We start from the raw sequence: 567,500 nt of genomic DNA, 5'->3' as shown, positions 1-567,500 counted from the left end.
GTCAGACAACTCAAAAGCTGCAACTGTTATTGTGAGTGTCTTGATTTTTCTTTCCCAACATTTGCAAGACTCCAGTTCTGCCTATGCTGCAGCTCTATTCTCTGTGACTTTCTGCACAGATGATCCCTTCATCTTCCGTAGCCTCCAACTCCAGGAGATTTTTATGAATGTCACTGAGATTATCCAACGTGAGAGGGGATGACATTCTATTGATGTTCACTTGGCTAATATACACATGTCCTCTGGGGAATATGGTTCCTATCAAATTGCTTCTTGTGTGCCTTCAAAGGACAAACAAAAGAAATTGAAACAATTATTCAGAAACTCTAGGCTTTAAGAGCAACAGCTGCTGATGATAATGAGGTAGGATTTTTGTTCTGAACTGTGTCACCATTAATCACAGTTCCTAGAGAAGTTCTTGAACCTCTGAGTTGGCCTCAGTGGCAGTGACAGTGAGCAGAATACGAGATCTGGGGATGTAGGAGACTGTTAGTGCAGTAACTTAACCAATCAATTGAAGTTGCTTTTGGAAGTTTAGCCTGTGATTATAGAAGTTATGAGTGCTCGCTTGGGGCACTTCATCTTTCTAATCATTGCAAACTTAAATAATGGCTATTTTCAAGACTTAATTTGGGCTTTTTTCTTAAGATCTCTATGAGAGAGAGAGAGAGAGAGAGAGAGAGAGAGAGAGAGAGAGAGAGAGAGAGAGAGAGAGAGAGAGAGAGAATGTGTGTGTGTGTCAGTGCTTGTACAGTACAGTAAAAGAGAAAAGATTTCTGAAATAAGTATTGTCAGAGTTAATTCAGCTATTCCATGGAGAATGCTTGAAGGACCTCAAACTACATTCTTTCTACTTGTTAGGTGACTATTAAAAGGTAGCATCTGTCTGTTCTTCAGCATCTACTAGAGCAGAGAAGAATGTGTATGCTGCTTCCTCAATAGTTGGACCCATGTGCTCTCCAGTAAGAAAATCTCCACTTGTCGTCATACAACAGCCCTTTGATGATAAAATTTAGGTATAAATGGGAGAAAGGATGTGGTCACAAACTGCCAAGTGAACACTTTCAAGCCAGTTTCTTAAATTCATCCACTAGAAAGTTCTCCTTGTTTCTGAAAGGATGGAGGGGGGAAACGATGGGCCTGGAATAATGTTTTATAACTATTCAGGCAGCTAGAATGCAAAGAAAATGAGAGACATGAGAGGTTCATTTGACTGACATTTTTAATATAAAGATATAAAGAGAGCCCTGAGACAACAGCTATCTGATTTCAATAAAAAATTAGCATCTATTAAGTCTTAGCAATTATTATGGGGACTTGAGATGGACCCATTTATGAACAGCTAACAAGTTTACTATTGTGTGAAGTTCATATGGATGAGGAAAAATATGCAAGGAAGTAGTGTGCAAATAATAAAATTTTAGATGTGATATGTAACATGGAGATAACAAAGGGGTGATTGATGTATAAAGGTGGAAGAAGAGAGTAGGCCCAAAACACTGTCAGTGAAGACACACTGAGCTGAGTTCCCACTGACCAGAAGTTTGTTGTGAGTTCTCACAGAAAAAGACAATTCTTATCAAGGAAACAACTCCTGTGTACAGTGTGTGTGTGAACAAACTGGGAGACACAAGGCCAGAATAACTGAAGGAGATCGTCAAAGAAAGATTTTACAAGGCAAATGTAAACAGGTAAGGAAGATAGGCTTACATTTGAAGGTATTTTATAATCTTCTTTGTATATGTTTATGTCAGTTTGGAGGTGAATGCATGGGAGTAAAGCACCCTGGGAAGCCAGATCAAGATGTTGAAATCCTTGGAGCTGGATTTTCAGGGTGTTGTGAGCTCTCCATCCCACATGTCTGCTGGAAACAAATACCAGATCCTCTAAAGGGCAATATTAATTCAGCCCTGACTGACTGCTAAAGTGCCTTCTGCTTGGTCAGCCAACTCCTTGTCCCTGAAAGGAACCCAAACCATAAGCCCTCATAATAATGATACAGAACCCATAAGAACCCAAATCATAAGTCCTCATAATAATGATACAGAACCCATAATCTAGCCAATCCTGCTTTTACTGTTCTCTATGAGTATTCTCATGCATAACTTGTTCTAAGGACAATTTAAATATATATATATATATATATATATATATATATATATATATTAGTGACAACAACAATAGCAAAAAGAAAAAACTCTGAGTAACTGTCATTGCAAACCTCCTCTGAAAGAAATAACTCTATTTGTTTTTCTGTGTTCACACAACAAATGCTCAGCTTTCTTTATACTACCAAGAATGATGAAAGCTCCAAACTTCAGTTGACTCACCAAGGACACTTGTCGCAAAAACATCTTCATCCCTTGAGAGAGAACAATCCATGAGTCCATCCATGAGATTAGTAATTGTGCTTTACCTCTTGTAACTCAATGTATTAGGTCATCCACCATACTATAAGTCTCCTTACAAATAAAGTTTCATGCCTGGATGTAGCTGGAATAAACATTTGCTATTTATTCCTCTTGGCAATATTTAAAATGTTATCATCTCTAAACATTGTGCCTCATTTCTGATTCAGAATGAGATGCACATACACTTGTATATGAGATACACATACACAGGACTCCACACAAAATAATGGGGAGTCAGATTTGGTTTCCATGTCAATAAAAAAAAGTCCTCCCTATTTAGTTTTTCTCCTATTTAGAGCACTATAAGTCAATAACCACAAGATTCTGATGATTTTTTTTTTTACAAGTTGGGGTGATAAGAATAGAAACACGGGAAGCTGAGACAGAATAGGTGTGATGTGGAATGAGAAATAACAGTGGATGTGTTCCATTTGCTTTGCACTAATGAGCGATGAATGACTGTATACCTCATTCTTCTGATTTTTTTAAATGGCTCTGCGCATGTCCTAGGAAATGCAGTGCCCATCTGTCAATCCAGGAAATGCCTCTGTTGTGAGCAGTGCTCCCTTTCAGCTGTTTTAAAGAAGATATTCCTCTAGAATTATTTTCCACTCCTAATTATTTACCACTTCCGTCTTTCTGCAAAGTGTTGAGCAGCAAATGTATCATGTTATAAGACCCTTTAAGATGGTTATTAGACTAGCTTTCAGCATGGCACGTGATCATTGTTTTTCATAGGCTGGCACCTAGGTTGCCTTCTGTCACTAGAACTCTAGGGCAGATTTCTTTGTTTCAAAAGTGTTTGTTTCAAAAATAAAAAGGGTCTTCAATAGAAATTTGCTTTGGTACAATAACCTGTGGCCTCACAGACATGGAGGACCTATATCTATATTTTTAGAACCTAATTTACTGTTCATATAGGTATTTTTAAAATCTGATTATATAATAGATAACCCTATTTTCCTGTAGTCATTAAGACAAAAAAACTCTTCTATAAAATACACTTAGTTTTTCACCACCAGAAAGCCAGCCCACACACCTGAACATGTTAAACAAACATTATCTACTGAGCTATATCCTCAACCTGCACATATACACTTGAGTATTTAATTAATGTATTGGATGTGCATGCATTCAGATTACTTCTCTGGGTTAGATCTCTATTGTAATAAGCTTGATTTTGGGACATGCTGGTCCTATCATCTAAAATAAAAACTGTTAAAATTAGTAACAAAAATAAATAAAAATTATGTCCCATGCTGCAGTTGTATGATAACCTATAAACGTCAAAGTTTGTGTATATGTTTTGAATTGTGTGTTTTTACTTTTGCTGAAGTTACAGTGAAAAGAAGGAAGGAAGGAAGGAAGGAAGGAAGGAAGGAAGGAAGGAAGGAAGAAAGGAGGGATGGAGGGAGGGAAAGAAGGAAGGAAGGAAGGGAAGGAAGGAAGGAAGGAAGGAAGGAAGGAAGGAAGGAAGGAAGGAAAGAGAGGAGAAGAGAAGAAAATGAGGAGATGGAGAATGAAGAAGGAGGAGGAAGAGGAAGAGGAGGAGGAGGAGGAAGAGGAAGAAGAAGAAGGAGAAGAAGAAGAAGAAGAAGAAGAAGAAGAAGAAGAAGAAGAAGAAGAAGAAGAAGAAGAAGAAGAAGAAGAAGAAGAAGAAGAAGAAGATTAATTTCATATACATTGCAGCATGGATTTTGAAATGGAGGAGAATATCATGCAATCTCCAGGTAAAGCAATGCATTTATTTGCATGAATCATTGTAAAGGCAAAACGGAGGAGGAGAGAGAGAGGGGAGAGAGAGAGAGAGAGAGAGAGAGAGAGAGAGAGAGAGAGAGAGAGAGAGAGAGAGAGAGAGAGAGAGAATGAATGGTAGAAGACAGTCAAAGCCAGGCCTTCAATGGATAATTTCTGCTTTTGAAGACGAAGAAATAATCACAAGGTAAAGAATAAAGTAAGCCTTTAAACATTGAAAGTTGTCCAGGAAATGATTCCCTCTTGCAGTCCTTACTGAGCACAACTCTCTGGACTAATTTTGATTCCTTCCTTCAGAACTATAAAGCAATAAATATATTAAATCACAAAGTCTTTGTTATTTTGCTATAACTAAAGTCAGGGCATAGTAAACTTACTATTACAAATTTCTATTAATTCGAAATCTTTTTCAAACTATGAACTTGGAAAAATGTTAAATTTAATGTTAGTCAGCATAACGTAATCATTTAGAAAAACTATTACAAGTCCACATTCCTTAGTGATGTACAATCCATGAGAAATAAAACGCACTTGAAGAATTTAATTTGATGTGGGGTGTTTTTTTTTTTTGACAAATATATATACCCATGTCTTTGTCTTGTCAAAGAATACATTTCTTTACCAATTAGAAGATCTCTAAGCTAACCACCTGTTAATTTCTCTTGTAATAGCAACAGTTAATAATTTACCTTTCTTTAGTCTATAACATGTTCTAATTCATATAAATGAAATCCTTTTAATATCTTTCATGCAACAAAGTGATACTGAGTTTCCATCCACAAGTCACATACAAAAGTGTGTTTGTTTGTCTCTGTTCTTTGCTACTAGAGTTAAATGAATGTACTGTAATTTTACATTCATTTCTTGGGACACCATTATGTTAACTTAGTTATTGTGAGCAAAATGACTATATGCACTCTTGCAGAAGTCCTTGTGTATGGTACATGTCTATAACAACTTTGTACTTAACATTGAGGAGCTCTTAGATCACCAGGGATTCATTTTAAGCTGCTAGGAAATCTCCATAAAGTTACCCACAATGGTTACACAAATGAATATATTCAGCAGTGTAGAATAGCATCCTTCTAGTCAAATTCTGACAAATTCCTTGAGTCCTGTTAGTCTCTTTGGTAGTAGTGACTTGTTGCACAGGAGAGGATAGTTCCTGATTTCAATGTGAATTCCTCTAGTGATATTTATTTATTTATGGAATTGTTCTTGTCATTTTTATATAGATTATTTTTGGTTTCCTATACATTTTGGTTCTGGATTTGTGTGTGTGAACAATGGCTTTTAAATTTTCTTCTTATAGCTTTAAAACTTTTGATTTTAGTCCACAGGGCACACATATACTTTTTTTAACACAAAAACCTAAGGTCTACCAGATGTGTACTATTTACTTTTCTGATGGTTGTGATGGAGCATCATTTGAGTAACAGTTTGAGGGGGATATTGTCCATCACTGCATAGAAGGCACATAGTCACATCCACAGTCAGGAACCACTGCAAAAGTGATGTAGAACAGGCTATAACACCTCAAGGCTTACCCACAGTGACCCACTTCCTCCAGCAGGACAACACAGTCTAAAAGTTAAAAGATCTTTGTCAACAGTGCCCACAATTACCTATGGGTAACAGCTCATATCTAAAACACAGCACATTGTTTAATGGTATTTTCTCACTACCTGTATGTTGTCACTTCCATTTCTAATTGTTTAGATTCTTACTTTAACTTAATTTTTGATGATTATTTATTTACATCATCCCTCCCCGTTTTTCTTTTTGTCCAGAACCTTTTATTTGGCTACATTCACACTTACCTAATTTTGCTTTGTTACTTCAGCTTTTGAACAAAATATAAAAATTCGTTACCCAAACAAATGTGCTGTAGCTTTCTTCTAGTAGTCTTAGAACTTCCAATTTTAGCCCATAAAGCAACCCCTCCCATTTTTGTTTTTATTCAAAAAGCCCAAGGTCTATGATTCTTGTCTTTTATAACTTAATGAGTATTGTACTCCATACTCTTCCTGACATCGAAAATTCTAATTTTTAAACTTCCTAAAGTCTCATTTCATGCATGTACCATTAAAGAATATGTCAAAGACTTTCAGGAAACATATGAAGATCTCAGAGTTTAAGCCTTTTGTAGCCATTTTCTTTTTATAGATTTTCATTTCAAAGCATAGTAATTCCTATACTGGGGAAATCTTTGAATGTGCATACAACATTATATTTTCATTTTAAACATAGTTTATCTCCTTTTGAATTTTGGCTTTGTATCCCACTACTAAGCTTCCACATAGCTATTTATATATTTTGTTTGACATTTATACTTGTCAATAGTATAGATGTAAATTTATGTGCCACTATTATTCAAAGTATGGATTCTCTAAGGAAATGTTTTAAACTAATGACTGAAATGTAAAACATAAGCAAAAATAAATAACTCACACATTGCAAATGAATAAACCCTTAACTTACTCAACCTTTTATATCTACTTATAAGCTTAAAGGAAAAAAGAATAAAACTAGATTATCCAAACCACAAAGGAATAGGGAAATTCAAGTATGCAGAGAGCACTCCACATAACAAGAAATCTAATTTCTTTAACCAAGTAAGGGCATTAAAAACAGAAACAAGATTTACATAATAAAAATAGGTTATGGACAAATACCAACCAAATGCCATAACTGTTTAGATTTTTAAAAGTCAGTACCAGAGATTGTATTTGAAAGTACTAAAGAAACTTGAACATCAGCTGAGTATTAGATGTTAGACACCATGTTTGTAGACATAACAATGTAGTGAAGATGTAAGTGTAACGTCAGCACCGTACAGGATATTTCATAATTTTTAATAGCCAAGTGATACAGCATCAGGAAGATGAAATTATTGAGAGCCATGGAAGTCTTTAGGTCAACAAAAAAAGTAATATTTAGTTATGTTAAATCATTGATATTTGAGTGAGTTTTCTGTTATTTTTATTGGTACCAACATTCATATTAGCCAAAAATAACTTGGTTAATAAGCATTAAGTAGAAATGCCAACATTCATTATGAATAAGAGTGGTAAAAACTAGTATATTTTAAAATTTTTATACTAATAGTGTAGCTACTGGAGATTAATAGGGTGCTTATAATATGTTAGAAACTGTGTTTTGTAAGAATTATGTTCTCTTGTGTTTATGTAATAAACACAAGTTTCTTCCATTTAACTCATAAATCTGAAGACTTCCAAATAATAATACAAATGATTTTTCTCAGGTTCACATTGGTAAGAAGCAAGGGGGCCAAATTTTGAAACAAAATCCATATACTTCTGAAGCCCATGTTTGGAACCACTGTGTTGAAGTCCCTTTCAATGAAGTTTATCCTGCGGTGCACATGATCCAAGTGTTAACTCATATTTTATTCAATATCAGCTGATACAGTGAATAATTGGATAATGAATTATAAGCAAGAGAGCAGTGAGACCACCAAAATGACTTCTGCTTTTATCTGAGGAAGGTTTTTATTGTAGATATGAGAGAGAAAACAAGCAGACTGACGATTAGGAGTAGAGGATATAGAAAACTACAGAGGGAGACTCCTGCCAGTGAGAAAGACTTGCAAGGGGAGGGAAGTGGGCTTGTTGGAACAGCCTAGAAACTATCATGGTGACAGAGGAGTGACGAGTGGGTGAGAAGGGCTTCAAGTCTAGCATGGGAACTTTGTTATTCATAAGAGATACATATTACTAGGGACCAGAGGACTTGAATGTTAACACGGGGTTTGATATGTAGCCACAGGTATATGACAAAGGAAGTGGTCCTTCTGGCAGGTAGAACCCAATTTCACAGGTTCTTGGGGAATACCAACTGTAGACTTTTATATCCCTATCAGTGTCTCAGTTTGGGTTACTATTACTATAACGAAACACCATGACCAAAAGAAATTTGGGGAAGAAAGGTTTATTTGGCTTATGCTTCTATATCCATAGTGCATCACTGAAGGAAGTTAGGACAGGAACTCAAACAAGGTGAGAACAAGTGCTGATTATGGGCTTGCTACCCATGACTTTCTTGATTTGCTTTCTTACAGTATCCTGGGCAACCAGCCCAGGGATGACCCCATCATGGTCTGGGCCTTCCCACATAAATCACTAGTTTAGAAAAGGCCTTACAGGCTCGCCTACAGCCTGTAAATGGATGGAGTCCTATTTGCAACTGGGTTCCTTCCTCTCGGAGGAACTCTAGCTTGTGTGACGTTTGTATAAAATTAGCCATACCAGGCATCAATTCTTTGAAATTTATCCTGAGATGAGGGGGATCTGAACTTAACAAAAAGAAGTGAAAACAAATCAGGAAATAGGATGGGACATTTAGAAATCATGTTCTCCATGTTTTAGTCTACAGTTCATTGCGAGTTTCAAATATGTATTATTTAGTATGGCCTTTGGAAAGAAGTCACAGCTTCAATGAACAATGCATATGCAAGGGAGGACTTGGAATGGGAGGGAGGGGTTCCTTACCCATTTGATTAGTTGCACATTTTTTGTTTGTTTGTTTTGTTTTGTTTATGAGTTCTGTATCACAAGTACTGTCGTAATAGAGTGTAGCTGAACGTTATTGAACACTTGATAGAGCCAGCGACCGTGATAAACGTTTACCATTTGTTACCCCTTTAGGATGCAGGCTAGTTGCATTAGTTACTGTTTTGCTGAGATCAAATACCAGAGAAGCAGCAGAGAGGAAACGGATGATTTCTTGTAGTTTGTAGCTTGAAGGTGCAGTCCCCTCATGGGCAGGAAAGAATGATGGTGGTGACAGCTTGGGTGATGGCAGCTTCAGTGTGAGGCCTCAGGCCCACATCTCTAAGGATAAGCAAGCAGAGAAAGATGGACGCCGGAGCTCATCCATCTTTCTCCTTTTCCCTGTTTTATAGTCTGGGCAACCAACTCGGGAGTTGGCAGCACCCATGTTAAAGGTGGGTCTTCTCTGCTTAGAGTTAAATATTTTTGCTGATGCCTTCATGGACACACTAGAGGACTGTTCTGCAAACTGGACAATAATGGTTAACTCCACCACTACTGCTGTCCACACTTATATTAAGAGATACATGAAACCCAGGGAGCTAAGCCTTTACAGTCAGTTCTGGCTTCATAGTGCTCTGGCTCTAGAGTGTAGAGCAGATGCTCTTAGTAGCACAGCACACTTGGCTTCTCAGTGCTATGGAAATCATCAGAAAGCACTTTGCTACAATTAGGGAGGTTATAGGTGTTAGCATTCTGTCTAAACTCCACCCTAAGTTACCTGGCAACAGCAAGGTAGGCTCCTCCCCAGTTGCCTGGCAACAGCCAGGTAAGTCTGACCTACTATAAAAGGGACTGCTTGCCTCCTCCTCCCTCTCTTGCTTCTCTCTTGGTCTCCTGGTCTCTTGGTCTCTTGCTTTCTTGCTCCCACTCTGTCTCCTTGCCCCTTCCCCATTCCTTCCCCCCCTCTCTCCACAATTTTCATGGCCAGCCTCTACTTCTCTACTGTCTCTGTCTGTCTCTGTCTGTTTCTGTCTCTCTGTCTCTCTCTGTCTGTCTCCCCCCCCCCCGCCCCCCGCCTTTCTCTGCCTCTACTAACCTCTTAACTACTCTCCCCATGCCCTGAACAAACTCTGTTCTATACTATATTGTCCTGTGGCTGCTCCCTCAGGGAGAAGGAATGCTTTAGCATGGGCCCGTGGAGAAACTTCCTTCCACTAGACCACACCACCCCTCCATAGAACATACCCCCTCCTTTATCGTTTTATAGCACATCAATAGGGACTATGGAGAATGGCAAAGGCTCTTGGTTTATTTCTGCTTTAAAATTTTTTTCTTTCCTTATAGATGAAAAGTTGTTCCTTGATATTATGTCTTAGACCAAATTTGTAGCCTCTGAAATGTCTAAAATTATGCCTGGGCTTTTGAGAGCACCTCAGTAGGATTAAACATACTTTAATACTTCAAAAGTAATAATGAATGATTTTTGAAACACTGGGCCTCTGTATTCCATTTGAGTTAATAAAAAAATCAAGACCCGAATTAAAAATGATATTATTTCCCTACTGAATTTGAGATTCGGCCCAAACACCATAGCATCTCTTGTCCAGTTCAAATCTTAAAAAAACTAAGTAAAAATGAGAGTAGGGGACTAAAATGTCCCACCTACGGTTCATGGCAAGTCACATTCAGAAGACAGTTTATGCTGTCATGAAGTTCAGACCTTTAGCTTTACAAGCAAGAAGGGTGTTGTGAACAGCTCACCATAAAGACATTCTCTTCAGTGAAGATAGATGGTATGAAGGAACCCTCAGGTTAAATATTCAAGGATCTAGATTAGGGGAAAATTTCTATTAGGTGTAGTTAAGTACAAAAATAGAAAAATAATTGTTGTAATTTCCATCTCCCTAAGCCTGAGAAGTGTAAAATGTATAACACGCACCAAAGCCAATCACAAATGTTTTATGGAATGCTTCTGAAATATGCAAGTGAAATAAGCCTGTCCTTATGAAATACTTTTGATCCATTTTTATTATTAATCTTTAAATGCATTTTAATTGAAATAGAACCACATCACTTCCCCTTCCTTTTCTTTCCTCCCACCCCCCACCAGGTACCCTTTTTTTGCACCCCTCCAGGTCCTCTTCTCAAGTCCATAGCCTCTTTCCTTTGATTACAATTCTAATGAAAGAGACAGGAAATTAAAAATCAGCAAAGCAATGAGATTCATTCAAAACATGATGGTAGAAAAGATGTTGCAGGATGGTGGGAAGAAAAATGGGGAGGCTCAGCTAGCTACTGATTGTTAGCAGAATTATACCAGGCTGAGGTCTAGCGAGGCAGGAGCAATGCCTTCTGGGAAGAATCCAGTACAGAGAACCAGAAGTAACCTGTATCCACAGGAAATGTGTATCTCTGTCCCACTGCCAGACTAACAGAAAGTAATCGTCTTCCTCTAAGTTTACTATGCTTGGCATCTCTCAGTCTGCTCTGCGAATTTTTTTTAACCATTATCTGCTTTAAAAGTTTTCAATTTCACCTTAATGTCTTTAATGCTTTTATACAGATGCCCATCTGGCCTAACTAAAAATCACTCACAAAACTCTAACCTTTTAACAACCACTAAGAGTATTCTCCATACATGTTTAATTACAGTATGTCTAGACTGATTAATCTAATTTCTGAAACAGACAAAGAGCTAGCATCTCCATGTGTGTAGACAGATGGAGAGGGAACGTCTAGTGCTCCATCCCTGGAAAGGCTCTGTGGTGATTCCCTGACCACCATACCCATGGAACGGTGGCGTTAATAATTTTGTGGTCCCAGTGCCATCATGAGGAAAGAACACGCTGATAAGAATTGCTAGGGAACATAGTCAGGAAGCCAGGCTTCTGTCTTCTCTCTGACAGTCATTTAACTATTATGAATGGGCCCTCTCTTTATGCCAGAAAGATTACAAATAGAAACCAAAATGATGGTTGAGATTTTCCTTCAAAGTCATAATATTCTTCTCTGAAATTAGAAGCTAGGTTTGCATATTATTCCTAACACTGTGTATATATTCTTTTCAACATGGGCATGGTAATTACAGCTAAATATTCATGTAATTTGTGAGTGTACATGTACGTACACATAAGAAGGTGCTCATATGCATGTATGCATGCAATGACCAGAGGCTTGTGTCCTATATCTCTCAATAGCTCTCCACCTTATTTTCTGAGACAGGATTTCTCATAGAAGCTGGCACTCACCAAGACATGTGGCCTGGCTTGCCAGTAAGCACCAGGGATTCTCCTATCTCTGCTTCCCCAGGACCGGGATTAGAGATATGCACCACCACACACAGTTTTATACAAGTGTGCTAGGGATCACTGCAAATATTGTACTAAGTGAACCTCAGAGGAGCTTCTCTTAGGGATTATTTAATGTCATCCACAAAACCTTAAGTTCTTTGGTATTGAAGAATGCTTCTCACCATGAAACAATTTTAGATGAACTAATAAAAATTGATTAAAGAATATTTCCTTTCATCTTTTTGAACAATTACCTTCCTTAATTAAACTTTTAAATGTATGACCACAAAATTATATATGCCATTTCAATCTTGTAGTTAGCTATATCTATAGTAATAAATCACCATGATAATGTCCATGACTTGTAGTTTTTCTTTCATCCTTGATAGAAGTTTATAAATTTTATTGATCTTTCAAATATTTAGCTTTAAAATTAGTTAATTCATGATTTTAAAAATTATTTTTATTTTATTTTATCTGTATGAGTGTTTTGCCTGCATGCACCTCTATGCATCACATCTCTGCATGGTGTACAATGGGGCACTGAATCCCTTAGGATGAGAGTTATAAACCATCACAAGATGCCATGTGAGTGCTGGGAATCAAACTTTGGTCCTCTTGAAGAGCACTAAGTGTGCTTAAGCACTGAGCCATCTCTCCAGCCCCTAGTAAATTAATTTTTGTATCTTATTATGTTATTATTTTATTTTATTTTAGATTAACATCTATTATACATATTATAAGGCATGGTATAATATTTTAATATATAAATACTGTATATACTGATAAATCAAGATAAGTATTTCTTTTTTAAATAATTTCTTTTTATTTATGTATATGTATGTGTATGTGTATATGGAGTGAGTACAACCCTGTATGAATGAGCATTCAGCACATAAACCTGTCAAGAATGCCAGTGCCTCAGATCCATGGGACTAGCAAGGCCTTACTTGGGTCAGGCTTAGAGATGTGGCAAGGTCTTCCCTGTGTGGAAGAGTGGATATCAACAAGGTATGCAGAAATTATCAGTCACATTTTCCTCCTCTAGAGTGACTGCAGCCTGAGACTGTTCTCCTCTAGGTATCTCCTACAAAGATTAGCTAACCGGCTTTCTTCTTTATCTGTATATAATGAACTCACCTCTTCCTTCAACTGTACATAATAAACCCACTGTGTTTTCAGGCTGCAGGTACATCTCCATAAGAGGTCATTGCCTACAGGGTCCCAGATTTTCTGTGTGTCTGTTGTTTCTTTATTCCTCATCTCCTCAATTATGTCAGTCCCAAGTCCCGCCGGTCACGGCATATGTGTGGGAATGTGGTACATGTACTTGTGTGTGTGAAAGCATATACATGAGAGGAGAATGGAGAAGGATTTTGGCTGTCCTGCTTTATCTTTCTCTCTGCTTTATTTCTTGAGACAGGGTTTTTAACTGGAGCTGGAGCTAGACTGGAAGACAGAAAGCATGGATAGCTTTTTGTCTTCACTCCCTACTGCACGGGAGCTATAGCCATGTCCATAGCTGTGGCTAGGTGGGTTTTATAGGTAGGTGGTTGGATCTAAACTCAGGTACTTGCATATGAAGTATTCTTACCCAATGAGTCATTTCGAGAGCCGTTCATTATCATATATATTTTTTAATTATTCCATTTACATCCTGATCACAGTGCTCCTCCCTCCTCTCTTGCCAGTCCCACCTTTGTCCAGTGAAGGGGAGCACCCCCCTCCAACAGGTAGTACCCCAACCTGGGTCATCTAGTCCCAGCAGGACTAAGCACAACTTTTCCTACTGAGGCCAAACCAGGAAATCCAGGTAGGGGGAAGGTAATTTTTTTTTTTTTTGTGCACTGTATATGTATTATCCTTGTGCTATTTAAATGATTATTTCTTTGCCCTCATATCTGGGCTCAGCACTGTAATGCTTATGTTAAGAATCTACTGTCTCAAGTTTTTGTAAACAATACTTACCATTTATCCTCTGGCTTGTACATAAAAGCTGTTCAGTCAATAGCTGGGCAGAAGAAAGAATAGAACAGTAAATCCCCCAGCTAGTGCCCAGGAAAGAGAGAAGAGTGGGGCATATTCAGACAGGAGGGAGAAGAGGAGACAATAGGAGAGTTCAGCTGGAGCATAGAAGGCCCTGGTCCTAAATGAAAGTATTATGGAGCTTTTCACTGGGAGGTAGTCAGATAGCTTAGATGATTAAGATAAATCAATGACTGCATGACTGCCCTGGTATTTCTGTAAAGCTTGATAGAAGAAAGAGAAAAGAAGACAAGACAAGACAAGACAAGACAAGACAAGAGAAAAGAAATATCTCTTTCTATAACTGAAATTATCACAAGCATCTGACTGTAGAGTCAGTCCCTATTCATATACATTAACAAATGGAGGAGTTCAATTCAGTTGGATGTAGGAAGTTGCTGGATATAGCCTCATTCAGAATTTACAAGAGGCTACCAGTGGGAAGGCTGGGGATGTTACATGTCTATAGCCATGCAGATAAGCTTTGGATTTTTCATTGGTAGCAATAGTTTCCTTTCCGTCCATGGCCAAAGACAACATTGAACCTGTTCTTGGATTTCTGTCAGTGTTTAGGTTCTGTCTCCCACTATCCTTGGGGAGTTTTCTTCTTGATTCTACCTGGCATCATCACTCATAGATGGTATTTGTACACTTGATCCCTTTATATAGGCATCACTCTCAGATCCTGAAATGACTGTCAAGTTGGGTTGAGCTATAGAAATTTGTGTACTCCAGAAACTACATTTATTTACTTAAGTGGGTTAATCTTAATCCATTTCAGGGGTCACCTAATAACACAGATTGCCTGGAGAAGTTTTGACTGCTAAGTTTGCAAACTGTGCCTGTATGGTCTTGAAGACAGGTGAGGGACATTCTCAATTTTTCCCAGCTTCTCCAAATTCAAAAGACTCAGGCTTGCCAAACACTGGTCTTCCTCAAGGAGACTTGATCTGCCTCAGCTCTGTTCTTATCACTCTTCTGTATTTTACTCAATGGCAAAAGCATACTTTAAAAAGTTAAACCATGAGAGACCAGTCCATGCAGGAGAGCATGCAGGCCGCAGAAGCAACAGAGTTTCTTTGACCTTCATCCTCAGCCAGGAGGCAGAGCTGAGACCCAGATATCTGGGTACCTTCCCTGTCAGAGGAGAGTCGGCCTCCAGGGAGGGCTCTGACCCTGGGACTCAGGCAAGATCACCATCTTGTATCCCAGGTTGCTCAGAGACCAGTCTGCTCAGGAGAGCATGTGGGCCACAGAAGCAACAGAGTTTCTTGGACAGTGTCCATTCAGGCCTACATCTTCAGCCAAGAGGCAGAGCTGAGCTCCAGACCTCTGTGTGCCTTCCGTGACAGAGGGGAGCTTGCCTGCAGAGAGTGCTCTGACAACTGGGACTCAGGTGAGAGTTGACCCCCAGGAGTGCTGACAGAGGCTAATAGAATCACAGGAGGAACAAGCTCCAGACAGAGACAGCTAGAATATCTAACACCAGAGATTACCAGATGGTGAAAGGCAAATGTAAGAATCTTACTAACAACAACAAAGACCACTTGTCATCATCTGAACCCAGTACTCTGACCACAGGGAGTCCTGAATACTCCAACACACCAGAAAAGCAATATTGGGATTTAAAATCAAATCTCATGATGCTGGTAGAGGGCTTTAAGAAGGGCATTAATAGCTCACTTAAAGAAATACAGGAGAACACTGCTAAACAGGTAGAAGTCCTTAAAGAGGAAACTCAAAAATCCCTTAAAGAATTACAGGAAAGCACAATCAAACAGGTGATGAAATTGAACAAAACCATCCAAGACCTTAAAAGGGAAGCAAAAATAATAAAGAAAACCCAAAGCGAGACAACACTGGAGATAGAAACCCTAGGAAAGAAATCAGGAACCATAGACATGAGCATCAGCAACAGAATACAAGAGATGGAAGAGAGAATCTCAGGTGCAGAAGGTTCCATAGAGATCATCAGCACAACAATCAAAGAAAATGCAAAATGCAAAAAGATCCTAACTCAAAACATCTAGGAAATTTAGGACACAATGAGAAGACCAAACCTAAGGATAATAGGAGTAGAAGAGAATGAAGATTTTCAACTTAAAGGGCCAGCAAATATCGTCAACAAAATTATAGAAGAAAACTTTCCAAACCTAAAGAAAGAGATGCCCATGAACATACAAGAAGCCTACAGAACTCCAAATAGACTGGACCAGAAAAGAAATTCCTCCCGACACATAATAATCAGAACAACAAATGCACTAAATAAAGATAGAATATTAAAAGCTGTAACGGAAAAAAGGTAAAGCAGCATATAAAGGCAGGCCTATTAGAATTACACCAGACTTCTCACAAGAGACTATGAAAGTCAGAATATCCTGGACAGAGGTTATACAGACCCGAAGAGAACACAAATGCCAGCGCAGGCTACTATACCCAGCAAAACTCTCAATTACTATAGATGGAGAAACCAAAGTATTCCATGACAAAACCAAATTCACACAATATCTTTCCATGAATCCAGCCCTTCAAAGGATAGTAAAGGGAAAATGCCAACACAAGGAGGGAAATGATGCCATAGAAAAATCAAGAAAGTAATCCTTCAACAAACATAAAAGAAGATAGTTGCAAAAACAGAATCCCAACTCTAACAACAAAAATGACAGGAAGCAACAATTACTTTTCCTTAATATCTCTTAATATCAATGGACTCAATTCCCCAATAAAAAGACATAGACTAACAGACTGGCTACATAAGCAGGACCCAACATTTTGCTGCATACAGGAAACCCACCTCAGTGACAAAGACAGACACTACCTCAGAGTGAAAGGCTGGAAAACAATTTTCCAAGCAAATGGTCCAAGGAAACAAGCTGGTGTTGCCATTCGAATATTGAATAAAATTGACTTCCAAACCAAAGTTATCAAAAAAGACAAGGAGAGACGGGCAGTGGTGGCACACACCTTTAATCCCAGCACTTGGGGGGCATAGGCAGGCAGATTTCTGAGTTTGAGGCCAGCCTGGTGTACAGAGTGACTTCCAGGACAGCCAGGGCTAGCTATACAGAGAAACACTGTCTCAAAAAACTAACTAACTAACTAACTAAATAAATAAATAAATAAATAAATAAATAAATAAATAAATAAATAAAAAGACAGGGAGGGGCACTTCATACTCATCAAAGGTAAAAATCTACCAAGATGAATTCTCAATTCTGAATATCTATGCTCAAAATGCAAGGGCATCCACATTCATTAAAGAAACTATAGTTAAGCTCAAAGCACACATTGTACCTCACACAATAATAGTGGGAGACTTCAACACCCCACTCTCATCAATGGACAGATCCTGGAAACAGAAACTAAAGAGAGATACATGGAAACTAACAGAAGTTATGAAACAACTGAATTAACAGATACAATTTGCAAAACACATGAAACTCAAGAAGAAGGAAGACCAAAGTGTAGATACTTCCTTCCTTCTTCGAATGGGGAACAAAATACCCATGGAAGGAGTTACAGAGACAAAGTTTGAAGCTGGGAAGGAAGGAAAGACCATCCAGAGACTGCCCCACCCAGGGATCCATCCCATAAACAACCACCAAACCCACAAACTATTGCATATGCCAACAAGATTTGGTTGACAGGGTCCTGATATAGCTATCTCTTGTGAGGCTATGCTAGTGCCTGGTAAATACAGAAGTGAATGCTCACAGTCATCTGTTGGATAGAACACAGGGCCCTCAATGAAGGAGCTAGAGAAAGTACCCAAGGAGCTGAAGGGGTCTGCAACCCTATAGGAGGAACAACAATATGAACTAACCAGTACCTACAAGAGCTTGTGTCTCTAGTTGCATATGTAGCAAAGGATGGCCTAGTCAGACATCGATGGGATTAGAGGCCCTAGGTCTTGGGAAAAATATGTCCCAGTACAGGGGAATGCCAGGACCAGGAAGCAAGAGTGGGTGGGTTGAGGAGCAGGACGGGGGGTGGGGTGGGGGGGAAGTATAGGGAACATTCAGTTTAGCATTTGAAATGTAAATGAAGAAAATATCTAATAAAATACTTTAAATCATTATTGGCACTTTCTTCTTAAAACTCTTGCCTTAACCCATCTTCTTTTTTGTTTTTAACCCATCTACTCAAAGCCAAATCCCTTACCATACCTCACACGGGCCTTCTTGATCAGTCTAGACTCCTCTCTGATGACATGAATTAACTCATTGCTGTTTATTCAGTTTCTAAACACTGATTTTCATTGTATACTTGAAATATACCAAGCTCATTCTCACCCAATGATCTTGAAACTTGCTATCTGCCTTGTCTGCAAAACTGAGGCACAGAGGATTCTCTGCAGCATCTTCCTGTCAAACTACTATTGTGTGTTCTGAGACACAATCCCTGAGCTTCCACCCACTCTCCACCTTCTTCCTGGGAGTTCTTTTTACCCTACTTGATCCTTATTATATTGTTCTAGTTGATTTTGTCTATAACTCTTATCACACTTTCAAAGTTCCTTATTTCCTCCCATAAGCATAAATAGTCATGATAATAAGTATCTACCATCTCCAGTCCATCTTGCTCACCAAGGAGGTGACTATGTCTACTTCACTGGTCACTTAGTCTCTTCTTAAACAAAGGAATACAAGAACTTGCAAGTTATTTCCTTTGAGATCTTCTCTGCAGAGCTCTTAGAAGAACACTCACCCTCTCCTTCCTTATAGTTTCATGTATATTTGACCTATAGGGAATATTCAAATGCTATATACCTGTAGTGTGAAATAGTAAAAAATAAATCCCATGCTACCTCTGGCACCACACCAGTAGGACTTGTTCTCATCTCAGCAGACTCTCTGATCTGAAGCTCCTAAATCTCTGCAAGCAGATTGTTAAATTCCCACTGGCAGGTCATTGCCATGCCAGCCCCATGCTTCCAAATTCCTATGGCTGGCTGGGGTGTCCTGCTACCATACCTTTTCTCTTGAACTCAGTTGAGTCGCCACGTGAAGGAAAATGCCACACAATTTTAGGTTAGAATCAAAAGGCAACACAATCACTGTGTGCAGCAACTAGCATCCTAATGTGTAAGCCATTCTAAGTTAAATCCTCTGGTAGCAGATTCCAATGGATCAGACCTAAACTGGGGGTCTCTGCTACCTACACCTTGACTCCATCGTTCTTCCCATCCAAAAGGAAGTATCTTTCTTCTGCTTCCCCTCTTTCTTTCTCTCACCCAGAAGTCTTGTCTACTCCTCACCCAGTAACTGGTACCCTGAAATCTTTCTTTAAAGGAAGGTACATAGGAAGTCACCTGAGTACGCATCCTGTCCCAGGCAGTTCCTCTCAGGTAATCAGAATTATCATCAAAATACAAACAGCACTAGGGCTATCCAGGACAGGCTCCTCTACAAATTCAAGCAAAGTGGGCTACTTAACATTCCAGTATTCCACTATCTCAACTTTTGGCCACTCTTCTTTTGGCACTTAGATTTTTAAGGAGAATTCAAATGCAACTACACCCTGCTCCTCAATTAAAGGGAAAAGATATAACTTGGGTTGCCTTAAAGCACCTCTATTCCTTTGAGATGGGAGTGGAAACATCTTCACCTCTCTCGTCTCTGTAAAGGAGGCTGATGCTCAAGTTCTTACTCTGCATCTTCACTCTCTTCCTCTTCAGATTCTGACACTTAACTGTGCTCACTGAAGTGATGGCTAAGAGATATGGAAGTAGCCTTTCTACACAACACTTTTGAACTCTTCGTGTCACACCTTATTTTATTTTTGAATTGGGCATTTATTATTATAACACTTCATTCGAAGGATCCTTTCCTTATCACTTAGTAATTATATATACCCCTAATATCATCCAGGAAGTTAACCATTTGTATAGGCTGGGCACCATGAGCAAACCAAATGATTCCAAATAGCTTGAAGAAACCAGTTTGTCCCTGCTCCTTTGTGCCAGGTTAATATCAAACTCTGTCTCCTCCTGCTAGAATTTATATACTATGAAAAATATTACTCTGTCTTGTTCATTACTATGTATCCTTTGAGCCAGGGACACCTGGAACGATTACCTGCAGCAAAACATATCAGTAAATTGATTGAATTGTTAAATATTAATATGTGCCAGGAAATAGTGGTTAAAATTGAATAGTAAGATAAGCACATAAAGCCAGTTATTACTCTTTTTAAATTAAAAAACCAAGATATAAATCGGTTAAAGAGGCTGTCTTGAGTTATACATGTACAGTCTTTTTCAACTGGGATTAAAATCTAACCAATCTGACTCTAGGATACTTAACTTACTCTTTTAAAACATTTAGCACATATCTAGTCCTATAATCTACTCCCTGCCCTCTAGGGCTAGAACTGAGCTGAGGACTACTGCACATTCTTATATTCTAACAAAGGAATAAAGCAGTTCACAGTCAACTCGAGGTCAATGTGGCATTCACTTTCTGTAAAGTTTTAGGAAGCTCTAACTTTATTTGGCCAGTGCACTTTCTAAAAGATTCTGAATGATGGTGGCTTCTCAGATTACTCTGAAAAGATGCTTTCAATTTCAGGAGCTATTCGTGAAGATGAATGTACTCTGTAAGATTGTCTTTAGAAGGTGAACTTGTGATAGGAACAGAAGGAAAAGAATTAGAGAAGTCATGAAGCTGAGTCTATCATAGTAGTGATTGAACAGATACTCCAGCTGAAGAGTAATTGACTTTCAGTATAAGAGTTAAGAGATCTGAATTAGAAACATTGAACTCAATAGATATTGTTACTAAGGGGAATTGGAACTTGGTGACATCTTGCAATAATAGCTATGAGAAGAATATGTGTAGATTCATAAAGAAAGAGGCTAGCTGGAATCCTTACATGTTCAGCCCAAGAAATGGTGCTCAAAATTCATAGTCAACCTAAGTACCTCCCTTTTCAAATATATGACTTTAATTCTAGAAAATGAAATAATTGGATTTATATGGATCACTAAAGACAGAAAGATAAGTAGTGATGACAGAATCCAAGATGTCTCCCTGATCCCAAAAAGTCTTTACCATTTCTGAAATTATTACATGTTTGGCAAATAATATACCAGCCCCAGCCCCGTTAGACTGGGATCTGGTTTCTCCCAATAGACAACTTTTCCTCTTTAAATATTGTTAAAGATGTACTGTGGACATGACTTTGGGACACATTGATGAATTGCTAATCTGTCTGTGAGCAATATGACAGAGATAGAAACATGTGGAAGTAGCAAAAAAATGGAAGGAAGGAAAGAAAGAAAGAAAGAAAGAAAGAAAGAAAGAAAGAAAGAAAGAAAGAAAGAAAGAAAGAAAGAAAGGGAGAGAGAGGGAGGGAGGGAGGAAGGAAGGAAGGAAGGAAGGAAGGAAGGAAGGAAGGAAGGAAGGGAGAAAGAGAGAGAGAGAGAGAGAGAGAGAGAGAGAGAGAGAGAGAGAAAGAATAAAGGAAATAACAAAACCCACGATACCACAATTTTGGACCATTCACAACTGGGATTATAATTTGAAGGTGTCATTGAGTTTGGAACTTTTAGGTCACTCTATATACGTAGTTATTGGTATGTTTACACTTTATCTTTCACGCCTTTCCTCAAATGCCAAACAAGCATTTTGCAATTTTGTAATTGACTTTCTGAATGTGTTTGAGTCATGAGACTGTAACCAACTGTAACAAAGTGTCTGCATCATGAAGGGTAATCTGATATGAGTACACGAGTTGCCTTGTTGTACTGGAGTGTTGGCTCCAGGATAATCAGTTCTAGATATGGTGTGTGCTGTGGTAACTCTCAGATCAGTAAGGGAGATTTAAACAAGAGCACCTGCCCTTCTCAGAATTAAGAGATCTCAGTATTCTCTTAGCTTATGTGGAAAAGTAGACATCAGACAGACTTTCATATAAATTTCAGCCTGTTCTTGGCTATCAGAAGCAACTGGTCCAGCTTCGCAATTCACCTGTGAAAGCAACAAGAATATAGAGTGGCTGCACTCTGTATGCAATGGAGAGAGCAAACTACAAAACATTCTGTTTTATGTCTGCAGATTTGAAATAGCATTTTCTCCATTAAGTGAAAAATACATGTTCTATGAAACACACAGTAATATAATGCAATTAAGTAAACAGAATTTTTTCATGTACTCCTTTGTCTTGTCTGTGTGTTAACTACACAGATATTTACTTGTATCCATGTGTGCCAGGCACCATATTGCTCTCTAGGCATACTTTAACAGGAAACTAAGAACTTGCATTGAACATAGGGACCTTCCTTACTTACTAGTGATCTTTTCGCATCAAATGTTAATATTAATATCCTGTCACATAGAGGCTTTCTATTATCCCATGAATCTTACCTATATCACATGATTGTTTCAAGCTCTGTTCTGGGTTTATTTTCTTGGGATATAGGGCTTATGTCACACCAACATGGGACTGCAAACCAACTTCATCTTGTATTCGAATGGGACTCAGAAGAGTTGCTCAATTTATGCCATGCTTCAGTCTCTATATAACAAGGGTAGTTAAGGTTGCTTAATCTTGCTCTCATTGGAACTTAGTATATTAAAGTTTGTTATTCCCTTCATGTAGAATCTGGCACACAAAGAGTCTGTATAAATTATGGCTTAAAATTGTACTGGGTTGAAATAAAAGTAGTTACCAAAATAAGTAAATACTTAGTGAGTCCTTACATATAGTATTTAGCATAGTCCAAAATAATAGAGACAGAAACAGAGCAATGGTTACCAGAAGCTGGGAGGAAGGAGGTGTGATCTATTGCTTCATTGGTAGACATTCAGTTTTGCAAGATGAGTATTTCCAGATACAGGTGGTTATGGTTGTTACACACCATGAATGTATTTAACACTACTGGATTTGTGGTCTCAATTTTTATGCATTTTACTGTAATAACAAAAAAAATGGTAAAGTTCGGAGATTTTTACTTTTGCTACACAATTGTGTGTAGGTGGACTTATCTCTCCTCTCAGCTCTCCTTCTCACGCTTGTCACCAAGGTCTGCTCGAAGGGCTTCTAAATAATTCACATAGCTAGAGGCAGGCTCAGATACAAGTGTGGGTATGATTTCAGCCTGCTCGATTAGAGTCCATTCCCATGCAGCAGTCTGGGCTCCTAAGCACCCATAAATAACCCAAAGCTAGGGGAAGATCCATCCACTGTAAGATCCCCTGCCAGCTCTGTGGGGTGCTCCCCTGCATTAGCAGGGCCAAATGAATCAAACTCTACCTCTACCTCCGGAAAGCGTGGCCAGGGACAGTAACTGCTTCACTTCCATGGCACAAACCTTGCCTGGACCAATATCCCAAGAGCCTGAAAGAGAAATCCAGACAGCCTATTTGCATGTCTTTTATGCTGGCATATAATAAAGATTCATATCCTGACCATCTTAGAAAAGTCACTTAAAACAAAACAAAAATAAAAGCAAAACAAATAACAAAACCAAAATCACAATGTAGAAGGAATGACTCAGGTAAAACCATAAGACTATCATGGGCTGCATAGGCAGGGGCTCATTGACAGTGCCATAGTTTCAGCTCCTGTTGCTTGGAAACATCTCAAGCTCTTCTATGTTACTATGAATTGTTCTTCCTTCAGACTGCACTTGGGCCAAGGGTAGGCAACACCAAGCCTCCCTCAAGCTGGTTTTCCAGAATTGTATTTCTCTGGGGACACCCACTTCTTGAAACCTCAAGGCTTAAATTTCCAGTTGATTCACAAAGGACTTGCAGGATCTGACACAGGACCAATGAAAGACCTTTTCCTCCTATGTCCATCTGGAATTTCTTGCTGGATTCTACAAAGATGTCATCATAAAGTGCTAAGGGACAAACATGAATTATCTAGAGCTGCTGTAACAAATGTCATAAAGAGGAAAGCAGACCAAACAAGAGAAATTGCTTCTTTAATATATCTGAAAATAGAGAGTGTACAATCAGTTGTATGTGTAGTGATTCCATCTGGGCTCTAAGGAGGAACTTGCTCCATGCTGCTCCTCCTGCTTCTCCAAGCTATCCTTGGCCTTGATTTGCAGCAGGTGAAGGTCACTGCCTCTTTTGAACAAGTGCTTCTTCTATAAGCATTTATTGTGCACCTCTGTGTTTCTAAGCCTCTGTCTCCTTTGAGGAACACAGTCAAAACAGTTATTCTCATCCGTCATGATCTTAAGTTTTGATTTTGTTTTTGCTGCTTTTACTTTGAAGGCATGTTAACATTTATTGCATCTGGAAAAACTCTTTCTAAATAAGCTGCTGTTCACATATACTAAAGTTAGAACTTCAATATATGTTTTGTTGTTTTGTTTTGTTTTGTTTTTGAGGGAGAGAGAGAGAGAGAGAGAGAGAGAGAGAGAGAGAGAGAGAAAGAATTTTGTGATATATCTGAGGATTGCTTCAAACTCATGATTTCCCTGTGTCACAGACTATGGCTGAACTTGACATCCTCTCGGTACATGAAGACTCCCAGTAATATGACTGGTATCATTAATGAAGGTGATGTTTGAATATACATAAAAATATAAATCCATTCCTTAAATCTTTGTAACTCAATTAATCAATGTTTTCTATGTGATTAGAGTATGATGTCATAATATCATGCCATTGATAAAATGATCATTTAATTATAGTTCAAAATTGGCAGATTCAATATTAGAATCTACACTACATGAACTATCAGTTGTTGAATTGGGGTATGATATTAAAATATATCAACAATTTATTTGTGATAGCTATTTCAATATGAAAATATTTTTCCTGTTATCTATCTCTGGGAAGTCAAATTTTCTTCATATAATTCAGTCAAACCAATTTATTGCCACAGGCTAATTTCAGGGAAATAGGGAAACACCAGCTATTAGTCCTGGATATCTTTGAGATAAATTGTCCCTGTTCATTGTCAGGTACACCTGGCTATCTGGCTTATGAGCTAGAGTAAGATTTCTGTCTCTGTCCCCCATCTCCTTTTGGAAGGTGTTGGAATTATCAATGCTCAGACTCTTGCATACAGCTTGTAGATGGGTTCTGGGGGTTTGAACTCAGTTTCTCCAAGCTTGTGCAGTAAGCACTTTACCTGCTGGGCCATCTCTCCAGGACTTTTAATCTTGTTTCCTGATACAAAGCCACCCACAGAATCTATTACTCATCAATTGACTAAAATGGCTGGCCAGTGAGCTCTGGGAATCAACCCGTCTCTATACCCTTAAAGTGGGAGTAGAGATGCATGCCACTATGCCCATCTCTTACAAGGATGCTGGTGCCCTGACTTCATCTCTTCATGCTTACACAGTTGGCAGTTTACCCTGGAGAGGTCTCTACTTGCCCTCCAATTTTTCACTCCCAAAACATTAGTTTTAACGTAACAATATAAATATTGTAATTTATGTATGCTTATAGCTATAAATCCTATTAAGGAAAGATCATTTAAATATGTGAAATTCCTAGGCAAAAAAAAAAAAAAACAAACCCAAAGATATTAAGAGCTATCAATACATGGGGAAAACTATGGGGAAAAAAAAGCCAGGACTTGAACCAAACATCTCTTCTGTTATTAGATTCTCCTTACCTTTGAGCCATAGTGGAGTCAATGCTCCTTCAGCTACATTTTGTTCTGTGTAGCTTAATATTTGGTAAGCAAGTTTATTAGTAAGTACTTTGCAGCATCGACTTCACTACTTCAAGTTTCTCCTGCACCACCGGGAGTAAAGCATTCTGATGTGTTGTTGCAGGGCACCTACTACCACCAGAAGCACTAGAAAGGGTAGCTTTTCTTCCATTAACAGTTACAGCCTGCTAACATTTGGTGAAGTGTCAACAGTAATTACCTTCCTGTGATGGAAATAACAACATACTTATGGATCAGCTCAGTCATGATGCCAAAACGTTTTTATCTCAAACCAAACACAAACTCATTTGGTTTTCATTATGCCTTTAGTCTTTGGAGACCTCAGAAATTCTGGCTTCAGATAGGACCATTTTGGGCAAACATTTCTCGAATAATTAGCTGGTTTGCATAGTACAGCAAAACTCAGCAAAGGTCCACACTGCCCTCGAAGCGATGAGTATTTGGTGTCTGCATGAGCATCTACACCCTTCAAACAAAAGAAAGGGACCTTTGGACCACTCTTCTACTAATGGAAGAACAAGATGTTAGCAAAAGAGCCAATGCTAGTGGCCTTGTCCAAAGTCTCTTCTGAACCAAGAACTTCCCTAGTCTTCTTACAGATGACCCCTCTTCTCAAATATTGCTAACAAATGTCTAACACTTCTCAAGTATGTTAGCTAGTTTAATATCAACTTGACACAAGATAGAATTATCTGAGAGGAGGGAACATCAACTAGAAATTGTCTCCATAAGATTTGGGATGTTGACATTTTTCTTAATCAGCAATTGAAGTGGGAGTGCCAGCTTATTGTGAGTAGTGCCATTCCTGGGCTGAGTTCTATCAAAAAAGAGGCTGGGTCACTTATATATACTATCATATCATCTGCAAAAAGTGATATTTTGACTTCCTCCTTTCCAATTTGTATCCCCTTGATCTCCTTTTGTTGTCGAATTGCTCTGGCTAATACTTCAAGTACTATGTTGAAAAGGTAGGGAGAAAGTGGGCAGCCTTGTCTAGTCCCTGATTTTAGTGGGATTGCTTCCAGCTTCTCTCCATTTACTTTGATGTTGGCTACTGGTTTGCTGTAGATTGCTTTTATCATGTTTAGGTATGGGCCTTGAATTCCTGATCTTTCCAGAACTTTTATCATGAATGGGTGTTGGATCTTGTCAAATGCTTTTTCTGCATCTAAGGAGATGATCATGTGGTTTTTGTCTTTGAGTTTGTTTATATAGTGGATTACATTGATGGATTTTCGTATATTAAACCATCCCTGCATCCCTGGAATAAAACCTACTTGGTCAGGATGGATGATTGCTTTAATGTGTTCTTGGATTCGGTTAGCGAGAATTAAGATGGAAAGATCTCCCATGCTCATGGATTGGCAGGATCAACATTGTAAAAATGGCTATCTTGCCAAAAGCAATCTACAGATTCAATGCAATCCCCATCAAAATTCCAACTCAATTCTTCAACGAATTAGAAGGAGCAATTTGCAAATTCATCTGGAATAACAAAAAACCTAGGATAGCAAAAACTCTTCTCAAGGATAAAAGAACCTCTGGTGGAATCACCATGCCTGACCTAAAGCCTTACTACAGAGCAATTGTGGTAAAAACTGCATGGTACTGGTATAGAGACAGACAAGTAGACCAATGGAATAGAATTGAAGACCCAGAAATGAACCCACACACCTATGGTCACTTGATCTTCGACAAGGGAGCTAAAACCATCCAGTGGAAGAAAGACAGCATTTTCAACAATTGGTGCTGGCACAACTGGTTGTTATCATGTAGAAGAATGCGAATCGATCCATACTTATCTCCTTGTACTAAGATCAAATCTAAATGGATCAAAGAACTTCACATAAAACCAGAAACACTGAAACTTATAGAGGAGAAAGTAGGGAAAAGCCTTGAAGATATGGGCACAGGGGAAAAATTCCTGAACAGAACAGCAATGGCTTGTGCTGTAAGATCAAGAATTGACAAATGGGACCTAATGAAACTCCAAAGTTTCTGCAAGGCAAAAGACACCGTCAATAAGACAACGAGACCACCAACAGATTGGGAAAGGATCTTTACCTATCCTAAATCAGATAGGGGACTAATATCCAACATATATAAAGAACTCAAGAAGGTGGACTTCAGAAAATCAAATAACCCCATTAAAAAATGGGGCTCAGAACTGAACAAAGAATTCTCACCTGAGGAATACCGAATGGCAGAGAAGCACCTGAAAAAATGTTCAACATCCTTAATCATCAGGGAAATGCAAATCAAAACAACCCTGAGATTCCACCTCACACCAGTCAGAATGTCTAAGATCAAAAATTCAGGTGACAGCAGATGCTGGCGTGGATGTGGAGAAAGAGGAACACTCCTCCATTGTTGGTGGGATTGCAGGCTTGTACAACCACTCTGGAAATCCGTCTGGCGGTTCCTCAGAAAATTGGACATAGTACTACCGGAGGATCCAGCAATACCTCTCCTGGGCATATATCCAGAAGATGCCCCAACTGGTAAGAAGGACACATGCTCCACTATGTTCATAGCAGCCTTATTTATAATAGCCAGAAGCTGGAAAGAACCCAGATGCCCCTCAACAGAGGAATGGATACAGAAAATGTGGTACATCTACACAATGGAGTACTACTCTGCTATTAAAAAGAATGAATTTATGAAATTCCTAGCCAAATGGATGGACCTGGAGGGCATCATCCTGAGTGAGGTAACACATTCACAAAGGAACTCACACAATATGTACTCACTGATAAGTGGATATTAGCCCAAAACCTAGGATACCCAAGATATAAGATACAATTTCCTAAACACATGAAACTCAAGAAAAATGAAGACTGAAGTGTGGACACTATGCCCCTCCTTAGAAGTGGGAACAAAACACCCTTGGAAGGAGTTACAGAGACAAAGTTTGGAGCTGAGATGAAAGGATGGACCATGTAGAGACTGCCTTATCCAGGGATCCACCCCATAATCAGCATCCAAACGCTGACACCATTGCATACACTAGCAAGATTTTATCGAAAGGACCCAGATATAGCTGTCTCTAGTGAGACTATGCCGGGGCCTAGCAAACACAGAAGTGGATGCCCACAGTCAGCTAATGGATGGATCACAGGGCTCCCAATGGAGGAGCTAGAGAATGTACCCAAGGAGCTAAAGGGATCTGCAACCCTATAGGTGGATCAACATTATGAACTAACCAGTACCCCGGAGCTCTTGACTCTAGTTGCATATGTATCAAAAGATGGCCTAGTCGGCCATCACTGGAAAGAGAGGCCCATTGGACACACAAACTTTATATGCCCCAGAACAGGGGAACGCCAGGGCCAAAAAGGGGGAGTGGGCGGGTAGGGGAGTGGGGGTGGGTGGGTATGGGGGACTTTTGGTATAGCATTAGAAATGTAAATGAGCTAAATACCTAATAAAAAATGGAAAGAAAAAAAAAAAAAGAGGCTGGCCAAGCCACAAGAACCAAGCCAGTTAGCAACACCCCTCCATGTCCCTGACACCAGCTCCTCTCTCCCAGTTCCTGCTCAATTTAAGTTCCTACTTTGTTTTCCCTCAACATATCATGATTCTGGATAAGTAAGACAAACAATGTGTCCCCCCCCCAAAACCCTGTTTTAGGTCATGGGGGTTTGTCATAGCAATGGAGAAGTAACTAGGACACCAAGGCAGCTAACTGCATGTGCTGCAAACCTCTTACTTACCCTGAATACTGATCTATCAAAAAAATTGCTTTGTGGATGTTTCCTTTCAGCATTTCTAACAAGTTTCTCGCTAGTGACGGTAGTCAAGTATCAGGCTTTGAGGATGTCTGACCAGACGTCTAACCACAGTTCTTCAAAGCTTGCAGGATAACATGTTTTGAGTTGTTTGAGACTGACTCGCAACAGTGCCCATTCACATATTGAAACTGACTGGGTGCTGAACTAGGAACAAGGCTATGTTAATAAGAGAGCAGTGGTGTGAGTAATCCAGTGCCGTGGATAATCCAAAAACCATTTCCGCTTCGCTTTGGAAGGTGTTCAAGGCAGATTTTAATTTTGCACAGCACTGGATTTGCCTCATAAAAAGGTTTTGCTAAGGCCAGTGTTAAAATTCGGCGAATGCAGTCTCAGTAAACATTTGCGTTCCTCAGGAGGGGATGGGGTCTGGTTGCTGACTGGGCAGGCAAGCTTGGCACTCACAACTCACAAAGCAGGCACATGATCTCCCCAAAGAATAATGGAGAGCTGAGTGCCCAGAAGACCTTACAAACTGCAGCTCCTAAGAATGTGCATCCAAGTTGGGGGAAACTGTCCTTTTTCTACATTCCCAGACTAAGTAAGCCCAGACCCCGTGATGATTAGGTGGCTTCTCCTGCATCCTCTGTTGACACCCACACAAAACATAAAGACTTTAATTAACTAAGAAAGTGTGAACATGTCAGGTAAGTGTTTACAATTTTCTCTTACAGAGATTATCAAGAAATGATGTTAACCAAAGCTTTCAAGTGTTGCTATGACTAATAGGCACATGAAGGTTTGTGGTTCAAGGCAGGTAGAGCTTGAAGACAGCCCATATTGGGAAAAACTTAAAGCTCCAGGAATAGCTATCCCCTGCTCAGTATCCCATGGCTTAAGCCTGGTTGGCATGCGCCTTCAATCTCCCTTTTCTTTCTTTTCTATCTCAGGATCTGCTCATTCACACAGAAGACAGTTAAGGGTAGAGCATCTTGTGAGGCTTTGGAAGAAAGTTTATTAAGAACCCTGTAAATAGAAATATGCACGAGACCATAAGTGGAGAAAGTAGTGATATTATGTCAACTGCTATGTCCTTGTTGTGGGGAAAACATGGTATAAAATGTCTGACTTCCATTACTTTATATTTAAATTTCCAAATCACCTTCATATGTTTTTTTCTTAGCCTTATTTTACATGTAAGAACACTGTATCTTCAACCACACTGCAGTGGCTGCCACGTGTAAATTACAATATCTAAAATTTTTGAAGTAAAAAAATATTTTTACATGATATTTTGTTCAGATTCGCTCCCGTCCCTAAACTTCTCCCAATCCAACCCGCTCAACATCACATTCTTTCTGCCTCACTCCTAATCTCTGACCCCCCCCCCAAAATAAACCCTCAAAACAGACAAAAACCAAACCAGCAAGACGGTATCTAGTTTTAAAATGCCTCCTGAGAAGTGAGCACACACACACCACACATTACTTATGCGCTTCTTTAGGTTGTCCATGCGCACTCTTTGGCTACCTATTTTAGCTCTAGTTACCAGAATGACCATACTTAACATTCACAACCCCGGGAACCTCAGGCCTCAAGCTTGTGTGTGCTCTGTGCACTGCTCACATGCATTCTTGGCTCTCTCTGTCTGTGTTTTCTAGTGATAAGAGCTGATGAAATCTATGAGAAAATTAGTGTCTCCCCATGGTGATATTAGGAGCATTAGCAACTTAGGGATGGAGTAGAGGTACCAGCAAATAATCAGATAAATGTCACCTCCTTTCCTTTTCGTGGACTCCCCTGGGCAAGCAGTCTGTAAATTTTTCTACCCATAAAACCCTCTATGATGGAGCTCTCTGATCTCATATTTGATAGCAATTTTTTTTTTAAATTTATAGCTTGCAGTTATCATTGTTTTAAGCTAGAATGGAGCCCCTGGCTCCTGTTCTAAGTACTTGGCTGCAGTTGGTGGTACCATTTGGAGAAGTGTGGAATCACTGGGGAGTGGAACTTTCCTAGCAGATACAGACTACTAGGTTGGGGCCCATGAAGATTATGGTTGCCTCAAGGACTAGAATTTGTACTAGGCTCCACCCCACAGTTACCTAGCAACAGCCAGGTATGCCTGACTCAGTGTAAAAGGGGCTGCTTCCCCCTCCTCACTCTTACTCTCTTCCCTCTTTATCCTTTTTCTCCCCATTCCCTCCCCCTCCCTCTTTCTACATTTTCATGGCTGGCCTCTCTCTCTTCCTCTCTCTGTCTCTGTCTCTCTGTTTCTGTCTCTCTCTGTCTCTCTCTCTCTCTGTCTGACTTTCTCTGTCTCTACCCCCACCCAACTCCCCTCTGCATGCCTGAAATAAACTCTATTCCATACTGTATCTGTTGCATGGCTGGTACCTCACAAGGAAGGGATGTGCAGCCTGGGTCCTCAGAGGCACCCCCTTTCCACCCCCCCCCTTGCACCATATTGCGCCTCTACCAAACATATTCCTGTTTCTTTCTTTCTTTTTTTATAAAACACAATCAAGTCTAGGCTTTGCTTCTAGGTTCCTCCAGCATATGAGGATCTCAGTACAAGCTCCACTGTGGTGGATATGCCCACTGTGTTCCCTTGCCACGTGTACTGCACCTTCAGAAACTGAGTTGCTCCTGTCCTGTATTTTGCCACAACAAAGAGAAAAGTACCTCAGGTATGTGCTCCTGCTAATTCTTTGGTTCACATTTTCTGCCCACCTTAGACTTCGTTTGGCCTCCTTCGAGCTGCGTAAGTATAAATGATACATCATGAACACCTTTGCTCATATTCTGATTTATAGGAAACTCAGGCTAGGGGAATTTGAATTCTTCCAGTCTTCCCACTGAGTAGAGTTGCTTTTAGAGGATAGAAGAGATGGGATGAAAATGGAGGAAAGGGGAAAGATGATGGAATGTAGAGCTGGGGGTTGTCTCTTTAAAACGATTCCAGGAAAAAGCACTTTTCTGCTCTAATCCGTTCAACACAAATATTGCCATGGATTTTTGTAAGCAAGGTGGGACACAGTGGCAAAATAGAGAAAAACGAATGACTTGTTTTTCTTTGTTACAGAGGGATTCTTACTCTTTGTCTGCCTCCAGGCCTGAGCAGAATTCACTGTCCTGGGAATCTGCTGGACTGAAGCTATGCCTTGTTAAAGGGCCTCCAAAGAAAGGAGAGAGGATTCCTCAGAAGTTAACATCAGAAACTAAATGGTCTGTCCAGGTGCCATGGAAACCAAACAACCAAAACACAAGAAAAGCAAAACAGCAACGACAACAACAACAAGCAGCAATGTCTGTTTCCCCAGAAGTAAATCTGTCTCAGGAAGGTGTGGCTCAGAGCCAGAGTTACAAATGAACAGGTGTGCCTCAGGACACAGGTTCCAGCACCTTCCCCAAGCAAACAAAATTAACATGTGTTTCCTTTCTCTTCTATTCTTGGAAAAATCTATTTTGTATACCAACAAGGAAAAAAAAAAGAAAAAGAAAACTCACAAGAAGGTAATTCAGAAATCCTTAGAAAGCAGTGAGTATATACTCTGAAATAAAGAATTGAAATGTGAGAACATGTGTTCTCTTCCATATGCTTCCATAGTCATATATATATATATATATATATATATATATATATATATATATATGAATGACCTAAAATCAGATGTATGTACATGTTCAGTTCAACATAAAGACAAACTAATAACAAAGAAAGGGTGGTAGTGAGGGTGAGGAGGGACTAAGTGCAGGTGATTGGCATGAGTTATAAAACATTGTAGAGGGTCAATTGGTTTGATTTTTGGTTTTAGGTTTTGTTTTGTTTTGTTTTTAGTTGTAATCCTCTCATGGACATTTTGGGGGTGGAAAATAACTACATAAAATATAATTGATACTGAGATATTAAAATTTATTGTGAAGTATCACAGCTTCCATTCAAAATGCCTCTTCAGATTGTATGGAAGTTCATTGGATTGTACAGATTTTGGGTCTGGTTGATTTTGGTGTGAGTTTTTTAGTTGTTTTGATTGTTCACAGGGTTTTGCTGTTGTTGTTTTAGCAATGAAGTTTGTAGATTTATTTTTAAAACATGAAACATGTGCCTAATGACAGATCTCGAAGTACAAGGGCCTTGGGTCAGTTTTCAGGTTAGCAGAGTATTGGATGACTGTATTCTCCATCACATACTCTGGTACTTAACGCATTTGGATGGATGGGGCACTTAATTTACCTACATTCCCCATAATCATAGTGACCCACGTGCTGAGCAGTATCTCATGGCAAAACAGTTGCTAATGTTATTTCAGCATACATAGCATAATAATAAAATATGTGTACGTGCATATATATATAAATTCATTACTTTTTATTGATGAATGAATGGTGGGATTAAGAATGAGTGGTGAGCTACTATGATACAATGATTCAGGACAATATGGACAATGTGACAAAAATCTTTGCTGGGATAACTTTAAGGTATTATTATATGCATAATATATAATTCCTACTGTTACTGAATAGACTTGTATATGTTAAAATCCCAGTGTTGAGTGAATTTGTAGGCTAGAAGATTGTGGTTTTGGTCAGTGCTGTAATGATGCTTGCTAATATTTATTGAGTATTTACAGTGGTGTTATACATCCTTAAAATGGTTATCTTGTTTAACTTTATAAGTCTCAGTGAAATCAGTGTGATCCTTTTCTTTAAAGTGAGAGATAAATGAACTTGGATATTTTGTCATACTATCAAAGATAACAGAGATGGGAAGAGGCACAGGAAAGGTGGGAGGTTTGAGTTTAGACATTCTTGTCTGCATGGGTGGCAACATTGTGCTATCTTGTTTTAGTAGATAATCATTTGACTTTTATAGTAATAGGTAAATAGAACAGCCACTCTATCCATGTAATACTGAAAAAAAATCAGATATACTATAATTCATTCCCTATTTTACCTTTATGTCTGATTAATAATATTGTATTAACTATTATTATTCATTTTTATTTTATATGTGTGGGTGCTGTGCCTGCATGCGTGTCTGGTCTCCATTTACATAGAGTACTCACAGAGGCCAGAAGAAGACAATTGATCCTGTAGAAATGGAGTTAGAACCTTGCTAAGTCACTCTGTGGGTGCTGGGAATTGAACTTTAAGAAGAGCAGCCAGTGCTCTTAACTGCTTAGCCATCTCTCCAGCTCCTGTGTTTGTTGTTTTTGATGAACTGTCTCTGTGAGCTTGATCTGCCCTCTATTCAGAAATGCCAAATTCTGTCATGGAATCCTGTAGAGAAAGAACTTAATAGAACCAGCAATTATTATTCATCTTAAAGGCCTTATTTGAATAAGCCCATGCCCCTAAGGCTACTTCTGACTAATCTACAGGAAACAACTAACAGGATTTACTGACCAGTTGTACTCCCTGAAGTATGTAGCTTTTGACTACGTGTATTTTCTCCTAAAGGCTAAGCCACATAGATACAGAATTCAGAGGCTATTGCTATAATTCTCCTGCTGCTTGAGGAGAAGGCAATGACCCAGTGAGGCAAAAGGAACAAACAACTACTTTAACAGTTGGGACTATGACAGTTCATGATTATTATTGTGGAGGCTTACTTTAAATATAAAATCCTACTTACTGTCTCATTGTCAGGTCTCAGAAGCGCGGATCCATATGAACACATTCCATCCACGAACCAGATGACAACATTCGTTACTTCTGTACCAGTTTTACATTTTCAGAGTGTACCATTTTCAGCCCGCACTGGGCTACATTTTCAGTACCAGCACTTTGGGCTGATTCTGTAACAATAGGGTATATACCGAATTCTCCCAACTCTGCCTGGCCATACCCTGAAGGCAGAAGTAAACTTTAGAAGGAGTTGGATGTGTGCCTCCATGCTTCACACCACGATGATGATGGACTAAACCTCTGAACTGTAAGCCAGCCTCAATTAGATGATTTTATATGAGTTGCCATGGTCTTGGTGTCTCTTTATAGCAATAGAAACTCTAACTAAGAAAGGTACCTTCATAATTCATCTAAGTCCTGCTATGCCAATGGTATTACTCCATGGTACCCAGGGCCTGTGGCTTACTTAGCATATGAGGCCCCACATATCTCAGCAATCATAGAACTCATTGCTATCTAACTCTTGTTATTGATTTAGTAACCAGAAGAGGGGGAAAAAGCTGATCTTGAGGAAAGACCTGTTTCTGTAGTTTCCTCTACAGCTTCACTTCAAGCACGAGGCAAAGTGTCCCCTGGGAAAGTACCATACTTCCCTGGCCCAGGAATACAGTGGGTTCTGAAGACTATCTTTTAATCTACCAACACATCAATCCAGGCCAGGATTGCACTATCTCCACTGGGTCCTTCTTTGCTGTTGTGAGTTCTCAGGTTGAGAGCTTAAGTTTCCTCTAAAAATAAACCCTCTTCCTGTCTTTCGTTGCTCTGGCCTCCAGCTCTAGGTAAATGGTTCTTTTTAAATGTTGCCAGGAGGATCTCTAATGCATTACATTAAATTGGTTATCAATTCTCTAAGCTTGTAAGTTTATCTCTTCAAGTGCCAGTACTGATCAGCACGTTATGCTTACAATTGGTCCTCCTGGGCATTTTTTAATTCCTTTGGCATTGCATACAACAGATACAGTCCTCCAGCCCAGGTCCTACCCTGGGGTCATCTCAGGTAAGAATCTCATCTTGACAGGTTAGAGGGTGCGCCAGAGAACCGGACAGCTTCTGGGACGGGCAGAAGCACAGAGCCGCTGAGGCAGCACCCTTGGTGGGCCACAGACAGCCGGCCACCTTCCGGACCAGAGGACAGGTGTCCGCCTGGCTCGGGAGGTGGCCTCAGCCTCAGGAGCAGCGGTCGCCATCTTGGTTCCAGGACTCCCTGGAACTTAGGAATTTAGTCTGCACAGGTGAGAGTCTGCACCACAGAAGCTGACAGCTTCTGGGAACTGCCAAAGCAACACAGCTTCTGAGAGAGGCCCTGTTTTGGGCCTTCTTCTTCGACCAGGAGGAGGTCCAAAAACAAGATATCTGCGCACCATCCCTGTAAGAGAGCTTGCCAGCAGAGAGTGCTCTGAGCACTGAAACTCAGAGGAGAGAATCTGTCTCCCAGGTCTGCTGAGAGACAGTAACAGAATCACCAGAAGAACAATCTCTAAACAGAGTCAACTATAACTACTAACTCCAGAGATTACCAGATGGCGAAAGGTAAACGTAGGAATCTTACTAACAGGAACCAAGACCACTCACCATCATCAGAACCCAGCACTCCCACTTCGCCCAGTCCAGGGCACCCCAACACACCTGAAAACCTAGACCTAGATTTAAAAGCATATCTCATGATGATGGTAGAGGACATCAAGAAGGACTTTAATAAATCACTTAAAGAAATACAGGAGAACACTGCTAAAGAGTTACAAGTCCTTAAAGAAAAACAGGAAAACACAATCAAACAGGTAGAAGTCCTTACAGAAAAAGAGGAAAAAACATACAAACAGGTGATGGAAATGAACAAAACCATACTAGACCTAAAAAGGGAAGTAGACACAATAAAGAAAACTCAAAGTGAGGCAACACTGGAGATAGAAACTCTAGGAAAGAAATCTGGAACCATAGATTTGAGCATCAGCAACAGAATACAAGAGATGGAAGAGAGAATCTCAGGTGCAGAAGATTCCATAGAGAACATCGGCACAACAATCAAAGAAAATGGAAAATGCAAAAAGATCCTAACTCAAAATATCCAGGAAATCCAGGACACAATGAGAAGACCAAACCTACGGATAATAGGAGTGGATGAGAATGAAGATTTTCAACTCAAAGGACCAGCAAACATCTTCAACAAAATTATTGAAGAAAACTTCCCAAATCTAAAGAAAGAGATGCCTATGAACATACAAGAAGCCTACAGAACTCCAAATAGACTGGACCAGAAAAGAAATTCCTCCCGACACATAATAATCAGAACAACAAATGCACTAAATAAAGATAGAATACTAAAAGCAGTAAGGGAAAAAGGTCAAGTAACATACAAAGGTAAGCCTATCAGAATTACACCAGATTTTTCACCAGAGACTATGAAAGCCAGAAGAGCCTGGACAGATGTTATACAGACACTAAGAGAACACAAATTCCAGCCCAGGCTACTATACCCAGCCAAACTCTCAATTACCATAGATGGAGAAACCAAAGTATTCCACGACAAAACCAAATTCACACATTATCTCTCCACGAATCCAGCCCTTCAAAGGTTAATAACAGAAAAAAAACCAATACAAGAACGGGAACAATGCCCTAGAAAAAACAAGAAGGTAATCCCTCAACAAACCTAAAAGAAGACAGCCACAAGAACAGAATGCCAACTTTAACAACAAAAATAACAGGAAGCAACAATTACTTTTCCTTAATATCTCTTAACATCAATGGTCTCAACTCCCCAATAAAAAGACATAGACTAACAAACTGGCTACACAAACAAGACCCAACATTTTGCTGTTTACAGGAGACACATCTCAGAGAAGAAGATAGACACTACCTCAGAATAAAAGGCTGGAAAACAATTTTCCAAGCAAATGGTATGAAGAAACAAGCTGGAGTAGCCATCCTAATATCTGATAAGATTGACTTCCAACCCAAAGTCATCAAAAGAGACAAGGAGGGGCACTTTGTTCTCATCAAAGGTAAAATCCTCCAAGAGGAACTCTCAATTCTGAATATCTATGCTCCAAATACAAGGGCAGCCACATTCATTAAAGAAACTTTAGTAAAGCTCAAAGCACACATTGCACCTCACACAATAATAGTGGGAGACTTCAACACACCACTTTCACCAATGGACAGATCATGGAATCAGAAACTAAACAGGGACACACTGAAACTAACAGAAGTGATGAAACAAATGGATCTGACAGATATCTACAGAACATTTTATAATAAAACAAAAGGATATACCTTCTTCTCAGCACCTCATGGTACCTTCTCCAAATTGACCACATAATAGGTCACAAAACAGGCCTCAACAGATTCAAAAATATTGAAATTGTCCCATGTATCCTATCAGATCACCATGCACTAAGGCTGATCTTCAATAACAAAAAAAATAACAGAAAGCCAACACTCACGTGGAAACTGAACAACACTCTTCTCAATGATACCTTGGTCAAGGAAGGAATAAAGAAAGAAATTAAAGACTTTTTAGAGTTTAATGAAAATGAAGCCACAACGTACCCAAACCTTTGGAACACAATGAAAACATTTCTAAGAGGGAAACTCATAGCTCTGAGTGCCTCCATGAAGAAACTAGAGAGAGCCCATACTAGCAGCTTGACAACACATCTAAAAGCTCTTGAAAAAAAGGAAGCAAATTCACCCAAGAGGAGTAGACGGCAGGAAATAATCAAACTCAGGGGTGAAATCAACCAAGTGGAAACAAGAAGAACTATTCAAAGAATTAACCAAAGGAGGAGTTGGTTCTTTGAGAAAATCAACAAGATAGATAAACCCTTAGCTAGACTCACTAGAGGGCACAGAGACAAAATCCTAATTAACAAAATCAGAACTGAAAAGGGAGACATAACAACAGATCCTGAAGAAATCCAAAACACCATCAGATCCTTCTACAAAAGGCTATACTCAACAAAACTGGAAAACCTGGACGAAATGGACAAATTTCTGGACAGATAGCAGGTACCAAAGTTGAATCAGGATCAAGTTGACCTTCTAAACAGTCCCATATCCCCTAAAGAAATAGAAGCAGTTATAAATAGTCTCCCAGCCAAAAAAAGCCCAGGACCAGACGGGTTTAGTGCAGAGTTCTATCAGACCTTCAAAGAAGATCTAATTCCAGTTCTGCACAAACTTTTTCACAAGATAGAAGTAGAAAGTACTCTACCCAACTCATTTTATGAAGCCACTATTACTCTGATACCTAAACCACAGAAAGATCCAACAAAGATAGAGAACTTCAGACCAATTTCTCTTATGAATATCGATGCAAAAATCCTCAATAAAATTCTCGCTAACCGAATCCAAGAACACGTTAAAGCAATCATCCATCCTGACCAAGTAGGTTTTATTCCAGGGATGCAGGGATGGTTTAATATACGAAAATCCATCAATGTAATCCACTATATAAACAAACTCAAAGACAAAAACCACATGATCATCTCCTTAGATGCAGAAAAAGCATTTGACAAGATCCAACACCCATTCATGATAAAAGTTCTGGAAAGATCAGGAATTCAAGGCCCATACCTAAACATGATAAGAGCAATCTACAGCAAACCAGTAGCCAACATCAAAGTAAATGGAGAGAAGCTGGAAGCAATCCCACTAAAATCAGGGACTAGACAAGGCTGCCCACTTTCTCCCTACCTTTTCAACATAGTACTTGAAGTATTAGCCAGAGCAATTCGACAACAAAAGGAGATCAAGGGGATACAAATTGGAAAGGAGGAAGTCAAAATATCACTTTTTGCAGATGATATGATAGTATATATAAGTGACCCTAAAAATTCCACCAGAGAACTCCTAAACCTGATAAACAGCTTCGGTGAAGTAGCTGGATATAAAATTAACTCAAACAAGTCAATGGCCTTTCTCTACACAAAGAATAAACAGGCTGAGAAAGAAATTAGGGAAACAGCACCCTTCTCAATAGTCACAAATAATATAAAATATCTCGGCGTGACTCTAACTAAGGAAGTGAAAGATCTGTATGATAAAAACTTCAAGTCTCTGAAGAAAGAAATTAAAAAAGATCTCAGAAGATGGAAAGATCTCCCATGCTCATGGATTGGCAGGATCAACATTGTAAAAATGGCTATCTTGCCAAAAGCAATCTACAGATTCAATGCAATCCCCATCAAAATTCCAACTCAATTCTTCAACGAATTAGAAGGAGCAATTTGCAAATTCATCTGGAATAACAAAAAACCTAGGATAGCAAAAACTCTTCTCAAGGATAAAAGAACCTCTGGTGGAATCACCATGCCTGACCTAAAGCTTTACTACAGAGCAATTGTGGTAAAAACTGCATGGTACTGGTATACAGACAGACAAGTAGACCAATGGAATAGAATTGAAGACCCAGAAATGAACCCACACACCTATGGTCACTTGATCTTCGACAAGGGAGCTAAAACCATCCAGTGGAAGAAAGACAGCATTTTCAACAATTGGTGCTGGCACAACTGGTTGTTATCATGTAGAAGAATGCGAATCGATCCATACTTATCTCCTTGTACTAAGGTCAAATCTAAATGGATCAAGGAACTTCACATAAAACCAGAGACACTGAAACTTATAGAGGAGAAAGTGGGGAAAAGCCTTGAAGATATGGGCACAGGGGAAAAATTCCTGAACAGAACAGCAATGGCTTGTGCTGTAAGATCGAGAATTGACAAATGGGACCTAATGAAACTCCAAAGTTTCTGCAAGGCAAAAGACACCGTCAATAAGACAAAGAGACCACCAACAGATTGGGAAAGGATCTTTACCCATCCTAAATCAGATAGGGGACTAATATCCAACATATATAAAGAACTCAAGAAGGTGGACTTCAGAAAATCAAATAACCCCATTAAAAAATGGGGCTCAGAACTGAACAAAGAATTCTCACCTGAGGAATACCGAATGGCAGAGAAGCACCTGAAAAAATGTTCAACATCCTTAATCATCAGGGAAATGCAAATCAAAACAACCCTGAGATTCCACCTCACACCAGTCAGAATGTCTAAGATCAAAAATTCAGGTGACAGCAGATGCTGGCGAGGATGTGAAGAAAGAGGAACACTCCTCCATTGTTGGTGGGATTGCAGGCTTGCACAACCACTCTGGAAATCCGTCTGGCGGTTCCTCAGAAAATTGGACATAGTACTACCGGAGGATCCAGCAATACCTCTCTTGGGCATATATCCAGAAGATGCTCCAACTGGTAAGAAGGACACATGCTCCACTATGTTCATAGCAGCCTTATTTATAATAGCCAGAAGCTGGAAAGAACCCAGATGCCCCTCAACAGAGGAATGGATACAGAAAATGTGGTACATCTACACAATGGAGTACTACTCAGCTATTAAAAAGAATGAATTTATGAAATTCCTAGCCAAATGGATGGACCTGGAGGGCATCATCCTGAGTGAGGTAACACATTCACAAAGGAACTCACACAATATGTACTCACTGATAAGTGGATATTAGCCCAAAACCTAGGATACCCAAGATATAAGATACAATTTCCTAAACACATGAAACTCAAGAAAAATGAAGACTGAAGTGTGGACACTATGCCCCTCCTTAGAAGTGGGAACAAAACACCCTTGGAAGGAGTTACAGAGACAAAGTTTGGAGCCGAGATGAAAGGATGGACCATGTAGAGACTGCCTTATCCAGGGATCCACCCCATAATCAGCATCCAAACGCTGACACCATTGCATACACTAGCAAGATTTTATCGAAAGGACCCAGATGTAGCTGTCTCTTGTGAGACTATGCCGGGGCCCAGCAAACACAGAAGTGGATGCCCACAGTCAGCTAATGGATGGATCACAGGGCTCCCAATGGAGGAGCTAGAGAACGTACCCAAGGAGCTAAAGGGATCTGCAACCCTATAGGTGGATCAACATTATGAACTAACCAGTACCCCGGAGCTCTTGACTCTAGCTGCATATGTATCAAAAGATGGCCTAGTCGGCCATCACTGGAAAGAGAGGCCCATTGGACACACAAACTTTATATGCCCCAGAACAGGGGAACGCCAGGGCCAAAAAGGGGGAGTGGGCGGGTAGGGGAGTGGGGGTGGGTGGTTATGGGGGACTTTTGGTATAGCATTGGAAATGTAAATGAGCTAAATACCTAATAAAAAATGGAAAGGAAAAAAAAAAGAATCTCATCTTATCTTAATCACTGCACCCTCACTGGAGGACCACTGACAGTTTATCTGCATCACTAACAGCATCATTGGACCACTTGGCCATTGAGTGTCCATATCCAGCATCCAGTCCTTGCATCTGTTTCATTTCCTAGCATCTGAAACTAAGACAGGAGGTGAGGGTTAAGCAGAGGCCCTTGGTGTCCTTCTGCCTAGGACAATGTGATTCTTTTTGTTGTTGTTGTTATTTTATTTATACATTTCGAAAGTTATACCCCATCCAAGTTTCTGCTCCACAAACCTCCTATATCCTCCCACCTCCCTCTGCCACAATGAGGGTGCTCCCTGACCCGCCCACCCACCCAATCCTGCCTTAGCACCTTAGCATTCCCCTATACTGGGGCATCGAGCCTCCACAGGACCAAGGGGCTCCCCTCCCAGTGATGCCAGATAAGGCAATCCTCTGCTACATATCCAACTGGAGCCATGGGTACCCCCTGTGTATTCTTTGGTTGGTGGTTGGTCCCTGGGAGTGTTGGGAGGTCTTTTTTGGTTGATATTGTTGTTCTACCTATGAGGTTGCAAACCCCTTCAGCTCCCACAGTCTTTGCCTTATCTTCTCCATTGGGGTCACCACACTCAGTCCGATGTTTGTCTGTGAACATCCACATCTCTATTGATCCTACTCTGGCAAGCCTCTCAGCGGACAGCTATACCAGTCTCCTGTCAGTCAGCAGTTCCTAGCAGGAGCAATAGTATCTGGGTTTGGTGTCAGCAGATGGGATGGATACCTAGGTGGGGCAATCTCAGGATGGCCTTTCTTTCCTTCAGTTTCTGCTCCACTCTTTGTCCCTGCATTTCCTTTTGACAGGAGAAATTCTGAGTTAATATTTTTGAGGTGGATGGGTAGCCCCATCCCTCAACTGGGGACTGTGCCTATACACTGGATATGGTCTCTATAGGTTCCATCTTCCATTTGTTGGGTATTTTGACTAGTGTCCTCCCTGTTGGATCCTGGGAACCTCTTGAGTCCCTGGAGTCTGGGACTTTCTAGTGGCTATGCCCAGTTTCCCTTCCCACATGCTACACACCTATTTTCAAATTCCTGACCCTCTGTACTTCTCTCCCATCTCTACCCATATCTGACCTGCCCCCCCCCTTTCCCTTCCCATCCTCTCTCCCTCCCAGATGCCTTTCTCCCTCTACTTCCCAGAGAATATTCTCTTCCCCCTACTGAGTAGGGCTGTAGCATCCACACTTTGGTGTGATCTTCTTTCTTCTTGGGTTTCATATGGTCTGTGAGTTTTATTGTGGACATTCTGAGCTTGATTCTTATCGTGCTTCTTTCCATGGATCTATTTAACTGCCCTCTAACACAATTCTCTTTTATCCTCATTTTTTCTCTCACCACCCAACATGTGCCTACTCTTAGAATGATAGTCTACAAACAGTTACCAGCTATGGAGATGAGTGGGGAGGCAGAGGATAAAGGGCTTGGCACATAAGTGGGAGGACCTTACTTCAAACCCCCAGAACCCCAGAAGGATGCAACAATGGTTTCTGAAATGACAGGGGCCCTGGAACAAAGCTAAGTGGCACCTCCCTTGAGGAAGGCGTGCTTCCAGGTTTTAGGAGAAACGAGATGATACCGGTGGGTAGCTAGACAAGAATCAGAGGTGGTCATGCCTGAAAACAAAGACAAAATAAAACCCATCAGATCCTTCACATGGTCAGAAATGGAAAACAGCTAAAACCTGCTGCAGCAGCACACAAAAACAAAGCTGTCTGCAGGGAGCCTCTTTGGACCATGGCTCCCTGCCTGGCCTCCTGCGTGAAATCTGCAGCTCATGCCAGAGAGCTTTGAGAGAATTAAGCAAACTGGAGATGTTGCCTCTACAGAGGACATAAAGCCTTCCCTGGACACCAAGCACCAGAGCAGGACTGTGAGCTGATGGCTGCAGGAATGGAAAGCTCGCTCTCCTCTCTTCCACCTGCCTTTGGAATGCTTTCTTTATCTCCCCACCCCTTGCAAACAACACAGATGGGGAAGAGTGAAGCAGACGACTCAAACTGGTACATTACGTGGGCACAAAAAGTTAGGGAAAAACATCTCTACATGGTGAGAAAAATTCCACTCCTTTCTTGGACAATTTCTGAAGTATGGGAAACCATGGCAACTAATATAAATGTAGCCAGTGCATTGTACTTTCTCAGTCTGAACAATAAAAACACAAACTTAATCTGTTTTTTAAAAAAGTTAAAAATAAAAAGAACTTGGACAACGAAGTCTAACAATGCTTCTTATTCCCTGTGATGAAAGTGTACAGGAATGAGCAACTTGAACGAAAACGTACTTACTTGCCATCCCATTAAAAAGCTATATATGTACACATATATTACATATAAAAGGCATATATGGAGTTAATATCTACTATAGTAATATATTACATGCACATATTTATAGAACTACAAGGCTCAGAATATTCCTAGCTCAAAGTATTGTTGAACAATAAGATTATATGATCATAAATGTATAGAACTGTATTTAAATGTATGAACATTAGCTTTCAACAACTCATCTGTCTCTCCATCTTAATAAAAGTATGTTTAACATATGACAAGGAGCTTAATTTAAATGCAGGGATGAAAATTTTAAAAACAAAAACAATAAGGTTGTGTCTTATGGGATCGTGAAATAAAAAAGATCACTTTGAGTCTTGCTTAGGTACAGTTTTAAAACAGCTCAGAGTGCACCAAAGGGTATTCAGTTTTTAAAAAAATCAGATAAAAAGAGACTACTTCCCTGTTGGCCCTAACTAGAAAAGCTAGTACAGGAGCCAATTATTTTCATTATAGGAAAGGAAAAAGTTATAGCCAGTCTGTATTGTGGCATGATAGTCTCTTAAATACACGGAGATTAAGGTCAGAAACATTTGAAGACAAAACAAGTTGCTTGTGGAGTCATCTCCCTAGGATTCGGAGGTGATATAATGAAGGCATGTGGCCTGCAGAAAAAAGAAATATGGATTGTGACAAGCATGAACTTTCCCCTGTCTTATGCAAGCCACATCATAAATGAGACTCCCACTTAGGTGGGATGGACTCAAAGTGCCAAAACATTAAAATCCTCTCCCTGTCCTTCTCCTTTTTCTCCACATGTTGATTTTGCACTTGGAAGTTCAGTTTAAGCTTTAATCAAAATCCCTCACTCCTAGGAAGCACTACATAGGGCATTGTTCTCCTGTAATGGAAAAGTGATCTGGTCGGCCTGCTCAGAGCAGACCTCATAACTTGGACTCTGACTTTTATGTATTAAAGAGAACTTTGTTTCCTGCCCTACATTTGAAAACTGAAACTTAATGTTGGCTTGTGAAATAAAATAAAATCAAAACAGCAAGTAAACTGTACACTTGAGAAATTATCCTCCCGTTATTTTGAGGTTTTCACATCCCGAAGCAGCCTGTTTCCTACCTTTAATAAGTTGGAGTTTGCTGTGCTCAGCATAATTGGACACAGCTGCCTGAATTTTCTGCCAGGGTGTGAGGAAAAATGGAGTTATTATTAGCGCTTGGTATTGCAACCTGCCTGGCCAATGTAAATCTTAAGATTCAAGTGTTTATTGGTTGTGAATTTTCCATTGTGAGGGCACCCAGGAAGTTTCTTCGCTAATAGGAGTCTAGAGAAGGAGGCTGAAAGGCACCAGTATCCAATCACAAAATTAATTGCTTAACCCATCCACAATGTCAGAGTCAAGAATAGACACATTAGACCACAGGAAATTGGGCTTTGCTCAAAATGAATAACTGCAGGGAGCAATTTCGAGGAGCCGTGGTGGAAGCTGGTGATCCTTTCAGTTGGAGGATCTTAGAGAATCATAACTTCCTGGTGGACGAGTTCTAAAATCAGTATTGGTTTGAGTTTCTTCAGCAGATTAGGGAAAGGACTGACTGAGTCAAAGTGGTTTCTTTAAGAGATACTAGGAAGTTATGTGACAATTTTGTTTCCCCTGGGAAGACATGAATAAAAGTTTCCTCAATCCAGATGCAAAAGAAACATTGGACCAGTGTACAGATACTACCAAAGTCCAACATGTTGAGCCAATGAGTTGTGTTCATTTCATGTATAGGAATATGGCTGAGGGGTTACTTTAAAAGTCCAGAAAAGACTCAAAAAGTACTGTCACACTAACTCCCACCCCAGGTTGAGTGGCAGCTCACAAAATATTGGAAACCTAGATCACACTCTATAGCTTCTGGGACAGCTCAACAGTTGGAAGGCAGCCTTTCAAAGTGGTCATTGGTCTGAGCCTCTTCCCACAGCTCTGCCAGTCTGTGTTTTTATAGTTCAGAAGTTCTTACCCTTTCTAATTCTGCAACCCTTTAGTGCAGTACCTTATTATGTGGTGACCCCAACCATAAAACTATTTTAGTTGCTATTTCAGAACTGTAATTTTGCTACTATAATGAATCATAATGTAAATATCTGTGTTTTTTGGTGGTCTTAGGTGACTCCTGTGAACCACTGTTCTAGGAAGTTTGGCTGGTCTTTGCTTCTTCCTGGCTGCTGATCTAGTCTCTGATTCTTCCAGGTAGTTGGGCTTGTTTGAGAGTCTTCCGTGAAACTTGGCTCACCTAAGAGCAAGTCTCAGAAATCTTGACTGCTTATATGCTCTTGGGGATGGAGAGAACCTGGGAAACTGGGTCAGTTTCAGGAATTTCCTGAGTCTCTTTGAGTCATTCTCTTCCTGCCTGGATGCAGCTCTTCTTTAGGATAGAGTCTTGCATGTGTCCCTAGAACTTCCTGTTGTTTCACCTCCCTGTAAATATCCTAAACCATCCCTGTCACATCACATCACATTACATCACTTTCTTTCCCTTCACATTCCATGACTTAAGAAGGCTCCCTCCAAGATGGAGGGTTTCAACTTTGGAGGAAACTGCTAGACAACAGAACAGTGATAAAGGGAGAAGACGGCAGCCAACAAACAGTATACATCATGAAACCAGCTCTCATAAAGAGCTCATAGAGAAATAGAAGATTTCCTAAAGACTTGTAATCATCTTACCCAGTGAGTAGGAAAGCTGAGGTGTTCACACACTGACTCCAGAGGCTGTTCCTTTGTTTTATTTTGTTTTTAAGTCCTTGGCATATCTCAACTTCCATAAATAGAAGTAGAGCCATCTTTTATTATTTTGGAAAAAACCCTCAGGCAAAAGAAATGCAGATATCTGGCAATGGAAGTTGGATAGGAACCAATAAAAAGCTGAAAAACTGGTTTTAGGGCACAAACAGAGACTGTCTTAAAACTCCTGTGAGTAAAAGCATATACAAGCTAAAATCTTTAGTTTCCTCGGTTAGCAGTAACTTTTACTTTACTGCTAGGTTAGTAGTAACATCTATTGTGTGGATGGAGAACTCAAAGCAGGTAAGGAGTGCTTTAAATAAATAAGTGTCTGTGAGTAAATCAGGACAGAAATCAAAACCAGCACATTAATTCTCAGCCTTAATTAATTAATTAATTAATTCTCATATGGAGTTGGCAGACATTTTCTGCAAAAAGCCAGATAGTAAGTATTTTTAACAATTCAGCTTAAACACAGCCTGTCACACATTACTCCTAATTTTGTATTTGTTTGTCTTAACAGTCCTTCTAAATACCTAATCTTACTTGGGTTGCATGGTATCTTATAATGGGGTGTGTGTGTGTGTGTGTGTGTGTGTGTGTCTCAGTGTGTGTTTGTATATGTGTGTGCGTCTTTCTGTATGTATGTTTATGTGTTTGTGTGTATGTGTGTCTCTCTCTCTATGTGTGTGTGCATGTCTGCATTTGTTCCCTCAGTCATAGTTGGAAACATTAATTTCCAATTCCATTTTACAGATAAATGATTTGAAGCTTTCACCCATTAATTTGTAGATTTTGTAAGAAGTGGGGTCTGATCTGCTTTGTTTAATTTGCTATTGTCAACATCTTGCTAAAAGAGTTCTTTGCATATGGACTTCATTTAATAATTTTTCAATGAATAGAAATAGTTCAAATAGCAGTTCTGGCTGAGAGAACACATCACATTGCAGGTATTCATATGCATTGGTAATGGGTCCTTTGTCAGTTTTTATGTGCCCATCGTTTGTTTACAAATCCGTTAAGGTCTTAGTGATTCATAGAACCTGAGGAGAAATCAGATGTCCTTAGTGTATAACATGGCATATGAAGAACACCACTAAGGAAAATGTGGCCTGGCTCAGAGGCAAGATAAATAGAACCCAAGTAAGTTTTTTTCAAAAGGATTGTTAAGACAAACAAATACAAAATAAAGAGCAATGTGTGACACAGATTGTGTGAGAGCTGAATTGCCAAAAATATTTTCATTTTTGGGGATAGAAAGAGAATTATATAGTCAAGAAATTTATCAATACATCTAGAAACAAGAAGAATAAACACTTTTAAAAGCTACGGTTGCCACTATCATGCTGCAAAGTCATCAGCAGAATGAGTGACACAGAGGCCAATGTTTGTTAGGCAAGAAGCCAAGAAGGATGAGTCTCCTACTGAGCTTTGCAAAATAGAAACAGATTCTACGACCAGATTGACTACAGTCATCCTTGTAAAATGCAACTGTCTGGCCAAAGCAAAACACTACACCTGCTTAATGCACAGCTCACTCAGCTGTGAGGTGTGCAATATAACATGTTTCCTTGCTTAAACCCCAAACACCCCTGGGGTTTTATTCTATACATTCAGAGAAAAAAAGGCATTGATATTTGGAGAGACTTATTTAGCCATAATTAAATCATATTATTCTGAATCTTGTGGGTTGTTTGTTTGTTTGTTTGTTATAAGGTCTTACTATATCATTCAGGTGGTTAAAGACTCACAATCCTCCTACGTCACACTTTCAACTTCTGGGTACAGTCAGGGATTACCAGTTACTGTCATAAATACTCATTACTGGAGTCTAGTGTCGGCCTGATTCTTTAATGGACTTAAGTCAACAGTTTGTTATGCTGACAGACTATGAATCAAAGATAGAAAAGTCTCAGTGGAGATGACTTTGCCCCACAGTGTCTGTTCCTTTATCTGGGGGCAATAAATAACACAAATTTGAAAGTAAGTAATGAGAGTGTAGATATAGGGGAAGGGTTAGATTGTGGAACAGGAAGATGAAATGATGTAGTTAGAGTGCATAACACTCAAAAAATAAAATGTTTTAAGCAAAAAAGAATTAGAAAATAGATACTTAGGCAAGTTTCCCTCCTAAAAGGAAAGAACTGAGTAGAAATATGTTGTAAGGTAAGGAAAAGGTATCATGCATTAAGGACTCTCCGTTATAAAACAAGAACTGAAAATGGTAAAGAGAAGCAAAATCATTCCAGAACATATGAACAAGTTGACCTGATTTTATCAGCAAAAGTGATGTCAGGTCCAGACAGGTCTAAAAAGGTTCTTGTGTGTTTTATGGTAAGAATTAAGCTAGACAGCAATAAAGGCTTTGATGGGATTTTTTTTTCAGACACAAAGCTTCCTGGAGACTGGGAGGCCTTCTCTAAGCCCCAGAATGTCCTCTAGATGAGAAGAAGGAAGAACAGTGGTGCTGTAGGGTAAACCTGTCATGTTAGCAAATAGATGATGACTCCTTGCTCTAAAACACAGTTGGCAAAGAAATCACCTTGATGTAAAGAAAATAAAGGACATCTTGTGTGGGTTGTATGACCTGTAAGACTATCATACAGAATTTTCAATGTATGTTTCCTCCAAACTCAAGAGAACATTTATACGTAAAAAGGGAGTCAAATTTTATTTTTGAAGAAAATATTCTCAAATCAATGAGGATTATGTTGCCATAATTTGTAGCATTTTACCTCCCATAAATTGAGATAAAAGGTCAAGAAATTCATAGAGTGTGTAAAAGAATATTAGCATGATAGGAAACAATAAGAAAAGGAGAGATTATAATTCAAATCCTCAAATAGATAACACAAAAGTAAAGCAAAGACAACAAATTAGGAAACGATAGGGAACAGGGCTGATAAAATGGCTCAGTGGATAGAAGAGCTTGCAAATGAGCTCAATGTCCTGAGTTCAATCCCCAGGACCCACACGGTGAAAGGAGAGAACTGAGTCTCACAAATTACTTTGATGCCTCAAGCACACGTGCAATATACAACACACACACACACACACACACACACACACACACACACACAGAGAGAGAGAGAGAGAGAGAGAGAGAGAGAGAGAGAGAGGGAGAGAGAGAGAGAGAGGGAGAGAGAGAGAGAGAGAGAACATAATTGTAAAGAAAGCAAAAAATATAATGTGAGAGATATTTGTTTGGATAAAGTCTGCTTCTTGGACAGATACATTAAACTCAAGAAATTTGTATAGGTCAAATGAAACCACAATGAGAATATAAAGATGCTATCTAAATTTGTGACCATGCCCTAAGGTTTGGGTGTAACCAGCCACATCTCTTATTTTTTCAGTTAACTATAATAAACATCACATTGGCAGGAGGCAGGGTAGCTCCCTTCCTCTGTGGGGACCAAGAGCCAAGAGAATGTATCCATTCCCAACAGCATTCCTCTGAAGGCTGTGCCTAGAGAACTCCCTGGAGTCAGAGTACTGTGGTGCTCCTTTCACAAGGCATTGCTGCTGAGGAGTCCTTGTTTACAGTCAGAAAAGAGAATCACTTCCCTCCAGGGAGGATTACTCATTCAGAGAACTGCTCTAGCTGCTTTAGTTCCTGAAGGGAACTGATCCAGGCAGAACTGGGCATGGGTGCCCCTGGTTTGCTTGCATCTGTTACCCCAGCAGTTCTGAGTTCCTAGTGTGGCCCTATCAGGAACTACCTGCGCTGCTGGGGAGTGCTGTCAAGGGATGAGCTCTGGCTGCCATCTCCTAGCTCAGACACAGGTCATTCTTCCTGGACACAAGGCTCTGGTGACATCCAGTTTCTGGGGACAGAAGAGTTTCTATAAAACCTTCTGAAATACTTCTGGCGTCTCCAAGGTGTTATGAAATATAATATGGCGAAGGGAGGGTACCTGGCAAGCCCATGCCCTGAGAAACCACACCATGCAACTGACCTAGTATAAAGGGGATTTATTTGGGGGAAAGGGAAGGGAGTGAGAGCCTGGAGAAGGAGTACAGGCAGACAGAGTAGAGCAGAGCCATGAGGGTAGAAAAGCGGGGAGCAGAGAAGAGAATGGGAGGAGAGCGAGACTGGCCAGGAACGCACAGGACAGACAGAGAAAGAGGGAGCAAACTGCAGAGGGAAATGCAGAGTGGGTAGTCCTTTTATATGTCTCTCACACCTGGTGGCAGACAATGAAGGCAGGTGGTAACCAAAGACTTTACTAGTTTCTTGGGCGGAGCCTATCAGAATCTCTTGAAAGCTAACACAAGTTAACTGACAGTTCTGAGGGTACAAGTTTCGAGTCATCTACACTGGAATGCTTCTAAATATGATTCTCATCAGAAATGAGTCTTTCTGTCCTGCTTTTTGAAAAGGCAAAACACACTGTGCATACTTGATGAGGTCTTATTGCAAACACACAGCTACTACTATGATAAATCTAATGATGCATGTATGTGTGCATTGACTGTGTGTTCATGTGTGTATGGGGGGGGGGGTAAAAGAGAACACAACAAAGCATGTCATAGAACAAACTTGAGTTGGAAAATGTATCAGACATAGTTTGAGTCAAATCAAAGCAAAAGAAAATAATGACATTTAGAGAGCTAAAATTAAATGTAGAATAAAACCATTTAAAGGAGAAGTTACAACCATTCCAGTGGAGAATAATACACTATTAAAATATAGGAAAAAACAAACCATCAGAATTAGTGAGAGAGATTAAAAGAAACACAAGGAAATATGAAAATGTAATGGAACCCTTGGGCTTTTGACTGAACATTCATGGAGAGTAGCACACATAAACAATATGTAGACGAGTCACATGCAATGCACAATTACACGTATAATGGAATTGTGCATACTAAAAGTCTATCTCATTTTTAAAGATTACAGAACATTTACCTAAATTGGTTATATTCTGTGACTATAAAACCCATATTAGTTCTCCAAGGTAGAATTACATTCCATTTCCTCTAATAACAATTCAATAAAGCCAACATTAAACAATAAAAGGATATTTCAAAAACTAACACAAGAAAAATCTTAAAAGAAAAATGAAAACTATAATTACAAGCTATTTGGAAAATAATGGCATCAAAATTACTACAGTGCCGAAAACAATTTAAAGGCAAAAGAAAGAAATGTACACCTTTGAATTAGACCAATATTTTAAAAGAAACAAATGTTGAAATACATTAGACTTTTAACTACAAGATTAAAAAAAAGTTATAATATACTTGAAGAGTTCTAAAATAAAATTATTAATCAAAAATTAATCACACAAATATATTCAAACAAAGGTCATGCATTGATATTTGAGTTTACTTTTTCAGAGAGGCACAGAGGACATAGCCTGAAAAAAAAAATCAAAAGACCTTAAGAATAGAAGATCCAAGGTAAAAATTACAGTGTGATAAGGATGCATATAATGTTAGCATCCTTATCTTGTTATTAGATTTGGGATGAAGGCAACTGTGTAACATGAGCTGATAGGTGTAGACAGAGCAGATACTATAAAACACAAACTATTTAAACAAAAGGAGACAAATTCTAGGAAAATAAAATTAACAGGGACCTATTGTAGTAGAGAAAGCCAAAATCAAATCAATAACAGCATTTCAAATACCATGGGGGAAACGATGAAGGTAGCTTCTATAATTAAATCCAGTTGTAAATATACTAGTACATTAAGAGAGTAAAAGGTGAGTTAAAGGACAATTAGCCTGTTTGAATCTTCAGTTCCCATACCCACTGTTCTGTGAAGTTGCATGGATCTGATTGGTATGTCTTCATCGCCTCAAATTTAAAGTGTTAATGCCATTAACCCCATGAAAATGTCATGAAAATCTCAAAAGATTTTACCTATAAAATATTTAGTAATATTTATTGAATATAGAACAATAAAACTTATTATTAAGGATTCACTAAATGAAACTTTTCATTTTATTATTAGCCTTTCAAAACAATTTATTTCAAAATTGAACACAGGATTTATTTTTAAATGTATACTAACACATTTTATTGCATCAATGGATCAAAAGAATTTCTGAAAAACTGTGATTATCCTAGTATAGTCTGAATAGTACTGATGCAAGATAATATGTATTGCTCATAAAAAACTGAGTTCCAGGAAATGAGATATGTACAAGTAGTATTTAACAAATTGAAAATTTAATCATAGAATAAAAAATAGATCATACTTCTTAATTAGCTCTCCATTTCAACGTGAAGTCATTAAGTGAACATTTCAATGTCTTTTATCTAAGAAATAATCTGAAAGCAACAACAAATGCTTTTTTTTTTTTTTGCTAAAGAGAAAGCTATAGCTGCAAGTCTTAAAACCTGTAAGGAGACTGACAAAATCCGTGAAGTAAAATAAGAAGACATGAGAGTGGGGAGTAAGTGAGCTCAAGGCTTCTGATCACAGCTCTTCCAGCTCTTCACAGCACAAGTTCCCCAGGTAAGAGTGGTCTGAATCCCTTCACAACCCATATCATTGATGGCTGTCAATCCAATGGGTCCATATGCTGACATCAAGTGTCTGCAGAAGCAACTCTGATGTATCCAATAGAGAAAACAGCATATACATAAAAATTCACATGAACCAATTTCAAGTTCACAAATCAGTGTGTGTCTTTAGAAGCATTTGATGTGGTATGGTATTCCCAACCATTATGTACATTATACCTTGTAGATGCGAGAAATAAAATCCAAAGTAAGATCCAGGCCAAAGGACAAATACTAAGATATCTGAATACTCTTCTATCAACAGAAACTATAATAACTAGATGGTCCTAGAAAAAAATATTTCAAAGTAATTAAAGCACACACACACACACACACACACACACCAACTCTGTATATATGAAAACTATTGCACAGAGTGGGGCATGGGTATCTGATCAATAACATGTGTTACAGAAATGTGAGAAAGTCCATCCTGAATGCTGAAGTCCAAGAATGAAAATGAGTCTCAGGAGGATGAGCTAAGATAAGTCACAGCAAGATGACAGAAAAATATGAACTCCAAGCAAACATTCAATGGGGGACAACAACAACAATAACAACCCCAGCCTTAAACAAAGGTAAAATAAGAATAAACAGGGACACTGTGTAAGAAAACAGCAACACTGAATTAAAAGGTAAGATAATATACTTAAAGAAAGCAAAAATTACGTGGAAATAGACAAGTATTGAAAAAGTTCCAATTTACAACATCAGATGGTTAGGCAATTTCTAAGTTTAGAAATAAATTCATCACTGAAGATACCAAGCATAAAACAGCTTAAAACAATACCTTTAAAAGATTGAAACTAGTTTAAACAATAACAACTGAGTATGGTTACTGATGATACCTGTAATCATAGCATGCAGGAGGCTTAAGCAGAATTGCTAGAAATTTGACAGTTTGTATCTACCCTGCCCTACTTAGAAAGTTTGAGAACAGTGTGAGCTATGGCATGAAGTCCTGACCCTACCCAGAAACAACCCCAACAAAAACCAATTGGCTTGAGAACTCAAAAGCCATTATTTGTTTGTTTGTTTGTTTGCATGTTTGCTTGGTTGTTTGTTTCTCTTTTGAACCATTTTTATTGTTTTTTTTCTTTTTTTTAGTATAGAATAGAGTTTATTTAGGGCATAGGGAGGTAGTCAAGAGGGTAGTAGTGGCAGAGAAAGGCAGAGAGAGTGAGAGAGGAGAGGAGAGGAGAGGAGAGGAGAGGAGAGGAGAGGAGAGGAGAGGAGAGGAGAGGAGAGGAGAGGAGAGGAGAGGAGAGGAGAGGAGAGGAGAGGAGAGGAGAGGAGAGGAGGAGGAGGAGGAAGAGGAAGAGGAAGAAGAGGAAGAAGAGGAGAGGAGAGGAGAGGAGAGGAGAGGAGAGGAGAGGAGAGGAGAGGAGAGGAGAGGAGAGGAGAGGAGAGGAGAGGGAGAGGAGAGGAGATTGGCCATGTGCAAGTGGAGGCGGGGAGGGAGTGGAGACAGAGGGGGCAAGAGAATGGGGAAAGAGTAGGAGAAGGGAAAGCTGGAGAAAGCAAGAGAGCAAGACCTGAACCATTTTTAGTTCTGTAGCCTCCCTCTCTGGGGCTACTGTGTCCCCAGGCACAGAACTTCCATTCAGAATCCAAGCAATGCTGATTTAAAATGTGGTTGATGGAGCTGAAGCCCAGTGCAGTCATGAGGGAAGGGTTCATATATATCTTTGATCATAGATATGTCACAAGCACATTGCTGAGGGCAATGATCCACAAACAGTCCAAAGTTATACTGCGTGAGAGACTACAGGAGACTATGGGCAAAAATAGGGGACAAAGGGAATCAAATGGGAGCCACCTTTCTTATTGTAAATTAAAATGTGCATATGGTGTAGGGGAAGGGGTGATTGAGAAAGCTGTAGAGATAGAAGGAACATGGGATAAACATAAAGAATTGAGGGAGGAAGAGAGGGAGTTGGAAAAGTGTGGATGGAGGAAAGAGGGAAATTGTTCAAAGCACCAGGCCCACGGTATCAGAGGAAAGCTATATTATATATTTTAAAGAAAATCATTACAATGTAATTTAAAGTTTTCCAGAACATAAGAAACTAAGAAAAGTATCTAAATAGATTTATTTCAATTTATATCAATTTAATAATTTTATTTAGTCTTTAAAATTTTGTAAATATATAGTATTAAACATGATCAAAATGCCCAACATTAAGAACAGCAGGTAACTAAGAAATGGTAAGTGTGGTAGGAAATAGTTTTCCTCAGGAGAGAGACCCCAGTTGGTTATCCAATGCTAAATATTCAGGCCTGAAAGCATATATATATTCAAGCGACATTGTACAGACAGAGCAGCTTATATATACATACATATATACTTCTTGATATTATATATATTTATATTTGTTATAGGATATACATTTATATATTTCCAAATTAAAGAAAAAAAAAGAAGCCATGATTTGAGACAGAATAAGGGCGAAGTACAAAGGAGAAGGGTTCTAAGGAAGAAGATAAAAAAGGAAATTGTTGTAACTATATTTTAATTTAAAAAATAAAAACAAATTCAAAACTGAAAGAGATGAAAGAAATTTTAATATTTTCACAAAGTGGAACATTTCTTCATTATTTCTTCATAAGCTATTGAATAGAAACAAGAACAAAAAATCCAAAGGAAGATGTACTAGGAAAAATGAATCAGTAGATAGGAAACTACTGATGAATAACCAAAACATAAAGGATTTTCTCAACTACACAAGCATTGGAAAATGCACATTAGAATGAAATCTCATGTCTCTCAGATTTCAAAGTTTCAAAGATCATACATATCTATGTAAAACACAAAGATGTACTGCTTCTTGAAGCAGTTTAACTGTCAAAGGTGTTCAAAAATAATCATCTTAGTTGAGGGTTCTATTGCTGTGGTGAGACACCATGTCCAGAGTCACTCTTATAAAGGACATCATTTAATTAGTCCTGGCTTACAGTTCAGAGGTCTAGTCTATCGTCTTCATGATGGGAAGCATGAAGGTTCACAGGCAAATGTGGTACTGGAGAGAGAACTGAGAGTTCTACATCTGGGTCATCGGGAAGATGGTTCTTTCTTGAAATTCTGCAATCTCAAATCCCACCATCAGTGACACACTTCCTCCAATAAGGCCACCACCTAGTCATACAAGGTCATTCCTTCTAATATTGCCACGCCCTGTTAACTAGCATTCAAACTTATGAGCTTATGGAGGCTATTCTTATTCAAACCTCTGAAACAATATTGCATTATTTATAGATACTCAATTTTCATATTTTTTTAGATTGAGCCATTGTTCTCTAGAAATTCTTAGATTTATAAAGTACATAGTCAAAGCTGTTCCACACAGTGCTTTTTGTATTACTTATCCAGACAGTACCCTTAAAATGTCTACCACCCTTAAAATGGCTGACCATCATGGGGCCTACTTACCAGATAAATATACTTAAAATAAAGCAATCATAGAAATGGATAGTTGATAGACATAGATGATAGATATATGATAGGTTGATATATATATATATATATATATATATATATATATGATAGATAGATTGATAGACTATAGATATAAATAAGTGACAGATGATAAATAAATTGATAGATGATAGGTGAGTAGCTAGATCTTAAAAAGAGAATATGTATAAAATATCAGAAACAAAATTGGTTCTTAGCATATTGTAAATCAAATTACTTAGAAAACATCTAATCCTTTACTTATAACATTTGTTTCATGTGAATATTTGTTTTTCTAGTCCTGTATGAGAACTTTCTAGAGTGGTGCCTGTGTGGAAAGGTGGAGGAAGGGGTAGGCTAGAAGTCAGGAATAAGCAAGATGTCGTCTCTGCTTGTAAGACTATACTTCTGAATCCGCTGTACTAAATTTTAAAATACCAAAATCAGGAAGTGGAAGATAAGCGAGCTAGCACATTAAAGCAGTATATAAGAGAACTTAAGTGAATGGAAGCATTACACAAAACAGCACATATGGGTCATGTCTCTTTTGTCTGAGATATATAATGACTGCACAGAACAAAAGACAAATGAGCATTTAAATGAAGACATCTGCAGGCTGAGTGGCTTTCCTTCACACTTCTAGTTTTCAAAGTTTCATTTTTTTGTCACTAAATCCTTTGGTATAATAATAAAATTAACAATAGCTGCTGAAGAAAGCCATGTGCAAAAGCACCGGGGGAGTACTTTCGTACAATCTACCTTCAAACTGTAGTGCTCCACTTTCATGTGAAAACAGATGCAGTAGTGCACTCATCATATTCCAAGACCACTGTAAAAAAAAACAAAACTAAATAAAAACCATTGTGCAAGCTTGGTAGTGTCACAAAAATATTATATCAACAAATTGAGGTTAAGTATGCTTCAGAATTCATAGTTTTGTTTTAGTGATGCAGTAATGTAGAACTAATAGCATAGGCTTGTATTTTTCAAAACCTATATTAATAAGTGTACTTAAATGCTCTAACCTCCCTTCTAGTCCACCACCCAACAGAAGTTGTGGAAAGAAAAGATTAAAGGAAGATGTGGACCTATTTAGAAATAGTTCTTTGGAGCTAATCTAATTTTGTTGTCAGGATATCATCTGTCCAGTTCACATGAATCAGCAGCAGTAGCTTGATCTGGTCACAAATACCATTCATAAATCAGCAATGGCAGTTTAATCCAGAAGTAGCTGCAAGGCTCTGCCAATTGGCCTGAGTCTGCACAAGTGGCAAGAGGTCCCTGAATAACACCAGAAAAGTTCTTTGGTGCATTTCTCTCTACAAACATTGACCAGCAAAGTGTGGCAAGGTGAACCAATACCACACAGCATCGTCCACTGTCTGTTAGGTTATATTTTTACCCTTTCCAAACACCACGTGTACGCTCAAGTGTCTGCTCTAACAAAACATCACATGGTTCTTTGCCAGGCTGCTTCCAGAAAAACACCATGTGTCTGTTCTCAGCAAAACATTATCTCAAAAGACAGTTTCCAGAAAAAGAAAAAAAAAATCATACAACACAACTGAGTCTTCAAAGAAAGCAGAGACTTCTACCTCACAATATATTATATCTCTTCTCTTAAATGGCCATGTATATACTTCCTTAGTGAAATAATAATAGTCCTGCTAATATGAATAATTAAGTAATAGTCCTAGATCACTTCAGGTTAAGATGTTAAATAACCTGATGCCACACTGGTTTTTGCCACCAAGTACATTCAAAACCAATGTTCCTTCCAGAAGGACTTTTAGTATCAGATTTGCAGAAGTATTCAGGTGGGTAATCTTAGTTAAATGTTGAACGTCAGAATAAATCAAATCACCATCTTCACATAATTAAATCCTGAAACAAAAAGGTCTGGGTGTTTCAAGAACACTGCGAGTAGAATTGCTTCCGCATTGGTGGTTGGCAAATGCAAGTGAATAAAACGAACCCTGCTGAGCAAGTATGTGGAAACCAGGAAGAGAAGCTTGAGATCTGGAAGAAGGAAGGAATGAATACTATGACAGGGATACGAATGAGTGAATGAGTTGTTTGTGTGAGTTTTACAATATGTGTGGATATCTATTTATCCAGACAAACTAAAGGATTACTACTGGAGCCAGGCTGGCAAACCAACATATTTAAGCTGGGCTACCTCTAGAGGCATGAATGGGGGTTACAAATTCCTACATAATCAAAGAAGAATCCCTTCCTTAGGTGATTGCTAATCCATTACATACTCTTGTGGAGGCAAAGAGCTGCACCGACCTGGTTGAAATCCCCTTTCCCATGGTTGAATGTGAGTGGACTCAGTCATGTGTGGGGTCTCTATCAGCTAATCATCACAGGCCAGATATGGAGATAGTAACAGTCAGGCCATGCTAAGAGAAAGGAGTTCTATGAGAGGTGAAGGAAAATGAGATGATTGTCCAGAGAGGGAACTTTCAACTTTCTGTGCTATGCACAGCATGAAAAGCACGGAAGTCGATCCTAAGCTTTCCACAGAAACCATTGTCCACAAACACTCTCAGTCATGCTTAATTGTGAGTTTATCCTCCCAAAAGCTAACGCTGGCTCCTCCATTGAGCAAGGCTGTCAACTGTCACAGCTGCCAAGCCAACAGATGGTGTGGGCTGGTTTCGCCTTCAGTTTCCAAATGTAAAAATATAGTCATTTAGAGGTTTTCTCTGCACATCCATCTCCTCATTAATCTTCTAAGAGCAACTGCAAATGGGTGATTTCTATCTGAAGCTGTGTGGTCTTCTGGCTACCTTCATTCGCCCACTTCCAGACCACCTGTCATCTCAGCACCTTGCTGGAACCAGGGATGTGCAAAGAACTCGGAGACCCCTCTTGTATAGATCATTCCTCCTTAGCTAGGGGATTTATGGTTTTGCTTCCTTGTGAGCAGGGCCTGTTTGTGCTGGATTACTTGTTGTCTGTAGTGACACAAGGCAGCATGGCACACAAGAGTTAATGAATATTTTAAAATTGATTTAAAATCAAATCCAGTTTGCAGAAATATTCATGACTAACAAGCGAATGCTCACAGGCAAACGAAAGCAAACCCAAAGACTGATTCTAAAACGCATTACGTTTAATGGTGGGTTTTCACTACTTTTGTTTGCTATTACCGTTTCAACAAAAAAATAACAGTTACTATAAATTTTCTCTCACCTTGAGGTGGAAAAGTCCCAAAACAGAATCCATGGCAGCTCTGCTTCCATTCTCCAGTGCATCTGGAAAGTTCTTACAAAAATAATCTCTTCAAAGCTCATATCAAGTCTCTCCAGCTTAAAATTCTATCAAGTTCCTCTTATCAGCTGAAAAGCATGCCAAGAATCTTCTGAGAAGCCCTTTTTCATTATCGGACCCCATATGTTTTCTGCTTCCACTGGTTGAAACTTGGACATCTGGGGGATAAGTACTTTAAAATATTCCTATTGGCATTTGTATAATGCTTCTTTTCATGGAGTATGTCAATAAGACCTCAGGACATAATCGATGGCTTTGTCACTTTGGGATTGTCTTACAAAAGGAGAAAATGGCATCACACAAAAGAAATATGGGGCAGGTTATGAAGAGAAGAGCAAGCTAAAGATTTTCCTTTAAGTAAACTACTAAGTAGGCATGGAGATCGCCAACTTTAAAGGTAACATAAGGAAAGCAAGTTGGGTAGTTTCTGAATTACAAACCAAAGTCCCACAATCACAGTAATAGCATCCAATTTTCCAGTTTTCACCTTGTCTTTTAATCCTATTGGAGTTCGGGGAACTCCAAAGTCTTCTGGAAAATTCCATTACATAGGCACTCTAACTGAATATGAGCCAGAGAAACACACGCACCTGCATATGCTTGCAATTTTAGATTTCTGATTCCAGTTACAGCAATTAATTGTCCTAGTCAGAAATTTCTAAATAGTCTTTCATCATCCTCATTCAAGGACGTTAAAGCCCTGAAGATTGACACTCAGGACACAAACTATACACTGAAAGACATGCAACCCACAGCCTGCTTGGAGATGTATACACCTGTGATTTTGCTCTGACCTGAACACTGTTAGCCCTTACACCTTTGCCAACTTTAAAATTCAGGGAACCTTGCATGTAACTTTTGGTGCTCAGGGTTTATTAAAAAAATCCAGTCTGACAATGATAACTTCACACACCCATAAAATCATAAATTAGATTGAAATAAGTATGGACACCACCTAGAGACAAGACAAAGAAAACAACCTGCTGGATTATCTTAATCCTGCCTTTCCTATCCTTTACTACCTAACCTACTCCATATCTTCAAAGCCACTTACCTGGTTAATATAAAAACTGCAGTTTATGACACATGTTAGAAAAACCTTCAGATACCCATTCTTCATTATCCTTTTGCCTTTGAATGCTTGTTCTGATGCTGAAATTTCCCCCACCATGAACATGTATCATGCTACATCACAAAATATGGGATTCAGACAAGAGCCCACTTTCTGAGGAGCCTCCCCCATTTCCAGAAATAATGTTCTTCTTTTCTATGTTCATTTATTAAATGCATTTTTTGTCCCTTTTAGGGGAAAAAATAAATCTTTCCTTATCCAATGTTAGAAATGTTTATGTCTATGATTTCTTCAGAAAGCTTTCAAAGTTTTAATGCTTGTCTATGATCCCACCCAACATTACTTTTAATTAAGTTAAAGTAATTAATTTCACATTTTCTAATTAGGGATACAAGGTCTGGTTTCATTTGGTTTAATTAGAATCATGAGGTGTAATTTACATCTAAAAATTACACTATTTTGAGGATACAGATTAATGGGTTTTTGTGTTGCTGTAACCAGTATCTCAGACAAGGTATCAGACATTTCCATTGTCTCCAAAATTGACTTTGCAAGCCATCCTGTATCATTAGAATCCAATTCTGTACATTGTTTTTTCACAGTATATTATCATTGCTAAGTTTAATGTAAAAAATCATATGCCAACTACATTTTATTCTCCTTCTTTGACACAGTATGCTCTGTGCTCCATCTGTGTTGCCAATCAATACCTCCTTCATTTTATTGTTGTCTATATTTGACTGACCAAAATGGGTTTGCAATTCCCTTGATGACCATGAATGTTCAGTTTTGGCCTGTAAGAAATCGTGTGTTTGAATATCGTGTCTAGATGTGGGTGTAAAAATAAGTCTCAATTTGTCTTGGGTGAATACGTATATGAATGCAATTGCTAAGTCTGACTATAAATCGATTTTATATTATTAAGACACTGTAAAGCAACTTTTCAAAGTTGTACAACTCTGCATTCCCACAATCCATGCATTATCAGCATTCAGGCGCCGCATCCTCAACAGTTCTTGATGTTTTGCTTTAAAGGGTGGCTGATCTACTTGGGTATGCAGACAACACCTCAGCTGGTTTCCATTTATGTTTACCAATGACTAATTATTGCATCTCAGCGTAGTAATACTAACCAAAGGAAACAAACCGAGTCTAGCAGGCAATATAAAGATAATTGACTATCATCAGGAATGTCAAAATGATTGATTGGCTGCTATGACAGGCTCCTACAAGAGCCAGTACTACTGCCTAGAAGACCAAAGGTTTGGTAGAAATGGTAGGACTTGTCCCCCTACCTACCACAGAGCTTCTCAGCCACAAGTTGGAGCACCATAGGTCTTCTCTACTGCTCTCAGAAAGTGGCAAGCAGACTAGTAGATTGGAAACCAGTCCTTTTCAGTGGGAGAGACATGTGTACTCTCCATGGTGTGGAACTGGAATGGCTAGACTAAGGCACTTGTCTTCTCACAGGAATCTGCTACCATTGAGCTCACCGCATAAGAAGGTGTTCTGTAGATGGCATTCAGTAAGTGTTGGCATCATTAGCTATTACCTCTTCCTGCTATGCCATGATGATGACCATCTCAGAAGGACCTAACAGCTCCCATATAGGAAGCATCTTCCCTCAGTAGACCATGCAGGGCTTCTCAGTCTTGACTGAACTTGTGTCATTGTCTGAACCCTCTGGCCTCTCCCTGGTCGGCTTCTACTGCTCTCTTGGCTTGGCTGGAGTCAGAAAAACCTACAGGGAATGACAGGGATCTGACATTGGGAGACCTACTCCCAACAATGTGACCACACCCAACAATGTCAATCATTTTCTCAAATACAATTTTTTGGCCTTGCATGCATTTTCTTTCATGATATATTTGTCAAATATTTTGTCTAGTGCTAAAAGTAGGCTATTGAACAAAATTTGTGAGAGTTGCTATATTATGACTGCAACACTCAGTGCTTCTTTCCACATTTGTAACAAATACTTGTCAGGGAAAAAAAAAACCTATGTTTTGTATATTTTGTATATTGAAATTCCTGGTGACATTTGTTGAAAATCAATTGATCAGGTACGTGCACATAGCTACAAAATATCCATTTTCTTCACATACCTGGTTGATTGATTACTGCAGCATTATGGTGTGCCCTGAGAGCAGGCAAAAGATGTTGTTTAACTTGTACCTTCACTTGCAAACTGGTTGGACTCTTTAGAATCAACTCATTGTTTTTCACAAAATTTCTGTTTTGAGTATAGACATCTGTTCAATTCCAATACAGTAGTAATTTATGTTTGTTTGTTTTTTTTTTTTTTTTTTGAAACAGAGTTCCACTTTGCAGCCTTGACTTTTCAGCACTCCCTATGTAGACCAAACTGGCCTCAAAGTCACAGAGATCCATCTCCCTCTGCCTCCCGAGTATTAGGATTTCAGGTATGGGCCAATATGCCCAACTTGAAATGATGTCTTAGTACTGAACTTCAAATGAAGAAATGTGTTATGTTTCTCAAACTATCCAGACCTTCTTTAATTTATCATAGTAAGGTTTTAAAACTTTCAGTACAAAATAAATGCCTATATTTGGTAAATTTTAATATTTTAGGTGCTAGTTTAAATTTTTTGATTTCTGCTAGCATATGGAAATCTAATTTTGTGTATTTGAATTTGGAATTTTAACGGGCAAAAATTCTATTTATGAATTCAATAGAATTAATGAATTTATTTAATCACTAATAAATAAAATAGACTATTTATATTCAAACAAGTTTGGGCAAATTGTATCTTTTTTGTTTGTTTGTTTGTTTGTTTTGTTTTGTTTTTTCAAGACAGGGTTTCTCTATATAGTCTTGGCTATCCTGGAACTCACTTTGTAGACCAGGCTGGCCTCGAACTCAGCAATCTGCCTTCTAAAAAAATTCTGCCAGGGGATGCTGGCACTTGCCTTTAATCCCAGTACTCAGAAGGCAAAAGCAGGTGGTTCCTTGAGTTCAAGGCTGGCTTAGTCTACAGAGTAAGTTCTAGGAGAGCCAGGGCTACACAAAGAGACCCTCTCTCAAAAATCACACAAAAATTTTCATTGTAATGGTATTCCTCAGTACATAGCATTAACTTGTTCCTAATGTTCTCCTACTGTGCCTATTATGTTGATAACAGTGAGGGGGCAGAGCTACCATTCCATCACTACAACCCCAGAAGCCTGAAAAGCACCCTTAATGTTTTAGTGACCTTGACTTGAGTAAACCAAGGATTTATGAGTTGGATGGCAGAAAAGAATTTGAGAACTAGCCAGCTGAAGCAGATACAGGGCTTAATGCAGGTGTTTTAATATAAAGCATAAAGAATGAAAAGAAAGACGGGTACTTAGGAAGAAAATCACACTTCAGAGCATGGCTATGGCCTTCTTAGGGAGGATCTGAAGTTCACTCTTTCTTACCATTGTTCCTTTATATAGGACTCAGATGAGTTTAAAACTATTATTTGCTATTTTAATTTAAATATAACATTTCATTAACTCTTGGAGTACTTATACATATATAGAATGTATTTTGAGAATATTCATCCTCCATACCTTCCTCTAACTCCCAGAAGTCCACCCCCCACAATCCACGTCCCACACCTTCCCAACTTCAAGGCCTTTTAGAAAATAATTTACCAAATCCAGTTTGTGCTGCCCTCATTCTCACAGAGTTTGGCCACTCACTGAGCATTATCCACTGTTTTGCTCTGGTCCTCTCCAACCTCTGGCTTAAACAATCTTCCTGGCTCTCTCTTCCACACTGGTCCCGAGTTTTAGCTTGGAGGATGTATGATGTAGATGTCCCATTTGTGGCTGAGCACTACACAAACATTTATCCTCTGCAATTTGGCCAGTTATCAGTTTCTGTATTAACTACTGTTCACTGGACAAAAATACTTCTCTGGTGTCTGAGAGCAGCACTCATCTATGGGCACAGAGATACAAATGTAAAGAATAGTCTGACCCCATGCCCATTTAGCAAAATAATATTAATAGGTTAACTCCCCAGAGCCTGGGACCTCCCAACCATGGGTTCTTGGCTAGATGTACAGTACTGGATAATTGTTTTCTCCTGTAGAGTAGGTTAGTTACCTCCATAGCACTGATGCTATTATTACATCAGTGGGTAAATCTTGCCACAGTGACCATCACTTTAGCTTACAGGGTTCACAGCCAGGTAAGACCATTGACAATTTCCCCCTGAATCCTGCATAGCACTTTCCAGTGCTGTGTTCTTGTACTGGTACTAGCCAGCAGAGGGGAAGTGAAGCTGGTAACTTAAAAGTGTGGCTGAAGAACATGTAGGAGATCACAGAGTATTCTTGAGAGACACCTGCCAAAATTACTATTGATAAAGTTAAAAATATAGTTCACAGAGATGAAGGAAGGTAAGATACTTTTTCTGTAAAGAATATTAATGGTCTTGTTTGAGATTCCCAGAGAAAATGTCTGGATAAAAAAGAAATGATTTCTTTTTAGATGTTGTATACACTCAGGACTTAAACCTAGGATCATTATTATTTTAGGGTAAAATCTATAGATGAAAGGAATACCATTTTTGTTTTGGCAACGTTTATATCAAATGGTGTTATTGTGTTTGCCTCCATACTTCTCAGCGAGTGAGAGGGTTCCCAGACTCCAGGGTGAGGGGTCCCTTTACCTTTCACATCCCCATCATTTTCTCTGTCTTTCATCATTTTTCAATGTCTGACAGTAACAACTTATGTTGCTTCTTTTATATACTTAAACTGTAATAGCTTTCAGATTATTGATTTTTATTATTCTTCACAAAAAATTTTAATGATCTTCTGTATTTCTATTTTCTGTCCACCAATTTCTACCTATTATTTTCTTTCCTTTGGTTTACTACATTTTACTATTCCTTTTCTTGGACCTTAGAAAATTAATGTACTAATGCTCTACTTTTCTCTATTCTTTGAAAGTCTATGGCTCCATCCTCCTAGTTCACAATCTTTACCCCACCACACAGCCCTGCCTTTCTCATTGCAGATGTTGTGTTTCTTTATTTCTAAACTTTGACTATGTTCAATTAGCCTCCATTTGTGTCCTTCCCTTGGGAGGTGACAAATGTCTTCAATAAAATGTCTATTTGGTCTCCCTGAGATGTGAATGCCCCTGAGACCTGAGGATTACTCTGGGAAGCTTGGAGCTTATTCAATCTCCTTGACTTTCACTTCAAACCCTGAATGAATACTACTCCTTAGCTACAAACTTATCTCGATGCCCACAGGGTAGAGTCTGGAGCTCTCTACACCCTGAAGCCTCCTCCTCTGTCATTGTCTCTACAAATTCCAGCTTCTCAGCCTCCCTAACCTTCAAACTACATCTTCACATTTCAGCTTTGTGGGGCCACTATTCTGGGCTTGTGTTGCCTCAAAATAGTAATCTATGATGTTAAATCCCAGCAGAAAGTCAGGTTAATTGTAGCATTCCCTTCGTCTATGTCATTATCTCAAGAATTAGTCCTGTGCTCATGGTGCTGCAGACATTAAGTGGCAGCTATTTAATCAAGTATTCATAGTGGAAGTGAAGCCCACTACTGCTCAGTCATTGACAAAAAACAAGGTACATCTATAAATATACACAAATCTCCATTATAGAATTCATTGCATTGTTTAACAATAATTGCTCTGCTGTCTGTCTCTTGGGCCTCCGAGGCACTGAGTGGTCCTCTAGGACTCCATCACAGACTTTGTTGCATCCTAGACAGGGAATTAATATGAAAGATGAACATTACATGTACACATTGTTACATAAATATTCCCAATCTTCCACGTGTCAATGTGATTAGCATTGTCACATTTTCCATTGAAATAAAATATTTTTTATCAAGAAGACTCCATTAAAGAAAGGGCAACCATTACCCCATAAGGCATATAAGTTTCTGCACACAAAATTTTTTTTTTCCTATGGGGAGCAGAAAACTCCCTGAGCAAATTTATAAAGAGACAATAAATTCCTGAGTGAATGTGTATTGTGGACATAGGCATGTCCATGTCAGGCCTTAAATCCTTAGGAAGTTGGCAAAGTCTTTTCTCCCCAGTCAGGGTCAGAAAGGAAAAGTATTTTCCTGATTCCATTACAAGTGTTTGTAAAGATTGAACAGTATGTGAAAAAACTAGGAACTATGGCTTCTTTCTTCCTGAAGTTAGAGCCTGAGACTTCTTGCTGGTAGAGAACTCCTACAGAGACTAACTAACCCCTTTCCCTCCCTCTCTCTTCCTTCTTTCCCTTCCCTGTCCTGGCTCTTCTTAAAATATATAATTACTACCAGCCTCATAAGTACAAAAAAACTAAATAAATGTGCCATTATGCCAGAGTATTTCTCTTTTGAATTTTTCAAGCCGAATTACTTTTTAAATCTAATTTCACTTTCTATGTATGATTGTTTTGCCTGCATGTATTGTGTGCACTATGTGCCCACAGTGCCCCTGGATGCCAGAAGAGGGCATCAGATCCTAGGGAACTAGAGTTACAGGTGGCTGTGAGCTTTAATGGGGGCTCTAGGAATTAAACCCATGCTCTCTAGAGAAGCAGCAAGCACTCCTAACTGTGGAGGCATATCTACAGCCCAAGCCTAAGCTCTTTTAAAAAACTACACTGAAAAAGTAATGAATCACCTCCAAAATCTAACCATATTGAAAACTTCACTTTCTGCTATATAGATATCACTTAATATTTAAGCAGGTATACAAATAAAAATCTTCTTAAAGAACATTTTAATTATTATGAATTCCCCAACCTTAATTATCAGTTCATTATAAGCTACCCATTTGTTATACACACTCATAAATGAGTGCATGTATCTTTTATAAATGAACGGCATTGAGTCATGCTTTCAAATGTGAGTAACTATGCCTCCTAGTTTGTTTTGTGATTTGCAAGGAACTGATCTTTGCTTATATACATTCCTTCTTGTCTCAATCTATAATCTTATATGTCTACTGTTTTTATGTACTCGCCTGAAAGGAAAAATTTGGAGGGTCTTAAATACTTCTGGTATTTTTCTTTTCTGGGCAAAGGGGCAAAGTCTCTTTGCTTTATCCAAGCTCTGACATCAAAATGACACGACAAAATCTATAGCCCACTGCTAACATGGGCTTATTCTCCCCTATAAGAAAAGAAGAACAGCATTTGCCTTATACTTTGAAATCAATTTCTCACCGTCCAACCACCAAGCCATGTAAGAAATAATCACTTTTTACTTGTTTCAGTTATAAAGTAAAAAGAGTGATGATCCAATTCTGAAAAGATCAAAGCACTAAATTATTGCATCCTAGATGCTTTTGTGCAATCCCAAAATCTTTTCTAAAAGGTCTTTCCAACAGAGACAGACACTAATCCCACAAACACACACATCTGTCTTTCATGGTGACTTTACCATGTACTATCATTTGAGTCAAGGACAATGACTGTATTTTCTTGCTCAGTAATCAATACATTAGGTTTATATTTCTTTTCATTCAGCCATATATATTGGACTATACAATACTAAGATCTAATTTAGCTGTCAAATAGGTTGCACATGAAGATACCTATAACAAGTAAAGACTATCACACTGGTGAAAAGTTGAGACCTCTTTTTATAAGCTCTTAACTCATTTCAGCCCTCCAAAGCATCACTGCACCCTCAGCAAAGGGATGCTCTTCTCTTGTTACAGCCCTCAACACTAATCTCAAGATTTCCAAGTCAAACTTCAGATTTAATGTAAAATAACTCCAATTACAGGTCACCCCCCCACACACACACACACATCCTGTCTGCCCCAGTCACAAATAATCATGACCCATTGAACTATTGTGCACCTGCTTGAAAGACATATCTGTCCACTTCACACAACCCAACAAACAAAAATTAGATCCTCAACTGAATTACTTTTCTTCCTTTGGCTGAATGGAAATCAGAAACAAATTACTGTCTGTCTCTTCCCTTTTCATTCTGCCATTTCCTCTCCTGTAGGTACATTCAAATTTCATCAATTATTTACTATACAGTGATTTAGAAAATTATCTTCCTTCATAATCCTCTCTTGCAATGTCTTTCTTGCATGTGCCAAGAGAAGAGCTGGAGCCAGGGTGGGTGGGACAGTAGTTTTAGAAACAGGTGATTTTAGGCAGGCTGCAGAGAGGGATACTGCCCAGCTGGCAGTGTCTAAATAGACAGGTGGGAAGTCTGTTGTCATCATCTGAGCCTGCTGGCGCTTGTCCAGAAGACCAGGAAGAATTTAATACCAGAATATGTGAGCCCAGGAGGTGAGCTATTGACATGGACAGCTGGATGGAAGCCAGGCAGAGTCTATGCCAAAGTCGGTAGGCTGAGAATGAACAGGGCTTGGTGGTCAAAGGGAAAGAGGAAGAACAGAACTCTGCTGGTGACAAGAAGCTATAATTTGACATCTAGGGAATAAAGTGGGGGAGTATCACACTCTGCTGTAGTAAAAAAAACGCATAGGATTTTAAGTAGCAAATTTGAATTCAAGCACTAGATTTACCAGGTTCAAATCAGGTTGTTTTATTTCCTTAAATATCATTTTCTTTGACTATTTCTAGTCAAATAGAGGACATTCATCATTTAAGAAGAAAATTCAGAGACAAATGATGGGGAAATGCTGTGAAAGTAACATGGTGTTACAAGCATAAGCTGTTGTAGTTGTCAGGGGTAAAGGTCCCCTTTAAAAAAGGTTCACCTTCTGGTGTGAGCTCATGCCCTAACCGGACATTGGATACTAGCTCCATACCCAGTTTCATAACACGGAAAGAAAGCTCAACTCCCAAGATCTAACATGCCTAAGATCATAGAATCTCAGGATCTCAGGAGCTAATATAATACTAATATTTCAGGATCCCAAAGGCAGCTTAACTCCCAGGAGCTCTGAAACACCCAGGATCTCAAGATCCCAGGATCACAGAGACAGCTAGACTCTGAGGAGTTCTGGCATAAACAAGATCATAGGAGGGACAGGCTGTGGTCAGAGAAAGGCAGGGCAAGTAGCACTAGAGATAAATAGATGGTGAGAGGCGAGCATAAGAACATAAGCAACAGAAAGCAAGGTTGCTTGGCATCATCAGAACCCAATTCTCCCACCATTGCAAGTCCTGGATACACCATCACATCAGAAAAGCAAGATGCAGATCTAAAAATCACTTCTCATGATGATGATAGAGGACTTTAAGAAAGGCATAAATAACTACAGTAAAAAAAAAAAATACAAGAGAACACTTGTAAACAGGTAGAAGTCATTAAAAAGGAAACACAAAAATAATCCCTTAAAGAAATACAGGAAAACACAACCAAACAGGTGAAGTAATTTAACAAGACCATCCAGGATCTAAAAATAGAAATAGAAACAGTAAAGAAATTACAAATGAGACAACCCTGGAGATAGAAAATCTAGGAAAAAGATCCAGAGTCATAGATGCAAGCATCACAAACAGAATAAAAGAGATAGAAGAGAGAATCTCAGATGCAGAAGATACCACAGAAAACTTTGACACAACAGTCAAGGAAAATACAAAATGAAAAAAAAATTTTTCCTAACATGAAACATCCAGGAAATCCAGAACACAATAAGAAGACAAAACCTAAGGAAAACAGGTATTGAAGAGAGTGAAGATCCCCAATTTAAAGGGCCAGTAGATATCTTCAACAAAATTTTGGAAGAAAACTTCCCTAACCTAAAGAAAAAGAATCCCATGAACACACAAGAAGCCTACAGAACTCCAAAGAGACTGGACCAGAAAAGAAATTCCACCCATCACATAATAATGAAAACACCAAATGCACAAAACAAAGAAAGAATATTAAAGGCAGTAAGGGGAAAAGTAACATATAAAGACAGACCTATCAGAATTATACCAGACTTCTCAACAGACTATAAAAGTCAGAAGATCCTGGGCAGAAGTCATACAGACCCTAAGAGAACACAAATGCCAGCCCAGGCTACTATACACAGCAAAACTCTCAATTTCCATAGATGGAGAAACCAAGATATTCTGTGACAAAACCAAATTTATACAAAATTTCTCCACAATTACAGCCCTACAAAGAATAATAGATGGAAAATTCCAACACAAGGAGAGAAACTACTCCCTAGAAAAAGCAAGAAAGTAATCTTCCTTCAATAAACCCAAAAGAAGATCGCCATATACACATAACTCTACATCTAACAACAAAAATAACAGGAATCAACAATAACTTTTCCTTAATATCTTTTAACATCAATGGACTCAAGTCCCCAATAAAAAGATATATACTAACAGACTGGACATGTAAACAGGACCCAGCATCTTGCTGCATGCAGAAAATGCACCTCAGTGGCAAAGATAGACATTACCAAAGGGTAAAAGGCTGAAAAAAAATTGCAAGCAAATGGTCACAAGAAACAAGCTAGAGTAGCCATTCTAATATCAAATAAAATTGACATTCAACCAAAAGTTATCAAAAAAGATAAGGAAGGAAATTACATACTCGTCAAAGGAAAAATATACCAAGATGAACTCTCAATTCTGAACATCTATGCTCCAAATTCAAAGGCACTCACATTCACAAAAGAAACTTTACTACAGCTCAAAGCACACATTGCACCTCACACAATAATAGAGGGAGACCCCACTCTCAGCAGTAGACAGATCATGGAAACAAAAACTAAACAGAGACACAGAGAAACTAACAGAAGTTAGGAACCAAATGGATTTAACAGATATTTATAGAACATTTCATCTTAAAACAAAAGAAAATACCTACTTTTCAGCACCTCATGGTACCTTCATCAACACTGAGCAAATAATTGGTCACAAAACAGGCCTCAGCAGATACAAGAAGATTGAAGAAATCCCATGCATTCTATCAAATCACCACAGACTAATGCTGGTCTTCAACAACATAAACAACAGAAAACTCACATATACATGAAAAGTGAACAATGCTCTACTCAATGATAACTTGGTCAAGGAAGAAATAAAGAAAGCAATTAAAGACTTTTTAGAATTTAATGAAAATGAAGATGTATCATACCAAAACTTATGGGACAACAATCAAAGCAGTGCTAAGAGGAAAACTCAGCTCTGAGTGCATCCAAAAAGAAATTGGAGAGAGCATACATGAGCAGCTTGACAGCACATCTGAAAGCTCTAGAACAAAAAGAAGCAAACATACCCAAGAGGAGAAGACAGCAGGAAATACTCAAACTCAGGGCTGAAATCAACCAAGTAGAAAAAAAAAAAGAACTATTTAAAGAATCAAAACCAGCAGCTGGTATTTTGAGAAAATCAACAATATAGATAAACTCTTAGCCAGACTAACCAGAGGGCACAGAGACAGTATCTAAATTAACAAAATCAGAAACAAAAAGGGAGAAATAACAATGGAAAAATGAGAGAATTCAAAAAATCATCAGCCCCTACTACAAATGCCTGCACTCAACAAAACTGGAAAATCTGGAATAAATGTACAATTTTCTAGACAAATACCAAATTCCAAAGTCAAATCAGGATCAGATAAACCATCTAAATAGTCCCGTACCCCCTAAAGAAATAGAAGCAGTCCTTAATAGGCAGTTAGATCAATAGAATAGAATTGAAGACCCAGAAATGAACCCACACACATATGGTCATTTGATCTTTGACGAAGGAGCTAAAACCATCCAGTGGAAAATACACAGCTTTCTCAACAAATAGTGCTGGTTCAACTGGAGGTCAGCATGTAGAAGAATGCAAATTAACCCATTCCTATCTCTTTATACAAAGCTCAAGTCCAAGTGGATAGAAGACCTCCACATAAAACCAGATACATTGAAATTAATAGAGGAGAAAGTGGGGAAAATCCTAGAACACATGGGCACAAGATGAAAGTTCCTGATCAAAACACCAGTGGCTTGTGCTCTGAGATAAAGAAACAGCAAATGGGACCTCATAAAACTGCAATGCTTCTGTAAGGCAAAGGACACTGTCAATAAAACAAACGGACAAACAACAGACTGGGAAAGGATCTTTTACAATCCTACATCCAAAAGAGAGCTGATATCCAATATATACAAAGAACTCAAGAAGTTAGACTCCATCAGACAGACAGCCACCGTCCGAACCAGAGGACAGGTGTCCGCCTGGCTCAGGAGGCAGCGTCAGCCTCAGCAGCAGCGGTCGCCATCTTGGTTCTGGGACTTCGCAGAACTTAGGAAATTAGTCTGAACAGGTGAGAGGGTGCGCCAGAGAACCGGACAGCTTCTGGGTCAGGCGGAAGCACAGAGCCGCTGAGGCAGCACCCTTTGCAGGCCACAGACAGACAGCCACCGTCCGGACCAGAGGACAGGTGTCCCCCTGGCTCGGGAGGCTGCCTCAGCCTCAGCAGCAGCGGTCGCCATCTGGGTTCCGGGACTCAGCAGAACTTAGGAAATTAGTCTGAACTGGTGAGAGGGTGCGCCAGAGAACCGGACAGCTTCTGGGTCATGCGGAAGCACAGAGCTGCTGAGGCAGCACCCTTGGCGGGCCACAGACAGCCAGCCACCGTCCGGACCAGAGGACAGGTGTCCGCCTGGCTTGGGAGGCAGCCTCAGCCTCAGGAGCAGCGGTCGCCATCTTGGTTCCGGGACTCCGCAGAACTTAGGAATTTAGTCTGCACAGGTGAGAGTCTGCACCACAGAAGCTGACAGCTTCTGGTATCTGCCAAAGCAACACAGCTTCTGAGAAAGGTCCTGTTTTGGGCCTTCTTCTTCGGCCAGGAGGAGGTCCAAACACAAGATATCTGTGCACCTTCCCTGTAAGAGAGCTTACCAGCATAGAGTGCTCTGAGCACTGAAACTCAGAGGAGAGAATCTGTCTCCCAGGTCTGCTGATAGACGGTAACAGAATCACCAGAAGAACAATCTCTAAACAGAGTCAACTATAACTACTAACTCCAGAGATTACCAGATGGCGAAAGGTAAACGTAGGAATCTTACTAACAGGAACCAAGACCACTCACCATCATCAGAACCCAGCACTCCCACTTTGCCCAGTCCAGGGCACCCCAACACACCCGAAAACCTAGACCTAGATTTAAAAGCATATCTCATGATGATGATAGAGGACATCAAGAAGGACTTTAATAAATCACTTAAAGAAATACAGGAGAACACTGCTAAAGAGTTACAAGTCCTTAAAGAAAAACAGGAAAACACAATCAAACAGGTAGAAGTCCTTACAGAAAAAGAGGAAAAAACATACAAACAGGTGATGGAAATGAACAAAACCATACTAGACCTAAAAACGGAAGTAGACACAATAAAGAAAACTCAAAGTGAGGCAACACTGGCGATAGAAACCCTAGGAAAGAAATCTGGAACCATAGATTTGAGCATCAGCAACAGAATACAAGAGATGGAAGAGAGAATTTCAGGTGCAGAAGATTCCATAGAGAACATCGGCACAACAATCAAAGAAAATGAAAAATGCAAAAAGATCCTAACTCAAAATATCCAGGAAATCCAGGACACAATGAGAAGACCAAACCTACGGATAATAGGAGTGGATGAGAATGAAGATTTTCAACTCAAAGGACCAGCAAACATCTTCAACAAAATTATTGAAGAAAACTTCCCAAATCTAAAGAAAGAGATGCCTATGAACATACAAGAAGCCTACAGAACTCCAAATAGACTGGACCAGAAAAGAAATTCCTCCCGACACATAATAATCAGAACAACAAATGCACTAAATAAAAATAGAATACTAAAAGCAGTAAGGGAAAAAGGTCAAGTAACATATAAAGGCAAGCCTATCAGAATTACACCAGATTTTTCACCAGAGACTATGAAAGCCAGAAGAGCCTGGACAGATGTTATACAGACACTAAGAGAACACAAATTCCAGCCCAGGCTACTATACCCAGCCAAACTCTCAATTACCATAGATGGAGAAACCAAAGTATTCCACGACAAAACCAAATTCACACATTATCTCTCCACGAATCCAGCCCTTCAAAGGTTAATAACAGAAAAAAACCAATACAAGAACGGGAACAACGTCCTAGAAAAAACAAGAAGGCAATCCCTCAAAAGACCTAAAACAAGACAGCCACAAGAACAGAATGCCAACTTTAACAAGAAAAATAACAGGAAGCAACAATTACTTTTCTTTAATATCTCTTAACATCAATGGTCTCAACTCCCTAATAAAAAGACATAGACTAACAAACTGGCTACACAAACAAGACCCAACATTTTGCTGCTTACAGGAAACTCATCTCAGAGAAAAAGATAGACACTACCTCAGAATGAAAGGCTGGAAAACAATTTTCCAAGCAAATGGTATGAAGAAACAAGCTGGAGTAGCCATCCTAATATCTGATAAGATTGACTTCCAACACAAAGTCATCAAAAAAGACAAGAAGGGACACTTCATACTCATCAAAGGTAAAATCCTCCAAGAGGAACTCTCAATTCTGAATATCTATGCTCCAAATACAAGGGCAGCCACATTCATTAAAGAAACTTTAGTAAAGCTCAAAGCACACATTGCACCTCACACAATAATAGTGGGAGACTTCAACACACCACTTTCACCAATGGACAGATCATGGAAACAGAAACTAAACAGGGACACACTGAAACTAACAGAAGTGATGAAACAAATGGATCTGACAGATATCTACAGAACATTTTATCCTAAAACAAAAGGATATACCTTCTTCTCAGCACCTCATGGTACCTTCTCCAAAATTGACCACATAATAGGTCACGAAACAGGCCTCAACAGATTCAAAAATATTGAATTGTCCCATGTATCCTATCAGATCACCATGCACTAAGGCTGATCTTCAATAACAAAATAAATAACAGAAAGCCAACATTCACGTGGAAACTGAACAACACTCTTCTCAATGATACCTTGGTCAAGGAAGGAATAAAGAAAGAAATTAAGGACTTCTTAGAGTTCAATGAAAATGAAGCCACTTCATACCCAAACTTATGGGACACAATGAAAGCATTTCTAAGAGGAAAACTCATAGCTCTGAGTGCCTCCAAAAAGAAACTAGAGAGAGCATACATTAGCAGCTTGACAACACACCTAAAAGCTCTAGAAGAAAAGGAAGCAAATTCATCCAAGAGGAGTAGACGGCAGGAAATAATCAAACTCAGGGGCAAAATCAACCAAGTGGAAACAAGAACTATTCAGAGAATCAACCAATTGAGGAGCTGGTTCTTTGAGAAAATCAACAAGATAGACAAACCATTAGCCAGACTCACTAGAGGGCACAGGGAAAGCATTCTAATTAACAAAATCAGAAATGAAAAGGGAGACATAACAACAGATCCTGAAGAAATCCAAAACACCATCAGATCCTTCTACAAAAGGCTATACTCAACAAAACTGGAGAACCTGGATGAAATGGAGAAGTTTCTAGACAGATACCAGGTACCAATGTTGAATCAAGATCAGATTAATGATCTAAACAGCCCGATATCCCCCAAAGAAATAGAAGCAGTCATTAATAGTCTCCCAACCAAAAAAAGCCCAGGACCAGATGGGTTTAGTGCAGAGTTCTATCAGACCTTCAAAGAAGATCTAATCCCAGTTCTTCACAAACTATTCCACAAACTAGAAACAGAAGGTACTCTACCCAACTCATTCTATGAAGCCACAATTACTCTGATACCTAAACCACAAAAAGACCCCACAAAGATAGAGAACTTCAGACCAATATCCCTTATGAATATTGATGCAAAAATCCTCAATAAAGTTCTTGCTAACCAAATCCAAAAACACATCAAAACAATCATCCATCCTGACCAAGTAGGTTTCATCCCAGGGATGCAGGGATGGTTCAATATACGGAAATCCATCAACGTAATCCAGTATATAAACAAACTCAAAGACAAAAACTACATGATCATCTCGTTAGATGCTGAGAAAGCATTTGACAAAATCCAACACCCATTCATGATAAAAGTCTTGGAAAGATCAGGAATTCAAGGCCCATACCTAAACATGATAAAAGCAATCTACAGCAAACCAGTAGCCAGCATCAAGGTAAATGGTAAGAAGCTTGAAGCAATCCCACTAAAATCAGGGACCAGACAAGGCTGTCCACTCTCTCCCTACCTATTCAACATTGTAATTGAAGTCCTAGCCAGAGCAATTAGATTTCGAATTGATCCAGTACTATCTCCTTGTACTAAGGTCAAATCTAAGTGGATTAAGGATCTCCACATAAAACCAGAAGACAGTGAAACTTATAGAGGAGAAAGTAGGGAAAAGCCTCGAAGATATGGGTACAGGGGAAAAATTCCTGAATAGAACAGCAATGTCTTGTGCTGTAAGATCGAGAATCGATAAATGGGACCTCATAAAATTGCAAAGCTTCTGCAAGGAAAAAGACACCGTCAATAAGACAAAAAGACCACCAACATATTGGGAATGGATCTTTACCTATCCCAAATCGGACAGGGGACTAATATCCAATATATATAAAGAACTCAAGAAGGTAGATTCCATAAAATCAAATAACCCCATTAAAAAATGGGGCTCAGAGCTGAACAAAGATTTCGCACGCGAGGAATACTGAATGGCAGAGAAGCACCTGAAAAAATGTTCAACATCTTTAATCATCAGGGAAATGCAAATCAAAACAACCCTGAGATTCCACCTCACACCAGTCAGAATGGCTAAGATCAAAAATTCAGTTGACAGCAGATGCTGGCGAGGATGTGGAAAAAGAGGAACAGTCCTCCATTGTTGGTGGGATTGCAAGCTTGTACAACCACTCTGGAAATCAGTCTGGCGGTTCCTCAGAAAATTGGACATAGTACTACCGGAAAATCCAGCAATACCTCTTCTGGGCATATATCCAGAGATGCCCCAACCGATAAGAAGGACACATGCTCCACTATGTTCAGAGCAGCCTTATTTATAATAGCCAGAAGCTGGAAAGAACCCAGATGCCCCTCAACAGAGGAATGGATACAGAAAATGTGGTACATTTACACAATGGAGTACTACTCAGCTATTAAAAAGAATGAATTTATGAAATTCCTAGCCAAATGGATGGACCTGGAGGGCATCATCCTGAGTGAGGTAACCCAATCACAAAGGAACTCACACAATATGTACTCACTGATAAGTGGATATTAGCCCAGAAACTTAGGATACCCAAGATATAAGATATAATTTGCTAAAAACATTAAACTCAAGAGAACAAAGACCAAAGTGTGGACACTTTGCCCCTTCTTAGAACAGGAAACAAAACACCCATGGAAGGAGTTACAGAGACAAAATCTGGAAGTGTGACGAAAGGATGGACCATCTAGTGATTGCCATATCCAGAGATCCATCCTATGATCAGCTTCCAAACGCTGACACCATTGTATACACTAGCAAGATTTTGCTGAAAGGACCCAGATATAGCTGTCTCTTGTGAGACTATGCCAGGGCCTAGCAAACACAGAAGTGGATGCTCACAGTCAGCTATTGAATGGACCACAGGGCCCCCAATGGAGGAACTAGAGAAAGCACCCAAGGAACTAAAGGGAACTGCAAACCTATAGGTGGAACAACAATATGAACTAAGCAGTACCCCGGAGCTCTTGTCTCTAGCTGCATATGTATCAAAAGATGGCCTAGTCGGCCATCACTGCAAAGAGAGGCCCATTGGACTTGCAAACTTTATATGCACCAGTACAGGGGAATGCCAGGGCCAAAAAGCGGGAGTGGGTGGGTAGGGGAGTGGGGGGTGTATGGGGAACTTTTGGTATAGCATTGGAAATGTAAATGAGCTAAATACCTAATAAAAAATGGAAAAAAAATAAGCTAGACTCCAGAGAATCAAACAACCCTTTTAAAAATGGGCTACACAGCTAAACAAAGAATTCTCAACTGAGGAATACCAAATGGCCAGAAGGACCTGAAGAAATATTCATCATCCTTAGTCATCATGGAAATGCAAATCAAAGCAATCCTGAGATTCTACCCCATACCAGTCAGAATGGCTAAGATCAAAAACTCAGATGACAGCAGATGCTGGTGAAGATGTGGAGAATAGGAAAACTCCTCCATTCATGGTGGGATTGCAATCTGGTACAACCACTCTGGAAATCAGTCTGGCAATTCTTCAGAAAATGGCACATAGTATTAGCTGAGGATCCAGCTATACCACTCCTGGGCATATACCCAGAAGATGCTTCAACATGTAATAAGGACACATGCTCCACTATGTTCATAGCAGCCTTATTTATACTAGCCAGAAGCTGGAAATAACCCAGATGTCCTTCAACAGAGGAATGGATACAGAAAATGTGGTACATTTATACAATGGAATACTACTCAGCTATTAAAAACAATGACTTCATGAAATTCTTAGGTAAGTGGAAAGAACTAGAAAATATCATGCTGAGTGAAGTAAACCAATCACAAAAGAACACATGGTGTGCACTCACTAATAAGTGGATATTAGCTCAAAAGCTTGGAATACCCAAGATATAATTCACAGACCACATGAAGCTCTAGAACAAGGAAGACCAAAATGTGGGTGCATTGTTCCTTCTAAGAAATGGGAACAAAATAATCATAGGAGCAAATAAGGAGACAAAGTGTGGAGGAAAGATTGAAGGAAAGGTCATCCAGAGACTGCCCCACCTAGGGATCCATTCCATATACAGTCACCAAGGCCAGACACTATTGTGGATACCAAGAAGTACTTGCTAACAGGGGCCTGATGTAGCTGTCTCCTGAGAGGCCCTGCCAGAGCCTGACATATATGGAGGTGGAAACTTGCAGCCAACCATTGGACTGAGCATGGGATCACCAATGGGATCCCCAAGAGAGGAGTTAGAGAAAACACTGCAGGAGCTGAAGGGGTTTAACCCCATAGGGAGAATAATAATATTAAGCAACCAGAACACACACACACACACACACACACACACACACACACACACACACACACACCAGGTCCCAGGGACTAAACCACCAACCAAGGAGTACACATTGAGTGACCCATGGCTCCAGTCACATATGTAGCAGAAGATGGCCTTTTGGGGCACCAATAGGAACAGAGGCCCCAGGTCCTGTGAAGGTTTGCTGACTCAGTGTAGAGGAATTTGAGGGCCTGGAGGCAGTATTGGCTAGGTGGGTGAGGAACACCCTTATTGAAGAAGGGGAGTGATAAAGGGCTTCTGGGGGGAGGGAATGGGGAAAGGGGATAACATCTGAAATGTAAATAAAGACCATATCCAAGGGAAAAAAATGCTCTATGAGAAAGAGAGCACTCAATAATGACAGGTACATACATACATATTCCACTTTCAGCGCAGATTACTAAAGCAAAACCAATGAGGACCTGAACATTATTAGCCAGTCCACTAGGGAGCACTATATTAAGCTGGAGCAAAATGAGCCTTCTTGGGTGCACATGGAACAAGTTCGAGGACAGATAACATTGTAGGTCATAGAATAATGGAAGAGATATCAATAAATTTGAAATTAGATAGTGTATGCCTAACCACAATGGAATGAAATTAGACATCAGTAAGAGAAGAAACTTTAGAGCCTTTGCAACTATAAAGCAATGAAACCACTCACTTCTAAATAATGGTGGATCAAAAAAGAAATCATAGGGAAAATTAGAAAATAATTTGAGATGAACAACCAAAGAAATATAACATACCAGAGCTTAAAGGATGCAATCAAGACAACGCCCAGGGGAAACACAATGCAGCATAATCCTACATAGAAAAGAAAGATTCTGTGTTAATAAGTTTAAGAAAATAAACAACAACAACAACAACAAAGCAGATGAAACATAGCAAGCTTAAAGAAAGAAATAAGTTCAAAGAGGAAAAGGATTAAGTAGAAAATAAGGACAAAACAGAAAATCACCAAAAAGGTAGATTTAGAAAATATTAATAAAACTGACAAGTGGCTAGACTTATGAAGAAGAAATAAAGACAAAGACAGAAGTCAAAAAAATCAGGAATGAAAGAGGAGTTATTGATCCTTACTACTGAGTGTAGAGAAATAAGCTAGCCAATGCTTCCATGCTGGGTTTTATAAAATTGCTGCAATAGAGTTCCATATACCCTAACAGTTTAGCCTCTTGGAACTTGCAGTTTAATCCATCAAAGTGATAGCATTTTCTGTTTAAATTCTGAAGAAACATCTGACCAAAACTATAATTAAAAAGGAATTTCTTACCCACAACAGGCAAAAGTATTCTGCTTGCATTGATATGATTTACAGCCAGTACATATTGCTTTCATAATGTAAGTATATTTTCATGAAATAGTGATTTTTGAGGATATTTATATTTTGTACAATTATAATAAATACATTATTGATGCCTTTCTTTAAAAAGAATGTAGACAAGTCCCTTCCGCTCGACTCGAGACTCGAGCCCCGGGCTACCTTGCCAGCAGAGTCTTGCCCAACACCCGCAAGGGTCCACACGGGACTCCCCACGGGACCCTAAGACCTCTGGTGAGTGGAACACAGCGCCTACCCCAATCCAATCGCGTGGAACTTGAGACTGCGGTACATAGGGAAGCAGGCTACCCGGGCTTGATCTGGGGCACAAACCCCTTCCACTCCACTCGAGCCCCGGCTACCTTGCCAGCTGAGTCGCCTGACACCCGCAAGGGCCCACACAGGATTCCACACGTGATCCTAAGACCTCTAGTGAGTGGAACACAACTTCTGCCAGGAGTCTGGTTCGAACACCAGATATCTGGGTACCTGCCTTGCAAGAAGAGAGCTTGCCTGCAGAGAATACTCTGCCCACTGAAACTAAGGAGAGTGCTACCCTCCAGGTCTGCTCATAGAGGCTAACAGAGTCACCTGAAGAACAAGCTCTTAACAGTGACAACTAAAACAGCTAGCTTCAGAGATTACCAGATGGCGAAAGGCAAACGTAAGAATCCTACTAACAGAAATCAAGACCACTCACCATCATCAGAACGCAGCACTCCCACCCCACCTAGTCCTGGGCACCCCAACACAACCGAAAATCTAGACCCAGATTTAAAAACATTTCTCATGATGATGATAGAGGACATCAAGAAGGACTTTCATAAGTCACTTAAAGATTTACAGGAGAGCACTGCTAAAGAGTTACAGGCTCTTAAAGAAAAGCAGGAAAACACAGCCAAACAGGTGATGGAAATGAACAAAACCATACTAGAACTAAAAGGGGAAGTAGACACAATAAAGAAAACCCAAAGCGAGGCAACGCTGGAGATAGAAACCCTAGGAAAGAGATCTGGAACCATAGATGCGAGCATCAGCAACAGAATACAAGAAATGGAAGAGAGAATCTCAGGTGCAGAAGATTCCATAGAGAACATCGACACAACAGTCAAAGAAAATACAAAATGCAAAAGGATCCTAACTCAAAACATCCAGGTAATCCAGGACACAATGAGAAGACCAAACCTACGGATAATAGGAATTGATGAGAATGAAGATTTTCAACTTAAAGGGCCAGCTAATATCTTCAACAAAATAATAGAAGAAAACTTCCCAAACATAAAAAAAGAGATGCCCATGATCATACAAGAAGCATACAGAACTCCAAATAGACTGGACCAGAAAAGAAAATCCTCCCGACACATAATAATCAGAACAACAAATGCACTAAATAAAGATAGAATATTAAAAGCAGTAAGGGAGAAAGGTCAAGTAACATATAAAGGAAGGCCTATCAGAATTACACCAGACTTTTCACCAGAGACTATGAAAGCCAGAAGAGCCTGGACAGATGTTATACAGACACTAAGAGAACACAAATGCCAGCCCAGGCTACTATACCCGGCCAAACTCTCAATTACCATAGATGGAGAAACCAAAGTATTCCACGACAAAACCAAGTTCACACAATATCTTTCCACGAATCCAGCCCTTCAAAGGATAATAACAGAAAAGAAGCAATACAAGGACAGAAATCACGCCCTAGAACAACCAAGAAAGTAATCATTCAACAAACCAAAAAGAAGACAGCCACAAGAACAGAATGCCAACTCTAACAACAAAAATAAAAGGGAGCAACAATTACTTTTCCTTAATATCTCTTAATATCAATGGACTCAATTCCCCAATAAAAAGACATAGACTAACAGACTGGCTACACAAACAGGACCCAACATTCTGCTGCTTACAGGAAACCCATCTCAGGGAAAAAGACAGACACTACCTCAGAGTGAAAGGCTGGAAAACAATTTTCCAAGCAAATGGACTGAAGAAACAAGCTGGAGTAGCCATTTTAATATCGGATAAAATCGACTTCCAACCCAAAGTTATCAAAAAAGACAAGGAGGGACACTTCATACTCATCAAAGGTAAAATCCTCCAAGAGGAACTCTCAATTCTGAATATCTACGCACCAAATGCAAGGGCAGCCACATTCATTAGAGACACTTTAGTAAAGCTCAAAGCATACATTGCACCTCACACAATAATAGTGGGAGACTTTAACACACCACTTTCTTCAAAGGACAGATCGTGGAAACAGAAACTAAACAGGGACACAGTGAAACTAACAGAAGTTATGAAACAAATGGACCTGACAGATATCTACAGAACATTTTATCCTAAAACAAAAGGATATACCTTCTTCTCAGCACCTCACGGGACCTTCTCCAAAATTGACCATATAATTGGTCACAAAACAGGCCTCAATAGATACAAAAATATTGAAATTGTCCCATGTATCCTATCAGACCACCATGGCCTAAGACTGATCTTCAATAACAACATAAATAATGGAAAGCCAACATTCACGTGGAAACTGAATAACACTCTTCTCAATGATAGCTTGGTCAAGGAAGGAATAAAGAAAGAAATTAAAGACTTTTTAGAGTTTAATGAAAATGAAGCCACAACGTACCCAAACCTATGGGACACAATGAAAGCATTTCTAAGAGGGAAACTCATAGCGCTGAGTGCCTCCAAGAAGAAACGGGAGACAGCACATACTAGCAGCTTGACAACACATCTAAAAGCCCTAGAAAAAAAGGAAGCAAATTCACCCAAGAGGAGTAGACGGCAGGAAATAATCAAACTCAGGGGTGAAATCAACCAAGTGGAAACAAGAAGAACTATTCAAAGAATTAACCAAACGAGGAGTTGGTTCTTTGAGAAAATCAACAAGATAGATAAACCCTTAGCTAGACTCACTAAAGGGCACAGGGACAAAATCCTAATTAACAAAATCAGAAATGAAAAGGGAGACATAACAACAGATCCTGAAGAAATCCAAAACACCATCAGATCCTTCTACAAAAGGCTATACTCAACAAAACTGGAAAACCTGGACGAAATGGACAAATTTCTGGACAGATACCAGGTACCAAAGTTGAATCAGGATCAAGTTGACCATCTAAACAGTCCCATATCACCTAAAGAAATAGAAGCAGTTATTAATAGTCTCCCAACCAAAAAAAGCCCAGGACCAGATGGGTTTAGTGCAGAGTTCTATCAGACCTTCAAAGAAGATCTAATTCCAATTCTGCACAAACTATTTCACAAAATAGAAGTAGAAGGTACTCTACCCAACTCATTTTATGAAGCCACTATTACTCTGATACCTAAACCACAGAAAGATCCAACAAAGATAGAGAACTTCAGACCAATTTCTCTTATGAATATCGATGCAAAAATCCTCAATAAAATTCTCGCTAACCGAATCCAAGAACACATTAAAGCAATCATCCATCCTGACCAAGTAGGTTTTATTCCAGGGATGCAGGGATGGTTTAATATACGAAAATCCATCAATGTAATCCATTATATAAACAAACTCAAAGACAAAAACCACATGATCATCTCGTTAGATGCAGAAAAAGCATTTGACAAGATCCAACACCCATTCATGATAAAAGTTTTGGAAAGATCAGGAATTCAAGGCCCATACCTAAACATGATAAAAGCAATCTACAGCAAACCAGTAGCCAACATCAAAGTAAATGGAGAGAAGCTGGAAGCAATCCCACTAAAATCAGGGACTAGACAAGGCTGCCCACTTTCTCCCTACCTTTTCAACATAGTACTTGAAGTATTAGCCAGAGCAATTCGACAACAAAAGGAGATCAAGGGGATACAAATTGGAAAAGAGGAAGTCAAAATATCACTTTTTGCAGATGATATGATAGTATATATAAGTGACCCTAAAAATTCTACCAGAGAACTCCTAAACCTGATAAACAGCTTCGGTGAAGTAGCTGGATATAAAATAAACTCAAAGAAGTCAATGGCCTTTCTCTATACAAAGAATAAACAGGCTGAGAAAGAAATTAGGGAAACAACACCCTTCTCAATAGTCACAAATAATATAAAATATCTTGGCGTGACTCTAACTAAGGAGGTGAAAGATCTGTATGATAAAAACTTCAAATCTCTGAAGAAAGAAATTAAAGAAGATCTCAGAAGATGGAAAGATCTCCCATGCTCATGGATTGGCAGGATCAACATTGTAAAAATGGCTATCTTGCCAAAAGCAATCTACAGATTCAATGCAATCCCCATCAAAATTCCAACTCAATTCTTCAACGAATTGGAAGGAGCAATTTGCAAATTTGTCTGGAATAACAAAAAACCTAGGATAGCAAAAAGTCTTCTCAAGGATAAAAGAACTTCTGGCGGAATCACCATGCCAGACCTAAAGCTTTACTACAGAGCAATTGTGATAAAAACTGCATGGTACTGGTATAGAGACAGACAAGTAGACCAATGGAATAGAATTGAAGATCCAGAAATGAACCCACACACCTATGGTCACTTGATCTTCGACAAGGGAGCTAAAACCATCCAGTGGAAGAAAGACAGCATTTTCAACAATTGGTGCTGGCACAACTGGTTGTTATCATGTAGAAGAATGCGAATCGATCCATACTTATCTCCTTGTACTAAGGTCAAATCTAAGTGGATCAAGGAACTTCACATAAAACCAGAGACACTGAAACTTATAGAGGAGAAAGTGGGGAAAAGCCTTGAAGATATGGGCACAGGGGAAAAATTCCTGAACAGAACAGCAATGGCTTGTGCTGTAAGATCGAGAATCGACAAATGGGACCTAATGAAACTCCAAAGTTTCTGCAAGGCAAAAGACACCGTCAATAAGACAAAAAGACCACCAACAGATTGGGAAAGGATCTTTACCTATCCTAAATCAGATAGGGGACTAATATCCAACATATATAAAGAACTCAAGAAGGTGGACTTCAGAAAATCAAATAACCCCATTAAAAAATGGGGCTCAGAACTGAACAAAGAATTCTCACCTGAGGAATACCGAATGGCAGAGAAGCACTTGAAAAAATGTTCAACATCCTTAATCATCAGGGAAATGCAAATCAAAACAACCCTGAGATTCCACCTCACACCAGTCAGAATGGCTAAGATCAAAAATTCAGGTGACAGCAGATGCTGGCGAGGATGTGGAGAAAGAGGAACACTCCTCCATTGTTGGTGGGAGTGCAGGCTTGTACAACCACTCTGGAAATCAGTCTGGCGGTTCCTCAGAAAACTGGACATAGTACTACCGGAGGATCCAGCAATACCTCTCCTGGGCATATATCCAGAAGATGCCCCAACAGGTAAGAAGGACACATGCTCCACTATGTTCATAGCAGCCTTATTTATAATAGCCAGAAGCTGGAAAGAACCTAGATGCCCCTCTACAGAGGAATGGATACAGAAAATGTGGTACATCTACACAATGGAGTACTACTCAGCTATTAAAAAGAATGAATTTATGAAATTCCTAGCCAAATGGATGGACCTGGAGGGCATCATCCTGAGTGAGGTAACACATTCACAAAGAAACTCACACAATATGTATTCACTGATAAGTGGATATTAGCCCCAAACCTAGGATACCCAAGATATAAGATATAATTTGCTAAACACATGAAACTCAAGGAGAATGAAGACTGAAGTGTGGACACTATGCCCCTCCTTAGATTTGGGAACAAAACACCCATGGAAGGAGTTACAGAGACGGAGTTTGGAGCTGAGATGAAAGGATGGACCATGTAGAGACTGCCATAGCCAGGGATCCACCCCATAATCAGCATCCAAACGCTGACACCATTGCATACACTAGCAAGATTTTATTGAAAGGACGCAGATGTAGCTGTCTCTTGTAAGACTATGCCGGGGCCCAGCAAACACAGAAGTGGATGCTCACAGTCAGCTAATGGATGGATCATAGGGCTCCCAATGGAGGAGCTAGAGAAAGTAGCCAAGGAGCTAAAGGGATCTGCAACCCTATAGGTGGAACAACATTATGAGCTAACCAGTACCCCGGAGCTCTTGACTCTAGCTGCATATATATCAAAAGATGGCCTAGTCGGCCATCACTGGAAAGAGAGGCCCATTGGACTTGCAAACTTTATATGCCCCAGTACAGGGGAATACCAGGGCCAAAAAGGGGGAGTGGGTGGGCAGGGGAGTGGGGGTGGGTGGATATGGGGGACTTTTGGTATAGCATTGGAAATGTAAATGAGTTAAATACCTAATAAAAAATGGAAAAAAAAAAAAAGAATGTAGAAAAGAGATCCATAATAAAGACACTGGCTCCAAGGATGCTGTCCTTTGAGTAGAGAGCTCTTCATTGCCTGGACACTCAGGGTTTGACCAAACTGCATGGAGCTGTGTTCGCTCCTAATCCAGAACTACTTACTCTGTGCAGGTTTTTTAGCACTAACCTAGGAAGATTAGACCAACCTTGTAAAATCTACTTTCAAGCCTGATAGAATGAACATTTTTAAGGACACAAAAATTCATAAAAACAAGTAACCAGAGTCTTCAAATAAGACAAGACACACTGTCACAGTTGTAGCTTAAAATATGACTGCACAATACTTTTGACAGGCAGACTCTTAAACATTATAGCAATATATGATCATGACTGTGGCTCCATCTCAATTAAGTTAAGCTTGATTCCCATACACGGGACTTGGAAAGATTTGGCAAACCTATCCAATCAAACATCACCCATTTCATTTTTAAGATTGCTTCTCAATTACTTACAGACCAATAAAGTAAGGATCCATCCCATAATCAGCCACCAAACCCAGACACTGTTGCATATGCCAGCAAGATTTGCTGAAAGGACCCTGATATAGCTGTCTCCTGTGAGGCTATGCCAGTGCCTGGCAAATACAGAAGTGGATCCTCATAGTCATCTACTGGATGGAACACAGGGCCCCCCAATGGAGGAGCTAGAGAAAGTACCCAAGGAGGTAAAGGGTCTGCAACCTTATTGGTGGAACAACAATATGAACTAACCAGTACCCTTGAGCTTGTGTCTCTAGCTGCATATGTAGCAGAAGATGGCCTAGTCGGCCATCATTGGGAAGAGAGACCTCTTAGTCTTTCAAATTTTATATGCCCCAGTATAGGGGAAAACCAGGGCCAAGAATTGGGAGTGGGTGGGTAGGGGAGCAGGGCAGGGGGTGGGGGTACAGGGAACTTTTGGGATAACATTTGAAATGTAAATGAAGAAAATATCTAATTAAAAAAGAAAAAAGGAAAGTATGATAGATAGATAGATAGATAGATAGATAGATAGATAGATAGATAGATAATAACATGTGTTGAGCTGAATAAAAATGAGAGGATAGCGTCCTCAAATTTATGCAGTGCAGCCAACAGTGTTTAACAGGGAATGCATTATCACCACATGCTTTAGTTAAAGAAAACAAAAGAAACAACAACCACAACAAAAAAAAAAAAACACAAATAAAATCAATAATCTGAGATTCCACTTGGACAAACTGAAGGGAAATTGAGCAAGCTAACTCTTTTATAGCAGAAGGAATCATAGGATAAACAGAAAAACCATATGAACTCTAACTCAAGAAAATCACTGATTAAAACCTGTAAAGCAGCAAAGATCAATGAAGTTTTTAAGGCATTGGATTCACTGAATAAAACCAAGAAAGATGACAGTCAATGTCGAGGAGACAGAATTTCAGATGTTTGAGATGGTAATAGAGGCTCTCATACATCATCATGTTAATGGTACCATGTGTCTAAATGTACATAGAGTGGGTGCTTTTAATTCTTGCAGTAAACTGTCTGTTTGGTGGTCCAGTGTTTGAAGGATCTCAGGGGTCCAGATGTATTAAGACTGCTGGTCTTCCTACAGAATCACCCTTCACGTCAGCTTCTTTCAGCCTTCCCTAATTCAACAACAGGGGTCAGCTTCTTCTGTCCATTGGTTGGGTGCAAATAACTGCATCTGACTCTTTCAACTGCTTGTGTCAGACCTTGGGACCTCCCCTTGAGCTGGATCCCATTTTGGGCCTGTTGCTGCACCTTCTTTTCCTCAGGCTCTTCTGCATTTCCATCTCTGTAATTCTTTCAGACAGAAACAATTATGGGTCAGAGGTGTGACTGTGGGATGGCAACCCCAACCCTCACTTGATGTCCTGTCTTCCTGCTGGAGGTGGGCTCCATAAGCTCCCCAGCTAATATGAGGCCCCTAAAACACATACCATAGAGAACTTCCAGGTTTGTGTTCATTCAGAGATGAAGCACCTAACCCTCAAGAGACTGGAGGCCCCAGAGAGTTTAGTGGTCAGGTTGGGTATGGGTGGGGTGTGGGGGAAGCCATGTGGAGATTGGATGGGGTGGGGAAGAGGTATGGGATGTGGAAGAGTCGGAGGGTAATGTGGAGAGGTGGGGAATGAAATATGGAGTATAAAAAAAGAATTTCAAATAAAATTAAATTAAAAATAAATAAATGAATTCTTGTAGTAAAACAAAAGAATACAGTGTCTTTGAAAAATACCTTGGCAGTTTCTTATAAAAATAAAATATGATTGCTAATAAGATGCAGCAATCCCACTATAGGGCATTTACCTAAGATGAATGACAATATATGATTGAATAAAGCTAGATGCAACTATTCAGGGAAGTTTTATTGAAATGGACATGGACTGCTACAAGATTAAACAGACTGTTGGTGGATACCATGGAAAACTACCATGAAATAAGAAGATACTTGATGCTGGGCAGTGAAATGAATAGCCTATACTATTCTGCTTATAGGAGACAGAAAAGGTCATATGCTAGTGACAGAAAGATCAGTTATTACAGGTGTCTTGGGATATGGGAGAGAATTTACTTCCAAGGGACACAGGGAATTTTAGGAGTTGATACAACTGTTCCCTATTTGTGTTGTTGAAATAATTGCATTACTACACTGAATTATCCAAACTCAATTATACATATGCTGCTGGTCATGGTAGTATATTCATCATGTGTACACTATAAACACAATAAGGTTGGCTTCTAAATCACCAGAGAAAATATATTTCTTTTAAAATATTTTGTATTTACAAGCAAAAAGAAGTAACATATTTTGAAAACAGTAGGATCAAAAATTTACAAATAATGTCAAAATTGTTGCCTTAAAATTATATTGCGAAAAACTTAATTAAAAGGACAGGAATATTAATTGTCATGACTGGAAAGCCTTTTACCACAAAATTACAGTGAAACAAGTCTGTGTGATATTAAAGCACTGTGGTTCCATATGAATTTTAATATCTTTTTTATTATTTCTGTAGAAACTAGTATAGGCATTTTTGTAAACAATGCATTGAGATTCCCAGAGGCATGCTGGTAACAGGGACATCCAGCTCTTCCTGCATTTCCCTTAGGCCTGTCAGTGTTCCCCACCCCTAATGCCCTGATTGTGGGGTCCCCTTGGGGCACTCCCAGGTGAGCTGCTCCATATCCCCTGAGTTCCTTTTTTATACCCACAGCTCTGCCTGCATTCCCTAAGGCCTACTAGAAGCAGGGACATCCAGCTCTGCCTGCATTCTAGGAGACATACTAGCACCAGGGAGAAACAGGCCTGCCAACATCTGAACATCTGAGACAACCAGGTAGGACTCTACCCTAGGCCCCTTGTCCACAAAGTTCCCTTAAGTACACCCTGTAGCAGCAAACTGTGCCCTGTCACCTCCACCAACACATAGACTCAACAAAGAGAATTTCAGACTGATTTTCCTTAGGAACATTGATGCAAAAATACTCAATAAAATATTTGCAAGCAGAATCAAAGAACACATAAAAAACATCCAACCTGATCCAACATAATCAGGTTGGCTTCATCCCAGGGATATAGGATGGTTCAAAATATGAAAATCTATCAACATAATCCATTGAATAAACAAACTGAAAGAAAATTATCACACAATCATCTCATCAGATGCTAAAAACCTTTGACAAAATACCCCTTCATGATAAAAGTCTTGGACAGACCAGGGATATGAGGCCCATATCTAGATACAATAAAAGCAATAATCAGCAAGCCCACAGCCAACATCAAATAAAATGCGGAGAAAGTTAAAGCATCTCCACTAAAAGCAGGGAGAAGACAAGACTGTCTACTCTCTCCTTACCTATTCAGTACAGTCCTTGAACTAAAAGAGACCAAGGGGATACACATTTGAAAAGAAAAATCAAGGTATTGCTATTTGCAGGTGATATGATAGTCTACATAGTGACCCCCAAAATACTACCAAGGAGTTTCTACAGCTAAAAAACACCTTCAGAAACATGATTGGATAGAAAGTTAACAACAACAACAACAAATCATTAGCTTTCTTTTATACGGATGATAAATGGGTTGAGAAAAAAATTAGAGAAACAACATCCTTCACAATAGCCACAAATAATATAAAATATTTTGGCATAATTCTAAACAAACAAGTGAAAGACATGTATGAAGAGAACATCATGCTTTGAAAATGAAGTTGAAGAAGCTATCAGAAGATGGAAAGATGCATCTTATTGAAAACAATCTTTAGATTCAATGAAATGTACATCACAATTCCAACACAAGTGTTTATGGACCTTAGATAAACAATATTCAACTTTATATGGAGAAACAGAAAAACTTAGGATAGTTATGATAGTCCTATATAATTAAAGACCTGGGCTGCGGGGGGGGGGGGGGGTGCTTCATTCCTGATACCAAACTGTAATACAGAGCAATAGTAATATAAACCTCATGGTATTGGCACAAAATAGACAGGTTGATTAATCAAATAAAATTGAATTCCCAGAAATAAACCCACACACCTATGAACACTTTATTTTTTACAAAGGAGTCAAAACTATACAATGTAAAAAATGAAACGACCTTCAACAAATGTTGCTAGACTAACTGGATGTCTGAAAGTAGGAGAATATAAATTGATAATATCTATCACCCTGCACAAAACTCAAGTCTAAATGGATCAAAGACTTCAACTTAGAACTAGACACAGTAAATCTGATAGAAGAAAAGTTGGAGGATAACTATGATTACATTCATACAGGAGACAATTTCCTGAACAGAACACCAACAACTCTGGCACTAAAATCAACAATTAATAAATGGTACCTAATGAAGCTGCAAACCTGTAAGACGAAGACACTGTCAAAAGGACAAAACAGCAACCTACAGAATGGGAAAAAATCTTCACCAATCCTACAATCTAAGGAGGACTGGTCCCCAAAATACAAAGAACTAAAGAAACTAGATACTAACAATCCAAATAACCCAATTTAAAATGGGGTACCAACCAAAACAGAGAATTCTCCACAGATGAGACTTTAATGTCTGAGAAGCACTTGAAGAAATGTTCAACATTAGTTATCAGGGAAAGACAAATCAAATCCATGAGATTCTATCTTATGGCTAAGGTAAAAAACTCAAATGACAGCTCATGTTAGTGAGGATGTAGAAAAAAGGAAACTCTCCCCCACTGTTGGTGAGAGTATAGATTTGTACAGCCACTTGGGAAAGTAATTTGGCATTTTCTCAGAAAACTGGGAATAATTCTACCTCAGGACCAATCTATACTACTCCTGGGCATGTACCCAAAAATGTTTTACCAACCCACAAAGATACTTGCTCAACTATGTACATAGCAGCTTTATTTGTAATAGCCAGACAATACAAACAACCTAGATGTCCCCAACAGAAATAAAGAAAATGTAATTCAGTTACAAAGTGGAATATTACTCAGCTTTTTAAAACAAGGACATAAGTTTTAAGCAAATTGGTAGAAATAGAACATATCATCCTGAATGAGGTAACCCAGACCCAAAAACACAGAGGGTATGTACTCATTTATAAGTGGATATTAATCAAAAAGTACAGGATAACCTTGCTGTAATCCACAGACCCAAAAAAGCTAAGTAACAAGGAAGATCTAAGGAAGGATGCTTGAATCTCACTGAGAGAAGAAATAAAATAGACACCAGGTATGGATGGAAGCAGGGAACTGAATGGGAGAAGGGGTCAGGAGGAGAAGAGGAGGGACAGAGGAAGAGAGAACTGGGAGGAAAAACTGGGTTGAGGAGACTGGCATCTCCGGGACAAAGTAGAAAACTAGGACAAGGGAAATTCCCAGGAACCTCTGAGGCTACACCTAGCTATGATTCCTAGCAATAGGTGATATAGAACCTGAAATGGCCACATCCTGTAACCAGGCAAGACTTCCAATGGAGGGATGGTGATACCAATCCATCCAAAACACCTTTGACTCACAATTTGTCCTGCCTGCAAGATGTGCAGAGATAAAAATAAAACAGAAATTGAGGGCTTGGTCAACCAATGACTGCCCCAACTTCAGAACCATTCCATGAAAGGGAGCCCACCCTTGACACTAACAGTGCTATTCTCCTATACTTACAGACAGGAACATAACATAATTGCCCTCTGATATGCTTCAGTGAGCAGCTGGTGGAAACATACAGAGACCCTCAGCCAAATATTAGGTGGAGCTCTGGGAATCTTTTTAAGAGGGAAAAGAAATATTGAAGGACCCAGGGAGATCAAGGATACTACAAGAAAACATACAGAATCAACTAACCCATGGGGCTCCCAGAGACTGAACCACCAACCAAACAGCATGCATGGGACAGATCTAGCCCTCCTATATATATGTAACAGGTGTGCAGCTAGGTTTTCATGTGAGACCCCTAGTAATTGGAGCAGGGGGTGTCTCTGACTCTGTTGCCTGCCTACACACTAAATTTAGTAATTGAAACAATAGCAGAAAACTATATTAAAACTGCATGGTGACACATAAAAAGACATGTGTAACTATGTCACAGAATAAGTCTTAGAAAAAAATCAGTGCTTCTATGAAGACCCAGAGCACAGTGAAGAATAGTCTCAGGAAAAGAAATGATGCTGAAGAAACTGGAAGTCTACCTCCAGAGAAATGGAACAAGATACTTATGAACATATCCAATTTATCATGAATTCAAACCCTAACCCAGAACTGGTAAGCTAGCTCAGTGAGCAAATGTGTTCAAGTCTGATGACCTGATTTCCTTGTATAACTAAGACACAGAATAAGTCTTAGAAAAAAAAATCAGTGATTCTATGGAGACACAGAGCACAGTGAAGAATGGATAAAAGAGGGAATGATTCCTGAAACTTATCCTGTGATTTCCACATACACACTGTAGCATGTCCACAGCAACAAATATAGATACACACACAGATTGATAAATATAAAACATTAAACGTAGTCTGAAGAACAGAAACCACCAAAATACTGAATAAAAGTGTGGAAATCTTCTGGTTATCCTGGACAACAGTGTCTGGACATGACACAGTGTCACATACAACTAAAGCAAAGAAGTCATTGTGAATGCATATGAGTAAAGAGCTACAGCACAGCAAAGGCAACATCAGTAGAATGCAAAGACAACCCATGCAATGCCAAAAAAAATAAAAAAATAAAAATAAAATGGTTGCAAACCATGCATTTGTTAAAGGGTTAAGTCTAAAATATGTTTGGAACCGAAAATAATATATTCCAAAGAGCAGCCATCAACCAATTAAAAAGTGAGTGGAAATTATAAATAGGCAATCCTCAAAAGGAAACATGTAAGTATCTACAAGGTAAATGGAAAAGGCTCTCAACGTCACCAAGCATCAGCGAATGACAAAAATCACAATATTTCATCTGACACCAACTAGGATTGCTGCCACTAAAAGAAAAAAATCCCAAACATTAATAAAGACTGACAAGATTGTGAAGAAAAATAATCCTTTACACACTCTGCTCATCAGCCCACTGATAATGAGAATATAATACACATACATATACAAACACACAGTAGGACATTATTCAGCCCACAAGAGAATAAAATCCTGTCATTACAACATGAACAAACAGGAAGGACAATTATACTAAATTAAAGGGGGGTAATAGTCTGATACAGAAAGACAAATTCTATACAAATCTCTCATGAATGTCTAATGTAAAACAAAACAAAAAACAAACAAACAAACAAAAACTAATATAGAAGCAGAGAGAAAAGGCATAGCTACCAGGACTAAGTTCCAGAGAAAATAAAAAGATGGTCAGAGTTGATAGGTTTCAAGAATAAAATAATTCAGTTCTGGAGGCTCCAAGTATAACATGGTGATCATATTGATAATGATACATTATCTACTATAATACTTGAAGTTTACCAGGAAAATAGATCTTAGGTGTTAATATCACATGGTAGGGTGGAGAAAGGGAGAGGGTGGAGAGAGGGAGGAAGAATGGCTGTCTGAGGTGATAGACACATGCCTCCAGTTTATTATGGTAATTATTTCACAGTGATTATGCATATTAATATACTGCTTACCTTAAACATATATTTTTTCTCTAGTATGTTCCAGTGAAGCTGAAGAAGTATGACTAATAATTTTTGAAAGATATTGATTGAACCAGTTTTACAACATCCAAATATCCATCACCTACAGATTTAAGACACAGGATAGCCAAGTGAGCAAAGGAAAGTTTGAGTTCTATTTCAGCATAATGGCAAGGTTGATTGTATAGTAGTTAGGTATAACTATCTGAGTGTCCATACCACCATTATTAGTTACCCCTGACACTAGTCAATCAGTACTTACACCAAGATGACTGTAAAGAACCAGAAATGGGATAAAATTGAAAGGAAAAAGAGAATCTTCATTTTCACAACAAACACATATGTTATTATCCAAAATATAACAAGTGAATAGTCAGCAACCACTTTTTGAGTGAAATTGAGTCATGTGAATGAGATAAAATATATATTACAAACACAGGGATTTGGGTCAGGACACCACAGCTTATCCACTCCAAGTGATATCCAAGCTCATCTTTGAAGAACTCAAATACTCCAGGTAATAACTAGGAAATGTAAAGATGCAAGAGCAAACAACCATCAGGGAAGTCAACAAAGAAACATTGGGTTTCTACTGGACTGTATATTAATTGAATCTACTTAACACATACAGATCAGTCCATCAAATAGTAGCAGAACATAGTTTGTTCTCAAGTATACTTGAAACATTCTCTTAGAAGAAATGAGGAATCCATCTACTCTTAAACATTATTTCTCATGACTAAGAGAAGGATGTCTACTCTGCCTTCAGTAGAAAACCACACAAGCCAACATGACTTCTGGTTCCCCTTGCTGTATAAGCAATAGCAAGTCAGGAAACAGTCAGAATCCTTCTCACTTCCCTTACCCAGCTCTCCTAGAACTCTGTGTCTTATAGTTATCCAAGATTTTTTCCCTAGGGGAAAAAATTAGCAACAAAAATTATTGTCAAAAACAAGTTGAAGAACTTAGAATTGGATTCACTGAAATCCCTGCAGATCACAAGACCCAAAGTCACAAAGAGGAAGACACAAATGGGCCATAATCACAAACTGGGAAATGTCCTTTCTTATCTATGTTCTTTCTAGCTCTTCATAAAAGGAGGCATTTTATCTATGCCACTCACCATGCAAATCCCATTTATACATATCAAGGAAAGTGGCCTTTTAAAATTAATTTATTTATTTATTAAAATAAAAGAGAACAGTAGCTTTGAAATAAATCTTTCCAGAGTATTGCGTCCCTTTTTATAATCATGGAAACCAGTTCTAGTCATTTTCTGCCATGCCTATATTTAGTGAAAAATTCCATGCCTTTGAAGACCACAAAGTGCCTAATTTCCACTCAATGTGACAAAGACCATATCTGCTTTAGGATCATAAATATTTTAGGCAATGGAGATAAGGGAAATTAGCTAGAATATCCTAAAACAACGATCAGAGCTAGACAGTTTTTAAATATGTCTAGACATTTATTTTATTAAGCTGGAAAGTAATTTTCAAATCCCCCAGAATGAGAGAAAGGGGGTCGAATGAGATTCCAAATGGCGTTAGCTTACCAATGAGGTCTACTACATTCTTGGTGATGAAGAAAACTTTCACCACTCCAACTTATGTTAAATTGCATTTTCTATAAGGAGCATACCTCAAAGCCCACCCATCCCCAAGGCAACATGAACACTCCTGGGGTTTTCAGATACAAAGTCCAAGAAGGATCATGATCCATCTTTTAAACATTCAAGCATAAGCCACAGGAGATAGACAAGTAGATGCTCATCTGTAATTTAAAGTGGCAAGTGTCTCTATACCAGATGACATCGGAATTCAGATAATTTCCACAAGAGAAAAGACTAAAAGAGTGAAGCCTTGTGGACTAATCCTGAGATGTGTTTTGCATATTGAGTGTAAAGGTAACTGGAGGCACATGGAAGGAGGGTGGATAGTAACCATGGCATTCATGAAAATGCCATATTTAGAGAAATTCTGGAGTTGTACAGTAGAAGTAACTGCAGTAACTGTTACTACAGAATAAATCCCTGTGTATTTGACACATGGACACTCCCGGAAACAAGGAACACAAGAGCTAGAGCAAATTGTTAGCATAGTGTGTGCAAGAAGCTCAATATCCTTTAACAAAAGTACTTGAACAGAAACCAATTTCTGCAGTTTCAAAACTAAAATCATGCTTTGGTAATAACGAAACTATCACAAACATGCCTCGGGACTATTAGTGCAGATGCTTTAAATACACTTAGTCCATTTAAAACTCTGAGTAAAGCATGAGCCCTTTACTGCAAAACTTTTATTTGTGTTTGAATAGGCAAGATGATTTACAATTGTGTTTACTTTTAAGAAATAAGTATTACTCCTTTTGTATGGGGTTTGGTTTATTATTAATTGAATTATTGAGTAGTGACATATACAAGAGTCAAAGAGTTGATTTGCACTGCACAAGATGCTGACTTCCCACTTGTGGAACAGAATAGCATCACTTAGATTTTTCTTCCTGCAGCTAAAAGACACCAAGGAACTCTATCCTAGAAAATAGAGGCAGTGGTACAAATCAGTAGATACATAAGGGAATGTGGTATCCTCCTCTGTATTTTCAAAACAGACACAAGAGGAAAGAGAAGTTACCGTAAAAAAATATTGCGTATGGAATGTGTGGGACAAAAACAAATTTTGAGAGTTTTTGTTTTGTTATTATTAAGATACAAATACCACATACAAAATAAGATACAAAATTACAAAGTTACTGAATATACCTGACAAACACCTGGTTGAATTTATGGCACATTATTTGCCTTTAATCTACAGAAGTATGGATACACCTAAATCAAACACAGCTATACATCATACATAAATGAAGATCATCGCTGCACCTCTTTACCTTGGGCATGAACTCTGCAGTCAGTCACATATCACCCAGAGGAGGCTCCACTCCCAAGTAAGCTAACACAGACAGAATCCAAGGATCCCAGGAGCTTGACCACACCAGGATCTTGGAGTCCCAGAGGCAGCTTGACTCTCAGGAACTCTGACATATGCAGAATCTCAGGGTCACAGGATCCCGGAATTACAGGATCACAGAGTCAGCCTGACTATGAGGCGTTCTGACACAACCAGGATCATAGGAAGGACAGGCTCCAGTCAAAGAAAGGCAGGGCAGGTAGCAGTAGAGATATTCAGATGGCAGGAGACAAGCATAAGAACATAAGCAACAGAAACCAAGGTTGCTTGGCACCATCAGAACCCAATTCTCCCACCATAACAAGTCCTGGATACACCATCACACCAGAAAAGCAAGATTCAGATCTGAAATCACTTCTTACGATGATGACAGAAGACTTTAAGAAGGACATAAATAACTCTTTAAAGGAATACAGAAGAACACAAGTAAATAGACAGAAGCCCTTAAAGAGAAAACACAAAAATCCCTTAAATAGTTACAGGAAAACACATCAAGCAGGTGAAGGAAATGAACAAAATGATCCAAGATCTAAAAATGGAAATAGAAACAAAGAAATCACAAAAGAAGACAACCCTAGAGTTACAAAATCTAGGAAAGCGATCAGGAGTCATAGATGGTAGTATCACCAACAGAATACAACAGATAGAAGAGAGAATCTCAGGGGCAGAAGATACCATAGAAAACATTGACACAACAGTCTGAGAAAACACAAAATGCAAAAAAGATCCTAACACAAAACATCCAGATAATCCCAGACACAATGAGAAGACCAAAACAAAGGCTAATAGATATAGAAGAGAGTAAAGTTTCCCAACTTAATGGGCCAGTAAATATCTTCAACAAAATTATAGAAGAAAACTCCCGTAACCCAAAGAATGATGCCCATGAACATACAAGAAGCCTACAGAACTCCAAATAGAATAGAAAAGAAATTCCTCCTGTCTCATAATAATCAAAACACCAAATGCATTAAACAAAGAAAGAATATAAAAAGCAGTAAGGGGAAAAGGTCAAGTAATATATAAAGGCAGACCTATCAGAATTACATTAGACTTCTCACCAGAGACTATGAAAGTTAGAAGATCTTGGGCAGATATTATACAGACCCTAAGAGAACATAAATGCCAGATCAAACTACTATACCCATCAAAACTCTCAATTACAATAGATGGAGAAACCAAGATATTCTGTGACAAAACCAAATTTACACAATCTCTTTCCACAAATGCAGCTCTACAAAGGATAATAAATGGAAAACACCAAACAACAACAGAAACTATACCCTAGAAAAAGCAAGGAATTAATCTTTCAACAAACCTAAAAAAAATAAATAAATACATAAACATAATTCTACCTCTAACAACAAAAATAACAGGAAATAACAATAACTTTCCCTTAATATCTCTTAACATCAATGGATTCAATTCCCCAATAAAATGACATAAACTAACAGACAGGATACTTAAACAGGACCCCAAATATATACCTCAGTTACAAAGACAGACACTACCTCAGAGTAAAAGGCTAGTAAAAAAATTTCCAAACAAATGGTCACAGGAAACAAGCAGGAGTAGGCATTCTAATATAAAAAAAAATTCGACTTTCAACCAAAAGTTATCAAAAAGGCTAAGGAAGGACACTTCATACTCATCAAAGAAAAAAATCTACCAAGATGAACTCTCAATTCTGAATATCTATGCTCCAAATTCATGGGTTCCCACATTCATAAAAGAAACTTTTCTAAAGCTCAAATCACACATTACACTGCACACCCCACTCTCAGCAATGGACAGATCACGGAAACACAATCTAAACAGGGTCATAGTAAAACTAACAGAAGTTATGAACCAAAAGGATCTAACAGATATTTATAGAACAATTCATTCTAAAGCAAAAGATTATACCTTCTCAGCACCTCGTTGTACCTTCTCCAAAATTGACCATATAATTGGTCACAAAACAGGCCTCAACAGATACAAGAAGATTTATATAATCTCATGCACCATATCAGATCACCAAGAACTAAGGCTGGTCTTAAACTCCAACAAAAACAATGGAAGACACACAACACATGGAAGCTAAACTATGCTCTACTCAATAATAAATTGGTCAAGAAATAAATAAAGAAAATAAAAACATTTTAGAATTTAATGAAAATGAAGGTACATCTTACCAAAATTTATGGGACACAATGAAAGCAATGGTAAGAAGAAAACTTATAACTCTAAGTGCTTCCAAAAAGAAACTGGAGAGAGCTTACACTTGCCACTTAACAGCACACCTGAAACCTCTAGAACAAAGAAGCAAATACACCTAAGAGGAATAAATGGCAGGAAATAATCAAACTCAGGGCTGAAATCAACCAACTAGAAACAAAAAGAACTATACAAAGAATCAACAAAACCAGGAGCTTGTTCTTTGAGAAAATCAACAAGATATATAAATGCTTAGCTAGTCTAACTAGAGGGCACAGAGAAAATATCCAAATTAGTAAAATCAGAAATAAAAAAGAAGGAAATGGTGTTGATCCAAAAAACATCAGATCCTAGTACAAAAGTTTATACTCAACTAAATCAGAAAATCTGGATGAAATGTACAATTTTCTAGATACATACCAGGTTTCAAAGTTAAAACAGGATCAGATAAACAATATAAACAGTCTCATATCCCCTAAAGAAATAGAAGCAGCCATTAATAGTTTCCCAACCAAAAATAAAAAAGACCAGGACCAGATGGGTTTTGTGGAAAATTCTGTCAGACCTTTAAAGAAACCCTAATACCAATACTCTTCAAACTATTCCACAAAATAGAAACAGAAGGAACACTACCTAATTCATTCTATGAAGTGACAATTATGCTTATACCTAAACCTCACAAAGACCCGGCAAAGAAAGGGAACTTCAGACAAATCTCCCTTATGAACATTGAGGCAAAAAATACTCCATAAATTTCTTGCCAACTGAATCCAAGAACACATCAAAACGATCACTCACCATGATGAAGTAGGCTTCATCCCAGGGATGCAGGGATAGTTCAATATATGGAAATCCATCAAAGTCATCCACTACATAAATAAACTCAAAGAAAAAAAAAACACATGATCATTTCATTAAATAGTGAGAAAGCATATAACAAAATCCAACATCTCTTCATGATAAAAGTCTTGAAAAAATCAGGCATTCAAGGCCCATACCTAAGCATAGTAAAAGCAATATACAGCAAACAAGTAGCCAACATCCAACTAAATGGAGAGAAACTTGAAGCAATCCCACTAAAATCAGGGACTAGACAAGGCTGCCCACTCTCTCCCTACCTGTTCAATATAGTACTCAAAGTCCTAGCCAGAGCAATTAGACAACAAAAGGAGGTCAAAGTATACAAATTGGAAAGAAGGAAGTCAAAATATCACTATTTGCAGATGATATGATTGTATACTTAAGTGACACCAAAAATTCCACTAGAGAAGTCCTAAAGCTGATAAACAACTTCAGCAATGTGGTTGAATATAAAATTAACTCAAATCAAAATTTCTTTCTGAGAAAGGAATTAGGGAAACAGTACCCTTCACAATAGTCACAAATAATATTACATACCTTGATATGACTCTAACCAAGCAAGTAAAATATCTGTATGACAAGGACTTCAAGTGTCTGGAGAAAGAAATCAAAGACCTCAGAAAATGTAAAGATCTCCCAAGCTCATGGATTGGCAGGATTAGTATAGTAAAATTTGCCATCCTCACAAACGCTATCTACAGATTCAATATAATCCCATCAAAATTGCAAATCAATTTTCCATAGAGTTATAAAGAGTAATACACAAATTCATTTGCAATAACATAAAATTCAGAAAAGTGAAAACTATTATGAACAGTAAAAGAACTTCTGCGGGAATCACCATCCCTGACCTCAAGCTGTATTACAGAGCAATAGGGACAAAAACTGTACAGTATTGGTATAGAGACAGGCAGGCAGATCAATGGAATAGAATTGAAGACCCAGAAATGAAACCACACAACTACATTCATTTGATCTTTGACAAAGAAGCTCAAACCATCCAGTAGAAAAAAAGACAGCATTTTTAACAAATGGTGCTTGTTCAACTGTGGTCAGAAGGTAAAAAAAAAATAAAAAAAAAAGCAAATTGACCCATTCTTATCTCCTTTTACAAAGCTCAAGACAAGTAGATCACGGACTTCCACATAAAACCAGATACACTGAAACTTATAGAGGACAAAGTGGGTGGAGCATGAAACACATGGGCACAGAGGAAGAATTCCCAAACATAATACCAATGGTTTATGCTCTAAGATCTACAACAGACAAATGGGACCTCATAAAATTGCAAAGCTTCTGTAAGTCAAAATGGAAAGAGAGGCCCATTGGACTTGCAAACTTTATATACCCCAGTACAGGGGAACGCCAGGGCCAAAAAGTGGGAGTGGGTGGGTAGGGGAGTGGTGGGGAGGGTATGGCAGACTTTTGGGATAGCATTGGAAATGTAAATGAGGAAAATACCTAATTTAAAAAAAAGACACTGTCAATAGGACAAAAAGGCAACCAACAGATTGGTAAAAAATCTTTACCAATCCTACATCTGATAGAGGGTTAATGTCCAATATATACAAAGAGCTCAATAAGTTAAACTCCAGAGAACCCAATAACCATATTAAAAATGGAGAACAGAGCTGTACAAAGAATTTTCAACTGAGGAGTGTAAAATGGCCGAGAAGCACCTAAAGAAATGTTCAACATCCTTAGTCATTAGGAAAATGCAAATCAAAACAACTCAGAGATTCCACCTCACACCAGTCAGAATAGCTAAGATCAAACTCAGGTGACAGCAGATTCTGGCAAGGATGTGGAGAAAGAGGAACACTCCTCCATTTTTGGTGGCATTGCAAGCTGGTACAACCACTCTGGAAATAAATTTGGCGGTTTCTTGTAAATTGTACATAGTACAACCTGAGGACCCAGCTATCCCACTCTTGAGCATATACCCAGAAGATGCTTCAACATGAAATAGGGACACATGTTCCACAATGTTCATAGCAGCCTTATTTATAAAAGCTAGGAGCTGGAAAGAACCCAGATGTCCTTCAAGAGGAATGGATACAGAAAATGTGGTACATTTACACAATGGAATATTACTCAGCTATTAAAAACAATGACTTCATGAAATTCTTAGGTAAATGGATAGAACTGGAAAATATCATCCTGAGTGAAGTAACCCAATTGTAAAAGAAAACACATGGTATGCACTCACTGATAAGTGAATACTGGCCCCAAAAGCTCCAAATAACCAAGATACAACTCAGAGACCACATGAAGCTCAAGAAGGAAGACCAAAATGTGGGTGCTTTGGTCCTTCTTAGAAGGGGAACAAAATACTCACAGAAGCAAATATGAAGATAAAGTGTAGAGCAGAGACTGAAGGAAAGGCCATCCAGAGACTGTCCCACCTGGGGATTCATCCCATATATAGTTACCAAACACAAATAATATTGTGGATGCCAAGAAGTCCATGCTGAAAGGAGCCTGATATGGATGTCTTCTGAGAGGCACTGCCTGATCCTTTCAAATACAGAGATGGATGCTTGCAGCCAAACACTGGACTTAGAGTGGGTGGGTCCCCAATAGAGGAGTTAGAGAAAAGACTGAAAAAGCTGAAGGGGATTGTAACCCCACAGGAAGAACAATATCAACCATCCAGTCCCCCAAGAGCTCCCAGGGACTAAGTCATCAACAAAGAAATACACACAGCTACAGCTTCTTACATTGCAGAGAATAGCTTTGTCATGCATCAATGGAAACAGTGGTCCTTGGCCCAATGAAGACTAGATAGATGCCCCAATGTAGGGGAACTGATGGTGGGGATGGTGGGTTGAGGAACACCCTCATAGAAGCAGGATTAGGAATGATGTGATAAGGGGTTCGAGGGGGACCAGGAAAGGGGATAACATTTGAAATGTAAATGAAGAAAATATCCAATAAAAAAAAAATAAAAGATCATCTGAGCCGAAGGTTCCAAGCTAATAATTACCCATGTGATGATTCTAAGGTTTGGTAGAAACTGGTGTCCATATTTTTAAAAAATAAAAATATTAAATCACACATTATTTTTCAGTTAAACTTAAATCCTCTGAATTTAAGATTTTTCCAAGATATCTAAAGAATTCTGCAATGTCAGATGCTGCTTCCAGCTGCAGGAAATGTATCCTTTGTGCCCTAAACAACTTAGTATGTTTACATCTGTAGAAACACTAGCTGCATGTGGGTGTCCAGCACTCAAGGCTTGGGTGTTTCTGTATACCACCAGAAAGCAGCATCAAAGACAGCATTGTTGAGTACTGTATGATTGGCTTTTCCAGTCTGTATTATTATACCAATCTGGTGTAGTTCATCTTCCAAAGACACTCCAGATCACATTCACCTCATTATCATTATAGTGCTTGATGAATGGGTGGCACATCTGCTCATGAAGTGGTTTATTATCTGTTCAGATGTGATTTGGAATGAATAGGAAAATAACGATGGAGGAGACAAGCACACTAGTTCTACCAGCTGTGAAGTTCAATCTCAGCCATGCTATCTCTCAAAGAATTTTTGGTATCTCCCTTCCACTGAATGGAGAACTATTAATTAATGAGCTAATTCATTTATCATAAAGGAAAAAATGCAAAACAGGCATAAAGCACACCCAAACAAATTCACAGAAACCTGCAACAGGACAAAGGCCTAATGAAGACCTTATATTGTTCATTCAGTTTCCAGCTCATCCTTCCAAAAGATAATTTAAATGTCTGTAAATATTTTATCAACAATATAAGATCTGATATTTTTAATGTAAAACAAATTTGTGTAAAAAAATCTGTTCATTATGAATACATCAGCATCTTGCAGCTCTTCACAGGCAGTTTATAGTTGTAGACTTAGATTTTTTGAAGCCTACTTTAAAAAGGATTCTTAACCATTTCAACCTCCCTTTTAGCCTGCTACCCACCAGAGGTAATGGAAAAGAAAGGTTAATAGCAAACAGGGGTTGTAGACCTGTTTAGAAATAGTTCTTTAGGGATATCCCAATCTTCTTTGTCAGTAGTCTAGTCCTCTAACAAAATACCATCACAAATCAGCAGCAGCAGCTCAGTTCATTTGACAATCACCACTCATGAATCAGTAAAACTGTAATTTGATCCAGAAGAAACCACAAGGCTCCCCCAATAGGCCTGAGTCCATGGAATTAGCAAAAAGCTTCTGGGATATCACAAGAAGTTCTTTGCCAAGTTATTTTCTATGAAGTCATGCAAGGAAAACCAATGCCAGAGTGTCCTCAGTGAAGATTAGCAAGGCAAAGTAAGGCAAACTGATACCAGCCCCTCCTTCCACTGTCAGTGGAGTCATATTTATAATCTTTCTAAACATCACATGTCTGCTTCAACAAAACAACTTCTCTCCTGTGTCTGCTTAGGCAAAACAATCTTTATCCTGTATTCTTCAGCAAAATATTCTTTTACCTGTCTGCCACCATCAAAACATCATATGACATAACTGAGTTTCCAAAGAAAGCAGAAACTTCTAGTTCATATAGTTAATCTTTTCAGTTCCCCTTAATCTCAATGATCCATTTTAGAGCCAGCATTAATTGTACAGCTGCCCAAGAGAACCTACATCTTCATCTCTAGTGAGATATGCCTATTTTTAGTTTTTACAGCCCAACCATGGAGGTTAATGCCACTAAGAAAATACCTATATATAGTTCATTTTTGCATTGTGACCATTTATCTCTTACTGCCATTAAAGTGAAGAAGACTTTCAGAACACTTGTTATCCAACAAAAAGCCAAAGAATAGAGAAGTCAATGTCTAGAGAAACAATGGCAAATGAGATTTATCTCCTATGTACAGAGAAAATGACAACTATAATAGGAAAGATTTTAAGAACACAAATAAATACAACTTGTGTGCATGTAAAGGTGTATCGCTGCATTTAAAAAAGGGCCTATGAATCTTCCTTCATGCACCTCTTTTGGATGTGTACATATAAGCAAGTTGAATGAATCCTTGTCCATATAGGACTCACTATAGATAACTGATAATATGAATACATTTAAAGACATATAATCATTTGCCAGCTAAATTATCACATTGTGCATACACACACACATACACACACACACACACACACACACACACACACACAAACTAACAACAACAACCAAAAAATGTACTTCAGAACTTTTGGAATGCCAGAAGCAGGCTAGGAATATGCCACAAGATATTTATCTACACAAACTTCTAAAGCAGCCAGGGGCAGGCAGAGGCTTCCAAGAATTTGTGTATATTAGAACAAGGTTCTGACTGTCCTCATCACTGACAAAAATTATGAAGCATAAATGTTCACTTCTGCTATTTATAGTTAACTATTGTATTTTGAATTTTTCATTAATGGGAACAAATTATTATAAAATTGTTAGACAAATATATTGTTCCTATTGTGGGATATAATACCAAAGTCCTAGACATATTTCCAGTAAGTTCTTAAGGCTACAAAAAAGTATGTGAAAACTATTAATTCACTCGTGAATTGGAAGTTAAAGTATAAACTGTGAGTTCATACTCATCATTGGCTCTTCAAGTTCCTTATTAAATTCACTTGATATTACTCAAGCTAACAATTGTAACAGGAGTAGTCTGCTTAACTGAATTTGCTACATTTATATATTGCATAGTAATTACGATCACCAAGCCAATGGAGATTGAGTTCTCCAATGTTCAGCTAATTTTTGGTCCTTTGAGCCTTTAATTACTCTATGGATACCAGAGGCTTCATTTTAACTTTCCATTGTAGCTCCTGTCTTGTTTTTTTCACATTGAGGGAGGGATTTTTTTTTTAAGCAACATGTTCCAATAAAGTTAGGTGGGGCTGGGTTTACAAAATGATCTAGAAATCAAGGCTGTATTCCTCCAGAAGTAGTGAGCATCCATTGTTTTATAATAAAGGTAAGTGAAATTTTGGAACAAAACCAGGAAGTCTTCAAACCCTTCTTTGATGGTAAATCCCATACTCTATTGTGAGTACCATCACCCTCCAGAAAGGCACTAGCAGCATTTACTACCAAGGTGGCTTTGGGGGACTCTCAACATTCACTGTTTGCTGATTTGTATGAAACTTGTCCTTGATAAAGTATAACAATTTGGCAAGATTGTATTCAGTGAACCATGCTATAAAGGTGCCAGAGACACATGAGCAATTCCAAGTTACTACTGAAATGTCTTTGATGAAAAATGGTCATATTGAGGATTGCCTGGTGACCAATCCAAGTCCCAAAAAGAGTTGCCTAGAACAGTTTAGCAGTGGCCATTGTACAGCCCAGTTTTTTTAGTGGTGATTATTATTGTCCCATATATTCAGACTATGGAGAGGTTGACAAGAAGCAGAGAATTAGCTAAGTAAATTATATCCTGATGTGGAAATTATGCAAAACTTTTATAAATAAACTATGAGCTTGCAATGATTTAGGATTAATAAAACTTTGTATTCGTCATTGGTTAAACCACATACAAGCTGTTTCTGAATGAATCCAATCAAGTGTATCCTATTTGAAAAAAGTTAGAGATTTTTTAATAATATCAAATAAATTAATTTAAAATGGATTTGATATGAAAAATATGTAAAAACCTTATCATGTAACAACTGCCTTTCTACCATATATATTTTATCAGTTCACTATTACCTAAATCAACACTATATTGATAAAGACCCTAAATTTCTCCATAATTATATTTTCGAGGTCATTTAATTTATCAAAACCTGATTTAGATTCTAACATGTAGCCTAATACCAGAAGGAGATGAACAGATACACAGTCTCTACCCAGTGTAATAAAAAAGTTGAGAAAAATGGACAAGAGTGTTTTCCAATCTATACTTTGATGGAGTGACAGACCTGTCTTAATGAAAACATGAACAGGTAAAACATGAAGAAAAGAAAAGAGAACATGGAAAGACCAACAAGCCAGAGATCCTACACATCCAAGGACACTGAAACATCCTGGCCAGGCTAGAACAAACAGTCCAAGTGGGCAATGCTCTAAGAAGAGGTTGGAGAAATAAAGCACATGACAAACTCTGAAATGACTGAAGAGCATCGACATTGTTCTGACACCACCTGATCTAGCTGCTAGAAATACAAGAGACCCAGCTAATTTTAAATGAATTTTAAATGTTCTGTGAATGACTTTTAGTATAAATAGTTTTTTAATATTCCATGGGACATATTTAGACTGAAAACTCAAAATAAATATTGACCCAAAATGAAATTTATATGGGTACTCTTGAGTTTTATTGGATGGATCTGGCAGTCATTGACTGGAAAGGGGAACACAATCTAACCAGAAGAGTAAAGTGATATATATATATAAAATGAACATTGGGAAGTTACTGATGTTTGTGATATATGTCACTAATGCATCCTTTTAGGCACTTACAATGTCAGTTTCTGGCAGTCATCTTATATAGCAGACTAAAATTCAGATAAGAAAAAAAAAATCTTCACAATTTGAAATACAATTAAAGGAATACTCACTATTTTTGCCATATTAACTTCTATTTTGATTCTTAAGACAATGATTAACCCCCAAGGTTTTAGTTTCCATTTTTAGCTAATAGAATAACAGTATATATAGTGACTAAATGGCTTAATGTCCTTAACACTGAGAGGATGGACCTGGCATAGAGTAAGTATCTTCAAAGCATCCACAACATCAACCCATGCTACAGAAATTCTCGACTTTTTTTAATTATATAGAATTATCTTAACTTAAATAAATTATTCAAAAACCAAAAGTCTACAGCATTATTATAAGCAGAGAGCCAATTTCATTAGTCATAATTACAGCTAGCTTAGTGGAAAGAGAGGCCCATTGGTCTTGCAAACTTTATATGCCTCAGGACAGGGGAATGCCAGGGCCAAGAAGTGGGAATGGGTGGATAGGGGAGTGGGGAGGGAGGGCATTGGGGACTTTTGGGATAGCATTGGAAATGTAAATGAAGAAAATACCTAATTAAAAAAATATGTGCAGAAAAAAACATATACTGATACTTACCTTATTCCTTGACAAAACAGCCACGAACCATGCATTTAGAAATCTCACCACCATGTTTTATGGATGAAGAAGGTAGAGCTCAGAAGTGATTGAAAAGGTCTTAGGTCAGAGAGCAATAAAGACACAAAGATGTTATCTTTGTCTACTGATCCCCAAATATGGCTTTCTCAAATATAACCATGGTTGTTATATCAAATGGCTTTTGCACACAAACACCACAAAGACATGGACTTCCAATTTTTCTCAGAAAGGTCTCAGAAACACCTAAAGAAATGTTCAACATCCTAATTCATCATGGAAATGCAAATCAAAATGACCCTCAAATCCTACCTCACACCAGTCAGAATGGCTAAGATAAAAAACTTAGGTCACAGCAGATGTTGGCAAGGACATGGAGAAAGAGGAACACTCCTCCATTGCTGGTGGAATTGCAAGTGGATACAACCAGCCTGGAAATCAGTTTGGCAGTTCCTCAGAAAATTGGGCATAGTACTTCCTGAGGACCCAGCTATATCACACCTGGACATATCCAGAAGATACTCCAACGTATAATAAGGATACATGCTCCACTGTGTTCATAGCGGCAATATTTATAATAGCCAAAAGATGGAAGCAACGAAGATATCCCTCAACAGAGGAATGGATACAGAAAATGTGGTACATCTACACAATGGAGTACTACTCAGCTATTAAAAACAATGACTTCATGAAATTTGCAGGTAAATGGATGGAACTTAAGAATATCATCCTGCACCCTAAAAATTCCACCAGAGAACTCCTAAACCTGATAAACAACTTCAATCAAGTAGCTGGATATAAAATTAACTCAAACAAGTCAATGGCCTTTCTCTACACAAAGAATAAACAGGCTGAGAAAGAAATTAGGGAAACAACACCCTTCTCAATAGTCACAAATAATATAAAATACCTTGGCGTGACTCTAACTAAGGAAGTGAAAGATCTGTATGATAAGAACTTCAAGTCTCTGAAGAAAGAAATTATAGAAGATCTCAGAAGATGGAAAGATCTCCCATGCTCATGGATTGGCAGGATCAATATAGTAAAAATGGCTATCTTGCCAAAAGCAATCTACAGATTCAATGCAATCCCCATCAAAATTCCAACTCAATTCTTCAACGAATTAGAAAGGGCAATCGGCAAATTCATCTGGAATAACAAAAAACCTAGGATAGCAAAAACTCTTCTCAAGGATAAAAGAACCTCTGGTGGAATCACCATGCCTGACCTAAAGCTTTACTACAGAGCAAATGTGATAAAAACTGCATGGTACTGGTGTAGAGACAGACAAGTAGACCAATGGAATACAATTGAAGACCCAGATATGAACCCACACACCTATGGTCACTTGATCTTTGACAAGGGAACAAAAACCATCCAGTGGGAAAAAAGACAGCATCTTCAACAAATGATGCTGGTACAACTGGCGGTTATCATGTAGAAGAATGCGAATTGATCCATTCCTATCTCCTTGTACTAAGGTCTAATCTAAGTAGATTAAGGAACTCCACATAAAACCAGAGACACTGAAACTTATTGAGGAGAAAGTAGGGAAAACCCTTGAAGATATGGGCACAGGGGAAATTTTCCTGAATAGAAGAGCAATGGCTTGTGCTGTAAGATTGAGAATTGACAAATGGGACCTCATGAAACTGCAAAGCTTCTGCAAGGCAAACGACACCATCAATAAGACAAAAAGGCCACCAACAGATTTGGAAAGGATCTTTACCTATCCTAAATCAGATAGGGGACTAATACCCAATATATATAAAGAACTCAAGAAGGTGGACTCCAGAAAATCAAATAACCACATTAAAAAATGGGGCTCAGAGCTAAACAAAGAATTCTCACCTGAGGAATACTGAATGGCTGAGAAGAACCTGAAAAAATGTTAAGCATCCTTAATCATCAGAGAAAAGCAAATCAAAAAAAAACCCTGAGATTCTACCTCACACCAGTCAGAATGGCTAAGATCAAAAATTCAGGTGACAGCAGATGCTGGTGAGGATGTGGAGAAAGAGGAACACTCCTCCATTGTTGGTGGGATTACAAGCTTGTACAACCACTCTGGAAATCAGTCTGGCGGTTCCTCAGAAAACTGTACATAGTACTACTGGAGGATCCTGCAATACCTCTCCTGGGCATATATCCAGAAGATGTTCCAACCGGTAAGAAGGACACATGCTCCACTATGTTCATAGCAGCCTTATTTATAATAGCCAGAAGCTGGAAAGAACCCAGATGCTCCTCAACAGAGGAATGGATACAGAAAATGTGGTACATTTACACAATGGAGTACTACTCAGCTATTAAAAAGAATGAATTTATGAAATTCCCAGGCAAATGGATGGACCTGGAGGGTATCATCCTGAGTGAGGTAACCCAATCAAAAAGGAACTCACACAATATGTACTCACTGATAAGTGGATATTAGCCCAGAAACTTAGGATACCCAAGATATAAGATACAATTTTCTAAATGCATGAAACTCAAGAAGAACGAAGACCAAAGTGTGGGCACTTTGGCCCTTCTTAGAATAGGGAACAAATCACCAATGGAAGGAGTTACAGAGACAAAGCTTGGAGCTGTTTCAAAAGGATGGACCATCTAGAGCCTGCCATATCCAGGGTTCCATCCCATAATCAGCTTCCAAACGCTGACACCATTGCATATACTAGCAAGATTTTGCTGAAAGGACCCAGATATAGCTGTGTCTTGTGAGACTATGCCGGGGCCTAGCAAACACAGAAGTGGATGCTCACAGTCAGTTATTGGATGGATCACGGGGCCCCCAATGGAGGAGCTAGAGAAAGTACCCAAGGAGCTAAAGGGATCTGCAACCCTATAGGTATCACAACATTATGAACTAACCAGTATCCCAGAGCTCTTGACTCTAGCTGCATATGTATCAAAAGATGTCCTAGTCGGTCATCACTGGAAAGAGAGGCCCATTGGACTTGCAAACTTTATATGCCCCAGTACAGGGGAACACCAGGGCCAAAAAGTGGGAGTGGGTGGGTAGGGGAGTGGGTGGGAGGGTATGGGGGAATTTTGGGATAGCATTGGAAATGTAAATGAGGAAAATACCTAATAAAAAGTACATAAAAATTAAAAAAAAGAATATCATCCTGAATGAGTTGACATAATCACAAAGGAACAAACACGGTATGTATCACTGATAAATGGATATTAGCCCAAAAGTTCGGGATTCCCAAGATTCAACACACATAACCATATGAAGCCTAAGAAGAAGAAAAGCCAAAATGTGGATGCTTCAGTGCTTTTTAGAAGGGTGAACAAAATAGTCATAGGAGGAAATATAGAGACAAAGTGTGGAGCAGAGACTGACAGAAAAGCCATCCAGAGACTGCCACACCTGGGAATCTATCCCATATACAGCGACCAAACATGATGTGGATGCTGGGAAGTGCTTGTTGTTAGAAACCTGCTATAGCTGTCTCATGAGAAGCTCTGTCAGAGCCTGACAAATACAGATGAGGAAGCTCACAGCCAATCATTGTACTGAGCTCCGGGGGTCACTGATGGAGGAATTGGAGAAGGGACTGAAGGGGGTTTGCAACCCCATGGAGAGAGGAACAGTGTCAACAGGCCATACTCCCCAGAGCTCCCAGGGACTGGACCACCAACCAAAGAATACACATGGATCAACCCATGGTGCTGGACACGTATGTGGCAGAAGATGGCCTTGTTGGACATCAGTGGGAGGAGAGGCCCTCAGGACTGAAGGTGTTCAATGCTCCAGTGTAGAGGAATGCCAGGGCAGGAGGATGGGAGTGGGTGGGTTGAGGAGCACCCTAATAGAGGCTGGGGAAGGAGGAATGGGATAGGGAGTTTCCAAAAGGTAGACCTAGAAATGGGAAAAAAAATTTGAAACGTAAATAACAAAAATATCCAAGAAATAAAAGTTCAAAGCCAAAAAGAAAAATTCATGTGGTCTAGTCTTCCATATCCCTAAGCCTTTTGTTGTTGTTGCTGCTGTTGTTATTGTTGTTGCCTGTTTATCTAATCATCTCTCAGTTTGTTTTCTGTTAGGAAGGGACAGTACCCCAGCCTAGGGCAGACTTTTCCAGTGGAGCTCTATGCCAAAAGTGATGGACACCTGCCCAAGAGAAGAAATACCAGAAAATGCTTTCAAGTATATGCTTATGGTTCACACAACCACCACATCTATAAATCTCTGCTTGTAGCAGGACCTCAGAGTCCAATACCACTTTTTAAGCTTTGGATTTGTTTTTCATTTCCAAGTACTAGATGTTCCTTCTTCTCTCCATCTCCCCTCCCCTCCTGTTCCCTCTCTCTATTTCCCCTTCTCTCCGTTGATACTCTTGACATAAGCAAATTAAGGAGTGAGCTACATCACCAAAAAAATGCAATGCTAAACAGAGGTTACAAATGCCAGTTCAAAACATTCACCTTTTGTACCACCAGAAATCACCTTGATGACATACTTCAGAAAGCGCTGTCCCAGACATAAGCTGCCCCCTTTTGGTGCTGGTGGTGGGAACTATTATTATGAACACATATGTGCTGGAGAGGTAGGAATGGTAGCGAAATGGAAAGGTGCAAGAACTCTGGAGAGAGGTAGAACTGGAGATGTATTGGTGATGAAAGGTGAGAGATAAGAATGGTGAGACTATGCCAGGACCTAGCAAACACAGAAGTGGATGCTCACAGTCAGCTAATGGATGGATCACAGGGCTCCCAATGGAGGAGCTAGAGAAAGTATCCAAGGAGCTAAAGGGATCTGCAACCCTATAGGTGGAACAACAATATGAACTAACCAGTACCCCGGAGCTTTTGACTCTAGCTGCATATGTATCAAAAGATGGCCTAGTCGGCCATCACTGGAAAGAGAGGCCCATTGGTCAGGCAAACTTTATATGCCTCAGTACAGAGAAATGCCAGGGCCAAGAAGTGGGAGTGGGTGGGTGGGGGAGTGGGTAGGGGAGCCTGTGGGGTACTTTTGGGATAGCATTGGAAATGTAAATGAAGTAAATACCTAATTAGAAAAAAAAAAAGAATGGTGTGCTGTAATTGCCCAGTAGGCTTGGTATGGTGGTATGCAGCACCCTGGAGCTTATGCAGATGCCTAGTCAGTCTGAGAACATGCCACTCTGACTTTGGGCAATGATGGAACCCTGAGATGAGGAACAGTTCACTTTCTGAGTTGGAGCTCCTCAAGAGACCACAATGGTTCATGATACCACTGGAGGCCCATGCTGCTACCCATACCCTTGATATCCATTTGGGTCATATATGGTTTGTGTCACTGGCTGATACTTTGATGATGTCCTCTGCCTTTGCTGCCTGGGGGACCATCTGGATGTGAGTGGCATGTGTTGCTATCTGAGGCCATATTGAGGCCTGTGGTTCATGCAGTGGCTGAGAGCTATGAGTGGGTTGGTAGTCCTGATATCAGGGCCTTGTTGATATCTGTGACCCATGTTATCATCCAAGTCCATGTGTATATCTGTGCTCAGTGTGGCCACCTGAAGGCATGTGTATGAGGTCCTACTGTGGCAGGAGTCTGGGTTTATGCCCGTGCTACCACTGAAGGCAAAATGAATGTCCCAAGTCTGGGGTGCCTTGGAGGGCCTTGTGTGTGTTCGCAGTCCTCTGCAAGCCAGGGGGCAATGCTCATGGTCTCTGCTGTCACCAGGAAATCTGTGAAGGCCCATGATCCATGCTACCTCTGACTTTAAAGACCAAGGAAGCTACTTTTGCAGTGATGTCGGTGACTGCAGATGCACAGTTGAGAAAGAGTGATTTGAAAGTCTTCTGTGACAACCACTGTTACCCCAACCTCTGCTCTCACCCCACCCCCCCCAAAAAATGGTGAATAACAGCATAAACAGAAAGAAAGCCACCACAGAAAACTCTTTAAAAGTGTGGTAAGGATGCTGAAATGTAGGTCTGTACAAGTGATGGCTTCTGGTAGGGTTCAGGATGGAAAGGACTTGGAACTATTTAAGAGACATAGCACTGAGAGTTTTTATATCAATTTTTATTTTAAATTTTATTTATTTATTCGGAGAAAGGGCCAGCCACATGGGTGTGGGAACAGACATGGAAGTACTGGGAAGTGTTGTGATCAGGGTGCATGACGTGAAATTCTCAAAGAATCAATAAATCTATTATGTTGGAAAAAAAAGAAAGCACTGTGTAAAGAAATTGCATCCTGGTATCTAGAGGAACACAAAGTGAAGAGATAAGGCCTCTGCTGTCTCTCATTGACAACACAGAACGTCCCCAAGCATCTGTGCTGATGGCCAAGGATGAACCTTTTCTTCTTCTATGGCAGGTCTTTTTACGTGAAGTGATGATTTATGTGCTTGCAGAAAATACAATGCCCTGATAAAGCATGTACGCTGACATACCACTGTTTAGCTTCCCCTGTTGATTCGCCAGACTTTACAAGTCAAGGCAGCTCTCATAATGATTTTGATAAAGAAAGGTGATTCATACCTGGATGACTGCAGAGAGCATTTAAAATACAAAATCCATTTAGTACTGATTAGCGTTAGGACATTATTTATGTAATCTGTCACAATGGCAGATATTAGAAAGAACATTTTTTCTCTTTCCGTCAGTAGAGTTTATCAATCACCCTTGTTCCTGACAAGCCCTTAGGAGGAGAACATTTATCAGAGTGGATTAGAAGACTCTAAAAATAATATCTGAAACTGGTGTTTATACAGAGAATACAGGCTGATTGCAGAGACTCAAGAAAACAATGCTAGTCTCCAGGTGACTTCAGGCAACCCAGAAGCCAAGCTCTCAGAGATGCATTGGCAGGGATCTGAAGTAGGAAGGAAGACTCCTGCAGGGTTCTCAAACTGTGTATGTGTGGAGGTGACAGGATTGTACAAGGCAATGATTAATACTTGGTTTCCAATGCACAACCTGAAACGTATTGATAATGTGGTGTTTTTGAAACTTGCAAATGTCACAGAATTCAAAGACTGCATGGTGGAGTCACACAAGTAATAAAAGCCTTCTATGAGGAATGATAATACTTGGCACTGCACATTATTGTGTGATTCATCTTGAAAATGGGAAATGAACAGCAGCTTTTAGTTAGAACAGCAATCTGCACGCCCTCCTCTCCAGTCACAATCGTCCTGGCAGGTCCCTTCATGTCTCCAACACTTCTATTCCACTTTCCAGAAAATGTCTTCTAAATGTGACCTCCTGGGGCCTGTAGGGAAAGGTTATTAAATACTGCCAGCAAATTAGTATTACGTTAGAAACTACAAAACAAACAAAGGCTTGCTAAATATCTCCCCAAATTAACCAGTCTCTTGTTAACATTTTATAAACATATGTTAGCTATGTAAAACAAGCATTATTGTAGTATTTAAATGTATGCCTATAAAATACTTTGGTTACATTTAACCCCTCCCCATTCTACTTTCTTGTCCTCTAAATTTTTCTGGAGGTGGTAGAAATCAAAGATATAGATGTGAATGGTGTAAGTAACTTTATTGCCCAAGCAAGGGTTGAGAATGTAATTCTCATACTTGTCCCATATTAGGAAGTTTAATGAACTCAAATGTGAGCTATAAAGATTTCTCAGTACTTGCCCCGCAAGTGAGCAGAACCCATGTAATGTCTTTGCAGGACAGGTGACTAACTGAAGTCCCAGCCCTTGGAAGGCAGACAGAAGGAATCCCTGGGACAAGCTGCCTGACAGGCTATCTGAGATCTGCAAGCTCCATGTTCATTGAGAGACTTTGGCTCAGTAAATAAAGTAGAAAGCAACCAAGACAATCAGAGTTAAGTTCAGATCATATACATGAGCACACATGTATACCCACAGATATAAACAGAGACACACACACACATACACAGACACTCAGACATACAGACACACAGACATACCATACACACAGAAAGACATACCATATACACACAGAGACACATAGACATACGCACACATTCACACACTGTTTCAGTTACATTGAAAGTTAAATTACAATTTCTGATGAAGGATCCAAACATTATTATTATTTTTTTTTTACAGATCTTCAAATGATAGCTATACGGAGTCACCCCTTTAGTAAAGTATTCTAGATCCCTGTATCTCAGAATTCCTGGGTCTCTTTTTAAAATGTACTTTACCCTTCAGTACTGGACTCTATGTATCTTAACCAGGTCCTGAGGACTGAGGTTGCTGATGTTTTGTAGATTGCCCTTAGGGTAGCAAAGAAAGTCCTGGAGAATCACACATGATCTTCACAGAAATGTCCTCCATGTTCATCAGAATTTTCATGTGCACTGCTCTGGCCTAACTCAGTCTCAACTTTTAAATAACACGTTGCCTCAGAAATGCATGCAGGTCTTTACATTTTTCACATTATCACCTCCTAGAAAATATTAAAAATAAAAAAAATGAGTACTGTGAGAGTGATCTGGAATCATTGTTTGGTGCCCTACTTCTGCCCATGTCCATCTGCAAGCAGAATGATATTAGTAAAAATGTCATACTCTACTCATAAGGGAAAATATTATGCATTCTAGAGATTTAAGCCCAGGGAGTTTCAGCTTGCAATAACCATACTGTGAATCTCCCACAGCCCAAGTGTCAGACAAAACTTAGTTCTCTGAGGTATACACTACAGTAACAGTGAATCTGGATGTCAAAAGTCTTTAGAATGTGTGACGGTGGCAAAAACATCTTCAAGAATTATACTGGGTGTTTCTTGTATTCATTAAATACTATTTACATATACATACATATATAGCGCCTTTTGCTCTTGGTCAGTGTAGGTTGGACTTAATGATATCATTTAACAAAACACAGTACAGTAAAAGTTCCAAGAGGAGTAAGAGAATCTTCTGCATATTATTTGGACCACATGATCAATGTTGACAGAAGTTAATAACAAGTGGGTGAGATAACTCAGCTGGTAATGGGACTTACCATCGACCCTGACACCCCAAGTTCAGTACCTTGGACACCCATGGTAGAAGGCTAGAACTGACTCTCACAAGTTGTCCTTTGACCTCCACAGGCACACCATAGCACATGAATGTGTCTTGTGCACACACACACACACACACAATTCACTTTAAAAAAAGAGGAATAGTCAACAATTTCTATTCAGATACTACAAATATGAATTCTGAGGTGATATAATGGGAAAGGCAGATGGTCTTTGTAACCTTCCTGAGGTCTCATCTTCAAGTTTAATGTGAAATATCAGAAAGAAATTGAAGAAAATTCCATAGCACATTTTGCCAGTCAATCTTTAATAAAAAGCAAAAACAAAAACAACAAAACAAAACAAAACCCAACTTAGTAACAATGGTTAAGAAACTGTCACAGACCACAGAAGATGGTGATATGACAATCAAATATACACAGGTTCTTGTAAATGAGCCTGGAAGAATAATGTAGACAGTATCGGGGAAATGTGGAGATGTGAAAGAAGTTTAGGCTCTGATGTCTCAGAGATGTTTTCATAGTTAACACAAGATGCTGATATTAGGGGAAATTGAAAGAGGTGCACATGAGAACTCAGTGCTATCTTTGAAGCTTGTCTCTATTAAACTCCATTTAATTTTCATGTGTATGCATGATGTGGTTTGTATGTGTATATTTATGGATTTTTGAGTGTAGGCATATATGGGGTGGTACCCATACACACACATGTTTGTGTGCAATGGAGGTCTGAAGTTAATGTCAGGAATTGCTCTTCCACATTATTCACTGAAGCAGATTGTGTCAGTCAAAGCCAGAGCTCACAGACCTGCTAGTGTGCTATGGTATTCACTATCTCCGTCTTCTGAGGCTGGAATTATAGCCAGCTACTTGGCCCACCCAGCATTTATTTGGGTTTTGAGGACCTTAACTCCAGTCTATATGTTGTATGCCAAGTTCTTTAATTACTGGTACCTCTCCCCAGGCCCCTAAAACTATTTTAAACTAATTTTTTATTTAAAAATTCAATCTATGCAATATTATACTCTGTTCCTTTTAATTAATGTTGTCTGTAATAACATGAGGGGCCACATCTATTATTTCATATATGCTCACAAGAATGCCTGGACAGACTTGAGCATTTCCGTTCCATTGCCAAGGAGACTTGGACACAGCAAGGTTAAGTGCTTTGCCCGGGGACTCCTCATATCCTTGAGCAAGTACTGCCGCAAATTATAGTGAAGGTGAATTTGACCTACATCTTTATCACCTTTATGGAGGCAAATGACATAAAATTCTCCCTTGTCTAACACCTATGAGTTTATTAATTAGTAAGTGTAGAAAAGGACAGATTGTGTTGATCAAATAACGATGGGCAGGATCTATAAATCATCCAGCCAGTAGATATCGTTAACACAGTGCAGAAATTCATGGACAACTTGTAAAAAAAAATGAGAACATAGTTACCTAATAAGACAGTCTGAAAAGCCAGATTTATGCCCAGCTCTTCAGCTGAAACTTATAAGCTTTTTCTAGTGATAAATTCAAACTCGAGCATTAGTAAACCATCCTGAGTGTCCCTTATGCAAAGGAGTGCCTGGAAGCAGAAAGGCTCCAGTTTGGGGATAATTTGGACGTTTTGGAAGATTTGCATAGACTCTACTGGGTGAACACTTTATATGAAATAATCTAAAATCTGTAAAAGACAAAAAGGGAAAATATTCCTAATGGCCTACTTGCCTTCATTTATTGATGGTGACTATGTCTACCTAGTTCCTGAGGCCACGATCCTTTGCTGATATCAAAGTACAACTTCTCAAGCCTTTTACTGTGGCAGAGGACCAGCAAGGTCTCTCTGACTTCTATAGCAGACTGGACAAGTGAGGCGTCCAGTGTTGCCGTCCAAGCAGCTACCAAGTACTCAGCCTCTCCAGTAAATAATTGTCTGTTTTTGGACTACCCAGCCCATATAGTATAATCAAGTACCATTGATCCATTTTCAACATATACATCTGTTATTTTGATTCAATTCCTCTAGAAAAGTATACTTATTAAAGATAGGTTTCCAGATGGTGGCCTTTGAAAGATAATTTGATTATGAGAACTCTTTATTTTTCAATGGACTAATCAACTAATAAATATATAGTTGGGTGGGCTATGAGAGTGTGGAGCCTAGGTGGAAGAAGTAAGTCTCTGTAGTCTTACCATGGCTTCTCAGTCCTCTGATCTCACTGATTTCTGGCCTAAGGTGAGCAGCTCTGGTCAATTGTACTACAACTTCGATGGTCCAATTGTCACAGACACACAGTGATGGTATCAAGGGACAATGCATTGAAATGTATGAGAATTCAAGTCAAAACTAGCTCCCCTTCCCTTGAAGTTGTTGGTGTTAGCTGTTTCCTCAGACCATTTAAGAATGGATTAACACCAAACCTAAATAAAACACCACAGAGCTGTCATACTGTCTTACTACTGCTGCCCTCCAACGGGTTCTTTTCATCTCCTTTTTCTTTAACTTTTAATTGTATTATTAGCTATTTTAATATAATGTTTAATGTGTCCCTGATAAAGTATGCCTTCCACTTTTATCTTCAAATCTGTATTTTAAAGACTTTTTTAATTCTGATTTTACAAAGGAAAAGATCTTTCTTAGATTCATCCATGGGACCTGGGTGAATGCAAATGATAAGCTGGAGCAATGACTTCACTCAGTGAGAGAGAGGCAAAGGTGTTTGGCTAATTTTAGGCAAGAAGAGACAAATGGGTATATTCATGGGAAACATAAATAATTGATATGGAGGAAAAATATATTGTAAAACCATCATTATAGTTGTTGATGTGTGTCTATTGTAAAAGAACCTCGGTAAACTCTCTTCTTCTTCTTCTTCTTCTTCTTCTTCTTCTTCTTCTTCTTCTTCTTCTTCTTCTTCTTCTTCTTCTTCTTCTTCTTCTTCTTCTTCTTCTTCTTCTTTTTAATCTTCTTCTTCGTACTCAAAAATGAATCAGCATGAGTCAGCTGGTATCCTTAGTGGAAATGTGTATGTGTGCACTTGCATGTGGGCACACGTACTGCGTATTTCAATCCAAGTTTTTGACAAGTGAAGAAAAACAACTTTAATACTGATCACAAGACATTGCAACATATTGCAAGCAGAAGTAAAATCCAAAGTTTGCCTGATGCTTTTTTTCCTGTTGCTAAGCACACCTAAACTATATGTTCCTTTATTTATATTCCATGTTCTCCTTGTCAGAAGCTTACCCCTTGGTGTAAAAGGCTTGTCTGAGTACTCAGGGCTGCATATCACTGGGGAGTTTGTCTACCGCTAATAGATGTTGCAGGAGGCAGTCCAGATCTACTATCCTTTGCTGCTAGTTTTCCTGTGTTCCCCCCGCCCCCACCACCTGTGGTTTGCTTCCTGAACTATACTAAAAATCTAAAGAGCTGTGTTAGACAGAGTGACTTTTCTATTTCAATTCTTCACTATGTTTCCCGGTTAAGTTTCAGACTGGTCCTTATACAGATTTTGTACAAAGAAGAAGAAGTAAATTTCTCCTCCAAAATTGATCATTACCTCACAATTGGAAACTGTCAACTTATTTTACACACACACTAGTAATAATAATAATAATAATAATAATAATAATAATAATAATTTTATTTCATAGTTAAAGTTGATCTGTTGGGGTAAGAAGGATGAGACACAATAAAAAAAAAAACATGGAAGTCCTATGTCTTAAGACATTAAAATTATTCTGGCTTACCTTTGCAGGTAACTATGGGTGCCCACAAAACATATCGAGTATGCCAAGTATACACCAACACACAAGTTGGGGAACTATAGCACGTTGTCCAAATACACATTCTCTGTTCTAAGCCTGCTTCTCAGCACTTGGTTACAGTATGTAGTTCCAAAAAATGGCAATGCCCAATTTCACTTGAAAACAGTGAAAAACATTTACATAATCTTTGGGGAGGAAAAAAAACCTCTAGAATCAGTGTCTTCTTCACATCACTGATTGTCTGGATATTCGTTAGAGGCACTGAGCAAGACAACCATCCCTGTTATTCACAGGGCCCTCTATAAGGGCAGGTGTGGACTGTAGCGATGGAGTGGGTGGTCCTTATCTGAGCAAACTTGAGGAGCTCCTTGAGAACTTCACTGGGTCTTTTTAGAATTCACGGCTTCTCTCTCAGAGTAGCTCTGCTTCTCTCTCCATGAATCTGTTCCTTTTTCCCTCCTCTAGTTTCTGCATTGATGCCAGTTATGTGTGGATTTATCTCTTGCATGTTCATCTCTAAATTCTTTGCCCATACACCTGGAAGTGAGCATAAGTTGGGTATTTTGACATCCACGCCCAGGTTGCAGCTGCTTCCTTCCATCCCAGTCTCTCTCATATCACTGACAGTAATCCTGGTATTTAAAGACACACGTTTTCAATAAAGCATGGTTACTCAACCCATACCAGCTACTATGTTGTTTCTTTTCCAAAACAAACAAATAAAAAGAGCTATATCCCCAAATTTAGAAAACCTATACATACTCTATCCAGTTTACAGAATGGCAGTACACTATAGCCTAAACTAACACCTCTGGGGAACCAACCTCCAAATAAATGACTCTGTTGTATATATTGTATATGTTCTTAAACTTTGATCCTTGGTACCTGCTTAGCATCTCTTTGTGGTTCATATTATTTGTGTCACAGTTTTCTTTGTTGTTTTTGTTTTTTAAAAGTTTTATTTATTTATTTATTTATTGAATATCTACATGCACACCTGTATACCAGAAGAGGACATCAGATCTCATTACAGATGGTTGTGAGCCACCAGGTGGTTGCTGGGAATTAAACTCAGGGCCTCTGGAAGGGCAACCAGTGCTTTTAACCGCTGAGCCATCTCTCTAGCCCACCTCACAGTTTTCTAATATCAAATTCTAGAGAAGAATCTGGTTGACTTATTTCATTTTTAATTTCAGAAAATAGATTATTGTTTGTGGAGCAGCTTCTAGATTTCATGTGCATACGAGGAGGGGTCCTTACAGTCTAGTTTCCAGGAGGAGACAGTAGTCACATCTGTGCCATTTGCTGTAAAATCCTACATGAAAGGCATGTATGAGACTATTCCAAGCTTTTAGAGCATTGAGTATAGCATCAACAAAGCATCCACAAATCCACCCTTAAAGCAAGTAAATGGATGATTATTTCACAAAGAAGTAGCTCAAGGCATGTTGTGTGGATGTACATTGTTAGTCTCCTGAGTATTATCAAAAGCAATCCAGGGAAACAGCAAAGTGGTTCTCATCTTTAAATGCAAATTAATTTATGATACTACTACTTAATTAACAAGCCAACAAGTGAAGCCGAGGGAACATCCAACATAGATGTGCTAGACACAGAGCTTGCCCGCTAGCCTTTTCTTTATTTTTATTTTCAGAATTTTCAAAGGATAATCAAACATGTATAAGAGATTTCCTCAGATGCAAAACACAAGCTGATAGCTGTGCAAACAGAGATATGGAGTACAGTGTTTTGAGAAACTGGAACTGTGGAGCTAGGTCTGCTGACTGAAAAGAATTTGGGAAAGCAGGAATAATTGAACTAGATTTTTGAAACAGGAAAAATCATATTTGGAAATGTAAGGAGATGGTCTTGGGCTAAGGCACTATTGAGACCGTTAATACCACTGCTCTGAATGAGTGAAAGAGAACTGCGTGAGGCACATCTGAGCTGAGAAGATATAAAATATTAAAATCCAGAAAAAGGACAGAGTTTGTGCTTTATTCTGTAAGTCAAGGGAAGCCCAGGTCAGAGGCCTGGCAGCACCAGTGCTGCTCTGTGCTGACACCAGAAGGTTTGAGAAACAACTGGAGAACCTAGAGGTCACAAACCAGTTAACAGCCTTTGCACTTTAATTCTGAGGAATTTTATCCAAAGGTATATAATACAATATTTCTTTGAAAATAATAATGCCACTTAAATGCCTCCTAGTAGGGGATATCTTAATAAGTAACCACTCATCTTTACAAATGTATAAAAGTGTGAAACTTCAGTGAAACGATAAGCATCTTGGATGTTTTCAGTTAAAATGGAATTTGCAAAAATACTACATTATCTTAGTTTATATTTGAAACACAATAAATAACAGTTCTAGTATAGAATGGGAGAAATCAAAGATATTATGTTAAAATAAGTGACTTCAAAATTCTGATTCATTAGCTACAAAGCACAATGAAGTGGTGATAGCTTTTATATATACAGAAGTTGCATGAGAAATTTTATATAAAACACTTTAATTCCTGCTGACTCATAATAGCTGTTCTATAAATACTAGCAAATACTTGCATTGATAATGGGTATAAGAATACCAATGGATGAAAGTAAAAAATATATATTGCATAAGCATAACAATAATCAGGAAATAGCATAAACAATTTTTACATTAAGCACTTTTGTCTGATTTGAATTTATTTCCAAGAAAGTATTTATTAGTTTTATAATTAAGAAAAATTTCAACACGTTGAGAAAAAGAAGCTGTAGAATGTGAAATGGAACTTCATCAAGAGAGAATAATGATAGACAAGAGAAATTTCTCTAAATTCGACTTGACAGTACTTGCCCACTGACACCAAGAGCCAAGAAAAAGAAGACATTAAAGATGTCTTGGAGCCTTATTGAATAAGGATAACTTTGATTCCTGGGAGATAATGTGAAGGGAGAGTTAGAAAGCAGAAGAGGGAACAGTTTGTATTTTAAGGATTGATGGTAATATAATAGTTATATAGTCATTCCCTTTGTCCCTGAATGACATTCTGTTAGTAAGACATGCATTTTAAATAACAAGAAACCTGAAAATAGAAGGAGTCTCTTTGGCTAGTTAATTTAATACTGTTATGTTTTATTATATGTCAATATTTTAAGAAACTTTAATCTGATTTCCAAACCCAGTTTTTTAAAACTACTTCAGTGTTCATTGAATCAATGCAATATTAACATCCCATGCTTAAATGAACACTCTGTCAATTAGCCAGATGTTTCCAAATGTTCAGTTATTTGTCTGAATGTTCAGTTATGTGTGCATCTGGTTCTCTAATGGATTGATGGAGTTTTTGCTATTTTTCTTCCACATGTTGAGAACCTGATAAACACATCTACCTTCACTTTAACATCTTTACTCCTTTGGTGCATACAATCAAACAAATGAGCACTAATGTTAAACAGTAAATAATGCGGAGCTGGATGTAAGCAAATGCAGATGCTCTTAATCATAACCATATCTGGCACAAAAAGTACATCTTCCTAGTACAGGCAAATAAGGGGTCCAATTATCATTCATATTCTGTGTTTACCAAACTTTCATCATAGTTTTACTTTATTCATGTTTCCTCCATTTAGGACTTGAAACTTCAATTTGTTCATTGACTCAATATGCATGTAATCGTAACAGTTTCAGTAGCACTTTGAGGCATTGCTTAACTCTATCTGAAATTCATTCACAATGGCAGAGCACCATGGATAAGCTAGTGCAACTAGCTAGTGTAGATAAGCACTTATTTAAAAGGAAGCCAATGTTCAATGATCAAATGATAGCAAATTGTTCCTTTATCCCCTTTAAAATACTTACATTATATTGGGCTATATAAGACAATTATCTTTCAAGTTTATACTATGTTTTGGGAGAATTTCCCTACATCATTGGTTCTTCCATATTTCTCCCCTCCATCTTTCCCTTGTTTCCACACAATTTCACTTCTACTTTTATGTTATCCATACTGTATGATTTTATATATCTATAAAGTCTGCAAACTACACAAAAGGCAGGCTACATGTGTCTTTTTGCAACAGACTCAACTCATTGAATATGATGATCTCTGTACCATTTTCCTTCAGTTGGCACAATTTCATTCTTGAAGATTTCTCCCTTCTGAAAAGGGTAAAGTAGACTCTAAGTATAGTGTGTATTTGCATTTTTCTGATAGCTAGTGATACTGAATTATCATAATTTTATTGCTCATTTGTATTTCATCTTTTAAAAACCATCTATTCGGGTTTTTGATACTTGAAATGTTTGGGTTGTGTGTATATTCTAGATATTAACCTTCTGTCAGAAGTCTAGCTAGGAGTAATTTTCTCACACATATAGGCTGTCTCTGCATTTGATAGGTTTTGTTGTTATTGTTGTTGTTGTTGTACAGAAGTTTTTTAATTTCACAAGATCACATTTGTCAATTCCTGGTGCCATTTCCAAAGCAACTGAAGTCCTATTCAGAAAATGATTGCTTATGACAGTATTCTGACGTCTTCCCCATATTTTTCCTCTATTAATTTTAGAATCTTCTTGCATTGAGGTCTTTGAGTCACGTGGATTTTATTTTTAATAGAGGATAAGAGACAATGATTTAACTTAATTCTACATGTGGATATCCAGTTTTCTCAGCACTGTCTGTTGATGATGCTCTTTTTTCTACAATCCGTATTTTCGGGACCTTTGTAAAAACAAAAATCAGGCACTTATAACTCTGTGGTTTTATCTCTGGCTCTCTATGCTGTTCCGCTGGGCTCATACCAGCGCTACACTGCTTTTGTTACTATAATTCTGTGGCTTAACTTTAAATCAAGCATGGTAAGAACTGCTAGTGTTCTCTTTGTACAGCATTGCATTGGAGTCTTCTGTGCATCTATATAAATTTTAATATTACTTTTCCTATTTCTGTGAAGTATGATGTTGGGATTTAAATGGGGATTAAGTTCAATTTGTGGATTTATTTTGCCAGAACAGCCATTTTCACAACATGAATTCTTCCTCCAGTCTATGAGTGTGGAATGTTTTGCCACCATCCAAATGTTTTCTGTAGTTTCTCTGTTAATGTTTTTGTTGTAGATACTCTTCACTTCCTTAGGCTTATTCATGAAAACATCCTGAGACAACTATGCATGACATTGCTCTTCTGATTTCCTTCTTAGCATATTGGCATATAGGAGGGTTGCTGATTTTTATGTTAGTTTTATACTCTCACATTGCTGAAAGTATTTATCATCTCTAAGAAATGTCTGGTGAAGGCTTTAGGTTCCCTAATATACATAATAAAAACATCCAAATATTTTATTTCTTTCCTTTGTATTTGAATCCCTTTTATGCCCCTCTCATGTCTTATTCCTCTAGGTAACATTTCAAGCATTGCAATTAATAAAGAATAGAGAGCCAGACATAGTGGTACAAATCTCTAATCCAAACACTTAGGAAGGATAGTCAGGTGGATCTTTATGAGTTTGAGGCTATCCTAGTATATCTAGTGTAAGAATGGACAAAATGGAACACCTTTTCCTGTTCATGACTTTAGTGGAAATGCTTCCAGTTTTCACCACTCAGTTATCTTGGTTATAGATTTATATCATTCATCATTTGAAATATGTTCCTTCTATCCTAGTTTCTTTATTGCTTTTATAATGAAGAGAAGTTGGACTTTTCAAAAACCATTTTTTACCTGTTGGAATAATAATGTGCTTTCTGTCCTGAGCCCATTTATGCGATAAATTTCATTTCTCAACTATTATGTATTTCTGGAATGAAGCTGCCTTGATTATGGTAGTTACTTATTTTTAACACATATCTAATATATGTGTTGTACATAGCTAGTATTGCAATGTGTGGAGCTGTAGCTAATACAGCAGTATAATGCCATTAACTATAAGTTTATAGTTTTGTTTTTGCTTTTTTAGTATTGTACAGTATAGTACAGTTACTATATGGAAACACAACACCCATATTGAAGCCCATTGCCATAGGGTTGACCTATGAAACTATAATGTTACAATAAATTAAGTTAGGACATAGCTGATATCCTTTCCATATACTTTTGACAATAGTTTTTAAAGAAAATATAAGTCAAGTTTTGGAGTTATGATTTAACTATGAAATATCTTTCACTGGCTCATTACAGGCTTATTGGGTGTTTATTACTTATCTTGTTGTACTATGTTGAGAGTATCAGGAAACTTTAATGCATGTAGCATATATGGAGAAGAGTGTTACTGAGGACATATCTCTAAAGGTTCTATCTGTTCCCAAGTCATAGTTGCTCTGGCTTCCTATCTGCCATGACTTGAAAAAGCCCTCTGCTGATGACTCTGGCTGAGACTCCTAATAATGTGAGATGTGCATCCTGAAGTGGTCACCTTCTGGAACCCAGCAGGACTCCCACTAGACGGATAAGGACACAAATCCACACACAAAATCTTTGACCCAAAATTTGTTCCACCTACAAGAAGTACAGGGACAAAGATGGAGCAGGGACTGAGGGAATGGCCAACCAATGACCAGCTTTACTTAAGACACATCTTATGGGTAAGAAGCAATCCTGACACTATTAATGATACTATGTTATGCTTGCAGACAAAGAGCCTAGCACACTGTCCTCTGAGAGGTTCCACCGAACAGCTGACAGAAAGAGATGTAGAGACTCATAGCCAAATATTAGATGGAGCTTGGAAGACGTGAAAGAGTTGGGAAATGGATTGAGGGACCTAGAGAGGATAGAAACTCCACAAGAAGAGTAACAGAGTCAACTAGCCTAGAGGTCCCATTTTACTGAACTGCCCACCAAAGAGCACAAATCGCTGGACCTAGGCCCCACATACATATGTAGCAGATGTGCAGTTTGGTCTTCACGAGAGTCTCTCATCAACTGGAGTTCAGACTGTTCCTGACTCTGTAGCCTGCCTATGGATCCTGTTCCCATAAATGAGTTGCCTTGTCTGGCCTCAGCTGGAGTAGAGAATGTGCCTAGTCCTGCAGTGACTTGACATGCAGGGTAGGTTGGTACATAGGGGGTGCTTTTCCTTCTCAGAAGAGAAGGGAGGGGACATGGGGGTGCTGTGTGAGGGTACAGTGGAAAAAGGGGGGCTGAGATCAGGATGTAAAATATATGGATAGATAGATAGATAGATAGATAGATAGATAGATAGATAGATAAAAAAAGAAAGAAAAATCCCTCTGCTATCTGACCCAATTGCTCTGATGCTCCCCAAGCACATGTGGTCAAATGACAAAGTACTGAAATCTCTGAAACTGCACCAAAATAAAATTTCCTTCTTTCACACTGTTTTTCGTATATACAGTCCTTAGCTATATACATTAATATAAAGGTAAAAGATTTAGAAACTATACAAAAGTATAACCTGTGTGTGTGTGTGTGTGTGTGTGTGTGTGTGTGTGTGTGTTTGAGTAATACCAAGTTTGAGTTTAACAAATTTATGTTGTATAAGTAGGGACATGTCTGGAATTTGGAAGGTATGATGGATAGAAAGATTTCAAAGAGATGAACCACTAATGAAGCCAGAAGGGAATATTTTCCTGCACCTCTCTGTTCTGGCTGTAATATATAATTTAAAAATTAGGAATGGAAGGAATGTACAAAATACCAGTTTGAGGATGCCCTGACTCTTAATTCACTTACACACTGCTCCATTCCTAACAAACCAAAGAGCCAAAAGTCCACACAGAAACCCTGATACCACCATGCTTCCCCATCACTGCCAATATTGGCTTCTCAGAGGTTAGTTTCTGCAGTGAGAAATTAATTTTAAGCAGCACAACTTTTCTGCCCATTCAGAAAAACCCTGCTATAAGTTCCTTAGATAGTTCATTGTGCATCAGATAAATACAGGTATCACTGCATTAACTGATCTAAGCAATGAAGATCCAGCCCCTACTAGCATGTTCTGACATGTGGAAAGGCTAAGTATAGCAATAGGTTTGGATTCTTGGGGAAGGTAAAGCCAACTGTCAAAGCAGGAGCATCTGTATTCAATGTAAGCTAAGAGCTCAGTCTTCTGGTCTATCTACAGAAAAAAAAAGTCAAGAGCAGCTACAAATACTGTAGGTCAAACTCTCTTTTTATTTAACATGTCTAGGGAGGCACTATTAGCGGCATAAAATTACCTCAGAGAGAAAAACAGTCATCTTCTGTAGAGAAACTGTGACTCTGGGAGGCACTGAGCAGATCACACCATTCAAACAGTCACTTTTTGCCCCCAAGGTACATGAATACAGTGACTAGAATGTGATTATTTCCAGGTATCTATAGCTGCAGGTTAATCAACATGTTTCATCCTCTAGAAACCACTAGATTGCGGAACACACAATTATCATTTCAATGGGAACAATCCCCCTCTGAACCTGTGGGTCAGCCCTCTCTAAAACAGCCTTAGAACGCAGAATATAGTGTCTCTGAATGTTTCCTTAATTAAGGTTGATACAACCTCAAAAATATCTCAAGGGCAAGATAAACAAGTTGATGAAGCAGTCATAGGAGGCATATGCAGCCACTGATAAGTGAACATAGATGTGTGAATAAAAATATTGTTGAATTTCAGCATACATAAAACACTATGAAAGATGTTTTAACATAAAGCCCATCACTGAGTCTTTAATGCCTCACTAGACTGCAGGTACTATTACTATCTTATTTATTTTTATTTTTCAAGTTTAAGAAACTTCCCTAAGGTCACAAAAACTGTTGTCTCACACTGTCTCAACCCAGCCACTGTGGGACTACATTTATGAGACTTCATTTATCTGCCTGGTTACAGCTAGAGTTAATTACAAAAGATATTAGATATAACTTAGTGGAAAAGGAACATTGGCCACTTTACTCCCAGCATCTTTAGACTGAAAGAGATGCAAAAACTTTACCTTTTTCCTTCCTTTAATCTGAGTCCAAGCCTTACTGCTGACTTGAGTCCAATAGCAGCTCCAGACCAGATACTTCACTGAAATTCTATTAAACCTATTCCAGAAAAAATCTAGCAGTGTTCCAAAGATATGCATACACGCTGATCCCATTTTCACTTTAATAGCTGTGTATGCCTAGATTCTCACAAGCTCCATCCACCCCATATGCACAACTCCTTGCCATACCCCACAATGACTCATTCATGACTCACCTATCTTTCTCTCATAATTATTTAGACTTTTTGCTCTCTGTATCTTCCTACTGTTGAGTAAAGCATTCCTACTCTAGTCTACACAGTGACTCTGTATTCCAATTAGCTGCACACAGAATATAGAACTGCATAATGCTAGAGCTAAGATGTTGCTGTGGACAAACACACACACACACACACACACACACACACACACACACACACACTATATAAATGAAAACATTGTGGATAAGTACAATGTAGATTTCAGTAAGCATTTCTATCAGGAAATATTCTTATTTAAGAGCTTATTGGACCCTTATTCATCTTCCTAGGGATTGACTTCTCTTATTGAATAGCTCTGGGCAGATAGGCAGAATCAGAACAATCCAGTGGACAATCAGTGAATATGGATTCTTGGATCCACAATGTAAAATCCATGTAAGGGGCCTTGACCAGAGGGAATTTTAGTGTTCTGGGATCTAAGATACATCAGTGTTTCTGTGTTCATGATTAGAACTTTTGTGTTCAAAACTCATGATAACATTTACAACTACTGAAGGTTGTTGCCATTTGTTAAGCACTAAATGAAGTATTGAATGTAGGTTTCTATACAGTTCAATTTAAAATAACTAATCAAAAAACTTAAAAAAAAAAGGTTGACTGAAAACATTGCTCTAATATATTTCCATACCACCCTCCTAACTAGGATGTAATCAACTGGAAGACAGATGTTGCCACTGTAATTTTCTCTACATTATAGCTAAACACATACATACACACACACACACACACACACACACACACACACACACACACACACACACACACACAAAACCCTCAAAGGAGTTTAAAAGAACTAAAAGTCTTGCCTCAGATCTACTGTCTTGCAATGGTGCAGAATCCTTTCTGCTCTTCAGGATGTATCTAGAAAGATCCTTCCTAGCTTTGTTCATAAAAGACTTAACCATTAGTTAGGTTACATTATTTGAAAACCAAGCTATTACATGTTTGTCTAATATTATGTGCTCTATTTATAACTCCAACCTTCAATGTTGGAGAGATAATTTTTAGCTTGAGAGCCTCCTAAATGAGGGTAGTCAGACAATGAGCTCTACAATAATAACAACATTGGAAGATGATCTGTACAAACAACATCATGCATTCTCTGCTTTTCAAAACCCTCTATCTTAATCCTCTAATACATTCCACTTCAGTTAACCATTCTGTTTACATTAGCTGCACCAGTGAAAATAATGCAGACTATTATACTAGACTATATGCTAAAAATTATGCAAATATTCTCTTGGCCAGATAATAAAATCCTCATAAAGATTTAGAAGGAAACTATTATAAAATAAAATGTGGAGAAAATGAAAATCATTTCACTGAAATATTCTAGCAGTATTTTTCCACATGTAAATATCTGATGTGGGATGAAATAAAAACAGAATAGACATTGTTGAAACATTATGTATGACTATAGAGCTAATGATGCCAAAGTCTTTAATATATAAAATTCACTGCATCCAGCTCAGTGAACTATGAGATTCTTGAGTGTAAGCCCCTGTCCTATGTCTATATTCTCAGATGCAGAATAAATTTTTGACCATTACAAAGTGAATGGCATTTGCATTAGTTACTCTTTTGTTGCTATGGCAGGTACTATGACCAAAGTCAACTTATAGAAGAAAGAGTTTGCTTAGAAGACTAATACATTATTCATTGATATAATTTGCAGTTTATTTGTTCAACCTTGTATTTCAGGTTGAATTCTTGAAATATTGAATCTATATAGGTTTTGTCTATATATACATCACTATTTTGATACAGTAGTGTTTGCTGATTTAGCACCTCCTTTAAAGAAATGGTAATGTTTCGTGGAGTTCTTCTATGCACCCAACCCCCATCCATTCACTATCTCTCAATGCATGAATAACAACATCCCTTTGTTGTATTCACACACATACATGTTCTATGCTAAGAAAAAGTCATATTGCCAGAACTACCAAGCGTTATGCTGTATATCTGATAAGTCCTGGGGAAACATGGATTTAATGTCAACTGTGCGTGACTACTTCATTATTTCTGGAAATCCAAATTTGGTTGCAAAGTGGCAACACATCACTTGATGACTGCCATACCAAAACTCAGGTAGATGTCAAAGCCACTGGAAATAAGGATCTTTCTAAATCATATTGAGGGATAGCTCTTAGGTCACTTCAGTTACTTCATTTTCTAACATGTTCATCCTCAATTCAATAAAAGCACATTCCTTGGTAATGTGGAACCAGCTTGCCCTTCATTGTGTACCTTAATTTTTTTTTTAATTTTATCTCTGAAATCACAGGAAGACCTTATTGTAAAGTAACACTTTCTCATCCATAAAATGATCCCACTGTGTAGACAGACAGGATCTAAAACGTTCATAGGCTTCTTAGCACTGAGGGGAGGGGGGGAGAGAATCGATTTGCAGGAAAGACAAAAATATTCTACACAAAATAACAGCAGGCAACTAAGCCCACTGGGACATGGAGACATTGAGACAAGTTAGAGAAAAGAATTCCTATAATTTAGCAAAATTATCTTCCTGCTTCTGTTAGACCTATTGAAGAGAACAAGCACTCCCTGCAGTATCCAAGAAGAGAGTGGCCATAAGCACAGAGACGGGGCAGATTGAAATTGGACTCTGTGGACAGGCATGTAATGACACTTGCAGTTATTTTCAATAAATTGGCAAACGTTTGAGTTCAATCAATCCTTAACAGGGGACTAAATCACATAAGGAGATATCTGTTCCTTGATTTGTATCACTAACTTGTGAGAAAGCTTTTTAATAGAACTTATAACTTTTGTGTCTTTGCTTTAGTGACAAAGCCTCCTTTGGCTCGCCCCTGCCCCCCATTTAAAAATATCAATTTGGTTGCTCTTCATTCCCCTAAGGACTTAGCATGCTCTTTCAAGAAAAAACTGGGCACGGAGTCCTTGGGATTCTATCAACCAGAAAGCCAGATAGTTTTGTGGACTACAGGGTAAGAATTCTCATAGTAACCAGATCATTTGTAGTTTCTGTGGCTACTAACAACTGAACAAGAACTATGTGATACTGAGGGAAAACTCATTGGATGCACATCTAGTGAGAGAGACTTTTAGAAGAAGGATTCCTGTACTTGGATCCCAACTTTAATCCTTACTAGGAGGTAAAGTCATGGCGAAGTAAAGTCAAGTTAGTTTCCTTGATTAGCAAATGTTTCCATTTTCCCATCTACAAAATACATTTTATAACTTTATCCCATGGGTTAACTACAGGAACTGGTAAGAGGGTGGATATATAGCTCAGTAGATAGAGTTCCTTCTGAGCATGTACAAAGCCCTGGGCTTACTCCCTAGCACCATATACATCCAGCCATGGTGGCATTGGTACATAATCTCAGCAATGGAGAAGTGGAGACAGGAAGTATCCCAAGTTCAAAATCACCCTTAGCTACAAATAGACTTTTTGATGCCAACCTAGGCTACATGAGACCCTGCCTCAAAACCAAACAACCAGAGAGGAAGTCCTATAAGATGCTTGTAAAACACTGGTTAAATAAAAGCCTTATTGTGGCTTTTTAACACTAAAAGCATATATGTGTCCATCTCCTTAATACATGAAAAATTTCCAGACTAGCACTGTGAGTGAGACAAAATGATGTAATCAAGTCCAACTGTAAATTCCCCCATTATTTTTTCTTACTATTAACACAACTGGTTTTCAGTCTTTGGCCTGAGAAGAAAATTACCCCTTTATCAGTAGCTAGACCCTGTATTTATGGGGAATGACTACTATCTTGTAGGCATTCTTTTCTCATAGATCTATCCTGTCTCCCAGCAGTCAGTTTACTGTAGTTTTCACTCCATTTGATAGAGCACAAGAAGGTGAGTATCTACAGATGATTTGTCAATATCAGCTGATGTTTTCTTGTCACAGATAAACAGTCTGTGCCATGAATCAATAGTGTGTCAGCAATGCTGTCACATTCCCCACTAATGTGTGTGTGGTGTGTTGACAGCTGATACATTACTGTGGCTGTCTGCAAATGTTAAGCAGCTTAGCTATTCTCGGATCACTACTCTGTGCCTCTTTACAAAGTAGGGCATTTGTTTAGCGGGCAGCCAGAGGCATGACCATGGCTGTTCTATCCTCACAATGGCAGATGTCTCCACTGTATCCCATTCCAGCTGTATGTTTCTGTTAAACCAATTAGCAGAAATCCATCTAGGCTGCACAGCTTTGATTATACAGATGGGCCCAAACAGCACACTGATCTTTCTCTTTGCATCAAAGTTACAGAATCTCCTGAATGAGAGCTCATGGAATCATCACTCTATACTCCAGCAATTAGGATAGTACACAGCAAGCCAAGATTCTCCAAACTTAGAAATCTAGGTCAAATTTTTCTTTCTTTCTCTCTCTCTCTCTCTTTCTTTCTTCCTCTCTTTCTTCTAAATTTAATTGTATATAGTGCTTGTGATTCCAATTGTATATACTATTCCTGATTCCGAGCTATCAGCATCCCTAATCCAAGCTGAGGAGACTGTGCCCAGTCAGCCTGTCCATAGACCTTTGTGGGCATCTTCAATAATATGTGTGGCAAAAGAGTGATAATTTAGAATGTGGGTTTATAATTTAGACTAGTCTTTCTTTTTCTAGATCCTTCATACACTATCTATGTATGATCTTGTAAAGATTATTGTTTTCTGCTCCCTTATTTTAACAGAGATCACAGTAATAAAACCTAGTATAAGGACTAAATAAGGTATCATATATAAAACTTTAGCTCAAACCTTGGTACTAAGTAGATTCTCACAATCTTCTGGGTGCTACTGGGAAGAAAATAGGAATCTTAAAGAGATAATATAGTAAGGCGTCCATGACTGGTTTGTTTCTTTATAAGGCAGAACTGACCATAGTGTCTTGGTGTGCAGAAAAGCAGTCATTCATTTACATGACTTGACCTGACTATGGAAATGCCATCTCTATTTCAAATACATATATACTAGGGAAAATATTTAAACTTTACTGTTAAAGAGAAGTCGCAAATAAAATATCATGCACCAGTATTGACAAGATCCAAATACTATACAATTCAATGGACCTCCACACTGTTTGAGCAGCTGTTTGGAATGGAAGATGTGGAGGTTCACAATGGATTTTCGATTTTTAATATTGAATATATTATTATGTACTTACCAACCAAAAATAAATTAGAATGTTTGTTCTGCTTTAGAATAGCAATGAAGTAAACGGAGGAAGGGTTGGAGTTGAGCTATGGAACTCGGGTAAAGAAAAGACAAATCCGGGAACTCATCGAACCTTCTCAAACAGCACAAAAGCAATGGGTTTCTAGCTTAACAAAGCATCTTTTCTCTAGAGTGTGTCACTCCTGCTTCTGTTTGCTTCCAGTTCCTTGTTCCTTGGTAGTTAGGAATCAGTGCAGTTTGCCATGTGGTCCCTGAAGAGCCATCTGCAAAATGAAGCAACTCACACCGCTCCTGGATCCCACAGCACTCTACCTGCTGATTCTTGCTGTCTTAATTAAATAACTGAAAGCTAGAGGCTAGGTAAAGGGTATATAAGATTTCAAATTGTAATTTAAATTAAAATGTTTATTTAAGTAATCACTTCAAAGGCCAAGGCTCACTGGTAATAATCTGACTTGTTCCCACAACTTTGAAAATAGAAAAATGTAACCCTTTGAAAGAAAATGAAAGTGTCTTTGGCTTACTACATTTACTATAATTTGCTTTCTAGATAAAAATATGAAGATTGTTACTATGGATAAAATCAAATTGCATGCAAAAAATATTGATTTTAACTGAATGGTTACCAATTTGGCTGATGTTAGTCAAGGAAAAAAATGGAAGAATGAGTATAAAATGATTAGTGAGGATACATTATTTCATCTTATGACTTATTTCCATTCTGCTACAGTATTTATAAAGCATACAGATAGAGACAATGATAACTAAATGCAGCCCTCTTGGTTTCTTTTTGTTTGTTTGTTTGTTTTGTTTTGTTTTGTTTTGTTTTGTTTTGTTTTTCAGACTAAGTTACCTGAACAATGGAACTCTATACGCTCTCCTTTGGGGGTTAATGAAGGTAAGGACTGGCTACAAGAACATACTCTATTTAATAATTTTTAAAGCTTGATATAACCTTTAACCACTGAAACATGGCATTCTGACTTCCATGTGCAACAAGATTTATAAATATTAAGGCAGGGCCTATGTATAGTTAGCAACTGCCAGGCATAATCCTCAAACCCCAACAGCATGTATCTAAACCTAATGTGTTTTTCTAACAGTAGAATTATCAGATTATTAGTAGATACCTGGGGGGAATGGAAGCTGTTTTGCCTTCATATCTGGGCTTCTGAGCTGGAAGGATCACTCAGCAAGGGTTTGGTGTCTCCTTAGATAAGAATTTTCTATGTATTTTCCCCTTCCCATGTTATCACAACTTTGATGTTTACATTCTGACTCCAGACCCCTTGAGATTAAGGACTGGCCTCAGGTTACTCATCTCAACTCATAACTGGGCAAGCGCTGACTGCAAAGATAAAGACCTCTAAGCCTAAATCCCTCGACAACAACTCCTGACAAGGTTAGATGCCTGTTATCAGTAAGGCAGAGGATTCAAAGAAAAATCATGGGCTTTGGTGCTAGAGTTGAAGGCCTGAGTTAAGTCTGACTAATGATGCTTGGTTCCTTTTAAGGAGAAAAGACTATATCTGTTGTTCAGGGTTCAGGAGGCAATGTGTGCTAATGTGTTATGAGCTGTTTGTTCCCCAAAGCATCTGCATTTTAGTAAGAACTATGTATGCATCACAGAAGGTGTGCACTAAGCATAGGCTTGGAGGTGGTCTTCCTGTTGGGAAAAGGTGCTACAGGGACCCAAGAAAGTCCGAAGTCACATTCAGTGAACTGCTTGAAAGCACAAGTAGTGTGTCTCTCCCACATGTCCCAAAATTCATGGCAACACTAACTTATTTATCCCATGAGTGGTATCCCTTCCCCTGATGTTTGAAAACCCACGAAGATACTACCAAATGCTAACGAAGAAACCAAGAAAGGATCCAGTTGTTGGTGAAGGCTCTCAGCTCAGTGTCAGTATTAGCAGGGCCACACCTCCATAGCAAGGGCAAGATTTCTGCATGGTAAATGTGGCAGTTATACCTGGCCAAGCCCATGTATGATCTCTGCCTATAGGTTTAGGACATCAAGTCTTAAGCTTCTCTTGATCCAGCCACATAAAACAAACAAACAAACAAACAAACAAATGGGAGGAAGCTTGCATATTTATTTATGATTTTGAATCTTGTACAATCATTGCTAATTATGACTTAATTATTTCTGTGTAGCCATTTCTCACAAACAGAAGAGGTATACATTGTTATCATAAATATAAATTGAAAGTAATGATAAAATCATAGTATTAATAAATGTCTACTGTTTCACCTAGGCTGTGTGTTCTCACTAAAGAAATCCAGAGAGGATGAAATTGTTTTTCCTGCTGCTGCTGCTGCTGCTGCTGCTGCTGCTGCTACTGCTGCTGCTGCTGGTGGAGGTGGTTGTTGTACAGAAACAGGATCTACAGAAAAATGAAAACTGAAGAGTGTCAGGAGAGTTAGGTTGATCTTCCACCTACATATACCACTTGCTATGTGGTAGTGGCCAAGTATCTTACTTGGCTTATTTGTAACAAAGAGACACCAATGACTATTTCTGTATTATGATGGGGATTGAATAGGGCTATGGAGCACCTAACAACTATTAACATCATCACAAATGCTAATTTTATTTACTACCCCTTCATTTTACTAATGATAAAGAATTGTAGCCCCTTGTATGATGTGCACAAGGTCCCCAGGGAGGACAAGAATCTGTATTCTTGTCAGTTAGAACCATTCCCATTCACCACTTCTCTCCCTATGTTTGGTCTTGTTCAGGAGACATAGGCTAATTGGCTCTTCTGGGTTCATACAGCTGAACTCATGAGGGGCTTGTTCAAGTAGCAGCTGCCAAGTGATATAGGAAAATGAATTTACTCTTTTCCCACAAGCCTGCCGTGCTTAACTTTTTAGGCTAATTTTGATTCAGTGTGTGCTTAAGTTTCTGTTATGCAACAGGCACTCATCTATTTTAATGAAGTAGACTTTTGTGTCATGAATCATTGTGGAATGAGCTAATCCACTATCTCCTTCCATCGGGGAATATTCCCTAAAGAGAAAAAAACTTGTCACCTTTTCATAATTATTTGGAGGTCCAACATACACACTTGTTTATATATCACACCATACACAATTAGCAGCTTATGTCTAACATGTCAACATCAGCACCATTGGTATATCAGAATGGAAGACCCATTACTGTGCGAGAAGTCTCAAGTACTGTAGATATTTAAGCAACCCTCTCTACTCACTGGATACTTACAGCATACAGCATCCTTACTGCCAAAACCATGACATCTACAATTGCAGACATTGTGAATGTACCTTTGGAAGCAAAACATGTTCCAAGTTAGAACCACTCACTGGTTGACATAATTTCAAAGGGCCCCCAAGTGCTAATTTTTCAGGCTACCTCTCCACCTCAAAATAGCTCAGAATGGAAGGTGGATGAGGTTTGTGGCTTTAAATAGCCACAGGATGACACTAAGCCTTCCTCTGCGGTCAGCAGACTGCTGTAGAATATAGAACTCTGAATAGAGGCCCTGGTCAGAAGGATCATGTGGTGCCCATCAAAGTCAACATCTTTCCCCTGTGTGTGTTTCTAATTCTCAAACATATTCTCCACTTAAAAACAAAACAAAACAAAACAAAAAAACGTTGGAGACGATGTTGTGAGGATAGGGGACTACATGTTTTCATTTCACTTTTATTGTCTGGATGAATTACCATTAGGGAAGAAATAAGAAGGGAAACTATGAAACTAGGCAAGAAGAAGAAGGAGTACAATTGCTTTTTAAAGACTGGACTTTAGACCTCACTTATGGAAAAGGTCTACCTTTAAAACAAGAGGAACACTAAAGTTTATTGGTGCTGAATAGACAGTAAAGTTTAATAGCATTTATCTCTGGTCAAGATTGACTCTTTTGATTTTCTGGGATTTTTTTTTATTATTATTTTAACAGGTAGACAATATACTGACTAGGTGGGAAAAGGTTTGGAGGATAGATATATAAGTAATAATTGTGATGGATACTTACCAGTTTCTAAGTTTTTTACCCTGTAAAGCACTGCTGACTTTCCGCAACTTGTGGCTCCTCCATTGTAGCCAGACAGAACTTCTGTTGCTTGGAAATATCCAGAGTCGAAAATCACTTAATACGCCTATCCACCTGAGCACCACAGTTACGCAGTTGAGGGCCCACTGTTTCCCTTCACAATCCCTGGGCTGACCAGGAGAGCAACAGCTTGGGCTGCCACAGCTCAGCTGTCACCAGCCCTGTCACCGATCACAGTGATAATCCAAATTACTAGTGTCATTTTCCATCATGAGTGATGAAAACACCAGGAGCCATAAGTAGAAGACTGTACTGTGGAATGTTATTCAACTACTATAGTAAATTCTGTTTCTTGACTGTCCAACATAGAGAGTAAAATATCGCTGGTCCTTCTGCAGGCCCCACGATGTGTCTGCACTCGCCACCCATATGTTCTTCTGGGATGGTAGTCGCTCTCCCCGTTTCTAGCACCATAGCTTAGATTTTGATATTAGGAACATCACACAAAAGGGAAGCATGAAGTGTGGATTCTTATTGGTGTTTCCAGAATGAAACTTTTAGTGACTTTTCTAGATGCTAAAGAGATTTTCCTTGCAGCTGGGGTCAGGAAAGGACCTAATAATGGCCGAGAGACTATATTCTATGGAACTAATCCACAAGGTTTGCAATGAGAAGCCAAACTGGGAAGCTGCTTCACCTCAGCCCCTCTTGCCTCTTCTCTATCTCTCGGTGGGGAGGGAGGTGTCTATGTGATGTTCACAGTGGTACCAACTACAGGAGAAACTGCAGCAGGATTCAAGGGAGGCAAGGGCCCTGAGGAAAGCAAGTTCATGACATTGTGTCACTGAAGGTGGGTCCAGGGGAAGCCCTAAAGTCACAAGCTAAGAGAATACAGGTGTTTGCCTTTTTGCCATTTCGCCATCTGCTCTATGGTTTTTAATTCTGTGTTCTCAGAACTTTCATGTGTTGACGTTGCTCCTCCCACTAGGCCATTATGCTGGCCAAACACTCTCAGGATTCTGCTGACAAAAATCTTGTGGATTTGGGGGTCTCCTTTGGTTTGTTCATTTGCATAACTTGGGGTTAAGATAACAGTGTCTATATTATCCATACATCATGAATAACAAATAATTTACTCCTTTGAAACAAAACACTTCTTACATATTATATCTTAGTTAACATTTATTTATTAATGAAAAAGTACATCAAAATACAGTTTATATTTCCTCTTTCTGACTCTTCATCTGCTATATTTTCCACTATTTCCCCCCAAACACTGTAGACGATAATTTCAGGGTACATAAGAGCTAGCCAGACCCATGATAGGCTATGTGACAAGACATAGGATGTGACCACTTTCAAGATTCAAACTTTTGCTTCAGCTTTCAAAAACATTAGTTGAAGAATCATTCCTATTTAAAAAAAAGTTAAGGTGCAAAAAGATGTTGTGGAATTTGTTCCACTGTGAGCATAAGCCTGGACTCTGCAAAGGATCCCACAGGTAGCCACATCTTTTAAAAGATAGACCCAAGTAATTTCCACACTATTTATTTGCTCTATAGACAAAACCCAAAGCAAAACAAAACCATATCTCCTGAATGCATAACTGGTTATTATTAATCTGTCTCCTTTCCCCCTCATACTGCCTCATATTTGTTAATGCCGGGTTTCAAGAGAATAGGACATTTACCTTATTTTAAAACTTCCTAAAGTTATTTTTATAATTTGTATCTACCACGGGTCAATCTTCCTACAGACAAACAGATACAGCAACAACCTCAGAGCCAGCTCAGTTCCTTCTAATGTCTAGCTAAGCTTGCTATCTCCCAATTCTTGCCAATGCTTTAGCTTCTGTTCACATTAAAGATAAGACAGAAACTCGGTGTGGCTTCACATAACACAAGATGGACCAGATGACCCAGGAAAATCTCAGAGTAGTTTGGAATATCAGTTGTCCACGCTGCACATACACTAGCAGAGAAAAAACTGAACTTTAGGACATGACGAATCAGGGTAGCTCCTCCATTTCCAGCAGTTCTGGAGTGACTCGTTCCAAAAAGGTGTGAGTTGCATCATTGCTGGGCCCACTTGCTCTCTGTCTTTCCTTTCACTCCAAAGAATCCCAGATAAAGACAGCCTGAAATGGTGAATCTGTAGGAATCATCACAGATTCCTTTCTGCTCTGCATCTAAACAGGAGATCAGACACATCTTAGGGGAAGACTTGTAGAGACTAAAGATAGCAAATGTCCAAAAACCATCGGCAGAAATAACCCCTCCAAATGCTCACTGCACAGCATATGTGGAAACTAAAAGGACCTGTGTCCAGCGGTGGCAAAATACTGTTCTCTGTGTGTACCTCTGTTTCTCTCCATCTCTGTCTCTCTCTGCCTCTCTCTGTCTCTCTCTGCCTCTCTCTGTCTCTCTCTGCCTCTCTCTGTCTCTCTCTCTGTCTCTCTCTCTGTCTCTCTCTCTGTCTCTCTCTCTCTCTCTCTCTGTCTCTCTGTCTCTCTGTCTCTCTCTCTGTCTCTCTCTCTGTCTCTCTCTCTCTCTCTCTCTCTGTCTCTCTCTCTCTCTCTCTCTCTGTCTCTCTCTCTCTCCACATGCTGGAACATCAGATGGACTGAAATTCGAGAAGCAGAAATCCATAGATTGAAGTGGAGACTCCAGGAGAATGAAGAGAAGAATATCATTTAGCCTGGCATTGTGGTACATACCTGTAATCCCAGCCGCCCCTGCTACATAGCTCCATACTTTCTAAAACCATTTAGATTAGGAAAGAAAGTAAAGGAAAATAAAGAGTGGAAGGAAGAATGAATGAAGGTATAGGGAGGGTAAGAAAGAAAATATCTTTTTAATAAAAAGCTTTATTTATGTCATAAAGCATATTCAGCCGTGTGATTTTAGGTCTCCGAGATAGCAGATTTAATTGTTTCATATTATTCGTCATGGATATGTAGCAAGTAAGAGCCTCTAGCACATGTGAGCTCAGACCTGGTCACAGAGTAGCAGCGTTTCATACCAGCTAAAGATAAGACACATCTCAGCGGGCCAGAGGAAGAAGAAAATCAAGGAGAAGGCTGAGTGTAACGCTGGACTTTGCTTTGTGGGCTCACCTGACATGGTTGCTAAGGACCCACAATGGCTCCAGAGATAGTCTAAGCTCTGGTATTCTAAGCAATTCAACATCACACCCTGCTTGGCCTTTGCTGACATACTATAATTTTGTGGACTCACAAGATGAGGATGCCTTATTAAAGGCTGAAGCTGTCTTGCCTGGAGAGGAACTTTTGCCAGCCCCCTGTTGGGATAAACACCTGCCATGACCTCTTTCAGTGGCAGCTGCCATTGGAGCTGGGGTTGATGGGAGCTCTGAGTGTCATATAGACATTGAGAGAAACACTGCCTTTGGACTAAAATTAGAGGGGAGGAGACATATTCTCTGTGAAGGTGGTGATTTGGGCTATTTCCTCTGCCCTTGTTCCATAGTTATGATCCTTCTGATCATGTCCTGTTGGAATCAATTTGGCAGAGGGATGAGTTTCTGGGAAGGGGCTGTATCAGACACTGCCTTATAGCTGCAGCGCTGACATGTAGGAGGAGACACTCCACCCAACACTCTCTGAAAAGGACTAGTGAGAAGTCTTTTCCCTGATGCATGCACCCGACCCACCCCCACCTTCCAGGCAAAATGAGAGAGTGGTGAAGTGTTCTTACCACCCCAGCTCAGGATCCTTGAAGCCTGGGGTTGTGAGAAAACTCAATTCTGAGATCAAGAGCAGTAAAAATCCTTGCAGCTGTTCATGCTTTGATACTGTAGTCAGAAAGTTTGAATCCAACTTTTCCTCTTGATGCTATTCTTTCTCATCTATCATCATAGGGCAGGAGGTAGGAGTGAGAGCTTTCCCTGTGGCTGAGTCTAATGAAATATAGTTACTTTAACCAATCTCTGATGCTTTGGATATCATTCACTTTCTATGTTACCAGTACGAGGTACATTTTTCAGGAGAAGCCCTAGAGAATTCCACCTACTACTGCATAAGAGCAATCTCTCTCAAACATTCTTTCTGCTTTTGTCTGTGTAAGCTTTTATTCCCCTGGTCTGCTGGGTTCAGTATGGTGGACAATTTCTGTCTTAGTTGAGGTGGCCAAAAAATCAGTCTATAGAAACAAACCAGAGCCTACAGCCCACACCATATGGATGACTGTATCTAAGGATGCCTATGCCTTGGAATCCTTTCCTTCTGATGCTTGGATTTCAGGGCTTCTTGTGACCATGCACACAGTCCATATGGGAACAGGTGCTGTGGAGTCAGAATAAGACACTAACTGTCACCAGTCATTTACATGAGAGCTGTGTAAAAGAAGCCCTAGCCTGAGTCCACAGATGGAGCTCCAAACCCAGGTTGCTCACACCTGAAGCAGAGCCTCCCCTTCTTGGAGTCTCAGATTTTCTCTCCTTGTATTTGACCAGGGATGAATCCGCAATTTCCAAGTGAGGGTCTCAAAACTGCAAAGTGTAGGAGACTCTGGGTCAACAAGTTTAAAAAAAAATTCTTTACTGCACAATCCATAGAGTTCACATTCAATATTATGAAGAAGAGTTTGAAGTTACAAATTAGGATGCATGAAAGATCTATTTCTCAAACTGCACCATCCAGTTCTTTCTAATTTTGAGTGTGTGTTGCAGGGAAAGGGTGCACCATAGCAAGTGCAAACAATGTTGGAAACATTGCACCATAGCAAGTGGCCAAGTTATTTTCAAATTTTCTATCTGAGGAAATACCTTTTCTCTATAATTTTCCCTTTAGATTAAAAATCATAGTGGAGGGGGGGTTAAAAAAATCTAGTGGATATTTACAGGAAATTTGATAAATTACTAACAGGAGATCAATAAATATATCCAGACACTTAGACTTCTGAAGCCAAATCCCACATTAAAATTATCATTTCAGGGGTGATTTGAGTGAGACTCTAGGAATTATTGTTGTATCTGTTTGATGTGTCAAACACTCTGACATATCTCCTTGGATTATCTAATTTAATTCTCACAAGAATCTTCCAATCTATTGCTTTACATTTACTGAGAAACCGGTGCCTGATGAAGTTTCTTTCATAAATAATAAATTATTGTAAAACCATCCATACAACAAGAGGCAGAGGTAGGGCTTCCACTTATTGACCTGATAGCAATTTAATATTAAATATATTAAATTTCTATATTAAATAACCAACTTATCAAATACTTTCCTCCTTGTACCACTCTGTGGCAAACTGCCACACCAAACTAGAAATAAACTAACTGAAACAGTAATTATCTTTCATGTAAAATGCTGACTTTGCATGAAATAATGTTGAATCATTAATTTCTTATATGTACTGAAAAATATATATATAACAACTAAATGTTACCAAATGATTTATTATGATTGGTGCTAAATTACAATGTATATGAAATGGAGTCATTATGGAAACACATAAAAATAGTTACCTATTTTTGTAATTATATTCACACAAGAATCTGAAATATAGTTTCTGTTCTGCCTTTTAAAATATATCCACAGAATTACTTTTGTAGTTTTTGCCACACAGTTTTACAATACGGTTACTGCACCTGTATCATCTACCCTACTATAAGAATGAAACAAAATATGAAAGTAGTCAATAAAAAATTATTTCTTTCTGTATCCTTCAGTGATTCCAAAGAAAATAGTTTGTTTCCATTGGCAGTGAGGATGGATGGTAGTAATTAGCATTTTGAATAGACCAACGATTGCCAAAATGCTGTGCAATTTTCCTGGGACCTCAGTAGTTTCCTTTTTTACTATGTTTCTCTCAAAAATTAAATATATAAGAAAGAAATACAGCAGGCTAAGATCTACAATGTTACAAAGCAAGATAAAACAGTTACTAAGTTATCAGTCAAAGCAGTTTATGTATGTTTGCTATTCACAGACTGCAGACTCCTGTTGAATCTCTGAGCTGCTGGAAATTGATGAGATGTAGACATGCATTCATGTGAGTCCATAATTAATGATGTTTATACTGTAATAAGCACATTCGTTTTAACACCATTCAGTAAACAGATCCCATTAGGGCTTGAGCTAAATCCGCTATCACAATTATACACAAAAGAACCTGTAAACAAGTTGACATTACACTTATGTACAAGCAAACTGCATTGGGAAAGAGAAGAGGTTATTTCAATGAGTGTCACTTAGTATATATCAATGTGCAACAAACTGGCCCATCATCAAATGGCTCAATGAGGCCAGCACAAAAAGGAACATGAGCAAGGCCCCTGTCAGTGACCACTCGGTGTTAGTTCCAGCAATGTTTAGCCGCCTCCATGCGTGGTGACATCACTTTCAAAGCATCAGAGATAGATGCAAAAAGAAACGTGATAATCCGTGCTGAATGTATCTGTAGAAATCCAGGTTGCCTACTCAACACAGCCCCAGAGTTAAGAAGGGTCAAGGGGGAACGTGAATATTGTGTAAACAGTACATTTAATTTGAAAGGTGTTTGTTGATGTTGTTGTTGTTTATTGGCTCTACCTAGTGCTCTGCTGCTTATGTAAAATGTGGGGAATGAGAACTTAATTTCTTTTAAACTTTCTCTCACGATCACAAAGAGTCGTTCTTTTATGGACTTAGCTGAACACTAGTACCAGCCTAAAGTGTGTCCCACTGGAAGCTTATCCCATTAGCCAATTTGAGGGAGACTTCTGAAAGGAAGGCCTTGTAAGTCATTGTCTCTGAGTGTTTTAAATAGGATGCCATTTCAATAATTGCATAGGCTAGTTCCTTATGAGCAGGGCTGATTCCTGTACTTCCCCACCCCGCATGCATTCCAAAACGCCATTGCCACGTTATTCTCTAACTTAAATAGAAGATGTTAGGAAAATTCTCCTGATTCAGTTCCCTTAAAAAAAATAAGAGTTAATAAGTGGAAAAAATTGCAAGGACAAATTGAAAAAAAAAAGAAAGAAAGAAAAAAGAAAAGTGAAAGAGCCCATGATATAAAGTTCCCCTTCCACTCCAAAATGTTGGGAATTCTTGAACCTTGTTAGAACGTTTGATTTTAAAGCATAAAGAAAAGACATTTTCTTTCCTCAAGCCTTCAACACCACACCTGCAGAGGACTTCTGGAATTCAGTTGCTCACTAGTGTGCCTGGGTATCTGGCTCAGTGAGCACTTTGGATAGGTTCCCAAGAGAAGAAGTCATGCTCTATCAACTGAGCCTTGGTTTGGGGAGTAGACTGGCTTTGAAGGGTCAGAGTTAATGTGCTTACATACTGAACCCAAGAAGCACCGGGGAAGCATTCGTAGATTGGCTTCAACCTCCTCTAACAAGATTCTCCTGCAATCACCAAAGCACTTGACTCTGACTGTGAAGATAGCCTACATTTTGCCGCAAATTTAGACAGTTGGCTCTTCTGTCTATAGAATATCAAAACAAGTCCTGCTTTCTTTTCTTTGACTCTGCTCTCTCTTTCCTCACTGAGCAACAATTTGGTGCTTGTGTAAACAGGCTGAGAGAGTTATTGGCAGAAGGCTAGAGCCTGTTTGGTTATCACTTCACTGTGCCCTAGATATTTTTGGCAGCTATTTATAAAAAGCATATTTGAAACTGATTGTTATAACTTCAAAATAATTTAAACAGATAACTAGCTCCACTCTGAATCATGCAGGCTGCACAGACCCCATGAACTAGGAGACGGCAATTTAATCAACAGGTGATGTAATAGCATAGGACTATAAGATTGTGCCATCAGTTCATTTTCTTTTTTTTATTCTTAAAAAGCCCTACTTTTATTTGGTGGTTTCTTGTTTCTTTTTCTTTTGTTTTGTTTCTGAAGTGGACAATTTTGAAACGCATAGGTTGAAATTCCAACCAATGGTATGGCATTTTTCTAAATACATTTTTGTTTATTTCTTTGTTTTTTATAGGTATTTGTATTATATTCTCTGTATCATTAATAAATATATACATTCATAGTAGAAGAGAATTCTGGAAACCAGAACTACAATAAACTATCTAGGAAACTAATATAAAATGTGATAATTAATTTCCTAAACTGAAAATTTTAAAGTTTCAAGTTATGTGTTTATGTGTATAAATATGTATAGATATATAGCAATCTATATATACATCTAGATAGATGTACATACATATATACATATATACATGTAATTTATACACCAACACAAAACACATACACACACATGCTCCTTACACACGTACACACACACACACATACACATACCCATACACACACACTCTTGTATTTCATTATCATTTCTTTGCTTTATCTCTGTCTCTCCTCATCATAGAAGAGTAATCATGAGATATTACGGGAAGCCAATGTATTTGTACTTTTTATCTGACTTGAATTTAAAAAAAAACAAATATTTGCCTAAAAGTCAAACTTAAAAAAGCAAAAGGATACATAGACACATCTGTATGAACACATGTGCATAGCCTTTGGAAACTTGCTGTGGTGCCAGTACACAGAAGGGCAAGCAGTCTTAGGAGCAGCTCTCTCTTAATGCTGAAGCCAGCCTGGGGTGAGTATCCCTGAGGCCTAGACAGGGTTTCCTTAGTTGTATACTATGAGTGTCCCCCATAGAATTCAAAGTGCAAAGAAAAGCCTGTGACAAAGAGAACTGAGAACTACCTTCCACATTTGCCTTTTCTTTATCTTCTCTGGATATTCATGTCTGGTTGTAGTTGTAGTTTAAAATAACTCGTTCCTTTTAGAAACGGTGCTGGGCTAAGATCATTCTAGCTACCCTTCCCTTACAGTAAATGAAAAAGAGAACAGGTGAAAGTTCAGAATGCAAAAGAGAAACAATTAGATACTGAGAGGGTTAAGTCCACAACCTTTGGGATACAATAAGCCCAGGGGGAAACTTGTTTCTGCCACTGTGTTTATGGTCATGCGTGCTGCCTTTCCTTTCTGAGCTTCCTGGAGCTTATCTGCAAGGTGAGTAGAGTGGCAGGGATGCATCATTAGATTATTAAATGATTTAACGAGATAAGATATGTAAAATACTGAGTAGAGTTTCTGACATAAAAGATCCTTAATATACATTATTTAAAACATGATATTTGATAATTCTAATATGTTGATCAAATAATATGTATGATAAATATAGAAAACATACAGAAAAATATGTTTGGGTCAAAAGAATTCAAGTTCTTTACCCAGTATTCTATTTCCTAGCAGTTAATGTTGTTTGTTACAGTGATATTTTCATGACATCCATCCTGCCAATATTTGATGAATGTATATGCAAACCATTAAATGATTGATTGATTGATTGATTGACTGATTGATTGATTTTAAACTCTCCATTCTTTAGTTTCACTTTGCAAAATGGGGCTATGATGGTCCTGTCTTTATCCTATCACTTTAATGTTGGTCTGATTAATTTAAAACATATACCAAATTATTTAAGGCCAAATTATTTAAAATTTTAAATTATTATAAAAGTTTCCTCAGAGAGTCAACAGGTACATACTAGATGAGGCTCAATACCCAAGGCTTATGCAGAGGCTTCTAGAGTGAGTATGAAAGGTAGCCCTGAACAAGTCTCTGAAACAATGAAACATACCTTTCAATGTGTAAGTGCCATCTTCAATGAGTGGCCATTCAACTCAAAGAAATAGGGTGCATGAGATGTTAAAATGATGAAATCTTTAGCCCACTCTGAGACCTTGTCCCCCTTCCTTAGGTCATGAAACCTTGTCTTCTGTTGATCAGCTCAGAAAGCATTCCAACAGGGTGGTGCAATACAGAGGCTTCAACATGTTTCAGAATGAGCACTCTTAGCTATTAGCATGACAGTCAACATCAACAAAGTATACTCGAGTATGGGAGGCAGAAGGGTTAACCAAGATGTCAGGCACCACCGACTGCTACTTCCCTATCAAAGAACAACCCACGAAAACCATGGCAGACTCCTTCTTCTAAACCTCAGCTCTCATATCTATATAAAGTGATGTTTGCATCGGACATCATACAAAGCCCTTGAGTTGGTGATTGTTGTTCTGCTATAGATTGTGCCTTGACCAGAAAGTTTTTGTTTTGCTTTGTTTTGTTTCTAGACATGGTGCAGAAAGGAAGCTATGGCTTCTAGCAGTGGTAGGGGAAGAACTCAGTTATCATTAAAGGGCTGGCTACTGAGACTTTCGCATGCTCCAGTGAGTGAGTATATGGGCAACACAAATTGAACTTGTACTTTTCTCTTTCTTTCCTTCTTTCTAATTTTCGCTTTGGTGTGGGTAGAGTTAAAGGGTGAGAGGTTGGACTTAGGAGAAATGGGAAGCAACTGTTAACAGAGACCATTGTAATAGATTTCCCAAATAATCAATAGAAATATTATGTTGTGAACAGGAAACAAAATAAAGAGGAAAAAAATGATGCCTTAGTTCAGCTTTTCAACTTAGGCAGTATTAACATTTTGGAATAGACAATTCTTTGCTGTGGGGGGTCTTTCCTGTCCTCTGGAAGAGTTTTGGCAGCATCTCTCATCTCTACTCATTGGATTCCAGCAGCACGCCTCAGTTATGACAGTCAAAGGTGTCTGCAGATGTTGCCAAAGACTGCTGGGCCACAAAGCCATCCCCGGTTGATAAGAGCTACCTTAAATGCATACAGCCTATGCAAGTCTAATGAATTTCTAAAATAGTTTGTCTACATAAAAGGGTAAACCACTGACTTCTGGAGAAAATCTGTTAATGACCAACATGAATTCTAGCTTAGTTTGCTTCAAAATTCTTTCAGATTTCAGTTGTAGGGCCAGAGCTCTTACCTAGCACACCCTTGGTTCCTTGGTTCAATCCTGACACTACATTCTTTTCTTTCCTATCTGTTTGTTTCTTTGTTTTCTATGTAATGTGATATTTTTGACTCTACACACAATGACAGGGAGAAGATCTACCTTCGTATAGACGTGTAACATTTTTGATACCATATCATGGGGCCATTATCAATTAGTCAATGTTGTCAATGACAATTTATTGTTCAGAATAAAAAAAATCTATTAATTTTTTAAGCAGAGACTTTCTCTGTGTGCTCACATGGATAAATAACCACTGGCCTACATGGCTTAGCAAGAACATAAAAATAGTGCACATGTGCATATCCCCAGACCATGTACATACAGATGCCATTGGAAAACAATTCACCATCACTTTGCAATACATCAGTTCTGGTTCTGCTTGCCCTGGTGATGGGTGGAACCAATATCAGCAAAAAGAGAGAATCTGATGTTTTGTTGTTTTTTTATTGGGCAAATTCAGGTAAATAGCTAAAGATTCATTCTAAGAATAACCTCACAAGACAGGGAAGATCACAGAAGTCAAACTCACTAAATCCCTAGTTGACTTCTAAGTGCTTTTACAAGGCTGATTAACGAGAAAATTACCCCTACCCTCCTCCAGGACAAGCCACATGATAATGCTGGGTTGGGGAACATTTTGTTCTTTATCTTTTTAATAATAGTTTCCCTAAATAAACCACGGTTGACATTCTAGGACTTAAAATTCATTACCCAATTAACAATGCAATTTGTTCCCAAACAAAAGGAACAATAACAACAACAACAAAAAAGGTTAGGACATTGGGGCAATAAAAGCATCCTCCTCTTGCAGAGCAGAGCAAGGAAAGCAACAGACAGAAATAAATGGAACTCTGTGTGTGTGTGTGTGTGTGTGTGTGTGTGTGTGTGTGTGTGTGTGTGTGTGTTTATGTTAAAATAATCTTAGGTAGCTGATCGAGTCCATCAATTTCATTAGTTTTTCCTTGCTTCCTTTTGTATTTATTTCAAAATCCATCAATGCTTATGACAAGTTTTTCTACTTCTTATACCATGTGGCCATTTTTTTTATCTAGCCAATAATTCTTCTGTTATATGCTAGGTCAACTGGGGGAATCATATAACCTTCCAGCCTTGGTGTGTGTGTGTGTGTGTGTGTGTGTGTGTGTGTGTGTGTGTGTGTGTGTGTGTGTGTGAAGAGAGAGACAAAGACGTAGACAGACAGAGATTATGGCATGGTCATCTCTTCAGGAGACAGACTGGGAAACATTATAGCACATCACTTTATGTCCTTACAATTGGGCTATCACCATTTTAAATTTTCTCTGTCCTTTCTCTTATGCTTATTCTTAACATGTGTTTTTGTTTTACACTTATGATTAATGCTATGGTTCAGAATCTCCATTATCCACAGCTGAATTTACTCACTATTCCACATTGGCTTGGCTGGTATCTGTACATCACCAATGGAACCATCTTTGGGGCAACAGATTCATTAAACTGTGGATTGGGTTCTCACTCCTCTGACCCAGACTGAGCAATGAAATGAACATCTGGCCCTGAGAAAAACCATTACTTTCATTCCCTGTTGGGTATCATTAGAATAGACCACACTCAGATATGTCCCCTCTCCACCTGGGGTAAAGCTAATATGAGAAAGGCTTTCTGATTGAGGAATGGGGGCCCAAGGGATAAGAGATAAGGCTATAATGATGTGATGTTGGCTTTTAAACTCCAAAAGAGGGCACAAACACCCACTTTTGGGAAGACAACTTTGGTTGGAAGGCAGGTGAAATGATGAAGGGAGTTTGAAAATGTATTGTACCTTAGTACCAGAATGTGATTCTGTGAACCTTTCTAAGACAGTGAATGGTATGGCCTCTGACCACATGCTGACTTCCCCTTAGTGTCCCAATAGCAACTTCTCCAAGTAGGGTCCTTAGACCAGCAAATGATTAAAGGTACTACATCAAAATGCAGATTCCTTGGCCCTCCTTCAAGTTTTATGAATCTGATTTTTTGAACTCAGTGTAAGGGAATCTCCTTTTCAGAAAGAGCCACAAATTAATTTAGTGTGTGTCTGATGTCTAGAGCTTTCCTAACTTTTTCAGCAGTGGTCATTGGAGGGAAAAAAATTCCCCTTTCCAATGCCCATAGCAAAATGAGAAGAATAAAAGTTTCAAAACAAACATTGTGGCTGAATCGCAAGGCTGTGGATACTAAAAGGCATAGGGAACTGGAACCATTTTATATGGAACCAGAATGATGGGGGCAATAATAAGTCAAACTCATTTGAGCATGTTTTATTTCCTCTAATTTCTTTGCAGCTATCCGTCATTGTACAGTTCCTTATCAATGACATCTAACTCCATTGTTGTTCCAGATACATACTGCTTATTCTGATTCTTTCTCTAGTGAATCATTTTGAGACTATAAGATAAAATAAATAAATAAATTGGAACAGTGGGCCATCAAGATTATAAGATGCTAACAATACCAAGACATTAAAGAGAGAAATGGCCCATACTAGGAGCTATAACTCTGCATGCAAATTGGCAAAAACATTTATCTGCCAAAAAGTCATCAGGAGGAAAATAATTCCTGTCATTTTTCCTTAGAAAATTATTATGCCAAGTAGAGCTCACAAAGAATTTATCCTATAAGTTCACAGAAAATGTCTTATTAATTCTAGCAAAGATCAAACATAAGACCAACATTACTCAAAATTCAGGACAATGTATCCAGTGGTTGAGAATGCCAAAAACCTGTCTTTTCTGGGTTAGTCTACTCTAGACAACAAATGGGGAGATTGAAGTGATAGCAAAGTAATGTTATGAGAATCAAATTTTGTATTCCATTGTAGGAACTGTAGTAGAGTAATTTTTAAAACTGCTCTAGCAGTCTACCCCCATTTCTCCCCCACATCCCTTGGAACATGTTCTTCTCAGCAATGTAAAAAGCACACTCAGAGCCATGGAAAGTCTACGGAAAGAAACGTAACCCAGAAGCATATTCAGGGAAGGCTAAGAGAATGAAGAATGGGCAGGCATCTGCCATGTGTGGAAAATGATGCTTCTGAATCAGACAAGACCAATGAATACATGGGTGGCTCCACGTGGGCCCTCTGTTAATCAAGTGTTTCTCTACCATGAGTTAGCTGAAATAAACATTCCACTATGGAACCATGTGTGTCATTCCACTCTTCCTCCATTTTAAAAACTCATCACTCATGCATCTCCCTGGAAGACTGATAGGACAGCACACTTTGGAAGCCATCTCACTGTATCCCTCACTACTATCCATCAGTGCCTTGTTTCTTTCTGAGCAGTGGAAGAGAATAATTGTGTAAATGAAATAAGTATTATTTTCCTCTTCCCACTGCTGTTTGCCATATAATACAACTCAATAGTGGGTTGGAGGACTTTATAAATATGTCCATGTTAGGAATGTTCCTCTGACTTCAGGAGATTCATATCCATTTAAGGAGTGACCACCCTAGCTTCTGTGGATTTAACCTTACAGGATTCTCAGAAGGCAGCCCAAACTAAGGCTCTTTAATGTGTCGGGTTTCAGTAGGATACTTCTTTTTAACAGTTTTATTTTCCTTTTAGCATAGATAACATAGTACTGGATAGAATAGTACTACCTAGCACTATTCATTTCTTGATATCAACAATGTACAGCCCCTGTCAAAACCCACAATAAGAACTGAACTTGATGTAATACTGTGCTGCCCATAGCTGAGGTTAAGGCTCTGAAGCCAGGGATAGCAGAGTGTTTTGTTTCCATGGCTCACTTAGCCAAAGATCATTTCCAGTGTGGTGATGACTACAGGGAGCACGCTGGATGACTCTACTCCAAAAGGGACCTGACCCTTAATATCCCTGGTGCCTTCTCAAAGCCTTCTACTGACCCAGGCTGTATTCCTGAACATGCCAATACTCCCATCAATGAATACCATGTCTTTTCTCTTTCTGTTTAAACTTTTTACCATGGGGCAGATGCCACTTTACAAGTAGCCAAAATGAAAGTGATAATGTTGTTTCTTCAACAGATTTCTAGTGCTAAGCTTGCTCATCACGGGTACAAAGAGTACCTGTGAAGGAAAAGAAAAAGGCATAACAACAAAGCCTGCAGGACAATGAATGCTACAATTCTTTTGGGAGCAGCACTGATTTCCTATTTGAAGACTCTAGTAGAAGCTGTGGGTCAATGGCAGACCACTTCTTGAGTGTCTCGATGCCATTAGGATTAGGGTTAAAATTTTAAAACCTGGGGATTTTGGCCAATTTATTCGAATCTCATCTTCTCTAGCAGCCCTTTAAGTGATTCAGTCAATGATCAGCTGGCCAACAATTCACATCCAGCTTCTTCTTGACCCATTAAGATCCATGATGCTTCACAATATCTTCCGTAATAAGTATGATAGTAATTTTGATGTACCATCAAGAACCATTGAGAGGAGAAAGATGCATTAATAGGATTTACACACAAAGCTATCTATCAACTATCTGCTAAACTATTAATACGCAAAAGAACACTTTCACAAAGGATAATTTTCCTGGTCACTCAGCACCTCAAGGAAACTTTCTTTTTCACTTAAATAGAATTTTAAACTTTACTTGAAGTATCAGGACAAGAAAATATTGCCTTATCCTATTACCCACCTGTGTAATCAGGAATTATAAAAAATTCAGAAAGACAATCATATACTAATGGGCACCAATAAATCAAGGAGAAGATTCTTAAATAATAAATGTGCCCCAATGAAAGTTTTCAGAAAGAAAAAACTGGTCATTAGATTTTTCTTCTATAAAGACATTGTTTGATTGCCTTTATTACTTTTGTTAACCATACACACATTCAAACAATGACACATGTGCACAGGTGTGTGCACATGCATGCAAACACACACACACACAGACACACACACAACAAAAAAATAGGAGTTCTTGGCACACACTAGTGATAAATCATCTTTTCAGTTACCACTTGGATGTATGAGGAATGCTGAAAATTAAAAGTTGTCTTTGGACATTCTTTTAGCACAGTAAACAAAAGAACTACTGGAAGATTAGTAGAAGACAGAATCACATGGATAGACAGTGTTAACAGTTTCTTTTGGATGGTATCTACACAGGTCAGGAATATTTTTTAAAAGTTTAAAAAATCAAATTAGTAACTTTTATGTTCCAGCCACCCACTTGGGTCATTACAGACACTGTAGAAATTATACAACTAAACCGTAGTAGGGCCACAGCCAAACCCCAGGATTCCAAAGTTATCCAAACCTGGCTACAAGCAAGCAACAGTAAACAGGTGTAGTGTAAAGTTTGTATGAGAAATTTAGACATATGTTGGGGCACAAATCCTCTAAAACAAGGGAACGGAAGGCTGGATGCATTTTCAATCATTGGGTGTTGTTCGTAGCTTCACAACCCATAGGGAGGCAGAGAATTTGCCTGGATTATATCAAAGGCCTTGTTAATAAAATGTGGGCAAGTTTAAAACTCTGAGTCAGCTAGAGAATGGTGATTGTTCTAATTAGAACGGAGAAGGCTGAGTGCGAGATCTTTCAACACTCTGTTTGTGGATATGACTGTTTGCTTGTCTGTTAAACACAAACAGGGTTAGACTAGCTCATCTCACCAGCTCCTAATGTAGGGAAAGAACATAATAAATCAAAGGAGCCTGTGGGTATTTATTTCAAAATAAGAAAGAGAATTTGTTGATGATGGGGGCCTATTCAGCTTTAGAAAGTGCTGCCTGCCAAGGGAGGCTGGGAAATCTGCCCAGGAGGGTTTTAATAAATAGGCAGAGGCTTGGTTGTCTGAAGTGCTCTTGTAGGGGCAGCTGATAGTAAGATGTTAGCCCTCTGCTGTCCAGGCCCTAGGTCGTGTGCATTCTTTGTGCATATATACAGACATATACTGTGCTTGTGTCAGAAACGCTCATGCATACAAAGTCAATAGAACCTGGCACATAGAGATTTTAGTGAAAAATCATACAAATTTGCCATTCTCCCCTCAACCCCATAAACAAACAAAAGGAAAGGGAAAAGGATAATTTCTTAACATAAGCCACCGGGTTATATCTCCTTCAACTGTCCATTCTTGGTCAAGGGGAGGAGGCAGAAAAATGAGAGTAAACAAAACAAAACAAAACAAAACAAAAAAACCTGGTTTGGGATCAATGATTCCCAAAGCCTGTGAGCTACTCACACGTAGCTGGTTCTTGTTGTATCTTAAGATTCTCAGCACATGGGACCAAGTAAATAAAAGACAAAGGACAACTAAGAGCTCGTTTCTGGTTCCACATCTAGAAAGAAATCTACCCTGTGGATTTACACGTTAAGGTGAGCTAGGCAAAGTAGGCAGTAGTACATCAATGGACATTGTGATCTAACAAATGTGGACCGTTAGTTGTTATTTTTCCTTTAACATATGTCTTCCTTTGGGGAGGTTTATTTCAAAGTGGCGACTACCCACAGCCCTCCCCCTATAGATGATACTTCCGTAAAAGTTCAGACTGCCAAGGATGTTTTCGCTCAGGGAAGCGATCTGGAATTTTTATCTTCAAGAAATCCTGGATACATTTCTCCAGCTCTTCCTCGATGGAGAGCTTTTCCTTCGCAGCTTTCTTTTTGCTGCTTATGTTCGACTCCCTGGAGCCTGACGTCAGAGTCCGGAGCAGGTCACTTTTCCGCCTCATCTCTGACTGTTGGATCAGCTGCACCGGACCTTTCTTGATGGGCCGATCCAGAGTCTGGATGTTGCTCTGGCGCGTTACAGGCCCACAGATCACCGTCTCCTGCGGAGAGCTGGCCTCTGACTGGCTGTCACAGCTGGAAGTGGACAGGTCATTGCAGGAGGTGCCGCTCTCTCCTTTGTCTCCCTTGCCATTCTTGCAGCAGCAGTCACAATGAGAGGAGGACCACCGGGAAGGCTCACCTGCAAGACAAACACGTATGTCAGAAACTCAGAGTGATGAAGCTGCAGAACACTCTAGTACTCAGGGAACACAGGTGATTCACAACACCAACAGCCACAAGCTAAGGCATCCATTACTTAATAACAGATTGTGCAATATGATATCATGTGTACCCTACCCTACCGCCACTGGCCCAGGTAGAAATGCCCAGGTAGCCCGTTTATCAACGCAGGCACCTGACAGACCCAGAGTTTTATGACTTCAGTTCTATCAGCAGTAAGACCAAGATAATAAATTTCTTATTACCTGGAGTCTTAGGGGTGATTTAGTTGAGATAAGCAAAATGGAGTGGGTGGTATAGAGTAATCTCAGAAAATACTTGCCAATTTTACATGGGTAACATTAAGCCCTCATCTAAAGCTCTGTCTCCTACCAATCAGGGGCTCAGAGGATGCTCTATATAAGGAAAATGCAGTGGTCAGTGAAGAGGGCTCTGGACAGCCCCTGCATCTCATTGGTCTTCCACCATCCAGTGAGCACAGCAGCACCTATCACTTGGAAACACTCAGACCCATAGAGCTTAACAAACGTGCCATAGTTTGAATAGTCTGCTCACAGAACAGCTGGGATTTGAATACAGATTGTCCCAAGTATTATAACTGCTTCCTAAATAATTTGACTGTCTGTAAAATTCTTAATTCTCAAAATATCTATTTACGTGTGAATTTCCCTAAAATCCCTGCTCATCCCTCCCGAAAATGTTTGCCTCCCAACAGGTACGGCTAAACTTTTTAAGTACCTTAACTATTACATATAACTCCTTTATGTTTCCCAACAGCTACTAAAACACCATCTTCCTAACATAGACATGGTGAAGTGTTCATTGTTGTAGTTCTAATGATTCACCCAAGGGATAGCACAGAAACTCAACAGCACACAACATCTTAGTAATGACTTTGGAGAACCTGGATCGAGCCATACCTGAAGCTAGTTTCTTCAATTATATTATCCATTACATCCCCTTTCTTCTTTAAGCCCATGAGAGACTTTCTGTACCTATTGCCTAATCTTGACTCTTAAAATTAAGGTCGGCAATTTGCAAGCAGAGCAATATTTTTAGGTACATAGTTGGTGACTCCATAAATTTTGACAAATCCACAATCATGACAACAAAGAACGTTAAGTTATGACCCCTAGTCTTCCAGTCTCTGAACATCCCAGGCCCCTGATTATATATTAGAGTCTGGGTATTTCAATTCACCCACTTCACTGATGCCATAAAAAATATGGAGGCTTATAATATTACGATAATAGAAATACAATGAAACATTTTATATTATATATATATTTATATTATTTTTTAAAAACATCTACTTTTGATTTCACTGTGTCCTATTCTCATAAAGAATAGGCATCATTATTGAAAAAAAAACTAGTTCATTGCCATTTCTAATATGGTCGAAGTAGAAATGAAACTATTTAAAAAGTCACCCCTTGACTTCTTCTGAAATGTCTATATTTTACAGGTATACATGATTTTTACACATGGCAACTTGTCATATTTTTTCCAGAGGAAGTAAAACTATTTTTCTGTAAATCACAACCCCAGAATACCTATCTCTTCCCCACTCATTCAAGTCACTTTCTACCACAGGGCTGAGTGATCATTATACTTATATATCCATTAAATTAAATCAACAATCCAATTAGCCAAAAGCAATCATAATAGCAGCGATGCTAAAGCTATTCTCAGTTATTGCAAATAAATATCTTTTGTGCAACAGAGAAACTACTCAACATGAACCAGCCAGTGCCTGAAAATATCTGCAAGGATAAAGGCTTTTGGTCTGACAGGGGAAATTGAGAGGAGTATTTGTCCCCTCCAGTCAGCAGAATCAGCCTCAGCTGCCTGAAAACAAGGTCATTCTTGTGCTAATAGGACTCAAAGCAGGTTGGTTCCAATAAACTGGACTAAATAAAAGTAACCACATCAGATCAGAGTTCATCTAACTTGGACCATTGAAGAATGTTTAGAAATTAAATTTAATATTGAGAAAAAAAAGAAAGATAGGGAAAGGAAATGCAGAAATGTTGTGGGTGTGAATACATATTTTTCTGGAACATATTTATCTATTACCCTTAAGACAAGGTGGCAAAACACTTTAGCCATAAGACCTGATAGACAATAAAAATGTATGTTCTAGCCCAGGAATTCTCTTTCCCAAAGAAGTCCCTCCAGTTAACAGATTCCAAAGGAACTTTGAGTCTTCTTAAAAGCCTTTTAACATCACCCAAACCCATATCTGATGGATCCCAGAGTACTTATGTGCAATCTTACACTGCAGAGGAAGCCAGGGACCTGGCACTACTACAGCCTCCCAAAGCTGCTGGGAAGATCATGCATTTAAGTGTCATCTGGAATTCTCCAGCCTCCAGGAAAATGGGAGTGTTACCTTCCATTGTTCTGGCCACTATCACTCTTAAAAGAAAATTGGACAACCTAATTTTAATGCATCTTGTCACAGTACCATGCATCTCAATATTTCACAAGGATATTTGAATATTTTAGGATTTGGGCAAGATAATTCATAAAATAGCTAATGAAGTCTATATGTTATTTCAAGATCCTGGAAGAAGGTGGGACTGATGCAGCTCAGATAGAGCCAATATGAAATTTAGAAATTAAACACAGAAGTTCACTGTCTTCTTAGAAGCACTCAAACTACCTTTCCCCCAAAACCATAGCTGAAGCAAGGGTATGAAATTAAGGTAGAGGGAGCTGCAAGCACGGGGCTCTCCACCATGGCACTCCTTCTGAGGCATGCTCACAAACATTAAGAAGTCTTGAAAGATCTATCAGAGGTCAGTTCTGTAAGGTAATGTGTTCTGGGATCTTTTTATAGAGAACAAAAGTACCCCAAATACCCTGGCGCTTCAAACTAAACACATTCACTTCTAATTTGTGAGGTTTCAACACTGGTTAGAGTCTTTTCACTGAGCAAGAAAGTGGATTCTAATTGATTGGACCGATGCGAAGAGAAAATAATTCCATTCAAAGAGAAGTCTAACTTAATAATATTAAAAAGAAAAGCACTCATTACCCTTTGGAGATTTATTAATTAATTGTTGGACCTAACGTTTGATAATACTTTGTTTTTTAATAAGCTATTTCTGAAAATGAGGACTTCTGTGACAATTTTGATGTCTGGCACATAATGGAACTTTGATAAATGTCTTATGAGTGAACAAATGTGCTAAAAATGCACATGCAGATATTTCAAGTTGAAAACATAGCAGAAAAAAATCTTAGGCCCCAGTATCAGGCACCACAATTTGACAGCTCTGGGTTTTTGGATAGTTTATTTGAGATCTCTGAGAGTCATCTGAAAAATAAATAAACTAATGGTTCTTTTGACAGATGTTCCAAGAAAATTGAATGAAATCAGAGATGTAAAGAATGTCTCAGTCTGTTGTACAAAATACTCCATTCATTTATATATTTTGGCTATAGTGCAAGCCAGACCCCAATCTGCATAAACACTCCAACTAGAAACTTGACTGATAAGATAATGATTCTTCTACACATGTACTGTACAATCAATATTTACTGATGGCTCAAGTATTTCATTAGGAAGAACACTCCAGATATAGCTGGACACAGTAGGAAAATATTCATTGAATATCTGGTAATGTTTCCTTGGCATTGGAATGGAGAGTAGCCATAAGGACAGAGAGCATCTGGCAGATAGCATGTGACCAGGGATATCTCTGGAAAGGAGTGTTCCAATGCAGGGACTTAAAAGATAACAAGTAGATGAGTCCTCTAGTATAAAATTGTATTTGAACTATTTAAAAGCAGGACAGGAAAACATTTGTATTTTCAATTAAACCCAGGGAATGTGGGAAAATCAGTTTTCTAAATGTCTACATCCAAATATTTGAGCATTTTACACCTTGGTAACATTAAGAACCAATCAGGGAGATGGTACGACTGAGGTCTCCCAGCTCCCATGGAGCCCCCTCGGTGCCGCAATTCTTATTGGTAAGAAGCAAGAGAGGAAAGACTACAGAATATGCCTCCTCCATGAAAAAATCAAGGCCAGCTGAGTGAGGCATGACTTAGCAAACTCACAAAGTGCTTATGCATTTTTAACGGAGGCATCTCTGTAATCTAGCCACACTTCAAACTCTCCACCTGCTAATGGCTGTGAGTACAATGCCGTACATTACAGAGGCAGCTGGGAGTGTTGGTGGTCCATGACTCTTCCATCAATGATGTAGGAGCCTGCCAGTCTGGGTGAGAGGTGGCCAGATTTAATCTATCAAGGCTGCTAAAAGACACTCTTGGTTTCACAGTTGAAAAGTCAATAATGAGCAAATTGATGTTTTATTCTAATCCCTCTAACCTTGGAAAATATATTGAATAGTAGAGATTAGGAATAGGCAGGTTGTGCCAGGTTCCAGGCCAAAAAAAAAAGTCTTTAAGCTTGACAATCATCATTTTTTGCATAGGCCTTTCCACTCAAGGGCATGTGGTGTTATGTAGCCCCAGCTGGGATGTCTATTTAACAGGCCGTATATATGAGCAAGAAAAGATAATTAAGCCATCCACACATCAGCCAAGAAAGCAGATACTCCACCAGTAATCTTAACAAGGAGAAGTCAATAAAAGGTGACCAGACCAGTGGCAGGATAAAAGTGACACTTGACAAGATGGTAAGAAAGATCGGGGGCCACAACTACTGGCCTTATATCTGCAGTCACATATAGAAGAGCATGCAAATGCAAGGCCTAAAAACTTAAAAGAGGCATCTGTTGGAGGAGGGTCCAGATGCCCAAAGAAAGACTGTTGCACTGCAGATGGAGGAGGCCTGGCAGAGGACCTGACAAAGGACCTTATAGAGATACATGACCTAATGGCTCAAGGGCAAAGCAAAGCAGATGTAGCTTGAAGCAAACTAAGGGGTCCTTCCCAGATGCATGTCTCCTGCTTTCCTTCAGCGTCTCCTACTGACAAAATCTGACATGAAGACAACCGGGTAAATGAAGAGCATCAGTGGGTGACTGTTTCATCAGTGTAGGAATCCTGAATCCCTATCTTGGCATCACAAAGTGTAGCACAGAAAGGTACATTTGGAACAGTGAGAGTGCCTTTATAACCAGCACGGGGATGCTCTGGGGGATGAAAAGGATGAAATACCCCTGTTGGCCAGTTATCATCTAATCCGCAGAAGAGTTAGGACATGGCAATAAAAGAAAGCTGTTGTCTCACTTCAGCTCCTGCCCTCTGCCCCCTTGTTTTACTTTAGGGTTTTCCATTTGTTCTCCCCTTACCTGCAACACACACTCTTCTGTTCTACACCTGCTAAGATCATATCATATCATATCATATCATATCATATCATATCATATCATCATATATCATCACAAGCTCCGCTGAAATAGAGCTTCACAACAGGAATTCACCTATCTAATTCCCCGGCACAATTTAAGCTCACCCTAATCTCTAGTGCCTGGCTTTATAACATCATATATGTAGAAGCTTGCCATTCTGTCTGTTTCTCTGTTCCTCATGGTCCCCCTTTGTGTGTGTGTGTGTGTGTGTGTGTGTGTGTGTGTGTACATGCACAACATATACGTGTATTCTTCCAGGTATTGATTTAATGACTAGGCTGTGAGCTATATCAATGTCATTCTGAATTCTACACTACACACCACACTAATACACACAAGTCAGGCTGTGATGATGCTCAGTAAATGTCTAAACACAGGACAAATGAATTCAACAGAAAACTGGTGGTTTATTATATAGTTTAGAGAGGTGTGTGTGTGTGTGTGTGTGTGTGTGTGTGTGTGTGTGTGTGTGTAACAATAACCAAAGGCCTCTGACTTATAAAGTGTTGGGAACTAAAAAAAGGGGGCCCTGGGGAAGAGGGGGAAGGAGAAGCCCACACACCACCAGAGTTTTACCTATTCTCTGGTCTGTCAGGCATGGGAGAGCTGCCATACACTTTCCACTCAGCCCTGGGTAGGCATTCAAGCCTCTGACCCACTCTTCAGGGTGTGGCCAAGGGGCAACCCTACCTGGGAACTCCTGAGCTACTTTGCTAAAGCCACCAGGGTTTTAAAGAGAGGGATGAGGGAAGAGGTTCCCAACACTGACGAGAGTGAGTGCAGCAAATCTTGACTGGAGCACAGGAAAGCCTTCTAATGGGAGATTAGAAACAGCCTTTGAACCCAGCACTCAGAAGGCAGAGGCAGGCAGATTTCTGAGTTTGAGGCCAGCCTGGTCTACAAAGTGAGTTCCAGGACAGCCAGGGCTATACAGAGAAACCCTGTCTTGGAAACAAAACAAAACAAAACAAAACAAAACAAAACAAAACAAAACAAAACAAAACAGAAACGGCTCATTAGGAGAAAGCCTGCTCCATCCTCCAAGCGCAGTGCGCCTTCATGAGCAGGGACATTATATGGTTTTAGAGCTTTATTATAGAAAGGCAGGGGGAAAGATAGAGGGTAGAGGGGGGAGGAAGGCTAGAGAGAAAGAGAGTAAGAGGGAGAGAGGAGAAGAGAGGAGAGGAGAGAGGGGTGAGAGTGAGGTGTAAGAGAGAGCAATGAGAAGTAAGAGAGCAAGGTGGGGCTGAACAGCCCCTTTTTATGGTCTTTACTGTTGCTAGGTAACTGGGGAGGAGTTTAGCCTGAAGGACAGAAGCTTGGGCCATTGCCTATGTGACTTCTAGCCATGCTTCTCTTGTGGAGGCTGGGGGGGGGGGGGGGGGTGGGTAACTTAGGCAGGGGCCAGAGTTCCAGGAGCATAAGGGAACACCTACCATGTCATGAAGGTGAATTATGACCTCGGGGTTAGACCTCAGATCAACTGGAGACCAGCCTGTAGCCCAATACCCCACAGTGAAGGTCATTAGAAGAGGTACTATCAGGAGACATCATATGTAATCATGATAAAAACTGGTTGGCTTGATGGAGATCAAATACCATGGCCTATCCAACAAGGTCAAAGTGCCTGATTTGTGTATGACTATGTGTGTTTAATTTAGCCATCATATATAATCACTTAATATAAAAAACTTAGAGAACTTACACAGAAATCAACTTTCGTAGCCATTCTATCTATGGTCTGTACTGACATAACTTACCTATTTGGTAATGTTCAGACACAGTTTTCTACCTCAGGTTTGGAACCTGTTAGAGCAATGCAGTAATTTGAGAAAAGCTGGTAACCCTGAATTTTGACTCCCTGGTCGAGTGCCTTGCTCTTTTAAGCAGCTTGTAATAACACAATTATTCTACTATCAAGGACTCCTTTGGTCTTTGATTGCCTTCGCCCTCATTTCATTTTAGCTTCCTTCTCACCGCCTTTTCTTTTAGCTAAGGTTATACTTAATAACTCTAACCCCCAATGTTATTATTATTCACACAAAGTTCTGAGCCATACCAACCTTTTTCCTACCATCCTCCACTCATCCTAGAGATTTGCTTCCATGCTTTTCTTCAACTTTTTTTTTGTGAACTAGAACATATCACCTGTGACCCAGCAAACAGCTTAATCAATACCTAGTCCAGAAAGAGAGGATTCATGGCCCTGGTGTGAATAGAGTTCCATGACATTATGACCACAGTGGGTGATGTGGGCCTGGTGTGTGAGTCAGCCTAGGTGGATGGATCTGAGCCCTCACTGGGACTGTTCTGCTGCAACATATGGGTCATAAATGCTGTATTCTGTGGGAGGTTGCCAAACTGGGAAAATATGAGTCCAATAGCCATCTTTCTACACCAGCTGGGGAAGACATTTAGGGAGCAGGGAGCCAAGGGAGACAGGAAAAGCTGAGAAAGAGATAGAAACATCCCAACAGTTAGCAGAATCTCAATTTGGCCCCAGGGACAGATTTATAATTTTATAGGCCTGAAAATTCTCTTTTTTGCTTAATCTAGTAATTTCTGAAGCTTATAACAAGATTCTTGAGTGCTCTATCAAACTCATATTAGTACACTTAATCTCTATTAACTTTATCTATTTTATCATCTGAACATGTGCGTGCACACACAATCTCATTGCTAATGATTCAGAAGGTGAGAGATACTACTACTGCAAAGTGTCTTGACAATGAGTTGTTTCTCCTCTGGGTGGGATCTTGTTTACCTCATTATCCCTAACGAATCTGAATAACATTGAGAGCAACCAACTAAATCTGCATCACCATCTGTTTGCAAAGGAACTGTAGTCAGGAACAAGGTCACAGCTATCCCTTCAAATCAATAAATAATAAAGAAATGTATCATCATCATCATCTAAAAATAAGTGATTGAGGACTCCATATGTGTCAGTTATTGAGCTCAACTGTTGCCACAATTTAGCTTTCATAGTAAGCCATTAAATGATGCTAGTTTCCTTTGCTCTTCATGAAGAAAAATGCAGCTTAAAGTAAAAGTTAACCCATTCTATAGTTTCTAGCTTGAGAAATGGTGAGCGTTCAAACCAATTTTTTTTTAAATCCAATCTCTATGTGTGGTCTCTCTCTCTCTCTCTCCCCCCTCTCCCCCCCTATTTCTCTCTCTCACATACACACACATAAATTCTGCAAGATGTATTTGTGTCAACAGGCTGAAAGTGTTAAACTGTTGTCTCCCATGTTCATCCTAGCAATTGTACCTTTAACAATGTGCCTAAAACACACCTAACTTAGAATAACTTGAAAAGCCCCCCGCCATGGTCTTGTGTCTTTCATGCTTATATTTGTGTAAGAAATTTAGGCTCCCTTTCTCTGGGTCACTTGAAATATTGGTACAAGACTACCTTAAACATAAAGTATATTGGTCCTCTTGCTGGTGTGTGGGGTAGATCATATTCTATTTCATGTATTGCCTTACTGAGGTTGTTCTGGTCACAAGCAATAGTGTTTGAAATGTTCACTTATTAGTTCATGAAACAGCCCTTTGTGACATAATAAAGATATGATATTTGCTAATGCTGCTCAATAAATATTTGACAGCCAAGCACTACATGATATCTTCTTAAGATAGTGCATAAGACAATAGCACAATCATTTTGTGGACAAACACAGACCTAAACTTCTGTTGTTTCTCATGTTTGAAAGAGTTAGCTTATGTTAGAGCTAGAGAACCCATGGATCTTCTGAGCAACACAGATGAAATAGAAGAACTGTCACAAAACATGCATGAGTCACGCATCACTCTGAAGGAAGTCAGCACTAAGCGGAGAACCTTGAAAGCAGGAGATTCTCTCATGAGAAGTCCAGCAGGGAGAACATTCAGAGCTCAGATAGCCACAAAAATTGTTCAGGGTCAGCATCCCAAAAAGATGGGTAAGGACCTAAAGATTACTGTGGGTATCTGCCTGGAGGCTCGAGAGGGACCTGGAGCAACAGGCTCAGAGACAAGCTTGGTGTAGAACCCAGATTTAAACCATACCATAGATACCACGGGGATGATGTGACCTGGGGACAAAATGTAGATAAATCAAATCCAAATGGAGAGTATTTTCCATTCAAATAGTCTACCTCTTGAATGGAAAAGAAAAAAAGGAATAATGTTCTCTAGAAGAAACTGTTGTTCCTTATAGTGAAGATAACTGTACACAATTGAGTGATTTGAAAAATAATTATTTTAGTTGGACTGTATACCAAATGGAAAGAAGGATGGAAGGAGAGAGAGAGAGAGAGAGAGAAAGAAGGGAAGGGAAGGGAAGGATGAGGAGAAGAGGAGAGGAGAGGAGAGGAGAGGAGAGGAGAGGAGGAGAAGAGAAGAGAAGAGAAGAGAAGAGAAGAGAAGAGAAGAGAAGAGGAACAATCTGATGATTACACTGGCCTATATCAGTACAGTCTGTGGAAATGCTGAGTTCCATGCTGCCGTGTGTCCTGCAGCATCTCACTGAATTCTCCAGCCTGTGGAAAGAGAAGGAGGCTACAATGCTTTTCTACCTCAGTTATTCCTCCGGAGAACAACAGGCTGCTATTCTGTCTGAATTTTCCCATAAAGAACATCAAATGGCCTCTTCTGAACTGTATGTATTCTTGACAGAAGAATAGTTCTCAGAAATCTAGGGTAAATTAGCTTATCACAATTCTCAGGCTCCACAGAGACAGGAGCCTAGAAGTACATATTGATGGGTAATGACTAACAATTGTTACTTATTTTAAAACTGCTCACTAAATTACTAAGCTATGGGCATCTACCATATGTCCACTGTGATGCTAGGTGATGTGTAAATATTTTTATTTTATTCAGACACACTGAAAAGAATTTTCTTCTTGGCATTTGGTCTGCCTAGCTTCTTATCAAGTTTACCCTCTGCACTGCAGGGTGAGGGGCAGCTGGCTCTAAACATAAACGTTTCCTGGAAAGCTCCTTCTCTGTCAAGACAATTGACTCTCTACATGCTATCCAATGTGTCCTGAGAGCAACATTTTCTAACTGTTCTGAAATAAATGTGTATACTAATGTATTATATATGTATATGTATGTATATACATATATAATATATTAGTACACACATATATGTAAGTGTATCTATGTAAGTATATATATAATATATACACAAACATTATATATACATTTATATATATATATATATATATATATATATATATATATATATATATATACCACACAGACACACACATACATATATATATTTGTTCCATGGCTGACAAAGCCACTAAGAGACAAGTCTAGAATTGGTTTGGTTGTTTTAGCTTCAAGACCCCTGCCTATTTCTTCACCCCATTGTGCTTGCTCCAGTGAAATGCTACCTTTTTGACAGGAAGCTATCCATCAGGCTCCTTTCCCCACAGACGATAAATTTATAAGAAGTCCAGTGAACACAGGCAAGGAGAACTGAGATGTACTTTCACTTTTCACCAAATGGGAAGAACACCTTATTTTTTACCAGGCTGTCTTCCGATGATAACAGAAGAGAGAGCCTTGCAGAATTTAGCAGCTTTGCCTTAACCTGTGTCTTTGCTAATTGGATGTTATTCTTTTAATTAGGATTTCAAAATGGGCTAAAAGCAGGGCTAAGCACCAGTTTCTCTATACAGCCACAATCTATCAAAACACCCTGTCACAATAATAGAGAGCTTTAAATGGAATCTTTACTACATGCCATGTGTTGTCTTATGTAGTCTCCTCATGGAGGCTCACTTGAGATCTGCAGCAGAACTAGTATGGTGGTTTTAATAGGTTTGGCCCCATAGACTCATACGTTTGAGTGCTTGGCTGATGGGGAGTAGAACTAATAGGAGGTGTGGCCTTGTTAGAGTAGTTGTGGCCTTTTTAGAGGAGGTGTGTCACTGTGGGAATAATAGAGTTTGAGAGCTCCTATGCTCAAGCTCTACCCAGTTGGAAGACAGTTCCTTCCTTGTTGGCTGCCTACCAAGATGTAGATCACCTCCTTCTCTTTCTCCATATCTGCCTGTATAATGCCATGATGATAATGGACTAAACCTCTGACAGTATAAGCCAGCTCCAATTAAATGTTGTCCATTATAAGAGTTGCCTTGGTTATGGTGTCTTCTCACAACAATGAAACCATAATTAAGACACCTAGAAAAGATACTTGGCTGTCTTTTGCTTTTCACAACTTATCTCACAGTTGAACAAAATGCAAAGTTCTAACATTGGCCATTTAGGTATGAGTCAAAAAATGTAACCTACCATTCCTTCCTTGCTTAGTTCACTCAAACATTCTTTCAAGTAGTTTGACAGATGTGACCTGTGAGCAAATACAGCAAAGAAATGTGGCCAAAGTCATCAGTATTTTAATTTCCAGACTGGAGAGGACATAAAATAAATAATCTGACAAGTTATAATGACAGGAGTGTTAGACTGAGAGTTATTTGAGTTCTTTCTACCTTACTTGGTATCGATAAATTTTGTTCTGCAATGAGTAGATTGATGGGCATTCGAGTTGCTTCTCCATTCTGCTTCCTACTTATTAAATACTTATTTTCCTCGCACAGATGATTAAACCCTTACTAATAGACTCTTAGCTTTAACATCCAAGAAATGAATGGGGAAGATATTTTTTAAAAAGAATCAAAACAAGAATTATAAAGAGAGAATGGACTTTTTGTGGCTGGACGTTTCACCCTATGCCCTTCCACTTTGGGCAGTCGGAGAATTTATGTTCTTTCTCATAGCATCTTGGTGAATAAATAAGGATTATTGAAAAGGGAGGTTTAGTTTTAATTTCAAACTTCAAAGTTGTGGCTAAAAATGTCCTAGCATTTCAGAGTCCTTTCTGCTTCTCTAAAGAATGTGAGCATGGGCTCCAGAACTCACAACAGGCTGCTCAGAGCTGCCTGTAACTCTGGCATCTGGGAACAGCCTCCTCTGCCCTCAACTGTCATCTTCACACACAAGGGATACACTCACACAGACACACATATACATAAACAAAAAAGGAAATATCTTTTCAAACCTCCAGAGTCAGGCAAGATTTTGATCAGACTGCCGAAATTATAGTTATTGAAACATTCAGTTTAGACACATTGATAACCATGGCTCAAAGAGATGGGGATCTGAGCTTGATAAAAAGAGAAAGTTAGCAGTGTGCATAAGAAAAGGGACAGTGAAAATCCAGAGACTAAACGCCCATTGTCAAACATGGCAGTACGTCTTTGCCAGCTCAGCACTCATGAGGTGATGCAAGAGCATGTAATGACTGAGTGATTTGAAAAGGAATTATTTTAGTGGGACTGTATACTTGATGGAAAGAGGTAAGAAAGGAGAGAGAGAGAGAGAGTAGGAAAGAGAAGGGGATGATGAGGAGAGAAGAAGGGAAGGGAAGGGAAGGGAAGGGAAGGGAAGGGAAGGGAAGGGAAGGGAAGGGAAGGAGAAAGAGAAGGGAAGGGAAAAGAGAAGGGAAGGGAAAAGAGAAGGGAAGGGAAGGGAAGGGAAGGGAAGGGAAAAGGGAAGGGAAGGGAAAAGAGAAGGGAAGGGAAGGGAAGGGAAGGGAAGGGAAGGGAAGGGAAGGGAAGGGAAGGGAAGGGAAGGGAAGGGAAGGGAAGGGAAAAGAGAAGAGAAGAGAAGAGAAGAGAAGAGAAGAGAAGAGAAGAGAAGAGAAGAGAAGAGAAGAGAAGAGAAGAGAAGAAAACAGAAGAGAACAGAAGAGAACAGAAGAGAACAGAAGAGAACAGAAGAGACGAAGAACAATCTGATGATTACACTGGCCTATATCAGTACAGCCTGTGGAGATGCTGAGTTCCATGCTGCCCTGTGTCCTGCAGCATCTCACTGAATTCTCCAGACTGTGGAGAAAGAAGGGGGCTACAATGCTTTTCTACTTCAGTCATCCCTCCAGAGAACAACAGGCTGCTATTCTGTCTGAATTTTCCCATTACACCATGGCACCATTACAAGTTAAAAGACCAGCAAGAAGCAGCACTGCCTGGTGAGGCCAATGACCTACATTTGTGGAGCTCCTGGTGTCCATGAGACACTGAGCTCCATGTTGCCCTTGTGTATGTACATCCTAGTGCCAGAATGAAGAGTGAGATGGCAAATAAGAGAAATTAATACAAACAAATAAGGCAATACCAGTAAAAGAGAAAAGCAGAGAAAGAAATTTGGAGGTACTAGGAGTACCTAGGAGGTACTGTGCACAGTTACACATAGCTAATAGAAGCAGTCAGTTTCTAAGAAGAAGCTAAAATGCATGATAGCACTCCATACAAAACTCTAGGGGAAAAAAAGATGAAATTCTGGTGCTTGATGTGTCTTTATGGAGCATAATCTTCTGGAAAGAAGTATGATTTGAATCTAGATAGGATAAAAGAGTATGGGAGCCCACAAGTAGTTGTTAAATGAAGATGGTGGCAAAAGGTGAGAGGAAGGTAGAGTTACAAACAGACCATGCAATCTTCTTAATGAGGACTAGGGGACCATTAAATAGGGATCAGATTCTCAATGTTTCAAATGAGAGAAGTACAGACAACTGTAAGAAAGGACACACAAGTTAAGAGGCTCCTAGAATGACTAGGGTGAGAGAAAATAATAGAACCAGCTACTCGTTCTGAAAATGGAGAGCAGCTGCCTACTTCCAGAGCTGCTGAGAAGGCATAAATTACAGATATGGGTGAGAGGATGGAGACATAAAAGGATGTTCCCAGTAGTTCCTTCATCCTGCTACTCTTGTTCTCTATAGCATGAACCATGAAAGGAGAAGAGGTTTGGAGAGTAGTGGGAGAGGAAGATAATCAGTTCTATTTGCAAATTTGGAGAATGGCAGAACTTCCCAAGATAAAAATACTGTCACAGGACCCTGTAAACATGACTTCAAACTGTCTCTTCTAATGCTTCTCCTCAGACTCCTAAGGACCCCGTTCTGTGGTGTGCACTGTCCATCCTTGTGATAGCACTATATTTATTGTCCAAAACAGAAGATCTCAGAAAATTGAAGGCAGGATATGTGTGAGGGGGTGTGTAAACATATCTAATACTACCCTTAGGCTAATCTTGTCTTTCATTAGATCATACGTTTTAAGCTGCTCAAGATACAAAGAGAGCCTGGAAGCAAATCATAGTCATGTGACTTTAACAGATATTTTAGAGAGCCCCTACTTATCAGGGGATGAAAAAAATCATTTGTTTAACATTTAATAGATTATAGAAGCCTTTCTATTCCTTGTCCTTTAATTCTCAGATTCATTCACTCAACTCATATTGGTTGATTTATTTTGGATATTCTATTGGAAATGGAGGTACAGTTGACCATGGGGTATTCATAGTCCAGTATAAAAATGATAAATTTCAGGTAGTACTGAGAGCTGTAGAGAAAATAGGTAAGTTGTAGTGATGCAATGTAGTCAGTCAATGGTGTTGGTACTCAGATTTTATCTTCTGAGAAAGTGGCATTAGAGATGTGATCAAATATCCAAAGTAAACAACCTACAAAGATCATGTGGAAACCAAAGGAAGAGCAGATATAAAGGCATGAAGGAAAAGAAGGACGGCCTGAAGGACTTGCAGTGTTCAAAAGAGGAAGTGGTAGAAGATGAGGTTAAAGAGGGAGACATGAGTGAAATCATACAGGCCTCAGCAGCTGTGTCAATGCACATGGTTTAAAACAGGGAAGAAGAAGGCTGGTCTTGCCAGGAGAATTGTTGTGACTCAGCTTTGGTTATCATAAGCTTTCTCTGGGTCATAACTATAAGATGGATTACATGCAAGAAAGAATAGAAACAGTAAGAATGGAAGCTGCAAGGCCAATCCGAAAGCTATCGCAGATGTCCAGTTAAGACACAGGGGATGGTTTTGAGGAATGAAATTTGTGAGCAGGAAATACTAAAATAGATGTCTTCTCTTCTTTTTACATATGAGGAAACTGGGGCTTCTGGACTGGCCACTCTGATTATATATTTATTTTGTGATTCTGGGAATGTCACCTAGGGCCTTCACACGTGGTAGGCAAATGCTGTAGCACTAAGCTCCAACTCCAGGCTCCAATATCTGTTTTAACAGAAGACACCCCCACACACACACCCCATCTCTAGTTCCTTCTTACAGAGCACTTGCCTGTTTTGTCCTGCTGCTGATCAGCACCTGCTGAGGTTGTCTGACTGACTTCACAAACTAGAGCCTGAAGTTTAGTTCTACAATCAGGAGTCATTACATTGTTTGTAAACAACAGCAGACTATGATAAATATGCATTCTGGATAATTGCTGCCTTCCCATGAGCCATCTTCACTCTCTCATTTCCATCATCCTGTCGCATCTCAATACCTGCCTGTGTGTTCCCTACAACAGAGCAAGAGAAAAATCACTGCAAAAATATTGAAATGCAGGAAGACAGCCCTATACCCTGATGAGATCTTACAAACAGGAGGCAGAAACTAGGAAAACATACAACCTTTCAGTATGTTCAGCTTTATTTCACCTCCTTGGTGTGTACATTAAGGTTTTATTCAGGGAACAGCATCTCTAACAGATGTCCATTACAGCCATGCCTCTGAAGCAGAATTAGCAAGCCAACAATAAAGTCCCTTTAGGATCTAAGAAATGTGTTTTCTTTTTTCCTCACTCTCCTCTCCTTCCCTCCTCCTGTTTTTTTTCCTCTCCTACAATCCTCTTTTTTTCTGTCTCTCTCTTTGCACTCCTCTAACACATGCACATGTGTGTACACACACACTTACATAAACACACACACACACGAACATACCTGGCCTGGCTATGGAAAAGCAGCCCTTATACCGACATTCTTGGAACAGAGCAAAACTCTTCATGCAGATATTAAACACCATAAATTCCCATATAGTGTATAACAGGCATTGTCTAACTCATGCAGCAGTACATAAGAAAGGGAGTTTTCTGTGTTCAAGCAATGGCAAAATGCATACACTTCTGCTAGTGGCCACTTGGGTGATGACCAATGATCTCCTAGACTTCAGCTTACTTGCCTTTGTAGGCAAATAGAATATCTGTACTTACTAGTACTTGCAATTGTAACTATACTGCGTTATTGCATATTCCACCTTTACAACGGAAGCAAATGAAATATCATACAAAATAGTCTTCCCACCTGATGATTAATCTTTATTATGAACATGATTAGACTAAGAATCCTCTATTTGACACATCTCTGGAAATATCTGTGAGGGTATTTTTAGGGGTGTTTAAAGAAAGAGAGAATAGCCACTCTGAATGTTGGTGGTTATCAACTCATGTGGTGGGGTCCTAAACTGTATAAGAAAGGAAAAAGAAAATTAACATAACACCAGAATTCATCTCTGCCTGCTCCCACTGCCATATCATCTTCACAGCGGTGGACTTTTTACACAATGTGAAAAAACAAAATCTTTCTTCTGTTAAATTGTTTTTGTTGGTTACTGTATCATGAACATGAGAAAGGTTACTCATGGGGGCTATCCAAACCTGTGGGAATCCAGATGATGCCACCAAGAGCCCCAGAGAGAGGTCATGATGCTGCAAAATGTGATGTTTGTCTTGAATAATCTAAGTCTTTCTTGGTCCAATCTTTCTTTGCTATACCTCTGCTCCTCCTTTTTAGAATGGAAAGCCTTGCACTGTGCCATTGTATATTGGCAATATGTAACCCCACCCCCCCAGCAGAGACTCAGAGTTAATTGACTGCCTTGTGTCTCAAAAGAGATTTTAGACTTTGGGCTTTAACAGTGTTAAAACTGTTACAATTTTAGGAATCTTCATAGATGAACTAAATGCATTTTATTTTCTGAGATGTTCATAAGTCTATAACGATAAGCTATAGAATGTTAATGTTTTCCAGTGATGTATTAGGCTGTCAGGTTGAAAAGGGATGGACTTTTGGTAGTTAATCTTTACTGTCAATCTGATTGGATTTGAAATCCCTCAGAGGCATTTATCTGTGAAGAAGTTTCTAGAGAGCATTGACTGAGGAGGACCGATCCACTCTGAATGTTCTGAATGTGAATGGAACCATTCTATGGGCTAGACGTAGGGCTGAATTAAAGTAGGAAAAAAGAGAAAGCAAACAGACCTCCAGCATCCACCTCTCCACTTTGTGACTGCAGATTCAATGTGACCAGCCTTGCCACAGCAAGATACAAGGAACCAATAAATTGTCACATCAGTGAATTCAGAATTGTCTTGGTGAACTCCATCTGCAAGGTGGTGGTTTCCACTTCACGGGGATGAAGAAGACTGCTTTAGAATTCTGTGGACAATGGAGGCTCCAAACAAAGGTCCTTATGTTCCGGAGTGTGCAGTTTCTAATACACCAGCCCCAGTCTGGTACCAGCAAGCTACACAACTTTATCTAAGTTCCTAAGACCTCTATATTTTTTACCTACTTTGTGTCAAATTACAGTAATATTGAAAACACTTTGCAAAGATAAGAAAGAGTGTGACAGCATGTGTCTTGTGGATAGGGTTCGTGTTAGTGGTATTCTCCTCAGCCTTTGCTCTGGTCTCATTGACGCTGGATTAGTCTTTTAAATAGCATAGAGGCTTTGGATTAAGAAGTTATTCTCTTCTTAACCATGTTGCCCTCCATTCTCTGCATTATTTCTCAATGCTCATCACTTAGTGCAGCTTGCGCTTTCTGTCTGCAATGGCCTCTCTTTCTTCAGCCTGCATGCTTGGCCCTAAGGCATCAGCTTAGTTAATTCTGCCATGCTGTCCTCACTTGGCATATCCCAATCAAGTACTCTAATACTGAGCCATGTTCCAAGCCCTTGGCTCTCTAAGACAGATTCTTACTACACAGTCCAGGCTGGCCTTGAACTGTGGACATTTTGGTTTCTCCTCTTGAGTAGTCTGATTCTAGGTAAGGTTTCACTTGATTCAGACAATGGTCAACTTCAAAACCCCAATGTTTAAGTTACGCTTTTTCTTCTCCATCCTGCCATCTACTTGGGGAATCTCTCTTGTACAATCATCATTACATTGTAACTGGTCCCTAAACTAAACCGGAAGCCTTTGTCATCAGAGTTTATATACTTAATTCCTTTTTTTCCTTTTATTTTTTTAATTAGGCATTTTCTTCATTTACATTTCCAATGCTATCCCAAAAGTCCCCCATGCACCTCCCCCCACTCCCCTACCTACCCACTCCCACTTCTTGGCCGTGGCGTTCCCCTGTACTGAGGCATATAAAGTTTGCAAGACCAATGGGCCTCTCTTTCCACTGGTGGAACAACAATATGAACTTAATTCCTTTTATTGTTACAGCATAGCCACATGTTTGACTTGTAAGGACCTCGTCATACAAGCCATTTGTGTGAACAAATAACTAAAACGTATTTTAATTGGTTGATCTGATCACAGATTCATTGAATACTAAGTGTGCATCATACAATTGGTAATTGCTTTTCTGTCACATTTCATAAAGTATAGTTTAATTTGTGTCCTTAACTTCCTTGGTTGAAACTTGATCTTCCTAGTCTGTTAAAGGCTGAGGAAATGATTCATTCAGAGGTGAGGGAATCTCTTTCAATCCCCTCACCTCTCAGGATCTTTACTACTTCCTAATGAGCAATCAATGGCTATATTAGCTATATCTAGCTATGACACCTATGCACCACAACAATGGCTAGCCTGTCAAGATATACCTAAAAGTGCAATCATGAAGCTCCAATTTGAGTGGTTACCATTGCCTGTTGAACTGAACTTAAAATCCACTCAACAAGACATAAATCATGCCTGGTATGAGAAACCTACCCAGTTTTCTGAGTCTCACGAGGTCATGGATGTTACCGTTGAACAATTGCTTTATCATTTGTAATTATAATCTAAAACATTCTCATCCTCACAGGTGAGTAAGGGTAGCTTTTACCTTCTATCAAAGAAGTTTCTATTTGCAGTAAACAGCATTACAGAAACCCACAACTGATCATGATGTAGAAAGCAGCTGATCTTGCAGAGCCCATCCCCCAACTGATGAATCTACAGTACAATTCCTGAACCAAAGGCTCAGCAAACATCAAGAAGAAAGGGCAGAAAGAGAGGCAGGGGACTCGGGAATCTGCTGTGAGATTGTGCCTTCTGGAAATGACAGGGAAGCTACACACCTAATACCTCAAAAGGAAGGCTTCTTAACAAGACCGGAACAAGCACAATACTAATAGATAGGCTAATCTCAGAGGCCACCCCCAGACAAAGTATAGCGTGCAACTATGGCTGCTAAGAGAGGGATCCCAGGGATGAACCCAATAAGTGGTTATCCAAGTACACGCAAGCAGTACCAAGCTGACTCATCAGGGTGTATTTATATATGTATGCAGGTGTGCATATGCATGTGTGTATGAAACAATTATAATAGAAGGAGAAGCCATCAATATGAGAGGAAGTGCAGGCAATGTGGGAGAAGGCAGAAAGGAGGATGTGGGAGGGCCTGGAAGGAAGAAAGTAAAGGTGAAAGTGATGTGATTATATTTTAATTAAAGCGAAATAAAATGCTCAATAGCAAAACACTTTTAATTTAATTGTGACTAACACTCCTTTGCTCCTAAGTATAATATCCTCACACGTTGAATGTTCACATGGCTCAGAGGGAGCTCTGAGGTCCTTCTTACAGTTAATGAGTAGGAAGACTCAGAAAAACTTTCTCCGAATACCTGCTTCTGAGTCCGTGTCAAAGTGATGAAACTCAGTTCTGAACTGCCTCAGGACCTGCAGCACCTTCATGATCTAAGTACAAATCTCTCAAACGCTCTTTGAAACTTTGCTTAGAGTCCCAATAAATCACACTGAAAGACTTAATTAGGAAACCCCAGAGCTGGTCATGAAGATAATGAAGTGCCTTGCTTTCTGTTTCAATAGAAATGCTAATATTTTAGCCGCACCTAACTGCCTGTGTTCTATTTCACAATTCATGATTAAAGTTTGATTTTAATAGATCTTCTACAAAAATTGTGAGACTTGTTTTTCAATCCCTGCTATTGGTTTGTCCTTTATAACATGTGATTATAGTCCCCTCACAGTCATTATCACTTGGCAGAATTGCAAGAGGCAAAGCTGGGCCCTATAGGGCAACCTAGTCTATGTCAGTCACACAGAAACAATGAAAATACATTTGGCTTCTCCCGTGTTTTCCTTTGCATCTGAGATGTACACGTCTGAGAATGAAAGCAGTTTAGATATACCACCTCCATGCTTTTACTTTCTTTTAAACAGGAATAAGAACCAGATGATTAAAAAAAAAAAAAACTTGAAGTATAAAGGAAGTAAGTTAAGTTGTTCTGAAGTGATGTATAAATTCTGCAATTCAGATAATAAAATATGAAGGCAAAAACATCCTCAAGTTTCTCACCAGAGAGTATTTTAATAGCTTTATTAAATTGTAATTCAAAATTCAAAATGCTGTACATACTTAATATATGCAATTTGATGAGTTTGGGCAGATGCGTGTGTGTGTGTGTGTGTGTGTGTGTGTGTGTGTGTGTGTGTGTGTGTGTGTGTGATACTGTAACTGTGATCAAAGAAACAAACTTACCCACAACCTTCAAAGTGTCATTGTGTCATTTAGTTGTATCTAGATCATTTTGTGATAAGAACCAACTTATAAACAGAGAGAAAGCTACTACTAACCATGCACACTGCATAATAGAGCATATTTCTAGAACTTCTCGATCTTTCTTTTTTTATTATTACATATTTTCCTCAATTACATTTCCAGTGCTATCCCAAAAGTCCCCCATACCCTCCCCCCCACTTCCCTACCCACTCATTCCCATTTTTTTTTTTTGGCCCTGGCGTTCCCCTGTACTGGGGCATATACAGTTTGCGTGTCCAATGGGCCTCTCTTTCCAGTGATGGCCGACTAGGCCATCTTTTGATACATATGCAGCTAGAGTCAAGAGCTCTGGGGTACTGGTTAGTTCATAATGTTCCACCTATAGGGTTGCAGATCCCTTTAGCTCCTTGGATGCTTTCTCTAGCTCCTCCATTGGGAGCCCTGTGATCCATCCAATAGCTGACTGTGAGCATCCACTTCTGTGTTTGCTAGGCCCCGGCATAGTCTCACAAGAAACAGCTACATCTGGGTCCTTTCGATAAAATCTTTTCTAAATGGAAAGGTAGACGCATTGAGTATCAGTTCTTCATTTACTCCTGTCCACACTCCCTGGAAACCATCATTCTCTTTCCTGTGTCTAGGAGTGTCAGTCATTTATATGCATCCTTGAAGTAGCATTATGGAATAGTCTTCTCGCACTGGCTTATTTTACATATAAAATGGCCTATTATAGTATTAGTGTGTGTGTGTGTGTGTGTGTGTGTGTGTGTGTGCGCACTTGCATGTGCTCAAGTTCTCTTCTAAGATACATACTTCCATAGCCCTGGGTAGGTGACTAAGTTTCATGTACTAGACATGATTTTCTACCTGTTGAGTGGGAAATTCCTGCTGGTTACACCCAAGATAATCTACACACACACACACACACACACAAGTGATATTATGAATAATGCTATTACATATATATATATATATATACACATGAATAGAGATATCTCTTTGGGTTCTGGCTTCAGTTGCTTTGGATGTATATTTAGAAATGAAACCAATAGACCACATGTCAGTTCTATTTTAACTTTAAGGAAATTCCACACTTTACTATAAAGATGGCATCATATTATATCTGAACCAACAGTTAGTGTGAAGTATTTTTTTAATCTCTAGATACATTAAATACACAACTTGAGAAATCAAACTGGAGATGAGCGAGAAGACTTCTTCCTGATCACTAGATTCCATAGTCTAAGAACGGACTAAGCAGCCTGTTAAGGGAGAAAAGCAACCTAGTCCTATCCAGCTGTAAAACCTGTCAATCACAATATCAACCAGCCTAGCAAAATATACTCAAGAGTACAATAGTAGCACATTTATCTCGGGGAATACAGCAGTGACTTCTCACTTGACAGGTGGGAAATCATGTCTAGTACTTGAAACTTAGTCACCTATCCAGGGCTATGGAAGTATGTATCTTAGAAGAGAACCGCCATTTTCTTAAACTGATATAATCTGTAACTATATTCTAAATAGTTATCTGTGTACCCACAGATAACTGTCATCACAACTCATCAAAGACACTTCTTTGGGTAACAGATGAAGAACATTACAGATCCACAATGGTCACACTGAAGAAAATAAGCAGCTGTAGGGTGCCCAGCCTGACTCAGCTAATCCACAAATAGCCCGTTACCCCCAAGACTTGAGAAAATAGTAGGAAAAATAAGTAGAAAGATTGCAGGAGTCAGAGGCCTAGAATGCCTTCTACTTCTATATACAAAAGAGAAGCTACACCCATAGCAATAAAATTAACAATACTACTGCCTAAACAAGACCTGATTAATGACTATGCCAGCTAACTATGGGAATGGAGAAAACCTCACAAGGCCCTGTCCCTAGACAATCAATTGCTGCTGAGAGAGGAAAGAACCCTTCTCTTCAAGGGCCAGCTCCCTGACTGGTTGTCCCACCTCAAATGGTCAGCTCCAAACACATGTTTGAGCAAGGAGCAAGCAACCATTTGTAGATCCAGTTTGTATGCATGCATACGTGTGTACATGTGTATGTGCGTGTGCATGTACACATGTATGTGTGCAAGCTCATGTCTGTAACAATGATAAGTGAAGATGAAGTCATGAACTTGAAAGGGGGATAGAAATGATGTAAATATAGTATTCAAGTATGGACACCTCAAAAATTTTTAAATAAAGAGATTTCCAAGCACAAACTCTTTTTCTTTTATTTCTTATATGTTATAGTTTTCAGTGTAGAAGGCTTTTTACTGTCTTGATAAATATATTTAATATTATTACATCTTGAAAAGAGATCACTTCTATTGACTTAGAGGGATATTCTCTAAGTAGACTTGCTAAATGTACATGTATATGAGAATCATAAAAAAAAAAACAAAACAAAACAGAAAACTAAGGTGACTTACAGCCACTGGCAGTTCTGTTATAGAAGTAACTATTTTTATTCATTTTATATGAATGCTTCAGAGGCTATACCATCGTTCTTTATCTGTAAAGATAGCTCTCTAGCTTTCATGTCAACAGATTCCTGGAGTTTCACTGGTTGTACCAAAGTTCATCTTATTTCAAACCAGGATGGGTTGCTTAGTGTCTGTTGGGACCTAATGTGATGCAATAAAAGCCATTAGATAAAAGTGGTTTCTCATTTTTCCTAAGAGTAGAAGCATTAAGAAAAGGAGATTTGATTAAGAGAATATGGAGGCAAATCAAAATCTTTAATCCAGGGCTTAGCCTTTCGAATCATGATTTAATCTATAACAAGCAGACTCCTTAGACCTGTCATTTAAAAAATATGCTTGCTCTTGTCTCTGATGCTGCTTGAATGCAGCTGCTGATAAGAATCCTCTTCCCACAATACCTGAGCTAGCGTAAGCATATTTTAAAGTGGCAGGTCTAATTTTCAACTCCAGCCTCAATGTTATGAATATAAATCTTCAGCTAGAGAAGCAAAGATCCTGTGGGGTCCTGGTCAGTGATTCATTCCTCTCAATAGTCAGTTCAGAAGCCCAGGAGAGAGAGAGCTGAGCCTCCCCTCCAAGCAGGGATGTGCTCGCCCACATGGATGTTAGGGCTCTACAGGGCTTCAATGTAGAAAAACGGAATTTACATTCACCATCCATTGGTCATTATTTTTGTCATATGTTAGAAGCAGATACTTATAATGATGTTTATAACTGTTTCTTATAAGCTGCATGATAATTATCATGTGGATAGTCATTTGGGAAGAAAGGAGTCTATCTAAGCAGAACGAATAATATATACAAATGAACAACATTTAGGTATTAAAAGAAGTATTAAGTTGAGGTACAAATTACTTATGGACATTGGAAATTATCATTTGAAGTGACTGGATTGGACCTGTCTAGCTTCATAATTCCTCAATACTCACGAAGACTCTCGGCTCTAAACATGGACCCACTTTAAATAACTACTATGACCCTAGTACAAACTGGAGAAGTCCAGAAACTCTAGGCCAAAATTGAAACTAGAAACATAGCCAGGACATCTCAGAAAGCAAGTACCATGGTTTTAGATAGTATAGTAAAAGAATAGAAGGGGCAAATCTGTGGAATTAGAAAAATAATTCTCTACTCCAGTTCATTTTAGAAATTTAGAAAAGACACTAATGTATCTCAATATAGGTTAAATAAGAGAATACAAATCTCCATACAAATATATTGCAATGAAATAGAACTAGAATGATAGCTTTCAACATTAATTTATGCCAAAATAATATATACATAGAGAGGATAAAACAACTACCCAGTGTTTCAAATCAAGTTCAAATACACTAGCAATGCCACAAAACAGGGAATAACACGCTGAAATTAGAAAGACAAAGCAGGGGCTGGAGAGATGGCTCAGCGGTTAAGAGCACTGACTACTCTTCTGAAGGTCCTGAGTTCAAATCCCAGCAACCACATGGTGGCTCACAACCATCCATAACAAGATTTGGTGCCCTCTTCTGGAGTGTCTCAAGACAGTTACAGTGTACTTTCATAAAATAAATAAATAAATCTTTAAAAAAAAAAAAAAAGAAAGAAAGACAAAGCATTTGGGTGGTGGCGTTAGAAAAGCATTATAAAGGAAAAAATAAATACTGTAAGAAATGAAGACTAAACTACCAGAAATACAAATGTGTATGAACACAGTTGAGACTGTCTCAGATGGAAAAGACAGAAAGAAGCATTTTTTTAATAATGAAAGAGAGTATAAATTGTTTAATTTTAGTTCTAACTCTGTCATAGAGTCTCATTTTGGAGGTGTATGAGTACAAACTAATATATTTAATAGTGAAAGTATAAAATCCAGTGTGAAGCCCTACTGCTTCCATTGGGAATATAGATTCTCACGGTGTGGAAGTTTGTTGAGTTGTATATTCTATAGGTCTGGTTCATTTCAGGGTGTGAATTTTTTCAATTTTCAATGTCTATCGCAATATTTAAAAAATTTAAATAAAGGATAAAAGAATCTAAGTAGCAAATATTGAAAATATTTTTGAACATCAATAAAGTCAATGAAACTTGTAGGCAATGGGCGTTCCTTAAAAAAAAAAATTGAAGACTGCAAACTGGTGCAGCCACTGTGGAAAACAGTATGGAACACTCCCGAGAAGCTAAAAGTTGATCTCCTGTATGGTAGAGCTATCTCCTTCTATGGCCGTGGGGGATTTGAAGCACGGGGGCTGTCATGGTAATGACTCACCAGTGGGAATCTAGAGAGCTGGGTGGAGAGATTGTGGAGTTCAGAGTCAGAATCTCCAGGGTATAAAAACAGGTCGGCCATTGCCCACCAGTGCATGGCTGGCCAGGCTGCCAGGGCAGAGGCACAAGCGCAGGAATATACCGTTTTTGGTTTTTTTAATATATATTTCCTGCAACACTTTATGACTTCTTACTATTCTTACTATATTCTAAATACCTACCCTTATATCTGATAAATTACTTCTCCAGTGAAATGAGCCAATTCAAGCCAGATTAGAATATAGAAAGGCGGGTTTATTGGGAAGCTGCTCCTGAGCGAGTTCATTGGTCCCAAAGAACAAGGCCGGGGAAGTTACCATGGAGAGGACAGGGAGGAAAGGGAAGAGAAAGAGAGAACGCACCTGAAGAGAGCAGGAGAGAAGAAGGTCAGGAAGAGACCGAAATATCTGGCTTCTATAGGGAAAAGCTCTGGGGGACGGGCAGCCCAAGCTCTGGGCTGGTAAATTCAAGGTAGAGGGAAGGATATGCTATCTAGAGACTGAGGGATGTTGGGAGAACCTGGAGGCCAAGTCTGCTTTAGTACGTCAAATATGCACCTCAGCCCCTTTTCCTGGGTCTGCAATGCAATAATATTTACAGACACATTTAATTCCTGTCCTTTATCACAATGCTTCTCTTTGTAGCATACAGAGACCATTACAGAAATCTAAAATACAGAAAACAACTGACCGTGGGCCCCCAGCTCCAAGTGACATGTCTACAGCACACTTTCTACTCCTAAAGCTCAGGAAACTAAAAGGCCACCTTAATGCTACCCCAAATACTAAAATAATAATAGAAACAAAAGCTAAGACATGCTTTAAAACAATAACAAAATGCAAGGCACATCCAAATCTCTGTCAGTAATTCTGAATAGAGTAAATAATGCAATCAAAATGTCAGAAATTTGAAATTGAACATAAAGCCAGTAATAGATAAGTGTTGTGTATGGCTTACAAATTACTAAGACATAAATACAAATAGTAAAATCCATATAAACACCGAAGGACAGATGGTCAATAAACATGGCCAAGTGTACAATGTTGTTATTCTTTAGAGAAAATTAAATCAATACCATATTGAGATATTATTTCATACTAACTAGAATGACTAGGTTATCAAAAAAAAAAAAAGGTAAAAGGTAAAAAGATACCAAGTGTAGCTAGCAGCACACACTGCAGCCATAGGGCTTGGGGAAATCGAGGTAATGGTATCTTAAACTCTAGTCCAGTTTTATAGTGAACATGGTCTCAAAAATACAAGCAAAAATGTCTCATAAAAGTATTGGTGAGGATGTGGATAAGTTCATAGCCTCATATTAAAGACGAAAAAGCAGTGGTATCACCATCTTGGAAAGCTGGAAGATACTCAAAAACAGTTTTGAACACACACATACACACACACACACACACACACACACACACACACACACACACACAAACCCTAGTTAATACCAAAGAAAACTCAAAATGTATGTTCACTTAAGTGTCACACAAATGTCTATAATAATATTATCCCACATGGTCTACAGGGTATAAACAACTAAAATATCCATCAAATACTAAACAAAAGAACAAAATATGATTATGTAATGGAATGGTATCTATAGTTTGAAAATTAAGAATCTTTTGATATATGCTTCAACACAGATCAACCTTAAACATTTCATAAGTGAGATAAATTGGTTACTGAAGGCCATAAATGGCATGATTTCATTTATGTGAAATATCCAAAATGAGCAAATCTGTATAAATGAAATTAATGATTTCCTAGTGGTAAACCATAGGTGTGGAGGGCTTGAAGTAACATAAGAGTTGATGTAGAGCTTTTATCTGGTGTGATAAAATGCTCCAAAAATCAGCAGCACTAGCTACAGAACCATGAAAATACAACTTCAACTGTCTTTGTACACTTCAAATTACTGCCTCATATGATGTGTGAAATATATCTCAATAAAAAGATAAAAAATGCGATAAAATAAAATGGCAAGAAATGATGCAACCATTTCTCAGTGAACTAATCCAATATGGGTATCAAACATTAATGGTTGTCAGTCACTAAAAAATACCAACCAGATGTTCTTCTAACAAAGCAGCCTGAGAATTGACTCTGAGTCAGATTCAGTCTTTGAGCCCAGCTGTCACTGTAAGGAAAATATCAAGGAGATAGAAGCATTCTTAATTGTACCATGCATTTGCAATCAGCCTCATGTGAGGAATGTGGTTTAGATTGTGTATTTTCATTATTTATTTCCTTTTTGGAATAAGGACTGAACCCAGTGGTCCACGCATTTACTCTACAGTTGAGAATGCCCAACCCAACTACCATTTTCATATGTGTGTGTGTGTGTGTGAGAGAGAGGGGGGGGGAGAGAGAGAGAGAGAGAGATGCTTGCATACATGTTAGTTCGAGTATGCACCTATGCTTCCAGGTATGCATTTGGAATGCATGTGTATGTGTGAATTTGCATAAGAAAGCCAGAGATTTATGTACACCATCTTTCTCAACTTTTGGCTACAAAATAGTTTTTAGGATCATACTTTATTGTTTTAATTATACATATACGTATGGTGAGAGTGATATGCACACAGAATGAAGGTGACTGTGAAAGCTAGAAGTGGGTATGTGGTTCCCCTAGAGTGGGAGTTATATAGGTAGTTGTCAGCTACTTGACCTGGGTGCTGAAAATTGAACCCAGGTCCACCTAAGGAGCAGTATATATGGAATCATAGCCAAGCCATCTCTCCAGCCCCCAGGTCCTTACATTACTTTTTTAATCTTTCAGTGAACATGGACTTTACTGGTTGTCTAGGTTGACTGGCCAGCATGCTTTAAGGATCTGCTTGCCTCTACCCTCTCAGCATGGGGATTGGAAGTGTGTGCTGCCATGTGCAGCTGTTGAAAGGCAAAAACACTGATTCTTTACTTTTTAAAGATTTTTTACATATTTGATGCATATAAGTATCTGTCTTCAGACACACCAGAAGAGGGCATCAGATCCCATTGCAAATGGTTGTGAGCCACCATGTGGTTGCTGAGAATTAAACTCAAGACCTCTAGAAGAGCAAAGGTGCTCTTAACTGATGAGCCATCTCTCCAGGCCCCCAAATCTCTGGTTCTTACAGCTGTGCAATAAAAACTTTCCTATTGAGTTATCTCCCTGATACCCAGCTTACATTTTCACCAATAAAATTTAAAACAAAATGATAGAAAGATAACTACTTGAATGTATAAATGACCCATTTAATATAAACATTGACGTAGTAGTGATTTGTAAGGAAAACAAATGGGTTGTTTCTTCTTTTAATGTTCGTATTCATGCTTTAAATAAATTTCATACAAGATACCTGGAATCTCACTCATATTCCCTTCCCACAATTCCTACCAGATCCACTCCCAATTCCCTATCAACTTTGTGTTCTCTCTCTCTCTCTCTCTCTTTCTCTCTCTCTCCCACCCCTGTCATATTTGAGCTGCCTAAAAACTCTTGGGTGTGTGACTATGCCCTAGATCATGTTTTAACTCGAGGAGTCACACTATTAAAGAAAACGGACTCTCCTTCTCCTAGGTATCTATACTCAACAGGTCCTTAGCTGGGAATGTGAGCTCATGCTTACCGCCCCTCTTCATGCTGGAATTTTATGGTTTAAACTTGTGCAGACTTTGTGTACACTGTCCAATCTTCTGTGAGTTTGTGTTCAAGCACTCTGTTGTGCCCTCCAAACACTGTTTTCTCTGTAGTCAACCACCACCTCTGGCTCTTAGTGTTTCTACCCTCTCCTTATTGAGGGTCCTGAGTTTCAAGGGTAGAAGTGTGATACAGACCTTCCGTTTAGAGTTAAACTCTGCTGGACTCTTATTCTCACCACATTCCCCAGTTATGGCTGCATTTCAAATCATATACCAGATACCTTGTATGTACAATGGCCAGTGATTAGCACAGAGATGGAGACAAGACTCAAGTTAGAATAGCAGGCAGAGAAGAGCTAAGTCCACCTTTTACTACCATGCATGAAATGGAGCAATGTTGTATACTGTTGCTGCTACCATGAAGTGAGAATGTGCCTTAAACTGGTGTCCACACACCAGAAAACAGCAGAGATGCACATACAGAATCCATAAATAGTGGTAGTTCCATTTTAGATCCTGAACATTGCCAAACCTGAAGATAGACAATATTCTTTGACTTCTCCAGCTGTGTATGAGCCACTGATTTAAGTCCTCTTTTTAAAGAAAAGACTAAAAAGGCTTTGTGGCAATTTGATTTATAGCAATTGAAAATGAAAGCAATAAGTGGGGGGTTGAAGAGAAGTATTGATGCTTATAGACTACTAGTCTTCAGAAGTTAGTCTAGTCCAGCACTGCAAACAGAAACTGAGTGTAAGCGATATCCATAATTGAAAATGTTGTCATCGCCATTCTGGAAAAGTAAGAAATGGGTTAAATTGTTTAAGTTAAGTTTAATTAAAACATAAACACACAGAGGCTGAAGAAGTAGCTTAGTAGAGAGGAGTGCTTGCTGCACACACAGAAGTACCAGAGATTGGAACCTAGTACTACAGAAAAAAAATAAATAAATATGGAAAGGGCATGCTTTCATGTGCTGATAATACCAGCATCATAGGGAGAGGGGTCAAGAGGATTGATTGTTGGAGCTTCCTGGCTACTAGGCTAGCTCCAAATTTAGTAAGAATTCCTGTCTTGAAAGAATAAAATAGAGAGCAATAGAGCAGAGCATAGGACATTTTCCTCTGACTTCCATGTGTGCAAACACCATAAAGAGAGTAAAGGAGAACCAGAAGTTTCATACATAAATTAACCTATTATCTATAAAATAATCACAATGCATATAAATTCATTAATATGATTATTATAATACTTCAGTTTCATTCTTTTTATATGAATTCTTTGAAAAGACTATGCATTTTAAATATATTTCATTTGGACTTGTCTTGTTTGTAGGGAACAACAGCCACTTGGGGCTTGTAGCTATTATGTTAAACAATAAGGCTTGAGCCTTCTGGTTGGTCCCCACATATACTATGTTTTCCCTTTAATTTCTACCTGATCCTCATTGTCTTTCCTATCACTCTAAGAGCATCAGATACCCCATGGGTCAGATGTCCATACCCACATTTTCTAAGTAAGGATAGAACATAATGGTGAAAACTAGCTTTTCACATTTGCTTGAAAGACTCACAAGAAAAATTCTCAGATACAGAACTTGTACCACAACTCAGTTTTGAAATGTAAGAGGGAACACTTGTATTTTTTATGCTTGTCTATCCAGCCTTACCTTCTGCCTTTCTGGGAAAACTGAAGAAACAATTTTTGAACTTTTACGTCAAATATTGATCTAAGACTCTGTCACACATCAATTCATTCAGGTCCTCAAAACTACTGATCTAAGAATTTTGACCACCCATTTCTCAGATGTATTAAGTCGTGGGGTTTGACCTGAATGCATCTGGACCCTTAATTCAGACTAGTCACCACTGCACCATGCCTCCCTTTCAGTCTTGTTGAAGGCAGCCTTATGCCTCTTGTGGCACAGGCCAAATGAGATAAGGACTGTGTTCTCACTGCCCGCTGACAGACGATGCAGGATGTGCAAGAATATTTAGGAACCAGATGCTTCTCCTACAGAACTAGCTATTAAATCCACTTGTTGCCACATTAAATCAGCCTGCTCAGAGTGCAATGATTATCCTAGCTCACGGGATATAAACTTCAGTCCAACAAACGGGAAGTAAAAAGGTGGTACTTGCATTGGTCACATTGCCACCACAGGTCACCTAAGGGAAGTCGCAGAAGGGGTCAATGAGGAGCTAGACCTATAAATTTTGTGAATATATACCTACTTATACAGTGGTTTTTTTTTGTCCTTTTGGTGTATGGATGGCTAAACATGATGTATTAAGGTATGGTGGAGAGATGGACCCACAACCACTATGATGGTAGCATCAGGCTGAAGAACTAAATATAAATTAACAACGAAGATGGAATCACTTCCACTGATATTGGCAAAAGTTTTAGGAAAATCAAATTCTCAAATATCACTAAGAGCACTATAAACAAATTCAGCTTCTGTCAAAGAAAACTGGCAAATTGGCAATACTTAACAAAAAATTAACATATGGCTGCTTTGTCCTAGTACACTCATTTTTTTTTTTTTTTGCTACTTATATGGGTGTATGAGAAAGGGTATTTACTGAAGAATTTTTGTGATATTTAAAAATAGCAACAGGGTCTAATAGCACATGCTTTTGTTCCCAACACTCAGTAACCAGAGGCAAGTTGGGAACAAGGCTGGCCCGATCTACAAGCAAGATCCAGACCACCCAGAGCTACACAGTGAGACCCTGCCTCAAAGATAGATAGATAGATAGATAGATAGATAGATAGATAGATAGATAGATAGATAGATACATACATACATACATACATACATACATACATACATACATACATACACATAGGTAGATTGATGAGCAAGCACTCAGAATCTGAACTAACAATTACAATATTTTCTCATATTAGAACATAAGATACACTTGAAAAGTAGTAGATGAAAGTTTCATATAGATAGGCATGAAGTAACATTCATGATAACTTGGCATTGAAAAAGTAAGTACTGGGATAATATGGTAGGTTAGAATGATTTGTAAATAGCTAGCTATACAGATAGAAAACTGACCTTGAATGACATAACTACAAGTATTTACACATATCAATTCATCTAATTACTACAAAAATCTATGAAGGGAAATTTATTATTATCTTTGATTTATAGAGAACTAAATGAAGAAAACAGGTAAAATACTTCAATCAAGCATATTTTTTTCCTAGATAGAACAAAGAACATGAGTCGAAATTTTTTCATTCTGACAGTTCCACATAATTTTTCTTCAGGGAAACATCATGTTTTGTGGAACAAAAATATTATTATTTTTTCTAAATGTGTGAAACTAGTGACCTACACATTCTTTACAGTTTCCTTGGCCCCCTCTTCAGCCTAGTTCTCAGCTATCTTCTATACAGGTTTATACTCCCACGTGAAATAAAAAGCTCTTGCTCTTCTTTCCCCTGAGAGGTGTTCTGCAACCTAATGGCCTTCACCAGTACAAAATATGTGCTACTATGCAGATTAAAGTTCCTCTTGTTCAACTGCATCTCATGATAGCACAACTGTATCTGTATTATATTAGAAACATGGACCAGTGTTCATGTGAACCATCACGAAGTGACAAAGTAACCAGTGCTACAATCCAACTGTGTAACTCCACATTTCTTATTACACCAATATTCAAGTCATTTCCACTAGAACCTAAGAGTCAGCTTTGGATAATTGTTTTGAAACACCACTAGGTTTGTCCAGCGGCAATCAGTCCTTCCCTCATACCATGCCATAATTGCCCAGTCAGAGACTGAAATACATATTTTATAAAAATTGATTTAAAACATGGGTGTGAGTAAGATGAAGCCTGTGGCCAGTGAGGTTCAATTTACCTTCCTTCTCAGCTTTTAAGAAGATTACAAATCCACAACAGCCATGGTATTCCAGGAGTTTCATACCCCTTCTTATTTAAGGTCTGACTTAATATTCTAATGCTTGTGAATACTATGATCTCTCTCTGTGGAACATAATTAATTCAGCTATTAATTCTTGCATGAAACCTAAGCATATGCAAATGCACTTCAGATTTAAAAAAAAAAAAAAAGAAGAAGAAGAAGAAAAGTCAAGATCACCCAGAAGTGGTCACCCAGAAAGGCAAATATTCTACGAATAAGCCTATTCGTTAAGTTTAGTTATGTGCAAACAAGACCCATTTCATCATCCCTGAGCTAAGCTGACTGACACAGGTTTGTAATCACCAACTCAGCAGACTGGCTCAGTGGATAGTTTTGTTTCATCAGTGAATGCAATTAGTGGTCACTGTGCTGCTGGGAGCAGGGTAACCATGTGCAGGTTAGCAGAGCTGAGAGTTCTGTCTCTGGTAAAGTTGTTCTGTGGCAAGAACCAGTTTCTTTGTTCCCTCCGGCCAGCAGACTCAGTTAATGATAATGGGACACAGAGGGCAACTGCTCCTGCTGACAGACTCTTAACTGACAGAAGCCATGATCTGAAAAGCCTGATGGCAGTGCCTAATGACACAGTGGTTTTCCGAAGCAAAAAGGTATGATATATTATTTATAGACAGAGAGGCTAAGCCTTGAAGAGTACAACTACCAGCATCCTTACAGACATGTTAGCCCTATGAGTTCTGCAAGAAGAAATAAAAAGATATTATCAGCAGATGCAGGAAGAGCTTAGGGCAGCTTGGGGAACTAGGAGAGTGAAGGCAACTTAGAAGTTTATACTTACAAATTTAAAAATACAGCCATACTTCTCTCTTTTTTTTTTCCCGTGCTGTGAGGTATACCCAGGATCACTGACCTATATTCCCAGGCATTTTAAATTTTTGTTTTGAAACAAGTTGACCTGGAACCTAGATCCCCCTGTCTCAGCCTCCAGAGAAGCTAAGATTAAGACATGAGTCACCATACCTCATTGGCTTTTAAACATCAGTAAGTGGTACTGATGAAGGCAGACAGCCAGTGGTCTAAGAACTTAGCTAGGAGTGTTTTATTTAGCTGACACAATTTTAAAATAAAGATGAGCTAACTCTTGTTGAAAACAAGACCCAATAACGTTTGAGGGCTGGTGAGACGAGATGGTTCAGCTGGCAAAGGTGGGGTTACCACAGAGCTTTGTGATCTGAGCTCCATTGCCAAACTTCATGTGGTAGAAGGGAAACAAAACAAAACTAACAAACAAAATCCTGATTCTAACTCATTGTCTTATAATATCCATATACACATTTATACCCCACCAATAATAAATAAATAGATAGATAGATAGATAGATAGATAGATAGATAGATAGATAGATAGACAGACAGATAGATAAATAAAGTAATAAGTTTTAATTTAAAATATAAACATTATAAACCACTTTTAAAAATTAAGTGTTGGGTATTGCTGATAATTGCTTTTCTTCTTTCATAGCTTCCACGCCTATGAAAGGTAGCCATTAAGGATGAAGCTTCCAAGTCAGTACCATCTTGGTTTCTCCATGTCCTGTGACTTGAGTATGTAGCACCTTCAGCATTAGAGACTTACCATCAAATTCTGGAGTGTAACCAAGAATAGAGGCCATTGCCAATGACTTTTGCAGGTTATTTGCTATGTTATATAGGACCTCAATTTCCCGCAACTCCTAAAGAGGGAACCCATTCCTGGCATCGGTGACCATGTGCGTGTTTCCTGAGGTGCACAGGGGATTGTGAAAACATCTTTCAATGTGGAACCAACGTTGGTGCAACTTTGACACTGCCATTCAGTGTTGTTGTCTTACTCTAAAAATCCATCTTTTCATAAGTGAAATAGAAGTAAGTATGCCAGTGGCATGTGTCTATTGTGCTGACTGTGACTATTAAAAAAAATGTATGCATATGTAAGCATTAGCCAGCATGTAATAAGAACATACAAAGTGTTACAGATAAAGGCTGTGAAAATTCAAGAATCTTTAGACCTAAAGGGAATGAAAGAAGAGTTTTATCAGTGCCCTGGTTTTTCTCTTCCAAAATATTCTCTTTCTCTCCCCTCTTTCCGTCTCTCCCCCCTTCTCTCTGCATGCATTACACATTTTATATGTGTATTTATATTATGGCTTGACTATGTAATACTCCCACAGTGTCACAAATTGAAGGCTTGCACCTACATGGTGATGGTATTTTGGAAGGTACTGACAACTAACTATAGGAGACTAACTTTAGGGCTATCTGTGGAAATTAGGCCACTGTGTGTGTCCTTAAGGGTCTTGTTTTTCTCTGACCTTTTTGTCTGTCTCTTCTATTTCTGGCTGCCCCATTCCTTTGGGATGGTTCTACTTTACCACAGACCTCAAAGCAATGGCACCAACAGGCCACAGATGTGCATGTCTGAAATCATCAGCCAAAATGTAAGTTGTTTCTTGGTAGCTTTGTCAAATTAACATAAAACTAACACAGCTTATATAATATGGGCCTCCATTTATTCTTTGAACCCAATATATGAGTCTGCTCTAGTATATTATAAAATAATGTATATCTGGAAGTGTGGTTTTTTTCCTAGATGTATCCTTTTACTAAGTCCTGATATCTTATGCTGGCTATGCAAGGGTGTTGGTTGGTTGGTTGGTTGATTGGTTGGTTGGTTGGTTGGTTGGTAGGGTTTTTTTAAAGGTTGGGTAAGTCAGTTTCTAGTTCTCCTGGTGATGGTAACTAACTGGAACTGTGAATAATATGATTTTTCACCTATGAAATGGGCATGAGAGAGGATGGAGAAGCAGGCAGTGGTTAAGAACACTTGCTGCAGCCAATAACCAGCCCAAATTATCCTATATACAAGCATCAATCCCTAATACTGTTAATGATACTCTGTTATGCTTGCAGACAGGACTCTAGCATGGCTGTCCTCTGAGAGGCCCCACCCAACAACTAACACAGACAGAGACATACAACCATAACCAAACAGTAGATGGATGGATCTTGGGAACTCTTATGGAAGAATAGGAAAAAGGGCTCTAAAGATAGGAACTCCACAGAAGACCAACAGAATCAACTAACCTGGACCCTTGGGGCTCTCAGAGACTGGACCCCAAAGAACATATATGGGCTGGACTTAGGCCTCCTTGAATATATGTAACAGATGTGCTGCTTGGTCTTCATGTGGGTCCTAAACAACTGGATTAAGGGCTATCCCAAAAACTGGTGCCTGCATGTGGAATATGTTCTAGCTCATCTGCCTTGTCTGGCCTCAGTGGAAGAGCAAGAGTCTAGCCTCGTAGAGACTTGATATGCCAGAGTGGGGAATACCCAGGGTTCCCCATCTTCTCAGAGGAGAACGGGAGGGGGCCTGGGGAAAAGATTGAGGGGGGATTAGCCAGGAGGGGGCAGTGAGCAGGATATAAAATGAATTAGTAAAAGAATAAATAAATTAAAAAAAACAACTCTGTGAATCTGAAAAAAAAAACACTAGCTGCTCTTCTAGATTATATTCCCAGCCCCTAAATTACCAGCATCCTCACAGTGCCTCACAACATTCTATAACTCCAGATAAAGGGAATCTATCACCCCTCTATAGCATCCACAAGTATTACACACATGTGATAAACATATATACAAGCAGGCAAAGACATATACATATACACATACACATATATACATATACACATATATACATATTTAAATTTTTTAAAGTTACCAAAGGCAGACTTACTCAGCATGTGTCTATGTAACACTTGCCAATGTTCCCAGCATTAAAAGGAGGCAAACACTGGGTGACTCCATTTATATTACTATGGACTGATTTGAAAACCATTTGACTCAAACTAAAAAGAAAAAGAGAGAGATGGCAGTTCTATCGCTTTTAAAATGAAACCAGAGTAATTCCAAACATTGATAAAATGGCATTAAGTGACCTAAATGTACGTATTACAAAATAGCATGCATTTGAAAGGTACATTTGAATAATAAAAAATAATGAAAAATCAAATCATGTCTTTCACTTTTGCTGAATTACAGAACACATGTAGCTCCTTTTACTATATTAGAAAATGGGCAACTTAAAATGATCAGCATATTGGAAAAAAAAGCATTATAGAGAAAGTTTAGCTGCAATTCCTAAGACATATGGTGTGGTGTTAACATTTTCCATAACTCTACATATATCGGTGTACAGTGCTCTTCAAGATGTTTCAAAGCACAGCCAATTTTTCTTGAATTCATTCAAGGAAGATCACTTCATGTTTTTGAGCACACATATCAAGTAGCCATTTTGAACATGACTGTATTAGAATCAAAAAGCTGGGTCTGATCTTTGTCTTAGCAGCAGACCATCTAATGCAATGCTTTCCAACATGCAGTCCTGATGCCGCCTCCATCAATGCAATGCTTTTTAAGGTGCACTCCTGAGGCTGCCTGTATCTGAATCATCAAGTTTAAAGGTTTGTATTTCCTTGCTCACCTCACAGACTCAGAGACTTTCAGACCTGGCAATCTGCATTTACAGATAGGCAGGGCAATTTGTGTGCACCTCAAAATCTGGATCTACTCATCCAAGATAATCAGTTAAATACAATTCCATTAGTAAAGAATTCACTTACAAATCTTCAATTGTATACTAGAATATTAATGTATCCCGAGCATCACAGACCTTGCTCAGGGAGCCATTCATCCAAACACCTTGGTGTATTTATGAATAAATAAAAGCAGGGATTTTCATCTCTACAAAGCAACAGACTATTTCACTCTACCACTGTCATCTTAAGTAAAATAACCAATTAGTCATTTAAGAAATAAAAACCCCTCAATGGTTTTCTTTCTTGGATGTTGTTTGTTTATTCAAGCATGTTCCTTAGCTTTGACAGATCTTTTATTTAATATGTAATAATATTTTCTAACTGCTCAATTCATAACTAGAAGTGTATAATCATACCAAACAAAATAATATTAAACTAAATATCAGGGGTGCTCAATTTGGAGTCCTAGATCCCCTCTAGGAATTTCTCCTTGGAAGAAGTATTTGGTCTTACTAGGAATTATGAAACTCTTCAAATGTTTTTTTTAAAGATTTATTTATTTATTATATGTAAGTACACTGTAGCTGTCTTCAGACACTCCAGAAGAGGGCATCAGATCTTGTTACAGATGGTTGTGAGCCACCATGTGGTTGCTGGGATTTGAACTCCGGACCTTAGGAAGAGCAGTCGGGTGCTCTTACCCACTGAGCCATCTCACCAGCCCCTCTTCAAATGTTTTACAGAACATGAGATGTTTATGTTCATTAGAGTAGAGAGGTGTAGCTATTAGTACATTCTCAAGGAAATCAGTGCCACATACAGTTACATACTACTATGAAGTGAAAAACTAGGAGAGGAGTGATAAATGTCATTACTCCAGGGATGGCACCAGTTAAAATTGAGCAAGTGTCTTGGTTACAGAGAAGGAGAACTAGACCAGTTTCCTCAGACATCCCCTGGGAAGTTTTCTTGTGAGGCATATGGAAAACTCTTGGCAACTCATTTCCCAATAAATCATAAATGGCAGGTGATGGCTAAAGATATTACCTGTGTTGATGCTATATCTTTGCCCCCAAAACATTCCCTTTCTGCTGCCAATGGGTCAGAATTGGTACATGGGATACAATAACTGTCCATCCTGGATGCAGTTCAATCTCTTGGTGCTAGCTAATGATAGGACATGTAAGACCTCAAAAGGTGACATAACTTAGAGGGAGTCCTCCCACTGTCTGGCCTCAACCTATCCTCTCTTCATCATTCTATCCCTGGGTATTTTCTGCTATCTTAGTTTGATAATGACTCTCACTCCAAATTTCACATGTTTACTTTAAACGACAGTGCTGGTTATATCTATGGGATAAAACAGATTAGTACCTGGAAAGTAATCAATTTACGAAGATATAGCAGAAAATAGAACCTCTGATGTTGCCGAATTCCTTTGTGAAGAGACTGGTGAGGCCATGCAGGACTGAGCCCAGGGACACAGCTGAACTTCCATATTTTAGGTTGTATCTGCCACCCTTCTCCTATGGCTGCAATTGTGTTCATCTTATAGCTTCATGAGATAGTTATCCTCCAAGTTTCTGTCTGCTCTCTCCTTATCTCTCTTCTTTCTCTTTACCATTCCTACTTGCTTTCTTCTTAAATAGTCATCTTCACTTTTTGCCTTGACGACTGCATTAAGTGTTTTTGAAGCTTGCCTCCCTTTGCTCCTTTCTGATGAGTCCATCTTTCCTGTTGCCACCACCTTCATTTCCAGCCAACAGAACTTAGATTCTTTGATCTCCCAGCATGGAGTGAAGACCAACAATTCTCCAGTCATCCTCCAGTTCCTCAGTGCCTAGGTAGGGCTTCTGAGGCAACCAACATCATTGACTGAGAAACTACTGGGTTCTAAGCCTCTCCAGTGGGCAGAGGTGCCTTTGTTTTACAACAGAATCCTACTCACAGAAGATTCTCAACTTGTGTGGTCAGTCACCCACACTGTTTAAATATATCCAAAAGTGAACTAGGGAATTCTGTCTTCCAAAAACAGAGCCCCACTACAGCCCACCTCAGAATCAGATATAGGAGTGGTAGACCCACAGATGCATTTCTATGTCACGTTACCTGAAGTCTTTGTCTCACTTGGAGCAGTGGAAGGGCAGTTCAGAGAATAACCAAACCTGACTAAAGAATGGATAAGAGCAGGTGGAAGGCCAGAGACCATGTAAGGAGCAGCTTCTTGCTAGAAGACATACTCATGTGAGGACAAGGAGGTCCAAGCAAAGTCCAGGCTGTTGTCTCAACAGTGGGAGGGCATCTCCCCTACATGCTTGTGCTAGTGAATGGACAGCATATAGAATAAGTAGAGTGTCTTTTACAGTCCAGTATGGGTAAGGCCCATAAACTCTTCTGGCAAAAATTGTCACTCATAATCTGGGCACAGGTAGGACTTCTCACTTGTGTGTGTAAACTAATGATGGAGTAGGTACTTGTACTGAGAAAATAGGTCTAACACTGGTCATGGGAAGAGGCCCCTCTCCAGTATGTAGTGCCTAGAGCTGGACAAGAGGGAAAGGTGCTCCAAGCTGGGGCCTAATTTCAGTTTATCTTGGCCTGCCTTTATTACCCTAACATCCTATGATTGACAGATTTTTTAAAAAACCCTTTGAAGTGTTAATAGACACTTGATTTCCACAAATCACATGAGAATGCTGCCAGTTAGCACCCAAAGCCTATAGCAGAGGTATCCCCATTTTGTTATAACTTACTCAGTGTACCCACAAATGTAGTTGAAAACTCTCATGACCTATGGTTTTCTTTGTTCCATTATTACAACATTGCCACCTCAGTGGAATATGGAATTTAAGAACAAAAAATCTATGTTCCCAAGCCATAGCCACTTGGCTCAAAAGTTAAACACCTCTTCTTTTATTTTTTTTATTTCTTTGGAGGGAAAAACTGTTGATAACTCTGTCTCAGTTCCTGACATGATGTGTGTGCCTCTATCAGGGTGCATCCTCCCTGACTTGCTCATCTTTGGACTCCTTGTTCTAGTTTTCTTCATTGGTTGCTCAAGGAAAACTGATCTACTCTGTTATTTCCAACTTGAAGATTTAAGGCAAGAGCTTCTTTCTGACTAGAGACATGCCATTCCCTTGGTAACCATTTATAAAGATTTCCCCACCCTGCCACCAGCAAAGAGTGTGTTCATGACAAGTTCTGATCCATCACAAGTATGCTCCTCTATGCTGCATGATGGGATAGAGGGAAATATGTGACTCCAGCTGAGTAAAATTCTTCCCAGGATTGTTAAAGTTGAGTGATCAAAGAAAACTTTGTATTTTGGGGTAATTTAAATAAAATAACCTGAGTTTGTTACTTAAGGTTGCCATTGTCATTGCTCAGGTGAGTGCATCCTACAGTCAGAGAGAATGAAAAATGCTCGGACACATAACTGAGATGTTGTGTCTGTCCTAAAAACTACACCAGTATCCTTTTAGAAAGGTCTGTCCTTTGCTTAAGTTTATTGAAGATGGATTTCTGGTATCAAACATCTTGACGAATACTTTCATAAGTCCTTGTCCCAAACTAGTGTTCAATAAAGATTTACTGAAGGCTTTTTCTTCTGAGTCACTCTGTTGCTTTTTCCACATCATTGCCTTCTTAGATTTTTTTTAACCTTCCTTCTTGCCTAGCTCCTGCCACTTCTTTTCCATTTCCTCCCCTGCAAGCAGCATTTTTACTTCAGTGTGCAGGAGATCATTTTATCCATACCATAAGTGGCAAGTAGTGAGCCGTTAGAATGCAAAGCCCTAAGACATTTTAGTAAAACACGAAATCTTACTCTTGTCAAGCCAGGTTGGTTAAGAATCAAAGTTATGGAATGGAGTAAAATGCTTTCTATTCAACTTTAAGATACACTAAACAATCACTTAGGAAAAGGCATTTGCTACTCACAAATTTTTTCCTGATATTGACTCCTCCTAACACAGCTTTCCTGTTTTGTTTTGTTTTTTTTTTCTTTTTTTTTCTCAATTTTACAAGCATCCAAGAGGATTGATCCCTTTGGGCGTCAGCCTCTGATAATCATCATTATCACTACTCTTGTATTGTATTTCAAAAGTGGAATACCTACAATATTGAAAAGAACATTGTATTTACATAGTATATAAAGGCCCTTGATATTTAGAGACAAGATAGTTCTTATAGAATAACAGTTTGATTTTAGTCATTCACTCATGCAAACATGGTTCCTAGAACACCCTACCAAACCTGCACAAAAATTAAAAGTCTTATTATGGATGAGCAAGCAGGATCTAATTGGTGTTTTAATAAGCATGTTCTGACTTGGAAATCTATCTAGATTTATCAACAGAAAATCCCTCTGTCTAAATCAAATTACCAAGTTATGCTATAAAAACAATGACAAATGTCTTATAATTGGCTCATATGTGAGTACTGGCACCAGGAAGACAAACAGGATGTCAACATCCAGAATTGTCTCCAAGATGCCAAGTTGAACACTGGCAACACTGAAAGGTGGGTGACCACTGATTTACTCTTTACAAATGATGCAGAGTCAGAATATGAAATATTTCAAAGTCTACCTTGGGAATACATACCTGAAATACAGAGCTTTGGGGAATCGTTCTTCCATGAGAAATTAGATTTGTAAAATCTCAGACTTGTGCCATCTTTCTTTGAGCTATCTTTTACCTTGATGAGTGAAATCTAAGATATGGGTTCTCAGAGATAACCTCATCAGAATCACCTTGGAAGCACCCACAGTGTACTCCTTACCAATTAAATTATGGACATGTTACTAGGAATGAGCATTCTTAAAACTTCACTCACACTGATGATTTGAACACACAGACACATGAGTTGACAGTAATCTAAGAAGTAGCTGTTTTCTGAGCTTCTCTAGTAATTGACTAGATTAGGTCCATGAAGGCATATAATTACATGAGTCAGAAAGGAAAAGGAGGTATCATTTCAGGGCTTGGGTACTGAAAAGATAACATAATGGTAAGGGCTGTAGAGCACAAGGGAATAGCATCTATCCCTTTTTCTCTAGCAAGTAGGGGTGCAGAGAGGTAAGAAAGTAGCCATGAAGACACAGATGCCTAGTGAATTCCACTCTTGCTAGCTGCCATGATATCATGTGAATCTAAACACAGCACTTCAAGGCATTCACTATCCTTATTCAAACCACCAATTTCTCCTATACGTCGTCAGGAAGTCACTTCTAACTTCTTTCCCACAAAACTTCTTATATACTCAAGCTGGTCAGCTGATATTTTCAGTGATTCTGTTTCTTAGAACCTGAAGCCATCCTACCACCAAGTGTATTCAGCTACAAGATTCAGCTTCATGACCACTAACCTCATTATAAATTACACAGAAGGGTACTCTAGGAAGAGGGGTATATTAATGAGAGTTCTCTAGAGTCACAGAGCTTATGGGATGTCTCTACATATTTAGGGAAATTATTGAAATGATTTGTAATTTGCAGTTCAAGAGCCCAACAATGGGCAGCTGTGGATGGGAAGTTCAGAAATCTAACAGTTACTCAGTCCTATGAGGCTAAGTGTTTTAGCTGGTCTTCTATATAAGCTGTAGGTTCCAATAAATGTACTGGCAAGTAAGTGCAAGCAAAATGAAGCACAAAAACTTACCTTTTCCATTGTCCTTACATTAGGCCTCCAGAAGAAGGTATGGCCCAGATTAAAGGTGTGTGCTACCCCATCTGTATTTGGACCTTTCTCTGTCTCAGCCTGGCCTTGAACTCAGAGATCTGCTTGCTCCTGTCTCCTAAGATTAAAATCATATGCCACCTTGCCTGGCCCTAAGCTTTTCATGGTCACTATGCTTCAAGATCTAGATTACAGATATGCCCTCCATTTCTGAAATGTAGTTTATTCCAGATATAGGCAAGTTAACAGCCAGGACCAAAGTATGTAGAGGTTATCTCTCCAAGAGAGAAGGTCTAACTTAGGACAAAGAGTAAACAGTAGCCAGTCCTATCTGAGCCTAGAGGACTAAGGCCTTTTGAATTGTTCTAAGTGATCAGGAAAGCCACTGGAAGGTCTTGCCATACTGATTTAGTAAGATACTGAAGCAGGGGTGCCAATTCACCCACCTGTATATCTTAGAACATAAATAACTCTATCAGTGGCTGCAATGTATCACCAGCAGATCACATGTACTTCTGGACACTATGTTTTGCTGGCCACAATGATGTTTCCCAGTGCAACAAGTCCTAGAGCAGGGTTGAGAATAGTAGCAAGTGTTAAAAACGCTAACTTTGAGACTTGCTTATGTCCTTCCATCACTTGCCCAGAAGCCTCCATGCTACAGTCACAGGCTCCTGGTTCTGGAACACAGCTTTCCATACCTCATTCCTCTCTCATCAGTTCTTTAGTGAGTCCCATCATTTCCCAGAATGCATTCTGCCTGGGAATAGGCTAGTCTCTGGTTTCTTACTGTCAGCCTCATAAACATTCTGTGAGACAACTCCTAGCTGGAGAGGCTGCCTGTGCAGTATATGATGGTTAATGATGTCATAGCAACTAAATCATGTCCACACATTTCAACTACCCCTCCTTGGAAGACAGCAGAGGAGGAAAGAGTACCCTGGTGAGAACCACTGGTCTAGACAGAGGAAGCATTCTCTCCTGTTTCCATGTTTACCACATGTATTATATCTGGTTACTCCTGAATTTCCACACTGCAGACCATCCTACTCAAAGAAGCCAGAAATCATGCTACTGGCTTTCTCCATTGCAGTAAAAGCCCAACTTGAGTAGACATGGCTTTACATGATTGCATTCCTTTTATTTTCCTGCCCACCACACCCTCTTGCAGACCAATATGTTCTAGCAAAACTGCCCTTCTTTCTGTTCCTCCGACAACACTGTGTCTTTTCAAACTTCTGGACTTTGCATAACGCATTATCTTTTGCAATATATATCCTCTTTCATTGGTCATCTCAGGTGACCAAATATGACAGTTTACAGGTTTGGCTGACTGCTTTGTTGATTGCTTGCATTTTACTCTCTCTGTCATGCAAATGGCTAAAGAAAAGAAAAAGTCAACCAAATTCTGTATGCGTTCACTGAACACTTGAAGGACTACTGGATAAGGTTACTTCATTCTCCACATATCTCAAGTACACGTTTATACTGATTATTGTGATCCGCTGTCTTCTCTTCACAGTGCTTTATCATTCCCATATCACATTATATATTCCTTTATCATTTTTATTTCTTCATTTTATATGGCAACAGATTAGTGTATAGAATGTCATGGTCCATGTAAGAACTCCTCTACTGTTGACTATTGGATTACTTAATATTGCCTATCAAATACATCCCTTTATCTTTCCTTCTGTAGGAAAAGGGAGATGGGACAAATGGACTTCTGATATTATTCAGTGGTAGCCTGTTTATCAGACAGATATGCAGATCAAACTCACAGGGCTGTACTCGATGGAGACAGAGTTGGAATGGATCTGTACCAAGCAATAAGAATAGCTAGCACTTGCTGGAAATGTTCAGTACAGCATGTTTTAATTTTTTCCCCCACAGAAGAGCACGAATTTCCCCACCTGTTGATCTGATTAAAACTAAAAACTTGGCTGTTCTAACCTTCAAGCTGCCTAAGTAAGTGGCAAGATGAACACAAGGCATAGTGCTCTGACTCCCAAACCAACTTACAAGGACATAAAGACATGCAGATGGGAGTCAACAGCTCAGATAGTCTGCCCCTGGCTTCTCTTTCACAAACACTGGATTACAGCCTTGATGATTATCAGTTACACTGAGCTAATGGCAAACTCAGGACATTAAATGCTAAGCATCCCAGGGTTTAGCCAGGCAATTTATGTATAGTATCATACAGTCTTTGCTTTATCACTCTAAAAAGGAGACTTTAGATGGCATTTAAGAGTCAGAGTAGATAATCAGCCACCAAAGCCAGACACTATTGCATATGCCAGAAAGATTTTGCTGAAGGGACCCTGGTATAGCTGTCTCGTATGAGGCTATGCCAGTGTCTGGCAATTACAGAAGTGATTGCTCACAGTCATCTATAAGATGGAACACAGGACCCCCAATGGAGAAGCTAGAGAAAGTACCCAAGGAGCTGAAGAGGTCTGCAACCCTATAGGTGGAACAACAATATGAACTAACCAGTACCCCCAGAGCGCGTGTCTCTAGCTGCATATGTAGCAGAAGATGGCCTAGTTGCCCATCCCTGGGAAGAGAGACCCCTTGGTATTGCAAACTTTATATGCCCCAGTACAGGGGAATGCCAGGGCCAAGAAGTGGGAATGGGTAGGCAGGGGAGCAGGAAGGAGGGAGGGTATAGGGAATTTTCGGGATAGCATTTGAAATGTATATAGAGAAAATATCTAATGAAATAAAAACAAAGAAAGAAATTTAAAAAAAAAAAAAGAGTCAGAGTAGATGAGGGGCATTGGTTGAAATTCTTCTGAGGACTTCTTCCAGACTTTTTTATTAAAGTTCGACCATGTGTGTGGACAAGTATTTTTACAACCAGGGTTTGTATAGTTAACTTAATATTCCAGGCCTGTCCTGCCTTTAAGTGTATTTTAAAGGTAACTGCATGATTTCCCACCTGGGGACAAGGGACTGAGGTACATATTTTACATATTAAAGCAGATATGAGCAAAGTGAGTTCTCCTAGAATCCATCATCCCATACCTGGCATACCCTGTCCTCAACCCTGAACTTTCTGGCCCAGGGGCTGAGCTGCCCTTCCTCCAGAGCATCCTCCCTATATAATCCAGGGATTTTGTTCTCTCTCCCCTCTCTCTTCTTCTCTCTCTGTATGCACACCCATTCCCTCTTTCTCTCCTCCACCCATCCCTATGGCAACTCCCCTGGCCTCTATCCTTTGGTCCAGTGAACTTGCCCAAGAACAGTTTCCTAATAAACCTGCCTTTAATATAATCTAATCTGGGTGGGGCGGTGGTGGTGCACACCTTTGATCCCAGCACTTGGGAAGCAGAGGCAGGTGGATTTCTGGGTTCGAGGCCAGCCTGGTCTACAAAGTGAGTTTCAGGACAGCCAGGGCTATACAGAGAAACCCTGTCTCGAAATACAAAATCTGGCTTGAATAGGCTCATTTCACTGGCAGAGAAATAACCTATCAGAAACCACCATCCCTCAGTGCCTATGTCCGTGGCCATGCCCAAGCAAGGTATGTAGCTATGCACTGAACTGTAGTCCTGAATTTGTGGGGTTCCTTTCTCTCTCTTCTCTCTGTTCCACTCTTTCACCTATACCTCTGAAAAGAATTCCTTCAGCGCAGGCTCCACTTACGAATCCCCTGGTATTTAGGCCTAATCCACGGAGCCAGGGAAAATACTGACAGCATACCATTCTATCTTGTTTCAGGCTCAGAGCACATAGGAAATAACTCTCCTTACTCCTCTATGCAATGCATACCAATATCATAAGTCAGTTCATGCAAATAGGTGCAGAACTGGCTCCCCAGACAGGCAAATGCATGCACACAGCACAACTGTCAGTACAGATTTGGGCCCATGGATCAGCCTCTTCATGAGACCATAAATCATCCCTTTGCAGGAAGAAATGAGCTTGGAAACTCATTTGATTAAGGTCCTAGATACTTTTCTCTTGGGGAGATAAAGGAAGTAGGCTTTTGAGAACTTGAGGAAACAGCTACATTAAATTGAAGTTATAGGTAAAATAACTCCATGTATATTCTGAGCAACATTTTCCAATTAAAAATAAGCAGTTAAGACATGCCTATGCTTGCCCTGTGGCCTGCCTTACCACAGCTGGGGGAAAGGTCCTGAGAAATCAAAATAACAAAAGGAAGATTCCAAGCCCTGGAGTGGAGAGAGAAGAAGCAGAGAGATGCTCCTGGATGCTGATACAGAAAGAAACCAGAGCAGATTACTCTAATCTGCTTTCCTCTGACCACATTGCTGTCATGGGTTTTGAGATGACTTATATCTAGTGTGAAATTCACATTCAGAGGGCAATCTGATGAGACCATGAAAGGTTATCTCAGAGTGCTAGGCATCCATTACTGTTGTGTTTCTTCCATATTCTCCAAGAATGTCACACTCCAGAATACAGAACAGCAGTGAGAAACAGGCATTTTCTCCCCTTTAATTTTAACAAGTTTCAAATAAAGGTTTGGGTGACATATATACATCTGTATGTGTCTATCTGGCTCTTAAACCAAAAACACCCTCAAATGAAAATTACAGATGATTCTACTTGCTAAGAACACCCAAATATTGGGTTCTCAGTTAGTTGAGAAAACAACAGTTTTGGGTCTGGTGAGCTTGGTTTCCTTTGGTCTGGGTTATGAACATATGTACAAATGTGTTGTGGATTTGGCTTCCTGCCTCTTGATGCTGTTTCCAGAGACTTGTTTCCAAAACAGTTTCAAGGATAGCTGTTGATTCCCAATGGACTCAGTTCATCCAGTCTTTCAGACAGATCCAGTCAGAACTTTAGTCCTGAGCCTTCTAAGCAGAGACTAGAGAACAGATGCTAAAGCTACCCTTCTGAAACCTAACCATTTTCCCCACATTTCCTACACTTCTCCACCCCTTAGAAAAATAATAATTCATTGCTTCAACTCAGCAGGAAGAAGGCATGGAGAGTCCTCATCCCAATTCCTTGGGTTTGAGTGGCTGGTTATGGTTATTTTATAAACTATAGATAAGTTATCCTTTTAAGGGAAAAATTGGAAATGGTCATAATTTTGAATAGGGAGGAAATATGGATAGATTACTAAATTTATTCTTAATCAAAACATTATATAGCCATAATCTTACAATGGTAGAATTCTTTATAACTGATATAAAATTGAAGTTATAGCTTCTTACATCAGTACAGAATTTAATTAATATAGATTTAAGGTTTTCATTGGTATAAGGATTTTTACTGATACAAAATTTGAAATTATTATTGTTACTCTTAGATATGCAACTTATATAAGAATACAAGGCTTAGACCCTGTCTTTCTAATTGCTGCTATTACAAACTGTTCAGGATGATTAAGAAATGCAAGTTAAGGGCCAGATAGTAAAACTCATGGTTATATTAAATTCTGAATTAATTATAATAAAATGCTTTCAATATTACTCATGTAGAAATAGAGTAGTCAAGGTTTAGCAGTTCAGATATATCTTATGTACATAGATAGTCTTCAAAAGCATCAGAAATCCACAGAATATGACATTATGTCATTTCTTTATTAAAAGAAATTTTGTCTAAGAGACATGTCTGCTCCTGAAAGTGCTCCCTTCATGGTTCAAAGAAGATATTGAACATCATAACCTCCATATAGAGTTGTTCCAGTTGTGGCAAGGTAATCACTGGGGGAGAATCGCTGTAAGTCATCGACAGATAAAAATACTGTTCAGGAAAAGACACACGATGCAGGATAGTCAACAGCTTAGTTCTGCCAAGACAGGGTAAGCTAGGTAAGCTAGTCCTTCATACTTCCTGCTTCACTTAAGGTCTGCCACATGTTTCTGGGCAGAAGGTTGAAGGCAGATGCTCTAATGTTTTATGGAATTGGGGATTATCCAGGTAATCAGCTGTCTCATAATCAAACTTAAGTTGTTTAGCATTGAGGAAGAAGATGTAGATGTGAAGGGATGGTTTTCAGATGGTAATGCAAGTTAAAATCAGACCATAATGCAGGTATAGAATTGCAAACTCTATAAGTTGGGGTAGATGATAGAGTTATGTACCTAAATTGACAAAATTGATACATTGGATGTTATTATCATATATCATACCTTATAGTATGTATAACAGTTATAACTATGTTAAATGTATATCGAGAGAAAAGGTCCTATTAATGGACAAAAGGGGGAAATTCAGTTGATTTGTTTTATTGCTTGTATTATGTTAATTGTGTTCCCAAAATTACATGGGAATTTTTACATTATCCTGTAAGATTCTGAGGGTTCCTGCCCCCAGTTGGCTTTGATTGGTAAATAAAGTTGCCAGTGGCTAATGGCTGGGCAGAGAGACTGAGGAAGGATTTCAGATTTCCCAGTCAAGGGAACCAAGGGAAGAAGAAGGATTTAGAATCACTATACCAGAGAGGGATAAGATACAGACTTGAAAGTGGCAGAATAGAAACCATATCAATCATGTAAGAGCCAGGGAAGAGTAGCCCCCAAGAGGGTCACTGATTGGGTCTAGGGTATTAAAGTTGAAATATAGATTTTAGTAAGTAGTAATTCAGGAGTATTGGAGGGGAGTTATTAGCAACATGGACATTTGGGAGTGGCCCGGACATTGAGTTTATTAAGGCATATTAACTGTAAGGCTGCATATGTTTCTTTCATTCAAGAATCCAAAGCATTGAGGTGACTAACAATGAACTCATGCTGCCATGCACCAGGGAGATTAAAGTGGATTAGTCATTACAGTCACACATATGTATTCCTACATCATAGAATTAACCACTATCTGGAGAGCACTGTTTATTAGAGTGGCTTTCACTGACCACTGACAGTATTCATGGCTAGCAGCAGAAGTTTTCCAGTCTGTAACGCACTTCAAAACTGTTTTCAATTCCAATTCCATAGCCACAGAAAGCGGAAAGGTTCAAGGTAATTGACCCCATTTTACAAAGAGTTGCTTCTCCAAAGCAAACCAGCCAAGAGGTGGCTACTGATTAGAATTCTTCTCACAGCACCTCAAAGTTGATTGTGAGACAATTTTCTATGGGTATATTCTATCTAGTAAGTATCATTATCATGAATAGTCACTGAGGTCTGAAACAGTAAGAGGAATTATTGGTCTATAAAGTTATACCAATCCTACAGCTATCTTCTGTTCCACAATGACATCATCCTGAGGATCCTTTTATGGAACATAGTTTCCAGAAGCCAACTGGAACAACTGGTAACCTAGTAGGAGTGTGTACCTCTATCAGTAGAGGGTCCTGCTGTAACTGGTTAATATTTCTGTCTGTGACAGAATTACTATCCCATGGGAATATAAAATTTTCCTGGGCCAGACTCAAGTCACATAATCAGTTGTGTGGTTAAAAAAAAATGTGACCTCAACCAGAATTCATTTACAGCAAGTTTAAGAGGCTGCGTCTCAGGAGAAAATAGAGGCGCAGGTAGATCGAATCAGTGAACATAATAAGCATTCACTACACCGTGTTAAATAAAGCTTTATCAAAGCAAACTGACTCAGTATGTCATGCTTGAGATCCTGTTGTAGCAAGACATTTTATACTTATTCATGTTTATAGCAAGAAATATTATATGAGTACTTTATTGAAAAATCTAGAAAAATCTATGATTAATAAGGTGTTGGCCCTGCCTGAGGCAAACGAGGAAAGTGAAGATTTGGGTTGGATGACTTCTTACCTTCCCATGAGTACTAGATCCATATTTCCTACTGTAAAATAACAGGAACTATTTTTAGGGCACACACCTATGCACTCTTAAGTGTACTCTGCAGGTTCAAAAATCTACCAGTTTCCATGGCAACCTGTTTGGGTTCTGAGGGTATTTGACATTTTTCATATTATCAATCAGAAGCTAGATTTATTTTATAATACTGTAGAATATCAACCCCTATGGAGTGGAATATATGGAAGAAATAACAAGAGCAAAATTGGAGAAATTACGTTTAGTAATGCTTCCACTGACAATTTTAAAGTAAGAATCAAAGCTAAGGCTTTTTTTTTTCTTTGTTTGGTTGTTTTTTGTTCTTTGGTTTTTGTTTTTATATTGACTTCTAGAACTTTAGGCTAGATTGCTTTAAGAACCACCTATATGAAATGTTTTTAAGTATGTTTATCGACTGTGGATCCTTATCTTGAATTTTGAAACTAGGATAGATCTGAAATGTCATGTAGACCAGTCCACTCACCCCTGCTCACAGGTATGGTAAGATCCAAAGAGAAAAAGTAGAGTGCGAGGTTTTAAAGGCCATAGGGGCAGACCTCATCTGGAACTCAGATGCTCAAGTGTGAAACAAAGCTCTTTCTACAGTGCCAACCATCTAAAAACCCAATGTCCTAACATTACAGGAAGAATATTAACAAACTTCTCAAATTATAAACTACATGTCCATTCTAAAACATGTAATAATTTGAAGGAATTTTTCATCTTTATCATACCATGGAATTGCCACTAATAATTAGTGGCAATTATTATATACTATAATTACTGATAATCTTTTGTTTCTTTTTTGTTCATTTTTATATTCCCAACCTCTTGTCACTTCAGAGATGTTGTAGATTTGTAATGGAAAATGGGTAACATTATTGACATCAAACTCTATTAATATAGTTCAGAAAAATATATATTTAAACATATGTTTCTTGTATTATCAACAATATTTAAAGTTAAGTTGTAAATGGATGGATTATTATAATCTTGACTTATGCATTAAAGAAATTTATATTACCTCACAAGAATTTATAAAAATCTGTCTAAAATAACAGATTTCCAGGTGGTTTAAGCAAAAGAAACTTATTTTCAAGTGATTGCCATGGGGTCATTTTCTTTGAAAACCTCTTTCTTTGCCTTATAGATGGCTTCCCAGTCCTCATATAGTGTTTCCTGTGTGTGTGTGTGTGTGTGTGTGTGTATTGTGCACATGTGTTTGTATAATCTTCTTGTCCTTGCTATATGGACACTAGTCATTTTGGATTAGGATTCATACAAAGGACCTCATATAACTTCATCATTGTTGTAAAGACTCTGGCTCCAAACACAGTTGCATTCTGAGGCACCTGCTATTAGGACTTCAATACAAGAATGTGGAAAGAATGCAGCCCACAAACACCAGCCAAGTGTTGAGACACTTGAAGAACATACTGTCAGGCTATCCGAATTTTACAAGTTAGCTGAATATAACTTTTTATGCTAATGGTTATGATTTAAGCTTTAGGAAAAACGAAAAATCCAACATGCTATTTTCCCAATTGTACTGGCTAGTTTTGTGTCAACTTGACACAGGCTGGAGTTATCACAGAGAAAGGAGCTTCAGTTGGGGAAGTGCCTCCATAAGATCCAGCAGTAAGGCATCTTCTTAATTAGTAATCAAGGGGGGCAGGTCCCCTTGTGGGTGGTGCCATCTCTGGGCTGGTAGTCTTGGGTTCTATAAGAGAGTAGGCTGAGCAAGCCAGGGGAAGCAAGCCAGTAAGTAACATCCCTCCATGGCTCTGTATCAGCTCTTGCTTCCTGACCTGCTTGAGTTCCAGTTCTGACTTCCTTCAGTGATGAACAGTAATGTGGAAGTGTAAGCTGAATAAACCCTTTCCTTCCCAACTTGCTTCTTGGTCATGATGTTTGTGCAGGAATAGAAACCCTGACTAAGACACCCAATAGTATTTTATTGCCTAGTTGTCATCCCATGACAACATGAGCAGAAGATTTAGGGAATTGACACATCAAATCAAGCAGGATAAAGAGCAAATGCCACAGGCCCAGAGTGAACAGAAGAATAAGTTCAGTGTTGGAGCACACATGCAGTGATTAATGGAAACATAAAAACTCAGCGTTTTATGTAGTGCCATTGTGTATTCCATAAAGGGACTAAAAGTCGATTTCCCTAAACACATTCCTCTTAGATTATCTCACTTAAATGCATGGCTATGTGTAGATCATTGCAAAAGTCAAGTGAAATACCAAATCAGAATTAATCTTCAACTAGCTTTATACATAAATCTAATAGTTAACATCATGAAAAATAAATAATTAACAGCTGCATAAACCAAACATCTTACCCTGTTTGAGACCTTATGTCTTGGAAGGGACTAATCGAATCTCCTTTAGGCAAACTTCTTTTGCTTTGAAGAAGTGTGTACAGGGGAAGTGATGCCATGTTTCTCAAATATTCCCTTGCAGTCTCAGATTCAATCATTCCAACTACACTTTGCTGAAACAAACATGCTGTAGAACAGTGGTTCTCAACTTATAGGTTGCAACCACTCTGAGGGTTGTATATCATATATACTACATATCAGATATTTACATTACAACTTATAACAGTAGCAGAGTTACAGTTCTGGGGTAGCAATGAAATAATTTTATGGCTGGGGGAGTCACCACAACATGAACACCTGTATCAAAGGGTCACAAGCATTGCTTTTGCTACCTGTCAAAGTTAGCAGCTTTACCAACATCCTTCCTCTACTTTTTCACCTAACTTTGGTGCCATTAAAGCCAGTATCTATCTTCAAATATAAGCTAAAAATCCATTCTTTGTGCCACACATTGACAAGTGAATCAGGAACAAATACTTTTGTTTTCAAAATCCAAAGACACAACTTTGGAAATAATCAATGACTTTTTTTTTTTTTTTTTGCATAGGGTATGATTTCTGCATGGATATGGTTTCTGGAAGGTAAGGTAAATACTGTAGAAATGTCTATCAGTTGAGACATTAGTGATTGCCCTAGAATCAGCTACATCTAAAGGTTCTTCCCTTTTCTACTTCAAAGAGGTTAACCTCTGCATCTTCCACAAGGTCACAGCTACCACAACACTGGCTACCACTGAATGACAAGGTGGCTAGGCTTCATGCCCTACTATGATGTATGAGTTATTCTGAACCAATATGAACCATCATTTGTTCATCTGGACCACAGGACAGAAAGCATTGACAAATCTTGTCTTTTGATGCTTTGGAGAGGAAACAGTCTCTTACAAATGGAGATTTCAAGGACAGATCATTGATAAAGCCTTCAAAAGTAACACCTTCACAAAGTTGATTTTTAAATTCTCCTTCAACTAAAATCACAAAGAACTACCTGGCCTTTTAAGAGCTGTTTGGTTTCTGGAATGTGGCATATTGTACCAAACTGAGGTCTTTTGGTGACAATAAATTTGAGACAAAATCAGGGAACTAACTTACAATAAGAAAACATCATTGACTATTCTTAACCATTGCTTAAAGATAAAGTAGGCCTAAATAAAGCATTCTGCACTTGGTGTGAATAACCTGGACCCATGGGGGCTCCTAGAGACTGAACCACCCATCAAAGAGCATACAGGGGCTAGACACAGGCCCCCTACACATTTGGAGCAGATGAGCACCTTGGTCTTCATGTGAGTCCCTTAACAATTGGAGCAAGGACTGTCTCTGACTCTGTTCACTGCCACTGGATCCCTTTTCCCTTACTGGACTGCCTGGTTGGGCCTCAGTGAGAGAGGATGTGCTTAGTCCTGCTGGGACTGGATGTCCCAGTATTGGGTGGTACCCATGCAGGGCTCCACTTCTATGAGGAGAAGAAAAGGGGTAATGGGGGAGGATTTTGTAAGAGTGGGACTGGAAGAACAGGAGGGAGGGGGCTGAGATTAAAATATAAAGTGAATAAACAAATTAATGAAAAATATTTTATTAAAACAATGTCTTTTTATCTTATTAAAATGATTTTTTTGCATTCTCAGTTTCTAACTCCTCCCAGATCCACTTTTACTTCCCTACTTCTAAATTTTATTTCTTAAAAACAAATGAAAAAAATCAACTAAAATTTATGTTGCCTATATATTCTTGGGTTTCCTCTTATTGTTTTGAAAAGGCTTTGAGAATTCTCAAGTTTCTCTCTAGATGTATAAGTAACCCCTATTGTAAGCAGCAGATCATTTTTTTAATAATACAAGTTTTCCATATTTACAAACTTTGGGTTTCATCAGAATTCATTAGCACATTAATAATTTTTCCTTCTGTCATGAAATCTTCCTAATAAATATAGTCGAGCTCAGCATTGTTTTTATATTCACTCCACTGGAAACTCAAAATGAACTAGAATTTCTACTGGAGCTTAGGGAGACTAATGTTTTCCAATTGGTTCATTCAGTGGGGTAAGACTCAAAGCTTGGCCAGAGAGCCCTATTGTCCTTGGACTTTTGAGTTATCCTATTAGAGATCCCTGCTGGTTCTCTCTGGCATCCCAATCAATTGTATGACAAAACAGAACTATTTGCCAACAAAAGCCCAGCCAAGCCAGTGTCTTCCGTAACTTCCTGCAGATAGAATGTTTGCTACTTGGCCCTGGAGCTTCAGGTCCAGAATTACCTGGTGAGCTGGGGCAAATAGAGAATTTAAGTCCACATCTTAGCAATCTTAGCAGGGTAAGACTTCTCATTGTGTTACAGAGTAATGAGACCTAGTCAGGGCATGAGAGGAGAGGCTTCAAGAACAACAAAGGTTCATTAGGCAGAAATAGTTTCTGGCAGCTCTCCATCCCTACTGTGGACAGAACAAGAAAGGTGAGATGCATGCTGTGACTGCGAAGATCAAGACATCCAGGAAAGCAATTTTCTCAACGTCACGGGGTTCTAGAAAAGTCTTTTCAGCTCACAACATCCTTGCTGGCCTGAAGTCATTTCAATCTCTAGGAAAACTGTGTCTATAGAAGACTATACTTTAGTGTCTTGATTTCCCATCGATTTTAATCCTCCACTTTCCATAGGAAATACCCAAATCAAGTGCATTTTACTTAACATAGACTACTAGTTTTAAAGCTCAGCCTCAAATTGTGGCTTGGAGACTTATTAACTAAAACCATGGGTGAATTACTGGACATCCGGGCCCTGTTAGGAAAATAATAATGTGTAGAGTATTAAAAAGCATTATTCTCAATGTAGTTATAAATATTAACTTTGTATTATTGCCACCACGACTGTTTATTATTAATTTTCTTATGACCACTATTTATATTTAACTGTATGTAGGACACAGGAAAGATCTATCTTAACTCCTTTGTGATAGAATGAAAGTCAAAGCTTGGTTTCCTTGGAAGTACTCTATATACAGGCCAACTCTGCATCTTCTGTATTGAGAGTCATTTAGCAGTGTCCAGCTGTGTAAATGGGCAACAGGGACAAGGCAGGAACCCTTAAATTTGTCTCCAATTCCAAATAACATAATGGCTACCAAATAACCTGGCACCTGTATGCCACAATGAGATTCATAATAGAATGTTCCCTACATGCCATGGTGGCAATTTCCTTGTTTTGGCTTCCCAACAAATATAAAACCCACTGGTTTTGTCTACTCAATTTTCCTTTATAATTATACATTGCTGCTTTTGACTTTCCAAAGCATGCTGACATTTGCCAACTCGGATGTATCATAGTCTTAGTATCCACATGGCACAGACTGAAGAAGATGCCATTGCTAGGTACAAATTATCATTCACAAGCATTCCCCATTACCAGAATATTTACCAGTGAGATCACATCCAAATTTCCCAATAGTAGGTATATAAAATCCAAATCATTGAGAAAGGCAAAATGTGGCATATGTATAAGTATTTATGGGAGACTAGATTCCATTATATTTGCCCAGGCTTCCTTATCAGACCATAGGGAACAATACTTTATTTTCATGTACAAATATGCAAGGGCTGCTCTACAGAAGCGTTTCAATCTATATTGCAACTAATTGTTTTACTGGATTTCCTAGACGTCCATGTTTTTATTAAGTGAATTGAGTAGTGCCCAAGATCTTCTCAGGCCACACTTTTGTAAAGGTTTTATTTTTTATGTATGTTCATTATTTTTATTATTTTATTTTTCAGCATTGTATCTGAGAGTGCTATACATTAATGATAGGATCCTATTTTCTGTCCTTCCAGTGGCACATCTTGTGTTGGGGTCAGGTTAAGGAGGCATATATGCTATGTTTTTGCTTTCATACTTGTACACAGAAGATTGAATCAACTTATAATGAGGATGATTTCAGGATGTCTTCCTTTCTTGAGGTAGTTTATAATTCCTGCTTACCAGACGGTCCTGCACTGGGGGAGGCACAGGGAAGGAAGTTTGAGATCCATATATACATGCCTGGGTAAATGGAGTAAAGGTTCCCCAACTAATTTCTAGAGTCTCAATTATTCTATTTTATACAATGCATCATTTTTCCATGGTCATTAATTCAAATTTTGGGGCCTTTGTAAAATGGTTCATTTTGGGAACTTGTACACTGTGTTCCTGATGATTCTTGTCTGCCACTGACCTGTGGGTGTCACTTCAGGATCTTTTTCCGTTCCCCTTTTTATGTCATGTGTCCCTATGTCTTCACATGGTATTCCCTTCTTTGTATATCTGTGGCCAGGTTTCCCTTGTCTTATTAGGACACATGTCATTGGAATAGACTTCATTTTAATTTGACCACATCTTTACAATCTATATCTCCTCATAAAGACATATTTACCTCATTGTAGAATATCGACATACCATAGCAGGAACAGTTTAATCTGTAACACTTGCATACTGGGCTTCTCCAACATTAGTAATTTGAGATCTTGAGTAGCTCCAAACTGAGATCATCCATGTGTTCCCGTTGTGCCCAAAGGCCTTTATAAACCCAGACATAGGAGCAAAGGAGAGATGACGGGCATCTGACCAGGATGGAGAGACTTGAAGGATGGATTAATGAGTCAAAGAAACCAAAGAGTTCTCAAAGCAAGCAAAGTTAAGGGAGAGATTGCTTCCTGGGATGTTTCTGAAAGAATTAGTTTACTGATAGCAATAGCTTTACCTCTTTAGGACTATAACCTGCATTCGTCTGCCTCCAAGGTTTATAATCTATCTTATCATTACACTATTATCTCCTGTTACCCATTTGTTGTTATCCATTTGGCCTCTCTGGACACAGAGCAGAAAGTCAGGTCTGCCTATGGCATATAATTCACACTTCCATTCTTCATGTCTTCATGCAAGAAAACCAGTCATTATTCACCTGGCCACCTAAGGGGAAATGTGAAATAGAGACCATGGAGTCATCTTTCTAGTGCAGATGTTATTGTGAGATGATCAATAGGTTCATAAACATTTATTCCAAAGCCAATAAGTAGTCAGCAATGCCAGGACTCACTTGGCATAAAGAAACTAACAACACTGAACTTCATACATGCCAGAGGATCTTGGCTAGGGTGCCAACTTGACCCACTCTTCCAAAAAAACAAAGATGAAAGAATTCACCTCTTTCTTTCTTTGGACTTTTTCTGTGTTGCTGAAAGATTGTCCATCAGAGATACCTAGCTTCAGGATGGCATACACCCACACCCCTTATGTTACATAATGGCTGTATTATGTTAAATAATTTATTTCATTTCCCCAAGATTCTTCCAACATCTTTGATATTCGCATTTGACTGGCAATGATTTTATACTATGAAGTGTTGAAGATTTTTAATCCTTGGGGAAAGTGTTCTGTATATGGCCTGCCTTTTTAAAAAATCTATAGTTTAAAGAGAGAAATGATAACTTTATATATTTATGGGTACAATGTTGATGTTTTAACATATGCAGAATAGTCAAATCAGGTTAAATAATATGTTCACCGCCTCATCTTGCTTATTTATTTTTTTGGTGGGGTGGGGATGAGTTAATGCATTTCAAATCCTGTAAGAAAAAAACAAAAAACCAACCAAACAAAAAAAAAAAAAAAACAAACAAACAAGCCCCTCAAATCCAAAGCCTGCTAACAATGAAAATGACCTTCAGCAATCCTATGTCACAAAGGAAGGCATAGGGAGGGTACAGACTCAGAAAAGAAAAATCAGAGAGAATTTATCTGTACTAGCAAAGTCTTAGAAGAAATGGTAAAGGAAGATCAGGTCACTACGAGTACCAGAAATTCTTATTTAGTAAATAGCCACAAGTCAGTCAATGAATGGACTGAATGGAAAGATGGGTAGTTCCAAGTCTTTATTCAGTTCCAGAGATTTGCCTAACTGTGGTAGAGAGGGATTGGAGAAAGGGCAAACATAGATGCACCGAAAGCTAGAATCAGATCTACTGGGCTCTATGATGGAGAATCCATAGCAACCCAGATGCTCAAAGTGCTTATTATGCATAGTTGAACAGCAAGCCAGGGTTAGTACATATGGCTGAACAAGAAGACTGGCTACTACATACAGATATCTAAACAAGGTGGCTGGTTATTATATACACTCAAACAAGAAGGCAGATCTAACTAATCTCTGTAGGAGAGAAGTCTCTGGATGGAGACATCTGAGAAGAAAGATAAAGACATTTTCTGTACATGCTGTCAACATTTATACTTGGACGTGAGGAAGGCTTTGCCATCTCTGAAACTCACCTTTAGAGGGTTGGCCATTCACATGGGTCTGGGGCACGGAGGTGTTGATGCCGCCAAGCCCAGGCCAAGTTTCTCTCAGAACTTCATTTATTCCCTAAGGATGAGCATGTGGGTGGCTGCCAGAGTAGGTAGGTGGATCAATGGGTCAGTAAGTGGATAGGTAGATAGGCTAAAGGATCTGAAACTCTTCTGCACTTTCAAACACACGGGACTTTTCCTCATCTCCGGGCCACTAGTTACTCCTCTGACTAGAACTGTCCCTCTGCAGCTTTGACATCAGTGGCTGCTTTTAACCCTCTCTGGGGTCTTCCCACTTATGTCTTCTCTCTAGAAAAGTCTATTCTGATTGTTTGACTTACAGTTTCAACCTAATTGCTATTGTGAGTTTCTCTATTTTGTTCAACACTAGGATCAAACTCAGGGCCTTGCATATGACAGGTGAGCACAGATGAATTACAGTCTTCCTTGTTTTCTTCATAGGAATATATGTGTGTATATATATATTTTTCTTGATGTTTGTTATTTGCTTGACTATTTTTCTTAAAGTGTACCTATCCATACAAGTAACAATCTTATCTGCCAGGAGCCTAATATCAATGGTACACAGTGACTCCTAAATATCTGTATACATGAAAGACTTGGTGTCCTCTTATCATTTACCATGATTTATATTCTACACCTCTGTTGATTGAATACTGTGTTTGGTAATCAAATTGTAATCTGTTGCCCAAGGGTTTCCATGGTGAGAAGGTTCCTGAGGCTTTGCCCTCAGTAAGAGGGTCTAGCTGAAGTTCTGTTCACACTGCGCAGCTTCTCCCCACACAGGCTCTGGAACCCTTTCTTGTCACAGAACAATAGGTTTATTATACATGTCCAACTCAGGTATGTGTGTGAGCATCTGGCATAAAATCTTGTAAATGCTTTCCCTTTTACTGCAAAACCTTCTCTCCAGTGAACATCTTATCCACAAGAATTCTCTCCTGACTGAGTCAACACAAAGTATTCCAACCTTTCCCAGAGGAGAAACTCATGTGGCTACAAGTAATGAATTAATTTGTACTGTGTACAGAAAACAATGTGTTTTGAATATAAAAATACTAAATGAAGACACTGAGCACATTGCTGTGTCTTTATTTTACTTAAGACCATGCTGATATGGAAAATGTGGAAAAATTAGGGGAAAATCTGAAGCAATTGAAGATGTTGATTCTAATTTGTGGATTCTCAAAATAAGAGGTTATAGCATCATAAGTTCCTTACCTCTTTTCTCTACCTGAGAAGATTGATATTAGATTTTCTTTTTGCATGTTGAAACGTAGGAAACACTGAACTTTAGTTCTGACTTGCTCCCAGAAGAACGCTGAAGGATGAGCGGGTACCATGAGCATTGCTTCGTCATGTTCACAAGATGTTGGTATTTATGTATGAAATGATACTGATTCTGCTAATTTAGCAAGCACACTAGTGATGTCTACAACGAATGTATTTAGGAGACTGTATTAGTATTGATGATTTATGCCTTAACATTGCAATAAGATTGCTAGAATGAAGGATATGTTTGTATGTTTTTATTATCTATTTAATGGTTGTACTTCAAAAATGCATTTGTGATTGATATTGCTGCTGTAAATAAATAAATCATAACTACATTGTTCAAGGGAAAGTAATGCTATTAGTAAATGAACAGGAAGAACAAATTTTCAAAGCCAGAGAAGGCTCATTACTGCCTTTAAAAAGAAAAACAGCAATGTGGTTCAGCACTAAGAAACTGATAAAAAAAAAAGATTCTAGACAGAAGAGCCTCATTATTAAGGGTGGAGTGCTTTTTATTTTGGAGAATGAAGGAGATAGAAATGGCCTAGATAGCTTGGGAGCAAACCATTTTATGTGATTTTCTTTCATGTTAAGTAACCTGGATAAAACAATCCATCTAGGTCATGAGTGTCCCAAAGGCTCAGTGTACAACTCTCACATCATGTTATGTATAGATTCCTCCCAGCATCAAGAATCTTGCTTCATATACACTCATCTTATCTGAGAGCACCTATCAGCACTCAGCTCCTTTAATTAGTAAAAATGCTTTCACTTTCCTCTGGCCTGTATATAACAGCCTGGGAGATGGTGAACATAAGAGCCAATGAAAAATCCTACTTTTATTCTATTGGAATAAAGTTATTAAAAGGAATGATATGTAAATGAGAGACATTACTGAGAGAAAACAATAAAAACACAGTTGTTCACATGTGCAGAAATATCCTAAATCTTGAGGAAATAAAAATATTCTAAAAAAGAATTACAAATGCATAACCAATACAGGGAAATCTGTGGTACTCTCCCTCTGGAATGAATTTAAATAAATATGGCTCTGTGTGAGTGTGTGAGTGTGTGTGATACATTTAGAAGTATTTATAACAGGAACTTATTTGTACAACTATTTTTAGGCTTTTTATAGAAGGCAGCATTTTTATATCTAGCCAAGCTTCAAAGCTTGTGAATATTTTTTTTTTTAAAAAAAACAACTCAAGGCTAGAAGATAACGAATATTGCTCAAGTTCATGCTGGAAGACTTAGTGGAGAATTAGCAACTAAGGAAAACTCACACTTTTTCTTAACAGTCTTCCTTGTACTACAACTATGTAAATTAGCATGTGCTCATAATCGTGTTGACCTGAAATACACAGGACTGGGTGTAAACAAAGAGTCCAGAGGGAGCAAGATATAATAAAGCATACTAAAGTGTATATAATCCTTTCAATTTTAAGCAGTTTTTTGTCATTGCTGCTTGAAAGGCCACTAGTATCTCACCAGTAAACATGAAGACTAGTAAGGAATACAGCATTGCACCATCTTAAAAAAAACAAAAAACAAAAAACAAAACAAATTAGCAGAGTGTCCAGTTGGTATTGAGAAATCAAAGCTGAGTTAAATCTCATTGATACTTTCACGACGGTGGTTCCATTTCAAGTCATACAACAAATGTAGCCTTTCTTCCCATAAGTTTGTATATTATATATACAAACTATACTGCTTTGATAGTTTCAATGTCTGAAGTGTGTGTGTTTTCTAGTGTGCATACACATGCATGCAGGCACATGTTTAAATGCACGTGCCTATGCTGACATTGGAATATTGATCATCGAGAAGCCTAGCTTAAGCTGGTTTGGAAAAAGAGCAGTGCTTGGAATTTTTGATTTGCAGCACTATACCTTGAATGTGATCAGAAGACATCACATAGGCTTCACAAGTGATTGACATCTTGCTATTGTGGCAGTCACTTTGGACAACCTTGTAAAGCTCCCATTAGGCCAAGCCTATGACCTTCAGTTATCATAAAATGAAAATAATATCACTGAAGTTTTAATGTAGCCCATCACTGGTTGCCCTCGTCACCAAACCAAGAGTCAGGAGATCATTTGAGGTCCATTTAACTATCTAAACACAAATGCCCCTGGGTGTATGATGTTAGTTTTAACTGATGTTAAGGAATAAATATTGGACATCAAAATGAGGCAGCAGACCAATGTTTTTAAATTATGTGGCTGGCTCCTGAGAACCTTTCTTAGATTAGAATGATTAAGGTGTGAAAGCCAGAACCTAAAAAGAGAAACTATACAGGAGTTTCCTGGACAAAGCAACAGCCATGTGGCTACTCCCTTACATTAACGCATGAGTATCTAGGGTATCAAAAGAAAACACACACACACACATACACACACACACACACACACACACACACACACACACACACACCTGAGAAAGATACATATATCACTGGAGTTTCGAGGCAAAAAAGACTGAGGTCTGACTTCTAGTTTTCCTTCTTTCTTACTTTATTTGTGTACCCTTATCCCTCTATACTCATTCCCCATATCCTTGAAATCTCAGGAGATCCTTCCTACAAGAAGTCATATATGAATAGTTTAGGTATTCTAGCTCATGAAGTTTTCTGTGCAGCATCATTTAAAATCCATCACACGTCATATATAACCTCATGGGTATGACTGTACTTCAGTGACACTTAGTTCATCAAAACAGGCATCAGGACACAGCTGTTCTATGGACCAACATTTGTCCACACTTGAGATACCAAGGGAAGGGATGGCAGCCAGATACCTTTGAAAGCAAAGCCTTAACAATGGCTGCTTCATTGATGTTTGACCACAGCTGTTATGCAAAGACATTTGATGGTTTCCCATGGTTCAGATTAGTGTCATGTTGTGAAGAAAGAGTCAGTTGTAACTGCTTGAATTCTGCCCAAGAAGACTATTCTGGGAGGAGGGTGGAACTCAAACAGAGAGATTATCACAGAGGGGACTCACAAGACAAAAGGTTATAGGTAGGGAATGTGAGTGGAAGCTAGAGTGTTCATGAGGAAGGAGGCATAAGAAAGGTCACTATAGAGTCTGTCTTCAGCTGATGCTAAAGAGAAGTCTTAACCATGTGATATCTGTTTGGCCTTAACATATCCACAGGGCATCAACTATGCAGGAAGGCCCAGGGAGAGCCCCTAACAATTCTTTGAGCTTCATAAGAAGACTTCATTCAATGAATACATCTAAAAGAAAGTATTTCAGAAAACTTTCTATTTTGATTGATTACATAAACTATTTGTTTAATATATCAGTCACAGAAATTGTTCCTCTATAATACATACATAAACAAAAAAAAAAAGATTCTAAAATAAATGTCTTGACATCAGACAATAATCCTATGGCAGTACCCATTCTGTAAATGCTGCTTTATATCTATACCATAGATGATTCTCTAACTTTAGCTGTCAGACTCAGCTAAGGGATTTTATAAAATGCAGGTTGCTGGTCTAACCCCCGAGAGTTCTGATTCATTAAGAATGGGGTGAGACCTGACTCGAGCCCCTGGGTACCTTGCCAGCGGAGTCGCACGACACCCGCAAGGGCCCACACAGGATTCCCCATGGGATCCTAAGACCTCTGGTGAGTGGAATACAGCGCCTGCCCCAATCCAATCGCGCAGAACCTGAGACTGCGGTAAATAGGGAAGCAGACTACCGGGGCCTGACCTGGGGCACAAGCCCCTTCCGCTCCACTCGAGCACCGGGGTACCTTGCCAGCAGAGTCGCCCGACACCCGCGAGGGCCCACACAGGATTCCCCACAGGATCCTAAGACCTCTAGTGAGTGGAACACAATTTCGGCCAGGAGGCCTGTTCGACACCAGATATCTGGGTACCTTCCCTGAAAGAAGAGAGCTTGCCTGCAGAGAATACTCTGCCCACTGAAACTAAGGAGAGAGCTACCCTCCCAGGTCTGCTTATAGAGGCTAAAAGAGTCACCTGAAGAACAAGCTCTTAACAGAGACAACTATAACAGCTAGCATCAGAGATTACCAGATGTCGAAAGTCAAACGTAAGAATCCTACTAACAGAAATCAAGACCACTCACCATCATCAGAACGCAGCACTCCCACCCCACCTAGTCCTGGACACCCCAACACAACCAAAAATCTAGACCCAGATTTAAAAACATTTCTCATGATGATGATAGAGGACATCAAGAAGGACTTTCATAAGTCACTTAAAGAATTACAGGAGAGCACTGCTAAAGAGTTACAGGCCCTTAAAGAAAAGCAGGAAAACACAACCAAACAGGTAGATGTCCTTAAAGAAAAACAGGAAAACTCATCCAAACAGGTGATGGAAATGAACAAAACCATACTAGAACTAAAAAGGGAAGTAGACACAGTAAAGAAAACCCAAAGCGAGGCAACGCTGGAGATAGAAACCCTAGGAAAGAGATCTGGAACCATAGATGCGAGCATCAGCAACAGAATACAAGAAATGGAAGAGAGAATCTCAGGTGCAGAAGATTCCATAGAGAACATCGACACAACAGTCAAAGAAAATACAAAATGCAAAAGGATCCTAACTCAAAACATCCAGGAAATCCAGGACACAATGAGAAGACCAAACCTACGGATAATAGGAATTGATGAGAATGAAGATTTTCAACTTAAAGGGCCAGCTAATATCTTCAACAAAATAATAGAAGAAAACTTCCCAAACATAAAGAAAGAGATGCCCATGATCATACAAGAAGCCTACAGAACTCCAAATAGACTGGACCAGAAAAGAAATTCCTCCCGACATATAATAATCAGAACAAAAAGTGCACTAAATAAAAATAGAATATTAAAAGCAGTAAGGGAGAAAGGTCAAGTAACATATAAAGGAAGGCCTATAAGAATTACACCAGACTTTTCACCAGAGACTATGAAAGCCAGAAGAGCCTGGACAGATGTTATACAGACACTAAGAGAACACAAATGCCAGCCCAGGCTACTATACCCGGCCAAACTCTCAATTACCATAGATGGAGAAACCAAAGTATTCCACGACAAAACAAAATTCACACAATATCTTTCCATGAATCCAGCCCTTCAAAGGATAATAACAGAAAAGAAGCAATACAAGGACGGAAATCACACCCTAGAACAAGCAAGAAAGTAATCCCTCAACAAACCAAAAAGAAGACAGCCACAAGAACAGAATGCCAACTCTAACAACAAAAATAAAAGAAAGCAACAATTACTTTTCCTTAATATCTCTTATTATCAATGGACTCAATTCCCCAATAAAAAGACATAGAATAACAGACTGGCTACACAAACAGGACCCAACATTCTGCTGCTTACAGGAAACCCATCTCAGGGAAAAAGACAGACACTACCTCAGAGTGAAAGGCTGGAAAACAATTTTCCAGGCAAATGGTCTGAAGAAACAAGCTGGAGTAGCCATTCTAATATCGGATAAAATCGACTTCCAACCCAAAGTTATCAAAAAAGACAAGGAGGGACACTTCATACTCATCAAAGGTAAAATCCTCCAAGAGGAACTCTCAATTCTGAATATCTACGCTCCAAATGCAAGGACAGCCACATTCATTAAAGACACTTTAGTAAAGCTCAAAGCACACATTGCACCTCACACAATAATAGTGGGAGACTTCAACACACCACTTTCATCAATGGACAGATCGTGGAAATAGAAACTAAACAGGGACACAGTGACACTAACAGAAGTTATGAAACAAATGGACCTGACAGATATTTACAGAACATTTTATCCTAAAACAAAAGGATATGCCTTCTTCTCAGCACCTCAAGGGACCTTCTCCAAAATTGACCATATAATTGGTCACAAAACAGGCCTCAACAGATACGAAAATATTGAAATTGTCCCATGTATCCTACCTATCAGACCACCATGGCCTAAGACTGATCTTCAATAACAACATAAATAATGGAAAGCCAACATTCACGTGGAAACTGAACAACACTCTTCTCAATGAAACCTTGGTCAAGGAAGGAATAAAGAAAGAAATTAAAGACTTTTTAGCGTTTAATGAAAATGAAGCCACAACGTACCCAAACCTATGGGACACAATGAAAGCATTTCTAAGAGGGAAACTCATAGCTCTGAGTGCCTCCAAGAAGTAACGGGAGAGAGCACATACTAGCATCTTGACAACACATCTAAAAGCTCTAGAAAAAAAGGAAGCAAATTCACCCAAGAGGAGTAGACAGCAGGAAATAATCAAACTCAGGGGTGAAATCAACCAAGTGGAAACAAGAAGAACTATTCAAAGAATTAACCAAACGAGGAGTTGGTTCTTTGAGAAAATCAACAAGATAGATAAACCCTTAGCTAGACTCACTAGAAAGCACAGGGACAAAATCCTAATTAACAAAATCAGAACTGAAAAGGGAGACATAACAACAGATCCTGAAGAAATCCAAAACACCATCAGATTCTTCTACAAAAGGCTATACTCAACAAAACTGGAAAACCTGGACAAAATGGACAAATTTCTGGAAAGATACCAGGTACCAAAGTTGAATCAGGATCAAGTTGACCATCTAAACAGTCCCATATCCCCTAAAGAAATAGAAGCAGTTATTAATAATCTCCCAGCCACAAAAAGCCCAAGACCAGACGGGTTTAGTGCAGAGTTCTATCAGAGCTTCAAAGAAGATCTAATTCCAGTTCTGCACAAACTATTTCACAAAATAGAAGTAGAAGATACTCTACCCAACTCATTTTATGAAGCCACTATTACTCTGATAACTAAACCACAGAAAGATCCAACAAAGATAGAGAACTTCAGACCAATTTCTTTTATGAATATCGATGCAAAAATCCTCAATAAAATTCTCGCTAACCGAATCCAAGAACACATTAAAGCAATCATCCATCCTGACCAAGTAGGTTTTATTCCAGGGATGCAGGGATGGTTTAATATACGAAAATCCATCAATGTAATCCATTATATAAACAAACTCAAAGACAAAAACCACATGATATCTCGTTAGATGCAGAAAAAGCATTTGACAAGATCCAACACCCATTCATGATAAAAGTTTTGGAAAGATCAGGAATTCAAGGCCCATACCTAAACATGATAAAAGCAATCTACAGAAAACCAGTAGCCAACATCAAAGTAAATGGAGAGAAGCTGGAAGCAATCCCACTAAAATCAGGGACTAGACAAGGCTGCCCACTTTCTCCCTACCTTTTCAACATAGTACTTGAAGTATTAGCCAGAGCAATTCGACAACAAAAGGAGATCAAGGGGATACAAATTGGAAAAGAGGAAGTCAAAATATCACTTTTTGCAGATGATATAATAGTATATATGTGACCCTAAAAATTCCACCAGAGAACTCCTAAACCTGATAAACAGCTTCGGTGAAGTAGCTGGATATAAAATAAACTCAAACAAGTCAATGGCCTTTCTCTACACAAAGAATAAACAGGCTGAGAAAGAAATTAGGGAATCAACACCCTTCTCAATAGCCACAAATAATATAAAATACCTAGGCGTGACTCTAACTAAGGAAGTGAAAGATCTGTATGATAAGAACTTCAAGTCTCTGAAGAAAGAAATTAAAGAAGATCTCAGAAGATGGAAAGATCTCCTATGCTCATGGATTGGCAGGATCAATATAGTAAAAATGGCTATCTTGCCAAAAGCAATCTACAGATTCAATGCAATCCCCATCAAAATTCCAACTCAATTCTTCAACGAATTAGAAGGAGCAATTTGCAAATTCATCTGGAATAACAAAAAACCTAGGATAGCAAAAACTCTTCTCAAGGATAAAAGAACCTCTGGTGGAATCACCATGCCTGACCTAAAGCTTTACTACAGAGCAATTGTGATAAAAACTGCATGGTACTGGTATAGAGACAGACAAGTAGACCAATGGAATAGAATTGAAGACCCAGAAATGAACCCACACACCTATGGTCACTTGATCTTCGACAAGGGAGCTAAAACCATCCAGTGGAAGAAAGACAGCATTTTCAACAATTGGTGCTGGCACAACTGCTTGTTATCATGTAGAAGAATGTGAATCGATCCATACTTATCTCCTTGTACTAAGGTCAAATCTAAGTGGATCAAGGAACTTCACATAAAACCAGAGGCACTGAAACTTGTAGAGGAGAAAGTGGGGAAAAACCTTGAAGATATGGGCACAGGGGAAAAATTCCTGAACAGAACAGCAATGGCTTGTGCTGTAAGATCGAGAATTGACAAATGGGACCTAATGAAACTCCAAAGTTTCTGCAAGGCAAAAGACACCGTCAATAAGACAAAAAGACCACCAACAGATTGGGAAAGGATCTTTACCTATCCTAAATCAGATAGGGGACTAATATCCAACATATATAAAGAACTCAAGAAGGTGACTTCAGAAAAATCAAATAACCCCATTAAAAAATGGGACTCAGAACTGAACAAAGAATTCTCACCTGAGGAATACGGAATGTCAGAGAAGCACCTGAAAAAATGTTCAACATCCTTAATCATCAGGGAAATGCAAATCAAAACAACCCTGAGATTCCACCTCACACCAGTCAGAATGGCTAAGTTCAAAAATTCAGGTGACAGCAGATGCTGGCATGGATGTGGAGAAAGAGGAACACTCCTCCATTGTTGGTGGGATTGCAGGCTTGTACAACCACTCTGGAAATCAGTCTGGCGGTTCCTCAGAAAATTGGACATAGTACTACCGGAGGATCCAGCAATACCTCTCCTGGGCATATATCCAGAAGATGCCCCAATTGGTAAGAAGGACATATGCTCCACTATGTTCATAGCAGCCTTATTTATAATAGCCAGAAGCTGGAAAGAACCCAGATGCCCCTCAACAGAGGAATGGATACAGAAAATGTGGTACATCTACACAATGGAGTCCTACTCAGCTATTAAAAAGAATGAATTTATGAAATTCCTAGCCAAATGGATGGACCTGGAGGGCATCATCCTGAGTGAGGTAACACATTCACAAAGGAACTCACACAATATGTACTCACTGATAAGTGGATATTAGCCCAAAACCTAGGATACCCAAGATATAAGATACAATTTCCTAAACACATGAAACTCAAGAAAAATGAAGACTGAAGTGTGGACACTATGCCCCTCCTTAGAAGTGGGAACAAAACACCCTTGGAAGGAGTTACAGAGACAAAGTTTGGAACTGAGATGAAAGAATGGACCATGTAGAGACTGCCATATCCAGGGATCCACCCCATAATCAGCATCCAAACGCTGACACCATTGCATGCACTAGCAAGATTTTATTGAAAGGACCCAGATGTAGCTATCTCTTGTGAGACTATGCCGGGGCCTAGCAAACACAGAAGTGGATGCTCACAGTCAGCTAATGGATGGATCACAGGGCTCCCAATGGAGGAACTAGAGAAACTACCCAAGGAGCTAAAGGGATCTGCAACCCTATAGGTGGAACAACATTATGAACTAACCAGTACCCCAGAGCTCTTGACTCTAGCTGCATATGTATCAAAAGATGGCCTAGTTGGCCATCACTGGAAAGAGAGGCCCATTGGACATGCAAACTTTATATGCCCCAGTACAGGGGAACGCCAGGGCCAAAAAGGGGGAGTGGGTGGGTAGGGGAGTGGGAGTGGGTGGGTATGGGGGACTTTGGGATAGCATTGGAAATATAAATGAGCTAAATACCTAATAAAAAATGGAAAAAAAAGAATGGGGTGAGACCTGAGGGTACATTTCTAATGTAGTCTCAGGTGACATTGGCGAGCCTTATCCAGAATTGTAATAACCACTGCTTTACCGTAGGCCTGGTTTCCTGATCTAGCTAGTCATTCCCAAAAGATTAGGACAGTCTCATGTTTGTTGGGTGTATACCAGCATTATCCATGTGAATAACAGTTTAGTTTCAGTTGACAGCTACTGCTCTAAGGTGCTAGCCTTATGTATCCCTTCTCATAAAATGGACATTTTTTTCTTGAATACACTAGACTTGCCAATCTTGCCTTTGCTCACATACTATATGAAGACAGTTACCTGTCAATACCAAGCATTTCATGTAGTGTCACCATCTATCCAGTGCAAAAAGGGATATTGAAGGGAGTTTACTGACATATTGTCTGACATTGTCATGATCCATGAGTGGCAGAAAATAGACACCCTGTGAGTAGGCAGATTTCCATCTGGCAAGAAGAGGAATGTAATGAGCACCAGTGCAAAATGACAGATCGTAATAGAAACTAGAAAGTCTATGGGAAAATTAGCTTTCCTCATCTCACATCTGCATGACAGGGGGAACTGCCAATCATGCTCTCTAGAGAGGAAGTCTTATCTGGGTTCCCAGTCACGTGAAATGCCATGTTAGCCTAAGGTATTTTTTTTTTCTTTTTAAAGTAAGAAACAGAAAAAAAAAAAAGCAGTAGAAAAAAACAGCACAGAAAAAAATAGAATCAGTCTGTTAGAGAACTTTAAACAAATGTGGAGCTGAGAAACAAGCTGTCACAAATTGGCACGGAGAATGCAGAAAATCAATGTGAAATGGAAGCTGCCTCTCCCAGCAAAATAAAGCGGGCAATTAACTCTTCTCATCCTTGCCGTCGCTCACGCACCATTTAAACCCTGAAACTCAGGTTGCCAAGGAATGGGCCAACACTTTAAATACACAGTCTGCTCTCCCATAACTTAGTAAGTGGATGAGACATAGGCAAGCAGCTGGCAGGGAAGAACTAGTTTGACTCTCTTAGAATAGATATTTTTATATATGTGTACATAAACATATACACATAGATGCATGTACATTCTATATGTAATTTACAGTACATATATGTAAACATACCCATACTGAGAATGGAGATAATTGAGGTTTTTCTTAAATTAAGAATGTCATGGGAGTAAGAAAAGCATCTTTCATGCCTTGAAAATATTTTTAAATAGAAACTACAAATTCACCATTAGTTAACAAAATAGAACATAGCTATGCAAACTTCCCATATAGTTTTATTTTACTCAGCTTTGCCGGTGCTCTGAATGATAGGCAAGAGGCAAGTTCAGGGGCAAATTCTGAAACCATAACAATATCCCTGAACTATACCTATGAAAGGGCTGGCCATGTGTGTCACTCACTAATGAACCCCAGAAGAGCAGTGGTCTGGATCAGGGTATAAAATAAGTGGATGCCACAATGATGACCCTTAATTCTACCAATAGAATTGAGATGTGTCAGCTGCTGCAGCATTGCTGTAAATGGTGAAAAGATAAAGAATCATTATATCAATCGTATCAAATTGTTTGAAAGATAAAAGGCTTGAGAGCTAGTTAGTATGCTAACATGTGAATAAAGTAACAATCTGGACAAATTCCTCAGTAGTAACAAAGAAACCCACAATGTCAGTGGCATGGTGTATATACTGTTGAGCATCAGGGTCCTCTGTTAACCATAATTACTCAATAACTCACACCAAAGGAGGCTTCATTCAGACATGTTTCTAAGCACAGAAAAGCAGATGGGTTCACAGCAAACACTTTAGATGGAGCTTAAGGAGGTCTGTGGAAGAGCTGGGGAAAGGACTGAGGAACCTGAAGAAGAGAGCAAATCCACAGAAAGACCAACAGAGTCAACTAATCCAGACCCCTGGGGACTCCCAGAGACTCAACTACCAAGCAAAGAGCAAGCATGGACATATGAAGCAGATGTGAATGAAGGACATGTGAAGCCTGGTCTTCATGTGGGTCTCCTAACAACTGGAGTGTGGGCTATCCCTAAATCTGTTGTCTGCCTGAGGATCCCATTTCCCTAATGAGGCTGCTTTGTCTGGCCTCAGTGAGAGAGGGTAAGAGAGCTGCAGTGACTTGGCATACTGGGAGGAGGGTACTAAGAAGGGGCCTCCCTCTTCTTAAAGGAAAAGGAGGGAAAAGAATGAGGGAAAGAGCTGTGGGGATGGGGGATTGAAGGAGAGGAGGGGCTGATATTTGGATGTAAAATGAATAAATAAATATATTAATGAAAACAAATGTCCGTTGTCAAACTCCCTCTGCAGAAAAGACACAAATCACTTCTCACAATTTCAGTGGCCCAAGTAAATATTGAAAAGCTCCTTGACACCCTAAAAATGACATGAATGATTGAGATCTTATTGCACACTTGGAGTTAAAAGGGAGAAGGAGACACATGGATGAAATCTACCTATTAGAGCCACAATTGCCCAAAGACATTACCTGGGCCACAGCAATACATTCTCTGCTAGTGTACCTGTCCCTACCAATGTCTGCTCGCGTATTCACACAAAGCTCATGGAGAACACACACACACACACACACACACACACACACACACACACACACACCACCTTCCTCTAGCAGTCCTATGGGTACAATTCTGTATGCTCCAGTATGATTGTAGCTTTCATGCCAGCCCACTACCCAAACCCTAGCCACCATCATAATAGAATTTTTATCCACACCTGCCCCTCTGTATCCTTTGAGGATACCAGTGCTTGCATTTCTTTCATTCACTAAGCTCACTGTCACTACCTCCCTCTATCCCTGCCATCTCCAATATCCATCCCTCCCTCCCCGCTTTGTCACACAACTTTTAGCTCCTTCTTAGGAACTGACATCTTTTTAATTATACTTTATAATTTTATAATTATTCATGAGTTTGTTTAATAACTTTCCCCCTTTATAACTTCACCATGGGTAGGAACAGTGTTGATTTTCCCACTGTCTACACACAGTGTTTACAATCTTCCTTAGGCTAGCCACACACATCCACATGAATGAGTAAATTTATCACAGTTCTACTGTCAGTGTCGGGATCAACAAACCACTGAAAATGTGCATGGCAGAAAGCCACTAATCTGGGATTTACAGTGGGCAAATCCAAACATTAGAATTAAATGTACCTCTATGTTCGTTTTTTTTTTTTTCTAGTTCATGGTCTATAAAAAGAATGTATACTCATTATCAGCAAATGGCCCTCCGAGTATGCAATTGGTAGTTCAGGTTACCATCCTACAAAGACAAAATGGAAATGAAGAAAAACTAGGAGACTTACTCAGTATCGTACTGCCATCTGGAAGCGATGCCACAAGGTGAATTAGAGACTTCTGACTGGTCATGTGCTTTCTTTCCTCATGCCTCCTGTCTCAATTTAAGAAGGTCAGCCTTAGGAGTATTCATGTGGGGGCAGTGCTAATGAAAGGGAAATTATTAATACAACACCTGGGCCAGGTTCTGCATAGATATGCCAAGTGTGACCTTCAGTCTTGAATTCATTTCAGAAACTCTGCCCAAAGGAATTGGTATGGTAAAAAGAAAAACTTCATCAAGTGCTTGGCTTCATAAATATATCCTTCCCAGCATCTCTAAGAACCTTGAGGTCTCCATCATCACTATATGCAAAAGCATGTTTCTCAGAAGCCCTTATGAAATGCCTGTGGTGCTCAGTGGGGGTTATATTAACAAGTAAGACTGTATCACATTTAGTCTAGAAACATGCTTTGAGCACTCTGAAGGGTAGAATGTAGCATAAGATGCCAGCATACTTCAGAATAAATGCAGGAGTTTTGTGACTAATGGTTGCTGCATAGAGGAAGTTTGGATTAGTTCTCATAAGGCTGGAGAAGGAAAAGATCAGTTACTTGAGAAGTAGAGGCTACCCATAATGACACCCAGTGCCATGGATCTAAAGGGAGATAGTTAAAAGATGGTGAAGACACAGAAACTTTATAAGCATCACAACTGTGTCCTTAAGTGACTAAGCAACTCTATCTCAGTGAAACAAAACCAGCACGCCATACCTCTTGAGACTAAATTCAGAACATTCCAGCTTTTGAATTTTAGCCACTCTATGGAAGACGAACCTCCTGAAAACCAAAAGTCTAACGTTTGCACTAGCTGTGGATTTAGGAGCCTTAACATTGTACCTCTCCCCCTGTATTCAACTCCTTTCTCCCTTTCCTTTTCCCTTGAAAACATCACTATTTCCAGCTCCTGCCACAAGAGGCCCCCAGTGCACACCCCTCCTTGTTCTCATAGAGCAGTTTCAAATCAGTGTCACTTAGAACAGAACTCGAAAACAAAGAACTGCCCTTGGCCTGGCAGACAGCCACCTCACATGGAGAAGGGCAATACCTCAGAGTGAGAGTGGCTTGAATTCACTTCGCATTCTGCTGAGAGAACTGCATAAAATATTAAGCGTGTAGCCACTAGCTTCAGAGATAAATGATAAGACTCATTAGTCTTGACAACAGAATATTTAAAAGAAGAGATTGGGTAATGAATATCTCCGAGGGAGCGCAACGGGCATAGTGATTATTCAGAGCTACTCTATCCACTGAAATCCGAGCAATTGTGTGTGTGCATGGGGATGTCATGACAGACATCTTGAGGTCAGAGGATGCTTGCTGTAGTTGGATTTTTCTTTCCACTATGAACGTACGAGAGATCAGTTCAGGTCATCAAGATCAGCAGCAAATGCCTTTGCTTCTCACTGGCTCCCGTCCATGGTCCTTCTAACTCTTCTAACTGGTCAAAGCATGTTTTTTTTTAAATCATTGACAATCATTTATTTCTAATGATGTGCCCAGAGCAGATGCCACTCTACCCTTGGGTCCATCTCATCTGCTGTTCTAATAGGCAACCTTAGAGATGATTTGGCTGAAGGAAGAAAGAAATGGTGTTACTCTCAAGTACTGCATTCTTGTAGCTCTCAGACAGGCCCTGCATGACCCCTCTGCAGAAACTCTCATAATCTATTCATCTCTTCTTACTCTGTGTTCTTATATTCTCTTTGGCATTTACTACTTCATATGGGCTGTTTCTTATGCACATTCAAGTATAAGTATATTTAATTTATTTTATCACACTGCCCTGTTTATCAAAAAATGTTATTTTTCACTAATAAAGTCTCTATCTTAAATATTGTATCTCAAGTGGTTTTTCTGTTCAATAATTGCTATTTAATAAATAAATATACCCCCAATATTGCTTACTCTCAAGTCAGCTTGAGGGAAACCAAAAAAATGTTAACGAGGCCACAGAATATTATATAAAATATCTCACTTCTACTTCAAATCACAAAAGCTGAAATGATTCCTTTCATTTGTGGAGAGAGATAAGACTATATAAATTACTTATTCAGGGTTCCTGTACTAAGCATTTTCTCCTGCACTGATTGATTACATAGATACCTCGTGAAATCTAATATTTAAATAATCCTATGCTGAGAATAAAATGCTAAATGGGCATCACATCTAAGACCGTATTCTAGGTGAGCTGCTAAAGACAGAGCATCAATGAGCACGGAAGGAAGCTCAGCGATGCAGAAGTTGTTCACGTCTTTATAAGTCTGCTCTAAAGTTAAAATATGGTTGGTTTCATCTTGTTAATAGTAAACAATCTGGTTCCCATAGCATTTGTCCTTGAGATTAAAAAAAATGAATGGAAACCAGAATCTGAACCTTGACTGTATTATTAAATATGTGACCAATTATCTTCTTCCAAGGAACCTGTTTCTCTGTCTGTAAAGTGGAGACATTAAAATGATCCCCTCTCAAAGCCACTGGTACTTGAAGTGTTTTGCTCTTGGTCAAGGGTTCTTCACACGTAAGGTATTTTCAGTCTAGTGTCTCTGGAGTTCTATTTTTCTGGTAAGAATAAAACCTATTTCACTTTTGGGCTCCCTGATAATTTTCCAGAGTCTCATGAGCGCTGCCTCTTTCATACTGGTAATATGAGTTCTCCTAAATAACAATGGTTGATTTTTTTTCCAAAGCATAGTTTCAGTAGCATGTAGGCATAGCTGAACTTTGATTCCTCCATCCATCCACATGTATTAGCTAAATACCTTACCACATAGAAGTATGGCATAATACTAAGGAATCCAGAAAATAAAAATGATGCAGATATGTTTCTCATCACAGCAGAAACCATCATTTAGTATGAATGTGCTAAGTATCTACAATGGACTATACAGTCATAGGTACAGAGTCTAAAGCAGGGAATGATAGCTGATGAAGTTAGGAGGGAAAGCCATAAATAGGACCATAACATTATGTATAGCATTGACCACAGAGTAGTCAATAACTTCCTTAGAACAATATGAAATACAGCAGTATCCTCAAGAGAAGAGTCAATGTATTTTTACAATGACCGAAGAATATCCAAAAATAGATTCTTTTTGCCACTGACTTCACAAAGGTATTTGGAATTCACTGGGACTGGATATTGTACAGCTGGGATGCTTTAATGACGGAACTGAAATCCTGAGATGTACCCACCCTGGATGCACAATTCACCATGGAGAGCCCTTTCCAATCAACTGAGAGAAAAAGTCAATAGCTTTTCAGCTCTGCAGCAGAGAAGAGATTAAAAAGTATTTGCTTTGCTCTTAGCCAACTCTTCCCGTCTATCCAATAGACGTATCCATTTCATCATGTTCTGTATATATACATTTCCAGGCACATAGTCACTCAGTGGCAGAAGATTGCCATGGGGACCTCTTATGAGAACAACATTTAAAATCACAAACGGTGACACCACATAGCTCAGCTTTCTACTACCAGTAACTGCTTATTATTATTAGGCTGTACTAATTATACAAAGTAATGTGTTTCATCATGGCAATTTTATAATACTAATATATTTTGATTACATTGATCCTTCTCCAAGGGATTTTTTTCAAAACATTTTTAAACCTCTACCAATATTAAAAGAAAAAGAGACAGCATGTAAAAGTTTTACAAAAGAAACCTGAGTCCCTTTAAGATGTTGGTTAACACTGGCATTCTGAAAGCCCACACAGCAAGTGGCAATACTGATTCTGAGGGTCCACTTTCTACAGATTATCTCTCCACCTCTACCCACCCCACATACTCACTCATGAATAGACAACAACAGCTTTTAGTCAAGAAGCAATTTCCTTCTCTCAAGGTGACTAGAAAAGTAACACTTGAACTCCACTCTGGAACTTCTGGTGGCTACATTTTATATTTTGAGGGAAAAAAAATATTCTGTAGTGAGAGAATGGCATGAAGCAGATGTCTAGGAAAAACATTGAAATTTAACATGGAAAAATGCTAATTGGTCTGTTCCACCCATTGCTAGTAAAGTAAGAGTAACGCTCAAAATAGCTCAGAAAGTTGAACTCAAAGCGAAAGCAGATGTAAGGGAAACACAACCGAAAGCTCTGTGACCTGATCCCGTATATGTTCCTGGAGGATAGTAAAAACTGAGTGTAGAAATAAATAACAAATTATATGTATTCCCGTTCCTGATTATGTTTTTATTATCAATGATTTATAGATATAAGATAATTCTATCACTAAAGTCATCAGTATCTACAAAGAGATTTAAGCATGTTTCTTAATTTAAAAGGCTATAGCCTCAATCAAGACTTGCCTTCAGTAGCAGCTGTAATCAAAGTACATAGTTGTAAGTATGTACTTTATAATCTGACAGTGAACCATGGAGAAAATCGCAGTGTAGGAGACTGATGATCATTTCTTCTTAGCTCCAGACACTCTCCAAAATGTAAAACTGTACACAACACTCACCTGAATGTCAGGCTTCCAACAGGAGTGGGAAACAGGATAGATGTCTATGCAGCCGAAACAAATAACACAGACATATGCCTTTTACTTCATGAAAGGGCCATCCTATATAATACTGCTCTCTACCTGTCATATTTTGTACGTCACATTATCTACTTATAATTAAATATATAATTAAAATCATATTAATAAAATATATTATACATTTTTATAATTAGTATATTATATCTAATATATTAATTTAATATATAATTATATATATTTTAAAAATAACAGCCAAGAGGCAAAAGTGCAACCCTAAAAATAGGTCATAATCATTGCCAAATTCTTTTTCACTAGTAGTCTTTAAAAATCTCCACACTAAATAAATAGCATGTAAGCATTAACAATGTCCTCAAAAATCATTGAAAATATGTTAAATACATTCCAAGTCAGAAAAGCAAAGTAGAACCGTGTCTGATAGACTTTTGTTCTAAATTGGTAGAAAAATAAGGTAAAGCAGCATGGAGGGGGTTTTATCTGGAGGCACATCTGTTCTGAAACCATCGTTGTACGATCTCAGGGCGTTTCTGCAGGGGTCTGGTTGGCACAACAGTTTTTAGCCGATGAATGTGGAAATGGTACAGAGGATGTCAAGCGGGGACTGAGCAATCTCCCTTCCAGCCCTGCTCTTTGCCTCCAGTTTGTCCCCCTAACCAGTTTTTCATACATCGTAAGGATGCCTGGAATCAGCTTCTCTATTACAAGGAAATGATGGGTGAACGACCTTGCAAAGATCAGAATGCATTCCAAAGCGAGCCTAGTGAGCCACCTGTCTGCATGGGATGGCTGGAGAGAAGAAAATGAAACACACCAACTCCATCACACATCCTCACCCACTTCAGTGGATTCTGCTCCTAATGAAAATCAAACCCAGCTTTCCCCCAAAATAACTGACACCTATTTGATTGCACGGAAGTCTGATGTTAGTGGTGGAAGTTCTCTTTGCCCACAGCTACCACGTTTACTGATTTGGTTCACCTAACCATTTATGTGCAATGTGCTACATTTTTTTTATTCTTTAATTTTTTTCAGATATGTGTACAATGTATTTTAATAAAATCCACCCCTATTATTTCCCTCCAGTTGCTCATTTCCACCCCAGGACTCTCCAGCATGTCTCCTGCTCTTCTTCATATCCTCTTATTTTTTTGATAACCCACCCAATCGGTGCTATTCACACCCTCCTGAGTAGGAAGCCAATCAGTATAGTCCCTCCCACAGTAGCCAACAGCTGCCACAAAGTCCTCAGCTGTTGGTGGGGGGGAGGGGCGGTCAGGAGCCAGGATCTTTCCATGCTGGTATTTTGTACAGCTGACCACAGGCCTTGCAAGTTCATGTGCACAGCAGCTCCACAGTGTTTATGAGACAGTATTGCATAGCTCTCCCTCCCAACCCTGGGCTCTTATATTCTTTCTGCCGCCTGAGCCTTGGGTAGGGAGCTGTTGATATACATGACCTGTTTATAGATGAATACTTAGGGTCACGTATTCTCAGCCCTTTGTCTAGCTATGGGTCTCTGAATGTAATTAATCCCCTGTAACGATTCTGCAACCAAGGTTGAGAGCAACACACATTTGAGTGTGCACATAAATATTTAGAAGGTGGTTTGGCAACATGATCACTTGGCAATATGACTCAATACTTTTAATGAATAGCTTTGTCGCATAGGCATAATATCAGTTCATGATACAGTATTATAAAGTTGCTCCTAGTTCTCAAGCTTAAGTAGCCACAAAGAGAGACAAAATGCCTGGAACCAAACACGAGGTAGGCAAGATGAAGAAGTATCAGGACAATTCATTTTAAAGAAATCTCCAGTGTCTGGTTATCCCTTTGCTCCGTAATAGAAAGTGCCCACCACCATTTGCTTTGTGGACACCAACCCAAGAGTCTCCTGGGCTACTGTAAGAATAGAAAAGTCTGCTGGGGAAATATTACAGTTTTAGGAGAGCACTGTTTTCAGCAGCTGTAATCATTCTAATTACTTTAGAATGTTTCCTTTTTTTCCCTCTCCTTCACCCTCTAGGGCCTTTTTGCCTCCAAATCAGCTACAGAAACAAAGTAATTTAACACAGTAAAAAGCTTATTAACACATGATGCAGTCCAGTGATATGAGAAGCTGCTGGGGAGAAAATGAAGAGTCCATCCCCTGCAGAAAAGGTAGATCTGGGTATTTCAAATCAAAGAAGCAGTGCCAGGGAGCGAATAACTCGACAAAAACAGAAAAAGAAGGTCTGGATGTGAGCTCTGCCTGAGGGAGAACTCGGTTCTGAGGGATGAGAGGACAACAGTTAACGTGCTCAACTTGACCTGCAAGTCCAGTTGGTAGCTAAGGTGGTACTTGGTAGCTAAGGTGGCAGTTGGTAGCTAAGGTGGCAGTTGGTAGCTAAGGTGGCAGTTGGTAGCTAAGGTGGCAGTTTTAAAATCCCCATCCATCATCGGAAAGAGTCCTTAGATTCTCATCAACCATGGCTTTCTCTAATTTGGTTTCTGTTTTGTTTGATTTGTTTTCATTTGTTTGGTTTGTATTTATTTGTTTGTTGTTGTTTGTCTTGATTTTCAGACACCAGAGAAGCTGACATGGCTGTCGGTCTTGTAGCAAGGGAATATGAATGTTGCTGTTTATCCACAAAAGACAGGTAAAGATGTGCTGTGCCAAAGTCACTCTCTCAGAGAGGAAGAAAAGCAATCTGAACCTTCTACTAGAGGTCGCTGTGCGCTCCAAGAAGAAAAGGAATCCTGCAGAAGACAGCATGCAAGAGGTGAACTAGCTGCCCAGAGCAGGGGAAGCATTCAGTAAAGGCTTTCTACTACACTACTATGCTCCTGATGCAGGCAGAATGCATGTTGAATAACTGCATGAACATTCAGAAAGAAGTTAAGCCGATTTGGAAGCATAAGAACAACCACCAATGGGCTCAGAATATACCCGCGGAGGCTTTGAGTCTACATTTTCTTTCCTCTCAAGAGCAAAGATCCATTCATAGCTTTGCCACTTGGCTTTTCGATTTTGTTTATTTTTAATTCTTCCGATGCACACATTCAAGCACTGCTCTCTAATTTCCACCTAGAATGTGTACACAATCACTGGAAAAGATCCTCCGACTGCCATGTATTTTCTTTCCCTTTAATACCATCATTTTCTGTTCCAATTCATGTGCAAGAGTCACCTTCGTGGTGACCTCTTGACCTAGGCAAATCAAATCCTGTGCTTTTGACTGCTTAGCTCTCCACTACACTCACTTGACTCAGCCCCAGAACACACATACACACACACACACACACACACACACACACACACACGCCAATGCACATACCTTTCTGTCCTCACTTAACCCTGCCTCTCTTTCCAGGTTAAATACCTATGATATATGAGTCTACATATGGATCCTCACATGAAGGAAAACTTGCACTATTTGCCTGAAACTGGCTTATTACACTTACCCATGATGATTTCTATCTGCATTCATTTTTATGCAAATGGAAAATTTTTATTTTTCTTTGTGGTCAAAATTCTGTTGTGTACATATAACATTTTCTTTCTACATTCATCGGAATGGCCAATTGGACTGCCTCCTTATCTAGGTTATGGTGAATATATTGGGAGATATATAGACATGTGAGAATCTTCATGATACACTGACAGATTCTTTCAGGTGTATTCTAACTGGTGACTTTGGTGTTTTAGAACATCTTCCATACTGATTTGCAGGCTACTGGACTTTTAGATATGAAGATGGATGCTAGATATGTAGGTACAATTAAAGTAAATATCCAACTTTCTTGTAGCTCGGACTAAAAAGGCTACACTCTGTTCAATAATTATTCACTTATCACATGTATATATACCCACAAATATAATGAGCTAAGAAATAGGAGTCTTAACTATGACGTCAGACTGGAAGAGGCCTGAGATCCATCCAGGAGCTTCTTTAAGTTGCTGATGACTAACCTGGGTTCTAAAATTGAATTCTAGATCACTGTGGATGACTTTCCATTTGCAGCTATGCATATGCTTTAAATTGACATATTGAGAAAGCATCACTTAAATGTAGAAAAATAAGGAATACACATATACATATGCATATATATATATATATATACATACATATATATTACTTTCATAATCTAAGTAATAGAGATATTTGGTCAGTTAGTTGATCCACTAATTTACATGTTGCTTGTTTTAAATACATCTTTATCAACACATTTCTTCAGACAATGATGAAGGTTTGATTCATCTCAGTCAAATTCTCTGTTTTCTTGATTTTATTTTATAATCTCATTTTTTTAATGCTCATGTGACCCAGCCTGGACTTCAATTTTCTATGTAGCTGAGGCTACCTTTGAACTCCTGATATTACTGCTTCTACTTTCCAAGTGTTGGTAATACATGTACCACGCTTGACTAAAGTTCTCAATATCGGTCACCAACCAAAGAAGATAAAGCATAGATCATTTTATTAAGTGAGCTTCTTTTGGGAATTTTTTGTATGGCATTTTTGTGTGGAACCTTACTTAAAAGGAAATGGTGAATACTTCCACAGTTAAACACAGCCATACAAAACCTTTCTGAAAACACTGTTATTGTCTTTGAGCATAAAATAACATTAAGATTGCAGCATACCCCAAATATTCTTAATAAAATTCTTGCTCCTGATCTACCATCATGATGTCTATAAAGACACTTTCCATATACTTTCTCAGCAATACACATTGTTCTCTCCAACCCTAGTACTTTCAAGGGTTACTTAAAGTGTACACTCTTCATCTTGTCACAATTACAATCTCATCCCAAAGAAATTTATATTCTTCATGTCATGAAATATCTCTATTTACTAATCCTCCTATCTTCAAAGTCCAGCCCAACATGTACAATGTATATACATGCTTCTGATAAGAGTTTTGACATCAGTAGAGACACTTGGAGATTTTGGAGACAAAGCAGCTATAGAAATGGGCAACTTGAGTGAACAGAAGAAAAAGAAGAGGTTGGTAGCAGTGAAATGCAGTGATCTGTTTCAAGAAAGTCAAGATAAGAAGCATCTACGATGGAACACACATGGATCAAAGAGAAGAGGGTTTTTTGTAAATACCAGATGTCAGTGTCCAAGTCTCTTTCCATAAAGATGGATGATTAATTGCTCTGAAGACAGGACATCAAAGAGAAAACTCACAATTAATAAAGCAAAATTCCTTTTCGTGGACACTTGCCTTTTCTTCTAAGACAAGCAATAGTAGAAGATCAATGTGTTGTACAAAGCCTTTATAAGACAAAGCGATCATATGTCTGTGTGTGGTGAGACAGAGAAAGCAGACCAAACTCTACATTGTTCCAGCTCAATCTGTGCCTGGTAAGCTAGCTGCTAACTTGCATAATTTAAAATCCAAGTCTATTCTGTCTGGACTACAGGAAAACCTAACAAAACAAATCTCCCATTGGTGGGACATGAGCAATGATTTAGATGAACAAACTGATTCAAACTATTCAAGAAAATAACGCCAGAATAAAAATAATCATCCAAAATAAGAAGTTAAAAGTCCTAAAGATCTCTTCTATAACCACAAGACTAAGTAATTGTTTTGATCATGGCAAGATTCCAGTAAAAAGCACACAGTGGTACCAGTATAGTGTCTTTAGGGAAAAAAATGAAAACTAAAACAGATTTCCATTCTTTAAACCACTGATGAATGATCCAACAAAATCAGGAACTAGATTGATTTGGTTTTTTACTCAACAGTAGGTGATTTATTCGTATACCTGTCAGTCTTGTTTTGCTTCCATATTGGAAATTCCTTACCTCTTTTTTCTTCCATTACTTTGCACTATAGATTTCCCCTACACCTCTACACATACCTCCCATCCCAGCCACATGGCTAGCAGTGTGCCTTCATTCCTTCACCTGGAAAAAGAAAAAAACAAAGAGGGAAGTCCATACCCTTAGACACTCATGGAAAGAGCTTTAACACCACATGCCACCCACAATAACTTGGATAAATGGTGGACATTGAAGGCTTCAGGTTTTGTTTCACTTAGAGTTTTGCCTGGAGATTGAATCCAAGGCCTCACACATGCTAAGGATGTGTTTTCAGTACAAATCTGCACTGCAAGCCCAAATTCTTTCATTTTCAATATTGATGCCTTGCTCCAACAGGATGAAGTCCTATGTGTACTTCATATAAGAAGATGCACGCAAGCATACTTTTCCCTTATTGGACCGGCAGAAGTTACTGAAAACAAAAGTCTGTAAAAGGTGAAAAAACAACAGAAATGATTACTCTGATAATAGTATAATAGGATGCTGTGCAAAATGGTGCAGGATGAAATCAGAGAATAGGGCATAAGTGTTTTGCTATCATTGTTCCTTATCCTAGAAACCATTCATTTCTGACTCTAGGAGCACAGTGAATCTATGATAAAACTTATAGCACAATATCCTGCAGAAAACTCATCCACAGGACGTGCCTCTGTGTCATATGGATACTGAAGTAACCTTCTAAGAGGACTGAGTTTAGAGAGGACTTTCATTCCCCCTTTTCCTGTCTTTGGAATCTTAGCTGTGTAGAGTAGGTATACTGAGTTCAGAGAAGAAAGGATTGAACAAAGAGTCATCTTGTCATTTTGGGAGAATAACTCTGGCCCCAGAGAAATAAGTTACTTATTGGTTTACTTATTTAACTATTTTCTTTTCAGGGTCTTGTGTCACTTTGACCTCTCTGAGACAGCCTTTCACTCCTGGCCTTCCTGCTACCACCCTTACTTGTTCTGGCAGGACAAGTGTGCAAAATGACACCTGACACTGCACTTTCTTTACTGCAGAGTGTAAACATTGGTAGGAAATATCACAAACGGTTCATAATTTCTACGTTCTTTTGAAGATCAGATCTGGTAACACCAGCTAGCTTCCATGCTTGGAACAAATGAGGAATAGCTAAACACAAGTTGCCTGCTCTAACTGAGAGGTAAATTCACCAGATTGGTCTTCTTCGCTGTTCTTCCATGTGAACACCAGGCATTTACTGCAGTATGTTGCCCTCATGAATGCCATAAACACCTAATTCTGAAAATTTTGTGTTGTAACAATCAAAGAATCTTGAAGTTAATTTTTTTTAAGTTCGGAACATGCTGTCTCTCTTGAGAAGAAAATAGTTCTGTAAAGAATAGCCAAGCCTGACAAGCTAATTGAACGCTTTCATTACATAGAATAGTTCCTTCAGCATGAAACTCTGGTGTTCTTTGTTAAAATCCAAAACGTCACACTTCCCTAGGGGAATTATGGTTGGAATTTGTTCTCCAGTGTGCATATTTTAAAACTTGGTCCTTAACACAAAGGTGCCAACTTGTAGAATCTTCAAAACCCACTTAAGTCATAGGGCTCTGCCTTCACAAATAATATCAGTGGGATAGGAGAGATGGTTCAGCCATTCAGAAGGAATACTGTTCTTCCAGGGGACCTGAGTTCAGTTCCCAGAAGGAACTTATAACCACTTGTAAGGTCTGAGGCGGGGGTAGGGGGGTGGGGGGGGGGGAAATCCTCTTTTATCCACCACAGGCAAGTACATACAATATGGCAGACACTCACACATACATGTGAAGAAAAAAATGAAATAATAACCCTTTACTTTTTAAATAAAAACTTAATGCTGTTACTGTAAGTGTGGACTTCATAATACAAGAGTATGTCCTTGAGCAAAGAATGGGATAAGTCTATTGCTGTCATCTAAATGTATCCAGCCCATCTAATTCATGCCAAGGAACAAGGATGCAAAGGAGACTGCTGGAAGATACTAGCATTTTGATGCTGAATCCCCTCAGCCTCCAGAACTCTTCGAAATTAGGTAATTTTTCATAAGTTACTCATTAAGGTATCACATTATAACCGCACTAAATAGGCAAAAAGAGAAAGAGATCTTATCAAATTATTTTCACAGCAAAGCTCATTTCTCACTAGAAATTATTACCAGACCAACTGCTAAGATTTCAACAGTTATCTACTTCATTACACATGTATTGCATATATGTCTTTTTGATAGAGATTGTGCCTTCTGTACAAGCAATGTGAAAGAAATGCCCTTGGAAATATGTATCTGAAATGAGTTAGGTATGAAGCAGCAGGAGGCTAAGCACTGCAAGAGGTAAAAGAATCTATAGTGAAAAAAATGAGTCAGAATGAGGAAGGGTTAGCTAAGAAAAAAGGCTTTGACGTGGCAATCCTTTCAAGTACTCCTAGAGTTTTACCTCTTTATTTTCAGGAATGAACACAGCACCAAATATCCTTGTTATACAAAAGAAAACACACAAATACAGAGGTTGAAATAAAAAGGACTTTTCTTTTTCTTACTCAACAGCAAGTTCTGCTGTTCAGCCTTTTAGGTTCTAGGATCCCAGCCATCTGACCTTCCCACCATCATCTTGGATATTGTCTTCATTTACAGGGTCAACACATCCTTGGCATCTTGTGCCATGGCTCACCATACAGGAAAAAGAAGGGAAAGCAAGTCCCTTCTATTTAAGTAGATGACAAAAAATAAAATTCCACACTTATGTGCAAAAAGTTTCATGACTTCCCAACTATATGACAGTAAGCTTCAGGGCCTCAGCTAAATTTCTGTTATAGCTGAAAAAGATGGAAATATATGACTAGCAATCTCTCTAGAGACTCAGAGGGTAAGGGATCAAAGGAGTTATAAGTATTCTAGCATTTCTGCTAGCCAAGGATTTATGGACATGTATTGCTATATCTCTTCAAACAGGATGTGGAGCCATGAACAGGGAGAAAATGAGCTGTTAGCGATTAGATTAAAAAGCTCTGAGTGGAAGCTTTCATAAGACAATGGTTGGTCTGGATCCATATGGTCAATTCCTTCTCTGAGGACAAGCAAGCAGTAGAATGTGCTCCATAACTGACCTAAAATGTGTCATAATGAATATGTTTTTGGTGTGGAATGCTATGTAAGGCAATTTGGGCTGAGAAATCGCTATAGCCCCTAAGTAAATAGCATCAAGAAGGTAGGTCCATGCTTCATAAGCTGGTTGGTTTTCTGATGTTGTTGAGCAGAAACTAGGAATGCAGAGGCCAGGAAATCTGTCTCCCTAAACCCCAGTGGGAAGCCCAGCAGAGAAAAGACCAAGGCTATCAGATAAGAAAGGCTACAGGAATGATAATGACATTTAGTAAGCACCACTTAGGGAGCTGTTGTTCAGTATGGCTCTAATTTCCCTTCTACCACAAACATCATCTCCACTAGGAAGAAAGGAAAAAGTAAAGGACTAGTGTGAAATTTCATGTAAGGAAAAAAAATTAAGATTCCAAAGAAATCTGTCCCTCTCAACCTCTTCCTGACAAGGCAAGAAATTGCTCTTCTAATGTAGAGATTAGCTTATCGGCCCAAAGTCTCTGGGAATAGTACGGCTCATGGCCATCCATTTCTTTTTTTTTTAATTTTTTATTAGGTATTTTCCTCGTTTATATTTCCAATGCTATCCCAAAAGTCCCCCATACCCACCCCTCAACTCCCCTACCCACGCACTCCCCCTTTTTGGCCCTGGCCTTCCCCTGTACTGGGGCATATAAAGTTTGCAAGTCCAATGGGCCTCTCTTTCTAGTGATGGCTGACTAGGCCATCTTTTGATACATATGCAGCTAGAGACAAGAGCTCCGGGTACTGGTTAATTCATATTGTTGTTCCACCTATAGTGTTGCAGTTCCCTTTAGTTCCTTGGGTGCTTTCTCTAGCTCCTCCATTGGGGGCCCTGTGATCCATTCAATAGCTGACTGTGAGCATCCACTTCTGTGTTTGCTAGGCCCCGGCATTTGCTAAAAGCATGAAACTCAAGAAGAATGGCTATCCATTTCAATCAGTGAACGGTACAGATCCTCATCTGTGGTGTCTCCAATTTTAGTCATTTCTTACTGGAAATGTAGTATTTTGCTTCTGAAAGAGTTATCAGGTGGAGAATAAATAATCCCTGAAGATACCCATAATCTAATACATGAAACATAACACAACACAAAAGGACTTTGCAGAAATGGGATAGCAATAGAGTGGGATGTATCCACATGAGCCCCCATAAGGAACTGTACACAGAAGCAAAAAAGTCAACAAAGGGAGATTTTGGTGAGCTGTGTGGACTGTGGACTGTCTTAGTCACTGTTCTAATGCCGTGAAGAGGTTCCATGACCAAGGCAAATCTTATAAAAGAAAACACTTAATTGGGAGTTTGCTTACAGTTTCAGAGGGTTAGTCCATTATCATCATGACATTGACGATGGCAGCAGGCAGGTGTGCTGGAGAAGCAGCAGAGAGGTACATCTTGATCCACAGGCAGAGGGAGACAGATAAAGTAGGGTGAGGTGAGGTGGGAGATAGACTGACTGACTGACTGACTGACTGACTGACTGACTGACTGACTGGGCTTGGTGAGGACTTTTGAAATCTTAAAGCCCATCCTCAGTGACAGACTTCCTTCAACAAGGACACAGCTCCTAATTCTTTCAGAGTTCCACTCCTTGGTGACTAAGCATTCAAATCCATGAGCCTATGAGGGTCATTGCTAACCAAACTACCACATCAACCAAGATAGAAAATAAACTGATACATATAGTAGCCAAGGGCTTCAAGAAGAATCTAGAAACTGAAGGAAGCAATGAAATGATTCTCTTGTGGAGCTTCTGTGAGGAACCAGGTTTGATTTTAGCTCCTTAAAGCTCATTTCAGACTTGCTGCCACTCAACATGAAATTTGTGTTGTTTAAACGACTAAGTTTGTAATTAATGTAAGAGAGTAGCAATGAGACACATATATATCCTCTCAGTTGTGAATGAGAGAGCATGCCAATGAGAGTCATTTTTAAACGCCTAAGCTTGCTCCATAGCTATAAGCTTTTCCTAAGAATATTTACACACTATAATTTCTATCACCCATTCTAAGGAACTACAAGCTATCAATATTATCAAGATTAAACTACATGCTTTTAAGTAAACAGGGGGCATGCAGGAATTGATACTGGATATCAAACAGTATAGAACAAAGCTGCCTATAACCGGCTAGTTTTTGTCAGCCTGACACACACTTAGCCATTTTGGGGAAGAGAAACTCTTAATTGAGAAATGCCTCTAACAGATTGGCCCACAGATAAGTCTGTACAACCGTTTCTTTTTTCTTTTTTTGGTTTTTTGAGACAGGGTTTCTCTGTATAGCCCTGGAACTCACTTTGTAGACCAGGCTGGCCTTGAACTCAGAAGTCTGCCTGCCTCTGCCTCCCAAGTGCTGGGATTAAAGGTATGTGCCACCACTGCCCAGCAATGTGCAACAGTTTCTTGGTTAATGACTTAAGTGGGAGGACCCAGCTCCTGGAGTATAAGCCAGTGAGCATCATTCTTCTATGGTCTCTGCTTCAGTTCCTGCCTCCAGGATCCTGCTTTGAGTTCCTGCCCTGAATCCCTTCATGGTGGACTATAATCAGTAAGATAAAATGAACTCTTGCTTCCCTGGGTTGGTTTTGGTCATGCTGTTTATCACAGCAACTGAAAGGCAAACCGGAACACTACCAAACTCACTAGGTGATGATCTCTGGATGGTGAGATCACAGAAAGACCTACATTCCCTTTAATTCTGCAGGAAACATTTTTCTCTTTTTATAATGAGCATTCATCATTTTACGATCTGAAAATCAATGGCTCTTTTCCTATCTCAGGCAAAATAAAGGTTTCATTTGCCTATACAAAGTTTACTGAGCCTGTTACCTTCAAGGTGTGTTGGATATGCCTCTCCTGTCTAGTACTACTATCCACAAATCCTATCACTGCAAACACCTCGATAGTCTAATTCAGTGTAGTGCCAGGACAAACCATAGGATCTAATGTTGAGTCTGTGTTGCCTCAGCCCAGTTCTGCTTCCTGTTTTTTTGTCCTATTTTGGTTAATGACACTATCCAGCTGCCGAAGCCAGAATGCTGCGGTTGTTTTTAACTTCTTTGCACCCCACATTACGTCACTCACCAAAGTCTTTCATTCTGTGTCCTCAATTTCTCTTGAATCTACGCCGACTTCAGTCGCACTTACTGGTGAATTTAGACAAGGTTTGATCGTTTTTTTCTCTGGTCTATTTTAGTGCTTTCCCAAATTGGCTCTGTAGAGAATTTGACCAGTTCAGCTCCTCAAAGGTAAAAATGAACTCTCACCTTCTAATAGCTTTCCTCAGGCTCTTCATACTCAGCCAAGAGTCTGTAAACTGCTTGGCTCAGTATCTCATGGTCTGGCTCCCTAGCCTTTCTGCTTTCTTTTTCATACTGCACTCTGGTGTCCATCTCATATTCAACTGACATAATTCAGAGACCCTCCCATTGTCAAGCCTCTATAACCCAGTTTTCCTGCCTTGCTTGCCTACTTTGCATATCTGGTACCTCTTCATCTTAATAACATGATTTAGGTGTTGACTTCTCTGTTGGATTTGACTAAGGTAGGCTTCTTGCCTCAAATCTCTCCTAAAATATGTATATACCTCTATAGTAGAGCATCACCACTAGACTATAACTAACTGCTTATAGAATCCACAGCTGTGTTGTGATGGTTAATAGTGACTGTCATTTTGGTAGATTTGGAATCACCTAAGAGACTTCCACCACCATGCCTTCCCCATCTTCAAACCATGAGCCAAAATAGCTGGCTTTCTTCCTCCCTTAAGGTGCTTTTGTCACAACAAGAAGGCATAACTAATATAGCTGTGTCTTGTTCTTTTTTACTTCCAGCATATAGTGACTGGCACAGACAGACACCTAATAAATCACTGCTAAATGAATTAAGAAAACAATGCCTACTTACCTTTAACCAGAGGCTTATTCTACAACATGGATAATGTGTATTCTACAGCTTAATCCTTCCCCAAATACCCAATTAGATAGTAATGCTATTAATCACATTTCATAAATAAGAAAACTAAAGCAGAGAGGTATAAAATAGATTTCCCAAATTTACCCATTTAGAAATTACATATTAATGTAGCTTGCCTACTGAATAAATGAATGAATGAGTGAGTGAATGAATGAATGAATGAGAAATTTACTGAGCCTTCCTATCAGTTCTCCACATATAAAGCTCCACATATGATAATCTGTAAGTTGTCAGTGAGACAGATATGACCAATCCTCTGTTCTTTATCCCTCCTTGCTTTGATAATGGAGTAAGAAAATGAGAAGAGGTGTTTTCAAACAGAGCTCAAGGTGACAGCTAGTGGGAGGGAAAGCAGGGGACAGTTAAAAGGGATGTTAATTATTCATTAGGAGCAAGTTGTACCTTTTGCCTAGCTGTTATCCTGTATGCAGCACACTAGCAGAAAGGAAGTGTTTTTAATCAAATATTTTTCTGCTCTAAATTAAGAACTGTCTCCACTCAATTGGTGACACCGAATCAGCAGTTTTCGGTTGCTATGCTTGGTGTCTAGGAGCAAGAAAAACGCAGAAACCATAGCAGGTAGAGATACAGGGAAGTAGTTACTCATTCTACCATAAAGACAGAAAGCCTGAGACAATATCACTGAGGGAAAGTCTCATGATAATTTAGTGTTTGCCTCTCAAATCTCAAATTAGTCTTAAACCACATGGCGCTCTCTCTCTCTCTCAGTCACAGTGAAAAAAAATAACCAAACAAGGATATTCATTGTTCTTACCACAAAATCATTATTGCAAAATGAGGTTTGTGAGCATGGGGAGAAGGGAGCCTCCATATACTACTCTCTACCAAAATGAGATTTGATCCTGAAGCACCTCACCGACCCAAGACCACTATACAAGATGAAAAGAACGCGGTGTTGCAGTGACCAACAGGAGAGAAGTATGCACATCTTGGCTACACCAAAGTGAGACAGAACTTTTTGGCTACACCAAAGTGAGACAGTTTTGCTTTTGCTTTTGTGTTTGTGTGTGTGGGGGGGGGGGGGGGAGGCAAAGCACCAATGCAGATCACAACAGGAGAACCTAGACCTTTCTTAACCTGACAAGCAGAGGGCAGAGGGGAACAGGTGACCAGAACCAGACAGTCAACTCCAACAGAATCGTAGCTTTGTTTCACAAGTGATAGCCTTAACAGGAAATGGAATAAGCTCAATTTAGGTATTACAACTGGAAGGAGAGTTCACAGACTAATAGAATCTTCTAATCTATTAATGTGGCAATAGTATCCCTTATCTATAGTTGCTTCTAGTGTATAATAGAGGTGATACTATACGCAAAGGAGCTGTTATAGGAGATTAGCCCACTCACCTCGGTCTTTATTGCTGTAATAATGGAACGTGTATTCCCATAAATATCAACTGTGTACTACTTGTACTCTGAATAGATTCATAGGAGACTCTCATTTTTTTCTAGATATTTCCATATGCTAGAGGATTCCAAGTCTCATGTTTATGGAAAAAGCAACTATGGCTGCAGCCTGAAGAAAATTATTCAAATAGGATTCGTGGTCACCACTATGTTCGGATCATTGGTTTATGTGACTGTACCAAAAATTGTGTCATGTCAAAAACCTTTAAACATTGTCCTAGGGCAGAAACTCAGAATCATTAATAACTAAGGAGATCATAGGACAGTTATCCAGTAAGACTGGGCATATTCCCTGTAGGCAGCGCTCCACTATAGGCAGCATGAGATACACTGGGAAAGTTATGGTTAAAAAATGGAGGGCAAGTTGGAAAGGGGTAGGAATGTGGGAGATTTATCTAAGAGAGGTTAGAGGGAGAAGTGAGATTGAATATGATTAATATATAGTATGCATGTATAGTATTTGTATCAGCAAATCAATACATTATATTTATTATATATTATATATTCATTAGGCTTAGACCTACCTGAATTCACAGTTGCCTTGACATTCATGTCTCGTGGTCCTCGCTGTTTCTTCAGAGGACTGCGATCCATTTATTTTGCTCTTGTTCTTGTGCACTCTTTGTAAGTAATCTAATAAACTGAGACCACACTAAAGCCGAGAGTCCCTGGAGCCCCAAACTGTCTTTCTAACTTTAAGCTTCCTATATACTATTTGATTAATATTTTCCCTCTAATGACATTATTTTACAACCTACCAATGTTAGCCCCAAATTCTTGACATACTTCCCATGTTTTCTTATAATTCATATTAAAAGTACAATTATATCACCTGTGAATCCCCTATAATCATTTCATATGCATCTACTTATGGGATGCATTTGAATACCATAAAATTCTGTGCTAGAACTAAATGACAAATCCTTCTTATGGTCAATATTAGATTGAGACTGAATAAGATTAATTAACACTCTTCACAGTACTCAGTATTTTCTTATAACAATGCATATTTCAGAGGTGTCAGGGGAGTGGTAGGAAATGTAAAATAAAAAAAATTCAAAAGCACATTTTATAGGACATAAATCTAAAACTAAGAGAATGCAAAGGCCCTGAATTATGAGTCAGTAGAATCATTTTGGAGGCTTTATGCATACCCCTGAAATAATCACATAATAATAGCTGAGGTAATAATCAAAACAAGCACTGCATATTAGGCGTTGACTGTATGTTGGGGTTCAGAGAGCTGTCCTGCCTCCTCTGCTCATTTGTATTCCAGTCTGCTACGGTGGCTACCATCTCATGCAGAAGACCTGGGAGACCTTTTTCATGCCTGTCCTTATTTCATCTTTAAAAACAAACAGCAGGGGGGAAAATAGCCAAACCAAACTCCATGCACCGTGTCTCCCAGGCTTCAGTGTAAAACCCCATTTCATGCTTCGGAGGCTGTACAACGATGCTGAGCTCAGGTTGCCAAGCAGGGAGTGAGCCAGCCCCCAGATGAGCCTCCACCTTCTACCACAGGCTGACTGGGGCTGAATTGGCCTGTGGGGCAGCACAGCCACTCTGTTGCAGGTGCAGAGGTGCTGGCTGGCTCCTTTTCTGTCCAGCATAAAACAAATAGTGAGGAGATAAGATGAGTTCTTTATCCAAAATAATGTTTCAAGGAATTCCTTTTGTTAACCAGAAGGAAGCAGGGCTGGTCCTGTTTCCAGTTAGCCAGAGTCTGACATCTTATTTGGAGCCTCTGCCAACATGCTGGGTTCAAGTCATAGAGCCACCAAACTCAACTTTATTACTCTTATTTATATATTTTATTTATTATGTTTATTATTATTCACTAAACTTCATTACTTTTACTGCATCGATTAGCCTCTTTGAGTCTCCAAAACCTCTCTTGTAGCAGAAAAGCAAGCGCCTCTGCTTCTCAGGATGATCATTATTGGAGTGAATGCAGGAATTGGCACCATGCCTAGGACACATGTGTGTTAGGCCCATATCTATCCTATAACTAATTATAAGGCTTAGTGATTCAGACAATCATTTCCTATCATCCAGTATGGATGGGTCAGTAATCCAGGCACAGACCAGCTTAGCCAGGTTCTCTACTTGGTCTCTTAAAGCCAAAATGAAGCCGTTTGCTGGGCTGGTCTCTTCTCTGAAGATTCTGGGATATAATGTTTTCAAACTCATCCAGATAGATGGTGAATTTCTTATCTTTGTAGCTGTCTGCTAGAGACACCTGCTCTCTGCTCCTTTGGATGACACAAATTTATTTTCTATTAATCCTTACCATCTTGAAACCAACAATACCAAGCTGAGTCTCCCACTCCGACACCCACCCCTACCCCCTATTCAATCTCTAACATAGTACCTTTCCCTTCTGCTTTTAATAGCTTGTGTTATTACATCTGAGTCTATCTGGATAATCCAGTGTTTTCTTCCCATTTTAAAGTCAAGTAATTAATAAACTTAATGTAAGGTGATAAGTATTAGCACTAGATGTGAAGGTCACATAAAACCAAAATGTTGCCTATTATATATAAACAAAGCAAACCTATTTATTATCCATAGACCAGTACTATAGCAGTACATCTTATTTACTGAAATTCTCCAGTAATGCATAAAGATGTAAAGACATTGCTAATGTCTTGCTTCAATCTGAGTTCAAAGTATCTTTAAGTTCTTGTGTAGAGTAGGGCACATTGTCACCTAACTTTACAAATGATAAAACATATTGATAATATTTAGTGTTTCACATAGTGCACAGATACAAATGTCAACAAGACCCCATACACTTTAAAAATAAGATTTGAAAGTATTTAAAGAAAAATGCCAATCCAATGCTGTTTCTTCATAAATGTTTTTAACCACATTAATGTTTGGTTTTAAATGCATATATAGTACATTTAATATATTTATTGTGTATCCTCTATGTTTTTGACATCAAATTGTTCTCTAATTATGTTTTAGTTTTGCCTTTTGTACCCAGTTGTAAGGGATGCTAGAGCAGTAATAGTTGTTTGTGTGTGTGTGTGTGTGTGTGTGTGTGTGTGTGTGTGTGTGTGTTTATAATTTATTTTATGTTGTTTAATTTGTGTAGAGTGTACTGGGTTGATTGAATTCAGGGTTTTACACAAGCTAAGCATGTCCTCTACCACTGAGTTATAGCCTCAACTAATCCTTTCCTTTGTATAAAAAGTCTTAGTTTTTCAGTTCATCAAGTACTTCTTGATGGAACTGGTAGAACTCCAAGAAAAAAATATTTAGTGTTTCAGTATTTGAAAAATATGTCAGGGTATGGTAAAAGATAGACATTATGTCATTGGTGGGATTTTTGACAAGGAACACTATGAATTGTAGCCCATTGAGGTCACACGAGTTACTCTGGGTCTTCGTCATTCTTGGACTGCATCAATGTTCATTGCAGAAAGCTGTGTCTCTCACATATAGTTGTTGGTTTTATCTAATGAAAATCCCTTACAAAATATAAGCAAGAATCATGGGGACTCGTGATCTTTCTAGCTTTGTCTCTTAAGCTCTCCTCCCAGTATGCACCACAAACAACTGACAAAAGGAATCTTATAAAAATGTTCATAAAGCAAGGAAAACCACCCAGTGAAGAGGTAAGAAATAGGGGAAAATATTTGCCAGCTACAAATCTGAGGGTGGATTAGTATTTAGAATACAGAAATGAATAAAAAAACCAACAGTATACAATGTAAGACAACTCAGTCAAAAATGAGCTATAACTATGAACAAGAGTTCTCAAGAGTATCAGTGACTAATAAATACTTGGAAAAAGGTGTTCAAAATCAACAGCCATTAGGGAAATACAAATTAAAATTACTTTAAAATTCTGATCTCACCCCAGTTGGAATGGCTCCCATCCAGTGATCAAATGACAGCAACTGTTGACAAGGATACACGGGGAAAGAAATGTTTATTTACTGCTGGTGGGAATGCAAACTGGGGCAGGCACTATGGAAATCAGTGTAGAAATTCCACACACAAAAAAGCTAAGAGTATAACTACCATATGACCATTCCATTCTTAGGCTTCTACCCAAAGGGCTCACACATTACAATTGCTAACAATAGCAAAATTACAGTTATGAAGACGCAACAAAAGAAGGTTTATGGTTTGGAGTCACCAAATCTGAGGAATTCTAATAAAGGGTTTCAGGTGAGTTCCACTGATGTAGAGAAATCAAGTTAAAACTAGACTGGAAGCTTCCTCCCTGGGGGCTGGCTCTCATGCTTAATATGGATGGGAGGGAGATGAAAGAGTGGGAAAAGCAGAGAGTAGTCAGAATACATTATATACATGCATAAAATTGTCAAATGAAACTAAACAATAAAGAAATACATTTATACATATATAATAAGTAAGATATCATGTAAAACAAGGGGAGCACACTTAGTCACTCCTCCTCAAACAAACAACATCAAAACAAAAGAAACTATTAATGATAAAGAAACAAGGAAATATCTCCCAACCTATTCCTGGGTTAGGTAGCCCTCAACACCCTATGTAATTACTCGTCTGCAGCTACACATCTTTGCATGCCTGCTTCACTCTTGGAGCACCAGCCTTTCTCTACAAGCCCTATATTTATCCTTCACCCAAAGCCAGTGTTTATCTGTCTAAAATTCAAGTGATTAATACATCCAGTGCTCTAAATCCCAAGGGGGAGAATTGAAATTACCCAGTCTTTTCTTGACCAAGAAGCTCTGATCAGAGGGGAAAGACCACATGGGATGGATACAGGCACAGACTCAGAAATCTGTATGTATAAGGTGGAGGAGAAAGGCCAGTAACTGTGTGGCTATTGCCAAAGGGGTTTTCTCAGTACCCCTCTCAAAATAGCCAGAACTCCAAGAACCTACCCTCACCATGTACAAGTGAGAAGCTGCAGGTTCTTCTAGTGAGAAGTTGACTGGTTCTAATCATAATCTCTCATCAGGATGACCTACTATGCAAGACATGTGCAGATCATTCTTAGAGAAGTGGCTGGTACCTTCTTAGCCGGGTCACATGTCCATTCCTCAGTCACCTCAGTAGTAGGATTAACCCTTCTACTTCAAGTGTAAACTCCACAGTTATAGACACAAGGCCTCTGCAATTCTTTTTAGAAAGACAACAAAGGCTCAGGAACAAGCTGAAACATCATAGATTTTAGGATTACGGTTAGGGTTAGGCTTAGACTTAGGCTTAAGCTTAGGCTTAGGTTAAGGGGGAACTGAAGTAAGTAATGGGCCAAGTTGGGTCTCTATGGCAGGCACTGGGACTTCCCACTCATACCCCTGGAAAATCCACTGGAGTGTATGAGAATGTCTCAAAGGTACAGTTTCTGTCTCTCTGGAGATTTGCTTAAAAGCTTTCTGGCACAAAAGAGTGTTGACTCTATTTAATATCCTTTTTTGTATTTTCAACTTTTTGAGGTTCTAGAGTTGAGTTTTACACACCCAAGTGATTTCTGGCATGCAAATTATTGACAAGCCCCTGGAAAGTGTAGGGGTTATCACTTTCTGTGGTACATCAGCTTTAAGTGAATAAAGATTGGCTAATTTTCAAAGGGCATTCATTAGTATCAGTACCATTCCAACCTATGCAAATAAGTATAAGAGTGTTTGTGTATACTCCAAGTCGGTAAAACATTTATATAGACAAAGCAAAGAAAGAAAGCACTCAATAGTATGCATTTTCAATGATAACTCTCTGGTACTACATCAAGAACACATTTTGCAACCAGTGTCTTGCATAGCTATTCAACAATAATATTACATTTATATAAGTAATAAATCATGGCTCAATGTTTTCAGTGGTAAAATAATATTCATACCTTTCTTTGTTTCTTTCTTTTTACTTTTTTTCTTAATCAGATTTCTAAAAATGGTTTCAACTGAGTAAGTTTAGATATGTTCACATTAATAAATAAATATTATTTCTTCGCATACTCCATGTACCCCAGCCTGTAGGTGGTTGTACATTAATTATAACTTGTACAAATAAACACATTTATTTGTATCCTCAGAAACTCTGGCATCCTGTGTAATTGCTATTCACACCTTCCCAGCAACACAAAGAATTTTCAAAAAATAACAGACTAAAGTACCCTCAAGCTAATAAGAGTATTGATTCTTGTTGATTTTCTTTAGAAAGATCCATGCAATTATGTTACTTGATTTTCAAGTGAGAATAGGAAATAAATAGAATGAAATGTTTACCTTATATGAGCTAAATTAGTTTACAACTGTGGTTTTTTTTAAAAAAAAATAAGCAAAACTTAGAACAACAATAACAAAATAGCTCCCTGTTGACCAAATTATAACTATTGGTAAAATAAATAATAAGTAAATAAATTATACAGATATAGAATTTAAGATAATTTAGAAGACCTGTTTTGTTATTGATATTGTTTTTTTGTTGTTGTTTTGTTGTTTTTTTTGGAGTTTTGTATGTGTGTCTGTGTGTTTGTGTGTGTGTGTCTGTGTGTGAGTTCTCTATCTCTATCTAATGTTCTCTATCTGGTACCAAATAAACGAGGAGCTATGACAAATCAAAGTGTCTCCTATGGAAACCTCTAAAATCCTTATTAGAAGGAATATCTCACAAGGAACATGGAACATGAGAGGAGTGTAGCAAATAGCAACACTTCTAGGATGGATCACCTCACTGCTAGGTTTGGGAAAGTAACAACTTTATCATCAAAGAAATAACTGGACATTTTTAAAAACACAAATGAGTCTTTGTTCTGCTCTGATTTAACTGGGCCCCACTTTGAAAGCTATCACTGGTGAAACCTATTCCAAGGGTCTAAAGTAGGATTTAATTTGTACACATTGAACTACTGTCTAAACTGCTTCCAATAACACAGGAAAGGCAAAAGGCACAGACTTGTCTAGCTGTGACTGTGGAGCTTGCCATAGCTACTGAGCACTGCCTATCAGATGAAATATTCATCTGTTTATCTCCAGTCTTTAACTTGGAACAATTCCTTTCCCAAAATAATTATAAAGCAATTACTTGCCAGTTTCCCCTTTATTGGTTACTACTTTTACTCAAAGAATAGCAATTACTACATAATTACAGTGCATGGTTATCTGAACAGTCTTAACTGCCTACTGACAATACATTATAGTCACCATGGCTCTAATTATGTATTCTATAAGGCATAAATATGTAATGACTGTGTAGTTACATATTAATAAGCTTTCTCTCCTTTTCAGAGGCCAGTGCGGTAACATGCCATTGGATTACTTCCATGTGGTTAACCTGTGGAGTCGTGCTTACTGTTCCCTTTGGCTTTCAGCAAAGGCAACAGAGTCCAACCTATGTGTGTTCAGTGCTGCCTACCAGCTCTTGATTTCCTCCAGGTACACTCATCAGGGCAGAGAGAAAACGAAAAGGGAAAAGTAAAAAAAATCACTCTGCTAATTCTCCTTTCTAGCATGTCCTTTTGTTGAAAGCCTCCCAGTTTTGGATTAGTTTCAAGAATTGCAGGTGCAGAAGCTTGGCAGTACACTGGCAGACTTACCTTCACTCAATCATTTCATACAAGAAGCCTGGATTCAAAGGCAGGGAAGGTCCTGAACCTGCTTTTGAACATGACTTTGCTGCTTGGATATAATGTTGTTCCCCCCCCAAAAGAAAATGACTATAGGGAATCAAATCACTGAGAACTGAGGACTTAACAAAGCAACTTGCCTTTCTCAACCTTTAAAAAAATCTTTAATCTGGAGGTACATTTCACAAGTTCTGAATTACACAAAATTAATTATGTTATCACCCTGCCACAAAAAGCCTATCAAACTGCATTATACCTGAGCTACTCTGCCAACCCAAAAGCAATACATGGCACGGTCTGTGGAGTGCACATAGTTGCAAAGAATGTTTGGCAAGAAAGGACTTCAAAGAGCCAGAAGTCAGAAGATCAAGGCCAAGAAAGCAACTCTCCAGCAGTCACTCTCTGAGAGGTGTCACACTGGGAACAGATTCTGACATGCACAGATGAGATGGGAATTCAATGAAAGCAGACAGTTCAACAACATGCCCCCTGCCCTGGTACATACACCCTTTCTAGAGATAATTGACCTCAGAAAACTGGTCCTTTCCTGTTTGACTCTGATGGTCCTGGAGCAGAGATCACTGTAACTTCCCAAGCAGCATTGTATAGCAGGCAGCCTGCCACCAAATTAGCAGGAAGAAGCAGGACAGAGGAGGAGATAGCCACTGCTACTAGCATTCTCATACAAAGACATATGGGTGGAGTATTTCATATCAATTATTACTGACATCTCCAATTATTCAGCATGAAAACTGGCCTTGAGTTTTGGGTTCAGGTTAGCATGCAATACATGTTTTAAATGAACCACTTAAATAGTGAGTGTAATTCCACAGATGTTTTCAGTAAAGGATCAGTGTAAACCTAAAAATGGAAAGGATTTAAGAAAGGAGAAGAAACTGCTCAATTAACTATTCCTATCCCCTAATCAGGTATCACATGTTCTTGAGCTGTGATAATTCTGTGTAGTCTTCATCATTATTTCTGCTTAACATATAAGGAAGACAGGGTAGGGATTGGTGAATTCAGTTACCCTCAGCTGTCAGGGATTGCACTTGTGCTTAGATTTGAACTCATATAGCTATGCTCTTTCACTGGGACACTTATCTGAGGCATCATTTTAGTCAGTCCTAATAAGTGATATTTTTAAATAGTTAGTGGCATTTTTGTTGGAATTTCCAACCCACAGAAGAAAAAAACTGAGTCTCAAAGAGGATGAGGTCTCTTGATCTAGGTGATAGAGTAAGCCTGAGAGCTGGCCATCTAACCAGATTGAGCAGCAAATCCTCTCTGCCTCTGGTGACCATGTTTCCTATCATATCAGATAGCTCAAAAGAAAATGTGATTCCTTGTTTCAAGGAAACTTATCATCAAGTAGATGAGCCATACCTGTCCCACAGGAATCAGATCTTCCCAGTCATTCACTGTTGTACTGTATTGAAATAGTAAACAACATGTTTTCCTTTCCTCCCCTTGTCTCCATCATCATTCTTCTCTTTTGGCCATGGCTGTGCTGAGGGACACATTTCAACATGTCCCTTGGCTGCTATCTTTGCCTATGAGGGCCTGAGGTCCTTAGACTCTGAAATAATTATTCTTTTTGTATTGTAGTATCTAGGAGGAAAAGAACAATGACTTTGGAGACACCAATAAACAAATATGTGAATGAATGAGTGAATGAATGAATGAATGAATGAGCCAGCCATATTTCTACCCTGGAAAAGGCTTTAAAGAAAATTAATACTTATGTCTTCATTGTAAAGAATTCTTTCCTTGGGTCTTAATGCCTTGCTTAGAACCAATTGCAAGAAAAATGTCCCCTCTCCCCCCACTAATAATAGCAACCTCACAATAGAGCAAAATAGAAAATGTGCTTCTCTTGAGACCAAACTTTATAGAGGTTGATTTTTTTGCAGGGTTTTTAGCTATATAGGTCACAGACTTGAGAATATGCCCTAATTTAGCAAATGTTTTGTATCTATAATGAGACTTCTAAATGTTATCTGTTTTTAGTGCATAAGGATATCCTGAGAATAATATTTAGTATAATTGTGGCTCATGTTATACCATGCCTCCTTCCTCGTGTACCCAGTAGGATCATGCAGCCAGAGGTGATAGTCAACAATGAACAGGTTCTGTGTATGCATTTGTGAGACTTTCATGTATTTCTTTGAGTAATACACAATTCCTGTCTCAGCCATGAGAAATGCTTGAAAGTAGGGAGAGACCTGAAATGGATTCAACATATCAAAACAGTAATCTGACAGCTTTTCATTCAAATCAGGATCATTTGATATCAAAAAGGGCGTTATTACTAATTAAGGCTAGCATGCCCTAAGCATCTATTTATCTATCTATATTTACAGAACTATTAAACACATTTCTGATGAAGGTAAAACATGTCTTATAGAATGAAGTGATGGGGAGAACTTCCTTAGCATAGCATATGATGGAGTAAAATACTGTGATTTTCTATTTAAGAATTTCAAAACATGAGGAAAAAACAGGACACTTTCTTACTGGCAAATATGCATACAAGCAAAATTTCAGAGATGTCCACAAATTCCTTATGGACCATTCATCTATTCCTTGATTCCTACAAGAGTGCTTGTTTAAAGTCCTGCTATAGAGCAGGGTTCATCAACCTAGGCACCTTTTTGGCCAAATGATAGTTTGTCATGGAGAAATGTCTTCTGCACTGTGGCAAGCCCATCAGCATACTTGTCCTTGCTCACTAGATGTTAAAAGCACACAAGCACAAACACACACTCACACACACACACACACACACACTCTGAAAATATTGCCCCCATTTGAGTTCACTATTCCAGAGGAAATGGCATGAAAATCTCACATAAGGGAGATGACAGATTTAACTATTATCATATAACAAGAGCAAACTGGATGTTGATGAATAGCAAGTGCAGAAGAATGTGAAATCTTCAAAGTTCCCCTTTCACTCGATCTATGCTCTTAATTCCTGACAGTCATGACTATTCTCTTCACAGAAGTGGGCTAATGAGAACCTGCTTAAGACAATCTGTTTCTATTGAAGAGCTTATGTCTCTTTGAGCCACCCTCTGACAGGTGTTGAGAGGAAATGGTTATGAAGAAAACACTATGAGGTGTCTGTAAATGAAAGAAGCGTGTAACCTAAACTGTGAGAAACACTCCGGGAAGGTGTTCCATTTATAATAAGTCCTGCAGAGCTAGGGTAACTTAGACACCTGGACTGTAGTTTTCAATCCAATGAGTATTTATTGTGCATGACTGCCTCGGTCTCTGCTCATTTTTAAAATGTGGAAGTGGCCATTCTTTGAACCTGAGTCTTAGTTGTCTGTGTGCAGTGTGGTTGGGCAACCAGACAGCATCCTACATTGTGAATCTGTGGATGAGCACTTGGTAGATTGCAGAGGATGGTTTATACTCTCCCCAAATTTTCTGAGTGTTCAAGGTGATAGAATTAAGATGTGAGTCCTTTGGGACTGCAGTTCTCAGTAATGGAATTTTAAAACCTTTAAAAAGCGGGACACCTGGGAGCTCATTAGTTACTTCTAGCATCTAAGGTTACAACCAGAATATCATCTATAAATTTGAAAGCAGGCCTTCACATAGGTGTCAAATCTGCTACACACTTTGGTCTTCAACTTTGAGCCTCAAAAGAATGAGGAGCAACTTTTGGTGGCTTATGGGCCTGGTAGGTCCTAATATTTTGTTAGGACAGTTTGAAAATGGGACATCCAGGCCATCTGGCCCAAAGGCAATGGTTTCCAAAAGTCTTCAAAACTTAACACTTCTAAATAAAATTAAAATTAGATGCACTTGTAAACATCTATGCCCAACATCTATGGATTCCATTCCAGTAGGTCGGTAGGAGAGCCTAAAACTGCTTTTTTTTAGAATTAATGTATTTATTTTACCATATGTGTACACTGTAGCTGTCTTCCGACACACAAGAAGAGGGCATCATTACAGATGGTTGTGAGCCACCAGGTGGTTGCTGGGAATTGAATTCAGGACCTCTGGAAGAGCAATCAGTGCTCTTAACCACTAAGGCATCTCTCCAACCTCATAAAACTTTTTTTAACAGCAATCTAGGTGATTCTGAGCTAGTATGAGGGGAATACACTCTACTCCCAAAGCTTTAACTAGGAGATGGGGAAAGTGTATCTTTCCCATCATATCAGACAAAGAGGATACTGAGAAGTATGAGTGACTTGAAAGGTTAACCCTAAAACATTCTTTACCTTAGTCTCCACCTAGCAAACCCTTATTTGTTAAAGGTCCAACTCCAAAACTAGGCCCTCTGTAACCAGTCCCTTATTCTATCACTTGTCATAACATCCACTGAGCTGTGAGCATTTAGAAAGATAGTGCATAGCTTAGTTACATCTGGGCAAAGTCTGCCCAGACTTTGATAACTGTCCCTAGCATCAGACATATCCAATAACTTTGATGGCCATAGTGTTTTATATTGTACTTCTAGTCTCTATTAAATCGGTCCCATGAAATTAGAATTTTCAACAAAAGGCCACATATTCGGATCCTACATCTCCTAAGATAACATTCTGTAGAAACTCCAGAGAGAAGGAACGTTTCCTTTCTCTGATGAAGTAGAAACTATTCTACCTCCATGTTGGCTGCCAATGTCTCCATGTATTTGCCTACTTGTAGAAACTTCAGGTAGAACACCAGACTGTTTCCTTCATTTTTATTTTTTTCTTTATATATATATATATATATATATATATATGTATGTATGTATGTATGTATATATATATGTATATATATTTTAATCCTTAATTTTTAACCTCTACCTGAGTTCCATTAAGTAGCAAGCAGCCTGAAGACCTATAACTTGGCAGGTTACTTGAGATGCCTTCCTTGTTGTTCAGATATGCTGGCATCAGCATTTTTGACTTGACAATATAGTGATGCAAAAGTTACAAATGTCATTACCTCACAGTTTATAAAGGTGGAACATCTCCTTGTTTCATTAAAAAAGAACACCTAGCAATAGGATAGTTTTATTGGTATTGGCGAGGTTGAATTAAAGATGATATTTTAAATTACCAATTACACCATTACTTCTAAGAAGTGGAAATTACTGTGTTAATATATGTCAGAGGTTACATCTGGCCATCTGATGACTTATCACAGGTAATCCTCTCAGTTCTTTTAGCAGTTGATATGACTGAAAATTTTCTATATTCTTGCCTATTTAATAAATGAAAAATCAAATCTTAATGTTTAAATAGTTTTTCCAATTGAGTGAGCTAGCAACTGGACAAAGGCTTATTTGATCCACTAATTAATCTTCCACATGGAAATGTCATTTTCACCCTCAACTCAAAGCACTCATTCACACTTTGAATATGTAGAAATTTCCCAGATACTACTGGTTAACAACAAAAACAAAAAAAAAATCTTGACTCTGAAGTACGAACTGTAGATTGTTTCTTCTATATAGTAGACTCCCATAGAAAGAATGTCCATGCCATTCATAAGAATAAAATTTCATTGTCTGTACTTCCTTTGCAGTCTGAATGGACAATTTTTTTTCATTGACTTCTTTAATGATTAGTTTGAATTCTCAACTTGACACATTACAGAATAACCTGGGAAGAGGGTATCACCTCAGTGAGAGACTGTCTAGATCACATCGACGCTGGGAATATCGGTGGGCAATTATCCTGATTACATTAATTGTGGTAGGAAGACCCACCGACTATGGGCAGCACCATTCCCTAGCAAGAAATCCTGAACTCTATGAGTGGAAAAATGAGCTGAGCATGAGCATGCATTCCTTCCACTCGGATTCTTGGATACAATGTGATCACAATCTCTCCTTACTGTGATTTTGCTATAATGATAAACTGTAACTGGGAACCATGAGCTAAAGATAAACCCTTTTGGGGGGTATTTTTGTCACAAACTGGAAAGGAAACTAAGATAACTTCACTTAGAACCTGTGAGAGGCTGTAAGTTACCTCACAAAACAAATTTCCTAGTCCTAATGGCATGCAGGAGAGGCAAGCCAAAGGCCACATGTAAGAGGAACCTCTCCCCTAATCTAAGTGTCATCGGCTTTTGGCACAAGGTAAAAAGGACAATTAGAAATGGAGTAAAATTTTAGATACAAGTTACCATTTCCTTGAAGGGGAAAAGCCATTGCAAGCTTGAATCAAGTGCTAACAGCTATTACCCAAACACTTTGATTTGTGCTATTTTATCTGCAAGATATATATGGATGTGTGACCTACCCATAAAAGAAATGGCCAGGAGAATGAATGGAAATCTCACACCGATGGGGTGAGGATGTAAGGAGTATCTCCAGGAGGATACCCAGACCTGGGAGAAGGGAGGCACCCAAGAATCAATGGGGGTGTCCTTACCTGTGATTCATATATATCATTGGGGATATGGAATCTGAAGAGACCACCGTGACCATATCCAGGCAGTGACACCAGTGGAACCATAGGGATACCAACCTACCCAAAAACTTTATCTTGCATATTAGAAATGCAGGGACAGGCATAGAGCAGAGACTGAGGAATGGCCAATCAATAACTAGCCATTCCTTTAATGATACTTTGTTATGCTTGTAAACAGGAGTCTAGCATGGCTAGGAAAGGCTCCGCTCAGCAGCTGATTCAGAAAGATGCAGACACCCACAGCCAAACAGTGGATGCAACTTGGAAACTCTTCAAGAAGAATAAGAGGAAGGATTGTAGGCCCCAAGAGGTCTTCTACAGGAAGACCAACAGAGTTAACTAACCTGGACCTTTGAAGCTTTTAGAGACTGCACCACCAAGCAAAGAAAATACATGGGCAGAACCTAGGCTTCCCTGTACATATGTAGATGATGTGCAGCTTGGCCTTCATGTGGATCTCAAACAAGTGGTGGGTGTTGGGGAGTCTATCCAAAAAGGTGTTGCTTGTATGTAGGATATGTTCTAGTAGCTGAGCTACATTGTCTGGTATCAGTGGGAGAGGATGTGCCTAGCATCACAGAGACTTGCTGTGCCAGGGTTGGAGGACACCAAGGGGTCCCCACCAGCTTAGAGGAGAAGGAGAAGGGAGGATGGGGAAGGATTACAGGAAAGGATAGCTAGGAGGGAGGAGGGCAGTGAGTAGGATATAAAATGAATAAGTAAAGAAGGTGGAGGAGGAGAAGTAAGGGACCCTAAGGGCTTTTCCAGTCCCACAGCCTCCTTATAGCTTCCCCCTCCTGCCTGCAATCAAGGCTAGGCCAGGTTCCATTCTCCACCCACAAGAACATTCTTGAGTAAAAAATTCTCAGAATGTACTGACTAATAGTCACCAGACCCTCTAGAAAGTCCCAGGTAGAGTTCAAATTCATATCATGCTTGCTAGCCAATAGATTTAAAGGTCGATATGCTTAGCCAATAAGTTTGAACTGTAACCTTGCTATGCCCCTAAAAAGTATAAAAACTGCTTGTAATAGTCGTTCAGGGTTGCCTTCTTGTCACTCAGCTCAAGGAAGTGATTGAGGGTTGACCCTGACACCAGAAAATAAATCTCTTGCTTTCGCATCGATCTCACTGAGGGCATCTCAAAGTAAGTACCACTGACTGAGGGTTGGGGTCTTGAAGAAGAAGAGGAGGAAGAAGAGGAGGAGGAGGAAAAAGAGGAAGAGGGAGAGGAAGAAGAGGAAAAGGAAGAGGAGGAGGAGGAAGAGGAAGAAGAAGACAAAGAGAAAGAGAGAGAAAGAGAAAGAGAAAGAAATAAAGAGGAGGAAGAAGAGGAAGAGGAAGAGAAAGAGGAAAGAAAAAATTAAGGGAAGAAAGGAAGGAAGAAGGAAGGAAGGAGAGAGGGAGAGAGAGAGAGAAATAACTGGCGGGGCGGGGAGAGAAGTCAGAGGAGAACCAAATGCGGGAGAATGGCATGGGGAAAACTGAAAGAATAACATGAAAGAGTGGAAGTGAGGGAGCTTATTTTCCTCATGATTACTTTTAACACCTTAAGTGTTGGAGAGAAAATGTGTTCTGTTTCCTGGGCTTTCTCCCTACAAGTGAAAAGGAACAAAAGAAGAAATCTACATTCTAACTCAATCTCCAGTACCTAGATGATAGGATTGAGCAAAATTAACCAGCATTTTTAGAGAAATCAGTCTAAGTAAGTAAATAATAAATGTCCAAAACAACAACAACAAAAATAGGATACAGACAAATTAGGACATTAGGAAACAAAAGCCTTATTCCAAAAGGGGAAAATGGTCAAGTTCTGTCATTCAGAAGGAAAATCTGATTTTTTTTTTCTGTCATCAGTCAAAGGGTTCCAGATGATTCTTCGTTTGCCTTAGTGTAAACTGCAAAGATTCTTCTATGGAATTAACTCTTCCATTAGCATGACATTATATGATGCCTGGAGATAGCAGGCTCTTCCACCATCCAGCGGATTATCAGAGAGGTTCTCTTTCAGTAGGAAGGACCCAACAGTTTATTCTTGATAGTACTCTTTTGATATGATCTTTCCCCAACCTCTCTACAGATATGTCTCAGCTCACAAATAGCCTTTGTTAGTCAACTCAGTGCTGCTGCAGCCACTGTGGGACTCTGCAGAGTCAATTATTACTATACATAGAAACAGGTACATTTCTCTACTTATTGTAACTCAAAATTCTAAGTGGCCAGAAAAATGCTACTCACAGTAAAAGTTTAGTAAATATTGCTAAATGAATGCTTGAATAAATGATTTGAGTGAGTAAAATTGGCTGCCTTTGTGAGGAGTCTAACACATTATTCTGAAGGTTTTCTATCTTTTTTTATTTCAAGAAAGTTTAAAGTTTTTTTTTCTTTTTCTGAAGAAAACCATATGTTATATAAGAGAATCCTTTGGAAATAGGGGCTTAAAAATACCTTCTAGATAAGAATTTTGGAACACTGCTTCCCTAGAACTTCCTTTTTTCCTATCTCTCCTAACAGACAGTTGATACATCTCAAGAAAGACACAGAAATAATTTGTTCAGATCCAAATATTCAAAAGCAATTGTATGCTCACTCATATCAGTTGGTTCTCCAAATATATACTTACATATATTCATGATTGACATACTCAAAGATAAAACATATTCCTTAAAATTCCCAGAGCTTCATATTTAGAGAGATTTTATGAGTGAAGTGAAAGGGTAAGAACTAAAACTGAACAATGTAAAATGCAAATAATCAAATGTATTTTTTATCAAGTAAGTCTGTATGTATAGATTCTAATCATGTCAGGAAGTTAGAGCTTAATTGTGTTCTATGAGCTCCCAAGAAAGAGGTCAACAGAGATAAAGCTTTCCCTCCTAATGTCACAGAATATGTGAAGACATTTCTCCCACACAGGATGACCTCACTAGCCATAAGCTGTTTTAGAAGAATATATGGGATTTTTATAGAGAAAGAAGAACAAGAAGGTTATTCTGGGGCAAGGGGAATAGTTCAAGGTGGAGGCAGGGGTAGGCAAGAAAAAATGAAAAGGAAGCCAGAAACTAGCTTAGTATTCCTAGCACACACTTGAGGGTGGCCTATAGAAATACAAAAGAAAAGGAGAAGCTGAGTGGAAACAAGGAGACAAGGAGAAATTGTCAGACTATAGGAAAAACTGGACACATAAAGCAAAAACAAAGGGGAAAAGACAAAAGAAAAAAGAAAGAAAAGTAAAAGAAAGGGAAGGGGAGGGGTGGGGGGAGGGAAGGGAAGGGAAGGGAAGGGAAGGGAAGGGAAGGGAAGGGAAGGGAAGGGAAGGGAAGGGAAGGGAAGGGAAGGGAAGGGAAGGGAAGGGAAGGGAAGGGAAGGGAAAAGAAAGGGTAGTGGATATGAGGATGTGGGAACTGCAGTTAGATTTGGAATGGCATGCTTATTTATTATAACAGAAATGGGGCGCACTCTCTGACTGAGAGTCTCCTCCTTGTGTTCCTTGTGTGCACCAACAGCCACAGCCACACCTTAGCTCATTCCCCAGCAGCAGTCTCTGCTATGAGAGTTTGGCAATTGATGCTTTTGAAATGAAAATGACTATCTCCTGACTCCTCCTACAGGCCTCTGGTGAGAACAGAGGCTTAGAGAATTCTTTGTCCTTACTTATGACGTTGTTTATGCATTTGTTTTATTCTGCAAAGTTAAGATCATATAAAGCAGATAGTCAGAGAACAGATTGGAAGGAAGGAAGGGAGGGAGGGAAGGAGGGAGGGAGGGAGAGAGGGAGGGAGGGAGGGAAGGAGGGAGGGAGGGAGGGAGGGAAATGCTTATCTACAGAATGCATAGGGTAGAACACAGATATGAAAGTAACAGAACCATTTCCTGACTCTAGGGGGTTCTCCATGTATGACTTTGGGCAACTCATTCACTCTCTATAAAATTCATTTTCACTAACTGCTCAATGTAGTTGATAAAATCACCCTCCTTTTGGGGTGTTGTGAGGACCAGGTAAGAAAACACATTCAAATAAGCTGCCCATCTTGTTCTGTTCTCAGTAAATGTTAACTATGATTAGTTATTAGACTTTCAAATAAATGTAAGCCATTGTTCATTATAACATCTTCAATTACACTGTATTCTAGAAGAAATTTCTGAATAACATCTTAGCATAACAGGGCTGATGATCAGTTCTACATCTTTCTTGATATTCATTTGGAAATTCACTCTTTTGTGATTAGCATGTAAATCACATTTGATGTCAACCATAGACAGAACACATGCCTTAGCCTAGCAAAGAAGAAACCCCACAAGTGACAGAAACCTTATTCCATCAAATGAGATGGTTCAGAATTTTGAAAGTAGAACATTTAAAAGTAATATTTTAATTTCAAACCGATATCACAATTTATTATACTTTTAAAAATATGATTATACATGAAAGGCAATCACTGCAAAATTTGGAAGCTTTACATTTAAACTGGCTATAGGTAGGGTTAGGGAGTCTAAAATCAATTTAGGGGTGCCAGGTTTTCTTTGAAAATATATGTAAATGCTGGAATCTTGAAAATGTTCCTGTGGAAGTATCTAGCTGCATTCCTAACTGTCTTAGGGTTCCATTTCTGTGAAGAAACACCATGACCAAGGAGACTCTTATAAGGACACCATTTAATTGGGGCTGGCAGTTGAGAGGTTCAGTCCATTATCAAGGAAGGAGCATGGCAGCATCTAGGCAGATATGGTGCTGAAGGAGATGAGTTCCACTTCTTCTTTTTTTTTTTTTTTTTTTTTTTTGATGTAAAACCATTTTTATTTGTAATGAGGGCGTATTAAAATATATATACATTTCCACTGATTTCTTGCTCTTGGGAGGCCAAGATCTGATGACATCCAGGCAGGAAAGCCTGGGTTTTTCCACCCTCTCTCTGTGGGGAGAGTGCTGGAATTTAGACGCTCCCTGTCCCCACCCCTTTGTTAGACTTCAGTGATTTTTTTTTCCATTTTTATTAGGTATTTAACTCATTTACATTTCCAATGCTATACCAAAAGTCCCCCATATCCACCCACCCCCACTCCCCTGCCCACCCACTCCCCCTTTTTGGCCCTGGTATTCCCCTGTACTGGGGCATATAAAGTTTGCAAGTCCAATGGGCCTCTCTTTCCAGTGATGGCCGACTAGGCCATCTTTTGATATATATGCAGCTAGAGTCAAGAGCTCCGGGGTACTGGTTAGCTCATAATGTTGTTCCACCTATAGGGTTGCAGATCCCTTTAGCTCCTTGGCTACTTTCTCTAGCTCCTCCATTGGGAGCCCTATGATCCATCCATTAGCTGACTGTGAGCATCCACTTCTGTGTTTGCTGGGCCCCGGCATAGTCTCACAAGAGACAGCTACATCTGCGTCCTTTCAATAAAATCTTGCTAGTGTATGCAATGGTGTCAGTGTTTGGATGCTGATTATGGGGTGGATCCCTGGCTATGGCAGTCTCTACATGGTCCATCCTTTCATCTCAGCTCCAAACTCCGTCTCTGTAACTCCTTCCACTTCTTCTGAAGGCTACTAGGAGAAGACTGGCTTCCAGCCAGCTAGGATGAGGGTCTGAAAGCCCATACCCACAGTGACACACCTCCAAGAAGGCCACACCTACTACAACAAGGCCACAACTCCTAATAGTGCCACTCCCTGGACCAAGCATATACAAACCATCACACTATTCATTGCATCCTCCCCACTTTATGTGTTCCAATTCCACTGATTTGCCTGGAAAGCTATTAGAAAAGTACTTGGAAATTACATTCATTGCTCCCCTGTGTTCTCGAACCAGGAGACAAATGGCTAATAACCAGCAGTTCAGGGCAGATCAGTCATTGTGCAGAGTGGCTTCTAAGAATGTTGGGCTCAGCAGATTTTCTTTTAGAATGCTCTGATCTGATGGGACCTTTTGTGGATACCATCAGGTCCTTGGCTTCCTATGGGTGAGGCAGACAAATACTAGACATTAGACCTGGCTTATATCTAATTAAGATTCCACCTGGCCTGTTTCCATTTAGTTACCTAAGTTTGTGCAACCTAAAAAGCATGTTGCCTTTAGAAGCCGAATATAATGAGAAAAGTCTAATTAAAAGTGAATTACTGGCTGATTCAGTACTCCTAAGTAGGCAGATGACTGGCTTCTGAAGTGAGTGTTAGTATCGGTGAGCAGTGGGTATTTGAAGGTTAAAAACACATGGCTGGAAGAAGAGGATCAAAAACCTGTTAGCACCAAGTCAGACGAGTTGTTTCCATAAATCACGGGTCACATTTTTATATATGAAAATAACTAAAAAAAAATAAATTTATACTCCTCTTTGATCTGAAATCATAGCTAGCACTGTCACTGAAGCAAATGAAAATATTTCAGAAACAGGGCACAGTCAAATTGCTTTATTGTAAGTTTTAGCTTCTATGATAGAGTGCTCTGTAGGGGCCGCACTCAATTTGCTTAATTTTTCCACCACAGAAATCAAAAATCAATTGAACTACAAGTTTGAAAAGACACTCAGAGGAATTTGCCACAATGCCCCAAATTCAGAAGAGTAAGCAGAAGAGAGTGGGAATCTCAGGTGGCCATGGGAGGGCCACCAGCTGGCATCACCAACTCTTCTCTTGGTCCCAGAAGGATTCTCACAGTTTCACATCGCCTAGAATCCACACACATTCGCAATTTGATCACCTTCTCTCACCCATGTCTCAAACAATAAAATCTCCCAGCCTCTTAGGTTTCATTGCAGTGGAAATCTCTAAGTATTGGACATGATTGTCTTTTATCCCCATGTTCTTTCTTGTGTTTGTTTTTAATCCTTGGGCAATTATTGTATTTTGATAACATATACTGCTTGTTTTACACCTCTTTGCAATGACAAATAGCTACATCCTTAAACATAATAAATGCATTAACTGACACACTTATTTTTATGGAAGAAGTACTTAAATTCCTTAGTGATTTTCATATGCACATAACATTATAACTAGCTACAGCAAACCTACTGTGCAACAGATACCTAGGGTTATTCTTTTACCAGACTATCCTTTTGTCAGTTTCCCTAAACTCCCCATGGCCAAGCCTCTGATAACTACCATTTAATCATGCTATGAAGTCAACTTGTCCAACAATAAGACCATTCACTAATTGTCTTTTCAATGTGTGGCTTATTTCAATTTGTCCATATCATAAATGACAGGATTTGCTTCTTTATTAAGGCTAAACAATATTCAACTGTGAATGTATACCACATTTTCCTTAGGCACTTATCTGATGATGGACTTTCAGGCTGATTCCATAATCAGAGATATATTGAACAACAGTTCAATGAACACAAGGTTCTATTTGTCTCTTGATTTATTGATTTCACATTTGGATATATAACTAATAATAGAATTGCTAGGCCATATGACAGCTGTTTTTAATATCACAAGGAATGTCTATCTTGTTTCCCACAATGGCAGCCCTTGTTTACATTCCCATTTACAATATGTAAGTGGCCCCTCTACCACATCCTCATGAGCAGTTGCTTTCTTTCTCTTCATAGGTCTTTGTCGTTTCTATGTGAATTTCTTTGGTGATGAATGATGTTGTCTAATCCTGCATTCCAAAGTTTCTTTATTACATGCAGAGTCACGATCATACCATGAATGCAGCTTAATGAATCCTTTGCAAATCCTGCCTTCCCTTCTCAGAGTCTGAACCTACACATTATCCTATAATTGTCCATGTTACTCTCTATGCCTGGAGGTCTCTTTTATTGTTAATCCTGCTATGATGAAGGCCCATTGTTCTAGCCCAGGTTCAATGGCAAGCACTTAGGAAGCTTTGTAAAGAATTGTACAGAGTTGCAGAGGACTTCTCCACCATCTATTGATCAGTGCTACCAAGATGGCCTTCTCCAACTGAAATTCATCTACTACCACAGTCTGCTGAGTAATGAAGCCTGCTGGGAAGCCACCTAAGGCATGCTGGGCAAAGGCTACAATGGGAGCTGATGGCTACCATGATAACTGGTGACATAACAATTTCTGCCTTCCTGAATCAGTCAACTTTCCAAATAGATCGAGACCATGCATGGAACAGCTGTCAGTGTATATGAAGATCCAAGGGATTAAACTCTCTAGAGTTCCCCAGTGCCAACCCTTTTAAATACACCCACAGTGAAACTCCTCAGATCTGCTACCACTGTAATGGCAACATCTGACTGGATGTCACCAGAAATGAGTGGTCTGCACTGTATGATGTCAGGTCCAACATGCTCTCTATCCAGAGCCTGCTAAGAGAACCCAACATTTATAGTTCTTTGAACACTTGCTTTGCTGAGCTCTGGGGGAAAAAAAAAACCCCCACAGCTTTTAAGAAGTATCTACAAGAAACCTATTCAAAGTCAGTCTCACATCAAGAGCCCTGACCTGAGCTGTCCAGCATCTCTCTTATGTAAAGTCTTTTTATTATTTTTCTTTAGATGTTTTTCTCTTATAGTATTATTCTGTTTTATTTCTTTTTTTAATTAAGTCTTATCAAGCCCTTAATTAAGTACATTTGGATTTATTAGTAGTAGTAGTATTGTTACTTTTTTTTTTTTTTTTACAGTCCAGTCATTACCCTCCTCCTGGTCCACTCTCCCACAGTTCCTCACCCCATTCTCCTCCCTCTTTTCTCCAAGAGGATGTCCCTAACTCCCATCCCCTCATCAAGCCACTCCTCCCCACTCCCTGGCGCCTAAAGTCTCTCAAGGGTTAGGATTGGTTTATTTTTTTCTTTAAGTAAACATTCCAAAGGGCATGTTGTCCTAATGACATGAATCATGTCAGCTATTGTGTCTGTTCTAACCTGTTTTCCAGCTTCCAGCCCGTCCACATTGAAACTTGTTTCAGCGTAGTATGAACAGGATGAATTAAAAGCAATAACGGAGGACCCAGGATGAGAACAAAGTACAAATTTAAAAAAAAACAAAAACAAAAACCAACCAAACAAAAACTCCATAAGGAATTTAAACAAAATCAATCAGTGTCCTAAGATAATATATTTACCTAATTACTCACCCAGTACAAATATCTGTTTGACTCTGAGGCCCAATTTAAAGTGTTATTGTATTTTGGATGGTATCCAGCCCTAAATTTTAAGCTAAATTTAAATTTAAACTAAATTTAAGCTACAGTCAGAGATTTAACTCAGTGGTAGAATACTTAGTTAGCATATACAAATCTGTGGCTTTGATCCCTGACACTATAAATACACACACACACACACACACACACACACACACACACACACACACTCAATTTGCAATTCTCTTGTTTCTTGCAAATAACTTTTTTATTTTTCAGGTGTTAGGAATTGAAGAATTCAATGTGAAAATTAGAGAATTTTCTAGTGAAAAATAAAATTAGAGTCTCATATATATGTGGGTATGTTTATGTATATATATTATTCATATACATATATACATATGCATACACATACATACACACATGCATATATGTATGTATGTATGTATGAATTAAAATGTAAATTCTAGGAAAGAAAAAGAAAACAATCCATGCAAATTTATCTCAAAAGAGCAACACGGTTCTTTCATGAATTACCTAGTAGTGTTAAGTCCCATTTTCTTGCTGGAACATGCCCATTAAGCTCCCAGAGCGCCAAGCTTCGAACAGGCCAGCCCTGATGTGTCTGTTATCAATGGGAACTTCTCATGCACTGATGACTGACTGCAGCAGGATGGGTCCTGTGAGATTTAAAAACCCATCCTACTCACCTAGAAATTCATATAAAGTCACTGGTTTCATGTAACTGAGACACCTATTAAAAAAATTAATATGATGTCTGGAGAAACATCCCAGCAGTTATGGATACTTGTTCCCATCATCCACACAGTGGCTTACAACCATCTATGACTCTAGTTCTAGGGGATCATGTGCTGTCTTCTAGCCTCTGAACTATGTGAGCATGCATGTGGTACACATACATACAGAGTTTTTCAATCAATTTAATATTTATTTAAAAACGGAATATGTCCAGGCATTTTATATTTTACTATTGGAATTCTCCCATACAATATAGCTTTGTTTTATGTCTTTACTGTGACAGAGAGATAGCCTCCAAACACAATAATTTTCATCTTTCTCTGATATAAAAAGAACAACTAGTTCTGCATTTTTGGCACGCTGTATTCACTGCCTTGGAAGGGATTTAATTTTTGCAATTTGTGAGACAAATATAGAAATTGGCATTGCTGTAGTTTACGTATGTTTTGAACGTGTTTCAAGATATGTTAAAGGTGTGGCTCCCGGTTTGTGGTAGTAAGCGATTCTATCACTGTAAGGAGGAGCAGCTCAGTGCAAAGTGGATAGCTCACTGGAGTGTTGGCCTGAGAAAGCATGGATGAACTTCTCATAGAAGCCCAGCTAGCCCCTGTGAGCGTTCTGTACAGTTTTGAGGATGATCTAAGATTGTCTTACTTTGAAATTTTTAATGAGGGAGCTTATTGACAGCTAACCAAATAGAAGAACAAATATCAATTAGCTGATAAATAGAAGAAACAGACAGCAGACCATCCTCAAAGCAGCTGACAGCATCCAGCAGAGAGGGCAGGAATAGCCTGATTGAAAGAGCAGAGGTTCCAGTCACCAAATCAGGAGCTTATAAATGTCGAGTAGAAATGGCAGGGGTAGTCAAGGCAGGACCCGGGAAGTCCCTACTGAGCCCCCCTTCCATGGACAAGCTTCTAGCTGCCTGACAGCCGTTTTTACACCATAAGGTCAACAGCAGCAACCTGTGTTGGAAATGGTTTGTTCTCTTCTCAAGGACACGGTGCACTCAATGTCTTTAACTGTTTGCTGTATGTCTCTCTTGCTGTTACAGAGCTATGGGATTACTCTGAACCAGGATTGGGGTAGGAAGCTGAGGGGGGCGTGGTTTGGAAGAGACAAGAGAGGGCTTAAACATCACATGACAATTTAGCACTATAATGAAGATCACAGTTTAGAAAAAAAAAAATCAAGAAGACATTCCGAAGTCCTTGCTACTTCCCTTCTTACTGTGAGATTGTGTGATCTGTAGCACACGTCTACCGTGATATTCTTACTGTGAGATTGTGCGGTCTCTAGCACACGTCTACCATGATATTACCCACACACTGTGAGGTAACCAGAGAATCTGCTTCAGAAACCAAACAGATAAAGCTACCCAATCTTTGGCTTTCTTCCTATAAAACTAAACTTCATTTTCCTTATCAGTTACTGGGGTTTAGCTATTTTTGTGTCTTATCACAACAGGTAAATAATCCAGGTATGGTAAGGAACGGTGGGTGGTACCCTTCACCTGAACCAGTGATTAAAAAACAAAGGTATGGGGGACTTTTGGGATAGCATTGGAAATGTAATTGAGGAAAATACGTAATAAAAAAAAACATTTAAAAAAAAACACCTTGGACACCTTTATTCATATGAATCATTCTAAATATCAAGCAAAAGGTCTGTATTGTGGCCAAACTGATGAGTAAAACTGTCTTGAAGCTCTGAAATTCCATTTTGTTCCAGATATCATTTAAAAATTTTAATAAAAAACAGGTTAAAATTAGCAATATGTGCTTGTTTGAATCCTGTACTGTGTTGCAAAAGAAAATCAAGCTGGGGTGTCCTAGACGAAGTGTCTGGAAGCTGTGCAAGTTTAAGGGTGAAGAAAACCAAGACAGAAATATTAGTCGTGTAGAAGAGGGTTTGGGGTGTCTGGGCACAGAATCCCATTGTCAGAGAAATCACGACCTCAGTCAAATATAGCAGCATGCAAAGATAATTTCTAGGGGAAACCAGGCTACCAGGAAGCCTTGGGTCAGAGGACAGGACCATTGCAGAGCAGTGGCTGGTGAATAGTGGTGAAGATGACTGACAAAGCAGCCTCCTCTGCATCCTCTGCACTGACTCTTGAGTGAGAGGATGCTGAGGGGCTGAAAGCTAAATAAAATGATCAAACACAAGATGTTTAGCAATCTGTGAATGAGAACTTGAGTTAGATTTAGGGAAAGGTGGCTGGGACTTTTTCAGCAATCCATAGACTTTTCAGGGAAAGGCTTTCCATTTGCCAGTCATGTATGTATTTCTTAAGCTTTGTGGGCTTTTTATTCTTATCTTAAACACTCTGATTTGTTTTACTATGTGAAACTTTCCTAGATATATACAAATTATCTTAATTATACATGGCCCCATCAGACCCTATTCTCTTCCTTTACCTCCATGTGAATGGATAGCCATTGAATCCCCACAGATCACTCCTCTGTTCTTTAAACTCCCTCTTGCCCCAAAAACCTTAACAATGGCAACAGTAATATTTATGATAGTTTAATAGAAATGATGATAATAATAATAATACCAGCCACACCTTAAATATCAGATTTTCCAGGATATGTAAGAGTTTCATATAACCACAGAAGGACAGGATTAGCAAGCAGAACCATGGAATGGCTTATTAGGGATGACAGACAGAAAAATCAGTGAGTGGGTGAGCAGGCCAAATAGATGGACTCAAGTTGGTGGCAGAGAGAAATGTTATAGGTATTACAATGCAGATAGGAAAGTGGGTCCAGGAAAGAAATTGCATTCTATCTCCAGAGAAATCAGAAATGAAATTAGATGCAGATAGCAGTCTAAGCAAGAGATACTGCTGTGCTGGCAGTGTAGACCTAGAGTTCAGGAACTCAGAAGACTATCTGGAGCCACCAGGACATGGAGGCAGCTTCCAGTACCAAGTGCTATGTAAGGCAAAAATGGTAGCTCGAGAGCTCAACAGATAGATTTGAGGTGGTTGCTTGCTTATTCCTCAACCTCGTGCATGCTTCTTCAGAGAAATAGTTCTCCCAGAGAACAGAGTTAATCGTCCCAAAGTAGAAACACCCATCTTGAACATGCAACTGAAAGGGGACAAGTGTTCCCACGAGCCAGTGTGTCCCTGCATTCAGGAAACTCCTGGGAAATTTCAGGCTTGACATTGATTCTGTTGCTCTCACTAACTGTATCCCTTCCCCTTCCCCACCCTCCTACAAAGCCAGCTCCTTCCCGTGCAGAACCCATTTTTATGCCCTGCCTGAAGCCTGCCTCCTCCACCACCAGCCGCCATATCACACATTTCTTTCCTCTACAGTACACACCATGATGGAAATGTATCTTGGTTTCCCATCTATTTATTCAAAGCCAGTCTCTCCCACCAGAATTGTTCTGTCTAGGATGCTAACCATTAACCCTTGGTGACTACGTCAGTTTAAATGAACTAAACCCAAACGATTCTGAAAGTTCCGCTTTTCATTTGTATTAGCCATACAGTAAATACTCACCAGCCTCTTGGGGGTGTTGGCTATCACAAAGTAGATGGAAAGTCATTTTCTGATCAAACTTACTTAGTAACAGTTCCATAAGCTCATCAGCCCTGCTAGACAGCACTGGATGCTACCATGAGTTCTCTAAGAGCAAAGCCCTTATCTGTATTATCTACTCTTGTACCCCATTATCTGACACAATCCTTGGCATTTGTACATGTTCAGTCAATACCTTTTGGATATTACCAGAAGGAATTACCAGAAGGATAAACCAATATTTTACATACATTCTTTCCAAGTTAAAAATAAATGCAGTTTGGGATGAATGGGCTTACAGATTGAAAACATCTAGCAATTCTTAGTATCTAATCAATACGCAGTCTATAAAATTAATGGGTGGCATGTGTGTTATATGCTCTTTCAGGTAATTAAACTCCCTAACATCATGTACCTTTGTAGCTAGTCCCATATTTGTCAGATATTCCCAGGAGATCTCTGAAACAGAGGCAAAGGTAATAATACTATGCCGAAAACTTCCCACAAGGTTACTCACAAAAAGAAATTTATGAAACTAACTCACAGGATTCCACTGTCACACAAGTGCATGCTAGAAATGTGTGAAATTAATGAAAAATTAACATTTATATTTCCTGTGGGGCTAGGTATACTCAGCAATACTCAGCATGTTCAGTTAATAAATAGATGAGTATTTACCACACGAAACTGAGAACATTCTGGTCCCTAAAGTCCAACCTTTATGTCCTCCTGAGGTTAAGAACTATGCGTTCATGGTAGCTGTGTCCCCTCTTATACTGTATGAGATAATAGTAGGTGAACATCTGCAGGTGCTTAGCTCTTTGTAATCTGAGATCAACACTGTGAACATTCTTTCAAAGGTTGTCTGGCTTGTGATGAAATTAACCCCTTTCACTGTCGAACTGAGAGTTCTATTCATTGCAGATGTCCAGGTATCTGTTGAGAATAGAAAAGGTATTTTACTCTACCATCTGATTCAAAATGGATTGGTGTCTGTATGATGGACTCAGGTCAGGCCCTAAGAGGCCCAGCATGTCAGAGTGTACTGCCTTCTCTCTGTAGTAACTGTTTCTCATCCTGTATGTGGTTTGGAAAAATACTTTCTCTCTAAGTAACTAGAAAGAACAGTGCCCTGCTGCTTCTCGGTCATCCCACCCATGAGAGACAAAGGATGCTGTCTGATCCTCCCAGTTGCTCACAGAAGAAATACATCCTAATGTAAGAGAAACTTAGTGTCTTGGGTCGTGTAAGATATAAAATATACCAACTAGACCATGTGGCTTAAAGAACATAAATTTAGCTTTCACAGTTCTTGGTGCTAAGAAGTCCATTATCAAACTGCCTGTTGGCCCAGTTCTGAGTACTGGTGACTGCCACCTTCTTTCTTTAACCTGATACACTAGGAAGAGAAGTTCTGATGTCTCTCCTCCCCTTATAAGGAATTACTTCTACTTCAGGAGCCCTCTTTCATGCTTAACCCCCTAATGTGATTGCTTCAGGGACTAAGGATTCAGCATATTAAACCATGGGACACAGGAGGACTGGGAGATGGCTCAACCAGTAAAGTGCTTGCCATTCAAGCATAAAGCCTTGAGTTTGGATTCCCAAGTGCAGTGTAAGAAAATCCAGGTTTGGTGGAGAGGATTTGTAATCCTAACACAGAGAAAATGAAGGCAAAAACACCCTTGGGGGTCACTGCCAAGCTAGTCTTAAAAGGATTTGTGAGCTCCAGTATCAGTTAGAGACCCTGTGTCAATAAGGCAATATTGTAGACCTCTGTACTTAACATGCATGTGAAAATACTGCACACATGCAATCACATACACATATTTACCCCCCCTCCAGACACACACATACATGCACACAATATTTACAAAACTCAGTAGTCATGTCCAGCCATGACTCTTAGACTCATGCAGACACCATTCAAGGACATACCTGTGCTGTCTAACTCACAGGTTCTGAAGAGGTCTACTGCTCCAACTCTGTCTCTCTAGTTTTGATTTGTGAATTTCCTCCTTGCCCAAGGTTAGTTCTCTTTGGGGTTTATACAAAGGACAGGAACAGTAAGCATGATGTCACTGTCACATGAGGACTAATATTGAACAGCAGCCTCCAGATGTACATCGCAGTCCAGCATTGCATCAAAATCATGCTTCATTCCACTTACTCATCTTTCCTTGCAAATCCACTTTACCCCTTGCGCTTGGCATAACATTTGATAGAGGGCATTCACATGGCAACTGTCTTTGGAAAATAAGAGCATAGAGCACAGGAGGGAAAGGAACAAGCAATCAAGAGTGCTCCTACCTCTGGCACGGTTGGCCAACACAGCCTTGATGTACTCACTTTCTGGATAGCCCTGGACCAAACTCAGATGTGCCCTGAGTGCCTTTCTAGTGTGATGTGCATATGACACAGACTCCATAAAACCCCAAAGACTGAGCACACAGTAAGTCTAGAGCAGGGAAGGAGGCAGAGTGAAAGGACTATAATGTAATGAGGAGACGGCAAAGAAGGGAAGACTGGAGTTGGGCAGTTGGCCAAAGACAGTGTAAAGCTAGGGGATGCTGCTGAGAGTAGAGGAGACATGCCCAGGTTTGAATCCCCTCTTAGTGACTTCCAGCTGTATAATTTCTCCAAGCTTCCATTTCCTCAGCCTTAAGATGAAATTTGGAGTTTCACTTCACTTGCTTGGAGGTTACCAAGAGGGTTAAATAGTGTGATGTACATGAGAAGCTATGCAGTCTCTGTACTGACTAAATGCTTGATAAATGGTGGACGTGGTTTCTGATCAAATCTGATGTTAATCTAGATGGGCCAGACAGCTGTTCCATGCGTGTGTCAATGCATTTCTCTGGGGGAAAAAAATGACTCATGCCTGAGGAGATGAATAAATGAAGGTGATTTCTCTTCGGTGCATCACAGAGCATAGGACAGCATCTCTTCTTAAGCATCATCAAACTGTCCTGTACTTCATAAATGCCTCTTTGCTCTGTTCCAGTCACCCTAATGCATCTCAGAGAGAAGCCTTCTGACCTATTATCAGAACCTTCCTTTACTCCTATCAACCACTTCACTCCCCTGGTTAGCATCATGTTTGATCTGCAGAAGTATGTGCTATTTATCAAGCACTTACCGCCAGGTCCTTTAGCTAGTACAATGCATATGCTCTCTCACTTACACTTCCTCTCGGTAGGTCCAAAACAAAGGGTGCATTTCCTCTACAGAGCCCTAGAGACATTTTGGCTTGTGTCATGCAATGGCAGCTAAAGGCTTCTCTGACATGTTAATCTATCGTCTAAAGGTCAGCTCACACTTTCCTTTTTTCTGAACTGATAGGATACTTTCTGCAGGCACTAGCAAAGTGCTTTGTCAAAAATATTAGTCATCTATACTTTTCAATATCAGCTATTGTAGTTATTATCTGTTATGTTTCATGCATTATTACAGAGACACTTCCATTTAGTTCATTCTCCAATCACCATTTAAGCCTGAAGGACATGAAGCCCAGAATAGTCAACAAGCTTGCTTAAGCTTGCACAGCCAGAAGATGGAAGCAGGATTTGTGTCTCAGGACCACCATTCTCCAAATTTCTTGTTCTGCCACTGTGCCATATTTTTATTTAATGTTTTGCTTATCTGATGTTTATAATAATCATTTAATATTTGAAACAATAATGTTGAATAGGTTTTTTTTTAAAATAAAACTTCTCCTTTTCCTCTATTGCTTCATAGTAGATGGCAGAACTAAGACCCAATTAGTCTGTCTCAGACCCAACCCCAACTCTACAGACAAAGTCAGGGCTGCTCTCTCAATAAAGCTGGTTGTTGAGCAGAGTGCAGAGTGCTGTCAAAGAGGAACAAATCTCACTTGGAGATAAGAAAAGAACATCTCAAAATACAAGGTATTACAGCTTAGAAATGTCTAATATGACATCCACATGGGCAATATCCATACTACTTTTTTAAAAAATCCATTAAGCTTTATAAGAAGAAATACATGTCCTAAATACATAAAAGATACAAACACATAATATATGTCAGAGAAAATATGCAAGTGCTTGGGGAAAATCATTCTTTCTACTATCAGGAAATTTCAAACCAAAGCAAGCATGCTCTACCCATTGTGCCTAGCAGACTGGTAGAAAATGGTACCTTAATACCAAAGTTCACTATTCAAAAAATCCAGAGATTGGCATAGTCACACTTTACAGACAGAAAAAAAGGTCTTCACTTTTTTAGTAAATCAACATGAAAATGATAATTGAGAGCTATAAAATTTCTGTTATTCCCATTTCAAGGTACTCTGAGATGCTTATCCCCCTGGGATCATTCCATAAATAAAAACATATGCAAAGATTTTCATTTTAGCCTGGGTTATAATCACAAATATTTGAAATTGACATGTCCCAAATTAGGATCCAAATAAAGTGATAATGATAACATCAAGTCAGTGTAGTGTTCTGTATCAACTACTGAGCCCTGTGAAATTAACATTGTGCGAATAAAGTAAAATGTAAAAATATATGCACTAATAATATTCATTACTGACACCCAGTCATGCAGACATCTCTTTTCCCTTGAGTTGTATGCAGTTTAAAATTCTGCAGATCTCAGTTCACTTCTGTTCAGTTTTGTGTTTATGTGGTGTGTGGACAATAGCGTGTGTTGGGATATGAGTATGGGTTCTCTGTGGCTGTCAGAACAAATGAGGTGACTTCCAAAGGGAAGAAAAGATATCTGAGTTGAACCAGGTTTGTACATGAGCAAAGAACTCTTTCCTGGAACTATTTTCCTGGAACAGTTTGTCATTTTTATCTAAAAGAAATCATGGAAACAAGCTCACTAAGTGTCTACTACTGAAACATGGCAACTTGTCTAATTTAAAAAGGCGAGAGACACGCAGGATTTTAAGATAATGTCCTGGGTGTAAGCAGAGCACACCAGCAATGGGCTCAGGCCATTTACCAGGCAAGGGGCAGGGGCCAACGTGGTTTCTGAACGATTTTAAGGCTGATCAAAGCAAAAGGCATTACAGGAACTCCACCATGGCAGGCTGCTTACTAATTCACACCACACAAATGCAGATGCTCCTCCCGGCTTCCAAGTTGCCTCGTTCTTGCACAACCTGTTCCTGTCTTAGAGGAACAGACTTCTGCACAATTGTTCCCTGGGTCTGAGGCTTGCACAGTCTCTTCATGCTTATTCACAGCCCAGATCACAGTTACAGACATCAACACGAGGTTGCAGACATGCCAGGAGTATGTTCCATTAGGGACCTGGCTCTTCCAGTAGCAAGAAGACCTTCAACTTCTCAGAGACACCATGTGGCAGCTCTGAGTTTGCATGAGCCAGTGCACAAGTCAGCCTGTCTGCATGGATTCTGTCAGTGTAGGGATGCCTTAGGACTCACAGGAAGGTCCTGTCTTCTGGACCCACACCATGGCCATGTGTCATCACCATTCTGCCTTTATTGGTCGTTAAAACAAAGACAAATCCTGTACAATGAAACAACCATTTTGATGTTTTCTTACTGATGGATTCCCAAGATCTGAAAATTGACAGCTCCCATTTTCTCAGCATGGCCCTTTATGACCAGGCCCATCTTGACTCCTACCTTTTCTGACCATGCTTTCAATCTCTAGCTCATCACTCTGTGTTCACCAGACAGCTGCTTGAATTTTCTGCTGACTTAACAAGCTTTTGTTCTGATGACCCCTTCTCATTCCCTCTTCAGTCTTTTGACTCAGTTTACCTGTTATCTATTCCTACTCTGTTCACTGTACTTGGTCCCTGTCTTCAACAGCATTTCAAAAGCATTGTTAATTATCATCAATATTAATAATAGTTGTTGTTGCTATATAGTAGCATACAACTAATTATAATAACTATTATTAACTCATTTGCTGTGTGTCAGCATGGTTGCTAGGAAACGGCTTCTCTATCTGTGGTTTTCCCTGGAACTGGGGCTTCTTTGGGCCAAGAACTGCCTTGGTCATGCCTCGGCCCATAGCATCTTCCTCATAATATATAACTACTGAGAAAACCCATGACTCTTGGACAAAGAAATGGAGGTAATTTATACAGATATAGCCTTTCAGTCTGATCTCAGCTTTACCTGACCCCTGGCTATAAGCTGTTTGCTTCTTTGCCCTCTTTGCAGTGGCTCACATGACATCCATTTTACTCTTCCTGCCTCACTTTTAGCAGAATTCTATACACAGTAAGTATTTAATAATTATCAATATGTCTTCTGTTCAATGCAAAATATTACATCATGAGGATTCATTATGGTGTGACCTCCCCCTAAGGAGCACAAGAGGCTCAAACCGTAAAGGATTACCACAAACAATACATGCTCTGGTAACCATCTGGATTCTTTCATATTCCCCTTCATTGCCATGCAAAAATCAAGTTATTTGCCCTTCCTTTATTTTGTAAAACAGTGATAATATTAACTTCCATGCCAATACTATGAAGATTAAATAAAATTATGAAAGTGCTTAACATATTGCCTGGGAAACGGTATACAGAGTAAAACCTCTTATTAGCAGTGTTATTGTTAGATAAGTACAACCATCTGCCATGACAATGATAATATAAAATTATTAATTTGTTGCTGAATTGTATACATTTAGATTATTAAAGTCATCCATTTTTCTCACTATGTAATGGATTCCATGATAGCTCTTTTTTAAAAAACAGATGAATCATCAGCCTTTCTCTCAGAAAAGAAGCAGAAGTCAAATGATCTCTCAAGGTTAGCCACATTGAGCCCTAAAACAATGAACCAAGCAAGATGTCCCTCCTATTAGGATACCACCCTCAATGTGGTCCATGAGGACAAACTTTATGAAGACTGAAGTGTGAACACTATGCCCCTCCTTAGAAGAGGGAACAAAACACCCTTGGAAGGAGTTACAGAGACAAAGTTTGGAGCTGAGATAAAAGGATGGACCATGTGGACACTAGCATATCCGGGGATCCATCCCATAATCAGCTTCCAAATGCTGACACCATTGCATACACTAGCAAGATTATGCTGAAAGGACCCTGATATAGCTGTCTCTTGTCAGAGTATGCCTGGGCCTAGCAAACATAGAAGTGGATGCTCACAGTCGGCTATTGGATGGATCACATGGCCCCCAATGAAGGAGCTAGAGAAAGTACCAAAGAAGCTAAAGGGATCTGCAACCCTATAGGTGGAACAACATTATGAACTAACCAGTACCCCGGAGCTCTTGACTCTAGTTGCATATGCATCAAAAGATGGCCTAGTCGGCCATCACTGGAAAGAGAGGCCCATTGGACACGCAAACTTTATATGCCCCAGTACAGGGGAACGCCAGGGCCATAAAAGGGGAGTGGGTGGGTAGGGGAGAGGGGGTGGGTGGCTATGGGGGACTTTTGGTATAGCATTGCAAATGTAAATGAGCGAAATACCTAATAAAAAATGGAAAAAAAAAAAAAGAGGACAAACTTTAAATACAAATCAGAGGAAACACAAAAGCATTACATCACCTCCACTCTAGAAGATGGCTCCTAAATTTAGTCTCATGTTGGTAAACCTTTCCACAATCATGCGTCTTAGAACAGATCATCTTCTGCATAAACTGGTTCTCTCCAACCTTGATAGGATTCCTTTTTACATCATTTAATTGCTAAGGTAAATGGACTTAATTTCATGTTGAATGGTGTGCTTAAGTACTGTGATTTAAAAAAGCAAGCAGTGTGGAATCTCTTCAGTGGAGAGCTAACTGGTGGGAAAAGCTGACCCCTAAAATATCAACTTTCTCTATTTTGCATGGTGGGGTCCAGATAAAGAGTTGGCAGACCTAGGTATGGCGAACCAATGGAACTGAAGAATCTGATTAGTCTCCAGTTCATAATTTTATCCTCAGTCCTATGGCACGCTTTGCCACTGGGACATTAGTTACCATAATGGAAGTAGGGTACCATCTGCTGTGAACATGTCCAGGGTAGATTGCTGGAGAGATACAAGAAGCAGCATGGGGTTGTTTCCAGTTTCCCTAGCTTGGACAATTTTAGAGCAGCCAACACCTGATTGCCTCCCCCCCCCACCCCGCCCCCACAGACTGACTAGAAGAGCAGAAAAAGAATTGCTACCTTAGCCAAGTCCCCTGCTGCTACCCAACTACTCTTGAGCTAAGTGAGGCCAGCCAGCATCAAAGCTTCCACCCAGCTGGCCCCAACACTTTAGCTAAATAAAGGCATATTGTTCTAAGTCAGTGAGATTTGAGGTAGTTTATTTTTTTTCTACCGCATTGTTGTGGCCAAGCTACAAGAACAGAAGAAAAGCTATATTCTGCAGCACATTTTAAGTATTATGTTAGAAGAGCTTTTAACTGGAGAACTTCATTGCTTTCCTGCACAATTACTTAGTGATTCCAGACCTACAGAGCAGAGAGCAAAAATGTTCTTATATTATTATCTCATCCCAGAAGGCCTAAAGTACACAATAAAATTCCTTTGAAAACTAGGTAGGGTAGTAGGGAAGGAATGGACAGCATAATGATTTATGTCTGCTGGGCTTTAGGGTAGAAACATTGCATGCAGATGGGACTGATTCTTTGGGGCGACACGAAACCTGGCCATCTCCTCCTCACTTCTCTTTGGGCAGATACCATTTACAAAAGAGGAATCTTGCAGTTTTGTGTTGAGCTATTTATTGTTCTGTGAGAAATACAGGGATGGGAGCTGAAGGGCTCGTGAGTCAATGCAGAGGTTAATTCAAACTTTAAGTTTTCATTGCAACATCTCAAAGTTGCCTTCTACCATGCTTGCTGTCTAAAGCCTCACCCCTCTTGGTTACCAAAGAAAGCTGAGGCTGCGCCTGCCAGGGCTGTGCAAGATAGGTGCATTCTAGTACATCTTGCCTCTCCTTAGACAACTTTCTAGATGTCCTTGTTCACTCTTTGTTGCTATGATAAGCACCATGGCCAAAAATTACTTGGGGGAGGAAAAGGATTTATTTCCTTTTATATGTTGTAGTCCATCACAGGAAATCAGGGCAGGAACTCAAGGAAGGAATCTGGAGACAGGAACTAAAGCACAACCCCAGAAGAAAGTTGCTTACTTGCTTGCATTCTGTGGCTTATTCAGCTTGATGTCTTTTTTTTAAAGATATTTTCTTTATTTACATTTCAAATGTTATCCCCTTTCCAAGACTTCCCTTCGGAAATCTCCTATCCCATCCCTCTTCCCCCTGTTCACCAACCCACCCACTCCTGCCTACTTGTCCTAGCATTCCCCTACACTGGGACACGAGGCCTCTCATGACTAAAGTCCTCTTCTCCCATTGATGTCCGACTAGGCCATCCTCTGCTACATACGTAGCTAGAGCCAGGGGTCCCTCTATGTGTGCTCTTTGGTTGGTGATTTAGTCCCTGGGAGCTCTGGGGTTACTGGTTTGTTCATATTGTTGATCCTCCTATGGGGCTGTTGTTCCTCCTATGGGACTCCTTCAGCTCCTTGGTTCTTTTCTCTAGCTCCTCCATTGGGAACCCTGTGCTCAGTGCAATGGTTGGCTGAGAGCATCTACCTCTGTATTTTTCATGCCACTGGCAGAGCCTCTCAGGAGACAGGCTCCTGTCAGCAAGCACTTGTTGGCATCCACAATAGTGTCTGGGTTTGGTAACTGTATATGGGATGGATCCCCAGGTGGGGCAGACTCTGGATGGCCTTTCCTTAAGTCTCTGGCCCTCACTTTTTCTCTGGCACTGCCCACAGTGGACTGGCCCTCTAGGTCAATCTAATGAAGGCAATTCTTCATTGAGGTTCCCTCCTCTGAAGCGACTCTAGTTTGCGTTAAGTTGACAAAATCTAAGCATCACCCTTCTTTTCCTAGCCCCTTTCCCTTCCAACATGTAAGTAACCAGAACTTTCTGGGCCCTCTGGGCTGGTCAGAGACTCAGTTCATTTTTATTCGTTCCCTCCACCTCAGTTCAGCTTTCTCCTCCCTCCTAGGTTAGCTATCACTTGTGCATACACTTTCTCACTTCTGAATTGTTGACATTTCTCCTTTGATATCATTTCTCAGACTATTTCCTTTGGCCTTATAGATTATGCTTTTAATCACCCCTGTATTATTTCAGGGGCATTTATTAGGAACAGGAATACAGGAGAAAGAAAACCTGCATACTTAATATATTGTCTTTTATGGAGCCCCCCCCCCCCCGGTTTTTAATATATACTAAAGTCCTCTAAAAGTTCTTGGCATCTTCCTAGGAGCCAGGAGGTCATGAGTTCTAATTATAGGAATTATTTTAAGGGTGTAGAAGAACTTCTTGCATAGAACTTTGAGTCAGGAAAATTCCAACTTGAAAATAAGAGTATGACTCAACTACTCCAAAGAATTCTCTGGATAATTACATCCAGTGCTTTCCACTCATTTCTCCAGACAGCTCAGGGACGTTGCTACTGTTTCTTAAGGACAGAGAACTCCAAGGATCTTCTTCTGATTTCTCAGGCTCTTAATGATATGATACCAATATTGATGAGTGACACTGGCATCCTATCTTTAATTTAAAAACCTTAAAGCCTTTCAGTCTTTAGAGAAATGGACAGGCACCCCATCTCCCACCATAACTGTACTCCACAGCTAAAAGCATACATTGCTTGACAGCTGACAGCGTTCACTTTTCCTGCTCTGGGTAATTATAGACTCCCGCTTTACAACCAATGCTTCTGTCTCCGTGCAAACGGGAAGTCTTTCAGAATATATAAGCAGCAATCATCTTATTATGGAGACCTGATAAAACTGAAGGACCAGTGCAATGAAATTTATTAGCTTGGGCTAGTCTTACAGTAACTGGAAAATTAAATCCACCAGTTCATCAATGGCGCTGTGCTCTGAGGTCAGAAAAGAGAGAGAAGCCCTTTCTTGCTTAAAACAAAATTAAGGAAGCACTGTCTTAGTCAGGGTTTCTATTCCTGCACAACACATCATGACCAAGGAACAAGTTGGGGAGGAAAGGGTTTATTCGGCTTATATTTCCACATTGCTGTTCATCACTTAAGGCAGTCAGGACTGGAGCTCAAGCAGGTCAGGAAGCAGGAGCTGATGCAGAGACCATGCAGGGATGTTCCTTACTGGCTTGCTTCCCCTGGCTTTCTCAGCTTGCTTTCTTATAGAACCCAAGACTACCAGCCCAGGGATGGCACCACCCACAATGGGCCCTCCCTGCTTGATCACTAATTGAGAAAATGCCTTACAGCTGGATCTCATGGAGGCATTTCCTCAAGGGAGGCTCCTTTCTCGGTGATAACTCCAGCTTGTGTCAAGTTAACACACAAAACCAGATAGTACCTGCACCATGCCTACTCCCCAGCCAGCACTGCAATGCAACTGATTCTGTACCATGAACTATAAGGCTCAATAACAGTCAATAACTAATGAACATCTTCCATGCAAGACATTCAAGATGTGACTTTACCAGCTAATCCATACTTCCTTTCTTCCTTGATTAATTTTTCTTCGCCAAGAAAGATTCAGAACTACTTTAAAGTGAGGTCAGTTCTAGCTAGTAAAGCGAAGTATCCTTATTTTGCTTCCTTTGTGTCTGTCTAAGGCTTCGTTTGGTCCTTTGGTACCCTTCATTTCTAAGTTGTCTGGTTCTGTGTCTGTCTCCCTCACAGCTTTAGCAGAGGAAGAGGAAAAGTACTAGAAAGCACAAATGTGTGAGCATTGCTATCAAACCAGATATTCAATGATGTTTTTAAAATATAATATCTTAATTCTTCTTTAAGAATTACACACATGCATACAGCACAGTTTGATCACATTAATACCCACCTCCTCCCATAGTACCCTCAAAAGCTACCCCTCACTTCTTCATCTCAACTTCATGCTTCCTCCTTTTAATAGAGTTTAGATATGTCTCTTACCAACTTACTAATGGATGTGAATCTCAATTATCATACATGGAAAGGAAAAATAATAAGAGATCAAACATTAAAAATGTTATAATTTGCTTTAAGTAATCAAAATATTGCATAACCTATCATAAATTACCATAATATTATCTACACTACTACTGCTCTTCTTAAAAGCACAGATCATATGTCACTCTTCTTGTGTGCACAGTGTCTGATACACAGAAAACATCAGGTAACTTTCCAGTGTATAAATAAGAGGATGAAAGAGTAATCCAGTAAGAGTTGGAAGATTTTTTACAATGGAGAATGAACCCTAAATATATTGAGTGAGTGAGCTGCCCATGTGAATTCCCTATACAATTCTGATAGGCAGTAAACTTTACAAATGATAATTTTACTTTGTCCTCAAATGCTCTTTACTTCTGAGGACGTGATGTATGTAGAAACGAAGCATCTACATCTCTCTTGGTCATTTTTGCAGTCACACACACAAGACACCAAAGCCACCCAAGAAAATATCAATCTTACATTGCTCAAGTTTGCTAAATCTTAAATGTGCACACATACCTAAAATGGAATAGCTAAAAATTACACCTGGCCCATGTTATTCCTGGAGTTGGAAGACTGAACATATGATTTGTGCGAAAGTCTTTTTGTAATCTTGTGAGACCTATGCAAGTGCTCCTGTTTCTGTGTTTGTTTGCTTGCTTGCTTGCTTATTTGTAGAGGCTTATTTCTTGGCACTACCTGAAAATTCCTATCCAACTTCAATAATAAGCAGATTTCTTCAAATATATTTAACAGATTGATTCATGGTCACCAACAGAGTCTGTTGCTGTTATGGTACAAAACAGAGCTTTGTAGTTTCCTGTAGTAAAAACCAGAGTGGGCCAATAAAATATTTTCATTGATTGCAGTGTCAATTTTAGATGCTGTAATGGCTCTGAACCAGAGCCATCTTCTAGAAGAACTCTGCTGTGGATTTCCTTTTTATGGCCCTGGGACCGAGTGGGCAAATAATGCTCCCACATTAACACTAACCTGAAGAGACAGACCTCTCACAGGCCACTTTATGTTTTTCCAACCTGAGGCTGTAAATTCCATCAGCCTGCAGAGAAGGAACATCCTAAAGATTACAGGGGCACAAATGTGCTCTCTGAGTGAGCCTAGCTAATAAAAATTAAAGTTCAAAGTCGCCTAGTAATCTAGGACACTCATTACATCCTTACTGAAACAGTCAGGACTGATCAGCCAAGCAAGCATCAGGCTAGTGAGGACCCAAGAGGAAGTAAATATCTCTAAGAGGCACGTTGCTTCGCTCAGAAGCATCAAGTGTGAACAATATTTCAAATAAGCATGCCTTGGGAAGTAATATTTTCTTTTAATTTTTATATTTTCTTATTAAAAAAATTTACTCTGTGTCTCTGAGATTGAAAACATATAATTGGCATATTCACCAGAAGCTCAGGGATAAATATATATATATATATATATATATATATATATATATATATATATATATATCCATGGTAGCCAACATGAACTGTAAATGACTGACTTCAATGACTCAGATAAGAAATCAGAAGTGTCTTGTATAGGCTCACATATTTGAATACTTGGACTTCAATTGGTGGAGCTATTTGAGGGATGCAATCTTAAGGAGATGTTGCCTTGCTGAAGGACATATGTCACTGGGAGTTCATGGTCTTGCCTCTCATCCTGCTCTTTCCCCCCGTCCTTTGTACTATGTATGTACGGAAATGTGATTGACCAAGCTTCCCAATAATGATGCATGTGGCTATGCATTCCTTCTCACTATGGATTCTAAGGTTCTGAAACAGTCAGCCAAAATAAACTCTTTTACAATAAATTTATTTTTGGTGATGGCATTTTATCACAGCGACAAAAAAATGTAACTAATATACTAGTTATTTCTTAAAAGCTTTAGCAGAAGATGTAAGACTTAAGACTTGGAAAGTTAAGAACTTTTCAAAATGAAGTAGGGTAGAATGAGTCCAGGAAACTGTCATTCAAAAGCCACGATGGGTCTCTTCATGTCAGGAGTACATGGGGTAACCGAGGGTCGCAGGATACACACTGAGGCTGGACTTTCAGTGGGTACCCAGTGACAGCCTAGAAACCATAATTCATGTTCACATTGATGAGTCAATACCTTTGAGCAATGACATGATGAGACTAACATTACCCCAAGAAATCTGTCAGACAATTTGCCTTCTCCCATCCCTCTCCTATGGACTGAAATCACAAGGCAGAGCCTCCGAGTAGCCTCACGGATAAATCAGTCTGAAAGAAAGGCAGTAGAGTATGGAAACATCTCTTCTAGCTGAGACTCTATAGAAGATAAAGGATTACATCATTGCAAGGCTTATTCACAAGCACATGTGCGTCCTTCCACTGATTATCAAAATCTGTATGGGTGCCAAGTTATCATGTGGCCTTAATATTGCTTCTGACAATATCATATGGACTGAAATATGAGCACTTCTTTTTTCATTCTTCACTTCTTCTTCCTGCAAATATTTATTGAGTCCTCTGCGAGCTGCAGCAGGAACTAAGAGATACAAAGCACTGGCCTGCACTCAATTTTCTTACCTGCTAGGGAGTGGGGAGAGAAAGGTAAATCACTCCTTATATTTAGTGATATGATGTTCCTTGCAAACTAATTGATGTGAATTTCTGTAGCACTTACCTACCAAAATTAAATAAACCTGCATCCTCAACCCTGAAGTGCTGCATTTTGATGTGTACCCTGAAGTTGTTCCTGCAGAAGTTCACCAGAGGTTCTTCACTGAAGTGCTAATAAAAACAGAAAGTTACAATAACCAAGAAGCCATGATTAGGAACCTAGGTGCAATACTGCCTTGCAAAATGAGGGAGACCTGTACAAGCTGATAGAAATATATCCAACTCAGAGTGTCTATGTTAGGGTTGCTATTGATGTGCTGAAAAGCCAGGCCAGAAGCAAACTGGGGAGGAAAGGGTTTGTTTAGCCTATTATTTCCACATTGCCATTTATCATCAAAGTTAATCAAGACAGGAACTCAAACCAGGCAGAAACAGGAACCTGGAGGCAGGATCTAGTGCAGATGCCACGAAGGGGTGCTGCTTACTTTGTCCAGACCACAACCCTCTCTCTCTCCACTTTACATCCACATTGCAGCCCCTCAATCCCTCCTCTCCTCCCAGTCCCATACTTACAAATTCCTCTCCCATTACCTATTCCCTTCTCCTTAGTTGAACATAGGACCACAAGCCCATGCATATTGCCACCCACTATGGGATAGGCCCTCCCCCTTAAATCACTATGTAATAAAATGCCCTAGAGTCTGATCTTCTGGAGGCATTTCCTCCCTGAAAATAGCTCTAATTTGTGTGTTTAGTTGATGTAGGACTAGCTAGCACATGCCGGGCAGTGGTGGTACACACCTTTAATCCCAGCACTTGGGAGGCAGAGGCAGGCGGATTTCTGAGTTCAAGGCCAGCCTGGTCTACAAAGTGAGTTCCAGGCAGGACAGCCAGGGCTACACAGAGAAACCCTGTCTCAAAAAACAAAAAACAAAAGAGAAAGAGAGAGAGAGAGAGAGAGAGAGAGAGAGAGAGAGAGAGAGAGAGAGAGAAAAGACTAGCCAGCACATAGCACATATATATAATAAGTACATTTCTGAATTTAAAACGATGCCAAAAGTATATTTTAAATTGATCTTTCAAATCCATGTTTATATTTAATCCCATATGCACTGGTAATATGCACACGGTTTGATCCATGAGGAATTAAAAACCATCAAATCAAGTAGGTACCTATCACTCTTAGAAGACTCATTTTGGGTTTTTTTTTGTTTTTTTTTTTCCCATTTTTTATTAGGCATTTAGCTCATTTACATTTCCAATGCTATACCAAAAGTCCCCCATACCCACCCACCCCCACTCCCCTACCCACCCCCTCCCCCTTTTTGGCCCTGGCGTTCCCCTGTACTGGGGCATATAAAGTTTGCGTGTCCAATGGGCCTCTCTTTCCAGTGATGGCCGACTAGGCCATCTTTTGATACATATGCAGCTAGAGTCAAGAGCTCCGGGGTACTGGTTAGTTCATAATGTTGTTCCACCTATAGGGTTGCAGATCCCTTTAGCTCCTTGGGTACTTTCTCTAGCTCCTCCATTGGGAGCCCTGTGATCCATCCATTAGCTGACTGTGAGCATCCACTTCTGTGTTTGCTAGGCCCCGGCATAGTCTCACAAGAGACAGCTACATCTGGATCCTTTCGATAAAATCTTGCTAGTGTATGCAATGGTGTCAGCGTTTGGATGCTGATTATGGGGTGAATCCCTGGATATGGCAGTCTCTACATGGTCCATCCTTTCGTCTCAGCTCCAAACTTTGTCTCTGTAACTCCTTCCCTGGGTGTTTTGTTCCCACTTCTAAGGAGGGGCATAGTGTCCACACTTCAGTAGAAGACTCATTTTGAAACAAGCAACCTCCAAATTCCATATGACTAGGAACTGTGCAATTAGCTGCAGGCCTCCAGAGAAAGAAGTGTAAATTTCTTTCTGGAAAAATGCTGCCTTGCTTTTACTCCAGAGGCTTAGTCACTAGCATCACTTCCTGCTCTGCATACTCTCCTTAGCAAGCTCAAAGTGGTTATCTAAGTCCTTCTCACTTGTGAATACTCAGTGTTCCACAGACTCCAAGTTTCTCCATATGTCCCGAAGTATTCAATAACATTGAATTCAATCATATCCTAAGACCTTCAACCATGTGGAAAGATGACCACACCATTATACTATAGGGACAGAAAGTCTTTAAATTGCAACCACAATGCATAAGTTCTATAGAGTGTTTTATGAAGCTAAGGCCATTTCAAAGAAAATGCTTGCTTTCTGAGAGTTTTTCTTGGGTTATTTTATGTCCACAAAAGAAAAATAACTAGGACCCAGAAATACATGTATGTAGTAGAATTTAAATCAGCCATAAATAAAGATATTATGTCATTGTTAGGAAAATAGAAATTTATAACATGTTAAACAAAATAAGCCACATTTGGAAAAAAAAGACCATAATTTCTCTCATATGCAGAATATAGAGCTTACATCCACACCCACCCACACCACCTCCACCCGTCCCCACTGACACACACGCACACACATGCACAGTCACATAAGATACACAAGCAGAAGTGAGACTATTGGGTAGGAAAAAATTAAGGAGGCAGTAAACATGGGGAAGTATGGGTTAATATGAATGAAACATATAACATGCATGAAATGGCATAATGAAACATCACGTCAAACATGAATATATAATAATTAACATGTAACAAAAGAGGGGCTGGGGAGTAGGTCAGTTAGAAGGAACACTGAGCAAACACGAAGCCCTTAGTTCTTTTCCCTAGAACCTATGTAAAAACTTAGGTGTGGGAACACTGCCTTTCAATCCTACTATGTGCAAGGAGGGGACCACAGTCCTGTAATCCCACTATGTGCAGGGAGAGGACCATAGCCCTGCAATTCCACTATACAGGGAGAGATCCACAGCTCTGCAATCCCACTATGTGAAAGAGGGGACCGCCCTACAATAGCACTATGGGCAGGGAGGGGACCATAGCCCTGCAGCCCCACCATGTGTAGGGAAGGTAGAGATGAAATGACGCTGAGGCTTGTTGATCTCCAACCTCTCTTCAGGTTCACTGAGAGACCTCATCTTAAGACAATAAAGGGAAACTAATGGACTAGGACACCCATGTCCTCTGGCTTCTACCTACATGAATGGGGACTGACATCTACTCTCACATGTGGATAAACCACACACACACACACACACTCTGAATATAGACTGGTTTTCTAAGACGGTGAATATTGGTCTCATGAGACACCACACAACCTTTGTACAGCTATCTGATTCAGTCAAGGGAATAGTGGAGGCATTGAAATCAGAAGCAAGATTAGTTGTAAGGTCTAACTTTATCTGTGACACAAGTGTTTTCCTCTCAGTTTTAGTGCTTTGAGTTACATATATCAAGTGGATGGGAAAACATTTCAACACATCATAAACTGGTATACTTGTAGAAAGAGCAAAAATATATTTTTAAGCTTATACTATAGATAGATGTATTTGTTCTCCTAGAAAGATAATCATTTTCTATTTTTGTCAAGCTACTGTTACTATATGGCATTTATCATCTCTAATCACATTGATATTCCATATTTTCTATCATTCTCTAAAAGTCAATTTACTTTTGGCTTTCTTGTCATTGTCTTAATCGCTTATCTTAGAGAAGATGTTTCTGTGAAGAGGGACCTGCAAAGGTAACTGATATGAAAAATACCATTTCATGTCTTCTTTTAACAACTGAAAAAACCTTTTATAAGACACTACACCTCCATGAGTAACCTCAGTCCAGTTAATGAGCAAGACCTTTTTATCACATACAAAACATGCATAAGAAATAACTTTGATTAGGGTTCTTCTTATTAATTACTAGTCCTCTCTGATTAGCTTCTTTCTTAAAATGAAATCAAATATACATGAAAACATTCACTCATGGTAGAATTTCTACATAAAATATTTTTTAGTGGAAAAATATTCATTGAATGCTGACTGAACACCAATCTTTTCTTAGATCTGGGGTATTGGACAATGAACAGGGCATAGCTCCTTAGTTCATGGTTTGCAGAGGTGAAGGAATATGGTAACAGACTGATCCAGAAAAATATTTGGAGTTTTAGAAGCTGGTGGGCAGAGTGTTTCTGCAAAGTGAACCGCTGTGAATGTTTTCTGGAGAGAGAGAGAGGGAGGGAGAGAGAGAGAGAGAGAGAGGAAGAAGGAGAAGGAGGACAGGGAAATGGAGGGGGAGGAAGAAGGAGGAAGGAGGAAGGAGGAAACAGGAAGGAGGAAAGAGGAAGGAGGAAAGAGGAAGGAGGAAGGAGGAAGAAGAAGAAGAAAAAGAAGAAGGAGGAGGAGGAGGAGGAGGAGGAGGAGGAGGAGGAGGAGGAGGAGGAAAAAGAGTTCCTGTGAAGGGAAGAGCTTGTTCAAAAGTTCAGGGATGGTAGAACAAAGGATATACAACTCAGCAAGGTGAGTATAGAATCCAAAAAGGAGAGGGCAAGGACAGCAAAGTGCAGAAGAAAAGTGGGAGATGAAAAAAGACATTAAGGGCCTTTGGGTAGAGATCAAGGTGGGACTGACACCTATCGTAAATGTGAGGGGAGGGATGAGGCCATCCGTACAAGAGGTAAAGTATTTCTTAAGGCCCATTTTGTATTATCCTGTCCAAAATCTCCATCAATATATAGCCTTTGACTTTGGAAGGACCAGAAAAAGAAGTAACATTAAATTTGCTTGTCACTAATGCTGAGAAGTGAATGAACCAGAACTTTAATCCGGCATTCTTACCTCGAAATGAAAATGGTTTTGTTTCAGTGTCACTGAGTACACATGGCACTGTGTGAGAGAACCATTGTGACACATTAATGAGATAGCACACCCAGAAACAACTACTGCAGACTGTACTTCTACAAGTCACTTAAAGAGAGGGCTAAAGCTCTGTGGTGTACAAAACTAATGCATGTCAGTCAGGGCTTCCTATAGAGTCTGAGGACTGCATATATAATAAATTCCCATTGTTCTATACTTGATTCATACTGAATTGAGAAGAAAAGAAAACCAGTTAATAACAGAGAATAAATAGTTATATATATGATCAAATACAGAGAAGCAGTGACTGTGGGCCTCCCAGACCCACCTGATATATCTATAAGCCAACCTCTACATCCAAGGCACAGAAGAATTGCAGCAGAGAGAAATGAAAGATTGTTAAGAACCAGAGGACCGAAATGGGACATCTGTTACATGATGGTTTCTTCTATATGCAAAAGGGAAACTACACACAGGAAATCACACACAGGAAATTAATTGCCTCAACAAGGTCTAAAGAATTACATACCAGGGTAAATCCCATGGGGCTTCACCCTTAGAAGACCAACTACAGGAAACTGATGGCTGCTGGGAGAGCAAGAATGAGTCTTCTCCAGGATCATAGGTTATCCCAACTTAACAGGCCAGCCCTAGATACATATGTGAAACAATAAATTACCCCAGCAGATTGTATTTATTTTATATATATATATACATATTATAATTAAGAAATATGATCCATGAACTTGAGAAAGTGGGAGGGACATGGGAGGAACTGGAGGGAGGAGGGGAGAATGGTACAAATACAGTACTCATATGTGAAATTCTAAAATAAAAAAAAATAGAAATAGGTAAGATGAAGACATGTTGAGTCTCTGCCCACAGTACTTGTTAAGGAGATCTGGAAAGTTGAAGGCAAGTTTTTAATTGTTCTTTAAAAGAATTAGGCAGCCAGGCATGGAAGAACATTTGTGAACCTGGCCCTGGGTGTATGGAGGCAGAGAGATCATGAGCTCAAGATTATCCTTGGATATATTTCTAAGTCAGTCCTCCTGGATTGCACAAGACTTGGAAAGAAAGAGATGCAAAGAGATACAGAAAGAGAGAGACAGATACACAGAGAGAGGGAGAGAGAATATGAGGCAAAATATTAGTTTACTCATTTAAAAATGAAGAAATCAAAACGATGTAGGCTATAAAAGCAATGATAAAATGATGGTATACAAAACTACCAAATAACTAATTTTCCAAGGACAGAGCCTGAGACAATGCAGATCGAAGGATCTTGGTCTAGTAATGATTACAGGAGGTAAAACTCCACCTTGTGTGTCAGATTTATTACACTGATGGACACCTCCCTGTACCAATGCTTCTCAAAACAGAACATCCAAAAAGTCCAACACTGCCAATTACTCATTCAGCTCATGAGCAAATTACTGCTCATATGACTAAGATCACTTACTAAAAATCTACTATGGTAAATAATTAGGGTTCATAAAATAATTAAAATAATAATGATAAAATTAACCTACCATAAGTATTTAAAGACTGTGGGCTACAAATTACATCATAAGTTACAAATATTTTGTTGTGCATACACTGGTACAAAGAGCTAGAATTGCCACATTTTTCTGTTTTTTCTTTTTTTTTTTAATCCAGGCATAATCATTGGACATATCAATGGAGGAAGTACAACAATTCAATAAATATGTTCAATATGTAGATCATGAGCAATATGTACATCATGGGCAAGTTAGTGTTTCTCTTCAAACAGGTATCGTTCCTTTGTGATGCAGAGCATTAAGATGTCTAATTTTATCAAGATAAATAGCAAATTGCTATGAAGTACTAGTCAGCCCATCATGACGCAGAGTATCCAGACCTAATCTTCCTGTGTGATGATGTTTTGTAAATATGGGTTCTCCACCATCTTTCCTACCTTTCCTACTCCCTATCCCTATAAAACCAACTTTTAACACACCAGCGAGAAGATGCAGTGTTTGTCCTTCTGTGTTTGTAATTGCAACAATTTGAAATGTACCAACATATGTTCTGTCCATATATCAAGGTATTGACCTACGTGAACCACAGTGCCGAGCACTGCTGTACATGAGTGATGAGCTGCAGAGTCTGCCTTCGTAGTCACCATCTCTCAGAGCTTGTGATGTCTACGCAGGCTGTTGATGACCTGGTTATGACTCGTAACTGAGTTCTATTATTTGCTTCAAATAAATAAAGCACCACTTGATAATCCTCCTGTGACTAAGTGATTAATATGAAATTGTGTGACCATAAAGTAGAGAGATATGCATTTCAATGAGTAGAAAATGTCCATGGTTTTCAAATAGTTGTCTTTAATGTGGTGACAGGGGGAAATGATAACAAAACAACAATCATAAAGAAACAGCAAATCTTTAGTGCAGAGCAAAGAGGTAAGTCTTGACTGTTACACTGTTCTTAAACTGAAGACACGGGAGAGGAAGAAACAGGCAGAAGAAGAGAAGGAGCTCGAGACCAGTCCATAAAGAAGGGCAGAGAACGGGGAGAAGAGGGGGACCCTGAGATTCTAAAAGTAGCCGAGAGAAACCTAGGAGACTGGGTCAGAACTCCGTAACAATGCAAAACCAGCCATTTCTAGGATATTATCCAAATAGAGCTTCAAATATGGGTGTCTGGTTGAAGAGCTGTAAATTTCCACATATTTCTATTGTCACTGTTGTCATCATCATTACAACCACCAGGAACAATTACTAAGCACTTAAGAGAGACCGGGCACTCTGCTGTGCAGTGTTTATAGATTATGTCATTGAATTTTCACAGTCTCCACGAGGTGAATGCTACTGATATCCTTGTGTCGTATGTGAGCTACTTTGGAATGAAGTGATTTGCGCAGTGGCACAGCTAAGTGGCTGATAGTCTTAATAACGCTTTCCTAATTTGCAAATCTATGCTTTTAACCTGGCAACACTTTGAAAAAAACCTTAGTATACGTGTTGGCGGTGAAAATACCTTCCAGGACAGGAAGCAACATTGAACAAAGGGCTGGGTCACACACTCTGTAACGCACCATGCGTCTGTGCAATGAGACCGCTATACACTGCTCCATGCCCGGGACTGGGAAAAGTATAGATACCATGGCAGGCTGGTCCTTCGCAGACACTAATGCCACTTTCGTTTACTCTTCACTTTATCTTAAATCGATTATACGGTCACCCTTCCTGTAATACGGGTTGGCTACTAAGAGATCCCACCCATTATAGTGGAGATGCTGGAGAAGGTGAACAATATTGAAAACTCACTCCTGTCTTGGGAGGTGCATGAGTTTATAAGATATTTGTAGTTCTAATTTTTTATGGCAGCTATAACAGTTCTATGGACATGATTTAAACTAAAAATAAAAGTATCTGAGTGTGCAATGATAAAAAGCAGGGAGCCGTTGTCCACAAGTCGGACTTCATTCAGGGACTTAAATTGTACCAACATGGTTTGGTCTCAGACCCCTTCCCTCAGCCCTGCTTTTTTCTTTCCTGTGGTAATAAACTTCCCTTTCCCTGTGACAAGATTATTGCCAGAAACTTAAAATTTATGATGCTTGTTCTTAGGACACATCCTTCCCTGTCACTCTAGAAATCCTCAGATGAAGGCAGACGGACTAGTTTATATGATATTCCATCCTTGAGAAAGCCTCAGTTCCCAGCATAATAGAATGTGCCGAATTGTCAGTCAGAAATGACTGTCCAACAATCAATGCTGAAGGTACTTCTCACGTATAGCAATAGATACAGGACAGGTAGACATAGCCACACCTACTGTTCAGTTAGCATATGGGTAAGGAACAAAACATAGTTTTAGGAAAAGAAATATGACATTCTGAAGAAACTCGGGCCTTAAAAGATCCTGCTATAAAATTACATCCCCTGAGCTTCATTAAAAGAAGAACAATTTCACAAAATTTATATCACTCTGCTTTTCATGTTCATTTGTCTGCAAGGACTGTGTTTTGATTTACTTGCATTCTTAAAAATAAAATAAAATTGGGTTTCTACCTCACTAATTGGGACCAGGATATCACTAATTGTGATAGCGCAAACGGAGCTAAGAGCAGAAGAAAAGGAAAGCTTTCTCGATACATGTACCGTGCTTTCTCCTTCGAGAAGACATGCTTGAAACTGCATTTTAAACACTTCAGCCCTGATGAAACAAATTAATAATGGCTCAGACACAGAGGTGCTGCATATTATTCATGATCTTGAAGTTATTAATGTAACAGTGAGCCATTATTGCCACAAAAATGCCGACAGGGTAATTAACACATCTTATCTAATAGAATAAGGCCGTCAAACCAAACTCATTAAGGTACATAACTGCATTGCTGAGGCAGAAAGATGCATTTGAAATGAGTGACAGAGCTTCAGCTCATCAAGGTGGTGCTGAATAACTGAGCACTTATTGTAGTCTTGTATTTATTGCCTGGCTATCCACTGATAATAAGTCTCTTCAGTCTACTTTGGCCCACTTTTTGTGGACCCTGTGGAGAGTCACACTATTGCCCAATTCTAGTATTTGTAGCAATTCCCTGAGGGGCTTATAAGTTTGTATTTTCTGGTTCCTTGGAGATACTGTAGGGTACATTGAAGAGCAAGAATCTTTTAGAAAAAAAGAAAAAAAACCCAAATATTTTGAAGCAGATAATTCATGACAGATTTGTGAGAAATTCTAGGAGAAAGGATTTTTTTTTAAATGTCTCTTCTGTCTTAATCTCCAGTGATGAAACTATTGATTTTTCACTGACATGGTACAGGAATTTTTTTCAGGATTGAAATGTGTGTCATATATGAAATGTGCATAATTGGGGCTGGAAAGATGGCTCAGTGGTGAAGAATGCTTGATGTGCAACCATGACAACCAGAGTGCAGAAGGCAGCACCCAACATAGCAAGCTGGGTACCCACAAATACCTGTAATTCCAGATCCCAGCGATCTGACACCCACTTATGGCCTCATGTATACCTACCCACATATATCCACATATGTTAACATATACACATGCACAAAAAATAAACAAATTCGTTTGAAATGTGCATACCATCACTTACTTATGACCTGACTTCACTGAAGGTAGTGTGGAACAGAACTAAATGAATGAAGAGAAAACCCATCGTTTTCAGTATTTAAGGAAGGCCACCCAGCTCTGAAATCACTCCAAGCCAGATGCCCCTGTTGTATCATTAGCAGCACATGAGTTGCACCAAAGAACAAACATAAGGAAAAACATCGAACTTTACTGGAGCTTTGAAAACTCTCTAAGGCCTTTCTTCCAAATGCCTTTAGCCCTCGGGTTTTACAGAACAAGACTCTTCGTAGAGAATGAAGGTGATTAAATTTAGAAAGATTACAGCTTCGAGAGTGGAAGCTCCTGGTATTCTGAGATTTCCCCAAAGATCAAGGGAAGGGCTTCTGAGACATTACCAGGTTTTATTTATCAGGCTGTGAAACTTAATCAATATGTAGCCCATTCCTATTGTCCTAGCAAATAGGTCATTAGGCCTGGCACTGAAAAGACACACTGTGTCTATAAAGGAAACAGGAAGAAAGGAAGGAAGCTACTGGTCAATGTAAAAGCATAACACTGGGAAATGTAAGTAATATACACTAGTGTATTCACACATTTACATGTAAACTCATCAACATGATTAACACAGTAACTTTGAAAACATCATCTCCCTGGCAGACAAGCACCTGGCACATTCAAGTCATGATATATCAGCAGAGACATTTCTGAGTCAAACAACACAGCGCTCCAATGAACTCTAATTATTGCTGTTAGCCCTGTTAGAGATGAGCTGTTATCGGGAATGGGAGTGGGAGAGGCCTATCAACGGACCTGGAAATCTTGCCCTAAGTTGTTACACATTCTTTATAACAGTACAGAGGAAGCTAAAGAAGAGTTCCCTACAAGATGACAGAAGTGACCACGATTTTATTCAGAGATTCAGGAAGCTTCCCCAAATGCTTGTAATTTAGCCTTGCAACCCCCAACACAACTTAACCAATGAACAATATTTGCAGCATATTCATCAGAAAAAAGTTGACTGAAATAACTGAACAGCATTATCATACCATAGGGAACCCAAACAGATGGGAATCAAAACCCTACTACTCCTCAGTGTTGAAGCAGAGAAGTCACCCGAACAGATCAGCTTGGGTAGCAGATATTAGGTCTGACACCAGTAGCTGTGAAGTCAGGCAAAAGATATTTTTTTTGTTTCTTCATCTATAAGATGAAAAAAATTTTCAGAATCAAAATAAATACTGCACATATAATTCTCAAATCGTAACTGGACATAAACCAGGCATGAGGATATTGGAGTTATTATCATTCAGCCACTCTTTCCTCTTCCTAGCAAATCTCTCTTTTTTATTATTTTTTATTAGATATTTTCTTTATATACATTTCAAATGCTATCCCGAGAGTTCCCTATACCCTCCCCCCGCCCTGCTCCCCTACCCATCCACTCCTGCTTCTTGGCCCTGGTATTCCCCTGTACTGGGGCATATAAAGTTTGCAATACCAAGGGGCCTCTCTTCCCAGTGATGGCCGACTAGGCCATCTTCTGCTACATATGCAGCTAGAGATACGAGAAGCACATACCAAGCAGAACTCTGGATCTGCCTCCCACACATTTGCTCCTGGACTACCACCTTGTTCAGTGTGACCATTACCCTCTATGACTTCTAATACTACTTTCTAAAATTACCTTCAAGTATGTTCACATTTTTATTTATTGTTGTTTTTATTTTAGTAGAATGTAATTACATCATTTTCTCTTTCTGTTTCCTCCTGCCAAATCTTCTCATATCCCCTTGCTTGCTCTCTTTCAGTTTCGTGGCTTCTTTTTTTTTTATTATATTAAATACACAAATACAACCCTCACAGTCTGTTTAATTGTATAATACTGTGTGTGTGTGTGTGTGTGTGTGTGTGTGTGTGTGTGTGTGTGTGTGTGTGTGTACATATATATATATATATTCAATTTTCAGGGCTGACCAAGTAAGTATTGGCTAACCAATTGATGTGCTTTTTCCTGAGGAAAGTAACTTCTCCTGCTCTCAGCATTCTTCAGTGCCTGCAGGTTATTTTTTATAAGGTTGGAGTCTCCTGGGCTTTCCCCACATTAACGATTCACACTAGTCAGAAAGTGAAGACAACCTAAGTGTCCTTCAACTGAGTACTGGATAATGAAAATGTGGTGCATACACGCTATAGAACACTATTCAGCTGCAAAGCAAAGACAGAATTTGTAGGTAAGTAGAATGGAACTAAAAAATCATGGCATATTGAGTGAGGTAACTCAGTGTTAGAAAGACAAAAAAACATAAAATAATGTTCTCTCTCAATGAGGCTCCTAGCTCTAAATCTTCAGATATGAGTTCGAAATCTGTCAGTGTCAGGGATGAAGGAATGGGGAGGCAATAAAATGGGGAATAGTGATCTGACCAGGGAAATTAAAAGGGGGGGTGGGGCTTTTAGTAAGGAGGGGGGATGTCAAAAAATACAGAAGGGAAGAAGGAAAAACAACAGTAAAGATGTCTGAAAGATCAGAAGGATTCATAATACTATCTACCTAAAAATACCTGTAGCACAAGAAAGGTAATATATAAATACAGAGTTTAAATGAAAATTACCCATCTGGACTGACAACACTCTCATAAGATCCAAAGGCCACCTAACAAAAACCCCAACACCAGAAATGAAAAATACCTTTTGGGGTTGTTGGTCAGGGTTGTCCAAGAGGCTGCTAGAACTTATGGGCCAGTGGTTTTCAATCTTCCTAATGCTACAGCCCTTTAACACAGTTCTAATGTTGTGGTGATCCACCCCACCCCCAACCATATAATTATTTCATTGCTATGTCATAACTGTAATTATGCTACTGTCATGCATCAAAATGCAAATATCTGATAAGAAACCTCCAATGGATGAAACTCAAGAAGAATGAAGACTGAAGTGTGGACACTATGCCCCTCCTTAGAATTGGGAACAAAACACCCATGGAAGGAGTTACAAAGACAAAGTTTGGAGCTGAGATGAAAGGATGGACCATGTAGAGACTGCCATATCCAGGGATCCACCCCATAATCAGCATCCAAACGCTGACACCATTGCATATACTAGCAAGATTTTATCGAAAGGATCCAGATGTAGCTGTCTCTTGTAAGACTATGCCGGGGCCTAGCAAACACAGAAGTGGATGCTCACAGTCAGCTAATGGATGGATCACAGGGCTCCCAATGGAGGAGCTAGAGAAAGTACCCAAGGAGCTAAAGGGATCTGCAACCCTATAGGTGGAACAACATTATGAACTAACCAGTACCCCGGAGCTCTTGACTCTAGCTGCATATGTATCAAAAGATGGCCTAGTCGGCCATCACTGGAAAGAGAGGCCCATTGGACACGCAAACTTTATATGCCCCAGTACAGGGGAACGCCAGGGCCAAAAAGGGGGAGTGGGTGGGTAGTGGAGTGGGGGTGGGTGGGTATGGGGGACTTTTGGTATAGCATTGGAAATGTAAATGAGCTAAATACCTAATAAAAATGGAAGAAAAAAAAAAGAAACCTCCAATGGGGTTACAACCCACACATTGAGAACACTGATGGAGACTATTGCCGTTGTCCTTGGTTGACCTTCAGAGGTAGAAGATGGGTTTTCTTACCTTTAAATTGGAGCTCTTAACTTTTCTTTGAACAGCAAATCAGTGAGATGCTGTCTCATGTGAAATTTTTCATTTTTTCCTAAACTAATATTTAACCAAAATGTAAACATGCATATTTGAACTGCCTGGCATCGTCACAGTTGTGGACATCCCTCTGCTTTCCTAGGAAAGCCATCAACAGGGAATGTGAAATCAGATTCTGTGTCCTCCAAGGGCTTTGCCTTGTTTCTCTGAGCTTCCTCTGTAACCACAAAGGGCATGCTTAGGCACTTGCTACGCAGCATTTTCGGTCAGGCTGCTAGTCAGGGCCAATGAGATACATGGCGTGATAAAGGTGACCTCGGGGAGATGTGCTGAATGTGAGCAGGACTCACAAATCGAATAGGAGAGTGCAGGCTTCCCTTTAATAAGTCTGAAAGTGGCAAAATAATGCAATTACCTTACTGTAACCCAGTATCTTCTGGGGACCTCCAAGAATCTCATTATGCACGCAGCCCACTCTCTGCTGAGAATATATTACACCTAATGAAATAAAGCCCATACCTTTCCTCAGCACCAGTTAGCTGTCACACAGATGTCTCTTTATTGCTTTATATAAGTCACGAGCAATGTACAATGGACAAGGTATCACTCGCATCAACCAAGGGACATCAAAGTCTGTTGTGAGACACACATAAAATCCTCCTCGGTCCTTATCTGTAAAGGAAAAGTGATAACAAAGACCAGAGCTGGCAACTCAGGGCTCTGCCTTTGATCCTTCTTTCAAGTCTGGGAAAAGATTTGCAAGGGTGGCCAGGGAAGGAAGCCTCTTCGCCATCTCCCCTACCTGGGACTAAAAGAAAGCATTGCACACCCAGGAAAATGCATGACAGCTAAAGCATTGCTGTCTACAGCCTGAGCATGGTGGGAGAGTGTACAGAAAGTGTGTTTCCTGGGATATTTGTTCACTCACTCAGCAAATATTTGTTGAGCTGTATTAGAAAGCTTGGGGAATGTAGCTGAGGAAATACAGATGAATAAGACCTGCCTCTCTTTTCCTGAGATGCACACAGGTGAAAATGTAATTACAATTCTGGGTAGTGCATGTTCAGAAGTACAATGTATAGGGGGCAGGGGGAACTGAGGAAGTCAGAGAGAAGAGGTCATGAGCAGAGACAGGAGGGATATAGGAAAAAGTGAGGGTGCACATTACGAGAATAAGAACTAAGGGTAGTAGAAGAACTGAAGCCGGAATCCATAAAGCAGGTCCAAAGCACGCTGTATTGCCTATGTAGATAAGCAATGAGTAGGACTAGAACATATAAGATCTTACAGACATGGCAACACTTTCTCAATGTTTGCTATGGTCGTACTAGCTTCATGATTCCAGGACCCAGCCCTAAAGCTTATAGAGTGCTGAGAAATGAGCTGTGAATAACTAAGGTAGACTCTGATAGCACATGGTCCATATATGTCACATGTTGTCACATATATGTCACACTGACACCATGAAAACTAAACAAGCGCTTCCTCTCAAAAGTGGGTCTTAGTTTTTTTCACCTAGTCAGCCCATCATCCATTGGCCCACCAGCCCACAAACCCAAAACACCACAACCCAATAGCTACACAACCCATCTGCCCCCACCCACCCATCAGCCCATCAGCCCATCAGTCTATCATGAATCAGCCCAACAGCCCATCAGCCTATCAGCCTACCAGCCCATCAGCCTACCTGCCCACCAGCCCCACAACCCCACAGCCCAGCAGCCCATCTGCCCAAGAGCCTACCAGCCACCAACCCATCAGCCCTCCTGCCCACCAGCCCAGTCATCCAGGTCCCAAGGTCTCAAGAAAGCAACTTCAGATTTTCTCCTTTGAGAAAACTCACTGTAAGACATTATTATTTTTCTACTTTTAACATTTTTTGTTGGATATTTTTTTATTTACATTTCAAATATTTTCCCCTTTCCAGGTTTCCCCTTCAGAAACCCCATATCCCATCCCTCCTTCCACTGCCTCTATGAAGGTGCTCCCCCTCCATATCCACCTATTCCTGTCTTCCCTCCGTGGCATTCCCCAAATTCAGCTTTGAAGACTTGCTTTGTTTCATTTGTCTGTCTGTCTATCTGTTTGTTTATTTATGGGGGAAGATGGCAAATGCTAAGAACTGAGCCCAAATTCAGGACATAGTAAATACAGGTTCTCTCGATGCAGTGTACCCTACCCTCTATGTATATTTCAAAGACTGAAACCAGAAAGATAGATAAACTTACATACAAATGATGTACAGCAAGAAGTGAAAAAAAAAAAAAGAAGCAGGTAAACTGGCTTTGAAAAGCACGTATTCTTAGATATTACATACAGAGGGAGCAGGTCTAGGGTCCCTATGGTAAATAGCTTCTGCAAGGTGACTTCACGAATCCCAGATAACAGGGTTATATAGTTCTCCTCTGAAACTGACCTCGCAAGTTACCTTGAGTCCACTCAGGTAAATAACACACAGGGACCAGAGTTAGTGAACCCAGACAATTCTGCCTTTAACACCCCTGGGATTAAAGGTTTACTTTTCCATACTGATAAAAGCCAGTTCTGTACCTCTCATTTTCTTCTGAAATTTCACCAAGAAGTAAAACATAAAAACATAAAGAAAAATGCTGTCTTTATGATTGTCTTGCCATAACAATCCAATTATATCTATAGTCTATGTGGGCCTACTATTGCATAATGACCAAAGAATTCTTGTGTAAGCGCACTTTTATTCTTTGGTGTTTTGGGGATAGAATCTTTCTAACTAAGCAGATTTACAACGATTCTCCTGTCATAGCCTCCCAAGTACTGGGACTACAGATACATGCCACCACACAGGGCTAACTGAATACTTTTAAGTTAAAATAAAAATCTTTTCAGAGTAACTAAAGAAGTAGCTTCAGAGACAAGAACTAGGGAACTAGGGTAGGCTTTTGGTTTATACACATCCAGATCTGCTCAATGGTGGTTGTCAACTGTGGGGTTTCTCCTAAGAAAGGTTGAGGTGACTGCTTTAGTAATACTTAAAATGCCACTGTCCACTGCCCATCACCTAGTGCTAGAGACAGTCATGCTCTTCATAGCACAGATCTTCCCATCACGACTGTTCATACTGTGCAGAATCTTTGTGCCTTAAAAATATCATGGTCCATTAGAAACTCAGAAGGACAGCCACAAACACAGAACAACGACCAATAAACACCGAGAGTTGAACATTAAACAACCTTTAAGGCTGCCATGTTGTTTAGAGCAAACCTATCATTGATCAATTTTCAGTTTTTTATAAGTCTCAGCTGAATGAAAAAGCAGCAGTCAGGGAAGGATAAGAAGGTGAGAGTAAGGCATGAATGTAGGCACAATTGTGATGCGATTAACCCACCGGGCCTTTGGCATGAAGTGCTTAAGATTTAACTGCACTTCCTGTTCTCACTGTGCACATCTGTGCTTCCACAGGTCTATTGAGAGAAGTTCATGTGGCCAGAAAGGTGATTCAGGAGGTAAAGGTACTTATCACACAAGCCTGGTAACCTGCATTTCTTCCTCAGAACTCACATAAGGGTGGAAGGAGAGAGCCAACTCCACGAAGTTGTCCTCTGATCACCATCCACTGGCTGTGGCGTACATGCTCCATAAATATGCCATGCACATGTGCGCATGTACATGCATGCACACACACAGACACACACAGAGTATAATAATAATAAAACGACTAGAAAAACAGTTAATCAACTAACATAAGAAGTTGCCTATTTTCCAATATTTTCAAGTAAAACACAAGTCAACAGTGTCCACCACGTGTTAGTTGCAGCCTCAACATTACCCATTCCAGACTTGAAAACCGATGGATGCTCAAGTCCTTTAAAGATAGAGTGCCATTTGCATATAGCCTAGATACATTCTGAATCATCTCTAGGTTACTTGCAATTCTAAGTGTATTGTAAATTTAGTTGTCCTTTATGGAAAGATGCTCTTCTGTGTTGGTTAGGCAACGATGATGAGAAAGATATCTGCACATGCCCCGTAAAGATGCACTTTTCAAATGTTCTTAAGCCCTTGTTGATTGAAACTGTAATTGCAGTCCCAATGAATATAGAGGGGTGATTGCATAGCCAAGAGAGGAAAACAAACAGATTCCTTTCTCATGAAGTCCAGCATATACCCTCCACCCCACCCCACAGTTTCCATAAACAAGTTAACATGTCACCTTGGCAACAAAGACAGACATGGATGCAGGCCATGCTCCAATCGGAGTTTCTGGCTTCAGCTTCTTTACCAGGCATGTGGACTACCACAGGAACAGCAGCTGAGACAACCTAAATCCTCATTTTGTGAGAAATTGCCCTTGCTGGAGCTTTCATTACTCCCAAGACAGGGATGCTTTATCTCAATTCACTGCAGCTGAACATCCCCTGATATTCCAAAGAATCCATGTTTCTGATTCACCAAATATAAACTGAATGAAGAGTGGAGTACTCCCACCCCATACAAATACGTTGGCTCTGCCTAATAGCCATACTAGTGCCCAACATCAGTTAATGAATCTGATAATTAACAAATCCCTTTTGCACCAAAATAAAATAAAAATGAGAGACATTATTCAGATAATTTCATTCTTTTGCATGTGTCTCAAAGTAGAAAGCTTAAAGTCGAATATGGGATTTTAATGTCAAATCCACTCTTACTGGCTATGTGGTCCTAATTTAAATGACCTGTTCAAGTATCAGCTTTTTGTCTGGAAAGGTAAGAAATGATCATGGCACTACCTCAATGAATGATAACAAAATAAGACAAGGGATACACAATACTACTCCTTGGACTTTTCATTGAGACAGTGCAAGGCATGATGTGGGCTCAATAAATATAGCTATCAGAGTTAATTTCTATTGTTGATGCATATGCTTGTACTGTGATGGCTACTGAGAGCAAAAATAACTTGGGAGATTGAACATTCTTCATTGCCTACCATGTAGGTCAATTCCAACATATAGACTTCCAGCTCATGGCTATGAGGAGGTCATAATTACATATATAATTTAAAAAGTGAACCTAACCTCCTGGTTTCTGGTAACTCCTGGAGTGTGATCTTTTTTATAAAATTTAAGTACATTATTAAAATCATTAAGTTACAGTGAAAGTACTCATAAAAAATCAGTGGTTTCCATTATGGTTTTAATGAGTTATCACTTCTCACTTCCTTTAAAATTTTTGATCTACTCTATGATAACAAAAAATTATTGTGTGTTTGACTTCTAATTGTAGGTGATAACTAAAGCCCCAGGACCATTGCCATAAAATTGCTCAACTGTAGCTTAAGGTGCTACAAAGGGGCTGGAGAGTTGGCTCAGCAGTTAAGAGGACTGACTGCTCTTCTAGAGGTCCTGAATTCAATTCCTAGCAACCACATGGTGGCTCACAACCATCTATAATGGGATCTGGTGCCCTCTTTTGGTGTGTCTGTTAACATCTATACTGTACTCATATATAAAAAAATAAATAAATAAATCTTTTTTTTAAAAAAGAGATGCTACAAACAGGCTACATTTGGCAAATTTATGCAGGTGAAAGTTGAGATGTTGTGTGAATGGCTGGCTACATCTTGGAGCAACAGAAAGATGCTACAAAAATATTACCCTTTAATGCTAGTGTGCCTTTTTATGTTAGTGTATTTGGTATTTCTATTTTTTAAAAATATACTGATTTTCCATATGTTTACAATCACATAAAACAACCCCTCCTCAGAAAATATCCATTCCCACCTCCAGCAGCAATTCAAAGCCACATGTTTTCAATTTATATCTCCACAACATAAAAATGGCCCCAGCAGGGCTGGAGAGATGGCTCAGTGGTTAAGAGCACCGACTGCTTTTCTGAAAGTCCTGAGTTCAAATCCCAGCAACCACATGGTGGCTCACAACCATCCCTAACAAGATCTGACTCCCTCTTCTGGAGTGTCTTAAGACAGCTAGCTGCAGTCTACTTACATACAATAAATAAATAAATCTTTAAAAAAAAAGTAGTCTTCAATAACTTTAAAAAAAATGGCCCCAGCAGGGCCTGTGGCTGCACTGCAGTGCTTGTTGCATTTCTCCTTAACTCCCCTCACGCTCCTCCACTGCACAGTCTCATCAGGACCACTCATGCCTCCCAGCCAGCACTTCCTTATCTGAGCTGATGAGTATCAGCACAGTTAGTTAAAACTTCCTTTAAAAACTGCTTAAGAAAGATGCACCTGACAGTTCTTCTTAAGAAACAAAACAATTTTCTCTCCCCTTGTCAATTCCCCTAGCAGACTATTGACATTGTGTTTCCTAGTGCACTTGCGGAACACTCCAAATGCTGCGCAACACACTAGGAAAAGTGAGGAAGGGGGACCGCTCTTGGCTTTTTTTCTTGACATCCTTGGAGGGCTTTGCCAATGATGCATTATCCTATATTATGCTTTGTAGTAGATAGCTCCTTCTTTCAAGAGTATAATGGTTAATCGTGATCATCAACTTGATTACTTTGAAGCATCCTCCTGTGAGATTTCTATAATGCTCTTTTGTGTGAATCTATGAAGACATTTCCAGAGTTGGATTAGCTAAGGGAATATACCACAATCTGCAGCATCATCTAATCGACTGTAGCCCTGGATGAAAGAGAGAGGAAACAGAAACCTATCGGAAAATTTCTTTCCTGGTTCGGCCTCCTGAATGCCATGCTGCGTGTTAGACTGCCTTCCTCAGACTGATGAAGTGAAGTATCAGAAGTGACCAAAATCAAATCTCTCCTCCCTGAACTTATCTTGCTCAAGAATATTGCTACATCAAATACATTACTACACACGCTGAACAACCTTAATAATAAAATACAACAAAAATCATACTAACATGAATAAAGTTAAGAATTTCTTCTTCTATGTACGAGACCATAAACTATTCAGTGCAAATAAACTATTCCGTGCAAATAAACTAGACTTAAATACTGAACTACTTAAATTATTAAATTAAAAAATTACTAACTTACTAACCCAAAATGAACTCAGTGGGGAAAGGGTTCATTTCACTTATGATTCCAGGTTCAATTTACGATGTTGGGAAAGCCATGGCAGGAGCTAAAATCATCCCATTCACAACAACTGGGAAGAGTGCAAGGACTCTTGCTGTTCTCTGTCACCTATTCCTTCTCACGCTGTTTAGGACTATCTGCCTAGGGAATTGTGTCACCAACAATGGAGAAGGTCTTCTTACCTCAATAAGCAATCAAGACAACCATCCATATACCAACCTGACCTACATAATTATTCATTAAGACTTCACTCCCAGATGACTCTTGGTTGTGTCAAGTTGGCAGTTAAAATTAACTAACATGACCTGAAATCCACACATACACATGAGTAGTTTTTCATTAGCTGTTCTATCAACAAAGTTAGGGATAATTTTCTAATATCTATATTTTCTGGATTAGAAATAAAACAAGATATATAGTATTTGTTCAGTTTGTCAATGGTCTGTATTTTTATAAAATACTTCTCAGTGACTTTGACTGAATATCCTGCCTGACTCCATACACCAACATTAATATCTGTAGTTGTAGCTAACACTATCTTTGGACAGCAAGATATTCTCCATGACATGAAATATATCAAACTGTTTTCCTTTTAAAGGAAATGACTTAAATTATTAAATTACTTAAATTATTAAATTACTATAAATTAGCTTATGATACAATACAACTGTTCCCTTGTTTTATTTATGCTTCTGAGATGAATTATCCTAACCCAAAAGGAACTCAGAGAAGGGAAGGGTTTATTTGGCTTGCAAGTCCAGATTATATATCTAGGAATTACAAAATAAATCGTTGCCAATGTGGAGGATGTACTTGCAACTTGCCGGAGCTGTCAGTGGCAGCAAGAACTACAGAGAGACAGGAACAAAACAGGGAAGAAATGAATACCACCCCAAGGGCTGTCAGCCTGCTGCAGCTTGGAGTTTTAATTCCCATCAACTAACTGGGTCTCCTACCTGTGGAAGTAGAAAAACATATAGCAACCTCAATGAGCTTGGCTCAAAGAGGAGCTCTTTTGAGCACCAGATAACCCAGTCATGAGCCAAACCTTAATATCTAATTTTCACTGTTAGGACAAATGATTTTTAAAAAGTGTTTTTCCTACTTTGAACAAACCATCGTTCAATTAGAAAATAAGATTGTTTTCATAACATATAAAACTATTTCACAAATTATGCTTTAAACGTACACAATGACGACTTAAAAAATAAATAAATTGTTCTGTTTACAAATTTCCCTCCTTTCACTCTCCTCCCAGCCTTCTTCTGCTAAACCACACAGATATAAATTCTCACAAGCCAGGGTATCTCTCCACCTCTGGATAACCATTCCTCCAAATGCCTAATCTCTTTCAAGTTATTTATGGGGGAGTCTCTTGAACACAAAGCTGGCATGTGAGTTTTTAAAGAACCTATTGTATTACAGATTGGCTGAATAAATTCATAATTTCTAGGTTATGTCTTGGGGGTCTATTCTACCATCTGTATCTGGACCTTTGGGGGATTGAGTACTAATATTTGAGCCCAAAACAGTTACAGAATTTAGTCTAGTCTCAGGACTCCTGTCATCATGATTACAAAGTGTCTTGGCCTACTTCCCAATCTTGTAAGGCTTGGAAGACTAAAATATTAACAGCCCATAAAGACTTCATTCAAAACATGCCAAAAATGTGTTACCACATTCCACCTCTTGGGTTTTATAAACAATTGGCTTGATCTTGAACCATCATATTCATTCATTAATTCTCCCTCCCTCCCTCCCTCTGTCCATCCCTCCCTCCCTCCCTCCCTCACCTTCCCTCACTCCTTCAGAGAAATTAGAGAACCCTAGGTCTTCTCTCTCTCTCTCTCTCTCTCTCTCTCTCTCTCTCTCTCTCTGAAAAATTAGAGAACCCTAGGTCTCCAGAGAGAGGATGTAACTCTGGGTAGATAACTTCCTTCTTGGAGCTTTAGGATGTATCAATTAAATATTTGGGTATTCTAAAAGTACATAATGTGCTTTGGGCGGTTTGGCATAGAACTGTCCATTAAACCCAGCAGTAAAGGAGGAAGTATTGATTGCTTCTAGCATTTCACCTCCTCTTGCTACTAATTAGTTTGTTGGGGTTTTTTTTTTCCTCAGAAAAGGCAAAATGAAATGTGTTGCAAAATGTGACAGTTCATCATAGAAGACAGAGGTGAACATTGAGGTGTGAATACATCCCAGGCCAGTTTACAGTCAGTTTGACTTGGGCTCTGTCTTCTTAGTCATGACCGCCATGAAAGAGCTATGAAACTAACCACAAATTCTACGTCCTAAGAATTCAGTGAGATGTGTAATGACAGTTCCGTGTTAAGTGGATGCTCATGAAGAAGGAAAGAACCGGAATACACTGGCCTCTTCTGCTCACCCAGTTTAATTTATTGACAGATTCTTTTTCTTGTTCTACCTCACCCCCATAGGTCTGCTTTGCCTGTCTTTGTGAGATTCTCTCTCTCTCTCTCTCTCTCTCTCTCTCTCTCTCTCTCTCTCTCTCTCTGTCTGTCTGTCTCTCTCTGTCTGTCCCTCTGTCTCTGTCTCTCTCTCTGTCTGTCTGTCTGTCTCTCTCTCTCTCTCTCTCTCTCTCACACACACACACACACACACACACACACACACACACACCCCTTTATTAAGACACTATCAATTAAACCATTACATGAAGGGATTTGCCAAGCCAGCACATTGGTACAAAATGAAATTGTTTCCTGGTGAGGTGATTGCAGCCTAGAAAAAAATCTAGATATCCCAAGAATTCTAAAAGCTCAGTCACAGAAATGAACACCTGCCCACCAGCCTCAGACAAGCTAAATTTGCTTAGTCCAAATTAGAATCAGCCCACTGAGCCAACAAAATTAAAGTCAAGGGAGAGCAGCTCCCCTCAGAGTGAACCCTTAACTGCCTGGTTAGCAGTAGCCCTTTCCAGGGCTTCGTGTGAGGTGGTTAGGGTGAGCTGTCCTGGTTGCCAGGCAGAATGTGGGCATGTATTTTAAGCGTGCTGATGTGGTGCGCTGCTGTGATAGAAGGTCTGGAAGGCCAAAGGAAATTAAAATTGTGGAGCCTAATCTTTCCTTCTACATATTAGATGGCTTGCCCTGATTCCCACCTAAGTTCACTGGATCTCACAGTATCCTCTTTACACTAACAGATATACAATGAGCTGGGAAGATAGAAAGATGCTGTTTAAGCCAGGCAGACCATCTTTCAGCAGGATTTATGTTCTGGTTAACATTCAGCTCTTCTTTCCTTCAGATGGCAAATGCATCCAACACATCACCTTCTTAAGCTATTGTGTGGCTGAGTCAAGACTAACTATAGACCTTAATCCTTTATGACACTTGTGGGCTTTGAAGCTCCCTGAAGCTCTGTTCTATAACCTTCTTGGCTAGAAATTAGGGAAAGAAGGTGGTAGCAGCTGCAGTAGCAGCAATATTCATGACAGGGTTGATTGCATGAAGAGCCTCAGCATGTGTAAAGTCTCTATAATAGAAAGGCTACTGAATCCAGTCAATTCAACATTGTTATATGAGGTCCTGGAGATGACAATTTAAACTTGCAGCCTTGGAATTAGAAATGGGGTCAACTTATACTATTCACAAACTGTAAATTTGGGGGGAAGGAAATTTACTTAGTTTTACTTAGTTCATTTAAAAATATACACTAGACTATTAAATGAAATAATGTGATCCGGAGGTGCAGCTCAGTGGTATACTTGTCTACAATGGATAAGGACATAGATTCAATATCCAGCACACATACACACACACACACACACACACACACACACACACACTCATGCACACACACACATGCACACACACGTACACATACACACAAGCACACATGCAGAGCAGTTGGGCAAGAATTGTTATGAGAGAGGAAGGAGGAAGAAAAATCAAAGGTTTTATTTCAAAATGCAGATTGAATATACCCCACCTAACAATCTGAAATCCAAAATGTTAAAATTTATAAAACGTTTATAATGCTGACATAATATCACAAGTAGAAAATCTCTTAGTATGAAAACTGATATCATAGAAAATAATTTAAAATACAGTATGAAATTGTTTCCAGGCTGTGGTGGTAACACATGTATATGAAACATAAATGAATTTAGCATTTAGGCTTGTATCCCATCCCTGAAATAGCTCATTATGTACATTCAAATAGTGTAACGCTCACTCTCACACCAAATCCAAATACCAAATACATTTCTGATCCTAGGTATGTCAGATAAAGGATGCTAAGCTTAGTTAAAAAGTTGTCAACCATTTCAGGATTTTAGAATTATTTGTCCAAAAAAAGATCAGAAAGGAGAAAAGCTTTCTTTGGATCTGGTATGTTAAAAATAGTGTTGAATTGAATGGTTTGCTTGCAACACATCAAAGACATTCCCCAAAAAAGACACTGATCTCAGATGGGATAGCCAAGTCTTGTTTCCAGGCCCATAGAAAGTGTTTAGCAATGGACATGATCCTGGGTATCATTGGGGTTAGAAGGAAAGACTCATTAATGTTAACAGCTGGCTTCGTACTTCCTAGCAATCCCAGCATAAGCTTCCCTAACCCAAGTCAATCAGAAAATTGAGGAAGCAATGTGCACAGGGCAAAGGGTCCTTATAGGATTACGTCTATTTAAGCTCTGCAAAGCTGAGAGGAATACCGTCTTCACTGGCATGTGTGGCATAAAGGAGCTGTGCTGTGAACCTAGAATACAGCTTTTGCAGTGGCTGCAGAGGGGAACAGAACAAGGAAAAGGTTCACAGTGCCTACGGTTGGTGGGGAGTGGGAAAGGAAGAAATGGTGATGGGTTTGGTAGGTTTTTTTTTTTTCTATCAACAGCCAGAGCTTTACAATCCCTGTGGCTTCATCTTGCCTGAAGTTTCTATTCTAGCCAAGAATACAGCAGTGATTTAAAAACACTGCTAAGCTGCTGCACTGTAAATCATAACACATAAAGTGACAAACTCCTGAAAGGAGAGACAAGAGCTACAGAAGTCTGCACGATTATCACCTTGTGTTGCTGTAGATGATGATGAGGAGGGTGGAGATGGTGGTGGTGGTAGCATCTTTGTATAAATGGTTAGTTTACAATAAATTCTATTGTCTATTGTTCTCAAAGCTACCCTGACTGTCCTTATTCATCTCTTAGTCTTTAATAAGCAAACACCACAGACCATATGCCTTAAATGAGTACTATTGCTCAAATGTAATTTGTAAAGGTTGCTTTCTTCTGAGATTTCTACTTGGCCTACAGAAACTCATTTTTTGTTTGTTGTTTGTTTGTTTTTATCTCTTCAGAGATAGTCTTCAGTGTGCATGAACCCCTGATTTCTTTGTGTTCAAATGTCTGCTTAGAAAGACACTAGTCCACTTGAATTAGAGACTATCCTGATACGTCATTCTAACTCATTTCTTCAAAGGCCACCTACAAATAAAGTTGTATTCCGAGTCAGTGAGTGTGTGGGCGTCAATGTACAAACTTCTTAGGAACACCATCCAGCACGCATGGCCACATTGGTTTATGGATCTTCCCACCATCCTCATCCCAAGGATGTCACATCCACTTCATGGGATGATTGGCTAGGTGGAGTTGAACCCATGACCCAACTCAGACATCAAAGAATCTCTCCTGCAAATTTGGGATAGAGTCAAAAGAGAAGATCCATCATTTTAATGTCTTGCTTGTAGGAAGTCTAAATGGGAGTTTCCTACATGTCTGATAAGTCAGACAGATCAAGGCACTAGACAAAAAAAAAAAAAAAATGAGGGCATTTAGCCAGGAGAGTAAAGCTCAGAAGACGACAAAAGAATTTGATGCTTTCAGTGGCTTCAAAGTTTCTACTTCTAACACTCCCTAAGTACCTTTGTCCCCACTGTTCTGTGAAATCTCTCCCTCTTCTGATTAAAGAATGTACCCCAAAGGATAAGCAAAGAGATACAAATGTTGGTGTCAGGGCAGTCACAAGCCTGGCTTCTCAGTCATCTCATCTAATTTTGAGGGTAACCAGAGCCAGTCTTTGCCTCTGTTATACATGATTATCAAGTAAGACCAAAGCATCTCCCCATCTCACAGTAGACCATTCCAGTAGGCAATGCCAGTCAAATCTCCATGGCTTTCACGGAAGTCCATTGGTTTCAGTTTCTTACCCTTACAGTAAAGGAGATGTAGCTTTACCCTTTCCTATGAAAGCATCCTGAATTCGAGGATGTGTTGGGTAGCTATTTCTGCCAAATTGAAATATTTTTTCCTATAGTAAGAATGGAGACTTATGAGATCCAAGAAGTAAATAAAACTTTCAAGGCTCAAAAATGTCCAGAAACAGGACAGTCACAAGTTCTTTCTCCAGTTAAAGCACCAAAAGGAAATGAGCTTACCTGGTTGCCCAGGACACAGCTGGGTGAGCTTTTCAGTGATGGAGCTTTCTGGGACTCTTCTCAGTGAAGCATGCTCCTATAACTAAGAGCAGTAAGCACAGCAGTAATTCAGGAAGCCAGACTTGGGTGGAATCATATCTTTGGTCTATTGTCACTTTGCATTTGGGGTGAATGAGCATTTGATCATGTCTCAGCACTGCAGGGGTGGCAGGGAGTCACACAGCAAAAGACTGCCTCTGAGAGGCCCAACAAGCAGCTGAGTCAGATGCAGATATTTACACCCAACCAATGGACAGACGCCAGGGACCCCTGGGTTGAATTATGGAAAAGCTGGAAGAAGCTGAGGAGGAGAGTGACCCCATAGGAAGACCAGAAGTCTCAACTAACCTGGACCTCCACATCTTTCAGACACTGAGTCACCAACCAGGCAGCATACACTAGCTGATATGAGGCCCCCAACACATATACAGCAGATGAATGCCTACTCTGTCCTCAGTGAGAGAAGAAACACCTAACACTCAAGAGACTTGAGGCTCCAGGGAGTGGGGAGGTTTTATGGGGTGGGTGGTGGGGTGGGCACATCCTCTTGGAGATGGAGAAGGAGGAATGGGATGAGGAACAGTCAGAGGGTGGACCAGGAAGGGGATAACGACTGGACTGTTACAAAAAATAAAGAATGAGAGGGAGAGAGAGAGAGAGAGAGAGAGAGAGAGAGAGAGAGAGAGAGAGACTGAGCCCGCCTTCTTCCCCAGTCCAATCAGTTCACATGACTTTTTGTATCTCCTCAAAATAAAGTTTCCTACCATGTAAGCCCTGGTACTTCCGAGAGGCTCCATACCTATTCATCCTTACTGAGCATATATGGACTGCCTCATAATAAGGGTCAGACTAAAGCTGAGCATGGTGGACTGCCTAAGGCCCTGCAGCACATTTGTCCTGTCCCATCTGGAGGCAAATGTGTCCTTTTGCTTCCCTCGTAGCAATATTGCCCATGGGTGTTACTCATATTAAGCATGTTTATAACTGTAGTCTCTTGCTTGGTCTTTTGGGTTGTTGTTCTGCCTAAGCTAAGTTCATCTCCACCCCATTTAAATTATTTTGTTTTGTTGTCTTAAGTCTACTGTGCTTAAGTTTAGGTCTTTCGTTCTCAATTTCTATCGAAATATCATTTTAGTGTCATATAATTAATACGCAAATGGGAAGAGTTTAAATGACATCACCTGGTACACTGATAGCTGGGCCCAAATGGTGCCACTCTTATATTTAATGTGAGACAGTATTTTTAGGTGAGCTTCAATGGTCATAGTGCCCTGCTCCAAGTAGTTATATACTCTCTACTTGCCATCGACTTAACTCCAGTCTGCTCCCTTGTATTTTCTTTCTAGGCTTCTAAGGACATTTCAGTTTAAACTTCTGTATTTAACCACATCATATGAAATAGAGGATGTGAGCTGGTGGGAAATGGTTTCTACAAAGTCTAAGAACCAATACCCAACCTGGGTGTCATCATATGCCCTAGTCTGGTCCATATCATTCCATCTATGGGGACAGGGGGAGAAGAGGCTTGTATATATCACAAGTGATGTTTTTGATGACTACAGAATGAAGTATAAGTTACTACATGGTCTTGAACCCAATAAAATTGCTCATATTTGAAACCTTTAGAAACACGTTAACATTGTCACTGCTCTTGTGACACAAAAGCCCAGCCTTCCATTTCTACCCCCTAAACAATTTATCGCTATCTGGTAGTTTCAGAAATTTTTAAAAATGGCAGAACTGATTTTCTCTTTTTTCTTGTCTTTTCTTTTTTTCCTTTTTTTATACAATCTTAAGATATTTAACCCAGCCGATAAAACTGGCCTACAAAGCTTTTGATGTTTTCTATAATACAAGAGAAAAAAAAATCACTTCCAAGGCTTAGTTTACCAACAGTAATTTGAAACTCATAGGACTTGCATGGAAACTGGTATAGATCCAATTACATTTGCAGGGAAAAGAATGAGTTAACTCTAGAAAGCCAGCCACTCAGATAATTGGAGAGTGTGCTTAGCTATGCTGACCTTGACCTTCATCAATGTTGTCAGTGACCACCAAACCACATGCCTTCTGAAGGTAGGCTCTAATGTTCTAATGATGCCAAATATATAACCAAATAATATCCACAACAAGAGAGAGGGAAGAACAAATGAATGATCAATAATGGTAATCAGATTTCTCCTACAAAATAAAAACAATTTCCATATTCCACAGCATCCTGATATCTATTCTACAAGCTGCATTTCTATCTCCTGGAATAGCTAACCCAAAGACAGTTAAATTAATAATAAAAAAGAGGGAAGGAAGGAAGGAAGGAAGGAAGGAAGGAAGGAAGGAAGGAAGGAAGGAAGGAAGGAAGGGACAAAAGAATGAAAACATAATTGATATAATTTAATCATTATGTCTGTATCAAATTATAAACGGCATTCTATCCTTCATATATAACCATGGAGTCAACCTAGATATTACTGGAGGTGTGAATTATGAACCTAGAAAAAGGAACATGAGCTCTTGAGTACTTATCTTTTCTTTGATACTGTATTTAAAATTCAATAATAAATATTCAGAAAGCTAGAAGTCAGTTAAGCTGTTTCTATCCAGAAAAAAAAAAATCAGTGGGTGAAGATTGTGAATTTGTTAACAGGTCCAGAAATAGCCTGGAGAAAAGTGAAGCTGCAGCCCACAAAAACAGCCATGCTGTAAGTGCACACAAAGTTCTTCCACACCAAGCATACAACATAGCACATGGACAAAGGTCTCTTTTGCTTCCTACCATAGAATTCCCGTGGTTCTGTTATTCACGTTCCATTTCATTCAGATACATTTATAACACTTACTGTGACTGTTCACACTGTTCTTTTCAACTCGGGACTCTGTTTTTCTCTTTTACTGCTTTTCTTCCTTTGACTTATTTATTATTCTCTCTGAACCCTCTCCAGAGTCCTTCAGAACATGCTACCCTTGCCAGTGTCACACCATGCATCCACTGCACTAAAGTATTCCTGTGTATCTCTGCACTTTTTATACTGACCACTTACTTGTGTTCTTTGAGAGTAGAACATATGGACTGACGTTCCCCTGACTCACACCCTTGGCACTTGAACAGACAATTACTCCCTGAGGTGCACTATCCACATGTTTGAATACTAATAATACCTGCTTCTCAGCATTGGCATAAAAGCTAAATGAAAACACACTGCCACAGAATAATTGAATAAGTGAAATACAACACACAGAAACAATATCGAATTAAATAAAACAGAAAATTATATTTAATTGTGCTTTTGCAATTTCTCATTCCCACCCACGTGAACCCTAAAAATATCTAAAACTCCAACTAGTATATTGAAGATCCCAAAGAGATAAGCATGCTGGTCTATTAACTGCTAAAAGAAGCATCAAGATAGGTTTCTTCATAGAGTGATACTCAAAGTGGTGATTTCCAAAGTGTTAAAAATGAAAGAACTTTATCAATGATTCCCTGTTCACAGGGTCAAGACCACATTATATGGAAATTTCTGAGCATCTATTGTTCATATATATTTCTTCAAAAAGCAAAGAGAAAGATACAATCAAAATGTAAGTGATGTTTAACACTCCACAAATAGCTTAAACATTTTTCTGAGGACCCAGAATATATGTCTTTAAGGATTCACCATCTTACTGGGTATAACACTTGCCTTAATCTCAGTATTTGGGAGGCTGAAATGTGAGAAATCTCTACTTCAAGCCAGCTATGTATCATAATAAACAAACAAAAAACAAGTCTGGGGATATATAGGTTACTTGTTTATCATGGACGAAGCTCTGTATTTAATCCCTAGTTATTGAAATCAGCATTACTCTTCTGATCTGCATATATAGCTTAAATATTTCTTTATAAAATTAGGATTTCTTTGAGAATTTTGTATGATGGGGGTTAAGTTTATTTAGTATTATATGTATGAGTAGCTTGTCCATATTGTACATGTTCACTATATGCATACCTGCTGCCCACAGACATGAGACATTATTAGGTTTTCTAGGGATGGGGTTGTGAGCCACCATGCAGGTAGATGCTAGGCAACTTACCATGTCCTCTGCAAGAATGATAAGTGGTTTTAACTGCTGAGTCATCTCTCCTCTTCCCAGACCCCCTAACACAGTGTGTCCTGGTCATATTTAGTCCTGCCTTTTCTTACCACCCAGCTTCATGTTTTTCTTTTAAAAACCCATCTAGTCTAATTTATGCTGTTCTAATTCTTGAATATATGACCTTCCAGCAGAGTGTGGTTGACTTACCAGGAGCTACACTCTTTTTTTTTTTTTTTTTTTTTTTTTTTTTGGTTTTCAAGACAGGGTTTCTCTGTATAGCCTTAGCCTTGGCTGTCCTGGAAATCACTCTGTAGACCAGGCTGGCCTCGAACTCAGAAATCCACCTGTCTCTGCCTCTCAAGTGCTAGAATTAAAAGCACGCACCACCACTGCCAGGCTGGGGCTACACTCTTAAAAACCACCTCTCCTTCATGTAGAATTTATCATTGCTATAATGCCTATAGCTTCTCAGATTGAGCGTGGGACTCCATTTTCACCTCCCTTTTCCTTGTTGGGATTTTTGTCCATCTTGAGCTTGTGTAGGTCGTCTGCATGTTGTTACACTGCCCATGAGTTCATATGTGTAGCTACAATTTTGTATACAGAAGACAGTTTCCTTTCAGTCATTAACTGCCTCTGGATTTAAAGTCTCTCTGCCCTCTCTTTTACAGTAATCCCTACGGCTAGGAAGAATGGGTGTGATACTCACTTTAGGGCTGAGTATTCTACAGCTTGATTCTCTGCACCTTAACACGCTGTGAAATTCTTTGTTAATCACCATCTATTGAATACAGGAGCTTCTATGATAAGAGTTGAGAGATACATTAATTTATGGATATAGCAACTCATTAATCGTCAGCTTAGATGTTCATTTAGCAGAATAATAGTACTATATTCTCTCCAGTGCCTCTAACCTGTCTAGTCACAGATTCCTGGCCTGATAACAGTGCCAAGAATGGGTTTCATTTGTGGAGTGGGACTTAAATTCAATTATAAAATGGCTGGGTGGCCCCATGATGTTCTTGCCACTGTTGCATCAGTAGGCATGGCTTTCCAGGCCAGTTCTTTTTGTCCTGAGAAGGTCTACAGATGATTATGATTGATGATTACCACCTACTCTGATAGTACTCATAGCACCTTCTAGTATACTAAAGCTAGTCAATGAGGATGAAGCTTCCAGGTGAATACTAGCTTCATTTGCAAATGATCTCGGAATCAAGTATACTGTACATTCAACAGTAGGTTTTACCTTCAATTCTGGATAGTAACCAATACCATTAACAACAGTAATGTTTCAATGGTATGTAATAGGGGCATTGGTTTCACATTATATGCTAACTTCATTTTAACTTTTTGCAATATACACATAAGGATAAATAGGATAGATAGGTAGATAGATAGATAGATAGATAGATAGATAGATAGATAGATAGATAGATAGATAAAAATAATAGATGATAAATAGATAGATAATAGATAAATGATAGGTAGATAGATAGATAGATAGATAGATAGATAGATAGATAGATAGATAGATGATAGGCAGACAGACAGACATATATGATAGATGAGAACTTCTATACTAGTCAGTTTTCAAATGAGGGTTTTTTATCATTTTTTAATTTATTATTATTTTTATTTATTTACATTTCAAATGTTATCCCCTTCCCTGGATTCCCCAAAAAGGTCTTCAATGTTATCTCTGTATTTCCTTCTGTGCCTCCAACCCCAGTTTAAGCCTTCCTGTTCTATTATTATCCCTTGTCCTTTTGTACTACTGCATTCCACCTCCTTTCTCTTAAGAACACCTTTGCCATGTACCTGTAACTAATTTCCTGACCTCTGTGCCTATTGCAAATGATGTCTGGATGGTTTTATTTTTTTACTTCATTATGTTTAGTCACTTTGGAGTCCAATTCCATGGGACCTTTATTCAATTATTTTGTTACTTATAATCTTTCTTACTGCCTTCAGAGAAAATAGATGTCTAATTTCTATAGAATTTAATTCAAGGCTCTCTATAATCTTGCAGGCTCTATCTTCCTGGATTCTCTTCTTGCATCCTCCTATAATGCACTTTAAACTGTTTTTCATTCCCTGAGTCTGTCTTGTCCTTACACTAGGCACCCCACGAGGAAGTGTGCTCTTCTCACTTTACTCTGGCACACCTCTGCTTAGCACCTAGGACCGGCACTTAAAGTCCTTAGGGTTGTTTCTTCTGCTTCATTCAGTCTCTTATTGTTTTATGGCTGCAACAACCCCCAGTGTCAGGTCTTCACTAACAGGATGTCTCTCCTTTACCTCACATCCTCTGAAATTACCATTCTATTGGTGATGATCAGTAAGTATTTATTGCAGTCTTTAATGTACAAAGTCAATTATAGCTTGTATATTACATTGCAAAATGTCCTGTGGATTACAGAATGCTTCCTGCCACATTATCTCAGTGAAATAGGAGAAAGCAATTCATACTCATTTAATATTACAAGCGACACACTCTAAAACCGGGGTGCTCTAATTAGCAGTAACATTCAGGGCAGGTTATAAAAATGGGGGAGAAAACTAACCTGGGCCCATGAGGACTCATAGGGACTGAACTATCAACTAAAGAGCATGCAGGGGCTGGACTCAGGCCCCCAACACATTTGTAGCAGATGAGCAGCTTGGTCTTCATGTGGATCCCCTAACAGTTGAAGCAGAGGCTGACTCTGACTCAGTTGCCTATCGTTGCATCCCTTTCTCTTACTGAACTGCCTGGTTGGGCCTACTGTGACTGGATATCCTAGAGTGAGGTAGTATCCAAGGGGGGCTCCCATTTTTCTAAGGGAAAGGAAAAGGGGTAGTGAGGGGAGGGATTTGTAAGGGTGGAAATGGGAGGGGAGGGGGAACTCGGGTGAATAATGGAGATATAAAGTAAAAAAAATATTAATAAATAGGGGATAAGATAGTGGAGACCTGAAAGATGATAAGGAAACCTATTTTTGGTACCAAATACAAAACATCTGGATCTATGTTTGCAAAAATATAACTATCTTGATCAGAAACCCAAGAAACTGAGCCCCCCTGCCTTCCTGAACATGTCTATATGTTTCATGATTTTATGGCCCTTCCCTTTGGGATATGGAGAACTACTATAGCTTCTGCTCAGGTCACATCTGAGTAAAGCAAAGTGATTCCATTATAGACAACCTTAGTCAGCACCTTCGACTGGTTTAAAAGCTGCATTGATCATGAAACAATCTGCATTGATTTCTAAGTTAGCCAACCATAAATGAATATTGATGAAATTTTCTGCGTTGGAGTGCCTTCATTTCTTAATGTATAACAAATAAAACTTAGTTTTTTCCTGTAATAATATTATATACTCTTAAATTTTTCTTATTACACATATTGATAAACATTGCTATATTAATTTTGTATGTTTATTATAAACACATTCGCTTCTCACTTAGTTTTCTCTTCCTATACTCTTTCATTACTTTATAATATTCTAATCTGCTGCAGATGTGTATTATCCAAAATTGTAGGTCATTGAGTTGAACTCTAAAAAGTGAAACAATAGCATTTGTTTTCCAATATTTCTGAAGTTGATGCAAAGTAGTACACATTTAATCTTTAAGTAGAAAACTCTATTAACTCAGACAACCCAATGACATATGAATGCTTTGATCCTGGATCATGAGCATACTGAAATACATTCCTGCTTAATAATTATTTTTTCCAATGCCACTAGCCATAAGCATGTAGACATATTCTAACAGTATGTTAGGAAGACCCAATGATATAATGGTTACCATCCACTGCATGACTTCAATCAAATTACATAACCTTTTAAAAGGCATACCTTAGCAATAACCTGAGAATTATAGTGATGATAGCCATGTTAGTATTATAGAGTGAGTAGAATAGCCCACAAAGGCACAATCAGAAATATCATTCCCAAAGTAGAGAGCACTGACTGACTTATTTCTGCAATTAAATGTCTGTCTGGGTGCTTTTCTTCAGACGATACACAAAGACCTGAAGTGATAAAAATTAATGGTGGATAGAGCTAATTCTCCTTTCAAAGCTGGAGGACATCTTGCACAGTTACAAAATTATAGAGAGAAAACTGGAATCCAGTTGGGGCAACCACTTATATTCATAGCATTAATACATAGTAAAACCGGGGTTGAGAGCCCTGTGTCACCATTACCCACAGGGAGAAGTTAAAGCTCTTTGGAGAAAGGCAAAAAATAGAGTGTGTTGAAAATTAGTGTGACCTCTTCCTTCCTTGAAAGTTTCACAAATATTTTTACCTAGGTTGTTAGTTCAGATGTTGCTATGGTGAAGCATGCTGTTAGAAAAGTAAACTGGTCTTCATGAACAGAAAACTAGGCTTATTTCCCTCTCAGCCTCACTGGGAAAGGGTAAGGGTCCGGTTCTGAAGACTTTGGGTTAGTATCCTGTTTGAAATTTTAGGCATGCTTTCATGTACTGTGTTAAGCACTTACTAACATTATCACACTGTACTATCCTGATGATGGAGAATCTGTTTCTAGGGCTGTGTCTCATAGTGATCTCCTTGCTTGTTGCAGGCAGAGGCAATCTCTCAACTTAAAGACAGGAAATGCCTTCTACAGACGCTCAGTCCCTGTGTCTGCCTGGCTTCTAGGTCTGCTGCATGACATCAAGAGAAGGAAACTAAAGATAGGCCTTCTATAGAGCTTCTGTCCATTCTAAAATGAGACTTGTTGAAGCAGGTTTCTTCCTTATATGCTCTGTATGCCTGGATATGGTGTCCAAGTGTCTGCAGACAACTTTAAGCCAGGAATCTAAAAAGATAGCACAGAATTTTCAACTGCCTCCCTCAAACCAACCCCGGGTTGCCACTGTCTCCGGACTTCTTAGAGCTAACAAATACCTATCGTATAAGCATTCTCTTCCTTGTAGCGAAGGCATTCTCACTGTTGTGACATTTAAGTCTAAAGGACATGCTATTGTTCTTCATGCAGCAATAAGAATACTATCAACACTTTTTTTTTTATGGAAGAAAAGCAAGTCAGTAAATGACGGAACTAAAGTCAGTAGTAGTATTGATTTGATGATAACAGCACCTCCCAGGCTGCTGTCCGTGAGCTCACTGGCATTTTATTAGACTTAAAGCATCTTCATGGATGGGCAACAGGAGACCACATAAGTTACAGAAACCATGTCTCAAAGAGCACGAACAAATACATGTCAGTTATGCTGCTACCCGATCCATTTGTCTTTCATTGATTCTTGAATGCAAGAATGTGGAGAGCATCACACACACACACACACACACACACACACACACACACACACACTACATTTCTCAGAAGAAAGAAACTTATTTGGGATTCCTGTACAGAAACAAATGGTGAGAAAAGAGAAAGCCTGGAGGAAGGTAAGCAACAAAGAGTGAGAAGTATTCCTTTAGCTTACTCTGTCTCGACCTTAACTTACTTCTCAAAACATTTGCTTCTAAAGAACACTCCTTTCCTATTCCCGAGTACTTGTGTTTTGTTTTGCTGCCAAGCAAGCCAAATGCTCCAGAGGACAGAGAATTCTCCAGCTGGTTAGTTACAGCAGTTTACAAGTCAGGTACATAGAGTGGAAGAAAATTCTCCAAAGAATCATTGCCTTTCTGAAAGACTTCTACAGTGCAGACAGAGTTGTTTAAAGTTTGCTTTTTTATTAGATCTAAAGACTATTCCTACTTTTCTAATCCATTGGTCTTTCAAGAATCTAAAGATAAAGGGTGGAGAATTGAATATGAAAATAAAAATATTGTTAAACACTTTTAGGAGGAAAAGTGCCATAGTGCTGGTTTCTGACACAGCCTCTCTACACTCACAACTCCCAAGTTCATTTGCTCAGCTGAAAAACTCTGCCATTGATGGATCTTCAACTCTACCGAGACCTCTTCTGATGTTTTCTGAGCTCTTTCGACCTTGGTGTATTTTCCCTCCAACTCTGGGATCCACCCTACCACTCTTCTTTGAAGACATTATTTGTGGGCTGCTAAAATGAAGGAGTAGAGTCTGGAAGACTATGAAATTCTAGAAGTTTATGAGTTATGTGTTCATTTTCTGTTGTAACCATAACATTATCACAATGGCTTGGTTGAATACCTAGAAAGAATGAAAATGTATTAAATAAAAGTTTTATAGATCAGAAACTAGCACAGATATCATTAGGTGTTTCCAGACAATTTTCGCTTTGCAAGTGATGAGACATGTTCCATTTGCTTGCCTTTTCTTAGATTCTCCAGGTATTGCACATCCATGACCTTTTGGCTTCTCGCCAATCAGAGTCATTGGAGATAGTTCTCCAGCCCCTTTAACTAAGTGAGAAACAGCATCTTTCTGAGCCCAGGAAAAAGGCTTCCATATTAAATTACTTCCATGGCTATTAGACAATCTAGATCACCCAAGACACTTGCCTGGCCTAATGATCCATACTCCTAACATCTGTACAATGGCTGTTGCCATGTAAGATAATTACAGGTTCCAAGACTAAGGCATGGATATTCTGGGAGGGTATTACTCTGCCTACTATAGGCATACTAGCTCTTAGTCACTGGCTGAAATGTACCAAGATATGAAATCTTTGTATCCTTAGGACTGATCTTAGGATAGTTGCCCTCCAGGGTATCCTGAAGAATCAGATTGCCCCCACTGGCATGCATCCATCCTACCTTTGCCTGGTCATTTCTGGTGTCTTATACTGTTCTCTATGACCCTTACTAATCTCTACTGGGAGAAATTCTAAAATGATGGGTACAAATTCTTTGCTACCAAAGACTGCCCACGAGTCTTATGTATACCAGACAGTATTGAGGTACTGGAGCTAACCAAGAGTAGCCAACTGTAGATGTATATAATAATAATAATAATAATAATAATGTTTATGTTCTACTGGGCCCTTTCTAAGATCTAGAAATTTACTGAATCACTATGTGTAACTAATAGAGGTAATTTATAATTATTATTTTCCATTAATGAGGGAGTTATTCCTGAACATGGTATATGGTTTAATGGATCAAGTGGCATAAAGGCATGGGGACATGAGTCCCATCCTAAGCACCAGAATAATTTGGATGACACATGGTGTACACTGCTCTGGGAGGGCAGAGAGTGGATCCTGAGCATTTGCCAGCCAAGTTCAGCTGAAGTGAAGAGTGACTCTGGCTCAAAAATTAAGTAGAGAGTGTCAAGTAATAAATCTGAAGTCAACTTCTGGCCTCAACATGTGTACATCCAGATGGACATACCCCCATGCAATCACACAGACAAGTACACATAAACACACATAGACACATGCAAGAACGCACAGAGAGAGAGAGAAGTAGATAAATTCTATGTTAACTGTGATCTTTAACATATTGCCTTTCAACTAATAAACTTTCGGTACATAGTAGGTGAATGTAGAAATGACTACTACAGATAGAATTACTGGTGTTTGAAAAAGGTTAAATTGATATACACATGTTATAAATATTGAAGCAGTACTGTCAATTCCAAACACATGCTCTGTGGCATTTCAGAGTCGAAATCTGATTGGTCAATTCAGAAAAGGCATTGAGATAAAGACTCCAGCTTGAGAGAAGCTTTACTCTCCCCTACTCAAATCTCTTCTATGAAATGAAAGTGCTTAGAAAAGCATCCCCCCTGGCCCCTATAACTCACTGTCCCCAAGACTCAGATCAGAGAAAATCACAGTCATGTAAAATTGAATTGTTATGCATGCACAAAATATGAGTGAAATAATAATGAGCTCATAAATAAAAGAAAAAACTTATAAAATAAAATCTATATGTAAACATGTCCACAATTACCCAGAGAGTTTGGTAGCAAGGACACGATTAAACATCTCATGTGTCTTAGAAAACACACATCATAGACATCTAGTTAAAAAGCAAGCTGCCCTGAATTATGGTTATCAGCATATTTTTTTATGAGAATCAGGTGAAAGTAAGTTGATAGCTGTTTAAAAATTCGTTATATTCCATTTTGATTATTCTGTCATTATTTTCATTTTAGAGTCAGCAAAAGCAAAATAAGATATGACTCATCAGTATTCATTCAAAAATACCCTACAGTTTTAATTTAGCAAGATGTGGGGTCTATAATCTAGTTAAAGCACTTGATAATCTCCTAAAACATCCAACATTGTATGTAAAATGAAATTGGCTGCTTGTTTAATTACATAAAAAGACTGACTAATGAAGTGAAATGGATACTGTGTTTTATTAAGCTATGCTTTTGTGGTTAATTCATTGCTGAAATTGGCATGGACCTAAGGGGTTTTGGAATTCCAGATGCAGGCTTCTAAATGGGTTACCATCCTTCCTGATTAATATGAATACTCTGGGATGGATAAAGTTTCAGTTAAAATTAAAAGATACTTCTAAATAAAATTTCAGCAGTGAATAGGGTCAGAGACAGTGGTAGTGAAAAAAAAACAAAACTCCAGAGACTCACTGGGTAAAGATGCTTACTACCAAGCCAGAATCCCTACATTTGGTCCCTAGAACCCATACGGTAAAATTATCCTATGACTTCCAAATCCACAACACAACATATACCCTGCTAGCAACAAATACCTGCTAACTAAATAAATGCATATAATTAAGATATACTCCGTTTATCGATTTATTTTTCATATAGAGCCTTGCTGTGCTTCCCCAGCTGTCTCCAAACTCCATAGCTCAAACCCTTCCACCTCATCATTCTCTCTCCCAGTGGGGACCATAGGAACACACCATCACCACTGTACCTGACTTCCAGAACACCTTTGTAGACAAAAGCCTTTATAAATAAGCACTGGAGTTTCTAAAACAGGCACATGTTTGTTTGTTTGTTTGTTTGTTTGTTTTTTAAAATCATACTCACAAAGAACCTAGCGTTTGAAATGGAGACCATGCTAAATAGAGCACACCTCTAGGATCTCCTAGGGTTCACCTATCTTAGGTTCATTGCAGCAGCCTCATGAGTTCAGATGCCAGCGTTGTAAAGCTTGAAACATTTAGGTTCTTTCTGTAAAACTGGAAAGGTCCCTTAATTCATGAACAGAGAACAGATAAGAGGGAGGAAAGAGCACTGAAGGAGGCTCGGGGACAAGAATGATGGGTCATAGTGGCTTTCCTGGACTAAGGAGTGAGGTAACAATGCTTGTAGACACAGGGGATGTCACACTTCCAGACCTTACCGGAATCTTGGGACAAGGCCCCTGACCCTTCCTCATCATAAAGGGTTGAAGTGCAAAAATAGTTTGTTGAAAAATCATTAAAATGGATGGACCTGGAGGGTATCATCCTGAGTGAAATAACCCAATCACAAAGGAACTTGCACAATATGTACTCACTGATAAGTGGATAATAGCCCAGAAACTTAGGATACCCAAGATACAAGATACAACTTGCCAAACGCATAAAATTCAAGAAGAACGAAGACCAAAGTGTGGACACTTTACCCTTTCTTAGAAATGGGAACAAAACACCCATAGAAGGAGTTACAGAGACAAAATTTGGAGCTGTGACGAAAGGATGGACCATCTAGTGACTGCCATATGCAGGGATCCATCCCATAATCAGCTTCCAAATGCTGACACCATTGCATACACTAGCAAGATTTCGCTGAAAGGACCCAGTTATAGCTGTCTCTTGTGAGACTATGCCGGGGCCTAGCAAACACAGAAGTGGATGATCACAGTCAGCTTTTGGATGGGTCACACGCCCCCTAATGGAGGAGCTAGAGAAATTACCCAAGGAGCTATAGGGAACTGCAACCCTATAGGTGGAACAACAATATGAACTAACCAGTACCCCGGAGCTCTTGTCTTTAGCTGCATATGTATCAAAAGATAGCCTAGTCAGCCATCACTGCAAAGAGAGGCCCATTGGACTTGCAAACTTTATATGCCCCAGTACAGGGGAACGCCAGGGCCAAAAAGGGGGAGTGGGTGGGTAGGGGATTGGGGGGTGGGTATGGGGGACCTTTGGGATAGCATTGAAAATGTAAATGAGGAAAATACCTAATTAAAAAAACAAAAAACAAAAAACAAAAAAACAAAAAAAAAAAAAGAAAAATCATTAAAATACTATAAAAGCCACCTAGAATTATTAATTAGCCAAAGGGCAAGATCCATCAATAGTATAACAATTACATTGACTTTGAAAATATTTTCTTTTTTTTTTTCACTTCTTTTTTTTATTAGCTATTTTCTTCATTTAAATTTCAAATGTTATCCCCAAAGTCCCCTATACCCTCCCCCCACCCTGCTCCCCAACCCACCCACTTTCTCTTCCTGTCCCTGGCATTCCCCTGGACTAGAGCATATAATCTTCAAAAGACCAAGGGCCTTTCCTCCCAATGATGGCCGACTAGGCCATCTTCTCCTACATATGCAACTAGAGACACAAGCTCTGGGGGATACTGGTTAGTTCATATTGTTATTCCTTTTTTATGGTTGCAGAGCCCTTCAGCTCCTTGGGTACTTTCTCTAGCTCCTCCATTGGGGGCCCTGTGTTCCATCCAATAGATGACTGTGAGCATCCACTTCTGTATTTGCCAGGCACTGTATAGCCTCACAAGAGAGAGCTATATCAAGGTCCTGTCAGCAAAATCTTCCTGGCATATGCAATAGTGTCTGGGTTTGGTTCTTAACCAATTTTCTTTGAATCTGAAATAACTGTGTGATGGTGTGATACTTAACATAAATTCCAATTCAACAAACTCTGGCATAGCCCAGAAGACAAGACTCCAGACACACCTGTGAGAGATTCTTTGCCTCTAGGCAAACCTATGAGAGATTATGTTCATGAGGGACTATGTTCATTACATTCTTTGAGGTGGGAAGAACATCCCTCTGGAAGAGTTTTTGGCATGACTCCCTGGACTTGAGCTCTGTAGAAAGGAGAGAGCTAGCAGAGCATGAGCCTTCTTCAGCCTTTGCTTCCTGACTGTGACTGTGACATGACCAACCTTGAGTTCCCATTGCCTGACTTGCCTGCCTTGATTGAGCCCTGGAATCCCTCCCCTGAGTCATTTTTTTCTGGATTTTTTTTTTATCCAGGCCAGTCAATATGTTTTAATTTTAATTCCAGGATATGGCGCTACTTCACAATGTCCACAACAACTGACTATGATTGATTTGCCTCGTGTTCTAGCAAGGGTGTGATTTTGCCAGCTGCAGTTAGTGTGTGTGTGCTTGCCTGTGTGATGTTTGGAGTTTTTGATAACACTTCAGAAGGTATATAAAGGGTAGGGCCTTAGAGAGAAGTGGGATTGTTGGTTGCTATTGATTGTGATTTGTTAAGTAGTTGAGCACAAAGAAGAAATAAAAAGAAGAAATTATATATCCTGCCTAATGGCAAAAATCAAACTTGCCCCAAGGAATTTGATGCCCCTAATCAGCAGGAGGAAGGCTAACCATGAAGTCACAGAACCAGACACAGAAACAAACACAAACTGATAGGGGAAAAGGAGAAGGAGGAAAAGAGGAGGAAGAGGAGGAGGAAGAAAAGGAAAGAAGGAAGGAAGGAAGGAAGGAAGGGAGGGAGGAAGGAAGGAAGGAAGGAAGGAAGGAAGGAAGGAAGGAAGGAAGGAAGGAAGGAAGGAAACAAGCAGGCAAATATACAATGTCTAAGATGAAGAAGTCAGAGACACACTAATACTGAACTGGTAGTTACTCACTGTAACTAAAAATATGTGAAATTCAAGATGAACAGAAATGAAGATGATTTTTTTTTCTTACCTTGTTTTCAGGCCTGCTGTAATCTCAGGCTCATAATTCTTGGCTTTATGATTTGGTAGTTATGCCTCACTAAAGCTATGGACAGAACATTCCTTTCTAAAATTTCAAGCAGGATGTACTCAGCACAACTCAAATGAAAAAAAAATTATATGCAACTACTTATCAACATCTGTCTTCAAAGCACACAGTTTAAATGAGGGTACCAGATGACTAAGTCAAACAATATGCTATGTCAAGTTAATGGTATATGCTGTGTTCTAACACAGGGAAAATAATTATAAAGTTTGCCTGGAAGGAGAGAGAAAAATGTCACAGGAAACATATGATCAGATCAAAATGAAAGGCCAGGGTGTGTATGAGAGTGCAGTGCTGGAAGCTACTGATCTGGGCAGGGAGGGGTTTAGTACCAAAAAGAATGACAAGCACGGAGAGATCTTGGCTGGTTCAGCAGCTACATGTGACTTCAGCATGCCAGCCCAGGAGTCATAAGACAAAGCACTCTGTGTTCAATTCCATGTCTGTGTTCTGCTCCAGCAGTGTAGATTCCCAATCTCCATTGCTTAAGCACAGATGCATTCTCTCGTCATTCCAATACCTCTCTTGTCTGGGAGTCTTCACTGGCCACCTTTGTCCATAGGTTCTCTCTTTCTCTCTTCTCTCTCTCTCTCTCTCTCTCTCTCTCTCTCTCTCTCACACACACACACACACACACACACACACACACACACATTTTGTCTTTCACTGTTACATCTTTGTAACATACAATCCTTTAGAAACAAGATAGTTTTAAATAAATTAATAAAGTATCTTTAAAATCTGTATGGCTGTCTGAAAAGTAAGATAATTGCCTGGCAGGAAGGTAGAGTTCATATAAAACTGAAGGAATGACTCAAATACTTCAAAGATGATTTCCAAATACATTAGCTGAGGTTTCTAAACATAAAAACTACATTTCTTGACAGGCATTCAGAGAAAATAAAACTGTTTTTTTGGGGAAGTAAATGCCTTGGGAATGCCATGTTGCCAAATGAGAAATGATGACATCTATCTATAAGTCATGTGGATGACAGATACTCAGTATGAACAAGTTTAAGTGTATTGACAGATAACACAGAATCTTTAAAAAAAATAACTCATAATGAAAACTTCCTTTTCCTGAACATTCACTATTTCAATAACTGGGAAGTACAGGGACTCAGTCATTAGCATCTTTAAAATGAATAAACCACAGGAAAGGAAAATCCCTGTCCCAAAATAATTGTATTTACTACATCTTAGTCCATTCAAAATTATGCTTTTAAAAATAATTTAAGATATAGACCCTTATTATATATGTTATACACTTAATAAATATTTACGAAAAGCTTTCCCTTGGGTCCAGGTGTGTGGTTAGCATCCTGTAAACCACCACTTGGAGGCTGAGATGGGAATTTACAAGCTGAAGGCCAGTCTGGAGTATGTAAGTATAATACAGGTTCTAGGAAGGCCTGGGTGCCTTAGTTTTCTATTACAACTTATAAAAGAATGAGATTATTTGGGCCTTACTGTTTCAGAGGATGAAGGTAGTGAGAATTTTGTTTTCTTTAAAAACACAGAAAAATTACCGGAATATGTTTTAATTTTATTTCCAGGCTATGGGGCTGCTTCAGAATGTCCACAGCAGCTGACTATGACTTGACTCATGCTCTAGCAGGGGTGTGATTTTGTCGGCTGCAGATAGTTTTTGTGAGTGTGTGATGTTTGGAATTCTAGAAATACTTCAGAAGGTATATAAATGCTAGGACCTTAGAGCTGGGGTTGTTGATTGCTGTTGATTGTGTTTTGTTAAGTCGCCATGCACAAAGAAGAAACAAGAAGAAAGTAGATGTACTGCTTAATGGCAAAGATCAAACTTGCCCCAAGGAACTTGATGCCCCTAATCAGCAGGGTGTAGGCTAACCATAGTGAGACCCCCTTTCTCCTCTATTCTTTTTTCTCTTCTATCTAAGGTTAGGGGATTGAAATGGTGGAAGAAGAGGGATGGCTAAGAAAGAAGAACCAACAAAATAGACAAAAGTCCAGCTGCAGGTGAGTCTATGACCACCATGGCAGGGACCTACAGATGAGTTTATAACCACCGTGGCAGAGACCCTGGCAACAGAGAGGCAGCCATAACACTGGAGCAGTAGATGAGCTTAAATCTTGATCCATGTATAAGGCAGAGGGAGCTAACTAGACATGACGGCATGAACTTTTCGAAAGCCTAGCCCTAGTAATATATCCCCTCCCACAAACCCTCGCCTCCTAATCCTTTCCAAACAATTCCACATATTGTGAACCAAGTAGCCAAATTTATGTGCATGTGATGTCCCTTCTCATCCAAACCACACTAGGCAGAAAGAGACTGTTTTTTAAAAGTTACCAGTTGAATAGTCATTTCATTTACTTTGAAAACTCTCTTAATTTCTTAATGACATACTATCAAATGAATTCCAGAAACTAAAGTTTAATTTGTACTATTTTGTTTACTAGAAACATGAATTGATATTGAAGACAAGTTAATATATAACCACAGTTTTAAGGCCAGCTAGGTCTTAGGAAAGAAATTTGTCTATCTACTGATCATTCTCACTGAAATATAGATTGCCTCATTGGTAGAGGTAAAACTAGGGAAGTTTGAATAATTTTCAGTTTTGCTCAAAATCTTGGCTCAACAACACAAAAGAGTCTAGCCAGACCACAGTCCCCTCTCAACATCCCTCTACAACCACACCATGTCCCTGGAAGACCAAAGAAGCCAAGTAGTGTGTGACCGGTGATAAGAGGTAGATATCTACAGGCAGATAAAATATTAATGCCAGGTACATCACTATTATAAACCTCTATTCTTTTAAATCCTTGGAAGACAAAGTCATGACTGCTTTCCATGAGCATCTGGTATATTAGGCACCCAAGGGTAAAATGTATCAGGCTGGGCAAATTCTGGTCCCCACAATAAGCTAGAGAAAGTGACAACCAATAAATGAAATTTTCCATCATGTTCCAAAGCAGCTTGATTTACTCTCGTTGATAATTTGTTAAAGATATCAGCAGCACTGTGGAGAAGACAGAATCCAAGGGCACCAGTGAAAGAACATTGAAATGATTCCATTCCCAAGCCTTTCACGGGTTCGGGATGCTCCCTGAAGACCAAACGTGTCTTACCGTAGACATAGAGGCAAATTTCTTCTTTGATGTATTGTCTCACTAAATGTTACTCCTCTTTGCCTCATGGAGATAGAAAGACAAATTTGAAGTATATGACACTTGACAAATAATCAGCTTCTACCAATCATTGGTGACAGATATACTCAGAGAAGTATCTTGTTGTTGTGGGAACTCAGATCAACCTAGTGTGAGTTCTGTGTCATTAATTGTCAATATTATTACCACCCTGGTTTGCAAAGTTGTAAACTGGGTTACTTGAACTTAGGTAAATCATTCAAGACCTTGAAACTAGAAATTGGTACAATCAACTACTACCCTTTTCAGGATCCAACAGAAGTTTTGTTTTCCATAGAAGTGTATATAAAAGTCTGCTTCAAGAACCATAAGTAAAAAGTCACCAAGTATGGCCCTTAACAAATAAATTCTGATGTTCAATCCCTAACCTACTAAGCTGGAATCAGTTGGGTGAGGAAATATTTAACTATTCTTTAATAAGATCCATGTGAAATTGTAAAAGTTTCTGTTTAGAACCAAAGACTATAATCTTACACAAAACTATCCAAATATAACCATAACAAATGATCATCTGGTCAAAGGCATTGAATGAGACATTAGACTGCATTGACCCTGGATGTCAGTTATCACTTGTTAACCTTCCCCAGATTAATTACCTACTCTCTGTGTAGCCTTAGTTTTCTTACCTGCAAAGTGGAAAAGTTTTGAATGCATCTACAAACTTTCAGCTACAGCCCATACCAATGATCAGTTTACTAAGACGGTGCCTACTCCAATATCCACACTGGTGTTAAAATCAACCTTGCACTCCCACCCCTTACATAGGAGTCTTCCCATGTGTGACAGAATATAGGAAGTGTTCATGCAGGCCTATTTCTGAAAGATCTGAGACTGATTTGACAACCAATTTCCATTAAAGGACTCCTTGTATAGTCTTAATCTTGTTCATTGTTCTATTGTATAAAGAGACACCATGACCAACTTATGGAAGGAAACAAATAAATTGAGAGCTTGATAACAGTTTGTGATCAACATGGCAGGAAGTATGGCAACATGCAGGCAGTTGTGGGGATGGAGCAGTAGCAAAGAACTTAAATCCTGATCCAGAAGAAGGAGGCAGTGGGGTAGGGGAAGGGAGGGAGACTGGGCTTGGCATGGAGTCTGGCAACCTCAAAGCCTAACACCAGTGACAGATAACCTCCAAAAAGGCTATACCTTCTAATCCTTCCCAAACAGTTCCACCAACCAGGAACCAAGCACTGAAATACACGAGCTAATGGGAGGCATTCTTATTCAAAGCTCTGCAAACACCTTGTGTTTCCACTGTGTACCTAATGTTCCCCTGACTGATGATTGTCTAAGATGCTTCTGCCTAACCTCCTTTTCCACTCTTACTTCAGCAGAAACAGGGACTGTAACTGTATTAATCAGGGTTCTCTTTATATTTATATATTTGTGGGGATTTACTAAAATTGGCTTACAGGCCATGATCCAAGTCCAATAATAGCTGTCTAACCAATGGGAAGTTCAAGAATCTAGTAGTTGTTCAGTGTAGGAGGCTGAGTATCTCAGCATGTCACCAATCCATACTAGAATCCCAAAAGAGTAGGATCTAATGTCAATGAAAGAATGCACTTGTCAGACAGAGCTAGAGCAAGCAGGCAAAGAAATCACTCTACCTTCTTCCATGACCTTTACAAATACTTCCAGTAGAAAGTGTGGCCCAGATTAAAGATGGATCTTCCCACCTCAAAAGATCTAGACTGTATCTTCTTATCTTAAAGGAACTGGAGTAAAAGTCAGTCTTCAACCTGCTCTTTTTTCTTTTTTGTTTTTGGGTTTTTTTGTTGGTGGTGGTGGTGGGTTTTTTTTGTTTGTTTGTTTTGTTTTTTTTTTTAAGGGAAATGGAGGAGGAGTGGATCTTGAAAAGAGGAAATGGTGGGGCAGGTATGGGAGGGACTAGGAGTGGAAGGAGAGAAGCTGTGATCAGGGTGTAATGTATGAGAAGAATTTAAAAACAACATTAAGTGGACCCTCACACTTGCAATTATTTAATTTAAAAAATTTCTCTCACAGGTTTACCAGCAACTTGTATTTTCATTAATTCCAGCTGTCATCAAGCTGACCACCAAAAATAGCCATCCCAATGACCTAAGAGACCTCCAGGCTCCTGCAGTTTCCCCTCATTTTCCCACTGAAGACATTTTTCCTTATCCAAAATGCTTGCATATTCAATCCTGCCTCCGTACCTATTTCTGGAAACACATAAAGATCAGGAGAGATAAATCATAAAATATATTTATAAGCATACCTGGTACATAGTAAATGCTTAATTATTGTTTGACATCATCTAGTTGCATTTGCTCCTGCTCTCACCACAATTATCATAGAAAATAGATGGTTTCTCCCCAGCCACACTAAGGAATGCACTATGACATCTTTAAAGCAGCTCAAGGTAGCTTGATATATATAAAGGATGCTTGCAAATACTCCTAAAATTAGCATTAAAGACAGAGATACAATTCTTCCTTATAAAGCTGTATCTGAGTGGGAAATTAAATGACAGCTCTGAAGCACAGAATGTCAATAAGCGAGGGCATCTGCTTCCTGCTTCCAACCCCCATGCAGGAAGACAAAGTCTTATTCATCAGCACAGAATCAGCATCTCTGATGGTAGCTAATCATGCTAGGATGCATAACCACCTTTTCAATTGACTTAAATTATGAAGCTAGTCCAATGCTTGCCATACAAGATATACAAGGTATATGCCTTATTAAAATGAGCCATTTTCCATGAATCTGAGAGCCCTTTGGAAATGTACAAACATTTATGGATTAAATGAACTTTTGAATTACATAGCACAATCAGATGCTTAATTAACTAATTAATTAATTAGTGCAAAAAAAAACCAAAACAAACCAAAACAAACAAACAAAAAAAAAAAAAAAAAAAACCTCAGCATGGACCACAGTGATATGTTTGTAAGAGTCTATATCTCTAACTCAGGAATGTGAGGAAAATGTAAGACAAAGGAACTTTTAAAAAGGAAAAGATGCATTCTCTCATACACTTGGGATATATTTATTCCAAATAAATTGTACAGAGCTGTGACATCTATGAACAAAATGAGACAAACAATGCAAAAATATCAAGCCCCATTCTCCAGGATTCATGACAAATTAATCCTCCCTGACAGCTGGCCAGAATGAATTTTTTTTTTAAAAAAAAGGAAACAAAACAAAATCAAACAAACAGACTCTTCCTCAAGAGATACTGCATTAAAGACAGGCCGTTTCTAACGACTGTCATAACTATCATCTATTCTCCAAAGGCTTGACCCTATGGTTGAACAAAGAAACAAAATTCTCCAATTCTAAAGCCTGCTCTATCTGGTTTTCTGTTTTGAAGAAGTGGAGCATGAATACAAATGGTTTTCCTTGCACGTGTGACGTCAGGACACCTCACCAGAATGTTATCATTGCCAACCACAGCCACAAATCACCACCATTCCAGACCATAACCCTAACAGTACCAGTGGAAAGGCAGAGTACAGGCTTGAAATTAAAACAGGCATGTTCCTTCCACTGCTCATCAATTTCATACTTGAGTGGCAAAATGGTACATGAACATCATTCAAGTGTTTACGATAAAAAGCCAGGGAAAAATCCACAGTAAGCCAGTGCTGCTTTGAGGGAAAAAAACAGAATCTCAGAGTTACTGGGGTCCAAAGCCGAAGTCAGTAGCAGAAAAACAAAACCAAAGACCCAGACTCCACATACAGCAGAGAAGAGGGAACAAGTGCTACAGAAGTCTTAAGGATAGAACACATAAATAGCATCCTCTTAGTCACCTTGCCATTACCATGACAAAATACCTGATGAAACTGAAGAGGGAAGAGATTTACTTTGACTCCCCATCTCATCCTGAGAAGATATATAGGAACAGGAGTGGTCCATAACATAGACTCAGAAAGTACATAGCAACAGGAATGGTCCATGCCATAGATACAGACGGTACATAGCAACAGGAGTGGTCCATCCCATAGACACAGAAGCTTGTTGGAGCTTTGATTCACATCTCCAAGGGGTTGTATAGAAGGCATGCAGAACTAGATGTGGGCTATAACTTTATGAGACCCATTCACAGACCTGCACCCACCTGTTAAAGCCTGCTTTCTACAGGTTCTACAGCCACCAGCCAGTCAGCCAGTGTTGAGACACCTGAGGCTGGGGAACATTTTAACAGTTAAACTGTAACACATTCTTCGAAAAAAATTAAAGCATTTTTCTCCTCAGTATCTTCCTTTTCCTTCCTATCTTAAAGATGCTGAAGTTAAATTTTCTTTCCCTTAAGTGTGAAATGGTCACCCTGGCATTCAAACAGAATATCTTCTTCAGTTTCCTGCCTCTTTATTGGTTCCTAGGAAAATGATTTGTGATGTACAGCAATCATGCATTCCTTACATCCTATCTACCTACACATAATCTGGTCTCAGAAGCCTACTCAGCATTTGGCGAAACTACTTTGTCTCTAAGGTTCTCACTTCCACCGCTCTGCCTGCCGCTGACCCAGTGGGGGCTGACCTAAGGCGCTTCTCTCAAGGTGTGTTTGCAGTAGCCAATTAAGGAATCAGGCTCTGTGGCTCAGTGAACTGTGAATCTGGACCAAACCTGTTCATGATGAGAACAAAGACAGAGGAGAGACAGCCACACGTTTAGAAATGTCTGCCCTCTTCACCACCAATTCTGTTTTAATTCTTCGCGAGCTTTCCACAACTCTGAACATTTTGACACAAAAAGCATATCTGACTTTTTAACTTGAAAGGCAATCTTTTTAAACTTGAAATCTGCTCCTTATAATTTTCCGTAAGTAACAAAATATAGCAGGTAGCAATTATTGCAAGAAAGGGCATAGTTTGTCTTCTGTGTGGGCCATTCAACATTACCTGAGAATGGCATTTACTATACATGTCAGTCTGAAAGCAAGTGACTACAAAGCTCAGCATATTTACATATTCCCCTAGATGCAAGAGAATTGTTTCTGTTCGGGTTTTAGGAACTCAGCCTGTGAGCTTTCCTTCTCACTAGGTTCCTAAGTCATGCTGTGAATTAAGGAAAGCCTCTCTTCAGAGCCTTCAATCCTTTCCCACAAGACTACACAGTAGAGAGAGCTCATTTTGCCTTTTGCACTCTGCACCCATCCTATGGATCCCAGCACCTCATTTCAGTCAAAGAACTTGCTCTTTCCTCACAGGCATCTGAGCTGTTTGCAAAGACAAGACAGGGCACGCCTCTGCTTTTGTCCCTAGGACTGGCCAAGGAGAACAACCCGACCCACATGAGTCCACATGAGTCTCTTATTTTCAGTTACAAATTCAAGAAAGATATTTTATTTGCTGATGTTGCTCAGGAAGGAGGATTATAAAGGTGGAGTTATAACTTGTCTATGCCGTGAAATAATTTGTCTAAGTATTAAGCCAAAAGAAAACTATATGAGGCCGGGCGTGGTGGCACATACCTTTAATTCCAGCACTTGGGAGGCAGAGGCAGGTGGATTTCTGAGTTCAAGGCCAGTCTGGTCTACAAAGTGAGTTCCAGGACAGCCAGGGCTATACAGAGACCCTGTCTCGAAAAACCAAAAATAAAAGAAAGAAAGAAAGAAAGAGAGAGAGAGAGAGAGAGAGAGAGAGAGAGAGAGAGAGAGAGAGAAAGAAAGAAAGAAAGAAAGAAAGAAAGAAAGAAAGAAAGAAAGAAAGAAAGAAAGAAAGAAAGAAAGAAAGGAAGGAAGAAAGAAAGAAAGAGAGAAGGAAAAACAAGAAAACTATATGAGGAAGACAGGCTCCAAGCTCCAAAATTCAAGTAACAGGATCCAACCACTTCAGAAGCAATATTGCCCCTTTAGTTCTAAATATTGTCCCCTTTTTATCTTAAACCAAATGTAGTTAGCTGTGAAGAAACAGAAACTAAGGGGACGCTGATATGAGCTGCTACCTGGAGGTTTGCCTAGCCTTGGTAAGCAAAGCTCTTATTTGCCTTCTTTCTTTCATGGTCTTTATGCCTATAACGTGGTCTTCAGAAACTAAATCTCTAAAATTCATTTCTCATTCATACCAAAAAAATCTGGGTTTGTTTTGGGCTAGAATCTATGCAAGCTATACTGTCTTAGTGACCACTCTATTGCTGTGAAGAGACACAATGACCAAGGTGTGGGAAGCCACATGTGCCGTTGCTGAGTGGCACTGACTACTGCTGGCCACCACGCATAAGATTGGACAAACAACCAATGTGTACATATGCAGTAAAGTTTTTTGCAAAGACACTGCCTGGCCCAGGCATGATAATGAGGTTCTGTAAGGTACTGAGAGTATAACCAATCAGATGTGAGACATGCAAATGAGGTATGATAATGAGGTTCTGTAAGGTACTGAGAGTATAACCAATCAGATGTGAGACATGCAAATGAGGTATGATAATGAGGTTCTGTAAGGTACTGAGAGTATAACCAATCAGATGTGAGACATGCAAATGAGGTATGATAATGAGGTTCTGTAAGGTACTGAGAGAGAGTAGCCAATCAGATGAGGAACATGCAAATGAGGCTTAGTGCATAACCAATCCGGGTGTGAGACACGCCCCTCCTAGGCCTATAAAAGCAGCACCAGTTCTGGGCTCAAAGTCTTTTCGCCTCTACAATCAAGCTCTCCCAATAAATGTGTGCAGAAGGATCCTGTTGCAGCGTCGTTCTTCCTGGCCAGTCGAGCGTGCGCAAGACCAAGGCAATGCTTATAAAGGAAAACATTTAATTGGGCTGGCTTACAGTTTCAGAGGTTTTGTCCAGTATCATTGTGGCAGGGAGCATGGCAGCACACATTCAACCATGATGCTGGTGAAGGAGCTGAGGTTCTTTATCAGTATTAACAGGTAGTAGGAACAGTCACTGTACCTGGCTTGGAATTTGGATTCCTTAAAACCCACTCCTAGTGATACACTTCCTCCAACAAGAACATGCCTCCCAATCCTTCTCAAGTAGTGCCACTCCTTGATAACTAAGCATTGAAATACATGAGCCTATGAGGTCAATCTTATTCAAACCACCACACAAACCAATTATAATTAATATGTAATTGACTGAAAGAGTTGGGTATTACCCTTTTGTTGCTTTATATTTATTGAAGTGATTTTGGAAATACCATGTGTAATAATAAAACAAGAAGAAATTTGCAACCAAAATGACAGACAATAAGGAAAAGTTGGTTGGTTGATTGGTTGGTTGGTTGGTTGGTTGGTTGGTTGGTTTGCTTTTGGTTTTGTTTTGTTTTTGTTTTATGTGTGTTTGTTTTTTAATTTTTGTTTTTGTCCATTTTGTGGAATAAAGAGAAAACCTGGCTTAACAGGTAATGTTACAAACTAATACAGAGTGGGTTTACTCCATGTATTTTCTCAGATTTGTTATAGCTATAACCTCTGGATGGGTCTTTTGAGGTAACTGGTTATACTAAAAATAAATAATAGGCTGGCTATATGGCTCAGCACTTACTGTCCTTGCAGAGAACCTAAGTTCAGTTCCCAGTACTCATGTCAGGTGTCTTACAATGACTTCTAATTGCTTCTACCTCCTGAAGGCACTTGTACACATGCGGTACACATCAACTAAGGCAGGTACATATACTTCCACACAAATTAAAAATATAGAGAAATCTTTTAAAAAACATAAATAATAGAACCAGAAACATAGGCAATATAATAGAAACATTCCTGTTTTTTCCCCGTATGCCTCCTACTCCTAACAATATTAAAGCCTGAATCCCACCCTGTATGACTCTAGAGTAAATACAGGTGATGAGGAGTGGGGATACTGAGGTCTTTTTTATTTTCCTGGGTCCCACCCCCACCCCTTTTTTTTAAGATTGGATCTTGCTAGATGACCCAAGCTAGTCTGAGGCTTACAATTCTCTTGCCCCTCTTCATAAGTTCTGGGACTACCAGCATGTTTCTCATGTCTAACTAATTTTCTTGTTCTTCAGAGTTAAACTCAGGCATGCCTCAGTCATGTGGGCAAGCCTGTATGGAGTCTTTTAGAAGAGCTCTGATAATACATTTCTATAATACAAGAGAAGCTGGCAAATGAGATACCATTGATTTCAGGAGTCTGATTTTGTCTCTCCAGACACTTTGCTACCAGATAATACTCAGTCATGGAAATGGGCACAAAAGTCCAGGTAAGGGACATGACCACTTATTAGATAAAAGATGAAAAAAAGCAAGTGATTTTCTTCTGTCAGAGTCCTGGCCCAGGGGTCAGCTCAGAGAATTCTAAAAGGCCTGGCTAGCTATACATGTGAACAAAATCAAACAAAAGTATGGAGAAGACAGGAAAGGATATTAATTAGTAAGACTATAATTAGGGAGGCAGATGAAATATCCCAGCACATTTTGTTGCTTACATAAAACATAAGTTTAAATAAAGGAAAAATGGGGGCATAGAGTATGTAAGCGTATGAGTCAGCTCTGGTCTAACTGTGGCCCAGTTGATTGTGATCTCATTCTGGGCTCTTTAAGCTGGCTTTTGAGAAGATCTTACCAGTAACTTTAAGAGGCCACCTGCTTCTCAGGAGTTGATCTAGTCTATTTAGGGATCAGCCTCCGTTTCCACTGTGTGATAATTACTCCTAATTAGTAGAAGATCTGCTTTAAAGGCCCCACTGCTTCTGGATTCTAAGTTCACTGCAGGTTTAAAATAATGACAGCAGATTCTGGAACTTGGAAATAAAATGTCTTACTTACCTTTATGCCTTTAGTCTTAAAGCAAAACAAAATAGGTTAGGTACATTTAGAGCCAATCAGTCATGTCTTATCAATATTTTAGATGGACACGTCTTAAGTGGTAAACATACCTACAGGCAGAACTAAGAAGGTATCTGACCCACACTTAAAGACATAAATACAAAATGAAGGCAGAGATGCCAGGCTTTAATCCTGCTTTGAGTTACTTGGCGGGGGTCGCCGTTAATGTCTTTTAGTAAAAGCTCCCCTACACAGTAAATATGACACAAGCCCCATAAAATTCCCTGTCACTTCAGATACCAAGTCCAAATAGTAGGCTGTCACCTATACTCCTGACAAAATGGTCACACAGAAATGACAGCCCTTTCCATGAATTTGACCAATTCACCACAGCAACTCCCATAAGTGGTAGAAATGGTTCGTACAGATACTGGTTTATTAATAAGGGATTACATAAAGGATACAAACCACCAGATAATGGATGGCTACAGCAAGGCATGTGGGAGGAGCATCGAATCTCCAACCCTCTCTGGCAAGCTACTCCCTAGTTACTTCTACATGCTCAGTTATATGGAAACTCTCTGAATTTAGCCTGTGTGTTTTTAATGAGTAAATTGATGTATGGATGTGATTGATCAAATCACTGGCCATTTGTGATCAATTCAACCTCCAGCTTGTCTTTGCCACCCCTGCCACTCGCCATAGGGTGAGGCTAAAGTTTGAATCTTCTCATGCTGGTGTGAATAGTCCTCTGTCAGTCCTCCTGACCAGGAAGCCTGCAACAACCCCTATGCTGCAGTCATGTTAGCAGTGTATAAAAGATCCTCATTGTTCTTTAGATTCCGAGGTTTTGGGAGCTATATGTTGGGAGACAGGATAGAAAGCAAACAAAATCTCACAATATCATACCAGAGCTAGAGAGGAACGTCACAAAGTGAGGACAAGGATCAGCTCTAAAAGAAATCAGGAAACCGTTAAATGTCTCTGTGCCTAATGACAGCTTTTCAAGATACATGCAGGAAGAAAATGGATGTAACGACATGGAGAGACAGGCAAATTCATAATTACACATGCAGCCTCATCGTTGAGTAATCAAGAGATCAAGTAGAGATAGTCAACCGGATATATCAGTCCTTCACTGCACCATCAGTGAACTTGACCTAATTAACACCCACAAAGCACTCCACTCAACAATAATGCAACACCTGTTTCTTTTCCCTTGAGTGCACACGTGACACACAGTGAGCGAGACCACAGGCTACATCAGAAAAACAAACTTAGAAATATCTCAGTTGAGATAATGCAAGGTATTATTCTTTGTTTATAACAGGAATCAGGTAAGAAGACATCTGAAAAAAAAAATCTGCAAGCAGCTGAAAGTTAAACAACACACTCGTAAATAAATTCCAAGTCAAAGAAAAAGTTTGAAAAGATGGTAGAAAATAATTATAATGGAAGGAAATTGAACATATATCAAAATTTGGGGAGTGTCTTAGTCAGGGTTTCTATTGCTGCACAAGCATCATGACCAAGAAGCAAGTTGGGGAGGAAAGGGTTTATTCGGTTTACAATTCTATACTGCTGTTCATCACCAAGGAAGTCAAGACTGGAACTCAAGGAAGTCAAAAAGCAGGAGCTGATGCAGAGGCTATGGAGGGATGTTACTTACTGGCTTGCTTCTCCTGGCTTGCTCAGCCTGCTGTCTTATAGAACCAAGACTACAAGCCCAGAGATGGCCCCACCCACAAGGGGACCTCCTACACACACACACCTTGATCACTAATTGAGAAAATGCCTTGCAGCTGGATCTCGTGGAGGCATTTCCTGAACTGAAGCTCCTTTCTCTGTGATAACTCCAGCCTGTGTCAAGTTGACACAAAACTAGCCAGTACATGGGGTGCATCCAAAGCAATGTTTTGATGAAAAACGTGCACTGTGTATTATATTCAAAGTAAAAACACTCTGTAACTCAAGTTTTTACTGTAAGAAATAAAAAAGAGAAAATTAAAAAACAAAAACAAAAAAGAGAAATGGACAGGGAGGTTAAATTAGGCAGAGGAAGTAAATAATAATAATAATAATAATAATAATAGATACTAATAATATAGAGATGTGAGAAGCTGAAACATAAAACAATCAATGAAAATAAAAACATCATTTTTGACAAAACAAGAATGAATGCTGAGCCAGACAGAGAAGTGAAATAAAATGGGAAATGCAAACTGTCAATATCAAAATGTATGCTTCAAACAAAGCAGTCACTCTAAGAATCCAGCAAATCAGATGAAATAAACCAAGTGAAAGACACAGCAGCAAAACTCATTGTGGTGTGTGCGGAGGGGGGAGAGGATCAATAATGTGAACATTTCTATACCTAGTCAAAAAGTTGAAATCATAATTGAGAATCATCAAAAGACTAAAAAAATAAAAAGTCTTTCGGCATGGACAGTTTCACAACTGAAATCTTCAATCAGTTTAGAAACTGCAGCAGGCCCAAGTCTTCACAATGCCTTCCAGAAGGGAGCCCTCCTCAACTCAACTCATTGCTTGATGATGCCAAAATTAGCCACTCTGATGCCAAAATTAGCCAAAGGGAGCACAAGGAATGAAAACTGTGGAGCAATTGTCTCTCATGAACATATTAGACACAAAATTCCTCATGCAATCCTGGCATGCTGAGTCAGGACAGAAGTAAAATGAAGCTCGCCTTGGGACAACACAACATTTATCCTAGAAAAGCAAGGCCCTACTTGAAAATCAATAGTTATTATTAGCAGAACAAAGGAGAAAGTCATATCGATTCATGCAGGAAAAACATGTTTAAAAATTAAACGTTCATTCAAGATTTAAACAAACAAACAAACAAAAATCCCAACTCTTCGGACACTAGGAAGAAAGAGAATACCTCTTAGCTTGACTGAGAATCACTGTAAAAATACACAGCTAACATCATAACTAACAATGAATGAATCAATGGGACAAAGACACATCCATTCCATTACTTCTGTGGGACATAATTAAAGGCCTAGTTATTGCAAAGGCACAAGAAAAGAAATAAAATGTATTCGCATTGGAAATGAATCAACAAAAGTCTACTGACAGGCAAAATACTGATCTGCAAGGAAACATCCAAAACCATCTAGAGAAAAAAGTCTTGACTTGAAGAATTAAGAACTCAGAGTAGACAGAAGATCTGAGATCAATACATGAAAACCAGCCCTGTTTCTTTACTTTAAACAAGGGTTTTAAGGACTCAAGATTCTAATGCAATCAAAGTTTTCAAGCTATCTAGAAAGAAAGAAAGAAAGAAAGAAAGAAAGAAAGAAAGAAAGGAAGAAAGAAAGAAAGAAAGAAAGAAAGAAAGAAAGAAAGAAAGAAAGAAAGAAAGAAAGAAAGAAAGGAAGGAAGGAGAAAAAGAAAGAAAACAGAAAGAAAGGAAGGAAGAAGAGAGGGAGGAGGGAAGGAGGGAGGGAAGCAGGCAGGCTGACTGCCTTGTGGATAAATCTAAGAAAATGAATTGGTTGGTACTCCACTGTTAAAATACCAAAGAAAATATAAAAAAAATAATAATAACTTGAGTAAATGTTACACAAACAAAATTTCGAGTATTCAGCATTTAAAAAGTACTATTTTTTTCAAATCTCATCTAAATGATACATAGATGTAATACTATCCCAATCAAAATTCCAAACTAATTATTTGGAAGTCCTGCCCCCCTCAAAAAAATATCTACTTTATAGTGAAAAACCAAAGGAAATAAAATAGTTGACCAAATTTGAAAACAGGTGATGGTGGTGGTGCACGCCTTTAATCCCAGCATTTGGGAGGCAGAGTTAGAGGGATCTCTTGAATTTGAGACCAGCCTGGTTTACAGTCCAAGCACAGTCAGGGCTACACAGAGAAACCCTGTCTCCAAAAAAACCAAACAAACAAACAAACAAAAAAACAGGCATTCCCAGAAACAGTTTAATAAATTCGCGTTAAGAGTACACCGTTAGCTGGAGACATAGCTCAGTGGAGGTATCTTTGCCTATTGTGAGCAAGATTCTGAACTCAATCTCTTGTACCAAATAATCAACTGGAGAAGATAAATCTAAAATAAATACATGCCATGGACCCTTGGTGTTTATATGGAGCTCTGAAAAAGTAGACATTGCAGAAATAGAAACACAGGAACTGGCATAGCCTTTCCACAACCATGTACACACAGGTCATTGGAGACAGAACCAACATTTTAACAAAAGGGGTTGTGTATATTAACATCTATGCAAAAGAAACACAAAACAAAACTTACTCAAACGCATTTAGACTTTGCTCCGTAAATAAAATGAACCCCAAATGGATATTGAACTTGAATGGAAAACACAGAACGATGGCATTTGTAGATGATATCATCCCAGAAGAGCTTGGAGATCTTTAGTTAGGCAGAGTTCTTAGACTCTAGAAAAGCACACAACTTCTAAATCAAGCTAAATTTGTCTTGAGAGAGCCTGCATACATGAGCCCTTATGTAAGGAACTGCAACCTAATTTAGTACCAAATTAACTGAGAGCCAAACTTTAGAGCAACACAGAGTTGGGTCTCGGTCAATCAGAAGAGCTAAACTTGAGTAAGTAACAGGTTGCTACAGTTCAGAGCCTGTTTGCTTAAAGTGAGTACAGGGCTGCCAGAGATTCTCCATCTTTACCTCACTCTGCCTTCTGCACCTCATTTGCATTTTCTCTCCTTAAATGCTTTTAAACCACACCAGTCTCACGGCTCTCTCAACCTGCCCTGGTTCTGAGAGCCCGCTTAATTCTAGAAGTAAAATAGAAGCCAGGCAAAATGGTTCAATGTCGTCAGGTACACAGACAGAGGTCGATAATCCACTTAGAAGGCTGATGCAGGAGGATGGGTTCAGAGCAATTCCAGGCTACAAAACAGCCTCATCCTCACAAACAAATGAAAGCACCAACAGCCAAAAGCATCCTTCTTCTCTCTCAAAAGTTTGATTTTTAAACACCAAAAACTAAAATGTTGATAAAAGCAAAATTAAATGCTTTCCCTCTGAAATGGTAAATGTAGAAGCCAGCTCCTACTTGGAGCAAATAGCCAGAAATCACACATCCAACAAAGGACTCACATCCAAAGACAAGTGTTCAAATCTCACATTACAACAGAATGGTGACAATCTGATTCAATGCTCCATGAAATATTTTAACAGATATTTTTTCTCAAAAGATGCACAAATGACAAATAAGCATGAAATATAGGACCATAGACTGAATAAATGGATTAAACTCTAACAATTACAACACCAAGTGCTGACAAAATTGTAGATGACTGACTCTCTTATTCTGGTTGATTGCAAAATGACACAATCATGCTGTTCAAGAACATGACAATTTCTTATTATGCTAAATATGTATTTACTAGATAACCCAGCAATTCCATATTGCCATATACTCTGTAAAAATATAATCTTCCACAAAACACATATACAAAAAAATATTTACCTCAGCATGATTCATAATTACCAAAAGGTGGAAATAATCTTAAATGGCCTTCAATACATGGATGAACAAGCTAAGCCAGTAGCCATGCAATGGACTTTTAGAAATTATAACAAATATCCAGTGCAAACACTGAGATGGGTTAACCTTAAACACATTATGCTAGTGAAAACCACTAGATTTAAATGCTGAATGTATTGCATCTGTTTGTATGAGACCTTGGAAACTGTACTGTGTCAGAGACCAGCAGCTATGAAAAGTTAGGGATGGGGAGTAGGATTTGAAAGCAAATCAACTATAGGTTACATATTTTGTGTGTGTCCTTCTTGTATTGTAGAATTCTTCAAAATTCATGGAACTGCATACCAAAAAAGTTAACTTTATATAAGTTCTTGAAACTCAGTGTTTTCAGAGTCTGGTTGATAATCCTGGCCCTGCTGCTGTCTTGCTCAGAGTTTTTTAACAGGATACTTCATCCCTTAGTAGTTAGGTTTCTCAGACATTATGTGATGGCACTAGTCTAAAATCTTTCTCAGGTTCTTCAGTCAAGTGATTAAAAGGGAAGCACACAATGCCATTCTCTTCCCTGAGTCCTGCGCTCCTCCTCAGGAAGTCTCCCAGCAGATCATGAGGTACTGATTGGCCCTGTGGGGTATCTCCATCAATGTGTCATCACAAAAGCTGAGCTGCTCACATTGACAAAAGCTACCAGATACTCTGCTTTCTAGAGTATGAAACCCATCAAATAAGAACAAGAAGTCTACAAATGTAAAGTGTTTCCTGAAATAAAAATTAAGAAAGAAAATAAAACAAGGGAAATTCATAGTGAGATTTGTACCCTCAAGGGAGAATATAGAACCCATACGGACATAGAAATACTTTTTAGAAAAGAAAATGCCATTCTCTGAACTTCAGAGTCCTATTTTACACTCTGTCATTACACAGGATCTTATTACACGGTCATTATATCTTCTTACATTCTGTTCTTTTTTTTTAATTTCATAGATTATAGACTACAATTATAATAAGGAAGTCAAATCTCTTTTTCCAGGAAACCAGACTCTAGTCAGTTATAGTATACCAACCTAGGTATGACAGACCTAGATATACTTCTAAATCTATGCCAGAACTTCCGAGCTGGAAGAAGTTGGCAAATTATTTTTTATTAGATATTTTCTTCATTTACATTTCAAATGCTATCCCCAAAGTCCCCTATACCGTGCCCCGGCCCTGCTCCCCAATCCACCCACTCCCACTTCCTGCCCCTGGCATTCCCATATACTGGGGCATATGATCTTCCCAAGACCAAAGGCCTCTCCTCCCATTGATGGCCAACTAGGCCATCCTCTGCTACATGTGCAACCGGAGGCACAGCTCTGGGGGATACTGGTTAGTTCATATTGTTGTTCCTCCTATAGGGTTGCAGACCCCTTTAGTTCTTTGGGTATTTTCTCTAGCTCCTTCATTAGGGGCCCTGTGTTCCATCCAATAGATGACTGTGAGCATCCACTTCTGCACAAATTATTTGAAAAATTAAAATCATAGTCATTCCATTTCAACGTATTCTCAGAATGCAATAGGTTAAGAATTAATGGCTCACCGTGTTAAATGCTTGGAACTTAAGAGGACAGTAAACTCCCTGGAGCAAGGTCTGTGGACTTTCCCCTAGGTCCTGTTCTCTATCTCTGTTTCTCCAATTTTCCCAGGCCACTGGAAAGGACCCAAAGTAGTGACATTTGGACAAAGGATGCAAATAGATGGAATGTCCACTTTCAAAAACTATAGGTTCCCTTGTTGAAGACACACCATGTAACTATAACCCCTCTCATACAAAGAAAGTTATGCAGCATGGGAAGATATCCCTCAAAGACATACATTGCATAGGGACCCTGCCTCCTGCCAGAGGTGAAGGCATGACACACATGTGAAAAGGCCTCACAGACGTTCCCTCCTCAGTCTGTTACTTTAGATCACACCCTGATGCGCAGTTACATTTCTATACCCTGCCCATCTGTCAATGAACCTATACAAAAAAAAAAAAAAAAAAAAAAAAAGACAAAACTTCCTGGATCACTGAGTCTTAATTTCTGAAGTCTCTAGTATTTTACAAAGTTTGACTGAATGAATGTGTTTTCATCTTGCTACCTATATTTTGTTTCAACAATGCTGATCAGGACCACTGTGATGGGTGAGGATCAGCTGTTCCCACTGTTACCCTGCTGTGAGCTCCATTCAAAATCATTCCTTGTAGTACTGTTTAACACTGTGCAATGTTAAGAATCTGTCCACCTTTAAGGAACTGATTAAATAAGATATGGTGGAATACTATTGCATGATACCAGAGCTAGAAAAATGAAAAAAAAAAGATAATCAAAACAAACCATCCTCCCTAAAAATACTATTAAGATTTTTAAAATACTATAGAATTATGATGTTTTAAAAAGAACACATGCAACTGTTATTTATATTATAGCTTGTTGATGCATTCTGGAAGTCATGAAAGGTTCCTAGCAAAGCCATAACTAGGGCTGTCTCTGAGAACGAAGAGAGGAGTACTACATTTAAGCCAAAAGCCCTTTTTACGTGAAAATGTAGTTACACATTATTATTATTATTATTATTATTATTATTATTATTATTATTATTTTGAAAATTAATTTTTAAGTGAAGTTGCCAAACAGATTTCTTTTGCAGAAAACTTTCTAGGAGCCACACAGAAGCACATAAAGGCAGGTCACCTGGACAACTAGTGTCATGGGATGGGATGGAATGCTTAGCTTTGCCACAAAAAAAAAAAAAAAAAAAAAAAAAAAAAAAGTTCTTTTCACAGGAAGAGAGAATATTGAACTTGGAGCCATATCTTAGGGATTGGGGGTCCATTCTACCTAACCACAGAGCTGTTAAATAATTTCCAAGCTTTCAAGGCAGTTGAGAGCAGTTCTTCATTTCATTATTTAACTCCTACTGGAATCTTTATGTAACTCCTTGCCCACTCCCTGAACCACCGCTGAGCAGTCCCAAACGAGAATAGTGCACATTTATTTTTAAACTAAGAGTGAATTAAAACAAATTTTGTTTTGAGAATCCTGTGACACTCTTTGGAATAATTAGAAAGACCCCGTGGTGTCACAAAACCAGGAGTGGGAAGGCATTTGCTTATGCTGTTGCCATGGGGATCTGCCTCCTATGATAATCCAGTTTGGAGACAGCAGGAGAAGGGAGAAATCTTCCAACAGGCTGCAATATGACAAAGCGGCCAGCACCAAAGCAGATAGTGAGAAGGGGGCAGAGCTTTGCCTGTCCCTGTCCAGGGGTCACAATAAGGGAACTGGAGAAAGGCTCTGAGTGTCTCTTCGGCGGCGCTGCGCAAGTCTGCACGGCGTCATTGCTGCAGGGGAGGAAGAACTCTGGGAAAGCTCCGTTTTGCACGTTCTGCTCCAGACCTGGTCACTGACCCAAGGTGATTAGAGCTCAGGGGGCCTGGTGCCTTGCCTTCCTCACTGCCTGTTAAAAGCTTCCAGCCCAATGAAGGTGTATTATGTTTCCCCCACTTTAATTTTAGCATCTACACTTCAGCAATTTGCATTTAAATGTGTTGTCAGAGAACTTCCAGAAGTCTTTAATAGGAAGACCGATTTGCATTTTAATATGCTGTTAAAGAATTTCAAAATATCTTTTTTTAATGTGACTTCATGCTACCAGAGGAATGGCCGCCATTACAGAACTTACAATTACCTGGGCCCAATTTTAAACAGTTAGCTTTCAGAAGCACCGCAACTCTGTCGGAGTTTGTTTGATGTTCCTCGTAAAGAAGAAAATCCAAAGGAAAAAGGGAAACTTGTGATCCAGGAGGCCTTGAAGGTAGAATTGACAGCCTCAGTACACAGGCTTAGGACAGTGAGTTATAATAACGAAGGTTTCTGTAGGATACAGGAAGGCAAGATATTTTGCTATTTCCGGCTTATACTCCATTTTTTACATGTTAAAATAAGAAGGCTAGATGCTGAGAGTCCTTATAGTATGTAGACTGGCATGACTATGCAGCACATTTAAATATCGCCCAAGGGTCAACGTAACTTTTAATGAGTATTTCTGTTTCCATGGATTCTGAAGAAAGATTATGAAGGTAGAGTCACATTTAAATTAATAAAAGATATTATGTATTTTATTCCCTGGGCCTCCTCAATGTCAGGGACTCCAGGTTACCATTTCAATGGCTAAGGAAGGTATTGCAAGCTTTCTCAAATCCATGCACACCCACTGTCTCAGGGTTCATGACCCAACTCCACAGGAGCCTTGACTGCAACGAACTGTCACTTCCACAGACCCTCCCTCTCTGAAGATGTCCCTTTATGAATGCCACATACTCTGAACTACATTGAAGGAGAAGAAATAAACGGGAAATGAGGGTGAAGAGAACAGAGACAAAGAGAAAGAGGAGAGACAGGAAGAAGAAATTTCCAAAAGTTCTTAAAACTATTTTGGCCTTTTCTCTAAAACATCCCTGGGGGGTTCCAGAGTTTGTGTTGTGCTGAAATATACATAACATAAAATGTAACATCTTGACATTTTTAGCAAGCATAATATGACATACCCCAGTCCATCTCGATACATACGGTGAAACTATAACTCAGTATCTGTTATTTTACTTCCTATCTCATTGTCTCCCTAGCAACATCCACTCTCCCCTTCTTAGCAGGAGCAAACACTGACTTTCAACAAATTCTTTTTGTTTTTTCTCATTGAGATGACTTTGTGTCCCTCCATCATTACATTAATATACTGCCTATTTTTGAAATGCTATGACTTTGTGTTCTAGAAATAAGCCCCTTGAGGCTATAGTATATAATCATTTTACTATGCTTGTAAAAAAAATTTTCTGGTATTTTATTAAGGATATTTGCATATATTTTCATAAAAACATTTGTCTGTGTCATTGTATTTTTATCTGACTTAGGATCAAAGATATAACTAGATTCATAGAATAAATTAGCAAAGTTTCCAGTTTTGGAAAAATTTAATGTTATTTTTATGTAATTCATAGGTGAACTCAGTGAAGAGGTCCACTGTTCTCTGTCCTGGGGTATTTTTGATAACTGATTAAATTTGTTTACTAGGTGTAGATCGGTTCATTTTTTTGTTTGTTTTAGATCTTCCTGATTTAGACTTGGTAGGTTTCAGGTTTTCAGAAACTATTTAACCTTCTATATTCAATTGGTATTCATTTATAATATTTCTATTTCTTCAGAATTGGAAATAATAATCTAATAACTACCTTTTAATTTCTAATAGTATGAGTCTTTTTCCTTCCCTCCCACTCTTATAATCTTGTCTCTTTTTCTTTACACTTGTCTCTACACATTTTTCTCTCCTTATGACTTCTTTGCTCTGTTGTTTAAGAGGAAGTTATTTAACTTCCACAAATGTGCGAACTTCCTGGTTCATGTCTGCTAGGTTTTGAATTTCATCCTGCTTTAGCCAGAAAAGATACTTCCTATAATATTCATTAAAAAAAAAAAAAAAGAAAATCCATTGAGGTTTTGTTAGTGGCCTAGTATGTGATAATCCTGGGAAATGAAGCACGTGTCCTTGAGGATATTGTACATGCTGTTGTTTCTGGGTTGGCGATTCTGCATGTGATCACGAACTCTAATTGGTTTTTTTGTGTTGTCTAACACTTCTATTTCCATGGGTCTGCTTGTCCTAGCCATTGTTAAAAGTGGCATACTGAAATCTCTATGGTTGCAGACTATTTCTTCCTTCCATTCTGTCAATTTGTGATGCATATCTGTTATGCTCCGTTAGTAGGTATAGAGCATTATCCTATAATTTTACTGTAACAAATCATTTGAGAATATAAAGCATTCTTTCTCTCTTATCTACCTATATATTTGAAGTCTTCTCCCAAACTTTTCTGAATTTTCTGAATATTAGTGCAACTTTCCTGATCTCTGTTGTGCTTGGCATGTATCTTGCATGCATAACTCTCAGTTTCTTTACATCATTAAGTCTAAAACGAGTTTTTGTAATCTTATAGCTAGGCTGCCCATTTTGTCTCTCACTGGTTATCTTTCTTTTGGGTAGATAATTTAATCCATTTTTACATAAAATAATGGCTGGAAAGGTAGGGTTTGCTCCTGCTATTTTTTGGTCTATGCCCTCTTTTCATTGTAGAATGTGTTCAGTAGCCCCTGGATTATTGATACCATTTGTAATTTGTTACTATTTGTAGTGAATTCCTTTAACAATTCATTCTATATATATTCTATGGGTATTTTCTTATGTGGTTACCAAGGGAATCAAATCTGATTTCCTAAAGTATGAAAATTCCAGCATAACTTTATTTCTGGCTAAATTCAGCAACACAAAATTCTGTTTCTTTACCACACTGGCCCATCTCTCTTGTGTGTTAGTATAAAAAAAATTATATGATTATACACTAGATCTCAAAAGCATAAACTAATAATTCTTTTAAATGGATTAGTCCCTTGGAATATATAGAAACAAAAATGTAGGGTTGACAAAACTTATTTTTTCTAGGGAATATACATTTTATTTTTAATAGAAATACCTACAACAACTTTCAAAAAATCACTATTTTACTTCTCATTTACTTATTCACTTTACATCCCAATCATAGCTCCCCCTCTCCTCCCAGTCCCTCCTCACATAGAAATCCCAGATCTGCTGTCTCTTTCTTCTCTGAGAAGGGGAGGAGGCTCACCTGGGTACCAACCCACCCTGGCACATAAAGACACTGCAAGACTAAGTGCATCCTCTCTCATTGAGGCCAGACAAAGCAGCTAGGAAAAGGGGATCCAAGGCAAGCAAGAAGTCAGAGACAGTCCCCCAGACCCAATTGTTAGAAGATCCACATGAAGACCAAAGGGGGGAGGGAGGGAGATACCTGGGAGGGAAAGTGGAAGAGGGTTGGGGAGAGGGGAAGAGGGGAACATGATGTGGTATTGGGTGGGGGAAAAGAACTGAAGCCCTGAGGGCCAGCAGAAAGAATGGAAACAAGCAACCTTGAGAGGTAGGAGGTTGGGGGACCCTCCAAAATGTACCAGAGATCTGGGAGGCGAGAAACTCTCAGGACTCAAAGGGAGGGACACTAGATGAAATCCCCTACAGTAGGGAAAGGGAACTTGTAAAGCTTACCTAAAGCAGAAAGACAGGGCATCAAGTGAGGGATGGGGTTGCCATCCAACAGTCAAAACTCTGTCCTGTAGTTGTTTCTGTCTGAAAGAACTGCAGGGATGGAAATGGAGAAGAGTCTGAGGAAAAGAAGGTCCAGCAACAGGTCCAAATTGGGATCCAGCTCAAGGGAAGGCCCCAAGGCCTGACACTATTATTGAGGCTATGGAGCGCTCACAAAAAGGGACCTATCATGACTGCCCTCCAAAAGACCCACCAAGAAGCTGAAAGAGTCAGATGCAGATATTTGTACCCAATTTATGGACAGAAGCTGCTGACCCCTGTGGTTGAATTATGGAAAAACTGGAAGAAGCTAAGGTCGAGGGTGACCTTGTAGGAGGACCAGGATTCTCAATTAACCTGGACCCCCAAAGTCTCTCAAACACTGGACCACCAACCAAGCAACATACACCAGCTGATATGAGGCATCTAACACATATACAGCAGAGGACTGCCAAGTCTGGCTTTACTCAGAGAAGATGGACCTAACTCTCAAGAGACTGGAGGCCCCAGGGAGTTTAGAGGTCTGGTAGGATGGAGGCTAGGGGATAGGGACATCCTTGTGGAGACAGGGGAGTGGGGAGGAGGATGTGGAACAGTTGGAGGGTGGACCGGAGGGGAATAAAATCTGGGGTATAAAGTAAATAAATAAAAAAATAAAAAGAACATGCTGCGCAACTGCTACATATGTGTAGGGGGCCTAGGTCCAGCCAAAGCATTCTCTTTGGTTGATGGTTTGGTCTCTGGGAGCCCCCAGGGATCCAGGGTTAGTACTCTTTTGATCTTCTTGTGGAGTACCTAATTCCCTCGCCCAACCATTCCACAACTCCTGGAATTTGACTAGAGCTCCTCTAATAGACAAAAACAAAACAAAACAAAAACAAAAACAAAAACAAACAAAAAAACCTTAAAATAATACTAACTCATACTAATATATTTTCCTATACAGTTTCTAAAACCACAAACAAAAGTCACAATTACAAGCTGCTACAAAAACTATAGACTTTTTGTTCTTATTTGAATACTTCCCTCTTGAAGTCTTTCTTCATGCAGGTTTGAGTGGTTGTTTAAGGTGTGTTCTTTCAGTGAACACCCACTAGTGACAAACTTCCTCAACAATGGTTTGAAGTTTGGTTACAATATGTCTTGGCCTTTTGGCTCATCTTACTTCAAGATCCCTAAATATATTGGATGTTTAAATTTATATCTTAGATCAAATTTGGAGACCTTAATCATTGTTTCTTAAACTGCCATCTCTCCCTCTTTATCTTCTGCTACAAAGATTTTCATGTTTCATTTTGATCTACTTGAAGATCTGCTACATGCTATGGCTTTCTTTCTTTCTTTCTTTCTTCCATATTTTTTGGATTAGGGATTGAACCAAGAAGATTTCATGCTAGCTATCCAAATCCTCTGCATGAGACTATATTGCCATCTTTTTCTTTTCATTTTTTTCTTTTCTCTCCTTATTCTCCCCTCTTCTCCTCCATCTCTCCCATTCCCCCATTATTCCCTCCCTCTGACCTTTTCTCTTTTCACACTTTTCTCCCTTTTCCCTACTTCTCTCTCTCTGGACAGAGTCTCTTGAAACTGCATCAGCTGGCCTTATATTGCAATACTCTAGCCAGTTTATGCCATATTACACGATGCTCATCTTATTCAATCTTTCGCTCAGAGTTCTGAGTTTTCATTTTTCCATTTTCCATTCACATATCTGCATGGTCAGGTTTGCTTTGGGGCTCCTCTGGTGAACTTTTTCTGTTTCTACTATTGCCTCTTTTCAGTATAAAATTGTCTTCTTTATTTTTTATATGGGCATTCTATCTCTTTATTGGTATTCTCATTTGTCCCACACATTGTTTTCTTGGTATTTCTCAACAAGTTTATTTTTTATCATCTCTAGCACAATAGTTTTAAAGTGTCTAATAAATTTTATCATGAGAGCATCAATTATTGCTGCTGATTTTTTTTTATTTCAATGTACCACAGGTTCCTGATCCTCAAGGGGTAAACATTGGAGTGTATAATGTAAACATTGGAGTGTATAATGTAAACATTGGAATGTATAATGTAAACATTGGAGTGTATAATGTAAACATTGGAGTGTATAATGTAGTAAACTCAGGAACCCACATTCATTCTCTTCCCAGGGAGTTACTTTGGATTTTTTGTTTGTTTGATTTTTATTGGTTGCTATTTTATTTTCATTTCATAGCCCTCTGTATACTTGCCTTTGCCTTTCCTGGTATTTGATACCTGGTGCCCAAAAGAGCAAAATCTGTCAGGAGGATTGATGCTCCAAGTTGTAGGCCAGCTGGGATTATATGCTGAAGCCTTATCTCAAAAGGGGGTACAGATGGAGAGAACCGATGATACGTTAAATATAATCCAAAAGATGAAAAGCAGAATGAAAAGCATAGAAACATTTTGCAATGAAAACTCAAGTAATCACTCATCCATTTATTAAGCTAATATCTTCTGCATGCTGTCTGCATTCCCAGGGAAAGAACTTTGCAGAGCAAGGATACCAAGACAAGGCGGACCAGAACTGATAGTCATTAGATTATCAAGTGCCCTGTCCTGTGTTCCGCCTTTCCCCCAAATGCCTTCCATTGATTAACAATCCTCAAAAGAAATCACCGAGGCCAGAATGATTACTACTCACAGATAACAGAAAAAAAAGTGATTTAAAGAACTGAAAAAGATACCTGATATTACTTGGCTCAGGCAGGAGGGCTTTCGTCTATTGGTTACATTGAACCAGCACTGCCTATCTTCTTCAAGGCTTTACCTCTGTGAAAAATACTTATAGAACATTCTGTGGCAGTCCTGATAGAGTTTTCTGTTAGTTCATCTTGTGACTGGAGAAATATGGTTTACGATCAGTGTATCCAAGTAATGTATACCAAGAAACACAAGTCAACCCATTTAAATACATTGGGTGACATTTGTAGTTAAAGGCCAGATGAACAAAATGTTTTGTCATAGAGCTGGGAATGTGAATGAGCAAGCAGGATAAATAAAGATCCATTTCACTGGATTCTATCCAGAGACAAGCACAGCACCCAACTGACAGTCCTTAAAGGAAAACAGCAGGTGGAAAGTCATTGGATCCACGTCTTCTGTACCTGTGGCCCGATGAACATGACACTGAAGCTGGACCCTCACATACTAGGTGGGAAAGTATAGCAAACTCACATGATTTTTCTCCTTGAAAGGAAAACCTAATCACAAATGTGTAGGGCCAGCCAAAGTCCTCATATGCTTTTATTTAGATTTTTTATTTTTAAAACATGGCTTTTCTGGCTTTTGAGGTGACTCTGTTCTACTTGATGAGGCATTACCAGAGTGAATTATTTATAAAGCTACAGGAATCTGCAAACTCTAGTGAATGAAGATGTTTGATGCCATCATCTCCTAGAAGGCCATTTGGTGTTACTCTCTGCTCCCTTCTGTAAACATTCTGGCTACAACTGTCTCTCCTTATGACTGTCCATTCAGCTCAAACGACAGCCTTGATGCCAAAGAGAGATAGCGTGTAAAGGAGAAACAGTGCCTTGGTCTCCCTCGGAATCTTTTGGTCCTCACCCTGGGGGGGGGGGGGGAGGGCAGCTGTGCAATGAGAGAGGATGATGAGACACACACAGCGAGATTTTCCTCTCTCTCTCTCTCTCTCTCTCTCTCTCTGTGTGTGTGTGTGTGTGTGTGTGTGTGTGTGTGTGTGTGTGGTTTTACTATCTCCTGACCGTACAAAAGAACCTTATTGTAACTCTGAACTATTAGAGATTTCTCTTTTCTTATATAAAGCCCTTTTTGAAGCCATACAACTCTTTATTGTACTATGTAAGAAAAATACCAAAGTGTAAGTGTCAGGCATAGCTAGCTTTGAATTCTCCTCTTACTCCTGTGTGATCTTGGTACATGACAGCCAGAATTGAGATTGGGTATGAAACCCAGTACAAATATGTCTTGGCTATTTAATAAGTAAGTTATGTCTGTTGAGTGTTCTAAGAAGCCAGCACTGTCTCCAGTACAGATGCAGGGAAGATCCCAAGTCCATAGCCCTCTGGGTACTGTTTTTAAAGCTACTAATATTTGAACAGAGTGCACCAAGGAACAATGGCCATGAGTTTGTTTCCTGGTCACAGGTTGTTCACTTAGCTTGATTGTGTTTCTTTTTCATTATTATTAGATATTGTCTTCATTTACATTTCAAATGTTATGCCCTTTCCTGGTTTCCCCTCTGAAAACCCCCTATCCCACATCCTCTCCCCCTGCTCACCAACCCACCCACTCCTGCTACCTTGTCCTGACATTCCCCTACACTGGGGCATTGAGCCCTCACAGGACCAAGGGCCTCTCCTCCCACTGATGACCAACAAGACTATCCTTTGCTACATATGAGTCTGGAGCCATGGAGCCCACAGTGTATACACTTTGGTTGGTCATTTAGTCCCTGGGAGCTCTGGGGGTTCATATTGTTGTTCCTCCCATGGGGCTGCAAACCTCTTCAGCTCCTTGGGTCCTTTCTCTAACTCCTGTGCTCAGTCCAATGGTTGGCTGAGAGCATCTACCTCTGTATTTGTCAAGCACTTGCAGAGCCTCTCAGGAGGCAGTAAGATCACATTGTCTCCACCTGTCTCACTATAATATTAAATTCAAGTAATGATGTAAGCGGCCTTCTGAACAGAGAAATCCTTAGAGACAAGAGAAGAAACTGTGAGAGAAGATCAAGTTTTTTTGTTGTTATTGGGGAGGTTTTGTTTTGTTTTGTTTTTTTGGTGTACGCTGGCACTACTGTTGTTGTTTGTTATTGTTATTTTTAGGCCTCTCACCTGCTGCTGATTAAGGCAATAACATTACAGCATGCTCACGTCCTATGCTTTCCAAAATGTAAATAGACATTTGTGACACCTGTTCCAGTTCTTTTCCATATGTAGTTATCTACCCACACCTGCCTGGGCTGTCAGGAGCCAAACAGGTTTCTTCTAGCTTAGAACTATAATCCAACATAATTTGCTGTGGCTTTACTTTCCTGTAGACGCAAAGTAAGGTTGCTATGAGATGGGCAATATATGTCTGCGGTAAAGTTGTTAAAACAACAACAAAGGTTTAATCTTTAGCCATTAGGGAACAGCAAATGAAGCCACACTGAGATTCCATCTCATCCCAGTCAGATAACTATTGTCAAGACAGCAGATGACAGTATATGTCAACAAGGATGTGGAGGGAAAGAAGGTTGTATACATTGCTGGTAGGAATGTAAACCCATCCAGCCACTATGGAAATCAGAAAATTGGCTCCTCAAAAGCACTAACACAGAAGTACCACCACTAGGTTGTACACTTTTTAGGAGTCTCAGTCAGTTTGCAATGGACATAAGTACACAACCTTGCTTACTGCAGCACTATTCACAATGGCTAAGATCTGGAATCAGTCTGCATGCCTACTACCAGATAAATAGGAAAAGAATGTGTAAATACACAAATCCAAGACATGCTAGTATTTGGGATGCAGGACTCTTATGAGGCAATCAAGTCTAGAAAGGTTGTAATAGTATAGGCATCTTGATGAGATCAATATGCTTACAGGAATGGGAGACTTGAATTAACCTTCCCTACTATGTGAGACTACAGCAAGAAGGTTGTTACGTACATATAAGGAGGGAAGCCCTCATAGGAGACTCAAGCATGCTGGGACACTTAGCTTGCACCTCCCAATCTCTGTGAGGTTTTAAAAATAAAAAGTTAATAAAAATTTTTTTAAGCAAGTCCAATTTGCATTATCTATATACTCATTGGATCATAGTCAAACTCTCGGTGGCCTGCCCCTTGGATAGAACTGAGTCTCTCCCCTCCTGCACAGAGCCCCACCCCACCCTCAGAAGCCTTTGGTGGGTGGTATTTTGGTATATCGGTCAATACAATGAGATTAGATTATCTTACATGATATGGGGCTGGTAATCCAACAATAGCCGTCTATACTTAGAGTGTCTGAGAATAAGTGCTCAGGTCACAAGGTTAGATATCTCACAGCACCAGTCTGAGGCTAATGGAGGACCAGGAGGATTACTAGAAAACTAGGGATCTTTAGTCCACAGTGAAAAGCTAAGGATGCTAGATTCTGAGGTGAGTGAAGGATGGAGCAATAACAGGCTTGAGACAGGAATATTCACCAACTTTCACCTGGACCAGCACAGAATGGTGCTACTCGCCCTAGGAGAAGGGGTTCTGCTCTCAGCTAATTCTTCCTGGAAGCACAGTCACAGGCATTCCCTGAAACTCTAGGTATGTTTCTTAGTTAAATCCCGATTCATAGATTCAGTTGAATTGAAAACTAAGACTCACCATCAAGTGTGCATCAACTTTGTATAAGAATTCTCTTTTCCTCAAATCTTACAACTCTAACACCTAAGTACTTTAAATTTTACACTTTATATTTCAAAACATTCATTAAGAATTAAACTTCATATATTATTCCTACCTGAAAAGTACCATAAATTATGAAAAGAAGAAGAGTCAAAATCAATCTAATTAACACCGTAGTATCAAACCCCAGACAGACACTATTTCCTATTTAAAGATTCCAATTCTAAAGTTGGCTCATTAATAAAGGAAGGTTATTATCAAAGGCTAGAGGGGATAAAGATAACCAGGCATTAAACTGGGGATTTCTCTTGATAATGATTAGCAAGATTAATGAAGAACCAAAGGGAGAATCATGGAAGGGCTACTCTGTCTTATTTGATCCTGATGCCCAGTCACTTGCAAATATGGACTATGCATGAAGTCTCCATGCTTTGGAACCCTCGCCCAAAGCCAACTGAGTCACTACATTACTCTTTGCCTATAAAGAACTCCAGGACTATAACACTCACAATGGTACTGGTACAGAGATTATTACAGTAGCCATTCATCCTAGCTCAGTGTGTCAAGAATTTGTATACCTGTCCAATTCATTAGCAGTGCCCTTTTCCTACACTCTGATGTGTTCTGACTTGGGACAGTCTGGGTCTCTAGCCATTTGGTTTTAAATACTGAGTGCACTGGCTCCTTGATAGTAACTTGAAACCAAAAGGGAGAAACAGGAGAGTTGCAGCTCTCAGAACTCAGCAGCAGATGGGGGAAAAGAGAAAGAACATCTTACTGACCAAGAAGAAAGGGGGGATAAGACTCTCAGTAAGAGGCATCCATGTAGCATGTGATTGGGAATACAGAGAAGGAAGACAAGTGTCACAAGAACATGTGGGATTCCTGATCCAAGAAGGCAAGAATGTCATCCATGACTGATGGTGCCAAGCAGGTCTTTTCCCTCAAAACAATGCTTCATTCTGTGGTTATGAGTGTGGTAAAGATTAAAAGGATGGGCTGAAGAGTGGATAACAACACTACTTGTCATACAAAGGAAGCAAAAGACCAAGGTTAGCTTCCCAGCACAGCATCTCCATCTGTTGGCTTGTAGCTGCTTGTAACTGCAGCTCCAGAGGATACAATGCCCTCTTCTGGTCTCCAAGGACACATGCATACACATTCATACTTGCATAAACACACACATACACTCACATACCCCTACATACATGCACACATTCATAAAGACACACACATGTGCACACCTACATAAACATGCACACACATAAGAAGAAATCATATAAAAGATTAAAATGAGAACAAACACTACTTTCTACTTCTGTTTCTTCAGTGACTGAAGATGTAAGAAAACCTGTTCCACATGCTGAAACACTAAATATGTAGAGGAAGGCAGAAGTATTTACATGCAAGGATATCATCTTATAATTTAGTAGTTTGAAAACATAAGTCTGAATATTTTGATGTGTATAATTTTAATCGTTTTTGTGCTGGTTAAATGAAAAATAATTATTAAAATTTGTAATCAGATCATGTTACTACCCTACTTAGAACCCATCACAGGTTGATTGTTGTTTTAAAGATGTATTTATTTTATGTATGTGAGTAAGACTGTGGCTGTACAGATGGTTGTGAGCCTTCATGTGGTTGTTAGGAATTGAAATTAGGACCTCTGCTTGCTCTGGTCAACCCAACTCGCTCAGTTCCTTCTTGCTCCAGCCCAAAGATTTATTTATTATTAAACATAAGTATACTGTAGCTGTCTTCAGACACACCAGAAGAGGGTGTCAGATCTCATAAGGATGGTTGTGAGCCACCATGTGGTTGTTGGGAATTGAACTCAGGACCTTCAGAGAGCAGTCAGTGCTCTTACCTAATGAGCCATCTCTCCAGCCCCCTGACAGTTGTTTTAACAATAAAGGCCATGATCTTTCCAGGATGTAACAATCTAACTTTTCACTGTAGTATTGTTTGTACTAATCTCACACTTCATTAAGCTTTGGCCTGGCTCTAATGTGCCAACTCTTTTCCCACTTGAGTTTTGTTCTTTACTTTTGAGGTTCCATCTATAAGGGTACTCTCCCCTTTGTGTTTTTGAAATCAGATATGTGACAATATTGCAGGGTTTGGTTATAATACTATCTGTTTGAAAGGCAGGCCTCCCATGATGCACTCATTCTGTACCCATTTCACAGGATTTGTCCCTCACTGTTGACCACAAGATGCATTTCTGTGTGTTGTCTATCTTCCTCAAGAGAGTAAGGGAGAAAGATTGCAGCATACTCTGGGTCTAGCACAATGATTGGTAACAAAAATGAATATGCAGCAAAAGTTGGTCTATTGCAGTAGGAGGAATAAGAGAAGATAAATGAATTAAGTCTTAAATAAGCAATTATTATTATTATTCAGGTCAGTGGAAACATGTGTACAATTCCAGGGGAATGAGTACTTGGCACGTTATTGGAAGAATGTGCCCTTCAGAGCAGAGCAGTTAAAAACACAAACTCATTTACCACGCTGCAATAAATACACGCATGCAGTAATGGAGAAATGGCCTGTGGAAGTGGGTGGGCTGTAGCAGCCTCAAGTTTGAAGCAGTTGCCATTAGGTTAGGGTGAACCTCTGTGTATGCAATTTCTTAGCATATAACTCCTACCTAGCAAATGAGAGCAGTCCAGAATGGCCTTTCTTCCACCCGAGCTAAGCCTCAGTCTGCAGGGTGGCAGTTCTATCAGATTATATTGCTGTCACTTCTGATTTGCTGTGCTGAGAACTAACTGTGGTTATCTGGTTGGAGACAATTTCTGGACCAGAGTTGTGTGAGTTCTTGTTCCGACCTCTCAGTCATGGCCTTCCCACCACACGCAGCACAGAGAGATGGTTGAAGGGGTAGATGTAGAAGAATCATTCATTGTAGGCCAGTCTAGGTCTATAGTAAGATCTTATCTTGAGAGAGAGAGAGAGAAAAACAGAGAATGAAAAACACAGAGAGAGAAACACACAGAGAGAAACACACAGAGAGAAACACAGAGAGAAACAGAGACAGAGAGATAAACTCACATACACACAGAAAGACAGAGACAGAGAAAAAATACAAAAAGAACCAGTGAGACAGAGAAAAATGCATATAGGAGGGTGACTGGAGAGAGACAGACACACACACACACACACACACACAGAGAGAGAGAGAGAGAGAGAGAGAGAGAGAGAGAGAGAGAGAGAGTTATTCTCTGCCCTCAACTTTGGAGCCAAATAGAACAGAGGGGTCTGACTATGTGGCTGCTTTCTGAGGCTGGGAGAGGGCCAGCTGGTAGAAGCCTCTTGGTGAAGATTAAAGAGGAAGACTAATTGTTCCCTCAGTGTTACTTGCCAAGGGATTCAAAGAGCCTAGATCTGCACTAACTCTGCAAGGTATTTTTACACTTTGAATATCCATATCCAGATTACACAAAAGACTCCTCCAGTGACCTTGAAAAAAGCCATTTAGGTAAGTTTCTGTGCTACTTAAATGAACCATTTCTATAGAGAAAAGTGAGGAGGCTTGTTAATTTACATTTTTAAAAACACTTTGAAATTTGTAGATGAAAGAATTGCTGCAGAGAGGTACTAAGGGCGAGGTAATGTGTTGGGTCAAATTCTATCCTTTATAGAAACAGAAAGAGAACAGGCAGATTTGAGGACACTTGAGGGATGCCTCTGGCACGTTATTTTTTCACATTAATCTTCTAAGAAAACCCCATACTCTCAATACATAGAATTTTTAATCACATGTATAAGTTATTAATCTAGTGATAACTTTTCTTTAGCATTTCTCCCTTAACATCCTAGCTTTGTATAAAAGAGATCTTTAGGGGATTTGCCTGTGTGGTTTATTCTCTACATCTCTTTCCTCTGTTTTACCCTGTGTCAGTAGGTTCAGGCTCAGCCTGACAGCCTTCGTTACTGAGTTAACTAAGACCCAACTTGGGTCACATCATCAGTTCTAGACAGGTATGCTGAAGTCAGAAAATGGGAAGGTTCAGGAAGCAGAAAAGAGAAAATTCTAAAGAAAGCTGCCAGTCTATGTATCCATTTATAAAAAATATTAATAATCACCTAAGAGATAATAGCAATACAATACATTTTCCCCCCTTAGGATACTGATCTCTTCCAGCAAGATAATTGCCGAATCATCAAGGATAAGACAAATAATGTAAAATTCTCAAGTAAAACCAACTTACATGAAGGAAAGAAAGGAACATCTTCCAATCATGTCTTTTCAACAAACTATGGGAATTGTACATTTGTTAACATCTTTATGCTTTACTTGACCCAGTAATTGTGTTTTCTATGGGGCAGGAACAGTTAAATATTGTATTATTCGCTGTTGCCAAGAGTAGGTTTCTTGCCTTATTCTGTCTTCTCCTTACGAAAAAGTAATGGGGTCCTTGTTGTTTTCAATCGATTTAAACAAGACAGTTGGGACCCTCTTCCTTCAGAAGAGGTTTAGTGTTCTTTCTCTGCCCACCAGAGATTTTAACAGTGTTACAACTGAAATGCCTTCTTCTGCTCAGAAGGTAGTCATAGATGAGTTCTCTCTCATGCAGGTCTAGCCTCCTCACCATCAGCATCACTGTGCATTACAGCATCCTGAAAACTAAGCCATGGGAATATGGGAAGGCTGCACATGAAATCACAGAACACATACTATGTGAATAGACTTAGCCCTCAGGATTTCTTCCAATATACTCATACATAAAGAGAGCAGACATCATCTTCTCCTAGGCCTCTAGATGTTACAACTCATATTTTCATTGTTTGTGCACATGCACCCTCAATTTTGAACTAGCTGTTGCTAAGTATGCCTACCATTTCATACTGGCTAGAAAAAACTCAATGTAAAATTCTTAGGGCTGATTTGTAAACTTTCATCCTATTTTCTGGTCCATTACCTTGACAACATAATATTAAACTTTATGACAGAATAGAAGATAGTTGAGCCATTAAATTCGTGCAGACAAACCATCCTGAATAGAGGCTAAGGTATTATCAGTAAAGGCTTGACAGTTCAAAACAAGTGGCTTCTAGATGACTCTAGGGGTTTTATCCTAAAAATAAATGATGGGTCACTCATGTTTTATCTGTTTGATCAGCAAAGAGCCTAACAGTCATGATTCTGAGGAAATGAACTCAGGATACCATCAACATAATCTACTCAACCAACATCAAATATTTATTGGACGACCACTAAGTACAAAGTATGCCATACCTCGAGACAATATGTCCTTCTCTATCTAAGTACTCTTTAACAAATGATTCCAAGTGAATACTCATTTTAACCCACTCATCTGGGTCCAATACAGACTGGCAGGTTTGGTTGGCACAAGGGAGGCTATCTACAATATCTTCAAATAACATAGCTTTGAAACCATCTACTGGCTCTTTAACCATCTCGGAATCCACTGCCTATAGAAATGGCACCCCCATTGTGCAAGGTTTATGAAAAAATAGGACGCATTACTTGTGCAGAAGAACAATGGAGCAGTATCTGTACTCATGTCTGAGCCCCTAGCACATGGGATTTTCTCAAAAGAATGTGTTTAGTAATTTCCTCTTTGATACATACATAGTTCTCTGACAGAAGTATGACATTAGAAAAGAGTGACATATTATGTTTTCTATTACTGTGAGAGATACCATGACTAGATCAATTTGAGGAGTAAGGATTTTATTTCATCTTACAATTTATAATCCATCAGGAAAAGGAGTCAAGGTAGGAAGTCACAGAAACAAAAACAAGAACTATAACAGAAGTCACACAGGAACTTTACTGGCTTGCTCCCTGTGGCTTGCTCAGTCTGCTTTCCTCTATTACTCAGAACCAAGGTGGTATCACTCCCAATGGTCTGGACCCTCGTCCATCAATCGTTAATCAAGAAAACACCCCCATGGTCTCATCTACAGGAAATCTAATAGGTAGAATTTTCCAGTTAAAGTCCCCTTTTCCCAGATGACTGCTGCTTGTTTCAAGTTGACAAAAATGGGGAGAGGCACAATAAAACTCATCTTATGATGTTTTCATTTTTTTGCAAGGTTTTAAATATTCAAATTTGTAATACATTAAAGATAGCTGTGAAAAGGAAGTGAGGTCAAATATTTAAAAGCATAGCAATCAATGTCTTGCAACATAGTTAAGCATGCAAGAAGAAACATTCAAGCATTCAAGAAATAAATAAAAACCAAACAGGAACACTGTTTTTTCTAATTCCACTCTTTTGAATAAAAGTGTATGTTAGTCAATGATGGGATAAAGACTTTTAGTAACTGTGCTCTCTCTCCTCCTGTGAATATGCACATATTATACTTATGGTCTATTTACATTATACATTATAATGTATAAATGATTATGCACTATTTAGTTATATATAAAGCATAAAATGTGTATGATGTTATGTTATTTAATATTTTAACCATACTACACACTGATCATACTCACTAGAGACTCAGAGGATGCAGGCCAGGCTTCATCCCAAAGCTCCTCAGCCTCATTCCTCACTAAAGTGTTGTTATTACTCATTTCATAATAACTAGAACTTGGGGTGTTGTCTTGCACAGGGATAAAATTCTATATATAACAGGTACATGAAAGATTAAACAACATAAATACTGGCAAATTTGACTATTTAGGGTGCATCTCTATGAATTAAGGTAGATATATACTCATCCAGCCAAGAGGCAACTGTGGTTAAAGATTATCTGAACAGCTACCATCAAGCATAGGATGTGAGCTCCTCAAGGGTGGTGTGGCTTATGGATGCTTTGTTGTCCAGGTCAGTTGCAAGTACTGCATTTCTCAGCATGGCGGGCTGATGCCTTAGCATCCAGCAAAGAGTGGTATCTTAACCTCTCATTGCTCCTCAGGATGAGAAAAGGATGCATTATTACTTGGGTTTATTTTAGAATGTACAAACCTGAGTAAAAACTTTTCTATTGGGTCACTAGCTACAGGAGGTCTCAAGTTGATTGGCTGGCCCTGCTTGTATAAAAATAAGTTAATCCTTGTATTACATTTACAATGTAGTTTTCTTCTAATCCTATCAAGTTGAGGTTCCTCTGTTCTAGTGGTAACAATTGTGTTTCAGAAAGAAAACAATTCTGCAATCATCCAATATGCCCAAATATTTGTTTAAAAGATATGTAGGTATGTACTACTTACAAACTCATGATCTCTTAGGGGTATAGATATATAAATAACTCGGCTAGGCAGTAGAATGATAAGCTAGATACTTACAATTGGCAGTTAAGATCTAGAGACAAAGGAGATAACTTAGAAGGTAAAGCATCTGGTGGCAGCAATAATGGAATTTGGGTCCCCAGCACCCACAAGAATATAGTGGCCCTCCTATAAATCCAGAGCCCTAAAGGTGGAAACCAGGGGATCACTATCACCCAGTAACTAGCTAGACTAGCCTTATTAACACGCTCTGGTTTAAATTGAGAGCTCCTGCCTTGGTAAGTAAATCAAACAGAGGTTGAGAATGATAGCCAAACGGCCTCAGGCCTCCATATATACAATTATCCATACCCAGGTGCACCCGCCCACACAAGTATGACATGTGTAAAAGAGACATCAATACTACTTTTAAAAAGGCAAAGCTTCTCCCCATACTGTTCATCTTGCATACAGAATAAACAATGTTTTGTTGCTTTGACAATATTGTTCAGAAGGTGCTCCTCGCAGGCAAGCCCCAGGGAAAGTCAAACAGACTGTCACTATTAAAAGACTCCTTGGGGATAATTTAAAAGTCTCAGTTGCTAGTCTTCCCTCATTCTGCTCTTCCTATTTCAATAAGTAATGAGTCGTGTGGGGCGTGCTATAGGTGACTCGGTTTGATGAACCCCAAACAGGTTCTTACCAACCAGGTGTTCTGACAGTATTTCTCTTACAACTAGTCATTGCAATTTTATTTCATTAGGAAAAAAAGAGACCCACAGAAGTCTGTTGTTTTGGCTGAAGTCACAATGTTTACAATAGCTGGAAATAGTCATTGCTTTGGACTCCAAATAATAAGAACATAATGTAGAATGTGGTATTGGGTTCTTAGGATGAACCATCACCGCACACCTTTTGCTTGGTTTTTGGTCTTTTTTGGTGTGTGTGTGTGTGTGTGTGTGTGTGTGTGTGTGTGTGTGTGTAAGTGTAATCTAAACAATTCTATCTGCTATCATAGTCAATGCCAAGTGAGTAAAGTTGAGTTTAATTAAGAGGCAACATAACAACCACGATTTCATTTAATCTTTATCAATAGAAGATAAAAACACAAAAACATACTGGTATAAAATGGGAAAGCAAAAACAGACACAGTATTGACCTAGTGTTAATTATCTCTCAGCATGTGACTTAGTAAGAAGCAAGGAGTTAGTTCAACATGTACTTCTGCCTGTAAATGGTTGACTAGCCTCAGCCATCACATGTCCTCTTCACAGCACCAATCATTTGTCATAAAAGAACTTGCCATTCTCTAAGACTTTTAATATTTATTGAAGGATATGACTGTTTTGGATTCCCTTCTTTGCCAAATGCTATAGTTTTATAGCATTACCCTCGTAGTATCTGGAGCAAGGATGATTTTAGGACCAAAGTCATTTCTCACTTTTCAGTCAAAGGTAACTGGGCTCTCTACTCAGGATCAGGAATCATGAAGACAAGTGGGTTAAGGTCTTCAATAGATAGTCCACCAAATAAAACATGCAAGTGGCTGATAAGTTCATGGCAAGAAATGTTCAATATTGCAATGAAAGAACTACATAGCATTCCAGTTCACACTTGCCCCTGCAAACATTATCAAAAAGATAAAATTGGGATGAAGAGACGGCTCAGTGGAGAAAGTGCTTACAAAAGCTAGGAGAACTAAGTTCTAATTCCTAAAATCCATGTAAAAGCCAGATTCAGTAGAACATATCTGGAATCCCAATACTATAGGGAGATGAGAAGTGAGACAGGAGAATTCTAAGAAGCTTGCAAGCCTCTAATTTAGAGGAAGAGAGACCCTGCCTCTAATAAGATGGGAGGCAAAGACTGGCACATACAACTCTCCTCTAGTCTCTACATGTGTGCTGTGGCTTGGATTCAAACATATGAACATGTAAAGAGACACACACATGCACACACATTCAAACACACAATTTAAAAGAGAAAAAGTTAACAACAACAACGAATCTTGGCACCCTGTTGGCAAGAAAGCAACAGAACAACACTGCCGTGCCAAGCACAAAAAGGCTCACTGAGAATAAAAAGAAGAACCAGCAAGCCTAGCTCAGGACATTTACCAAAATCAAAACTTGGTTCAATCCTATAATCTCACAGCAGTATTTGTACTCTTAAATTCTCTGCCACGCAATTAGAAAGAGCCAAGGTGTGGAACTAATGTAAATGTTCAGGTCCACATAAACAAATAAGGAAAGCCTGGCATATACACGGGCACAGTCCTGTTCACCTTTTCAAAAGAAAGAACATCTCCACACGAAATCACATTAAACACAAAAGTTTAGAGGCACCATGCTCACTGAAAGAAGCAAACCAGAGAACAAATACTGCACGGGCCTACTCATATGAAATAATTTAAGTAGTCAAAGCCATAGAAGAGAGACTGGAATGTTAGGTACCAGGAGTGGTGCAAATATGCTTGAGGAATTGCTGACTAATGACCATAAAGCACTAGAGAAAGTCAGTTCAATATAACATACTTTTGAATGGTTTAGAAGGCCTGACTTAGTTGTCACTTAATTCTCAAATGCAAGGAGGGTGTTTTCCAGTTAACAAAGTGAGAGTTAGCCCACGTATTTCCTAACGACAATGGAATTCTCTGGAGGCTTATCAGGCCATAGATACACAGGTCAGTAGACAATAGTTGTTACCCTAGAGAGGTCTAGCATCAGCGCCTGACTCCTCCTTCAAGTCCTCTGAGAGTAAGTGTGATGATGATTTGCTAAAGCAGAGCAGACAACAGCATTCTTTTTCTATGAGCCAAAAGAGAGAGGAAAAAAAAAAGGTCCAAAGCTTTAAATGAAATGGAAACTATCTTCTAAAGTTTTCATGTAAAATGCTTCCAAATTTCACTAGCATTTAATGTGTATTTATTCTTAGAGGCATTTACCTGTTCACTTGTTCTTTAATTCATTGATTGTAGCACTGGGAGTTAAACCTAGGATCTAGCACATGGTAGGCAGATTATCCACCACAGAGCTACATCATCAGCCAAGCTGGTCAGTAACCTGCCTAACAACCAGTCTCAGCCTACAATAAATGGCTCAGTCAGATGAGGGCAAAGCCCAGTGGTAGAGTGCTTACAAGACATGCATAGGACTCTCAACACCACAAAAAGATGTATTTTATTAGAGCAGGAAAGCCCTTTATAATTTTCTTCTCACTAAACAAATACACATTTAGAAATACATATCCTTTAAATTTGTTTTGAAATTAAAATATAATTGTATCATTTCTCCCCTTGCACTTCCTTCTTTTGCAAAAATAATATTACAATCTGAAGCCATATATTTGCAACAAGCTTATTCACAAACCGAAACAGGAGAGGAGGATTCAGTTAGTAAAATTACGGGAGATTAATGCCTGGTTTTGGAAATGGAACGTATTTAATAAACAAGCAATCAGCTTGATAAGCAAGCATGCACCTGCTTTCCCCTCAGCACCATCCTGGTACTCAGGAAGAGTCAGGAGCACACACACTGCATAGCACCTGATAAATATATGAAGTTTGTAAGCATCTCTATTGTTATATGTCTAAAATCATTCATTAAGACAAAACAATTAGTGATACCCAGACTCCAAAGTTTCATGACTAGAAGAAAAGTGGTTACTGTTATAACCTGTAATATATAATTATGTATTATGTAAGTGTGATAGAAAATTGACTCATAAGTGGTGGTGTTGGAAAAGAGAACATGCTGGCTTGGGAAGAGAAGGGGGTCAACTTAGGGCAAGCATAAAATATCCTAGATGTACCTAGTATTCCTTTCTCAGAGAGATACATCTAAATTGTAGTACTTTTAATACAATTTACTTTATTAAGATAATTAGAAGCAGGTCTGACTTTTAAAATTTAGTTCACAGTTGTTCAAATGAGTTCCTGATTTTAGAGACATCAGTTGATAATAGGAAAAGAAAGAAGTAACAGGGAGGGAAATTAAGGGGACAATGGGAAAAGAATCTGCTCTGGGCTATAACATGATGGGCTTACAGAGAGTAAGCCAACCCCTAATCACTAAGATGCAGACAGTAAGAGAAGATGAAATGTCTCTGGTCCAGCCTCCACTAGGAGACTGGTCTGGTAGTCTCCTAGTCTCCTACCCATGGTCTAGTAAAACCCATGCCCAGTAAAATGTCCCATTGTGGTTTTCTTACAATCTTTGTAATTTCCTACAATTCCCCCAAATCCAAAGGAATAGTTGTAATCACTGTGGGGAAAAAAAATGACTTTTAAACCTGGAGATGCCTGCAGTGAATCAGTATTTGTTGAGCATTACAGGACATACACACTCATAGGGATTGTGACTGCATGCCCAAACTTATACAGGATAGTATCAGCCAAAATCCCAGCATAAAATGAGGAAGGACTCATGGAAGAAGACCCCTACCTGAGGAGCTATTGGCAAGTGATGGCTGCTGGGGAAAGGAGTCAGTGTTTTTCAGAGATGTCTCCCTGGAAGCTACGCAAGTCCCATACAGGTAGCACTAAGTGAACTCCATGGGTTAAAAACAAAGCACATGAAGTCAAAGGGCAGAGAAGCAGGGAGATAGGGGAGATGTTGGATGGGAAGGACTAGGGTATGGCTTCATCAGAACATACTATAGGAATGATGAACTTCTCAAAGAGAAACAACTGCCCTAGTTGGGTTAATAATCTCAGGGGAAACATTTGGACTCCTTGAGTTTTTCTACAGAAGTGGTGTTGCTACAGATAAGATCTAGTGAAAAGTGCTAGAGCCATTTGTCACACATTTGCATCTGAAGAAAACTGACACATGCAAAGTTAATAATGGTAATGTAGAATATTTATAGAGCTGCTAGAGAGAGAGAGAGAGAGAGAGAGAGAGAGAGAGAGAGAGAGAGAGAAGAAACACCACATTGACCTCTGATAGAGCAGGTAGCCCTATCTAAAGTGTTATTATGTAGCCAGGGACCACCAAGAATGAATGCGCAGTTGGATATTATTGTTGGTCAACATACAAGGTTATAAAGGGAAAATGAATTATGGAGACCTAGTAAGATGGCATGCTACCTACAGTAAATAACTTAATACCATGCCCTTTTTTCAACACAAAGCCCAGGATAGCCTTAAACTTTTGGAGATCCTTTTTGCCTTAGCTTCCCAAGTGCTGAGACCCTTGGGATCACAGACACATTGTATCATTTCCTTACACCTAAGTAAGAGCAGATAGTAGATGTAATAAATACACACAATATAGTTATGTAGGGAGATGGACATATTTATTAGCTTGATTATGATAATCATAGCGATAATATATATACTTAATCTTAGTATTAATTTAGTATTAATATTTAATACTAAATATCACACCATGAATATCTATAATTTTATTTATTAGCTATACTTTAACAAAGAGAGGGGAAATAATGATGATAAATGGTATCGTTATAACTTTCTCATTTTAGAAATTAATCAGTAATAGTACAGTCTTAAGAAAGATTCCTCTGTGTGCTTAAAAATGGTTTACAAAAACTAGGGTACATCTATCTTGAAAACAGATTAGTCACACAAGCTGTGCAGTTATCATGACTGTAGTTGCCATGCTGTGTTATGAAAAATTGCATCTGAAAAGACCACTTTGCATAGCATTTCTTTTTTTTTTTTTAGACATTTCTCTTTTTTTTTCCAATTTTTTATTAGGTATTTACTTCATTTACATTTCAAATGCTATTCTGAAAGTCCCCTATACCCCACCCACTCACTCCCCCTCCCCTACCCACCCACTCCCACTTCTTTTCTTAAAGGCATCCTAGCCAGGTGTGGTAGCACAAGTTTGCAATTCCAGCATCCATAAGGCTGAGACAGGAGTGACACATTTTGCAGGCCAGTGTAGACTGCATAGCGAGAACCTCTCCAAGATAAAGAAAATAAAGAATGAAAGGAAGAAAGATGGAGGGAGAGAGGGTGGAAGGGAGGTGTAGAGAGGGGAGGATGGAAAGAAAAGACAGGAAGGGAGGAAAAGAGATATAGAGAGAGAGGGAGGGAAGAAGGGAGAAGGGAACATGAAAAGAGAAGGACTGCAAATGTCCAGGAGAGGGGCACGGAACTGCATGTCGTCCCTGCAAGTCTGTGAACTATTGGAGATGGCCTGGTTCTCTGAACTGCTGAGCCATGTCTATCCAGAGGCTAGTTTTCTGCCAGAAGTCCGTGAGTGATGATTTCAGTGTGAATTCTCTGAACTCACTGTCCTTTCAGGTCCACCTTTGCTCTGGCTCTGGCAACTGACTGAACCAAACAATAGGCTCATACCTAGATCTTCGAAAATGGTAATGGAGTTGAAAACACACTCTAACAGAAAGAGGAAGGCTCCACTCACTAGAAGACTTTCACTAGAAGCCTCGCCCTGCCAGCAGTTTAGGAATTTGTAAAGCCAATCTGGACAATATTTACATGATTTGGAATTTCTACTTCATGTTTAATGTTTAATAAAATAAAGCTTGTTGAAGGCCCTGTGATCCATCCAATAGCTGACGGTTAGCATCCACTTCTGTGTTTGCTAGGCCCCAGCATAGCCTCACAAGAGACAGATATATCTAAGTCCTTTCAGCAAAATCTTGTATGCAATGGTGTCAGCGTTTGGAGGCTGATTATGGGATGGATTCCCCGGTGGGGTAGTCTCTGGATGGTCCATCCTTTCGTCTTAGCTCCAAAATTTGTCTCTGTAACTCCTTCCATGGGTGTTTTGTTCCCAATTCTAAGAAGGGGCAAAGTGTCCATGCTTTGGTCTTCGTTCTTCTTGAGTTTCATGTGTTTTGCAAATTGTATCTTATATCTTGGGTATTCTGAGTTTCTGGGCTAATATCCACTTATCAGTGAGTACATATGGAGGAGCTAGAGAAAGCACCCAAGGAGCTAAAGGGATCTGCAACCCTATAGGTGGAACAACAACATGAACTAACCAGTACCTCCCAGAGCTCATGTCTCTAGCTGCATATGTATCAGAAGATGGCCTAGTCGGCCATCATTGGAAAGGTCTTGTAAACTTTATATGCCCCAGTACAGGGGAACTCCAGGGCCAAGAAGTAGGAGTGGGTGGGTAGGGGAGTGGGGGGGGGAGGGTATGGGGGACTTTTGGGGTAGCATTGGAAATGTAAATGAAGAAAATACCTAATTAAAAAAAAAAAAAAAGCTTGTGACGGTCTGAAGAGATGGCTCAGCAGTTAAGAGCATTGACTGTTCTTCCAGAGGTCCTGAGTTCAATTCCCAGGAACCACATGGCGACTTTGGAATTCCATGCACGGTTCTGGTGTGTGTTGGAAGACAGCTGCAGTGTACTCATATACATAAAAAATAAATTTAAAAAAATGTCCAGGAGATGTAGAGAATAAGCAAGTTCTCGGGGATTGCTAGAGAGGTTGAAATGCCACATTTTGCTTGACTTACTCAGAGTTTTTTTTGGTGCTCCCATCTTAGCTATAATAGATATCCTCTTTCTTCACTTGTAAACCAACTACTCGACTGTGTTCAAATGATAGCAATGATAATAAGGAGTGCCAGTTACTGATTGGGGGGGTGGGGGGGGTCAGATTTTCAGCTAAAAATGAGGATGTATGATCATCTCATGGAACTCAGTGCTAAGTATTTGCTGGTGATGATAACATTACAACGGAAGAAAGAGAAGCCAGGGCTACATACCTGCCCAAGGCTGTGTGGTAAAAGCAACGGAAGTAGAAAAGAAACCAGGTGGTTTCTTCATCATCGACTCACACAATTCAGTTCAGTGCAGAAGTCAAGCTTCACCTTTAAGGACTTCTAGATTTATTGTCACTTATATTAGAAGATCCCAAACTCTGACCAAACTAAGCATGACTTCTCAGAATTCTATTTATTATTATTATTGTTATTATTATTATTATTATTATTATTATTATCTTATCTGTCTGTGTGTATACATATGTGCACCTTTGTGTGTGAATATGGACAAATGGCTGCCTTGTGTGTGAATATGGACAAATGGCTGCCTTGTGTGTGAATATGGACAAATGGCTGCCGTGGTATGCATATAAAAATCTGAGGACAATCTTAAGTATAGGACTTTTTCTTCCACCTTAAGAGGGGGTCTTTTGTTGTTGTTTGGTGCTGGTGCTGGTGCTGGTGGTGCTGATGATGATGCTAGTGGTGTGGTGGTCCTGCTCGTGGTGCTTGGGGTGGTGCTGATGGTGGTAGTGCTAGTGGCAGTAGTGCTAATGGTAGTGATGCCCATGCTGGTGGTGATGCTGGTGGTGGTCTAGGTGGTTCTTGTGGTAGTGGTAGTGCTGGTAGTGGTGGTGATCCTAGCGGGAATAGCGGTGGTGCTGGTGGTGCTGGTGTGCTTGTGGTGGTGGTATGGTGTGGCAGTTTTTCTACTGGGTAAAGCAGGCCTACTGCCTGAGAGTTTCCAGGGATTCTCCTGCCCCGGCCTTCCTTCTCTCTGTAGAAGCACTGGAATTTTCAGACATGCTCTGCTGAGGTGGGCTGTACACGGAATCTGTGGTTTCAAACCCATGCTTGCAAGAAAAGCATTTCACCCACTGAGCCATCTGCCTACCCCACATTCTGATTTTTTTAAAGCCCTACAAATGGCATTTCCTCGGTATAAAATGAAGTTACTTATCGAGGGATTAGATACCATTTTAAAACACACATATAAACGTGTTAATTGTAAGGGTTAATGTTTATTAACCAATTATTATGTGGTAAGAACTGTGTTTCTCCAGTTATATGACTTTATCATGAGTATAAATGTATGTATTACAATGTACAAGAATCACTGGGAGGTTAAGCAAAACAGCCTTATATCCGAGTCTGACTCTTGACTCCAAGGGGAAGTCTATGAACTACAGACTCTCAGCTGCATTTATTTGTGGAACAAGGGGCAGTCTATGAACTACAGACTTTGTTTTATAGAAGTATGTTAATAAAGGTAAAAGATTCCAAAATCAGTGTCAATGTCAGGACTTAGAGCTCTAGACCTCCCAGGAGCTCCTTGCCTCCTGCCTGCACCCCCTCCAAGCACCACCCTGCTAAAGCACACATTATCCTTGCCAAAGGGTAGGTTAACACAAAATCAGACATTGTCAAAGACATGAGCCATCTCCTGCACAGCTCCCAAAAATAACCCAAGGTGGCAATGCCTTGATTCCTTCACCTTGTAGTAAGGACTGTGGAAAGTGCTGTGGTTCGTGGAACACATTGAAACTAGCCATTAGTACAGTCTCCTCAAAGATTATAAAGCACCTGGAAATTGTGAAATAGGGCCAATGTTTAAAAGGAGATTGTTCCTGGGGGAGTTCTTAGATCCTGTACCACACTGCTTCTAGCCAGTCAGAATTGTGTACCTAAATTAAAGAGAGTATTCAAATGTAGGAGAGTCAGAAACATTAGTAAATCTGATTTGGGTTCTAAAAATGGCTAAAGACTGCAGTCAGCAAAATTTGAGACCACTTCTAATTTTATCTGACCCATTTGGTTATATGCTGCTGCATCTGACAGTGTCGGTGCCCATGGTATCAAAAAGACCTAGTGCTGTGTCTAGGAAGAATGCAAAGAATAGGGGATCAAGGTCAAAGATCCAAGTTCAAGGTCAGACTGGGCCTGAGGAGGTTAACTGGTCCCTATGAAACTTGTTTTCAGACACACCACAGGGACAGACAGGGCTACCTATCTTAAACTGTTGATATAAACACACTTGAAATACTGGCAGTGTTTTTAAAATCTGAACCACAAAATGCATTAGCTTATGTCAGAGTAAAATTATAACCAAGTTGACAACAATACTTGATTTAAAAAAAACTATTATTATAAAAGCAGGAGAGTTTTTTGTCTATTTGCTTTTTATCTTAGTTCCATTTCATTTATTTGACAAATATTTAATGAGTATCTAACTATGTAAGACTGCCATGAATATAGTAGCAAACAAGTCGAAGGGGTTGAGGCAGAAGTAGTCAAATGATGTGACAGTAATAAATGCACTGTGTCGGGGGTTGAAAAATGCTATTGAGGTATTGAGTACAAAAATTTCTGAGCAAGGAACAATGACACACAAACATGCACACATGGAATTGTCATTATGAAAACTACTGTTCTGTACCTTGAAATCATTCATTTTTTTAAAAGAGCTTTCTGATAAAATGCATGGCCTAGGGTTACTATAATCATAAGCAGTCTTTAGTCCAGACAAAATAACAAAAAAAGGAAATACTCCAGAAAAAAATAAAATAAAAAACAACCCTCTAACTAGAAATCCTCAGATCGCCGGGCAGTGGTGGTGCACACCTTTAATCTCAGCACTCAGGGAGGCAGAGGCAGGCAGATTTCTGAGTTCGAGGCCAGCCTGGTCTACAAAGTGAGTTCCAGGACAGCCAGGGCTATACAGAGAAACCCTGTCTCAAAAAACAAAAACAAAACAAAACAAAACAAAAAACAAACAAACAAATCCTCAGATCAAACTGATTTGGGTACATCCAAGAGCAAGTATCGAAATAAAGGAAAAGGATACTGTTTCAACTAGGAGGGACAAAGTCTAGGAAGCTTGGGGTTGTGGTAAGGAATCCAGATTAACTCTAACCTAATAAGGGAGGAGCTTTTCAGTGGTTCTCAAACCAAGGACTCAACCCATACTTCTCCAGGTGAGAATCTTGACAAAATCCCAGGAGAACAGAACTTTCAGCTCTAGAATTTACTCGCTCAGTTGATTGGTTGGTTTTACTGTTATAAGAGGCAGGCAATAATTGGCTTTGAAAAAGTTACTCCCTGGGTCTGAAAAGCACCTACTATTCTTCCAGAGGATCTGAACTTGGTTCCCAGCACCCATGTTAGGTGGACCACAACTAACTGTCCTCACTCCAATTCCAGGGCCTTCAGTGCCCTCTTCTGGCTTCCACAGCTACCTGCACACATGTATATGCTCAGAGAGACACACTGATACACATAAAAAAATAAAAATGAAAACAGTCCTTCGAAAAGGGAAGTGAAGCTGGTCCTACTGTAGACACCAGCAGTCCCAAACTGAGAGTGCTTGTGCTCGAATCCAGCTACCATTTTTTTCTTTTGCACTCATAGGATGAGTGTGTAATGCACACTTGCCTTGTCCGATTCACCAGCAAAACCTGAGTGCCTTTTGTCATCATGTCTCTCTACTGTCATTGTGATGACCTAACCCGATCACTCTTTCCCACGTGAATTCACAATGGCCTCTAACTGTTCTCTCTGCTTTTAACCTCTCTGGACTGTTTTGGATATAGTTCCTGTGGAGCCTGTCAAATGAAAGTCAGTCACCATTGTTCTTTGGTCTCAAATCCTCCATCGTACAGTGCCTCACAGTGTCCTGAGAAATTGACACTATTTAGCTCATTTCTTTCAGTCCACATTCGCTTACTTGTCCTTCTCTGTCTCACTGATGTTCCTTGAACCGTCTTAGTTCATATATCAGGTCTTCACTTTTCCTGATTTTTCTATACAAAATGCATTATTTAGATGTCATGTAACCCTTTCTTCATGCCTCTTTCAAATATCTCCACAGTTTCATTCACTCGCTGGGGTCCTCCTTGGTCACCCTTCATACCATGACAGAAGCTCCCAACAGTCGCTTTCTGAAGTTTCTACTTGAGGCTGCTCCACCCATTCATTTCTATCTGCCAGTTTATCAATTCCCCAAACTGGAACGTAAGCTCCCTAAGGGCAAAGCTGTCTGTCTCATTCATTGCTCCATTCCCAGGGCCATAGAATTACTCACGGCACAAACAAGGAATCAGAACTTCACACATGGTTCCTAAGTGCCAAGCTACCGAACACGGAAATAGTTCAAGCCTGCTGGCAGAGTTTAGATTGTGGGGAGGAATAGTGAAGGAAACACACAAGAAAAATTGAAGTGAGAATTGGAAGGAAGTTTTAAGGGAAAAGCTATGCTAGGGTGCCCACTGATGGCAACAGCAACTTGGTAGAAAAATAAAGAAAATAAAGAATTCATATACGTTCACTATCAAATTGGCTTAACTTTATCCACTTTTAATGTCTCCAATTCTGATATACATATATATAAATCCGGTGACCCTCAACCATAAAATTATTCTTGTTGCTACTTCATAACTAATGCTGTTAATGTTCTAAATTGTAATGTAAATATTTTTGAAGATAGAGGTTTGTCAAAGCAGTTGTGGCCCACAGGTTGAGAACCACTACCTTAGCGGGTAGGTCAGAATAATTTTTGTCATGATGGTGTGACTTATTTTTTATTTCATAGGAACCAACAGTTTGGAGACTTTGGATTTCAAAATGAGGCATTGAGTATTTTTAAAAGACTAAAAGTGTTTGAAGTTTTTGAAGGCTGTAAGACTTTAAAAGCTGTATTATGTTTTCTATTATGAAAGAAATGTTAACATGATATCTTGGGGATAAAAAAGAAATGGAAATTTAGAGTTAAACAACGAAGTATCTATTTGTCAAGTTGAGAAGTGGTCAACTGTGGTCATTAGGCTTTTGCCAAATTCCCATAAACTAAGTCATCTGGAAGGAGGGGATCTCTAGTGAGAACAATACATCCATCAGATTGTCCTGTAAGCAAATTTATAAGGAAAGTGCATGCTTAATGAATGATGTGGGAGGCCCAGCCCTCTGTGGGTGGTGACACCCCATAGGCAGGTGCTCTTGTGTTGTAAAAGAAAGCAAGCTGAGCCAGCCATAGAGAATAAGCCAGTAGGCAGCATTTCTCTATGGTCTCTGCTTCAGTTCCTACCTCCAGATTCTTGCCTTGAGTCCCTGGCCTGACTTCTTTCATGATCAACTACAAGCTTCAAGATAAAACAAAGCCTTCTGCCCCCAAGTTGTTTTCAACCAGAAAGCAAATCAGGACAAATGACTAACATTTATTGGAAAGTATTCCAGTTTGATTCTAATTTACCACCAGCTTCAACACACACACACACACACACACATGAGAGAGAGAGAGAGAGAGAGAGACAGACAGACAGACAGACAGACAGACAGACAAACAGACAGACAGTCAGACAGACAGACAGAGAGAAGAGAGAGAGACAGAGAGAGACAGAGAGAGAGACAGAGAGAGAGACAGAGAGAGAGACAGAGAGAGAGAGCTATGTTTAAAGGTGTAAGTGTCATGATGGGAATAGTTTTTCAGTGTTCCATGATATCCAGAGTCTCTGCTGGAAAGACTTGATTCCTGGGAGCTAAATCATTCAGAGGTCTGCTCACCTATATGATTGACAGCCAATACTGGCTAAGATCAGAGACCTGAGAAGGCTTAATATGGCCTCACTGTGACTAAGCTTTCTCAGAAGGATTAGACTTGTTCATGGAAGTCTAGGTAAATAGAAGCATGAAGGCAAAAAGGAAAAGCCTCAGTGCTTTCTAGACCTGGTGTTGGAAGTCATGTGTCCGTTTACCACACACCATGACCAAAGCAGTCACAAGTCACAGAGGAGAGATAAGCCTAACGCTTAATTCCAGGATAGCTGCTCACAGTGAAAAAAAAAAAATTAAGAAATGGAGATTGAGAGAACAGTTTTATAGACATTTAAATACTTATAATATCAGAGAGAGTAGGATCAACATTAATAGCATAATTCAACTCCCATAATATCCCTATAGAAGGCATAATCTCACACTTGGAATAAGAAGAAAATGAATTGCAGGGAAATTAAATGCTTGGCTCAAGCGCACACTGTTGACATTTACTGTTGCTGAGAGCCAAACTAATACGGAGCTGACTCCAGAGGGCAGACTCTTCAGAATAAATCATCCCCAGGGCCCAAGGACAAAATACTAAGCAAGCTTAATAAACTACATGATATGGACGTGGAAGAATGTTCTAGCAACCAGAAGGCCTAAAAGGGAGGAATGGGCAAGAAACTAAAAATAAAATAAATAAGGGAAGTGGTCATCATAATAATTCCTGCCAGTGTTTGTGTACCACTGCAGTTTGGATCATCTGAGGGAGTGTGGAGATTCAGACAACATCATATACTTCATTCCTCCTGGGTTAATACAAAACAAAGATTTAAAACAATAATACAAATAAACATAATTTTATTTATTTATTGTGCATTCTACTTTAAGTTTTAGAAGGAGAAATCCAATGGTTTGGACATTATTTTATTTCTTAAAAATTATTATTATTCAAACCATATTTACTGCTATTATTGCCCTAAATAGACACCATTTATTGATTCAGCAAATGGCATCACTTTGTTTAAAATAATCCCTGGGAAAATATTCAGTGCCTTTCAATGATCCACTCAAAGGCCAAAAGTCACAAATTCTACCCTCATACTACGTCACACCTCTGAACAAATGATAGAAAATGGAGAAATGAACTAGTGGTCATGAAGCTAGATGAAGAACAAAGAAGCAATACCTGACCTCTGTGGTACAGCAGCATCACTTGGAACCCTGTCCATGACAAGGGGTGACACTGCCTTGAGTTGAAAATCAGAATCCTGAGCATGGCCCATAGATCCCTAGGAGGTTTGATGCTCTACATGGCTCTCAGTCCCATCTCACAGGCCACTTCCTTTATACTCCTGCCTTCAAGCCAGGAATCCCAGGTCTCACTATTTAGCTCAGATCTGTCTTAAACTCATAAGCTTTCTGCCTCAGCCTCACAAATGCCCTCATTATAGGTGTATACCACATCTGGTATTGAACATGTCATACTTCCTCTGCCACAATACCTTTACAGGTGTAGGATCTGATCTATATTTTAATCTGTATTTTAATCCCATAGTAACCACAGATTTCTCCATCCCCTTATTATATGCATTTATGGGAAGTCCTGAGAGTCTTTAATCTCTGTGCTGGATAATAAGTTTCTTGAACAAAAACTGTAGATATATTCTTTGTCATCTCAGCACCCATCAAAGTGACAAATCCATATTCAGCTATGTATTAAATAATAAATGAGTACATGAACATGAAAATGGATTTTAAAGCCATGGCTCAGGTTTATGAGTGTCTTAATCAGCTTATTATAGGATATTTATCATTGTCTGTTCACATCCAGGGCTTCCTCATCTTAATTATATTTGAAGTTCCTAATCTGATAACAAGACAAATTAATATTAATAATTTAACAAAAACATATGTAATTTTCAGCCTTCAGAAAGCTTCTATGTCACCCACAGTTCATTTAATCCTCAAGACCATTCTACAAGGAAATTTGTTGTTAGTTTAATCTTTCCTAATAAAGAACCTAAACTCAAATTGATAGAAACTTAAGGGAAGATTTCCCACCACCCAAGAGGTTCAGGCAGATCTCACTGGGGAAGGTGGATAACTGAAAGTTGGATCATTGACTGAGGGCACATGGGGAAAAATACACAAAGACAAACGCATCTTTCCAGCCTCAAGAAAATGTATTTATTACATTTATTACATTGTTTAATTTATTTTATGTACTTAAAGAATTTATTTTCTAAAAATTGAGATAGAAAGATAGATAGATAGATAGATAGATAGATAGATAGATAGATAGATAGATAGATAGATGATTGATAGATAGATGGATAGATAGATAATAGATAGATAATGGTCATGTGTCAATCTAGGTAAAAAGTATTTAACAAAGCAGGGTAAAATGGAACAGAGAGGTGTGATGCAATGGATGAAGCAAACTAGGCAATGAGTTCAGATCCTCAGCACACACGTCAAAGTTGAGCATATCTATAACCCAGTTCTGGGCAGAGGGCAGAGATGGGCATATGCCTGGATCCCTAGCCATCCAGTCTAGGCAACCAGAAAGCAAACTTCAAGTTCAGTGAATAACTCTCAGAAAATAAGATAGAGCAAGTAAAGGCAGCCAGGGCAAGTTGTCCAATTCTATATAATTGACTTCACAACCTTCATCAGTCTCTACTTTATGTCCTTGGTCTGTGCTTATTCTTTCTATTGTACAAGTTCCGACTGGCCTCATTCTATAGATCAGGATGATCTTGAACTCATAGGTACCTGGATTTTCTTCCTGTGGGCTGGTGTTAAAGCTTTACATCAGCATGCAACTCTCATATCTGCTTTTAATGTGTCCAGTGTATACCCCTCTTCTCACCACTGAAACAGATCTCTGCCATAACTATACATTAACCTAACACTGTAACCACATTTAAGAATCATGTAGATCATTTGTCCCCATCCTCTCTTTTAAATAAAGGCATTGGTATCTATCACTCCCCAAAAGAAGTTAATAAGGGGCTAAAAGATTTTATGCATCAGAATTGGACTCCTTAGTCCACCAAAGTAAGAATTATGGCAAACGTTCTGTGCTTTGGTTGGGGGACCTCAATCTTCCTCTTAATCTTGAATTTGGGCTAAGATAACAGTTGAAATTGGGTTAAGGATTCTTAGGATAATTTAGTACCCTTGGCTCTGTGCTAAAAACAAAAATAAACCATCTCAGGGGAAAACCATCTAAGATATCACTTTACTGTGATGTTTTATTTAAGTTAGTGTGTAATTCAATAAAAATAAAATAAACCATCCAAAAGAAAAGACAGAAAATAGAAAGGAGGTAATCTTGAAAGATTATATTAACAAACCCACACGAAGCTCAAATATTAAAGTCATTAAGACAGATTATTTTTATAATATTCAAAAGTGTTAATACACGTAATTGAAAATTTTTTACAGAAGAAATAGAAACTGTTAAAATCAACTATATTTAATTTTACAGATCTATAAAATATATACAGAAGTGGATGCTCACAGTCAGCTATTGGATAGAACACAGGGCCCCTAATGAAGGAGCTAGAGAAAGTACCTAAGGAGCTAAAGAGGTCTGTAGCCCTATAGGTGGAACAACAATATGAACTAACCACTACCTCCCAGAGCTGTGTCTCTAGCTGCATATGTAGCAGAGGATGGCCTAGTTGGCCATCAATGGGAGGAGAGGCCCCTTGGTATTGCGAAGATACCAGTACAGGGGAATGCCAGGGCCAGGAAGCAGGAGTGGGTGGGTTGGGGGAGCAGAGCAAGAGGAGGGTATAGGGGGCTTTGGGGATAGCATTTGAAATATAAATGAAAATATCTAATAAAAATGCCTTAGTAAAAAAATATAGCAATCAAAATTAAGAATCAAATGAGTGACTAATGATGTAACAAACCTTGTTGAAAAAAAGTATTAGAGAAGCATGACTATGGGTTATAAGAAAATACCCAACATAGCACCTGAAGGAACAAAAGGCTTTAAAAATAGAGAGTAAAACAATTTAGACTTACTAGATTATTGCAGGACAAAAACATTCTAAATGGTCTACATATATAAAATAATCTAAATGGATTAATTGTATAAAAGAATCTTACTAAATAGGGTGGAGAAAGGAGGTTTTTTTTTTTTTTTAGACATTTATTTACATTTCAAATGTTGTCCTCTTTCCAGGTTTCCCCTCCAAAAACCCCCTATCCCCTACCGCCTACCCCTGCTCACCAATCCACCCACACCTGCTTTTTGGGTCTTGTATTCCCCTACACTGGAGCATAGAGCCTTCACAGGACCAAGGGCCTCTTCTCCCATTGATGACCAACTAGACCATCCTCTGCTACATATGCAGCTGGAGCCATGAGTCCCTACCATGTGTACTCTTTGGTTGGTGATTTAGTACCTGGGAGCTCTGGGGGTTACTGCTTAGTTCATATTGTTGTTGAATGGAGCTGCTAACCCCTTCAGCTCCAGAAAGGAGATTCTGAAATAAGTAATACTAGAAATAACAGGTATCCAAGACTAAAAGTTAAAGAAACTACACAGAAGCATATTCTAGTCAAGTGGGAGTATGTCCCACAACATTTGTCATTTGTGAATACTAGAGAAAATGGAAGAACATGGATGTCACAAGGAGAAGCAGATTTCTCTTTTTTTATTAGATATTTTCTTTATATACATTTCAAATTTCAAATGCTATCCCGAAAGTTCCCCAAACACCCCCCTACTCCCCTACCCACCTACTCCCACTTCTTGGCCCTGGCATTCCCCTGTATTGAGGCATATAAAGTTTGTAAGACCAATGGGCCTCTCTCCCCAGTGATGGCCAACTAGGCCATCTTCTGATACATATGCAGCTAGAGACATGAGCTCCAGGGGTTACTGGTTAGTTCATATTGTTGTTTCACCTATAGGTTTGCAGACCCCTTTAGCTCCTTGGGTACTTTCTCTAGCTCCTCCATTGGGGGCCCTGTGTTCCATCCAATAGATGACTGTGAGCATCCAGTTCTGTGTTTGCTAGGCCCCAGCATAGCCTCACAAGAAACAGCTATATCAGGGTCCTTTCAGCAAAATCTTGCTGGTGTATGCAATGGTGTCAGCGTTTGGAGGCTGATTATTAGATGGATCCCCAGGTATGGCAGTCTCTAGATGGTCCATCCTTTCATCTCAGCTTCAAACTTTGTCTCTGTAACTCCTTCCATGGGTGTTTTGTTCCCAATTCTAAGAAGGGGCAAAGTGTCCACACTTTGGTCTTCGTTCTTCTTGAGTTTCATGTGTTTTGCAAATTGTATCTTATATCTTGGGTATTCTGAGTTTCTGGGCTAATATCCACTTATCAGTGAGTACAGATCATGTGAGTTCTTTTTTGATTGAGTTACCTCACTCAGGATGATGCCCTCCAGGTCTATCCATTTGCCTAGGAATTTCATAAATTCATTCTTTTTAATAGCTGAGTAGTACTCCATTGTGTAAATGTATCACATTTTCTGTATCCATTCCTCTGTTGAGGGGCATCTGGGTTCTTTCCAGGAGAAGCAGATTTCTTACTGTTAGAGAAGGAATTTACAGAAAACCAAAGGCAAAAGGCTAGACAGATTCATATGCTAATGGATCAGGAGTTAGAGATATCAATAGCAACTTATATTTTGCTTAACATAGATACAAATTAATATATTGCTGTGTTCTATTAATTCATGAACTGTGTAGGATTTGTAAATTTGTATATACACATGACTTAGTTTATACAAGTGTTTATTTAGCAGGTAAGAAAATCTAGAAAGCAGTATCACCGTAGCAGTAATAAATATTCTTAACATCCAGTCTTGATTTATAATACTGTTATCCAGTATGCAGGGCTACTCTAGGCAATGGTTGAGTGTACATCTGGTAAGGCATAATAAAAAATATACCAGCAAGGCTTTGTAGATCAAAATTAAGTGTTTTCCTCTGAAATACCAAACAACAGAAGACAAGGATAATTATATGTGGAAGGAACAAAACCACCAACAGAAAGAGCTACTGATTTCCAAAGTTGGAGCAACCTATGTTACAAAATTCAATAGTACCTCATTATTTCTCAAAGTATAAGACAAATGCTCACAATAAATAAGTTACTGATCAAATACATAAGTAGTAGAGAAGATACTAAATTATTCCATACAAGAAAAAATTTTCAAATAATCTATGTAGGCATCTGCCTGTAAGGAGACATACTTGTCACTGTGCAAGTGTGGCCTAGACATAGTGACTAGAGACAAGAAATAACAATGTGGGAAAGGAAGAAATAATAACTTTATACTGGAGAAGCCTGACAGCTACCTTAGCCAAATGGCTGAGCTCTATACCTAGCTTGACAAAGCCTAAGTCATGCTGAGGATGTACACTCTCAACACAATGCAATAAGACTGCATCCTGTCTCTGTGGCCTTTGCCCCAATCCCATCCTCCACCTAATCACTGAAAAAGTGCCTGCAAAGAAGACACTCAGGAGGCAAATGGAGCATGGTATTTTGGAATGAAATCTATACATAAATGAAAATAATGTGTAAACAGTGAAGAACTCAGAGTAGATTTCAGATATTAGCTAATAATGTATCTATAATGTTTTATTGATGAATATCAGTTGCACAAAGTATTTATAACAGTCAGTGAGACAAATGCAATCAAAATATGTAACAACAGTACTATTAATTGGGAAGCTAGCAAATGTTATTAAGGTGAACAACTATATAACAGTCTGTAGTTTATATTAATTATCCAATAATAGTAGTAATAATAGTAATTTACATAGTGAAATGCTTATCCTTTTATACAAAAAGAGCCATCAACTAAGAATTAATATATTTTTATGAACTAGACTAGCATGATCCCTCTCTGTAAGGGCCATGGTGTTGATACTTCATCTCTAGATAACTAAGGTCTGCCTAGGACTAAGGACTGAGAGAGATACAAGCGATGTGTCTTGCTTTAACATAGCTTTAGATGTGAAAACAAAAACAAGTTTTCAAAATACTAGGCACATTTCTAAGATAGGTTTACTTTTGAAAAAAAAAATCTATTTAGGTTTTCACATTTTCTCCTAAATCCATAAATTTTGAGTTACAAATGAGTATTACAGAAAAAGGGTTGAACAAGGTCCCCTTGTGCACTGGTCCTCTAGAAAATGGAATGGTGCTGTTTCTCAGCTACAGCATGGCTAGCATCTCACATCACAGATGTGGCATCAGTTAAATGAAGCAAGACATTGAAATTAGATCCTTTGCACATTTCATAAACCATGAGGATTTGCAAAGTTTTCCTGGGGGATGGGTGAGGATTGAATTGTAATAGCGAGATCGTACCTGAAAGAACATGAGTTAATTCTTGATAGCTGCTTAATCTGCTCACCCAGAAATGTCAAGGAAAACGCTAGAGCATCTATGCTTCCTGGGCAAAACATGGGACAGTGGTTCACTATGCTGGGCTCTCTCCTGTCACGGACATGATTCATGTCAAATCATGAAACCATTAAATCACTGTATTCAAAGGAGGAGTGGCAGCATAAAAGTACCATTTCTTTGTTTTTATTCACACACATCTGATTTGACTCCTTCAATAAAACTAAGATTGCCACTAAACGTGGTTACTAAGGGATTCATGTGAAACTACTGTACCTTTAATTGCGCTGATTGCAATTTCCTGTCTATAGAATAAGCAAAAAAAAAATAATAATAATAAATAAAAAAATAATAAAAAAATAATAAAAAAATAAACCTTCTGTGAAGGAGTCTTCTGTAACATCCTGTTATTTCCCAACATGATGACTGCCTCTGATATAAACTTTCCCCCTCAGACATAATGAAAGCTATGCTTCAGGTCTCCAACCTTGTCTTTCAATGCTTCTGAAAAAAACACTTTGAAAGCCTGAGCAAGGGCAGAGAGGAACTGCTATTATTTGCGATGCTTTTTACTCATTTGTGCCCTCTTTCCTGCATCACAATCCCCAAGCTATCAAAGCAGAAAATCAGATTCAAACAAAAGCTCAAGACCCTGCCGAGTAAATTTCAGGGTTAAGAGGACCTCAGACAGAATGCAAGACTACACAGGGAGGTTTTGTCTTGCTCTTTGCTCTAGCAGATTCCAAGTGTGGAGATAAGACACGGGAAAAGGGCTTGCTACTTCCTCCTCTGGTTTTGTTCACTCAACTCCTCTCTCCCACTCAGTAATATTATGTCTCTTCTTTTAATTGTCTAAGACCCGTAACAACCTAAGAGTGTTTACTGCCTCTTCAGACTATGCATGGCCATCAAGCACTATGTGACATGTAGAGGCATATCCCCTCCCTAGCATCTTTTCCAATGATATTTAACCCCATCCTAATCATACCAAAGGACCACACAAGCCTCATTAGGAAAAGAAAAAAAAAAAAACACTGACTGATATATTTGACAGGTGTCAGGATATAAAAAGTACAGGAAGGCCACAGAACTGCCATGGATTAAAGACTATGGACATTTGACAGTTAAGTGGGTGTGGGAAAATGAAATATATCATCTAACATAAGAAGAACATTAGTGAAAGAAAAAAAGAGGTAAACTCCATGTATGTTCTGCACTTTAGCTAATAATATTATATTAAGAATAACTTCTAAGTTTGGGCACCTATACTATAATTATCTCAAATGTGAACCTAAGGAGAGGCTAGCAAAATATATATATATATGTATATATATATACAGGATCTCTGACTCTTCCATTAGACTAACTTTAAATCTAAACTTTACAACTTATTAATACAAAGCAAAAATCTCCACATATTATGATAAAGGAAGAAGGGAGATTTGAATTTTAGGAAACAAGCAAGAGGTTTCCTAAATGTTAATTCTTCAATCCATCTGAGATACTCATGGAAATGTTTCTGGTGTAGACAGGCTGAGAAAGTGACGGGCTATGGTAACCAATGTGGACCATAGATTCAGACAGCTGAGTTCGAAACCTGATCTTAGTGTTTACAAGCTTTGGGTCTAATACCTCTTTTCCTGGGCTCTCTGAACCTACATTTTCTAACATGTAAAATTAGGTTATTAACAGGACCAAGTTCTTTAGGCTGTTCGGACAAACTGAGGCACTACATGTGATCGTAGCACATGTTTGCCATTTAACAGCACTAATACATGGAAGCAATTAAGGTCATCCCAGAAGCAGGCATTCATTCTGCTGGTTTTAAGTGTTTATGCCTTCCTTTCACTAGGGCTAATTAACAATTTTCCATTACATTCAGCCATATCCAAATACTATCCATCCTTCAATGGACTCTCACTGTTCCCACGAACCACTAATAAGTTCTCTAACCCCCGGTTTTGAATATGGTCTCATTAACTATTATTGTGAATAGTAGTCATTTTCATCAATCACACTATAAAATCTTTGATGTTGGAGACAGCCACATTTCTTCTATTTTATTCAATGCAGTGCACATCACAGGCATTCAAGAAGTCTTGATTGTTTATGATTATGGCGTTTTCAGTGTTTTGGGTGGAATCTGGCAACACATAGATTTAGTGGGAATTTGAAGACTTGTCACAATAGGACTTAAAGAGATAAATATATAATTAAGAGCTCTTTAAAGGAAAAATAAGTCTTTCAGAATCCTCTTTGCACTGAGTACAAACTATCTCTGGGGCCTATGTTATATATTTTTGTCGTGTTTGAAAGATAATTTAAAATAAAGTTTTTGAGGTCTTCTATAGAAATAATTATTTGGCTAGAATCCATTCACCCTGGAAACATACACTTAACTTATAATAAATTCTAAATTTTAATAAATGTACATTGGGATACACAAGACCAGAAAGAATACACTACTTATGATTCCCTTACAAAGTATTGTGGCTTCTTAAGTGCTGTTAAGAGTACTATTTCAATTGATTCTCATAAAAACTGAGAGAAGCTATCTGCAAAGTATTATTTCCCTCAGATAAATAACTGAAGTTCTCCCAAGGGCTTCCTCGGTGTGTCCTTTAAGCCTTCCTGTGTTTGTTCCTCTCATAGTTCTGAGATTATCATGATGATCTATGATCATCCACCTATAGTTCCTCTTTGGACTGCAAGATACTTGTAGGAAAGTTTCTGATTTACCCCATTTCTGTCCCTATGTGACTAGCGTCAGGAATGCACTCAAGGACCATTTATAGAATATTGAATTGTGTGGGGAAACCTCAGATTGGTACTGAAGGATGTTCCAAGAGAATGTAAATTAATTTTATTGTATAAAGGCAAATGACTCCTTCTAAGAGAAAATACAGTTATGAATGAGTCTAATATAATGTGATCCCAGGAGAAGGATGAAGCATATCTCCAAGATGACTAAATGAACTAATAGAGAAGAAAGGCGCTTGAGACCAAGGTTCAGTCTTCATTGATGGACCATTTTCAAGCTCAAATCTATTGCACTCACACTTCCTCCAAAGAAGTGTAGGCATGATGGATACTGACCTAAAGTAACCAAACAAAGCCGAGCAAATGCTCATAAATGAAATTACTTGTGTCATATTGATGCTTAGTGTGATAACAACTTAATAAAAGCCTATTGGTCATTACATCCCTGGAAATTTTCAAGAAGACAGTAGAAGTTCAATGTGAAGTATTCACCTTCCTGTTAGCTATGATATAATAATCTTACTATCCTGAGTTGAGAACCAACATCCTGTTGTTGGTTCCTGACTCTTTCAGTACAACAGCATCTCCTTCTTTGGGTTTATGGCCATCTGGATGCATAAACATCACCTTTAATTTCAGAACAGCAAAATGTTGACAGAATTGAAGGTTTTTCAGAAAGCTGGCAGAGGGTTTGTTCTCCATGGTGAGACCATCAATTTCTCCATTGGAAAAAAATGCCAGGCACTTGTAACAGTGCCTGATGCTAAGCAACCAGAGTCGTTCCAGGGACTGAGAAGTCTGGAAAGAGCACTAAACAGCAACTTGAACACAGGCTACTGTCCCTGACTCTTCCACGCTCTTCAGTGTGACCTTGGACAAATCATTTGTTTATCTGGTGCTGTCTTTTTTCTTCTTTAACGTGGGCATAGACCTTCCAGATTCTAAATTTTGCTGTGAATTTAGCAATGTCCATTGAGGTGGGAATGGGGAGAAAGGAACACTAAGTAATCACAAAGCAACTTTTTGCTTTCAAATTAATCATCAACATAGCTTTTCTGTGTTATTAAATACAAAAACAAAACAAAACAAAAACAAAAATAACCAAGGAAACTAACCAACCAGCAAACAAAGACCCGGCAATGAAGTGCAACCTGCTTACAAGTGACAATCTGGATCAGAAAGGGGGAAATATACATTAATTAAAATAAGAGACTGTCTACAAAGGAGGAGGATTAAGGGAGACCATTCATAATCACTGGAGGGAAAGTGTCAAAGGAACAATGGCACAAAGTCATTAATGTTTAACCTGCTTAAATAAAAATAACCAGTAAGTTGCTTTTTGAACCATCTGCATCTGATGAGTAAAAAATTTAAATCCTGGCACCATCTGCTCAACTGGAGTTTAATACTGTATCAATATGCCAAACCACAATTAAAGTAGTAAGGACAGCAGGCTCATGGCTCAGGATCTAAACAGTGACCATTCTTTATTGGGATAAGAAACAGGAGACGAGCCATCTTAACCAGAATCTATTTCAGAAGTTGATGTTCATCCCATTAAAACAAAACAGAACCACGTAACTGGCAGATCCATAAGCAACCAGACTTTGGGACTAAAGGAAAGGTCAAAGAATAGGATGCCAAAGAACTTAGGATATATGGGACAAGCAGTGAATATAGGACATCAAAAGAGATTGCAGGTTTCTCAGTGTTGAGTGAATCACTGGTACCTACCCGGCATGCCGTGGGACTTTTCCTTTTGAAATCAGATAAGCCATTGATATACGTACTCAAGAGGATAGGGAAATTAGAGAACTTATCTATGAGTGCATGAAGACTGGAGCTTGATCCTCAGATCCCACATACAAAAGCTGAATGCTGTGGCTTGCACTTGCAAGTTCAGCCGTGGGGAGGAGAAAATAAGTGAATGCCTTGGGCTGGCTGGCTGGCCAGCCTAACCTAACCTGTAGAGTCTAGACCAGTGGGAGACCCTGCCTCAAAAAAAAAAAAAAACAAAAAACAAAACAAAACAAAACGGTAGACAATATCTGAAGTTGACCTCAGACCTCCCCACACATGCACCTTTGTACAAACATGTACACCCCAAACACATTTGCATTCCCTCACAAACATATAAACACATGCATGCACATTTTTGTACCCATACACCCATACACATATACACAAACACTTCACACATGCTTATGCACACATGCATACTTGCTCTTACATATATGCACACACAAACATACCACCATACACATGTATATGCGCACATAATACACACCATACATATGCATACACATCCACTAAAATACCCCACTTCTTTGCACACATAAATAGAACTGTACACATATGTGCATCCACACACCTACACAGACATCCCACACAGAAAGCCACAGTCTAGTGCTGAGACAGCTTACACCTATGTGATAAATCCTTACATTTTGAGATTTTCAATATCATTTTATCTAGTTTAGTGGTCTTACTTTACAAATAAAGAAACTGAGGCCCACAAGGCTAATTAATATTTCTTAATTAACTTATCCAATTAATAGAAATCTCTTTCTCCAAGACCCAATATTTGTCTGATCATGTGTCCCACACCAGTTAAATGCATCTGCCATAATTGTCCCCTCCTGAGAATATATCAGATTCATGATATGACATCTCTATTCCAGACATGCCAGATTATCCACCAGTTCCTCAAAATTCTATAAAGCAGTCTCCAAGGTCTGTATCTTTGTACATCCCATTCCTTCTATTGGGATAACTCCCACCCAATCCCAGACCCCCATTCACCAGGCCAACTGCTATTCACCTTTGGAAACCTAGCTACATACTGCCTCTACTCCAGCACTTTTCCTAAGTCTTCTCACCAAACACACTGGAATTTATTATCTACATTTTAATTTTGCTCTCAGATCTAGCACTAATCAATATCTGAAAATTACATGTATTTGTGATTCTTTTCTCCAGAAGTCTACCAGTACTATACAGGCTTTAATATATATATAATTCTATGTGTCTTCAGCATCTAACAGTGGTTAGCATGCAGAAGGTCTTGGTAAATGCTTTGTTGAATAATGACGTCAAACACATAACAAAACATTGCCAAGGTCTGCACCAATTTTTCTAATTTCTAGATTCCATACACTGACAGTAACTGCAGTATAAAAATTGCTGTAGTGAGAATTGGGTCAATGGCCTTAAAGCATAAAGTGATGAAACAGAAACAGAAAAGCAGGAAGAAGGACATTCAATGTAGTCTCCCCTCCCCCAGCCTGAAACCTGCTTGTTCAGGGGTGGAGTTCTGCCATGCCCACTGCTGGAACCTGCCGCTTTGCTGTTCGGAGCCGTGCACGTGGTCACCCTGCTATTGGACCCCAAGATTAATTGGCGGGAATCGGGCCCCCTTCCCCTGCTTCATAACTGTGCGGAACAGTAAAATTGAGCTTTGATCAGAATGCCTGTCTTAGCTGCATTTCTTTATCTCTCCACCTAGCCCCTCTTCTCTTCCAGGTTTCCAAAATGCCTTTCCAGGCTAGAACCCAGGTTGTGGTCTGCTGGCCAGACACAACAATTCAAGTTTTCACATCATTTCAATTCCTATGGTGGACTTTTTTCTTTTAAAAAAGGTAATTGGATATTTAAAATGCCTTCAGAGGGAAGGAGTCTTATTCAGATAGGAATAGATTTTTCAATAAGGAATCTCAAAAGGCACATCAGAAGGTTGATAAGCTATAAAGAACATTTTAATATAACTTCCTATCTCCAGAGCCATTTGAAAATCTTGTTAGTGATGGATAAATACACATTCCACATGTCTACACTATCGGAGCCGGGTATCCATGGTGTTTAAGTGTGATGTGACAGATGCTAACATTTACTAAGAGCTTAGTTTACTACTTTGAAATCATCACTTCACCTATTATTCTCACTAACTCCCTAAATGAGTACTGTCGTGACTGTCTATAGATGAAGAAACTGAATCATCATGGGTCTAAGCAATGTACATACATACACATGGGCAGGCACAAAGTGTGTAGGAGACAGATGACTTGAACCCAGCTATCCTGACTCCATGCCCAACTGAAGTTTAACTGTGAAAGTAAAAAGTCCAAACAGTCTCAGGGAACGGAAGTTAACCAAGGAGGGAAGACACCAACCTCCTCTTCACCGTGGATGGGGAAGCCATACTTTTGGGAGAAGAACACAGACTCTCCAAAGAAGCAAGAAGTATGAAGCCTAATGAGCACCAGCTATGAGGAATGCATTGCTTTCAAAGGTGGAAATCACAAAATAAGAACATCCTCCTTCACACACAGGAACAAGATTATCATCCGTGCAAAATGATTATGCCTAAAAGCATAAGCAAAGAGCACTTTATTCCATGCTTGACAATTTTTGCAGACTAGAAATTGAGTTCAGCCTTAGTGAGTCTAGTGAGTGTATTTCCAGGCAATCGTTTATTTATTGCTTATTGGAAGGCTTTTAGCTTTCATCTGCAGACACAGAGTTAGTGATGTATTTCTTTTCTTTTTTTTTCTTTTTCAGCTAAGAGAGAGAGAGAGAGAGGAAAAGGCCAAGGCCTCTTTGAGTATAGATTGGTTTCTATTCTACAGAAGCAATTCATTTCAAACCATGATAACTTTTATATGCAAAATAAGGATATTGCAGTGTGTATGCTTATACCACCTATGCAATTCTCCACATAGTGCTTTATATCATTTCAAATATTTTCCTATAACAGCATCTTTTGCAATATATTTAACAACCCAGCAAGGTAGGTTCTAGAATTGTTTTCTCTGTTTCTGTTCCTAACTCTCTTTCTGTCTATCTCAGTCTCTCAGTCTCTCTCTCTCTGACTCTCTCTGTCCCTCTCTCTTCCCCTCTCCAAGATCTGCCCTGTACCTTGTTCAGGTTCATAATGCTAGAAGGCACAACTAGACAGAACTATTTAACTTTCTGAACCTTCTCCCTATACTACTATACTCATTTGTCTTCAGAATTAAGAAGATAAACTTGCCTATAAATACTTTTATTAGCACAATATTAGTGATGTTACCTAAATAACTTGTAATAGCTGGCATAGGGAGATTATGGGTGGTAAAGATGGTATGATTTAACTAAACCAAGTTGTATTTTTTTTTAATGAAGCTTTTCTATACGACACATCTTACAAACAGAAAACAAACAAAAAGCTGGAGTATGAACTGTCCTTTATGGAATAAAACCAGGGGATTGAGACTGAAGCCCTGAGCCTCTTCCAAGTAAGGAGGTGTGAACAATCCATCCGACTCTGAATCTGGAGCCTCCAAAGGCCACATTAAAAGTAACAGCGACTCATTTTCTTCTCTCCATCCCTGAGACTTGGCTGCTGACACAGCACCTGCTTGGCATTGGATGACTGGGACTCACACACTCCTGTCCAAAGCAAGCTGCAATAATTGACGATTCTACTCTTTACAACGGATCTTTCCTCCTGCTGTTATTCCCCCCCTCCCCCCCCAGCAGAAAATATTGCCATTGTGTTTTAATCCTGGGAGACTTTTGTCTGGTAAATAATATGGTTTCCTAGGTACAAGGTAGATATTGTACAAAATAAATGGTGAACACTAATTTGTGCCTTTTTATTCTTCTCCCTCCCTGGAATTGACTGGTAAGGCAAGAAGGGATTTATCTTCGCCAGATAAAACCAGTCAGTGCCAGTCAGTGCAATGCAAACACCTGGACAATCCCACCTGATCTTCCTAGTAAGCTGGGCCCTTTATGTCCATTATCTCTCCTGTTTATAGATCTAAAGGGTCTAGAAAAAGGCAACGCCTAGTGTACAATGGATTCCATTTAGGCACAGATAAAGTAATAGCAAGGCCCTTTGGGGACCAAACTTGAAGTCTTTATCACAAGATTCCTTGTCTTCTCTGATAAAATAAATGAGAGGAAAGGAGAAGGAGGGGGAAGCTGTGAGAAGAGCTGGCAGGTAATCCTCAGATATCTCTTTTCTTCTGTTTTCTTTTGCTCAAGCTTAGTGAGTAAGCTCTGGAAGGTAAGACTTCCTGCTGACTGCAAAGCTCAAATGCAAAGAGCTGAGTGTGATGGGAGCAAGGGCTCAGAACGTTGATTTCACTGTAGTAAAGCAAGGGCTTGAAAAACAATAGAACCAGAATTTCCATTCTGATTAAAGGAAAAAGTGAAAGATCGTAACTCTCATCTCAGCCAGTGTCCCTGTGTCTACAAGGACAACAAAAGGCATAGCTTGAGATTGATGTCACTACTTAACAGCTAATAGGTGCCCTTTAGGTATGCCCATTTATGGAATCCCATACAAGTTAGGTATCTACCAAACACTTACTAAACTCTAAAAGACAGTTTTATATGATTGAGAGACAATAAGTAAGAGACAATTGCCCTGACTGAAACAAAAATTTCCTATTTTCCCCCTTTCTATTATAAGAGTTCAGGTCTGCTGATAGATTTGTATGTTACACAGGCATGGGCAACTTGAGACTCCTCAAAATGAGACCATGCATACCCATCCTTTTCCAGGCCATAATCATTAGACACAAGTGGCTGTTGTGCACATGAAATAAGGCAAATTGTTTCAAGAATGTGATTTTTATGCTTTGTTTAGTTACAATGTATTTAACTTAAAAATTGAATCACTTGCTAGGCAGTCGTGATGTACACCTTTAATCCCAGCACTCAGAAGACAGAACCAGGCAGATCTTTGTGAGCTCAAGGCCTGCCTGGTCTACAAAGCAAGTTCTAGGACAGCCAGGGCTGTTATACAGAAAAACTCTGTCTCAAAAAGGGGAGGTGGGGTGGGTATAGGGGACTTTCGGGATAGCGTTTGAAATGTAAAGGAAGAAAATATCTAATAAAAAATTGAAAAAAAATAGATAGGGGGAGAGAGAATGGGCAACCTTGTCTTGTTCTGGATTTTAGTGGAATTGCTTCTAGTTCCTCTCCATTTAATTTGATGTTGGCTGTTGGTTTGATATATATTGCTTTTATTATGTTTAGATATGTGCCATGAATTCATGATCCCTCCAAGTCTTTTAACATGAAGGAGTGTTGTATTTTTTTATCAGCATCTAATGAGATGATTCTGTGGCTTTTTTCCTCGAGTTTGTTTACATAGTGTATTATGTTGATGGATTTTTTTTTTTTTTTTTTTTGTATATTGAACCATCCCTGCATCCCTGAGATGAAACCTACTTGATCTTGGTGAATTATGATTTTGATGTGTTCTTGGATTCGGTTTGCAAGAATTGTATTGAGTATTTTTGCATCAATATTCATAAGTGAGATTGGTCTGAAGTTCTAATCAAAACGGCCATGAGATTCCACTTCACACCAATCAGAATAATAGCTAAGATAAAAAAAAAAAATCTCAAGTGATAGCACATGCTGGCAATGATGTGGAGAAAGAAACCTTCCCTTTCCTGGTGAAATTGCAAACTGGGACAACCACTCTGGAAATCAATCTGGTGGTTTCTCAGTGCCACACCCACTGCAGTAGTGACTCTTGTGGCAGACCCAAAGCTTGTACACAGTCCTGAGGCAAAAAGTTCACGGAAACTTAGTCTCCTGGAACCATAGCATCCTGTAAAATGAAACGCTCTAAATCTGTCCTTGCCTTAGTCGGTGAATGGATCTGTGTGCTTTCCTTCAATATTGTTTTATTATAAGTGCCTTTAAGGATTGATTTTGACATATAGCTAAGTTAGACTAGCCTACACCAGTGTTCCAATGTCCTAGGCAGTCCTTGAGCCGACCCTGTTTATCACCTTTTTGTCGACTCCTACCCTGACTTCTCCCGCGGATTTGGGGGGGGGGGGAGGGGGAGGCAACTGAGGCCAGTCCGTGGCACCTCAGAAAATTGGGAATAGTTCTACCTGAAGATACAGCTATACCACTCTTGGGCATATACAAAAAAGGCATACCACCATACCACAAGGACACTTGCTCTACCCTGTTCATAACACCCTTATTTGTAATAGCCAGAAGCTAAAAACAACCCAGATGTCCTACAATGGAAGAATGGATACAGAAAATGTGGTTCATTTACACAATGGAATACTATTTAGCTGTTAAAAATGAGGACATTATAAATTTTGCAGGCAAATGGATGGAAGTAGAAAATATTCTAAGTGAGGTAACTCAGACCCAATAAAGACATTCATGGTATATAGTCACTAATAAGTGAATATTATCTAAAAAGTACAGAACACCTAGGATACAACCCACAGACTGTACGAAGTATATATGACAGGCAGAAAAGCCCAAGTGAGGATGCTTCAATCCCACTTAGATGGTAGAAGGAAATAGTCATGGGAGGAAGAGAGAGGAAGGGGCCTGGGTGGGAGATGGGAGAATGAGGGGAGAGGGGGGACATGATTATGTGGGAGTGGGAGAAGCCAAGAGGGCCAAGAGAATGAATGGAAACAATCAGCCTCGGGGATGTGGTAGGTGAGAAGATCTTCTAGAAAGCACCAGAGACTCAGGAAGTAAGAAACTCTCAGAACTCAATGGGGGTGACCTTAGCCAAAATGCCCAACATTGGGGAGTAGGAACTCTTGAAGAGTCCACCTCCAGTAGACAAACAGGGCCTCAAGTGGAGGGACAGGCTTACTAACCCACAGTCAACATTTCTGACCCAGAGTTGTTCCTGTCTATAAGAATTTCAGGGGCAAGAGACTGAAAGAAAGGAGGTCCAATGACTGACCCAACTAGGGATCTGTCTCATGGTGGGGCACCAAGGCCTGACACTATTACTGATGCTATGATGAGCCTGGCATGGCTGTCCTTTGAGAGTCCCTACCAATAACTGACTGAGACAGATGCAGATACTTACACCCAACCATTGGACTGAAGTCAGGGACCCCTATGGTTGAATTAAGGAAGGACTAAAGAAGCTGAAGGGGAGAGCAACCCCATAGAAAGACTAGCAGTCTCAACTAACTCAGGCCCTAGGGAGTTCCCAGAAAGTGAGCCACCAACTAAGAACATACACTGGCCTGGCCAGTGGCCCCTGGCATATATCTAGAACATAGGTCTGCTGTATCTGGCCTCAGTGGGAGAAGATGCATCTAGTCCTCAAGATACTTGAGACCCCAAGGAAGGGGGAGGTCTGTTGGGGGGAACACCCTCTAGGAGACAAGGGGGAGGAGGAATGGGACGATGAACTGTGGGAGGGGGACTGAGAAAGATGACAATGGCTGGAATGTAAATAAATAAAATAATTTAAAAATTAAAAGTAATGTCAGCCAGTTTAATAAAAAATTAAACATCCATTGGACAGAGCACAGGGTCCCCAGTGAAGGAGCTAGAGAAAGTACCCAAGGAGCTTAAGGGGTTTGCAGTCCTAAAGGAGGAACAACAACATGAACTAACCAGTAACCCCAGAGCTCCCTGGGACTAAACCACCAATCAACAAAAACACATGGTGGGACTCATGGCCCTAGCTGCATATGTAGCAGAGGATGGCCTAATTGGTCATCAATGGGAGGAGAGGTCTTTTGTCTTGTGAAGGTTCTATGCCCCAGTATAGGGGAATCCCAGGGCTAGGAAGCAGGAGTGGGAGGGTTGGTGAGCAGGGGGAGTGGAGAGGGGATAGGGGATTTTTGGAGAGAAAACTAGGAAAGGGGATAGCATTTGAAACGTAAATAAAGAAAATATCTAATAAAAAAAGAGAGAGAGAAAATAAAATGATGCCATTATTAAAATATGATACTGGGAAAAAAACAAAATAAAAATTAAAGCAATTGAATACTAAAACTATGTTAATTCTTTCATTATTGGGCTAAATTCTTTTATTACTATTAATTTTAATATGCATTTTCCTTTTCTGTATTAACTATAAAATATAAAATTACATGTATGGCTTACTGCAGGTTTCCAATGACTTCTCCAAGACTACAGACTCTACCTTTGGGAAAAATAGATGTTATCAAAGGCTACTGGCTCTCCAGAACAGAAAAGATTATTGTTTGGTAGCCTGGGCTTCTGGAAGCACAGACAGATTGGGAGGACAGGCTATAGAATGCCATGACCAGGCTTGAGAATGCCATAACCTAAGTCCTAGCTCTGCCTTTCAGTAGCTAGCTGTGTGATCTTGGACAATTGGCTTTGTTGCTCTGAACTCATAACTTCCCGGTGGAGGGTGTAAGATAATTAGCAACAGCACATAAGGGCTTGAAGACATAGGCTGTTGCCTTTCTTTTTCTCTTTAGAAGACGTTGTTTGATCATTGTTGGGAACATATGTAATATTCCAAAGACATGTTTAAGCCAAATTGTGGTATCTCATCTCATATTCATAAACTTATGCAAAGAATAGCATATCTTTCAGCAAACCATCAGCAGAGAGTAAGTCCCTCATTTAGTTGAAGAGCTGCTAATATGATCAGGACTCTCGGTCCTTTCTGTATATGCTGTTTCAGCGCCAGCCATGACTTAAGGTGCAGCAGAGAATGTGGAACAACTATTGTCACCATGCTTGCACCCAACCATTAGACTGAGCTCAGGGGGTCTCCCATGGAGGAGTTGGAGAAGAGACTGAAGGAGCTAAGGGGGTTTGCAGCCCCATGGAGAGAGCAACAGTGTCAACAGCCCCCCCCCCCAGAGCTCCCAGGGACTAGACCACCAACCAAAGAATTCACATGGAGTGACCCATGGTGCTGGCCACATATGTGGCAGAGGATGGCCTTGTTGGACATCAGTGGGAGGGGAGGCCCTTGGGGCTGAGGGTGTTTGATGCCCCAGTGTATGGGAATGACAGGGTTGGAGTAGGTGGGTGTGGGAGAACCCTCATAGAGGCAGGAGAATGGGATAGGAGTTTCCCAAGGGAAGACCTGGAAAGGGGAAAACATTTGGAATGTAAACAATTAAAATATCTAATCCAAAAAAATGCAAATGCTATTGGATACATTACACCCATGGGCAATGATTTAAGCTAACATTCATGGCTCATTAAACTTGTGTGTGTGTGTGTGTTGAGAGAGAGAGAGAGAGAGAGAGATGCACTCTATCACTGGAGCGAAGACTTGTAGAAAACATGAGCCACAAACAGGAAATGACAATATCAGTATGAATTTGCAGTCATTGAGGAGGTGGGGGGAAGAACTGAGAGGAATTATGGGAGAGGAGAATACAATAAAAATATATTGTATAAAATTCTCAAATAATATGTAAAAACATTGAAAAGCACTATGAAAAATCCACTTAAAATAACATAATATTTCTATATTAGCTTCTCTATTGCTCCATCTGTCTCTCTAAAGTAAGCAACATGAGACAGAGAAACTTTGTTCATGCTCAGATAGAGAATGGGTGCTCAATAAATATTCATCAAATAAATGAACAAAGACAAGGACTCCGTACGGCTTATAGCTAAAAAGCGGGAATTTATATGAGAATAGGTCTGACAAAGCTGTCCAGAACCACATGCATTTTAAAGTGTTATAAAAGCACCAAACAATGATGATGTCACAGGGCTGACAATTAGCAGAAGGCGCAGATAGGGATGTTTTGAAGCTGCTAGTCCCTACCAGGACCTCTACATCCAGGATGAAGGCTGACAGCCTAGCATGCTGAGGAGAGTCTTCACCATCTGTTCGCTATCTGTTCCCCACCCTTACATACAACTTGTGAGGTTCAAAGAACATGCTGTGCTCTGCCAATTCCCATGCCATGGTCCTAGCTTATCCCTCTGCCTCAATACTAGTTCTTGTATAATGTGTTTAACAGGCTCATTCTACTCTATATGACCTTGCTAAATATTTGCTACCTGGGAATAGACTTCAACTTCTCTGATCATTCCACATAGTAACTAAATATGTTCACTCATTTTCTTAATGCCTGCACCACTGCTACATTTTAAATATGTTCCATACAGGTATTCACAATAAATTCCTGAAATGATGCAAACGATGTAACTGCATAAAATCTAACCTATAGACTTATACCGTTTATAACTGGCATTACCTAATGAGAAACAGGTAACACCATGCCTAATTACATTGCTTTTTCTAGACTGTATCTTTGAAATATACTTCCCACAATTTGTACATTTTTTAAACTGTGGTTTTTCTTTTCTTCCTAATTGAAAATTCACCCAACTGGCAAAAATCCAATGATATCCACTTTAAAGCTAAGGATTTTCCTTTTCAGCTTGCATGAAGATTTCCATCTTTGTCTCAATTATACTAAATTCATGAGATATTAGGTTCAAATCACCAATATCTGCACATTCATTCTCAACTCTCATTTTCCATAACATAATAAGGAGAGAAGCCATAAAATATTGAAATAATTCTTCAAACACCCTTGTGTTGGCATAGGTAATGATAACTAAGACTGAATGCCATACAGAATGTTTGTCTTTATGTCCCTGAAGCACAGACCAGTGTATAGAAATGTTCTTTGGAAGGTGCTTGAGTAAATTAACTTTTGGGTTCTAGTGGTGCAACTTAGAAATGGAGGGCATGGCTAGAATGTGTGAGGGGCTGGTGGCAATGCCTAAGATCTAAACAAATAAATAATGAATACATAATACATAAATAAAACTGCTGGTAAAAGATAAATTGAGTAAACAAAAAATAAAATAAAATATTTAAAAACCCCCAACTCCTTTAATTGTTCTTGGCATAGGGACAACAAAGTATATTACTATTCTAGAGCCACAATGTACAGTAGGCAAAAGATGCATTCTACAGGACAGACTCAAATACTAGCACTGATATCCCCTAGTGTGGGGAACTAGTCCTAAACAGACTCTGACCTTCTATTTTGCTCCCTAAAATGAGAAGTAGAGTCATTATGAGAATAATTTTGGGTGCTTACAGTCCTTTAATCACTCGCTTGCATAGCCATACCTATGCTAAATTAATGCATTAGCTATGCATAAGGACAAGTGTCAAAAGTTTCCCCCTCCTACCATGTTCATTTTACCTAGCACTCAGTTCTGATAATAGTTTATATTTTTTTAATTAATTTATTTTTGACACTCCATATTCCATTCCCTGCCCCCCTTCACCCTCCAACTCTTCCACATCCCACACATCCTCCCCACCATCCCTGTCTCCACATGGATGCCCCCACCCCCACCCCACCTGACCTCTAAGCTCCCTGGGGCCGCCAGTCTCTTGAAGGTTAGGTGCTTCCTCTCTGAATGAACACAGACCCAGAAGTCCTCTACTGTATGTGTGTTGGGGGCCTCATATTCGCTTGTGTATGCTGTCTATTTGGTGGTCCAGTGTTTGAGAAATCTCGGGGGTCCAGATTAATTGAGACTGCTGGTCCTCCAACAGGATTGCCCTTCTCAGGAACACTCCTCCATTGCTAGTGGGATTGCAAACTGGTATAACCACTCTGGAAATTAATCTGGAGGTTCCTCAGAAAATTGGAAATAGATCTACCTGAAGACCCAGCTATAATACTCTTGGGAATATACCCAAAAGATGCTACAGGGGCACATGTTCCACTATGTTCATAGAGGCTTTATTTGTGATACCCAGAAGCTGGAAACAACCTAGATGTCCCACTACAGAAGAGTGGATACAGAAAATGTGGTACATTTACACAATGGAATATTACTCAGCTATTAAGAATGAGGACATCCTGAGTTTTGCAGGCAAATGAATGGAACTAGAAAATATCATCCTGAGTGAGGTAACTCAGACCCACAAGGATGTGCATGGTATGTACTCACTAATAAGTGGATATTAGCCACACACAAAAAAAAAGTACAGAATACCCAAGATACAGTCCACAGAACTCAAAAAGGTCAACAAGCTGAAGTGTCCAAGTGAGGATGCCTCAGTCCCACTTGGGAGAGAGAAGAAAGAAATCACAAGTGGAGAGAGAGGGAGGGACCTGGGAGGGAAAGTAGACAAGGGGGTAGTACAGGGGAGAGGGGAACCTGATCTGGTATTTGGTGAGGGAAAAGGTGAAGCCCTGAGGGCCAACAGAAAGAATGGAAACAGGCAACCTCAGGAAACAGCACTCAGTTCTATAGAAGTCTTTGACCCCATGAAAGTCTCTATTCAAGTTGGAGAGATGGCTCAGTGGTTAAGAATATTGACTGCTCTTCCAGAGGTCCTGAGTTCAATTTCCAGCAACTACATGGTGACTCACAACCATCTACAATGGTTAAAGTATTGGCCAGGGCAGGGGAATAGGAGGATGTTTGGTCCCATGAAGATCCCTAAACAACCTAGACCAATGCTAAGACAGAGGGTCTTAAATTGACACCAGGGCTCCATTGCTGAAGACAATATCTACACTGCTCATTGAGGGTAGAGAGGTTGGACTGATGGTTGAATGGAGCTCTCAGGTTATGGAAAAAAAATAGATAGATATAGATATAGATATAGATATAGATATAGATATAGATATAGATATAGATATAGATATAGAGACATAGACAGAGAAGGGGGGACCTGTGTGAATACATGTAGATGTATATATTGAATATAAATATAATATATATTATCATAAACTAATAATAAACCATGATTGCCCTCCATCCCCTCTCCTATTTTTCCAAGGGTATCTATCACTTTAGCTACATTTCCTCTCTTGCATTTGAACTATCTTGTACTATTTTCCCCCAGCTATGCATTCATTGCCTTCAGCATTCACACTGTATCATCTCCCATCTTAAAGCATTTTCTCTTACTCTTACTTTCTCTTGTCTCATCTAAGTTCTCTATTTTATTTCCTAGTATTGTGGGCACTCATTTCTCCAGGTTCCACTATTCCTGCTCTCTCTTTTAAACATTCCAAAGAAGCTTTCAACCTAACCAGATGACCAGAATGACTGAAATCAAAGTCACCAGTGACTTCTGTATTGGCATGTAAAGTCTGTCACTCCTCAAATAAGTCAACATCATTAGTATGTGAGTAAATTAATCAATTCCTCCTGTGTTTTATCTCTGGGTGTTTGACTCTCCTCCCATCTTGCCAAGTATGCCTTCTAGGATCCTTCTGCAGTATTCTTGCTACTCTCATTGTGTTTCTTCAAGTTTGTATGGATGATTACCAGATTGGTACTAAGCCCAGCCTCACCCTTCAGAGTAACTGGCACATATATCTAACTTACTACTTGATATATCAACATGAATGTCGAATAAAGCACAGAGCCTGGGTTCCTATTATGACCTCCAATCCTTGCTTTTCCCTCAGTCTTCCTCTTCTCCATTGGTAGTGACTCCAGTTGGCCAAGTGACTTAACCCAAAATGACTTTTTGCCATACCATTTTTACAGCCATGCCATAAATCCACCAGGCTCTCTCATCTCTGCAACCCTCTTAACCACATGAAGCCACTACCAACTCAAAACTGGATGACTCTCCATTCTTGTAGGCATTGTTTTGAGAGTCTTTCTTCCTGTAGCTCCATCATTTGAAAGTTGCAGCCCAAGTGAAGAAAATGTAAGCCAAATTTCCTTTATCACACAGCAAGCATTCTATCTGCTCACAGCTCTGCAGTAGCTACCTATACCACCCAGAGATTAGAGGTAAAGTTCTAACAGAAGTCTGCAGTCTGGCCCCCAGGTACCTCCTTGCTTTTGTTTTCTTCTGTCTCTCTTACCTGTTCCAGCTACCCCACCACTATAAGCTCTTTCTCTAACAGACCCAGTGATCTCTCACCTCTGCAACTCAGTGCATGGTTTTCCTTTGGACTGTTGAATGTTCCACAACTTGAAGATGTATCCCTTATAAATAGTTTTTAACCATCAGCAACATACAATGGTAACCTCCAAATCTTCTCTCTGAAACTAATATGCACCACTGTTCTAGTTTGCTTTTTTGTTGCTGGGATAAATCACTAACCAAAACCAATCCGGTTTAAGTTTCCAGGCCATAATCCAACTGTCATTGAAGGAATCTCATCCATGAACCTAGAGGCAAGAACTAAAGCAGAGACCATGGAGGAATGCAGCTTGCTGGCTCACTTGAGGCTCCTGATCAGCTACCCTTCTTACATAACCTAGGATTATCTGCTGAGCAGGGCCAAGCCCTCTGATTGGTCTATCCCTTCTTTCATCAATTAGCAACCAAGAAAATGCTCCCATAGACATGTCCAAAGCCCATTCTAAGGAAGGCAATTTCTCAATGTAGGGTCCCTCCTCCCAGGTGACTTACAAGTTTGTAACAAGTAGATAGCTAAAGCTAACTATGGTAACAACCAACATACCATACCTTTATTCTCGATTTTATATTTACATATCACATTTTTCTTATCTATGCTGCTTAATACCTATCTCACATGACAGACAGAGAGACAGATGACAGAGATACACACACACACACACACACACACACACACACACACACACACCCTAAAACGTAAGTTCTTGCAGAAAGTTACATTTATTTGATTCAACACTGAATTCTATTTGATATTGAAGGACTGTTTAAATAAAATGTTAGATAAGTGACTTTGCATAAATCCTTTTGTATAAATCCTTGCAGAAAAAACTACCCCAAAAAATATTGGTTATTATTGTGAAAGCATTCAAACACAGGTTCTGTTTCCTCAGAGTCAACTTCATAATTATTTGAGCCTCAATATCACAGTGGACAAAGAAACAGACCCATTTCATGATGAAATCTTACATTCTAGTAATTGCTATATGTGCTTTACAAATACTAACTCATGGGTAAGCAAGATCTGCAGCCCATTGTAAGTTAGCAGCAGCTACAAAGCAGAGATAGCCTTTAGAGTCAGGCAGATTTGACAGAGTCTGAATCACAGTTTTGTTATTTGCAATCTGTGAACTTGAGCAAGAATCTTCCTAGGTTTCAGTTTTCTTGTCTGTAAAATAAGAAAGACTGTCCTCCCCAACTGATGTCATGATAAACACCTTTGGTCTAAAGAGAGGAAGGACATCATTGTGGCCACAAGCACTTTTGACTTGCAAGCATTCAAATGCATCAATAACTCATTTTAGGGAAAGGTGAACGTATGTGGAAATTCAAATGGAATGAAGACAGACAAGATTATACTGTTCTTTAACTGTGGTTTTAGTATGCTGACCAAGACTTGGGAGTGAAATGGTTTAAGATATCCAACTGACTTTACTCAAGAATCGTTTTCTCTTTAGTGTTTGATTGTAGCGTGGTTGTAGTAATGCACTGACCTCTAAAGTACTGAAAAATATTATAAACATAACAGAGAGAGAAGCAAGTTCCCTGTGAACTCCCTAAGCACAAACTAGGCAAGCTACTAAACAAGAAGTTAACTTTGCAATATAGTCTGTGATTTACACTTTCAAGATAGTTGAGTCAAATATTTCTTTTCTCCAGGAGGTCATCAGTGCTGCTGTGTCCTACATCAGAGTTCATCTGGTTCCTCTGTTCATACTGGATCTACAACTAAAGCGTGTTATATGCCATTTTGATAAGTGTGTGTGTGTGTGTGTGTGTGTGTGTGTGTGTGTGTGTCTGTGTGTGTGTGTGTGTGTGTGTGTGTGTGTGTGTGTGTGTGTGTGTGTGTGTGTTTATACCAAGACAGAAGAAACCTTCTATAGTGGCTTTTGCCTAATGCATTTGTACTTGTGTGTTGTTCATGTTATTTTTACTTAGATATTCGATGGAGTAGAGGAAAATAGGAATTTGCCATGCTCCATTTCAGATGTTTTCTGACTTCTTTTTTGGACTATGAAATCTTGTGCCTTTTTGCATCTGTGGAACCTAGAAAATCAAATCCATAAAAATAATGCTATGTGGGAGTCTCTGGAAGAAGAGACTCTATCCCAGAAGCTCTGTGTGGGTAACTGAGGACAGATTCACAGACTTGGGCTCAATCTGGTTTAACTTTTCTGAAGCTAGAGCACGTCTCCATGGAGCATGTTCATAGACTTGAAATTTGAACGGGAAGAGCGAAGGAAATCATCTGTGTTGAACACCTTCTATTATCCACATACACCACTGCAGGCTTTAGGTGGGATTCTCACTGAATCTTAGGAGGTGGTTCCCTTGAATAGCTATTCATCAGCCCTGAAAACGCAGCACTCCATCTGGTATTTTTGTGCTGATTATGGCATGACTTACAAATGCCAGAAGAACGATGGTCAAGGCAATTAAAATTTGAGTCATGTGTATACCAGTTTTCAGATAGCATGGCAACGATCTGCATTAGAAGTACTGCCCCAAATCTCCTAGTCAACTGTTAACTCATTGGTGATATAAACTAATGAACTTTGCTCAAGCATAAAGCCAGATAGATGTTATATGATCCATCGACACAGAAACCCTTCAAGGCAGGAAATACATATTACAAATATGATCTATGTTAACCTTAACTTCTCTAAACCTCAGGGTCTCATTGTAGAGGTTTTGTTAGGATCTAATGAGAAATGTTTCATATAATATATGATATAAAGTTCAATTAAAAAGTACTTATGACTGTTGTTAACATCTGAGAATTTATATGCATGGTAGTGTGTAACCTTTATTTCTATCTGAACTCGAGAAGACTTCAATAGCCAGGTAAACTAAATTTCATCTGTTTGTTTTCATAAATACTTTCTTTCCCATAACAAATAAACAAATTACCAAGGTAAATCTGTGGTGGCAAGAAACTGTTCTTGCTATTTTTATAGATTCAAATATGGCTGGTAAGGGGAGTTATGTTCAAATACCTCCCTCAACAGACATTTTATTTGTTTATAATCAATTCTGAATATAAAAACAGAGAGCAGTACCATTTTAACCAGAGATTTTTACCATAGTTCCTTAAACTCTTTTCAGGAACTGCATAGTATATTAATCTTATGGAACAATATACAAATTTTGGCTTTATTCACAGTACAGAAAACAATTCTAAACTAGCCTTAGGAGCCATCTTCATGTCTTCCCTTGAATAGAAGTAATCACCATTGCCTGTGTTGTTGTAAATATACATTTAAGGTGAATAAGTAAGCTTTCTTTGACCAATGTCAAAGACAGAAGCAAATTAACTTTGTTTTTAATTCTTCAACTCCTCTCATTGGTTTCCTATATATTCTGTCTAACAGCTAAGCCTGTATCAAATGAAGATGAATCTAATAAAAATGCAAAATGAAAATTTTTCAAAAGAGGAAAGCCCATCATGCCTTTGAAGTATCAGCTCACGTTTCATCAAGCCAAACACTGTTGTTTCTATGGTTCCTGGAATGTTCCCAAGGGCAGAAAAAGGAAGAAGGCAGGAACTGGTGTGATAACTTATATTCATTTCTCATTTCAATCAAAATAGCACCACTAAAAAGATTATGCATTTGGCTTTTGCCCAGGACTTCATTTCAAGTCTGCTGACTCAGAGGAAACTGAGTCATAAAATTATGATATCCCCCTCTACCCAGCCAGGAAGCTCTGAATCTGTAAATCCAGTTGGTCCCCTGCTGTCCTAGTTTGCTTTTCAATTGTTGTTATAAAACACTAATCAAACCAACTTGAAAAAAAAAAGATGGCTTACAGGTTGTAGTCCATCATGAAGAGAAGCCAGAGCAGGAACTCTAGGCAGAAACTTGGAGGTAGGAACTAAAGCAGAGGTCATGAAGGAATATATGGCTGGTTCACTTGCCTCAGAGTGCTATCACTTACAGTGGGATGAGCTCTTCTATATCAATCATAAATCAAGAAAATGGCCCAGAGACTTGCATAAAGATCAATGAGATAGAAATATTTTCACAGCTGAAGTTTCTACTTCCAGATGACTCTACCTTGTATCAAGTTGACAAAAATTAACCAGCGCATTCCCCAAGTTTGATGGATACACTTCAAGTTCACACCCAATATTATGGCTTACGGGAGTTGACAAGGGACCCAGACTCATAGCTGCTCTATACAGTATGATCATTAAACAAATAAATAAAAGAAACAAGGGGTACTCTGTATATTTTGACTATACATTTCTCAATCTTAAATAATAAAAGCACTAGTATTATGGTTCTATCAAATCCTATTTGCCTATTTCTGACAACTGATGTTTAAATGCTTCTTCACTTTCAAAAATAACAAATTTAATTTCTCCTTGGCTGTAGCTTCTTGTCTTTGAGACAGTTTTAGATGTTTAGTCAAACTATGATAAAAATCTGCCTTAATGACAAATATCTAATCAAGCAACATAATCATTTAACACATGCCATGTTATTCTGACTCTTTTAGAGACAACTAAAATGGTCCACTATTCATGTCATACATTTAGGGTCTCTGGAGATTAGAGAGGTTATGTAACCTTTCAAAGTAACTATCACCACTTCTGCACTCCTGTTCATATACTAAGCCCTCCCTCTCCCTTTCTTTCCCTCTCTCTCTCTCTGTTGCCCCCCCTCAGGGTTTAAGTTCTCTTTTTCTTCTCTTTTCAATTTTTTTTCTCATTTGTTTTTGTTATGCTAGCCAGATCTATGCCTGTGGAGTGTGTGTGTGTGTGTGTGTGTGTGTGTGTGTGTGTGTGTGTGTGTGTGTTCATCATTGACCTTTATATGAAAAGATTATTTATGATAATTTTACATAGTGGAGTATGAATGATAAAGACAAACTACCTGCTATGAGTAAAGCATTACATTAGGTGCTAAGGATGGTGAAGAGCCGGACAAATTAAACTGTTGTCATAATAAAGCTTCCATAAGAGAAAGATGGAGAGAGAGAGAGAGAGAGAGAGAGAGAGAGAGAGAGAGAGAGAGAGAGATGAGAACATGTATAAGCAGCACTATTATGGTAAAAGGGGAGGGGGGTGGTGTGACATGCAGATAGCAACTGTGAAGGAGCCTGTATACATCTGCAGTGATAGACCAGAAGGCCTTTCTATGAAACCCCACTAACATTGAAAAAAGAGTAAGGTTCAGAGTGGTGAGAGGTAGGAGAGAGAGTGTTTGTGAAAGAGGATGCACAAGTGCAATAAAGGAAACTGGCCAGATCTATGAACTGTGGAAAGCCCCAGGGTGGGGAACAGTGAAGGTGGCCAAATGCTTTTAGAAGAGATGGGGATGGTGATCGTGCCAAGGGAGCTAGAGGGATGGCTATGTGATTAAGCTGTTCTTTCTTTGAAGCATGAAGTGTGTGCCGATTAGTCCAGAGTGAGACTCAGTGGCTATAAGCTTCGCTTCCGTTCGATCATGGACAAGATTCTTTCTAATAGCTTCATTTCTCCATTCTCTTTGTGGATCTATCATACAAACCTTAAAGCCTATAAAGGAAATGCAGGGCTATTAGCTAGTCTGGTGGCTTGGGTGTGTCTTCAGTCTTACAGCTCTATCTTGAGGAATGCTTCCTCATCTCCCTTTAGCTGATGATGTTCAGGCGCATCCTGGCAGGAAGTGATAGACTACGGTTTTCTTGTGCATAAGTTGAATTAGACTAAGGTTTCTTGTGCTTAGGTTGAAGGCTGCTAGGATATTTTCCTATCATCCTGTTGCTATTGCTTGTAGGATACATCTATGGGTAAAGGAAACTACTGAGAAAAACAGGCAGCAAATTCCATTCATTTTTACATTTCACATTTTCTTTCATTAAAAGGCAGCATTGCTAATTTATTCATTAAACACATGCTAATTGAGCACTTCCTGTGTCCTCACCACTGTGGAACTCATTGCAAACGAGTTCTGAATCAGATTCACGAGGCAAACCATTAGTCCTTAAAAATTAAATTGATAATAATAATAACATACCCCATTTTGAGAGCCTTCATAAAGAGATTAGAGATATAAAAATTCAATGCTCAGAAATCAATAACTACTTCCATAACATTTGGACTCTAGTTTTGCATGTATATTTTTACAAGCATAGTTTTCAAGAGAAGAGAGAAACAAAGAGTTAAAAGGAATGCTATTGGTGTGTGACATGAATGAAATCATTACACGGCTATCATTGGGAAAACTCTAGTAACATGAGAAATAACATTAATAATTAATGACATCAAAGTTCTCGTAAGCCATGTTAGAATGCAACCTCTCTGACTTCATCAGTCAGCTGATATCTTAATATCAACAAATGCACTAAATATTTAAGCATTTTCTCTTCTCTAAACATTAATATTAAAGCTAGTCTAATGTCCCGAAACCCCTAAATTCAGATAAGGAGCCCCTTCTCTATCCTCTTGTATGTTTTTTCCCTATCATAGAAAATTGTAATTCCTTCTTTCCTAATCAAATCTCTTCACAAATCATAGCTCTATGTAAATATGTGATTCTCTTCATGAAACCTCTCAGTATTCAAGCAGACCAGCAGAACTATCTGAGCCACAGTGGGCAGAACATAATCAGTAGGTTCTCGTGGTCAGAAGGAAATGAATAGAATTCTCCACAAATAACTGAGGTGAGACTTAAGTTCGGCTAATGAAGAAGGGCACTGTAAGGAAAGGTGTGTGTGTCAAGATGTTTTAGGAAACACTTCACTACATATTTTTGATGCGTGCTAAGGGTTTAGATGAAGGGAAGTTTGAAGTGCCTGTGCATTCCAATCAATGGAATCCGTGGACACTGCTAATCACTTCCTCAGCAGACTGTGGAGAAGTACTAGAAGCTCATTAACATGAAGAGCCCATCCATGACTCAGAATCTAGACACTTGCATACTGATTTTACATTCTCTACCCACCCCAAGCAGACAGCCCTATGAAGTGACACATTATCCAAGACGGATCTTTACAAAGTAGGAATCAATAAGGGCCTTACAAACACACACAGTAAGTACTTTATTACTTTAAACTCTAAAAGCAGGACTAAAGTTATGGAAAGCGCTTCAGAGTGCCAGTCATTGTCTCCCTGTTCTACACAATGTCTATCAAAAAGCATGTCTAAGACTGTGGGCAATACTTCAGAGTGCCAGTCACTATGTCTTTTTCTTGTCTATCAAGAAAAGAACTAACCAGTACCCCAGAGCTCTTGTCTCTAGCTGCATATGTATCAAAAGATGGCCTAGTTGGCCATCACTGCAAAGAGAGGCCCGTTGGACTTGCAAACTTTATATGCCCCAGTACAGGGGAACGCCAGGGCCAAAAAGGGGGAGTGGGTGGGTAGGGGATTGGCGGGGTGGGTATGGGGGACCTTTGGGATAGCATTGAAAATGTAAATGAGGAAAATTCCTAATAAAAAAAAATTTAAAAAAAATAAAGTTATAATTGAAAAAAAGAAAAGAAAAGAAAAGAAAAGAAAAGAAAAGAAAAGAAAAGAAAAGAAAAGAAAAGTTTCCAGTTTGTGGGGTATGTTTTTCTTGGAAAAGATGAAATTAATACCTTCCTATTTATTGCATCCCAACAAAGCTGAGTTCTATACAGGTACTGCCTGTCTAAAGGAAAGATTTCAACTAGTTGACTAGAAATCAGTTAAATGAAATCTGAGTCCTATATTCAACTGTGTTGCTATGTAAATGTTCGGGAGCATATCTACAGGAAAAATAGCTTCAACAAATGCAACTGCATGTTCAATTTATAAGGAAGTGATCCATGATATCTGTCCAGTGCTCAATGTACTTTGTGTGTAAGACCAGCTCTTTTTATCTTTGGGGTATTTTCAGAATTCCTCAAACATTTCTCCTGCCTCTGCAACACTCCAGCATACATGAGTACCCATTGTTCTACTATACTGACCCCTGGAATTTCTCTGATTCTCCAGGTTTCCTATAAAATAATCGTTACTGTTATTTGGACTTAGTTCCCCTTTGCTTTATTTAGTTAACAGGCAATGTTGGCCTGGGTAGTTCATAGTTCTCTAAAACACAATATGCACACAGAAGCCTGAAAGTCTTAGGTTTGCTTTCTATTTTCTTAAGTGCAGCCGGTTTATAATCACACTATATCATGCTCACTCAGAATGAAAGGTTACTGCATTGGGCAGGGGAATGATTATAAGTTTCTGCCTCTGAATAAGGCTAAATAAAAATAGAAAAGTGTGAATTACCTCACACGGAGCAGTTTCTGAATAGGTCACATGGTAGCACACCCTGATCAGCAATCTCATTTCCCTGTCATGTCAGAACGCACAGCTAGGTACTATGTGGAGTAAAATGTCTTCTTTTGGCCTCTGGAACAATTTCAATGATCCCATTGTCAGTGGCCAACTCAATAACCATTTCTTCTATCATCACAAAGAATACTTTCCAGGCTAAGGTTGATAAAACGGGAATTTTAATTGTGTAGAGACTAAATCTATAATTTAAGTTGTACTCTCAATTTTCAGTCCCATAGGCTTTGAAAGCCAAAGGAGGAAATGAAAGGCCATTGTTAACAATTTCTATTATGTCATGTAAAAAAAATGCCTTTGCTATATTTTCAGATCCTTTTTCTTTCTCTCTTTTTTCATAAGTACATAATCTTATTTACATATGTTTTAATTAACAGAAACTTTGCATATTCATATTCACTGTGCCATTTTACATGAACTCTTCTGTGGGGTTGACCTTTATGCTTATTCTGATTCAACCAAAGCAAGTAGCCAGAATTTCCTTCTATCAAGTACACGACTGCATAAGATTCATTTGTACATGCTTAGATCGATAAACTAGACAATGAACTATCAAAGGTAAGCAGACACATTGCTAAGATGAAGCCCTATAACTATTCCCTGCCAGAATTACCATGGAATTAAAGGGAGGACTGGGTGTCCAGGCCCTGAGTACTATCTGGTACCAGGCATTCTCTCCTGAGCCTCACCTCCAACCATTTGAGCCTCAGAACCCTATGATTCAACTGCTATTGTTCCAGGTGAGGAAACTGAGGCTTGGAAGGAATCTAATTTCTGAATGGTTGTATCACCAACAGGGAACAAATAGGGATTTGTACTTGAGCACTATTTTAAGGGCAAAGAGTACTCTTTTTCTCCTATGCCCCAATAGTAACACCACCCTTGACATTAAGTAATATCATAAGCCTACATTAGTTCATTTGTCTTGTGTAAATACAGATTTTAGGTCTTCAGGTGAGGTAATGGATCCCACACCTACTCAAACTCATTTTGTTATTAACCATCATAGATGAATGTTTTAACTTAGTTCTTCATTTTATAGCATAGAATAAATAAATCTCTTGGTGTCCTAATTTTAAAAAGAAAGAAAGAGAGAAAGAGGGAGGAAGGGAGGGGGGAGGGAAGAAGGAAGGAAGGAAGGAAGGAAGGAAGGAAGGAAGGAAGGAAGAAAGAAAGAAAGAAAGAAAGAAAGAAAGAAAGAAAGAAAGAAAGAAAGAAAGAAAGAAAGAAAGAAAGAAGTGGAGCATTTGAGAAGAAAGGCGATAAAGAAAACAGGCCTCAACACACTTTGTATTCAGTCGATTTCTTTTCCTATTAGGAATATTTTACGAATTTGGTACACTTTTCTGAATTGTGATTCCCCTCTGGGCTTTTCCTTAAACACCAACTCCACTCAGTATCATTTTCTCCTGCTTGGATGGAGCAACTAAAAGGAGCACAGGAGACTTTGCTGCTGGTAAGTGTTCTTCACATTTCCCTGGGGCTGAACAATTTCGGCAGGTGCTAAGAGTAGAGCCTCTTTCTGTGATACTTCCATTCTATATGTAAACTCAATACTCAGTGAACAAAGGGAAATGCCCTTACAGGTTACTGAAGTATTAATCACACTACTGTAGACCTCCAGCTTTCCTTTTAATAGCTTACCTAATGGTATTCCCAGACAGTGGCACTTATGGCCCTGGCAGAACAGTGCAGTAGGCACTTTCCCATTTCTTAGAATGGGATTTACAGAGTACCTACATGACTGTTAGTACCAAATAACATGATGAACCTCATGTTCATATTTCTATTTTGCAAAGTTTTGAGATGGAGAGACAGATAAATAAGCAAGAATAACATAGTACAGTTGCTGCTATGGTAGAAGAAACAAGAGCCCTGAGAAGCAAGCATAAGGCATGTCTTAGTCAACAGTAGACCAGTACAGACATCTAAAATTTGACCTCTTGTTGGGACATGAAGCAGGAGGAGGCAGAATTCTAGGCAGGAAGAGTATCATGTGCAAAACTGAAGAAACAGATGTTTTTAGAATACAGGAACTAAGTAAGCTATATTCCAATGATCTTGAAACACACAAGCAAGATAAAACAATAGAGGCAAGAGGGAAGTGGAGGTCACTTAAAAAGTGCAGTGTACTGATGCGTAGTACAGACTCACTTAACCTTTTGAGCAAGCTCTTCATGGTAAAGAAGGTTTAAAGTGGAAAAGTGGCATGGTCAGAATCATGTCTTCAAAACCTCGCCATGTCTGCAGCACAGACACTATATCCAAAAGGGACTATCATAGGGAGGTAGGACTATCATCCAACTATCTTGGTGGTTGCCTAGAAAGGCAACACTAGTGACCCAAACAGGAGTAGCATCTATAGTTTTCAGCATCGATGGAAGGAATTTTGTGGAAAAGGTGAAGGAAGACGACATCCAGTAGGTTCACTGGGGAGAATGAAGGATTGGGATGTTTTCCGTGGTTATTGTTCATCAAGACCTGAATGAACTGAAGATGCTGTTTACAGAGACTGAGAAACACATAAGAAGAAGAGGCTTGGAAACAGATGGTGAATTCAGTGGAGCTAAACTATAGCTGAAAGAATCCATGCATACTCAAATGTAAAGTTAGAGTGGGTAGAAGGTAACTTCTCCCACCTCAGATGATTCCTACAGTCAGCAAGATCCAGTGCACATCTTGGCAAATGCAGTGCACCACTAAAGGCATCCTAGTTGAAAGAGGACCAAAACCGAGGACTACTAGATGTCTCCTGAATGACTGGGAGGAAGAGTATGTTGTCCCTTGTAATAATGGCTTCGTTGTAGCAATGGATTTGGAAAATGGAGAGATTAGCCTCCATTGCTATGTATTCATATAATGAATACAAAAGCTAACAATAAAAGGCACCCTTGCTTTGCTTTCATTAATATGTAGCATTTTAGTCCTCATATACAAATGAAAGCTACACTTACCATAAATAATGGCGAAGACTGGCCAGAAGCACTGAAAACGAACTGACCAACTGCAGTGCTTACATCTAACAAGTTAATAGTGCCTAACAAATTGATTGCATAGAAGTTAATAAAGTATTATTAAATTATGAAAGAGTATAAGCAACTGCATCAACCAATGGATGATTGGTTGCTCCTTACACAGCAGCTAAGATAATAGATAATATGGGAGGAAAATGAGGAAAACGTGAACACTGACTAGATATTTGATATCAAAATACTGATTTTGTATACAATAATTATATTATGTATTTCTAAAAAAAAATCATCAAGTTATCTAAATGTTAGCTATAGTACCTGTAGATCAATCACAAGACTAGTATCTGTGATTTATCCCAAGCTATCTAGAACGGACAGAAGGTGAGGTAAACAAGAACAGAGATGAAGGAGGCTTACACATGGTAAGAGTTGCAACCATCAAGAGATGGGCGTTGGTTAGACTGAGGCTTCTCCTATACTGCCTCTCCATTTGTTTACACTGGGATTATTTCTACCTCAAAAATTTTAAAAACTACTTATAAACTATGAGACTTAAGAAAAGCTAGAGTGAAGACCAAAGAAGAAAAGCAATTGTGTGTAGTGAAGCAGAGCTTGTCTCAGTTTTAGGAGAAGAGTTCCAGAAATGTTGGGGAGCAATGACTGAGAAGCCCATCCTCTCCATGTTTTCTGTTTGGGCATGGCTGGAGGTGCTCTGGGTTTTGCTATGCTCTCAGCTCTCTCCATTTCCAGTTTATTTGATTGGATATAGATCTCATTAGACTGTCAGTAATACCTGCTCTTCTCTTTCCAATGGAACGCATACTTTTAACTTTTCAGGACACTTGGAAGCAATGTTAGAGACATGCCCTATTCCCTTTCTTCTCACACACTGACATTTTTCTTGCTGCTGAATGCATTCGGTAATGTCATAGTCCCAGGAATAATCTATTTTAATCACCTCCCACAAGGGAGTGAACTCGGGTAGCAGATCACATTCAGTATAGAAGTGAAACAGTATAAATGCACGTGACTAACATGCTTATTTCACTGTCATAGGGGGCCCAGTGCTCAGCACACAACATCTTAAAGGAGTAAGAAGAAACTGATGCCATCCCTTCTACATCTTTGCCCTCCAACATCTGCCTTCCATTGATTGAATCCACACTGACTTCATCCCAAAGCCTGGAACCAGAATAAATTGTGATTTGCTTTTAATTAGAAGTTAAGTAACCTGGAGTCTTAACAATATTACTTTCAGGGTAAAAGGCTGCCTGATATACAACTATTGCAAGTTCATTCAAGTTCAGATACTTGTGGAAAAGTAATACTATACCTTGAGAGCATTCTATACATAATGGCATTACAGGGTATAATGACAGTACAGGTTGTTCTCCTGACAACAAAACCTAGTTCTGTCCTGGAGAGACAGGACTCGACACCTGGAGGAGCTTCAAGAAGAAGACAAAAATCACCTATGTTGCAAGGGCAGAAAAGAAAAAGTTACAGAAAGAGGAGATATAGAGAGGAAGCCTCCTTTGCTCTGGTTCATTTGAATGTGCCAACACTATTTCCCCGTGAGTAAAAAAAAGAAGTTATCACTGGCACCTGCTAGGTAGTCAAGATAAAAGGAGCGGCCATCATTTAGGGATAGATAGGCTTCCTCCTGTTTGCCTGTGCAATCACACCCTTTATTTGAAGGTTTGTAGTCAACATTGCAGAAATTATACACAGCAGCTACAATCACATCTTCTCAGTACATGGTCCAAATCGAATTCTAAGTGTGAAATTGTTGTATGATCTACTTTTGGACAAGACCATTTCTTAAGCAATAAGCACAATGTATGTATGTATGTATGTATGTATGTATGTAGTCAAGAAATTTGAGACCCTTGTGGATGTAATCCTTTAAATTTAAGGAAATAAAGGGAAAAGAATAAAGGTTAAAACACACCCCTGTGTGCAGTCATTTGTGCAAAGGATGGTGAATTGGTAACCATATGTATAATTCAAAGAGCTCAAAATATATACGTCCTCAAAGCACTATGTCATGAACTAAACTCCGTACTTGTGGGCATGCTGTTTTATGTTCTCATAACCCCCAGAAGCAAGTGCTTCCAAAAACCACCATGCTTTCAGGCATTCACCTGAAGTTACCTTTGAGGCTTAGAAAACATGTGTGATGTCTTCCCGTCCTCCCTTGTAAAAATCCCTAGATAGGCAGTGCTCCTTCCTTTCAGCACACACGTGATTTTATTAGATCAGGGCCTCTGGTTTCCAAATTACTTAATTGACACTTTATTTATAGGTGAGCCAGGAAGCACTGCCGGCTGTTTATGGTACTGCCTTTCATGGGATGCTTGAAAGAACAAAGAGGTAGGACTTGGGTCATGAGTGAAAAGACACCTTTCCATTATTTTCAATAAAGCAAAGAACATGTTTAAAATATTTTGTGAGTCGATTCTATGACAGTCCCTTCTTTTTTATGTCCCAATCGTACTCAGGCTTTAGTGACTGAGCAAGACAGCCTTCATTTCTTTTATCCTCCTTAAACATTTGCAGATACTAGGTGACTTTATATGTCAATAAAACATCAGGATTAACTGATGCTAACCATCAGTTCTAGGCCCATATGAAAGGTTAAAGGAGGCAACAATGTTACTCATCTAATCTGTTGATGGATAGAATTTTCCTCTTGCAAGACTTAAGTGAAAATAGGCAAACAGGGAAATGGGCAGGGAGGAGTCTTCACTCCCCATCGAGAGCAAGGCATTGGTTCTTTATGTTCATCTTTTAATATGATGTGGATCCAGACAATGTGATTTTGCATGATTCCTGAAATATTAAAATTTTGGTTACAAAGAGTTAATTCTTTGCATCTAAGGGATGTTTGTGTGTGTGTGTGTGTATGTGTGTGTGTGTGTGTGTGAGTGTGTGTGTGTGTGTGTGTGTGTGTGTGTGTGTGTGTGAGTGTGTGTGTGTGTGTGTGTGTGTGTGTGTGTGTGAACTTATCACCACTAAGTACTAAGTTCAGAAAGAAAATGAGTTCCTCTGAGTATAGCATTTTTGCATGCAGTCAACTTCCTACTCTAGAGCACTTCCCATGGTTTTGGCCCATTAAGCGGAGCACAACAGCTTGATGAATTAATGCTTATATAGGCACAGTTGGCAGCTTCTAATTAAATAATTATGGCTAAGCAGCTGCACGGAAGCTGTTATGCACCCTAGAAAGCCAGCTGTCAGTTTTATTGGTCCTGAGACAGAGGAAGAGTTAATACGTAGCTCTGGATGTTGGGTACAAAAGGGAAGTCTATGGTTTGCAATGTATAAAGTTAGCATGAAGCTCCAGTGCATTTTGTGGAGCCTATCCATGGAGGTATGAAGAGCAAACTGCTTCTCAACAGCCCAACAAAAGAAGCAGCAATTATATGACCAGATGATTGGGACATTTCCAGAGCATTCTAAAGAGGGCATAGTGTCAGACAGATAAGCCCTTGATGAAGCCAGAATCACCATCGACCTAGACATTAAATGCATCAATTAGGTGGGTAACTGATTAAAAGTCAAGTGTGCAAACATACAGTTGAACTAAAGCACATTTCCCCAAAATCTTTGAAGAAGGTATGTGTTCTACCAGATCACAGAAATCACCAGTTCCTTCACAGAGGATATAAAATCTAGAATCTTTTCTTTGTATGCATGGAACTTTGCCCAACAGAAGAAAGCAGTATTTGTTGAGTAAGCTCCCACCTAAAGGAAGATATTAATTACAATGACCACAATTAGGGCCAAATAATGTTTGCTATTCCATACCCATCAGTAAGGTCTTGGGGCAGATTTAACTTTTTCTTCAAGGGCCATCTTGTGTATGAAATGCATACATATCATCACCTCTGAGTAGATATATGATGACCCAGTTTGGAGAAACTCTGCTTCCCTTTGGCTTCTCTACCTGCACCAACTCCAAATGGAGAAACACAGCTATAGACAAAAGCCTGGTCCAAGAAACTCAGTTGTCTCTTTATGTTTAAACAAATGTAGACATCGTAATCCTGAGTTCTAAAGTTACCTTAAAACCAGCAGGAGAGAATGGAATGCTAAACTTGAGAACATAGTCCTTGTCAAATGAACTCAATACCAAGGCACAAATCCAATTTACTCTTCTTCCAAAGCGCAGTGGCTTGGATTTTAGAATACCCTTCCATAAAACAAAGCTATCCACACCAGAACTCTCTGTTTAAGCCAAAAGAGAGTCTTACAGTCTTAGAGAGAGACCTACTCAAGGACTCTTCACATACACATATTAAATGAATATATATAAATTTTATCACCTTAGCATCTGAGGCATTTGCATCTTGTTGGCAATCCTCAGGGATCTAGTTCCTTTTAGATGCATCTTAAACAAAGTTCAGCTTAATTAAGCCTGCAATGAAACTCCAATCTCAGTAGAAAATGTTAAAGAACCAAACAACAGATTTGCAAGACCCATAAAAGTAAATATCAGACCTGGGGGAAGTGGGGTGCTTTTCAGCAGTCTGCACTGCCATCTAGCCAAGACCATCTCACTCTGTACAAAGTCCATTTGTGTTCAGAAAGCCACTAATGAAAGCAAGCCTGCAGCAATCAGCTTAACAGACCCCAAGAGTTTAGCTGAAAGGATTGGCAGGAGTCCTTCATCCATTCTGACTCTGCAAAACCTCCAAACCCTGTGAACCAACAACAACCCCACTTTCACAAATCACTATGCAGGAAAAAGTCACATATGCTTCCTTAGAAACTATTCCAACATCATTGGTCCCTTCTGACTTTTAAAATCTCTGACTATCCTGTAACTTCATTGGAAAAGAACCAGATTCCTCCGGGATAAAAGAATCTCCCAGTAAGGCTCTGAAAGAACTGAACTGTATGTAGCATCTAGGACTCTACCTATAGTTTAGCATAACTGTAATCCCAAACCAGTATTTGTGAAGAGAACTAATACACACAAAAATAAACAGAAGCTACTTACGATAGAAGACGTACTCAGTATAGCTCGACCAGATCTTATCTTCTGTATACTGGTTGACAAAAGATGCTGTAACCGAGGAGTTACAGGCCACCATGTGGAATCCACACTCTGACAACATATCAAAAGCTCTTTCCAGATGTTTAAACTTGAGATAAAATCTGGAGGTGTATCTTTCTGGAGCTCGGTCGGGGTCTCTACTTTCATTCAAAGTTTCTCCAAAGACTTCTTTTGCCAAGGAAATTCTTCCGCAAACCAAAATCCGGGGGACTCTCCGGAACTTGGCATCTGCTTGCCCCTCTCTGCCCAAGGTACAGGATCCCCTGTAACCCACAGTAATAAAACCCCACTTGCGGTCGTGAGGAAGCAGCGAAGAGGGGGGGCAGATTCTCGTGTCGCTTCCTTGGGAGGCATCTTCGAAGTCACTGTGGCAGAACTCATCCGGGCTTTGCTTGACATCCTCGGGGGCCAGGAGTTTGACGAGGTCAGGGAGCTGGAAGTACTCAGCTTCTCTTTTCAGCCTTCCTCTTTCTGGAAAGTGATCAGGCAGGACCACCTGCCTGTCCCTGAGATAGTCCAGAATATAACGGAACAGAAAGCCATCTCTGTCAATGAAAAACCTTCCCTTGGAGTCCTTGGCTAGATCGTTAGCAGTGTCTCTCTTTGGGGAGAACATTTTCCACAGGAGAGAATGGGGGATGCTTATTAATGTGGAATGGCGAGTGAAGTAAACCTGGCCGCCAACATTCAGCTCTATGACTTCAGGGAAGGAGTTGGGAACAGCAGCCCCCTGGTCCCGAGGATAATAACGGCTACAGTTCCCACTTAGAGCCATTGTCCCTTTCTTCTGCAGCCTCCTGGAATTAAAGGTGCAATCCAACTGAGTTACAGCCCTAGACTTTGCATCCACGAGTGAGGTAAGATAAAGATACTAACTTTTCTTTTTAAATCACCCCTTCTTACCCTGGTTTTGTTTTGGTTTTTATTCTCCCAACAAAGCAGATTTTAGGAGAGTCCACAGTTGAAATAATGCTGGAGGAGAAGTTAAAAGCTGGCTGATAGCGAGCTCTTACTTCACAGGATGTAATAATCGGCTCCTCTACATTCAATCTTCCATTAGGCTCTGTAGGCAAGAAGGCCAAATGCCCAGTTACTCAGAGGTCTGTCTAAGAGAAAAGAGAAAAACGATTTCCTCAGACCCAGAATGAGTCAGAAAAGGAGAGACCTCTGGGGAGAGTAGAGAGGGAGAGAGGGGGGCAAAATGACAGGGAAGAGGGAATATTATTTTTACATAAGCAGCCTGCACCTACGGAGTTTAATCACTCCTTAACTGAGTGAGTTCTTCCCTAGGGGTGTATCGAGTCTTTAAGTTTATCCACATGCCACTGTCTCCAGCAACTGCTGTTCAAATCGATCCTGTTTGCAAATCTGATGTGAAAGGCATATGCAGTTTTCAACTTCCAAAGAGACCCGTTTTTTTTTTTTTTTTTTTTTTTTTTTTTTTTTTTTTCCAGCAGGACAGAGAAAGCAGTGAGTCTCTGCGCTTACCTTAGCGAGTGAGTGCTGGAGACTCAGTTCTTGCGAAGAAATAACCTTTTCCAGAGCAATCAGAAACCACAGCCACACACTGAGCCTGGACGTCTTGTCAAATCCCAAACAGGTAAAGGACAGAGGTATCGATGAAAAGTGTCAAGAGATTGGTGCTCTCGGAAAACAATGATTCCACACTTAAGCTCTAGTAGGTGTACGTTTCTATGTGTGTATGAATGGGTGTATGCATTCACATCTAATCTCTAGCTAAAACGAATCGGGGGGGAAAAAAGTTGAACCGAGAGGATGCTGAGTCGAAGAAGTGGAGCAGAGGAAAAAAATATATATATTCAACCAAAGCTTCCGTAGGAAAAAAAGAAAAAACGAAATCCAAACCTTATAGAACAGATAAATCCTTTGCACCTGGAAGAGTTGCAAGAGGTACCTGGACTTAGAGGCATTCAGAGAGCCCAGAGGCAGGGCGACAGATAGATGCGCCCCCCAGGGTTGCAGCAGCCACCCCACCTGCAGGCAAGGGCAAAGGGACGCCCATGTCCCCGCCAGGTGGGAAGGAAAAGCAGCCGGGAAGGCGAGAGATGCCTGCGGGGCTTGGGCTCCGAAGCTGAGAGGTCCCACGGTGCCAGGAGCAGTTCGGATGCTGTTGTGTGAGCAGTGCAGGCAAGAAACCATCCAGGGAAATGACTATTACATCATCTTAAAGGAATAGGGCTTGGAGAGAGCGGAGGCAGCTCGGAGTCACGTCCTCGGCGGTGACAGGTTGCCAGCACTGACGGGGACGTGCGCTCGCGGTGGGCACGGGACCAGAGGCGCTGGCTGCTGACACAGGGCGGGGACGTTGCACGGTACAGGGGCCCCCAGCCTGTGGTCTGGAGTTTGCACAAGCAGCTTCTTCCTTGGTTGTCCCTCCACCGCAGCCCCCTCCCCCTATCAATTACCCTCCATCCTGGCTGTGATTTTCTTTTGAAAAAAAAAAAAAAAAAACCTTCGGAGGAACTCTTCAAACGCGTGACTCTGCAAACAAACGGGCGGGCGCACTTCTCCTTTTAAGCCATTTTCCCTTTAATCCTATGGAATGTTCAAGTTACAAGTGTTTGTAATTTTTAAAAACATCCTTGGATTACAGTCATACTCAGTCAAATACCTTTTCCCCTTCATTCCATCCACCAATACACACACACACACACACACACACACACACACACACACGAGAACAGGATTAAGGATGCTCTTTCAAAATTCAACTATCCATAAAAAACTAGGAGTTTTAGCAGTAAGTCATTATCTTGACTCACCTGAAAGAAACTGCCTCCTGCAACCTGTTCTGAGGCTGCCTCCTTACTGAGACTCTTGAATGTGCCTGCCCATCCCAACCCATCCCAAGAGTACTCCCGTGGAAGACACGCCTGCCTGCTAAGAGAGATTTTACTCCTGTCCCAGCGGGCTCCCTTAAGTGCATCATTAGAGTTTCAAGAAGGCATTTCCAGGGCAACCTAATACACTAACGAAGTGCTTCCAGTTGAGCCTGCCAGTCAATAATGGCCCAGCCAACAGCTTACAGTAACTCCGCCATTTCCCCTAAAAATATGCAATGTCCTGGGCTCACATCTCTGATAAGAACACACTTATTCGTCAATAAGGTGAAGCACACACCATCCCAAACAACTGATAATTTAAAAGGTTAAAATCAAAAATGGAGGGAAATGGAGGAGATTCCTGTGTTCAGTGCCAACTTTTGCCCCATGAATTAGCTTGAAGATCTTTCAACAGCAGACTGAAATGTGTGTGTGTGTGTGTGTGTGTGTGTGTGTAACAATCTTTTCTTTCAATAATCATTGGGTTACTGAACACATTTGGAATATTAGCTCACTCTCGAACACCTGATTATATTTGACTTTGCTGCTTAAACTAATGCATTAACCTGCTCTCTGGCCTCCAACGCCTTGATTTTAAAGCTGGACCAATTAAGGAAATGTTTATGTGATGCGCTTATATCGCCATCTAGTGTCCAAAACTATCAGGACAGTTTGTTATCTGGAAATTTAGCTAAGTTTAAAAATGTTACCTATTTTTAAGTTTTTATAGTGAACTGAATTTACTTTGTATTCATTATTCACCATGACAACAAAGTAAACATTTCATTTTCACCATGTTAGAGATAAGAGTAGGTCTGAGTCTATGCAGACTTCAATACTGGTTGGGGTGAATAAGAAAGTAAGTGTATGCTTGGGCTTTTGTTTCTACCGTTCATGTTGAGACAGGCTGACCTCAAACTTATTAAGTATCCAAGGTTAACTTTGACTTCCTGATTCTTCCGGAAACTGAGATTACGGCAGCCACCACACCTAACCTGAGTGTGTGTGTGTGTGTGTGTGTGTGTGTGTGTGTGTGTGTGTGTGTTGAGAGAGAGAGAGAGAGAGAGAGAGAGAGAGAGAAAACATGTGTGCACATGGTAGTGTGGATGGACCTTCACAGGTGGACAGCAAAAATTCCACCTCTGATATACATCCTCCTTCTGAGCCTCTAATTTTTAAAAAGTGATCAGTACATTATGACCATTGCTGCAGTTGTTAAACTATTCCGTTCATTATGTATTCTAGACTAGGGGTAGAGAGGATAGCTGATAAGAAAATAAGAATTTCAAGGTTATTATACAATTTAATGACCAAGTCATTTTACAGGGTTTCTAATATTAACTTAAATTACAAAGCTAAAGAGTCTACAATTTCAAAGGAAAATGTTCTAAACTTAAAAATGAGAGTTCTGTCCTGGTATGGTGGTGTATACCTTTAACCCCAGCACTTGGGAGGCATAATCAGGTGGATCTCTGTGAGTTCAAGGCCAGACGGATCTAAACATTGAGTTCCAGGATACCCATAGTGAGACATTGTCTCAGAAAGCCGAAGAGAACAGAGGGAGAGAGAGAGAGAGGAGAGGGGAGAGAGGCAGGAAGAGGAAGAGGGAGAAGGAGGGGGAGGGGAGGGGACAGACAGGGAGAGGAAGAGGGAGAGAGAGGAAAGAGATCTGCTCATTCATCTTTGTTTCATAGGTTATGATATTTTCAGGCCAATCATTCATTTGAAAATGGTAAGTATTATTAATTATACATATTGATGGTTTTAGGGATGCTTCTATTTGTGCACATTATACTTAGCTTGCTTCTATGTTCCCAATCATCTTCTTAACCCTTTCTCTTCCTCCCCTTTCCTGAGTCTCCTTATAATATTTGTGTTTTACAATAGTAATGTGCTTCCTAATAATAGTTCTACTTTCAGGTCATCTTTTAAAAATGATGTTTACTTTTTTATTTGAGGTTCCACATATAACAGAAAACATGATACATTTCTTTCTAAGTCCAGCATATTTCGCTTAACATGGTGACCTCTAGTTCCATACATTTTTCTAGCAAATAACACATTATTCATCTTTGGCTATGTAAAACTCCAGTAGGGCCCTGTGTGTGTGTGTGTGTGTGTGTGTGTGTGTGTGTGTGTGTGTGTGTGTGTGTGTGTGTTGAGCTTTTATACCCATTCATTTGTTGATAGACAGCTAGGCTGATTCCATAACCTAGCTGCTATGAATAGCAGGACAAAGCAAATGGACCTGTTGGTGTCTCATTGAGTGTGGATTAGATTCCATCTGGGATATACCCAGGAGTGGTATAGCTATATCAAACTGCATTTATATTTTTTTTGCAGTTCTATATTTCATAGGAAACATCTATGTTTTCTGTAATGACTAAATTGATTCCCAATCCCGCCAGCACTACATAACTGTTCCTTTTTCTCTACATCCTGGCTGACATGTATTTTTTTGCCTGTCAGTCATAACCATCTGACTGGCATGAGAAGGACTATCAGGGTCATCTGGTTTTGGTCATTTGCTGGCCAAGTATGCTTTTCTCTTGAGAAGTGTCTGTTCAGACAATTTGCTCATTTGTTGATTGGATTGCTTGTTCTTTTGTTGTTCGGGGCTTTGAGTTCTTTAGATACTCTTCAGGTGAGTCATCTGCCAGCTACACGGCTAGCAGAAACATCCTCTCATCCTCTAAGCAGGAACAAGGAGTTCCTAACTGATGTTGGAGAGTGGACTGGTAACACCTAGCAAATTAACACAATGTGAAAAATTGCTTTTGACCTCTGGACAGAACCTCTCAGGAAGGACTGGGGGAGATGAGAAACAAGAGGCAGGGTTTCACATGTCCCAACACCCCACAGTTTTTATTGCTACAGTGCATTGTCAAATGAAATTCTACTTCCAGCCCTCAGAAACATGTTCTGAGAACTGAAAGACCAAACACTCACCAGTACAGCTGACCTTTCGACCTGTGATTTGTCTATACCACAGGAAACACGGTGTCGGTTGTTAACACAGCAACATTCTGTATTAGAGTTCTATGCTGAGTGAATTCCCTTCCTATAGTAAACGGCTCATAATTGCCAGCTACCTTGTTAGCTCGATTGCTAAAATCTATATGCTGATCTACCTTGAACCTCAAGAAATCAGGGCCTCTGTTGCCTCAGGAGTGGCCAGGGGTTCCATTTGAGCCTGGCCTGAAGCCTGTTCACATGGGGATGGTAGACCTAAAGCTAATCCGCCATGTTTGATAGGCCTTATTCCCTCTGTCTTGGGGACACCAGCAAAGAGAGGTGAGATGTAAGAGATAAACGGCTTGAAGGAAGCATGGAACACGGAGAGACTTAAGTAGTGCTAAAGTAAGCGAGTATCTGCTGTCAGTAAGGCGGCTGTCTGGTGCCCCAACAGAAGGCAAGAAGCCAAGTCTAGGCTGCAAGTGTTTTCCTGTCCTTCATGTCAGCAGATCAAGCTGCTGGTGATATGATTCCCTCTGACAGCTCTCCACTGAAACATTGTGGGATAGGACGTGCAGCCCAAAGGCCAGACAACAGATAGCAACAGATTTCTTTTAGAAGAAGAGCAGGGCAGACTGTTTTGCTCTTGGTGAGATCCAAGCATGTAGCACAGCAAAACACTCATTAGATAAAATATTTTTTTAAAAAATGTTGTCTTGGTCTGTATCCTGTTCCCTATATTTCTGTACCCTCCTATAGCGGAACCGTTGAAGGTGTATTCAAAATGGGATAGTTGTAATGTGGGGACAATGTAATCACTTCCCACACATTAAGTTTGCTCTCCTGTCCAGCAGAGAGAGCTTTTATGCTGTCTTTGCTCTCAGGAAGAATATTGACCTCCGAGCCCACTCCTGCTAAGGTGCTGGGTACTTGTGATACTAAGCACCCAAAGCCACTATATCAGCATCACTATCAGCATCACTATCAGCATCACTATCAGCATCTGCCACTATCAGCATCACTATAATGGCTGCTGTTTATGGAAGCATCTCCATGATCATTAGTCCCCCTTATGTCCTGCCCAACTGGAATCATGACTTACAGCGGGGACTTGGCCTCCCAGGCAGAGTAAAATGGCCATAAGAAGGCCTGCTTCGTTTGGTGTGTTGTGAAGATTAAATATCACAATGCACAGAGGATCCTTGGGCACGTTCTGCAGCTCTCAGTGAATGCTTAATAATCGCCATCAGTATTCATTCAGCTGAGTTCATTGTCAGCCTCCAGTAGAGGCTGAAAGAAATTATAAAAGTGACTCAAGACTGAAATGCAATTCTGTTTTCAAAATCTTTGCTCTTGCTAGCATGAAGTGCCAGGTAATGACTAATGTTCATTTGAGCAGTTTTTCAGTTTATGGGAAAGTTTAGGTTTTTGTGAGACAGACCTGTGAGACAGACCGAGAAACAGAATAGGGAACTAAAAATAATCCGTATCCCAGTGGCTCGCATGAAAACCAGCACTAACGTCCACCAGGACAGGTCACATTCCACATGTCCCTCTTGAGTGTCAACATTGCATGCAGTACAGCATCCAGTCATTGAAACACAAAGCTGAATGTGACAGAATCTCGCAAGGCCAAAAAAAGTTGTGCCAGGAGAAAAATGATTAGGTGTCTTAGAGTCCTGAGGTCTGTCTCTTGTTTCTTTGAACATGCCCAATGCTATATGTAGTCTTTGGTTCTATACCGTTCATGTAAGATGGAGGGGGAGAGTTTGACCTTGGATGACCTCTACCTCCTTTGCCACCATCACACACACACACACACACACACACACACACACACAAAGGAAGCTGATAACTGATGGGAAAGTGAGACTAAAACATAGCTGCCAAGCCTTAAAATGCAACCCACCAAGTTGATTCACTACTTCAGAAGCAAAGCATAACAAACAGTGGTACTTACTGTCAGTATAAAGTCTCACACTAAAGAGTTTAGATGAGCCTTGAACAGTCAGCTTGGAGGGGTAGACCTCTGACGTCACCCACTCCAGTCTCAGATCCAGCTAACAATCTGAAATAACAGTAAGAGCTTATGAGGCAGTTCTTCTGGAAAACATCCTTGAAGACTACTCTCAGAATACAAACACAAATATCAAAGTTTGTGTCCCATCGTGCTTTGGACTAGAACTGACCAGAAGAAAGCTCTTTCGAGTCATTCACTCTTGTAAATAAAACACTGTGGTTAAGGTAGCAAGGCCATTTGCCCACTGTAGTCAAAACTGAAGGTTTTGTTTGTTAGTTTGTTTTGCTGGGTAAGCGTTCATAGGGAAAGACACATTTCTGTAACAGAAGATGGACTCAAAATTTTTTTTCATGAAGTCATTGGGTTTTTTAAAATTTTTATTGGTTATTTATTTTTTAGAATTAATTTTTTATTAGGTATTTTCCTCATTTACATTTCCAATGCTATCCAAAAAGTCCCCAATACACCCCCACTCCCCTACCCACCCACTCCCACTTTTTGGCCCTGGAGTTCCCCTGTACTGGGGCATATAAAGTTTGCAAGTCCAATGGGCCTCTCTTTGCAGTGATGGCCGACTAGGCCATCTTTTGATACATATGCAGCTAGAGTCAAGAGCTCTGGGGTACTGGTTAGTTCATAATGTTGTTCCACCTATAGGGTTGCAGATCCCTTTAGCTCCTTGGGTACTTTCTCTAGCTCCTCCATTGGGGGCCCTGTGATCCATCCAATAGCTGACTGTGAGCATCCACTTCTGTGTTTGCTAGGCCCCGGCATTGTCTCACAAGAGACAGCTATATCTGGGTCCTTTCAGCAAAATCTTGCTAGTGTATGCAATGATGTCAGCGTTTGGAAGCTGATTATGGGATGGATCCCTGGATATGGCAGTCTTTAGATGGTCCATCCTTTCGTCACAGCTCCAAACTTTATCTCTGTAACTCTTTCCATGGGTGTTTTGTTTATTTTCATTTCAAATGTTATCCCCCTTCCTGGTTTCCCCTCCAAAACCCCCCTATCCCACCCCCTCCCCCTGCTTCTATGAGGGTGTGCCTCCATCTACCCACCCACTCCCACCTCACTGACCTAGCATTCCCCTATACTGGGGCATCAAGCCTTCAAAGGACCAAGGGCCTTGCCTCCCATGGATGCCAGATAAGGCCATCCTCTGCTACATATGCAGCTGGAGCCATGAGTCCCTCCATGTGTATTCTTTGGTTGGTAGTTTAGTCCATGGGAGCTCTGGGGGGGGGGGGGGGTCCTGGTTGGTTGATATTGTTGTTCTTCCTATGGGGCTGCAAACCCCTCCAGCTCCCACAGTCCCTCCCCTAACTCCACCATTGGGGTCTCCATGCTCGGTTCAATATTTGGGTGCAAGTATCCGAATCTGTATTGGTAAAGCTCTGGCAGAGCCTCTCAGGAGATAGCCATACCCGGCTCCTGCCAGCAAGCACTTCTTGGCATCAGCAATAGTGACTGGTTTGGTAGCTGCATATGGGATGATCTCCAGGTGGGGCAGTCTCTGGATGGTCTTTGCTTCAGTCTCTGCTCCACTCTTTGTCCCTGTATTTCCTTTAAACAGGAGCAATTCTGGGTTAAAATTTTGAGATGAGTGGGTGGCCTCATCTCTCAAGTGGGAGCTGAGCCAAACATTGGGTTATGGTCTCTACAGGTTCTCTCTCCCCTTTGTTGGATATTTCAGCTAGTGTCCTCCCAGTTGGATCCTGGGAGGCTCTTGCTTTCCTGGCATCTGGGACTTTCTGTTGGCTACCCCCAGTTCCCCATCCCCCATTGCTATACACCTCTGTTCAATTTCCTGACTCTCTGTACATCTCCCCTGTCTCCTCTCACACTTGATCCTGCCCACCCTTTTTTCCTCTCTTCCTCCCAAGTCCCTCTCACCCTCTACGTCCCATGATTATTTTTCCCCCTTTTAAGTGGGACTGAAGCATCCACACTTTGGTTTTCCTTCTTCTTGATCTTCATATGGTCTGTCAGCTGTATCATTAACATCTATGCCCCAAATGCTAGGGCACCCACATTCAGGGACTCATATTTTAAGTTTCTGTTCAAAATAAAGCAGCTTTTCTGAAACAAATGATGAAAGTTAGGACTGTACATGCTGATAATGAAGTTGAAGAAATCCAACTTCCAGTAGCTCTTTGTCGTCCTCACCTTCTCCTCCTCTGCATCCTCCACCATGCTGAGGATGAAATATGAGACCTACACGTGCTAGGCAAGCACTCTGCCACTGAGCGAACTCCAGCTCCCAATCTTTCCTTTCCTGATTTTTTTCTTTCTGTGGGATCTCATTCTGCAGCCCTGACTTTGAACCTGGAATTCTCTTGCTTAAGTCAGTGAGTGATTGAGATTACAGGCATGCCCAGCTCAACTGTTTGTTTCAAATGAATTGGATACTGAGAAAAAGAAAATATAGGTGTCTGGCTGCCAAACAACTGTTTCTCATAATTGAAACATTTTAATAAGGGAAGGGGAGTGTACTGGCCAATTTAATGTCAACTTGACACAAGCTGAAGTCATCAGAGAAGACGTTGCCTCAACTGAGAAAATGCCTTCATATTATCTGGCTGTAAGACATTTTCTTTCTTTCTTTTTTTTTTTTAAAATATTTATTTATTTTATACATAGTGTTCTGCCTGCATGTCAGAAGAGGGCACCAGATTTCATTGTAGACAGTTGTGAGCCACCATGCGTTTGCTGGTATTTGAACTCGGGACCTTTGGAAGAGCAGTCAGCGCTCTCAACCTCTGAGCCATCTCTACAATCCCAAGACATTTTCTTAATTATTGATCTTTGGTGGAGGCAGCCCATTGTGCTTGGTGCCATCCCTAAGTGGATGGCCCTGGGTTTTATAAGAAAGCAAGTCGGGCAAGCCAGTAAGCAGCACCCCTTCATGGCCTCTACATCAGCTTTTGCCTCCAGGTTCCTGCCCTACATGAGAACCTGCCCTCACTGATTTTTATAATGAACTGTAAGCAAAACAAACCGTTTCCTTCCCAAGTTGCTTTTGGTCACACAGAAGGTACTAATACAGGAAATCACTTGGGAAATGTCTGATTCATGGAAATAAAAGAACATCTTATGTACAAAGAAGCAGAAATTCTACGGAAAACAGAAAGCTAACTAAAGACAATGTTATCAAAAAATATAAAGAGCATCTTGCTTAGCTTCAAGTGTCCATTAACAGATATTGATGAACTGAAGAAAGTGACATCTTGCTCCCCTATACATTTCCTGGATTTGAAGTCAGAAGAGCACTCATCTTGAATTTATTTAGAACCACTCCAAGCTGGTTTGATTTCCTATGGGACTAAGGACCTCAGGAATATTTTATATGTATATATAAATGTTAGTCCATTAATATAGCATGCCTAATTGGTTTCCAGCCATTGCAGGCTAAAATCCATTGAAGTTTCCCCTCTTACTCTGTCTACATATCCACCAGGTCCCCCTTCTTGTTATTTCTGGGTGCCAGGAGACTCTGGTTCAAGATGGCTAAAGGTGTGTGAGCCAAAATGCTGGTGATTTTACAAAATGCCAAGGAGATGCTAGATAGTAACAAGCAGGCTTCACTGCAACATCTCCAAATTTCCCTCAGGGTTCAGTCTAAGAAATCCAGATCAGCAAATAATTATTACCTGGGAGAAACTCTTTGACTCATGTAGGGCAACATAAGCTCCCTGTCACATGGAAAGATCACAAAAATAAATAGAAGAAATCTATGGCATATTTCATCAGGATACTTTCAGAGAAAGAAGGATAATTTCCAAAGACTGATAATACCATGTCCCTAAGGAACTGTAAAACACTCACAGCACCATATGGTACATGTGAGCAGCCTAGCAATAGAATGCTTGTAGGCTGGGATTTGGAGGTAAGAGAATCCCAAATAGTCTTCCCCTTTCAGCAGCTCAGAAGATCCTATAATTAAGACTAGCCTGATGATTTAAGGAAGTTGACTTTGAATAAGCCTTAGTAGTTCTTCAATGTAGTTGAGTAACACAGAATATCTCATGAGAGAATAAGCATTAGTTCAACCAGCACAAGACAACTTTAGCAGAGTTTTGGTCAACTTCCGTTGCAAATGGCTGACTTATTGTCGAGTTTAGGAAATAAATCTGCCAATACATAATGAAGTAGTGTAAGCATGAAAAATTACTCTCTGAGGTATGGTTAGCAAAGTGTCTCCCAACCTGTAGGCTGGCTGCTCACTCTGCTGAGAACTACCTTTGCAAAAAATTATTAATTTCATGTAATTTCTGTGTTGTTTTGTTTTGTAGGTTCTTTTGTTTGGTTTTGGGTTTGAGACAGGAATTTTCTGTGTAGTCTTGGATGTCCTGGAACTTGCTCTGTAGACCTGGCTGGCCTGGAACTCAGAGCTCCAAGTGCTGGGAGTAAAGGTGTGTCCCACCACACTTTGGCTAATTTCATTTATTGATTCTTGGAAACCCACATCTCACTGGACACTTGCAGGCAACCCACCAGGTTTTAGAGTGTCTCTGGCAATTTAATTGGCCAAAGCCTTTTCTAGGTAGCTTTTCTGGTTTCTGCCTCTTCCAGGCAGTTCAGCTTATCTAAAAGTATCTCCTGGCAGTCCTCCTTGTTATATATGCTAGGAGAGGGAAGACCTGGTGAATCTAATTCGATTCAGGAACTTCCTCATGCCTGAGTTGTTTCCTTCCTTGAGGAGCTCCATAGCAGGATGGAGTGTTTCACCTCTGTCTTAACATCCTGTTGCTTTTAACTCCTTTCTAATAATGAATCTTGGTGAACCTTCCCCAAGATGTAATAGGGTATTAACCTCAGAGGAAACTGCTACACAATAGTATCCTACCACAGAAATACGCATACCTTGTATTGTCAGGAGTCTCTGAAAGGAACAGAACAGAACTCAGAGAAAGGTATTGATTAGACTTTCTTATAAGATGTGGTCTAATAGTCCAACAATGACTTCCTCACAGCAGAAAGGCCAAGAATATGGTGGCTGTTCAGTTCACAAATCTGGGTGTCTCAGCAGTCCCAAGTTAGTGCTGGAGTCCTAGAGGATTTGGGGAGAGCTGCTGCTGGTCTTCAGTCTATGCTGGAATGCTGAAGAAGGATTTAATACCAGCCACAGTGATGGAATAAATGAACTTGCTAGAAAGACTGAAGGCACAGAGGGAAAAAAAAAAAAACAAGTTTCCTTCTTCCCTGTTCTTCTATGTGGGCTGCCACTAAGAGGTGTAGCCCAGATACATGGTGGCTTTTCCTGCTTCAAGTAATCTGATTAAGAAAATCCCTTACAGGAGTGCCCAGCATCTTGGGTTTTAGTTTATTCCAAATGCAGTCAAGTTGACAAGCAAGGTTATCCATCACATACATCCATGCTTTCTGCTGCATTATTCCTAATAAGAAGGAAATGAACAAGCCTAGATGTTCATCAGCTGATGAATAGGTAATGAAAATAAAAATGTTGCACACATGCACAATGGAATTTTATTCAGTGTAAAGAAAAATGAAAATCTGAAAATGTTAGGGAAGCAGGTACGAATAGAAAGTAGTATATTCATTAAGGTAACTAGAACTCAGAAAGACAAATATCACATGTTCTTGCTCATATACAAATCCTAGCTTACAATGTCTGTAGATGTGTGTAAAAACAGAGTGTGGATGGGTGTAGCCATGAAACTAAAAGGCCAGGAGAGGACAAAAAGAGGTGCTGGAGAAGCTGGGTAAGGCAGTATAATATGTGATACAGACAAGAACACATAAAGGAGCTTGTAGGTGGGTCGATGGAAAGACGCAGGGGCAGGGCAGGAAAGAGTCCAGCAGAAGAGGAGAAGGGAGAATCAACAATTAAAAAAAATGTTTGTAATGTCATAATTAGTATAATACACTAATTAAATAAAAACAGACACATAAAAATCACTACTTTCTACACAGCCAAGCAATGGGATACCATGATTAAAGGAGTGAGCTTTGAGATCAGACAGTGTGAACTCCATCATCTACCACACGTTTCCCACCTGTGCAGCAATAGCTGTTTCTACCTCTACTGCGGTGTAAGAACTAGTAAGATAATACACACTGATGATTCATTCACCATCCATCTCGTCCATAGAACCAGCTCAGCAACTGTGGGTGTCTCCATTAGTTACCTCATACACAGTGTCTTTTGCTGGTGCATTTCTCATAAAACCTGACTTACATTGTTGGTTCTATGAAAACACAGGTACAGCTGATCCAGTAATATTGGTCACACCTTACTCTGAACTCTGTACAGATTCAGAGAGAAGGAAACAAGGTTTCATTAATCTCTAATCTCCTGGGAGGTACCCAGCCTCAGACCAAAACAATGTTTGGGCACATCAAAGGATATCTTGAGGACAACCACAACCATTTGCATCTGGATCAATTGCTATCTGCCAAATTGTCATTCTTAACAATCTTTGTCTCAATACTTTCCAGACTCTTTCCATGTTGGATGTCACTTAACCCATTATGGTACCCTTACACAAAAGAAATTAACACTCCTTTCTTCTTTCTTCCTTTTATACATCCCTCTTTTGACCTAATTTTAACATCATATTCTACTCTGTTTGTGGGAAGCCACATATGCCATTACAAGGTGGCGCTGGCTACTGCTGGCCACCACTCATAAGTCTGGGTAAACAACCAATGTGTACATATGCAGTAAAATTTTTCACCAAGTCACTGCCTGGCCCGGGAATGATAATGAGGCTCAGTAAGGTACTGAGAGAGAATAACCAATCAGATGAGAGACATGCAAATGAGGTATGATAATGAGGCTCATTGAGGTACTAAGAGAGAATAACCAATCAGATGAGGAGCATGCAAATGAGGTAGAATGCATAACCAATCTGGGTGTGAGACACACCTCTCCTAGGCCTATATAAGTAGCACCAGTTCTGGGCTCGGCAGTAAATGCTCTCCCAATAAATGTGTTGCAGAAGGATCCTGTTGTGGCGTCTGCTTTGCTGGCGAGTCAGGCGCTCACATCTGTTGATGTAATTCAATATCAATGGACTGTCATCATTATGGAAATTACTCCAAAAACTTATATAATTAGCCTTAATCTTTTCCCAGTTTCACATGGTCTACAGAACCAAAGGTCAATCGCCTTACCATTACATCCATTCTTTCCCACTAAGTTCTTCACTCTGTTGATGTCATCGCTGGCCTCTCTCCACTGCCTAAATGAACATTCATTTACTGATTTTCCCATTCAACTTTCTACAGTTTTAACAGCATACCTGAGACAATTGAGCTACATAGTAAATAATAGACTATTTATCTCTCGGCAGTACTAATATGGGCCAGATCAGACCAGATTAAAAGCAGATAAGTGCAGGTTTATTAGGCACTGCTCCTGGGTGGGTTCACCAACCCAAAGAAATGGGGCCAGGAAAACCCTGTACCTGCACTTGGGCAGGGAACTTTTATAAATTGTAAGTGAAAGATGATCAATGACATGCCAGCCACGAGCTGGGTTTACACCCAAGTATTGTCAAGAACTGAGCACTTAGGCAGGCTTTTGGGTGGCTGGCAACATCAGGAAGGAAGGTGGAACTGGGCTTTTGGCCCCTTTTCTTTGGAGGCTTTTGAGCAGGTAGAGCTGGAGAAAGGAGGAGGGATGGGGTTTCCCAGCTAGTGCTGGATTGAGAAGGGGTTCCAACCAAACAGCAAATGATTGTTTTAGCTCACAGTTTTGTGGTGTCTACCCCATAGTTCAATTGGCCCCCATTGCTTTGGGACTATAGAAAACCAGCAGAAGAATAAAACAATTTATCATTTGTATTATGGTATAAAATAATAACATGAGACATCTCTAATATATTTATGTCTGCTATATTAGTAATGGCAGTTGATTTCCAGTTTTTCATTTTCTATATTTGAAACTTTATATTTAGTTAGTAGCAACTCCCTATTTATCACAGTTCACATTTAATGTCTCTTGTACATCTGAATTTCATTTTGGGCAATTTCAAATAAATTTTAAAAGAAACAGTTTAATCCAATACTATTTACTTAGTGGATATCATTGTATAAAATACTGTTTGAGACAAATTAAGAACATAACCTTTCAATTTCTTAAATCTCCAACAGCTGATTTTTATTTAAGCAAAAATAGAGTGATTTGAAAACACAGGCAGAATGCAGCGATACCAGCCAGCAATTATGCAGTGGACCAGAGGACAGCCCAAAATGCTCATTTGTCTATATGTTCTGTTTCATGAATACTATTTGCTTATAAAGTCATGACCAAAATTTATTATTCTATTTTATTTCCTTCCTATAATACAAGATGCATATTACTGAGAATTTCAGGAAACAAATTACATCAAATTTTCTTTTTTTTTTTTTTTGCCAGGCAGTGGTGGCGCACGCCTTTAATCCCAGCACTTGGGAGGCAGAGGCAGGAGGACTTCTGAGTTCGAGGCCAGCCTGGTCTACAGAGTGAGTTCCAGGACAGCCAAGGCTAATACAGAGAAACCCTGTCTTGAAAAAATCCAGAAAAACAACAAACAAACAAACAAACAAACAAAAACATCAAATTTTCTGTTGGATTAAAACTTACATTAAAGTTATTTTTGCCTATGTAAAAGAGAAAGAAAGAAAGAAAGAAAGAAAGAAAGAAAGAAAGAAAGAAAGGAAGGAAGGAAGGAAGAAAGAAGAAAGAAAGAAAGAAAGAAAGAAAGAAAGAAAGAAAGAAAGAAAGAAAGAAAGAAAGAAAGAAAGAAAACCAGCACAAAATTGTAGGAGTATATTTCAAAGTAAAACATCTTATACTCTAAGTCAGAAAACAATGACAGGAAGAAGATTACTCCACTTCTCAGAATATCACTGACTCCTAGTACTGGCAGAACACTTAACACATAGACCTTTAGAGTGCCACGCAACACATCTTTCCACTGGTCCTCAGTCCCCAGTAATCAAGTTAAGCCACTTTATTCTCACTACGAATAGTTGATATCTGTTCTTTTCCATTTATCTTGTGCTTTTTTAAATTTTAATGTGGTTTTTTTCTTGCTCAACAAATAATTATTGATAACTTACTATGATCCAGTCAAGCTCTAAATTCTCTGCTCAATCTTGGAATCCAGAGATGAATAAAATAGACAGGTCTTTGCCTTTATGAAACTTCCATTATAGACGGCAAACATAGATACTAATTAAGTCAGCAAACATAATCAAGATAATCCCCCCAAGTTATATTGTCTGTGAGCTACATAGTAATAGTGTTGATGAACTGATGTGTTGGCTGTGGCCAGGAAGTGGATAAATGCTTCAGGCTGGGACTCTGTGAGACATGGAGACAGCCATTTGCTTTTCTGGAAACTGTTGTAGGCAGAGATCAAAACAAGGAATGATGGGTCTAGGCTGAGTTTGTTGAGGGAACTGAGACAGCTGGGGAATCACTGGCCATAGAGAGAAAGGAAAGGGGGAGGGATGGTCTAAGAAGAAGATAGGGGCCAAGCTCCATGGGGTCTCATCTACCATGTGCTAGGAGTACAGATCTCATTAGGTCAAATGCAAGAGAGGTCTTGTATTCACTTGCTTTTCAAAAGATGGCTTGGCCAACTGTAGTGGTGGGTTGTCAGCATAGCAACATTAGCTGTAGGGAAATGAGGGAGATGAGTCTGCAAGGATCCGGCGATGCACCGGAAGTAGTTCAGTGCAGGGTGAAGGTGAATCATGAAGGAAAGCTAGCTGGGATCTCAGGTGTACTGGAGGGATACAGGGAGCCATAGTGCTGTATGAGTTCACTGATGTTCCCTCTAACACAGTGGGAACATATGTGGAAACATATAGTTTCTAAACTATAGCATCCCAGTTCATTAAACACAAGCTGACACTGCTATCTTTATAATGATGTCATCAGTTACCTTCATGTCTTTAAGATGAACCTTAGCATATATTAATTGCTCATATACCTTAGTTGGCTCCCACTGCTTATAGAATATAGCCCAAAGTCCTCAATACAGGTTCAAAGCCCTCTGCTACCTGACCTTACTTCTTTCAGAGATATATTAAATAAGTTCACAAGCAAAGGAGAAGAGATAGAGAGCTAAAGAGAAGTCCTGAGAGGAAGCTTTCACGTTTGGGGATAGTCACAGGAGTGGTGCTGCCTTTGATAGATGAGGGGCCAGGATTCATGCTTTCATGCTGCTCTTAGAACCAAAAAAATCTGTCACCAATGAAAGAGCCACAGGGCAGCACGCAGTGTCTGTCTTCTGATATCTAAGGCAAGAGACCGCAAAGCTCAGGAAATGAGAAGAAATCGAGAAGCCCCTACTGAACACAAATACATATCTGTAATTAGCCCTGCTTTGACCCTAATGTCATCTGTTACCATGTGTACAATCTTAAGTTAGAATGCAATTGAACTAATACCTCACTATAAGATTTAATGGTCTAGTCATATGTAGGGAGAAGCTAAAGAAATAAAATGTGCATCGTGTTGAACATGTGTTTGTTCCTATCTGCCTCTAACGACTACTTCTTCAAACTGAAATTTCCACCAAGCCAGACCTGGGAAGTCACTGGCACTAGCAACACATGGTGACAGAAGAGGGCAGTATGAGAACAGTTTCCTGCACAAAGGACAAGGACACTGACCTGAGGGACACTGCCCATCACCTGAGATCCTGAAGGGGAAGCTTGCTTTGAATTGTTTGTGTCTCCCTAAGTCCCAAGCCACCCCCAAACAGAGTGAGTAGCGAAACCACCTCAGCACACCATCCTGAAGTACCCTTCCAAACTCTGTGTGAAAACGACCCCTTCTCAACTCCCCACACACACTAATTCACTGCTCAGTCTTTTACAAAAGGAAAAAGAAAGTTCTCCTGTCTGACCATATGAAAAGAAATCCTAAATAACTTTATCATGCTATCCTAAGCAGGCCCTAAAATTTTCTTTCTGCTAGTAAACTTTATAAGCATGTGTATAGGTGTAAATCCAGGCATTTACTCTGAATCAGTGTGAAACAGTAAACGGCAGCCTGAACCTACAGAATGGCAGAAATTAAAATGAGTCCAGTTCTTCTGAATCACCACAAACACAAGCCGCGAAGCAGGTCCATCTGTGGAGGGAGAAGGCTAGTAGCACCCATCCCAACAAAAGACAGGTAAATGCTCCTTAAGGAATCCCAGTAGGAGCAAAGCTGGCTGTTTTCTAGATTTAATAAGTGACTGTGATGAAAGATGGAGGGAAAGATCACAGACAGCGCAGATGGAGTTATACCTTGAAAGGAGGGTGAAATTTGAGGGACAGAGGAAAAGATTCTATGTGCATAGAAGAAAAATGGATACATAAATGTTTTAGGGGCCATCTGGGGACTTGCAGGTGTCAGGAAAAGACCAGTGAGTGATACTTGTTGGAGCGAAAGCATCTATGAAGGATCAGAATGCCAGGTGCCAAGGAGTTTGAGCTTAATTCTGTAAAGGATGAGAAGACAAGGGGCTTCTGGGCAAAAAGTCAGTTGCAGGGTAAAGTCATTTCTATGATATAATACAGAACTCAATACAGACTTCATCTTCCTCAGTCTACCTTCCCTGCACAGAGCAGACATCCACCAACGGTGTGAACCAGTAGCCCGCTGAGGGGAGGGGCTTTGATACTGAAGTTCCAGTCACACAAGCTTATGCAACCATCTCAACAAGTATGTTCTTTCTCTTCTGCTCTTAGCTATGTTCCTGGACAGTTACCCTAGCTCTCATGGCCTCGATGGTTTTGTTCAGGGGCAGAGAGAATTACAGCTGCTGCACAGGATGGCATCAGCCTTCAGCTACCAGAGGCAGAAGGTCTTAGACTTTTCTGTGGAAGAGGAACTTGAAAAAACTGACCTACTTTGGCAAGGCAGTGTAGAGCAGTCAAAACAAGGGTGCCCACAGTGTGGGCAGGCCCCTGATGACAGGTGAAGCATTGAGCAGTTTTGCAAAGTGGTTAGTGTTACCACAATCCAGGTGGAGTCATTTGTGCCCCATTGTCTTCTTTGGGGAACATAAGGTCACTCCTGGGATTTGGCATTTCTGTCTATCATGGAAAACTTTTTCATTAAATATTCTAAAAGCCATATTCAGCAGACAGACATCTGAAGATTTTGAGGACCACTGTCTATTAAGCATACCTGATTTTAAACAAACTTTACTTATTTTTAGTTGCTTGCTAAACCTTGGAAACCATATACAGGAGGCTACATAAAGTTTGTCTCTAGGTGAGTTATATTTGTACTTAGCCTGACCGAGAGCATAGCTCTGATTTTAAATTCACATTAAAGAATTTGATAATTTACAGGGTGACTGAGCACTCATTTGCATGTCTTAATCATCTTTAACAGTTTACAACAATGTAGTAGCTTTCGTAAGATTAGGAGATAACAGCTTTATCCCTGTGAAATCTGAGCTTTTAAAATTGGAGCTGAAGATTTAAGACCCTTTAGGATCAAAATAAAACTTTAAACCATAAATGAAGTCCACAGAGAAACTGGGAACTTTATTAGACCATAAATAAAGTTCATACAGAAACTGGAAACCTTATTTTTTCTGAGCCCTTTACATTATTCAGAAATCATTACAGAATATCACAGTTTCTTGTATTCAGTTTATCTACATATCTAAAGCTTAACCAAATTGGCAAAGATAAAGAGTCTAAATGCATATCTTCAAGCCAGCTACTGTTAACTTGAGTAGAACATTCATAAAACTATTTAGCAAATATTTATCAAACATATGTTGTTTCTTATCTAAAATTTCTAGAAGCCTGGTCTTAAACACAGTTTACAAAGATCATACATCTCTAAGTCAGTTTCTGTCAACCTGAGTATATTTTTCTAACCTTAGGATCTTATCATATAAAATTCCATCCTATGGCCTTGTCGGATATCAGTGCAAGGAGAGGCCCTTGGTCCTGTGAAGGCTCAGTGCCCCAATATAGGTTAATGCCAGAGCTAGGAGGTGGGAATGGGTGGGTGGGTGGGTGGGTGGGAGAACACCCTCATAGAAGCAGGGGGAAGGAGATGAGATAGGGGGTTGGGGGAGGGGAGGACCAGGAAAGGAGATAACATTTGAAATGTAAGTAAAGAAAATATTCAATTAAATAAATAAATAAATAAGTCCATCCTAATCCAAAGTATTTTGAAGACCTGCTATTGCCTCCTTAGTTTAAAAAGAGATACACTGATAAGCAGATGACTCTGTAGGACTAAGAAATTTCATGATTGTTGCATTGGTTGCTTTATATTACATGGTCATTTCAATCGAGATGGTGGTAAAGTTACATTGTATGTTCTCACTTTGAACATTAGTAAGACGGCTGCCAGCCACATGGTTACTATGTAAAAATACCTGTTTTCCAGTAATCTATTTGTTAATAAGTGTTGACTCTAAGTTACATATAAAATATATCCTAAGTAAGAGCTGAATCACTGGCTGGAGAGATGGCTCAGTGGTTAAGAGCACTGACTAGTCTTCTGGAGGTCCTGAGTTCAAATTCCAGCAACCACATGATGGCTCACAACCATCAGTAATGAGATCTGATGCTCTCTTCTGGTGTGTCTGAAGATATAGCTACAGTGTACTTACATATAGTAATAGATCTTTAAAAAAAACAGCTGAATCAGATTGATAGATAGATAGATAGATAGATAGATAGATAGATAGATAGATAGATAGATAGATAGATAGCATGCTTAGCAGTTTAAGATTATCTGTATATAGATTTTTAACTATAAGCCTTTTGTTAAAAGCTTTAAGATAGCCGGGCAGTGGTGGTGCATGCCTTTAATCCCAGCACTTGGGAGGCAGAAGCAGGTGAATTTCTGAGTTCGAGGCCAGCCTGGTCTACAGAGTGAGTTCCAGGTCAGCCAGGGCTACACAGAGAAACCCTGTCTCAAAAAAACAGACAAAAAAAGTTTTAAGATATATTTTGTTACATATTTTTAATTATACCCAGTGAACTTACAAATACTTATATAAAGCCTAATCTTGAGAGGTTTTCAAGAGCAGAAAGCAAAGAGATCATAGAGATAAAAGACTTATAAGAGTGGGAAAGTATTTCATTAGCTGAAATACCCAACAAAAGGGAGAGAGAACCTGTAGAGAACACATCCACAGGTTAGGCAAGGAGGGATGGGGCCACCCACCCATCTCAAAAATATTAACCCAGAATTGCTCCTGTCTAAAGGAAATAAGGGACAAAGAGTGGAGCAGAGACTAAAGGAAAGGCCATCCAGAGACAGCCTCACCTAGGGATCCATCCCATCTACAAACACCAAACCCAGACACTATTGCTGATGCCAAGAAGCACTTGCTGACAGGAACCTGGTATAGCTGTCCCTTGAGAGACTCGGCCAGAGCCTGACCAATACAGATGCAGATGCACACAGCCAACCATCTGACTGAGAAGTTATGGGAGGGACTGAAGGAGCTGAAGGGGGTTGCAACCCCATAGGAAGAACAACAATATCAACCAACCAGACTCCCCCACCCCCACCCCCAGCTCCCAGGTTCTAAACCACCAACCAAAGACTTGTGGAGGGACCCAGGGCTCCAACTGCATATGTAGCAGAGGATTGCCTTGTCTGGCATCAGTGGGAGGGGAGGCCCTTGGTCCTGTGGAGACTCAATAATGCAGCATAGAGGAATGCAAGGGGGCTGGAGAGATGGCTCAATGGTTAAGAGCACTGACTGCTCTTCCAGAGGTCCTGAGTTCAATTTCCAGCAATCACATGGTGACTCACAACCATCTGTAATAGGATCCGATGCACTCTTCTGGTATGTGCCTGAAGACAGCTACTGTGTACTCATATAAAAATAAATAAATCATTTTTTAAAAAAGGAGGAATATTAGGGTGATTGGGTGGGTGAGTAAGCACCCTCATAGAAGCAGGGGAAGAGGGGAGAGGATAAGGGGTTTGTGGGAAGGGGGATAACATTTGAAATGTAAATAAATAAAATAACCAATAAAGCCGGGCGTGATGGCACACGCCTTTAATCCTAGCACTCAGGAGGCAGAGGCAGGCAGATTTCTGAGTTCGAGGCCAGCCTGGTCTACAAATGAGTTCCAGGACAGCCAGAGCTACACAGAGAGAAACCCTGTCTCAAAAAACAACAACAACAACAAAAAACAAAACAAAACAAACAAACAAAAAAAAACCAATAAAAAATAAATATATAAATTCATTGGCTGAAAAAGGAAACAATGGAAAAGTAGAAAAAGTTTACAGATAAGAGACTTTTGGAAATGTAGGGCAGAGAACATTAGATGTGTGTGGTGGCAGCAATTGCTACCACATGAGGGAGTAAATCAGAAAATGAAGCTTGCCCATTTTTGGTCATTGATCGAATGGTATTGTGTTCGAACCATGTGCAAAAAGATACCAAGGAAGGACCCAGATATAGCTGTCTCTTGTGAGACTATGCCGGGGCCTGACGAACACAGAAGTGGATGCTCACAGTCAGCTATTGGATGGAACACAGGGCCCCCAATGGAGGCGCTAGAGAAAGTACCCAAGTAGCTGAAGGGGTCTGCAACCCTATAGGTGCAACAACAATATGAACTAACCAGTACCCCGGAGCTCTTCTCTCTAGCTGCATATGTAGCAGAAAATGGCCTAGTTGGCCATCATTGGGAAGAGAGACCCCTTGTTCTTGCAAACTTTATATGCCTCAATATGGGGGAACGCCAGGGCCAAGAAGTGGGAGTGGGTGGGTAGGGGATGGGGGGGTGGTATGGGGACTTTTGGGATAGCATTTGAAATGTAAATGAAGAAAATACCTAATTAAAAAAAATACCAAGGCTTTAATACAATCTCCGAGTCTGAGTAAGAAGACAGAAGAATCATATTGGCCCAGGAGGGTATAAGGAAGCCTGAGGCCTGGGAGAGCATAAGGAAGAGATGGCACAGGCAGCCGGGGTTGGGAGGATGAGCAGCAGTATAGGACCAGGAAGGTAGAAGGATTTTATTGTAGCTATGAGGGAGAGCTCAGTCAGAGGCATCTGGAAGGGTTCAGACTCAACCAGGCCAGTAAAATAGACTGGGCCACGAGAGGAGCGAGAGGGATGGGGAGAGTGAGACGGCAGGAGAGAAGAACCAAGTGGTCAAGAGAGGAACCAGAAGCCAAGGAGCCGAGAGCCAAGAGAACATGCATCCAAAATGGCCAAGATTAAAGAATGAGAGAGAGAGAGAGAGAGAGAGAGAGAGAGAGAGAGAGAGAGAGGGGGAGGGAGAGAGAGAGAAGCTGGGGGAAGGGAAGCCCAGAGGCTGGAGAGGTTTAGGGTAGGTGTGTGCCATTGGGTGTGTTGGGGTAGGGGTGTGGTGGTGAAGTGCTGAGGAACCAAGTCTCTGTAACAGGTACTCAGTGAGAGACTGGTGGACACAGGCACCTCAGTTAGCTATTTATCCCTGGTTTCTTTAAAACCTCACACATACACCAATCGGGGAAGAAAGAAAAGGAATGGTAAATGCTTCTCTGGGCCCATTTGGTAAACTGAGGGCCACAAGTGTTTAATGCATGGCACTAGTGAGGACTGCATGGGCTTAAGGAGCAATACTCGTCAGGCTTACATGCATTTAGCGTGTAAATCTAGTGAGGATCATATGTGTTTAATGTGTGATACCAGTGAGGGTTACACGCACTTAATGAATAACACTAGCAATGAGTACATGCATTTAGTGTGTAACACTAGTGAGGGTTCCACATATTTAATGCATAACACTAGTGAGGATTATATGCTTTTAATTCATAACACTAGTGAGGGCTATATACTCTTAATATGGTAAAGGTTACATGCTCTTAAATGGTTAACACTAGTAAGGATTATATGCATTAAATGCATAACACTAATTAGAGTTATACATATTTAATATATGCAGTAATAGTGAGGATTACATGCATTAAATGTTTAATACAAATGACAATTCTCAAGATTTTATATACATCATGATGTGAGTATTTCCATTCATTTATTCATTCAAAATATGTTTGTTGAGAATGTCCCATGTGTTGGGCATTGCTGTGATGTTGAAAATACAGAAATAAATACACATACGAAAAATAGCCAAAGATGTCTTTGTGGAGTTAACATCCTAGATAAGAAATAAAGAAACATGTTAAACACCAGATAATAACAAGTATTAGTAGGGGAAAACCAGCCAGGAGAGGTGCTGCAGACCCTCTGGGTCCCTTGTCTGTGTGGAACGGGTCTCTGGGTGCAGATGGGCAGGAGTCAGCAAGTGACAGACAGACCAACATTCGAGATCGTGTAGAATCCGAATGTATCTTTTCAGGTCCAGCATCAAACTTTTTATACCTAAGAATAACAAGAAATCAGGCAAGATACAATCCACCAAGTTACAGAGAAGCAATACAAAAGGAATGTATACGTCAAAAGAAGGTGGGGACCAGGCCACTGCCACTAAGAAGGGAGCCAGGTGTAAAGCTAGTCTATTGTTAAGCCCACCACCAGGGCTTCTGCACTAGCAGACCTTTTCATGAATACTGCAATACCACAACCCCCCTATTTCCTGGGTCTTCAGAAGAATTCACCAACTTGTTTCTAATAGGAAGCTTGCTAAACCTGGATGTAGAGAAGATCCCTGTCTCAGTGGGATTCCCTAGCTCTATTATGGTATTCCCTTGTTTGGGTGAGATTTGTTACTGTCCTTAGTAAATACTTTGTAGACCAGCTCTGGGCTGCTGGCTCCGTCTTTTGTAATGCTTAATTAGTTACTGAATAGGTAACTTCCTTACTGCATTCCTGCTGAATTCCAAGCTTTTTGGCTTTTGGAACCTTGGAACACTGGCGAAGGCTCTGGCTATGTCAGAATTCAATCTTAAAAAGCACTTATAATAAGATAATACTAAAAGAGAGCACGTGGATCCATACACCAGACTAACATGGGGATAGGGTATGAGTATACGGGTCAATGAGAACATCAAAGCTCCAGGAGGTGAGTTTCCATGAAACTCTATGCCTCGTGAGTGCTCCCAGGCTTCTCAGCCTGTCAAGCAGACTTCACTGGAGTGTGCGTGGCAGAGATGGTGACATCAATTACCATGTTTTGAAGGGAAGAAATGTTAACAGCAAGGAGGCAGAAGAAATAAGGAAGGAGATGGGCAAAATGTGTGCTCTTTTTGCCCAATGTTTCATATAAGCAGGTAACAAGAACACATTACTAATACCAATACATATAATATGTCAACTACTGAAACACTACTAGGTAACCATTACTTTGCTACCCTGTATTTCATTTATTCTTCAAATAAACAATAAACCTTATTCAGTGACTTTTTAAGGTAAGAAAACAAGCATCAAAACAGAGGGTGTAGGGAACTGGCTCAGTGGGGAATGGGCTTGGTACACAGGCATGGGGATCTGAGTTTGAACTCCTCACATTCATGTAAAGCCAGACATAGCAGTGCCCGCTTATAACCTCAGTGCTGGGAAGGTGGACTAGGTCCACCCCTGGAGCTTGCTGATCAGCCAGCTTAGCTGAAACCTAGCTCCATGTTTGGTGAGAACCCCTTGCTATGGCTAATTATGTCAACTTGACACACAAAGAAGAGGGAGGTGAGGAATTTCCTCCATCAGACTGGCCTGTGGTCATGTCTATGGCCCATTTCCCTGATAAATGATTAATATGGGAGGTTCTGACCCACTGTGGCTGGTGCCACCATTGGAGAAGTAGTTCTGGGCTATACAAGAAAAGTAACTAAATGTGAGCCTGGGAGCAAATCAGTAAGCAGTATTCTGCCATGGTCTCTGCTTCAAGTTTATGCCATGCTTGATCAGAAACTGTCTTGACTTCCCTCAGTGACAGATAGACTGTGACCAGGAAGTGTAATGCCCATAAACTGTTTCCTCCCCCAAAGATCCTTTTGGTTATGGTGTAGACCAGATCTTGTCCCAAGAAGTAAGGTGGAGAGCAACAAAGGGCAACAGATGTTCAACTCTGGCCACCATGTGTGCATGCATGTATGTGCACCCCACACATACACATGTGCACATACATATATAGATGATCACACACACACACACACACACACACACCACAAAAGAAAACAGAAAGACATGGAAGACAAGGTAGAGAAGAAAGAGAAAGGAGAGGAGAGGAGAAGAGGGGAGGGGAGGGGAGGGGAGGGGAGGGGAGGGGAGGGGAGGGGAGGGGAGGGGAGGGGAGGGGAGGGGAGGGGAGGGGAGGGGAGGGGAGGAGATTCAAACAAGTTTTTGTTGGAGTAAGTATACAGGCATCAGTTTGAGAGTAGACAATCAGACTCCAAAACCAGCACTCTTAACCCAGACACAGAATCTGGGTACAGAGATAAATAAGTCAAGGACTCTGCCTTGTAATTGTTCATAGTCTAGTAAAAGAGAAACTAATAAACAAATAATTTCAGTGGTCCTCAGAGCTGTAATTCAGGTAATAATAAAGGAGACAGGAAGGAAACAGTGACTAAGGGCTGAGGAGTCATCAGAGAGCGGGCGTGCTTATGTGTTTCTGGGATTCATTGCTCTCTCTGAGTCTGGTTACCCACATCTAACCTGTGCCTCCTAGGTTGCTCTTCTGGTGGGTTTCCCCCATTGTGGTCTGCCAGCCTCATCTTGTGCATGGTAGTCCTGACAAGGGAGCTCTGTGAAGTCATCAGAGCCACTTAGGAAAAGGGAAAAAAGGAACAAGAGAGCAGCTGTCTTTATCATCACAGACAGGTAAGGAAGATGCCAACTCTGTCACTCAAAATGACTGTACCACAGTATAATACAAAAAAAGAGAAAGATGGTGGCAGAACTAACCGCCCCTCTCCCCCTCCCCCAAACTCAGCAGACGATAACCTCAAAGCAGTGTGCATGGTAAGACAGCTGACCACAGTCACTTGGAACGGAAGGTTGTCTCCCATAAACACGCTCATTACCTAGCACGGTTTATTTTAAACTTCTCAGTTCTTAACCCTGACCCTTGTGGGAACTTTATAAACATCACAGATTCCCTTGAATTGTACTAAAAAGATCCTTAATACCTTTTGTATTGTTTTCCCAAGAGATTACAAGTTAATTCAAATTTCAAAACAGTGCCATGTTCTGAACATAGATTATAGACCATTTATTCCTCAGTACATTTTAGTAAGGTAACTGTAATCTTTTTGAAGGTCCCCAAATTCTAGATGAGTGCTTTGATATAATTCAGTATTTATTCATTATTTTTATCAACGCATATGAAAATTGTTGGTGCACATACTGTGCACGAGCACAGCATGGTGTTAGGACTTCTCTCTTCTCCTTGATACTTCTGTATAGGAAGACTGTCTATTCAAGGAAAGATCAAGCTGGTATTGGTTCTCAACTCTTGTGAGTTGTGGTGCCACTGCCAGGCACTTCATTGGGAAGGGAGACATTATATAATTCTGATGGAATTTCAAATTCTGCTCATCCCCTACCACCCAATCCTTATCATCCACGATTTACTTCTTCATTAATTGGCACTTTCTCCTTGTATGTATTTTTGTGTCCCTTTAGGCATAATGACAATTCGGTTAGTCAGTGCCTTGCTAAATTTGTTCTGTAGACAATGAAGTACCGGAGACAGTAGAATACCTTTCCAATCTTTATTGAAGCTACCCAATGGCATTTGCCAGAGTTTGAAATGCCCTGTCTCCTACCCACCAGTCTGACCACATTGATTAAATGTCCTTAAGAGGTTTAAAGAAAAGAATTTATAATTAAAACACCTACATCCAGATGTTTAATTTTAAACTCCACTGGGCAACAAAATGCTGAAGCTATTTTCTCTTCTTCTCTCCACTAAGATCAAGGAGAAGCTGTAATGTATTTTGACCGTGATGGTTACATCCTGCACACAAATGAACTTCCAGAGAGAGATACATGGTAAATACTGGTTTTGCATAAGTACTGGCAAAGGGTATTTAGGAAAAGGTGGATTTATTTATCAACAATAAAACATATAAGTAAAATAAACAAATAAAATCAATAATAAAAGAATCAAATCTAAGACCTGGACAGGTTTGTTACAAATCAAAACATTTGCTTAGCCACTTCTATGTCAAAGAAGCCCTTCAATTGTCCTGAGAAGCAAGAAAGCAGATAACAAATCCAGATATGTAATTCTCCAGTTTACCAGGGTGTAAGCTCTATGTTCAGAAAAGGGCTATATCCTAAACCAGCCACATCCTCTTCTAGCAAGGGGTGGGTGAGGAGGGGTGGCTGTGGAAGAAATGATGTATGCAAATAAATGTCTTCTCATGCACTCTCAGCCTGAGATAGAGCACTACTGATGGCGGCCATATTCTAGCAGGCTCCAAGCTGACTCTCCTCCGTAATCAGCCTCCTTCTAAACACTCAACACAGCTTCAACATGCCTGAGATTATTTAATAAACAAGCAATTAAATGTCCACGTCTTGATAACCTTGAGTCATTTGTATCTTTTCCCCACATCCTCATATATGCTCAGCCAATAAAATTTCAACTTGAAACTATGTGAAGAAATCACTCCTCTCTCATCATTCTGTAAGTTTAATTTGAAGGAGGAATGAATATCATAATTGATATTTTGGACTTTAAGATAAAACCCTATTACTTTTCAATCCCTCCCTGTTTAAATAAAAACAATGAAAGTTCAAAGAACAAGAGGAAAGTGAAAATTAAAATAATAACTGAATATCTGTACTTAATAAACTAGTAGTTATTAGAATAATGAACCAGGACAAGGCATTATGTCACTGATAAAGAGAATTTGTATAAATGATCTGCAGTTGAGAGCTGGAAAAGGAGCCTTGGAAAAACACTTCACCTGTAAGTGATTTTGGTTTTTTTTTCATGTCTCTCACATACAAAAGATTTGTGTTCTATGTAGTGTTAGCCATGGCCTTGGCAGGGGTGGAATGATATGGTTCCTGCCCCTGGGACAGGGCCAGCAGGCAAGGGCCTGCATGAGTACTGATGGCTGCTCTGAGTATAAGGCTTGTTGGTATAATAATGTACATACTTTATAAAGAATTATTTATTTTATGTATATGAGTACACTGTAGCTGTTGCAGACATACCAGAAAAAGGCATCAGATCCCATTACAGATGATTGTGAGCCACCATGTGGTTGCTGGGAATTGAACTCAGGACCACTGGAGGAGCAGTCAGTGCTCTTAACCCCTGAGCCATCCCTCCACCCCCCATAATGTACATATTTGTAAGGTTTGCTTATATAATAATGTACATAATTTTTGTTCCTCCTTCAAGGAATACCCTCCCAGTTAGTGTTAATGACTCCTTGCTAATCAGAGACAGCTCAAGACTAGGAGGTAAAGGTGTGGCTAGTGTCTCAGCAAAATCAGTAAACACTGGGACCTTCAGGACAGCACTGAAAGCTGTGGGAAAGAACTCTGAAAACATGAGTTCATAGAGCAGGGGCTTCAGGAATCTGAAAGAACAAAAGCAGCTGCACTCTGAGCCAGTTTGTCAGAATGTTGCTAAGGAAAGAGATAAGGAGCTTTCAGGAGTGGTTATCTCAGGGGACTCCACCCAGCTAAGTTTTTTGTTTATGCTTACAAAAGCAAGTAGATTCCTGAGTTCAAGGTCAGCCTGGGATAGAGAAAGTTTTTGTCCAGGGCCACACAAGGTAGAAATGATAATTTCAGGGCAGGGTCCCCAACTAAGTGCTTAACAAAGGCAGAAAGATCTCTGAATTCTTTTGCAATGCTAAAAAAAAAAAAAAAAAAAAAAAAAAAAAAGTCTGCTTGTTGTCTCCTAAAGAATCAAGGAGGGGCTGGGCTGATTTATAGTATAATCAAAAGGAAACCGGGAGTAAATGACCAGAAGGATATATAACATACAAGACTAGGCTTATGATCTGCAAGAGATGAGCTGTCCAGTCAGGGTTTTTTTGTTTGTTTGCTTTGTTTTTGTTTTTTTGTTTTTTGTTTTTTTTAATAGCAAAGAGAGAACTGCTTGAAGAAAATAGAGCAGTCTGGGGATCTCTAGCTACTTTGGGAAACAATTGTTTCTTGGGTCTGTTGTCTGTGCCCTTTCTGGGATGAATAGCTGTTTGTTCACAGAAAAAGTCACAAAACACCTCTGTAAGGGAAGAAATCAGCTTTATTCCTATCTTCACAGCTGATCACCAACATCTGGAACAGTGCCTGACTCAATAGCTATTCAATGAGAAAATGACAAATCAGTAAATGGATACATGAATTAATACATTCCCACTCCAATCCAATCTCCAATCTCTCTCCCTCTACCTCTCCCTCTCTTCCTCTCCCTCTCTCCCTCTCTCCTCTCCCTCTCTTCCTCTCCCTCTCTCCCTCTCCCTCTCTCCTCTCCCTCTCTTCCTCTCCCTCTCTCCCTTTCCCTCTCTCCCTCTCCTCCCTCTCCCCCTTGCCCCCTCTCCCTCTCTCTGTGTGTGTGTATGTGTGTGTGAACACCATTTTTTTTTTTTTTTTTGGTTTTTTGAGACAGGGTTTCTCTGTATAGCCCTGGCTGTCCTGGAACTCACTTTGTAGACCAGGATGGTCTCGAACTCAGAAATCTGCCTGCCTCTGCCTCCGGAGTGCTGGGAGAACACCATTTTTATGGTGAGAAAACTGGATGATATGTCAATATAAGTGGCTAGAACACATGGTTTTTCTCCCTATTCTCTATCTGAACCATCTATTAGTATAGCTTCCATCACTATGATAAAGTATGACATCTCTAAATGAAAAACACAAAAAATTGTCCCTATTTAGATCATTTTTACAATGCATGGCAACTCTACAACACACTGGATGAGCTGCCTTTGATGTTCTGCCTGCGAATTCTGAGTATGCTAGAGGCAGAACACGGAGTGTAGTGTTTGCCTTAAGCAAATCTGGTTCAGACCTACTACTTTGTTTAGGAGGTGAAGGAAATACAAACAAGACCTTATAACTATTTCTTAAAACTACAGTATCGCTCAAGCGCTTAACACAGCAAAGAACAGATGTTCAGGATGATGGATAGTTCTGACTGCTAGTAGGAATAATTTACTGTTCATGTTTTCAATCATGTTCCCTTAGGCTCTGAGTGGAGACTATAATCTATTATCCCCTGCCATGCTTTTACAAAAGTCAAACAAATATTGGTAAAACTGACTTCATATTTATGGTTTTCTTTTTATAATCTATAGTTTGTATATACTAAAATACACCCTAGTTATTTGCTAGGTTGGCCAGATAAGGGTTCTGAATATCTTTCTTAAAAAGAGAACCTGGGACATTGACATAATCGATGGAGATCAACTCAGGTCATGAGTTCCTTGTTATAATGTGAGAAATTTGCATTTTATATTCAGTAATCTGCAGTATAATCTCATCCAGAAGAGTCTACCAGGATAACAGCAAAGAAAGACATGGAGGATACTTTGAAAATATTTACTGGTGTTGAAGAGGTCAGCTCAGAGCTTTGGAATTTTCCAAAATTACACTGGTCCCCTCCCTTCCTGAAAGAGACAGGTCAAAGAGCACATAGGCCAGAAGAGAGAGAGGCTGAGTAAGCCCCTACTACCTCAATCCTTAAAGACCAATCAGTTTAAAGGGTACACTGTTCCACCAATCATATTGTGCCTAGATGCTGATGTCCTATTCTGCCCCTGGAAACCATTTAAAAATTTGCTGAACAGGCTGCTGGGGGTTCTCTGCCTCTCCTTTGGGTCTGGGATGAGCCCAGTGCACTGGAACAATAAATTCCTCTTGCTTTTTGCATCAATTCTGGCTCCACATGGTTCACTCAGGGGAGCCCTGGTAAACTAAGGCTCACCAGAGTCTTACAGTGTAAGAAAGGCAACATTATGCTACAGGCAAGTATATAGATTCTAAGCCACGTCTACCTTCCAATTGTAATTCTACTACTTAAAAACTATAGGACTCTGAACAAGTTACTTGCTTATCTGTATTCTTGTGTTACTGGCAAACTAAAGACAGTATCTAGATCATTGAGATGTATTTTATCACTATATTTAAATCTAAGATTAATAGTAGCATAGTATCTCAAACCTCAAAAGAACAGATTTTATTATTTGCTAATTTTTGGGTATATGGAGAAAATTGATAAACTTAAGTGTCTCTTCTTATCAAATGACTTGAACACATATTTCTCCAAAGATGTATGATAAGCTTAATGTCACCATTATTTAGGGACATGGAAATCTAACTACAACCCCAAATTGAGTCATCTCATTGAGGGTAGCCATAAGGAGAGAAGAAGATAAAGTATGGATTAGGATACTGAGAAATTGAAACCTATGTACATTGTTGTTCAGAGTGTAAATTGCTAGTGTCACTTTGGAAGATAATATGGTAGTTTCTCAACAGCTTAATCATAGAATTACCTTGTGTTCTGGCACTTCTGATTGTCTACAGCCGTACCATTCTTACATGCACCTGACCTCATTTGATTACTTATGTAACAGTATTGAAGTCAACGTGTCAGATATTTTTATGCCCACGTTCATGGCAGGGTTACTCACAAGAGTTACGCAGTGGAAGCAATCCAAGTGTCCATCAGTGGATGATTAGATCAATAAAATCAGGTATATACACTTGCCAATATAATTTGGCAAATATTTTCTGAGCACTCTCCATTTTCTAAAAATGGTTCCTGGTCATTATCGAATAAAAACGGTCTCGTGTTTCTGGGCTTGATTTTAAAGCCATGTGAGGGATCAGTAGCACACAGTTTACAGTTCTAGCTGGATGTGTGACATCGGATAAGCCTCACATTTCCTGAGTCATCTTTTCCTCATCTGTATAGTGAAGCCCATGTGCTGAAGGAACAAAATAATAATTTTCCTTCTTACTTTTCAAAAGACTTGAAACTTATATACAAATAGGATGGAAAGAGGACATAAGAACCAGTAGGGGGCAGAAGATGAATAGGATAGATACTGTGCTGGTGTGAAATTTTAGAAAACAACATCATCTTAACTTGTATTATGAAAACCTAAGTACACAGCAAATACTCAGGGCAACTTGATACAGGGGCACATGCAACAGACTAGTTATCCAGAGTGCTTGGTTCTGTGGTAAAAGTGTTTGATGTAAAAGCAATGTGTTCATGTGGAACAACTGTGCAAAAAGTAGAATAATTCACCAACAATGGAATGTCATCTCTACATGTACATACACCTATTGTAGGGCTCTCACTCCAGAAGGGGAAGAGAACTGTCAACACCATCAATCCTGAAGTCATCCTTCACTCAGAGGTCAGGAACCAAGACAAATTTAGAATGTTCATTTAAAGGTGCCCTGTACCCCTCTTTTGCTTGTTCTTAGATTTTCTTATTTAAGTCATATCATATGAGGTTCTATATCACATATGTAATGACATAATTATGACAGTTAAGCAATGAAAATTGTCTATCATGTCAGCCACCACTCTTTTGCAATGACAGTACCTTAAAATGTATTTGAGGTAAAAGTGACACCACCAGTTGGTGTGCCCATGTGGATGAGGGAAATCTCACAGTATGGACAATTAAGGGCTGCTAAGAGAGGGCAATCGGTATTCTCCATGAATGAACCCCTGATAGGTTACTCAAGCCCAGTGGCCAAATATGAAACGATAGGAAGAGATCATGAATTTAAAAGGGAGTAGAAGATGGACTTTGGAAGAGTTAGAGGAAGAAAGAGAGAAATGAATGATGTAAATACTGTAGTTACATACGAAATTCTCCAAAACAATCTACCTATTGTATGTGCTCTACTCCAAGAGCACATATACAACCATAGTCCTACTCAGCATGCATATTAGATGATTTACATATTCCAATATCCCTCTTCTCCTGCCTCTGATATCCATTTACGTATTTTCTATATATTCAAGTTGTTTGGGCTTTTAAAGGAGATCATGCATTCTCTGTCTGGCCTTCAGTTTCATCCACATTGTTACAAATCGAGCTTAAATAATTTGAATAACATGTCCCTCTGGATGTTTAATATATGCATGTGTGTGTGTTTGTGTGTGTGTGTGTGTGTGTGTGTGTGTATGTGTGTGTGGTGTGTCTGTCTGTCTGTCTGAATATATGTATAATTTATTTATTCAGTGATCTGATATTGATGTTTCTATTTCTAGGCTGTTGTGAATAGAACCTCAATAAATGGTATTACTGTCTCTGCAAGGGGTTAATTTCATATCCTTTGGAAACATTTTCAGAAGAGAGACTTCTGGGTGGACATTCTACTAATGAATAACAGCCTCTCTGGGGTTATGAAATATATACTGTTCTTTCCCACTTTCATCCTATTGAAATGTAGTAGTTTTAACACATATAAAAAAGAATATTCTTTGCCAATCTTCCTATTAAAAGGTAGAGTCTAACCCTACTTTTCTTGAATCAGGGCCAGTACTAAAGATATGGTCCCATCAATGCGTGCACATGAAGCATGACTTTAAAGGCTGATATAGAGACGGAAGTGCAGCATTTGACTGACTCACAAGATGCCCTAGAAATCTTGACTGCATTAGGTCATGGCTCAAGTCACATAAAGAAGCCACATATAGATGGTCTGATCAAGAGCTCTAGATAATCCCTTCCCATCAGTGTAGATAGAAGTTCAGATACTAACACCATTCCTTCAAGCCCAACCGAAGCTCTGATACAAAGCCAGATACTCCCAGGAAGCCCCTGACAGGCCACATGTTTGTGAGAGACTAAATGTGTTGATAACTGTTTAAGCCATAAAGTTTTGATGTTTTTGTTTTTACTTTTATTTTTTGTAAATACTAGATAACTCAAACATAGGATAATAACATTCAGGAATATGGCATTGAATCTCAAAGTTAAATGACCTGGCAATTAAATTAATGATCCTGTAGATGTCTTTAGGCATGAATATAGAAACCCCATTCTAACATAGATCAAAGGATTTTCAAGCTATCCTATCCCCCAGTTCCTAAACCCATGTGCCACGAACACTAGTGCTTAAGACCATGTCTTGGAAACAGATGAAGGCTCCTTATCTACTGGTGCTGTTACCCCTGATAGAAAGGACATCCACTGGCAGATATTTATAAATATTCTCCTAGGCAGCCAGTTTGCAGATGTGAACCTCTTATGTCCTAGACATTCTAGTTCACAAACACAAAATGGTGAGTCTGGCTTTAGGAAAACTAAATAGTGATCTTACCCAGTTATATGCCTTGAGGAAGAGCTTTTCTTTCCCCAAGCAAAGGACAGAAAATGGCTGGATTGCATCCAGCCTACAGGGTGATGTGAGACTAGACCTTCTTCAAGCTTAGAATATAAAGGGGAATGTTGAATGTGGCAAACCATGTATCTCAGTAAATACTTGATAAATAAATTTTAAAAAATTATAACATAGCATTGTTCTATGTGACAGAGTTTAGCTATAAACTAGACATCCCAATAATGTCTAGTATAATGAGATTGTTCCCATTACTTAGCATCTAATCTTTGTCACCTACCAGCTGAAAGGGACAGAAATAATAATAATAATAATAATAATAATAATAATAATAATAGATGAATTTGACACCAGTCTCTTTGGCCATGATTTTAATGATCTTCTACTAATCTTCTTGGTGAAATAAGAGCCTAACTACCCCCTAAATAAAATCAGGTGACAGAACCCATGCTAAACCTGACACTGGATACGAGACTGGCAACAGTTTGTAAATAATATACTTAAGTAGCTTATTGACGGCTCTGTATGCCAGGTGGCCCACAGTGATGGCTCTCAGGAATAGAGTACACTAATATGGGCTGAAGCTTTTAGAATCTAGAGGATAAGGTGATATCTGGTCCCTCTGAGTGGATGGAGCTGCCTATTTTAACTTCATTGGCATATGGAGAGGAAACCTCCTAGGCTGAAGACTAGGGTGGATGCAACTCTTTGTCCCAAAAGCAGAGGAAGCTACCCAGAGCGGAGCTTTTCCTTTGAATGGTGGGTGCATCTAGCAAGAACACAGGAACTGATAGCTCAAATCTTGGGGCTCCAAGAGGATCAAAAATGTCAAGACTACACTTGAACTCTTGGGTCTTTACAACACACCCCTTCAGTTCTTTTTAGTTTAGACCCTCACCTATAAAATCAGAGCGGGCATGGATGCTCTCCTGGCCACTTTAATTCTGGTTTGTGAAGCCCGACAAATAAGGAGCACTTGGTCATTTTCAGAGACACCTGCTGTCCTGATTTTCTTTAAAAAGAGAATCTTTTTTTCTTCTTTTTCTGTTGTTAATGTTAGAGATAGTTCAGGGAATTCAGGCTAATCTCTGGGGTCTTTCTCAAAATTTGAGCATGATATTGAGACATTTAATTTTAGGCAGTCATAAGAGGAGTTGTTACATTCAGTGCAGAAGTCAACTGAGAATTAAAAGAAAAAATATTTAGAGAGAGAGAGAGAGGCAAGGAAGGCTAATCTGACTTGGCAGCAACTTACCCCACTGAGCCTTTTCATGAGTTAAGAAATGCTACTTTATAAACCTTGAAGAAAATACTCTTTCAAATTACATAAATCTTTCTAAAATTAAATCTCAGCAAAGTTGAAGAACTATTTATATTCCTTTCTAATGGGAAAAAATTCACTATCCTAGACAGTAAGGAATTTATGATCTTCACTAAATTGTTCAAAATTAGGTATACAGAAGAGGAAAAAGCACCATTACTACTTAATGTAAAAAACAAAATGTAAAACCATGTTCGCCTTTCACTTCCAAAACCAAATGTGCACTTTAATGAAAATCCCAACCTTAACCTCACATGCCTCTGACTGTTTTAAAGTAAAAATAATTTTCACTTAAGGAAGAGTTTATCTGGCTTTATAATCAGTGTCTTAGTTATGTAACAAGGCACACACATGAGAAGCATTACAGGTTAGGTGAACTTAACTTTTCCAAGGGAGAGAATTAAAAGTGAAATCATGCCTCTTTGAAAAGTTCTAATTTGGATTCTTTTTTTTTCTTTTTCTTTCTTTTCTTTCTTTCTTCTTCTTTTTTTCTCAAGACAGGGTTTCTCTGTGTAGCCCTGGCTGTCCTGGAACTCACTCTGTAGAATAGGCTGACCTCGAACTCAGAAATCCGCCTGCCTCTGCCTCCCAAAGTCAACATAAATGGAAAAAAATATATACAAACTATCTGTACTTACAAATGTGTATTCTTAGCCATTAGCATTTCCTTTCAACGGCCTATACTCGTTTATAGTTCAATGGTCTCTTATTTTTATTTCAGAAACTGACAAAATCTTATTTCAGCATTTGCCTTCAGTATGCATTGGACCTCAGCTGAACCCAACTGAGGTCTGTACCAAATAGCAGAGTGACTGCCAACGTGCAGCTTGGGGACTCCACTTCTATGACATTTCCTCAACAGGATAAAACTCTTGGCAATCCTGACAACAGAGACATGAATCTACAGTCAAAATGAAAAAAAAAAAAAGGCAAGTTATTGTTCACCTAAGAATGTGTAAAGGAAGAGGCTTGGTCTATGTGTGGGCAAAGAACTGCAGTGAGACTACTGGGCTGGCTGTGGATTCACTTTTGTCCTCCCAATCGACATGTTCAAGTCCATATTCCCCACGATGAGAATGTAAGTCCAGGAGGAGCCTTTGAGGAGGCAATCAAGTTAAAGGAATGTCATCGATGCCTTCACCGAACATGAACAGCTGGCCTTAGGAAAGGCAAACTGGGGCAGAGATAGACCTACAATGAGGGAGATCTGTGAGAACAGGTAAGATCCTATGAAGATGAGGAGAGATCTATTTATAAACCAACTAACGCTGAGGTCTGCAGTATCCACAGAACCTGGGAGACAGGTAAGTGCAGATTCTCCCCTGGAAACCTTAAAGGGAAGCAATCCCGGAAACCTTGATGTTGAATGTGAGGACTTTAGAGCAGACTAGGAAATTAACCCAGAATAAATACGTTTATTTCAAATGATCAGTTTATCCTTACTTCCTTTCATCAAATCCCAGGAAATGAAAATTTTCATGAAGTGTTTTTGCTTGCCAGTCTTTTATATACATTTTACAACAAAAGTTGGCTATGCTGATACTATAGTTTCCATAGCACAGGTATCGGCATACTTTAAAAAAGCTCCTCATATACCCTTTTTCATTTTTTTAAACGTATCTTTCTGAGGACTTGGGGATGATTTTATATAACAGAAATAGGGCATTTGAGGTGGACTTTAACACATACATAGAAATATTAATATGTATGCATATACATGCTATAATGCCTTAGCTGATTAAATATTGTAAACAAACGCACTCATTGATCAAATAATAAATATTACTTCTTAGGTCAAATAAATAAGACTGACCCGGTTTTTAGATAAAATATTAGCAATTTTGTACAATGCACTCTGTACGCAAATAAATGGTAAAGACTTTTTGAATGAGACAATGTAACAAGCCTTAGACAGTTCCCACAGTGTGGAAACTTGGCATATGGTCATTCTCTTATACTTGTCTCATTAATATACTCACAGTAATAGTTGCTAATGAGTATCACTTAGTATTTTCTGGTGACAGACAATACTACAGAAAATGAACTCATTTATTTACTCATTTAAAAGCAAAGTCATTCGTCTGTAACGACTAAATAATAGATATAAAATCCTCAGTGTGGTGCCTGAATCAACGAGTCCAGAGAAGCAGAGGGGCCGAGTGGCCCAGCATTCCGGTCCTTCCTTCTGCCCAATACTTAGGAGAAAACCCTCTTTACTAGCCAGCAATCAGCCACTGATCCGCTTGCGCACTCCCGCCTCCACTGTTAACCCGGCTGCCGGAAGCAGGTTCCCCGTTCCCTATTGGCTCGCTACAGGACGACTCAGTCAAGACCGCCCCTCTCTACGTCCCGCCCCCACCCGGCACACACGCACACCCCCGAGGGAGATCAATCCAACCGGGCCGCGCGAAACCGGCTAGGGCGCCTGCGCGGGCGGGCGTGCCCCCGGAAGCAGTTCCTCGGCCTGTGACACGTAGCAACAGGGCTACCGCCGGGTCTGGAGCTGAGTTGGAGGGGTTACTAGGGGCCGCTGGAGCTACAGCCGTTACTGCCGCCGCCGCCGCCGCCGCCGCCGAGGCGTTTGGTGAGTGTCCCGGGTCCATGTTGCGCTTTCGGCTTCTGGCAGCGGTTGTCCGGGCCGGCTTCCTGGTCTGTCTGCGCGGGCTGTGGTCTCTCTCAACGCCCCCTACTCCCTCTCCAGACCCGGAGCTGCGCGGCCCCTCGTTTATATTTAGCTGGAGCGGCGCCTACGCGTGACCTCGCCTCTGCCTCAGGCCTATCGGCTCCCCCAGTTGCCGAGTGTCTTCTCGGACCCCAGCTCCCCACCCCCACCCCAGACCACCCCCAGATGCGGACTGCGGTTCCCGGCGGAGGGTGTTTGCATAAGCAAAGGACCTTGCCATCCAAGGTAGACAGTGCTTGCCATCCATCTCTCTTCTCTTGCAGATCGTTGGCAATGTCAGGCTTTGATAACTTAAACAGCGGTTTCTACCAGACGAGTTACAGCATCGACGAGCAATCTCAGCAGTCCTATGACTATGGAGGAAGTGGAGGACCCTACAGCAAGTAACTTTTCAACTTTGACAACCTACTTAGTCTGTAATTCACGAACGAGTGTGTTCTGGATGCCCGGCTCTGCCTTAAAAAAAAAAAAAAAAAGAATATATGAACTTATTCCTGTTCAGGAATGCGATTTAGTGTCATTTATCCTGGTCTAGAGAGAGAAGACATTTGGTTTTAGTTTGAAGGGGTTGCCCTGCTTATGATTTATTTCCTGAAAAAGAAAAATCTTCTAATGTGTCAAAAAAAAGTACCTTGTTGAAATAATATTTACAAATAGTCTGGATGGGTGCTTCAGCTACCTAGAATATAAGGCTATTTATTCACAAGAAAATTAAAAGTTATTCGATAGCTTATTTGAATCAGCAGATATTTAAAGAGCTCAGTGACATGGGTTAGCAGTGTAAGCTCACCATTATGAGTCATCTGGTGACTGATAGGACTATTGATAATCTTTATTACTCCTCATGCTGAAGTATTATGGTTAGTACTAGAGAAGTTATCAGTTTTGGGCTGAAAAAGAGAATTCAAAAAATCTTAGGGTCTGAACTGTTAAAAAAAATAAGATCATCTATACTATCTGGTGTTTGGGGTAGTTTGAAAGTTTTCAGTCAGTCTCTTTCACATTATGTCTTTAGTCTCCTAGAATGATGGGACAGATCTTAGTGGTCGCTCCCTAGAGTGGAGGAGTTTTCATGTGCTTACCCCTTTTCCTGATGCTCTTTAATCTTTCTGAGACTCTCACAGAAACAATGGGCCCATTTCCCAGAAATGTGTGGATACACTCATACATGCCAATACTAGCAAGCACATAACTTGGTACAATTTAGATGTCATCTGTGTACATCTATAGATCTTGAATTCAGGCTTCATAAAGACCGCTCTGGGATGAGAGCAGGGGAAAGCTGTGAGTCCAGTCAATCTGAGTTACAGGCACTGCTAGAATGTGCTTGCAGTAGTGTATGTAAGTGACCGTGCCACAGCTTTTCTAAGCACAAAGAAAATGCAGGCTGTTTTTTGTTTTTTTGTTTTTTGTTTTTAAATATCCCATAGATTATTTGAATCTACTTAATTTGAGGTATAGATAGATGTATCTTCCAATTTAACCTGTTGATGAAAGGAGTGAGTATATAAAAATATCCTCTATGGGTTAGATTTTTTTTCTCTCTCAACCATATGCCAGGGACAGTTTATTCTGAATTAGTTGGACAGGATTAAAAATCATACAGAGAGAGTTCCTTTCATTTATCAAAATACGTATTTTAGTGAGAGTTTTGTGTACTTGGAAGCAAATAAATGTGTGATCAGATTCCATCTGGAAAATCCCTAAACAACAGAATTTTTGAAGAACCTGACACTATATGTTAGCCTTCTTTTGACCAAATAATCTTTTCTCTTTAGACTAATTAGACATCTTCTGTTTAGAATGCAGTTTCTCAGGCTAATTTCTTTCCAGTCTTATATCCTGATCATGTTTTTGTAACTTAAATGTGTGACTTGTCCCCTCCTTATACCAACAGTTATGTGACTTTGCTTTTCTCATGTAGCTGTTATGCACAAACCCTCTTGCTCAGTGTTCACCTGCTCCTGTTCTAACCAGCTCATATGTCAGTAAGCATTGCTTCATACTGGTAGAGATATTTTACATATCCATAGCTATCAATCAGCTAGCATAGATACAGGTTTATGAATTATGCCTGAGAAAGTAAAAGGTATGATGCAGTAGCAACAATACTTGTGAGGTTCCCTAGCTTTCTTTTTTTTAAAGATTCATTTATTTATTGTACGTAGTACACTGTCCATCAGATCATATTACAGATGGTTGTGAGCTACCATGTGGTTGCTGGGAGTTGAACTCAGGACCTCTGGTCAAGCAGTCAGCTCAGCCACTGAGCCATCTCTCCAGCCCAAGGTTCCCAAGCTTTATGAAAAAATTAGATTGTTTTGCTTCTATATGTGCCTGCAAGTAGATCTGCCACCTAATTGTATTTTAAATATTATCTCAGCTTACCAACTTGTATTTTATTGGTTTTGCTTACTTGTTATCAAAACTCAGTGATAACTTCAGTTGTTAGGGAAAATCTAGGTTCATATAGTTTAATATCTGGATTGCCTTAAACTTTGACGTATTGACCTTACTGTTCTAAAGTTGCCCTGTGAGGTTAGCCTTTACCATTTTATGGGTTCCTCTTACTGGTATTTCACCATGTCATCTGAGTTGATACCACGTCATTTTCTAGATATGCCCTTAAAATATATAGTAATACCAGTCAGTTATTTTAAGAAACTGAGAGCTGTTACATTTTTACTTTTAGCTTATCTGATAATATTTTATAAAACATTTTTATGACCATAAGTAGACAGCCTATGTTGAGATTTTATCTTTGCTGTTGATACACAGAGATTATGACAGTGTTGATGTAGCATATGCTACTTGCCTGCAATGAAAGCATTATTGTAAAAATTAGGCATGCCACAACATAGTTTGGTTTGCAACCAACAGTGACTCAAATTTTCAGAACAGGTCATGGCAGGACAGTGAAATAGTAAAATCCCATGTCTTTTTCACACTGCCTTTGGATACCTTTGGATGCCCATCCTTGAAGTTGTTGCTTACTGTACCTCTAGCTTATAATCAGTGGCACTCATTCCAAGATGCGCCATGAATCTTAAGGAATTTTTTAGAGAGCTTCTAAATTCAAAAACAGTTTGTGCCTTTCAAGTATGTCAATATTTGCACATATGTTATGTTGAGAAAATAAGGTCTGGTCCCCGAGTCTGAATCAGGGAACTAATGTGATTTGTTGTTGCCATACACTTGGGAAAGGGGAGTAAGGTGATTTCATTTAAGAATTCCCTCCACTGACACAGGAAGAACTGTGGCTGTTATTCAGTCCTGACACTTTAATACACATCTTTTTAATATTCTGTGTCACAGAACACATCTCTTCCATACTGAAATTGCACTGTCTCTAGGAAGATACGCATGCTTAAGTTGCTAGCTGACCCACTGGCTTTTCATGGAGACTATTTATTTAAAACAAAGGACTTTCTGTGATTGGTTAGAATTCTGTCTTTCGCAGATAAATTTTTAAAAATTAGTGAACTTTTCATTTCAAGAAAAACAGCTGCTAGTATTTATCACTAGCTTCAAGTTTTCAGACCAAAAAGTGGGGATTTTGGAAAACTTTTGTTCATCATCTATAGCTTCGTAGCAAACAAGCATTATTTTTTTCCCAATGAAATTAGGGACAATTTTAACAAGTGTTATTTTCTAATGTTTAGAATATGATACATATGATACTAATATTTTAAAGTAGCAAGTAGTATTACAAATTATACATGAGAATTGCAACCCATTTACAAAGTGCAAGACAGATTAATATATTTTAATGTAACTAGGGCATAAAAAGTTTATTGATGCTATTTCAAGTTTGCTATGTTGCAAATTGAATTAAAAAAAACGACTTTTGAGTTTAAATATAGCATTAAAAATACTCATGCCCAGGTATATTGGTGCACACTGGTAGCACTAGCACCTGGGATGCAGGTGGATCTGGGAGTTCAAAGCTCGCCTGTTCTGAACAGTGAGCTCCAGCTCAGCAAAGGGATCGTCTTCCCTTTACAGGACTGAAAAGGATATTATAGCACTCAGTTTCCAATCATACCTAGTCTGCAACGCTAGATTTTCTTCACGTACCTTGACCAACACAGTAATAGTAAATCACAACACACTGAATATGAAAGTAGATTAAAGAAATCTAGCTATATAATTTAATTTTTCTTAGTAATTTTATTGTAAATAGTTTTGTCATTATGTGTAATATGTTTCAAGTTACTTCAAATAAATTTTTAAGCATTTGATTTCCTTGATAAATATTGATAGTTATAAGTCATAAAATACTTTGGATTTCCAGTAGATTTTTAAGAATACAAAGGGGCTATAAGACTAGAGTGTTTTAGAACTGCCAACTATACTATTCTTTCTGGTTTCTTTTGTATTTCTTCTCTCCATCTCCCTGCTTTCCCCTCAAGAATAAACTATTTAATCAGCTTGTAGAAACCTCTTATGGAGATACTGTAGTGATGTCATGGACTCTGGTAAGTGCTAGTAGATGACACAACAGCATGCTCTCCTAACTCAGAAAAGAATTGTTATCCTGCTCAACTAGCTGGTCCCGATGAAGGCTGTTCTTGTGTAAGTGGGCATGCGCATAAGAAATCAGCATGTCTGTGTTCCAGAAAAGCTGGAAACCTGCAGATAGAGAATATAATTTTGAAGCCATCTGTGTAAAGAAGGATTTTGAAATGACACTTATTAGTTATTAAAAGTTGATGATCACTGGAGTTTAGTAGCCTAGTTTTGAATCCTGGCACCACAGTGGCAAATTACTTTAACCCAAATTTGAGTTTACATATCCTTATAATGAAGGTAATAGACTCATTTCATGGGGCTGTAGTTAGTAATAGACAATTCGCCTTAAACTCTTACAAAATAGTGTTTTGCACATAACACTGAAAGGGAGTGTTTAGGACATTTGCAGTAGTTAAGATATACTTCCATATTGCAATAACTCATTTTAGAGTTAGCCAATTGATTTCTAAATTTTAATATTTTTATTCTTTGAAGGTTTTGTTACATATATACAATGTGTATTAATCATATCTATTCACTACCACTCTGCAGCTCCTTGTGCCTTCTGGTCATCTCCCTCCCAACTTCATGTCCTCTTTTTTATGGTTATTAATAGCATCCTGAGTCTAATTAGTACTACCTTGTGTGCATGGATTTGTGACCACCTATTGGGGCATGAACAGCTCACCTGCAGGCAGTGTCCTGAAAAAAAAAGAAAAAAAAAATGACTCTTCCCTCAGCAGCTGTTAGCTCCAGTAGCTTTCCTATATGGGTGCGGCCTTGGCCCGTCCCCAAGCCTTGGTATAAATTTTGACTGGCTTGATCTTGTTAAGGTAAGCACAGATACTGTCAGCTCATGTGTGCAGCAGCCAGGCCACATTCAAAAGTCAGCATTGCGCAGTTCTCCTCCCATGCCCTGGCTTTTACATTCTTACTGTCTCCACTTGTGTGGAGGTCTCTGAGCCTCAGATGGTAGGAGACTGATGTAGATGGCCCATCCACAGCCAAGTGTTATTTGGCACTTTGACTGGTTGTACTATTAAAATCTCAAAATGGACTTTAGATATGAACACTTGCCATTGCTTCATTTTCCTCTTTTTTTTTTTCTTTTTTTTTTTGGTGTGGGGGGGGGGTTGACACAGGGTTTCTCTGTATATCCCTGGCTGTCCTGAAACTCACTCTGTAGGCTAGGCTGGCCTCGGACTCAAAAATCCGCCTGCCTCTGCCTCCCAAGTGCTGGGATTAAAGGCGTGTGTCACCACCTCTACCTCTCCTGCCCCAACACCCAGTTTTTTGTTTGTTTGTTTGTTTGTTTGTTTGTGTTTGTTTGTTTGTGTTTGTTTGTTTTGTTTTGTTTTTTGAGACAGGGTTTCTCTGTGTAGCCCTGGCTGTCCTGGAACTCATTTTGTAGACCAGGCTGGCCTCGAACTCAGAAATCCACCTGCCTCTGCCTCCAAAGTGCTGGAATTAAAGGCGTGTGCCACCATCGCGCGGCGCTTCATTTTCTAATTGGGTAATTAATTTAAAATTAATTTGATTTTTAAAATCTCAGCATTAATGGTTCCCATTACATTTTTGCATTATTCAAGCAGAATCCAGAAGTAATCAAAAATAAGTAGGCTATCATTTTAAAAATATCTTTAAAATAATTATTTTAACTTTATACTACTCACTGGGTAACGAGATTAGTCCACTGAAGCACTAGGTGTATGGTGAGACAGGCATTTATAGACAGGGCTCCAAGGCAGTCCTGTTCCTCTCAGTCACTTAGATAGCACACCATAAAATGTTTTTCCTGAAGACAGGATTTGGTATAAATCCAGTGAGGCAGTAAATGTACAGCCCCTTAGAAAACTTTAAAGCACAGTTCAAACACAAGATAGTCCAAGAACATTTTATATTCAGGAAGCTGTCAAAAAAAAACAAAACAAAAAAAAAAAAACAAGCTTCAGCCGGGTGTGGTGGTGCACGCCTTTAATCCCAGCACTAGGGAGACAGAGGCAGGCGGATTTCTGAGTTCGAGGACAGCCAGGGCTATTACAGAGAAACCCTGTCTCGAAAAAACAAAAAAAACCAACAAGCTTGATTGGTCCCTCTCTTGCCCTCCCTCCCCACCCTCCTCCCCAGTTTAAAATTGATGTTTCTTACCAAGGTCTTCTAATTTGCAACCTACTAATCTGTGATGTGTGAAAGAATGATTCCATGGGTAGCCAAACTATGGAAAATATAGTCAAGCCTGTCAGGATGGCGTCTGCACCTTTTCTTCGTGGAGATCCTATAAAGAGGTTTGGAAGGGACTAAGGACTCTGTAGCTGTCAGAGGAAAGAAGGAATCCATGAATAACAACTTGTCAATTGGTTGAAATATGGAGAATAAAACATAAAATGTCTTTGATTTACAGGCAGTATGCTGGCTGTGACTACTCGCAGCAAGGCCGATTTGTCCCTCCAGACATGATGCAGCCACAGCAGACATACACTGGGCAGATTTACCAGCCAACTCAGGCCTATCCTCCAACAACACCTCAGCCATTCTATGGAGACAGCTTTGAGGAGGAGCCCCCTCTGTTAGAAGGTAGGATGGGGTGGTATAGGCTGAAGACCATGTCTGAAAAGCATAATGCCAGAAATAATTGTTTTCAGTTTTTCAAATATCTTTATGGACTTCAGTAGTTTAGCATCTTTAATAGGAAAATTTGAAATGCTACCCATCCCCTTTGTTTTCCCGGAGACAGGATCTTGCTTTGAAACCCAGGGTGACCTCAGACTTGAAGCATTCCTTCAGCCTTGGCCTTACAAATTCTAAGATTGTAGGTATGAGCCATTATACTTAAAATGTTTTGAATATTAAATTGGTTTTACAACTTTGAATTTCAGAGCATTTCAAATTTTGTATTTTGAGACTAGATCAGCATATGCTCTAATCTCTAGTTAGGAAAAACAAATAATAAAGAGATGCTGTCCTTTCTTATCAAAGAACAGTAGGTAGCATTTGGTCAGTGACTATTTAGTGGTCAGTGACTATTTAGAAGAGAGTGCATATTGGACCAGGAGGGACCATTTCTTTGTGCACGTAATATTTAAATATGACAGTGTGAACATCTATATTTCAGATTATTAATTAAACTCTGCCTATGGAAGATGTGAAAGCAAATAGCATGATATTTGTAGATATCATGGAAATAAACTCTACTGATTGCATAAAAAGCATGGTGACTCTCAAATAATATTCCAGAAATCTGAGCACAAAGGCATGCAGTAATTACATGTACCTTCATGGGCTACATGAGTATTCCTAAAGCCCCAGGTAAAGAATCAGTCTCTTTGTTAGCCATGTCCAGGTGTTCTTTTACTTGAGAATGAGGTAGAGGTTGGTCTTTTTCATCTCCATATCCCGTCTAACACAGAGGTTAGGCATAGGCAAAAGCCCAGCCTGTAAAATGGCCATGAGGACCTTGAAAAGCATCATTGACTATTGCTGAACCCTGTTTGTTCCTTTGTATTTAGCTTTGTGTCCTGTTCAGACATTGATTCTGGAAATCACCACAAATCCCAAAATTTGTAACAAGAGTGACCATTGCTGAAAACTATTTTGAAATGGAAGGAATTAGTCTCTGATTCTGCGGAGTAATGGGCTTTTAAATATAAAATTTTTAGGTAAATTTATAGAAACTGCTAAAGGCGTATCACAAATTTTGACTTCCTTATTTTCTTACTATTTTAGAGTTGGGTATCAATTTTGACCACATTTGGCAAAAAACACTAACGGTGCTACACCCCCTGAGGGCAGCTGACGGCAGCATCATGAATGAGACGGACTTGGCAGGGCCAGTGGTGTTCTGCCTTGCCTTTGGGGCCACACTGTTACTGGTAAGTTAGTGATTGTTGGGTAAAATGAGAGCAGAATTTTAAATACTCCAACAAAAGGCATTTGGAGCCCCAGCTCTTTGACTGACTTTAGTGTTTCTTGAATTTATGCTTATCCCTTATTTCCCCATCAGTAGTAAGTATTGGACAACATATGGAAAAACTAATTTCTTGAGTCAGATGTAGGAGACAAAACAACAAATCACAGCTATAATTAGAGCCTTAAGAGACTGAAGCAGGAAGAGTGAATTCTAGGCCAGTCTGGACTGTATATTGAGATGATACGCATGTATGTATGTGTGTAATAGTAAAAGATTAGAAAAAATGAACATCAGAATTTCTTAATTTTAGAAAATTGGCAGTATTTTGTATTGTCTTATACTTTTAAAAATTGAGGTTTTATTTAATTTTGTTCTAGTTTTGTTTATGTTGCTGTGGTAAATACCCAGAGGAGATGGGGCTAAGGAACCCTGAAATGGTTATTTTAGCCCAACCCCAGTTATGGAGCACCCAGATGTCAAGATGTCAGGAGCTTTAAATAGTCTATTTCATCCATAGTCACAAGCAGACAGAAACAATTGCAGTCATGCCTACCGCTTAGTTCACCTTTCTACACAGTTCAGAACACAAATCCAGGGAATTGTGTCAACCTCCTTTAAGCACTGTCTTCTTGTATTCAAGAACAGTCCCCCACAAACAAGTCCACAGGCTAGCCTCATCTTGATAGTCCCCCACAAACACTACACAGGCAAGCCTGATCTAGACAGTCCCCCATAAATATGTCCACAGGCTAGCTTGATCTAGACCTTCCCTCATAAATATGTTCACAAGTATCCTGATCTAGAAGTAGCTCACTGAGTAGCTACTTCTTCCTGAGTGATTCTAGGTTGTGTCAGATTTAAAATGAAGTATTTCAAATGGCTAGCCCTTGGACAGCATTTCATTGTATAGCTTTCCTGTACATTTTAACTTCTTTTTTTTGTTTGGAGGGTTTTTTTTTTGTTTTTGTTTTGTTGTTGTTGTTGTTGTTTTTTGAGACAGGGTTTCTCTGTGTAGCCCTGGTTGTCTTGAAACTCAACTCTGTAGACCAGGCTGGCCTCAAACTCAGAAATCTGCCTGCCTTTGCCTCCCAAGTGCTGGGACTAAAGGTGTGTGCCACCACTGCCCAGCACATTTTAACTTCTAATGAATTACAGTATAAAAGAATGACAAGTTTTTGTCTCCACCTCTCAGTTCTCCATGAATATTAAAGTATGTTGAAAGAAAACGTTGTTGTTTCAGTCTGAATTACAACAGATAAGTAATGTACTTGATAGAAAATGCTATCTGTAAGCAGAAGACCTGAGCTTCCACACACACTCCCACTTGGCCTTGACCTGGCACTTTAGTCCTTCAGTTCCCTCTGTGGGATAATAGCCCTGTGCTGCCCAACTAGCCTAACAGAATTGTTTTGATGTGCCACCACCCAGACAAGAGGCTGGGCATGGAGTTGTAGACCTATAATCTCAGCATTTGTGAGGATGAGGCAGGAGCATTACTCTCACTTTAAGACCAATCTGGGTTAGCATGAGACCTTTGTCTCAAAACAAAAGAAAAAGCAAACATGCTCTGAGAGTTGTAAAATGAAGAGCACTGTGCAAAGTAGACATCATTACTTACTGCTCAGTTAATTCACTTCTCAGTGAAGGAACTCAGCTTCTTCAAAGGGCCACAGCCTATCTCAGGTATTTACAGTAAACATTAAGTCCAGCAAATGCCTCAAGGATTTTACCACAATTTGTAGAGGAATTTTCAAGACTTAGTCTCATCTTTTGCAATTCCTCTTTGGGATTTTTCTGCAGACTTGTTTTCATGAGAGTGTTTTGTTGTTCTTAAAGACAGGTCTCACTTGTGTAGCCTTGCCTGGTCTGGAACTCACTTAGGTAGATCAGGTTGACCTTGAACTCAGAGATCTGCCTGCCCCTCCTTTCAGATGCTTGGATTAAAGGTATTTTGCCACTGCATCTAGTTAATCTTTTATAAGAGCAGAACTAACAGCATGTGTGCTTTTGATTTTAAGGAAAGAACTGTAGACTCCAGCATAGGATTTGGCACAAAAGGAGTAAAAGTTCCTCCTTCTCATTATGTTCACCTGGCTTTCTTTCTCATCCTCTTCCCTGCGGTCTGGCTTCCTGCTTTTTCTGGATTTCCTCCCCCATTTGTTCAGTTGTATACCAAGCTCAATGCTACCAAGAAATACAGTAGATACCTGTTTTGGCAAGTGGTACATCAAAGTTAAGAGTTTGTAGTCAGGGTCTGCACAGGTTCAAGCAAGACAGCAGGCTCCCAGCACTGAGGAAGAAATGAACACAGATGCCACTGCTGACCAAAAGCTGTCTGCAGTTGGTACCCACTTGCAAAGGGAAAATTTAGTCTTTTCCAATATTACTGATTGTATGATTTCCAATAATACAGTCACTGTGTATATTAGCCATACTTCAGGATATGCCCTTGCCCAGGAGTAGACGGCTAACACAAAAGGAACTCAATGGTATTTTTAGATTTTGAAGACTTTTTGTCTTAATACAGCTTTGCTTGGAGTTTTTGTGATTTTGTGTGTTGTCTATTCATTTGTGTGTTGCTAAAGAGATTACAAAAAAGGAAATGGAGTTGTGTGGATAGGGAAATGGGGAAGATGTTCGAGGATTGGGATAGAGAAAAAGTGTGATCAGAATTTGAATTAAGATGAAGAAGGGTGTGAACCGAGTGCTTTGCCTCCTTCCACTGCACTTCTGTCGATTTTGATGCTTATGAATTGAGTATTTTATGCATGTGCCATTTTGTGTGAAATGAGGCCCAAATGATACTTCTTGTCTTTAACCTCTTTTGTTCTTTTCCCATAGGCTGGCAAAATCCAGTTTGGCTACGTATACGGGATCAGTGCGATTGGATGTTTAGGAATGTTTTGTTTGTTAAATTTAATGAGTATGACAGGTGTGTCATTTGGCTGTGTGGCAAGTGTCCTGGGCTATTGTCTTCTTCCCATGATCCTGTTGTCCAGCTTTGCAGTGGTATTTTCTTTACAGTAAGTATCTTTTTATTTTTTCTTTTGTTTCTGAGACAGGGCTTCTCTGTATAGCGCTGGCTGTCTTGAAATTCACTCTGTAGACCAGGCTGGCCTCGAACTGAGAAATCTGCCTGCCTCTGCCTCCCAAGTGCTGGGATTAAAGGTGTGCGCCACCACCTCCCAGCTGTAAGTATCTATCTTAAACTCAGATTTAGTTGGCCAGCTTTGTGTAATAAAATGTACTTCACCTTCAGGTTGAGATAAAGCCTTGATCCAACAAATATCTGTTGTGCCTCATTGTCTTAGTTAGGGTTTCCATTGCTGTGAAGAAATACCATGGCCAAGACAACTCTATAAAGGACAACATTTAATTTGGGGCTGGCTTACTGGTTCAGAGGTTCAACCATTATCATGGCAAGAAGCATGGCTGCATCCAGGCACACATGGTGCTGAAGAAGGAACTGAGAATTCTACATCTTGATGCAATTGCAGCCAGGAGAGGACTGGTTTCCAGGCAGCTAGGAGAAGAGTCTCAAAGCCCACCCCAACATATTTCCATCAACAAGGCCACACCTACTAATAATGCCACTCCCTGAGCCAGGCATAGACAAACACATAGTCAAACTACCATACTCCTGTAGATTCGAACCATGCTATGCTCATTTTGGGTGAAGAACAATGAAAATGAGATTTGAAGTTTTCTATACAATCTCAGTTTTACCTTTGATAAGAGTTTTACTAGTTTTGTGTTTACTGAAACCATAGCAATAATGATCATTAAAACATGGAAGATTTCAGTTCGTCCATATTAAAATTATGTTTGATAGTCTGATTATCAATCTTGAAGCAGTTGGGCTTGTTGAAAACATATGATTAGTAAATATATATGTAGTCATGGGGCTTGGGAATGCTGATATGTATAAATGGAGAAAGGTCCTGAAAACTGTTGAGCATCCTAACGGTGCAAAGCACGGGGCCCTTCAGCAAAGGTATCCAGCCCAGGTCCCAATAGTGCTAGGAGACAGCTTAAAGGAGCATAATAATTATACTGCTTACATTAAATCACTAAGTATTCTTTAAGTCACTAGGCATTTGATAAATAGTCTTGTTTGTATATATGACGTGTATGGATTAAGAATGTCTTGAGGCTTATCAATTGCTCAGTGGATATGCTGAGCTCTGCAATTCGTGCTCTCCTCTGCAAAATCATGCATTAAAACTTTGTTGCCTTAGATTAGTGAATAGTTTTGAATTGGTTTGGCTTTTAATATCTAATCTTTCTTACTCTTTTTTTCATGTTACAGAGGAATGGTAGGAATTCTTCTCACTGCCACAATTATTGGATGGTGTAGTTTTTCTGCTTCCAAAATTTTTATTTCTGCATTAGCTATGGATGGACAACAACTTTTAGTGGCATATCCCTGTGCTTTGTTGTATGGAGTCTTTGCCCTGATTTCTGTCTTCTGAACTGATTTTGTCTGGGACATGATATCAGTGGGCCGAATTCATAAAAAGGACCTTGGACTCTTAAAATTGGACCAGCAAACAACTGCAGTGCAGCTCATTCCGCTTCTCAGTAGCCTGGAAGTGACAGAAATAGACATTTGTTCATTTGTACAGGACAGTTGAACACCGTGGAGTCACCTGAGTCGGCTTAGCAGCTCTGAGTGTTTGTGCTCACACAGCTAAGAAGGATGATTTCTTTCCTGATCCTACCGCCTTTAACAACTCTTTTTCCTTACAAATTATAATAGGATGTTTTGATAGATTTTTACCAAGTGGAAAACCAACCACAAAGCTGATAATCTTTCTCAAAAACAACCCAGTTATAGTAAAGAAGAAACAAGTTTTACTGCAGAAATATTTTTCATAGGAATTAGGAAAGAAAATAGTTGCTGTGTCCTCAAGTTAAGTGCACTGAAGTAAAGCTGAACAAAACCGAATTCCAACCTAGAGCTTTTTGAGTTTGCACATCAAATATTTGACATTCCTATAAATTGTCTCATGAAACCTATGCTGAGATTCAGAGATACAAGCAGTTCACAATCTACCTTACTACAGAGATGAAATATGAACAACTGTTTAGACATTAAATGTGTCAACTCAATGTGGACTGGCCACGTGAATGCTTAGTTCTGTCTCCACATGCCCCACAAAAAAAAAAAAAAAGAAATCACTAAGTTTTTTTGAGAAAACAATATTTAAAATCTCACAATTTCAGTATTGCATTATCAGTGTATAGTGGATTTGATGCTTATTAAATTTTTCCCAATTAACTCTGCTGTGAAGTTTACTTTCTCTAAACTACTGTTCTCTGTCTTCTTTTCATTAGGGTTTGATTTTCACTTCTGATATAAACTCAGTTTTAAAAGTAGAAGTAATCTAGTGTGCAGTCAGGCAGAGACAAAGTTAGAAGGTGTTTACTTTGAATGACAGTATTACTTCCTGACTTTAAATTCAATTGTTTTATATCATTATTACAGATTCTGGAGACACAATCTGTAGGAACATGTTACATATGCTGTGTGTGGACTCCTGGCTTTTAAACCGTCTCAGATTTTGGACAATTCTCAGTAGTAGTTAAGAACAAGAATGAGATAGAAAATAAGGTCTGACCTTTTTATAAGAGGAGACCAGCAGCCAAAAGAAAAATACTAAATTAATATGTGTATACTATTTTTAGAGTAAATTTTCACATAGAAAAGGAGCGTCACACATGATTTTCTTACTTTATTCTTGGTGTTGTGGATGATCTTACTTTATTCTTGGTGTTGTGGGTTTCATCCTGATGCTAAGTTTCAGACTATACTTTGACACTTAATAAATTGCTTTTGAAACTTACCTCCAGTTTTTGCTAGTACCTTCCCCCATCTCTGGTTTGTTTATGTGAGACTGAGTGATTGGTGCTGGATCTCACGCAGTCAGCCCCGGCTGGCCCTGAACTCTTAACACTCATTTTCAGTTCACTTTATGTAGTTCTTACTGAGGCAAATTTGTGAGTGCCATCTTTTAATGCACTGCTATTTATAGTGAATAGGAAAGACAATACCTGAGAAGTTATCTCACACTTGGTTATAGTTAACCCATTGATTCCCAGTTCCCCAGATACACCTAATTTTATTCTTACTCATTGCTTCCCCTCATCAAAATCTTTTTTATTTAAATCATTGTTGTATGGTTTTAGGTGGTGTTGGCTATGTTTTATTTAAATACATGGTACTGGCATACAATTTCTTATCCCCATGCTCAGCAAAAGTTACGAACATAATAAGATATGAAGCAATTTAACATTTAATTATTTTTCTATAAAAATGGCTACATAGTGGAATTGCATCTGATATGTAAAGAATTTCCTTGACTACATGAACCATGTATAGCACTTTCTCTTATAAGTCTCTTTAAGTAAAAATCAACATGATCGTGTTTATTTATACAGTGAAGTCTGATACAGCGTATCTCAAAAGTATTGTGTAGCCGTCATTGTTGAGCACCCAGCGTAGCTTAAAGTTTACCTATTCAGTAATTGAAAACTGTGGAGAGCCTCTGAGGAGAGCCATAAGATGGCGCTAGCCTCCCCTGTGCCTAACTAGTAAACAAGCCTTGTACGCAGGCTCGAGAGTGAACTCACTCCTAGTCACTGCCCATTCTCGGGGTGTAATTGTGGGGTGATGGGTGAGCAACGAATCAGGAGCTGTCACACCACATCAGGTGCTGAAACGTCACACTGCGGGCTATATAAGCAGCGCCATTTTCCTGGTTTGGGGTCTTCCTGAGAAGTAAGCAATAAAGCTTGGCCGCAGAAGATTCCATTGGTTGTGTCTTTCTTGCCGGTCGAGTGGGACGCAACGCAATAGAAAACCAGTGTGGAGGCAAAACGTAAACACGTTTCACATGTCACTCTTGGGCTTGGATTCAGTAAATGTAAGTCTGCTCACTGGTGAGTAGTTTGTGTATACCTATGTGCATGCTGAGGTTTATTTTACATATAGTTGGTTACTTGTGCCTATAGTCTAAATGCATACTTTACATCCCTGCTATAATTCTGTATGGCCTACTGTTTTCCAGAGCCATATTAGATTTGTAGACATTCTTCATGTGCAGATGTAAAGTTCTGTTCATCATTTGAAATCAGAAAAATGTACAAAATGATGGGTTTCATAATGACATTTTCGCACATTTATATAAGGAATTTTAATACGAATGAAATTATGTCATTTGTGGGTAAATGGTAGTACTAAAAAGCATCATGTTAGGTGAGATAAGCGATACTCAGAAAACTATTACGTGTTTCAGGTAGTATGTTGTTAGGGAACAGAGACCACTGGAAAAGGGTGGAGATTTAGATGTCAGTCGATGGGGTAGTACCTTTAAAGTTTGTTTCTTTTTTCTTTTTGACTGGATCTTAAAATGGATTACAGGCCTGTACCACTACTCCTGATGAAAATTTCATAAATATTAAATAATGTTTATAATGATGAGAGTTTATATAGACCTAAAATAATGCTATATAATTGGTATTTTCTACGTATGTATTCTTAATCTTAGGGTTCTACTCGAATATGCTCCAAAGCCAAGTGTCTTACTGTTCTGTTGTGACAGAGTACTTCAACCAAGCCAAGTTATAGAAGAAAGAGTTCGTTGGGGGCTTATAGGTCCAAAAGGTTAGAGTCCATCACCATTACAGCAGAGAACATGGCAGCAAGCAGGTACACATGGCACTGAACCGGAACTGAGTCCTTATTCATGAGTGCTATGAGCAAAACTGGGAATTGTTGGGCTTTTGGAACCTCAAAGCATAACCTCAGTGACACATCCCAAACATGGCTACATCTGATCCTTCCTAAACAGTTCCACCACTGGAGACCAAGCATTCAAACAAGCCTATGGTGGCCATTGTCATTTTCATTGCCCCAGTCTATTACCATTAAAATTATTCAGTTATGTTTGTCAGTGTAGTGCCTACTCAGAGGGACACTAAGTTCTGAAATTATGGCATCTTCCCCTATACTCATAAAAAATTTAGACCTTTGAGCAAAAGAGGAATTACAGAAGTTATGTGTGTTCTCAAGGCTATTGACCCAACAAAGTGACAGATTGAGACCATATTTGGAGGTTTCTCCTGCCATGTCAAATACAGCAAGCAGGCCTACTCAAGCAGAACCCCACATTCAGCCTGTTTTTGCCTGGTGTTTACTGAGACTTCACATCAGATCCTGCTAACTACAACATGGTCCCCATTTTTAAAACACCAAGGTTTTCGGGGTTTTTTGTTCTTTGTTTTTTTGTTTTTTAATAAAAGCTTAATTTCTCAGTTTATCTCATTGAATGCTTGTTTTAAAACCTAAACTTCAGAAACAGAATACTATCAAGCCAAAACCAAAAGTAAATTCTCCTAAGTACCCGTTGTAGTTAAGCAAATTTCACATTTATTTTCTCTCTAAAGTATATTTAGAATTGTGCTTGTGATGGAGTAAGAATAACAAGAAATTGTTAGCGGTGCTTTAAGGACATGTTGGCTTGGGGTGTTTTTCATGCGTACATGAGAATGGCCTGTGATTAGCTTATTCCTTCAACATGTCTTATTTATTTTCAAGAAGACTAAATAGAGCCAAATGTCACATCTCTAGCCTAGGCATGTACTTGCTTTCTACTATCCATGAAGGATTGTCCTTACTTCTCAGCACCAAACCAGCTGCAGGAGTTAGAAGTGAGCTGCTCTCTATTACTTGGATTTTAGGCTGTGGTTTTATTCATCAATAATACCAGAACTAGGCAATTAATAATAATAGGACTGGCAATGGGGAAATTAAAATTTTAATTATTAAATTATTGATCTCTAAGGGTTGGCAGAGTCCTTAGTCAAAAATGTAATTAACAAATGTCTCCGAATGGCTACCAAGAAGTTCCTGAAGCATGAGCTCTGCTGGCAGAAGTGTGGCTTCTGCATCACTGGTAGAGATAATTCTCCTGGCCCTGTGCAGCAAGTCCCACTGCAATTAATGAGAACATCATCTGCTGATGGAGCTCAATGTCCTACGTTTGTGCAAATACATTCAAATGATTATTTACTCAAATGAGGATTAATTAAACACAGAGCTGTTCTAATTTAAAAGCACACTTTCTTAAGCACATTAGGTTCTAAAAATCAGGTATTGCATTTTTTTGTGAGCTTAACTAATTAGGCTTACCTTCAGTAAATAAATTTGGTCTATTTCTAAAATTTACACTAAATCTGCAGAAAGCTTGCATGGTGAAAAATTATGTACCAAGGTCTTTTTTTTTTTTTTTTTTCAAACATACGGAACAACGAAACTTGAAGTATTTGCTGAAATACGTTAGGTGCCTAGACTTTTCTTATCTACTTGAATTATTCTGTTTCTCCTAAAAGTTGAGAAAACAACATTAATACTTTTTTTCTGAGTTAAAATACTGTTCTGAAAATGTCTGGCAAATGTACTGATGTGTTTGTAGTTTTCAGTTTTCTGGTCCTTGATCCTATTGAAGACTTGATAGTCTTTATTTTAGACCATTAGTGGCCAAAAAGTTATTGTATTTTGCTGCTTTAAGATTTCAAAATGGTCGGACCTTTATTTCATTTTCCAATTCAACCATCATGTAAAACAATAGCACTTCAATACAGCATTTTAAAAGACACGATGTAAATTAGGCATACATAAGCCTTAAAATTTACTAACAAAATCCAAATATGCACATATTTCACTTATGTGCATTTTTGGAAGGGGCAGTCTTCAAAGACAGGTCAGTGGGTGCCACGGGGTAATGGGTGCACAAAGGCAGCAGAGGGAGATGGTGGGAGGTGTTCAGGAGTTTCACCTGTTGCATCTCCATCACCCCTTTGCTATTTTTGGTCAACTATACACAAGCTGGAGTCTCCTTGAGGAGAACCTCAGTTGAGAAATGCCTCCATCAGATTTTCTAGAGGCAAGTCTGGAACACTTCCTTGATTGGTTATTGATGTGGGCGGGTCTTGAAGAGCTTCACCCACTATAGGTGGTGCCACCCTGCATTGAATAAAAAAAGCACTCTGAGTGAGCCATGGAGAACAGACCAGTAAGCAGTGTTTCTTCATGGTCTGCTTCAGTTCCTGTCTCCATAAGGGTTTCAAATGGTTAAAAACATAATGGTTTCAAAACTTCATTAAACAAACAGAAACAACAACAAAAATCAGGCACTTGAGGGCATTGTGATATAGGCCAAGCACTGAGATGTACTTACCTTTTTAAATACCATGCCACTTCACTGTGTTAGCAGGCTTTACTTGGCCACTCTCATGTTGCCAAATAGTTGGGATTTTTGCTCTTTCTTAACAAGACAGAATGGTGGTGTGTTAGCCCTGACATCCTTTGTTTCCAGAATACAACCTTTACTCATAATGATGCTCAAGTCAATCATTACTATCAACTCAGAATTTAAATTCTGAAAAGGTTAAGAATTTCACGTCCCAATGGTTTACTGTGAGGCTTTTATCTGTTGAAACATGCACACCTCATGTGTGACTAAATGAAGCGTTGCTGTGGGACTCAATGATCTCACCCTTGTTACTCTGACCTTAATAAATGGAATCTTGCCAAATATGCAAGGTTCCCTCCACACCTGCTGTTACTCCCACATCAGAAGGGAAGACTTCAAAGAGAGCTCCTTGATTATTTGTTAGAGACGCAATGACCGTCACTTTTAGGTCACTGTGTTCCCCTAGCATTTATTTGTACAAGTCCTGACACATGTTAATTTTACTTTTCATCCTAAGTGGATCTACATACCATTGAATTTAGTAGTATCAAACTGAATTGTATCAACAATCAGTGTTTGAAATGAAAGTACAACTTGATATGGCAGTGGCCTCACTTAAACTTGACTTCGTTAGTCAATTTGTTCCTAAATGACCAAGACTTAAAATTTACCTAGTAAGAACTCCACTTCTCAGCTATCTCTACAAATTACTTTGTTTCATTATTATATTGAATTCTTAAAAAAAAAAGTTTCTTAATAGAATGATTTCAAGTTCAACCTCCTGGTTTTTGTTGTTTGTTTTTGATTTTCATTTCAGTGAGGCTGTTTTGAAGGCAATTACTTTTCTGTTGTACTGTGGTATCTAAATAAATGTATTACTTAATATATTTTTGGGAAAAACTTACTTTTTAAACTAAAGTGTAATTCTTTGAACAGTCATTGAACAGCACTCCTTATTGGGGTCCAGAGGATAGCTAAACTATTCATTTCAAGTGAGTAAGTTTATTAAGAATATAGCAAGCAAAACCAAAAAGTTAATAGCAAGAAGCAGATAATTAGAAACAGTAGATAGATAGCAAAACATCAAAGTAGACACAACATACAACAGGAACTGTAGTAGCCTGATTGAAAGAACAAACAAGGGTAACCTCAACTCATGCAGTAGTACCCAACAGGAATCCACTGGGAAAGACGCAGCTGTGCTGGAGTCTTCAATCAAGAGTCTCAACCACTGAGTTCCCAGCTTCTCACTGCGGCCCTTTTCATACCATGGGATAATTATTAATTATGTCTGTGAACCACATTCTCTTCCTATCTGCTTTCAAGGAAACAATGCTTTTCATGCCTGGGCTATTTCGCTCTTTTTGTCCCTGTCACAGGCTTAGGGGGCTGGGCTGTCCTTAGATCAGGAGCCTTGGAGACTTCAAGACAAATATGATTAGATCTGAAATGAAACGGGGGGGGGGGGGGAGTCTACCCACTTCCAGAGCCAGCTGCTATGTAAGCTTAAATAACACATAACCATTTACCTATGTGCTGTATATTACACGTAACAGTACCTCTCGGTAAATTAAGCCTGATATCTATGTCACAAGGGGGTACCTGAGCCAGCCTCAATTTTTACCATGTTATTAAATAATATTCTATTCTGACTCTAGTGTAGATCACAATACTGGAAGGATAATTCAGTTTTTGGTTTTTCCTATAAAAGGTTCAAACATTTCTGTTGCTCCAAATAAAAGATTGAACTGCCTCTCCATTCATGTGCAGGTGGTTTGATGAGTTCATATTTGGCCATTTATTTTGAAGCAACATTAGAATTTAGTGTTTTACATGATCCACACCAATGTTCTCTTTTAATGCATATCACGAAAATAAAAGAATTGTTGTGAATAAACAACACAACCCACCCAAACCAGAAGTCAACTACAAGCAGAATAGGAGCGGAGTTAAGGATGAAAAAGGCCTGAAATGAAGGAAATGTCGATCTAGATAGATCCTTTTGAGAGACAAGAAAAATTGGGAGAAATTATGCCAAGCTGTGCTAGGGAGCTTATTTTAATATTTAGACTAAGTTACATAATCCCATAATTTTTTTTTTTATATAAAATCAAAGCATAGGGGGCTGGAGAGATGGATCAGTGGTTAACAGCAATTGTTCTTCCGGAGGACAAAAGTTCAGTTTCCAGCATCCACAAGCTGCACCTTGTGACCACTTCTAATTCCAGGTCCAAGGAATCTGAGGACCTCTTCTAGCCTCTTAGGAAACCCATGTATCACATGCGTGCGCGTGTGCGCGCGCGCGCACACACACACACACACACACACACACACACACACACACACACAGAGTCTTTTATACAAAACCTAGATTCCTGGTATAAAATGTCATACCAGGAAGCCTGCCACTACACTGTATGGGTGTGTGGGCACCGGTACAATGTGCAAGTATGTGGTGGAGAGAGGAGAAAGAAGCAGACAGGTTTGTGCACTATAAAGAGAGGCAGCACTGGAGACACAAAGACAGAATCAACCTGATGCTGAGTAGACAGCACTGCTACCTGAGCCCACTGTGGGTGAGTATCCTCCCCATGCTGCCACTTAGAGCCCTGTCTGAGTCTGTAGCCCTACAGCAGCAGGGATCTGTGTCAATATCCCTGTCCCAGGCTATCACCAAAAGCCATGCAGATGTGTCTGGTCTGATCTCAGCTGCCACCTGGGCAGCATGGGAGAGCTGGCCCTGAGGGGATGAAAGCAGGAGAGCTGGTCCCATCCAGACACAGTCCTGAGGGCATGGACAATGGAGGGTATAACCTGCTCCTTGCAAGCAGGAGAGCTGCTCTCCACCCACCCACTCCTCCACGAGAACAAAGTGGGCGAACATGCCCTGGTAGTACAGGCACAGGAGAAATGGTGGGCTGTCCACCCAGGTCCAGATCCAGGGCTTTGAGTTGGCCCACCCTAACTTCTACCCAATCTATGAACTTCTGGAGCTTGTGAAGGGGTTGGTCCTGCAGGATATCCATGACTCAGGGCAACAGTGTCACAGGAGGAGTCACAGTGAGGATCCAGTATTGATAGTATAGTAGAAGCAGAAGCTTCTAACAGAACAATGGATCATTGCAATGAGCATTTGCAAGGAAAGCTGTTCAGATAAAAGGATGCACTGTGTGACACATCTTGACATACCACAGCTTCCACATCGATGTGGTTTCTTCTTGTTTATTTGTTCTGGTTTTTTGTTTTTTCCTTTTGGAGGGATGGTTACAAGGAAAGAGGTGGAATATGGAGGGACTGGGAGATTAGTGAGATTGGAGTGCATGATGTGAGATTCACAAAGAGTCAACAAAATTTCTTTTAAAAGTCATGAATACTTAATTAAGTAACGGAAATGTTAATTCCTTCAAGTTAATTTCCAAGTAAATTATGTGACACTTTAAAAATAAACAAACAGGCCATGAATTATTGGGGTGTGCCTTTAATCCTAACACTTAGGTAGAGGCAGGAGAATCTCTGTGAGTTTGAGGACAGCCTGGTCTATAAAGTGAGTTCTAGAACAGTCAAAGCTACACAGAGAAAAGAAACCCTAAACAAACCAACAAGGCAAAAATAAATATAAAACAAAACAGAATCTTTTTGCTGATATTAACAAAATCACAAAACCTCTTCTCAGAAACCCATTCCTGTGGTGAGAATTCTGAAATTTTGATTTCTTTAAACACACATACACACACACACACACACACACACACACACACACACACAGAGAGAGAGAGAGAGAGAGAGAGAGAGAGAGAGAGAGAGAGAGAGAGAGAGAGAGACTGTAAGAATGTGCTTTCACTTTAACCCCAGGTGTGAGGATATGGGGCTGCATTGAACTGTCCGCAGCAGTTGATTATGATTTGCCTCACTCTCTAGCAGCGGCATGTTTTTGCCAGCTGCAGATAGTTTCTTTGATTAGTGATGTTCAAAGTTCTGGGAACTTTTCAGTGGATATATAACTGCTAGAGTCCTGTCCCATTAGGTGGGGTTGTTGGTTATTGGTTGTTGGTTGTTCAGCGGGTCGGTTTTGGCTTGTTGGTAGTCATAGTCAAAAAAGAAACAAGAAGAAATATTTAGAGATCTCTATCTTTCTACCCTTAATCCTTTCCATCCTACCTAGTGATAGGGGGTGAAACCAGTGGGATAAAGGGGGCGGGGGGGGGGAAATAAAGAATCCACATAGTAGCAAAGTCCAGCTACAAGTGATGTCTTAATTTGGTTCTCCCAAGGTAAGGATAAAAGTGGAAAATTTGATTTTAAATGCCATAAAGAAAGTGGCAGGCAAAGAAAGAACAGATAATTTTAAGATGTCAACAAAAAAATTTATTGTGGCTGCTAAGTGGTGGGATATCCTTTTTGCTTCCAGGGGGATTTTCTGTTTTTTCTTTTTCCTCTTGATATATTCCATTTCAAACAGGTTGGAAGAATGGCTGAGCATTTGGAAGAATCACACATGGAAATGGAGGGACCTAAGAAATGAAAGATGGCTGAAATGGAAAAGCAAAAGGGGTCTAATCTCTCTTTTCTGAAAAGGTTGAGGGTTGCAGAGTTGGCAGTACAACAGGAGAGGTTGTGGGTGTAATGTGGAAAAGGAGAAAATAAAAAGTGCAGTCCTGGTGACTGAGCAAGAGAGCAGGAGCTTCCCACAGAAGGAAAGAAGGAAATAAAGTGTGCTAGAGGGCAGTCAGGTCAGACAAAAGCTGAAAAACCAAGAGAACAATCTAATGAAAATATCACATTGTGAAAGCAAAGGTTAATCCTGAACTAAGCACACCACCAGAGGTAGAGGAGCAGTGGCCTGGGGTTGGAAGATCCCCATCAGCATTTCCAGTAGTCATACAGCATAAGCCTGCTAATGGTGTGCAACCCGGTTATGATGAGACAGGATGGCATCCTACAGAAATGATTGCTCTAAGGCATTTTAAAGAGGCCATGATTTCATATATGATGCATTCACCTTATGTAAAACAAATTCTAAATAATTGGGCTACTCAAAGTAGAATTATTCCCCAAGACTGGAAGGGATTAGTAATAACTATACTAAAGGCTGGTCTAAAGTTGCATTGGTTAACATGGTGGATGGAAGAAACCATGAATATTGAACAGTAAAATAGAGCAAGAGGAACAAATATAGTAAAAGATCAGTGGCTGGGTGTAGGGCAGTACTTTGATATACAGGAACAGATCCAACGTGATGACGTTTCTATTGAACAATATCACCTAGTGGCTTTATGAGCTTAGGTGAGGTTCAGGACCCCTCAAAAAAGGTCTACCTCATTTACAAAAGTTATATAAGGCTCCGGAAAAGACTTCACTGATATTTTTACAAAGATTAGTCTTAGCTGTGAACAAAGCCATATCAGATCATGACTCAAGTGAGGTGTTGAAAGAGACCTTGGTGTATGTAAATGTGAATACCAAATATAAAAATGTTATTAGATCACTAAAGGCATGAGCAACACCTATGGACATAATGGATAAGGGATATGACTGATATTGGTTCTAATGTGTGCAATGCTAATATAGCCAGAGATCTTTGATCTCAAAATGCCTGTTGTTTTAATTGAAGAAAATATATCATTTAGAAAGAGACTGTGACCAAGCTGCTAAGAATTTCAGATCTCAAAAGGCCTGATTCTTTATTTGTGGGAAATATGGTCATTTGCAAGAACTGTGAATAAGCCACCTCTAAGGGCAATGGTTTTTCTAAGTATAAACCAGAAAGAAGGTCTAGGCTTCAGGCAATATGACAAGGATTGCCACTGGACACCTGAATGTAGGCCTAAAGAGGTATTCAGGGTAAGCCATTGGTCAGGAAACGACCTTGTGGGCCTGGTTTGGGCCCCATAGCAAAAATTACAATCCATACAATAGCAACCAAAGAGACATTGGGTTGTATAAAGAACTGCAGAGTTAAATCAACCTATATTCTATAAGGATGTATTAACATCAGAATGGAAGCCAGCAGATTTGTTTATATATCCACAGGAAATTAAAAGCTGTGGATGCCATCAAAACTTATAAAGATTAAAATTGAGCAAGCAAGATCTGAAAACTTTGACCACTGACCTGAAAAGTGCTTAGTTCATTGAAAATGTCTCTGTTTATAATTTCCTGCTACAAACAGCATGATTAATGGCTTAAAACAGAAAGAGAGAAATGTAGTGAGAATTCTGGAACTTTTATTTTTTTTAAAAAAACACAGAAATACTTTAAGAACATGTTTTTACTTTAATCTTAGGTGTAGGGATACAGAGCTTCTCTGTAGCAGCTATTACTTGCTTCAAGCTCTACCAGAGACATGGTTTTTGTCAGTTGCAGATAGTTTCTACAATTGTGGCATTTTGTTTGGAATTCTGGGAACTTTTCCGAGGGTATATAATTGCTAGAACCCTGATAGATGGGGTTGGTGGTTATTGGTCTTATTCAGAAGGGTTGGTTGCAGTTTGTTAGTAGTGCTCAAAGAAATTAGATCCAAGTCTCTCTCTCTCTCTCTCTCTCTCTCTCTCTCTCTCTCTCTCTCTCTCTCTCTCTCTCTCTCTCTCCTTTCTATCCTATCTAGTGATAGGAATGAAAAAAAGGTGGGAAAGAAGAACCCACCAAGTAGTAGAAGACAGGCTACACATTACTGTCCAGGCTCTCTCTTTTTTTTTCTAATTTTGATTACATTAATAAAATTTGTTTCTTATGTGCATGTTTGTGTGTCCACAACTGCACATGCCTACATGCTACACTGTACATGTACAAGTCAGAGAACAACTCAGAGGAGATAGTTCACTCTACCATTTGGCCTCTGTGAACAGAACCCAGACCAGGGAGGGAACCCAGTCAGGGAAAGTTCCTAATTATTGAATTTCTTGTATTGCAATTAGACCTTGGATCTTCTTTATTCTCCCTTTGTTGGTAGAACAGACCATAATTCTCTTGAATGAAAGTAAGGAATTTATGGTCCCTAGCCAAGATCTGGAAAGCAGTCTCTGTTGCCTGCCACTTCCTCACCTTTCAGACTGAGAGTACTCAGCTGCGAGCACTGCACCAAAAATAATGCCTTACATGCTGATAATTAGGACATTCTGGTCAGAATAGGTTGGGACTATCATTCCACAGAACATAATCCCATTTTCTTAGATCTTAAAATTCTCAAAGTCCAAAATTTCTAATCAAAACATTGTTAATATCAAAACTCAAAACAAATAAAATTTCAAAATATAATTCTATAAAATAGTTTAAAATTACTTAAATGACTTATATTTTAAAAGGAGAGTTAGCTGACATTGTAACTTAACTGTAACATTAAGTAGGTCACATGACATGATAAAATGGAACAATGACATACACAATATCAACACTTATGCTTGCAACAGCATGAACAGCATTCATAAATTATAGGTCAAAAGTGAAATGTCTTTATACAAGTCTCTGTACTTTGTAGCTATGTCCACCGAACTTCATGACCTCAGTCATCTGAGGTACCACTGGAGGTACCTAAGTCTACGGGGGATATGGGAAAAAAAAAACCTTAATGAGTCACAGTTGAACAGGTAGTGGACCCCCCCCCTCACTCCCCTACCCACCCACTCCCACTTCTTGGCCCTGGCATTCCCCTGTACTGGGGCATATAAAGTTTGCAAGACCAAGGGGCCTCTCTTCCCAGTGATGGCTGACTAGGCCATCTTTTGATACATATGCAGCTAGAGACATGAGCTCTGGGGGTACTGGTTAGTTCATATTGTTGTTCCACCTATAGGGTTGCAGACCCCTTCAGCTCCTTGGGTGCTTTCTCTACCATGTCCATTGGGGGCCCTGTGTTCCATCTTATAGATGACTGTGAGCATCCACTTCTGTATTTGCCAGGCACTGGCATAGCCTCATTTGAGACAGTATACCAGGGTCCCTTCATTAAAATCTTACTGGCATATGCAATAGTGTCTGGGTTTGGTGGCTGATTATGGGATGGATCCCCAGGTGGGGTAGTCTCTGGATAGTCCATCCCTTCGTCTTAGCTCCAAAATTTGTCTCTGTAACTCCTTTCAAGGGTTTTTTGTTCCCTATTCTAAGGAGGAAGGAAGTATCCACCCATTGGTCTTCCCTCTTCTTGATTTTCTTGTGTTTTGAAAATTGTATCTTGGATGTTCTATGTTTCTGGGCTAATATCCACTTATCAGTGAGTGCATATCTAATGACTCCTTTTGTGACTGGGTTACCTCACTAAGGAGGATATCCTCCAGATACATCCATTTGTCCAAGAATTTCATAAATTCATTGTTTTTAATAGCTGAGTAGTACACCATTGTGTAAATGTACCACATTTTCTGTTTGTCTTTTCTAAGCCAGCAAAAGAAAGCCTCTCTCCAGGGAGACCCAGCCTCATGGATTTCTTTAGTTTAGCACTCAGTTGTCAGTGCCTTCTGACACTAAAGGTGTGTTTCTAACCAAGTCAACTCAAACTCCTGCTGCTATAACTGTTAAGATGTGGGAAAATCTCTTCCACGCACCCCAAACAACGCGTCCAGGTTCCTAAACATGTACTCATCTAGTGACCACCAAATGTGCTCTCCCAGAACCCAGACTTCTGCCTCTATTACATATTTTTTCCAGTGGGAATGAATTGCAGTTTGCACGTGTTCTCAAGATTTCAACATTTGAGATTTTAATTTCTCAAGCTTATACTTGTGGCAGATTTTAGATATAAGTGTTTTGAATGGAAGTGGGAGGACTGAGAGAAGAGTAGTGAGGTGAAACTGTGATCAAGATGTAATAATAATAATAATAATAATAATAATAATAATTTCAATATTCTGAGACTTCAACCCCCTGTCTTGGGTAATTTGGGACTGTGTCTCCTGACAGAATGACTGGCGGCAGCTCACAAGGCAGCGTAGGCACTGGAATGGTGAGAGAGCTGTGCATTGGGCTACTTATCTCCATTTAAATGAAGCTGATGCTCAGGCTATGGGTTCTGTCCCCACCATTGTGCTTTTGCTTTTTCACCCCCCTTTCCCCTGCTTATTTAATCATTCTTTCAAACTTTGACACAGATATGGAAAAAAGAAATGGATGTATAGCATTGATTGTGTGTGTTGAAATTTTACACTGCTTATTCCCAGTCCTTTAACCAAAGGGCAGACAACCTACAACTTCTTCACCAAGGATGAAGTTGATACCCAAAGTATCTCTTTGCATGAGGTTAGGGGAAGAAGAAAGCTCTTGCTGGAGATTCTCCTAGTTCCAGTTCAGCAGCCATAAAAAACGATTCACCATCCTTGGTGGTCAATTTCTCTTGCCCTAGCTTCAGCTCTAAGAAAATGAAGGTCCACTGTGAAATACTGAATTGTGCCTGCTCCTTAGTAGGCTGAGTATTCTGTCACAATGCTGTTCCTGGAACTTTTTCTGGTTACCTTTGGACTGTTCTCTAAGCCCCACTCCCATTCTTTACATCTATCTTTAATCCTGTTGTTCAGCTCAGGATATGAATCTTTCATGCATTTGGCGACAAGTTTATAGATATGACTTCACAATTTTTTTCCTTTGGTGGGTTACATTTCTTGTATGCTTTTTAACTGAGCATGGAAAATATGGAAAATACATATCTTACTGCTAACTGCTCTAATGACTTGGGAAGATCTTGTCTTTATAAGGCACCTTTGAGTTATAGTTTTTCTCTATAAAACAAAGTTTTATTAAATTATTTAGATTGTCTCAGTTCTGAAAGTTTATTGAGGTTGTGATAAGACCCTGACTATACTATGCTAGCATGTGTGTGTGTGTGTGTATGTATATGTGTATATGTGTATATATATGTATATGTATATATATATATATATATATTCACCTGGCACAGACCTTTTCATAAGTGAGGGTTCATTAATGACTAATGATCTTTTTCAACCTTTTTTTAATGGCTTGGGAAAAATGAGTTATACCTTATAAGGAAAACATAATTTTTCTTCAATAACTAATTAAAATTTGGGACTTTACATATTTTGTTCTTTTCTTTTGGGGTTTATCAGTGTATCTCCAATCTTACAAAACAATTCAACTAAGGAACCAAGAACATCACTTATTGTTTCCCAGTTCTGTCTACCCATCCTCAAATTCTACAATTTCATTTTTATTTTTTGTTGAAAAATTCCACCATGTATATGTACCCCATTCTCATTATTCATTCATTGGTTGATGGACATGGATATGTAAGTGTATCTGTGAAGTAGAGATACTTTGGGTATATGCCCAGGGGTGGTAGAGATACATGATATGGTAGTTCTACTTTGAGCTTTTTAAGTTACCTCTATACTGATTTCCACAGTGACTGCATAAGTTTATACACCACCAACAGTGGTCAAGGATTTCCCTTTCCTCACAACCTTATCAGAACTTTTTTCATTTGTTATATAAATGGAAAAAAGTGAATAATCGAACAGGAAGGGTTAAATAGAGTAGGGGTGGAAATAAAGATTAGAAGAGGAACTACAATGAGAGATAACTAGGATTAAATTCCTTCTGAAACAATTATAAGAGAACTACTGCAGCTGAAACCTCCTACACTAGAAATATACTCAGATATAAAAAGATCCTAAATGGAATTACTCCATAATGGGAGAAACAATTCCCCTATTGGACATCACAGGCTAACAAAAAGCTCAGTGTTGGGAATGGGTTACTTCTACTGGAGTTATTGGCTGATAAGGTCCCATGAACCCCCAAATATCACAGAATATTGCCATTACTCTTGGTTACCCTCCAGGACTTGACAGTAATATGCTGCTGTTAAGTATGTCACCCACTTGAGTCATAGACTACAGAGAAACCCCAACTAGTGCTCACCTTGAAAATTCATCCCTCCTAGTTAGCTTTTATAGTGCTGGAAAGTTCCTCCAGTTCCAATGAGGAGAGAAGTAATTATTAGTTTTATCCAGGTGTGAAAAACGTGAGTTATAATAACTGACTGGTAAAAGATGCCCACCAGTACAAATAGTGGCTTGAATATCATGGAAATAACCAACCATTTTCTGACAGGATTTGAAGTTCTTTCTACAAGAAGGGAGTCATACCTGTCACTAGAATCAGGGTGAAGAACCTGTGGATTGATGGGATATAGATCCTAGAGGAGAAGCTAGTACTACTACTTGCTAAAGGGACACAAGATTAAACCCACTCTTAATGACATATTTTTATACCCATACATCTGTGCTTCTCTCCACCCTCATCAGAGAAGCTTGTTTTTGCAGGACATCATGATTAACTTGGAAACTGGTCAAAATATAGAGAGGAAGATACTATGGGGTGTTCTGCTTTAAATGGAACATCTGTATCACATACCCTCCCCTCAAAGTTCAGGAATAATTACAGAAAAGGAAGTAGAAAGATTGGGAGATTTAGAGGCAATAGATGATTACAAAGAAAATTATTTTCTACCCACAGTAGGACAGTTGAATACATGAATTCACATAGGTACATGTGAGTATATAGGCATCACTAGTTAAACTCAGTATGTTTAAAGTGTTGTTGTTGTCTTAAGTTAATTTGGTATGGAATAATGAAGATGGATCTAAAAGGACCCAGGAGAGCTAATATGATCAAAACACAATGTATGAAATCCTGAAAGGGATATTAAAAATATTTTTAAGGAGTAAGAACACCTATATTTCATTCATAAGAAGAATGAAGTTCACAGCTATTGCTGTGATAAATGTTAGAACTAATTTTAGGGAATGTGCATGTGTCTGTTTATCTCTCTGTGTCTCTGTCTGTCTGTTTCTGTCTCTCTCTGTTTCTGTCTTGCTCTGTTTCTGCCTCTCTTTCTCTATCTCTCTCTTTGTGTGTGTGTCTGTCTGTCTCTATGCCTGTGTTGGTGTGTGTCTGTTCATGCCTGTCTCTCTGCACGTGAAATCCAGAGAATAATGTTAGATGCCATTTCCTGATTGGTTCTCCACCTTGTTTCTGAGACAGGGTCTCTCACTGAACCTGGGGCAAGCTCATCAGTTCAGCTAGGCTGGCTGGCAGAAAGCTCCTGGGATCTGCCTGTATCTGATGCCTCAGCACTGAGATTACAGGTGAGTATGTATCTGTGATCAGCTTTTGATAGTGCTGGAGATCCAAAATCAGGTCTTCATGTGTCTTGGTTACTCTTCAGTTGCTGTGACAATGCACCATAATCATATAGAAGAAATCAATAGAAGAAAGAGCTTATTGAGGGCTTACAGTTTCAGAGAGTGAGTCCATGGCCATTATGGCCGGGAGCATGCCAGTAGGCATGCAGACATTTTGCTGGAACAGTAGATGAGAGCTTATATCTTGTGTTACAGCCACAAAGCAGAGAGAGCTAACTGAGAACGACATGGGCTTTTGAAACCTCAGAGCCCAACCCCAGTAGTACATTACTTTCAACAAGACCATACCTCCCAATCCTTACCAAACAGTTCCACCAACTGGAAGCCAACAATATATATGAGCCTATGGGAGCTATTCTTATTTAAACAACTGCATTACTCCTCTGCAATAGGTATTACACCAACTGAGCCATCTTCCCAAACCTAAGAACATCTTTTAAGTCTTAGAACATTATTGTTAACACCAAAACAACTTTCAGAGAGAAATAAATAGGAGGGCTACTTGTAAAAATTAAGAACTTATAGTTCAACACCAAAGCCATACACTATTGCTAATGCTAAGAAGTACTTACTGACAGGAGCCCAGTATATTTGTCCCCTGAGAGCTCTGCCAGAGCTGGACCAGTACAAATGCAGGTGTACATAGCCAAACATTGGACTGAGCATGGGGACCCCGATGGGGAAGCTAGGGCAAGGACTGTAGGAGCTGAAGGGATTTGCAACCTCATAGGAAGAACAATACCAACCAACCAGGTTCTCCCAAAGCTCACAGGGACTAAACCACCAACCAAAGAATACATGGGGGGTACCCATGGCTCTAGCTGGATATGTAGCAGAGCATTGCGTTATCTTTCTTCACTGGGAGGGAAGCCCTTTGGTCCTGTGGAGGTTTGATGCTCCAGGATAGGGGAACTCTAGGCCAGTTAGGCAGGAATGGGTGGGCATGTGGGGGAGAACCCTCATAGAGGCAGAGGGGAGGGAGGGCAAAATAGGGGGTTTGTGGAGGGGAAACTGGGAAGGAGGATAACATTTGAAATGTAAATAAATAAAATAACCAATAATAAAAAAAAAAGAATTTGTAGCTCATGGAAGTTAAACAACTTTGTTAAGAAAATGCAGATTGTTGTAGGGACATAACCCATTTCAAAAGCCATGCTTGTTCTTTTTACTTTGTTGCACTATAATTTTCCAAGCCATGAAAAATATCTGTCACGGGCAAATTAGATCCCACATTGTGCTACTGTTTCTTTTCTTTTTCTTTCTTTTTTTTTTTTTTTTGGTTTTTTTTCGAGACAGGGTTTCTCTGTATAGCCCTGGCTGTCCTGGAACTCACTTTGTAGACCAGGCTGGCCTCGAACTCAGAAATCCGCCTGCCTCTGCCTCCCGAGTGCTGGGATTAAAGGCGTGTGCCACCACGCCCGGCTTTGTGCTACCGTTTCTTAGAAACATCATGGTATATAAACAAAGAGCAATAGCTCCATGTACATGGCTATTTTTGCTGTTGTTGTTGTCTAAAAAGTTATACATGCTCAGAGTAAAGTAAAAGCATGCAGTATTTAAAGACAACAGTGAAGAGCAAAATTGGAGTTCATTATTTTTCCCTTGTGTTCTTTTCTTCTCTCTCATTTGTCTTTGTTCTTTCTCTCCTCTGAACTCTCACCCTCTTTTGTATGTTATGGGATCTACTTAGAAGATAATAAAGCACTATGTGCCAAGAATTGAAATCTCAGTGGATTCAAGGTGATTGTGGTGGCCAAATATAGTGGGGAATTTCAAAGCCAATATCTATTACTTTAATGGATGAACAGCTTTTTAGTTTCTTGGCATCAAATCAATGGCTGACCAGTGTTTACTGAATGGCTAACATGGTAGAGTCTGTGAGAGGCTAGAAAGGCAAACATTACATTTGCCTTCAAGAAGATCACATTCCACTGAAAGTCTAACAAACAATGCAGTCCTAAAGAAGAGAATCTAAGTGCCCTCATCCAGGGCAGGGGCTGTGCTGTCAGGGACTGGGCCTCTGAGTCCTTTTGAGACAGGCTGACTCCATGACAGGCTTCAAATTGGCAGTCTAAGAGACTAGGCCAAAGAACTGGGCAAGCCCAGACAAGCCCAGGCAAGTCAGTTACTAGAAAAATCCACGGGCTTCAGGCAGCTAGCTAGGCAGAAACTATTCTGCCATCAGAAGCTGTCCAGCCACCTGGCCTGAAGCAAGGACAATGGGTCAGCAAGTTTCCAGACCTCTCCAGTAACAATTTCCAGCCCTCACACCCCAGTAATGGGATGACCCTAGAGATGGAGTAACATAGGGGTCACCTATCCCAGAATCCCTTAACGTGCTTCATATTGGGCCTGCAAGCTCATTTGGGGGTCTCTCTATCTTGGAGTAAGAGACCCTCACATGCTGGATTAATGCAGATTAAACTCTCCTTGCTTTTGCATACTATTTGAGTCTGGGGTATCATTCTTTGGAGAAAAATGGACCCTTACACTTTATCAACAAGTAAAGGTACAAATGTATTAGTGATGGACTTTATTCGTTAGCAACTTAGCTTGGTTTTATTGTTAAGATGAAAGTATAGTCACCATCTATATGTATGACTTCAAATAAATAGACATTGAAAATGGAATAGGAGAGCAACTGGTAACCAACATGCACCTGTCATGTGTCAGGTACAACATCAGATCTGTCATGTGTGTATCTCCAGCTCCATCACTTTGTTGTTGGCAGTTAACGGTAAATGTAGGCAAGGTCAGGTATCTTTGTTTCAATCTTGCTCAGGCAAGAAACTCTAATTAAACTTATTAAACTCAGTGAGCCACACACAAGAGGAAGACATGAAAGTAGGGTGGTGCTTGTTAAGAAGGGCTTCATGGGAAAGGGAGGAGAATGGGGGTAGTTAAAATGACTTGAAGTCATTAGATATTTGTATGAAACTGTCAAAAATAAGTATTTTTTTAAAAAAGAGATTACAGTAGGCTAGGGTGATCAGTGTTGTTATTCGTGCATGTTGTTTGGGATATGCTGGGTTTGTTCTATGGTGGTACACTCATATTGAGTAGGGTCGAAGTTTTATCCAGAGAGCAATCCTGAAATTCCAAAGACATGACAACATTTGAACAGGGCCCAGGCTGTCTTCTAACCAGTTTTCAATCCTAAATGCAAGCCAAAAAAAATATGTATGCAGTATTTGCCTGATAAATGAAATAAAAATTTGGATCTTCCTCCCTGTGGTTTCTTTCCTTTACAACAAATCAGAAAAATAGCTATCTCTGTGAGGTTTGGATTCATGGACTTCACTTCAGTTCTGAAATTAAGTGGAAAATTCTTCTTCTGGTTTTATGATTTAGATCTCATGACATTCTACGACTCATCCCTACCGAATGATGTTCTACATTGCCTAGAGTAATGCTATTTTAGAGAGATCCAGGAAAAGCCCTCTGGGCCTGGCAGTAGTAGTATTGCTTTTCCTATAAGAGCAAAGCAGGTTTGCACAACACTTTTGTAGGCTGCAGAGGCTTTGACTCTGACCCGAATATATCATCTGTCTTTGAATGAAGAATGTTTTATGCTTTTTGTTAAATGGTGGGAAAATGACTTCTCTGTCCTTTTCACTAAGAAAAAGATCAGGAATCATTTCTGTGAAATGCTTTTGAGGGGCTGTGGAGGGCTCCACATGGGAAGGTGGTGAGAGTAGATGATAGCCACAGCTCTGTGCTCCTGGGCTGGCCATGGTGACCTGTGGTCTGGGAGAAGGCAAAGTCCTAGAGCAAACACACTGAAGAAGAGGGCTGCTCTAAGCAGCAGGAGATGGGTGTCCTTAACCATGTTCACATTAAGACAATGAACAGGCTGTTTTAGACATACTTGGGACTACTCAGCTCTCTATGTTGGAAATTCTTCCTCATCAAGAGAAAATAGAGCAGTTCAGAATCCAAACCTAATAATCAGATTGAAGAGAACTTAAAATTCAGATTCCCCACTAGAATCTTGAGGCCACGTCTACCCTCAGCTTTCCTTTACCATCTGTCTGTATGCCAAGAATTATCATAGCACCAACTCCATGAAGCCTTGTGAATTGGATGCTGGGAACCATTCACCTGATCCACATGAACTAGATACATGAATAAGCGTAGATTATAGCTATCACTATGGCTGCAGAATATCAACCAGTCAAAAGCAATACCCCAAGGGGTCTTGATTATTTTTCCAGTTTACAATTGAGAATATAAGTAATGTCTTTGGACAGAATTTTAATGCATTGTACCTAGATAGTAGAACATTTGTTTTATTTTCCTAAGACAGAGATTTTTTTCTCTTTATTTTTATTTTATATGCATGAGTGTATTGCTTGGCCCCCATATATGTCCGTGCAGTATCTATAGAGGTCTGAACTTCCATGTCAGTGCTGGGAATTGAATCTGGAGCCCTCTGGAATAGCAGCCATTGTGTCAGTTACTCAGCCATCTCTTCAGGCCAAAGCAGTTACCTTTTAAAAGTGTTATTCTTCTATAAAGCTCTCTCCTCTTCTACCTGATGTACACTCCCTTTTGTTCACATATAAATTGTTATCTGGCCTTGCAGGCATCTGTGTCAATAGAGGTATCTCTCTTGGTGCTGGAGATCATACTGCTGTTGCAGACAGCCAGAGTTAGCACATGCCTCCTGTAACGATAGATGAGGTCCAGGGGAGTCTACATCACTGGCGTCTGAAGACACCTTGTAGGTACAACACACACACACACACACACACACACACACACACACACACACACACACACACAATTAAGGTAGGAGACAAAGACAGGAGAGAGAAGCTCTGGAAATTGATCAGCCAGCAGCAAGGAATGAGAGTTTATCTCAAGCAGGGTGGAAGGGCAAGGACTGACAACCCTCCAAAGATTGTCCCCTGACCCACACACATGCAGTGGCATTTGTGCACTCAAACTTACCCAAACAAGTGCACACATGTGTGTGCACACACTCACACGCACGCATGTGAGAGTACACACACACATGAATGGGCATATTTAACTATATAAGTACCAGTCTGGATGGTGATATTCCTTCCCACTGACTCACAAAATCCCCTGGTAGCATCTCATGGCAGAGATTTCCTTTTAAAAGTATGATCTGCATTTGTACATTCATGAACACACCCTTGTTAGATCTGTACAGTTTGGCTTGAATAAAAACAAGCGCCCATATGAACAACTTGGTAAGCACATGAGACAGTAAGTTCAGGGAGACTCACTGATGGAATTCTTTTTGTTTTGTGATGATTAAAAACACAAGGAACAACACAAGGGGTTAGAAGTCCTGACACATAACTTTGAAGGCCTGCATTAAATATCAAGCCTATATTTATTTTAATTGTACTTGGGCAATATCTCATTTCCACTTGAGTGTTCCAAGCTATAAATAGTTCTAATTTGTTTACTTTGTGCAGTTACAGGATAATTACAGGAGAACAAGCCAAGTGATATTATTGTGGTAGTTGGTTAAACTCAGTACAAATGAAATAAATGAAATGATTGCTTTTTAATTCCTCCCCCCTCTCATAGCACCATGAGCTTGAAGTGGCAATGTCACAAGACTCCAAGAATTTAATTTGTTTTTGAGAATAGCTAGTCTTTGCTGTTAATGTGTCCCCATGGTTTATACTAGTTTCAGTGTTGTTTGCTGGTGTTGGGTGTTCCCTTCAGAAAGGAAGCACCTGGGGCCTGCTGCTCTGCGGTATCTCCATCATCAGAGGCTTTGTTTTCATGAAATGTGCAGCATCATGGGATAGTCGGTTGTTTCCATTTTCCTATCCAAACTGATACCAATAATACACAATACGTGTGCACATGCGAGCACACACAAATGCACACAGTGACATAAATACACACTGACACATACATGCACACACACATACAAACAGACAAACACAGGTACACACAAACACATGCAAACACACAGGTATATACACATAGACACACATAGGCTCATAAAAAACACATGCAGATACACACAGAGATACACACACACAGACATACATATTCACAGAAACACACACACACACACACAGAGACACAGGCAACCATACATACACACAGAGAGATATATACATGGATACACACACACATGCAAACAGATTCAAACAAAAACATGTGCAGATACAGACACACAAACACACAGAAATACACACACACAGAAATACACACAGTGACACATGCATAGAGACCCACACACAAAAACAGACATACACAGACTCACACAAATACACACAGATACACAGGTACATTCACACAGAGAAACACAAGCAGTTACACATAGACTGACACAAAAATCATGTGCAGATACACACAGACACATACATAAACTCACACAAAAACATGTGCAGATATATACACATACCCTTGTCAGAATGTCTCTCTGTCTTTCCTTCCACCGGGAAAAGTCCCACGTGTTTACTTCAACAAGCCCTCCAGGTAGCCTTTGGGTGAATCATCCCTCAAGACAGCACTTGCATGCAGCAGCTCTCTCCAGCCAGCCAGCCTCCTATTTCTAGATGTATGCTTCTATTGGGAAAGGAGTTGTTTCTCTTAATGTGCAAGGAGAGGACAGTTACCAGGCAGTGAAATGAAAAATGATTACTGCCAAAGTTACAAACCTCCCATGCTGGAAATGTGGCCGAAGCTATTCCCTGTCTGTTTCTTCATCGTTTGCCCATTAGCTGTTCTCAGGGCTCCAGATCGCTTCTCTGGGCAGCTTGCCTTTGGTTTACCCTTGGACTGACTCCCAGGAGAGTGGCTAGAAATGTGCTGGATGGGTTTTGATTGTCCTTTGGTGGCTGGTTCATTTTGTCAGAATTTGATGCAGGTTTAAACAGTGTTTTACAAAATAAACACCAAGGCAAAAGTGAGAAGGGAGACGTATACACTAATGAATGAAACCGAGCTTAAGCTTCAGTTATGAACTTTGAAATTCTATTTTCATAGCTGCTGAGAATTTGGAATATAATAGGGCCGAGAAATGAAAACCGTTTAGTTCTCTTGGCTCTCTTGGAAGAATTTTCTACCTCATACATGAACAACCCTATAAAATCTACATGCAAAATGCAAAATGTGGACTGTGGATGTAGCTCAGCCACAGAGCATTGACTGGCATGTTCAAGGCCTTGACTTCTGTCCACAGCACTGTAAGAAAACAGAACAATAATAGCAGATCTTAAGTAATTGCATCCAGGATTTAGCAAATGAGTTCGACTAGCAACCAGAGAAACTTATCAAAGTTCCTGTGTCCAACGTTAAGAATCTATTTTGGGGGCTGGGTACATAGTCCAGCAAGCAATAAGGAAAATCTTCATTTTCTCACCAGCATCACAGTCAGACATGCACACGTGCACACATGCACACACGCTGAGGTCACTAGGTAGCTTCCCCCAAACATATTTATGCACTCTGTTTTGTCTTTATACTCCCCCTTCAAAGATAATTCATTTAATCTTACGAATTCAACTCCTGCCTCCATGTTACAGGCTCTTTCTCCCACACCAACTTCTATGTCCAAATTCCTACCATCCCTCACCTGCTGGACTGTCCAAAACACACTGAGTCCTCATCTCTCCTGCTCTATAAGTTTTGAGTCTATCCATACTGTACTGTTCTCTCTCCCTCCCCCTCTCCTTTCCCCCTTCTCCCTCTTCCCAGTCTCTTCTCTATTCTTCTCTGTTCCTCTTCTTCTCTAACCCCATCCCAGCCCCCTCCTCTATCCACTTCTACCCTCCCCTTACTTCTCCCTTCCCCCCATGTCCATCTCTCTTACACACATTCCGATCACTAAGACTGCAATGTCACTTGATTTCCTCTCTCCCCATCCTTTATGTGCACACTCTACAGAAGTATGCATTCTTTCTTTCCCTAGTCTCCTTTCTTTACCATGCTATGTGTAGACAGTATATGCAAAATATATATTCAATCAATATTTATTAGTCACTGACACTATGGCAGGCTCTGTAATCGGCACACTGAGGAACTGACAAAGATATGATCTAATCCCATTCATAACAATTGGCATAGTGATTGCCTCTGAATTAGAATATACTTCCTAATTGTTCTCTCAGAAACGAAAGTCTCTCCTTCAGGCCAAAGATTACCATCATCTAATAAACTATTTTTATTTTCTGCCAAATTATACACAGTATAATTTAAAGTCCTTATACTATTTATGCAGAGCATTAAAATAAAAAGCCAAGGATTGCAGCCACTGTGCTGTAGTTTGAATCCTGAATAACCACAAGTAAAATACTATCTCACCTTCACCTTTTGGCTTCAAGTTTCCATCAGTTGAGAACCAATGGTTCTCAGCTGTGGGCAATGACCCCTTTGGGGGTGGCATATCAGATATCCTGCATAACAGATTATTTACATTATAATTCATAACAGTATCAAAATTACGGTTATGAAGTAGCAACAAAATACCTTTATGGTTTTGAGTCAGCACAACACGAGGAACTGCATTAAAGGGTCACAGTATCAGGAGGGTTGAGCACCTCTGGCTTACACATTGCAAGAACCAGCTGAAAGACAGGAGCCGAGAATCTCATACTGCCAGAAGCAAAAGTCCCCGCACATCGGACTGTTCAAGACAGTGACGTCTGGAGATTAATTTCTTTTTTGAACAAGTGAGTCCCACTGTTAAAGCCACAATTGGTGTCTGTGTTCCCAGATGTGCATCTGTAAGTATGTATAGATATTTATGGATAAGTCAAGCAGACCATATCACTGTACTCTTAAAACATTGGGAAATATTCTCTGATGCACAAAAATCTATTTCTTCCTGCTTGAAATATGCCTTATCTTTTGTGATTATGGAAGTGATATATATATGTATATATATATATCATACACAATATATATGCAAAATATATTATATATCACTAGTATTCACATATATATGAATGCATATATAATATGCACACATATGTATCCAGTGTGACATATATATATCTCATACTGATTGAAGAAGAGAAAAATGTGTAAAATAAAACACTGAGAACCCTCAGGCAACCCTGACCTCTGAATGTTTAAGGCAGAGAATGGTGGACATAGGAATCAAAATATTCCACCCTCTCTGCCACATTAGCTCTTTTTCTTTCCCTCAAACTCAAGAAAGTAGACACGAAATGCCAGTAGGGATTACCGGTTTCTACTCTCAGCAGTATTATAGGATGAAGAACAAAGTAGAACCAAGAGAGGGCATTAGACCCTCTGATAAGGAGACCACACTACTTTTCCCAGGTCTAGGACTCCTCAGAAGCCTGCGCTATTAGCATGGACACACTTTTCCCACTAGGTGGCTCTGCAACCCATCTGATGGAATTCCCATTTGCAGGTAGAGAGTAGGACATTTTAGGGCAGGCTCCCTATTCTTTCACGTTGTTTCCCATTGCTGTGACTTTTGCCTCGATATTCCTCGTGTCCTGATAGAATCTTATCATGAAATCAATATTCACTATCTCACCAAGGCTGGCTGTGTGCTCTAGGAAGAGAGGGAAGGAGGACCTCTGCCAGGCAAGGCTAGGTTATAAGGCTGCAGACTGCTGTCTGACTGTGGAGACAAGAGGAAGCCATAAGCAACCTTGTTCTAGTTCCAGTATGGATTCTCCTCACTCTTCACTGACAATCAAAGACACTTCTGACGTTCACTCACTCAAGGTACATTTGGTGGTCCCTATTACTGTATTTAGAGAGCTGTGACTCAGAAGAAAGAAAGAGCAACTCAAGTATACAAAATCCCTGAGAAGTTTACACCCACATGGGAACAACCAACAAGCATCAAAGGCTCAGGTGCGCCCCTGTCCTTGGACCTGTGCCAAAGACCCAAGTCCCTTCTCCTGGCGCTGCTTTCCCGTGAGGTTTCTCTCCTCTCAGTCTTTGGGTATCAAATATCTGACTTTGTTTCTGGCTTCCTTCCAGGCCTGAACCCTGTAGCAAAGGCTCACACAGATTGGATCGGCAGTGAGCTGTCAATATAGTGAGGTGCTACCTGGGGATCTGTGCTGAGAATACTCGGGATGCTTCCCTCATGAATACTCTTCTTCGACCGAGAGTCTACAAGCAGGAGTCTGTTGGCAGCCATCTTGCCCTCACTTTGAGTCTAAGGCTGAACTGGTATAGAGCAAAGCAGACCTGAGATATTAGACCCTGGTCTCTTGATAGAATCTGAATCTTTGAACCCAAACATTCTTGAAGCTAGGTCTATTCCTAATGTGCCAATAGATTTCTATCGTGTTTGAATTGAATATTCTGTCACCTACATAGAAATAATAATGCATGATATAGTGAGCACACATATCATCACACTGCTGATTGATACACAGGTGACAAGATGGCAATTAGGGCAAACATTACTGCTATATAAATCACCAATCTAGAGAAGAAATGACTTCCTTAAGGAGTTCATTTGTTTATGGGATAAATATGTACTACTGGATTCAGTTACTAGGTTTGTGGTAAAGCCTTGTAGACTCTGGCATAAATAGCAGACCTGTTTTCTTCTGTTTAATTCTCATTGTTCTGAAGGCGGGAAGTGGGAGCCTGGTATCCTTTCTCCTTGGTGAGTTTCTTCTCTCTGCCTTCGCCTGGTTTCCCCTCTCACCCTGTCTGTGGATATATACATCCCTTTTCATTTTAAAACCTTAGTGTTGGCACTATATAGCACTGAGTTTTGGAGAGGGATTCCTTCTGGAATGAATGGCAACAGAGAAGCCCTATGACTAGTGGGTAAATTTTTATTGAGCAAAATATTAAAAAAAATATAGAGGAAGGATGCTGACAGTGTGATAATTTTACTGTTGGAGGCTGGTAAGTCACTGGTGACCATCTGTGATGGTTAATTTTCATTGTCATCCCTGGGTGTGTCTGTGAGTTTATGGAGAGAACTAACTGAAGAGGAAGGACCCACCCTGAATGGAGGTGGGCCTGCCCTCTAGATTGGAGGCTTAGATAGAATGAAAGAAGAAAAGGGGAAAACAAGAATTCACCTCTCTGCTCCCTGGTCCACTCAGATGGGAATGGTCCCAGCTATGAGCTCTGCTCTTCATGAGTTTTGCTATGCTTTTCCCTGACAAGGGGACTGCATCCTTCTACTATAGACAAAACAAATCCTTCCTGTGTTACTCTTCATTGCTGTGATAAGCACATGACCAAAAGCAACTCCAAAGAGGAAAAGCTTTCTTTCATTTTAAGGCGCACAGGTCACATTCTATCACTGAGAGAAATCAGGGAAGGACCTAAAAACAGGAAGCTGGAATTAGGAACGGAAGCAGAGATCACAGAGGAATTCTATTTGCTGGCTCAATCCCCTTGACTTGCTCAGTCTGCTTTCTTATATCACCCAGGACCACCTGCCCTAGAAAGGGTACCACCCACAGTGGGCTGGGTCCTCCCATTGTATTTGTTAGTCAGGAAAATACCTCATAGACTTCCATAGAGGCCAAGCTGTATATATTGCATAGAGGCAATTCCTCTACTGAGGTTCCCTCTCAAAAGGCCCTTTATGCATCTTGCCACACGTTGTTTCACAGCAATGATAAAAGTCTCTAATATAGCCAACTCTCTGGGTTCAGTGTATATGTATATTGTTCCTGAAAGACTCAATGCCAGTTTTATTTATTTTCATATTTATTCTTAACTGATATGTAAAAGCTTTATGTATCTATAGCATCCCATACGTTGCTTGATACCTGTGTATATATAGTGGGTTTGAATTAGGGTTAACTTATCTATTTTTTTTCCATTTGATTTAATTTTTTTAGGTTACTTTTTAAAAAGATGGATATACCTTATTTTATGTGTATGAATGTTTTCTCTGCATGTACAGATGTGTATGTACCCCATGTGTGCTTGGTGCTGGTGAAGGTCAGAAGAATGGGTCAAATTCTCTAGAATTGAAGTAAGAGATAGTTGCAAGCCACCATGAAGGTGTCGAGAATAGAACACAGGTCCTGTGCAAGTCGTGGAAACTTTATCTGCCTCAGTACAGGGGAACGCCAGGGCCAAGAAGTGGGAGTGGGTGGGTAGGGGAGTGGGTGGGTAAGGGAGTGGGTGGGGGGAGGGTATGGGGGACTTTTGGGATAGCACTGGAAATGTACTACTGAGCCATCTTCCAGCTTCTTTTCAGGTGAGTTTTAAGAAAATATTTTCTAATTCTTTTGCTCTTGTTCATCTTTCCTCACTTATTTCACTGTCATGTGACCTTTTAAGTTCCTGTGTTTATACCCACAAATTAATGCAGTTCCCTGTCTTCATCAAAGAGGCTTCTTCTTCTTCTTCTTCTTCTTCTTCTTCTTCTTCTTCTTCTTCTAGATTTATTTATTTATTTATTTATTTATTTATTTATTTTATGTAAGTACACTGTAGCTGTCTTCAGATACCCCAGAAGGGAGTATCAAATCTCATTACGGATGGTTGTGAGCCACCATGTTGATGCTGAGGTTTGAACTCAGGATCTTCAGAAGAGCAGTCAGTGTTCTTAACCACTGAGCCATCTCTGCAACCCCTCAAATAGGCTTCTTATTGCAGCAGACAGCCACTAATGTAGAGACTAGAATCTGACCAAACTGTAGAGACAGTGACATTGGAATGCCCAGCCCTAAACAGAACATCTCTATCACCTCTTCCAAGGCCCAGGAAGAGGAGACTGAAGGAATGTGAGAGCCAGATGGCACAGAGATGTGCTACAAAAGGATGTCTTCTGGATATGGCATGTTCACTGCATCCATGATGCTCAGCAGCTGTGCTTGCTTGCACAAGAGTGGGTTGTCAGCATCCCCCCCACCCCCATGGTTGGGGAAAGTTCTGCACAGGGCCCACCCCTTCCCTTGAGACTATTAATATTAAATGCTGCTGGGATGGGTTGTCATTTTCTTCAGTGGTGTAGCCACTGATTAAGTCCTCCATGCTACAGTAAATAACCTCCCACCCATGTTCATGCAAGAAACCCAGTGGGGTGCTCATACCAAGAAGGACATGAGTGTAGGAGAGGGACCAGTTAGGAAGAGAAGTGTTTCAGTGGGAGAGAAAAGGTGGACGAGAGAAGGTGATAGGGGGAAAATGACAAAAGTCATTGTAGACATGTAGTAAACTGTCACCAACGTTTAAAAAAAAAGCTTGGAAGCTTTGTGATTCTTTTTCCACTCCAAGCTAAGAATGGACCCTGGCAGAGTTTTATGGATGTTGACTGGATGTTGACGGGTGTTGTGAGACTCCTGGACAAAAGACAAAGGACTGGAGGGTGTGTCCAGCATTTCTTTGGATTGAGAGAAAAGGACAGATGGAATATATAGCCACGATGGGGAAGGACGTGTTACAGGAGGAAAGATTCAGCTCTGGGAACCCAGATCTTTTTTTTCTGGGCAGTAAACACACCTGGCTTTTCCCCGAGGGAGACACTGGCTGCCTCTCATGGCTGTTTACCAAACAGACACTTGGAAAGACAGACTGAGAGCAAGGAGCAGAAAGCATTTCATTCATGGAAATGCAGAAGACACATGGAGAGTTACCTTCCCACAGTCTTGTGCTGTTTTGGCCAAACAAATTTCCTGGTTTTTTTTTTTTTTTTGTTGTTGTTGTTGTTTTTTTTTAATAATGAAGAAGTTCTAGACTAATACACAAGGAATAAATGGATGTTTCAGCAATGTGTAGCTCCAGACTCTGGCTCTCGGTTCCTTCCACTCTTCTACAGTTTTGGTAAGAAGTCTAATTGAAACAGTCCATTCTGTTTCTCTGCCTCTCCCTTATCAACACGTATGGGGTACTTTAAACTTTAAACTCAACTACTTTCTACATCTTTCATTACATTTCCCTAAAATGCAGTAATTAAATTCACCAAAGGTTAGCCTTCCTTGTCAATGAACCAATGGTTTTGAATTTTTTGAAGTGTTAAGATTTGTTTTAAAGACCCTGGACAGAGCCTAAATGTGAGCCCTAAGTTTGAAACAGTCACTACCTGACCTACACTAGACATTTTACACTCTGATGTTCACAATTTTGAAAATGCTGTGGTAGTGTGACCTGTGCTCTCTTCCCATCCCTACCAGCTCCTTACCTGTTAAGTTGAAACCGTGAAAGATGGAGAGCTACCTTCAGAGAAAGTAAAGAGTGCTTACCATATCCTCTCAGGAAGCTGTGCAACCCACCACCATTGGTTTCCTCCACAATAAATCTGTGGCTACTCCTCCCTTCCGTATCTATCCCTGCCTTATGCATCAAATGCAGCGATTCACTGCAACAAGTCATATTCACCAGGAGTTATATTTTTTTAGAGTCTTAATAACTGTATTATGTTATTGTTTAATCCTCACAGATTTCTATGAGAGAATTATGGGTATCATCATTAAACAGACCAAGAAACAGATTGTTAAAGAATTGATATAAGATCATACAAGTTTTGGATTCTTTACACACACACACACACACACACACACACACACACACACATCTATCAATGTGTAAGAATCCAATCTATAGTCTGTGTGTATGCAAGTGTGGAGATCAGGGGTCAACTTACAAATTTTCTCCTTGCACCTTGTGACTCCCAAGGACAAAGTTCTCCAAGGACAAAGTTCTGTTGTCAGTCTTAGTGGCTAGTGTCTTTACCTACTGACACACCTTGCTGACGATTATGCAACACCTCATTAGATGATTATCCGATCAGTTTGAGGGCTTCAGTCAATTTTCTGCCTCTGTGTGGACACAAATCTCTGGACTCTACCAGAAGAACAAGAACCTTAAAAAGACATTGAAATTTAGATAAGAACTCCTTGTTGGTCATCCTTTGTGAGCCAGGACTCCTCTTAGGCTCCCCAAAGAAAGGATCATTTTTATTCATCCTTGGCAGTAAGAAAGCAAAGGCTTTCTGTTTTTATATATGAAGCAAATGGAATTCAGCAAGCTAAAGAAACTTGGCCATACTCAGGCTAAAATTTGGATGCATGTTTATCTGAGTCAGAATAAGCCAGTGAAATGTGGAGGAGTGGCTGCCAGCAATGGGGAGGCTCTTCCACATGTGTTCAGTCATGGAGATGCTGTCACCAAATGTTTGTGAAGCACTCCCTGAGGAGCAGTCAGATGCTGGGTGGAAAAGAGACAAAGCCTAGCACCCAACATCACCCCAGCCCCAAAGTCTGTGTGTGCGTGTATACATGTGTGTGTGTGCACATGTGTGTGTGTACATGTGTGTGTGTGCATGTGTGTGTGTGCACATGTGTGTGTGTGTGCATGTGTGTATGTGTGTTTATATATGGTTCGCACCTACCATGTGGCTCATGGAGGAGTATGAAGACACTGGGTTTAGGGGCAAGCACCTTTATCCACATGGTAACAGCATTTAAAGTGCACCCTTCAGAGAGCACCAGGACTAGAGAACCCTATAAAAGCCTTTCTCACTTTATACCAGGGGTTCTCAACCTTCCTAATGCTGCAATCCTTTAGTACAGTTCCTCAGGTTGTATTGACTCCCAACTATAGAATTATTTTGTTGCTACCTCATAAGTGTAATTTCACTCCTGTTATGAATCATAATGTAAGCATCTATGATTCCAGTGGTCTTAGGTGACACCTATGAAAGGATCATGACCCACATGACCTCTGCTTTATACACTGAGACAAGAAGAACTGAGCTAGTACATGGCTTTTCTCTGTCTTGCATGTGAGGGACTTCAAAGTCTTATGCTTTGGTACCAACACAGAGCAGATGCTGATACCAGAGTCATTTTCCAGGAGACAAAAATTCAGGCTTTACAAAATTATCTGGTTCCAGGTATTTTGTTATAGAATAAACATATAAATTTAGGTTTTCTATATTTTTGTATTTTTCTAATTTTCCCAATGGTCAGTGGCTTAGAGTGAACAGGTTTCTTACCCTGTCTTAAGATTTAAGTGAATTTCTTATAGGAGTTGATTTTCTTTAGAAGGCTTTAAATAGTATTTTTTAAAGAAAACAGTATAGTTCTAAATATGTATATGTATGCTAATTAGCTTTATTATTAAGAGAATACTTCTAAATTCTGTCTTAAATGATTCACAGTTATTTTAATGAATATATGCACCATCATCATGTAGATTTTCATGAAGATATATAAGGAAATATTTGTTCTCTCCAGATAGAGAGGATACCAGCAAACTGTATAAATATTCTACCCAGCTTAGTTTGGTGAACCAATAAGTTTTTAGAGTGGCTACAGGAGTGTGGGTAAATCAAAGGCCACTACAACATCACAATTCCTTGGCAACTTACATTAGCTACAACCCTATCACTGAACAGTACCAACCTTCTACCCCCTTCCATATAACCTTGGGTAGGAAAGGTCTTTGTGAAAAGGACTTCATGGAGGACCATGAGCTCTGTAAATCCCCAAACCTGCTTCTTCCCTCCATGAGGAAATGATGATACATCCTCTCACAAGAGCCTCATGTGAGGGAATCACAGCTGTGCTGATTCTAGACAGTGATGCTGGCCATGCCCAACAGGAACTAAATAGCTATCCAATGGCCATGCACTGTTCCAGATACTGAGGGACCACAGTGGACAGACAACATGAAGACATGCTTATTGTTTATAGTATTCTTTCTGCAAATTTATAACATTGGTTTAATTATGAAAAAGTATCAGACAAATGCAAACTGAGAGGCTGTTGTGGATAGCCCTGAGGCTAATTATATTTGATGTTAATTCCATTCTCCAATGAGGGGTTGTGAACAAGGAATGAGTCAGCACTCAGGTGATTTCCTGTAAACCTGCTTCTCACCTTAATGTGCAAAATAAAGGAGAGCTGATGATTGGGCAAATAAAAGGGAAGGTGGAGCAGAAGGTGGGAGAGAGAAGAAGGAGAAAATGGAAGAGGGAGAGGATGCAGAGAAAGAGGAAGAAGAAGAAAAACAGAGCAGAAGCACATGGCCTGGAGAAACCATAAGTACTAAGGGGGTCCTAAGGGGTTTCATAGATGTGAAAGATGATAGTGTAGCAATAGATCTGTCCAGTCTAGGCACAAAGTATGTATTCATATTAATTGAGTCATGTTTTCATTGCCGGGGCATATTTGGGTTGGAGATTTACCGCAACAAAAGGCATATAACAAAAACATATGACCAGTATTCTTTAAATGTGTCAAGGCCATGACCAATAGAGAAAAGGAAATTGTTACTAATCTGAAGTACTTCAGGAGCCATGATGACTGAATGCAATATGGGTTGAGCAACAATATAATAATTCACGGGGAAACTGAGGAAAGCCATACTCCATTTAGTAGTATTGTACCAACCTTATCAGTCAATGTCTTGATTTGGGTAAATGCATCTCAGTGTTGGAAGATATTAATGTTACTAGTGTGACTAGGGAGGAGTATGTGTGAGCTCTCTGCATTATCTTTGTAGTTTTTCTGAAAATCTAACATGATTTCAGCATAAGAAGTTTTTTTTTTGTTTTGTTTTGTTTTTTTTTCCATTTTTTATTAGGTATTTAACTCATTTACATTTCCAATGCTATACCAAAAGTCCCCCATATCCACCCACCCCCACTCCCCTGCCCACCCACTCCCCCTTTTTGGCCCTGGTATTCCCCTGTACTGGGGCATATAAAGTTTGCCAGTCCAATGGGCCTCTCTTTCCAGTGATGGCCGACTAGGCCATCTTTTGATATATATGCAGCTAGAGTCAAGAGCTCCGGGGTACTGGTTAGCTCATAATGTTGTTCCACCTATAGGGTTGCAGATCCCTTTAGCTCCTTGGCTACTTTCTCTAGCTCCTCCATTGGGAGCCCTATGATCCATCCATTAGCTGACTGTGAGCATCCACTTCTGTGTTTGCTGGGCCCCGGCATAGTCTCACAAGAGACAGCTACATCTGCGTCCTTTCAATAAAATCTTGCTAGTGTATGCAATGGTGTCAGCGTTTGGATGCTGATTATGGGGTGGATCCCTGGCTATGGCAGTCTCTACATGGTCCATCCTTTCATCTCAGCTCCAAACTCCGTCTCTGTAACTCCTTCCATGGGTGTTTTGTTCCCAAATCTAAGGAGGGGCATAGTGTCCACACTTCAGTCTTCATTCTCCTTGAGTTTCATGTGTTTAGCAAATTATATCTTATATCTTGGGTATCCTAGGTTTGGGGCTAATATCCACTTATCAGTGAATACATATTGTGTGAGTTTCTTTGTGAATGTGTTACCTCACTCAGGATGATGCCCTCCAGGTCCATCCATTTGGCTAGGAATTTCATAAATTCATTCTTTTTAATAGCTGAGTAGTACTCCATTGTGTAGATGTACCACATTTTCTGTATCCATTCCTCTGTTGAGGGGCATCTAGGTTCTTTCCAGCTTCTGGCTATTATAAATAAGGCTGCTATGAACATAGTGGAGCATGTGTCCTTCTTACCTGTTGGGGCATCTTCTGGATATATGCCCAGGAGAGGTATTGCTGGATCCTCCGGTAGTACTATGTCCAGTTTTCTGAGGAACCGCCAGACTGATTTCCAGAGTGGTTGTACAAGCCTGCACTCCCACCAACAATGGAGGAGTGTTCCTCTTTCTCCACATCCTCGCCAGCATCTGCTGTCACCTGAATTTTTGATCTTAGCCATTCTGACTGGTGTGAGGTGGAATCTCAGGGTTGTTTTGATTTGCATTTCCCTGATGATTAAGGATGTTGAACATTTTTTCAAGTGCTTCTCTGCCATTCGGTATTCCTCAGGTGAGAATTCTTTGTTCAGTTCTGAGCCCCATTTTTTAATGGGGTTATTTGATTTTCTGAAGTCCACCTTCTTGAGTTCTTTATATATGTTGGATATTAGTCCCCTATCTGATTTAGGATAGGTAAAGATCCTTTCCCAATCTGTTGGTGGTCTTTTTGTCTTATTGACGGTGTCTTTTGCCTTGCAGAAACTTTGGAGTTTCATTAGGTCCCATTTGTCAATTCTCGATCTTACAGCACAAGCCATTGCTGTTCTGTTCAGGAATTTTTCCCCTGTGCCCATATCTTCAAGGCTTTTCCCCACTTTCTCCTCTATAAGTTTCAGTGTCTCTGGTTTTATGTGAAGTTCCTTGATCCACTTAGATTTGACCTTAGTACAAGGAGATAAGTATGGATCGATTCGCATTCTTCTACACGATAACAACCAGTTGTGCCAGCACCAATTGTTGAAAATGCTGTCTTTCTTCCACTGGATGGTTTTAGCTCCCTTGTCGAAGATCAAGTGACCATAGGTGTGTGGGTTCATTTCTGGATCTTCAATTCTATTCCATTGGTCTACTTGTCTGTCTCTATACCAGTACCATGCAGTTTTTATCACAATTGCTCTGTAGTAAAGCTTTAGGTCTGGCATGGTGATTCCGCCAGAAGTTCTTTTATCCTTGAGAAGACTTTTTGCTATCCTAGGTTTTTTGTTATTCCAGACAAATTTGCAAATTGCTCCTTCCAATTCGTTGAAGAATTGAGTTGGAATTTTGATGGGGATTGCATTGAATCTGTAGATTGCTTTTGGCAAGATAGCCATTTTTACAATGTTGATCCTGCCAATCCATGAGCATGGGAGATCTTTCCATCTTCTGAGATCTTCTTTAATTTCTTTCTTCAGAGATTTGAAGTTTTTATCATACAGATCTTTCACCTCCTTAGTTAGAGTCACGCCAAGATATTTTATATTATTTGTGACTATTGAGAAGGGTGTTGTTTCCCTAATTTCTTTCTCAGCCTGTTTATTCTTTGTATAGAGAAAGGCCATTGACTTGTTTGAGTTTATTTTATATCCAGCTACTTCACCGAAGCTGTTTATCAGGTTTAGGAGTTCTCTGGTAGAATTTTTAGGGTCACTTATATATACTATCATATCATCTGCAAAAAGTGATATTTTGACTTCCTCTTTTCCAATTTGTATCCCCTTGATCTCCTTTTGTTGTCGAATTGCTCTGGCTAATACTTCAAGTACTATGTTGAAAAGGTAGGGAGAAAGTGGGCAGCCTTGTCTAGTCCCTGATTTTAGTGGGATTGCTTCCAGCTTCTCTCCATTTACTTTGATGTTGGCTACTGGTTTGCTGTAGATTGCTTTTATCATGTTTAGGTATGGGCCTTGAATTCCTGATCTTTCCAAAACTTTTATCATGAATGGGTGTTGGATCTTGTCAAATGCTTTTTCTGCATCTAATGAGATGATCATGTGGTTTTTGTCTTTGAGTTTGTTTATATAATGGATTACATTGATGGATTTTCGTATATTAAACCATCCCTGCATCCCTGGAATAAAACCTACTTGGTCAGGATGGATGATTGCTTTAATGTGTTCTTGGATTCGGTTAGCGAGAATTTTATTGAGGATTTTTGCATCGATATTCATAAGAGAAATTGGTCTGAAGTTCTCTATCTTTGTTGGATCTTTCTGTGGTTTAGGTATCAGAGTAATAGTGGCTTCATAAAATGAGTTGGGTAGAGTACCTTCTACTTCTATTTTGTGAAATAGTTTGTGCAGAATTGGAATTAGATCTTCTTTGAAGGTCTGATAGAACTCTGCACTAAACCCATCTGGTCCTGGGCTTTTTTTGGTTGGGAGACTATTAATAACTGCTTCTATTTCTTTAGGTGATATGGGACTGTTTAGATGGTCAACTTGATCCTGATTCAACTTTGGTACCTGGTATCTGTCCAGAAATTTGTCCATTTCGTCCAGGTTTTCCAGTTTTGTTGAGTATAGCCTTTTGTAGAAGGATCTGATGGTGTTTTGGATTTCTTCAGGATCTGTTGTTATGTCTCCCTTTTCATTTCTGATTTTGTTAATTAGGATTTTGTCCCTGTGCCCTTTAGTGAGTCTAGCTAAGGGTTTATCTATCTTGTTGATTTTCTCAAAGAACCAACTCCTCGTTTGGTTAATTCTTTGAATAGTTCTTCTTGTTTCCACTTGGTTGATTTCACCCCTGAGTTTGATTATTTCCTGCCGTCTACTCCTCTTGGGTGAATTTGCTTCCTTTTTTTCTAGGGCTTTTAGATGTGTTGTCAAGCTGCTAGTATGTGCTGTCTCCCGTTTCTTCTTGGAGGCACTCAGCGCTATGAGTTTCCCTCTTAGAAATGCTTTCATTGTGTCCCATAGGTTTGGGTACGTTGTGGCTTCATTTTCATTAAACTCTAAAAAGTCTTTAATTTCTTTCTTTATTCCTTCCTTGACCAAGCTATCATTGAGAAGAGTGTTATTCAGTTTCCACGTGAATGTTGGCTTTCCATTATTTATGTTGTTATTGAAGATCAGTCTTAGGCCATGGTGGTCTGATAGGATACATGGGACAATTTCAATATTTTTGTATCTATTGAGGCCTGTTTTGTGACCAATTATATGGTCAATTTTGGAGAAGGTCCCGTGAGGTGCTGAGAAGAAGGTATATCCTTTTGTTTTAGGATAAAATGTTCTGTAGATGTCTGTCAGGTCCATTTGTTTCATAACTTCTGTTAGTTTCACTGTGTCCCTGTTTAGTTTCTGTTTCCACGATCTGTCCTTTGAAGAAAGTGGTGTGTTGAAGTCTCCCACTATTATTGTGTGAGGTGCAATGTATGCTTTGAGCTTTACTAAAGTGTCTCTAATGAATGTGGCTGCCCTTGCATTTGGTGCGTAGATATTCAGAATTGAGAGTTCCTCTTGGAGGATTTTACCTTTGATGAGTATGAAGTGTCCCTCCTTGTCTTTTTTGATAACTTTGGGTTGGAAGTCGATTTTATCCGATATTAAAATGGCTACTCCAGCTTGTTTCTTCAGTCCATTTGCTTGGAAAATTGTTTTCCAGCCTTTCACTCTGAGGTAGTGTCTGTCTTTTTCCCTGAGATGGGTTTCCTGTAAGCAGCAGAATGTTGGGTCCTGTTTGTGTAGCCAGTCTGTTAGTCTATGTCTTTTTATTGGGGAATTGAGTCCATTGATATTAAGAGATATTAAGGAAAAGTAATTGTTGCTCCCTTTTATTTTTGTTGTTAGAGTTGGCATTCTGTTCTTGTGGCTGTCTTCTTTTTGGTTTGTTGAATGATTACTTTCTTGGTTGTTCTAGGGCGTGATTTCCGTCCTTGTATTGCTTCTTTTCTGTTATTATCCTTTGAAGGGCTGGATTCGTGGAAAGATATTGTGTGAACTTGGTTTTGTCGTGGAATACTTTGGTTTCTCCATCTATGGTAATTGAGAGTTTGGCCGGGTATAGTAGCCTGGCTGGCATTTGTGTTCTCTTAGTGTCTGTATAACATCTGTCCAGGCTCTTCTGGCTTTCATAGTCTCTGGTGAAAAGTCTGGTGTAATTCTGATAGGCCTTCCTTTATATGTTACTTGACCTTTCTCCCTTACTGCTTTTAATATTCTATCTTTATTTAGTGCATTTGTTGTTCTGATTATTATGTGTCGGTAGGAATTTCTTTTCTGGTCCAGTCTATTTGGAGTTCTGTATGCTTCTTGTATGATCATGGGCATCTCTTTTTTTATGTTTGGGAAGTTTTCTTCTATTATTTTGTTGAAGATATTAGCTGGCCCTTTAAGTTGAAAATCTTCATTCTCATCAATTCCTATTATCCGTAGGTTTGGTCTTCTCATTGTGTCCTGGATTACCTGGATGTTTTGAGTTAGGATCCTTTTGCATTTTGTATTTTCTTTGACTGTTGTGTCGATGTTCTCTATGGAATCTTCTGCACCTGAGATTCTCTCTTCCATTTCTTGTATTCTGTTGCTGATGCTCGCATCTATGGTTCCAGATCTCTTTCCTAGGGTTTCTATCTCCAGCGTTGCCTCGCTTTGGGTTTTCTTTATTGTGTCTACTTCCCCTTTTAGTTCTAGTATGGTTTTGTTCATTTCCATCACCTGTTTGGCTGTGTTTTCCTGCTTTTCTTTAAGAGCCTGTAACTCTTTAGCAGTGCTCTCCTGTAAATCTTTAAGTGACTTATGAAAGTCCTTCTTGATGTCCTCTATCATCATCATGAGAAATGTTTTTAAATCTGGGTCTAGATTTTCGGTTGTGTTGGGGTGCCCAGGACTAGGTGGGGTGGGAGTGCTGCGTTCTGATGATGGTGAGTGGTCTTGATTTCTGTTAGTAGGATTCTTACGTTTGCCTTTCGCCATCTGGTAATCTCTGAAGCTAGCTGTTTTAGTTGTCACTGTTAAGAGCTTGTTCTTCAGGTGACTCTGTTAGCCTCTATGAGCAGACCTGGAGGGTAGCACTCTCCTTAGTTTCAGTGGGCAGAGTATTCTCTGCAGGCAAGCTCTCTTCTTGCAAGGCAGGTACCCAGATATCTGGTGTTCGAACCAGACTCCTGGCAGAAGTTGTGTTCCACTCACTAGAGGTCTTAGGATCACGTGTGGAATCCTGTGTGGGCCCTTGCGGGTGTCAGGCGACTCAGCTGGCAAGGTAGCCGGGGCTCGAGTGGAGTGGAAGGGGTTTGTGCCCCAGATCAAGCCCGGGTAGCCTGCTTCCCTATGTACCGCAGTCTCAAGTTCCACGCGATTGGATTGGGGTAGGCGCTGTGTTCCACTCACCAGAGGTCTTAGGGTTCTGTGGGGAGTCCCGTGTGGGCCCTTGCGGGTGTTGGGCAAGACTCTGCTGTCAAGGTAGCCCGGGGCTCGAGTCTCGAAGTCGAGTGGAAGGGACTTGTGCCCCAGATCAGGCCCGGGTAGCCTGCTTCCCTATGTACCGCAGTCTCAAGTTCCGCGCGATTGGATTGGGGCAGGCACTGTGATCCACTCACCAGAGGTCTTAGGGTCCCGTGGGGAGTCCCGTGTGGACCCTTGCGGGTGTTGGGCAAGACTCTGCTGGCAAGGTAGCCCGGGGCTCGAGTCTCGAGTCGAGCGGAAGGGACTTGTGCCCCAGATCAGGCCCGGGTAGCCTGCTTCCCTATGTACCGCAGACTCGAGTTCCGCGCGATTGGATTGGGGCAGGCACTGTGATCCACTCACCAGAGGTCTTAGGGTCCCGTGGGGAGTCCTGTGTGGACCCTTGCGGGTGTTGGGCAAGACTCTGCTGGCAAGGTAGCCCGGGGCTCGAGTCACGAGTCGAGCGGAAGGGCAAGAAGTTTTTTTTTAAAGATTTATTTATTTATTATATGTAAGTACACTGTAGCTCTCTTCAGACACTCCACAAGAAGGAGTCAGATCTCGTTATGGATGGTTGTGAGCCAACATGTGGTTGCTGGGATTTGAACTCCGGACCTTTGGAAGAGCAGTCAGGTGCTCTTACCCACTGAGCCATCTCACCAGCCCCAGCATAAGAACTTTTAAGGCCAGAGATTAATTCTAGTGGGAAAAGGAAAAAAAAATCGGACATCATCAAGGGTGAATAACTTTGAAATTTCTCAGACTTTCCAAATGGCAAACATAATAAAAGTCAGAAATGGCTGCCAAATAATGGGTTAGAGAAAAGTCTGAGACAGGTCTGTGTAACCTTAGGTTAAAACCCTAGGAATATTTAAAGGTCTATGTATTTAGTCACAAAAAGTTTCCTTTGATATTTTTCTTTGTCATGTCTTTTTTGCATTTAGTGTGGTTCTTCTTCTTCTTCTTCTTCTTCTTCTTCTTCTTCTTCTTCTTCTTCTTCTTCTTTTTTTTTTATCATGTAAAAATATTATTTGCATTGATTTTAAAGTCTGTAGCAGCTCTTTAAAGTTTTGCCCAAGGAAAGTGCCCCAAGTAAGGCCTGGTTGTTAGAACTATACCTACTCCATAGTTAAGGAACTCAGTCGCTTGTTTTCTTAGTTAGGGTTTTACTGTTGTGAACAGATACCATGACCAAAGCAACTCTTATAAAGGACAACATTTAATTAGGGCTGAATTACATGTTCAGAGGTTCAGTCCATTATCATTATGTCAGGGAGGCATGGCAGCATCTAGGCATGCCTGGGACTGGAGGCACATAGAGAGTTCTATCTTTCGTTCTGAAGGTAGCTAGAAGACTGATTCCTTTGTGGTTAGGAGTAGGGTCTCATTGCAGTGACACACTTCCTCCAACAAGGCCACATCTCCTAATAGTACCACTCCCTGGGCCAAGCATATTCAAATTACCATACTTGTAATTAGGTAATGCTGGCCAGGGTTGCACAGCTATGAAGTCAACTGCAATCTAAGGTTTATGTTCTTATATACCATATAGTGTCATTTCCTCTTTAGAGTAGTGGTTCTCATCCTTCTCAAAGCCGGGTCCCCTAGTACAGTTCCTCACTTTGTGGTGACCCCCAGTCATAAAATTATTTTGTTGCTACTTCATAACTGTAGTTTTGCTACTGTTATAAATTGTCTTGTAACTATGTTTTCCCATGGTCTTAGGTGACCCCTATGAAAGGGTCACTAGCACCTAAAGAGGTCATGACCACAGGCTGAAAACAGCAGCCTTAGACTGATAACTTGCACGGGCTATTGCGATTTGTTTTTAGACATCAGCATTTGTTGGTTCTAAGAGCTGCTCTGTCACTCCCCTTTCTGAACATGCAGCCTCTTACTCATGAAGGCTCCCACAGTTTTTAACTCACTGCCATTCACGACGAAACAGATACTAGACACAGAGGCCTGTTTCTCTCCACTCCTCATTTTGTTGGCTGCCCATTGATGACCAAGAAGATGTTTCAAGTAAGCAAGTGTAAATGGTAAACACCAGACTGTGCTTAATAAATGCTGAGCAGCAATAGAGGAAAGAATGTTTAGCTGAAACCCAGTAAATTTGGTCTGTAATCTGAGTGCCCAGGAGGCTGAATGCAAAGGATTGAGTTCTTGGTCAAGCTGAACTACATAGCCAGACCCTGCTCTAAATAAATCAATAAACAAACAAACAAATAAATAAAAATGATATTCAATATGAAAAACACCAGTATGCAGTACTGAATAGGCAATGGTTTTCTTTTTAATTTCTGTTGCCTTTATTATTTATGCGTGCATGTACTCATGTGTGTTCTCATGTTATGGTATGCATGCAGAGATCAGGGGACAACTTGATGCAACCAGTTCTCTCCTCCCATCAGCAAATCCCAGGTTTCTAACTCAGATCTTCAGTTTTGGCAACAAGCATCTTTACCCACTGAGCTATCACACCAGATGGGGTTAAGTTTTTAATATGGAAAACAGAAAATAGCTTTATTTAACGAGATCAAAAGCAAACTCCCAAGAATTTGTGTTATCAAAGTGCTGAAACAGTTTCCAAATAACCCTGATGTTTTTCCTAGACAGTGTGTTTTGTGTGGTCTCCTAAAGATCCTCTATTCAGTCTTCAGCCACACTATTATCTGCTTGCAACATCTTTGTCACAACCTACCTGCTTCCCGAGGGTTTCCAAATCTAGTTTAAGGCCTTTAAACCTACATACATAGGGATCAAATGCAGAAGTCCAATGCCTCTGGAATGGAGAGCATGGGATTTTAATCTCAATTTTTAAGTGAAAATCAGCATATGGGACACTTTAGCAAGAGTGAGAGGCCCTTGAGCCACATGGGTTTTATTACCCTAGAGCCCTAAGGGAGCCTTTCATAGCAATATTCCTTTTGTAATCCAGAAGAAGCCAAGCGACATTCCTACCATCCACAATTTGGAGGTAAGAGAAGAGAGAGGAAAGGCCATTAAAATCGAAGATAACTTAAAGCCTTTTATCTCTAGGTATCTCACCTCCACTAATGACGTCCTCTTAACAGTGGAGCCAGATCCATTTGTGTGGTCTCAAAGGGCCTGCATGGGCTGGAGGCCACTGGCCTCTGCAGCCTCCATTCCTATAACTGCCCAGGCCTTCACATGGGATGATCGCACACACTTGTTTTCCTCTACTTGGACCATTCTCTTCTGCTCATTCATAGACTTTTCTTATGGATTCCCCAAGAGTCCAACTAATCAACTTCCCTTAGGGAAGGAAGCCTTTGTTGACCCCTGGGACTCTAGTCTCCTGTCCAAATGCATTTGCTTCCCTGCTTGGCTTAAACGTGACAATTAATGAGGACATCACATTTAGTGTAACAGTCCTTGGTTGTCTATTTGTTTAGTCACTTGTCATCTGAAACACTTACCTCCGTTACTAGATTCCAACTTGTCTCACTTGCAAATCATTAACCACAAATGCTTACTTAGGCCAGTGCCCAGCACAGAGTAAGTGTTCAATAAATGTTAATAAATGTATGAATGAATTAGAGGGGTCCTGAGACAGCCAAATCAAGCCTCATTTAGAAAGGAAAAAACTGAAATCCAAGTTGTTTTACTGCCTTGCACAAAGCCCTCACAAACACAGAGATAAAACTCAAATCTTGTTACTCTCCCAGAATACTATTCTGTCCTGACAGGAAGTTCATAGGCTAGTGACTCATCACTGCAGAGGAAAAGCCATTCCTGGCAAGTTTCTCTGGGTCTTAATGAAGTTTCAAGCTTGAGTTTTATTGAGTACTCCCTTTCTTTAAAACAAGTCCCATAGTCTATGTTTGCTTCACCAATTTCTCAGCTGCTGGATCCAATGTTAATTTTCAAGAAGAGATAATGTGGCAGTTTGGCAAGGCTCTGCTGAGCTAGTGAGCATTTAATAGCATCACAGATGGAATCATTTGCATGTGGGAGGGGGAATTTTTTTCCCTAGGATTTTGGCCCAATTAAAAGTTTATCAGTTCAAACCAGGTTACCAGTTACAGCAAATAGAAAGCTATACTTTCTCCATCATATTCCACCTTTTCCTTACTGCATTTCTCACTTGCTTTCCTCTCAATCGGATGCACTGAGGAATATTTAGTAGCCACTAAAAATGGAACAGCTACAAAAACCTTTCATAACTTCCCAGCACATTACATGGGCTACAAGTTCTAAGAGGGCCAACAGACACAACAGTCCTCTTATTATTTTTTTCTTCTTCTTGCTGCCTGTGGGAGAGTTCATGTCAGGCGAGTATTAAGTGCCTCCTTAAGCTAGACACATTTGTGAATGTGAATAGGACATGGCCCCCTTCCTTGAGGCATCCCAGAAAGGCAGGGAAAGGCATACAATAAAGCCAGTTCTGAGCAAAGTTCTAAGTACAATTGATGGAGGATTCTAGGCAGGAAGGAAGTAAGCCAAAAGGCCATATTCAGCTGTCTGTCTCAGGATTATTTTACCATAAATGAGAGAGAATAAATTGATTTGCCTCCTATTAAAAAAAACAGTAGTCTAGCAGACTGTCATTTTAGGTGGGCTATTTTAATTCTCCATATTTATATATATTTAAACAATAGTTAGCTACACAGTCTTTCATTAGTACAGTAGCCAGCCTCCAAGAGTGTTCATGATTCTCAATAGCTCTGGTGGCTTTTTGCTATATTGACCCAGCTGGCTTGGTTAGCCATTAGTCTAGAGTAGAAACTGTTGAAAAGCTTCTGTAAAGTCCCAAAAGAAGTCACAGCTCAAATTTACCCTGTCTTGGATTGATCATGAGGATACTCAAGCAACCCTACAGACAGGCCTAAGTGGTAAGGAACAGAAGCATCCTGTCAGTAGTCAGTGAGAAGTTGAAACGGTCTCAACAGCCACATGGCATCCATAGGCAGTCCTCAGATGAATACCACCCAACATGTGAAGCACCTCAGCTACATTTTCACAGAGGTCCCTATGCCACAGAGCCACGCCTAAATTTTTGGTTCACAAAAACTCAGATAATAAATGTTTGTTTGCTTCTTTGGTTTTTAAAGCCATTATGTTTTGGTACAATTTGCCAAATGAATTACTGAAAAGATTGAAGAAACAGTTTTAATTCAAACCATATAGCCACTTTGGTATGGTTGAGTTGAGGCCACCATAAACCTGTAGATGTTCAAAGGAAGGGCAGAAAAAAAGAGGGAAAGAGAGAAACAATGAGTTTCAGAAATGTCTTGCTTACAGCAGAGAAGTGAATACCTTGGGAGCTCTAGAACTGTTGCCTGGCTAGCGTTGTGTCAGAGTTGCCTCATCAGATTCAGGAGCTCATTCTGAAGCAGCAGAGGCAGCAGCAAGGAAGATGGATCATCAAACACAACAAATCCACCCAAAGCCCTCTTTAGCAGTCAGAAATTCCACAGCTAGCATCTGCAATGGGCTTCACTCAGATGAAGTGCTCCTCTCTGGCTGTTTGGTCCTGATGCTGGCTGAATAATGATTGTTGTTGAAATACTTCTTTCACTTAGTAACAAACATTCATGAATGGGCTGTGTTACTATTCTTAATGTCCCCCATTAAGAACTGACTCATTTTTAAAAGCAGGTTGTATACCGTAGATGTGGATCTGGTACACTAGGAAGCACAGCTAACTCTGTAGCACTGCACAGCATGCCAGTCCATAGTGATGCTCTCAGGAAGCTGACCACTGACATAAGCAAAAGATACAGGGAGGAGAGGGAAGAAGGCATTTCGATTTCTTTTAGTTCAGCGTTGCTCTCTCCTATGTAGCCCTGGGTCTTCTGCTTGTAGAGTTAGCCTGTGTAATACCATATTGGTCTTCTGAATCGAGAATCACTTCCTTGTGCTATTTTCTAAAGGGAAGTAACGATGGGGCATGCCTAGTAACAGTTGCTTTAGTACTCAAGTAGATATTATTCATGAAAATGCCTTGCTCGTGACTCACCGCAATTGTACTTATTCTTTTTAATGCATTCTAGAAGCAGATAACATGGGCTTTGATTACAACCTCAACAACTGCTTATTTGAAAAAAAAAAGTTCATAAGATGGTTGTGAGGATTGGAGGAGTTAAAGTACAGAAGTCTTATCTTTTGCATGCCATGGTCCCAGCCCCAAGCAAATAGCCAGGTCTGTATGAGATGTCTCATTACTAAAAGTTAACATGGAGACCAGATGTTGCTACTCTGAATAATTTATAACATCCTCATCACAGGAAATTTTTCAGTGGATTTTTTTTTTCCTTGTGTTCTAGTCAATTTGCTCAGAGTCGGCTTCCAAGGCCTTAGGCTCTCTGGAGGTGAGGGATGAGCTGCAGTTCTTATAGTCTTCTAGTTTACTCCTACAGTAGTATTCTTATACTATGGTATGTGTCTGTCTTTGTATATCCAAACACATCACCTCCAAATGTAAAGAATTAGATGATGATAGATAGATAGATGATAGATAGATAGATAGATGATAGATAGATAGATGATATGTAGATGATAGACATGATAGATAATAGTTGGCTAGATACATGATAGATAATAGATTAGTTAGTAGGTAGATGACAAGTGGAGGTGATAGAGGATAAATAGATGATAGACAGATAATAGATGATATGTAGTTAATAAACATGATAGATAATAGAGGGATAGATTGATGATACATAATAGATTAGTTAGTAGATAGATGACACATGGAGATGATAGAGGATAAATAGATAAATAGATAGTAGATAGCTAGATAGTAGATGATAGATAGATAGATAGATAGATAGATAGATAGATAGATAGATAGATGATATGTAGATGATAGACATGATAGATAATAGTTGGATAGATACATGATAGATAATAGATTAGTTAGTAGGTAGATGACAAGTGGAGGTGATAGAGGATAAATAGATAAATAGATAGTATACATATATATATATATATATATATATATATAGATAGATAGGATGGTAAATATATAAATTATAGGTACATAGCTGATATATACATGGAAACACATGTTCAAATAGCCTATGTGTGTATATAGCCAGTAGCCAACAAAAGTGTGCAAATGTTTCTTCCTTAGCAGAATATGGACTTAGCTGACATCAGTGGGAGGGGAGGGAGGCTTGATGCCCCAGCACAGGGGGATGCTAGAGGGGTGAGGTGGGAGTGGGCGAATGGATGGAGGAGCACCCTCTTAGAGACAAAGGGGAGTGGAAAGGGGGATGGGATGGGGGATTGGTAGTGGGATAATCAGGAATGAGGATATCATTTGAAATGTAAACAAATAAAATGATTAATGAAGAGAGCTCAGAGGGTACAGGCGCTTGACAATCTGGGTTGTCACCCTATCTACTGAAGAATTTAAACTGGTTCATCTGGAGCAAATATAGAGATTCTACATGGGGCCTCACAGAGAGACTACACATACAATATGAGGCTTACCTGGTAAGGGTCTTGCTTACTTTTTACAATGACTGTGCATGCTGAAGAGACTGCGTTTTGGAACCCAGGTTAAACGCAGGGAATCAATAGAGTGCTACCAAGTCGATGTCTGCTGCCTGCTACTCCACCTCTGGTCTCTTGCTCTTCTGGTTTGATCCCTAGCACTGACCTATCCCTTCCCCTCCTCAGGATCTCAAAGGCACTCAGTTTATGCCACTACACACCGGCTTATGTAGTTCCTAAAACTGCCACCTCTGCTGTGCTCCAGTGTCGCTCATCCCAGCCTTCCTTCTGTCCTGCCATTGACCTTGTGGTACGCAGTGTGGTACCACACCATTCCATGCTCATGCATCAGATCATAGCTCAGAATATCCCAGAAACCCTCCCTGACCAACCCATGCAAGGTTTTTTTTTCCTCTTAGACTTAAGTTTTGTTTTCATTTTTCTTGTTTGCCTGTTATATTTGTTTAAATGATCCATTATTAATTTGTTTGCTTTAGTAAAGTTAGTATCCATAGGTGCAAAGATTCTTCTCTGGACATCCTTGTCGAATGCAGTTAGTATGTATATCCTTGACTGCATCCATTCAAAGAACATGCTTTGAGTGGATGCAGTTTTCAGTTTTTTCTGTGGTACTTTGTTATTGATCCTATTCACCTGAAGCTATCTTCTTTTCACCTTGTCATACACGCACACAGTTTTCACCCCTACTCCGTATAAACTTATGGAATAAGTAGATATATCACATTTTCCTTATGCCTTCTCCAGGGATGGATACCCATGACTCTTGGATACTTCAGATTTTTCTATGAAAACCTTTACACATTCATAGGCCTGGGAAAATTTCACTGCCATGTGGACATGGGCCCCAGAGCAGCACCAGCACACCACTGGGTGTATGACCAGTAAAAGCTGTTTCCAACTAGTTAGGCCCAAGTACCATATCAAAACAGAAGAGATCTAAACCCCACTGCCAGTACACAGAGTGTCTGGTATCTCCAATCATCGATGGCTTCCAGCTTCTAGCTTCTGTTGGTTTTAATGTGTCTAGAATAATATTTAATTGGTCTAATCATTTTTTTTTACTATTGCGATTTTAAGCAGCAAAATCACAGTTTTGTCAGCTTTGTGTGTGTGTGTGTGTGGGGGGGTGGAGTAGGGGTCTCTTTCTCACTAAATTTTCTACTCAGATCGTGTACCAATTTCCAATCTTTTTCTTCTTGATTTTCAAGGATTTTTTTTACATACTTTAGAAGATACTAGTCTTTGTTTATCTCAGTTTTACAAATATTTTCTCACACTGTCAGGCTTTTGTCAAACGCATCTATAGTGTCAGTCAATGACAGAAATCCTTTTTATTTATTTATTTTTTTTGGTACTAAATTCCATCACGTTTCAAGCCTGAAAGTGTGTGGTTTAGAAGTTGGTTTGGGTATGTCTGTTCTCTGAGTTGGTCTTATTGTTCTCGACATGCATAACTTTCTTCCCTTCATGCATGGGAGGCAGCTGCCAACTGCCCCAAGATTACTCTGGCCCAGCTTTGCAAGGAAGCTATCAACTTCCACAGAAGTGATCCTACTTGCCTGGCTTGGGCCTAACTGCCAACAGTGGATAATCACTAAAGGGTGAGTCCTGCTTACTTGGAAGGTAAGCAACAAGACAGATTAACCGTACATTACACACAGGAGTTGGGAATAGGTGGTTTCTTAAAGGAATATCAAGGTAGCATTTTTAAAGGCAGAGAAAGAAGTGCTGGACAGACACATGGATGTTCATTATAAAATGCAATTGCTTTTCTTTCTTTTTTGTTTAATATTTTTATTAGGTATTTTCCTCATTTACATTTCCAATGCTATCCCAAAAGTCCCCCATACCCTCCTCACCATTCCCCTACCCACCCACTCCCACTTCTTGGCCCCGGGCCTTCCCCTGTACTGGGGCATATAAAGTTTGCAAGTCCAATGGGCCTCTCTTTCCACTGAGGGCCGACTAGGCCATCTTTTGATACATATGCAGCTAGAGTCAAGAACTCCAGGGTACTGGTTAGTTCATATTGTTGTTCCACCTATAGGGTTGCAGATCCCTTTAGCTACTTGGGTACTTTCTCTAGCTCCTCCATTGGGGGTCCTGTGATCCATCCAATAGCTGACTGTGAGCATCCACTTCTATGTTTGCTAGGCCCCGGCATAGTCTCACAAGAGACAGCTATATCTGGGTCCTTTCAGCAAAATCTTGCTAGTGTATGCGATTGTGTCAGCGTTTGGAAGCTGATTATAGGATGGATCCCTGAATATGGCAGTCTCTAGATGGTCCATCCTTTTGTCTCAGCTCCAAACTTTGTCTCTGCAACTCCTTCCATGGGTGTTTTGTTCCCAATTCTAAGGGGCAAAGTGTCCACACTTTGGTCTTCGTTCTTCTTGAGTTTCATGCGTTTAGCAAATTGTATCTTATCTCTTGGGTATCCTAAGATTCTGGGCTAATATCCACTTATCAGTGAGTACATATTGTGTGAGTTCCTTTGTGATTGGGTTACCTCACTCAGGATGATGCCCTCCAGGTCCATCTATTTGCCTAGAAATTTCATAAATTCATTCTTTTTAATAGCTGAGTAGTACTCCATTGTGTAAATGTACCACATTTTCTGTATCCATTCCTCTGTTGAGGGGCATCTGGGTTCTTTCCAGCTTCTGGCTATTATAAATAAGGCTGCTATGAACATAGTGGAGCATGTGTCCTTCTTACCGGTTGGGGCATCGTCTGGATATATGCCCAGAAGAGGTATTGCGGGATCCTCTGGTAGTACTATGTCCAATTTTCTGAGGAACCACCAGACTGATTTCCAGAGTGGTTGTACAAGCTTGCAATCCCACCAACAAGGGAGGAGTGTTCCTCTTTCTCCACATCCTCACCAGCATCTGCTGTCACCTGAATTTTTGATCTTAACCATTCTGACTGGTGTGAGGTGGAATCTTAGCGTCGTTTTAATTTGCATTTCCCTGATGATTAAGGATATTGAACATTTTTTCAGGTGCTTCTCTGCCATTCGGTATTCCTCAGGTGAGAATTCTTTGTTCAGCTCTGAACCCTATTTTTTAATGGGGTTATTTGATTTTCTGGAGTCCACCTTATTGAGTTCTTTATATATGTTGGATATTAGTCCCCTATCTGATTTAGGAGAGGTAAAGATCCTTTCCCAATCTGTTGGTGGTCTTTTTGTCTTATTGATTGTGTCTTTTGCCTTGCAGAAGCTTTGCAACTTTATGAGGTCCCATTTATCGATTCTTGATCTTACAGCACAAGCCATTGCTGTTCTATTCAGGAATTTTCCCCCTGTACCCATATCTTCAAGGCTTTTCCCTACTTTCTCCTCTATAAGTTTCAGTGTCTCTGGTTTTTTGTGGAGTTCCTTAATCCACTTAGATTTGACCTTAGTACAAGGAGATAGGAATGGATCAATTCGCATTCTTCTACATGATAACTGCCAGTTGTGCTAGCACCATTTGTTGAAAATGCTGTCTTTTTTTCCACTGGATGGATTTAGCTCACTTGTCAAAGATCAAGTGACCATAGGTGTGTGGGTTCATCTCTGGGTCTTCAATTCTATTCCATTGGTCTACTTGTCTGTCGCTATACCAGTACCATGCAGTTTTTATCACAATTGCTCTGTAGTACAGCTTTAGGTCAGGCATGGTGATTCTACCAGAGGTTCTTTTATCCTTGAGAAGAGTTTTTGCTATCCTAGGTTTTTGTTATTCCAGATGAATCTGCTGTTTTCCCTTTCTAATTCGTTGAAGAATTGAGTTGGAATTTTGATGGGGATTGCATTGAATCTGTAGATTGCTTTTGGCAAGATAGCCATTTTTACTATATTGATCCTGCCAATCCATGCGCATGGGAGATCTTTCCATCTTCTGAGATCTTCTTTAATTTCTTTCTTCAGAGACTTGAAGTTCTTATCATACAGATCTTTCAATTCCTTAGTTAGAGTCACGCCAAGGTATTTTATATTATTTGTGACTATTGAGAAGGATGTTGTTTCCCTAATTTCTTTCTCAGCCCGTTTATTCTTTGTGTACAGAAAGGCCATTGACTTGTTTGAGTTAATTTTTTATCCAGCTACTTGATTGAAGCTGTTTATCAGGTTTAGGAGTTCTCTGGTGGAATTTTTAGGGTCACTTATATATATTATCATATCATCTGCAAAAAGTGATATTTTGATTTCTTCCTTTCCAATTTGTATCCCCTTGATCTCCTTTTGTTGTTGAATTGTTCTGGCTAGGACTTCAAGTACAATGTTGAATAGGTATGGAGAGAGTGGACAGCCTTGTCTAGTTCCTGATTTTAGTGGGATTGCTTCCAGCTTCTCTCCATTTACTTCGATGTTGGCTACTGGTTTGCTGTAGATTGCTTTTATCATGTGTAGGTATGGGCCTTGAATTCCTGATCTTTCCAAGACTTTTATCATGAATGGGTGTTGGATTTTGTCAAATGCTTTCTCTTCATCTAACGAGATGATCATGTGGTTTTTGTATTTGAGTTTGTTTATGTACAGGATTATGTTGATGGATTTCCATATGTGGAACCATTTCCACATCCCTGGGATGAAACCTACTTTGTCAGGATGGATGATTTTTTGATGTGTTCTTGGATTCAATTAGCGAGAACTTTATTGAGGATTTTGCATCAATATTCATAAGGGAAATTGGTCTGAAGTTCTATATCTTTGTTGAGTCTCTTTGTGGTTTAGGTATCAGAGTAATTGTGGCTTCATGGAATGAGTTGGGTAGAGTACCTTCTCTTTCTATTTTGTGGAATAGTTTGTAAAGAACTGGGATTAGATCTTCTTTGAAGGTCTGATAGAACTCTGCACTAAACCCATCTGGTCCTAGGCTTTTTTTGGTTAGGAGACTATTAATGTCTGCTTCTATTTCTTTAGGGGATATAGGACTGTTTAGATTATTAACCTGATCTTGATTTAACTTTGGTACCTGGTATCTGTCTAGAAACTTGTCCATTTCATCCAGGTTCTCCAGTTTTGTTGAGTATAGCCTTTTGTAGAAGGATCTGATGGTGTTTTGGATTTCTTCAGAATCTGTTGTTATGTCTCCCTTTTCATTTCTGATTTTGTTAATTAGGATGCTGTCCCTGTGCCCTCTAGTGAGTCTGGCTAAGGGTTTATCTATCTTGTTGATCTTCTCAAGAACCAGCTCCTCAATTGGTTGATTCTTTGAATAGTTCTTCTTGTTTCCACTTGGTTGAGTTCACCCTTGAGTTTGATTTTTTTTTTCTGCTGTCTACTCATTTTGGGTGAATTTGCTTCCTTTTGTTCTACAGCTTTTAGGTATGTTGTCAAGCTCCTAATGTGTGCTCTCTCTAGTTTCTTTTTGGAGGCTCTCAGAGCGATGAGTTTTCTTCTTAGAAATGCTTTCATTGTGTCCCATAAGTTTGGGTATGTTGTGGCTTCATTTTCATTAAACTCCAAAATGTCCTTAATTTTTTCTTTATTCCTTCCTTGACCAAGGTATCATTGAGAAGAGTGTTGTTCAGTTTCCACGTGAATGTTGACTATTATTTATTTTGTTGTTGAAGATCAGCCTTAGTCCATGGTGATCTGATAGGATGCATGGGACAATTTCAATATTTTTGTATATGTTGAGGCTTGTTTTGTGACCAATTATGTGGTCTATTTTGGAGAAGGTACCATGAGGTGCAGAGAAGAAGTTATATCCTTTTGTTTTAGGATAAAATGTTCTGAAGATATCTGTTAGATCCATTTGTTTCATAACTCTGTTAGTTTCACTTTGTCCCAGTTTAGTTTCTGTTTCCATGATTTGTCCATTGATGAAAGTGGTGTGTTGAAGTCTCCCACTATTATTGTGTGAGGTGCAATGTGTTCTTTGAGCTTTACTAAAGTTTCTTTAATGAATGTGGCTGCCCTTGTATTTGAAGCATAGATATTCAGAATTGAGAGTTCCTCTTGGAGGATTTTACCTTTGATGATTATGAAGTGCCCCTTTTTGTCTTTTTTGATGACTTTGGGTTGGAAGTCGATTTTATTAGATATTAGAATGGCTACTCCAGCTTGTTTCTTCATACCATTTGCTTGGAAAATTGTTTTCCAGCCTTTCATTCTGAGGTAGTGTCTATCTTTTTCTCTGAGTTGAGTTTACTGTAAGCAGCAAAATGTTGGGTCCTGGTTGTGTAGCCAGTCTGTTAGTCTATGTCTTTTTATTGGGGAGTTGAGTTCATTGATATTAAGAGATATTAAGGAAAAGTAATTGTTGCGTCCTGTTATTTTTGTTGGCATTCTGTTATTGTGGCTGTCTTCTTTTAGGTTTGTTGAGGGATTACTTTCTTGCTTTTTCTAGGACGTGGTTTCAGTACTTGTATTTTTTTCTGTTATTATCCTTTGAAGGGCTGGATTCGTGGAAAGATAATGTGTGAATTTGGTATTGTCGTGGAATACTTTGGTTTCTCCATCTATGGTAATTGAGAGTTTGGCCGGGTATAGTAGCCTGGGCTGGCATTTTTGTTCTCTTAGTGTCTGTATATCATCTGTCCAGGCTCTTCTGGCTTTCATCATCTCTGGTGAAAAGTCTGGTGTAATTCTGATAGGCCTGCCTTTATATGTTACTTGACCTTTCTCCCTTACTGCTTTTAATATTCTCTATTTATTTAGTGCATTTGTTGTTCTGATTATTATGTGTCGGGAGGAATTTCTTTTCTGGTCCAGTCTATTTGGAGTTCTGTAGGCTTCTTGTATGTTCATGGGCATGTCATTCTTTAGGTTTGGGAAGTTTTCTTCTATAATTTTGTTGAAGATATTTACAGGTCCTTTGAATTGAAAATCTTCATTCTCATCTACTCCTATCATCAGTAGGTTTGGTCTTCTCATTGTATCCTGGATTTCCTGGATGTTTTGAGGTAGGATCTTTTTGCATTTTCCATTTTCTTTGATTGTTGTGCTGATGTTCTCTATGGAATTTTCTGCACCTGAGAGTCTCTCTTCCATCTCTTGTATTCTTTTGCTGATGCTTGCATCTATGGTTCCAGATTTCTTTCCTTGGGTTTCTATCTCCAGCGTTGCCTCACTCTAGGTTTTCTTTATTGTGTCTACTTCCCTTTTTAGGTCTTGGATCGTTTTATTCAATTCCATCACCTGTTTGGTTGTGTTTTGCTGCAATTCTTTAAGGGATTTTTGTGCTTCCTCTTTAAGGTCTTCTACCTGTTTAGCAGTGTTCTTCTGTATTTCTTTAAGTGAGTTATTAAAGTCCTTCTTGATGTCCTCTACCATTATCATGAGATATGCTTTTAAATCCGGGTCTAACTTTTCAGGTGTGTTGGGGTGCCCTGGATTGGGCGAAGTGGGAGTGCTGGGTTCTGATGATGGTGAGTGTCTTGGTTTCTGTTAGTAAGATTCTTATGTTTACCTTTCGCCATCTGGTAATCTCTGGAGTTAGTTGTTATAGTTGTCTCTGTTTAGAGATTGTTCCTCTGGTGATTCCGTTACCCTCTATCAGCAGACCTGGGAGACTAGCTCTCTCCTCTGAGTTTCAGTGGTCAGAGTACTCTCTGCAGGCAAGCTCTCCTCTTACAGGGAAGGTGCACAGATATCTGGCGTTCGGACCTCCCTCCTGGCCGAAGATGAAGGCCCAAAACAGGACCTTTCCCAGAGGCTGTGTTGCTTTGGCCTGTCACAGAAGCTGTTCGCTTCTGCAGTGCACACTCTCACCTGTGCAGACTACTTTTGGTGGAGTCCCGGAACTAAGATGGCTCCTGCAGATGCTGAGGGAAAATCCTCCCGGGCTGGGCAGACACCTGTCCTCTGGCCGGGATCGTGGCTGGATGTCTAGAGCCTGAAAAGGGTGCTGCCTCAGAAGCTCTGTGGTTCCCGCCTGTCCCAGAAGCTGTTAGCTTCTGTAGTGCACACTCTCACCTGTGCAGACTACTTTCAGCGGAGTCCTGTAACCCGCAATTGCTTTTCTTATTGTTCATTAGATACACCACTATAGTATCCTCCTGATAACTCTCATACTTAAAAAAGTCTCAAACAGTTCTGAATGCCATACCCCACTCCTGGAAACTCTCTACGGCATGATCCCCAAATGGATTAGTTCATCCAGGAAGAGACCAAATCATTCAAGCCATTAATTCTCAAATGAGACCAGTGATTAGACTCACTAAGTGGGCTTTTTTTTTGTCTTTTTTAAAGTACAGACTTATAGACTTTTCTACAGCCCTTCTGGGATTAAACCTTGAAGAGTAGACACCTAGAAACTGCTTTAACACAGTATCAGTTGCCAGTTGCCAGATGGAGAATCACAATGAGAAGTACAATCCCTTCATTTCATATCCAAGAAAGCTGGAGCCTGGGAGAAACAAAGTAGATGTGGGTCCCTGGGCTACCAGGCTATGTGTGCACTTCTGCTCCTGGACATCAAACACCCTTTGACTCTTTTGCGAAGGAACTGTGAATATAAATATAATTACCTCAGGGTTTTGCCATTTGACAAACACATCAGGCTCTCATCTCTGTGCTTTATCTGGCCTAGAAATCCTTGAAGGCTTGCAACCATGGAAACAGAGCCTACAATCCACATCAAGTCTAGCCACAGCTGCCCTGGACCTTAGACAGCAATCTCCGGGCTTTAGGTGAAGGTATGCTGAGCTTCTTGTGCTGCCTCTTCAGCACTGCAGGTGTTCCAGAGGCAGATGCAAGAGTGAGCCTCTCCACTTGAGATCTTGGCTCTGCCACTCCCCAGGTGCATAGCCATAGGCTATGTGCTTCTTCCCTGACGTGGAGTTGCCTGTGTCTCTAGGGCTCTTAGTGAGGATGGAGGCCAGAACCTCACCGCAAAGGAAGTGCAGTAAACATCAGTAGTGTATCTTGCTTAACAAGTCCTGGGCAGTAATTCCTGAACAGAGCAATCCCTATAGGAAGGAACAAAGCATAACATCTGTCTACCTCCATGGCTTAGCCACATGAAGTTAAGAGACTTACAGTTAACATGCAGAAAGCTATGAAGTACCCCTATCTTCCAGAGATGGAATCTGTCTAGGAACAGAAACCACAACCCTAACTTGGCTTCTTATGTCTGTGGCAAGGACAGCTAGACACTCTGGTCCTGAGAGAAACACTCCCTCTCTGTAGCCATCCCTGTGTCAGACTGCCCCACAGAGAACGTAGAGGCAACACACACCAGCATAGGTCTTTGCCTTTCTTGGGTTCCAGATACAGGTTGTCACCCTGTATTGAGGAAGAATCACCTAAACCCTCAGTCCCGAACCACTATGCTGTATACTCTTCTATTTGATGTGTTGTTAAGAGCAGTCACCAGAGAGGTTTCAGGAAAACACAACACTATGTTAGTTACTGATCCTGGTGAAAGGAGGGATGTCAGGCCACACAGAGTGATGCAGAGGCAGATGGAAATGGTGAGTGACAGAATGATCACACTCTTTAATTACTGTAAATGGGGGACATGCAGGTGGACAGTTCAGGGTTAGCTACATTGGACAATTTTAGTGGGCTCTGGAATTTAGCCTGTCAATGGGATCATTAAGGGAACAGAATATTGTTTCATGGGCTGTACAAACCCCAATAGAGGGTTATGGTTCTGTGTTTGTTTCTACATCAAAGGCACACTCTTGGCTGGGTCCTCCACTCTGTAAAAATTGGCTAGCCTCACAAGAAGAGGTCTCTCACAAACCAGGAAGTAATTTTTTTAATATGTCAAAGTGATGTGTTAGATATGCAGAAAAATTTAAATGTTCACCATACACCCCAGAGCATAGACTAAGCTTGACAGCAAACTGTTTCTAATCACTGCTCAATCCACAGTGCGTCTTACTTTGTATACATTTCTCTGAGTTAAAATAGATCCTTAGTTAGGTGACTGTAGAAGCACAGGAACGAAGGCTATATAGCATGAAAAGATAGAGAGCCTATTATACAATGACCGGGAACAATTGCTATTTTGTGGAGTCCCTTTCTTGTCTCCATATTGCGAGCATGGGGCATAGAAGTCATAGTAAGTCATAATGAATCAGCTTCTCTAAGACATCATTCACTTTCCATCAACTCCCTGTGGCTTTCTACTTCTTTATGGTATTTTCTGTTTAGAAAGAGAATAGAATTTTTTTCTTTAACAATAGTTTATAAACTTGTTATGTAAAATGACATGTTTTTTGGGGGTGGGGGTTGATGGAAAACTATTTGAAAACAGCTGACATGTTTCTCCAGGTATTTCTTGTTAACCTCTTCACTTGTCACTACACTAACCAATCCAGGCAGAGAGAGAGAGAGAGAGAGAGAGAGAGAGAGAGAGAGAGAGAGAGAGAGAGAGAGAGAAAATATATGTAATATTCTAGGGAGACGGGAGAAGATACACAGCAAAAGTCTTACAAAAGTTAAAAAGATTGTTTCAACATTTTAATTTTTTAAAGCATAGCTTTTGTATTTCTAATGGTAGGAATGGGTGGGGAAGAGAAAAGCCTGCACACATAGAAGCAAACTTTCCTAGTCTCCCAGACTAGGAATTTGCTGAAGTTAGGAGTCCTTGAGGATAATCAAGAAAAGGAAGTAGCTTAGACAGTGAAATATATCTGTGAAAAGGATTATTAAGCCTCTCCAGTGATCCTATGCTAAGGTAGATACAATCCTATGGAGGGAGCCTAGGCTTGGAAGATCTAAAAAAAGGATATCGGCCAGCTTCTGGTTATGTCCTGGGTAAATATGATACTCTGAGTAGAAATTACTACATGGTACTTTTCAGGAAGATGGAAGGGTAGTGAAAGTTAAAGATCCAGGAAAGTCTGAGGAGAATAAGATGTTCGTCTATTATTACTATTTGTATACAGGCTTCCCTAAAGCTAATGCATTAAAGGGTAGAGGGGCAGCTTGTGGTGTTTATTGGAGGTGGGGCTTAGTAAAAGGAAGTGAGGACATTGAGGGTCATTGAGTCCCTTGAAGTGGACAAAGGGACTCTAGACTTTCCTCTGTCTCTCCTTGGTTTCTAGCTAAGCAGGTTCCTGCCATATTCAGCCTCACTGAGATATTTGCCTTCACATATGACCAGAGACAATGGGTCCAAGTGGTGTCAACTGAGAGTCCCTCAAACTTGAATTTGTGTGTGTGTGTGTACTCTCTTTAATTTTTTTAAAATATGTAAATACAGGACTTCAAAGAAAGACAATTATAGAAAAATACATTGACAAAACTTTAGGTTATAAAGGTATTTTGAAAACATATTGGTGATACAATAACACATACCATTTTAATGTATGAATCAAGTTATTAATATATAAATAACAATGAGTATAAACAATGTTTAGAGATAACTACATTAAGTAATACAATATGAAAGCCTTTTATTTATAACTAACTAAATAAAACTTTATGGCTGGCAAAGTCACAGATTCTATTAATACTGTTGTGGTTTTGTGTTGACATATAATTGAAGGAGTTAGTCATTTTAGTTGAAGGATAATGAATTTAACAATGTGGTTTCCCCATCAAAGTTCACTGATCTTCTGGATTTTACTCATGACTCTTCAGAGACTGCAAACCCTGTACCATACAGTTACTTCTTGATTGATCAATAGATTTAGTCCAAACCATTCCAGAACACCAAATTACAAAAAGGTAGGGATTATGAACACTCATATCACCCAAGACCTTACCATTTCATAAAAGGTCCAAGAGATGGAGAGTGTAGTTAGATCTGGACCAATCTATCTGCCAAACTGCTTTTGGGAGAACATAATTCTGGAAGGATATAAATGAAAAGATTCCAACTTGGCCAGGTCCTGCATTTAAAATTTTTATTTCTTTGGCAGTTTCATACACGTCTACTTACTCTCTCCTCCCACCGCCTTCTACCTTCTCCTCCACTCCATCTCTCCTGCCTACTTAACTTATTCCCAGATTCTTGACTTTTAGTTAGTTAGTATTACTCATTTTGTTTAATAGGACCATCTGGGTGGTTGTTGAGTTGAGACTATCCATGGATAGTTGATGCAAATATGAAAAGAAGCTAAGTGTCTCTGTTTCTAGATGATAAGATTCTATGCACATAAGACCCTAAAGATTCCACTAGAAGACACTTTGAACTGGTGGACACGTTCAGAAAAGTGGTGGGATTAAAAAAATGAATATGTGAAAATCAATAGCCTTTCTATGTACAAATTACAAACACACTGAAAAAGAAACAAGAAAACAATTTTCAACTGCAATACTCTCAGAGAAATAAAAAAAATAAATAACCTTAGAGTAAACTTAACCAAGGAGGCTGAAGACCTCTACAATAAAAACTTTGAAATTGTGAAGAAAGAAATTAAAAAAAAAAACACTAGAAAGTGCAAAGATCTCCTATGTTTATGTGTTGATAGAATTAATAATGTGAAACTGGTACACCAAAACAATTTACAGATTCAATGCAATCTCATTAAAAATGTGCACAATATTATTACAAAAACCTTGAAAGTTACTTGGAAATATAAGAGACCTTTGGTATTCAAAGCAATTCAAGAAGGATTACCAGTCTCAGTACCACGTTATACTATGAAACCATAGCAGTGTAAATGGCATGGTATTAGACAAAAATAGATGTGCTGATCATTGGGACAGAATGTAAAATCTAGCCTTAAGCTTATGCAGTCACCTAAGTGCTGACAAAAACACTATCTTAGTTAGGGTTTCTATTGTTTCAATAAAACGCCAGGACCAAAATCAACTTGGGGAGAAAGAAGGTTGATTTGTCTCACATTTCCACAACATGGTTTATCATTGATGGAAGTCAGGATAGGAATACAAGCAGGACGGAACCTGGAGGCAGTAAGCTGATGCAGAGACCATGAAGCGGTGCTGCTCCTGGCTTCCTCATCAGCTTGCTTACTTATAGGACCCAGGCCCATCACAATGGGCCTATTAACCACTGCTTAAGAAAATGGCCTCCATGCTTGGCTATAGCCCCATCTTATTGAGGAATTTTCTTACCTGAGATTTCCTCCTCTCAGATGATTTGAGCTTGTCTAGTGTTGATATAAAATGATCCAGCACAGACAATAAAGGTATACTTTGAAGAAAAGAATGTCTTTAACAAATGGTGTTTCCAAAACTGGATGCCTATATGTAGATGAATGAAACATGATCCACATGTCTTACTGCACACAAAATCAATTCTAAATAGATGAAAGCCCTCAAAGTAAAGTTGGAAATTCTGAAACAGCTAAAAGGAAGGGATTATGCTATGGTGTACAAGACCTGCACTTTTTAGAAAAAGAATTCTTGAGCCTTGCAAGCAGGAGGGTCTCTATGAGTTTGAGGCCAGCCTGGTCTACATAGTGAGATCTAGGACAGCAAGGACTTGACATTAAAGTCACATTAACATTATTTAAAAGTACTTATCTTCTATGAGTCTACTGACTCAGAGTTATTCTCTTGGGGAGGGAAACTTTACTCATTTCCTCAGAGTTAGCCACATCTCTTTCCTCCAGAGGTTTATGGAGCTGGAGGAGATGATGAAACCAGCTGGAGCTTTGCAGATGTGACTCTCATACCATGACCTAGTTTTAATCACATGGCTGAAGAAAAGCGTAGAGTTGGTATGCTTCTCACAAACAACTTGATGCACATGAAAACAAACGGACAGATTCTGGCCTTCTCAGTGCAAAGGTTTATGGTTTAACTGAGGTAGGCTTGACAGGGACCAAGGCATAAACTTACAGCGACAGGGTAGTGCATACCTTGGGTGGGTGCACAGCTTTGTCTGCCAGTCATTTCTCTACCACATCTCTACATACTGCTCCATTGTTTGATCCAAGGGAGCCTGGTGAAAATGGCCAATCAGAGCCTTTTTCTTGCCAGGAATTTTGGAATTGGGTTCAAGATAGTAAAGAAATGCTTTCTTAGATGAAGTAGCAAGCCATAAAGTGTGTACAATTTCACTGCCACGTTCTTGCTATGTTAACAGCAAGGAGAGCATAGGAGGTAGAGAAAGGAATGAAAAAGAGACTCCCCAACTGCATGTGATCCAGGTTCAGCCAAATTCAGGTGCATCCTCTGCTTGGGTGCTGTGCTTTTGTGCCAGGTCACATAATTGCCACAAGTTATTCCAGTCCAGGGCTAAGTCAAGGGTAAATTCTTTCAGTACAGGAAGCCTAGTCATGCTGGTCACATGGTTGACATGCAGAGTGTACTGAACAAAGTTTGGAGAATCCACTAAGTAACAAGAAGCCAATGCTTCCAGCTCCTGCTATAGCCTCAAAGGGAGCAAATTGAAGCAAACAAACCAATTTAATGAGAGCCTCGTTTTACAGCAGACCCATTATGCTACCCAGTGAATCACATTCTCCCCTGAAGAAATGAATAGAAGGGATATGAAAGAAGATGAGTGCTCGGTGAAGGATCATTTTCATATTGCTTTTCAGTTGAAGGAGGCTGACTGTAGCTCTGCAAGCCCACATCCATCTAGCTCCCATTTAAAGGAACCAGAATCATACCTACACAAAACTATATTGCTCTCTGACTCCAGGATTTATCATCTGCATAAATATGGATGGGTTCATTTGTTTCTTCCCTGTCATTTTGTATGTGAATGTACTGCCTGTGCATTTTGTGAGGGCTTTTCTGGGAGACTAAGCACCCCAATTTAGGAGCTGGAACTCACTAGACTTACATTTAAGAAAACGGTATCAAGCAAATGGGAAAAAGCAGTTCTTCTGTCTTTGGATACAAAGGGTGCATTGTGTCTCCACCCTTTGGGAACTGCTCACTCTGCATCTATTGCTCATGTGTATTTCCAGCCTATTTGTCAGATACTGTTATAAGCAATTTGCATATAGAAGGCATTTTTTTCCCTCACAATATTCTGATGTATAATTTTGTTATGTGCACGTTGCGGGTGAGCATGATGAGATGCGCCTACCAAAGTAAAAAGTAGTATTTGAATTCAGGTAGTCAACATCCAAAGCTTTTAATCACTAGACTATGCTAACTGAAAACATGCACACACCTGTATATATGTACCTGGTCTGGAGGTTAGAGTCACAGGCACCTTTATTGTCATCCTGTCCCAATAGGACAGTCAGTCTATAGCTAACATTTCACAGTAGAATAACTACAAGATATGTCTACTGTATTTTATCCCCAAACTGAGCACCAAATTGTTTAAATTTGATGTAAGATAAACTAAATGAAACAAACAAGCAGAATAAAAACAAACAAACAAACAAACAAACAAACCTTCTCACACATGTGGAGTATTAAGGACAGAAAGACTGACAGACAGAAAGCCTTCCCTGCCACACTAAAAAGCCAAGGCACAGAAATAGCCTTAGTTTGGAGACTTGTGTAATGGTCTCAACTTCCCTCCTGTGGTTTCTGCAGTAGTGCACTCATGACTCATAGACTCTTGTCCTCATCAAAGGTGGAAGGATCTAACTTATACCCAGTTCACAGTCTTCCCTTGTTTATCCTTCTATCCTGTTCTCAAGTCCACAGCCTCAGTTAATTAGGCAAAGAGCACTGAAAGCTGGATCTCTCTCTCTCTCTCTCTCTCTCTCTCTCTCTCTCTCTCTCTCTCTCTCTATCATCTCTCTCTCAAACCAGCATGTCTCTTCAGCCCATAAGTTTCATCCGGATAAAGAGAGCTCTGCCTGTGTAGCACTTCCAACCTCCTCCATTCCATCTTTATCCATCTTGCTTGGCTCAGCTCCTTTTCCTGCTGCTTCAGTGTGCTCTCCTGTAAGGAAGCAGGGGCTGCACCTAGCACTCTGCTATGCCCATTAGAGAAGCACTCTGCTGCCTCACATTGAGCCACTTCCACTGTTGATGGATACATGTTACTTGACCATCTTCCATTTTTTTACCAAGTTCCTTAAAGTCTGACTTGGACAAAGGATGTTTGAGGTTCTTTGAGTCTCTCAAACTCAGTGGATCTTTGTGGGATGACTCAGATAATTAGTTCTAAACAGGCCTGAGGAATGTCTGAAGCAAAAGGATTTATGGCTCTTTTACAGACTCTAGCCGGTTATGAAGGATGACACCCCCCAACATCAGGGCTAGGCAGAAGTTGGAAAATATCATCCAGATCATTCTTTATAGCACAGAATTGAGAAAGGAAGGATGAGCTGTTTGCATTGAAATTACATGAAGGATGAGATTAGGTGGAACAAGGAAAGCCTTGGGCTCGGCGTACTGCCTTCAAGGAGAGCTGCGTTTCCTCACAATATTAGAAATCTAACCCAGGGAGCTGCACATGCTAAAAAAAAAAAAAAAAAAAAAAAAAAAAAGCGCTCAACCTTGAGAAATTATTGTCTCTGCATTTTCAGATAGCAAGATATGGCTCTTTTACAGACTGGTGTCTGGGAAGCTGTGATGGGCCTTGAATTAAAGTTTCAGCAGACATAGGAGACAGCAAAAATGGGTGGGACTTTGAGACAAATCAGACAAAGAAAGACAAGTATCACACTGTTTTTTGTACAAATCTGGGAGAGTGACCTGAGACAGAAGACAGAATATTGGCTGACCTGAGACAGAAGACAGAATACTGGCTGACCTGAGACAGAAGACAGAATACTGGCTGAAACAGACTGGTACTTATGGGAGGCACAGGAGGAGATAGGGTGACATAGTAGTAGGGAGGGTGGGTATGATCACCTCATATGTGTGTAGATGCAAATGTCATGATAGACCCCATTCATTTGTGCAATTAATATAATTGAATGATCACAGCCAATAAAGTTCATATCCATTATTGGAGAAGCACCAATTACAAGAACATCTCTTAAAAGCAGAGGGGGATCTATTAGGAACTGGGAAGGGAGGTTCTTATTACTAGGAAGAAAATTGTTGAAGGAAGGTGAACACTATCCAAGTGTAATGTGTGCTGGCATGAAAATGCCATGGGGATACTCATTAATGTGTGAAACTAATATGAATAATATAGGGGGCCACAGAGATGGCTCAGTAGTTAAGAACATATTTGGTCTTTTATGCTCCAGAGTTTGATTATCAACATCCATGTTGAGAGGCTCACAGCTGCTGGTAACTCATCTCCAGAGGGCTCCTTAGTTCCTGGGTCCTGCACTCACATGCACATATCATGCACCCTACCACACACATATACACATGGTTTAAAATGAATTGAAAAGTTAATATTAGTGAAAAGGGAAGAATATGAGTTGGTCTTCTCTTCTCACTGGAAGCTTACTCTTCCCGTCTCTCTTCTCTCCGCTCAGACCACTGTAACTAAATCTAGAATAGCCTTAGTTATTGGAAGTGGGGTTTAAGAAGTTTAGAAGTATTAGAAGTTTTCCCTCACCAGCAACAATCAGGATCCCTGCTGTTGGGATATGGAATCAGAAGAGGGACATAGATTAAGTCAAGTCTACTGGGGTCCTGGGCACAAATGTGCCCAGTTAGGATCTGTACACAGCTTGCCTTTGTGGACCCAGGTCCAGAGGAAATAGGAGAGATGGGGAAAAAACCATACTGAGAGGCAGAGGCGAGGATAGTCTGGGTGTCTGAGTCCTAGTTCTCTGTGATGCCAGACAGGTCCACCAACACTGTGGTATAAAATAAGACCCCAAGGAACTTTGGGAATAAGATGATGTGGAAACTTAAGCTGTTAGACGTAGTTTCTGTAGCACCCACCAAGAGATTCCCAATACTGTTGGCAAAGTCTTCCCAAGATGCTCCAAGTAAAACTATAGAAATATACATTCCTTTCTGAAACACCTGGAAACTGTTTATATTTTCATGAAGTGAGTGTGCATGCCTGCGATTCATTATAGCAGTGCAGAACAGGTGTGAATGTGAAGCTGGGATTGTCTTTGGAATTGCTTGATTTTTTTGTTTTGTTTTTGTTTTGTTTTGTTTGTTTGTTTGTTTTTGGTTTGTTTTTGTTTTTGTTTTTCAAGACAGGGTTTCTCTGTGTAGACCTGGCTGTTCTGGAACTCACTCTGTAGACCAGGCTGGAAACTCAGAAATCCGCCTGCCTGAGCCTCCCAAGTGCTGGGGTTAAAGGCGTGCGCCACCACTGCCCAGCTTGTTTGAAGTTTTGAGTCTTTGCTACCTGTTTTGATTTCAAATGGAGGAGATAGTTGAGCTCAGGACGTCTGGAAGATAAGGTCTGGTTTTGTGACAACAGAGAAATAACAGCAATACTACCAATGATCAATGTCTTAGAGTTTGCAAAACGCTTTCATCTCCGCTTGTTCATACTCCCATGCCTAGGTAAGATGAGGCTGTCATTCCTGTTAGCTTCATTCTGGAGAGGAGGAAACCAAGTGTTAAAGAGGCTATGCAACTCCTCCTGGTCTACATAATTAGGCACTGAAATTTCTGGACTTGGACTCAAACCTTCTGTCCTGGGATTTCAAGTCTCCATCAAAACCCTTTGGTACCAAGGAAAACCTTCACAGAGCTTCAAAGAATCATGAATCCAGATTAAATGATTTCACAGACACACTCATCTACCCGAAGAGCAAGGACTTTATCTCCTCAAGGAACAGAGTTTCATGGTATTAGGGAAGAGACAAGACCTGCCTTGCTGCAGCCTTCTGGTTCCTTCCCACAGAGTCTCTGGGGAGCCACAGATGGTAATCTGACTTCATGGGGCTTAAAAGAGTGTTTGGTGTTTCCTGAGCTGCAGTAAATGCTTGCTGAGTGAATGAATAAAGAAACAACTGAATGAGATGAAGAGAAATAAATTTATTAGTCAGGCGTGCCTATGATCAAAGCAAATTGTTTACATGTGTGAAATGGTCAAATGGATGCTGTACCATTAAAACCTATGAGATTATAATCTGGAAATCTTAACCTTCAATAATCTTAGGCTCTGGGGGAACCATGAAAGCCCAGACATTTGAACAAGATTTTGTATATTTTAGGTACTTTTTAAAAAAATACATCGCTGGATATGTCAAAACCTTAAAGGGATGGCTGAACCAATGGTTCAAAATATTGGAGTTAATTCCAGAGGGGAAACAAACATAGTAGAAGAAACGTCTCTCTTTTGTGACCCGTTGTGACCCAAGAGGCACATTGCTAGTACATGTTGTCACGGAGAACTTGATATAGATTGACTATTCCCAGCCAAAATCCTGAAAGCACATTGGCATTTAAAGGCCACAGTAACAGGACTGACAGGTAGGACCTTTAAGAAGGATCCAGTGGCAGGTGCATAGCCCTCATGAATGTATTAGGGCCTTCATGGGGAATAGCTTGGCTATTCCCTAACTCTTGCTCTGTGGTACCTTCCCTTATGCTTGGAGCCAGCATGAAGGCTCTCCAGATACCAACACCTGGACTGTGGACTTCCTAGGTTCCAGAATCATCATAAGCCAAATGGATTTATATACTTTACATGTAACTTAGTTAGTGGTATTATATTTTAGGAGCAGGATACAAAGTCAGAAATCAAGTCCAGGTGTGGAAGACAAAGTCTATGAAAGAGAAAATGTTTTCAGGTCCAGATTTTGGCACGTATCTTCATAGATGTAAAAGTCAGTGAGAGAGTAATTTGTGGCATAGAGAGTGCCTATAGGTTAGAGTATTTCTACCTTAGGTTTGGTGTCTTGAGCCAAATTTGTTCCATTTTTAACTTTTTAAGCTTGATTTATTTCATTTTGTATTTTGGAAGTTTGTGAGACAATGTCCTTGAGGCAGAAGATTAGAACTAATGCTATTTGAAACTGCCTTTCATCTGTATGTTTATAACATCATCTAAAAGACTCCTGTGAGAGAACACCACTCCGCTTGTGTTTCTATGTGATGAAATGTATCTTATTGTTATGGTAACTAATGCACTAAATATAGCATGGAGAAAAAGGGAGTCCAACATATAAGTCAACATGAAATTGTTATGACAATGATAGTTTTAAAAATAAGTAAATGCTGTGGTTTTCTTATATAGTCTAAGCACGAATCATATCTTCACCCTAATTTGCAGATACCACAGCAAATAGTAACAGTGGTACAGCAAAAAGTGTGCCCTTCCTTTGGTAAAAACAGATCAATTTTATTGACTATATCTTTATCCATCCATCTGTCAGTTTGTCATCCATCTGTAATGTATGAGACAGAGTACATATTAACATTGAAAAGCATGTTTGATACATACCTACAAATATGTGGTGGCAAGACATGTAAAGACTAACAAGATTATTCTAGGGAGGAATATAACTAGTGGTACTCATACATTCACAAATAAAGGTTTTCAAATTGAAGTATGGACCACCTACCATAAAATTTACCCCAATAATATGTCCTGTAAAGTGAGTTTAGTATTCATTATATTGAACAGTCACTGTGATGGCCCAGTTGTAGAAATTTTATTATCCCATTATGACACCCCATGGCCATTAAAAGTCACGTTCCTTTTTTTTTTTTTTTTTTTTTTTTTTTTTTTGGCTTTCCACTCCCTACCCTAGTGTCCTATAATCATTAATATACTTCATGAATCTGTGAGTTTAGCTGATATAAGCTTTTTGTGTAAATGGAAACATATCATTTGAGGGCTGTGGTTCCTGTTTGTTTCTTTTGCTTATCATGTTTTCAAATTACATCCACGTTCTAGCAAGTGGATTTCATTCCTTTGCATTCCTAAAGTGTGTTCTGTCGGGTGACTATCCATCATTTTACTTACCCTGTGCCCTGACTGATGAATACTGGGGCTGTCTTCACTCTTTGACTATTATAAACAATGTGGCTAAGAGCACCACATGTAACGTTGGATGTGAACCTATTTTGCTGATCTCCTAGGATGTAGTTGCTGTTCCACGTGTTCACACTCTCTTCAGCTCTGCTTGCGCCAGCTTTGCCACGATACTCCCCACTAGGGATGTAGGAGTGTGCCAATGTCTCTTCATTCTCTCCAAGCCTTCTGACCTTTTTCTGTTCTAACTGTCCTATTGGCCAAGAAGAGATGACAGCTATGGTGTGAAGCTGTGAATATTGTTCTCTCTGGATCTCAAGTTGGTAGTTAGTGCTCAATAGAGAAGTACCAAAAAGAGGCAGGACCTTTAAGAAAGGATGAGAAGAGACACTGGGTAATAGCTCCCTGGTAGATCACTTGTCTTGTAAGTGTGTGACCTTTGGTTCAGTCCCCAGTACTACAAACTGATTGGGGTTTCGGGGCTAGGTTATGAAGATTGTGCCTTCCTCTAGTGTGTTAATTCTTATTTCTGGGTGACTGGATTGGTCACTGTGACAGCAGGCTGTGGTAACCTGAGCCCATCCTCACCTTGCTTTGCCTCTTTTGAATGCACCCACTTGCCTTGCACATTTTACCACGCTGTAGCACCTAAGAAGGCCTTCCTGGATGCAGCCTCCTGCTCTTGGATTTCTAGCCTCAGGTCTTTAAGCTAAAATGAATGTCTTCACTGTACAAATTACCTAGTCCCAGGAATTTTGCAATAGTAACAGGAAATTAACTAAATCAAATGGCATCTTACTATAGTTTTGATTTAAATTCATTTCTTAGTTATATAGTGTTTTCATGGACTTAATATCCAGTCCTTTGTGTTTATTAAAGAAATATCTATTCAAGTCATTTCATACTTTTAATTGGATTTTTGTCATTGTTGTGAAAAATCTTTATATAATTTAGTTTCAATTCCTTTGTTATACATAACATCCACTTTTTTTTTCAATTTTATTGATTTTTTTTCCACTTATTGTCAGCCTTTGTTCTCCAGTTGTCAATTTTGGCAAAATTCTTTTTGCTTCTTTTCCATTTGTACTTTTAGTGTTGTATCTAAGAAACATTTGATTAATTTTAGGGCATAAAAATTTTGCATTGAGGATGAGGACATGTATCAGAGGTAAAGGGCATTTGTTGTTCTTTCAGAGGTCCCTAGTTCAGTTCCCAGCACCCACTTTAGCAGCTCAAAACTGCCTATAACTCCTGGTCTCCATGGATGGAGACACCCCACCCACCCACCCACACACATAGTGTATAAATAACAACACCATTTCTTAGAAGAGATAAATCTATTATTGTATTTCATTATTAAGAGTTTGGATTTTAGTTATGTACATGATCTATATTTTAGCTAATTTTGTTTTATCTGAGATAAAGATCAAAATTCATTTTCACGAGTTATCAGTTGTTCTTGCTATATGTGTTGAAAAATTCTTTTTCCTCATTGTATTGTTTGGCATCTTTGCCAAAACTCAGATGAGCATAAACGTGAAGATTTATAACTGGCTTTTCAGCTATAGTTAATCAATAAAATCTGTCTCAGCGACCGTGACTATGCTAAAATACTCCAGGAAAGCAACCTGAGATGAGGAATTTGTTTCGGCTCACAGCTTGAGACCTCAGTCTACCATATTGCAAATATCTTGGAGTCAGAAACTTGATGCAGTTGGCTGTATTGCCTTCGTAGTCAGGAAGCAGAGAGACAAGGGTGTTGCATCCAGCATCCTCCTCTTCATGCATTCTGAGACCCAAGCCCCAGGAATAGCCCTGATCACTCTTTGCGGACTCCATCCCACCTTACTTAACCTAATCTAGCTAATGCCTCACAGACGTGCTCACAGGCTTGTCTCCTAGGTGATCCTAGGTCCTGTCAAGTCAATAACATTGTCATAGACCTCTCTGCCTAGGTCAGCACTAAACGTCCTTATTACTGTAGCTGTGCATGAAACTCCTCTAATTTTGTTCTTCTACTCCAAAATCTCAAGGTTAGATTTATTATTCTAGCTCCCATGCATTTCCATATGAACTTAAGGACCAACTTATAAATATCTGAAAAGTTTGAAAAGGATTATGTTAAAACTTAGATTAATGTAGTAATTATTCCAGTCTTAAATGTGTTATTCCAAACTGTGGGCGTGGAATATCTATTCTTCCTGGTTTATTCAAATCTTTTATAATTTACAAGAACTGCATTTGTAGTTTTTGTGTGGACAAGTCCTGCTTCTTCTTTGTTAAGTTTATTATGGATGTATCTTTCCTTTTGCCAGAGCATGAGGCAATTCCTTTTTAGTTTCACTTTAGAATGTCTTACTTCTAGCCTATGTAAGACAGTTGTGAACTAACGCTAACTTTCATTAATAGCTCTAGTGACCTTTCGTAGTTACTTAGCACTTTCTGTATATGTAGTCATATTATCCAGGAGAACAGATAGTGTGACTTCCCTTTCCACACTGCACGTCTTTTACATCTCACTTACCTATTTGCCTTTCCCAGGTACACTCTCTAGTCTAATGCCACACACACACACACACACACACACACACACACACACACACACACAGTGCAGAGAGATACCCTTGCGTTCCATTTTCTGCCTTAAAGGAAAAACATTCACTTTCTTACAGTTTGAGGTTGGATATGGTTTTTGCAGATGCTTTAATTACTCCAAGGGACTTCTCTGCCAGTCTTAGTTTATTGGATCGATAGCCAATCCGTATGTATTTTATTTTTTTCTGTAATAAAATAAATAAAATAAAATAAAATCATTCTGTAATGTAGAAAAATGTTGTAGTTTTAAAAATAATTTTAATAATGAGTTACCAGTTTCGTGGGTTGAAATTGAATTTTTGAAGAATGATGAGCAGGGGTGCTAGAACAGAGGGAGCAAGCAAGCTTTATAGAGGAGAGAGACAGCAGAGCAGGGAGGTGTCCCAAAAATACATTGCCAAATATCATCCTTTTATACGTGTAGATAACAGGATTGTAGGATTAGTTATACTACTGGACAAAGGACTTTTGTATTATAATATTTGAAAAATGGTGTCGTGGTTATTTCATGTTTTAATAAAGATAATTTCATTTTTCTTTTTCCCATTTTCCAAATTTACCAAAGAAATATCATAGGTCTTGTTAATCTTTTGTTTTCCTTCAGGTGTGTAGGAGAAATGGGAGGTATGCACCAGGAAGAGGACAAAAGGCCTCATCCTTTATGATGGTCTGATTGGCTGAGGGCTGAGTAGGTCATGTGTCCTTTTTGAGAGTTAAGATGAATACACATACACACACACACACACACATACACACACACACACAGAGAGAGAGAGAGAGAGAGAGACAGAGAGACAGAGACAGAGACAGAGAGAGAGATGGGGGAGGGGCAGGGGATTTATTTTTCTTGAATTCTGTTGAGAGCCCCTTGTACAGCCACATTAAAGAAAGCTTTTCAGTACAAGACAGGACTTGAAGTCGCTTTGTAGCCAAAGCAGGACTTGAACTCAGGTTCCTCTTGCCTTAGCCTCCTGAGCAGATATGATTTTAAATTTGAGAAATACTTCTATCAAGTAAAAAAAATCCCACATCAAACAACTAAGAGATTAAAAGAACCAATTATCTTTCTTCCTTCTGGTCTATGCAGCACTTTGGTTACATTTTGCCAGTAATGGCTAAATGGCTACTTTCAGCCCCAAAGCCAGTCTATTCTTCTCTCTAACCAAAGCTTCAGCTTCCCTAAAATTCTGCATGGCTTTAACAGTCCCAACTCTTTTCTATAAGTAAAGATTCACTTATAATAAGAAGGTCACCTGGTTGAGGCCAATGTAAGGTAAAAGGTGCCAGGCCTCGTAGCACGTGCCTGTAAATCTCAGCTGTTGGAGGCTGAGGCAGGAGCACTGCAAGTGTAAGACCAACCTAAGATTCATAACAAGCCCTATTTCAGAAAAAAAAAAAAGAAGGAATAGAGGAAGGAGGGAGGGAAGAAAAGAAGGAAGAGGAGGGTAAGCAAGTTCTCTGGAGGGTATTTAGGAAAGATTTCTCCATTACGGTCAAAGCTGACACTTCCCGTTTTTCCAACAGTTGTGTGAATGCATGCTGCATGGAATTGCAGCAGCTCTTTTGTGAACATGAGGGAATGTGCCTCAGTCAATGAGTTCCTGTGCAGGTGTCCAGACTCCCCTTTCACAAGGATGTCTAGGTACTCTGTTGAATCGGAAGTTTCTGGTTGTGTCATGTGATTCAGATTCAGGTGGTGTCTTGATTAGGTAGACTCATGCGGTGTTTTGCTGAGACAAGACCACTGGGAGAGAGTATACATAGGAGCCAATGGACAGTGATAGCGTGCTTGCATAACTAGCCTTACAATGCTTTGTTGGTCTCATATCTGCTGACCTTCACTTCATTGAGAGAGGCATGGCAGAGAACTTCTCCTGGCATCTCAGCTGGTTCTGGTTGCTCCCCCTGACTTATGCTGATTTGGCAAAGGCCTGGATGTTTCTGTTGGATTATGACACCACTGCTGATTCGTGTTTCCTGACACTACTGAACTGGACTGCTGGTATCCTGACAACAGAAATTGGAATTGCCCCAAAAGAACTACTTCTAAACAGGTCCAAATCCCCTTGTCCTATTTACCATCTTTCTGCATCATGCCAGAAGGGAACATAGGATCCCATTATAGATTATGTGAGCCACCATGGGAGTATCGGGAATTGAACTCAAGATCTCTGGAAGAGCAGCCAGTGCTCTTAACCACTGAGCCATCTCTCCAGCCTCCCTATTTACCCATACTTTTTTCCCCATACTTTTAGACAGCAGGCTGGAAGTCAGGGGAGGGGGTGGTTGAAGCATTTGAGAACTCTTATCAAAGTAGGTTTTGAAAAATCTAAGCCTATTCTCTGTGCTCACCCTATTTTGTGTTCTGATGTGGGCCCGTGTTTTCTTAGAGAATGGGACCTATTATTCTAACTCACACAAAACTGCGGGATTGGCATTTGTAAACCATGGTTTATTTGATTGCTCTCTTCCCTGCAGGGAGAACATCATAATTTGTTATGCATTCATCACATGTTCCTGTAGTCTTCTGGTTAGCGTACATGTTATCTGTTAGTGAATTCCATAAGGAAACAGACAACAGCTTACGAATCAATCCATTCTGTATGGCTGGCATATAAGCAGATGATAATTTTAAAATGCTTAATGACCAAGGAGTATGGTGATTTTTATATTATCCAGTTAGCACTACCATATGCTGTGCATACGAGATGTCAAACATCTGGGCACGTTAGAGAATCTGGATGAATGATTGAATATGTTTTCATCTTAATCGAGATGTCTTGGCATCAAGTAATCTAACCCCAAGGTTAGCCTGCTACACTTGGGGTCTCTTCTGCTTTTATTCTCAGATGTGGCAAAATGCTAAACCGTCACAGATGAGTGATGGCTACTCAGCATGTCATCATAACTCCAGGGAATTTCCTTCAGCCAAAATTCTTTTGAAAGGTCTTCCCTTCTCCCAGATGGTGCATATATGACAAAATGTGTTGTAGCATGCTGTTGAAAGCAGAGTCAGAAGAAAAGTCCAAGGAGGGAAACGGTAACAAAGCCAACATTCCTTTGTGGAACCAGAGGCATCAGACAGCTGTCTGAGGATTAACATAATTTGATGTCTTTTTCCTCTTCCTTTGCTTTTAAGCATCTTTTCTCCATATCTGAGGCCCAGGTTTGGTCTTGTATTCTGTGACACTGTGAACACTCTTTGAAGGCTAAGTACTCCCAACACATGAACCCTAGTAACTGAACAACACTTTATTTCATGACTCCACTCTAACTTAACTAATTTTCTGACACTTCTTAGTTGTTTTTTTTTTTGTTTTTTTTTTTTTTAATTTTTTGTTGCTAAGGCAAGCATTTTGCATATAGTAACTAGTTTCTCAATTCCTAGACCAGGAATAATTGAATCAAAGAGTATGGACAATTGTTTTTGAGGGACTTTCTGTTAGATTTTTGGTTGCTGAAATGACAAACTAGAGCAAAACTGATCACTTCAAATAATGCTCATTATTGATGTTGCAGTTTTAAAGATTACAACTTGAGTGGGGTTGGTTGCTTGAATCTCCCAGAGGTTAAAGTGAAGATATGGGCAGGATTATGTCCCAGGTCTAACGATCAGGGCAAGTGTTTCCTGGCTCTGGTTCGTGGCTGGCAGAATTCATTTCTACACAGCTATCAGGTCATGTTTCCTGGTGGCTGTTGGCTATGGCATTCGTTAGGGCTGAATCTTTCTCATGGTGGCTCACAAATCTGCCTCACACTTTTGTTTTTAATGATTTTTTTTTAAATTCACATTGGTGTTTTCCCTACATGTATGCTTGTGTAAGGCTGTCAGAACCCCTGGAATTGGACTTATAGACTGTTGTGAGCTGCCATGTGGGTGCTGGGAATTGAACTGAAGTCATCCAGAAGAGCAGCAGTACCCTTAACCCCTGACCCATCTCTATAGCCCCACTCCTCTATTTTCAAAAGCTCAAGTAATTATACTAGATCTAGCTAACAATGACCCAGTTCAAGATGGACTTACAGCTTTAGTTCCAACAGCAAAATTCCTTTAGTCCAGTAGAGATGGAAAGCCAGGGCAGGTGGTGAGGGATTCTGCCAAGCTCAGATATAGGATCTAGTAACTTCCAGAATGTTCTGTCGCTGTTTCAATTACCTCTAGCACTGAATGAGAATTTCTGTTTTCTTCTTCTAATCTTGCTAATGGGAAAGCAGACCGCCTCTGACAGGTGAAGGAAGTGGTATCTCTCTGTTTCAAAAATGTTCATTGGGTTGTTGATCAAAGTGAAATTGTAAAGAGTATTTTATAAAATGGTCAATCGGGGCAGTGTTCCAGGTAAAATAAATACATACATACATTGAAATACAGGCCCATATTGCATGCATGTACGTATGTGTGCTTCATTTCTTCCCCCTAGACTGGTTGTTTCTTTGCTGCACAGCTTGCATGGAGCTCTGAGAGGAGGGCTGCCAAGCCAGATGTCTAGCAGCTGAGTCAGGAAAGGGACATGGCCAACAGCTGGAGCAGGTCACCAGGATGGTTGCCATCAATATGCTGGCATGGGTTTTGAGAAAGCACCACAAAAACCTATCTTTACTTTTGGCATCCAGTTCCAAATATGCCATGATGTCCTTCACAGGTTATTTCACACACATATGTAAGCAAAATGATGCCAGATTCAGGTTGCTTTCAAAACAGCGATGTAAGTAAGACCCCCAAAATTTAAACTTCAGGGTGACTGCAAAGAAAGAAAGGAAAAACATATGGAAAAAACACAGTGCAGTGGGGCTTGTAGAAAGACTCTCATAAACTTGATAAAATAAATACTTCCATTGAATTAAAGTCCTATACCTCATACTTATGGTCTGTTTTATGAAAAATACAGTATTATCCCGACACTCGATTCAGAGGGACTGAAAAACTTTGGGTCTTATCTACAGGTGAGTTTCAGGAGCATTTTACTGTAGTACTTGGATTCAGTAACAAAGGCTACAAATTCAAAGTTTTTTCTTGCTTTGAATGGGAAAGGTGAATGAAAACTTGGCCAAAGCTGTTACATCAAATGCAGAAGATAAATTGTCTGAAATAGTAAACCGGGTTTCTAGCATAATGATATTTTATGTATACTCTGATTTGGCCTATTTTACAATGAACAACTTGTATTTTTGAAACTAGTTCATACATCATTAATTTGATCTAACAAGAAAAAAAGATAAGAGGAAAGTTTATAGGTTATTCTTCTGCATATGGGTAATAATGGACAGGGGCTTTGGAAATAATTTTTGTTTCTGGAATTGACTTCTAGTTATGCACTTGACTTATGAAAATGCACACCTATAAATACATGTACTTTGGTGAATGTAAAAATTAAGTCAAATATAAAAAAGATGCTGTGTAGTCGAAGGAGTACTTCAGAGCATTTTTAATGTGGACAAGATCTCGGAACTTGCAGGTTGTCAATACCAGAGGTATCAAAATTATAATCCAGGTATGTGAGGTTTCAACCCAGAGATGTGCCTCATTCATCATTTTAAATAACAAGAAACATAAATTACTTGTGAATCTTTGAAGATTGGAGAAATTTGCATCAAAATACACACTGGGAACTTTTTTAAGGAGTTAGAAGATCTAAAGTGGGCTTCTATTGAGGCAGAGGGACAGTCTGGGGCAATGAAATAGACCTTTCACAGTAGTTACCTCCTTCACAGTAGCATGAACAATAGCCCTCTTTGTCCTAGGCTCCAGAACTTTCTGAGGAGATTGGTGCTTGCTGGTACCTATCAGCCAATCAAGTAGAAAAATGCCGTTAGGATGGCTGGCAGTGCCTCACACAAACTGCCATCCTGTATGGGTTTGATATGGATTTTGTTTTACAAAGAACATGGTGAAGTCTGAGCTTGGTCATTCTGTGGTAAACTGTGCCAAGTACTAGTGGAGACTATGAGTCACTAAAGCCGTCTGATCTACAATTCAAACATGGCTTTCCACATACATAGCGCTCTCTCTCTCTCTCTCTCTCTCTCTCTCTCTCTCTCTGAAGACTGCTGGGGGCTGCTTGTGAACTAGAGTGGAGGAAAGTATTTCCAATGTATGTTTGGAAGGAGCATGTAACACCAAGCCAGCATGTCTATCTTTTGCAGCTGGGATCCTAAGGGGTAGAATCTTTTTTATTAAATCACACACTCAATTTCTAGGAAGCAAGCATCACTTACTAATGAAGCGAGGCTTGCATCAAGCTCTTTGTGCTTTGTTTTGGGACAGTCTGAGGTGCCTACCCTGGAATAAGCAAAGGAACTGAGTGGTGGGAGTCAGCCTGCAAGAGGTCTGCAGAAGGAACCAGTGAGGCCCATGACCTCCACAAAACTGAAATAGATCCCAGATTCTGACAAGAGCAGGAATTAAAGCTCTGGGAGTGTTGGTCATCAATGTTCTGGACAGCATTTTGCAAACGATGCTCGTAGCTGGTGTGTGAAGAGGTCCCCGTGCTTATAGTCAGCGGGTAGCAGGGCTCAGCAGATGCCTACGGGAAGAGTTAAGTCACATGAATCCCAGCATGTGCCGGCGTCTGCTAGACATTTTCAAGTTGATGACATTTTCCAAAGGAATCCACATAACGTTGGCATTCCTGTCCCATCTTGGTTCTTAAATGCTGTGGGTTTTAATATATGCCTTATACTTATATGGGCCAGCTGCATTTTAAATCTAAACCAAGTTTTTTTTTCCTCTATGTTGTAGAGTTTGAAAAATGAAGTAGCCTATAGTAAACCTGTCAAAATTCCAGTTCTTCACGTGTGTGTGCCTATTCTCTGAGAGGCACTACAGAGGTAACAGGAAGGAACCTTCATATAAATAACAATCTGTGTCTGAACATTAATTAACATTTTATGGTGGAAGAGTCAAAACATGAAACAAACAAACAAACACAACAAAAATCAAGAACTGAGTTATGAGCCTATGGTGGCAGCAAAAGTTAGTATCCAGAACGAGGCTAGAGCCCAAACCTTTCATTCAGTCAGAGCTCCTTTTGAAAAGTAAGGCATTGAAACGATAGATGAAGTAACTAGAGCCTCAGGATGTAAGAGAGCTCATAGTGAAGTGCTTGCTATACAGTTTAAAGACACAAGTTCTAACCCCAGCACCCACAGAAAAAGCCAGACCAGGTGTTGGTGACACACTTTTCTAATTCTCTAACTAGGGACATGGAGACAGGGATATACCTGTTCTCACTGCTCTTGAGAGCCAGATCTAGTCTTAAAAAACAAGGTAGATGACTCCTGAGGTATGAGGAACAAAGTTGACCTCTGGATTACACAGTACACACACACACACACACACACACACACACACACACCTGTACATAGGAATATGGATGCATACAAACACCATTGACAATATATTAGCGAGTATAAAAGGAACACTAAGACTATCAAAATACAAATATTTTCAAATATTCATGGTGTATCACAGTGTTTTTATGTCTGAGTTAAATGCTTTCTTTTTCTATTGGTTTGTTTTAACTAATGCATTACCTGCAAACTATCCTGCCTCCCACATCTTTCCTCTACCACCTTGTCAGCTTTTCCCCTCTTTTCCCACTAGTGTTCTTTCTAGTTCTATGCTCAAGTGATTTGTTCACCATGTCTCCATCAGACTGTACACATTGGGAATTGGTGTCATAGTGCTGTTTTAGGACCAGGCCGTAAGTACTTACAAGAAGTCACTGTTAGATTTTCTGAATGCTGTAAGCCGGCCTGTTCATGACAAAGTCACCCGTGATGGCAGTGTTTACAGCGCTCCCGTCACATTCAACAGAACCCTAGTTCAACACTTGTCACAACTCTCCCCTACAAGAGCCTTACCTGTGCAGCTCACTGTCATATTTCTATCATGCTTGGCACGTAGTAGATAACCAGTAAATATTTGTCAAAAGTATTAATGAGGTTGGAGTGACTGCATGAATGAAGAACCTGTCTTTTTCTTTCAAATCATGACTTTTTTTAATTAGATATTTTCTTTATTTACATTTCAAATGCTATCTCCTTTCCCATTTTCCTCTCCAAAAGTCCCCTATATCCTCCCCCAACCCACCCACTCCTGCTTCCTGGCCCTGGCATTCCCCTATATTGGAGCATATAATCTTCCCAAGACCAAGGGCCTCTCCTCCTATTGATGGCCGACTAGGCCATCCTCTGCTACATATGCAGCTAGAGACACGAGCTCTAGGGATACTGGTTAGTTCATATTGTTGTTCCACCTATAGGGTTGCAGCCCCCTTCAGCTCCTTGGGTACTTTCTCTAACTCCTTGATTGGGGACCCTGTATTCCATCCAATAAATGACTGTGAGCATCCACTTCTGTATTTGCCAGGCACTGGCATAACCTCACAGGAAACAGCTATATCAGGGTCCTGTCAGCAAAATCTTGTTGGCATCCACAATAGTGTCTGGGTTTGGTGGTTGTTTATGGAATGGATCCCTGTGGGGTGGTCTCTGGATGGTCCTTCCTTCAGTCTCAGCTCTGAACTTTGTCTCTGTAACTCCTTCCATGGGTATTTTGTTCCCCATTCTAAGAAGTATCCACTATTTAGTCTTCCTTCTTTTTGAGTTTCATGTGTTTTGCAAACTAAATCTTGGGTATTCTAAGTTTCTGGGTTAATATCCACTTCTCAGTGAGTGCATATCATGTGTGCTCTTTTGTGATTGGGTTACCTCACTCAGGATGATATCCTCCAGATACTTACATTTGCCTAAGAATTTCATAAATCCATTGTTTTTAATAGCTGAGTGGTACTCCATTGTGTAAATGTACCACATTTTCTGTATCCATTCCTCTGTTCAGAGACATCTGGGTTCTTTCCAGCTTCTGGATATTATAAATAAGGCAGCTATGAACATAGTGAAGCATGTGTTCTTATTATCGGTTGGAACATCTTCTGGGTACATTCCCAGAAGAGGTATTGCTGGATCTTCCAGTAGTACTATGTCCAATTTTCGGAGGAACCACCAAACTGATTTCCAGAGTGGTTGTACAAGCTTGTAATCCCACCAGCAATGGAGGACTATTTCTCTTTCTCCACACCCTTGCCAGCATCTGCTGTTACCTGAATTTTTGATCTTAGCCATTCTGACTGGTGTGGTGAGGTGGAATCTCAGGGTTGCTTTGTCAAATCATGATTTTTTAAATGTATCCTTAGCACCTAAAAGAAGCAATGCCTCAGAAAAGACATTGGATACTAAGAGAAGTTGATAACCCTTGGACCTAGAGAACAAGCAGATCTGGATCCTAACTGGGATTTGAATCTCAGCTGTGTAATTACAGGCAATGAATCTTAGTTATCTTGCCTCCCTGAATCTCTGAGCTGTGGCTTCTCCTTCTAGATGGATTAAGTGGGATACTGGGGCATGTCTTTGAGTATCTTGACTATGTCTCCTCTCCTCTTTTACCTTCCTGGATGCCACAAGGTAAACAACTTTGCTCCAACACACTCTTCTATAGTGAAGTTCTACCTCTCCATAGCTCAGAATCAACAGAAGCATCTAACCATTGTCAGAAATCCCAGAAACCATGGGTCACAACGAACCTTTCCTCCTTTGAAGTAGTTTGTCTTGAGTATTAGTCATAGACACAAAAATACCTTACTGACATAACAGCCTTCAATTTATATTATTGAATGAATGGATTATTTAAAAATCCGCAAATGATATACTTTGGGTGATCACATATAAAAGAGGAAAGAAGCTGTGGAACCATAAGCCAAATCTAGTCTACTACTTCCTCGTGAAGATAAATTCTCAATGAAACACAATTCAGATTCATTAATATATTGACATTGTGCCTTTTATGTTAAAGAGCAGTTGAAGAATAGCTACAGAAACCTATGACCCTTAAAGGGAAAAATACGTACTGGCTGCCCTTTATAGGTAAGACTATATCAAGACCCTTGATCAACCCTTGATCAATATGGTAATCTCTAAGAGACATGCATGAAAGCTCAGAAAACTGGGGGATTGTTTTGACATCACTAAAATAATTGGAGGTAACAGGAAAGGGGAAGGGGTTCATAGGCCCTAACTCTAACATCTCTACATCTCAGGACTGACTGAGAAGACAAGGAAGGCACCAAGCATCCCCTTTCTCCAGGAAAATCACCTCAACTGCTTCAACACATGGATTCCTGAACGCTTTCAGTGTATCTAAGTGCAGATCTTTTCCCTGAGTCTGGAGAATAATTACATTTTTTCCATAGCATTTGACACTGGCACCAAGGGGGGAAATCCATGGAGCATCTTTAGAGAAGCTAAAAAGTTGAGGATGGCAATGGCATTCTGGAAACATGCTTGGCATAGCTACAGACTCTCATGACAGCAGTATCTAATTATTGCACTTAACTTTGAGAAACCTGATAGTATGCAAATAAACTCCAGCTGCACTTCATGACAGTGCATACAATTTTTATGAAAAAAATATAAAATACTTCTTAATATGGAAAGAATCTTTCTCTGACAATATTTGGAATTAAACAAAGATATAGTCTAATGGGTTGTAATAGCTTAATTCAGTACAAATGTCGGAACAGATTGAAATACTCTCCCTGATAAAGTCGGAACTTGGGATATGTGTAGGACAAGGTGCTATTTTTGCTTTTTCCTGATTTAGGACTTGGGAGAGTTTATGTCTGTGGTGGTCCTGGATGGCAGTGGTCATGATTTAACTTTCTAACACAGCAAATTGGGATTTATTTTTTAAGGTGGGAGGGGAAGCCTGGAGTCAGATATCTAAGAGGATCAAAGTCTCAGGTCAACCTGAGCTCCACAGTGAAGAATTACAATGACCGCTAAACACAGGTGTGCTGCCAATGGTAGGAAGCCATGCCAACACTGGGAGACCCATGACTTCTACTTATGTTCTTTCAATCAGAGCATGACCTTACCTAGCGTCAAGAAAGATTAGTGGCCTTTGACAGAAATGAGGAGCCAGGGGTTAAGAAGAAGAGTAAGGTAGTTTGGTGACCCAAATGATATGCAATATAACTCTAATATCCAAGGGATGCTAGGGTCACTTCTCGGTCCAGGTAATGTCTATGAAATACACAGCATTGCACTCAGCCTATCTAAGGTCTCTGTGAGTTGTAATAGCTGAAACAATATTTACAAAAATGAGGAAGGCCACGTCCCAGTGGCCCGCTCATAGAGGTGTCATGTGATTGGATTATAATCTCCTTATCTGTGGGAACTGTGAGGCCGTCTGGACCAAAGCTGCACTCTAGCAGCAGAAATACATGCTTTCACTTGCTTCCTCCCTCCCTGCCTCGCTTCACCTTCCTCTTCTTCCTCTCTCTCCCTTCTTCTCCATCTCCCTCTTATCCTTCCTCTCTGTCTCTGTCTCTCTGTCTCTATCTCTTCCTCTCTCCATCCCTAATACTTCCTTTAAATAGACTTGTCTTTATTAATGCCAGTGCTGCCTTTCAAATCTGTGTCACCTATGGTGCTAGCCACAGG

The 567,500-nt window shown here is 39.5% G+C and overlaps 2 protein-coding genes and 1 long non-coding RNA gene across 6 annotated transcripts; 2 read left to right on the top strand and 1 right to left on the bottom strand.

The window, feature by feature from the left end:
• Positions 1-142,742: 142,742 nt before the first annotated feature.
• Positions 142,743-433,696, bottom strand: Kctd16 (potassium channel tetramerisation domain containing 16). 4 transcript variants are annotated; one of them, NM_001371041.1, is made up of 3 exons: positions 433,649-433,696; positions 430,809-431,971; positions 142,743-159,349 (listed from the first exon to the last, which is right to left on the bottom strand). In NM_001371041.1, exons 2-3 carry the CDS (start codon positions 431,638-431,640, stop codon positions 158,898-158,900), a joined length of 1,284 nt encoding a protein of 427 aa, NP_001357970.1. In that variant the 5' UTR covers positions 431,641-431,971; positions 433,649-433,696; the 3' UTR covers positions 142,743-158,897. The 4 variants fall into 4 exon arrangements, with proteins under 4 accessions (NP_001357970.1, NP_001357968.1, NP_001357969.1 ...); NM_001371039.1 differs by lacking the exon at positions 433,649-433,696 and adding an exon at positions 432,354-433,002; NM_001371040.1 differs by lacking the exon at positions 433,649-433,696 and adding an exon at positions 432,354-433,002 and having other exon boundaries at positions 430,809-431,928.
• Gm31087 (predicted gene, 31087) lies at positions 431,235-449,165 on the top strand. Its single transcript, NR_168033.1, has 3 exons — positions 431,235-431,722; positions 432,320-432,465; positions 447,070-449,165. It is a non-coding gene; the product is annotated as a predicted gene, 31087 (long non-coding RNA).
• A 21,436-nt stretch (positions 449,166-470,601) lies between these two features.
• On the top strand, positions 470,602-485,136 carry Yipf5 (Yip1 domain family, member 5). Its single transcript, NM_023311.3, has 6 exons — positions 470,602-470,773; positions 471,136-471,255; positions 477,786-477,958; positions 479,108-479,253; positions 482,133-482,314; positions 483,601-485,136. Exons 2-6 carry the CDS (start codon positions 471,146-471,148, stop codon positions 483,761-483,763), a joined length of 774 nt encoding a protein of 257 aa, NP_075800.1. The 5' UTR covers positions 470,602-470,773; positions 471,136-471,145; the 3' UTR covers positions 483,764-485,136.
• The last annotated feature ends 82,364 nt before the right edge of the window (positions 485,137-567,500 follow it).

This window comes from Mus musculus, chromosome 18 (assembly GCF_000001635.26).
Source record: "Mus musculus strain C57BL/6J chromosome 18, GRCm38.p6 C57BL/6J".
Lineage (NCBI taxonomy): Eukaryota > Metazoa > Chordata > Mammalia > Rodentia > Muridae > Mus > Mus musculus.
This window is presented reverse-complemented; position numbering and strand designations above follow the sequence as displayed.

Bases quoted from the DNA above. Each gene is read 5' to 3' on its own strand.
- Kctd16 (NM_001371041.1), bottom strand. From the start codon at position 431,640: ATGGCTCTAAGTGGGAACTGTAGCCGTTATTATCCTCGGGACCAGGGG. The intron at 159,350-430,808 runs GTAAGTAGCTTC...TTTGTCTTGCAG, and splicing joins TACTGAGTACGTCTTCTATC to GTGAGCCTTCCCGGTGGTCC.
- Yipf5 (NM_023311.3), top strand. From the start codon at position 471,146: ATGTCAGGCTTTGATAACTTAAACAGCGGTTTCTACCAGACGAGTTAC. The intron at 471,256-477,785 runs GTAACTTTTCAA...TTTGATTTACAG, and splicing joins AGTGGAGGACCCTACAGCAA to GCAGTATGCTGGCTGTGACT. The intron at 482,315-483,600 runs GTAAGTATCTTT...TTCATGTTACAG, and splicing joins GCAGTGGTATTTTCTTTACA to AGGAATGGTAGGAATTCTTC.